Source organism: Eurosta solidaginis, chromosome 3, assembly GCF_040869045.1.
Source record: "Eurosta solidaginis isolate ZX-2024a chromosome 3, ASM4086904v1, whole genome shotgun sequence".
Taxonomy (NCBI): Eukaryota; Metazoa; Arthropoda; class Insecta; order Diptera; family Tephritidae; genus Eurosta; species Eurosta solidaginis.
The window spans coordinates 266,906,620-267,483,335 of record NC_090321.1 but is presented as its reverse complement, the minus strand read 5'-3'; the positions used below and the strand labels follow the sequence as shown (position 1 = coordinate 267,483,335).

Sequence of the window (576,716 nt, the reverse complement as noted above, 5' to 3'; positions counted from 1 at the left end):
TAGCTCTGCCGAATTTTGTTACGATAGGTTTAACGATTTTTGATTTATGATTAATAATATTTGTAAAATTGATTTTATCACAAGTGGGCGGTGCCACGCCCGTTTAACAAATTTTTATCAAGAGTCTCAATATCAGTCGACATGTCAAATTTCAATATTCTAGGTGTATTATTTACTAAATAATCAGGTTTTTTGTGTTTTCCAAAATTTTATATATATAAAAAGTGTGCGTGGTTATCATCCGATTTCGCTCATTTTCAATACCAATCTATTCTGGGTCCAGATAAGCTCGTGCCAAATTTGGTGAAGATATCTCAATATTTACTTAAGTTATCGTGTTAACGGACGGACGGACGGACATAGCTCAATCAAATTTTTTTTCGATACTGATGGTTTTGATATATGGAAGTCTATATCAATCTCGATTCCTTTATACCTGTACAACCAACCTGTAGCATTCACTCATTAAGTTATTCATTGACAAATTCATTCATTTGTACAAACATATATCTCAACCCGTTTTGGAATGTCTTAAAATGCATTGACTCTTACATACATGTTAATACATTTGTACATACATATATTTTGGCTCGCTTTGGTACGGCCTGAGATTCATTAACACATTCATTCATTTGTACAAACATATATTTTCTACATGCCACTGTAACTAAGCCGTGCACTGTCTGGTAACCTGAACCTTGGTATGTTACTCTTTAGAGCTTGCTCGCCACAAGTCTTTACCTGTATACAAATTATTAACATGATTCATTTGTACTTGCGTTGCAGATTCCACAGCTAATTTTATTTAGGTTTAGAAAGCAGTTCCCAGGGAACTGAACTGAATGTATATGTATGTAATACACTTAGTTTGTAAGTATTAGTGTAAGTAGGTATTTTAGCTTATAGAAATTTTGTATAAAAGAAACAGGTTTTAATAAAGAACTCAATTCCGTCTGGTGCCGTTAAATGGACACTACACCAAATCCAATTACTTTTTATTCCCATCATTACAATCAAAGTAAATATACTCTGTGTGCAAAGCACGCTGAGTATAAAATCTGGATGGCTTGCTTTTTCGAAGTAAGGAAAACGGGGAATAATTCAATCCCCTTTAGCGAAAACTGTAGTAGAAAATACTTTTAGTGGTATATTAGTAGTGATAATAAATTTGTAAATGCCGACAGGTTTTGGGGGAAATAATTCAGTTTCTACTAAATATTTTGTGAATTGATATAGAGTTGTTGGTTTGGTCATTCTTTCAGAATTTGTTTGAAGAATGCCGTACGTTAGAGGTTTATTCAAAAATACACTATCTCAAAATCTTACTATGTGAGCATAAGTTCAATGCATTTTAACACAAGAGGGAGTTAACGGAAAGCATTCTGAGATAAGGCGGTTTTCAATCTAATTCCTATATAGGGCGTTTTGTGACAAATCCTGAAATGGGAAATTCTTGAAAAATATTTTGAGATAGCACGATTTTGAACAGGCAGCCGAAATGGTGTGATACTCTACTCAGGAGCCGCAATGAACTGACAAAAATATATAAAAAAAGGTTTATTGTCTGAGAACTTTATACCCCGGCTTTGGACAGAAGAGTTAAGACTTTGTGCAGTCCTGCTACACAGGGACTACATATTCAGCTTTTTATTCTGAAATTTCGGAAAGCTCTTTTCCGTTAAGTATTCATGGAAGCGTTCCGGATAAATCGTTAGTTGAGAATATTCAGAACACATTCGTTTGATACTACCTCACGAGGTCCGAATATATCAAGTAAGTATATACATAATATTCCAAATATAAACCGATTCCACAAATTCTTAAATGGAGATGAATGCTTCGAACATACGGAATGAATAAGTTAACATGCTCAATGAGTACATTTCGTTATGGCATCTCTATTATTTATTAATGGAATTTTTACGTGTATCGATTTACTAGTCGAGTTTTTGACGTTGAATGATGAATTTTGAATTTGTTTAGGTTTTAGGTGGCCACCCTGGTGTGATGGTAGCGTTCTCCGCCTTCCACACCGAATATGCTGGGTTCACGCCCCGCGCAAAGCAACATCAAAATTTTAGAAATAAGGTTTTTCAATTAGGGGTCGCCTCTCGGCAGTGTTTGGCAACCACTCCGAGTGTATTTCTGCCATGAAAAGCTCTCAGTGAAAATTTGTCCAAAAATTTGTCAACCGAGCGAACCTCTTGTGCTTGAATCCTTTTAAAGACCGGTTTAAGTCGTGCTAGATATTTGAGTCCCTCATTGCAACGGTTTTTAACCTAATTAAAAGCCGTTCAGATATTATGGTGAAATTTGAAAGGTTGTTATTTTTGCTATTATCTTTAGAACACGCGAGTTTATTAAAAAGATTCTCCGAGTCTAAAAAAAAAATTTAGCACAAGCCAATTTGCCGAATTACTGGAAAATATCTACAAAGATTGGTAATAAAAATTCAAGTGTATTTAATGCCAAAAAAACTAAAAAACTGATTTACAAATGCAAGTTTGTGAATCTCACTCGTTTTGCTTTGCATTGCTTCATCATCATTTCGTTTCTTAATCACGGTTTTTTGGAGTTTTCTTGTCTTTAAAGCTGGGTGGATCTTTCTCCTGTTCGGCTTGAGCAATTTTCTCAAGTTTCGCATACTTGCATCAAGCCTAGATTCCATTTCTGCCAGTTTTTTAGCTAATTTACAAAGCTTTTCCTTTTGCTAAAAAAAGTATTTAGATTTTAACTTTGTTAATTGCAATTTGGAAAAAATTCATAGATATTTGGAATATACCAGCTTCATATAGTATATGTTCTCTTCAGCATTGCCCTTATCATAAACATCAAGGTGACGGCTAAATTATGGAAATAGTTTTCAGTTATGTTGTGTTTAAAAAAATAAGATAATACTAAGGCGAATCTATATCAGGTGGTGGCAAAGCGAATTCAATCAATTCGCCGTGCAGATGAATGTCAAGTCAAAAGAAAATTTTCATAGATTTCGATTAACTGACATTTTGTTGTACAAGGCTTTGTATGGAAAATTATCAGAAAGAAGCAATCAGCTGATGGGGTAACACCACCTTATTGAATTCGCCTTGGATAATACTTTACAACAGCGATCGACTGCTAATACACATACAAACAAGGCGAATTCAGTACCAGGTGTTGTTATCCCAACAGCTGATTGCTTCTTCTTGATTATTTTCCATACAACGACTCAAGGCGAATCCATATCAGGTGGTGGCAAAGCGAATTCAATCAATTCGCCGTGCAGATGAATGTCAAATCAAAAGAAAATTTTCATAGATTTCGATTAACTGACATTTTGTTGTACAAGGCTTTGTATGGAAAATTATCAAGAAGAAGCAATCAGCTGATGGGATAACACCACCTTATTGAATTCGCCTTGCAACGACTTGAACTTTAATGTCAGTTAATCGAAATCAATGAAAATTTTCTTTTGACTTGACATTCTTCTGCACGGTGAATTGGTTGAATTCGCTTTGCCACCACCTGATATGGATTCGCCTTGCCTACAAATATACCGGGAGGTGTCAAAGTAGTATGAATAATTCGAAGGCAGATAAAAACATTTTGCTTCTGTCAAAATATATTTCCAAAAAACCAAAAAATGACAACGGGCCGCTCGAAACCGGCTCGTAGAATCTATAATACTTTTATGCAGAAAACCTTTATAAAAAGTACCCTGAGTGGGTTCAACACTGGTTTGAAGATCAAAATTACATTGGCGCAAAACAGAACTAAATAAAAAAATTACAATAACCATACAAAAGTTTTCAACTTCAATACGAATCTATACATGTTGCTGGCAAAGCGAAATCAACCAATTCGCCGTTGTACGGAAAGTAATCAGCAAGGCGAATCTATACCATGTGGTGTCATAGCGAATTCAACCACATCGCCGTGCAGAAGAATGTCAAGTCAAAAGAATTTTTTTATTGATTTCGATTAACTGACATATTAAAGTTCAAGTCGTTGTATGGAAAATAATCAAGAAGAAGCATTCAGCTGTTCGGATAACAACACCTGGTACTTAATTCGCCTTGATAATCAGGAACGTGCAATCAGCTGTTACGATAACAACACTGAAGTCGCCTGCACTTGTACAGGTTTTATCCCAAATGCTTCGTCTTGATTATTTTCCATACCAAGACGAATTTATACAAGGTTATGGCAAAGCGAATTCAAGTAATTCTCCGTACAGAATGTTCATTGATTTAGATTAACTGACATTTTGTTGTACAAGGCTTTGTATGGAAAATTATCAAGAAGAAACAATCAGGTGATGGGATAACACCACCTTACTGAATTCGCCTTGCTTCTGATTATTCTTGCCCAGATCAAGACGCGTATTTCGATACCCCTTCCGATATTTTTTTCAGCAGTTGGCTGCTGTTCTAGACTTTTACAAAACATAATTTCACTTACCGAATTGTTTTCAATAGAACCATTCGATTTTGGACTTTAATGATTCTGCCACAACAAGCATGAAGCATAATTTATTGTTGGAATGCTTATTTTTTTCAATTTGTAATTTAAAATTTTTTATTCTAAAACATTGTCGAAATGTGAAGAGTTTTGATTTGTTACTTCTTGTTGGCATTTGCTTAAGTTTTACATTTTTCAACTATTTTTTATTGTATCAAGCAGGGTGCCCAATATATAAATTCAGTTACGTATCTATGTACGTATAGACGTATCGTAAACACGAATGTTTATTAAGGGTACTTCCAGACAGCAAATCAACTATTATATTCGTGAGAGAACATTTCAACGAAAAATCACTCTTGCCAATTAGAGCTTAAAGGAAATGATTAGGTTATTGAAAATTAAAGTCTTTTGTCGACGAACATAAATCATATCTCAGAAAGGCTTATTTATATTTCCATGATATCCACGCCTTGTATCAAAAGAAACCTGTATACGTTCAAATCACAGTTCTTAAAGCGACTTAGCTTTGTAGTTGGTTTCCTCAGCCTATGTAGGTAATGATAAGCAGCACACATTTTTTTCGATTTCTGTGCCTTTTTATTGGATCGATTCCTTTTCCTGTCAACCGAAGGATTTTGTTATCGCAAAATAAGCTCATGGGAATTTAAATCGTTTTCTACCCGGTCCTTCCAGCGGAGAGAGGGCCGCCCGCTTCCTCTGCTTCCATAAGCGATAAAAATACTCTCTTCGCCGAACATCATCTTTCGTTCGCATAACATGGTCCAACCAGCGTAGTCTCTGTTAATTAGCTGGAATATGTTAATGTCTGCTTAAAGCTCGTACAGCTCGCGATCGCCAACGCGTAGAGGTCAGTAAATCTTTTGATGAACTACCTGCTACCAGAGCTGGGAAATTCCGATGTCATTCAGCCTTATAAAGGTTAACTTTTTCCTAGTTGTTGAAATCGGCTGGCCGATTTATTGTGAGGAAAGGGGTGATCCGTGAAAAGAACAAACAGTAAACGCTGAAATGTGAATTCTGGCCTACAATTGTTTTATACCGACTCCGAACTGCATCTATAAGCAGATGAATTTTCACTCAGAGCTTTTCAAGCCAACAAAACACTCGAAGTGTTTGCCAAGCCACTGCCGAGGGGCGACCGCGCTAAGTAAAATTTGTCTCTAAAATATTTGATATTACTTCTTCGGGGGCTTAAGACGAGGGTATTCGGTGTGTTAGGCGAACACGAAAGTACTGCACCAGACGGGTTCGACCCTGTTGTTGTTGTATAAACTCTCGCTATGTTTTTGATTAGTCGAACGAAAGGGGTCCCTTTTATTTCAAATTTTCAGATATGGTGCTCTTTTTCCTATATTTTGATCACATTCTAATAAAAATTGGATGAAAAACTGGGCCAATGTGGTCGTCTCTGAGATAACAAGACCTTATTCAACAAAAAATTTAAAGCAAATTTGGAATTGAAATCGCGCGACTGCGTAGATTCGATTTCTATATTACAGTCTCATTTTAGTGAAAAATCGGATTTAGTACTGGTCCATTGTACTGGTACTGGTAATAATGAACACATTTTAGAGATGCGGATTTTTTCACCTCTAGAGTGTAATCTCTAATTGGAAGTACAAAATAAAAGAAAAACGCAAAAACTTGACAGAAAATAATCTAGTTCCCAAGGATGGAATATATGTATTGTAACGAATTTACTTGCAAATTCTCTTATTTGCAATCCTCTGCTAAGTTCGAATCACTAAACTGTTGAATAAATAACTCCAATTTGTAATAATGCAAAATGGCCTTTATTAAAGTACTTCACAATACACTCAACTATGCAACGAATAGCTTGCTTAATAACCACACTGATTGATAGCTCAATGAAACTCTACTATTCAAAATAATACTGCTATTGCTCGCTAGATATCGTCTTAATCGCAACTGCTTGACAACTCAAATCAAACTGAATTACTTCTTACTCGCCTGCACCGCTTTTATAGTTTACGCTGCATACTTCTAGGCTCTTCGATTTCCAGAAGTTACTAGTTGTTTCGGCTACAAAATCGCCAGCCACAACTACGTGCACAAATTATTGCTCTCTCTTGTGACAACTCAGATAAGGTATATGCATGTGTTTGTAGTTTACAGTCTCCCTCACACACATAAGCGTATAAGTAAATTCATCTGTGTGTGACATCTCATCTCTCGCTGCCTTGTATGTAAATGTTGCTCGTCGGAATGTGTACATATGTGTAGACGCAATTATTGATTCGTTTATGTAGATACTTAATGATTGAATTATTGATGTGAATTCACGTCACTGCTTAGCATCGGCCTGGAGATGGCAGCACTCCTTAGTTTTGCTAATATTCGTAACACTGCCCTCCACCTAAGTCTGATCGTCCCGATCAGACAAATCTCTCGATCTAAACGCTGCTAGCATCGCCAAATGTACCACTCTTCTACTCCGTGGTTTCTCAATGCTTTGTATGCGGTAGATGGTATCACTGAGCTTCTTCACAATCTTGTACGGGCCTTCCTAACTGCACCGAAATTTGGATGGGACAACTTTCCGCCGGTGAGGGTTGTATAACAGTACCAAATCTCCCGCCAAGAAACTTTTCGAATTATTGTTCTCATGGTACCTGTGTTTCATCGTACCACTCAATACCCTGGTTCGTTCCTTTACACTCTGTTGTTTGGCCGATGAACTACTTCGTAGAGCTTGCGCTGGACGGATTTGCTTTGCATAATCAGTATCGTTCCCACGTTTCCCCACAGTAGTGCGCTCTGGATTGAAACTACCCTCGCATTCCTTCTCGAAAATTCGTTGTTTCATTTTCCTGCGTCTTTTAGGTTTTGTCAATGCCAGTGTTTCTCTCGCAGGTACTTTTGATTTTGATTTATTTGGCCCATTCGATCTATCAACCTTTGCCTTCGACTTTCGTGGTCTTTGTCGAGTCTTTTCCACCAGTACCCGATTACTGCTGAACCCTTTTTCCAAACTACAGTTAAGTGGTATGTCCTGGTTCTTATAGCGCATAATTTTTCTCCGCATATCGATCCTGATGTCATGGTCAACCAAGAAGTCCACTCCCAATATGACTTCATCAACGATCTCCGCCACAACGAATTTATGTAGAACCATGACTTTTCCAATTAATACCTCACATACCACTTCGCCTTGGACTTGTTTATACTCGCCTGTGACCGTACGCAACCTTGCTCCAGGTAATGACTTTACTCTCCTGTAGACCAAATCAGATCGAATCAAGGAATGAGATGCCCCCGTATCTACAGTCAGTACACGCTCTTTACCATACACATTCCCTCTGATGGTAAGACTGCTTGATTTCCTTCCAATCTGCGACACAGATATCACAGGACATTCAACAGCCGGGGCAAGTTTTCGTTCATTACTTTCGACACGCTCTTGCTCATTTCCGCCAGCTTTGCGTTTACGGCCACCCACATTGTTGGAACTATTAGGACCAAGATCGCAATGACGTGCAATGTGACCTGGGTTGCCGCACTTGAAACATTTAATAACTCCGGCATTCTTCTGTTGAGATCCCCTTAGTGCTTCCAAAATTGTGTCTACCCACTCCGGCCTTTCTACTTCCACACGATGAGCTTTGTATGCTGGTTTACTCAATAATGACGCCGTTTCCTTAGTCAATGCATAGGATACCGTTTCAGAAAATGTTTGCTTTGGGTTCGCGTATGTGGCTCGCTTCGTTTCGACGTCCCGTATGCCATTTATAAAGCTTTGAATCTTCACTCTTTCCGTGTATTCCACGGGTGCGTCCGCGTTTGCAAGATGAGCCAATCTTTCAATATCTGAAGCAAACTCCTGCAATGTCTCATTTGCTTTTTGGTAGCGGTTTTGCAACTCAATTTGGAATATCTGTTTCCTATGCTCGCTTCCATAACGTCGTTCTACAGCAGCCATCAATGCTTCATAATTGTTCCGCTCTCCTTCGGGAATCGTCTGTAGAATTTCCGCTGCTGGCCCCTTCAATGCCACGAATAGTGCAGCAACTTTATCTTCCGCATTCCAGTTGTTCACTGCTGCGGTCTTCTCAAACTGTAGCTTGAAAACCTGGAAAGGAACAGAACCGTCAAAGGATGGTGTTTTTACCTTTGGATTACTCGCTGAAACTGCTGGGCGATTCATTTGCAACTCCTGTATACGACCTCTCAAAGCTTCTATCTCGGCATCAATTTTGTCCTCGAGCTGCACAATTTTTGTATCCTGTGCTTCCAGCTTTGATGTTACCCTTATCTCCTGTGCCTCCAGCTGCGAGGATATGCGGGCCTCCTGTGCTTTCAACTGCTCAGCGAACTGAGATGTCATATATGTCTTTTGCTCTTCCAGTTGAGTTTCCATCTTGGATGTAATCTGTGTCGACATTTCTGAAATGCGTGCCTCCTGTGCTTCCATCTTGGATGTTACTGTCGATGTTTGAGCAGTTATTGCAGCCAATATCATGTTCAAGTCTGTGCTCGTAACTGTCTGGGATGTTTCGTTTTTCTCTTCAATTTTTGTTGTTGTCTCGTCCCCATCAGGATAAAAGACAAACTCGTCCACATCAATTCCTTGCGATTCCATTACCTCTCGTAGCCGTGCTTGAAGTTCGATCTTATTGCCAGTTGTATTTAATCCACGGTTCTCCAACTCCTTTTTCAGTTGCTGGATCTTCAATTCACTGAACTTTGCCATGTCCTTGTTGTCTGCTGGAATTTATTCGACAATTCCTCTTCTGACACCAATTGTAACGAATTTACTTGCAAATTCTCTTATTTGCAATCCTCTGCTAAGTTCGAATCACTAAACTGTTGAATAAATAACTCCAATTTGTAATAATGCAAAATGGCCTTTATTAAAGTACTTCACAATACACTCAACTATGCAACGAATAGCTTGCTTAATAACCACACTGATTGATAGCTCAATGAAACTCTACTATTCAAAATAATACTGCTATTGCTCGCTAGATATCGTCTTAATCGCAACTGCTTGACAACTCAAATCAAACTGAATTACTTCTTACTCGCCTGCACCGCTTTTATAGTTTACGCTGCATACTTCTAGGCTCTTCGATTTCCAGAAGTTACTAGTTGTTTCGGCTACAAAATCGCCAGCCACAACTACGTGCACAAATTATTGCTCTCTCTTGTGACAACTCAGATAAGGTATATGCATGTGTTTGTAGTTTACAGTCTCCCTCACACACATAAGCGTATAAGTAAATTCATCTGTGTGTGACATCTCATCTCTCGCTGCCTTGTATGTAAATGTTGCTCGTCGGAATGTGTACATACGTGTAGACGCAATTATTGATTCGTTTATGTAGATACATAATGATTGAATTATTGATGTGAATTCACGTCACTGCTTAGCATCGGCCTGGAGATGGCAGCACTCCTTAGTTTTGCTAATATTCGTAACAGTATGTAAACACGAAGATTATCTATTGACGATTTATTGTAGACTAAGGCATGTGTAAACGTGATCCTAAGACCAAACTAAGGAAGATCATAAAGACCATTCTGGCCATTTGAAGTAGTCATAACATCAATTGAGCTCTTAGCAGTTGACCTTATGTCACCACATCAAACTGTCATATATGTACGACACTTCCTTTATGCCATAAAACATTTCAGTAGATTACAAGATTTGTTCTTTTAGGTCATCCTGCTCCGCCCCCTCTCACACTCCCTAGTCCCATGAGGAACTCGGGGTCGCCAGGCTCGCCTGTTATATATGTGCTTGATACATTCATATTTATAATAGGATTCGCCTCGCGTATGTGAGGTTGACAATTGGGTTGGGGAGGTTGTGAAGTTAAAAAGCTTTGTATTGCGCCTATTAGCCCCTTGAATTCCTGTTTAAAGGCTTCGCCATCTTATGCGAAAGCATAAAGAAGGTTCTCCGTTGAGTTAGGAGAAACTAGTGGAAAAATATTGCCTTGATATTTCCAATTATGGTAACTTATCGCGAAGCAGAGATGACTTGCATACCCTGGGGCCCTATTCAGTAACTGTGAGTTTTAAAATGTACACGTTTTCTTCATATAATTTGTATGAAAGAAAAATGTACATTTCAAAACTCATAGTTATTGAATAGGGCCTCTGCTCCGTAAAGCACAAAATCGTCTAGGCGGCTACGTGCCAATTAATGTTTATGAATAGAGAAACAATAATTCGATCGAATAACAACATACATACATAAATGTGAATGAAGAATGTAAACCACCTCTGTCAAAAAAGAAAGACAAAAACGCCAACAAATAACCTTCCAGTCGGTGATTTCCAAAGCTGGCTTGTCTTATCAGCTTAGCTACATATATACAAAAATGCGGTGATTCCCATTAGCGCTAGAGCCGTAAACAGAGATCAATATAAAAGCTGATGCAAATTGCTATCAGCAACAGAATACAAATTGGATTTGAAAGTAAAAGACACGACGTCCTATCAAATAGCTTAGTCAGAATTGAGTTTAAGAGCAGTCAAGATGAAAGTTGTTGCACTATTCAGTATCCTGTTGATAATTGCAGCCATCTTTAATGGCGCTACAGCATCCAGAGATGCGCGCCCCGTGCGTCCAAGTAATAGTGCACCGCCACCAAAAAGAGAAAGACCTATTATTTGGGATGGGCCTGTAAACACTGGGAGGTCGAAAACTAGGTACGCTTAAAACCTGAAAATAAGTTTATTATTTTAAATTCGGCTATAAGAATTCCGTCCAAATTTGTATACTAAGAAAAATATTGATTTAAGATAATAATTTACAAATATGTAATTGATATAAAAAAAATATTAATGAAGTAATAAAATATAAATGTATGCAATTTAATAACATGCTTTTCGATATTTTATTTGTATACTCAGTTGTGCTTAGCACACAAAGTATTATAGCTTTGTTCGTATAACGACAGGTTTGCGGCATGTCCGGATCGAAAGAGAGATATACAGCTGAATTCAGTAAGCCGTCTATAGTGCCTATTAGAGACTAGTTGGGGTGAAAATCAGTTTTGAAACAATTTGGTGTTCTGAAAGCTGTCTCGCGTCTCCAGTATCACGTAAGCGATCACTAATTTGTGAGCTGGACCGGAGCAGATCACAACCATGAAAATTTCAGAAAAAGTATGAAATTTATTTGCCAAAAACGTTTTAAACATTATTATTCCAAGCCAAAACACCACACTGCAACATTTTGCTGCCCCCCAGCGGGTTAGGGGGTCAGAATATACCCGCGGTAGATATGCCTGTCGTAAGAGGCGACTAAAATACCAGATTCAAGGGGCTGTGTAGCGCAACCCTCCAGGTTGCCAGCGCAATATATAGCTTCTCCAAACCCAATTGTCAACCTCACCTATCCGCGGCGAATCCTGTTTCACTAACAGACGAGGCTCTGGCGACCCCGATCGTTACCGAGATGGTCGGGCTAGCACCTTAATGGTGCTGTGTTACCGGAGGGTACCGGATCTGTATCCGGCAAAGGACCATCACATCGATAACACTCCCCAAAGCCTTCGGGTAGCAACCTTATCGCTACAACAACAACAGCAACAACATTTTGCTAAAATGCAGTGTTATATTACTTGTATAATGTTAAATTGTCGTTTTGGTGAAATTTGTTGATGTGGTGAGTTTTCTTGTGACTTTCGTTTACTGAGTACCGAAATCATCTCAAGTCACAAAAATTGTCTCTAACGGAAAATCTCAAATGTAGAGACTTGAGATGAGACTGAATTCAGCCAATAGAATGAGTTTATCTTACCTTTTACCAAAGGTCCTAACAAAAATGAAAGAACACCTAACATAGACCTAAGTATGTAGTTACAATATCGCTCGTTCTATTTTAAATTGATATAACGCAAAATTTTAAGTATTCGGGAAACTGGTACACTATCGGCGTGTCGAAGCTGAGGTGGCGACCTTCCGGAACGCATGCTCACCTTACTGGACATCCCTCTTTTCTTCTTTTTTGAAATCATCCGCTTTTCAGGGGTGATTAAATTAGCTGGATGCTGTATTGAAAGGAATATGGGCATATGGTCAGATGCTAAAGTAAGCATCGGCTGCCATTCGACGCAGTTTATGAGCCCTGCGCTGACGATAGAAATGTCTTGTAAGCTGTTACCGTTACCTGCAACTCGAGTGGAGGCATTACCGTTTATCGTGCAGAAAGCCGTATTGTCTATTTGCTGTGCTAGCTGCTTGTCTCTGGTGTCCACTGGCTAGCTGGAGTGCCAGAGGTCGTGGTGTGCGTTGAAATCGTCAAGACGGGTTTCGCGCTGATATCATGGCGATAGTTACTTGGATAGCAGGTGACAGGAGGATTTTAGATGTTATTTCTAGGTCAACATCACCCAACCGGATGATGATGCCTTTTGTTTCTAAGGTTTTGTCGATTTTGAAGTCGCCTTCTTCAATAGGAAAAGGAGCTGCTATCAGAGTTGGCAAAACTTATATAGCTGTGCAAAATAGCGGTGAGCAACGCCGTCAGCTCAATTGGAATCGGACAGGGCCTCTTCCAGGTGTTTGAAACAAAACAACGTTTTAGACAGCATGCCCCCAAAAGCTCTAGAACAATATTCTATAAAAGCGTGCAATTACAGGCGAATGATGCGCCCATTGATACCATCGGCCTGAACACCAGCACCATAAGTGCTGCAAACTCCAAAATGGAAAAGAAGCGGAAAAGATGGGTTTGATGCTTAATGAGGACAAAACGAAGTGTCTGTTGTCATCACGCAAAGGGACAGAGCACTTATGTCTTGGTAACCATGCCTCTGTTAGAAGCTATTATTTCGAAGTAGTAAAATACTTGACAATAAAAGCTGCTTTGGACTAAGTATGCGATTGGAAGGTAAATTCCTCTCCCGGTTGACGAAAATTAAGCTTACAAATCACTTATCGTACTCGTGCAGGAGCATGGGCACTGATAACATTGCGCGACGGCGAGTACAACAGGCATCAACGTAATCCAGCGAATTAAACACAGCGGCTACGATGGCTGACCTTGTTATGCGACTTAAAGATGATGGTCCGTCAAAGAAGGTATTTTTATTAGAACCCGTCTACGGAAGTAGAGGAAGGGGACGGCCCCACTCCACTGGAAGGGCCATGTGGACAATGATTTAAATTCCCTTGGTTGGCGTCTAACTGTTTAAAGGGCTAGGCGCCAATCAAGTATGTAATCTAGAATGTCTCATTTCGTAATAGTGAATACGAAGATGCTCTCTTATTTACATGGGTGAAGGGCTGCATCAACTAGTTGTCTGCTGGTATATCTCGGAGCGTGAAAGTTAAACAGAGACTGCCCGTTCCGCATTTAACTTAACTTCTTTATGTTGAGGATTTTCGCCTGCATTGTAGCATCCAATCGCCATTAGGTAGCATCCCGGTGTGTGTCCCTCCGTTAGCCACTTGTGGAGGTTTGCACATGCCCGCACAGATATTGAATTTCGTGGCATATAATACATTTATGCTGAGATATAGGGATAGGAGGCGAATTGTCTTTTTGTTCCTCCGCATCGTGTTACGATCCGTGATGAAAAACCATTTTGTTAAAACCCAATAGCTCTGAAATTAAGAATTGGGCTAATAACATACACACATATGTAACGCCCCGTAGTATGTGAACTCGTCTCAACTCGTATTAATTAGATCCATTATTGACTGGTGTTTTCATAAGAGCAGTTTCATATTTATCGTTTGAGTAAAAATTGGTTTCAACCCGTGTTCGTAAAACGCTTTACGGCTCCGGGTTCTTCACCTCCTCTACTTTCTTTTCAATAAGGCTTCAAAACAAAAATTGGTGCGGTATTTCCCGTGCAATCCAAATTTTTGAGGCCATTTAAACCTACTCGGAGACTAACCACATCTTTGTCCTTTTATGGGATACCTTTTTTTCCGGCAAGTGAACCAAAAATACAATCGCTCGGTAGATTGACGTCTCTGCCCATCATTTAATTTTTATATACACACATATGTAAATTCTGAGGTGTACGAAGTTTGCAGGGTCAGCTAGGTCCTGATATTTTTGATATTAACTCAACTCTTAAACCTTCCCTAGACTTCCAAAAATAATTAAAAACCAAAATTAGCCAAATCAGTAAAGTCATCCTCGAGTTTTAGCATGACTAACGAATAACAGGTGCTTTTTATAAATTAATATTAGATGTAAATGACTAACATGTGTTTAGTGTTTTTAGTTTTATTTGTACTGCATTTTCTTATGTAAAATAGCAGGAAATAAACAAAATACATAAATATATCAAAGTAACAAAGATGAATTGTTTAAAAATACGGAACATAGGTAATTGGTTAATCGCTTTTTTATCTATAAATACAATTGTTTCAGATAGTTTCTGTCTTGATTCCGTTAGTTTCGCTTCTGCTTACGAGTTTTACTTCTTGATATTTTGGAGGAATTCCTTGTGGCGTTGAATGGCTTCTTCGTGCACCTTAATTTGCTGAGCATGGAATTCTTCTTGATGAATTTTATCGTTCTTTAAACGTTCCAATTGTTCTTTTTGCTGAAGAAATAAATGTCATTAAGTTTATTTGGAAAAATATTTATCAATTTTGAAGAAAATAGATAAGAAATGAGACCGTTGTTGTTGTTGTTGTAACAGCAAAAATAATCCCCGACTGATTAGGGAAGCTTTACAAAATTGGGACTATAAAATTCGAAAGTATAACTTCTATCGATTACTACAACAGTCCGAAATGAAATTTACTGTGCCGATATACTAATGCCTATACCGACTTTCATATGACCCAGCAGGTTAAGGGGCGTAGAATACACCTCTTACTTGTCGTAAGGGCGAAAGAATACCGAAATGATTCAGGGGTTTGATCACGGGGGGGGGGGGGTGGCCAAGAAGGTTCAATGTGGTCATATTAAATCGTTTCCGATATGGTCAGGCTTGCACCTCATGCTGCTCGCTACCAGAACTTATCGCATCTATATCTGGCAAAGGACTATCAACATCAATAACACTTCCCAAAACCTTCGGAGAGTGTTTTTATGGCTACAACAGCGACTTCCATACGAATGATTTTCTATAACCCCGTAGCACAGTTTTACATTGCGTATCACAGTTTACATGAATCGACTATATGCAACTTTGGGTTTCAATCAGAATTGTAGCTTGCTCGCGCCATTTTTTAAATTTAATTCTCTGGAACATTCATTTACAGTTTTTAGGAGAAAAGTTTTCACTCAAACTTCCATCCCACCTCAGTGTGTTCTGGGAAACCACGTTGTGTTTCAATATTTCGTGAGCTTTCTCAAATGTTGAAAATGTGATATCAGTGTGTTCAGTATCTCAGTAAAATATGCATATTTTCTTCTTGTATATAAAATTTTGACTGAAAATCGTATTTTATATCATCAATCAAGTGTTTATGCCAACACGTATAACATTCTAGTCTATAAGTTCCATGAAGAACTTGGGGTCGCCAGGAGTCTCGGCTGTTAAGTAACTACGTATATGATACAATCATACTTGCAACAGGGCAGAGGGAAATCCTGTAGGCCACGTTGACAATTGGGTGGCGGAAGCTGTGAAGCTGTAAAGCTTTGCTTTGCGCTTATCAACCCCTTGATATTTTCGAACTTACAACCACAACAACAAAGTACAGAAAAGAAAATAACTGCAAAAAGTTCGTACGCACAAGTGTAATTTAATTCAGTGTTTTCGTTCGATGGAGCAGGCGTAGTGCAACATGTGCCTAAGCTTTTTTAGGGTCACTACGTGCCCCAGGGCTTGTGACACTTTTATTACGCCCTAACAATAATTGATATTACCCCCACACCTCCAATACCTTGGCTCAGCCTTAGCAATCCTAGCCATAAATACAATCTGATATGGACCAAATAATTATATCACATACATAAACAAATGGCATTTTTTAACATTCAATTTACCTTCTTGTAAAAATATTCTTCTTCACGCGCAGCTTCCATTTTCCCGAAAGCGCCGCCTGCTTCACGGATTGAACCACCACCGCCGCCACCCTTACCGGCACCACTACCTAAATCACCAAGTTGACTCATTTTGGCAATTCTGAAATTTAAAACAACAAATATTTACCTTATTTATATCTAAAACAAAAGTTATAAATAGGTAAATTACAAAAACTGATAAAAAAATAAGCAATGAAATTGGCAAATTTATGGCGAACATTACATAACAGGAGAACATCATCGAACAAATTCAATTAATTCAACAACAGTTTCAACAACATCAAAAATAAATAAAAAAAAAAGCTCAAAACTCTTATTGCGCCACAATCGTTAATTATAAAACAAAGGATCTAAAAATAACACTTATACTAAATTATTTTTTTATTCATAATAAGACCTGAGTCCCGATACTTACTGCATGCCGTTGGGATATAGAAGACCTGCGTTTCGACGTACTACAAACATATTTTTATTTTTTTATGGACAGGAATCACCTGAAAAGGAATGCGGCTATTAATATAGGTTTTAGGTTAATATAGAATTTAATATCATCTTCAACCAAGAGTTGCTTTTATAACAAATGCTTGAAAGCAAAAGGAAACCCCTGATTCATACTTAATTATGTACATCATAACTTACAACTATTTAAAGAAATTATTCAAAATATTTTCACAAGATAACTTAGAAGTTGTGACTTTTGCTGGTTAAAAACGAATATCAAATACTCTTAGAGCTTGTAGGAAAATTTTGGGCTGGAAAGACTTTCCAGCCTTCCAGGTTGATTGTTTTGATTCTTTTGTCGCTAGATGGCACGTCTCAATTATGGTGTGAGCGCATAGCAAACGTCACTAACAGAGTGAAACAGAGCATAATCGTTTCCACATATCATCAATGACCCCAGGTATAATTCGAATTAAAGTGCGGACACACTACGCGACATCGCATAGGGCTGCTGCCATTAAAGTGTGAATTGTTGATATATATACATATCGAATGCTAAGTGGAATATAAACGTATCTCCGTTTCGAGTACGCCACATCTCAAAAAGTTTGTGATTACTGCTCTTTGCCAGGATTTGTTTCGAAAACGCGCCATCTCAGAACTCGGTTGAAAAACGCTCCATCTATTTCGAAAAATCGCCGTATATGACCTCAAATTCAATACAATTTAACATTAGCTGGGGTGTTTATAAAACAGCGTCTTTCAAGGGTTTTCTGAAATGGGGCGTTTTGGGAACTTCAGCCTAGAAAGGGTATAAGTCCACTAAACAGTCGATTTGGCGTAGATGTGAACACATATTTACCCCCAAAACACATATGCAGCAGTTTCGACTACAGCGCTGCTAGTTATGCCGCTTCTTGATTGCTTTGTAGACACAAGTGTAGTTATATTTATCTGACAGCTCTACGTAGCAACTTAGGTCAAATTTTCAACAATATTTTTCAAACCAACTAAATATTAAATTCGTCAATAAAATGTTTGGTTTTAATTTAGTGAAACAAATGAAATGGCGGAAAAATGTTTGCTCATTTGGCATTTCAAATACTTCATTTAAAAACGCAAAAGATGTAGCGAAAAAATGTTGGTGATGATTTACAATGCAGCGAAAGATCATCGAAGAACATCTAAGTCACTCCTCAAACCCTTCGGGGAGTGTCTTTATAGCTACAACAAAAACAACACCAAACATACTACTCTTAACACATATGCAGAACGCTGCAAGGCCAATTCAAACAAACTTTGCTGCATATAATCAATGTTGGGTAGCGAAATCCACAAACAAGCGCAAAACAAAACCTCAAACAAGCGATTATTCTTGTAGTAATTTTATTGGTTTTATTTGGACCTAAAGTTTTGATGTCAGACGCTGTTTGGAGCTGCTATATTAACACAGAAAAATTTCAGAAAGTGTTACCAAGAATCATAAGAAAATTCGTCAATACTTTTTCAAACATACGTTTTTCCCGCATACTTTAGTGGGAAAATGGATCAGAATAAACTACAGATTACTGAGGGCTTCATTTTTGTTCCGCCTTTACGTTTCTTACTATATGTCGAACAGGAAGGCGTATATGCCCTGCTTTCACATGGGTATGCGTTTACTGATATGGTGGCTGTGTCCGTATTGTTGCAATATAAGGGCTAATTAAATTTCTTTAACCCTAACGCCATAGTCGTTACCAAACCCATATCCATAACCATCTCCTTTGTGATCGATTATTGGTGCCATAACCTTAAATATCTGACATTTTCATAAAAATGAGGAAAATGCAAAAAATTACAAACATATTCGACAAACAATACGTCTCTTGGTCAAAACGTATCCAAAACAATAAATAAAATATATAAAAAGTTAATAAATTCTCCAACTCAAATTTTTTTTTAGTTTGTGGATATGGCGAAAAGCAAAAAACCAATTGGTTGGCTATGATATGGTTATGGCTTTAGCGTTATGGTATGACACCATTAATCGATTACATTGATTTCCATAAGGTTGGTTCGATAAGCTGTTTTATCTGGTTTTGGATAAGTCACTATTAATTGGTTCTTAAAATAGAAATATATAATTTTTAAAGATATGGCAGCTGTGGCAAGTAACAAATAAACATATGCCAATCAATTGTCAAATTTTTGCAAAAAGCCGATTTGACCTATTTTGTGTAAAACACACCTTTTTATTCTTTTTATAACACTTTACTTACTTTATTTTATCCTTAATATCAGTGCAAAGGGTACAATAAAAAATATTAATTTTGTTGAACATAAGATGGTGGAGACTGAAGATCCAGCTGAGCTACTTTTCTTTGACACTTTTTCACATGAAGTGGACACGGTGAGCGATATATATGAAGTACTTTTTTCATTTGGGTCATATATTACGCATGTACTCTTAAATATTCCGTAGGATATCAATCTCGATCTTGTGCAGTTTCCAAAACCAGTGTATATCACTCAAGTGCGCATAATTCCATTGGGTGCCCGTGTACAAGCAGATTTTCCTGGTGGTGTGCGCCTTGGCGCAACCAATCCTTCGAAATTCGATATCGAATTTTTCGTCAACGACTTGGGAATGCCGGGTGCATCTGCCTTTGAAAATTTGGGACACTTAAAATATAATCAAAATGATTGCATACATTTAGAATGTACACAAGAGAAAATACCAACTGACGGTTTAGTTTTGCGTGGGTGGTATAGTACTATTACTTTGGCAGTGTATGGTATTTTAACTAATTCGATGAATGAACCGATCGCAAGTCCACCACCACCACCCTGTGAACCCTCAGGTCCTGAAGATATTTGTAATTTAAATGATAGTGATGGAGAGACGCGTGAGACCAGTTTGCCAGAAGAGTCAAGCAAAGACGAATGGAAAGACCCAATACAAAGTGATGTGGTTTCGGTTCACAAACCAAATGTTGGCGATTATGAGCGTGATGATATGGAATATGGCGTGAGACGTAGCTCTGTTGAGCACTATGTACATTCAAGTGATGAACGCGAGCGTGTTATGCGTAAGGCATCACATTCTTCCGAACGTTCACTACCGACAAGAACGCGAACGCATTCTGAGAGCAACGAGCGAGATTATGTACGGTAAGTTTAAGGAACCTTTTTTTCTTCTCTGATTTCTTGAATTAATAAATTTCATAAACAAATTCATTTCCATTCTTTAGTTTACGTGCTGAACGAGATCGAGAAAAAATGTCGCGCGATTGGTCACGCAGTCCAGATTATCCACGTCGTCAACGTCGCAAACGTTCAGAGCGCTCACGCTCCGATGCCGAGGATGCTCATAAGTGGCCACCACGTACACCACCGATATTAATTGATTCACCAACACGACCAAGATCACCTGATAATGCGGACTATTCTGAAGACGATGTACATTATAAACTGAAAACACGCAGCTTTATGCGTTCAAACGAATCCTTAAATAATGGTGTTGTAATAGAAACTGTTACTTTGGATGATGACGACACACCAGGGACGCCTGGCGGTGATCAGTACGAACCAATACTCAGTGATGATGAAATTATTGGCGATGATGATTCCAATACGGCTATTGAACAAGTTATAGGTGATGAGTTTGAAGCAGAACTTCAAGCGGAAGCTGCAAAAGCTGAACCCGCTATACATGGGTTCGATCCATATACAATGCCAATTACACGTTATGAAAATGACATGCAATCACTATGTCGTAAAGAGTTGGAGACGCTTGTAGTTATTATGAAAAAGTATGACATGCAAACCAAATGCGAAAGCGTAAAATCATTCAATGATACGGCAACCACAATAGAAGAACGCGAAAATTTTGTCTATTTGAGCGAACAGCTTATCAATCACTTGTCTTATATATCTCAACAATTTAAACGACGAAATTTTGTGCTGCAACAGTTCTTCAATAACGATCCTAACTATTTGATAAAAGCACATCATATATTAAAAATCTCTTTAGATTTCGAATCCGCCTGCCTGCAACAGCAACCAGCTTTCAAGATACGTCACATAAAAGTAGGTGCACGACTTACAGAACTTTTAGCATCAGCGCCACTCTTCTTGGAGCACCTGTTGAAAGCACAAAATTTTGATCCTTTCGGAGCTCTTTTTAACCTCTATCAGGAAAATTATATGGCAGTTTCTATTAAACTTATGTTACTCAAAGCAATGTATGCGCTATTAGATTCTAAGGAGGCTATACGTTACTTCATCGCAGGTGGTAAAAGAAATGGTTATCAGCTGTTGTTAAATACATTGCAACAGTCACATTTGACTCGCACCAAATATGCGTTGCAGGCGATTGTTAAGAAGTTGCATCTGAATGAATCACTTGAATGTGTACGTGAAAATTGTAGTAAATTGTTTGTGCTTTCAAATTTGAATTCTGATTCGCCAGCTGAAAAATATATAGCTATCGAACATGCTATTGAACAGATTTTAGAAGCTCTAAACTACAATTCGCTGTCCTATCAACAACCAAAACGATTTTTACCCGTATCAAAGAAGTTCGAAATCAGTGCCGATACGGCGGCACAACGTAGCTTTGCCAATTCATTACAATCATACTTTATACAACATAAGCTAGGGGAATCACTTTTGTTACTCTTGAGCAACGCGAGTGAATTGCCAGCGTCGTTACTTATACGCGTTTTGGACTTAATAGAAAACTTACTGCAGACTCATATTGGTGTGGATTATTTTGTGGATGATTGTTTTGATTGTACACAATTGATGGTGGCTGTATTGCTGGGAATAGACGAGGTACCAGAGGATGTAACACCCACTGAGGAGCAACAGTGTGAACGTAAGGTTTATTGCAATATAATAGTTCTAAAAAAATTAATGCGTTTGAACGTTCTTATTTTCATTTCAGCAAATACGAAAGGAGTGGAAGAATCCCAACCGCTTAAGCAGGAAGTGGAAAGTGAAATCAACGCTGTTAATAAGTCATCTAAAGACAACAGTTCCGCCACCACCGCTGAAACTGCCCAATCACAAGTAAAGGACGAAAAGGTCATAGAAAAAGAGTCTATTGAATCATCTAAAGTGTCAGCATCTACCGATAACGAACAAAATATACAAGTGTTACGCAAACCATTACATCGTTTGGAACAACTTGGAATTGAATTGGCTTACAAAGTGCAGACGCGTTACCATTTGGATGCTATAATGAATTTAACACGTACCGATGACTATGATATCATTAAACTTGCTACACATTTGCATGCACTGTACTCACAAACTTGTCAATCACCTGGACGTCAATATACTGTGGAAGTTTTAGGCATAAATAATAATATGCAATTATTTATGGATCTCATACGGAAAGAGCAACGCCTGCAAGCAAAAAGGCAATTAGCTTCACCAGGCACAAAGTATAAGAGTCCAGTATTGAGTTATGCTGTTGATATGGTAGATTGCTGTGTTCGTTACTGTGAACAATTAGATTATCTTATAGAACATGGCTCGAATATACTTGAATTGGCTAAGAATCATGAAACATTCGAACCGTCCGTATCGGCAGTATTACAGGAGATGTTTGTTTATTTGAAACCTTTAGAAGCGCCGAATATTTTCAGCTATGAAGATATAACGCCATTGGTTGAAGTAATTACTCGGTCCATGGAGTATATAACAACATTCCCTGGTGACTTGATAATGGGTTTACGGATTTTACGTCACCTAGCTATCGGTCCATCAAATAAAACAATGCGTAGTTCGAATACGGAAGAATTAAAACATCGATTCGTTACCCTACAATTCTATGCTGCTGACGGGGTGCAGACAATTGTGCAAATATTGGAAAAATTATGCTCTTATTTCGAACAACCTGGTCTACATACGCCAGCGCTTATGACATTGCAGGGTCTACATTGTTGCCAAATAATATTACCAGCGTTGCAAGTGTTGCGCGCTATGCTTTCATATGCAATACAATGCCGTGATGTAGAATTCAAGGATTTAACTGCTATTGATCACCTAATGAAGGCATACTTTCTGTTGTATTACTTTCCTGTCGCTAGTCAAGCTGCTCATGAAATAGCACAAGCTAAGCAAGAGATCATACAAATATTTTTGGCATACACGCAACCCAATGAATTGGATGAGGAATCGTTGCATACGTCTTTGTGGACTCAAATGATTAGAGAAATATTGAAGAATATAGATGGACCAGCTTCATTTATACCAGGTACAGTGCGCCAAGTAGTTAAGGAGAAAAAAGTGGATATAAAATTTTAGAAAGTACACCTACAAAAATATACAACTATGCATTTTCTGCGTCACTGCAAATTGTATTTGGTTTCTGTGGTAAATATAAATAAGCTCCTAAAAAATAGTCATAACAAATGCTTGCTTTATATACCCGAGGCCCAATGTTGTAGTTGGAAGTGTCAAGCTAAATAGGGGTATGATGTTATGACTCGACTGAAACTCAACTAAATCAGATACACAAAATCAACTGTTTTCGCAGCAACTCTTTAAAGCACAGCCGCTCCTTGGAAATAAATGGTTCCACCGAGAGTATTTATAGCCGACTCACCCATAATAGCTTAATTAATCGAATGGTGGTCAGTTAATTTTTTTTTTTATAAATTTACCAACTGTTGTCTAAACACTATCTATTTTAGAAGACAGTCTTTTTTGATAGATGATATTGATAACCACTTCTATCTGTCATGATCTTTTTGATTTACATCTTGAGCTATGATGTAGTGCTAGGTTGGTTATGTAGTAGCCTTCTAGAAGGTGCTACTTATTAAAGACGTGTATATATTCCCAACAAACGATTTGCATTTCAATAACTCTCACAATTCTTTTTGTAGGTCTCCTTGTGCTCATCGAGTTGCTGCCACTTCCTTTGCCCATTCCATTGCCGGCCGACACACTTTTACCCGAAACACAGACTCAGCGTTTGATAACCGAAAGAAAACTATGGTCCGCACATTTACATCCACAGAGCGGACAAATCGCCAAACTCATTGAAACAATTGCGCCTTCTACTTTTCCACCACTCGTAGATATAACGACAAAAGTTTGCTTACAACTTGCTGATTTGGCACCCAACATGACTTTGCTCATATCGAAAACTCTCAGTGAATTGCTTTGTACGGAGTGGCAATCAGCTTCATCTACGCCCACACTGCAGTTAGCACGTTTGCTAAATTTCTTTTCGCGCCTCACACCGTTTGCTGCATTGAAAATTTCTGCAATTTCCATACTCAATGGCAAGCTATGGGAACTTTTTCAAGCGGTGCTTTGTTACGCTGGAGCAACATCAGAGGTTGCACACAATTGTCAATTGGCTATACAACGTATACTGAAGAGTTTTATAGATGCGGCAATATCATTTGTGGCACCGACGTCAACTGTAACCCCAGAATTAAATTTGGCTGCTGCATTGCCGACAAAAGAATTAATACCACGCATAGTAGAAGCTATATTGACGAACTTATTTTTGAGTGATGTGCAGAAAGAGGTCAGCGAAGTAGCATTAGAAAATTTGAATCTTTTGACAGAAATTAAGTGAGTTTTTAATAAGTAAGAACTTTGTCATAAAATTATGTTTTTAACGTTTTATTTTTCGGAACAGTATAACTTTATACCACTTGACGCAGCAATTGAAGCAAAGACGCGCAGACTTTCAGCTTTGGCTAGAGAAATTCTTAAATTTCGCTGAATCTGATCAGGCACGACTTAATTCCATTGAATACTTCATAAGCTTCCTCTACTCACTTTTGAATATAGCGGACTATTTATTGCAACAGCAAACAATACCCAACCGTACTATCCAGTGGTCTGCTACAGAGGTTTCACTTTTGCTTGGTTTCCAAAAAATTGCAAAACCTCATCTCATGCAGCGTTTTAGCGCCGCATATAAAAAATGTAAAGATAAAGCACCCACGCAAATCAAAGACGAAAATGAAAGCATTAGCACAAGCAAATTGCTTGAGGATATTACCATACAGTTGGAAGCAAACGATATGACTCCAACAGCAGAGAATGATGATGATTCTGGCGCTGCCGCCGCAACGCAAACTGTGGAGCCAACACTTCCACAAAGCGAAGGCATAGTTATGCAATTTGCTGCACGTCCTATTTTCATAGAACTAGATGCTGCAGCAGATGAAACGCACTTAAGTGCGCGTTATTGGTTACAAGCAGCATGTTTGAATTTGAATGATCAGTGTAAATATGAGCGTGTTGCTTGTAATCTTACTGAATTGGCAGCAGAGTGTTTGTCGCCTGACACGAATTTAACTTCGGATTGCAAACGTGTACTACATTTGTCTGCTTCACCGCAATCGAATCGTGAGCGCACGCCAACTGCCAATTGTTTCCGTACACGACGTGTCGAAGTTGAACCGAGCACTGGTAGACCAGAGAAAAAAATTTATATTACACCAGTACGTGGACGTGGTTTTGCGCGTGCGCCACCCTCACGCGGTGACCTCTTTCGTTCGCGTCCACCAAATACTTCCCGACCACCATCACTGCATGTCGATGATTTTCTCGCATTGGAACATAGTGGCGCACAACCAACTGGTCCGACGGGTTATAATAAAATTCCAACTATAATGCGTGGTTCACGTATAGGGCGTAGTCGTGGCTCACGTATATCGACGGGATCTGGATTTCGGTAGTATGTATTCAAAAAATAGACATATGTCGTAAGTTATAAGTTAATGCATTTATTTTCGTTTCATAGCAAACCCAAGATTATGCGCACCTCTTCACCTTCAACATGGACAGAAGGCGGCTCACCACATTATCGTAACGCCAACAACGAATCACATTTTGGAGAATCACATTATTCGAACAATTCACATTTCAGTGGACGTCCTCGTGGACGTGGTCGCTCAAGACCTTATCTACGTTAGTGTTTAAAGTAAAGGAGCAGATGGCAAATAATTTAAGTATATTTTTTCGTACTATATATTTTTTTTTTTGATGAAAACTTCAATACTTATAATTAATATTTTACGTTATAACGTAATACTTATAAATACATTTCGATTATAACGCAAAACTCCAACAATATATAAATACATGTGACTGTTATAAGCTATTTATCTATTTATTTATTTAGTCTAGTAAATGTTTAGTACAGACACTTATGACTAAGTTACAGAGACCAGCTTATATTAAGCTATGGAGAACACTAGCAAAAAGAATTTATATTATTACAGATTAAGTAATTTTTTAGTTTAAGTTGAAAAGCGTATTTTGAGTCGGAGAAATCAATATCCAAAACACTTGAGAAGCAACTAATTTCTGATAGGGCTCTGTTAATAGGCGCTTTTGAGTTATAAACAGTTCTACTCAGCCCTATGAAAAAGATTTCAAAGTCGGGGAGGTTTCTACAGGGAGTATTTAAGCATAGTCTTTCAAGAAGCAGCGCGCAGTCAATTTTGCCCGTGAAAAGATCGAAAATGAACAACGAGGCCAAAAGAATTCTGCGATTGTTTAGGGATAGTAAGGATATTAGTTGGCATCGAGACTCATAAGACGGGGTCGGTTCAGAGAAACGTAATGAAAAAAGCGCGAAGCGCATAAAGATTTTTTGAAATCGCTCCAGGCGGTTGATGTGAACTGCGTGATAGGGCCGCCAAATGAAAGCCGCATACTCAAGTTTGGACCGCACAAAGGACGTATATAAAACTTTGAGTGTGTAGGGGTCAGAGAAGTTTGCGGAATGGCGTCTGACAAAGGCAAGCATTGAAAGCGCCTTAGAAATTGTGAAGCTGACGTGAGTGTTAAAATTAAACTTTGAGTCGAAGTATACCCCCAATTCTTTAACTTCAAGAGTCGCTCGAAGAAAGGTTTCTGCAATATGACGAATTATTAGAAGATTGTACTCCCTCGTTTGCTGTTTCGAAAAATACCCGACTTTAAAATTTCTTTGCAGAATCTCTTATCTCACAACTTGGCTCAAAAGCACCTTTTACTTATCTGCTAAATTGAATTTAAATCGACATTGCGCGTTTTCAAAGCGGCAGATGAGACATAGCGACTAAATTCTTAAATTGGATGTTCTTCAATCGTTTTGCTGGGATATCGTGAGCTGAAGTCAGAAACATGGTCAGAAGGGCCTATCTTCTATTCAGTCGAGCAGCATAATATTCGACTTTTAGGCAGTAATTACAGCAGTTAATGGCACATCATGGGGTTCCAGCGGTAAAGTAGCTTCATCGACAATTTGTTCGCGAAATGCTAAAGCCATTAAGGTGGGCCTTTTCGTAAGATATGTATCAAAATGGCGTTTTAAGTAACCATCATAATAACCCATTCCATGACCCATCCGACCACCACTTAAAGTAAAAGCAACCCCTGGCATTAAGAATAGATCAATACCACGACCTATAACGATAAAGAATATAGTGTGGTTATTTGTCCAAAAAATCTAGGAATTTTAGTACAAAAATGCTGGCGTGTGACTGCCTATTGGATGTTATGGGAACAGGTCCGGCAACAGTGCTGGAGGTAATTCGTGATATGGCCGCACTACATGTTCCAATTGAGCAATATGCCAAACGAATCCTTTGGAATATCGCTTATGAAGGCTTTGTTATAAGTAAGGTCTTTTTCTCTCAACTTCCGAAAAAACTAAAACCTGAAGCAGATAGTCCTTGAGAAAAAGTGCTGGGTAAAGCTGAGAAATAAGTCAAAGTGGAATTTAACGTCGAGCATCGAGCCAGAATGTCGGTGCCCCTGGGAATGCATGTAATATTTCTCAATATTACAACTTCGGTAATCTATTTAGACCATCTCCATACTACCGGCGGTCCAGCACACCAAGTCGACCTTCGCATGTGAAATAAAATTTTCGCTAGTTGTTGAAATCGCAAAAACTCTTTCCGCAGGTTTAGGGATGTGAGCAGTCTTTTGTCGAATATAAATCCGGTACGCTCTGTTACTAGCGCGACTGACCCCCAGCGGGTTGAGGGCTTAGAATATAGCCGCGGCAGGTATGCCTGTCGTAAGAGGCGACTAAAATACCCAAATGATTCAAGGGGTTGTGTAGCGCAACCCTTTCAAAGGGTTGCCAGCGCTATTTAAAGCTTCTCCAACCCAATTGCCAAACTCACCTACGGCGGCCAAACCTACTGTCACTTTTTTCAGTTGTCAAACAAATGAACTCACCATTTGTTAGCGCATTTTCACGTCCATCATTCACGTTTGGTTGCTTTATATTCCATTTGGTAAGAGGTAAACCTTCGTAATCAGTCCAATCCTTAACACGCACCATTTCCATTAGCCTGCCATTGTAAGTGGGTACAAAGACATTTTTTTGCTGATAGAAAAGCTCTCGCAGGAGTCCCAATGTATCTACTTCATTGCTGGTGCTAAGATAAATGCTAACATCCTGCGCTTTACGAAAAGCTTCAGAGGCGATTACCTGCAAGTACGAAATCAAATTAGCAACAATTGTAACACCCCTGTGTATGTGTTTCAAACTTTGTGGTATATTGCTTTAGATTGTGCTACGATGGAGTCAGCGCTTATGGATGGTATAACTTCGGTCTTCATGCGCTTTCTTAAGACTTTCTTCAAAGGATTCCCGATGGCAGTAGTTGACATATCTTCAAAGAGATAGAGATATTATCCTGAATAGTAAATACACCGGGGGACACTGCAAGTTTCTCACTTCTCTATTCATTTATGCTTCTCTATTGCTAAACTTGTACTGATAGTCAGTATACTGATTATCATTGAAGCTCATATTTTAACTAATGATGTGATTTCCAGTACACACTACCGATAGGTGCGAAATATCGGGATCTACGGTACACGCGGTAAAAGCTGGATACATTGGTGCTTTAACGGTAACCGTATCGGTAACCTTATAACAGCTGATTCGACCAATCTTATGAGAATCAATGCAATCGATTATTGGTGCCGCTAAAGTCGTAACCGTATCGTAGCCAACCAATTGGGTTTTGGTTACCGTCGTAACGATAAACAGCTGCTTACGTTAGGGATACGGATACAGCGATACGACATACAGCACCAATGACTCCAGCTAAACGCGGCACTACAGTTTCACAAAAAGTATACAAATATAGAGGATGGACATGATCGAGTTTGTCTGAACAGAATTGTGCTAGTAATGGGATAAAGTCCATTCACGGCACCTCGTTCAGTTAATGATATAGCAGCGGAAGTTCGTAATTGGCAGGACTTAGAAGGTTTAATGTACTCATATTAAATCGTTCTCAAGACAGTTGGGCTATGACGTGAAAGCGCTAATAATCGATTTTTTTACGTCAAAGGACTGTCTAATGAATGGTTTAGGGAAGTTTTTCTGTTGGTAGGAACTAAAAAAAAAATGACCGTTTCGGTACTGTAAAGCGATCGGGATTAAATAAGAAGTTCCGCTATAATCTCTAAGCAAACATATACATGCGTACATGTACTTGCGATTATCTATTATAACGTCAATACCAAGCCAATAAATCCCCTACCCAGCTGCTGAAGGTTATCACGGGATAGGAGCAGTTGGCTGAAATATCTGTTGGCTATGGAAATTAGGATGGTTCTTATAAATCAAATCAGCGATTTTCCAGTCTCATTCCTGTAACCACTGATGACCCTGTAACATCCCTATAGGAGACGGTTGAGAGGTGCCGCATAGATTTAAATATATTGAGTCTTAACGGGGTAATCTGAACTTGGATTCCTGTACAACAAGCCTTAACCGTTTCCAACCAGGAACAAAATTTATATGTGATACATTTGACCTAGGTATCACTGTTTGTAGAGGTGAGACGGAAAAAAAATTTGATTTATAAAGACCACCCTAATGCATATATTTTTTTCAGCAAAGTGTTAATGAAAATTGCTAAATATTTGTTATTTATTTTTATAAGGAAGCTAATGTAGAATTTACGAATGATTTCTTTATAGATATAGGCCGAGTAGAAGCGGAAAAGTATGACTCGAAGATCTTGGTGAGCCAATACTTGGCCGGCCGTAAAGCAGAGACATCCTACTGCGTTCATCCGATTTACATGGCTATTGTTGCATTTGGTTCCAAATGGTGAACTAAAGTATCATCTAGTTTGGCTTCTGGCAGGTGGCTTGAGCTTCTTCAAATTCAAAACAAATAGCTTTGTCTTTCGATTAACTCTTCTACTTAGACGGTTTCTAGTTCCCAAAATATAAACAGAGCACTAAATATTTAGGTGTCATTCTAGACAGCGAGCTATAGTAAATTAATGTGGAGCAGATAGAAGCCCATCGTAAATAGGCTCATTGGACCATATCAGTGCGGCTTCAGACCTTGTAAATCTACCCTCGACCAGATTTGCACAATGCGCCAATTCTTGGAAAACCCCGCAAGAAAAGAGTTGATACAGATAACCTCTTGGTCGATTTTAAAGCCGCCTTCGACAGCACGAAAAGGAGCTGCCTATATGACGCTATGTCTGAATTTAGTTTCCCAACAAAACTTATACGGCTGTGCAAAATGACGTTGAGCAACACCATCCGGTCAGTCAGAATTGGGAAGGACCTCTCCGAGCCGTTCGAAACTATACGAGAATTCAAACAGGGTGACCCCCTATCGTGCGATTTCTTTAATTTGATGCTGGAGAAAATTGCATAAAAAAAAATACTGAACATAGGGCGCGTCATAAGCACACGCGACGAATTGTGGTTACCCCCAGCGGGTTAGGGGGTTAGAATATACCCGCGGTAGGTATGCATGTCGTAGGAGGCGACTAAAATACCAGATTCAAGGGGTTGTGTAGCGCAACCTTTTCAGGTTGCCAGCGCAATATATAGCTTCTCCAAACCCAATTGTCAACCTAACCTTCGAGCGGCGAATCCCGTTTCACTAACAGACGAGGCTCTGGCGGCCCCAGTCTCCTCATGGAACTTGGGGGTGGGGAGGGAGGGATAGCCTGAAGGTTTAATGTGGCCATATAAATCGTTCCCGAGATGGTCGGGCTAGCACCTTAATGGAGCTGTGTTACCGGAGCGTACCGGATCTGTATCCGGCCATCACATCGATAACACGCCCCAAAGCCTTCATGGAGTAACCTTATCGCTACAACAACAACAACAACCAATAGTGGTTTAGATCTGCAAGAACTATCTTCTAACATTTGGTTTAATCAATCCAACGATAGGGAGTCGTATATTATAAAGCCCCGACTGATTACCTATGCCTCCGAGATGTCCTTCCCCGTCGTCAAAAAGGTCTTTATACTGGGCTTTCCCGCTTTTTATTTGGGAAATGGTTTTCATGTCAGAGGCAGGCTCAATGCGAGCGTGTTTGATCCAAGACATGCACCTGTTTGCAGTTATACCTCGTGGTAAACATACACTGCAAACCTCGGCGAGTCTTTGAGCTCAGTAAGCCAGACTGACCTCAATGAGACTCACTCTTCTTCTGCCTTTCTCGCACTTACATTGCCCATGCTGTAGGACATACGAGTTGGGATTGCGCATGACCGGGCTTTGATAACCACATCCCATTGTACTTCTCGGCATAGTTTAGCGAGTAAGAGTCCAGGACCATAAATTAGCTGTACCAAGTAATGGAAATACATAAAGAAGCTCCGTCCCAGTAAGTATTCTTAATACTCGATACCGGTAGCAGACGGCACTGGTAAAGTTGCACTGGTTAGGATAATCAGGCGGACAAAAAGGGATAGGCTTTCCATTGGTTTCTAATTGTGTTCAGTCATATAAGCAATACTACAATATAGATACTAAATATTTTCCTATGAAAATACTAAAAATAACAGTTCGATAAATCGATAACTAAACACAATTCTAAAAACCTAATTTCTATAGCAACTTCATCGATTAACGGCAAATGCTTGATTGAATTCAATAACAAAACGAAAAATTGAATAAAATTTAATTAAAAAGACAAAAATATAAAATGAGCTGTTGGGATGTCAAATAAGTGAAAAACAAAAGTGAACTCAAAAAATCTTTGTTTTCGTTAAACTGCATTTTTTAAAATATTGTTAAAACATATTTTCAAAATTAAATTAACCCGAGAAGCGCAAAAATTCGGTTGTCTATATTTTTTAGCGTGATTTTAATTTACATTAGTGATAGAACAAACTGAATTCCCGTACAATTATATATTTCCGCGAGTCTTATTTTTTAATTAATCATAATAATAGCAGTTTAAGATCTTTAACCGGAATCATTCAACAGCATTATGCCGATGTGGCAGCAAAATCGATCTACCGGTGGGGGAGGTGGAGGAGGAGATAAAAGGAAAGGTTCGAAAGCGAAGGTAATGGAAGGTTCAAATTCGTAAGCTAAAAGGTTTTGTGGAATTATAGTTAAAGTATGCTTTAAAGCACTACTAAAATTCGTTTATTGCTTTATTGTTGTTAAGGACAAGATATACATTTTTTCAAACCGTCGTTTTCGTGGCCCCTAATCGTGGAGTAGAGAAAAACACTTTCGTGCTCTTCGTGGCCAGGATCTTGAAACCTTCTGCGTAGTTAGTAAGACTAGTTTTACTTATATACTTTATTGGATTGACAGTTGCTTATTTGCTGCACTAGCAGGTGTCATTTTGAAACACCAAGTGAACTTAATCTCTTTCTGTATTTGTTGTTGTAGCAGTGCTTCGCCCCATCCAATAAAAAGTCCAAAAAAGTTTTACAGTTTCGTAAATTCAAAGCGGAAAACTTCTGGGTATCCTTCCTCATTTACCTTTGGATGTAAAAAAGCTTGCACTGATGACGATGTTGCAGAGCTATTTTCAGAGTTCTTTAGGTCCACCTATTCCTCCAGCGGTTTTCATTCCGGTCAATACCCGTATCGCTTAGATAACTCGAATTCCATTACAAATCCTGCTATTGATAGTGATATTGTTCTTCAGAGTCTTCAATCTTTGAAGCTCACCTTTTCTCCGGGATCAGACGGTGTTCCTAGTTGCGTGCTTAAGTACTGCGCTGAAAACATATATGAGCCTATTTTGTAATTATTTGAGCTATCTCTGGGATCTGCGTCATTCCCGCCACTTTGAAAACAGTCTTTTATTATACCCCTGCATAAAAAAGGTAGTAGGTCAAAATTTGAAAACTACAGCGGTATTGCTAAACTTTTAGCCATTCCTAAAGTCTTTGAACAGATTGTTACCAGTCAACTCCAATATCAGTGTTCTAGTCTTTTATCTCTATGCCAACACGGTTTCATTCGTCAAAGGTCAACCACTACAAATTTGCTTGCATTCATTCACCTCTATAGTTATGGAAGGATTTTTAGCGAACAAGCAAACGGATGTCATCTACACGGACTTCAGCAAAGCATTTGATACCGTCAACCATGAGTTACTTATTCATAAGCTTGATTTACTGGGCTTTCCGTTTCACTTATTAATGTGGCTGAAAAGCTATCTTTCTAACCGCACCCAAAAAGTCCTGTTCAAGTGCAATCTATCGGAATTGTTCGGAGTTCCTCCGGTGTACCCCAGGGAAGTCATCTAGGCCCTTTGCTCTTTACCCTTTTCATTAATTACTTGCCACAGACAATATTATATTCCCATACTATAATGTATGCGGATAATGTAAAACTTTGCTACACTTACTGTCCTACCGATTTGAGTTCCTTGGATCTTCTTTAGGCCGACTTGGACTCGTTCCAATATTGGTGCACAACAAATTTACTAGCTTTACGTTGCTCTAAATGTAAGCATATGAAATTTCACCGAGTGAAGCCAGTATTGAAACCTTATGTAATAGATGGTACGCCTTTGGAGCGTATATCTATTGCAAATGATCTAGGTGTCCTTTTTGATCCGAAACTGAATTTTAACATGCATATTTCATCTATTGCCAACAAAGTGTTGGGTGTACTAGGATTTGTTAAAAGATGGGCTAAAGAGTTCGATGATCCGTACCTCACTAAGGTTCTTTACACATCGCTGGTTCGTCCAATACTCGAGTATTGCTCATGCGTTTGGTGCCCTGTTTCTCAAAAGCATATAAAGCGCCTTGAGTCAGTTCGAAAGCAATTTTTGATTTTGGCATTGCGCGGCGTTAATTGGGACTCAAGTCTCCACCTTCCTCCATACAGAAGTAGACTTCTTCTTATTAACTTACCCACTCTGGAAAATCGGAGAATATTACTGAGGGTATTGTTCATCCATAAGCTCATTATTGAAGAAATTGATTCTGCGGACCTTCTTAGCCGCTTGTTTTTTGCGGTTCCCTTAGAGTATCCAGACACTACGTTCCTTTTTATTAATTTAATATGCCAGCATTTATTTCTTCCGTAAAAAACAGGCACGATCTTGTATAAGGATGGAGGAACATTTATCAACATGTATCATTAAGACCGAAGAAGACAGTACTGTGTTGATTGGAATCTGGTGCATTCCAACAACCTTAAACATGCTTTTTCAAGAGCCGCTGACCGGAATCGTATGCATTCCGGCAGTATAATCTTATGGGTCAGGCATCGAGCTGATTGGAATCCGGTGCATTCCAACAACACAAGTCATGTTACTTTTTTATGCCTTGTGATGGCGTATCCTCATTACACTACTCTTAGCTCTGCCAGATTCCCATGGCATGCTGATTGGAATCTTGTTGCATTTCAACACCAAGATTGGAATCCACTGCATTCCGAAATCATGCTGACCGGAATCTGATGTATTCCGCCAGTATAAGATCTCGGTATAAGATCTTATTTTCTGCTCATATTTCTTATTATTATATTCTGAAATTAAACTGTAATGTTCAATAATATATATTTGTTTGTAATATAACATTGTTGAAATCTCGATATATCTTAAATTTTAACTTTTGAGTTGTATATTTATATATCTTTTATATTATGCAGTCGACCATTTCAAGTTTGTCGTCGACTTTAAATAATAAATAAATAAATAAGTGCGACCAATCACAAATTGTCACCAATGTCCTCTAACGGGAATCCAAGAAAACTTGCTGTTTCAACAGGAGCGGACCATAATGAGAGGGGTGTTAGAGGCGTTGGTTCCACATTACAATTGAAGAGATGGTTGGTGTAATGTGGGGACATATTGCAAGGACATTCATTTTGTATGTCGGGGTTGATTTTGGATAGGTAAGAGTTTTACCTGTTGAAGTACCCAGATCGAAGTTGAGCTAGAGTGACGAGAGGGAGAGTGCGTTGTTCTGCTAGTTCTGGGTATTTTTCTTTGAGTACCGGATTCGCCGGGCAATTCCTGGCATAGCGGTCCGACAGTTGTTTGTGGATATCACTGAGGACCTGCTTGTGCTTTTTTTAACCTCTTCCTCGTTTTCATCGGTGTGCTCCGACAAGAATCAGTATCACAGCAGAAAGCAGTATCATCTTTCGTTCACAAATCTGAACAAGCCATTGTAAGCGCTATGCTTTAATTTGCTGGGCGATGTTCATGTCTATACACAGCGCGAAGAGATTAGCGCATAGAGGTCTCTAAATCTTTCGAAGAACTTTTCTCATGAATACTCCCAGAGCCGCTTATTCTGATGTTGACAGTGTCATACTTTTGCATTATATATATATAAGGACGGATACGATAAGTGCCTGGTAGAACATGATTTTCCTATGCCGAGCTAGAACTTTACTTCTAAATTTCCTACTCAAGAGAGTGGAAGGATTCCTCGCTGGGTTACTGAGCGTTGTTGTTTGTGTTAATTCTGGTTCTCAAATAAACGAGATCCTTGATATTTCAAAGTTATGGCTGCCAACCGTAACGTGATTGCCAAGCCGCAAATGCGCTGAATCTTTGCTTGATGACAGCAGGTACTTCGTTTTGTCTTCGTTCATCATCAAACCAACCTTTTCCGCTTCTTTTTTTAGTTTGATGTAATCAGAACTTACTGCGCGGATGTTTAGGCCGATGAAGTAAATGTCGGCAGCATACCCACGCTCTTACAAAATATTGTTCCGGATCATTTGAGTTCGGCGGCTTCTGTAATTTTTTATCAAATCAAAATAATCGTTCGACAGGAGGTCAACATGTCTCAAAGCTCGCTTGTGGTGTTGCTCAACGTCATTTTGCACAGCAGTATAAGTATGTCGGGGACATCAAATTCAGAGCTAGTGGCTCCTTTCCGCGTTGTCAAAGGCGGCTTTAAAATCGATGAAGAGCTTATGTGTGTCAATTCTTTTTTCGCTGTTCTTACAAAATTTGGAGGGTAGTGAAAATCCTGTCGGTGGTAGATTTGCCAAGTGTATAGCTGTTCTAGCCTTAACTTTTAGGCAGCTTCCTTTCTTTAAATTGAAACGTTAAATTTTTCAGCCTCCAGTTAACAATCTTCTTCTTTGGCTGCGGCGCGGTGTGTTTTTTGTTCCTTGGTTTTAGCCGCGAAGAGGTGGGCGCGTATTTTGGTCTGAGCCGATGTTAGGTCCTCTGATCGTGCGCACATCTAGAAAGCATGCCATCCGTCTGTCATAACGTGGTCGATCTGATTGCGTGTATTTCGATCGGGGGACAGCCATGTAGCGTGATATCTCTTTTTATGCATGAACCTCTTGCTGGATTTGACCATGTTTCGAGCACCTGCAAAGTCAATCAGCCTCAGTCCATTAGGAGTAGTTTAATTGTGTAGGCTGAACCTTCCGACTCTGGGGCCAAAAACAACCTCTTTGCCCACCTTGGCGTTAAAGTCGCCAATCACGACTTTTATATCATTGCGGGGGCAGCGCTCGTATGTGCGTTCTAAACGTACACAGAAAGTGTTTTTCACCTCATCGTCTTTCTTCTCTGTCGGTGCATGGGCGCAGATAAATGATATATTAAAAAGTTTGCTTATATTCGAATAGCGTCCACAGACGTGAACGCCAGTAATTGGCTACAAAGTCTATTCCACAACGAATTCCAGGTGCATGCCCTCAAATCATTGTCCTTTAAACGTTTGCCATGTTCGTCATTAGCGATCGAGCCGCTTGATCCAAGACAGACGCCCGCATGCAGTCGCACCCCATTGTCAACTTCTACGTAAGTAAATTCATCGAATTAAGCAAAAACCAAGGCATTCAAAATGCGATATTAAACCACAACCTCCGAATCCTCAAGGCAGGCTCAAAACCTGAATACAAGCATCTGCGATACATTGTATCACATCACGATTAGTTTGTCCTGCTCTTCACGGTACAGTTTTTATCGACCGTGATAGGGTCACGCTGATGATACACCACGTTTACTGTGCTCCCTTTCTGGTAAACAGCACTCCAGGATAGGTTAGGGTTATTTATAAGCGTCACTAATAAGACGACGGACATTTGCTACAATTTAAGCGTATTATGGTTGCCTCTTACGTTCGGTATACCTACCCCGGGTGAATTATTTTCCACTAACCCGCAATGGGAATTAGTTAAGACAGCAGGAGTGAAAGCCGAGTTGTAGAATCATTGGCAATCGGCTGCGGTTGCAGCCTTTCTTGTGTTGTCTTCTTAGCCGCGCTGAGGTGAGCGCGAATCTTGGCTGAGTAAAAAAGTTAACTTGTCGTTCTGAAAGTGGGCCTTACTGACTTTATTTTTACTCTCTAATATTTGTATATCGGAAGGGGGGATATCTGCTTTTATGAAAAGGGTGGTACATTTTATATTTGTATATCGGTTCTTTGAAACAAAAATAACATGAAAAAACAGTTAAAATAGCTTTGTTTACTTTGTACTATTTCTCTTATCGGCTCAGTTGACTTCGTAATAGAGTACATCCCGTGAGCACATTTGCTCACGATATTGGTGATTTTTTTTTGTGAATATAAATAAAATGAGGCCTACATGAAGTTTGATTGAAAACAGCGCTTACTTTCTCATCCTATACCTATGATTTATAAACTTTCATTTAGTCAGAATAAACTGCACGAATTTTCATCTTTTTTCACGGCGGCCACCGTGGTGTGATGGTAGCGTGCTCCGCCTATCACACCGTATGCCCTGAGTTCAACTCCCGGGCAAAGCAACATCAAAATTTTAGAAATAAGATTTTTCAATTAGAAGAAAATTTTTCTAAGCGGGGTCGCCCCTCGGCAGTGTCTGGCAAGCGCTCCGATTGTATTTCTGCCATGAAAAGCTCTCAGTGAAAACTCATCTGCCTTGCAGATTCCGTTCGGAGTCGGCATAAAACATGTAGGTCCCGTCCGCCAATTTGTAGGGAAAAATCAAGAGGAGCACGACGCAAATTGGAAGAGAAGCTCGGCCTTAGATCTCTTCGGAGGTTATCGCGCCTTACATTTATTTTTTTATTTTTTTTAAACAATAATTTTATAGAACTTGGTCATGCAATACTAAAGAATGCATTAATATCCTTCTATATGTACTTATGAATGCATAAATACAGCGAAGGCAGCTCCAATAACGTGTAGTTTCATTGTAGACTACAACTGAAAAAAAAACGCCGATATACATTAGGGTGTTCGTTATGTATTAAGTTGGTTTTTTTTTTGCGAGACCATCTCCACATTTTTAGGCTTAGCCTCAAAACGAGTTATCAAAATCAAAAGAATTATTAATTTATATTTTAAATGGTGCCGGAGAGAGATTTACGGGAAAATTCGCCAAACTTTGGTTTTTTTGGAGAAACATTTTTTTTTGTTAGGAACATTGAGGGGTAAATTGGAGCTATAGTGCACCGCCGTTACTCGTCTTACATAATGCCTTAAAAATATATAGTCAAAAGATCGAGCAAAATATATATAAATTGAGATCGCAATGTTAAATATACATTTATTTCAACACTTCTGTACCGATTATATCGAAATTTTAACAAAATATGGAGATATATGCAACTGTTAGTTATGTCAAATTTTTTTGATACACGTGACCCGGTTTTGTAGATAGCGGTAAAAATATAAAACCGAATAACCGCCAAATATTTTTTACAGCAAAGTTTGCAACAAATTTATTTTAACACCTTTCTACCGATTCTTTTGAAACTTTAAAAACATATAGATATGTGAACGAAGTATGTTTGGGTAAAAAAGTTTTAATAACCGAGATCCGGTTTCGGAGATATTGATAAAAATATAAACCCGGAAAACCTTAAATTTGTTTACTTATTTAAACCCTTCTTAACCGATTGTGTTGATGTACACATCTATGTGGGGTATATTTAGGTAAAATTTTGTTGATACCCGAAATCTCATTTTAGAGATATCGGCAAAAATATGAAACCGGGAACCGTCAAATATTTTTTTACCTGCATTATGGATATCAAACAAAAGGTATTTTAAAGACATTTAACTTACTGTAGTCGTCATATCGATATTCTCACATCTTAAGGCTATTACCTGAAAAAAGTAATGTAAGCACAGAACTTCATTAAAACATTAATATTGTACACAGAGCAAAGTTAATTGATTTTTTTTTTTTTTAATCTTTGTACCAAATTTGTGTTTCTTTTCATTTATTTTAAATAAAACCTGATAAAAAAAAATTTTTTTGTACACTTTTTGACGATTGCCAATTTTTGTCGAAAATATCGTATATTTGCCCCATGTACAAACATCAATAACTTTCCTTGCTTGAATATTCCAAGATGAGGCAATTGATGGTTTACTCCTGTGGTTAAGAGAAAAAATTAACAAACGTGAAAAAGTAAAATTGAAATTAACATTAATTTTGCTCATACTTTCAAAAAAAAAAAAAAAAAAATTAAGTTTATCGCTTGAATAAGTGTAAAAATCGACGTTTTTTACGTTGCGAAGTTCTGCAAAAACTTACTATCAAATTTTTTGATTTTTAAAATCATCAGATCGGATAGTCAAAAGGTCAAACTTAATATCCTTATACTTTTTTCTGGCCTTAAGTTATTTGCACGTGTGTAAAACCCGAGTATCCAAAATAGTAAACGTTTTTGGGATTTGCCCATACCAACAGTAGGTTGTAACGACATAACCTAATCGAGATAAATATATAAAAATTATCAGAGTGAAAAAAAAATTCGCTTAGCTATTTCCGTCAGTCCGACGGTCGGTCTGTGAACACAATAACTTGACAAAATTCTGAGATATCTAGTTGAAATTTGGGATGGTGGTTCTTTGGTACTCATCTCACATCGCTATTCAATATGATCAAAATCGGACGATAACCATGATCACTTTTCATGATGCCACTTTTTGTACAAGGGAAAACACAAAAACGCGATTATACAGTAAATAATGCAGCTACAACAACTAAATTTCAAGGGTAGGTTGAAATATTAACACCTAATTTAAATTTTTTTAAGTTTTCAAAAAGAGGTGTGGCAGGCCACGGTTTAAGTTTTCATCTTAAAACTGGTTGACCTTGTCATTATAATCAGCCTAGAAAAAATTAACAAAATCGGTAAAGGGCTACGCCCATTTCTATATAAAATATTTTGAAAGAGATCTTAGGCATTTATAAAAGGCAATATCTTTACAAAAAACCAAAACCTAAGCTATTTTACTTCTAAAGTGTATTTATAATAAAACGGGCGTGCCACCGCCTACTTCTGACCAAGCCTCTTCTTACGTTTCGGGAACCATAACTCGAAGCCCAGCTGATGTATCTTGACAAAATTCGGTGCACATATTTGCGTATAACTCTTAACAACGGCTAATGACCACGCCTACGTTTGTATAAAATTGGGACCGTAGAGGAATATAACAGGCTACATCTTTACGAAAAAATACTTTATGTCGATGGTATTTTACATTTAAAGGGTTTTATAGCAATAAAACAAATAAAAAACAATTTTTGGAAACGGGCCTGGCACCGCTCTGTTTTGAATAATGTTTCTACGTTTCGGTAGCGATAACTGGAAGAAGAGTTATAGTGAAAAAACTTAGTATACGTATTTCCATAAAAAAATTGAAGTTTAAAGAACTATACGATAGAAGCTCTCAGCTTTAATGTTCGGTTCCACCCGAGATCATAACATGCCACAAAAAAAAAGTCCATGCTTTCCCAAAACGCCTTCATGTTTCATTCACTTGAAACTTACCTGAACTGAACGTTTTACACTTTATTTTTTTTAACCCAAATGTTTCTGAATTTTTGAAAATATCTAAAAAAATCACGAATAAAAAGTTCAGTTAGTCCACAAATATCTCCATTTATCTTTGACGCAGCGGTAAAAGCTGCTAGCTTTACTTTTCACTCAAAACAACTTTTTGAAACTGGTGAAATAGGGGACGGGTTCAACACATGGTTGTACAAAAAATGTGTGTTTAATGTCCAGAAACGATAAAAGTTACAAACAAATAACCTGCTAACCCCGAAAAAATTATTTAAAGCACCATATATTGTCAATGTACTGTCCATAGCAAAAATGTAGTTAAGTTTACTTACTGCCTTTTAGAAATTTTGATGGTTGAAGTGTTACAAACACATTCAGCCACGCCATGCCTTAGTTGTTGTAAACTCATATTCATTATAGCAAACAGTTCATTATTTACAACATTACTATGGTAGTAGTACTTCACAATAAAATTACTCGCATACTTCAATTAAATCGTTTTAAAATCAACTGATCGATTATTCCCCAGTTTGCGCTGCTTTTAAACATACTCTCAGTTGCCTCGTTCGCCTGTTTCTCCTAGGCTTCAGACATTTCGCGAATAGCCGTCTCGAACACTTGTTTGTTTATTTCTGGTTTCTGTATCACATAATTATTAAGCTATATACATTTATACGTGTGAGCAAGTCATCTTCGCTCTTAGCTTAATCAGCTATGTATGTGTGACTATTTCTCTTTCTTCTTCGCTCTAGCTGCTGATTACATGTATGTGTGGCTGCATACTTTTGTGTTGTGCATTTATTTACTAGCAGTATAGTGACGTATCGCTAATATTCGCCACAGCTTTTTGTATAATTTAAGCGGGGACTACCCTCATTGCTTTTAAATGTATGAAAATATGGACGACAGTACAGCTTTTCTTTTATAAGTGAAATAACAAAATGTTAAATAAACTCGTGTAAACTCGTAAGAAAATAAGAAGTTTACGCTGCCACCATAACCGTTTTTAGCTAATTGAATTGTTCATATTAACGTCCAAATTGGCAAAGAAAGGCTAAATTTAGTTTAAACTCGCACAGAAAAAATGTGGCCGTGTAATACCAATAATTTTCTCTTTTTGTTGTAAAAGTCGATCATGCTCACTTTATTTAAAAATATATGATTTTAATACCTTTTTTCGTAAAGCTTTTCGATTTTGTTATTTTATACGATAATGCTTTGAAATTTAATTTTTCTACACGAGAAATGCAAAAAAGAATAAAGAGTAGTTTTCCCGAATACTGATAAGAGCTCAGAGCAGCGGCGATATCTTCTGCGATCAGTCCTTCAGATATACATAAAGCGTTAAAAACTAACACAACTCAAGGGGTTGATAAGCGCAATACAAAGCTTTATAGCTTCAGAGCTTCTGTAACCAAATTTTCAATTTCACCTACGTGAGGGAAATCCTGTTACAAATATGAATGTTTCATACACATATAAAGCAATCGAGGCTCTGGCGCCTCCAAGATCGTCATGGAGGCAGGGTGTGAGTGGCGAGATGGCCTAGAAGGTTTAATGTGGTTATATAAATCGTTCCCGAGATGGTGGGGCTAGTACCTTAATGGTGCTTGTTACCATAAGAACTGACAATTTTAATAGTTTCGAACTTTAAACAATTTTCGTAAAACTCAGTTAAGCCAGAGGTATTTAGATATTTATTTACGAAAAATAGATTTTTGTGACGTTCGACCTCAAATATCCTAAGAGCCATGTATAAGGTGTAATGAGGCGTGCTCCGCCTACCACGCCGAAGATCCTGGGTTCATGCCCCGGGCAAAGCAACATCAAAATTTTAGAAACAAGTTTTTTCAATTATAAGAAAGTTTTCTAAGCGAGGTCACCTCTCGGCAGTGACTTGGCAAGCACTCCGAGTGTATTTCTGCCATGAAAAGCTTCTCAGTGAAAACTCATTTGCCTTGCAGATTCCGTTCGGAGTCGGCATAAAACATTCATGTCCAGTCCCGCCAATTTGTAGGAAACATTTAAGGAGTACGACATAAGTTGGGAGAGAAGCTCGGCCTAAAATCTCTTCGGAGGTTAACCCGCCTTACATTTATTTATTTAGAACCTAGTTTATATATAACGAGATCTTCTTCATTTTCGTAATTAGCTTCTAATTGTTAATTATGTAGCTAGATTTTGCGTATAATTTTTTCCCATGGTAATCGGTAATTACGATAAAATTTGAGAGATGCGAATTTTTTGTCATAGAAAAGTTCCACCTCTAGAGCGTATTCTCTATTGGAAGCAAAAAATATAGGAGAAACGTAAAAATATGACAGACAATATTCTAGTTCCTAGGGATGGCACATATGTAAACGCAAATATTTTATATTGACGGTTTATTGTAGAGTAGTGCATGTGTAAAGGTGACCTTAGGTCCACTTGCTGAACAGCAAGTTATATTTTTAACTCTGAGTTAGCGTAACATAAGGAGTTAAACTATACTCATATTTTTGATAAATTTTTTTTAATTAACTCTGCGTTAAAGAGATAACTGACTCTCTGCAAGTGGGCCTTATAGAATTAAAAAACAATTAGCAGTAAAATAGTTTCCATATTCATCTCTCAAACTCCAATGTTTAATATTTTCGTAATAAATCAACGCACTTTCTCATTAACTAGTCGTAATTCACACATCCCACGAACACATAGTTTTTTTTAGCTCTTTAAAATGTTTCGTAATAAAAACTGCCGTTAAAGTTGAAATCTTACTGGTTGTTATAAGAAGACTAACAACAGAATAACTTAAAATTTTTCTTGTACAAATTATGTATTCGCACCAAGGACTTTTTATACTTGAGAAAATTGGCATTTCTGCCAACCGTGTCCTCTCATAACAGGCCAATTTAAAGATATCATATATGTATGTGTGCAGTATGTGTGTATATTAGGCTGAGCCGCTTTGGTCTTTTAATATTTAAGTATAGCAACACACGAGTTCAGCAAAAGACTTGGAGAAGATTTCTAATTCAACAGTGGTTTGGCAAAACCCTGCAATGTATTTCTGCCATGATTAAAAAGGAGCAACCGCTAATCATAGAAAAGGCGCGACTTAAATATCCATGGATGTATAGGGGTCCAACCTATTATTATTATTGTAAAGAAGCTTGAGACCCTCGCAAGTTCTCTATACAAGAAAATTTCTAAAAAAAAGTGTCTGCTTCAGCAACTCGAAAGCCGCAGTTGCTTATAGAATGTGGGACGTTATGGCGTATACGTTATTTCAAAGTTGCCTCCTCTTCCATTTCATTTATTATACTCAGCGTGCTTTGCACACAGAGTATATTAACTTTGATTGGATAACGGTTGGTTGTACAGGTATAAAGGAATCGAGATAGATATAGACTTCCATATATCAAAATAATCAGTATCGAAAAAAAATTTGATTGAGCGATGTCCGTCCGTCCGTCCATCCGTCTGTCCGTTAACAAGATAATTTGAGTAAATATTGAGATATCTTCACCAAATTTGGTACACGAGCTTATCTGGACCCAGAATAGATTGGTATTGAAAATGAGCGAAATCGGATGATAACCACGCCCACTTTCTATATATATAAAATTGGAAAACACAAAAAACCTGATTATTTAGTAAATAATACACCTAGAATGTTGAAATTTGACATGTGGACTGATGTTGAGACTCTTAATAAAAAATTTAAAAAAAATTTTGAAAATGGGCGTGGCACCGCCCACTTGTGATAAAATCAATTTTACAAATATTATTAATCATAAATCAAAAATCGTTAAACCTATCTTAACAAAATTCGGCAGAGAGGAAGAAATGCTTTGAAGAAAAATTAACGAAACCGGTTAAGTACCACGCCCACTTTTATATAAAAGGGTCGTGGTTGAATAAAGAGCCTTATATCAATGGTATTTCATTTCCTAAATGGATTTATAACAATAAATAAGAAAACTTCAAATTTTAAGAAATGGGCGTGGCACCGCCCTTTTTATGACTAAGCAATTTTCTAAGGTTCGGGAGCCATAACTCGAAGAAAAATTAACATATCGTAACGAAATTGTGTACAAATATTTTCCTTATAGCAGGAAATAAATAAATAAATAAATGTAAGGCGCGATAACCTCCGAAGAGATCTAAGGCCGAGCTTCTCTTCCAGTTTGCGTCGTGCTCCTCTTGATTTTTCCCTACAAATTGGCCGGACGGGACCTACATGTTTTATGCCGAGTCCGAACGGCATCTGCAAGGCAGATGAGTTTTCACTGAGAGCTTTTCATGGCAGAAATACAATCGGAGCGCTTGCCAGACACTGCCGAGGGGCGACCCCGCTTAGAAAAATTTTCTTCTAATTGAAAAATCTTATTTCTAAAATTTTGATGTTGCTTTGCCCGGGAGTTGAACCCAGGGCATACGGTGTGATAGGCGGAGCACGCTACCATCACACCACGGTGGCCGCCATAGCAGGAAATAGTTCTAGTAAAAATGGACCAGATCGGTTATAGATATAAAACAAGTTTAAAAGGGTCGTAGACTAGAATAATTAGCTATAACTTAACAGAGAAAAGTGTTGAATCAATGATATTTCACTTATCAAGTTTTATTGTAAGAAGAAAAGGGGGGACATTTTTCTTTTAAACGGGCGGGGCTACGTGTTATGTAGAAAAGTAATTTATCTGAAATGAAATGTACAATTTAAGCTCACGCTGAGTATATAATGTTGGGTTAAACCCGAACTTAGACACCTTTACTTGTTTTATTTGGTTTGTATTTAGTTACAAAAATGTTTCGTATTGGTATGTAGAGCTTTAGATGTTATATCATAAAAGTGATGATTATGAACATACATAAGCAGATGCAAGTGTTTTTGTTTACTTTAAAGCAACTACAATTGGATTCTCCTTTCGGCAATGGTAACAAGTATCTGGGTATGTAGCATTTGTATAATTGGTAATAGTAAATCTGTTTAAATGTAGGTGATAATACGTCAGTCACGACAGCGTCACGACAGCTCCAATGGAGTAAACTATTTTGTATTGTTTACATGTGGCTGCTTAAGTGCTTGTAGGCAAAATGTTGCATGCCAATATTATGATTGTATTCGTGCATTGCATTTCTGTCAATTACAGTCAAGTATTCGTTGGCAGTTTTAGTTGTAAATCAGTCGTTTTATTGTCCCGATGTGGAACATCGCAAATAGAGCAGTACTTTAAAATAATAATAATAATTAATTTTTTTTGTGAAACACTTATTAATACATAAATACATATATATATTGCAATGTAAATAACTGTATTATACACAAGTGTTGAGTGTGTTGTGTTATTGCAAAGAATTCAAATGTACATATACTTTATTTATCGGCTTTAAAAAAATAAAAAAAATTCGAGCAACTTAGTTTTCTTTAAAACACTGTATATTGTATCATTACACGATATATAAAATTAAACAGACTCAATTAAACTAAACCAAACTAAACTTAACTAAACTAAACTAAACTAAATTAAACTAAACTAAACTAAACTAAACTAAAGTACACTAAACTAAACTAAACTAAACTAAGCTAAACTAAACTAAACTAAACTAAACTAAACTTAACTAAACTAAACTAAATTAAACTAAACTAAACTAAACTAAATTAAACTAAACTAAACTGAACTAAACTAAACTAAATTAAACTAAACTAAACTAAAACTAAACTGAACTAAACTAAATTAAACCAAACTAAACTAAACTAAACTAAACTAAACTGAACTAAACTAAACTAAACTAAACTAAACTAAACCAAACTAAACTAAACTAGACTTAACTAAACTAAACTATACTAAACTAACCTAAACTAAACTAAACTAAGCTAAACTAAACTAAACTAAACTAAATTAAACTTAACTAAACTAAACCAAACTAAACTAAATTAAACTAAACTAAACTTAACTTAACTTAACTTAACTTAACTTAACTAAACTAAACAAAACTAAGCTAAACTAAACTATAATAAACTAAACTAAACTAAACTAAACTAAACTAAACTAAACAAACTAAACTAAACTAAACTAAACTTAACTAAACTAAACTATACTAAACTAACCTAAACTAAACTAAACTAAGCTAAACTAAACTAAACTAAACTAAATTAAACTTAACTAAACTAAACCAAACTAAATTAAACTAAACTAAACTAAACTTAACTTAACTTAACTAAACTAAACTAAACTAAACTAAACTAAACTAAGCTAAACTAAACTAAATTAAACTAAAATAAACTTAACTTAACTAAACTAAACTAAACTTAACTAAACTTAACTAAACTAAACTATACTAAACTAACCTAAACTAAACTAAACTAAACTAAACTAAACTAAACTAAACTAAACTAAACTAAAACTAAACTGAACTAAACTAAAACTAAACTAAACCAAACTAAACTAAACTAAACTAAACTAAACTAAACTAAACTTAACTAAACTAAACTATTCTAAACTAACCTAAACTAAACTAAACTAAGCTAAACTAAACTAAACTAAATAAAACTTAACTAAACTAAACCAAACTAAACTAAATTAAACTAAACTAAACTAAACTTAACTTAACTTAACTAAACTAAACTAAACTAAGCTAAACTAAACTATAATAAACTAAACTAAAACTAAACTAAATTAAACTTAACTAAACTAAAACAAACTAACTAAACTAATTTATTTAATAATTTGGGAAAAATTTAAACAACGTGACATCAGGACGGACAAGGCGACAGCTGTTTCGATTATACCTTGTAAATCTCTTCAAAGCCTTTTCTCCCGGGAGTGGGAGTCGAACTCGCACCCCTACGATAGTTGAAATGGTTGTAAACGCATTCAGCTACGTCATGCCTGTTGTGAAGTCTTTCCCAATTGCCTTCTTTTTGCATATTTTAATCTTTTACACATTGCATACTTCGTATGCAATTATGTGTTAAAGCTATGCTTGGTACGGCGGTTTTCAAAGAAACTTTGGTTTTGTTGCTGTTTTCGTTCTATTTATAGAACTACAACGAATTAACCAATTTGGTCTGTTTGTATGATTTTTAATAATCGGGGATTGCCCATATTGCTTTTTTTTTTTTAAATGTATGAAAGCATTTATTTGAAGCAATATGGGCAATCCCCGATTATTAAAAATCATACAAACAGACCAAATTGGTTAATTCGTTGTAGTTCTATAAATAGAACGAAAACAGCAACAAAACCAAAGTTTCTTTGAAAACCGCCGTACCAAGCATAGCTTTAACACATAATTGCATACGAAGTATGCAATGTGTAAAAGATTAAAATATGCAAAAAGAAGGCAATTGGGAAAGACTTTACAACAGGCATGACGTAGCTGAATGCGTTTACAACCATTTCAACTATCGTAGGGGTGCGAGTTCGACTCCCACTCCCGGGAGAAAAGGCTTTGAAGAGATTTACAAGGTATAATCGAAACAGCTGTCGCCTTGTCCGTCCTGATGTCACGTTGTTTAAATTTTTCCCAAATTATTAAATAAATTATAAAATTAAAAAATTGCTTCAAATAAATGCTTTCATACATTTAAAAAAAAAAAAAGCAATATGGGCAATCCCCGATTATTAAAAATCATACAAACAGACCAAATTGGTTAATTCGTTGTAGTTCTATAAATAGAACGAAAACAGCAACAAAACCAAAGTTTCTTTGAAAACCGCCGTACCAAGCATAGCTTTAACACATAATTGCATACGAAGTATGCAATGTGTAAAAGATTAAAATATGCAAAAAGAAGGCAATTGGGAAAGACTTCACAACAGGCATGACGTAGCTGAATGCGTTTACAACCATTTCAACTATCGTAGGGGTGCGAGTTCGACTCCCACTCCCGGGAGAAAAGGCTTTGAAGAGATTTACAAGGTATAATCGAAACAGCTGTCGCCTTGTCCGTCCTGATGTCACGTTGTTTAAATTTTTCCCAAATTATTAAATAAATTATAAAATTAAAAAATTGCTTCAAATAAATGCTTTCATACATTTAAAAAAAAAAAAAAGCAATATGGGCAATCCCCGATTATTAAAAATCATAAACTAAACTAAATTTAACTAAACTAAACTAAACTTAACTAAACTAAACTATACTAAACTAACTTAAACTAAACTAAACTAAGCTAAACTAAACTAAACTAAATTAAACTTAACTAAACTAAACCAAACTAAACTAAACTAAATTAAACTAAACTAAACTAAACTTAACTTAACTTAACTAAACTAAACTAAACAAAACTAAACTAAACTAAGCTAAACTAAACTATACTAAACTAAACTAAACTAACCTAAACTAAACTAAACTAAACTAAATTAAACTAAACTAAACTAAACTAAACTAAACTAAAGTAAACTAAATAAACTAAACTAAACTAAACTAAATTAAACTAAACTAAACTTAACTTAACTTAAATTAACTAAACTAAGCTAACCCAAACTAAACTAAACTAAACTTAACTAAACTAAACCAAACTAAACTAAACTAATCGATCTTACAAATCAGTAGGCCGATATAACAACTAAAATTTTTAACAACAAAAATTGTAAACTAAACTTAAAAAAAAAACTAAACTAAACTAAGCTAAACTAAACTAAACTAAATTAAACTTAACTAAACTAAACCAAACTAAATTAAACTAAACTAAACTTAACTTAACTTAACTTAACTAAACTAAACTAAACTAAACTAAACTAAGCTAAACTAAACTAAATTAAACTAAACTAAACTTAACTTAACTAAACTAAACTTAACTAAATTTAACTAAACTAAACTATACTAAACTAACCTAAACTAAACTAAACTAAGCTAAACTAAACTAAACTAAACTAAACTAAACTAAAACTAAACTGAACTAAACTAAAACTAAACTAAACCAAACTAAACTAAACTAAACTAAACTAAACTAAACTTAACTAAACTAAACTATTCTAAACTAACCTAAACTAAACTAAACTAAGCTAAACTAAACTAAACTAAACTAAATAAAACTTAACTAAACTAAACCAAACTAAACTAAATTAAACTAAACTAAACTAAACTTAACTTAACTAAACTAAACTAAACTAAACTAAGCTAAACTAAACTATAATAAACTAAACTAAAACTAAACTAAATTAAACTTAACTAAACTAAAACTTAACTAAACTAAACTAAATTTAACTAAACTAAACTAAACTTAACTAAACTAAACTATACTAAACTAACTTAAACTAAACTAAACTAAGCTAAACTAAACTAAACTAAATTAAACTTAACTAAACTAAACCAAACTAAACTAAACTAAATTAAACTAAACTAAACTAAACTTAACTTAACTTAACTAAACTAAACTAAACAAAACTAAACTAAACTAAGCTAAACTAAACTATACTAAACTAAACTAACCTAAACTAAACTAAATTAAACTAAACTAAATTAAACTAAACTAAACTAAACTAAAGTAAACTAAATAAACTAAACTAAACTAAACTAAATTAAACTAAACTAAACTTAACTTAACTTAAATTAACTAAACTAAACTAACCCAAACTAAACTAAACTAAACTTAACTAAACTAAACCAAACTAAACTAAACTAATCGATCTTACAAATCAGTAGGCCGATATAACAACTAAAATTTTTAACAACAAAAATTGTAAACTAAACTTAAAAAAAAAACTAAACTAAGCTAAACTAAACTAAGCTAAACCAAACTAAATTAAAATTAACTAAATTAAATTAAACTAAATTAAACTAAACTATAATGGACTAAAGTAAACTGAACTAAGCTTAGTTTAAAATAAAATAAAATCAAAATAATTCATTTGTAAATATTTTCATATTTTTTGATTTATTTCTTACCAAAACAAAAATTAGTGTCTCTCAAACAAATTCATGTACATATACATCCATATTTAATGAATTATTTTGCTTGCACATATCTACATTATCTAAGTTCTAAAAATTAGTGCTAAATTTGATTGCAATTGTAAAGCATATATCAGCATTAATCTTTTATGGCCACTGATCTAGAACAAAAAAGTGGCCAGATGGATGAGGTGAATGTTGAAGAGATTGCACCAACAGGGCCACATATGTTGCAGGTAACTGATTTCTATGATAAGCAAAAACAAGGGAAAAGCCAAAGCATGATGGCTTGCATGTTTTTATACTGAAAACTTTTTAATAAAGAATTTAAAGTCAGCGCATATCATTGGACCCACCTCGTTATTGAAATAAAGTTGACTCGAAATATTTCAGAACCAAAATTATTTCGACTGTTAGTAGGGTCCATTGGTTATCCTATTAAAACATATAAAAATGAAGAATATTTAACTATGATGAAATTGTAAGTACTTCTCTCAAATAATTATACCTGGATTTATTTGTTAATCTCAGTTTTAAGATGTTATTTTATTGATTCACATACGCATGCACTTAGTATGGCGCTCACTATTCGTTTTGTTGCTTATTTGTGGTACTCCAAGATGGACATGAGATTAGTCAACTACATACACGCTATATCTCATAATGTTATTCAAAAACGCGTTATCTCAGAAGTTAGTTCAACAAATGTCCTATCTCAGCATAAATTGAAGATGTTTCATGATTATGAAGGAAGTAATGTGACATTTAAGTAGCGCGTTCTTCGTTCGAATTCTGAGACCGGAAGATTTTGAAACAGATCTTTTTAGATATGGCTTTTTGAAAAGGTGTTTTGAGATAGGGCGTTTTCGAACTGGCAGCCGAGGATATGGAAGTGTGAAGTTATTCGCTTTATAGTATTTACATGTATAATATTGAGGAAGAATTTGATTATCCACATTTTTTATACTCTAAGGCTCACTTGTAGAACGGTAAGTTATTGTTTTAGCTCAGAATTAATTTAAAAAAAATGTGTCAAAAATGTATGAGTTTAACCTCTCATGTCAGGTTAACTCTGAGTTAAAAACTAAGTTACCGTTCTGCCCAAATAAAAAAACAAAGTTTTTTGCAAAAAAATCACTTACGAATTTTTTATCATAAGATGTGCATTCTTTTAATATTTGTGTAATTAATCTATAATTCTTAATAGATCAAATCAGTTTCTAAAGCTAACATCAAAGATGGTGGCGGTGATGCAGATGACTTGGATGCTTGGATTAAATCACGTCAATTACTTAAGCCTGATGATCAGTTAGAGTTAACCGAAGCCGAATTGGGTGAGGAGATAACAAAAGTTTTGACACCAACCAATACAAATGTCGTACACAATTTGGTGGTTTACAGTTTTAAGGAGAGCGCCTTTGTTTCGGTGAGCATTTAAAAAAATAAAACATAAAAATGAAATATGGCATAGATGTTTAGGATTTATAAAATATAGGCAGAGTGTCCAGTAAAAAAAAAAACAATTTAATTTCTAAGCAAACATTTTTTTTTCGAATAATTTTTTTGTTATTTCAACAAACGGCCAAATGTAGTTTTTTTTTCAAATATTAATAGTTTCGCTGAAATTTCACCTAATTAATTTTTACAAACGCGTCCTTATTTGGGATTTTTCACGCCCATTTAATAAATATTTCAAGAACAGGTTTCTATTTTTATTTAGACATGTATCACACAATATTAATGCACTAAATAGTTTGTCTGAAAAAGTTTTAGTTTTTCTTGAGTAAAGGCCTAAAAATTAAAAAAAAAATACGTACGATTTGTCTCGTATCAATCGTAGAACGCTCCCGCAGCAATTATTGTCAAGACCTGGTGGAACATTATCATCTTCGATCGGTGCTTCATGCTGTGTCCGTTTAAGAGGATATAGAAAACTTCCCTCTAGAATTCAAGCACTCTCTGAACATTGGTTATCAGGTCGCCCTTTTCGTTCTGACAGAAATTTGACCCGGGCTTGAAACCTCCTTTCTTTCGGAGAATTTCTGTAACGTATTTTTCGATCGGGTAACAGTCACGAAGCATTATACATATAAGTTAAAAAGGACTATAGTCCTTGTGTTATAAAAAAATTAATTTGTTGGGCCAACTCGCCCAACCAACAACACTAAACAACACAAGTTCAAATAGTCTTTTACAAGTATATTTTAATTCAATTAATTCACAATTACAACTAAGATTAATTTACTGTTAACACTAATCCGTCCCGAACTCGACTGCCGGGTCTGCCGCAACTGCTCCCATATATAGCCAATCAACAAGCCGCGACGCGCCTCTTGCGTAACTTGTAAGAATGTTGAAGTCAGTTTCTTCCCACAGGTGCTATATGTGTGCATTTCACAATCATGTGTAATAGAATTTAGCTGACTGTGCGTCTGGAGTAGTTCCGTAGCATGAGTGTTAATTGCCGTCACTAACCATGGCCTTGAATTGAGGTGTTAGGTTGCCATGCGCAGCCGTATGTTGTGTGAACTATAATTTGCTGACCCGGCGCGCGTGTACTGGCCATACGTGGGAATATTGCGATAAGGGCAACTGGCGCGTGTTAACTTATATGTTTTAATGTTTATACCTTGAGCTGAATATGACAACATTTCGAGAAACAGCGAAGTCGATCGTCCGCACTCCATAAATTAATATCTGAAATTGCTGAATTAATGTATTTTTATGAACAATATATATTTTTTCATCGCCGAATATGTACATGGAAAGAAGCGGTAGAGGCTACTGATCTCGAATTTGTACTTATATACTTTATAGAAGGGATTCTTCAATCATAAGTTCCTTGTGGATCTTAATACTGAGCCCATGATCAGATAAGCTTTTATTGCAGAGTAAATTTCAGTGTGTTTTTATATCTTTCATGAAAATAAAATGGGATATTAAGTTTGTCGCGAATCTCAAAATTGTAAGTTCTTAATCAGGTTGACAATCTGGTTCGATTTACCCAGTTCCGTCTGTCCGTTTGTCTGTTTGAACGTAAACTAGTCCCGCAATTTTTGAGATATCTTGATGGAATTTTCGATCAGACATTTATCAGAACCGCCGTATAATGTTGTTTGAGAAAATCGTAAAGATCGGCCGTATATATAGCATATGATACTCCAAATGGCTCTCAGATTCTGGCAGGAATGATAATGGCGACCTGATAGCTGTCGTACAGAGAGTGCTTAAGACATGGATGAAACACTTCTCCTCATTGCTAGGTAGCGAGGGAGAAGACGAAACCAACACCCCAATCGCCGTTGATGGAAAATGCGTTCCAGCACCCAACTATGACGAAGTGAGAATGGCAACATCCCGACTAAAAATCACAATCTTGAAGTGTTCGAGAGTTCTCCAGAAGATTTATGATCCTGTCCGTGATGCCGACGACGAGTATCGAAGGAGATATAATGATGAGCTGCATGAGCTTTACGCAAATAGGATGAAAGTGCAGCGAATATAAACCCAAAAGCTAGGTCATGTTATGCGAATGGACGAAAATGCTCCGGCCAAGAAAGTATTTCAGATGACACCTCAGTTTGGAAACACTGGATGTGGGAGACCTTCAATGAGTTGGGAGAAGTAGGTGGAGGAAGACTTGACCTCCCTAGGTGCTCCCAAACGGCCAAAATCGCTTAGGCGGTCATGCGCCAATTAATGATAAATGATGATAAGGCGGGTGCGTGCTACGTGGTGGGTTAGGCATCTTACTTCCTGTTTGCTGAGAAGTGTATGCCTCTCATATGTGTCTGCCGACCATAGGTCACCTACCCTCCTTCGCTGTTGGGCGATTTTTTCGCATTCGAAGATGATGTGGCGTGAATTGTATATACTACATCTGCACAGGTATTTCGGTTTTCAACTTTCATCATTCTGTGGATGTATTTACGGAAGTAACCGTGTCAGGTGGAAGTTAACATCTTCGTGTGGTCTCCTCTGCCAATATAGCTTCTCTAACAGGTTGTAAGCGTCGGATCGATTCTTCTCGCACCTGCATGTCATCAGCATCTCTACTCATCTCTTTTCCGCTGTAGTATACTATAATTATATAACACTGATGCAGCAATTTAAGTGGGCGGACTAAACACAAATTCCTGCGAATGTGATTACTGACCTGTTTGGGCTCTCACTTGGCATTACTGGTCTTTATTTTGGCATAATAATTTTAACTTAGGAAAACAAGCATTTCAAACAAAGTAAAGGTCGATTGCTACTGCTAAAGCTTCTAGTATTTAGGGATGTAACTAATGAAAATATACACCTTGGGTGGACAGTAATTGTTGCTACTGTGGCCGAAAAATATCCTTTGAGCGATTTTCCGAAGTATTCTGGGATTTGTAGTCGTTGTTCGAATGTGAACTCATCCAGCTCGATTGTCGTAACCATGACTTGCTTCTTGGGGACTAAGTTGCACCGGAAACATGCTAGTATGTTGTAAGTCCTATCCTTGCTGGGAAGCATCATATGGGTAGTAGTTTTGTTGCCTTATAAGTAACGGGTAAATTTTTAAGACACAGTTGGACGAGGCATTGGGTATTCCAATCAGTCGTGCATAAAAAAATCATACTTATAGTACAGAAGGTACAGGACAAAACTCGTCATCTACGTCCAGCTGTACCAGGCTGGAACTTTTTATAATTGAAAAAAAAAATCAAATCTACAGGTGCCAATTGCTGGAAACACCGTAACTCTCATGCAAATGGATGGTAGCGCCTTACACATAGAATCAGAAGAAGCTAAAATACAAATGGAGGAAATGGGGGAAATCGGTTTGTATATGTTTTTTTGTTTTAATTTATCCAAGCGAAAAAATTTTAAATTCCCATTAACAGGCTATCCATTACCGCCAATTATGGGTTCGTTCATTGAACTCGAAGAAGCGCATGACAAAAAACCAGAAGAAGAGGAAGAAGAAGCAGAAGCGAAGGCAGCAAAACGAGCAAAAGAGGGTGAAGAAGAAATGGCAGAAGATGAGGCTGAGGGCGAAGAAGAAGAGGTTGCTGAAGAAGGGGCAGGAGATGCTGAAGCTGGAGCTGTAGAAGATGGTGGTGAGGCAGTAGGTACGTATTTTACGAAAAAAGAAAAGAACTTAAGATAGTTGGATGTATTATAAGTAAAAATTTGTGATGCTGTTTTACAGAGGCACCATCAGCAGCCCCTGCGCCAGGTGGGCGTAAACGCAAATTATTAAATCAGTTTAATTTTTGTGAGCGTTCTGCTCTAACCTATACCAATCCTAGAAGGGTGAGTAGATAAATGAGCTTATTTAATAGAATACTCTGCAAGGTCTAAATAACATTGACTACACTTTAGAACGTCGAAACACAAACAATTCCACCACCGCGTTCCCAGTATGGCGCCAATGTTCTACAATGGAATATATATGACAGTTATGCAGAGGATTTTGAACAACAACAAAAAGAAAAGGAAAAGAAAGACGATAAGAAAGCAGTGCAACGTAAGGATGTGTCACGCAAAAAGTTTGATAAGGCAGCCGAAGCGGAATTATTGAATAAAAAATATTTAAAAGCCTGGCAAATCTTGGAACGTATGATTAATCAAAATATTTATGAAGAAATCGCCAATGATTATCGCTACTGGGAAGATCCGGCTGATGAGTATAGAGAGCAGGAGGGTACGCTGCTGCCGCTTTGGAAATTTAATTATGATCGTATACGTAAATTGAGTATTACCGATTTGCTTTTCAATCCAAAGTATTATGACCTATTCGCCGTTTGCTATGGATCGCGTGAGTATTTTATAAAATAAAGCGTCGGCTCATATCCGTTCGAAGACAACTTTTTTTTTTTTTATCACAGATGAGTTCATGAAACAATCAAACGAGGGCGCTATATGCTTTTTCACTGTCAAGAATCCATCTTTTCCCGATTATATTAGTAAGTTATATATTATTGACTCACTCCAAATATAAGTATGCCTTTCTATATCTTGTCTTCGTTATCAGTTTCAACTGAGAGTGGTGTCATGTGTTGTGATATTCATCCATCTTATCCATTTTTGGTGGCTATTGGTAAGATAATCGAAAGTACTTTGTATATTTTTTGGTGATATTTGCTTAGTAATTTGTAGGTATGTACGATGGTAGTGTGGCGGTTTATAATCTCAGAGAGAACTATGAGCAGCCTCTTTACTTGTCAGTTGGTGTCCATAATAAGCATGCAGAATGTGCGTGGGAGGTGGGTAAATAAATATTATTTTTATACTCAGCGTGCTTTCCATATATCAAAATCATCAGTATCGAAAAAAATTTGGTTGAGCCATGTCCATCCGTCCGTCTGTCCGTTTACACGATAACTTGATTAAATTGAGATATCTTCACCAAATTTGGTACGTGAGCTTATCTGGGCCCAGAATAGATTGGTATTGAAAATGAGCGTAATCGGATGATAACCACGCCCACTTTTTATATATATAACATTTTGGAAAACACAAAAAACCTGATTATTTAGTAAATAATACACCTATAATGTTGAAATTTGACGTGTGGACTGATATTGATAAACCTGTGAAAAAAATTTTTAAATGGGCGTGGCGCCGCCCTCTTGTGATAAAATCAATTTTACAAATATTATTAATCATAAATCAAAAATCGTTAAACCTATCGTAACAAAATTCGGCAGAGAGGTTGCCTTACTATAAGAAATGCTTTGAAGAAAAATTAACGAAATCGGTTAAGGACCACGCCCACTTTTATATAAAAGATTTTTAAAAGGGTCGTGGACGAAAATAATAAGTTATATCTTAACAAAAAAAAGCTTTGTATCAATAGAATTTTACTTTCTAAATTGAACTATAACGTTAAATTGGAAAACACTAAAATGTTTGAAAATAGGTGTGGCACCGCCCCTTTTATGACTAAACAATTTTCTATGTTTCGGGAGCCATAACTCGAAGAAAAATTAACGGATCGTAATTAAATTGGGTACACAAATTTTCCTTATAGCAGAAAATATTTCTAGTAAAAATGGACGGGATCGGTTAAAGACCACGGCAACTTAGATATAAAACAAGTTTAAAAGGGTCGTAGACTAGAATAATAAGCTATAACTTAGCAAAAAATTGTTTCGAATCAATGATATTTCACTTATCAAGTTTTACTGTAAGAGGAAAAGGGGGGACATTTTTCTTTTAAACGGGCCGTGCAACGTGTTATGTAGAAAAGTAATTTAATGAAATGTACAATTGAAGCTCACGCGGAGTATATAATGTTCAGCTACACCCAAACTGAGACACCTTTACTTGCTTTAACAGATGTTTCTATGTATTAATGTAATAGCACAAACACACCCTGGATGTCTATAGCTAGCGCAGTCCTTTACCTGTGAACAGTCTGGGTGCTTACGGCTTGCAGACCCTATATTTTATGAACCTTTGAATCTCCCTCAGAGTATGTACTTCATGTTTTTTAGATAAAATCAAAAATATCGCAAAATATTAGAGTAACTTGACTAGCTCGAGTTCAACTGAAAAGTAAAATTGTATGATCACTTTAGTGCCGCTCACCTCGCTTATCTGTTTTCTAAAAAAAGTTTGGAGTTAAAAGTATTATATAACGTGAAGGAAAGCGTCATAAATCAGCTTTTGAGTTGCATGGACCACCCTTTGTTGGATTTTAAACTTAACTCGTATAGCGAAGATTCATTGTCTAGGACTATCGCATAAATATCATACGGGTGATATAAACATCCATGGCTGATGTCTCGCGGTATCTCTTGCCTTGAATGAGTACTACCTACTGAGCGAAGTGTAGCATGCTGCAGTGGTGGATCCAGGCTGCTTTTTGAGGGGGGGGAGCGATTTCAGTCAGTAATTGTTTCTCCCAATAGCTGATGTGTTTTGAACAAAGTTCACATCAAGATACTTTATACGCGAAAATGCAAGACAAAACAACAAGGGAAACGTATAGCAGACCGTTATTTTTTAGGGGTAAATTTATTAGTATTTTTTAACATTTTTTAATAAATTAACAATAGTACATCCAATTTTTTGACATCATTTTTATCTTCTGCATAGCTCATATTGAAACAGTAAATTTAATTCTATGCTTCCCTTTCTTTACATATCTTTCAATTATATGATCAATATCAATCTCAATATCGAAATGGGTATTTAAAAGTGCAAGACCAGTGAGTCTGTTCTCGGACATTGTGGACCGTAACCACGTTTTCAATAGGTGAATTGTCGAAAAGCTCCTTTCAGCACAAGCATTGCTAGCTGGAAGCGTGGCCAGAATTTTGATAAGAGCATTTATTGATGGAAACGCATAATCATTGCAATAATTTAAAACTTTTTCAGCTGATAGTGGAATTGAAATTTTGTGTTGCTTATCAGACCAGCGTACTGACCACACTTGGTACTCTCCATCTAGATGCATTTTATTTCTTTCATTAAGAGATGCGTATCGTTTACCAAGATCTTGGACAAGCTCTTTAGGCAAATTCTTTGTTTGCAGTGTATTATCTTTGATGATTCGCGATGGGAGTAGCAAATTAAGATTAAAAACTTGCAATGTATCTTCAGGTAATCTACCTTTTAAATCAAGAATAATATGATTAAGAAGAGGTATATAAATTGCTTTTCGATAATACTCTTCAGCGTCTGATGAAGGGTAATTCGCTCGATGTATTTGCTATTTACAAATAAAAAAAAAAAAATAAATGTAAGGCGCGATAACCTCCGAAGAGATCTAAGGCCGAGCTTCTCTTCCAATTTGCGTCGTGCTCCTCTTGATTTTTCCCTACAAATTGGCCGGACGGGACCTACATGTTTTATGCCGACTCCGAACGGCATCTGCAAGGCAGATGAATTTTCACTGAGAGCTTTTCATGGCAGAAATACAATCGGAGCGCTTGCCAGACACTGCCGAGGGGCGAACCCGCTTAGAAACATTTTCTTCTAATTGAAAAATCTTATTTCTAAAATTTTGATGTTGCTTTGCCCGGGAGTTGAACCCAGGGCATACGGTGTGATAGGCGGAGCACGCTACCATCACACCACGGTGGCCGCACAAATACTGCATATAAATAGTGGGTTTCTGGGACTTCGTGAAAAAAATTTTGTTCCGAATAAATTTTGGGAAAAAAATCTAGTCTGGGGGGTGGGGGATTGCTCCTAATTCGGCTCTAATTCGCTGCTTGGATCTCCGGAGGTCTTATCAAACATCGTTGTCAGTCATATCCGGAGAAAAATCTTTGCAATGCGGCGATCAACCACTCCTAAGAGAGCTCCACTCAAAGTCCTCACCCTTATCGACTAGAAACTCACTTGGCCCAAGGCATCTAAAATACGCTCATTGTTTTGGAAACTTAAAGCGCTGATTTACACAAATTTTGTACATTGGAGTTTAGGCCGGTTCAAGTGCAGCGGGAGCTGTGTCATAGTGGGAAATTTGATTGTCAAAGCCAAGGCGGGCAAGGAAAAACGTAATGTGTGACTGCTAATTCATATCATTTTCTACAAACTCATACTCCCACAACCAAATAAAATCGTTGTTTTTATTTCTTCCACTTACAGATAAAGTGGGGTCCCGATATGTCGGATGGTGAAATTAATTTTTATTCCGTTTCGACCGATGGTCGCGTTTTCAATTGGGTGCTCATGCAAAATGATTTCATGATCACAGCAATAACAACACTCTTTCTTACTAATGAAATCGTCGAGGGACCCGATGGCACCGAGGTACAATTGCGTAGCTGTGGCTCATGTATGAAATTCCATCCAACAAATCCTGAGATTTATTTAATCGGCACCGAAGAAGGCCTTATCTACAAATGCAGCATAGCGTATAGTTCCAAATATTTAATGACCTACAAGGCACATCATCTCACCGTCTATCGTATCGATTTTAATCGTTTCAATGCAAACATTTTTATTTCGTGTAGCGGTGATTGGCGCGTCAAAGTTTGGGAAGACATGAGACCAGAACCATTGTTCATATTCGATTTGGGTTCTTCGGTGGGCGATGTAAAGTGGGCACCCTTCTCTAGCACTGTATTTGCGGCTTGCACTACCGAGGGTAAAGTGTTCGTTTTCGATTTAAATGTGAACAAATATAAACCGATTTGTGTGCAAGCTGTGGTGCCAAAGCGAAAGAACAAATTGACCCGACTCGCATTCAATGAGAATTTGCCCTTCATTATCGTTGGCGATGACAAGTGAGTTTATGTAATTTTTTATTTTTATATTCAGCTTTAATTGATCGCGTAATGATAGTTTGCAGTAGTAAAAAGGACACGAGATATATGTATATAAACTTCCCTATATCAAACTTAATTCCCTACATGAAATTTAGTACACGGACTTGTTTGAACGCATAATAGATTGGTACTAAAAATAAGCTAAATCGGAGCGTAATCAAGACAACTTTTTCAATATCGAAAGTTTCCGAAAATGGGATAGATTATAAGCGAATACTGATAAAGTTATGAACTCTGGTATTTGAATTGATCATATGAACAAAGTTACAAATTTAATAAAATTCTAGAAATGGGCGTGACACCGCCGACATTTAAAAGAAAAAAAGAGGGTTGAAGTAGTAGCCCAGCGGGTTAGGGGGTTAGAATATACCCGCGGTAGGTATGCCCGTCGTAAGAGGCGACTAAAATACCAAACATATTCAAGGGGTTGTGTAGCGGAACCCTTTCAGGTTGCCAGAGCAATATATAGCTTCTCCAAACCCAATGGCCAACCTCACCTAACCGTGCCGAATCCTGTTACATTAACAACCGAGGCTCTGGCGGCCCCGAACTCCTCATGTATCTAGGGTTGGGAGGGTGGTATGGTCTAGAAGGTCGCATGTCATCATAACAATTCGTTCCCGAAATGGCCGGGCTTGGTACCGGGACGTACCGGATCTGCTTCCGGCGAGGGACCATCAACATCGGTAACACTCCCCAAGACCTTCGGGGAGTGTCCTTATCGCTACAATAACTACAGCAACAACAGGATAGAAGTAGTATTCTAGCTGGTCTATAAGCCAAGGGAAATTGAATAAACATGTTTCACTTTTTTCTGAAAATCTTGTTTTAAAGGTCAAACCCCTAAAAACAATTGGTAATATCTTTGTAAGTTTTCTGTGAAAATGGACCCAATCGATTGAGAGCCACGTCCACATTTTGACAGATAAAAAAAGTGTCTGTAGAATTTAAAACGCATAATCTCGATCACCAAACAATCTTTAGAGTAGATTTTGTTAAATCCTAAAATTACACTCAACTTAGTACATAAATATATTTGAAAGTAGGTGTGACACCGCCACTTTTTTAAATCACACTTGACTTAAAACCAGACCAAAAACCGATAGCGGTATCGAAACCGGAACAGAAACCGGTAGAGGAACCGAAGCTGGAGCGTTAACCCGATCGAAATAGAAACCGCGACTGAAACAGGGATGTACAGAGTTACTGAACCCTTATCGAAACCGAAACGAAAACTGGAACCGAAACTAAAACCGCCTGCGAAAACGAAACTGGAATTAGAAGCGAGCAGAAGCCGCAACTGGACTAAGACCAGAACCGCAAAGGGACCGGACCCTCTCGAGCCCGAGATCCAAGTCAGATCATAAGTGTAGGAACCGCAACCAAATTCGAAAGAAATAAAGAGGAAGGCACATCCGAAAATGGTATGGAAATCGAAACCAGAACCGGATCCATACCAAGTCTGAATCTTAAAGTACTTAATATTTATGCCATGACTTTTTTTCGAAGGCGATTACTCGTGCCCTTACCTTTTACTTACTCACTTAATTGGCGCTTCTTACCCGTTTAAATGGCTATGACCGTCAAACAAGGTGCACCAGCCGCTTCTTTGTTAGGCTAACTGGCGCCAATTGCTCACACCAAGGGAATTTAAATCATTTCCCACCTGGTTCTTCCAACGGAGTGTGGGTCATCCCCTTCTTCTGCTTCTATTGGCTGGTTCCGAAAAAAAAATTGTGGAGGATCATCTTTCATTAGCATGACATGGCCTAGCCAGCGTAGTCGTTGTGTTTTAATTCGCTGGAATATTTTGATTTCTGCGTAAAGCTCGTACAGCTTATCAGTAAATCATCTTCGGTATTCGCTCAACCAAAGCGTCGAGGTCCATAAATCTTTCAAAGAACTTTTCCCCCGAGCACTTCCAGAGCCGCCTCATCTGATGTTGTCATGGTTCATGCTTCTGCACCATTTAGCAGAACGAAAACGATAAGTGACTTGTAGAGCATGATTTTCGTTTGCCAAGCGAGGAATTTACTTTTCAATTGCCTACCAAGTCCAAAGTAGCATTTATTGGCAAGAGTGATTCTTCGCTGGATTTCAAAATGGTTGTTGTTGCTTGTGTTAATGCTGTTTCCCATATAAACGAATTCTTTTACTATTTCGATTTTTTTCTGCCTACAGTGGCGTGATTGCGCAAATGTTCTGACTTGTTGCTTGATGGCAGCAGGTACTTCGTTTTTTGCGCTTCTTTTTCGAGTTAGGAGTAACTTACAGCGCGGGTGTTTAGGTCGATGATATCAACATACACCATTAGTTGGACGCTTTTATAAAATATTGTTCCAGGCGGGTAAGCTGCGGAGCTAGTTTAATTTTTTCCAGCATCAAATTAAAGAAACCGCACGATAGGGGGCCATCCTGTCTGAAACCTCATTTAGTTTAGAACGGCTCGGAGAGGTCCTTCCTAATTCTGACTGTGCTAATAGTGTTGCTCAATGTCATTTTGCACAGCCTTATAAGTTTTGCGGGGAAATCAAATTCAAACATAGTGGCCACTACTTTTCGAAAAAGGTGATGCCTTTGTAGGATACTTAAATTGAAATAGGTAGCATGAAATAAATGGATTGAAAACCACACCCACATTTATATATGTATATAAGTAGAAGCAATGACCACCCAATGGAGTTAAGGGGCTTAAAATATTCCCGCGGTAGGCGTGCCTGTAGCAAGAGGTGACTAAGACTCACATGCCTAGAAGGTTCGACGAGGTCATATCAAATCGTTCTCGAGATGGTCAGGCTTGTATCGTTATGGTGTTAATTTCCAAAATGTACCGGATCAATATTCTTCGGGGGATTGCTTTTATCGCAACGAGAAGAAAAAGGCTAGCAATGACGATTGCCTGAGCAAGGCCGAAAATTAAATCCTTTGTATCACGTTGAACAAATTTTCTGGTGTTTGAAATTTAGTATATTATTTTATTTGTTATTTCACCGACGTATATTGTCGTATGTGGTATATTTAATGAAAATATAGGTATGAAGTATATAACACAAATTTGCAAACTGTATATTTTTGTTGAAAATTTACAGCTGGGTATAAATTTTCTGTTCCAACTTAACTTATACTTCCTTGTTTCTCCTTATTTTTCTCACATTTATAGGAGTACCGTAACTTCGTTGAAGCTATCACCTAACTTACGTCTAATGGTAAAACCTCCTAAAAAACAACAACATTTGGATCAACATACTTTGCAAGTACAAAAGTTGGATCGATTGTTATCGCTGGTGCGTGAATTGCCCAATGATTCGGTGGTGGTGGATGCACCCACCACGACAAAGAGTTAAAAGTCTACTTGGGAGAAATTTTGTGTCGTTAGATTTTTCGAAATATCTTACTTTTTTATTCAAAAAATGATGAACATTTATTTCTTTAAAATGTGTTACCAATGAGAAGGTTTCCGTATTTTTTTTTTTAACTTTTTGTTCGTGACAATGACAAAAATAAAGGAAACCAACATTTTTTAGTAAACAAATAATTTATTTGTATTTTTTTTTTTTTTTTAATTTATGTAAATATTTAAATTCTTTTGAAAGTGGAAATTATGTTATTACAACTTTACACAAAAAAAAAATATTTTTTAATTTTTAATTTTAATAATATGCTAAATCGTGTGTGTAGGTATGTAAGGGTACACTATGGCTTATTCAAATTTATGGCTATGCTATGAAAGCACAAACATTTATGTTGCTGGATATCATTTATTTCTGTTAATTTTTAATAACACGATGTTAAAGAAAAATTCTTAAAAAAACAAGTAGTCGTTTGCGTTTTGTAGGTTGATAACGCCACAATTTAAATAAATATAAATCCAAAATATAAAATTTTTTACTCCCTGCAGTAGAACTAAATCTGCCCCAAATACCAGCATTCGCAAACGCTAAAACTCGATCGCTAAAAATATCTAAAACAGTATCATGCGCTCAGAAAAGTATGCAACATTAGTACCATATGGTCATAAGAAATAACCGCCTAAGTTCCATATAAGAGTAATAAAGAATAGGCTGTTAGTTTTTGTATTCATATGCTACTAAATGTTTTTTTAGCGAATGCTGGAATTTGGGTGCTGCCCCCGGGAACCCACATTCGCTAACGCTAAAAATCTATCGCTAAAAATATCTAAAACAATAACAAGTATGCAGAAAAGTATGCGACATTCAGTAGCATATGACTAAAAAGATAACAGCTTAACTCGGATACTCTTACATGGAACATGGGCGGCTGGTACAAAATGTTGCATACTTTTCTGCGCACTTGATACTATTTTATTTGGGTGCTGGTAACTTTTCCCTGTATTCCAATTAGGTTAAAACAAAACCATATAAAAACTCATTAAATTTTACCAGTATGTGAAAAATGAGCAGGCGGTTGAATCCAACAACAAATTAACTTATCCAGCCCCCAGCATTTGCTAAAGCTAAAACTCCATCACCAAAAATATCTAAAATAGTATCAATTGCGCAGAAAAGTAGGCAACATTTTGTAGCTTATGATTACAAAGAATAACAGCCTAACACTAATACTCTTACATGGGACTTAGGCGGTAATTCCTTAAGTCCATGTGTAATCCTATGCTACTAAATGTAGCATACTTTTCTGCATACTTATTACTGTTTTAGATATTTTTAGCGATGGAGTTTTAGCGTCATCTTTAACAAGATTTCTATAACAAAAATATTGAAATCAAAAACAAAGTTGAAAATAGTTAAAACGTGTATATTCAATATATATATATTTATTTGGGTATAACACTTAGGTTTTTGTGCTTTCAAAACATTTTCTTACGAAAATATTTTCACAGCAATGCATTCAAAATATAAAAAAAAATCTCAACCATAACTTAATTATATTAAAAAACCAACAGTTTTTGTACAATTTCTTTTGGAACTGGGTATACATATGTATGTACCCTAATAAAATATTTTAAGCAAATTAATATTATTAAAGCCGTAGCGCGGAGTAGAATTTTATATGTAAGTATGCAGTACAGTTATCACATATGAATATTATGAGTATTTTATGTAGTTATACGTACATACATATAAATACATTAGGGTGGGGCACACAAAAGCTGGGTTCGTGAATTGTTAAAATATTGTTCAGGACACCCAAAAGGTAGTGCCTAGAAATTTTGTCAATACTAAGTGGTGCCTTATGCGGGTGCATATCAAATAATATGGAGCTAAGTTCATGCATATAGTAATTACGGACTTCGATAAAATTTTGAAGGCGGACGGAACTATATTGTATACCCTTGGACCATTTTAGGACTACTTCGGCACGTTTTTATGTACATTTCGGAATAACTTCAGAATCATTTCGAGACTATATCGGAAACAATGCGGAACAATTTCAGCATCGCTTCCGGATTATCACTTTTTGACCACTTCTGGATAACTTATTTTGTTATTACTTAGGCTTATAAAAATTAAATTAAATTATTTTTAAAGCTGTCTTTAGATTTTATGCACAATAGGGGTGATTAACCTGCCCCGAAATGGTTACGAAATAGTCTTGTAATGATCGTGCAGTTTTCACAAATTTAGGTATCATAGCGAAGTGATCCCGAAATTGTTCCGACCTGGCCCCGAAACAGTCTCTAAATGATTCAGAAGTGATTCTGTACTACGGGAGAGATCCTGAAATTGTTTCGATCTGACTACGATAAAAGCTCGAAATAGCTCTGAAGTCGTCTCGAAATGATACCGAAGTAGTCCCAAAATGGTTCAAGAACATACGATACAGTTTCATTCCCCACATAAAACTATAAGTCGCAGTTTTATTGTATAAATCGATGTATCCTTGTTTTAAGGGAAAAACATGATAAGTTTCGTTTTTATTGCCGTTTTTTTTAAAGCAGTTTTACGGATATATTCATAAGATTCGCATTTCTTCACTCTTAAAATAACTGTATTTTTTATCGCCTGCATTTCATATCTTTTAATTAAATTTAAAGATATCGTTAGCTTAATTAACAAAGCCCTTATCAACAAATTTAAAATTGGAAGCAAAAAAAAAAATATTTTTAAGTGTACTACATTCAAAAATAACAATACAAAAGTGGCATAACTCCACTGTTATTGGTTCTAACTCTATAAAATATATTATACCAAAATCTGGCAAAAGCGCAGTTTCGAAAAATCTGGTGGTTAGGGCCTTTAAGAATTAAGCTGACGATATGTAATCTATAGCAGAAAACGAAAATCGCAATTAGGCACCTCTTAGCTTTAGAAATCCAAGCCTGTCCTGGTGCTGTATTGAGTAAGTGAGAGTTTTGAAATGTACATTACTCTTTCATACAAATAATATGAAGAAAAAGTTTACATTTTAAAACTCACAGCTTTCATTATGAAACAAAAAAAATAATTTGAGTTAACCGGGGATTGCCCGTATCGCTTTTTAAATGTATGAAAACATTTATTTCAAGCAATTTTTAATTTTATAATTTATTTAATAATTTGGGAAAAATTTAAACAACGTGACATCGGGACAGACAAGGCGAGAGCTGTTTCGATTATACCTTGTAAATCTCTTCAAAGCCTTTTCTCCCGGGAGTGGGAGTCGAACCCACACTCCTACGATAGTTGAAATGGTTAACAACGCATTCAGCTAGGTCATGCCTTAGTTGTTATAAAGTTTTGCCCAATTGCCTTCTTTCGCATATATTATCTTCTACACATCACATAATTCGTATGTAGTTATGTGTTGAAGTTATGCATGTTTGTAAGGTGGTTTTCAGAGAAACCAAATTATTAAATAAATTATAAAATTAAAAATTGCTTGAAATAAATGTGTTCATACATTTAAAAAGCGATACGGGCAATCCCCGGTTAACACATATAAGTAGACAACACTTGGTTAATTCGTTGTAGTTCTATAAATAGAACAAAAACAACAACAAATACCAAGTTTCTCTGAAAACCGCCTTACAAACATGCATAACTTCAACACATAACTACGTACGAATTATGTGATTTGTAGTAGATAATATATGCGAATGAAGGCAATTGGGAAAAACTTTACAACAACTAAGGCATGACGTAGCTGAATGCGTTTGTAACCATTTCAACTATCGTAGGAGTGCGGGTTCGACTCCCACTCCCGGGAGAAAAGGCTTTGAAGGTATAATCGAAACAGCTGTCGCCTTGTCCGTCCTGATGTCACGTTGTTTAAATTTTTCCCAAATTGTTAAATAAATTTAAAAAATAATAATTCGTCCCACCCTAGTGTAAGTTTGTTTTTATGTATGCATATGAATTATGTAGGTATATGTAGTACTATTAGTATTATATGTTACATGAATACATAAATGTGAGTTTTATTCCAAATTTGCGGTTAATATACAATGTAGTTTATTTATGCAATAACATCAATCTTTAAGATGATAAAATTCAATTCAAAACAAACATTTTTTTTATAGTTTCTGTGACAACCTGCTGTTTATGTATAAGCTTTTAAATAATTAGTTTTAATTTTTTTTTTTTAATTTCTTTGATGATTTATTTAAGTTGAAAGTTCGTTTGAATGCAATATTTATGTAGATTTTTTTGTTTCGTATATTATACTTGTGTGTACATAGGTTTTTAAATCTTTACATGTGCATGAATCGTATATAAAATATCATTATCTTTGGTATTTTCACTATATTTCGACTGCTGAGTAGAATATCACCCTATCTTACAAACGCCCTATTTTATCATGTGTTTCAAAAACGTTCGGTCTCAGAATTCGGTTGTAGAACGCTCTATCTCAAATATTTTTTCATAAACGCCCTAATGTCATAAGGTATAGAATTTGAGTTTAGATAGGGCGTTTTTGAAACAACTTCGGCGTACTTCAACCGAGTTCTGAGTTAGGACGTTATTGAAACAAGTTTCGAAATAGGATGCTATTTAAACATTTTCTGAGATAGATCGTTTTCGAACCGGTAGCCGATATAGAGCGATATTACACTCAGCAGTCGATATCATATCTAAATAATAATTCTTTCATTTATTCCTCTGATGGACTTATTTTTCGAGTCAGTTTTTTTAGCTCAATATTCTTAACCAAGTTTCATTCTTGTAGCTTATCGAGAAGTTACTTAAATTTCAATTACAAAATTCTGTTCGCTACACAGAATCAAACTAAACAAAACCGTTTAAAAAACAAAAAATTTTTGTGTGTGACAGTTTCGCAAACTGTTTGAATGCCGAAAATATACATTTTTTATTTAACGTTTAGCGTTAAATGCTGGTTGAGATCCAAAGAAATTTAATTGCATCAGTAGTGAGTTCTCTGTGTTTATGTATATTTGGTCTAGAAAACGTGGAATATTTTCTACGTTCACTACGCTTCCTAAACTGAGAGAATTGCCCCAATGTGTGCTAGCAATTCTTTATTTTCAAAGGGTGTACCAGATTTTTTTGTTCGGAAGAAAATCTTAAACATCCTACGCAAACGAATTTCAAAGAAATTATTCGGTTATACCAAGATTTTTTTGGAAAAATTAAAAAATTCATTCGGATATATAAGTTTTGCAATTTTCATAGAAGATTTGAAATTTTATTGGAATTAAAGTTCTTTTTCGACAGTGTTTTCTTTTCTAAAACTAACGAAGATAAGGAAAAAATTTAGCTGATCAAAGTAGTTAATAATTTCTGTTTGCTCGGAATCAAGTCTTCGGACTGGTTATTATGAAGTAAAATAAAAAAAATAATAAATAAGATTTATATTATATTAAAAAAAAATGTGTAACTACATATACATATATTAAGGTATGTACGTGTAAAATTTTTAAGTTTTTTAAATATTAAATAATTTTGCTTTCTTGTTTGAATAAAAATAATTACTCCCTGAAGAAGATACAATATCGCGTCGAAACGTGTTTGAGTTAGAAAAGAAAAATTTAGTTTTTTGCTTTAAACAAAATGAACAATAAGTACAAAACAAAGAATTATTCCTTGGCCTAAACTAAACATTTTACAAAGATTCATATTAATTTTTAACTGCCTTCTTAATCATAAAACAGTTTAAAACTATTTCGTAGAAAATATGAACCAAAAAAATTTTAACTATAACTCAATGCTTACCCTGCAGTCAAAAGCCAAAGTAGTCAGCAAACGTTGTAGTTCATTGACTGGAATTTTGTAAGGTTATTCACACTAGTTGGTGTTTGAATAGTTCATGTACTAGAATTTGTCGAATTTATTCATACTAGTTAGTTTTTGAATTCATACTAGTTAGTATTTCATTTGGATTTTGGCTTTAAAAAGGCTATATTTCGTACAAATCAACGGGCTCAGACGGAATAGCTAAACAACTCGTCCTTTAAGCCCTTGTCATTTCAGAATAATAAAGAATGACAAAAAATAATCTCAATACCAAAGCCCGGAAACTCAGCTTACAATGGTGAGTCGTATCTACCGACGTAATTCATTTAAAAACAAATATTCTGTTAGCCAGCCATCAGCATGGCTTCCGTAAAATGCATATCACTACCATCGCATCGAACGCCATTAACAGCCAGATATATTGCAGACTGAACCAACCAAAACTTCATCATGGGACGCTGCTCAAGGCACTTGACCTGTCAAAAGCTTTTGACACTGTCAACCACCGTGCACTACTCCAAGAGGAATAAGAAAACATCTCCGTAAGCACTACAATGAGCTACGGCACCTTCCAAGTCAGCCGGTTGATCCAGATTAATATAAGAAGATCCTAATCCTAATCAACAAGTCGGGAGGTAGCATCGCGTGGACGTGTCCGGAGAACGATGTTAACAATATACTCTTGCTTAAACTAACTAGTATGTCAATTGGTATAATATCTATATATGTATATAAAAAGAAAGGTTAAAATGTGTATTAGTTGGTCGGCGGTGTTTGAAGAGATGCGTCTGACGATTTTGTTCAAACTTTCACACAAGTTGCGCAAACCTCACGCGGTGGTTATTACATAGGTTTGGTTGCGATCGACGCTGTGTGGGACTGGAACAAAATACATACTACCCTCTGGGACTGGCAATAAGGGATGAAGAAGAATAAGAAGAACTTGAGAGAAGAGAAAAGAGAGAAGGAGACTGAGAAAGAGATAGAATGAGACGAAGATGGAGATAGATGAAGCGAAAAAGACGGAGAGAGGAGTGAATAAATGGATTGGGAAAAAGTGAAGAGGAGGGAGTTAGTTGCTAGTTGATATATATAATAACTACTATGTCATCTGCTATAATTCTGGCAAGAGGCTGACTAGTGTATTAATTGTAATGACCCTGATGTATTACTGAGTAGTATGTCATCTGGTTCGATTCTGGTGGATATAATGACTAGTTTGTCAACAGGTATGATGCTGATGCAGAGACTGGCATTTGTTGTTGGAAAAAATACAGAACTCTAACTAGTTGAGATTTTTGGCAAACTAGTATTCCTCTAGTATACAACTAGTTGGTTTGGCTGCAGGGTACATTCATGCATCCTTCGCAGTCTACTTTACATTTTTAAAATCCAAAAATTCACGCACATTATTCGGACACATTATATTTTTACCCAAGAAGAGTACTGTCGACATTGGATGCAAGTAGTCGGCAGAGAATTCTTTTGCTTTCCAACCGAAAAATCCGCTCGGCTTCACTTCATTACCGTTAATTTCGAATGGCAACAAATTCACACCAATCTGATTGATTTTCGAAAATTGCACTTTAAAATAATGCCCATCTGTGGCTTTTATCCAATAGAAGCCTTCATTATCCACAAATGGCTTATTTTGTGATTTTTTCATAGAATTCGAACGTTCCAAATCATTAACATTAAAACTAATATCAACTTCATAGGCATCCGGATGCAAATGATTCGTTTCGATAGCTGTTCGTAATGCTTGATTATCCAACCAATAACGTATGCCAACATTTTCGAATTCTTCAAGTACATGATTGAATGTCGTTTTGAGTTTGTCAAGGCAACACGGTGGTGTATGCTTGTTCAAATAAATATAGAAGGGCCGATTATTATAGACAGTGCCAACACAAGATTTCGTTGTACGCTCACAACCGATTAAATCGATTTCAGTGACTAGTGGCAAACTAAAATTTGAAGAAGAAAATTGTGTGTCGAGCACAAGATTGTGATGTGAACCACTGCCACCGCCGCCTTCTTTGGTATCTGATTTGGAGACAACTTTGTGAGAACGCCGTATTATGCGTTTGATTTGTAACTTCTTGTATAATTCTTTAAATTGGCGGCGTCGTATTTCGGTGCGACGCTGTTTCGTGTGATACGAAGTAAATAGACGACGTCCATCTTGAAAGGATTGTGGAAAAACTGTTTTCTGTAAAATGAAATTAATATTGTTTTAGTGAGAACGCGAGTAAATGGTTTGGGTGGTTGTACGATTCTTACCGAAATTCCCGCAAGTTTCGCTTGTATGTAAAACATTTCTGGGAATGGCGCTCCAAATGGATCTGGCAACTCCTTAAGTACGCCTATATCCACAAGTATGGCGTGTTTTTGAATGTACTGTAAAAGAAAGAGCAATGTAAAACATAATGTTATTGACCTGAACAAAAGCGACTGTGACTTCTTCCTTCTCTGGATTAGATAGTGAAGGGGATCTTGCGGTAAATGAGGGCAAGATAAAGTGTTTGCTGTCAACCAAGAAAGAATCGGCGCATTCGTGCCGTGGCAGCCATGTCAATGTTGACGGATATAAATTCGAGACTGCTATCTGCTATTTGAGAGCCAGCATTAACAGCAAAAACAAAATAAACGGAGCAAAAATCTTGCCAACAAGTGCTAATTTGGACTAAGCAGGCAATTGAGGAGTAAAGTCCTTTCTCTCGACGAAAAAAAAGCATACCTCTTCTGATCTATGGCTCGGAATCATGGACGGTGTCGAGAGAAGATGAGATAGCTGTTGGATTGTTCGAGAGAAAAGGTCTCCAGAATATTTATGGTCTTATCGTGATGCCGAGGGCGAAAGAAAGAGCAATGTAAAACATAATGTTATTGACCTGAACAAAAGCGACTGTGACTTCTGCCTTCGCTGGATTAGATAGTGAAGGGGATCTTGCCGTAAATGAGAGCCAGACAAAGTGTTTGCTGTCAACCAAGAAGGAATCGGCGCATTCGTGCCGTGGCAGCCATGTCAATGTTGACGGATATAAATTCGAGACTGTGAAGGATTTCGGCTATTTGAGAGCCATCATTAACAGCAAAAACAATGTCAGCTGAGAAAATAAACAGAGAAAAAATCTTGCCAACAAGTGCTAGTTTGGACTGAGCAGGCAATTGAAAAGTAAAGTACTTCCTCTCTCGACGAAAAAAAAGCATTCCTCTTCTGATGTATAGTTCGGAGTCATGGACGGTGTCGAGAGAAGATGAGAAAGCTGTTGGATTGTTCGCGAGAAAAGGTCTCCGGAATATTTATGGTCCTTATCGTGATGCCGAGGGCGAATATCGATGGAGGTATAATGACTGTAACTGTATGAGCATTACGCAGATATGACGGTAGTGCAGCGAATAAAAACCGAATAAAAGTCTCCGCTGGCTAGGTAATCTTATGCGAATGAACGAAGACGCTCCGGACAAGAAAGTATTTTAGTCGACATCGCGGTTTGGAAGCAAAGTAAGGGGGAGGCCACTACTGAGTTGGGTGACTATATCTGGGAAAGACTATATCTGCTTTGGTGCTCTTATTGGCGTCAGTTATAGCGAAAAAGGGACAGCTGGAGTGATTGGCACGAAACAGCCAAAATCGGTTAGGCGGTTAAGCGCCAATTAATTATGATAACGATGTAAAATATTAAGGTGCATAAATCCAAGCTCGGCCTAACTGTAATGAGATTATATTAAATTTTTTTTTTACCTAAACGGCCATAAGTACATACTTTGGCTTTATATGAAACCGGAATGATGAGGCCTGACTATCGCGATGTAAATTAAAACAAGTACGCTTCCAAAAACAGGGAGTTGCCTAGAGGCGAGAACTTCACATCCAATTGAGTAGGTGGCTTAGTGTCCTTGTTGACTGCGGATAAGTGGCAATCTCATGGGGAAGTTTGTTTTCCTCTTCTGAATTGGGTATTTGACTCTAATAACTGGACTTACCAGGCATGTCTCAAAGGCAAAGTGGTGGGGAAGAGCTTCGATATGAGGCAAGTAAATAAAACTGGGCATAGCATACCACTACATGGCACTTTTTCTTTAATATTCCTCGCTTTAGATGTTTCATTTCTTCAAGGAATGTTGAATGCCTACCATTTCTGTCCACTTCAGTCATCTTTGCCCCTTTTTGGAATTTTGGAGGATATAATTCTCCTCAACTATGATTTGAGAGGTTGTTGGCAGGGTTTTACCGTCTGTGCCTAATACTTTGAAAGGATCGGCCCTTCACATGGCTTCATCAAGCTCTGCATTTTCGATGGCCACATTGTTTCAGCTTCGATTGTGAGGTAAGACTGCATTTTCGTTATTTTACCAGCTGGAATGGAGCGACTCGAAGCCGAATTGATGATATTGCAAAACCCACGCGACACTTTTTTTAAATCAGTCGAAATTAGAAAGTGAGCGAAAGAACACTCCGGGTTCCATTATCAACGTATTGTGTTATTTATTAAGGAATGGACGCAGGTCAAATAAGCCACGTTTTCAGCATTTGCAGTGATTTTCTCCCCAGACTCGTTCTTACATTTAATTCTGCAAGAAATGCATGCCAAAGCGCTGGAAATCATTTTGGATCTCTTATCCTTGGAGTAGTGTTAAAGAATTCCAAAATCCGGTAGACACTCGTCCATATTAAAGTAGACTGATGACGGCAGATATATGCTGCTTTAGATGCTCAGGTATTTACTGCAAATATCAGCGACTGTTCAGGATAAGTTTTAAATTAAACGAAAGGGGGTCAGAAATTGGTTCCTGGAGAAAAGTCGGGTGATCACCAATTACAGGGCGAACAGACTACCGGATTCCTTATCTGCGCTTCGAAGGGGCACCGATGGTTCCAAAGTAGTTGAAGGAGTAGGGTCTGCTGTATACCGTGCTGATCTGGAAATAAACAAATCCTGCAAGTGTGTTAGGTCCCAGGGCATATGGGAATAGATGGGAATGAAAAAATGTATGAACTAGCTAAAAAGGGCGCGCACTTCGAAGCTTGTTCTATAGACGTCGTAATTAGATTGGGCGAGATAAAGAGAAGACGAGAGTTGCACATGATCGACCAAGCGAGAAAGACGCGGGCTGTAAAGTATCGAAGATTATATGAAGGTCTTATAACTGTCAATCACTGACGATTTGACAATTAACGGCGGAAACTAAACCATTATAAATAAATAAACGATTTAGGTAGATTTACTCCTTTAATTTTACAGAAACTTTAATTTTTCCTATTCCCGACACGTACGACTTTGTCAGGATGCGAATTCACTGTTGACTCATAACGGTTACACTGACTGCACTCTGCCTTCTGGCGTCACATGTCTTTAATTAGGCTTGGCCAGTGATAGCAGATGTAGGAAGTGTGGGTTGGAGGAGAAAACGATCTAGCACGTTTTGTGCGCGTACCCTACGCTTGCAAGGCTAAGACTCCAGCTATTAGGAGTGATACAGCTGTCATATCTAGAAGCAGCAAGTGGCATAGTTCCGAGAAAGCTTCTAGTATTTCTCAAGAGGATGGAATTATTGTATAACATAGGTCCTGGTTTTTGATAGGGTTTTTAAGTTTGGTCGTTAAACAAACTTCTGATAATACTACGGGCTCATTTAGACTATGTGAGGTCCTCACAACTGACTTGTCCAGTTCAACCGAACCTAATCTATAGTTATTGTTGTTATCTAATTTTAAGAGAGAAGGTAAATCAACTGTAGTTCGTATGGTATTAGTTTTTTTGAAGGGCGCACAGGATGGCTAGAGGTTAAAATCAGAGGTAAATTCCTAAAGCAGCAACATAATACAACACGTCAATTTATGTGAGGTCTTTCTTGACCGGCCAGTTTAATATTACCATATTTGGCGTAAAAGATCCGACGAGTTCCAGCAGGATTCCTTGTTTATGTAAAAGTGAAGAATGAACCGAGTTTTTGGTACCACTATCCCTCCACCCTTTCCACTTTGCTAAACTGTGCCGCTAATCGACGGCATCCCATTCAGCCTACCTACCTTATTTTATTTGCATCACCACCTAAAAAAGCGCAACTGGGTATAAACAATTTACCAATATTACTTACCAAATCACATTTGTCGCTGCTATTTACAGCCACAAACTGTATCGTCCAGTTTGGTAAATCCAATATAATTTGCGTACAACTGCTGAAGGACTTCATGTTGCCAGCGAATGGCACTATCACAATGCGTTTAACAGTCTCCTCAGGTCCCACTGGCGGTACCAAAGCACGCGCTTCTTGCTGATGTTTAACCTCCCCAGCTCTCAGAGCAGCTCGCGCTGCTATGCCAGCACCCAATGGTACAACGGAATTAATTTCACGTAAAATCTTTTGTAGCAAATTTTTACTAGTCAAACGTACACTATCGGGTAAAAAGAGTACATATTTCGTATGTATTGCGGCAAGTGCATTTAGTTCGCCCGGTGTCTTTTGCACATCAAAGCCCAAATTGAGAAAACGGACTGTATTCTCCTCACCGCTTCCAGTAATATTGCGTTCATACAGTACTGGTGGATAGGGTGAACCCTCTAACAATACCAACACCGACAAGTTTGGTACAATGTCGAGCAGATTGTCTATGGATGCTTTGAGATCATTTTCGAAGTTATAAAAACTGCGAAAGACTATAGTTATGGATTTGCGTATATGTTTATTGGCATTCTTCAATTTGTCACGCGCCGATTTGCCCGCACGCCCTCCGGATGATGCGCCACCTGCGCCGATTAGTTCATTATCCGCACCAGCAGCTGCTGCACGGTCTGCGCTGTCACTGGGTATGAGCGTTGATGTTAGATTCTTCCAAATTGTTGATTTCCAGGAGTAATAGAAAAGTATTAGATTAGCTATAACAACCAATATTACTATGAGCTTGGCGTGGCGTAAACGCATCACTTGCATTTTGCAACGGTGGGTGGTGTTTGCGAGTTTGAGTGTTTGAAAAAAAAAATATTTGTATGTATATTCCCTTTAGCGAGTGTGCACTCAAAGCGAGGTCAAGTTTTATTTCATTAATTAGCAAATTTGGGAGCATAACCAGTCCTCAAAGGACACTGGCTCTGCTGCTATGCCCATCACTTTAGTATACAGTTCACTGTAAATATTTTTTATTTGTATCTATGCATTTGTGTATCTATGCAATATAAAACATTCACTAACTACAAGTCCTCAGGATTTTTGGGAATCTTTTGTTGGCTTTTCTCTGTCAATACTCTTTTCTCTCTATTTAATAAACCAAACTGTAGTAGTAGTAGGTAAGTAACACATTTAAAAAGGTATTTTATTCATTTAAATTTTCTCTTTACTTAATTTACTAAATGTAGCACAATACTGACTCTCACTTATATCTAATATGTGTTTTCTATAATTTTCATTTGACAGCGAAAAGGACTTGAAATAGGCAAGGTTGACAGGATGTCAGACGTGTATACCAATGTTTTCAAACAATGTTTTATTTATTGTTATAAACAAAGGATATGACGAAGGAATGTAGGCCGCAAAATACTGTGCAAATAGAGCGATGACGAAAACAGTATTTTTTAGGAAGCTTAAAGCTAAGGGTTTGAAGTTCGAAGGATAAAAAAGCGCTTTGTGTTAAGTGTAGCTTTCACTAGCGAGCAACAACCCCGTATGTATTTGCTTATGTATGTATGCATGTGTGTGTATAACATACACTGTATAGGTACTAAGCTGCCTCATTTGAGAAAAATGTGCTTTATCCTTCGGAATTACAAAATAATTGTATGTGGTTAAAGGCCGTTGGAAGTCTGCGTTTCCACAGATCACAACTAATAAATGAAAGAAAGTATATTTGTATCCATCCTTTATTTGTAATAACGTTTTCACGTAATGACATAAATGAATCGAGATAGATATAGACTTCGCCCTATCAAATTTCTCAGTATCGTAGAAGATTTTAATTGAGCCGTCCGTCCGTTAACACGATAATTTGAAAGAGAGTGGATATATATATATTTACGAAAGACGATATCGATTTTTAAGAAGGGGGGAAATTGTACAATAACCACGCCCACAACTTCGATATCGAAAAATGGAAAAAATGCGATAATTCATAACTAAAGGCCGATCAAATTATGAAATTTTGATATCTGCGCTAACTTCATGGCGATTAATAGAAATTTCTTCAAATTTTCCGAAATGGGTGTGGCATCGCTCACTTTTAAAAGAAAAGTTTTGCAAGCTGTAAATGGGAAGCAATTGAAGATACCATATTGAGATTTGACATGAAGGTTTCCTTACTGCTTTATATTTTGTAATGAATTTAGAGAAATTTCGCTTATTCCAGATCTTCTGCTAACGTTCGAATCGCTAAACTGTTGAATAAATAACTCCAATATTCAATAATGCAAAAATGGTCTTTATTAGACTACTTTCAAAGTACTTCACAATAATACTTGACTTCGCAACCAATAGCGTGCTTAAATCAAACTGATTGCTGCTTACTCAGCTTTCGCTCCTTTTACACTCTCTGCTGTCTCGTTCGCATACTTCTAGTCGTTTCTTCTTCTAGAATTTACTACTTAGTTACCAGATACATATATGCATGTGAATTTGTAGTTTATAGTCACTCGCATAGCCATATGTTTGTGTGTATATGTGAGACCTACTTCGCTGATGATTGCCTACTTTTGTGAGTATCTCTCCGCTGCTTGTATGTACATATGTGTATTCATAATGATTGATTTGTTTATGTACATACAAGTGACTGCTTAGTATCGGCTTAGAGGTGATAGTATCCCTTAGTGTTGCTAATATTCGTCACGATATGCTATATAGCTAAATTATACTGATATTTCAACTCAGTACTGGTATGGTGTAGTAAAGTACGACAGTATACAAATTTTTGAAAAGGGGCATGGCCCCGCCAATTTTTTAGGTAATCTATCTATACGACTACCCTGTAAAAATCGTGAGTACTCCATGCATGCATGTATGGAGTACTCGCTATGGACCAACCGAGTGCTCCAAAATTAACCACAATTCATACAAAAAATATGGTCCAATTAACATTGCGATGTCCTAGGACTAACCCATATACTCCAGCTCCGCATTGCATCAGAGTAATCCATTGGAGTACCCACAGTCCAATAAACATCGTGTAGTGATTACAATCGTTAAAAACGAGCAATGATCGGCTTACAATATGTTCGTTTAGAAACATGAGTTGGTCCATTGCTGCATTACAGTGGAGTATAATGGTAAGTACGCCAGTGGACCACATGATCCAACGTTTTTTACAGGGTATTTATGTCATATATCGATCAATGCAAACGAAATTCGGTAGAAAACAAAAACTTTTTCTTGTAAAAATGGGCGTAATTGATTAGAAGACGCGCCCGCTTTTTATTATTTGGCATCCGTCTATCCTTCCGTCAGTCCGTTCACACGATAACTTGAGCAAAAATTTAAAATGTTTCCTCCTTGTTAACAGCACGTGAATGGAGACATAAGAATCAAGGTTTGGTGAAGTTGCACAAGTAACTGATTGCTTAGCAAATGGTACAACAGTATCTCATTATGAGTCAGTACTTTGCTGGAAATGAATCCGGCAACTCTGCTTAAAACATAGTAACTTTAAATAGTCTAGATTTAATTTTTGTGCCACAAACTGGCGGTAAAAGGAAGCAAAAAGAGATCCGTTGTTTTACACTCGATCCATTCCACAAAATGAGAGTTCGTGGCCGTCTTCTTCTGCTTCCACAGGGGGTGCCGATAAGAATGCCTACTTAGCCGGATCAACTTGGTTTTTATTTGTTATGTGGAGACAACCATACCCTTATGAAATTCAAATCACAAAACTCCATTAAAGCTTCTTTTAACATTTATTTTCATTCATGCATTTGTACTAACCACAAATTGAAAAAATAATTTGTATTTTTTCACAGCACATTTACATACATTACATTCATTATTTTATACATGTAAATATATATTTACTGGCTAACTTAAATTGAAAAATATAACATACAAAAGTTTCACTTGAGCATTTCAAGTAGTCTTAGAAGTATCGCCAAAAATTTGGGCCTAGATAGGCCTTAAACCTGTTTAAACTACACATTGAGAATCAAACAAAAGGCGCTCCCAAAAAATGAAGCATTTGCAAAGCTTTCATTGTCAGAAATTACACAAGGTTTAGAAATGTCGACCCACGTGTAAAGCTAGTTATGTATATCATCTGTGTCAAGCAAAAGGATACCAATAGACCAATGTAGACCAATATATGATAAATTTATTTCGAAGATATCACACAAGATGGAAAAACAGATTTTCTGAAAATTCGATTGAGCAATACAAGATTGAGCGGCGTTTTTCATTTAGATACCTTAACCGACTTCGGATATATCCTTAAAGTATGGACCCAAAAAGGCGCAAAATTTGTTTCTACAACATGGGAGTTAAACAAAAGGACAACAAATTTGGGGCATCCCGATTTCTATTTCGATTAGACATACATGTACTTCAATGAAATAAATGCTAAATACCTTCGAGAAGATTTAGCTCGAGCTTTTCTTCCAATTCGAGTCGAGCTACTTTTTTTTATTTGCTTCTAAAAATTGGCGGGACGAGACCTAGATTTTAAGCCGACTCCGAATGGCAACTACCAGCAGGTGAATTCTCACTAAGCTTTTCATGGCGGAAATACACTCGGAGTGTTTGCCAAACCACTGTTGAGGGTGATCACGCTTGGAAATTTGTTTTATGAACGAAAAACTTTTTCCTAAAGACTTTAATGCTACTTTTCTCGGGCCTTGAACCTAGGACCTTTGGTTTAGTAGACGAGTCACTACACCACGGTCGCCGTTGATATATGTATGTATCAAACAAAATTTGTGAACATTGATTCTTACGAAGACCAAGGTGAATCCATTCCCTGTATCAATCGATATGAATAATGGCTTAAACAAATACAATACGTCACTTGGCGGACAAGGAAAAAGCTGAAAACAGTGTTGCCTGTATTTCTTTTAATGGTAAACGCCAGATATGCAAGGTATCAGCCCATGATTCATTTACTAGAGCTTTGTTCTCCAATGATGACATAGCTTTGATACTCCCAAATTTAAAAATATGGACGGATTGCTTTTCCGAAGTAAAGAAAACGGGAAATAATACAATCCACTTTAGCGAAAATTGTAGCAGAAAAGTACCTTTAGTAGTATAAAATAGTGATAATAAATATACCTTAAATTTGTAAAAGCCAACAGGTTTTGGAGGAAATAATTAATTTTCTATTAAATACTTCATGAATTGAGAAAGAGTTATGTTGGTTGGGTCATTATTTCAGAATTTGTTTGCAGAATGCTGTACGTGAGAATTTTAGTTAATCAAAAATACACTATCTCAAAATTAGTTTGAAAACTTCCTAACTGAGCATAAGTTCAATGCATTTTGACACAAGAGGGAGTAAACGAAAAGCATTCTGAGATAAGGCGTTCTTCAACCTAAATCCGATAGAGGGCGATTTTATGACAAATCCTGAAATGGACATTTTTGAAAAATATTTTTAGATTTTGAACTGGTAGCTGACATGGGGTGGTACTCTACTCAGCAGCCGCAATGAACTAATAAAAAAAAATTTAAGAAAATGGCTTATTGTTCCAGAACTTTATATTCCGGCATTGATTTTGACACAAGAGTTAAGCTTTTGTGCGGTCCTGCTACACTGGGAGTATTCAACTTTTTATTCTGAAATTTCGGAAAGCTCTTTTCCGTTAAGTATTCATGGAAGTGTTCCGAATAAACCGTTAGTTGAAAATATTCGGAACACGTTCGTTTGATACTACCTCACGAGGTCCGAATATTCCAAATAAATATATACATAATATTCCAAATATAAACCGATTCCAAAAATTCTAAGATGGAGATGAATGTTCCGAACATACGGAATGAATAAGTTAACATGCTCAAAGAGTATATTTCGTTTTGGCATCTCCATTATTTACTAAAGACATTTTTACGTGAATCAATTTACTAGTTGAGTTTTTGACGTGGAACGATGAATTTTAAATTGGTTTAGGTTTCGTATGTTCATAGGTTTACGAAATTGCACTATTGCTTGGTGTCCGTAATTTTCATAAAATTATTTATGTTCAGCCACACTAAAAGATCATGGCATTGTTAATAAATTTATCATACTATTAAAAAAATAATCGGGTATTTGTAGACTGATTGCTTCCTATTTCTACTACTAATGTTTTTCGAAAAATCGCAAAGAAACAACACAGTTAACGGATTTCAACTCGATTTGGGAGCAAAATGGCTGCAATTGTCAAAAAATTTGTCAAACCTCCTGTGATTGAATCATGGTATCAGCCGTCGCATCCATTATACTTTGCCAATTTTCTACTTTTGACAATACTTACACAAAGCCACAAAAGTTGCACTTTATTTTTTGCCATTGAAAGTACGCGCCTGTGAAAAATGTGTGTTTAAACTAAGCGGTGCTATTTTTTGACAGAGAAAATTTTTAAGCTGTAGAAAAAAACTCAAGAAACAATCAATTTGATTTTGGAATACACGGAAAGTACTTCAGATAAGTCAAATGTACTTTAGAAAGAATCAAATGTACTTAAAAAACATCGAATATACTTCAAAAAGTGTGGCATGTACTTTAAGAAATATCAGATTATATTATTAATGTTTACAGTATTTATTAAAATAAAACAAAAAATAATTATAGTGGCTTCAAAGTACATGTGATATACTCTGAAGAACTTTTGCTTATTTATAAGTACATTTGGTGTTTTCTAAAGTAGATTTGCTAATTTTAAAATTCATTGGACGCTTTCGAAAGAACGTTTGATTATTCAAAACATCAAAAGATACTTCCTTTAATCATTTTGCCGTTAAAATTAAATTGATATTTTCGAAAGTGCTGCTGGAAGAGATGTAGAACTTACTTAGTCTGTATTAAAGTTATGTCAGGAAAACAACTTGCTTATAAGAATGTGATAAAAGCAGAATAGCTGAGCCTGGAGTCGGAAACGCAATCGAAAACGGAGAACATACATCTGATAAAATATAAGGATAATAATGCAATACTGCCATTCACCTCATAACAGTAAAAAATGGACAATCCGAAGGTTTATTTATACCGAACGACTTAGGTTTTTTCTACTGATAGAGTTATCTAACTTCGATTCCCAAAACCCGTAACCGAATTCGAACTCTGAAATTTAAATTAGTCTGAAGTTTTAACATTTTGGTATCGGAATCGAAAGTCAATAGCCGCTATAGTTTCTTATTAAAAAAAAAATAGTCGAGCGCATAGTAGAGCTCGTGACTCATACTAACCCCGTGAGGTAGTTTACAACTAGCGAGTTGGAAATTGGATGTATGTAATGTACCTAACTCTTTGATGAATCTTAACTTAGTGTGTGCCTTTGGTTCAAAGCCATGCTGGATGGTTAAGGGTGAAAAATTTAATGAGCGCCAAGACCAGATTTAATTCATCCGTATTAGTTTGCAGGTATTCATAAAATAGCATTTATTCACGTATGGGTATTAAAAAAAAAAAACAAGGGAATGAATATTCCGACTGGGTAGCTGTTTTGTCAACCAACATCAATAATATATCTTTTATAACACAGATATGAATTTTTATTTTTCCATTCAATTAAATTTTGACTAAATCATACTTAGTAACCTATATTTTCTAACTAGAGTTAAACCCATCAATATTGAGCTGTAAAACTTTAGTTAACACGGAGTTAACCATGGAACTCACCACTGTGAAAACGGCCATAAGCAAAAAGGATAAATTAAATCAAGATATGTCAGTCTGCTACTCGTAGCCAATTGCTCTATGTTTTCTATGAGGTAGCCGCTAGTTTTTCTTTGAGCAAGATGTGCATAAAATATCTTTTTTAAATTTTCGTGGCGTTTTTGTGTTTATTTAACGACTGTTTTTAATTAATTAATAGAAAACCTTAGGCATAAATTTTTGATTTCCAGCGAGGATCTCGCCACTCGTAGCAAACTGGTGACTCTTATTTCGGTAAAAGTCTAGTTGAGGGGTCAACTGCTAATACTCTACCAAAAATATCGAGGGAAGTGTCAAAAACGCGTATTACTCTACAACAATAATCCGAAGGCGGAAAATAAAAATTGTATCTCTGTCCGGAGATATTTGCAGTTGAAGTTGGCGATTTTCATATGGTTGTTGTAATGTTGTAGAACCCTCAAAAAAATTGTGAACATAAGTGTTTTGCGCGGATATAGTTTTGGTCTCCAAACCGGTGTTGGACCCACCCAGGGTAATTTTTTATAAGCGCGACCGAAGACCGCCAATGCAGAAAAGTGTTCTGCGCAAAAATGCTATGGATCCCACCCCCGGTCTCGGAGGGACCATTTTTCGGTTCATTTTTCGTTTTTTCGTTAATATCTTTTGAACGAGTTAAAATTTTTGTTTTTCGCCTTCGGATTATTAATACCGATGTCAAGACGCTTGACACCTCTCGATATTTTTGGTAGCGTATTAACAATCGACCCCTCAACTAGACTTTTACCCTTATTTCAATTTATCCTCTTTGACATTGTGGATAAGAAAAGTGTGCTAACTTCTGAATAGACGTTAAAATTACAAATATAACCGATCACCTGATTTTTAATTGACTATCGTGTTCTCATTCTGTATCTCTTTCTATCATCCGTTGAAGATAGCCGACTCTATGCGCCGCCATATTGAACATCCTGTCAAAACGCCATCAAAACGCTAAAAAGTAGCCATCTTGAACATCCTGTCAGGCAGTTGATGGATAAGATATCACACTTTTTTTATGTACAATGCTCTTTGCCATAAGTAGGTACATAGAGACTAATACTTTAAAGTATAACGTCGATGCCTTTGCAAAGCCTACTATCGACCAACTCCAAAACCGTCTATCTGACGGCATATGCATTTTACAGAAGAGCAATCAAATATATTGTACACCCTTTTTATACTCAACTGAGCAGAGCTCACAGAGTATATTAGTTTTGTTTGCATAACGGTACCCCGTAACGTCATAAACTAATCAAGATAGATATAGACTTCAATATATCAAAATCATCTGGACGAAAAAAGATATTCATTTAGCCATGTCCGTCCGTCCGTTTGTCCGTAAACACGAAAACTTGAGTAAATTTTGAGGTATCTTAATGAAATTCGGTACGTAAGTTCCTGGGCACTCATCTCAGATTGCTATTTAAAATGAACGAAATCGGACTATAACCACGCCCACTTTTTCGATATCCAATATTTCAAAAAACCGAAAAAGTGCGATAATTCATTACCAAAGACGGAAAAAGTGATGAAACTTGGTAGGTGGGTTGACCTTATGACGCAGAATAGAAAACTAGTAAAATTTTTGACAATGGGCATGGCACCGCCCACTTTTAAAAGAATGTAATTTAAAAGTTTTGCAAGCTGTAATTTGGCAGTCGTTGAATATATCATGATTAAATTTGGCAAGAACGTTACTCTTATTACTATATGTGTGCTAAATAAAAATTTGCAAAATCGGTTGAAGAACACGCCCACTTAAAAAAAAAGTTTTAAGTCAAATTTTAACAAAAAATTGAATATCTTTACAATATATAATAAGTAAATTATGTCAACATTCAACTCCAGTAATGATGTGGTGCAACAAAATACAAAAATAAAAGAAAATTTCAAAATGAGCGTGACTCCGCCCTTTTTCATTTAATTTGTCTAGAATACTTTTAATGCCATAAGCCGAACAAAAATTTACCAATCCTTGTGAAATTTGGTAGGGGCATAGATTCTATGACGACAACTGTTTTCTGTGGAAATGGGAGAAATCGGTTGAAACCACGCCCAGTTTTTATACACAGTGGACCGACTGTCCTTCCGCTCGGTGATTTTCCCTTATTTTGTCTCCAAAGCTCTCAGCTGAGTATGTAATGTTCGGTTACACCCGAACTTAGCCTTCCTTACTTGTTTTGATAGAACTCGATGTACTGAGCTCAGAGCTAAGGAATTTCAAGTTTGCCACATGGCGGGGTTTGGGCGGTTTTGCAATTTGTCGCTACATGGTTTTGCAAAAGCATCGACGATAAATTTGTTAAGTCTTATAATGTAAAATGCAACAATTATTTGTTATACATATATTAAAATAGTAATAACTTACTTAAATATATCAATGTATATCTATATTTGTATGTTTGTATATATTACCACAATAAAACAGGTAACAATTGAGCTTAGTTTATAATATATCGGAAGCCTTATACTCATACTCCAAACCTTCTGCAGCTGTGAGCTATTTGCCAATTGTTGGAAAGAGTATTGGAAATGGTACATCGCCGTTCGTGTTTTTTTGTGGTGTTGGTGGCCGAGGATCGGGTTCGGTACAACCCAAAAGCCAATACGTGGTAACTGTGCCTTTACCCTTCAACTCCACATCCCCACGCAATTCCATTTGGAAAGTACCAAACTTTTCGAATATTGCTTTAGCAGCTGAGGAGACGTGTATTTTTAAAGCTGTGAAGAGCAAATGACACAATTGTTAGGTATTTTTTTATGATAATGATGAAATGATATATTAAATTTGTTTGAAGTTGCCACCGATTCCTATTTCCAAATTTATTTTTAAAAACATCCAAATAAATGTAAATTCAAATTGACTGCCGAGAATATTTTTTAAAAACACCCTCTTTAAGAATTTTTTTTTAAAAAGGCTCTCAGAATTTGTTTGAAAAACGCCCGAACTGAGAATTTTTTGAATAAACGTCTACCTAAGTCAAAATATATTGAATTTAAATTCAGATATAGGGCTTTTGAAACAATCTTTGTAGATAGAGCGGTGTTTAACGAAATTATGTGTCAAGAGGTTTTTGAAACTAGGTTTGAAATTGGGCGGTTTTCAAAAATTTTCTGTTAGTGCGTTTTTGAAACGGCAGCCGGGATAGGGCGATCCTCCACTCTGCAGTACTTATATGGTGTTCTGGGAAAGGAGCTCTTCCAAAATGTTGTTGAATAAATATAACTTTCCATAAGCTTGCTACTTCACTAAAGCATTCGGTGTCTGCACAGGGTCCTATATTCTTCCCAGGACTCGTCGTGGTCCACTACTTTTATAACCAAAAAATATACTCCTCTTACTTCCGAATAGTCTTCAGATATATAATTCACTCAGGTGACTTTTCTTCACCTCAGGATCTCCTCTAAGAATTTGTGCCTATGTACTAACATCTTTTTTACAAAGTTGTTGGCGTCCTCCAACTTCCGTAGGTTGCCCAAGGTTTGGATCTAAAAATATCTAAAGGTCTTGCCCTTCAATACCCAATTCAGCACTTAAGAAAGAAAGGGAAGTTGATATATACGTAGTTTGAAAATGAATTTCAAAAACGCTTCAGTTATGCCTCGTTATATCATGCTCGGAACTCACTGTGATATGAAGCATAGTACTCGATGTTGCCCCAACGTATGTTGGTTGTTCGAAAACTACTATGAAAACCAACCAGGTGCTCACCCTTATCCTATGTATAGCCATCTAAGAAAACCATGTGAAGCGATAAAGGGATTCACCGAAGGGTTTGGGGAGCTCTAACGATGTTAGTTGTCCCTTTTCTGGATTCAGATCCGGTAAGCCCCGGAAAAAAGCCCCCTTCAGGTATTACCCCGATAATCGCAGGAATTATTTGCTACGACCACGTTAAACCTTCTACGTCATCAAACCCCTCCTTCCTTGAAAGGGTAATCCTTTGAAAGGGTTGTGCTTTACAGCGCTTTAAATCCCCGAGGAGTTCATCGTTGAGCAGTTTGTCCCCTTCCACCTCCTTTGAAGCCTTGATTTACCTCTCCTACTTCCAAAGTGCTATGATTGTTGTTCCTGGAGCTTTTCTTCCTATGGCCCTGCAGCATCACTCTTTTTTTATCTTTAAGACTTATATTTCTGGGGGGCAGACAAATACCACACATGCTTGGGGCATCTTCCCCTACTCAGTTTCCAACATATCCTCCGCCTGCCTGCTTATATGGCGGATGTATTGCCCTCCCTTCTCCGTAGGCCCACATATGTGAAGTACCCACCAATCCTTTGTCGATTCAAGTTCTGATGCTGCAGAAGGAGCAGCGCATTATCCGACTTCACCACACATAGGACCAGTACCTTTGCTTTTGGTATAATGGTATCCTATGCTCTATTCACCACATCAAAATGTGCAATTGTGCTTTCTATTGCTATTTTAATAAACCTCTGTATTACCGTTAAGTAGCTTTTGAATCAGAAGTCTTCGTGGAGCTTGTATTCGAGTCTGTTTGTAGAGTCCTCAATTATTTATAAAATCAAACTCCCTCATACACAACGCATGAAAAATTGAAAAGGGCGATCGGGACATTCTTAATGTTAATATTAGGGCTCATATTTCAAGAGGCCAGTTTTTGTTTATAAAAAATATTTGAACGGTGTTTCAAGAAAAAAAAACTTTTTTTGAAACGCTCTAGTGTATACATTCTTCGATTAATGACTGAACAGCGTGTTACCATACTTACGTAGTCCAGCTGACTCCATTCGTGAAGCTGTATTTACGGTATCACCAAACAAGCAATAGTGTGGCATCTTTTGACCCACAACACCCGCACAAACGGGACCCGCATGTATACCAATTCTTATTTTTAATTGATAATCAGGTTTATGGCGTATAGTAAATGATTTAACAGCATCCAATATGGCAAGAGACATTAAACCAATTTCTCGTGCATGATCGTCATTGCGTTCGGGTAAACCAGAAACTACCATATAAGCATCACCAATTGTTTCCACCTAGAAAAAGAGATGCACATACCAACTTATAGTCAGAACCTGTCTCAAAGCTTACCTTATAAACATCATAGAAGCCTATAATCCGATCAAATGTGCTGTAGAGATCATTGAGAAAGGCTACAACTTCCATGGGACCACTTTCTGCGCATAACGCCGTAAAGCCCACAATATCACTGAAATATATGGTAACACATTCAAATTGTTCCGGTTGCACCATTTCACCAGCAAGCAATTGTGTTGCTACAGGTCGTGGTAGAACCTGATATAACAACTCTTCGGTGCGACGTTTTTCCATGCTCAACTGTTCTGTTTTTTCTTCGACTAAACTTTCTAAATTGTTGGCATACTGTTCCATGCGACGTAAGAGATCATCCATTAGATTTTCACAAAAGCCCCTGGAGTTCGTATGGAAATGGAATAAAAATGTTTTTGATGGAAACCATTTATAGTAAAAGTCAGTCGGGGGAATGACAATATTGATAAATCAGCTCAAGAGGAGAATGTTGATTTCGTTCGAACTTTATTGGCCACTACCTAGGCTCCGGACCAAAGCCAAAACTGCTTAAAGTAACGATGAGCAAACTCTTCAACAAATCTACATAATGCTGGATTGAGGAGAGTTTGGATGCCTACAGATGCAGCTTTCACAAATATAAAAGCGATAAGAAAACCGCAGAATAGAAAGCAAGAGAGGAGTAAACTGAAAACCTGGAGACAACAAATGAGATAGCAAGGCTTAGCAAAATATTATCTCGATCAAAATTAGCTCCAAATAGCACAAATGAGCCATATGGCTCTTGGACAGCCTGAAGCCAGAAATCATTAGAGGTCGTTATTTAGTTTCATCGACTAAGAAAACAGCGTAGTCAATAATAATATTTTTAATGACTATCAATTTCTTCGAATCTACTAAATCGGCGGAGCAAGATGAGAGATGGAATGTGTTACGTCTAATCGACATTCTTTTGAGATACTTAGAAATGGATATGTACCAGAAACCTGGAGAATTTTACGGACCAGGTTTTAAAGACAGGTAACCAAATCACTCAGATGCCAAAGATTACAAGCTAATAAGCCTCTCTTTCGTTATATTCAGTCACATAACTTCCACCGAATGGAAGCAAATCAAAAAGAAGATTGGCTCGAAAAGCTCTGCAGGAACTCGTTGTATTAAGTAGAAACCTTTTTACTTCAACCAGTACAATATGATAAGCTGCCACGACATTGAAAGCTCATTCACATAACTTCCACCGAATGAAAGCAACTCAAAAAAGCTAATTGGCTCAATGTGCTTTCCAGGATACCAGATCGTCAATACACCCTGACAGGCTTCAACAACAGTTAAATTGTTTTCAATAGTTTCAGAATAGGAAGAAATAGCAGCCACATAAGCAGCAGCAGAAACAACTAAAGATAATTTTTCACTTGGTGCTTCTGTTTATAGTCAGGACACAAAAGAAGCCTGTAGATTGAGAAAATCCAGAATGCTGAAATTAGCCAATCATATTTCGCACCCTCTGCTTAACTGTGGCCTTGATCTGTTGAACGATTTGCATGTTGCGAGAAGCCATGATGCTGTAAGCAGTACGTCTCCTAGCCATCCTTCAAACCATCGTACACAATATTGTGGCAAATGTTGACATCACTATGCTGTTAGTAAATAATCACAACAACAAAAACACCTATGTACAAGGCAACGAAGAATATTCCACACACATAACCAGCAGCTCGAAGTGAAGAGATGTCTCACATACACAGATTTAGTCACCAGCTAAGTGTAGAAGTTGCTACTCACACATACGCACGCATATAGCATAAATATGCGAACGAGGCAACAGAGAGTATATAAGCAGAGCAAGCTGAGGAATAAATAATCAGTTCTATTTAAACATGCTATTAGTTGTGAAGTAGAATTGTGAAGTACTACTCCCAAAGTAGTCTAAATAAAGACCAGTTTGCAATACTGAATATTGGAGATAATTATTCGACAGTTCAGCAATTCAAATGTTAGCATAAGGTGCATAATTATAAGGAACTCTCCAGAATTCATTAAAATATTTTAATCATAGCTACTTCTTCGATTAAGAAGAAGCAAACACATTATTCTTCCACCCGAGTGGGGTCTCTCTTTCCTCCGCTGACAACGAATTGTGCCGCCGTTACGTGTCCGGAGTGTTTTCTTTACTTATGATGTATTACAAAAAGACATTGCAAGTTAATAACTTAAGAAGGGTTTACAAAACCTTTCAATGCTATACGCTGTTCTACAAAATAAAAAATATACCTCGCTTGAACTAATTTGTAATCCAAGTCACCTTGTAGAAGAGTTCAAACTTACTTCATAATCAATCGCACCGATGATCTTATTGTAGCAAAAGCTGGTCTATCCTCTGGATTATCAGCCCAGCATTTTTCCATTAAATCAAGCACATCAGGCGGACAATCACGCTGACCAACAAATGGACGAAATGGTGGTATTTCATGAGCTTCTACACGATTCAGGATGGTCTGTATATCCATATATTGACGTGCCATTTCATAGGGTCCACCACGTACAACGATTTCCTCCAATATAATTGCAAATGAGTAGACATCGCCTTTTTGTGTAGCTGGATTGCCAGGTAAAACTGTCAGCGGAAGGAGTTCAGGTGCAATCCACAGGAACTCTGGAAAACAAAGAGGGGTTGATATTTCAAATAAGTCATACATACAGATATGCGATTGATACTATGGATGCACCGAGACCGCACAATATTTAATTAATTTTTTTAATATAAGTTAAAATTGCTTTAAGGTATATCAAGGATCTTCAATATATTTTCAATCTGGACTTTAAATATGAATTCGACTTCGGAATATTTTAAATAATATTGGGTTTAGAGGCATTATCAACATTCTTCATAAATTAGCGCTTAAGTAACAGCGTAGGAGCTTTTAGTGGGCGCCGAGATTTGACATTCAGGTAGTCTTAAAATTAATTAGGACATTTGAAGATCAAAATATTGCACTCAAACACCGACTACTTTTGAAAAGAGATCAAACAAAGCTCCCACACCTTCAATCAAATGGTTTAATCCAGATACACTTCCAGCACTTATAAAGGTATTAGGGCTAACACCTAAAACTAAAGTTCGCATTTCGCTCTCAAACTATCTAAACAACAACTCAACAAAGTAAGGAACTATTCAACGGTCCCGCGTATACATGGCCAACAATCGATATTTTTGTTTTCTTTAACTTACTATTGAAATAATTCTGATCTTTGACAAATTCCGAAGGAGTAGTCAGTGAACGTAAACCAAAATCGGAGATTTTCAATACAAAACGACCATCAATCAAGCAATTGCAGGAACGCAACTTTCCATGTACTTGCACATCACTGTTATGCAGATAAGCCATGCCCTTAACAATATCATGTATGAGTGACATACGAAAATTCCAATCCAATTGTATTGCCTCGTTCTCTAGAACATCTTTTAAACTACCCTTCGGACAATATTCGGTAAGTATTAACACGGTTGGGCGTGGCAAATCTATGCAGGCACCCACAAAGCGCACCGTATTTTCGTGACTAACATCTCGAGCCTGTTTAATCTCCCACAAGAGGGTTGGTGTAATATCCACCTTCTTGCGGTGTATCTTCTTTATAGCAACACGTTCACCTTTTAAAATACCAATCGTGGTGAATACCTGTGTGAGAGGTAATGAAGCACAGCTAGCGATAGAGGCGCGTCCCGAGTGGATGTCGTATTGTTGCAGTGAAAAATTCTGCAGAGAAAAAATAGATATTGAGAGAAGGTATGATTATTTGTCATTATAATATTGGTAACGTTTTAAAATTTGAATCATATAAAAAAAACTTTGCTATTTTCAATACTCACCTCTACATTAAGTTTTTGAAGTCCAACTTTGCTGCCATATAGTCTGCCCACTTCAAGTAAGACCTCATCGGGTCGCACACGCCAAGACATATTATTCAGTTCATTATTAAGTTTCATTTGTCTTAAATAGTTAATGATTGGGTGAAAAGGACGAGAGTGAGATCAAAAATTACTAACCAAAATTATTTTAACGTATACTTACTTGCACATCAAATAAATAACCATAAAGGAAAAACCAATAAAAATGGCAAATGCGAATGTTCCATACATGATAATTAACTCTGGAAACAAAGAAAAAAATGTGTAATATTTATTTCATAGCACACAAACATATTGCATCTCAAGTAGAAAGCTGCTTTGAAGCAGGACAGGCTGAGAAGTGGTTAGTTACAGATAGGTAAATTTTCAATCATACTCTCTGACCTCGCAAACCTTGTCAGAAGTAATTTTTTAAACTCTCTGTCTTGAGGATTATAACTTTTTACAAACCAAGAGCGTCATTTGACAAAGACTAATAATTAAAAGGATCCGAAACTATAAATTATACTAGATCATCTGGCAGAAGTTGTTAATTTTGTCTCTGTAGGCCTTTCTCCTCTTTCTATCCAGTTAATCCTCTTTTTTTCTTCATTCTACTCCTCTTCTCTTCCTTTTTTCTGGTTCTATCGCTCTTTATATATCTATCCATTTTCGTCGGCATCTTTTTAACCGAACGTTGTGGCAGGGCGTGGCCCAATTAAACCAGGTCAATTCTGTTCACGTAGCCAAACCACATCGGACTGACGTTAGTACGTCACCGAGGGGAAAGGCCATTTAATCACCAATGCTTCGCATGCGCATTTCTCTGTGCTCCTTTTCATCGTGCACCATTCGTGTCATAACTACAAACACCATTTTGCTAACAGTAGTTCAATAGTCTATGTGACTGCACGTTAGGGAAATAAAATTTCTCATGGAAGGTTTCTCCCCAAAAACTTTGTGTATATTGAGTCCTTCGCTTTAAAAACGAGAGCAGTGAAGCATTGCATGTTCTCGGTTTTCTAGTTCGGTAGAACAGTAGGGATATAAAGCATTGTCCTCTGTCCTACGCTTATATAAATATTCCTTGAAACCGCCGTGCCCACTCAAAATCTGCGCGAGATAGTAGCAAGATCTCTCACCCCTATATTTATCTTAAGCTCTACTTCTACATCTACCTGTATTTATATCATTACCTCTACTTCTACCTCTACGTCTACTGCTATTTCCTCTCTGCTGAAAATGTATCGGTTGAGGTATTGATATTGAGATTCCAAAGACATAAATCGGCTTCCTGGTGCGAGAGTGACTAGAGAGTAAATTTATGATATGGAATGAACAATATCGATCTGGCACACGCATTCTACATAATATAGAAGCAAACATAAAATCTGCAAAATAGTGATACCAATTATCCGCTATTTTGAAGGCTGCAAAAAATTAAAAAATACAATTTTGTATTGAGAATATCCATACTACTACAAACTTATTACCGACCAATCGATATAATCAATTCAATAAAACCCAGCAAGTCACCGATAAAAGGTTTTGTAAAAATTTAAAATTCAAGTTCCGACGCAAAATTTTCTAGGTCATATAAGTTAGCAACGCTTTTCTTCTCACGCAAAACTTGCTGATTATACGTCTACCATTGGACGCGTGATCTGATACTTCCTGCTTTACAACATTATTCTCACTCCCATACTACGGACGATATGTCTACCATTAGGCGTGTAACCAAACACTCCACATAGCTTGCATAAGCTTTAACTTTAAAAACAACAATATTGTGACGAATATTAGCACCACTAAGCGATACCTGCATCACTAAGCCGATACTAAGCAACCTATCGTATATATGTAAGCACACATATATAAAAGGCAGCGGAGAGATACAAACGCATGACATCATCAGCCGACCCCATTTCAGTGTGACCCCATTTAATTTGTTTCGTCCCTCCCACAAATTGTCATCCTCCCAGCAGCTCCTTGCAGCAGGACTGCTACATATTCTCTTACTCCGGGAAGGTATCGAACCCAATCCGGGTCCGTCTCCTGACCCCGGTCCTGAGAAATGGTTTTGCTGCATTTGCCAGAAAAGAATCTTTTTAGGACGGCCATACTCTGTTCAGTGTGTCTCGTGCAAGGGATGGTTGCATCGGACAGGTTGTTCTGGGCTTGATCCCAAAACCCGACGTCCACGTAACTTTTATAAATCTTTTGTGGCTCCTTGCTGCTCACGGCCAAGGGCGTCCCGTAGTCTACGCCTAAGCGTATCCCCACTACCTTCCAGCAGCTTCGCTGCTCAGCAAGCCACAACAAGTACCCGCTGCTGCTCGCGCCCCACGGCGCCAACAACTCAAACAGCTGATACCACTCATAACTACTACCTTCGTAGTAGAGCTGGTAGCAATGCTGAGCATCAGCCACTGCCCCCGTCTTCTTCTCCCCCCTTTTTTCTGGCAGCAATCGTGCAGGTCAGGGAAACAGACTCTTAGTCCCTGCCTCCGTTTGCACCGTCTGCCAGCACAGAATATACAGGTTTGCGACATCCGCTCAATGCAGCTCCTGCCTTGGGTGGTGCCACTTTCCTAGATGTTCTGGTCTCCGCGACGGCAACCCCTCGACGGGTTTCATCGCGCCATGTTGCCAGGTCGCAAACCCAAATCATCCGGGTACCCCAATGCTTGCCCAAGGGCGCCCAGTCCCAAGGCCACAACAGCAATTGCGTCCTGGCCTTCCACAACCTAGGCGTAGTCACCCCTCACTTACCCCTAGAGTGGCGGCGTCACCCCTCATGCACTTCAGAATTCTGCAGTTCAACTGTAATGGACTAACTGGGAAGATTACGGAGATAGTCGATTTCATGAAGCGGCACAACATCCGCATTGCTGCGATTCAAGAGACTAAACTCACAGCAAGATCTGCATTGCAGACCTGCTCTGGTTATAATGTCCACAGGAAAGACCGCGAGAGCGGAAATGGAGGCGGCCTCGCGTTTATTATACACCACTCTGTGCAATATCATATATTTAATCCTGGCATCGACCGCAGTGACAATGTCTTAGAACGTCAAGGCCTATCTGTCCGGTCAGGCGATGCAAATCTAGAAATCATCAACATCTACATCCCTCCTGTCACCTGTTGTCCCAGTGGATACCACCCTAATATCGAGGCCTTACTCACTGGCAACAATCGCATTATCTTAGGCGGTTTCAATGCCCATCACGACCTATGGCATTCAAACTTGCGGGCGGACGGTAGGGGTGAGATGTTGGCGGATCAAATAGACGAAACGACGTTCTGCACAATAAACGGAGACGCCCCCACACGTATGGTAGGAAGCTGTCATAGCTCGCCAGATATCTCAATCGTGAGCGCAGAACTCGTAAACTGCGTCAACTGGCAGCCGATGGTAACATTGGCATCCGACCACCTGCCCATACTTATTTCGTTCGAGCGTACCGCCGACTTCATCATCACCGAAAAACGCACTTTCATAAACTTCAAAAAAGGAAAGTGGGAAGAATACAAATCTGCAACAGACAACAGCTTTGCTGCCCTCCCTATCCCGACTGATGCCCGCCAAGGGGAGCGTGCCTTCCGTAAGGTCATTGAATCCGCCTCGGCACATTTCATTCCCGCCGGGAGAATTCCCGAAATCCGGCCCACTTCCCGGCGGAGGCTGCGAGCTTAGCGAGGGAACGCGACCTTATAAGACAGCTTGATCCAGGCGACCCCCAAATAAGGGATATAAACCAACGCATCAGATTGCTTGTGGACGAACACAAGCGGGCGAAATGGGAAGAGCACCTAAGAGGTTGTAACCTCTCTACCGGTGTAGGTAAACTTTGGTCCACCGTAAAGTCCCTATCGAATCCGACTAAGCACAAAGACAAAGTTTCCATCGCCTTTGGCGATAAGGTGCTGTCGGATGCGAAAAAATGCGCGAGCGCTTTCTGCCGACAATATATAATGCATCCTACGGCCGACCAAGATAGACGGAGAGCCAATAGACACGCACATAAACACAAACTCAGCGCGTCACCAATTACCATCACCGCTAGAGAGGTTGAGGACGCCATTGGTCGCGCTAAACCATCCAAAGCAGTGGGCCCAGACGGCATAGCCATGCCGATGCTTAAAAACCTAGGGAAAGAGGGTTTCAAATATTTGGCGCATGTCTTCATCCTGTCTCTTTCCACCTTTGTCATACCCGAGAAATGGAAAATGGCCAAGGTGGTCCCGCTACTAAAGCCTGGGAAACCAGCTAACGTAGGTGAGTCATATCGTCCGATATCTCTCCTATCGCCAGTGGCAAAGACGCTTGAAGCCATTTTGCTCCCTTATTTCCAAGCACATTTGCAGCTAGCCCCTCATCAGCATGGCTTCAGAAAACTCCATAGCACTACCTCCGCGCTAAATGTCATTAGCACCCAGATAAATTGCGGTTTGAATCAATATCCCCACCATAGAACAGTACTCGTAGCGTTAGACCTATCAAAAGCTTTTGATACGGTCAACCATGGCTCGTTTCTGCAAGACCTGGAAGGGTCTACCCTTCCCCCATGTCTGAAAAGGTGGACCGCAAATTATCTGGGTGGTCGGCAGGCATCGGTGCAATTCAGAAACGAAACATCAAAACAAAGGAGAATTAAACAAGGGGTGCCACAGGGTGGTGTCCTATCCCCGCTTTTGTTTAATTTCTACATATCTAAGCTACCTTCACCACCGGAAGGAGTCACAATCGTTTCCTACGCCGATGACTGCACAATAATGGCTACAAGCCCAGGCCCAAAGATCGATGAGCTATGCAATAAAATAAACGACTATCTCCCTGATCTCTCCAGTTTTTTCGCCTCGCGAAACCTGGCATTGTCACCGACTAAATCTTCCGCGACCTTATTTACAACATGGACGCCCCAAATGTCGACCATATTGAACATCCACGTCGATGGCACTACGCTACCGACTGTCCTACACCCCAAAATCTTGGGTGTGACGTTTGATCAGGATCTACATTTTGGTGCGCACGCAACCGCAATTGTTCCAAGAATTCAGAGCCGTAATAAAATCCTCAAATCCCTTGCTGGCAGTACCTGGGGAAAAGATAAAGAAACGCTCCAGACCACATACAAAGCAATTAGCCAGCCGATTACGTGCTACGCGTCACCCATATGGTCGCCCAGCCTAAAAACCACCCACTGGAAGAAACTACAGGCCTGCCAAAATACTGCTCTCAGAATCGCCACAGGCTGTCTTCTTATGTCCCCAGAACACCATCTGCATAATGAGGCGAGAATACTCCCCATCAGGGAGAGAAATGAGATGCTGACCAAACAGTTTCTGTTGAATACCCAGAAACCTGGGCATCCCAACAGACATCTGATTGACGAACGAGCACCGCCTAGGGGCCTAAGGAGTCATCTCCGTAAGCATTTTGAGGAAATACGGCACCTGAGAACCCAGCCGTATGAAGCGGAAAAACACAAGCAGGTCCTTGGTGAACTTCATAGACAGGCGTCGGACCTTTATGTCGGGAATTGCCCGGTGAATCCAGTACTTGAAGAAAAATATCCAGAACTCGCAGAAGAGGAACGCATACTCCCCAGGGAAACGCGTGTCACTCTTGCTCAACTTCGTTCTGGATACTGTAACAGGTTAAACTCTTACCTATCCAGAATCAACCCCGACATACAAAATGTATGCCCTGCTTGCAATGTGTCCCCACATGACACCAACCATCTCTTTAATTGTAATGTGGAACAAACGCCTCTAACACCCCTTTCCTTATGGTCCCCCCCGTTGAAACGGCAAGTTTCCTTGGACTCCCGTTAGAGGATATTGATGACAATTTGTGATCGGTCGCGGCTATTAGGTGGGGCGAGCATTGCTACAACAACAACAGCAACAACATCATCAGCCGAAGTAGTACTCACATATACACACGCATATGGCTACAAACTACAAATATACATGTATATGGCTGGTAACCAAGCATGAAGTTCACGAAATTACTAGACCGTAGGAGAAATGGGTGAACGAGGAAACCGAGAGTATAAAAGCAGCGCAAGCTTAGGTCTGACTAATCAGTTTTGATTTAAGCACGCTACTGGTTGTGAAGTATAAGTGTTATTGTGAAGTACTCTCAAAGCAGTCTAATAAAGACCATTTTGCATTATTAAATATTGGAGTTATTTATTCAACAATTTAGCGATTCGAACGTTAGCAGAAGGTTTGGAATAAGCGGAATTTTCCTAAATTCCTTACAATATTAATTAAACCCGAAAGTCATTTCCGTTTACTTCAACGCGCAACAATAAGAATTCCCAAGCACCAAAGCTACAGTGGCAACAACAACAACATCGGCTAACATCAGCGGCTAAGCGCAATCAGTTAGGTTAGGGTAGAGTTAAGTTATATTGTTAGAATTAATTCGTTCTATAAAGAATCGTAATAAAGAGCACACGGCTCAATATAATAAGTGTCGCGTGTTTTAGTTACTTATACATACTAACCATTGCCATGACACTCCGGTGCATTGTCCAAAAATCCACAACGAGGTACATCAGGTGGTGGTCCTTCACGCCCACCAGGCCAATGAATCTTTTTGCCATCGACAGCAGAATATTCTCTAGAAAAGAGATACTTATTAACTTCGATCTATGCGCTCAGTCAATGCAACCTACCGATGCAATCCATAATAATGTGCTACCACCTCAAATTTTCCATTTATTGGATCCAAATCGGATATAGAATAATCAGCATCACGATCACCATTATCATCAATACGTACATGACCAGTTATGCCATGAAAATTACGATTCCACATACGACGGGTTATAGCCATACCATCACGAATATCACCACCTTCGCTAAGAGTTTCATTGAAAGCCATGCCAAGCAAGTAGACACCGTCAAAGAAAGCGCCAATAAAAAAGTTCACCTGCAAATTTTAAAAGTAAAAAGAAATGTAAAATTGTTGTAGCCTCTGAGGCACATTCCGGAACAACAAAAACTTACTTCTTCACCTTCGCTAAAAGTGTAATTGTATGTTTTTGCCATTGCACGCACTTTATCCGCAAAGCCTTGATATTGCGGATTGGTAGGTTGTAGCAAAGAAACTCGAAGTAATGCCTCGTAAGCCTTGCGTGCATGACCATCCAGCGCATCACCCATTTCCCAGTCGTGGTCACCCCAATAAGAGCTCTGTAAAAGTGAAAGCAGTAAATCTTTTTAAAATGCAAAACTCATAGTTTAAGAACATATCAAAGGATTACCTGAAAAATTTCCACATCTAGGAATACCCAATTGCCATTTGTCATTCCTAGCGTATAAGCCGCCAGCATAAACTTACGTACAAGAATGCCACGCAATGATAAGATTACCACTGGAATGTAAAAAAATACATACATACTTGTTTTCGAAACAATTTTTTGCTAGAAATGTTGACTAGATCTTTTCTTCCTTTTCTTTCCAAAATCCAAGTAGGACGATCCATCAATTAAATCACGTGGAGTTTGTTTTTTTCACGCAGGGTTGTAGCGTGACGTAGCGGGAAGCTTGTTTAGACCCCACCCCTATAGAGCGTGATCCTAACCTTGACCCCGTTCCCCCCTATACGCGTATCGTAATTTATGGATCGCCCCAGGTGAAAGGTACGAAGTCCACTTTTTTCTCAGTAAGACAGTATGGTTTGGAGAATGCTATTAGTATAATATTGAATATTTTAACAGCTGCAAACTATTAGTACCGAATGGCATCCCAACTTTTTTGTTCACAAGAGGTATTCCGCACTCTGCGATAGTCGATCTGTTGACAAACAGAGTTCGTTAAAACACACACCCGACCAAAGCCACATCTTGTTGTCGTAATTCCTAAATTCCTTTTGCTGCATAATTGACACTTGGGCATAGCCGAACTCCACATCTCCTGCCGTAACACATTGGGAAGTAATGGTGACCTGATCTTACGGTCGAATTTTCTTCCGAAGCTGTGTGCTGAAGGGTGGTGACACAACCAAGATGATTCACTTCAAAAATTCAACGAAGTGGGAGAAAGAGACAGTAGGGAAGCAGCTCTCTGGCAAGATCCAGTGGAAATCTATCGAATAAAGGCGTCTGCGATTGGATGGAGATGATAAGCCTGCTTTAATGAGGCAGAAAAAACAAAGTTTAGGGTCGCAAGCTAGGCGCATGGCAGGACTTTTAGGCCTGAAACTTGAGGACAGAGTAGTCCCAATTGCGAGGAAGCAACTACCTCGAAAACTGCAATTCAGAAAGAGGGTCAGAAATAGTGTTTAACATGTCGAATTTTCGAACGGACGAAAGAATTTATAAGTCAAAAGGATGTAATGTTAAGGCTGCGGGTTTTTCCGAAGAACCCAAAGCGGTATCACGCTGTGACACAGAGAGTATGAAAACTATAGTGAAACCAGCTTCGACTGTGGCTTTGTGCAGATGCCTACCAAAATATACCTGTACAAAGGGAGCCTTTTTGTAAACCGATTCGATTCGTTAAATCAGCGGCTTTGACAGCTTGCAACCATATCGGAACCCTAAGATGATTAAATGTAGTGTTCCGAACCTTCAAAAGCAAGAGCAATATTTATGAGTGAAATGAAAGACTCAAACGTTTGTAATGAAAAACTTCAGTACAGGCATCGTGTGCTTAGATTGAGGAAAGTCCTACGCAAAAGTGAAATAGTGCAGGAATTGATAAGTAAATTATAGTTACAGTGCTGGTAATCGATATCAAAATTTAATAGGCAGTAGAAAGCTTAGGCAAGCTTAAATCGCCAAGTCCAAATGGTTGATTTTCTGTTGTGCTACAAATGGCAGGTAGTAGTGGAGTAGTAGTGTGGCTGCAGATAATCTTTCAAGGGTACCTAAAATGGAATTCGTCGTCTACCTATCAAGGGTGTGATACTCATGTACCTATATATCCTCTGCTCAAAACGCTTGAGGCTGTTGTTGTTGTTGTTGTTGTAGCGATAAGGTTGCTCCCCGAAGGCTTTGGGGAGTGTTATCAATATAATGGTCCTTTGCCGGATACAGATCCGGTACGCTCCGGTACCACAGCACCATTAAGGTGCCAGCCCGACCATCTCGGGATCCATTTATGTGGCTACATTAAACCTTCAGGCCATCCCCTCCCTCCCCACCCCCAAGTTCCATGAGGAGCTTGGGGTCGCCAGAGCCACGTCTGTTAGTGAAACAGGATTCGCCGCGGATAGGTGAGGTTGACAATTGGTGTTTGGAGGAGCTATATATTGCGCTGGCAACCTGAAGGGTTGCGCTACACAGCCCCTTGAATCTGGTATTTTAGTCGCCTCTTACGACAGGCATACCTACCGCGGGAACATTCTGACCCCCTAACCCGCTGGGGTACGCTTGAGGCTCTCATAGACGTGTATATAATGCCTACGTATGCAGAGGATATTTCAATTATTCGACGGATCTTGTTTTGTTGACTAGAAAGTATAACACCCTGAGCTGGGCTAGGAGCAAGCTGAGAGGAATAACCTAAGGAGGTCTATCCTTCGGCTCAAGAAAAATTAAAATAAGTTATTTTTTAAAGGCTTAACTGTTAAATTTTTGATTGCGACAGCAAATGTTAGTGAACGATAAAACCTTACACATAGCTAAAATGCCCAATATACAAAGTAGTGTCTTACTACTCACCTCTCGCATACATACTTGCATCCTTTAAGTAGTTTTCATACGGTTCCTGCTCATTGCCATTCAGTTCACGTACGAAACTCAGCAAACCCTCTTGTCGTAGTCCATACTCCAGATTTTTACCCACAGTCAATGAGAAAAGATCCGAACGGTCGATAATCAATGCTACATGCTTCCAATTGAATTGACGAAATATGCTTGCAAAAACCAATTTGAGGCGGCACTGGCAATAGGACATACGAGTCAGGGTTGGATATTTACTCTTATCTTTGAACATGCCCTGAAATTTAGAAAGGGGGAAGAACGTTATTAAATTTGTTGAATAAAACGAATCGTTTTCGGTCTTTGCTTTTCCAAATATATAGGAGTCGTCTCAAATATAACACTGCATGAAATTTGACGTCTTATCGTACATTTCCACTTTTCATTTCTTGCTTTCCCATGTGGAGGTGAGGCGCATGGTATCACTGAGGAACTGTATCTTATTAATTGCGAGTTTGTGTGAATAACCTAGCAAGTGTTCCTTTGCCACTTGATTCCGCTTTTATTTAGCTTAGCTTTTTTTATGTTTTTAACATATAATAGAAAGCCCAAAGCCTTTCCATAAAGTGTAGGCAAAGATATTTGTAAATTTTTATATTTTGATTGACTGCAACGTTTATGTATCAATCAACCCACGCAAATCAATTCAAGCATCAGATGAGGCATTTTGACGCGTAATGACAACAATTCGATTATAAAGAACGAGCATTGTTGTCATAAGTCGTCAATACGATAGCTTACCTATATAAGCTACATACATATGTATGTAGTGTGTGTATATAGACTATTATATGGACACAAACATTTATTAAGCTATAAAGTATACCACCCTTCATAAGGGCTCATTAGGTGGGATAGTAGAAAAACGTGCAGCAAAAGCTGAAAATGACAAAAAATGGAATAAAAAGAAGCTCACCTTAAGCTAAGTTAGCTTAGGTTGAACCAATCGACGAGGAATAGACGGGTTAGCGATTTGTTATCGAAGTGTTATACATTTTTTATCGAAAGCAAATGCTATCGATGCTTTTCAGTTTACTATCGAAAAATATAGGTTTGGTTTCCTCGGCTGAGCTCATTGGTCGTCTAAATAAACCAACTTTGCTTCAACGCTTCATGCGTCATTCTCAGGAAGATTTGCGTCTTGCTCCTCTTGATTTTCGCTACAAATTGGCCGGACGGGACCTACATGTTTTATGCCGACTCCGAATGGCATCTGCAAGGCAGATGAGTTTTCACTGAGAGCTTTTCATGGCAGAAATACACCCGGAGCGCTTGCCAAACACTGCCGAGGGGCGACCCCGCTTAGAAAAATGTTCTTCAAATTTAAAAACCTTATTTCTAAAATTTTGATGTTGCTTTGTCCGGGGTGCGAACCCAGGGCATACGGTGTGGTAGGCGGATCACGCTACCATCACGCCACGGTGGCCGCCATAGAGGCAGACATACATATATAGACATCTTAATAGTAAATTTTACTTGTCTTGAAGATGTAAATAACATAAGTAATGTCTATATCGCGGTTGTGTAGAAAGAAAATAAGACAGGTAAAATTCACTATTAAGATGTCTATATATGTATGTCTATATACCGTGTAACAAAAGGTGATACTATTTAGATAAATAATCAATCTTCCGGAGGATAATTCATGAAGCATTAAAACGCGTTGAAGCAAAGTAGCGCAATCCAGCAAACCATAGGATTTAAAACTGGTCCAAACAAACTCTTTAAAAATATAGGTTTGTTACCGATTTTTGCCATATCAAAACGACAAAATTTCAATAAAAAATCGTTATTTTTTCGAAGCAAAGCGATATTTTTTAGATAACATGCCGATATTTTTTCGATAACAGATCGGTTTTTTTCGATAACAATCAATAGAAATCGTATATCGTTAGCTTAATGTGAAAATGTGCTAAGTCACTTATTTTTGAAAAATTTTATTTTAATGCAGTTTTAAAACTGAATTCAAAATACATCGATCACAAGAAAAAAATATTTTAATTTTTAATTTTTACGTGCTGTTTGCAATGATGTGTAAATGTGCTAAGTCGTCAACTATTCAACAAAAATGTGTTAAGTTAACCAGTCAATAATATCAATCTGAATTACCAGCCATTTCTTTGTACGCGCATTTTATTTACTTATTTTATTCATTCAGTCTAATAGTACATGTTTTGTTGTTGTTGTTGCATTAACGATAAAGACACTCCTCGAAAGCTTTGGGCCGATGTTGATGGTCCTTTGCCGCATATACATAGATCCGGTACGTTCCGGTAACAAAGCAGTATTAAGGTACTAGTCCGACCATCTCGGGAACGATTTATATGACAACATTAAACCTTCTGTGCCATCCCGTCCTCCCCACCCCCTAGTTCCATGAAGAACTTCGGGTCGTCAGAGCCTCGGCTGTCAATGAAACAGAATTCGACACGGGTAGGTGAGGTTGCAATTGGGTTGGAGAAGCTATATATTGCCCCGGGCTGCCTACACAAACCCTTGAAATTGGATTCACCCAATTGAGACATACCTTTTGTTTGATAAATGCTTTGCGCTGACCATAATCTACTTCAATTCTTACATGTCGATAATTACATGCTTTGTTACAGACTAGTTAAAAAATAGAAAACAATTCAAGCTTAAACTTATATAAGTTGTTATTAAAATAAAGAACACTACTGAATCGATTTGCTAGATGAATAGTCCTAGTTATAGGTTCGTTCATAGCATAATTCGTTTTATTAGTTATTTAGATAAATAATTTATTGTGCCGAAGATCACGCATTGGAATATATGGAATGAAAAAATTAGATAAAACAGAGCAATTCGTGATAACGTTTATTACATTATAGGCAAGCATGAGTGAGATTCAAGTTGTTCTGTCATGCAAAGCCTGAAGACCGAGCAATTTGCACCTGCTTGTATATGATGGGAGGCCGTCTGGCCAGTGAAGCATACGTAAAGCAATTTTTGTAAAAAAAATTTTGAACTCTCTCAATTTCATAGGAGTTATATTCATAGAAAGGATTCCATATTATTGAGCAATATTCGAGACGTCTTCTGACCAAGGATATATAAAGTGACTTCAGCGTCATAGGGTCCTTAAAGTCACTGGTGTTACGTCTACTGAACCCAACCATTGCGACAAAGTTTGAAACAACGAAGTCAATGGTACTAGAAAAAGAGAGTTTGGAGTTAAAAATTACACTCAAGTCTTTACTCTCTTGACAACGGTTAAGAGATTTAGTATTTAGTTTGTAGATAAATTATGTGGCAGTTGTCTTTTTGGAATAAGACACAACACAGCATTTGTTTGAATTTAAAAATGAATTATTGTTTGCGCTCCATCCGGCAAAAGAGTACAGATCAGAACCGTTAGAAATAGTTTGACAAATAAATAGTTTATAGTTTTAGTGTTTTATTTCAATCACTAAAGAAGAGGAGTGATGAGAAAACATATTGAGTAAAAAGTGCTAAGTCAGGAGAAAAAGTCATAACATAGCTGCTGGGGTGGCATACATGATTTTTATTTATCTTTTTCAAAGCGTCTACACTCAGAAGCATTGCAATTAAGGTATCCTCATTCACAGTTTTGAAAAAAGAAGGTTATTTCAAAAGTTATTAATTTTTTTTCGTCTCCTGTAAAATTCGTAAAAGTTGACTTAGCACATTTTCACATTAAGCTAACGATATTTCAAAAAACAAAAATCAATATTTTTTGATAAAATTTCAATAAATTTTCGATCATAAACCTCAGTGAGAGCGAAAAAACATTTGAAAATAAAAATTAGTCACTGTGAAAGAGCGAAAAAATTAAAATATAAGCATATCTCACTGAGGAAGCCTTTTTTGTTCTTGGATATACCCGTGATAAACCGAATTGCTTTTTCTGGTTGACCGTTCAATGCAATCTCCGCTCGACAGCTTTTTATATAAGTTAGGTTAGGTTAGATTAAAGTGGCTGCCCCCAGAAGAGTGATGGACACACTTGGGCCGGCTGGCCCATTGTGATACCACTATGTGGGCTATAGCCCTTCTTCCCTTAGATGTGTAAAAATTTTAACCAATTTGTCCTTCTGATGTAGCGTAGAATATTTTCGATTTCCGCAGAGCCAAGATCTGCTAAGCAGTCGATGAAATACTTATTCACACATTCCATACGTATACTGGTCAGAGCAGGGCATCTACAGAGGAAGTACTCGACGCTTTATATCTCCTCTTCATCCCTGCAGCTCCGACAAAGATCGTTGGTTGGAATTCCCCTGCGTTCGCCTTGTATTCCCATCAGGCAGTGGCCGGTTAGTATCCCGATCAGTGGACCTAAGGAGAGGCGGTTGAGGTTAATGAGGAACCTAGTTCGATTCTCATTCATGCGAGGCCAGTTTTGTTTGGACACCTCGCATGTGGGTTCCAGCGTCCATCTGGAATTTGCCTTCTTGGCAAAAAATGATGTGGGCCAGTATTTGTACGCAGCAAGACGGGAAACAATGCCCTTCAGCTGGCTTAGCTCTATCTGTACAGTAGCCTTCCTCGCTAGCTCATCGGCAGCACAGTTCCCGGGTACACCGCTGTGACCTGGGACCCATACAACAGCTGTCTCTCACCGCGATGCAAGCTCGTTTAGGGTCTGTCTGCATTCTATTGCTAATTTCGATGAAGTGTTCTTGCCTTGGAGTGCTTTTAGAAAAGAAAGCTTTTTATTTAAGGAGAGTTAAGGATCTTCAATTTCGACACTTTTTATTTCAAGTCCGTTGTCATTTACATTTGTAAATAGTTTATACCGTAATTATACTCCCTCTTTTCTCATTACCTATCCCGTGAAGTTTTACAAAAATTTTGTAAAACTTCAAACAAATGGCTAAATTGATTTTAAAGAAAATTACTGCAGAAAAACGTTCGTCTTAAACGCGAAGGTGTGTATGTTTGTATAAGCATTAAACACCCCTCAGCTTAATTCACCAACAAAGTATCTTATCGTACTTTTGTCCTCAAAATAATAAACAAAAATTAATTAATTAAAAAATACCCAGCACTTAGACTAAGTACAACCGCAACAAAATTACTTAATTTCAAATGAGATCAAAGCCTTCGTCAGTCCATCAAATTATAATACAGGAAATTAGAGACTTAAGTATGGACTTTCCGCATACAATAACAAAACAAATATCTTTGTTTATATATATATGTATAAAAGTATTTGGTCACTGATGGAATAAAAAAAATTGTTGTTTTCCCTTTACTTTTCATCTCAGAAAACTTAGGATTTCGCGCTACTCATTTGAAATGCATCAAAAAAAATTTATGAAGAATGCCCAAAAGGCCAACAAATACTGTTTTCTGTGCTTTGATCTTCTTCTTCTTCATTTGTTTTTGGTTTTGTTTTTTTTTTTTTTTTTTTTTTTTGTTTGAAAGAAATTACAAAATTTCAATGCCAACAGAGTTTCAGTGGTGTCCTTCCAAGTTCGTTACTACTACTTGAGCTATATGTATATATGTACATGTGCATCGTGTTGCTATTGGCGGTGTTAGTTGCTGACTGTCGTTGATTGACACTGACCATGGCAATGACAGCAATCTTCATTGGGTAACTGCGAATAGCTAGAATCCCAGCATGCCCTTGCGCTAGGTCAAAGGTACATATATGGCTGCTTTAGTCAGTAGCCACAGGGAACTCAGAGCTACCAAATAAAGAAAACCAAAGGCGATTAAAACTGACGCCAGCTTGTACATACATATGTTTGCCAGTGTACAACAACATGTTAAGCAATTTAATTTATATGTAATATACTATATTCCTGGGTGCCCATCTCTAAGCAATTCTCTCCACATAAAAGCTGATATGATTAATTGTATCAAAGGCTGAGGTGGCTCTCAGATAATTCAGGATCAAGTAAATGTGCCACCAGTCAACACTAAAAAAAATAATGTATGTATATATACTAGGGTGAGTCGATTTATTAACCGATATCGCGCCATCGATTTCTCGATAGGATTTGGATTCAGGTTCAGGTCATCAAAAAAACCTTCAAAATCCAAGTCGAAAAAAAAATCAAAAAAATTAAATTTCGCAGGCTCGAAAATTATTTTTTTTGAGTATGCGTAGTGGAACTTTTTTACCTAAGCTCAAATCCTATCGAAAAATCGATGGCGCGATATCGGTTAACTTTCGTAAATACAAGTCGACCCACCCTAATATACACGCACAATAGACAGGTGGTAGCTTTTCGTTATAGGAGAATGGACGAAAGGTGAGTGCTTATTAGTATGCCATGAATAGAGTAGTTGAGGGTGAACGGTTTCGGCGACTACTGCTACTGTGGGACAATCGATGCAGCTTTTCATAGACATTTTTTTTTTGCCAGAGCAGATCTGGCATCATACAACTCAGCCATTTAATTTTTGGAAATATGGGGAGGCCTCCACCCTTATACACACAGAGCTAGTAAACTCCTATGTTATGGCATGTGAAATCCGTTATTGGAGACATATACCCAATTCTTGCAAAAAAGTAAAGCTGACTTCCTAGGAAGACGCACTTCACTCTGTGCCGACAAGTTAAAGTAGATATCCTCAATTAACCACGGGCAGACGCGATACGTGACCTGCATTGGAAACTTTCCCATATGCACTCAACATATTTTGTACTATAATTTGGAAGCAACGTCCTTACAGCAAACTTCCCTATAGTTAAACAATACTGACCCTTGAACTTCCGTTATATAAAAATTGTATACAAATTTGCAATTTTTAGCCACTTTCCAATTTTAAAACTCACCGTACTTTCATTTTTCCATTTGTGAATTTTACCCAGTATTCCGGATGTTACCGTTAACTCGTCATCCGATGGTGGCTGTGGAAAAAGTAACAAAAATTCGAATTTTAATTTGCAGCTCACGATTAAATAAAATTTTATATTTGCTTTAAAGAAGGAGGGTCAGAAAAACCTCTTCATACGCACCTGGTCACCCATTCCAGTTATTATCGGCGTATTCCAATAAGCTGCCAAACGTGCTACTGGTTCTAGGGCAAACGCGCATGCGGGTCCAATGAAAGCAACAACATCATCTTTAAAATGCATATCAGCTGCTAAACCAGGAGCTTTTGCACCCGAACATGAAGGGTAACTGAAATAAGAATACAATATCAATGCGGAAAAATCTTGCATAGCTGAGTTATCGGTTTGTTTTATGTAGGTGAGTTAACGACGAGGTAAAACGAGCTATCGATTTTTTATTCAAGGGTTACAAATTTGCTATCGATAACAAAGGTTATTGATGAGAAGTAAAATTTGTATCGATGAGTTATCGGTTTGTTATTTAAAAGTTATCGATTGGTTATCGAAAAAATGTCGATGTGCTATCACAAATGATTGCCTTGTTATCGAAAAGTTATAAATTTGTTATTAGAGTGTTACCAATTCATTATCGGCGTGTTTTCCATATGTTATCACCAAGTTATTAATTTGTTATCGAAAAGTTATAGATTTTTTATAAGACCAATTTTTCATGAGCGTGTTACAGATTTTATTTTTATCGATTTGATATCGAAAGGTTTTCGATTTCTTATCGAAGTGTTTCCGATTTGTTATCGAGAATTTAATGGTTTGTTATCGATGACTCATGGGTTTGCTATAAAACTTCAATATAAAATCGATTATAGGTCTGTCACCCGTTGTAAAAAGCGGATAAGAACCCAATAAGAGACAAAAGAATATGCGATAAGAATTCGATAATAAACTGATAACTGCACGATAGTTATTCGCTATCGATAATAAGCTGATAATAAAACAATAACTTGTCGGTGTCCGTTATTACCGATAAGAAGCCAATGAAGTTCTTCCCAAAAGGCCGAAACTATTTGCTTCTGGCAAAGTTCCTCTAAGTCCTGGGAGCTGATTGGCAACGAGGTCGTTTTTCGACCATCTGCACTAAAGATCGATATGGAAAATAACAACGAGAGCAATATTGAAGTCAACTCTAACAGAGGAACTTTGCCAGAAGCAAATAGTTTCGGCCTTTTGGGAAGAACTTCACTGGCTTCTTATCGGTAATAACGGCCACCGACAAGTTATTGTTTTATTATCAGCTTATTATCGATATAATCGATATAATCGGATATAATCTATAATTATAGAATAACTCCGTCCTCTTGGCTAGTACTAGAAGTTTGCTAGTACCTAGCATAATTGCTGTCTCGAGATCAGGCAACTCAGCCGCCCCTTATAGCTGGGCCCTTGACCTGACAGCCACAGGACATGAACACAGAATGTGCTCGACCGTTTCTTACTGAAGCTCGCACTTCCTACACCTGCTGGTACTGACGAGATCCAGTTTATAAGCTTGTTTCCCAGAAGACAGTGTCCAGTTAGAAGCCTTAAATCTTATCTCTCCACTTTGTGAGTCAAATATCGTAGACTTTGCACATGATCTGAGAAATTTTGCAGCCCGCACTTTTGTTCACGCATTTCCTGCTAGATGGATCATATGCAATTCCTGTCTCCTTTTGATGTCTCCCAAATAGATTGGGACGTGTATCGTCGTTTCAGAGAGTTTTTCACCCTTCTTTGCCAATACTCCGCCTGTTTGTTACCTTATGTCCCTTTATGATCAGGAACCCTGTATATATGTACGGCCGGCCTAAGCGAAGTTTTTTCAATGCTTCTTTGCAATCCAGAACACTTCTTGATGAAGTACTGGCTATCAATGTATATATTGCTGCTTAAGCACGCTTCCTCCAGAATGTCTACTGCTACAATTTCCACTTGTAAGACGCTACAATAATCTGTCAGCCTGTAGGATCCACTTATTTCCGGAGCGACCCAGTAAACAGCAGACCCGACCCATTCCCTTAACTTGAAGCCATCGGCATACAGTATGGTTTGTCGTTTATGTAGCCTGGCGCCAACCCTTCGGCCCAGTCGTGGCCCTCAGAACTCTTTCGAACCATATATTTCGTTTGCCCGATATTAGGTGGCGCTGTACTGCTATGGCCATACGACCTGCACTCAAGCTGTGCCGAGGCCTTAAGCCTTGTTGCAGTGGCTAACGCAAATGGTTGCTCTCAAAAAGCCTCCATCGAGTTAAGATTGGTGGTTCAGTACCTTTTGTCGCTATGCATTACTGTCAACAATTGAGTACGCTGTAACCGTGACACTCAAGATGAAACAGGTGTCCAGCTTAAGAAGTTATAATTACTGAGCATTGGACACTATTATATAAATCAGAAGTCATAGCATAAACATAAAAAGATACCATGTAGTATGAAAAGCAACCAAAAACTGTACACCCTTTAGCGAGGATACTATCAAATTGTGGATACAACAGCTAATGCTCCGAAAAAACAAATTGGGGTTTGGCCTATCTATGGATCTCGGAATTTTAACTGCCTTAGTTGGTTTAAGGAATACCATGACAGTATTTTGGCATATTCTATAAAGCAAGGTCGGACAGCAACAAAACAACTATGACTGGAGACTACCAAAACTAACAAAGTGTGGAATGAACACAAGGCCTTTGGTTCCTTAGCACTCATGTGCCATGTTTGTGAATTGAAGTTGTGGCTGTATATACAAACTTTAAGATTTCTTTTGAAATGGATGTGGAAAATTCGGTAAACAGAGCATCTTAAAATAGTTAAATCCAAGATTGTCTAGAAAAGCAGTCAAAGACTGTTTGGAAATTATCAACCCCGCAATAGTTCCTATAACCATTCTAACAACTGCCAAAGTATTTGCCCGAGAACCATCCCGAAACTGTTCTCAGTCCCAAAACAATCTAGAAAAGTATATTTAAAAACCTGGCAATGCCCAAAAGTCATTCCGAAATAATTAGGCAATAATCCCTTAAACAAAAATGGTAAATAATCCCAGGATTTTCAGGTATCTAGGTCGAGAACTAAAATACACTTTTCCAATAATGACTTTCGTCATGAAGGGAATCGCTTATTCTTTAAATGGATTCATTATACAACACTCCTCTCGAGGTAACAAACACTTAATATTAGCTAATTATTGTCACTGATCTAAAACGCAGCCGTATTGGCTTCTGCCTTAGTGGCTTGCCGATTTGCAATAAGTCTCAAGCGTTTAGCTGAACGATTGCTATTAACTAAGCATTAAATAATGGCAATTCAAATTAATTTCCTTTTAATTCAACTTTGAATATTCTAAGAAATTGAAATACAAACAAACCTCTACATGGTCATATGAACTACTAACTTATTGTGTTGTACGCACAAGGCATACTACGGGGCGTATGAGCAACAATTGCTTAGTAGATTTATTTGTATGCCTGTGTTTTTGATGCCAAGTGGCATAAGTGAAAATTTCTTGATTTACATAACGGTCCATAAGGACTTCACATGGCAGTTTGACCAAACTGAAATGTCCTATCACATGACAAGATTTATGTTGGACATTAGATCTGTTCTCATCACAAATGTTAGTACTTTTTAGGACATCCCCGCTTCGAAATCTGTAAACGTTACGAATCCATGTGAAAGTTGATCGCATGTCAATGGTACTACAAATCAATACGTCTGCTTTGCTGCGTTAAGTCTCATTTCTGACTACTCTACACACTTTTTTAAGCTATTGCGCCAAAGTCAACGTAATCTCATACACTGAGGGGTGATTGATCAAGATTTCAATTGGCATAATCCCTATCGGTAATTTTGCTATTATAGAACTCCTTAAACATCAACATACTTTTTTTTGCGCCCGATAGGGAGTAAACTGATATCAACGATTATATAATGTATTTTTCATGGTACGTGCTGTATGTTCTTGATTGGTATCAATGACATCACCCCGGCAATAATCGGCAGAAATAGTGCGTTGTTGCTGTATTAACGGTAAAGACACTCCCCGAAGGCTTTGGGGAGTGTTATCGATGTTGACGGTCCTTTGCAGGATATAGTTCCGGTATGTTCTGGTAACAAAGTACCATCTAGGTACTAGCCCAACCATCTCGGGAACGATTAATATGACCACATTTCACCTTCTATGCCATCCCGCCCACCATGAGGAACTTTTGGTCGCCAGAGCTTCGCCTGTTAAATATGTGTATGATAAACTCATATTTGTAAAATGGATTTTCATCCCGTAGGTGAGGTTGACAATTGGGTTGCGGAAGCTTTGAAGCTATTAAGCTTTGTATTGCGCTTATCGTGTATGTTAACGGCTGTTCTGCGAAGAAATTTCAGGCGTCACATACCTGGTGTGAAATTTTTTAGGTACGCAGCCAAATTTCTTGTTCAATGATATAATCGAAGCCCCATCGCCTCCTTATGTATAGGAGGAACGTAACATAGCCCGAAAAGCCTTTGTTACTGCTCCACAACAAAGTAGAATGGCAAATCTTGGACGTCTGCAGCATTGTGCTACCACTGAGTAGGTCTTATTCCTTTTTTCTACGAGTATTTAAAAAGCTGCACTCATTTGTTGTTCTGATGAAGTGCGGAATGTTGTGTTCTGGCAGAAGCAAGGGTGCAAAATTAGCTCTCCTTTCCTCTTCCCTACAGTTCCCACTTAGATCATTCGTTCATATGCCCATGCATTCGCAGTATACTCATAGTATGTTCCGCAGTCAGTGGATATAATAAGAGACGGTTAAGGTTAATAAGTTACAGAGTTTGGTTCTCTATTAAGTGAGGCCAAGTTTGTCTAGATAATTCATATGTGGTTTTCAGTATTCATCTGGCATTAGCTTTTACAGTGCAAACAGGCTGCCAGACTGTGTTCCCACTCAACAAGAGTAGGAGTCATGTTACTCAACCGATGTTACTTGACCTGTTCAGTGGTCTTCCTCGCTCATCATTCATCGGTAACACAGCTAACACATCACTGCCCCGCTACACCTGGATGCCAGGTCATTTAGAAACTATATGCATTATATTTCTACCTTCAGTTAAGTATTCTTGCCCTCAAAAGCTTTGAATGCTTTTTGACTATTGGAGTAAATGTAAAAGTGTATGCCGAAAGAGTCCGGCATCGTTATTCTTTAGGTGTTCCAAAGAACCCGACCGTGGTCTATTAGAATAAAAGAGGGACACGAACAGACAATAACTTTATGCTTTATCCTGCGTAATTTCTGAGTTCAACAATTTTTTCGAAATAAATTCATAGATTTTAATCATCGATGTAGTGATGACGATTGTCCACCGCTAACTTCTAATAGCACTTCTTGGTAACAGAGATATTTCGAGACTTGATTAAATGTGACTGGAAACTTTATAATTTAGATATGTTTGTGTGGCACGAAATAATAAATATTTTTTACTTAACTAGACTTATGCACTTTTTGTTTGCATCGTTGAAGTGCAGCCCTCTACAGTGGAAAGTTAGTATCCCCAAACAATCCAATAGTCTTAATCTCTAATTCAGTCTGTCAATTAAAAAAAACGAACGCAAAATGTAATTGTTTCGCAAAACGTATTAGGGTAGTCATTAAAAATGTATTTAAGTTGGAGGTAATAGACATGTTGCACAAGTGAGCAAAGGTCAGGTTTCGCTGTGATAACTTACCTAGTTGTAGATTTAACACACACGTTTTGTTGCGTCACGTATCGTTGGGAGCCAAAAATGTAATGTATCGTACTTTGACCAGTGTACAATATGACTTCGCCCGTCATCCGTCAGGATGAAAATTTCTATATGATATCTTCAAGCATAATCAGTTTTATGGTCTTGACTACGGGCGATAAGAGAGATATCAGACCATATGAGACGAGTTGACGACGAGCGCCAGATATACGCGCTGTCTTTATGCTTACGTGCGCGTCTGTTGGCCTGCCGTCTAGATTTGTCGAACAAGGAATGCATGACCTCGTTTGCGATTGCATCGAACTATTTTATAATTAAGATTATCTGGATGCCGGGCCATAGTGATATCCCGGGCAATTGTCAAGCGGATCTCTTAGCCCGCATCGGTACAACTGAACCGGATGAAGGTGGCTGTAGGAATATCGGGAGTCCGCTGGTAACCTGTGGTTTGCTCCTCCATAACTGGAACTCGAGTCAGCTCAGCAAACGTTGGGCGGACACCACCTCTTGCAGGGTAGCAAGATATTTCTGGCCGAAAGTGGATGGCAGGAGGTCTGCCGAAGTACTTGGATTCACTAAGGTTCACCTATCAATGGTCATTGGCGTTTTGACAGCGCACTGTCCAATGGGTTTCCATCTCAATATACTGGAAACTCCATCCTGTATGCTGCTGTATGGAGGATGATGTGGTGGAATCGTCAAATCACTTTATGCTTAATTGCCCAGCTTTTGCCAGAACAAGGCGAAATTGACAAATCCCATTCATGTGGGGGTATCCTCGTTTATTATTCAGAGCGCTGTATCCTCTAGTTGATCCGTCAACTTCTCACCTTTACTATGTGCTTATAAATCACAATGCCGCAGAACGTGACAGGAAAGATATAGTTGTTGATGATTTCTAAATTCGCATCGCGCACCCGATAGCCGATGTAGGGATCAAATAGTATATACTGCACAGAGTGGTCCATGATATATGCAAGCCCGCCTTCATTTCCTCTTGCATGATCTTTCGTATGGAAATTATAGCCAGGGTAGGTCTGTAAAGCAGATTTTGCAGTGAGCTTATTAATTTGGATCGCAGTTTTGTGGATGTTGTGCCGCTTCATAAAGTCGACTATCTCCACTAATATCGAGAGACCATATGAAGACACCAAGAAAAGAGCAAGGACACAAACAATATCTAAGTGGCAATAACGGCGGGAGTCCTCGAATAAGGGGCGTTGGAACTTCATGTTAGTTTGGGACTTAGCTCAATGGAAAGGGCGGAAGCACGGCGAACTGCGTGACTGGACATGGCGGTTTCAAAGAGTATTTATGGATAGGGGAACATCCACTTTACCCAAGGTGTACCACAGAGTTAGAAAACGCAGAACACGCCATGTTCCACTGCCCCCGTTTTCACGAGAAAATACTCACCTTGCATAGAGTTTTTGGGGACGAACCTGCCACGAGAAATTCAGTATCACAAATGTGCAACAGGAAAGAATGCTGGACTGCAGTGAGCAAAATGGCATTTATAGTCATGACACGTCTGATGGATGCTGAGAGGGAGCGCAGAGAAATGCGCAGGCGCAGCAATGGCGATTAAATCGACACTCAGAGCAAATAGCGGGAACTTGGACGCAGGGACAACAGTAGGCCACCCTGAAGTAATGCGAAAGTGGGGCCGCGGTGGGCGACGGTTCCAAAAGTGGGGCTGTTTTTTTAGTCTACGGACACACGGTTGCTACGACGGCGGCAATTATGGTGCATTAGTATTTTTCAGACCTCCTGCAAAAAAAAAAAACAAAAACAAAAAAAAGTCGACTATCTCCATGATCTTCCCAGGTATCTCATTGCCTTACTGCAGTATTTTGAAGTGCAACGGGGAAGACGTCGTCACTATTGGGGTAAGAGAAGGGTGGTTGCGCCTACATTGTATAAGGCTAGGAACGCATGTGCTGTTGAGGCCCTGGGACGTAACGTGCTATGGAGCGTGCCGGGTATCCGCTGCTGTAGGGGAATTACCGTCGCTGAGCCCAGAACACCGGTCGGATATCGTAATCGTATATATTCTGTACTGGCAAACGGTGTACAGGGCGATAGACACTAAGAGTGTGTTTTTCTGACCTACTCGTATGCTCGGCTTCAATTCGATTCGATTCGATATTCGCTGCATTCCTTGTGAGTATGTATTGTATAAGTGAGCATAAGCTTACCTTGCTTGCACTTTGCGCAATTTAATTTTGTGCGGCCTCAAAAACTCCTCATTTATAACATCCAGCGCCAAGTCCACGGCAGGTCCGCAACGCTCCAAATCGAAAGGTGAGTCTAAGTAAATGTAAAATCAAATCAACTTAGTTAATATTATGTAAATATTATTATTATTAAATAATAAGAGTAAGCGATACACGTGCACTGTATATTCTTTTTTATATTTGAAAAAAAAAAAAAAAAAATTATAAAAAATTGCAACTCACCCAAATGCGATGCCATCAATACACCCACATTATACACGCGCATGCCAGACAAATCGTATTCGATATTTTCCCGCTTCACCACATGACCTTGCCGGTCTTCGTACACGTATCCGCTGTCAGGGGCAAAGTTGACTAAAACATTGGAATTAAACGCCATTACCACAGATTTATTCATTTGCGGATCAACCACAGCGTCGATCGACATGACCGGCAGGGCAGCAGCATCACTTCGGTTTTGTCGATGTTCTTCTTGTTGGCGTTGGTTTGGCCAATTTGTAATGACGGCTGCATTTATTGGTATATTCGTTGTTGTAGTTTTTTCGTTACTTGGCGTCAAAACGTCTGCATTAGAGGCAAATGTTTGTAACACGAATAATAGGAATGTGGCATTGATGGCAACAAAGATGAGTGCGTTCGAAGTCTTTAAGTTGATTTTTTGCATTTTAATGGCGTTGCTGTGGTCGTACAGTGGGTTAAGTTAATAACGAAGAGCGTGATGGGGGATTTGAGTGTTGTAATAGATTAGGATTTCATTGCTCTATTTCCTACAACGAGTGCCGGAAATCATGTTGTTATAAGCCACATTTGGGGGTTTCACAATTACAATGAACTCAGATAGTTCCTGCTGCGCCTTTTAATTCAAGGCTTTTGTTATTCATTGTCCATGTTATGTGTGGCATTTAACGACTAAGTTATTTACGAACCTGAATTGAATTTTATTAAAATGTGCTTTTCAACAATTATGGTTGACCGCGAAGAAAACGGTTGAAGATCATGATTAAGAAACTATACTTTGCTTTAAAAACAAGCTTAAGTAAAATTTTTACAAATGTAAATTTTAATTTAAAAGGCCATTACAAACATATCTACTTGGTAATCCCAAACATTCACGTAGACACATACAGAAAATAAAATGGAAATGCCCCTGTAGATGCTAAACAAGTCTTAGCGAAACGTCGGTAATAAAAGCAGCAGTTAGATCGGATTAGCCTATGAGAAAATTCAACAAAAAATACATATACATATATATATATATATATATATTTTAACAGATCGTATTACAAAACATACAAATTTTTAATATTTTCATTCTGCAAATTAAACAAGTAAGGAAGGCTAAGTTCGGGTGTAACCGAACATAACATACTCAGTTGAGAGCTATGGAGACAAAATAAGGAAAATCAATCTGGGGTAACCCTGGAATGTGGTTGTATAACATGTGTATCAAATGAAAGGTATTAAAGAGTATTTTAAGAGAGAATAGGCCATAGTTCTATGGATGAACGCCATTTAGGGATATCGCCATAAAGGTAGACCAGGGCTGACTCTAGAATTTGTTTGTACGATATGGGTATCAAATGAAAGGTGTTACTGAGCATTTTAAGAGGCAGTGGGCCTTAGGTCTATCGGTGGACGCCTTTTCGAGATGTCCGCATTAAGGTGGACCAGGGGTGATTCTATAATGTGTTTGTACGATATGGGTATCAAATGAAAGCTGTTAATGAGTATTTTGAAAAGGAGTGATCCTTAGTTCCATAGGTGGACGCCGTTTCGAGATATCGCCATAAAGGTGGACCAGGGGTGTCTCTAGAATGTGTTTGTACGATATGGGAATCAAATGAAAGGTGTTACTGAGCATTTTAAGAGGGAGTGTGCATTAGGTCTATAGGTGGACGCCTTTTCGAGATATCGCCATTAGGGTGGGCCAGGGGTGACCCTAGAATGTTTGTACGGTATGGGTATCAAACGAAAGGTGTTACTGAGCATTTTAAGAGGGAGTGGGCATTAGGTCTATAGGTGGGCGCCTTTTCGAGATATCGCCATTAGGGTGGGCCAGGGGTGACTCTAGAATGTGTTTGTACGATATGTGCATCAAACGAAAGGTGTTACTGAGCATTTTAAGAGGGAGTGGGCATTAGGTCTATAGGTGGACGCCCTTTCGAGATATCGCCATTAGGGTGGGCCAGGGGTGACTCTAGAATGTTTGTACGATATGGGTATCAAACGAAAGGTGTTACTGAGCATTTTAAGAGGGAGTGGGCATTAGGTCTATAGGTGGACGCCTTTTCGAGATATCGCTATTAGGGTGGGCCAGGGGTGACTCTAGAATGTGTTTGTACGATATGGGTATCAAATGAAAGGTGGTAAGGAGTATTTTAAAAGGGAGTAATCCTTAGTTCTATAGGTGGACGCCTTTTCGAGATATCGCCATAAAGGTGGACCAAGGGTGACTCTAGAATGTTTGTACGATATGGGTATCAAACGAAAGGTGTTACTGAGCATTTTAAGAGGGAGTGGGCATTAGGTCTATAGGTGGACGCCTTTTCGAGACATCGCCATTAGGGTGGGCCAGGGTGACTCTAGAATGTGTTTGTACGATAAGGGTATCAAATGAAAGGTGGTAATGAGTATTTTAAAAGGGAGTAATCCTTAGTTCTATAGGTGGACGCCTTTTCGAGATATCGCCATAAAGCTGGACCAAGGGTGACTCTAGAATGTTTGTACGGTATGGGTATCAAACGAAAGGTGTTACTGAGCATTTTAAGAGGGAGTGGGCATTAGGTCTATAGGTGGACGCCTTTTCGAGATATCGCCATTAGGGTGGGCCAGGGTGACTCTAGAATGTGTTTGTAAGATATGGGTATCAAATGAAAGGTGGTAATGAGTATTTTAAAAGGGAGTAATCCTTAGTTCTATAGGTGGACGCCTTTTCGAGATATCGCCATTAGGGTGGGCCAGGTGTGACTCTAGAATGTTTGTACGATATGGGTATCAAACGAAAGGTGTTACTGAGCATTTTAAGAGGGAGTGGGCATTAGGTCTATAGGTGGACGCCTTTTCGAGATATCGCCATTAGGGTGGGACAGGGGTGACTCTAGAATGTTTGTATGATATGGGTATCAAACGAAAGGTGTTACTGAGCATTTTAAGAGGGAGTGGGCATTAGGTCTATAGGTGGACGCCCTTTCGAGATATCGCCATTAGGGTGGGCCAGGGGTGACTCTAGAATGTTTGTACGATATGGGTATCAAACGAAAGGTGTTACTGAGCATTTTAAGAGGGAGTGGGCATTAGGTCTATAGGTGGACGCCTTTTCGAGATATCGCCATTAGGGTGGGCCAGGGTGACTCTAGAATGTGTTTGTAAGATATGGGTATCAAATGAAAGGTGGTAATGAGTATTTTAAGAGGGAGTGGGCATTAGGTCTATAGGTGGACGCCCTTTCGAGATATCGCCATTAGGGTGGGCCAGGGGTGACTCTAGAATGTTTGTACGATATGGGTATCAAACGAAAGGTGTTACTGAGCATTTTAAGAGGGAGTGGGCATTAGGTCTATAGGTGGACGCCTTTTCGAGATATCGCCATTAGGGTGGGCCAGGTGTGACTCTAGAATGTTTGTACGATATGGGTATCAAACGAAAGGTGTTACTGAGCATTTTAAGAGAGAGGGGGCATTAGTTCTATAGGTGGACGCCTTTTCGAGATATCGCCATTAGGGTGGGACAGGGGTGACTCTGGTATGTTTTTGTACGATATGGATATCAAATTAAAGGTATTAATGAGGGTTTTAAAAGCGAGTGGCCCTTAGATGTATATGTGAAGGCGTTCTCGTGATATCCACCAAAATGTGGACCAGGTGATCCAGAAAATCATCTGTCGGGTACTGCTAATTTATTTATATATGCAATACCACTAACAGTATTCCTGCCAAGATTCCAAGGGCTGTTGATTTCGCCTTGTAGAACTTTTTCATTTTCTTCTACTTAATATGGTAGGTGTCACACCCATTTTACAAAGATTTTTCCAAAGTTATATTTTGCGTCAACAAACCAATCCAGTTACCATGTTTCATCCCTTTTTTCGTATTTGGTATAGAATTATGGCATTTTTTTCATTTTTCGTAATTTTCGATATCGATAAAGTGGGCGTGGTTATGGTCAGATTTCGCCCATTTTTTATACCAAGAAAAAGTGAGCTCTGGTAAGTACGTGGGTTAAGTTTAGTAAAGATATATTGGATTTTGCTCAAGTTATTGTGTTAATGGCCGAGCGGAAGGACAGACGGTGGACTGTGTATAAAAACTGGGCGTGGCTACCACCGATTTCGCCCATTTTCACAGAGAACAGTTACCGTCATAGAATCTATGCTCCTACCAAATTTGAGAAGGATTGGTAAATTTTTGTTCGACTTATGGCAATAAAAGTATTCTAGACGAACTAAATGAAAATGGGCGGAGCCACGCCCATTTTGAAATTTTCTTTTATTTTTGTATTTTGTTGCATCATATCATTACTGGAGTTGAATTTTGACTTAATTTACTTATATACAGTAAAGATATAAAATTTTTTGTTAAAATTTGAATTTAAAAAAATTTTTTTTTAAAAAGTGGGCGTGTTCCTAATCCAATTTTGCTAATTTTTATTTAGCACATATAGAGTAATAGTAGTAACGTTCCTGCCAAATTTCATCATGATATCTTCAACGACTGCCAAATTACAGCTTGCAAAACTTTTAAATTACCTTCTTGTAAAAGTGGGCGGGGCCACGCCCATTGTCCAAAATCTTACTAATTTTCTATTCTGCGTCATAACATCAACCCATCTACCAAGTTTCGTCGCTTTATCTGTCTTTTGTAATGAGTTATCGCACTTTTTCGGTTTTTCGAAATTTTCGATATCGAAAAAGTGGGCGTGGTTATAGTCCGATATCGTTCATTTTAAATAGCGATCTGAGATGAGTGCTCAGGAACCTACATACCAAATTTCATCAAGATACCTCAAAATTTACTCAAGTTATCGTGTTAACGGACGGACGGACGGACGGACGGACGGACGGACGGACGGACGCACGGACGGACATGGCTCAATCAAATTTTTTTTCGATCCTGATTATTTTGATATATGGAAGTCTATATCTATCTCGATTCCTTTATATATGTACAACCAACCGTTATCCAATCAAACTTAATATACTCTGTGAGCTCTGCTCAACTGAGTATAAAAAGTATGGACGGGACTGTCTTCGGCCTTTCATGTATGGGGCTGAACAATAATCTTATCCCATTCGTAATATCCAAATATTCGGCTGTGTAAGATAGGAAATATACAGAGAACAGATGTACATACCTAAGCGATTTTTAAGATAAATTTAAAATAAAAAAATAGGTAGGTAGTTTGTGTGAGGATGCAAAGTTTCACGTTTTTTGTGGTCTGCATGTAAAAACTATGACTACGAATCACTTATTTCATCAATATATGACATAAGCGTAAGAATATGATGAAATTTGCAACTTCTAGCCGTAAAAACGGGACAGAAACGACAGTTTATATGGGGTATATACTATATATTCCACCGATCTCTATGATTTTTTCAGACAACAATATATACTATATTCGTAAGCATTCGATATAATTTGAAGACTCTAGCTGTTAAAATGGGGCAGTAATTACAAAAAGCTTTTTATCTGAACAATCGCTTGTGGGGGAATGTATGCTATATATACCACCGATCTCATCCATTTTTTCAGACAATAATATGTTCATTATAAGAAAGCATATGGTAAAGTTTGCAGCTTCAATCTGATAAATTGAGGAAGATATGAAAAAAATCCTCATTTCTGAAAAATCGGTTATATTGAGATATATGCTATAGTGGTCCGGCCGGTTCCGACAAATGTCTAATTGGACTCGTAAATATACCCGCGCACCAAATTTTATCAAGATATCTCAAAAATTGAGGGACAAGCTTGCATACAAACAGACGGACATGGCTAAACCAACTCAGCTCTTCATCCTGATCATTTCGGTATACTTATTGGGCCTATATATTTTCCTTTAAGGACTTACAATTTCGAGATTCGTGACGAAGTTAATATACCATTTCATTTTCATTCTAATTAAGTGGTAATTGTTACATTGTTTATACTTTAACGAATTTACTGCAAATCCTCTTATTCCAAATCTTCTACTAACGTTCGAATCACTAAACTGTTGAATAAATAACACCACTATTCGATAATGCAAAATGGCCTTTATTAAAGTTCTTCACAAAAATACTACTATTGCTTGCCAAATGCGTCTTAAACCAAAACTGACTGTCGCGCCTCTACTGTTGCTGCCTTTTATACTCTGTCATTTTCTCGTTGCATCTTCTAAGCGCTTCCAGAATTTACTTAGTTACTGCTATAAAATTATAACTACAGATGCACGTGTATAGCCCTCATATGCGCGTGTATTTGTGAACGAACTTCCACAATTATAATTGCATACCTTTGGGAGCATCTCAGATAAGATATCTGCATGTGTTTGTGCGTTGCTTCTCCGCTCCGTGTACATACATATGTGCAGACATAATAATTGAATTATTGATGTGCATACAAGTCACTGCTTAGCATCGGCTTAGAGCTGACAGTACCCCTTAGTGTTGCTAATATTCGTAACAATACTTTTGTTTTTATTAGCATCGAAATACATATTTATGGCAGGTAAAACAAGTAAAGGTGTCTAAGTTCGGGTGTAACCAAACATTATATACTCAGCGTGAGCGTCAATTTACATTTCATTTCAGGTAAATTACTAATTACTAATTACTAACACGTGCCACCGCACGTTTAAAAAAAAATTTCTCCCCATTTCCTCTTACAATAAAACTTGATAAGTGAAATATCATTGATTCAAAACTATTTATACGACTCTTTTAAACTTGTTTTATATCTAAGTTGCCGTGGTCTTTAACCGATCCCGTCCATTTTTACTAGAAATATTTTCTGCGGTAAGGAAAATATGTGCACACAATTTCAATACAATCCGTTAATTTTTCTTCGAGTTATGGCTCCCGAAACATAGAAAATTGCTTAGTCATAAAAGGGGCGGTGCCGCAACCATTTTTAAAAATTTCAGTGTTTCCAATTTAATGTTATAATTCAACTTAAAAAGTAAAATTCTATTGATACAAAGCTCTTTTTCGCTAAGATATAGCCCTTTTAAAAATCTTTTATATAAAAGTGGGCGTGGTCCTTTACCGATTTCGTTAATTTTCTTCAAGGCATTACTTGTAGTAAAGGCAACCTTTCTGCCGAATTTTGTTACGATAGGTTTATCAATTTTTGATTTATGATAAATAATATTTGTGAAATTAACCCACGCCCATTTAAAAAAAAATTTCAAATTTTTATCAAGAGTCTCAATATCAGTCCACACGTCAAATTTCGACATTCTAGGTGTTAATCAGGTTTTTTGTGTTTTCCAAAATGTTATATATATAAAAAGTTGGCGTGGTTATCATCCGATTTCGCTCATTTTCAATACAAATCTATTCTTAAATATATCTCAATATTTACACAAGTTATCGTGTTAACGGGCAGGCGGTCGGACGGACGGACATGGTTCAATAAAATTTTTTTTCGATACTGATTATTTTGATATATGGAAGTCTATATCTATCTCGATTCCTTTATACCTGTACAACCAACCGTTATCCAATCAAAGTTAATATACTCTGTTTGCAAAGCACTCTGAGTATAAAAATGTTATCAATTTACTCGGTGCTGTAGGTATGACCGAACTTTTCTGGAGAGACCAGACATCAATTTTTGTATTACTTTCATTGGACAACGGTTGGTTGTACATGTATAAAAGAATCGAGATAGATATAGACTTCGATATATCAAAATCATCAGTATCGAAAAAAAATTTTATGAAGCCATGTCCGTCTGTCCGTCTGTTTGCACGTTAACACGATAACTTGAGCAAATATTGAGATATCTTTACCAAATTCAGTGTATAGGCTTATTTGTACCCAGAATAGATTGTTATTGAAAATGAGCGAAATCGGACTATAAATGCCCACTTTTTCGATATCAAAAATTTGGAAAAATGGAAAAAATGAGATAACTCAAAAACGAATAACGATATGCATTTGACTGATATTTTACCTTAGTAGTGGTATGGTTGAGCTAAGAGCAAAACTTAAACAAATATTGAAAATGGGCGTGACCCGGCCCTTTTTTTGTTACTCTTTCCAAAATACTTTGAATTGAACAAAAATGAGTTCAGAATAGAACCATATATGTATTACTGCGCAGTCTTATAACACTATTAACCGCACAAAGCAAACAACAACAGCGTTTCAAGTGCACAGCTGGTTATGTAATGTTCCTTTTCACCCGTACTTAGACTTTTTTACTTGTTATTCTATAATGGTTTGTTAGATTTCCCTACTTTTTCATCAGTGCCGAATATCGTTCAATTAGCCACAACTCAGGCACGTTGGGTGGATCCAGGTTTTTCCTTACATAATGTACATTGTTATCTTCGAACCAGTTTTGGGTGACACAAGCGTAATATGCTACAGCAAAGTCCGGTTAAAATATAGTTGTACCATTTTGACGATGTAGGAATGGCATAAGACGTTTTTGAAGACACTATTTCACGAAAATTTTTGCGTTGATTGTTCCGATCGTAAACAATGGCGTGAATCTATGCCCGCATTCATGGCCAAATCCGAACCTTTCTGCCAAACTGAGCGTCTGTTTATCCCTTGGGCGGCCACTTCTTAGCTTGCCCCTAACTTAGCCACCTTCCTTGCAGCGCAAAATCGTTCTACGGGCAGTGTCATAGAACGATCCTGTGATTTCGACTTCGAAAACTAATATCTTTTTAAAATTGTAATAAAACAACAATTCAAAAATAAATTATTCAAATCGTACTTTGACATTACTAACAAGTAAGGAAGGCTAAGTTCGGGTGTAACCGAACATTACATACTCAGCTGAGAGCTTTGGAGACAAAATTGTCTTTTTCATTTATACATACAAATGGTTGTTGTTGTTGTTGTTGTAGCGATAAGGTTGCTCCCCGAAGGCTTTGGGGAGTGTTATCGATGTGATGGTCCTTTGCCGAATACAAATCCGGTACGTTCCGGTACCATAGCACCATTAAGGTGCTAGCCCGACCATCTCGGGAACGATTTATGTGGCCACATTAAACCTTCAGGCCATTCCCTCCCTCCCTACCCCCAAGTTCCATGGGGAGCTTGGGGTCGCCAGAGCCTCGTCTGTTAGTGAAACAGGATTCGCCGCGGATAGGTGAGGTTGACAATTGGGTTTGGAGAAGCTATATATTGCGCTGGCAACCTAAAAGGTTGCGCTCCACAGCCCTTTGAATCTGGTATTTTAGTCGCCTCTTACGACAGGCATACGTACCGCGGGTATATTCTGATCCCCTAACCCGTTGGGGTACATACAAATGGTAATACTAAAAAGTGGAGCAACTAGCCTTTGCTATCTTTCTTCAGCTATCAATTCGTTTTATTTGAATAATTTTTTTAACTATGAAAATTCGGTTAAATATGAACATTTTTATACCCAGCTGTACTTGTACACAGGGTATTAAAACTTTGATTAGATAACGGTTGGATGTACAGGTATAAAGGAATCGAGATAGATATAGACTTCAAAATCATCAGTATGGAAAAAAATGTGATTGTGCCATGTCCGTCCGTCCGTCCGTCTGCCCGGTAATACGATAACTTGAGTAAATATTGAGATATCTTCACCAAATTTGGTACACGGGCTTATCTGGACCCAGAATAGATTGGCATTGAAAATGAGCGAAATTGGAGGATAACCACGCCCACTTTTTATATATATAGCATTTTGGAAAACACAAAAAAACCTGATTATTTAGTAAATAATACACCTAGAATATTGCAATTTGACATGTGGACTGATATTAAGAGTCTTGATAAAAATCTGAAAAATTTACGAAATCGGTAAAGGACCACGCCCACTTTTATATAAAAGATTTTTAAAATGGTTGTGGACGAATAAAATAAGCTATGTCTTTGCAAAAAAGAGCTTTATATCAATGGTATTTCATTTCCCAAGGAGATTTATAACAATAAATAGGAAAAACTTCAAATTTAAAAAAAATGGGCGTGGCACCGCCTCTTTTATGACTAAGCAATTTTCTATGTTTCGGGAGCCATAACTCGAAGAAAAATTAGTTCATAAATAGAACCATATGTATATATATTATTGCGCAGCCTTTTAACACTATTAAGAACACAAAAGAAACAACAACAGCATTTCAAGTGTACAGCTGGGTATTTAATGTTTGCTTTCACCCGAACTTAGACTTCCTTACTTGTTAATTTTGATATATGGAAGTCTAAATATATATCGATTAGTATATACCGTTACGGAAAACCGGTATGCGAAAAAAATGAATATACTCTGTGAGCTCTGCTCATCTAAGTATAATTATGGCTGCGTTGGTTTCGTAGGGTTTCGTAGATGCTTTATAAGTGATTTTTAATTCCACAGCACATACGTTTGGGAAATATCGGCCAAATTGTAGACCAAGAGTGACGTTTTTTGGAACGATATTCCTTCATACTTTGTCAAATAAGGGAAAATCACCATGTAGGAAAATGAACCTAGGTTTACCCTGGAATGTGTTTGTATGACACGGGTATCAAATGAAAGGTATTCATGAGGGTTTTAAAAGGGAGTGACTCTTGGTTGTATATGTGAAGCGGTTTTCGAGATATCGACCAAAATGTGAACCAGGGTGGTCCAGAACATCATCTGTCGGGTTCCACTAATTTATTTATATATGTAATACCACGAACAGTATTCCTGCCATGATTCCTGATGGGCTTTTGATTTCGCCCTGCAGAACTTTTTCATATTTTTCTCCTTAATATTGTAAGTGTCACAACCCATTGTACAAAGTTTTTTCTAAAGTTATATTTTGCGTCAAAAAACCAATCCAATCACCATGTTTCATCCCTTTTTTCGTATTTGGTAAAGAATTATGGCATTTTTTTCATTTTTCGAAATTTTCGAAAGTTATCGTGTTTACGGATAGACGAACGGATGAACGGACATGGCTAAATGAATTTTTTTCTTCGCCCAGATCATTTTGATATATAGACTTCTATATCCAGCTCGATTAGTTTATGTCGTTGCGGGGTACCGTTATGCGAACCAAATTAATATACTCTGCGAGCTCTGCTCAGCTGAGTATAAAACACGTATAGTAAGTTTTAAATTTGCAGAAATATTTGTACCAGTCCTTACTTTAAAATTTTTGTTCTCGCCGTTTGCAAATTTATTTATACCCTTTAGAGCGGCTTAAGAGTCATAGCTACAAAAGATGCTTAAACAGAGTGTATACGCGTAATTTGGTTTGTTGTCTTCTCAAGTATATCTGAAATACCCCGTAATCATATGTATTTAATTTAATTCACTGGTTTAATTTTGATTAATAAATTCTTGGCTAGGTATATTTTTACATTCAGATTCCATGACGCTTTAATAAAACTTTCTTTCATTCTGTACTTTTCCAAAACCTTTCCCGTTCTTTGTGTTATAATCTGTGCATTATTAACACATGTATAAATATATAAAGTACTAGACCGTTTCAGAAAAACAAATTATTTTTCTTAAGATAGGCCCAAAAGTTTTGTTTGATTGTAAGAGATAATAATATTATATAATAAATTAAGACAATTGTTAGCGGTTCCGCAATTTGTATCTAAAAAAAATTTAACTTTCGCTTCTTCCTTCTATAGTTTCCAAACAAGCAATACAGCAGGATATGGTATTCCATAAAAATTTATGTTTTTACTGATTTTCTAATTCCGCTCCTAATTAATTTTGAGTGCCAACATGTGTACCTAAAATATACCTATGGGATGGGAATATATCATGTCTCTTCAAGGATTTTGATAAAATCAACTGGAGAATTCTTATTGAATTGATCATCATCATTATTATCGATTGGCGCTTAACCGTTTAAGCGATTTTGGCCGTTTCGTAACAAGTCACGCTAGCTATCCCTCGCATAACATGACCTAGGCAACGAAGCCTTTGAAGTTTTCATTCGCTGCACTATCGTCATACGTGCGTAAAGCGCATAGAGCTCATAATTATACCTCCTTCGATACTCGCAGTCGGCATCACGGGCAGAAGCAAGGCGAATCTATACCAGGTGATGGCAAAGCGGATTCAATCAATTCGCCGTGCAGATGAATGTCAAATCAAAAGAAAATTTTCATAGATTTCAATTAACTGACATTTAGTTGTAGAAGGATTTGTATGGAAAATTATCAAGAAGAAGCAATCAGCTGATGGGATAACATCACCTGGTACTGAATTCGCCTTGGACAGAAGCATAAATCTTTTTGAGAACTTTTCTCTCAAACACTCCAAGAACCATCTGATCTTCTCTCGACACGGTCCATGCTTCCCAGCCATACATCCGGTATGATAAGCGGCTTGTATAGCGTGATTTTTGTTCGGCGAGAGAGGAATTTCCTTTTCAATTGCCTACTCAGTCCAAAGTAGCACTTCTTGGCAGCTTCATTAAATAAAGGTACCTAAAGTTTGGTGATTCGGAGCGCGAATAGTTTTTATTTTATTATTTGTTATTATAGTGGGTTCTATGTTATTTGATTTGTTTGCTAAGCACCTCAAAAGGTGATCTGCGCAAAGGTGTTTGCTTGTTAATTACTTCAGGATCGCACTGCGACTATTGTTCTATTGTGCCCAAGCCGGCTTGCCTGATGAAGCCTAGTAGCTCCCATGGCTTGAGGATTTGATTGTGTGCCAATTTCTGATGTAGTTGTTGAGTCTACAATGTCTGGTAGGCATAGCTGTTAGAATTCTTAGCCTAATTTGTATTTTACTTTTAAACCCAGCTACTGCTGATTTTAAGCCTTTTTATACCAAACAATTAAATAGTTTTAAGCGATTTCTAAGATATATTGGTTTCAATTTCAGTCCATACACTTAAAAAAATTCATTTTCGATGAAAAGTTTAAAATTAAAACCGAAAAGTTTTACGCGTAAAGCGATTTTAAACTTTTTGTTCTTTATTATAAACTATTAGAGGATAAATCCTGTTTTTAGTATTTTTGGGTTTAAATTTTTGTCTCGAAATTTTATAAAAATTTTCCACTGCGTGATTTGAAATTAAAACCTGAAAGTCTTACATTCTAAACTAGCAGAAGACTAGTTTTTAATATTTTTTGGCTTACATTTTATGAGAATGTGTGGTTTAAAACTAAAATCAAAAAAATGGAGCGCAACAAATATGTTTTATTTATTGAAATTTTATTCAGAAAATGAAATAAAAACTAATACTGAACAAACTGGTAAGTAAAATAACATTGTGTTCTTAAGTAAATTTCCAATATCATCAGTTTAGTGACAGATGCTTTGAGATTTAAGGCGAAGGATTAGCGAAGCCACGCGTGACAGCAAGATTCCAAAAGGAAGTACTGCAAATTTTATTTTGTAACTTAACGGCAATAACTCGTTCTGCTGGAAGTTGCAGATCCCTATTTTAAAGAACAGACTGCTATAAAAGGTCTAGGCGATCAAAGCTTCAATATCAGCACTGAGGGGTAAATATATTTGTTTGATATTAGTATTGTGGCATTTTATGATAAGAGCTTAACTGGAGTTAATAGCTTAAGTTTGAATTAAAATATTTTTAATTCAATTATTACAATTGACCTTGAACCTAATTAAAGAAATCTGTAGAGTTCAAATATTTCTTCAACAAGATATTTGTAAATCTATTGATGGTTTAAATAAAAACAAAATTATTAAATATGCATCAAAATATTTTTATTCTAGGGTTGTTTTTTTTTTTTTTGTAAATATAAATTCAGTGGTTTAACTATTTTTGGTCTAAAGTTTAAAATGCAATGCTTTAACTCTAGTTTTTGAAGGTTGCAAATAACCACTCAAAGTTTTAAAAACAAACGGAAATGGTTTTTCTAGAATTTTATTGATTTGACATTTAATCATAGAAGTATTGAACCTAAACCAAAATTCTTTAATATTGATGTTTCTTGTTTTGAAAAAGGGAAATTTTGTGGACTAAAATTTAAACCAAAACATTTCAATTCAAAACCTGTCATATGAGCTCGTTTCTCTTTAAACCTAGCAACTTATTCAGGTGCAGTGCAATAACGCCTTTCTCAGGCAGTATTTCCTTTTTCAAAAGTCACCTTTAATGCATAGCCAACCCTTATTTTCTTATTTGTTTGATATTGTTATACTCAGCTGAGCAGAGCTCACAGAGTATATTAACTTTGTTCGCATAACGGTACCCCGCAACGACATAAACTAATCGAGCTGGATATAGAAGTCTATATATCAAATTTATCTGGGCGAAAAAAGAAATTCATTTAGCCATCTCCGTCCGTCCGTCCGTCCGTAAACACGATAACTTGAGTAACTTTTGGAGGTATCTTGATGAAATTTGGTATGTAGGTTTCTGGGCGCTCATCTCAGATCGCTATTTAAAACGAACGAAATCGGACAACAACCACGCCCACTTTTTCGATATCGAAAATTTCGAAAAACCCGAAAAAGTGCGATAATTCATTACCAAAGACGGATAAAGCGATGAAACTTGGTAGGAGCGTTGACCTTATGGCGCAAAATAGAAAACTAGAAAAATTTTGGACAATGGGCGTGGCACCGCCAACTTTTAAAAGAAGGTAATTTAAAAGTTTTGCAAGCTGTAATTTGGTAGTCGTTGAAAATATCATTATGAAATTTGGTAGGCACGTTACTCCTATTACTATATGTGTGCTAAATAAAAATTAGCGAAATCGGTTGACGAACACGCCCCCTTTTAAAAAAAATTTTTTTTTAAGTCAAATTTTTTACAAAAAATTTAATATCTTTACAGTATAAAAGTAAATTATGACAACATTCGACTCCAGTAATGATATGGTGCAACAAAATACAAAGATAAAAGAAAATTTCAAAATGGGCGTAACTCCGCCCTTTTTCATTTAATTTGTCTAGAATACTTTTAATGCCATAAGTCTAGCAAAAATTTACCAATCCTGACGATAACTGTTTTCTGTGAAAATGGGCGAAATCGGTTGAATCTACGCCCAGTTTTTATACACAGTCGACCTTCTGTCCTTCCGCTCGGCCCTTAACACGATAACTTGCGCAAAAAACGTTATATCTTAACTAAACTTAGTTCACGTACTTATCTGAAGTCACTTTATCTTGATGTAAAATATGGCCGAAATCCGACTATGACCACGCCCACTTTTCCGATATCGAAAATTACGAAAAATGAAAAAAATGCCATAATTCTGTACCAAATATGAAAAAAGAGATGAAACATGGTAATTGGATTGGTTTATTGACGCAAAATATAACTTTAGAAAAAACTTTGTAAAATGGGTGTGACGCCTACCATGTTAAGTAGAAGAAAATGAAAAAGTTATGCAGGGCGAAATCAAAAGCCCGTGGAATCTTGGCAGGAATACTGTTCGTGGTATGACATATATAAATAAATTAGCGGTACCCGACAGAAGATGTTCTGGGTCACCCTGGTCCACATTTATACAACTAAGGGCTACTCCCTTTTAAAAGCCTCATTAATACTTTTAATTTGATACCCATATCGTACAAACACATTGCGATATCTCGAAAAGGCGACCACCTATAGAACTAAGGCCCACTACGTTTTAAATAATCATTAACACCTTTCATCTGATACACATGTCATACAAACACATTCCAGGGTTACCCTAGGTTCATTTTGCTAAATGGTGATTTTCCCTTATTTTGCCTCCAAAGCTCTCAGCTGAGTATGTAATGTTCGGTTACACCCGAACTTAGCTTTCCTTACTTGTTTTATTTCATCTCATTTTATTTATTTTATTTTGTATTATTTTGTTTTATTCCACTTTTGTTATAGTTTAGTATTTTTTTAATTTGTATTATTGTAATTTATTTTTTGTTTCCATTTTATTCCAATGTGAGCATGGAAATGTTTATAGTAAATTATAAATGATAAGCGTTTTCCTAAAAAAAGCAATCTCGCCCGTGGGTGTTATTTCCTTTTCAAGTGTCTCTCATAATGATAAAATATTTGACAAAAAACGAACTTTTGAATCTGTTTGAATTGAAGAAATACTTTTCACATACGGTCTTATATACTTATTCACAAATCTTCAGTCATATCTGTAAGCACATTAAACAATTCATGATATTCAACACAAAAAGAACTGAATTAAATAGATTTGAAATTAATTCATAACAAAAAGCTGTCGATGCCATCACTTTGCGCATGGTTTGCTTAGTTCAAATAAGTGATTAATTTATGTATGTAACTGTAATTTAAATAGACAAGTGACTGCTATTCAAGATCAAGATTGTTTATGAAAAAAAAAAATTTAAAAACATTTTTTTAGAAACTATTCGCAGATTTACCGAAAATATCTAATTTATGAAACAGAAAGAAATGCAAAATTATTTGGGAAAATTTTGGTTTTCAAAAAAACAGGGAAGCTGTTTCTTATTGACAGTGCTGTTCAAAAGATGTATTATTGAGGCGCAAATCACAATATATATACAAAATTATATGTACACTGAAACTTTTTTAAATTGAAAAAAAAAATTTATTTAAGATGTCTAAAGAATTTTGATGGTCCCCTTAATGAATAAATTTTAAATTAAAATTTTTCTCAATGATACAACATTTTTGAAATATTTTTTGTGTCAATTTGTTAACGTAAATTTGAATATCATACCAAAGTGCCTTGACTTCATACGGAGGTGCTTTTTCTTTGCACTTTCATATGAAATGCAAGCACTTCAAAATGAATCGAATTTATATGTGAGGGCATATGGGAGTGCTATGATAATTTTTGTTTATATTCATAGTGTGAATTTGTATCTGTGCGTATTCTTCAGGGAAAACAAAAACAAAAGTGCTTTAAGTGTATAAGTGTTGAGCAGCTCTGCTTATTTATATTAGGTCCGTTTATCCAACCCTTCGGAATTATACAAGAAATTTCGAAAATACTGCCTTCAATAAATTGTTGACAATTAAGTTACTTAAGTTTTTATTCACAGATTAAAATCTTTTTTTTTTGTTTGACATTTGACAGTTAGTTCTTTGATCTAGATTGCTCTAGTTTAATTTTGAACAATTATGTGAAATGTTTCAACCTGGAGCAGCTTTATAAAAGAAATTATTAATGTGAATTTGTATTTTATAAAAAAATCATTTTAGAAACATTTATACTATGTTCAAACAGAAAAATAAATTGAGAAAATTTCGATTTGAATTGAGTGCTGTTCATACAACATATGTGAGGGCATATGGGAGTGCTATGATAATTTTTGTTTATATTCATAGTGTGAATTTGTATCTGTACGTATTCTTCAGGGAAAACAAAAACAAAAGTGCTTTAAGTGTATAAGTGTTGAGCAGCTCTGCTTATTTATATTAGGTCCGTTTATCCAACCCTTCGGAATTATACAAGAAATTTCGAAAATACTGCCTTCAATAAATTGTTGACAATTAAGTTACTTAAGTTTTTATTCACAGATTAAAATCTTTTTTTTTTGTTTGACATTTGACAGTTAGTTCTTTGATCTAGATTGCTCTAGTTTAATTTTGAACAATTATATGAAATGTTTCAACCTGGAGCAGCTTTATAAAAGAAATTATTAATGTGAATTTGTATTTTATAAAAAAATCATTTTAGAAACATTTATACTATGTTCAAACAGAAAAATAAATTGAGAAAATTTCGATTTGAATTGAGTGCTGTTCATACAACTCGATTTAGCTTACACAATAATAATTTGATAGCTGGTTGGCTCATCTCTACAGCAAGAACATACCTTTGTTCAGACTTTCAAAATGTGCGTGCTGGAATTAGGCGAATGAAATGGAATGAAAACATAGAACTTTGAAATTTTTGTGTGTTGTAAGAAAATGTGTTCAAGGTTTTGGTTTCATTTTGAGTTTGCCATCTTCTTTTGACAATCCCTACTCCAGTGAAATGAAAGACATAAAATCAGCTGATGAGATGAGCCAACCATATAGTTCAGCCGTGCTTAGCTGACGTTTAAATATACTCAAAAAACACACTTTACAATGTTGCATTTGCAGTTTGAAACAATTTATTACTCAATTTTTTTAAATTGGCAATTTATTATTACAATTTATTATATGGCAAATTGCGTAATAAATTGCCCAAATAGTATAAATTGCCAATTTGGTGTGTGTTTGAACCTAGTATTATGGCATACTCTTTTCTCTAAAAAAATTTTAATCTCATGTTAAACTCTTAAACTCTAACTTTTGAACAAAATTACCTGGCGCTCTGCAAAATGGCTATATTTGTAGTTAAGGTATTCTCTTTCGTATTCAGTGGAATGAATAATTTATTAAATAATTCTCAGATTTTTTCCGAATTTCGAGAGAGACCCGATCGAAGCTTTCGAATGCAATTTGCAAGTTGTTAATTTTCCGCCTCTATGAAGGCCAAATCGATTACTGCTATGCCAAGTTCTATCAATCAGACTTCAAGTCCCAAACACTTGTCCCGTTTTATGCCAAAGCATGAAAAACTTTAATTTTAAAAATCTTAGTTCCACTTGCAGACTGGAAAGTTATATTTTTAGCTCTGAGCTAATTTTACATGAGTGGTTAAACTCAGTATTTTTTGATTTGCTTGTGTTTCATGCTTGAAGTACTGACGAAACTTGAAAAAAAAAAGTACAAAAGCAACTTACAGCTTCTCCAACCCAATTTTCTGGCTATTATCTAAATGATGCTGTTTTCCAGAACGTACCGGATGTGTATCCGGCAAAGGACCAAAACCTGCGGTGGACTCCTTATCGCTACAAGAAGAAGAAAAAACAGAAAATGTGGGACATGTTTTCTTTGTTTTTGTAATGTTTTTCGTTCGTCAAACTTTTTCCCGAAATAGTAAATTAAAAAAATCGGAGAATTTATTGCAAGCTCTTTGGCTCAATTATTTTACCAGCACATAAAGTTTTTTATTCTTTTATTCACTCCTTCTCCATCTTTCTCTTCTTCGGGTATCTTTCTCCTTAGACGACTTTTCCATCATTTCTTTTCTCTCTAGCTCCCATTCTCTTACCAGCTCATCTATCCCTCTCTCTTTATTCCTCTAACTCTATCTCTTTCTCAACTTCTTTATTTTTTCCTCTTTTTACTTCTTCCTGGGTTAACGCTCCAGGCAAAGCAACATCAACATTTTAGAAACAAGTTTTTTCAATTAGACGAAAATTTTTCTAAGCGGGGTCGCCACTCGGCAGTGTTTAGCAAACAGTGTATTTCTGCCATGAAAAGCTCTCAGTGAAAACTCGTCTGCCTTACAGATGCCTTTCGGAGTCGGCATAAAACAAGTAGGTCCCGTCCCGCCAATTTGTAGGAAAAATTAAAAGAAGCACGACGCAAATCGGAGGAGAAGCTCGGCCTAAAATCTCTTCGGAGGTTATCGCGCCTTAAATTTATTTAATTTTATTTAGTTCTTATTTTTCTCCATCCCTTATTCCTAGTCCCGGCCTCGCTCCCAGTCCTAGTCCCAAGCTGAACAAAAAAATAGTCTAAACACAAGTTAAGGGGTGGACTACCATTTAGGGGGTGACCCGGTCTATGAAAAGGTGGCTTATGACTAAAAAAACAAAGGCGAGCACAAACGTCCTAAAGAAATGCATTGTTAATCTTTAACAGCTGTTTCTTGCAATTTCTTTTTTCAGTCATAAGCCACGTTTTCATAGACCGGGTCACAAATGTTGATCACTGGAAAGGTAACAGAAAAAGCTTTATTTTCAGCTAATGAACAAAATATTAAAATAGTCTTTTTCGAGAATAAATATAATCGATGAAATTTTTTTAAGCCACCGCTAGTTTTCATTGTAAAATATGGAAAAATGCTACATAAAGCACTTTATAAGTCACTAATTTTTCTTTCCCCCCTCCCCCTCCCAGGAACGTTCTTGAACGAAAAATAACACACGAAACTGGTTTGCCTCCAAACAACATTTGACAAGAAAAAACGGAAAATCGTTCCGATATACATCACTTAATAAGTATATCTATGAAAACGATGCAATATAATAGAAAAAATTTAATTAAGGTAAAAATATTTAAAGTTTTCCAGTGAAAAAAAATTGTTCGAGCATCACTAATGTTTATTGAAAACTATCAAAAAAATGTTGCGGAAAGTACTTACGATAATAAATTATCGAAAGTGGAGATTAAAAAATTGTTGGTATACACTAGATAAAATTTACCATATTATAAGGGAATTCTGAATTTTGTAAACCCATCTATCGGCCAACTGCAAAATTGTCTATTTGGTGGCATATAAATTTTAGAGGAGAGTAGAAAAACTTATTTAACGCCGTGTTTTTCTTCACGAATTTTTTTCATAATAGATTAAAGTAATCTTTTTCTCTAAATTTATTAGATCGCTTAAATTGTATGTATATATGCATATACTCAAAACTCTCCTGTTTTTCCCTTTTTGGCGCTTTATATAAATGAAATGGCTTAAAAACAATTCAATTTAACCGTTATTTTACAGAATAGAAATTCAAATATGAAAATTATGATTTTTTTGCATGGAGCTGAATGCACAGAGCTCAAGCTTACCACATGGTGGTATTTGGGTATTTATATTGTTTAATAGTATTTCTATTTAAGTGCCATATTAAACAACTTTCTTTTTTTACGTTTTGGAACAAAACCTATGTATATTTATATTACCAATTTACTACACTCAATTAATTTTGGCAATTCATCATCAGCGCCAAATTTCGTTCAATCACTTTCACGTGCTGCACACAAATTAAGATTCGTCTACAAAGTTATTTGCTATGCTTAGCATTTCATACACACACACACACATGTATAGAAGTTATCAATATGCTTAATTTGACACTTATCTCTTTCTATAAGCGTTACTGCAAACGATTATCGCTATTCATGTCATTTCACCCGAATTATTCATAAAATTTATATTTTTGTTACTCATACGCAGTGTACAACCAACAAGCTAATACAAGCCCACTAACACAGATATATTTCATGTAGTATTTCTTTATATAAAATCTGTGCTAAATTTGTATATTTCACTTTAACTTGTAAATATGTATATAAGTATGTTTGTAGTATTCCTCTCTTGGTTATTTTTTTACTGCCAATAAGCACTTTGAAATGTATGAGAATCACTATCGCCGAGTCCTTTTGCTATTGTTACCGCCACCGATGAAATCAAATTACAAGTGAGCCGCATACGCATCCTGTTGTCGCTTTTATATGTTAGCGGCATAACGGTTGTCTGTCTGTAATAAAGAGCAGCACGCTGCCACGCATATTCAAACAAGCCTTCTTAATCATTAAACATCGTCATTTCGCTTCGCATCCTTTCGCTTTCTTCGTTATACAAGCACAAACATATATAAATCGTTCACTTGTTGCCTTTTGGTGCTGCACGACAGATGTATATATGTATCTACATATATGTAAGTGATTGCATACGCTTTATATTCGTGTAAACATTTAATTTCTCACATGTATGTATGTATGTAAATTGGAATGTTTATGTGAATTTACATAAATATATATATATATATATGTCTAAAGCAATAATAATTATGCAAAGAAAAGATTAAAAAGGCAGCAGCAGTAGTGACAGTGAGGGATGCGCAAATATGAGGCTGCTGAACCGTTAGGTAAGTTTGAACTGGCCGATCAATAAAAACCTCACATAGACTGAATGTGTGCATAATGTAAACATAATTTGTTTTACAACCAAACGGAAGCGCTCCAATCAAGTGCCAAGACTTATGTTATAGAATAATTGCATCTTCTTGACAAATACTAGAAGTTTTCTAAGACCTAGCTTTAGTTGCCGCCTCGAGATCTGACAACTCTGCTGCCCCCAATAGCTGTAGCAACTATCTGGCGAGCACAGGACACGAACCCAGAACTTGCTCAATCGTTTCTTCCTGCAGATCGCACTTCCTACATCTGCTGTTACTGACGAGGCCTAACTTATAAGCATGTGACGCCAGAAGGCATTGTCTCCAGTTAGCATGCTCATCGTGAACCTTAAGTCTTCTCTCTTCAGAGATATAAGCCCCTTTTATGACCGGGAACCCAGTATAGATGTATGGTCCGGCATGGGCAAAGTTTTTCCAATGCTCCTTTGCATTTCAGAAGACTCTTGATGAAGTACAGTGTGATATTATTGCTTAATCGCCGCCTCACTATCGATATATACATATATTGACGCGACTGCAGCTTAAGAACTCTTCTTCCGGAAATTCTGCAGCTTCCTTCACGGCTGTAATTTCTGCCTAATAGACGCTGCAGTAGTCTGGCAGCCTGCAGGGATCTAATTATTTCTGTATCAACATAATAAACAGCAGACCCGACCCCTTTCATTAATTTAGAACCATCCGTATACATATGTATAGTATATTCTGTAATCTTTGCACCCTGATACCAGCCCTCCGGCTCAATTGTGGCCCCAAGATCCCTTTCAAAGCTCACGCACTGGATCATATATTCCGTTGCCCGATATTAGATGGCGCTATACTGTCATGGCCATAAGGCCTGCCCAGGGACCTAAAGCTTTGTTGCAGTTGCTAACGCGATATTTTTGCTTCAAGTTTTTTGGTTTGGTACTTTTTTGTGTGGCTGCCCACCAAACAAGTACCCCAGGCCGAATTAACCCTCAACGGAGCCCTAGGCAACCATCAATTTAAAATAATAAATAAATGTAAGGCGCGATAACCTCCGAAGAGATCTAAGGCCGAGCTTCTCTTCCAATTTGCGTCGTGCTCCTCTTGATTTTCCCTACAAATTGGCCGGAGGGGACCTACATGTTTTATGCCGACTCCGAACGGCATCTGCAAGGCAGATGAGTTTTCACTGAGAGCTTTTCATGGCAGAAATACACCCGGAGCGCTTGCCAAACACTGCCGAGGGGCGACCCCGCTTAGAAAAATTTTCTTCTAATTGAAAAACCTTATTTCTAAAATTTTGATGTTGCTTTGCCCGGGAGTTGAACCCAGGGCATACGGTGTGATCAATTGGGGGGCCCTTTTTTCACGTCCGTTCCCTTCTTTTTGCGATTAAAAAATACAAACTGTTATCTTCATACAAATTTTATTATCACAATGTAATAATATTGTGACGAATATTAGCAACACTAAGGGATATTATCATATCTAAGCCAATACTAATCAGTGACTTGTGTGCACATCAACAAATCAATCAATATGTCTATATATATGTCCATACAAGCAGCGGAGAGAAACGCACAAACACATGCATATATTTGACATACTCCCAAAAGTAGGCAATCATCTGTGGAAGTATCACTCACATATACACGCGCATTGGCTATGCTAGAAGCTATAATAATCGTGCATCTGTAGTTATAGCTGAGAAATTTATAGCTGGTAAACGAGTAGTAAATTCTAGAAATAAAAGGAGTTAAAACTGAGTAAGCAGTAATCAGTTTGATTTAAGCACGCTATCTGTTGAGAAGTGGAAGTGTTATTGGAAAGTAGTCTAATAAAGATCGTTCGCAAGACAATTTGTGATCATAACTGTTAAAAAATCCGAAAAGCTATTTCTGTGTTAGGAAATACATCGGCTTATCTTCTATTAGAATGTAACTTTGGAATTGTTTAATTTCAATGAAAAATTCTTCCAATTCTCTAGAATAAAAACGAATTAAATTATTTATAGCTTTGTGGAAGTCTCCATTACTTAAAGAAAAGTTGATGAGAAATGCAAATCTCTGAAACTTCCATATACACTTTTGCACGTCGTTTGATTTCACTGTGAAGATTGTCGATCATTTCGAGGAAACCTTTTGTCCTAAAATCATAGCGAGGCGAAAATTCTACTTCTGGAGTATTTCCGTCATTATTTTGTTTTTTTTTTTCTACGACGAGTACATTTTACGATATCTGTATAACCTACACCAGATAATAATTGTTTTGTTTCTTCCTCGAAGTCATTGAACTTTTCACGGAATGAAACTAACCTCTCTTCTAACGATCCGTACAAAAAATATCAGGAAATCCGCAAATTCGTTACAATACATTCATTTATTTTCAATCCATCATTAATCATTACTCACTCATTCATCATTCTAGTTGAAATTTCCGCTTGAAAGTTTCTACACCCTCTGTTCCAAAAATAACCGAAATTTTTCAAAATAAAAACAACCAGTGTACATTTTGAGATAATTCTTTTTTATTATTCAATATACTCTCCTTTCACTTCGATACACCTCTCTGCACGCTCATACAATTTGCCAAATGAGAGTTTTAGGTACCTTGTCTACACCTTTTCCAATTTAAGTTCAGAAAATTGCAATTCAAGTGTAGAAAATTACAATTCAAGTTCAGAATTTCCAATTTAAATTCAGAAATTCACAATTCAAGTTCAGAAATTTACAATTCAAGTTCAGATTTTCCAATTCAAGCTCAGATATTCCAATTTAAATTCAGAAAATTACAATCCAAGTTCAGAAAGTTACAATTCAAGTTCAGAATTTTCATTTAAATTTCAGAAAAATACAATTTAAGTTCAGAAAATAGATTTGCCTCATTCTTGTAGTCATAAATAACTAAGCCAATCAGTTGTCATTTTTCCAATATATGTAGCTCATTTGGAAAGTTTCATTGGATCGTCTTCCTTTTTCGACAAGGTGTATAATGAGAACGAACGAAAAATTACACTAAATTAGGCACAATACCATAACCGGTTTATCTTCAAACCAAACCTAACAGGGATGACGGCAAATCTTTCCAATATATGTATATGAAACTGCTTTTTTCATAAAGCATGCTACAATAACTCGGTGGCGTAATACTTAAGGAGAGCAAAAGACTATACTACATAGATAGATTGTTATGGGGTTATGCCTACCCTGCAAAAATCGTTGGATCATGTGGTCCACTGGAGTACTTACATTTATACTCCACTGTAATGCAGCAATGGACCAACTCATGTTTCTACACGAACATGTTGTAAGCCGATCATTGCTCGTTTTTAACGATTGTAATCACTACACGATGTTGATTGGACTGTGGGTACTCCATAGATCACTCTGATGTAATGCGGAGCTGGAGTATATGGTCCGGTCCTAGGACATCGCAATGTTAATTGGACCATATTTTTTGTATGAATTGTGGTTAATTTTGGAGCACTCGCTTGGTCCAAAGCGAGTACTCCATACACGCATGCATGGAGTACTCGCGATTTTTGCAGGGTATTATGCCTATTGGTCTATTTTGTCCTCATTCTCTTCACAGCACCTCTTCCAAAGCGAGTTCTATGTAAAAATTCCGAACGGTGCTCGGCTGCGGGGAGTGTATGTGACCATTTTCTAAATTTAGCGATCCAAAGATCGCGACTGCATCACATTCCAGCAGAATGTGTTTTGCAGTCTCATCTTCGCAATCACAGAACCGGCTTAGGCAACTAAATTGATCCGGTTCTTTAAATACTCGCAACCGAGCATCACTAGTGGCAGCAGCAACAGCAGCAACAAGTGTTCGTTTACTGTTTATTGTTTGTGTCGCAACGCTTGGCTCGTTTACTTCAAGATCTAATTTAAACACTAAACCGTTCACTTAAGTTTTAATGTTTGGATTGGTGCTTGAGGACAATTGGCGAGAATTAATTTTTAATTTTCTAAGTGCAAATTAAGTTTATTCATCAATATATTTTTTGATAGGGTCTTCAGTGGTCTATATAACTTTATCGCGCATAGAACACAGGTTTAAAGTTGAGATACTAACATAAGATTACCGAAGGACATTATCTTAAAAAAAAAAAATCAAGCGTTAACATTGAAATTAAGCTAAAACAGTTTTGAACAACAATTGTTTCCCTTTTTTAATTGTTTTTAACATCTTCCAATGGAAACATTCTGATTGACTTCCACGTGGACCGAAATACGATCATCTGTAGTATCAAGTTTCAACATAAAAGATCCACCAAGTAAACGGCAGTCGCAGTGGTATAAGGTGCTGGCCGTACTAACAGAAACTCACGGGCTCAAGTGACGGGATAATTATAATAAATTCAAAATGTCCGTTCAGAGATAGAATAAAACATATAGGACCGCTGATTTGTAGGAAAAACTACAAATTAGAGTACCTCAAATTAGAAACGAAACTTGGCCTTAATCTTTTTGGATGTCAGAAATTGCAAGGGGTTGGTAGCGTAACCCTTTCAAGGGATTGTCAGCGTAATGTATAGCTTCTACAACCCAATATTCAACCTCATCTACCCGTGGCGAGTCTCGAGGAAATCGTTCCCGAGATAGTCGGGCCGCAGCGGTGGAGAATAGTAGTAGGTTTTGAAAGCAGGGCAAATGTAATTTTGATCATTAATGACAAATTTTACCGTTGGCAAATGAGGCCCCAACTCTTCGTCGCCTTACTGCCCATTGTGCATGCTTTTCACTGCCGTAAAAATTGATGACAGCTTGCTGTTAAACATTGTCTCGCGGCGGTCAAAAGCGTGCCTAAATGTAAAACCGATAGTTTCACCACTTGATAACTTGAAAGACTCTCTTAGAAGCAGGTAACTAACGCTTGAAGCTACTTTTGATCATAGAGAGGTTAAGATAAGGAGCATAGTAGCGCTGGGTTCGGTACTAGGCCTGAAATGTTATTTTTTCTTCGCTAGAACACACAAGATACCATCTTCCTCTGTGACTTCCCAGGCGATGTGGGTGCTGTCATAACAGCACGCAACTGCGATCTGGCACAGCTGAAATCAAACCCAGTTATGCGGAGCATCTGTAGATAGATGTCTAGTCAGAATATTCAGCTGACGATGGTCACAGTCACGAGGAGGCACATCCCCATTATCATTGATATGACGGTTGGGGACCACCAGATAGAAACAGGAAGTAAGGGTAGACATCAAACTCACCTTCTCATAGTACATTTGAGGAGCCTTTAATGGTGCAGAAATTTGGGCGGATGCAATGAAGTGCCGCAGGTACGAAACCGCTATCACCTCAGTCCATCGCAGACGGCCCTAAGAATTCATTCCGTTTTCCCGCTGAGAAAAGAAAGGAAATTTACGGCATCAGTGCAGAAGCTTCAAGTGCAAGGGTGGAGGTCGATAAAGGCATGCTTAAATTTTCGGATGATTAAATGCCTCTCAACAGAATAGCAATGCAAATGCAGAGTCAATTTAGTATGAACTTCCCGCTTTCCTTGAAATAGTTAAAACACCTTCAAAAGGACACAAAAACAAAAAAAATGCTCCCTCTTACAAGCTGTTAATATCGAAGGTCGAGCGATCGCATGCTTCCAGGTTACAATTGTCCAATCTACAGGTGAATCTTTTTACATCGATCGTGTACTTTAAGAACGATTGAATATATGAGGTCCGGAAAAATTGCCGAAGGAAAAATTGCGTCCTGCCGCACATCGGCGCACGGAACGTACTTAACTAATTGAGTCAAGACTTAGCCGCGTTTCTAAAATAAGAATGTGTGGATCCAACATCCGACGTTTAACACCCCGACTCAAATAAGAGTTCACTTTATGACACGCTCTGAGTAGACTTGTTTTCCCTTGGGGCGCGCAAACCCAAGGGAATTCGGTCTCTTGCTTGTCACAGTATACCCAAATTCATTGAGAAACTGACCCTGAGGGGCAGATGAAAGGTTGGTCACATCCCATAATTGTGGCAACCGGAGATACCGGAGAAAGATGGTGAAACACGGTTGAAAGATGGTGAGAGATGAAACGTATGTCTATTGCTAGCCGAAAAACAATCGATAATTGTACGAGTGGGCCGGTGCTCATCTCGTCTTTTGAGATGTTTGAGGCTGCCTTTGACTGCGTAGCGAATAGGAGGCGTTAGCGGAATGGATGGCCACATCCAAAAATGTGGCAAGATTTGATGCTGTCAAATCACTGCAGTCTGGCCGACTGCTATGCGAAGATGTTGCTGGGGCAGGTACTCGGTACTTACAGGTCTGTAATCGGAAAAGGTTGGACACATCCCTTTAATTGTGGTAGAAGTGTAATTTGGAGTGTAAAATGGAGCATAATTGTTGCGTAATTGAGTGGAAATTGGAGTGAAATAATAGTAGCAAATATGGAAGCCAAATGTAGCACAATATGGCGCGCAATGTCAATTCAACGAGTGTGGTCTTAAGCGATGTCGAGAGACATTGCTGAGGCGGGCACTCGGCACTCACAGGTCTGTGTACGGAAAAGGTTGGTCACATCCCTTGATTTTAATTGTGATGTAGTTTAATACGGAGCATAATAGGTGCCAAGCTAACTCTGTTTGTCAACGTAGTGCGGCCCTTAAGCAGTATCTAAGCAAAACCAGCTCCGTCGTCAACAATGTTTTACATTGTTGTAACACTGCAGGACAGGAAAGGTTGGTCACATTCCTAAATTGCGTCAAACCACAATATCTCAATCTGATTAACTTGTTAATCAGATATCGAGATATCAAAATCAATGAAAGAGGGACACTGAGACAAGCACGGAACTCGCGGTGGAGTTGCTGTGCAACCGGGTGCCATTACCCGAAAATGGAAGGGGAGGATGGATAGTCCTCCTCTGCCAAACCAAGGCTGGTGGACTTGAACACCCCAGCTCACCGATTGGTACCAACTTGTTGTTGTTGTAGCAATGCTCGCCTTACCTAATAGCCGCGACCGATCACAAATTGTCATCAATATCCTCTAACGGGAGTCCAAGGAAACTTGCCGTTTCAACAGGGGTGGACCATAAGGAAAGGGGTGTTAGAGGCGTTGGTTCCACATTACAATTAAAGAGATGGTTGGTGTCATGTGGGGACACATTGCAAGCAGGGCATACATTTTGTATGTCGGGGTTGATTCTGGATAGGTAAGAGTTTAACCTGTTACAGTATCCAGAACGAAGTTGAGCAAGAGTGACACGCGTTTCCCTGGGGAGTATGCGTTCCTCTTCTGCGAGTTCTGGATATTTTTCTTCAAGTACTGGATTCACCGGGCAATTCCCGACATAAAGGTCCGACGCCTGTCTATGGAGTTCACCAAGGACCTGCTTGTGTTTTTCCGCTTCATACGGCTGGGTTCTCAGGTGCCGTATTTCCTCAAAATGCTTACGGAGATGACTCCTTAGGCCCCTAGGCGGTGCTGGTTCGTCAATCAGATGTCTGTTGGGATGCCCAGGTTTCTGGGTATTCAACAGAAACTGTTTGGTCAGCATCTCATTTCTCTCCCTGATGGGGAGTATTCTCGTCTCATTATGCAGATGGTGTTCTGGGGACATAAGAAGACAGCCCGTGGCGATTCTGAGAGCAGTATTTTGGCAGGCCTGTAGTTTCTTCCAGTGGATGGTTTTTAGGCTTGGCGACCATATGGGTGACGCATAGCACGTAATCGGCTGGCTAATTGCTTTGTATGTGGTCAAGAGCGTTTCTTTATCTTTTCCCCAGGTACTGCCAGCAAGGGATTTGAGGATTTTATTACGGCTCTGAATTCTCGGAACAATTGCGGTTGCGTGCGCACCAAAATGTAGATCCTGATCAAACGTCACACCCAAGATTTTGGGGTGTAGGACAGTCGGTAGAGTAGTGCCATCGACGTGGATCTTCAATATGGTCGACATTTGGGGCGTCCATGTTGTGAATAAGGTCGCGGAAGATTTAGTCGGTGACAATGCCAGGTTTCGCGAGGCGAAAAAACTGGAGAGATCAGGGAGATAGCCGTTTATTTTATTGCATAGCTCATCGATCTCTGGGCCTGGGCCTGTGGCCATTATTGTGCAGTCATCGGCGTAGGAAACGATTGTGACTCCTTCCGGTGGTGAAGGTAGCTTAGATATGTAGAAATTAAACAAAAGCGGGGATAGGACACCACCCTGTGGCACCCCTTGTTTAATTCTCCTTTGTTTTGATGTTTCGTTTCTGAATTGCACCGATGCCTGCCGACCACCCAGATAATTTGCGGTCCACCTTTTAAGACATGGGGGAAGGGTGGACCCTTTCAGGTCTTGCAGTAACGAGCCATGGTTGACCGTATCAAAAGCTTTTGATAGGTCTAACGCTACGAGTACTGTTCTATGGTGGGGATATTGATTCAAACCGCAATTTATCTGGGTGCTAATGACATTTAGCGCGGAGGTAGTGCTATGGAGTTTTCTGAAGCCATGCTGATGAGGGGCTAGTTGCAAATGTGCTTGGAAATAAGGGAGCAAAATGGCTTCAAGCGTCTTTGCCACTGGCGATAGGAGAGATATCGGACGATATGACTCACCTACGTTAGCTGGTTTCCCAGGCTTTAGTAGCGGGACCACCTTGGCCATTTTCCATTTCTCGGGTATGACAAAGGTGGAAAGAGACAGGTTGAAGACATGCGCTAAATATTTGAAACCCTCTTTCCCTAGGTTTTTAAGCATCGGCATGGCTATGCCGTCTGGGCCCACTGCTTTGGATGGTTTAGCGCGACCAATGGCGTCCTCAACCTCTCTAGCGGTGATGGTAATTGGTGACGCGCTGAGTTTGTGTTTATGTGCGTGTCTATTGGCTCTCCGTGTATCTTTGTCGACCGTAGGATGCATTATATATTGTCGGCAGAAAGCGCTTGCGCATTTTTTCGCATCCGACAGCACCTTATCGCCAAAGGCGATGGAAACTTTGTCTTTGTGCTTAGTCGGATTCGATAGGGACTTTACGGTGGACCAAAGTTTACCTACACCGGTAGAGGTTACAACCTCTTAGGTGCTCTTCCCATTTCGCCCGCTTGTGTTCGTCCACAAGCAATCTGATGCGTTGGTTTATATCCCTTATTTGGGGGTCGCCTGGATCAAGCTGTCTTATAAGGTCGCGTTCCCTCGCTAAGCTCGCGGCCTCCGCCGGGAAGTGGGGCCGGATTTCGGGAATTCTCCCGGCGGGAATGAAATGTGCCGAGGCGGATTCAATGACCTTACGGAAGGCACGCTCCCCTTGGCGGGCATCAGTCGGGATAGGGAGGGCAGCAAAGCTGCTGTCTGTTGCAGATTTATATTCTTCCCACTTTCCTTTTTTGAAGTTTATGAAAGTGCGTTTTTCGGTGACGATGAAGTCGGCGGTACGCTCGAACGAAATAAGTATGGGCAGGTGGTCGGATGCCAATGTTACCATCGGCTGCCAGTTGACGCACTTTACGAGTTCTGCGCTCACGATTGAGATATCTGGCGAGCTATGACAGCTTCCTACCATACGTGTGGGGGCGTCTCCGTTTATTGTGCAGAACGTAGTTTCGTCTATTTGATCCGCCAACATCTCACCCCTACTGTCCGCCCGCAAGTTTGAATGCCATAGGTCGTGATGGGCATTGAAATCGCCTAAGATAATGCGATTGTTGCCAGTGAGTAAGGCCTCGATATTAGGGCGGTATCCACTGGGTCAACAGGTGACATGAGGGATGTAGATGTTGATGATTTCTAGATTTGCATCGCCTGACCGGACAGATAGGCCTTGACGTTCTAAGACATTGTCACTGCGGTCGATGCCAGGATCAAATATATGATATTGCACAGAGTGGTGTATAATAAACGCGAGGCCGCCTCGCGGTCTTTCCTGTGGACATTATAACCAGAGCAGGTCTGCAATGCAGATCTTGCTGTGAGTTTAGTCTCTTGAATCGCAGCAATGCGGATGTTGTGCCGCTTCATGAAATCGACTATCTCCGTAATCTTCCCAGTTAGTCCATTACAGTTGAACTGCAGAATTCTGAAGTGCATGAGGGGTGACGCCGCCACTCTAGGGGTAAGTGAGGGGTGACTACGCCTAGGTTGTGGAAGGCCAGGACGCAATTGCTGTTGTGGCCTTGGGACTGGGCGCCCTTGGGCAAGCATTGGGGTACCCGGATGATTTGGGTTTGCGACCTGGCAACATGGCGCGATGAAACCCGTCGGAGGGTTGCCGTCGCGGAGACCAGAACATCTAGGAAAGTGGCACCACCCAAGGCAGGAGCTGCATTGAGCGGATGTCGCAAACCTATATATTCTGTGCTGGCAGACGGTGCAAACGGAGGCAGGGACTAAGAGTCTGTTTCCCTGACCTGCACGATTGCTGCCAGAAAAGAGGGGGGGAGAAGAAGACGGGGGCAGGGGCTGATGCTCAGCATTGCAACCAGCTCTACTACGAAGGTAGTAGTTATGAGTGGTATCAGCTGTTTGAGTTGTTGGCGCCGTGGGGCGCGAGCAGCAGCGGGTACTTGTTGTGGCTTGCTGAGCAGCGAAGCTGCTGGAAGGTAGTGGGGATACGCTTAGGCGTAGACTACGGGACGCCCTTGGGCGTGAGCAGCAAGGAGCCACAAAAGATTTATAAAAGTTACGTGGACGTCGGGTTTTGGGATCAAGCCCAGAACAACCTGTCCGATGCAACCATCCCTTGCACGAGACACACTGAACAGAGTATGACCGTCCTAAAAAGATTCTTTTCTGGCAAATGCAGCAAAACCATTTCTCATGACCGGGGTCAGGAGACGGACCCGGATTGGGTTCGATACCTTCCCGGAGTAAGAGAATATGTAGCAGTCCTGCTGCAAGGAGCTGCTGGGAGGATGACAATTTGTGGGGGGGACGAAACAAATTAAATGGGGTCACACTGAAATGACAGTCCTTGGTCGGGAAAAATCCCGAGTCGCTCCGGTACATAGAACCGACTGCCTTGGGAAGCGGGTACCAACTTGTTGGGCAGAAGATCAATGGACATTGATCTGTGTTTTACACCGGAGGTAGGTCTACGAAGACAGGGACTCCTGTAAGCACTTATCGATCCCGACTCAAAAATAATAACGCGAACCGAACCCCCAGCGGGTTAGGAGGTCAGAATATACCCGCGGTAGCTATGCCTGTCGTAAGAGGCGACTAAAATACCAGATTCAAGGGGCTGTGTAGTGCAACCCTTTCAAGTTACCGGCGCAACATATAGCTTCTCCAAACCCAATTGTCAACCTCACCTATCCGTGGTGAATCCTGTTTCACTAACAGACTAAGCTCTTGCGACCCCAAGGACCTGATGGAACATGGGGATGGGGAGGGAGGGATCGCTACAACAACAACAACAACTCGGTATTTTTCCCGACCAAGGGTGGTCATTTCAGTATAACCCCACTTTATTGCGTCAAATTATCATCCTCCCAGCAGATCCTTGCAGAGGGACTGATCCATACTATCTTGCTCCAGCAAGGTGTCGAACTCAACCCCGATCCAGAGAAATGGCTTAGCTGCGTGTGCCGAAAAGGAATCTTTTTAGGCCAGTCTCACTCATGTTAGTGTGTCACGTGCAAAGGATAGTTGCATCGAACGGTGTGTTCTGCTAAATCCCAACATTCCTCGACCCCATCATTTCTTAAAAACTTATGTGGCTCCTTGCTGTTCATGCCCCAGGGCGTCCTGTAGATTGCGCTTCAGCGCCTGCCTGGGTTTGGAGAAGATATATATTGCGCTGGCAACCTGAAGGGTTGGCTACACAGCCCCTTGAATCTGGTATTTTAGTCGCCTCTTATGACAGGCATACCTACCGCGGGTATATTCTGATCCCCTAACCCGCTGGGGGTACAACATATTTTATCCTTTATTGTTGTTGTAGCAGTGCTTCGCCCCATCCAATAGGTGCGACCGATCACTAATTGTCATCAATATCCTCTAACGGGAGTCCAAGGAAACTTGCTGTTTCAGCAGGGGTGGACCATAATGAGAGGGGTGTTGGAGGCGTAGGTTCCACATTACAATTAAAGAGATTGTTGGTGTCATGTGGGGACACATTGCAAGCGCGGCATACATTTTGTATGCCGGGGTTGATTCTGGATAGGTAAGAGTTTGGCCTGGTACAGTATCCAGAACGAAGTTGAGCCAGAGTGACTCGCGTTTCCCTGGGGAGTATGCGTTCCTCTTCCGCAAGTTTTGGGTACTGTTCTTTGAGTACTGGATTCACCGGGCAATTCCTGGCATAAAGGTCCGACGTCTGTTTGTGGAGTTCACTGTGGACCTGTTTGTGTTTTTTGCTTCATACGGCTGAGTTCTGAGATGCCGTATTTCCTCATAATGCTTACGGAGATAACTCCTTAAGCCCCTGGGCGGTGTTGGCTCATCAATCAGATGTCTGTTGGGATGCCGAGGTTCCTGGGTCTTCAACAGGAACTGTTTGGCGCTAAGGCGTAGACTATGGGACGCCCTAGGGCGTTAACAGCAAAGAGCCACAAAATATTTATAGAAATTACGTGGACGTCTGATTTTGGGATCCAGCCCAGAACATCCTGTCCGATGCAAACTTCCCTTACACGAGACACACTGACAAGAGTATGACCGTCCTAAAAAGATACTTTTCCAGCAGATGCAGTAAAGCCATTTCTCAGGATCGGGGTCAGGAGACGGACCCGGATTGGGTTCGATACCTTCCCGGAGCAAGAGAATATGGAGCAGTCCCGCTGCAAGGAGCTGCTGGGAGGATGACAATTTGTGGGAGGGACGCAACAATTAAATGGGGTTACACTGAAATGACAGTCCTTGGTCGGGAAAAATCCCCGACTGCCTTGGGAAACGTTTTTATCCTGAAATCGGTCGTAGGGACAGTTTCCTGGAACGTCAATATCCTGAATATATGAATCTAGAAAATATCTACATCTGAGTTTCGAAGTTTGTGAAACGAAAAATGTAAGGAAGCCTTCGGGGTGTGTTTTAACTATTAACACAACCGCAACATGCAACCATAATTTGCTCGAGAAACATGGCAAGAGTGTGGCTTTTTAAATGAATCCTGGTTCGACACCTTCCCGAAGCAGGAGAGCATGCAGCAGCCCCAGCCCCCCCTCCCCCTTCCTCACTTTTTGCAACAAGTAATACAGTGGTAAAAGAACGATTTATGAGTTGTATGTATTGTTACGAATATTAGCAAAACTAAGGAGTGCTGCCATCTCCAGGCCGATGCTAAGCAGTGACGTGAATTCACATCAATAATTCAATCATTATGTATCTACATAAACGAATCAATAATTGCGTCTACACATATGTACACATTCCGACGAGCAACATTTACATACAAGGCAGCGAGAGATGAGATGTCACACACAGATGAATTTACTTATACGCTTATGTGTGTGCGGGAGACTGTAAACTACATACTCACATATGTACATCTGAGAAGCGCTAAAAAGTAGACAATTGTAAACAAGTAGAAACTATATGAGAACTATACACACACGAATGTAGTTGGTAAGTTCTGGAAATGGAAGAGCCTAGAAGTATGCAGCGTAAACTATAAAAGCGGGGCAGGCGAGTAAGAAGAATTCAGTTTGAGTTATCAATCAGTTTGGTTATTAAGCCAGCGAGTAGCAAAGTATAAGTGGTATTGTGAAGTACTTTAATAAAGGCCATTTTTTCCATTATTCAATATTGGAGTTATTTATTCAACAGTTTAGTGATTCGAACTTAGCAGAGGATTGCAAATAAGAGGATTTGCAAGTAAATTCGTTACAGTATAATTTTAATTTTTTTTCTTTGTTTGCAATACCTATTAATACGCTATGCTATTTCTAACGTTTGTGTAATCTGCTATTAATTATTTAATTATTTACGTTTTATACCACTTAATGACTTAATACCAGCTGTGTTTGGTATTTTAGATGCAGCTTTTTTAGCCTCTTCAATTGCCATAATCATACGACGAGGCTCTGTTAAAAACCAAATCCACAACAGCTGACTATAACGCCAAAGTTTATCTCTTTCCTAAGAAGTGTAAATTGATGCAAGAAAACAGGTTAAAAATTAATAACATTATACACATTTTTTCCTCTTTAGTATTATGAACTCACTAAGCGTTCGGTTATGTTCTCTTGAAATTGTGTACGCAAATAACGCAAAGCTTTTTCGATACGATCCTGATTTGTTTTAGCATTGTAAATGGGCATCAAAAAGCGAACATGTTCGAACATAGGTGCCTCAACGGGACTATCATAAACCATCGGACTTAACAAACGTTCTATTCGTTCCCTAAAATAAATATCACATATTAGAGTTCGATAAAATAAATATACACAATTTAAACATATACAATTCACTCATTTGTGCAACAGCATGCGCATATGCTTTAGAGCCAATCATTCCTTGCAAAGCGTAAGATAATAAGCGCGTGAATTTTTCAAATTCATATAAGCATGATTTTACATCGCTGCGCACTTTTTGGCCTAAATGTCGTGATAACATATCCGCTATTGCCTCCAACAGTTGAGCAGCAGATGAACCAACAGGAATTCCTCCACCAACTTGTACTAGATATGGCATATTATTACTTTGTATGGTGCGCATTAACCTGATACGTCGTAGACAAGCATCCGTTTCGCTGCTCAATTGCTCTGTATTAACGAAACGATTACGTTTACGCTCTAAATCCAATTGAATTGCAATCCAGACAAGTTCTGCATTGGATAATGCATCGGAAATAATTTTCGTTAAGCGCTTATCAGTCTCATGACGTTTTACGGCACGTTCCAATTTTAATTTTGTATTTTCATAAAGTATCAATTCCATACGTTGTTGTGTATGCTGTCGTATGTGCAATGTTAAATCATTCAAAAGGGTTTCGTTCGTGATTTTCAAATGATGTTCATTCATAAGCTCTAATTCATGCGTCTCGTGTTCCATGTCGGACAGGCTTATTACATGTATTTGTGAAATATCCTGTAGATCAATTATTGATTGCATAGCTTTTGCTTTTGCTTTCTCTTTTATATATTCCAGGGTATAGTATTCTAAGCTAATATGGGAAAATAAAGCGAGATTCAAAGTTATTCAATGCAAGAAATTCAATAGTCATGCGTATTACTTACGATTTTGCCAAGGACTGTAATTTTTCTGAAAATTCGCTTTGGTCATTCGCTGTGCTGTCTAACTCCGCATAGTCCTGAAAAAGAATATAAATAACTAGTATTAAGACCCATAAATAGTTTAAAAATTGTAATTCAAATATACTTGTATTTTAAAATTCTCCTTCATATATAAAGTAAAATATTGCATAAATGTTTCACATTTCAGCAAGTACTGATCGATAGGTAATTGGTGTATAAATAATGGCGGCGATTGCTGAAAACGAGGAATAAATAAATATAAATAATTAGTAGTCATACCCAACAATCTAAGTATCTATTGATAAACAGTAGATGAAGGTACTCACTGCTCTCGAATCTCTAATATTCGAGGACGACTTGAGAAACCTTGGAGAAGCATAGCGTTCTCAAACAAAATGAGACCTAATTTTCAATTCGAGAAAAGCTATTTCTTTAATGAATTCCTATCGTGAATTGAATTAGCAATAGTTCTCTTATAAATAACTATTGTAGTTATCTAGTAATTTTCTTGAGTCGATATTACACTACATAGTTATCTAGCTTGCCCACTTTAAAATTCCCTACCGTTAGAGACTGTCGTTGCTGGTTAGCGGGTTAAGGGGCTTAGAATAATTCTGCTGTAAATGGCGACAGTTTCGAGCGGCCAAAGAAAAAAACAACTCCGAGGCAGTCGGACTAATACCTGAAGGTGCTAGTGTCCGAGTTTATGATCGTTCAGAAATTAGAGGTGGGGATCCTTTTGTCGTTGTATCGAAGTGTCACTCCCCAAAGGTTTTGGGGAGTGTTATCGATGTTGATGTACCTTTACCGGATAGATTTGGTACGCTCCGGTTACAAGCACCAGTGAGGTAGTAGCCCGACCATCAGGAAAACGATTTAATATGACCACTTTGAAGCTATTAGTTAAAAGTGTTTTCTAATGTACATTTGAAAGGAACCCTGTATAATAGTACAGTTCTAGAGTTACACATTTTGGAAGGGATATTTAGCGGTCCCAGTGTTGTGCTGGTAGCATGCTCTTTCGTGATACTTTGATGTCAGTATGGTGTAAATTCCATCTGCCTGCTGCCGAATCTTCTCTCTATTCCAAGATTTCTTTTGGAATCCAACATAATTAGAACACAAATTTTTATCTTTTCCATCTTACCATTTTGGTAAAACAGCGCGTAGCTTCATTACAAAGTTTATTGTTTTCACGCTGCAACTCCTCCAATCGACGTGTTTTGGCTTGGCAATCATTAAGCAGTTCATTTTCTTTATTTGTGACAACAGTAATCTTATTTTCCAAATCAACTAAACGTGAATTGATTTTACTCTTGGTGCATCTGGGTAATAAACAAAATAGATACTTATGTTTATATACATTTTGCACATAACAAACCTCATATCTTCAACTAAAGTTGATAAGCTATCTTCAGTATGCTCCAATAATTGTAGCTCCTCTGCTAAATTTTTAACTTCGTATTCCGTGTAGTTGCGCAATCCAGGATAAACATTTTCCAATTCAGCCAGCTTTTCAGTTCGTTCAGCTACCTCCAACAATTCGTTCCTTATTTCCATTTCTTCATATTCCAATACTTCATTCTCACTTAATATGTTTGCATCGGTGATCTTATCAGTGAAAAAATTAAAGAATTTCTGGAAGCGATCATCGTAGAGTATCCATTGATTGGCTGAATCGAATCCCAATTTCTTGAATCCATCAAAGTGCTGTGAAGTAACTGACATCAAATAAACTCGTACTGATTTAAAACATGCATTTGGTAAAACTTACATTAATTAAGTCGCCCATTATCGCAAGAAATCGAAGTTTCGTATATGTAATTTCACAGTTCAAAATTTTTGCGGGTTAAATCGCTTCTTCTTCTTGCCCGATGAACTTTTTATGTGGGTACCATAGATGAATGGATTTGCAACTCTTTGTTTCGAGAGAGCGCTGTCAAAATGCACATTTTTTATAACATTTATCAATGATGCCACTCCAAACAAAAATGTATAGATCTGAAAAAGTAGATTTTTGGCATACATTTCGGCGATTATAGTCGCAATCACTTAATAAAATGATAGTCGTAATATATTTATTTCCTTAAAGTTATTTTACAATAATACGACTAGTTAGAGTTAAATATAAACAAATCTAAGTAAAATTTACATTTCCATTAAATTAATTAGTCAAATATTGTAACGCATTTAACTCGCAATGAAAACCATATATTCTTTTGAAATTTCAGTAAATCGGACCTATGATATAATAGTTAACATTATTTAATGGATAGGGCTTATCCTGCATGTCTGGCGTTCCAGGTTCTGTGATCAAAATGGGATGGTTGCATCGGGAGTTCATATTTACAAAACTTATTTTTAGTGATAACTATTGAATGGGAAATAATATTTACCCTACGCCTTCGAACTAATAATACTTACACTAAAACAAGTATTTTTATCCTTTTTTCCATAATTTTTGAACGCTATTCTACAGTTGTAGGTCAAACTAAAGTTTACCAAAATTTTTGCCACGTTTTTCGTTTTGGCTGGCACATTTTTTGTTCTGGCACCCGCTTCAGCTGCCGCGAGGGATTTATCTGTGATTGTTGCCAGCAACAACTAGAAGATAAATCCCTCGTGAGAGCGAATTTATGAGAGCGTAAGCAAAAGATTCGTATCAATCTAATCTATGGTGGGTACGCCACAGTCGTCATCAGTGCCACAGTCATGTCATTGTGAATTCAATCGAGATAGCTGTTCTCGCTGTCAGCGATTATTTGACAGCTAGGTAGGTATGGCAATGGAGGAATTCATTGTGAATTCATGAATTCACAATGGGAGGAATAGATGGATTTTTTAGGCAAATCACACACAGAAGATTGTTCATTCACGAGTTCAAAATTGCTTAGTTTTGCGCAACAACGTCACACTTGACTGCTTCAGCGAATGAAAGAAAGAGAGAAAAAACAAGAGCTAAAGGAAAATGACGTAAAAATTGCCCATAATCATTATTTAAAACCTAGTGGGCCTTAGTTGTATATGTGAAGGCGTTTTCGAGATATCGATGAAAATGTGGACCAGGGTAACCCAGAACATCATTTGTCGTGTACCGCTAAGTTATTTATATATGTAATTCCACGAACAGTATTCCGGCCAAGATTCCAAGGGCTTTTGATTTCGCCCTGCAGAACTTTTTCATTTTCTTCTACTTAATATGACAGGTGTCACACCCATTTTACAAAGTTTTTTCTAAAGTTATATTTTGCGTTAATAAACCAATCCAATTACCATGTTACATATCTTTTTTCATATTTGGTATAGAATTATGGAATTTCCTTTTATTTTTGTATTTTGTTGCACCATATTATTACTGGAGTTGAATGTTGACATAATTTACTTATATACTGTAAAGATATTAAATTTTTTGTTAAAATTTGACTCAAAAAAATTTTTTTAAGTGGGCGTGTTCGTCATCCGATTTTGCTAATTTTTATTTAGCACACATATAGTAATAAAAGTAAGGTGCCTGCCAAATTTCATCATGATTTCTTCAACTACTGCAAAATTTTTAAATTACCTTCTTTTGAAAGTGGGTGGTGCCACGCCCATTGTCCAAAAGTTTACTAATTTTCTATTTTGCCTTTTAAAATCAACGCACCTACCAAGTTTCATCGCTTTATCCGGCTTTGGTAATGAATTATCGCACTTTTCGGTTTTTGGAAATTTCCGATATCGAAAAAGTGGGCGTGGTTGTAGTCCGATTTCGCTCATTTTAAATAGCGATCTGAGATGAGCGACCAGGAACCTGCATACCAATATCAATCAAGATACCTCAAAATTTACTCAAGGTATCGTGTTTACGGACGGACGAGCATGGCTAAATGAATTTGTTTTCTCGCCCAGATCATTTTGATATATAGAAATATATATCTATCTCGATTAATTTATGCCGTTACGGATTACCGTTATGCGAATAAAGTTAATATACTCTGCGAGCTCTGCTCAGCTGAGTATAAAAATATAAATCTCACATAATTTTTCATGCATTTAGAATGCACACTGTAATGAGTTGAGTCTCTCTCGCTACCGAGCGAGGTTTTCACAGTTGGTTTGGGAAAGTTCATGTCGGGCGGAATCCTTTTACGAAACTAGCAATCAGTCGGCTTTGGGGGGATTCTTGGCATTCTTTCTACCAATAACTATTATAAATATTTATTATGAGGGTCCCTAAATTACCCTTTTGTTATGGATAAAACCAAGAAAAAATAGAACCGAGTAACTACAAAATTTAAGTCGAGAGCAAGCAAAATGTACAGCATTGTCACTTGAGAGGCGGAAAAGGAGAATATCTCCGGATGTGGGGGAGATACAAGGCGCGAAATCTTAACCTTCCCTACTTTTGATTTTTGGGGGCACCATCTTTTACCCAAAAATCCCTAGTGCAACTCTATGACCCGACTTACCACATTAATAATTAATTAATTTATTTATTTAGAGTTTGTACAAGGAAGACTTAGTCTTTTGGGCAGTACATCTATCCGATTAAATTATTATGCGGAAATGTTACCTCAGGAAATAACGTAAGATTTTACAATTCCTTAGTAAGTTCCTTTAATTCATTTAAAAATCATAATTTCCTTAACGCTAAGTACATCAAATGTGAAAACTTGTATTTCTTAAACCCGTTACATAAGTCAAACTACTTTAATTATAATAAATCTTGAGCCTTCAAATTTTTATTTTTTTTTCGTTTTTTTTTATTTCTTTTTCAATTCAAAGAGAGTCAATAAAACTACAAAAAAAATATATGAATGTATATACTTAACTTTTGTGCAACTAGATTTACCTTCGGTTCCTTCAGAAGAAATTGTTGGGTTTAATTAGAAGATCAACTTTGAAGTAGAAAACTATGGGTAGTTTTGCAGATGTACAATTCACTATTCTTTGAATCCAGCTAAAAAAATTTACGTCGGTCGGTTAGACAAAAAACGGTGTAGTCCAATTTGAACTAATTCCAGTTCCTAGTAAAATTTAACCTGGTTCCTTCTTAGGATATGGTAAACCCCCAATAAAAAATTTAAAATAAATTTGTGTTTGGTCTCTTAATTGGTTATAAATCGAACCATGCCTTCAAATTTATAATTCCCAAATAAAATTGCCAAACTCAATAAAAGGAAATTTTTATATATTCTTGGTTATGTACCTGAACTAAGTCGAGAGTGGTTTAAAAAAAAAAAAGAAAAAACTAAACTAAATAAAGAAAAGGTTTCGACCTATTTGAACTAATTCCAGTACCTTGTGAATGTTTTTTTTTTTTTTAAATTATGTCAGATTTGGTAAGTGGCATACCACAAAATCTGAATTCCTCGGAGCACCACGATGGTTGGCTCCGCACTTTGGGCGCCATTTTATAGGTAATGTAGTGTAATACATCTCGCTCATAGAACGTGGCCGGCTGTGCATGCTTGCGTTATCCAGGCCAAAGCTCGTCGGACTGGGTGGGTCCTTGCCGCCACTAACCCGCCCATGAACTCGTTTACATATAAGGAAAATCATGCACTTCTTTAATAACAACAACGACAAAAAAATTACTTCCCCAATCAAATCCCATAAACATTTAAAAACGGAAAAACTGCTCGTATAAAAAATAAATTAAAATAAATGTAAGGAGCGATAACATCAGAAGAGATCTAAGGCCGAGCTTATCTTTCAATTTGCGTCGTGCTCCTCTTGATTTTCCCTACAAATTAGCCGGACGGGACGGACCTACATGTTTTATGCCGACTCCGAACGGCATCTGCAAGGCAGATGAGTTTTCACTGAGAGCTTTTCATGGCAGAAATACACCCGGAACACTTGCCAAACACTGCCTAGGGGCGACCCCGCTTAGAAAAATCTTCTTCTAATTTAAAAACCTTATTTCTAAAATTTTGATGTTGCTTTGCCGGGGTGCGAACCCAGGGCATACGGTGTGGTAGGCGGAGCACGCTACCATCACACCACGGTGGCCGTATAAAAAGTCCTCTAATTAATCCCAGGAATGCCATTACTAACAGCCTCCTTCTCTTCCCTACCCATCCATAAAGATATACACTTATGCATCACCAACCCAACCATACTTACTAACCTACGCTTTAATCCATCTCACAAAACAAATTGGAATTTACCAACACATATTTTCAATTCAAATACAAAAATCTTTATTTAACAATTCGATGAGAACCGACTTCATGTCTAAGCTTTTAATTTTAAGGTTAAACTAAACTAATTTTATTGGTTGGTCACCCTAATGTCTATTATATATGGATTAAATCGAAAAAAAATTAACATATCTATATGCGTAGAGGTCTACAGGGGCATTTCCAATCTTACATGCTATATATATATATAAGTATGTATATATATTATAAGAATATTTAGAGCATCAAAATCAATATAAAGGTAGAACGCGAGAGTAGCATGATATAAAATTTATTGCAATTTTACTTTAGCAACATATCGCAAGCCATAAAAAAAAATTTATCACGAGGTATGTGATTAAAATAGAAAGAAAATATCATGATACTCTTTTTCTCAGAAATCGTCACAAGTGGTATGTATACTATAAAAAGAATGTTATGCAAAAACAGTTAACAGGTTTGGTTTCGATCGATGACGTCAGGCGCCTGGTGACATGGTCGTGGACAAAGAGATTGTTTATCTGTCTTAAGCTGTTGAAATTAAATATCATATTCTTTTGTTGTTTTGTTTTCCTCACTAAAACAAATACTCTAACCCACTCTTTCGATGTATATATACTATTTATTATTTCGATGTGTATATACTATTTTACGTTATTACAGTTAGATTTTACTCTGTATACCGGTTTAGTTTTACGCCGCCAGTGGCGTAGTGAAATTTATATATAAGGGGGAAGCATTGAATATTTGTAAAAAAGGATGTAAAAATATCTAAAAGCTTTTATGTCTTATGCTACATTTATAGCAAAATTGCGAATAAATGTTTGTTCCTCTTTTTGTATACTAATTAAATAAATTTACATCAAATAGTAAACTAAATTTATTTTGTATTATTCTTTTTCTAAAACGCATATTTTTTTGTATCAGATTAAGGAAAGTTATAAAAATACCATTGCAATAAAAAAAATGTAAATCTGAGTTTCTATAAAACTGTTTATAATTGTCAAATTTGTTCCGCTTAATCTTCATTCTAATGTTTAGCAAAAATTACATATTGAAATTTGAAGACATGCAAGCTCTATGCTGCTGTAAATATGTTATTTACGCAATGTGTGATAAGCATCAGAAGTTCGAATTTGATTTTATTAACATTTCGTTTTGTTTTATACACATCATCGTTACTGCATAAGCATTCTAACGCAAAATTTAATGCAATAACTGGTACTTATTGACTATTAAGATTGTCATCGCACTCGTTTGCAACGCACTTTGACATTGATTTTATGGGCATAAAAACTATTTCATCACTACTTGCAATTGCGTTTTTAAAACACTGCAGATCCTTCTCAAATTGGTCGTCCGATTTCGGTAGCACAGCATTTTTGCTACTCCCTGGCAAGCCTAAAATCTTATCTTGCTTTACATTTTTTGATATATTCGTGATAGCTGCTAACATTGAATTGTCAAATTCTTCAGCATTCCCCAAATCGTTTGTCAAAAATTCTCGCAAGGCAATTATTTTATCCCAGTCTCCACGTGCATTTGAAATGAGCGCTGTAAAATATTCGTTTGCATATAAGGAAATTGCACCCTTCCTTTCGTTAATGCTTATCTCATTTGTTTGTACTAGGTCAGCGTTACTGCTGTGGGCAGGGACAGGTTTTGTTGATAAGTGCGATTGATTTATGATGTTACACACTGTTTCCAAGAGATACGAGATAATTTCCTCGGGTATACTATTTATTGAGTTTTTTATGATTTCTGATTGTAAAACATCATCCTCCGCGTATTGAAAGCAAAACAAAAACAGTTCCAAACAATATAATTTAGCTTCATTGTCATTGCCGGCAGAAAGATAATTTTCCCAAATAATGATTAATGCCTTTGTCAGTAAAAACTCTTTGTCATTTGCATTTATTTAACATATTTTGCATTATTTAAATGATGCGATTAAATCAAAGATAATCATTTTGAGTTCCCAAATCACGACCTCTGAGGCACTATCGATGGGAAACTGCACAAAAAGCTGATCTTATTTTATCTGCTATAGCATCGATATATTATTATGCGAAATTCACAGAAAAGCTTTTTTGTTTGCTTGGAAAACAGTTTAACAACTATATTTAACTGTTTTTTGTACCTTTTCATGGAACAATTCAAGTAATGCACTTTTTGGGTTTTTTCCCGATTTTCTTCTCCAACTGATCTGCTTGCACGCCAACTTAAAAAGTAGAGTTCGGTCATTTCGTTCTGAACTTGTTCAATTGACCGGGTCTTTCAACTGAACAAGTGAACTAGATCTTCGATTTCGGTTCTATTTGTTCTTTTAGTTCATTTGTTCTTTTAGTTCGTTTTATCTAATGTTATTCTTTCTCTCATCTCGTTCGCGAACATACATACATACGTAAATTCATACATACATACGCAGAAATTCACAGTGAGCACGAATGTCGATGATTCCACTTACACTAAAGATATATATGTGTGGTCATCTTTGTGTGTGGCACTGCTACACCAATATATGTATGAACTATTTATGAAAAACATGTTTTGTAAGAAACTAATTATTACATTTATTAAGCTTGAAAAGTTCATATTTACAATTTGTGTCTGTATTCTTTCAATTTCCTGGATCTTCCGAAATTTGTAACTTTTTTTAAGTTAATTATAGATATATATATTAACTTATTTATTCGTAACACATTTAAATATACCTACACAAAGCATTGCCGCATACACACACCCATCTATACTTGTTGGCTTTTTTCGCGGGTGCGAGGAGCAGTGATCAAATTTGCTTGAAAAAAAAAAGAACAGATGAACAAAAAGAATAACTTGTTCGTTCATCAGAAAAAGAACGAAAGATTCGAATCTCTGAAATGAACGAAAAAGCACAACTCTATTAAAAAGGAAAGAGCTCTCGCCAGCGGAAGTGTGAAGTTGCTCTTTTTTGTGCAGGTGGTTTGACATCTCTCCACTGTCAACTTGACAAAATTCACAATAAATGCGGTGTCGTTATTAGATTTTCCATCAAATGCATAGAATAATACTAAGTTTTAAAGTGGACTTTTACGGTTTCATGAGTCGTGCTCACAAAGCTGTTTTTTCTGTAAGACCTGAGAAAGGCGATGAATTTAAAATGGCGTTACCGAAAAAGTCGCTTCTGCAATTCCTTCACCGACACGTCCTATTGGTCCTGAGCCCTTCCTGCCAGTAGGCCCGCAGGAAATTAGAGGGCATCTATTTGTAGAAGAGAGGGAAAAGAGAGAAGAACACTGGCGTAATATGCCAGGTCTGAGACAATCTAAGTTACTGTTAGGGGGTTACAACACAAATCGATATAGGGCATTAATAGGCCTTTCGAAAGATAACCTAAGAATCCTAACAGCTATTCTTACAGGACATTGTAGACTGAACAGTCATATGCAAAAGCTGGGTATAATATCGAGCAACATATCGTGATCGATCAGCGGAGACGGCGGACCATATACTCCTGGAGTGTGACGCAATCTCAAGACGCAGAGCTAAGTTTATGGGCTCACCATGGCCAGAGCATTCTCACATCAAATCCCTCAAGCCAAGTGAACTGCTAGCGTTCATCAGAGATGTCGGCTTGGATGAGGTGTTGTGAAGCAGCTGACGGCACAATAGACCAATGGTCGCAGTGCGATCCTCAATTAATTATCTATCTATCTATCTAATTCCTTCACCACTAATAATACATATGAGTCTTATTGACTCACTAAATCCACTATTACTACACCTCTTGTATACATACAATTTACTTCAACTGGGTGTGCACGTGGTACAACTTTATAGTTTTAGCAATACGAAAAAGTTAAGTAAAACTACAGTGGGCAGTATAGGTTAAAATATGAGATTTTATAAATGTCACAAGTTAAAGCTCTAGGTAGAGATATGTTATTAACTTTTTGAAATTTCATGTTTTTTTTTTGCATACGCTTTGATTAAGTGACCTATTATTTGTGTAATTTGTTCGCAATTCACCGAAAAAAAAAGAAAATTTTTGTAACGGGTCCAATAACCGATCCCAATAGATAAGGATGGTTATGACTATGGCGTTATGTCGTGTACCAACTTTGTCAGGTCCTTTAAGGATCAATTAAAGTGCCTTAACCTTGACGCCGTAGACGTAACCATGCCCATATCCATACCCATCTCCAATGTGATCGATTAATGGTGCCTTAACCTAAACATCGTGAAAATTTCATAAAAATTAAGAAAACGCAAAAAATTCCAAAAATATTCCACAAAAAATAAGTCTCCTAGTCATAAGGTATCCAAAACAATGAATACAACCTACAAACAGTTATTAAATTCACCAACTCGAATATTGTTAGGTTATGGGTATTGCGAGAAACTAAAAACCAATTGGTTGGCTATGGTATGGTTATGGCGTTAGCGTTATGGTATGGCACCATTAATCGATTACATAGATTTCCATAATGTAAGTCCGATCAGCTGTTTTATCTGGTTATGGTTTTATGGTTATAAGTCACCATTAACTGGGCCAGGGTAATTGTACATGACTGGCCCTTTAAAGAGAGTTTATGTTTTAGTTGAACTGGGCATCACTACTACAGAGTTAGCAAAAATAGTGTAAAATTTTAAGAGATGGAAGCACTTTTTGCCGCTGGAATGACAATACAATTTCAGGCCATTTCATTTGTTTGCAGAAATAAGGGATAAATTAAAACTTTCATAAAAGATATAGTAAAATGGTAAATAATAATTTATTAATTTTATTTTGTAGCTTTTTTGCTACGAAATCTTTCTTCAGCAGCTGTATTGCAATTAAATCTGTTTTAACTAAAGTAATATTCATGTACTTTTAGGCACGTCGTTATGATTCCCGCACAACTATATTCTCCCCAGAAGGCCGATTGTACCAAGTGGAGTATGCCATGGAAGCTATTTCGCGTGCAGGCGCTGCCTTAGGTATACGAGCACAAGATGGTATTGTTATAGCTGCAGAATGTCACACAACTAGTCCCTTGCTGGACAACGATATTTTCCAGGATAAGATATATAAAATTAATGAGTAAGTATTTAGCGCAAAAATGAACTTGAACAGTAAAATATACTGAACAAATTTTAGTCACATTTGTGTTGCCGTTGCGGGTATCACTTCGGATGCTAACGTTTTGGTCAATGAAATGCGTTTGATAGCACAGCGTTACCAATATAACTATGGTGAACCAATACCGCTGGAACAATTGGTATCGCATTTGTGTGACATTAAGCAGGCGTATACACAATACGGCGGTAAGCGTCCATTTGGTGTATCCATACTTTACATGGGATATGACAAACGCCATGACTTTCAACTATACCAATCTGATCCAAGTGGAAACTATAGTGGTTGGAATGGCACGTGTATTGGAAAAAGCTTTGGAGTAGCAATGTCCATGTTAAAGACAGAACTCTCAAATCGGTATTATGAAGATATAAACGATATGTGTCTTTTAGTAATTATAATTTAATTATTACAGTTACGATAACTCAGATAAACCAATTACAACTGAAGAAGCGAAGAAAATAGCTATAAAAATACTAGCTAAGTGTATGGAAGGTATTAATGCAGAGAAAGTAGAAATGGCTGTTACTACATTATGCAATTCACGTCCAGTCATTAAAATGGTCCAAAAGGAAGAAATTGAAAAATTAATAGCCAAACATAATGAAGAGGAAGAAGAAAAGAAAGCGACCACATCAGGGTCAACTTAGATCTTTATAAATACCATTTTTTAAACAAATATTTTATATATCTGAATAAAAATAAATTGTCAAATGTTTAAAACACTAATTTGACAATAAATGTATGCTTTTTATTTTTGTTAGAATGTCTCTATGAAATCTTAATATTAAAATATGGCAACCTGGTCTACAATTACCATGAGAGGGTTTCATGAGGCCGAGTTTAAGCAGCGGGCCGTGGTCGTCTGGCACGGCACCAGAATAGTTTTCTTTCTTTAATGAACATTATACAAATTTGCATCGTTGATGTACTTTTAATATATGTACATATGTATATGAAGTTATACCTTTTCACCGTCTTTGATTTTGACTCTCTAAGGTCCTAATCGGACAACATTTTACAGATGACTATATGTGTGAGCTGCTACTCCCTTAAGACAAAAATTTAGAAGCATGTTTTGAACAAGGTATTTGAATCATGTATTTCAAAATTAATTCATCAAGTAGGGTTGCATGTTTCATTAGTGGACCATTAACGATTTTGGGTAAAATTACAATTTTTTTTAACTTAATTTGGTGAAGAAAGAGATTTACGGTTTCGTTTACAAAAATTATTTATTATAGAGCTCAAGTAAAATGTTAAAGCTCGCCATTTTTATCGCCCAGTGATAAATTAGTCATAAACTCTCTCAACTTTTTCGTAGAATTTGATCATGTCCACCTTGGTCGGAGGCAAAGTAAAAGTCTAGAACAGCGGTCGACGGCTTATATGCGTCCAAAAATATCGGGAGAGTTTTCAAACGACGCGCTTCGACCTCGACAACAATAAACCGGAAAATAAAAATTGTAGCTGTTGGAGATTTTGCACGAATTTAATTTTGATCCCACATCATCGAGGGACCGGCCAAGGTAATTTTGTATAAGCGCCGCCGAGGCCGCCAATGTGGAAATGTGTTCTGTGCAAAAATACTTTGGATCCCACCACGCTTTCAAAGGGGTCCTGGGTAATTTTTCGGTTTTTCGTGAATATCTGTCTTTTGACACTACTCCCCGGCTCCGGCATAATTTGTTTGTGCAAAAACCAGAAGCCTTCTGAAATAAAAATTAGTTTTCGCATACAGCAGGATCCCTTTACCAATTCTTATTTATTGTCAACACATGGTGCACTATTGAACATTTTTTTATAATCTAACCATAGTGGACGGCTCACCTATCTAAAATTATAAGAGCGGTGCTGGAGTGACAGTCTTTTAAACAGCGTTAATAAATCATGTTTATTATTCCACAAGAAAAAAATGTTCATTTACAAATTTATTTTAACTTGGAAAATAGATGATGAGCAGCACAATGATCCAGCTCTGCTACATAGTCAAATAGCTCTTCCATACACGTTTCGGTTGTTTTGGATTTACTATTTACTCTATCGTTACATTGCTGGTACTTGCTATATAAAGCTTGTATATTTCCATTTTTTTGGCACTTTTCCCTCAGGGCAGTTTGCGGATCTACTAGTTCAGCTTCGGCGTCTTCAGCTTTAACTTCAGGAAGTAACACATTGCCCATAATCTTTAAAAATGCCATTTCCTATGATGTAATCGGGATTTGCAAATTTGTAGTACAATATATTTCGATTAGGGATGCAACTAGAAGATATTGGTATTCTTTTGCAGCGATTACTGAGTAGGTATCGAAAAACAATTTATCGAAAAATATATTAGGAGCGTTCCATTGAGTAATCGAACTTTATTAACCTTTAAATATCGGGTAAAAGTCTAGTTGAGCGGTCGACTGCTAATACGCGGTAGCCACGGTTATACCACACACCTGCACTTGACATGGCGTAGCCCAGGGTTATTTTTTATATGAGCGGCCAAAGGCCGCCAACGCAGAAAGGTGTTCTGCCCAAAATACTATGGATCCCACCCCCAGTTTCGGAGGTACCCGGGGGTCTTTTTTCGGGGTTTCGTTAATATCTTTTGAACGAGTTAAAATTTTTATTTTCCGCCTTCGGGTTATTAATACTGATGTCAAGTCGCGTCGTTTGACATATCTCTCGATATTTTTGCTAGCGTATTATCAGTCGACCCGTCAACTAGACTATTACCAAATATCGAAAAAACTGGTCATTACGGACAATAATTAAATTCTTGAGAAGATATTTTGAACTACATGCAAGTGAGTGCGGAAGCTTCTAAAGTCTTTTGAGGTGCAAATTTAGTTTTTGGAAAAAAAGTTTCGGTTTGCGGTTATTTCTTACCGCATTATTAACCCGTTATCCACCGGGCACATAAAAAAAATCAGTGTAATGTACCCTATCCAGGTGAGTCTATTCGAACCTCCTTCTCTAGTCTAAGGTGTATGTGAACTAATCATACGATAAATAAAAGTGTTAAAATGAAAATTAAATAAAGCAAAATTAAATTAAATACCTAAACCTAATAAAATTTAATAAATAATTAAAATATAATACACAAATTAAATAAAGTAATAAAATTAATTTAAATAATGAAAGTTAAAAATAAACTAAAATAACTTAAAATAAATTAACTAAAATTATAAAATATAATTATAAAACTAAGTAAAATAAATAAAATTACATACATAAATAAATAAAGTCAGATATTTAATTAAAATCTAATAGATAACATTAAATATATAGATAAAAGCAAGTATATGAATAAATTTACACAATTAAATAAAATTAAATAAATAATTAGAACAAGATAAACGAATACTGTGGAATAAATAACAAAAACTGAATGAAACTCTGAAAACAACAAAGAAGTTCACATGCCCCCTAATGTTTAGTTTCGTTTTCAGCATAGGGTCGTCTGTAAAATTCTTTCCCTTTGACTATCTAGATTGCGGCTCAAAGGTTTAAAATTGCCACACTAGCCACCAGGGTTGGGCGTTTACAACATTTTTTGGATTGTTTACACTTTCATTGTAAACAATTGTAAACATTTACCAGGATATGTCATTTCAACTTATATTGTAAACTGTCAAGTCAAACAGATCGATTTGAAAGCTCCAAAAAGTAACTTTTCATTTAATATAAATGAAAATTGACCAAAATAATGAAGAATCGGACAGTGAAAATGAATAAAAATAATAAAATACTAAATATTAAAGCGTACTTTTTTTTATTATTTTTTTACAAACTTGGAAAACTGTTTGAAAAATAGTGAAAATGCTTAATTAGTAGTAGATTGTTTCTGACTCATAAAAAAAAGGAAAAAAATTAATTCTTTACAATTGTTTACAAAAATGAATTGTTTACGTCAGGGATGCACCTTAACGTTAAGCTAATCGTTTATCAAAAAATTTCCACCGTTTCCGTTGAAACACTTCGAAATATTATCGATAAAGAAATTATCAAGATAAATTGTATCTCGTTTTTAACCGAAACGAAAAGCTTTCGTTTACGTTAAAAACGTTAACAAAAACGTGATACTTTATGTTTGAATTGTGCTGGCAATGCTATAGCCATGGTGAAGCCGTAAGGTGGTAACAACGAGGGCACATACACACACAAACTCCATGTAATTTGTTTGTGTAATTCGTTGGTGGTAATGTCAAAAATACTCTGAGAAATGTTCGTACTGTCAAAATTCATGAGAAAAGTTGCAATCAGCTTGGCGAATGCTTTCACCTTTAATGACTCCGCCATCAATCAGCTTTGCCAGCATAGTTTTAAATTAATAATCAACATAAACGATTTGATTTCGTTTTGATATGGCAGAAAACGAAACGAAATCATTTCGCTAATTTGACGTTTTTAACGTTAATAAACGAAACGAAATGACTTTGTTTCGTTTATTAACGTTAATTATCGTAACGAAATGATATCGGTTCGTTGGTTAAGCATGCCTGGTTTACGTAAACAATTGTTGTAAATAAAGTAAACAGTTTACAGGCACACCAAGCCGGGATAGTGTTGAATACCATAAACCAAGTAACAGATCTCGCATTAAAGGCAACAACAAAAAGTGAAACTTTTGCTGTGACATCACGCTTTTGAAGTATGTTTGAAATGGAGTAAAATGTAATAAAAGAGGACAATAAAAAACAAATCTATTTGACTTATATTTTTATTGGTATTTTTTGCATTAGGAAATTTAAATTTAAATTATAAATTTACATATCAAAAAACTTCGACAAAAAGTTCACAACGCTCCAAATTGCGAAAGATTAATGTCCTTTCCTCCACAGTAGGAGTCTTCAGTATTGGGCGCCGTCAGTCGTCACTATGATTCACGTATCCAGATCGAAGCTGTGCCAAAGTGACTCTCTGGAGATTCTGCTTTCCTCAATTACAAGTTTCGGTTATTGGACTTTGAGAACGAGGTTCGGCGGGCACTTATCGTCATAGGACTTACCGATTCTTTGAAGATGACTCTGAAGGACTTCCTTATGCTCTTTTGGTTCATAAGGCTTCTTGTGTGACGGATTTCTTCTAGTGCTTACAGAAGTGACTTCTTACGTCCCTGGCTCTTCCATCAGTTGTCTGTTAGGATGGCAAAGTTTCTGAGATTTCAGCATAAATTATTTGTTCTTCGTTTCGTTTCTCTCCTTGATGAACACTATTCCGCCTCTTGTGAGCACGGTGTTTTGACAGGCCTCCCTCCAGTGTTTTTTTTTCGCTCTGTGTTCATATTGGAGACGCGTAGCCTACAATCGGCTGGCCAGTTGCTTCAAAGCTAGTTACAGCGTTTCTTTGTCTTTGCCCAAAGTGCTGCCATCGGGGGACTTGAGGACTTTGCTATGGCTCTGAACTTGAGATACAATTGCGGCTACATTGTCACCAAAATGTAGGTCATTATCGAAGTCTCCCTCCAAAATTTCGGGCGTGGAACAGTTAGAAGCCTAATTCCATCGACGTGGATGTCTAATATTTCCAAAATTTGAGTGGTCCATTTACTGAATATGGTCGCTGAAGAATTGGCTAAGGAGATGGCTGAACTGTCCTTTTCATAGGAATTTACACATCCCTTAACAAAGCACTTCATTTTTTGATACAAGACCCGATTTGAAAATAGCAATCGCAAAAAAAAAATAATAATTTACAAAATTTAAATTTGTGACCGTTTAGAAAACACGTCAAAATTTAAAGAAAAATAATAATTAAGGAAACCGAAAACTTCAAAAGCGTTACGTCATTTGACAGTAACTTTTTCCTAAATTAAATTACAAAGACACGTTTGTGGCATTACGGCATCTTTAGTCATTCATTCATGGCTGAATACCATGGGTTGGGGAAGCATAGAGACGGTGCAAGGCTGAACATCAAAGGAGTAGAGGGGCATCGCGGTAATTAATTGGAGGAGAGAAGCAAACGGTGGAGAGAGGCAAAAGGGGGCAGCGGAATTATCCATGTGCCGCTGCCGGAATTCACAATTGTTTTCTATATTTCACTTAGATTTCTTTTAACTTAGAGATTTTTTGTTAATTTTAATTACCATCCATGTGCCTCGGCCTAATGCTGCAGACAATGGTGATTTATCGGTAACCTTAAACCAATTAGGCAAGGTGCACACGAGGCTACTTGTCATAGACGCTGCAGGCGAAATTTATACGCTTTGATACCGAACATATATATTTGAATGGAGAGCTGCATAGGAGGCGTCAGCTGCATGAAAGCGACAAAGCATAAAATTTTCGTGTAGCTAAGCGTACAGCAATATTGGTCGCTGAGCGTACGTACGCTTGAAAAAAAAGGAAGAACAAGATGTTTTTTTACATTTCTTTGTATGCAAATTTGTGTAATTAGTTAAAAAATGTTACTTTAGTTAAAAAAAGTGCGTGAAAGGTATATTACCAAAGCGAAAAAGAGTATTAAACTACACAACAGCTTGGTTAGACATTGTTGAAGCGTTTAAAAGGCTAAAAAGTGTTGGAAATAGAAATCACCCTTTTCTCTAGTCCGCAGTGGTTTAAAATTGCCTTTCATAACGTTTAATACCTATTTTCCTTTTATTTCGGGGACGGATATGGCTGAAGAAATTAAATTTTTTATTTTTTTTCAATAATTGTTTGCTTTTTGTAGCGACGCTCGAAACTAGCTTCGTGTGCAGATCTTGAGGCGTAGAGAAATTGTTGCTATATGAAATATCTTGTACGCGTCTATGACGCGTAGCCTCGTGTGCACCTTGCCTTAGGTGCCGTTTGTCGTATCGCTGTAGTCATATCCATAACGTAATCATCTGTTTATCGTTACGACGCTAAATCAAAAACCAATTGGTTGGCTACGATACGGTTAAGACTTTAGCGTCACCAATAATCGATTGCATTGATTCTCATAAGGTGGGTCGAATCAGCTGTTATAAGGTTACCGATAGGGTTGACGATACAGCACCTCTGACTGCAGCTTTAATAACCGACCGAACAAACCTATCGTTGCTTTGACGTTTTATTGACATCCCGAGGAAAGGTAAGAATAGTCAGCGAAATAAACACCCAAAACAAAGAAAGTCGACAGAAGAAAATCTTTTCTGGAAATATTTAATTTTTGCAAAATTTGTGAAACATATTTTATGAAAATTTTAGTTCCTGCATTTAAATAGTGCAATTTGAGTAATACAAAATATATTGCACGCGCATAAAACAAAATGACTGCTCCGCGTAGGTTGCGCAAAGAACTAACCGATCTGCAGGCATGTGGTCTGAAATCTTTCCGAGAAATCAATGCAGACGAGGAAAATCTATTACGTTGGACCGGCTTAATAGTGCCGGACAATGCGCCGTATAATAAAGGTGCATTTCGCATTGAAATCAATTTTCCAGCAGAATATCCATTTAAACCGCCAAAGATAATCTTTAAAACAAAAATCTATCACCCCAATATCGATGAGAAGGGACAAGTTTGTTTACCAATAATATCAACAGAAAATTGGAAGCCTGCAACACGCACAGATCAAGTGGTGCAAGCATTGATTGCCCTAATCAACGATCCCGAACCCGAGCATCCATTGCGTGCAGATTTGGCTGAAGAGTATTTGCGGGATCGGAAACGTTTTATAAAGAATGCTGAAGAGCATACCAGGAAAAACAGCGAAAAACGGCCGTCAGATTAGAGAAAAAAGTGCGTTGCCAAAAATTATTAAAAAATAAAAATAAATTACAAGTGGAACAAATAGAAAAAATTATAAATATATAACATAATACTTACATAGCATATACATAAATGCCGACATAGATAAAATTAGCATTTGCAGAAGAGTGTTCTATTACAAGCGTAACACATTTGTATATTGTAAAGAATTTGTAATAGCAATATGTTGGAGGTAGAATTATTGGTTATACATACATACATTAATGGAAATGGAAAAAGCAAGTCAAAAAGCTGTTGCACATGGTTTTGCTACATAAAATAGGTACTAAATGACTAACGACAAAAAAAATCAACATAAAGAGTCAACTATATTCATATGTACAATATATGTATATGCATATTATTTTCCACGTTTCACTTAAATAAGTCGTCATCTATATTTATGTACGTTTGACACATTTGTAACTAAACTATGTATAGCGGAGTCAAGTCAACTTTGTAATGCCACTTGGGATCTGAAAACCACTGTCTGCCCAATATTTAATGTAAACATTTGTGACTTAAAGGTGTGTAATAAATAATATGTTAAACAAGTAGAAAGTAGCTAATTAATGTTTATTTTTTAATAAGCTCTACTTAGAAGAAACGCCTTCTTCATATTCTAGTAGACGTTAACAAATTAGCATTTCCATGACGCAGTGTCAGCTCCTCTAAAACTACATATAAATAACCCCGTACTACCGAGAGGCGCCTTTTCTTAAGTATTTTTGATTTCATCTATCTCGTCTCTTGAATGAAGCCAATACATGGCAACTGGACGTTACAAGTCAAATTATATGCTAAAAGGACGACACAGAACATCCCTAAAATGCAAAAATATCCCGATAACTTAGTTGAATGTTACCGATGTCGACAGTCCTCTGCAAGATTTGGATTCTCTACGCTCCGCTACTGGAATCTTATGGTACTTGCCCGACTGCCGAGGAAATGATTTTTTTTCCTAATTGCAGATCTAACATTGTCCCATAACGTGTAGGCCACTTAACGTGTAGTGCCAGTGAGAGCTGGCAGGCGATATATGTGACCCGGTCTATGAAAAGGTGGCTTACGACTCAAAAAAGAAATTGCGAGAAACAGCTGTTAAAGATAAACAATGCATTTCTTCAGTTTCTTAGTAGTAGTAATTTTTTTTGAGTCATAAGCCACCTTTTTATAGACCGGGTCACATATATCTTTATTAGAAGTGACCAGAAGAGCGTCGAAAGTCAATTCGCTCTCTTAAATATCCTATCGCAACGAATTCCGCAAAGTAGGCAACAAATCTGCTTTCAACGTTAAGTTGCATGCTCATGCTGTTGTAGAAACTCACTCCGAGAGCTAAGCGAAGTGTTACGGATATGGTCAGTGCCCTGCAAGCTGTGAATAAGGTACGCTGTGGTACTAGCACGTTCTGACACAAGCCAGAAAATTGATTATTTTTTTAATATCTCGAGCCTTTTGGTTGGTTGCTGTGCTGCTCACTAGGCGCGGCGGTACCTAAAATCGCACAAGGCGTCATTACGATACCCTCAGCGGATTTGGGGGTCAGAATATACCCGCGGTAGGTAAGAGGCGACTAAAATACCAGATTCAAGGGGCTGTGTAGGGCAACCCTTCAGGTTGCCAGCGCAATATATAGCTTCTCTTCTTCTTTTTTTTTGGAGATATAATTTCTGTGGTAGGGATTCTTAAGATCTTCATAAAACCGACAATATTTTCAATTCAATAGGTTTTTCATGGCCCCACGCCAGTTACAAAATCAGTAAAGTTTTTAATATTTATTTTTCCACAGCTAGTACACAATGGTAATACCATAGAGCCCAGAACCACGAGTAGCAGCTTGCGAATTGATATCAATTTTAGTTGTTGTTGTTGTTGTAGCAATGCTCGCCCACCTAATAGCCGCGACCGATCACAAATTGTCATCAATATCCTCTAACGGGAGTCCAAGGAAACTTGCCGTTTCAACAGGGGTGGACCATAAGGAAAGGGGTGTTAAGAGGCGTTGGTTCCACATTACAATTGAAGAGATAAGAGATGGTTGGTGTCATGTGGGGACACATTGCAAGCGGGGCATATATTTTGTATGTCGGGGTTGATTCTGGATAGGTAAGAGTTTAACCTGTTACAGTATCCAGAACGAAGTTGAGCAAGAGTGACACGCGTTTCCCTGGGGAGTATGCGTTCCTCTTCCGCGAGTTTTGGATAATTTTCGTTAAGTACTGGATTCACAGGCAATTCCCGGCATAAAGGTCCGACGCCTGTTTATGGAGTTCACCAAGGACCTGCTTGTGTTTTTCCACTTCATACGGCTGGGTTCTCAGGAGCCGTATTTCCTCAAAATGCTTACGGAGATGACTCCTTAAGCCCCTAGGCGGTGCTGGTTCATCAATCAGATGTCTGTTGGGATGCCCAGGTTTCTGGGTATTCAACAGGAACTGTTTGGTCTGCATCTCATTTCTCTCCCTGATGGGGAGTATTCTCGCCTCATTATGCAGATGGTATTCTGGGGACATAAGAAGACAGCCCGTGCCGATTCTGAGAGCAGTATTTTGGCAGGCCCGTAGTTTCTTCCAGTGGGTAATTTTTAGGCTTGGCGACCATATGGGTGACGCGTAGCACGTAATCGGCTGGCTAATTGCTTTGTATGTAGCCATGAGCGTTTCTTTATCTTTTCCCCAAGTACTGCCAGCGAGGGATTTGAGGATTTTGTTACGGCTCTGAATTCTCGGAACAATTGCGGCTGCGTGCTCACCAAAATGTAGATCCTGATCAAACGTCACACCCAAGATTTTGGGCTGTATGACAGTCGGTAGCGTAGTGCCATCGACGTGGATGTTCAAAATGGTCGACATTTGGGACGTCCATGTTGTAAATAAGGTCGCGGAAGATTTAGTCTGTGATAATGCCAGGTGTCGCGAGGCGAAAAAACTGGGGAGATCAGGGAGGTAGCCGTTTATTTTTATTGCATAGCGCATTGATCTTTGGGCCTGGACCTGTGGCCATTATTGTGCAGTCATCGGCGTAGGAAACGATTGTGACTCCTTCCGGTGGTGAAGTTAGCTTAGATATGTAGAAATTAAACAAAAGTGGGGATAGGACACCACCCTGTGGCACCCTTGTTTAATTCTCCTTGGTTTTGATGTTTCGTTTCTAAATTGCACCGATGCCTGCCGACCACCCAGATAATTTGCGGTCCACCTTTTAAGACATGGGGGAAGGGTAGACCCTTCCAGGTCTTGCAGTAACGAGCCATGGTTGACCGTATCAAAAGCTTTTGATAGGTCTAGCCCTACGAGTACTGTTCTTTGGTGGGGGTATTGATTTAAACCGCAATTTATCTGGGTGCTAATGGCATTTAGCGCGGTGGTAGTGCTGTGGAGTTTTCTGAAGCTAGCTGCAAATTTGCTTGGAAATAAGGGAGCTTCAAGCGTCTTTGCCACTGGCGATAGGAGAGATATCGGACGACACGACTCACCTATGTTAGCTGGTTTCCCAGGCTCTAGTAGCGGGACCGCCTTGGCCATTTTCCATTTCTCAGGTATGACAAAGGTGGAAAGAGACAGGTTGAAGACATGCGCTAAATATTTGAAACCCTCTTTCCCTAGGCTTTTAAGCATCGACATGGCTATGCCGTCTGGGCCCACTGCTTTGGATGGTTTAGCACGACCAATGGCGTCCTCAACCTCTTTAGCGGTGATGGTGATTGTTGACGCGCTGAATTTGTGTTTATGTGCGTGTCTATTGGCTCTCCGTCTATCTTTGTCGACCGTAGGATGCATTATATATTGTCGACAGAAAGCGCTCGCGCATTTTTTCGCGTCCGACAGCACTTTGTCGCCAAAGGCGATGGAACATTTGTTGTTGTTGTTGTTGTAGCGATTAGGTTACTCCCCGAAGGCTTTGGGGAGTGTTATCGATGTGATGGTCCTTTGTCGGATACAGATCCGATACGCTCCGGTAACAGCACCATTAAGGTGCTGGCCCGACCATCTCGGGGACAATTTATATGGCCACATTAAACCTTCAGGCCATCCCTCCCTCCCCACCCCCAAGTTCCTTGAGGAGCTTGGGGTCGCCAGAGCCTCGTCTGTTAGTGAAACGGGATTCGCCGCTAGAAGGTGAGGTTGACAATTGGGTTGGAGAAGCTATATATTGCGCTACACAACCCCTTGAATCCCATGGAAAATTTGTCTTTGTGCTTAGTCGGATTCGATAGGGACTTTACGGTGGACCAAAGTTTACCCACACCGGTAGAGAGGTTACAACCTCTTAGGTGCTCCTCCCATTTCGCCAGCTTGTGTTCATCCACAAGCAATCTGATGCGTTGGTTTATATCCCTTATTTGAGGGTCGCCTGGATCAAGCTGTCTTATAAGGTCACGTTTTCTCGCTAAGTTTGCGGCCTCCGCCGGGAAGTGGGGCCGTATTTCGGGAATTCTCCCGGCGGGAATGAAATGTGCCGAGGCGGATTTAATGACCTTACGGAAGGCACGCTCCCCTTGGCGGGCATCAGTCGGGATAGGGAGGGCAGTAAAGCGGTTGTCTGTAAAGGATTTATATTCTTCCCACTTTCCTTTTTTGAAATTTATGAAAGTGCGGTTTTCAGTGACGATGAAGTCGGCGTTACGCTTAAGCGAAATAAGTATGGGCAGGTGGTCGGATGCCAATGTTACCATCGGCTGCCAGCTGACGCAGTTTACGAGTTCTGCGCTCACGATTGAGATATCTGGCGAGCTGTGACAGCTTCCTACCATACGTGTGGGGGCGTCTCCGTTTATTGTGCAGAACGTCGTTTCTTCTATTTGATCCGCCAACATCTCACCCCTACTGTCCGCCCGCAAGTTTGAATGCCATAGATCATGATGGGCAGTGAAATCGCCTAAGATAATGCGATTGTTGCCAGTGAGTAAAGCCCTGATATTAGGGCGGTATCCACTGGGGCAACAGGTGGCAGGAGGGATGCAGATGTTGATGATTTCTAGGTTTGCATCGCCTGACGGGACAGATAGACCTTGACGTTCTAAGACATTGTCCCTGCGGTCGATGCCAGGATCAAATATATAATATTGCACAGAGTGGTGTATGATAAACGCGAGACCGCCTCCATTTCCGCTCTCGCGGTCTTTCCTGTGGACATTATACCCAGAGCAGGTCTGCAATGCAGATCTTGCTGTGAGTTTAGTCTCTTGAATCGCAGCAATGCGGATGTTGTGCCGCTTCATGAAATCGACTATCTCCGTAATCTTCCCAGTTAGTCCATTACAGTTTAACTGCAGAATTCTGAAGTGCATAAGGGGAGACGTCGCCACTCTGGGGGTAAGTGATGGGTGACTACGCCTGGGTTGTGGAAGGCCAGGACGCAATTGCTGTTGTGGCCCTGGGACTGGGCGTCCTTGGGAAAGCATTGGGGTACCCGGATGATTTGGGTTTGCGACCTGGCAACATGGCGCGATGAAACCCGTCGGGGGGTTGCCGTCGCGGAGGCCAGAACATCTAGGAAAGTGGCACCACCCAAGGCAGGAGCTGCATTGGGCGGATGTCGCAAACCTATATATTCTGTGCTGGCAGACGGTGCAAACGGAGGTAGGGACTAAGAGTCTGATTCCCTGACCTGCACGATTGCTGCCGGAAAAGAGGGGGGAGAAGACGGGGGCAGGGGCTGATGATCAGCATTGCTACCAACTCTACTACGAAGGTAGTAGTTATGAGTGGTATCAGCTGTTTGAGTTGTTGGCGCCGTGGGGCGCAGCAGCAGCGGGTACTTGTTGTGGCTTGCTGAGCAGCGGGGCTGCTGGAAAGTAGTGGGGGGGGGGGGGGGCACTTAGGAGTAGACTACGGGACGCCCTTGGGCGTGAACAGCAAGGAGCCACAAAAGATTTATAAAAGTTACGTGGACGTCGGGTTTTGGGATCAAGCCCAGAACAACCTGTCCAATGCAACCATCCCTTGCACGAGACACACTGAACAGAGTATGACCGTCCTAAAAAGATTCTTTTCCGGCAGATGCAGCAAAACCATTTCTCAGGACCGGGGTCAGGAGACGGACCCGGATTGGATTCGATGCCTTCCCGGAGTAAGAGAATATGGAGCAGTCCTGCTGCAAAGAGCTGCTGGGAGGATGACAATTTGTGGGAGGGACGAAACAAATTAGTTGGGGTCACACTGAAATGACAGTCGTTGGTCGGGAAAAATCCCGAGTCGCTCCGGTACATAGAACCGACTGCCTTGGGTAGTAATTGTTCGTAATTTAAATTGAGATTGGTGTTTCAATGGCACCACACCATGTTATAATCAAATTGTCGAATTTATTAATAAATGTTCACAAAAAGTGAATTCAAAATTTTTGCAATCACAATTGCAATTTAATGTAGTTATGCACTGAGTATTGCATAGATTTTAACACGAGCTGCTTATTCAGCAATCAATTGTCCATTATAAACCGTAATTTGTTCCGTTATAATTCCAAGAATTTTAATAATTTCCAGTATATGGCCTGTTGCCATGTGCCAAACAGTCCCATTACGATCCGACAACCACCATCTGACTCCAGGTCAGTGAAGCCCTGCATCTCCCAACTCCGCCGAAAAGCCAGAAGGAAGCACAAAGCCAACCTTGAGGCCTATTTAAATTTTCGGCTCAACTAAAAAAGCCCGACAAATTGCAGTTGAGCCGACGATGACCCGCACGACCACTCCGACGAAACGACTAGAACGGAATGAAACCCAATTGTCAACCTCATCTACCCGCGGCGAATGTCGATTCACTAACAGACTAGTCTCTGGCGACCCCAAGCTCCTCATGCAACTTGGTGGTGGGGAGGGAGGGATGGACTGAAGGTTTAATGTGGCCATATAAATCGCCCGAGATGGTCGGGCTAGCACCTTAATGGTGCTGTGTTACCGGATCGAACCGGATCTGCTACATCAACAACAACAACAACAACGATACATTTTCCCTTGGAAAAATTATTTGGTAAGCTGTTGCACCCATAGTAAGAGGGTATCTGTTTCTGTGGAACCCTCTACGCGGAATCCTAAGGACTGTAACTTAGTAAACTCCTTTTTTCTGGTATTTAGGTCACGTTTGTTTGGTGACCGTAGAGCACCAATTTCGAATCACGGGCTTCTTGTTATAACATGCAAGTCAACGAAATGAGTGCGATGGTCGTTAAGTTTTCTTTTTCTTTCTTCTCACTTCTATTTCTATTAGATGTAGACAGATAAAGCAATGAATTATTAGGTTGGGAAAACTACTCCATTGTAATAGAGTGTACATAAATTGTATGTTATTAAGCTCTAACTTTAATTTGAACTCATACACTTTCCTCTTCCTAGGTTACTTACTTACTTACTTAATTGGCGCTTAACCGTCTAAACGGTTATCGCCGTCCAACAAGGCGCGCCAGTCGCTCCGCCAACCGGCGCCAATTGGTCACACCAAGGGAGTTTAAATCGTTTTCCACCTGGTCCTTCCAACGGAGTGGGGGCCGCCCTCTACCTCTGCTTCCATAGGCGGGTTCCGATAGAAACACTTTCTTGGCCGGAGCATCATCTTTCATTCGCATAACATGGCCTAGCCAGCGCAGCCGCTGCGTTTTAATTCGCTGGACTATGTTGATGTCTGCGTATAGCTCGTACAGCTCATCATTAAATCTTCTTCGGTACTCGCCATCGCCAACGCGTAGAGGTCCATAAATCTTTCGAAGAACTTTTCTCTCGAACACTCCCAAAGCCACTTCATCTGCTGTTGTCATGGTCCATGCTTCTGCCCCATATAGCAGGATGGGTACGATAAGTGACTTGTAGAGTATGATTTTCGTTCGTCGAGAAAGGACTTTCCTTTCAATTGCCTACCTAGTCCAAATAGCATTTATTGGTAAAATTTATTCTTCGCTGGATTTCAGTGCTGATGTTGTTGCTAGTGTTGATGCTGGTTCCCAAATAAACGAAGTCTTTTACTATTTCGAAATTATGGCTGCCAACAGTAGCGTGGTTGCCAAGGCGCATATGCGCTGACTCTTTGCTCGATGACAGCAGGTACTTCGTTTTGTCCTCATTCACCATCAAACCCATCTTTACCTATTCTTTTTCCAGTTTGGAGTAAGCAGAACTAACAGCGCGGGTGTTTAGGCCGATGATATCAATGTCATCAGCATATGCCAGTAATTCCCAGGTTAATAAATTATATTCGCGAATAAACTACTCAGCAGTGTAATCCGCTTTTTACTTATACCGACAGAAGTTCCAAGATAGGATGCCATACTGGACATGTGACTATTTTAGGCTGCAATGCTCTGTGAATTCGTTCCTTGTTCTTTAGCCTTTATGAGCTTGACTCGCAATTTTCGAGGTTGGGCTTGGTATCATCTTACCACTTCCGAACTCCTCCTTTGTTAGTTAAATGGAATATATTAACCTAAGCTTAACTGGAATTCAATTGAATGTAATAAGAGTTTTTTGAAATAACAATCTAGTGCGTAAAAAATTCAATTATATTTATTGTTAAATAATTTAATAAAATTAATAACTTAAAATTCTTCATAAGCAGTTGATTATTATAACTATGAAGTGCTTTTGCGAATTCGTTACGATGTAAATTTTCAATAGGCATAACGCATAACACATTTGGATCGTCGGCGAGCAAAGTTTGTAAAAAATTCAATTATATTTATTGTTAAATAATTTTAGTTCTTCACGAATAACTTAAAATTCTTCATAAGCAGTTGATTATTATAACTATGAAGTGCTTTTGCGAATTCGTTACGATGCAAATTTTTAATAGGCATAACGCATAACACATTTGGATCGTCGGCGAGCAAAGTTTGTAACCTTTTCAATGTATCCATTTGCTCTGGTGTATACTTAGAACTCTTGGTGTGCAGCTTAATTTGGAAATGAGGTTCACCACACAACGTTAAACGCTCGAAAATGTATGTGGACAAATAAAGTAATATAGATACTGAAAGGTGTGTTAAAAATGCATTGTTAGTAAAAACTAGTTGACTTGGTGGCTTTTCGCAAATAGCATCAAAAAGTTTTAAAAATAATTCTTGTTGATGGCGGGAAGAGCTTTGAACGTGGTTATCGCTTAGTGGAATTTCCTTCCCATCCACAACACATATATATTTGATAATGGATATGGGATCAGACCCAAATATATCTTTCATCTTCTGATGCATTTGCATTATATAGGGATGAGCAAACATGCTGCTATGTAATTCTGCAAATGGAGCGCCACGATATATACGTAGTACATCAAGAGAATCCGTTGCAGTTTTGGCTGAAACTTCTTCATACACAAAATCATGCGTATTATCTAATGATTTTTCTAAAAAATTCAATGCACAGTGTATTTCAAATATGCGCTGTTCCAGAGAAGTAATCTTTGCCATTTCACGCTCGGAGTATGAGCCTCTACAGAAAGGCGCAGATTGATAGATTTCATCAGTTTTGGGGTAGCCATATAAAATCTTATCTTTTTCTGGAATGTTGTAGACCTTATAACGTCTGTAGAATTCATTTGCTATAGCAGTACGTAATTGTTGTTTATATGTAATTTGACGTCGTGTAGGTTTAATCTCATATGCCTGAATATTTGATTCGATAGATTGAATTTGTAAATTCATAAAGAGACGCGCGCATATCTCATGCTGTAGCAGAAAATCCTTTGGTAAGGAAGATTTGGGAAATAGTGGTAGTATATTGGCACATTCTACATTTTTCAGCATCAATTGTAAAGTCTCGCTCAAGTGAGGTGTTTGCTTACGATAACCAATACATATGACATACACCTCTGAATTGCCACGCTTCGAAGTAGCAGGCTTATAGACATGCACTGCATCAAAGGCGCAATTAAGCAAGAAGAGTTTACAAACATTTGTAGATTCAAAAAGCGTAAACATTTTCACTACAAAGCAGCCACCTTCCGCCAATATAGTTAAAGCAGCTGTGATTTCGGCGAAATGGAGCGTTGCCACAACTTCCTCTTGACAATCTGGCGTATCAGCGCAATCTATAGAACCATCCGCAGTAATGAGGTTAACATCGCTGCCTAAACGTTCTTTGCATTTCGCCTGCATTTGCTCAATATGTGCACGATCAATAATATTGCCAGTAAAATCATCATGCATTAGCCAATTATCAAAAGTGTGAAACATAAAGCGATCATCTGTAATCATGCCGCCAGTAGGATTGCCTTCATAATACGGATTGAGCGTAGTGGAGAGCCAACGCCATTGAACCTATTTGTCCATAAACAAAAAAGCCATGATTTAAATATTTTTTACTTGCCTTAAAACTTCCTTACCTCTTCTCGCTTATACGTTGAATACAAATAATGATTCAAAGCAGCTATAAAAGCTCCCGGCAATTCGCATAAATGCAATGAATTTAGTTTTGGACCCTTTACAAGCGGAAAGGCATGCAGGCATTCAAAGAATTTACACCAAGCCACAGTAACAAATTCAGCTTTGGTTTCTTTTTTAAGTCGCCATGGAATTTCATTTGTGGGGTCTTGGCGTCGCGTATGTTGGCTCCATTCTTCAAGTGCATAGTCATTCAATTTACACTTGACATCATTCAATTTGATTTTCAGCTCCTGCAGTGATTCAAACTGATAAAATTCACCAAGCAATTCTCTCGGTGGCGGTAATGTCCAACTGTTCTCATCCCGTCCCTTCTGATAGTGAAATTTTTTTTCGAATACACGATTTATTTCCAAATGGTTTTTAGTAATATGAGAATCCATACCGGGACTTGCCGCAGTTTGGTACAAGGGCCTACGCGGCACCAAACGTTCCATTGAGTAATCCATGACTGAGAGTTGGTGATTTGGTTCGATGTTTAAATTATAAGATAATTTAGTTAAATCTATTTTTTTTTTAAACAATTACATTGTTTAGAAACTCCACTACGAACAATTAGGAATAAGTTAAGAACATTGTGAACATAGTAAATTTTACCAAGTAGCGCAACTAACAGCTAATCGGTGAAAATTCGCACATTCACACGCACAGTTCTCGACTCAGTTTCAAAAAAAAACTTTAGATTATTAAACTCAAATTTTAAAGTGAGATAATCCTTACGAATTTATATATATAGAATATATAAGGCGTTTCTGTTGTTATTAAAACAATAGTTTTATTTATATTAAAGCTTTTATCATTTTTTTTTTTAACTTTGAAAAAACTCCGAACACCATTCCTGCATTATATGACATTCGACTGCCTAGTCCACTGCCTTCCACTCTATTCGCAACAATACCTCTATTTAAGCTGCCAAACTATATATTAAACAATGATTGTGAATGATGACAAACTGTGATCTCTTCTGCATAAACGTCAAAATTCCAAAGTGATTGGATCACCTGATTCGTATTTGACTATCGCTGTCTCATTCTGTATCTCTTTCTATCACCCGCTGAAGATGGGCGCTGCCATATTGAACAGCCTGTCAAAACGCTGAAAAGTAGCCATATTGAACAGCCTGTCAGGCAGTTGACAGATAAGAGATCACACTTTGTCATCATTCACAATGGTTAAGAAGTTATGTTTTTTTTTGGATCTGAGAGACACTGATCATTGTAAATTTTACCAAGTAGCGCAACTAACAGCTGATCGGTGAAAATTCGCACATTCAAACGCACAGTTCTCGACTCAGTTTCAAAACAAAACTTTAGATTATTTAATTCAAATTTTAAAGTGAGATAATCCTTACATATTTATGTATACAGAATATATATGGAGTTTTTGTTGTTATTAAAACAATAGTTTTATTTATATTAAAGCTTTTATGATTTTTTTTTTTAAATTTGAAAAATCTCCGAACACCATTCCTTCATTATATGACATTCGACTGCCTAGTCCACTGCCTTCCACTCTATTCGCAACATAACCTCTACTTAAGCTGCCAAACTATATAGTAAACAATGCACTTCATTCGCAAGCATCATATGGCAAGGTGCTTATGAGAGCCCTTAAAATGCCAGGTTGTCTTAATTCTTATTCCTCAATTTTTATAAGCATGGAGCTGCCGGATCGTAACTTCGCAATTATGTTCTTGCTTTGTGTAGATTCTCAATTTTTTTGTATCTCCGATTTAAGCTGGAGACATTGGTGCTTTATCGGTAACCGTATCGGTAACATTTTAACAGCTGATTCGACCAACCTAATGAGAATCAATGCAATCGATTATTGGTGCCGCTAAGGTCGTAACCATGGTAAAGTTTTTTTTTTGAAACTGAGCCGAGAACTGTGCGTGTGAATGTGCGAATTTTAACCGTTTAGCTGTTAGTTGCGCTACTTGGTAAAATTTACAATGGTCTGCAGCTTATGCGGCAGTTACCCACGAACGTACGTACCAAAAACGTGTCAGCTGACACGACCTATCTTATGACTGTACAATGTAAACGAAAACTCACCGAAGTGCAACGCCCGTACGTACGTAGCCCGGAACGTAGAAATCAAAACAATTTTGATTTTTTTCCGTAAGAACGTGTCAGCTGATCGCTCTCTCACTAGACAGAGTTGCCTAGTAAACTTTTGTGCGCTAACTTTTGACCGTTTGCAGTTTTATGCAAAAATACCTAATTAAAGTTTGAAAAATTTTGAAAATAATTCGAAATAATTATGTAAAAGTGCACATTATAAATATGTAATATATTTATATTTATTTAATATTAATTCCAGCCTTTTACAACATCAAAAATTAAATTGGAAAAGTTGATGTTTCCATAAGCATGCATGCAAAATGGTCAATGGCAACAGTGCTTATCTGTAAACAATACACACACAAATATGTTATGTACATGTACACTGACGCACACATTGGTTCCTACGGGCTTGAGGGTTCGGTCAAAGGTGTTTCGTACGATAAACGTCCGTACGTACGGCACACGTCGGTCGGTAATTGCCGCTTAACTGCCGCATGACACGTTCTTACGGAAAAAATCAAAATTGTTTTGATTTCTACGTTCCGGCCTACGTACGTACGGGCGTTGCACTTCGGTGAGTTTTCGTTTACATTGTACACTCATAAGATAGGTCGTGTCAGCTGACACGTTTTTGGTACGTACGTTCGTGGGTAACTGCCGCATAAGCTGCAGACCATTGTAAATTTTACCAAATAGCGCAACTAACAGCTAATCGGTGAAAATTCGCACATTCACACGCACAGTTCTCGGCTCAGTTTCAAAAAAAAACTTTAGATTATTTAACTCAAATTTTAAAGTGAGATAATCCTTACGAATTTATGTATATAGAATATATAAGGCGTTTTTGTTGTTATTAAAATAATATTTTTATTTATGAAAAAGCTTTTATCATTTTTTTTTTTAACTTTGAAAAAACTCCGAACACCATTCCTTCATTATATGACATTCGACTGCATAGTCCACTGCCTTCCACTCTATTCGCAACATTTTATTATCCACCCTCCAAGGTGACAAAAAAGGATGATTGTTAAAGGAATTCAACCACTAGCCAATCGGCAGATATTGAGGGCCAGCAGCACAATCCTTCATAAAAACCAGTAAAGAACTTTGCATGTACAGTTATTTTAGGGATAACCAATAAAGTCTGAATACATTAAAAAAAGCTTACCGTATCGCTCTATCAAAAACTAAAAAGCTGACTTTTTTAATAGCAACATTAATCATTTATTTAATTGTTTTTGTTTCATGATTTTACATTTTACAACAACATACATACAATACACTAATTTTTTGTTCAGCAGTTAAACAAAGTATTGTTTCGGAATACAAGAACAACAAAATACAATAGTATACATTTAGGGCGGGTCAAATTGTATGGGGAAAATGGGGGAAAAAAAACTTCAGGTGCACATCCAGTTTCTGAATCTATGGGTTATACTGAGTAATATTGTCCATGGGACCATAGGTCTGAAATGAATTTCGAGCCTTCCTAATTTTGTTAGAAAATTTATATCCCTATCCTAATCCGAATTTGACATTTATTTTCATGTATTTTATTTGTATCCTATTCGGATTGGGATATACAATTTTCTAACAAAATTAGGCAGGCTCGAAATTCATTTCAGACCTACGGTCCCATGAACAATATTACTTCGTACGACCCAAAGATTCAGAAACTGGATGTACCTTTTCAACAGTAAATTTGACCCACCCTAGTATACATGCACTTATTTCTAGTAGAATTAGTAGTATTCTAACTTATGTTCAGTTATGTAATCATATTTAAATGTGCATTATCAAGGGAGTATTATTTTGTGATTTAGTCACCTTAGGACCACTCATGCCCATTTTACGCTGACCGACATTTTATTTGACACATCGTCGAATGATTTCTGTTAAATAAACACCGATCAGCATTCATCAAAATAGAAGAAACTGTCCTAAGGATATACAGCTTCACAGGACAGTTTCAAGAGATTGGGACGCTACGGAAGTTATTTTACCTAAGTCGGAAAAGGACTTTTAATTTTTTCATACATCGCAGCTGGATAACGAGATAAATAACACGAGGATGACGAATAAATTTCTTATACTACACCCGTATTTTTAATTCATAGAAGCATTATACGGATTGACACAGGCGCAAACAGTCGAAACCGAACTCGGAATCAGATATCGAAATCAATCGGGACTTCCGACAATTCGGAGACGAAGTTCCATAACATCCCTACTAGAAATATATGTACGCTGCAATTGTATGTAGATATGACTGCAGTAAAGGTACGCATGTGGGTGTGTGAAAAAATGGCATTTTAGGCGTGTGTATGTGTATAGAAGTCTGAGCTCGTGTAGGCAAGGCAACAACAATAAATCGAACCATTCATCGATTCTTTGAGATATCTGAAGCTAATCGGAAGCGCTAGAGAGAAAAAATAGTCCTAAGCTTGCTTTTTTCAACGCAGCAGGTCCATTATTCGGGTCTCAAAACCTGCTATCGTCGGTGGTCTTAATTCCATTGAAGTATATCCCGTTTTGACAAGTTTGACCGGTTGCATAGTTAGTTGCAGAAATATTACTTTGCAATGGTTCTATAAGCTACCACGCAATCTGTAAACAAGCATTATTTAATGGGCGTTGGTCAGCAATCACCTGCTCAGGCGGTACGCTCACTCTCTCCTCAAACTCACGGCGTACGCAGATGACGTTTCGGTAATCATAAGTCGCAAATACCTGCAAACAGCTAGATCTCTGATGGCTCAGCTGCTTTGGGATATGTATTCCTGCGGCTCTGACGACCGGATGGTTATCTTTAGCAGGAGGTTAAAGTTTCTGAATTTAAGTAGCAAAGCTAGGAGGTGCAAGCTGGCAGCACACACACAAAACAAAATATCTAGGAGTAGTTCTAGACACCAAGCTGTCGTGTAGGCTCAATATGGAGGAGACTGAAGATGGCCCTCGCTGCATTGCATGCATGTGAAAATAATGCTGAGGTGTACAAGCGGCTTATCGTCCTCTATACCTTATAGCGATTGTGAAGCCTATACAGTACAACGCTACCTTTAATTCTCGGACAGCAACACAAAAAGGACATTTACTTAGGAACTAAAGCGATTATACAGACTAACAACCCTCAGTATAACAAGTGATTTGATAACCACGCTGACAGTGCTATTCGCTATTCTGGACATCCCGCCTGTAGAGTTAGTGGGCAAGAACATAGCGTTCATAAATGCAACTAGGCTTAATGCCTCAGAGCAGTTAGAGCTCGTACCTAACCACCATAGTAGTACAGCATCATCATATTGTAACGAATTTACTGCAAATCCTCTTATTTGCCCCTCTGCTAACGTTCGAATCACTAAACTGTTGAATAAATAACTCCAATATTGAATAATGGAAAAATGGCCTTTATTAAAGTACTTCACAAAAACACTTATGCTTTGCAACGAATAGCTTGCTTAATAACCAAACTGAGTGATAGCTCAAATGAAACTGCTCTATTGCCCGACAGATAGCGTGCTTAACTGAAAACTGCTCTAGCGCCTCTACCGCTGGTGCTTTTATACTCTGTGATTTCCTCGTGGCATCTTCTAGGCGCTTCCAGAATTTACTTAGTTACCGCCATATAATTATAACTACAGATGCACGTATATAGCTTCTCATATGCGTGTATTTGTGAGCGAAACTTCCACACTTACAATTGCATACTTTTGGGAGCATCTGAGATAAGATATCTGCATGTGTTTGTGCGTCTCTTCTCTGCTGCGTGTACGTACATATGTGTAGACATAATGATTTATTCGTTTACGTACATACAAGTGTAGCAGCTTACTTCATTTTTGTTGTAGCTTTATTTACTTTGTATCAGATTATTGATGAGAGTATCACTTAGTGTCACTAATATTCGTCACAATATATTGAGCGGAAAAATAACCCCACACGGCAAAGTGTATTGGCGTACAAAGCGGTACAAGTTAGAATGAAAGCAGAGAAATATATACATCTGGCTTCGGTTTCCGGTTCCAAGGCCATAGACGGTAACGGAATCACTTAAAAGAGGGTAAACTTTCTTTTCGTGATGAGCGTTCTTATAGTGCACTGCTTTTTGGCACTATATCCACATAAATTAAGTCTGGTCTGTGAAAGCAAATGTAGTAACTCAGACCTGTAGGATGCAATGGCTGACCATATAATGTGTTCTTGTGTTGCACTCGCCAGGCTTTATCTACTGGAACACAATTGTCCGATCTATAGGCAGCAAGTAGTACTTGCGAAGGGAACAGAGTTGGGGTGTTCAGTTTGGTCAAATGAACTTCAGGTGAGAGCCTTATGAACTGGTCAGTTCAACCTAACATGAGTTTTGTATATTTCTCCATGAGCTTTCTTCTTCACCCCTTCATTCAGGTCACAGAAGGCAGGCACCCTTGGCATTCGGTTTGAAAAAGGCATAAAGATTACTGCATCTATTAAATTGGCGCAATTTAATTACTTTGAACTTTTTATTCTGTAGCTCCATTCGATAGGAAATGTGACTCGAAAACTTTAAAATTTCATAAATTTTTTTTTAAACCAAAGAAATTCCTTTCAAGTCGAGGAACATAATACGAGCTTTTTTAATTATATGTAGAGGGGAATGGTCTCATTGAATATTATGTATTATAGTTGATTGTCTTCATTTATTAAAATCTATATAGTTTTTTAATTATTATTCATTGCTTTTATTGCATGTTAAGCTTAAATGTAAAATATTTTTCTTAATAATTCTTTAAGTGTTCTAAGCGTGTAATCCTTAATTTAAAAAACAATCGTGCAATCATTTGAAAAACTTTTAAAACATGTTTTATAAAACCCTTAATTCTTTTTATTATTCTTTTGTATATGTTTAAATAGGCGAGGAGTTCATACCAAAAAGCAATAATAACATACAAAACGTTTCGAGAAAATTGTAAATTGTTTAATAATAAATCAGTTTTGGAAATATACACACTGTTTGGTGAAAAATAATTACATCTCTAAGGCCCGGTTTTTTAGTAGTTAAACTCCATCTACAGAGCAGTTTTTCAGTCACGGTTTAAGGTCGCATTTGGGTGAGGTTTTTTTGTACGGCAACATTGGTTTCTTATTTTCATTATTGTAGATGCGGCAAGAGCTGGTTTTTGTTTACCCAACAAACTTGGAATAAAAAATATTTCAGGAATATATATCTAGTTCTGTTTATTTCCGACATCATTTTCTAATTAATCTTAAACCTGATAGTTCTCAAGTTGATATCAGGCATCATTCTCCCATCACTATCCAACCTTTGAGAAATTTTGTAAAATTTGTAGTTCTCAAGTTGATCTCTAACGTCATTCTCAAATTATTCACCAACCTATTAGAGATTTTGAGAAACGTTCTCAAATGAATATCCAGCATATTTCTTCAGTTGAAATCCTGCATTGTATATCGAATTGAGTTGGAGTTGAAATAAAATCTTCTCCAAGGTTGAAACCACCAATCACAACAGATGTTTATTGTGAGAAATAAACACTTGTTCGGTAGCAGCAATGAAGCATTATAAATTAAAAATAAATAATACGTGTTTTTATATATCTTTTGAAAACACTGTAGTACTGAAATCTTACATTTGAGTTCAATTAGAGAACACTTGAACACAAGTTTAGAACTATTTTTTTCAACTTAAGCAAAGGCATTTATTGTTTTATAAAAATTCCTTTTTTTTTGAGAATGCTGTGATTCTCAAATTAAGCCACTGTTTCGAAACAACTCTAAAAATTTATGAAGTATGCTTGTATATATACACATTAGCCGTGTTTTTGCACGTATATACGTCTACGTTTGCGGTTAAAAAAAAACGCTTATCCTCACTTAGATAATGTTTAGGAGACCCATCTAGCCGCAACTAGCAACAGAACATGTTGTACCGAAAAGCGGAGACACAAATCTCCGTTGGTCATACTGTATAATCTTTAGCTGAATCGGCTGCGGTGAATAGTGGACACACACCATTTGTAGAGGCAGCACATAGAGGTGAAATATAGACACATATTTCGGTTGCATCTGAGTATACTGCGCATTGAAATTTAGGATTACTAAATTTTCTGCGCAGCAACTTCAGAAGAGTTTAACGCGTAGCAGTCCATATTAAGTTTAAGCATAAACGTATATAAATGTAAAAAACACAGCTATTATCACTGCACGATTTCTCTGGTTGACATTCTACTTGAACATTCCTTCTGTTCCTATCTTATTTTATTCTTTTTACATTTTCAAATCACAATAGCTCTCAAATGGTTAGTTGGATTAATGCCATAACTTAACAATGGACAACAAGTGTTCGATAGATCCATAACTGATTATTATTTTTTTGTTAAGTTTGATAGTTTCATATTTATAACTAGAGTGAAAATTATCTTCGATCTGTGATCGTATAACACGATACGGGCCCTGAACACAATGGGAAAACATATGTTTTATTGTTAATACAATGTTATTCCCAGAGCGAAAATGTTGTTTAATAAGAAAGATGACTGGATGACTTTTAGGTTAACTGTCATGATGCAGTCATGATTTTGAAATAAACAAAAATATTTTTACTGGTTGGAAAATTAGCAACTAATGATGGGAGTTATTATTTCTAATTCAAGTACAGCATTGGGCAGTGCTTTAGCGCATTTGACCATAGTGAAGAAGAATACACAGTAAAATGTATTAAAAGGAATGAAGCAAAGTAGGTATGTTTGTTCATAACCGATTTAATACTTCATTTAAACTAAAATAACATAAACTGGGTTCCCTTAATAATAAAACAAGTAGGGTTTCGATTATCTTTGTTTGATCAAAATTTCGTTGAATATGGATTAAGCGCACCTTACCCGATCTATAAGAAATATCAAATATAAAGAATTCTCGATAATGCTACACCTTCTGATATTATTCGCATCGCTGAATCGAATAAATAACTCAAATATTCCGTATAGCAAAAGGTTCTTTATTTAGACTACTTTGGTAGTAGTACTTCACAATAAGATTACTCGCGTACTTCAATTATAGGGAGTTAAAATCAAACTTACTGATTCTTCTTCAGCTTGCGCTGCTTTTTACTCTCAGTTGCCCCGTTCGCCTATTTGCTCATACTTTACTTTTAATTGGCTAGATAGTCCAAAGTAGTAGTTAGATCGAAGAAGAAGAAGTTTCAAAAACTTCAACATTTGTATAAAATGCTTGTTTGAAATCACTTAGGCTGAGGTAAGATTCTTCCCATGCAACTAAATTTTTTGGGTGGCACAAAAGTATTAAAGATTTTGGAAAGATCACGAAGCTTGCTTTTCCATTCCGTGGTGAAGAATATAACTTCTTGCATAAAGTAGTAATCCTATAAGTACTTGTAATTAGTAATTTTATGAGTTGGGTACAGTGCGCTTAATACTTGCCCAACTTAAGGGCCAATTAATGGTGACTTATCCATAACCAGATAAAACAGCTGATCGAACCAACCTTATGGAAATCAATGTACTCGATTAATGGTGCCATACCATAACGCTAAAGCCATAACCATACCATAGCCAACCAATTGGTTTTTCGCCATATCCGTAACATAAAATTATTTGAGTTGGTGAATTTATTAACTTCTTATATATTTTATTTATTGTTTTGGATACGTTTTGACTAAGAGACTTATTGTTTGTGGAATATGTTCGTAATTTTTTGCGTTTTCCCCATTTTTATGAAAATGTCAGCTGTTTAAGGTTATGGCACCATCCATCGATCACATTGGAAATGGTTATGGATATGGGTATTGTTACGACTATGGGGTTAGGGTTGGGGAAGTTTAACTGGCCCTTTAATTTGAAATAAATAGAGGCCATCGAACTCCACTGCCTTTATTATAAGAAGATACCATTGATTTTTTTAAGTTTACAGTGAAGTATTAAATAAACTAAGAATATTTGTACTTGGCCGAATTTGTTTTAATAGATTTTACTGAGTTTTCGTCTTCAGTATGAGAAAGAGCGCTAAAGCACTGACCTTGGCTGTATATAGGAAACTTTGTGTTGCAGTAGCAATTGTAAATACTTGGGTTTTTAAGTACGAAGCAATGAGTCATATAATTTTATATTTTTGTTTTGTGTTATTGACAGCAAACTACTTATTTTTTGTTTTTCTGTAAGCATAGTTCAGCTTTTAACCCCTTTGTTATACCCGTTTCTTAGTTTTTTATTTATTATTTTATATTGTTTGTGTTCATTTCATTTTTAAAATCTTATTTACTGTTTTATGTATTTACTTGCTATTTTACTTAAGTTTACTTTTATACAGTCAAAAGATGGTCAGTTGAGATCATAATATAAGTACAATGGGCTTGTGCCAATCGGTAGCAATTCAGTATGGTGAGAAAACCTTTTGCTATGGTGAGAACTTAGTCAAAAGCGAACTGCATGAACATGACGGAAACATACAGGTGATGTCCGGAAATCATCTGAATGGTACTTTTCTAATATGATTTCACGTTAGTGCATCGAATTAAGGGCCCATTACTGATACTTGGCTTAAGAACTGTCACTTACAGTTCTGTTAAATGAACATTGCATGTTACTGATTACTCAAAACTTAGCAACACTTAACTTGACTTAGAAGTCTGTTGAATTTTGATTTTCTATGTAAGTTCTAAGTGATGTTTACATTTTGGTTTTTCCATTTATTTGTTTCCATTTCATTTTGACATTTTGTCATACAAATTGACATTTATTTAAAAATAAATTTCACCGCTGATTATGATGCCAGATTGTAAGCGCCAAGTGGGGTATAATCGTGGCTAAGTTGCCAAGTTTACGCAAAGTCAAGTCAAGTCTATGCTAAGTATCAGTAATGGGGGCTTTACGAACACAAAGTCGCCCTGCTGCCACCTTGTATATTTCCGCCATGTGCATGAACATGAAATTATATTCACCTCATATCTGCCAAAAACTTAGCAAGCAATGATGCTAAAGGCTCCATTACTGATACTTAGCATAGACTTGACTTGGCTTGCGAACTGTCACTTACAGTTCTGTTAAATGAACATTGCATGTTACTGATTACTCAAAACTTAACTTGACTTAGAAGTCTGTTGAATTTTGATTTTCTATGTAAGTTCTAAGTGACGTTTACATTTTGAGATGCCATTTGTTTGTTTCCATTTCATTTTGACATTTTGTCATACAAATTGACATTTATTTAAAAATAAATTTCAACGCTGATTATGATGCCACATTTTATGCGCCAAGTGGAGTATAATCGTGGCTAAGTTGCCAAGTTTACGCCAAGTCAAGTCAAGTCTATGCTAAGTATCACTAATGGGGGCTTAAAACATGGGGTTTTCACTCATTCGTGGGTTTTTTCAGCAAAAAATTAGCTGAATGGGTAAAAGGGACTTCCGCAAGCCAGCAGAATAAAATGTGGGTATTTTTGTAAATTTCGTATTGCGGTATATATATGAGTTCAAATTGCTTTTTCAAAGCAAACAAATTCTGTTTCATATAATTTTTAACGAGGGTAAGAATTTAATTTAAAAATTAGCAGAAACTTCATGACCTCCAATTTTTTTCTCTAGAATGAAACTCAAAACTCTCTATAATAATGGAAAATCTTGATACATATATAGTTGATCTACATAATCTATTTGTGGGAGAAGATTGCAATGAAATGCTATCAAATTTAAATGATATTAAAAAAGCTGAAGGTTTAACATCATGTATGAATTTTTATAACACAGCTATTAAGGAAATGGTAAAACGTTTGCCTATTCATGATGAATTTATTGAAAGTCTTGATTTTTTGAACCCTAGTATGTGAGTGGTGTGATGGAAGCGTGCTCCGCCTACCACACCGTATGCCCTGGGTTCACACCCCGGACAAAGCAACATCAAAATTTTAGAAATAAGATTTTTCAATTAGAAGAAAATTTTTCTAAGCGGGCTCGCCCCTCGGCAGTGTTTGGCAAGCGCTCCGGGTGTATTTCTGCCATGAAAAGCTCTCAGTGAAAACTCATCTGCCTTGCAGATGCCGTTCGGAGTCGGCATAGTGTTGGTATGCAACATACTGACTTAGAGTACCTTTTGAGTTCAAATACCCCATTTCTGTACGATGAGTGTAAAGCTGTGCGCCGTTGTTCTCTTCGGTCTCCGCTTAAAAATAATACAGCAAGTAATGAGCGCCAATGCAACCAAAACATTGACAATCAATCTCTTGCGTTGTTGATCGATGAGCTCGCTGAAGTTAAAGCTCTTAATTCTAATATTCTGTGTGTGGTTAATGCTGTGAGAGAAGATAATTAATGCCTTCGCAATAAAGTTGAGACTCTTCAAACTGAAATCATTGAATTGCGCTCTATGCTTGCTGAAAATAAATCGATTGTGTCGCACTTGCTATCTGAATTCAGTGAAGTGCGTGGTATTGTTAGTGGCCCTTTGGCCAAAGAGAAGAATAGTGGAAAGGAAATAATTGTGTCTGATGGTAATGGTGTACTCAGTGAAGTCAATACTTCTGTTCCAACAACAAATATGCCATACGCCTTCGTTGCTGCTTTGTCAACTAGTGTAGTTACTAATACTTCCTCTTCTTATACCTCTTCTTCTGCTTCTACTGACCAAGAGAAAATGCTGCCGTCCCCTCATGTTGCTACTCCCGCTACTGGTACTCCGACTGCGGGGCCAGTGTTTCCAACCAATATGAGTGCAACTAATTTAGATGAACCATCTGCAGGTGCTGATAACCAAAGTGATTGGAACACTGTGCGTAAAAAAAAGAGGTCTAATAAAAGCAAAAATAAGTCCTCTGGTTCTAGCACAGCAAATTCTTCCCAAAGCGATTTAAATTCAAATCTGTTGCCAGGTTCTGGAAACAATGCTGATTCCAGGGCAAATATCAACGCTAGCCCCCCAAAAAATGCAAACGCTCGGAAATTAATTAAACCCTTATTTATTGGGTCGAGCTCCAGTAATGAGTTACGAGCTGTTGTCAGAAGAAAATGGCTCCATATATCTCGCTTTTCTACTTCAGCAACAGCTGATCAGGTAAAAAAATATATTGCTAGACATACTGGTATGGAAGAAAACTCCATTATTTGCAGTAGTCTAGCAAGAAAGGTGTGGATCCGAGCTCTTTGAGACACCTTAATTTCAAGTTAGGCGTTAATGCCAACTCATATGCGATGCTGCTGCGGCCTGAACTATGGCCTGCAAATATTGTTGTGCGCCCATTTAAATTCAAGCCAAAAAACGACGAAAACCAACCGATGTCCGACGGCAATCGGTTGGGGTAGATGGAAGAAATAATCACCTAAGATTATATATGCAGAATATGGCTGGTGTTAGAACAAACTCGCAGCTGGTGCGGCTATTTAGCTCCCATGAAGAATATGATGTTTTTGTCTTCATTGAGACGTGGCTAAATGAAAACTTTTTCAGCGAGGAATATTTTGATCCTATGTTATACAATGTTTTTAGCAAAGACAGAAATTCAAACCTTACTGGTTGTGCACGAGGTGGTGGAGTTCTCATTGCGGTACATTCCAAACATCATGCTTCTGAAATCATACTGGAAAATAATAGTGCGCTACTTGACCAGCTATGTGTATGCATTCGAGGCTCATCAGACACTGTTTTTGTTTGTGCTTCATATATACCGCCCAATAGTAGCTACGACTTATACACTGCACATGTCGATAATATTACGTCACTGGCATTGAACAAAGTTGGTGGTGATCATCTCTGCGTGCTGGGTGATTTTAATCTGGGTAATGTTAAATGGTCACAGACTCTATCAAACTCGGCTTTAATAGCATGTGAGGTCATTGGCTCCAGTGAAATATATTTAATAGATAGTTTTTTAAGTATTGATATTAAACAAATTAATCGTTTTTCAAACAGACTAGGTCGTACTTTGGATTTGATATTTTTATCTAATAATCTAAATTTTTCACTTTTTGAATGTATTTCTCCTATTAAAAAATCCGATTTGCATCATGTTCCATTAGTTCTTGATCTTGAGTTTTATAAATTTGCCGAAGCGAGTACTACCAACTCTAATTTTTCTTTTAATTTTAAGAGATGTGATTTTTCGAACTTGAACAATCTTTTGCTGGAAATAAATTGGGATAATTTGTTTTGCAGTCTTGATACCACTAAAAGGTTTGAGTTATTTAAGTCTACTGTTCTGCAAATTTGTAGAAATGTCATTCCCTTGGATTCCAAAAAGAAGTACAAGGTGCCCTGGCATAATAGAGCCTTGATGAAACTCCGGAATTTGAAAAATAAATTTTTCCGTAAATTTAAAAGAACTCAAAATCCAACGTTTTTCAACTTGTATAAAGAGTATGATAAGAAATTCGCGTGTCTGGATAAATTCTTACACAGAAATTATATTTTAAATTTTGAGGAAAATCTTAAATCTAACCCAAAATCATTTTGGAACTTTGTCAACTCGAAGAAATCAGTTTCGAATATACCGTCCTCTCTTTTTCTTGCTGAAGAAGCTGTCGATACTCCGGAGGATGCTGCAAATCTTTTTGCTGAATACTTTATGAACAATTTCACTTCTGACTCTGTCAATCATGATAACATTACTTTTAATATTCAGGCTTCGATTGACTTCGGTAATGTAGTATTGTTTAAGGAAGATGTTCTTAATGGGCTTATTCGGCTTAAGACGTCGGCGATTGCCGATATCGATGGGTTCTCTGCAATTCTGTTTAAACAATGTGATTCCCTAGTCTATCCACTGTTGTTAATTTTCAATAATTCGTTATCTACGGGTACTTTTATTGATGCGTGGAAAGTAGCATTCATTACACCTATTTTCAAGAGCGGCAATAAAAATGATATTACTAATTATAGGCCTATTTCAAAACTGTCCACCATTCGAAGCTCTTTGAATGTATCATCCAAGATAAATTACGTTTCTGTGTAAAGAATTTTGTGTGTCCTGAGCAGCATGGATTTTTTCCAGGACGTTCAACTGTGTCTAATCTGACTATTTTCTCGGATGACTGCCTTGCAGCTTTTCAGGCAGGATATCAGGTTGACGCTGTGTATACTGACTTTTCCAAGGCATTCGATCGGGTTTCCCATGTTATTTTGATAAAAAAGTTAGCCTGTTTGGGCTTTCACTCAGTATTTTTGAGTTGGATTGAATCCTACTTATTTAAGCGTCGTTGCATGGTTGTAGTTGATGGTGTTAGGTCTCGTCCATTCGTTGCTTCCTCCGGTGTTCCACAAGGTAGTATCCTGGGTCCACTGTTTTTTGTCATGTTTATTAATGATATTCGCTCTTGCTTGTCTAAAGTAAGATTCTTGCTGTATGCAGATGACCTGAAGATATACTTGCCTATTCATAGCCTTCATGATGCGGTATTGTTGCAAGAAGCTTTGGATAAACTTAGTAACTGGTGTAATAATAATCGGTTATCACTTAACCTAAAAAAGTGCTTTCAAATAACTTTTTCGAAGCGTGTCAACTTGATTGATACCGTGTATCAAATATCAAACTCGCCCCTGTTGCGGGTTAGTGAAATTAAGGACTTGGGTGTAATATTTGAAACGAAGTTTTCGTTTTCAAGTCATATTAATGTGTGCATAGCTAAGTCGTATGCCATGCTAGCTTTTGTTAGGCGTCATAGCTTGGATTTCAGTGACCCGTATACGCTAAAGCTTTTATATTCTGCGTTTGTGCGATCCAAACTTGAATACGCTTGTTTCATCTGGTCTCCGTATTATTCCTGCCATGTTGCAAGAATTGAAAGAATCCAAAAAGTATTCGTACGCTTTGCATTACGCAGTCTGCGCTTCTCGGATCCTATCCCGACTTTATAAAGCTCGTTGCTTATCGATCAACTTAAAATCATTGCAGGACAGGAGGACAATTTTATCGTTGTCGTTCGTTTTCGATTTGTTACGTAGGGTTGTTGATTGCCCTGTGCTCTTGGAGAGGATTTTCATTAATATACCGGCTAGAGCTCTTCGTGCTTCTGAGTTTTTTCATATTGGTGTTCTCAGGGCTCTTTATGCGCGGAATGCTCCAATTACTAGAGCCTTAATTGAGTTCAATAGAATTTCTAAATTTTGTGAGATAGATTTTTCTTGTTCGAAAGATGGCTTTCTGAGTATTTTAAATACTTTTTATAAGTAAGGTAATTTATATTATTATACATTATTAACTACTTTACACTTTTATAATTAGCCTATAAGATTTTTTTTTAATTGGCTTAACTAAATAAATAAATAAATAAATAAATAAAACATGTAGATTCCGTCCGGCCAATTTGTAGGGAAAAGCAAGAGGAGCACGACGCAAATTGGAAGAGAAGCTCGGCCTTAGATCTCTTCGGAGGTTATAGCGCCTTACATTTATTTATTTTTTTTTTTATGGTATTTGAGGTTAAAAAAAGCTTGAATACTAAAATGTATTCTGTTCTAAAAAAATTCGAACTAGATTCTGCCGATTCGGCTCGTCTTGAGTAAAACATTGCAGTATTATTCAGTGATGAAAAAAAGATTACTTAAGAAATGTTCCAATTGATGGCATGTGGCATGAAATTTTGGAATATAGAAAGTGTAACAATAAATATGAATTTCCACTCTTAAAAAAAATGTTGCCTCATTCAAATGCTGATACAGAGAGGTTATTTTCTATTACTACAGACGTTAAATGTAAAAAAAGAAATAGGTTGGGACCTCTAACATTAAACAGCATAGTAAAGATAAGAACTTCTTTTGTCTCAAGAAATATCAATTGCATAAATTTTTAGGTAACGAAAAAACATGTACAACTTTATAAAGCCAAATACAAAAACTCTCAGTTTATGTGAAAAAATGTGTACTAAGTTACAAATAAATAAATCTTTGCGTATTCACTGAATTTTCCGTTTTTAATGCAATTATTTTGTTACATATCCATATATAAAAAAATAATTTATCTTGGTGGGTAAAAGTGAGTGTTTTCTCACTCGAATAAGGGGAAAAATGGGTAAATGAATCAAATTTCGTGGGTTTTCTTTTGTCGATTCGATGGCATCACTGATTGCAAGGTACTTTGCATGGCGGAACGATATAAGGTGGCCGCATCGAACAGCTGATTATAACCTTTTTTTATTTGATTTGATACATCAACCATTGTGAATGATGACAAAGTGTGTTATCTTATCTGTCAACTGCCTGACAGGCTGTTCAATATGGCTACTTTTCAGCGTTTTGAAAGAGATACAGAATGAGACAGCGATAGTCAAATACGAATCAGGTGATCCAATCACTTTGGGATTTTGACGTTTATGCAGAAGATATCACACTTAGTCATCATTAACAATGACATCAACTTCCGGCGCAGTACGATTTTGACATCTGTCCTTCGAATTTACAAAAACAAAGTACATGGAATTCTTATTTATGTATGTAGGTATGTCACCATGCTGCCACCTTGTATCGTTCCGCCATGGTACTTTGCTACCGATTGACACTGGCCCGATGTGAGTAAACGAGCACAAAAATAGTATCGAATGTGTATTGAAGAAATGCAGATTTCAGTGTAAATGAGACCAGTATTAGTAATAGTTGCTTTTGTAGTTCGAAAAATTGTTTTAAGTTACATGTTTTAAATATTATATATAAAAATTTAAATTTCGTGTTAGTGCTACATTGAATAGTTAATTTTTTTTTATATTTTAAGCATGTATTCAAAATGAGTTTCTTATCCAATGATTGCTTTGGCTTTGCTTAGTGCTTATTAAAAGTTAGTAATATTATATTCTTTATTTCTAAATTTCTCGATCAAGCTTTTAATGTCTATAAAGCCTTAGGCTTTGCATACGAAAAAAATGCGCCATATTTTACTACGGGTCTCGAACATACAAACATATAATATTACACTACTTTTTTTTTATTTTTGGAAAATGTAGGTACATATAGTATAGCAGGAGTCTAAATAAAATGTCTTACAACCTTTCACATACATCTTTAAATAATTAGTACTTTGCTTTCTTTTTATTTTTTTTTAGAACTTATTCTAATTGTTCTAACATAACCTCACTTATTGTTTTAGAGTTCTTTTTATATTTTTGTTTTATTGCAACTGACAAGTGAGTACAATGGCAAATTGCTCATAATAAAAAAATTTCTAGATGCTTCTAAAGCTCCTTGGATTGTTATTGCGCTGCTCCAGATAATCGCTAGTCTGCATAGCTAATGGTATCCTCCTCCTCTGAAATGATCTTTGATTGCCAAAGAAATGAAAGAAAATATTAATATTAGAATTAAAGTATGAATTTGTTTTTAATTTAATTCGGAGTTTTAAGATACTACATAAAAATACTTGTGAAATTTGACCTACTAAGCTACATTTTCCATACATTTTTATATATTGAACCTGTGCCAATTTATAGAACTGAATAGTTTTTTAACCCCTTACCTCGTAGTTGCGAAAATTTAGATACAAGCTTAAAATGGCACCCAACGTAGGGCACGGTAATGTGAATCTGATGAAAAAGTGCAGCTTCTAACCGAGAATTTAGTAGACAAGAGATTCGTTAGAAATGAGTATAAGTCAGAACAGAACGCTCCCCACACAAGCTGGTTCTATGCACTGGAGTGACTAGGGATTTTTCCCGACCAACAGCTGTCAGTCGTCATACATGGAAATGAAAAAATTGGATGAGCTAGCTAAACAAGGCGCATATCTCGAAGCTTATACCTTAGATGTTCCAGCCAGATTGGGGGCAATTAATTGAAAGCCAGAGTTGTGCTTGGCCAATCCTAGCAAAAAAGGCGTGGAACCAAGCGCAGGACTGCAAAGGAGCGAAGGTCATGTGCAGGTCTAACGAAGTTACTCTTATCACTAAAAGATATGATGGGTATTATGACTGGACACTACCTACTGGTGTCATATGCTCTTAAATAAGACCTCATCAGTGATGGAATATGTATGAAATACGAGTAACATGAGGAAGGGATCGAGCAAGTACTGTGCTCGTGACTTGCGCTCGCCGGGCTAATATTCAAGTTATAAGAAGTAACACTGCTATCATATCTAGAAGCAGCAAGTAGCACAGGTTGTAGAAACCTTCTAGTACTAGCCAAGAGGATGTAGTTTTTTCATAACATATTAAGTTCCGCGTTTTCAAGCAAACTTCTAGAAGTACTATAGCCTCATTAAGTCTATGTGAGGTTCTCACGAGTCGGCAAGTTTAGCTGTCATTTCAGTGTAACCCTTTTAAATTTATTACATCCCTCATACAAACTGGGCTTCATACAACTCAGCTTCAAGAAAATGGACTACTTCATATTATTTTGCTCCGGAAAGTTGTTGACAAGGATCATGATCCAGAAAGCTATAAGCCGGAAAATAATATATTAAATACAGTTTTACTACTGTCAGTTGGTCACGTGCAAAGATTTGTTGCATCTATACGGGATGTTCTGGGCTTGATACCAATATTTGTCAACCACGGTGATAGCGGCCAAAAACGTCCCTCGGTTCACGTTTCAGCAGGCCACATACATCAGATGCCCATTGTGCTCGACACTAACACCCGTGAAAGACGGATTCATCAACTCTTGCTGCTATACACCATGTACTACGTATGCCATCTTAGAAAACATATGATAGAGACTTCGGTCCAATGCGGTTCTTGTCTTGGCCAGTGTCACCTTCATAGACATTCTGGTCTTAGCAACGTTAACCGTCCGACCCAAAACCGATGGGTTCACCGGCAGTAGCAGGACAGCATGGGCGTCTAGGCCTTAAACCATTAATATGTTCCCACACACAAATGCATAAATAAGAAGGCCGATCGGCAAATTTGACATTTAGTAATCTGGTTTGTAGGGATGGGACATATGTTATTTTGACTATGACTATGCAACCAATGAGTTTGAGACGTGTTCACAAGAATTTCTTTTATTAAATTTTTGTATTTTTTATGATAGAAAAACTCTGACATTTTAATCATAAAAAGGAAAATGAAACTTGTACATATTCGAAAAACTCAGGAAATTTGAAATGACGTATTTGCTTCAGGAGTATAATGGCGTTGTAGGGAGAATAAGAGAAGGAGGAAGACTGATTATGTGAGAAATGCAAAAAGGAAAGAGAGAACAGAGTGTTAATAAGTTTTAAAGCATATGAAAGCTAAAGTTCGGGCAGATCAAAGTCCGTCTGGTTCGCAATTTCCCAATAGTATATGTATGTAGACTATATTATGTGTCATTCATAGCTTATACATTAGGGTAGGTCGATTTGTATGGACGAAAGTGAAACGATATCGCGCCATCGATTTTTCGATAGGATTTTGGCTCAGGAAAAAAATAATTATAAATTTCGAACCTGCGAAATTTAATTTTTTTGACTTTTTTTCGACTTTGATTTTTAAGGTTTTTTTCATGACCTACCAAAAAAATTTTCATTTGATTGTAAAATTATTTTTTTTGGGTATGCGTAGTGGAACTTTTTTTTCTGAGCCCAAATCTTATCGATAAATCAATGGCGTGATATCGGTTAATAAATCGACTCAGTCTATTATACATATTTAGTGGTATTTTTGTAAATAATTTTAGAAGTATTTTGGGAGTTATTATGTGTAGGGATACAAAAATTACTATCGCGACTAATTCGCCTACATTTCCATATACTAAACAATAAAAGCGTCCGCTAAAAAGCGCTAAGAAGCTACATACTTTTATCATATCTCTTCAAATAAATTTCTAAATAAGTGTTCAAATATATGTTACATTCACACACACGTACACACCAAATCTAACTTTTTTAGGTATCAAGATTTTAATCTAAAAGATAAGATATATTTATTGTAATTACTTACTTTTATAGCGTATCCTTTTAAGTTGAAATCGCACTGTACTCTCTGTTTCTTAGTTTTGGTGAAATAATTATTTATTGCTGCTATTTATTTTTAGTGTACTAAAGTGCATATTAGAAAACTATTTTTTTATTTGAATTAAAATCAAAAATTTGCCTCTAAACATAATCTAAGAGAACTTGCTTGAGTGCAATTTGTTTTTGTACTACTTCTCTTTTGTTTTTCAACAGACTGACACAATTTTAATTGAAATACTTTTGAGTGTAGTAATATACTCTTTTATATTTATTTTTAATAGACTTACAACTAGAAATAGCTTACTCTTTCAGCATTTTCTTGAGGTAAATTTTCGAAAACGGCAACTTTTTGTATTTGTTTAGATTTTTTTTAGAGATAAGCGTGTACGAAAAATCGAGCATTACTGTAGTGTTGCTCGAATATAGTCATCGAAATCATCTAAAAATTTAAGTTATGAAATTTTAGAAGTTACGTTATGTTATGTTTAATGTACTACGAACAGAAAGGTAAGGTTTGAACAAGCTGAAATCAAGACTACAACACTTATTTGCTACAAAAACAAGGTATTTATATACTTTTTACTAAATAGCTTGGGTTTCTTTATTTATTCATTATTTATTTGATTGGTACGATCGGAAGTCGTGCATGTTGGGCATGTTGTATTAGGGTACTCCTTAGATAATGGGCTGTTGTAAGGAGCTGCGCGAACTAGTTTTTGAATGCACTGTGCGTTGGTGGTTCGATTATTAGAGGAAGGAAAAAATATGATGACTTTGTTAGTTGTCTGCAAAACTTTTTGGCTGGAATAATGTAATATTCCAATGTTATATTTTTAACAAAACATTTAGAGATTGAAAAATTTTTGTTTAATATCAAGAAAAATCGAAAAATGTAAATATGTCTCTTACTTACAGAACACACAACGGACTTGTATTAAAGGTTTACAATTACTTTTGATTCACAACTTTTTTTTTTCAAGACAATATGTACATATGTATATCAATATGTATGTAAATATATAAAGTGAAGAAAATATTTGGTGTATGTGCAATAGGTGCATATAAAGATTGTAATAAAAATATAATTCATTTCCGAATTTAGATTGAGGTACTTACCTTATTCTATAAATAACACCAATCCTGGGAGATTATGATTACGAAAGCAAGTTTATTAAGATTGTGGTAGACGTGATTTTCACTTTTTTAAATTGGAATTTGAGTGATAATTACCAGGATTAGTGAAATTTTAACAGTTGCTACTGAGCTGATGGCCTGAGTAGCCAATGCTCTTTCAGTTAGTTCTGATATTCATACCAGTACCTAACCAATAATAATAATAATAATAACAGTTGCTAGCACTGAATGTGAGAACCAAATAAACGTAGAGTTTGATGCGCAAGCGACTCGAAAAATAACGCATCAATATTACCAAACCTAAGCTTAATATTAAGATTAAGCTGACGTTATGTTTACGTGGTAGCCTCCTCGTTGCCTTCACGTTAAGAGCCACGCCCAGTTCGCTGGATTATGAAATATGTGAAAATCTTGCGCAACCATTTTCATCCCAATATGTTAAGCAGTTTTCGAGATAGTAGCCGATGTATACAATAATATACCTATTATATTTTTATGTTCTAGTGGAAACCTTATTAAACAAAATTTTCTATAACACCTCCAACTGGCATATCCAATTAAATATTTTAAATCATTTCAAATCGGTGGCAACCTTGTGAAAATTTTCTGATCAGAAACAAATAATTATGAGAGCCATGATGAAATGCAATTCAGGTGTTCTCATCACGTTGACGTTTTATCTTATTCTGAAAAAGTTCGGCCAGCATATTAGGGCTGATCACATTCAACACGGCGTCTACAGACCGCAACCATAATAAAGTAATACTTTTTTCACACAGAAACTTAATGATCTCATTTCACCTGCTAATGAAATCGTAAATTTTTTGCTTTCACACAGAAGTAACTGCTCGATTAGTATGAAGGATGAGACAGACAATCATGGCGGAACGTTACAAGGTGGGAGCATGGTGACATACCTACAAACAAAAAAAATTCCATGTACTTGTAAATTCGATGGACAAATGTCAAAATCGTACTGCGCCGGTAGTTGATGTATCAAATCAAATAAAAAAGGTGATAATGAGCTGTTCGATGCGGCCACCTTGTCTCGTTCCGCCATGCAGACAATGACATTTGCTTTGACAAATGACATTTTTAAGCACTGAACACACCAAAACTAAGAAGCGGAAACGGAAGCGGAACGCTGCCAACAGAGTTGCATTGTGCTTTTCACTTCATTAGGCATTCGATTAGCTACTAATGAAATAATAATAGATTCGAATTTTGTAGGGAAGATTGAGCTCAATAAGCGTCTAAATGTAGAAAACTGCCTTTATTATTCAATAAGCCGTCTGTGTGAAAATAGTATAAAGCTTGACCACAACCGTAGCCAAGCATTGACTTCTTGATTACTTTGAAAGCGGCAGCCACCAATATAAATTACAGCAAATAGTAGCGAAAAATTTAGGAAAAACATTAATTATGTTTAAAAAATGCGCAAAAGAATGATTTTGGCTTTTATTATCTGTTATTTACTTCTATTTTAGTTTTTATTGACAAAATAAAAAGGACGCCACTCACTGTCGCTTCCCAGATATAGAATTAGGTTTAATCTGGCTACAACAGCGGTCGTGATTGATTGTATTGCTGCTCTGTCGCGCCGAAAAAAGCGACGCTCATAGGAACATGTGTAAAAGTAATATGACAGATGTGGCGGCTACACCGCCGTCGTGAATGTAGTCAGCCCTATTGTAATGGCTGCTGGCAACGCACAGAATATGCTGCTGGTTACCATAGCAACGGGTGGTTATGTGCGTATAGGGTGATTGTCGCCATTTGTACTGAAAGTTCGTAGCGTGCAGACGTAAACATGTCATCGGATGACAATTTTTTATTGCTTATAGCTGCAGTTGCTTTGGCGGAAAAAAAGAAAACATATTGTTTATTTTTTTCATCACGGTTGGAATATGCCTCACACTTTACATTCCACAATGCTGGTAAGCATTCGTAGGTTTCAATATCCCGCAACGTTCCGCGAACTTGCTCATTTCACGTTCTCACAAAACTAACACACTAATGCTTGTGAACCACGTTGGCCACGATCAAATAGATCAGCTGTCAACCGAAAAAATCTAAAAATTTTGATTTTCATCAACGCGAAGCCGACAACAAGTGCGTGTGAGCACGCATCGCCCGATACGCACACAACCACCCGTTGCTATGGTAACCAGCAGCACATTTTGTGCGTTGCCAGTAGCCATAACGAATTTAGGGAAATCCTGGTTATTGTACACCTTCTGCAAACGCTCGAATCGCTAAATTGTCTAATAAATCACTCCAATATTTTGTATTGCAAACTGGTCTTGATTTAGTTTACTTTGAGACTAGTATATCACAATTATACTTCACAACCAATAGCGTGTTCAAATCAAAACTGACTCGTTATTACTCAGCTTGCGCTACTTCTATTCTCACGGTTTCCTCGTTAACCCATTTCTCCTAAAATCTAGTAATTTGCCGAACAGTTGTATCTCATGCTTGGTTAGTTACCAACTATATACATAAGTACATGCATATTTGTAACTTATAGCCATATGCGTGTGTATGTGTGAGTAACTACTTCGGCTGATGACTACATCTGTGTGTGTGAGATAGCTCTTCGTCGCCTTCTACATAAGTGTTGTTAGCTTTAATTTTTACGCGTAAATAAGATGTTAATATTCGTCACAATATTTTAGAGATGTCGACTATCCTACATAACTAACTGTCTATATACGTTGAGCAATATAATACACCGTTTAAGCGGCTACTATAATTTTTTAGATAAAAAAATTAACGTAACTTTGTGTTCTCCAAAAGAATATAGAAAATATTTTGCAGAAAACTATTTCTTTGTGAAAACTTATACGAAAAATGAAACAATCAAAATCCAATACTTTTGTAACGCACATAAATACTGGCAAATATTGACGAAAAAGTGAGGTTATCTTGTTGACATCACCTTTATTGAATGTGACACAATATCTGTATCCAAAATTTGATTTTAATTGGTTAAACAGTTTTCGAGAAAGTAGCGGGATAAAATCAAGTTAAGGTGGCAACCTTTCAGTCTGTTTCCATTTTATTTTGCTCTTAATGTTTTCCTTGTTATTCTAATCCTGGCCCAATGCGGCTCATCTTAAAAAGTATTCCCTTATACCGTGAGTAAACTTATTTTTCCACATAAATTAAATGATGTAGTTTACTTTATTTAGAAATTGATGTTCTGTCAATGAATCCTGACTTCATTATTACACAGTACAACAGCAATTTTACAACAAAGTACTCGTGGTATTTTTTTTGAAAGGTGACATCGCACAGATACATACATTTTTCCGAAAAAATGTATAGTCCAGTTTACTTTAAATTTTAATTTGAAGGTTAAAATGATCATAATATGTTCTTCGGCCAAATGTACAGCATACTAAAGGTTTAAGCTTTGATTTCTAATGAATATTGGTATATCATCATATCATATATATTAATTCTAATTGATGTTTTTATGTACGGGTCCCTTTTTCGCTCTTATTTGGAATCCAAATCTATAAATAAAGTTTTGGTTGTAAAGATGGAGATTCGGGCTATTAGCGAGCTTTGGGCAATTTTGATAGTAGTGTTTGTGTTTTTGTTTAGCTACATTTTATTTAAAGAATTTGTTAAAAATAAACGATTGTGAGCACACAAAGAAATCTATCTGTACTATGACACTATTGTGAATATTTGCACTGCATCACCGGCAGTTGCTACCATACGCCAGATGGCAGCGCAAGCTGTAAGTTGTAATTGATTGATAGAACAGCTGATTTCTGTTGATATTTGATAAGATACTTTTATATTAGTCGGGCAAGCTGCGCACAGATCCGGATCGTATAAAATAAATAACATTTCATACTAAGGCCTGGTTATCAGTATCCCATACAAATGTTTCTTTCCATTTAACATATGTATCTCCTGAACCGCGTAAGTCACATTACTGAAACTTGGCAAAGCTGCCAATGTTGTTAAAGCTAAAGTTTTAACGAAAATTTGAGTATATATGAAAAAGTCGCGTGGCACCTCCCTTACAGAATCTAATTTTCCTATCACACATATTCGTAGCTATTGCAGCCACATCATGGTAGTTTGGTTCCAATGCTTTTATTAGAAATACCAGTAATGCCTGATTAGTGAAATTTGGTTTGGAGCTACTTCACATTAACGCCGTGTTGAATAGAGGAGTTGCTATGTCCCATATAAAGAAATTACCATAAAAGCTGTCATTTTTATATTCCTTATTTAAGAAATTGGATTGGTCGAATTTTGGAGCCCATGCGATACTCGTATGTATAAAAATGTCGTGATATACCACTACAAAATAATTTATTCAAAGCGTACATCACTAAAAAACTTCTAGGGAGTTCTAAATTTGACGAACTTTCTGTACCAGTCCTTTCTATGATCTATCCCGCTCTTGCGGCTAGATCTTGGGCACTTTTCAATAATCTATCGGCATATATGCCTATTGTTTTCCTGTTAATTTTTATTGAGTGGAGATAATAGAACTTTTGTTTTTACAATGGTAAGCCCACTATTTTTTGATGACGAACCTTTGATGCCTTTAATCCATTTTCCGGTATGTAAGCTTCCTGATCGCTATTTGGGACATCTGTTATGTTTATAAACCTTAAGAAATACTGTGGGCCGGTAATTGGCAAGGCGCCCTTTACTTCTCAATTTTTTCCCTAAATATTTTTAGGAAGTGTACTTACTTGCATCGTTCATTGAAATCACGGAACGTCTATGAGGTCATGTGATTTAATACAAAGAACAACTATATGTGAGCCGGTCTATGAAAAGGTGGGTTATGACTAAAAAAAAAAAACAGCTGTTAACCTCTGTTTCTTGCCATTTCTTTTTTGAGTCATAAGCCACCTTTTCAGAGACCGGCTCACATATATTTGAAAATTGATAACATACCAGAATACTTTAATTCAGCCAAACAAAAAGTGATTATAAACAATAAGAAATATACATGCTTATTTGTTTTAATAATTTATTTATGTACATGAAAATAATCTTATGGCTAGTGAAAACGTTTATACAAAGTAAACATGCAAATTGTGACTAAATTTTTATTTAATATAGAACTAAATGGATAATCGACAGAGTAAAATTGCTAAATGCAGGCTAAAGCCCCCATTACTGATACTTAGCATAGACTTGACTGGACTTTGCGTAAACTTGGCAACTTAGCCACGATTATACTCCACTTGGCGCATAATATCTGGCATTATAATCAGCGTTGAAATTTATTTTTAAATAAATGTCAATTTGTATGACAAAATGTCAAAATGAAATGGAAACAAACAAATGGCATCTCAAAATGTAAACGTCACTTAGAACTTACATAGAAAATCAAAATTCAACAGACTTCTAAGTCAAGTTAAGTGTTGCTAAGTTTTGAGTAATCAGTAACTTGCAATGTTAATTTAACAGATCTGTAAGTGACAGTTCGCAAGCCAAGTCAAGTCTATGCTAAGTATCAGTAATGGATCCTTAACTTTGGTACTGTTATATGATATGCAAGTGTTTATATACATATATTTATACATATGTAAAGGTTTTCGTAAGTTTGTGGCAATTGGCTCCAACGCAACACTGGACTAAGTGAATTATGGGAGTGTCATATGGGAGTGCTTACAAAATGCTTATTGTTACACGATCGTTTTTCGTTACTTTAAGGGCTAATTAAACTTCCTTAACCCTAACGCCATAGTCGTAACCATACCCATATCCATAACCATCTCCAATATGATCGATTAATGGTGATTTAACCTAAAAATCGTGAATATTTTATACAAATGAAGAAAACGCAAAAAATTACAAACAATTACAAACTTAGTCATAAAGTATCCGATACAATGAATAAAATCTGCAAAAAGCTATTAAATTCACCAACTCGAATATTTTTAGGTTATTGATATGGCGAGAAACCAAAATCCAATTGGTTGGCTATGGTATTGTTACGAATGTTAGCAACACTAAGGGGTACTGCCATCTCTATGCCAATGCTAAGCAGTGACGTGAATGCACATCAATAATTTAATCATTTTGTCTACACCTATGTACGTACACGCAGCGGAGAAGAGATGCACAAACACATGCAGATATCTTATCTGAGATGCTCCTAAAGATATGCAATTATAATTGTGGAAGTGTCGCTCACACATACAAGCGCATGAGGTACGAGAGAAGCTATAAAAATTATACATCTGTAGTTGTAGCTGAGAAATTTAGAACTAACTAGTAAGTTCTGGAATTAGAAAAGCCTAGAAATATGCAAAGAGGAAATCAGACAGTATAAAAAGGCGACAACAGTAGAGGCAAGATCAGTTTCATTTAAGCTATCAGTCAGTTTGGTTGTTAAGCAAGCTAGTTGCAAAGTATAAGTGTTATTGTGAAGTACTTTAATAAAGGCAATTTTTCTATTATTTAATATTGGAGTTATTTATTCAACAGTTTAGTGATTCGAACTTAGCAGAAGGTTGCAAATAAGAGGATTTGCAGTAAATTCGTTACAATTCGTGTCAGAAGAGGAATTGTTGAATAAATTCCGAAGACTTCGAATACAACTTGGACATGCCAAATTTAAGTGAATTGAAGATCCAACAACTGAAGAAGGAGTTGGAGGTCCGTAGATTGAATACAACCGGCATTAAACTAGAACTTCAGGAACGACTACGACAGGCAATGGAATTAGAAGGAATCGACGTGGAAGAGTATGACTTTCATCTTGAAGGCGAGGAAACAACAAAAATGGAAGAAACACCGCAGACAGTTACGAGCACAGACTTGAACATGATTTTGGCTGCAATATCTGCACAAACATTGACAGTAACATCAATATCGTCGCAAATGTCAGAAATGTCGACACAGATTACATCCAAGATGGAAACTCAACTGGAAGAACAGAAGACATATATGGCATCCCAACTGGAATCGCAGGAGGCACGCATAACATCCAAGATGGAAGAACAAGAGGAGCGCTTATCATTGCAGGTGGCACAGATGTGTTCGCAGTTAGAAGTACAGGAAGCAAAGGTAACATCAAAGCTGGAAGCACAGGATGCAAAAATCGCTCAATTTCAGGCAAAGTCGATGATTTGAAGGATCGTATGGAGCAGTTACAACTAAATCGCCCAGCTGTTTTTTTAATTGCTCAGCAGAAATTTAATCCTTTTCCACACTTAAATGCATCTGCAGCTGTGGCAGTAATCCGCCATCCTAGCGGTGTGGTGCTCCGCAGTGTCCACTAAAAACCCTTACCAGAAGCGAGGTTAGGTTAGGTTAGGTTGAACTGGCCGGTCCATGAGGACCTCACATTGACTGATTGAGTCCGTAGTGTTACCAGAAGTTTGTTTTAACAACCAAACTGAGAAACCCTATCAAAAACCAGGACTTATGTTATAAAATAACTCCGTCCTCTTGGCAAATACTAGAAGCTTCCTAGGACTTAAGCCACTTGCTGCTTCTAGATCTGACAGCTGTATCACTCCTAATAGCTGGAGTCTTAGCCTGGCAAGTGCAGGGCACGTGCTCGATCATTTCTCCTCCAACCCGCGCTTCCTACATTTGCTATCACTGACCAAGCCTAATTTAAAGGCATGTGACGCCAGAAGGCAGTGTCCAGTCAGAATACCCGTCATGAGTCTACAGTCCTCTGTTTTTAATGATAGGAGCAACTGTGTTAGTCTAAGGTTGTAAGACCTACACATAATCTTCGACACTTTACAGCCCCGCGCTTGAACCCACGCCTTTCCCGCTTGGTCGATCATGTGCACCTCTCGCTTTCGCTTGATCTCGCCCAATCTAATTGGGACATCTACGGAGCAAGCTTCAAGGGATGCGCCCTTTTTAGCTAGTTCGTCCGCTTTTTCATTCCCATCTATTCCCATATGCCCTGGGACCCAATATAGATGTATGCTTCTCCCTGTCCCGATTTTCTCCAGAGACTGCTTACACTCTAACACGCATTTGGATGCTGTGCTATGCGAGATTAATGCCTTAATTGCTGCTTGACTGTCAATATAAAAGTTAACATGGTTGCAGCTTAAGCTATTCTCTTCCAGGGTTTCTACTGCTTTGGTTACGGCTAATATTTCCGCTTGGAAAACGCTACAGTAATCCGGCAGCCTGTAGGATCTGCTTATTTCCGGATCAGCGCAGTATACCGCAGACCCTACTCCTTCCACTACCTTGGAACCATCGGTGTACACATGTATCATCTCCTCCGCCATTTGCGCACCCTTGCGCCAACCGTCCACCTCTATTGTGGCCTTAAGATCTCCCTCGAATGATGACGCTTTACTACTATGGCCATATGGTCGGCGCTAAAGCTACCCCGAAGCAACGAGCCTGGTTGCGGTCGTTAACGCTTTGTTCTTTGCTACCAGGTTTACAGGTGGGAAATATGTACTGGTAGTTATGGATTATTTCAGCAAATGGCCAGAGGTATACCCAATCCCAAATCAAGAAGCGGAAACAGTAGCAGAAGTGTTTATAAACAATTGGGTTGCAAGGTATGGTGTACCAATGGAGTTACATTCTGACCAAGGCAGGAATTTGGAATCAGCTGTGTTCCAGGAAATGTGTAAATCATTGGGCATTCGAAAAACACCGACAACTGCATTGCATCCTCAGTCCGATGGTATGGTGGAACGATTCAATAGAACATTGGAGGAGCACTTAAAGAAAGTAGTGGACAAGTTCCATAAAGAGTGGGATACCCGCATACCATTATTCTTGATGGCTTACCGATCAGCAATGCATGAGACAACGGGCCAAACCCTTGGAAAAGTAATTTTTGGCAATGACCTTATACTGCCAGGTGATTTGAAGTTTGGGATAGATGCCGATGCAGAGAGAAATGTCAAGAAATCCACTAGTGATTTGGAGAAGAGCTGAGAGAATACACAATCTGATAAGACAACGAACAAAGATTATGAGTGACAAGATGAAAGCCAGATACGGTAAGCAATTAATTCGGAAGGTTTTCAGGAAGGAGATTTGGTGCTGTTATACAACCCACAACGGAAAAAAGGTTTGTCCCCGAAATTGCAGTGTAATTGGGAAGGCCCATACCAAGTCGTAAAAAGGATCAACGATGTAGTGTACGGCATACAAACCATCGGTAAACCACGAACCAAAATGAAAGTGGTTCATTTGGAAAAGCTGGCAGCGTTTAGATCGAGAGATTTGTCTGATCGGGACGATCAAACTTAGGTGGAGGGCAGTGTTACGAATGTTAGCAACACTAAGGGGTACTGCCATCTCTATGTCGATGCTAAGCAGTGACGTGAATGCACATCAATAATTCAATCATTTTGTCTACACCTATGTACGTACACGCAGAGGAGAAGAGATGCATGTGGCAGATATCTTATCTGAGATGCTCCCAAAGGTATGCAAATATAATTGTGGAAGTGCCGATCACATATACAAGCGCATGGGGTATGAGAAAATCTATACAAATTATACATCTGTAGTTGTAGCTGAGAAATTTATAACTAACTAGTAAGTTCTGGAATTAAAAAAGCCTAGAAATATGCAAAGAGGAAATCAGACAGTATAAAAAGGCGACAACAGTAGAGGCAAGATCAGTTTCATTTAAGCTATCAGTCAGTTTGGTTGTTAAGCAAGCTAGTTGCAAAGTATAAGTGTTATTGTGAAGTACTTTAATAAAGGCCATTTTTCCATTATTTAATATTGGAGTTATTTATTCAACAGTTTAGTGATTCGAACTTAGCAGAAGGTTGCAAATAAGAGGATTTGCAGTAAATTCGTTACAGTATGGTTATGGCACCATTAATCGATTACATTGATTTCCATAACGTAGGTTCGATCAGCTGTTTTACCTGGTTATGGTTTTGTGGTTATAAGTCACCATTAATTGGCCCTTTAACTCGTGATCAGTACGTGCTGTGTACAAGATTATAACCCATGTTGTCAAAACAAAATTCGACAAAGAGATTGTTTTTGTGATACGGACTGTATATCAGTATCATGAACGAAATCGACCGATGACAACTTCCACTATTATATTGAATAAATAGTAAATGCAAATAATATGCACTATCTCAGAAAAAATATTTTCATATCGAAAAGAGTTTTTTTAAATGGCCATGGCTCCGCCTCTACCTCTAAGAAGATTTGATGTATCTTGACGCGCAAATATTTTCCACAGAACAAAAAAATCAAAACTCTTTAGGTAAGAACGAGCAAAATCGTTTACATCTCTGCCAAACCTTTTAATCTTAAAAAAGTGTTTAAGTGAAATTGGAACAGCTATATATCTGAATCTTAATGAACTGTCAGGTTGACTATCAAAGTTGAGAAAATAACGATCGGTAATACCTGAGATTAGACTATGAATTAGAAAATAATGTAAAGAGAGCTCTAAGAAAACCTTCTTTTTGCCTTCAACTTCATCCTACTTTCTGCTTCCTACTGCGGCCGTCTTGAGTAGTGGTAGTGTGATGGTCTAACTAGCCAAGCTCTTGTTGGTGTTGTATTGGCAGTAAAGACACGCCCGAAGGTTTTGGGGAGTGTGATCCATGTTATCCTTTTGCCACGTATAAATCTGGTACGTTTCGGTAACAAAGGTACTAGACCGACCACCTCGTGAAGGATTTCATATGACCACATTGAACTTTCTAGGCTATCCCTCCACTCAGCCCCTAGTTCCATGGAATTTGGCGACGGCAGAGCCTCGGATGCTAAAGAAACAGGATTCGCCACGGATAGGTGAGGTTGACAATTGGGTTGCAGAAGCTATAAATTGCGCTGGCAACACCTGGAAAGAGTTGCCCTACACAACCCCTTGAATCATTTCGGTATTTAAGTTGCCTACCCCGCTGAGGTTGGGTTGGCAAGTCCTTCGAGTACATCTCTGCTATGAGAAGCTTCTGAGCAAAACTCATCTGTTAACAGATGTCTATCGAAGTAATGAAAAAACAGCACATCAAAAATTTTAGGAGAAGCTCGGTGCTAATCTCCTCGGAGGTATAACATTCTAGTTCTTCGTTCCTTTCCTTTTCCTATTTATCTAACTTCCTCCTCTTTATCCCCACACTCCTATTTCTGGTCTTTCTGGTCTATCTTTTCTTATATTTCGGTTCATTCCTTCCCACTTCATCTCCTTTGACACTTCCTGATATAAATCCTACTCTTCTCATATTGCTCGTCCTTTTTCTATTACAAAAGTCTTATACTTGATTGTTTCAAAATTGAGCCAGTTTTAAATTGATTATAACTTTTATGTACCGGTGAGGTGTTCCAAGTATGGGAGGGGTTGATGAGTTTATTTCACCCATAAAAAAAAGCAAACACCGCTGGGTCTGTCAATGATCTCAGAATAATCCAATTATAGAAAGAGGCGACTAGAATGATGGACTTGGTCATATCAAATTGTTTCCTAGCTCCTAAAGCTCTCCGAAAACTTAATAGAGATAGTCTCCAGTGAGGAGAAAAAATGGCCTGAGCTTTCAGCTACTCCTAAAATATTTGAACAACCAATTTCAATATCGATGTACATAGTTTTTTAATTATAAATGTGCCAACATGTTTTTGTGCGCCTACAAGATTGATTTGGAGATGCCAAGGTGGGAAAAGCGAGAATTTGGTATCACAGCTGGAAAGTTCAGCGTTCACAAAGTGATGACAAGTAAGTTGCCTGTTGGTGTGCGCAAGTTGTGGTCAACTGTGAAAGCTCTGTGCAATTTTGTTAAATAAAGACAGGGGAACTTAAGTTTTTGATAATCACGCAGTGTTGCACCGGTTACGTTGACAATATTTTCGTTCCCGAAATGATCGAGCTAGAACTTTAACATTCCAACCTATATAAACCCACGAAAGTAATTTTCTGTCAAAAATGTCTCATGCACATACAACTTGTATGAGAGCAACCCAAATTGAATTTGCTGCGTGAAAACCTAACTCGATTTCCAATTTTTGTTCTGCGTGACATTTAGATTTGACGTTTGCACACATGCTTTACATTGTTGCAACGCATGCTTATTTGGGTAAGGGCAAAAAACGCCCGTTGTTTGCGTGCGCTAAAAAAACGCAGTGTGGTTTTATTAGGTTGGCATGCAATGGTGCTTGTTACTGGACCCTTCGGGTGGTGTTTTATCGCTACAACAATCTTTTCAACCGGCATTACTTGAAGGTGACTGGTTGATTAAGTCCTATATTAAACCTAGAAATTTAAAATTTGTGATCAACGTGGTTCCATCAAATCAACAAACTCAATGGTAAAGGCATTTAACGTACTTGAAACTTATGAGCTAATTATAATCAAACGATTCGTTCCTCTTAAGCGGAGGCGTTAATCAAACGACCCTTGAATATGCAGTTTTTCTTCGTTTTAAATACAATCAAGTGTCTAGTATTTCCAATAGAAGTTTTACGATTTTCGCTACTGTATTACACATGAGTTGCTGGAATGATCCACATCATAATCCATTGCCGCACTACGATTATCTTCGCTCTCTGCCTTTAATTTATTATGTTTTATTCGCACCCTGCGCGCCGTTCCACATAATGCGCCCTCCAAAGTTTTATCATTCAATGCGCCAGCATGAAATTCTTGATGCGTAATGCTTCCGATCACCGTATCGTGCGACGCTCCCTCCTTATGAGATTGTGAGCGTTTAAAAATGCGATTAATACGTAAACTACGTCGCAAATATTCCGACATGCGTGAGCATGGCACTGCCGTTATAGGATGCTTCGTATTATGTTGTTGGGAGCCGCTATTGAAAATAGAATGTTCCGTACGTCGTGCGCGCTGACTTGCGCAGTCATTACGCTGAGTGGAACGTAATTCCGTAACATTCTCGCCAGCTGTATAACCCCAAGCAGCGTACCCAGTGTGTGGATGTAATATTGTACTCGTACTCACTCGACGCACATTATGATGATCATAATTCTCTACAATAATAATTGGAATCGCTGACGTGGGCCGCTGGGTACGTTGTTCTTTTTCCTGTGAGTTCGACTTTGTATGCGTGTGTGAGATGCGATGTGAACGAAAGGAAAGAAATAAACGACGTGCGCGATTAACATAATCTGCAGCACCCCTACCTCTGTTGACTGTGCATTCGTCATCCCAAGGTGCCGAATGCACTTTATTGCCACAATGCAAGTCACGCACCAAATCAGGTGGTTGTGGCGATGACATTGTATTACTCTGGCAACGTCGACGTTGTTGCTGCGGCAGCTGATGTTGTTGTTGTTGTTGATTAACTTGTTGACGTCGATGAATTAATATGCATGCACCTGTGTGTGTGTGCTTTTTGTGGTGCTTGTGGCATATCGTGCTGGGAGCATCAAATACGTGCATACCATTGGTGTTGTTGGTGTAGTGCATGCCATTCTGCTTGCAGTTGTTGTTGAAGTTGTCACTATTGCTGTTGAAATTTGCTGTTGTATTGCTGTTGTTGCCAGTGTTTTGTGTATTGTTGTGTTTGAGATGGTCATGCAGGTGATTATGATGTTGATGGATATCGTGATGTTCGTGTCGGTGTTGATTTTGTGCTAAATGTGATTGTGGTACCTTCAAACTACATATGACCGAAATGTGCTCTTGCAAGGAAAGCGAACGCATTCGTAGCATGCTCGGAATATGTGCTATTAAATGTATTTGATCGCAGGATAGGGATAACATACCTGTACGTTCGTCATGATATTCATCGTCATCGGACGACTCGAGGCGATCTTCGACAAGTGATGTTTGCCGTGAGAGACCCTGCACAATAGCGTTGGTGGGTGCGATTTGATGTTTTGTTTTTGAGTTGTTTTGCAATTATTATTATTTTTTATTTTTTATATTTAAGTGTGTTTTGCATGAAAAGAACAAAAGAAGAAGAAGCAAAATTAAAATGAAATTTTTACAGCACATTATATTTACATATCACAAGACTTAACAATATAACAATTTGCAACTAATTGATAGTATTTGTGAATACTATATACAAATATACATATGTATAAGTATTTGAAAAACATAGTAGAAAATATAAAAGGTAAGATGTCACAACCATTCATTAATTAATCTTTAGATAATGCCATGGTGGAACCATACAACTTGGCAGCACGATGACATACCTACAAGCATAAATAAAAGTTCCACCTACTTTGTTTTTGTAAATTGTTGGACTGATGTCAAAATCGTACTGCGCCGAAAGTGGAAGTGTGAAATCATATTAAAAAAGTACCAATCCGCTGCTTTCCAGCAGTCACCTATTACTGTTTCCGCCATGGATTATGCATAGGACCTTTTTTTACACAATCTTTAGTAAGTCCAGAGAACGTAAAGCGGCAGATACTTTACAGAATCGGTGCCACAGAGCTTATAGAAATTCATTGAAGAAATATATGTCCTATCAAAATTTTATTTCAAACAGCTCTGGCTAGTTTACCTTAATCGGCCCATTCAACTTTCCTATCTCTTTCATTCTTCTGTAAATCTTCCCGTTTTTGCTCCCACTCTTCCTGCTCTTGCTCTTATTCAATTATAACAATCACTATCACTATTACTCTTAATTTTATCCTTTAACTATTCCAACCCTTCCTGTTACCTCTTTTTACTATTTATTCTTCCTTTTACTCACACTCTCCCTCTTCCTCTCGGTCTCTTTACTTTTCCACCTTCCCTCCAACTTCCTCTACTTTTTCTTCCTTTTGCCTTTGTTTTCTCATCACTTTTCCGTCATGTTCCCGTTTCAAATGTGTGAAATATATCAAGTTTGACCCTTTTTCACACATCACATTGTTAAAGTATTAAAAAAGCAGCAACATATTATCAACAATTTTCCCTTCCTACCACTTTAAAATTCATGACCGGATTATGACGGCCGCCTAATTTTTGTTGTTGTACTACTGAGATCACCAACCTGGTATATGTATAGGCATTAACGCTTTAATCGGATAACGTTGGGGTGTAATGGTGCAAAGGGGCCGATATTGGCTTAAACTCAGCACATCAATATTATTGGTGTCGAAAAAGATTTTAATTGGCTCCGGTCGGTCTGTCCGTCCGCCGCTACCATTTCTGATAATATCTGCCTTGAGAGCTAACACCGTGCTCTTCGATAAGGAGTACTAGTACACTTTACCCACTATTACGAGGCGTCATGTTCAAAACAATACTCAACATAAACACGACAACCAAAAAACTTATATCTTCTTTGATTTGCAAAAAGCTCTCTCGGCAATATATTTTTATACCTTTCATGAAAATGAAATGGTATACTAACTTCGTCACGAATCTCAAAATTGTAAGTTCTTAAAGAAAAATAGATAGACCTACCAATAAGTATTCCGAAATGATCAGGATTAAGAGTTGAGTTGATTTAGCCATGTCCGTCTGTCTGTTTGTATGCAAACTAGTCCCTCAATTTTTGAGGTATATTTATAAAATTTGGTGAGCGGGTATACTTAGGTGTCCGACTAGACATTTGTCTGAACCGGTTGGATCGGACCACTATAGCATATATATACAATCGATTTTTCAGAAAAGATGATTTTTGTCATATCTTCCTCAATTTATCAGCTTGAAGATTCAATCTTCACCGTATGCTTTCGTATATTGCACATATTGTTGTTTGAAAAAATGGATTAGATCGATCGTATATATGGCATAAATCCCCAACAACCGGTTGTTCAGATAAGGAGGTTTTCGTAATTACTGTCCCATTTTATCAGCTAGAGGCTTCAAATTCCACCAAACGCTTACATATATAGCATACTAGCAGGGTACCCGGCGTTGCTCGGGTTGGGAAGATACTAATCTAAATAAGAAGGTGTATTTTGACGCATTCCTTCCCGTTAGTCAAAGTCAAGCAATCAGTATATAAGATTTTATTGATCGTCTTCAAATTGTATCTCCCAATTTTTCTCATTCTCACCCTTTATAATTTCTTTATCTCTCCCTCTTCTTTTTTTACACCCTCTACCACTATCCTTCTTTTTCTTAGATCCCTCGTTCCTCTAATTTATCATTATTTGCTTTATTTTTCAAATATTATTTTGTCACACACAATTCATACTCAAAATCTCATAAATTAATCAAAATATTTTAGCTGCACAATTTGTGTCTATCATCTGATATGGACAGCTATTTTGAAAATGGAATGCTTAAATCTAAGAAAAACTTTTAAATCCCTCAATGCAATCGCTTTAACTTTTTATGAATTCAATGCTATGGCCAAGCAAAAGTTCTGCACTTAAGTATGTACATGGCGTATGAGTAACTTTTGCTGACATACAAAATTTGTCGCATTACCCAGTGGCGCACGTTAAATTGATCATGACAAGGGTACCACAAACGATGATATCGACAGTGTTTGTTTTTAAGTATTTTTTGTTTAAATTGTTTTGTTTTATTAATGTAAGAATCCACCATTTTCAGTTCTCGTCCCAGAAGATCATAAGAAAATCTTAGCGAAACGTTGGGCTGCAAGGTGGAAAAAACTTTGTTTTGATCGCACCCCACATAAACTAGATAAGACCAGCTTCTAATGATATTAATTAAACTGATCGCTAACAAATAATTAAAAAAATGAAAATTTAAAATTCTTATTTCTGAAATATGAAAAACCTTCGTCTTTATCGAGGGAGCCTATAACCAAAATTTGGTGATGATTGCAAGGTGCGAAATACGTTTCCATAGGGAACACACACACAGACACAGAATTTGATTTTTATATATAGAGATATGGTTGTCTGAAAAGATCATTGAGATCGGTGGTATATATAGCATATACATCGGCACAGCCGAAGACAGTCCCGCTCTGGTTTAAAAATAATTTTCTCATAACGCCATGAGGAGCTTTATATTGTAAGAACTTTACAATATAGCTATAAAACCGATTTTTTTGCTCTTCTGAAATACTGGGTTTCTGCTGATAGTGGGTATTGAATATATGCCGACGGTATAAAACATAAATTTAAATAAGTTTGCTATTTTATAGTAAGTAAGTATACTTTAATAGGAAGAATTTAGTTAATAGTTAAGATATTTATGTTTTTACAACTATTGGAATATAAACCCAAGGCTAAACGCCTGCACACTCATTACAAGCTTACGACGTTTACGCGGTTTAAATGAATTGCCTGCCGTATTATTGAAATATAATGTAACATACCGCATTATGTCTCCTTCTCGGCGGTGAACGTTTATTCCATAACGCCTCCAGCTGATCGAAATGCTGCGATTGCGCCAAAGCGGCTTGCTCGGGTCCCAAATTAGCTTGGGATGTGATTGTTTTCATTTCAGCGATTTTCGATATTTCTTCCATGCTTGCCGATACAGAAAAGCGTCGTTTCAAACGCTCATCGACTTGTGCCATCATAACGGATGATGTCAGATGACCATATTTCTTTTGCCAAGTATATGTATCTAAGGATACTTCCTTCTTGAGTAAACGCTTCATTTGACGTTTCGGACCTTGCGGTCGTAAGTCTAGAATTAAAAAAAACGCACAAAAATTCAAATTAAGGAAAACTTATTCGAAACTCGTATATGTTGTATTTGCTCTCAAAAAATAATTAATTACTCCATTGACATAATTGCACTTCAACCCAATTGCAATTCAATTACCTTCAGCATCCATTGCTGGTGCGGAGTATGTGGGTAATTTCACATATTGAGCAGGTGTGTTATGTAAACAAATTATTGGCAGATTGAAACTTTCCAACAGTTGTACCAAAATACGCGAGCATTCCAGACTGATATCGAAACGTTGAAAGGGCACATGCATCTGTAGAGAGGTGAGCGCCAAGCCACGTTTGGTCTCCCACACAATAAGTGTTTTATCGTCACTACCCGAAATCGCCGTAGAACCTGAAGGCCAATAAAAAAAAAGGTTTAACAATTGATTTTGCATTTTCTTCAAGTTTTACGATTTACATACCATCCGCCGAAACTTTCACTCCCAACACCGGTGCCAAATGACCCGCCAGAGTGTGCAGCTCTTCTCCCGTATGCAAATCCCATATAATGAGATTTGTATCTTTCGAACCGGATATCACTTGCGTTTTGTTAGTAACCGCAACTGCAACACAATTCACGGCATCCGAGTGCCCGACCAGCACTTGCGCGAGCTTGCCACCTGTCGCTTGCCACACCTTAAGTGACATATCACGTGAACCAGTTATAACATACAGACTATCGGCGGTTATTGTAAAGCATGTGATCTCGTCAGAATGTGATACCGTAAATTTTTCATCTTCTCGTGTGAGTGACCAAATTTTTAATGTATTATCACCATTTGTAGAGACCTGAAGATAGTAAAAATAATAATGATGATAGGAAAGGGGTGCTGTTTTTGCGGGAAAGCAAGATAACAGGGTCATTCTGATTCGCTTGATTTCATACACAGATCAGCACATCTTCTATGGTCTTGTTCACAGAAATTGGTTGATACTTTGCATAAGTGACTTCTGCTGATGACCTGACCTTTCTGTCTAAATTATGGGTTTCTGTATATTGAAAGTGATTGATAAAATATCTCATGAATATACTGAACAGGATGCTATTCCAGAAAATAAATGTGGTTGAAATTACAAAGGTACCATTGCCTAGAGTGGTTGGTATTGGCCCAAGTGACTGTTCTCAGTGAGCAAATGTAAGTGCAAAGTGAAGGAATCAATCATCACTCTGTTTGAACTTTCTCGACGATAAACTTTACTTGTGTCACTGCTGGTGCTTTCTGCCCTGTCCAGAGGCGATATTTGGACGTAAAGTGCACATACGCAGGACGCTGGTGTTATGTCTGCCATCGAGTCCGACATGTGCTATTTATTTTAGTATTTTTTGATAAGAAGGCACCAAAGTAGCTTGTTGTAACCTTCTATGCTGGAACTTGGTACAAGAGATGACCAAATTTCGACCCGCGCCGGGGTCGAAAGCCTTTACACGTTTGGGAATGTTAAACGGCTAATATTACTGACTTTTACCTGCTTAAAAAACCGCACAAGCTACAGATCGTTATATAACCCCTATTCCCGAACACAAACAAAAAATCACCATAAAAATAATCTGGATGCAGGCTCCTGCATGTTCTTTTCTCGATGCGGATCGTGGATCGTGTTGTTGTTGTAGCAGTAAAGACACTCCCCGAAGGTTTTGGAGATTGTTATAGGTGTTGATCATCCTTTGCCAGATAAAGATAAAGTCTTGGGCTACAAGCACCATTAAGATACTGGTCCGATCATCTCGAGAACCGTTTAATATGACCATATTGCACCATCAAGGCGAACCCGCCCCCTAGTTCTATGAGATATGTGTATTATACATATGTACCTACTTGTAAAAGCATTCCCTTCGCGTAGGTTGAAAATTGGGTTGCGGAAACTGTAAAGCTATAAAGTAAAGCACAATTGCTTATCGTAACCGACAGAGCTTAGGTTGTCTAGAATTGGCGGGTTTCTACCGAATAGTAATAAACCGGCACTAAAATTTATGACGATGTATTAAATATCTAAATGATGGCTTAAGATGCTGGTGAATACAAAAAAGAAAAAATTTCTAAATTAAATAGTTTTGGTCTTCTTGCTCCTGAAATCTTACAACAGAGTTCCTATGTGAAATCTAGAGACTACCGTTGACATAATCAAGGTCCAATGGAGGGTGCTTGCAATTTCTCGTTGTAAGTGGCTTCAGGAATGACCTCAATATTCCTCATGCTGATATTCATTATTCACGCTGTATACTCGTACATATTTGAACTTACCGCAAATTTCATATTATTAGTGACAGCTAAAAATTTGTAAGGTCCTTGTATTGTTTGTAATAAATTACCACCTTCAGCCAACCACACATACATCATCGAGTCTCGATCAGTTGAGATCACACGACGTGAATCCATTAGAACAACAACGCAAGTAATGGATGCATTGTGACCCTAATAGTACCGTAAAAATTGAGAGATACAGTTAAACACAGATATCATCACGTTTTCCCCCACATTCGTGAACTCACCTTAAATGTGTTAATCACCCCACTCAATCCCAAATTCCAAACGTTCACTGTACGGTCATCGGAACCTGTAGCTAAATACTCACCATTCGGTGCAAAATGTACACATGTCACCGGTGCTGAATGTCCATCTAAAGTAGTTTGATATTCGGGTGAATTAATTTTTAAAATATGCACGCTACGACTTGATGCGATCGCTGCCAATTGCGAATCACGTGATATATCAAAACATGTTATCGGTGGTAATGTCGTCGATGGTGAACGTTGTGATTGTTGTGAGCGTTTAAGTGAACGTTTTCTTCGCTGATTATGCGAATAGGGATGTACGTAGAGTTCTTCGTTACGGAATGAATAGAATGTGATTTTATTACCGCCAACAGTAATGAGAAAATCATCATTGTCCATCATATAGAGTGCTGTTATCGAGCCAGGGTTAGGTGGCATAGAACGGATCAGACGACCGGAATGCATATCGTAAATGTGTGCACGTGTATCATCACCACCCACAACGGCGCGTTGACTATCCTTCGCAATGGTGATGGCCTGGAGCTGGTTAAAAATATGAAATGTGAGAATAAGTTTGATATTTCGTGATGAAATCCTCTTAGCTGCTTTTGTAGTGACATAGACTGCCTTAAAATGTTCCCATTCTATCTAACAATCTCTCAAAACAGCCGCGACACGGCATCTGTAAACAAATAGTTAATTAGAACTAGAATCCAAATCAGTAAGAAATGCCTCCGGGGAAGAAAGTCTTTATCTTTCCCTTACAGGACAATTGACAACTTTGCTGTCAGGTTGTAGCTGTTGGACTTACTCATTAGCACTGTGTAGAACAGTACCTTGCCCTTAGGCTATGAGAGAGCGCCACCTGGCTTTAGAAAGTACGTCTGACGTCTTCGTTATTCAAGCCATTATAGGGTAGCAATATTTCAGATTTCTAGGTAGCTTTTCGGGATCTCGGATTAAGAAAAATTATTTTGGATCTGGCTAGGTATTGTATCCCTAATCACATACAAAGATATAGAATCTGTCTAAGGTATTTTGAAGAGCCACACATTATCAATCAACTAAATGCGAAAGAAACGTTCGAATGCGATTGTCGCACACAAAGGAAGTTCCTTGAAAACCCTGTCTCTTCTAGAGGCTCGCAGAACGATCTTATCTTCAGCCTAGGAAACTCATCAAACATTTTAACCCAGTGGAATGTATATGAGGTGAAAAATATTGCTATTCATTTTCCTATACTTAATCAAATCACGTACCCATAAAACTACCCGGTTCTAAAAAAGTATACGGTTTTTAAAAAGTACACGGAGTAAAAACTTGTCCGGTTCTAAAAAATGTATCCAGTTCTAAAAAAGTACCTAGTTTTTCCAAAGTAAATAAAAAAATTCATGGCGCTATAACCTCCGAAAAGGTTGAAGGCCGAGCTTCTCTTTTTTTGCTTCGTGATCCTTTTAAGCTTGAAATTGGCAGCACACACCTACATGTTTTACGCCGACTCCGAACGCCACCTGCAATACAGGCGAGCTTTCACTGAGACGCTTTTCATGGCAAAAATTCACACGGAGTGCTTACAAAATAACTGCCGAGTGGCGATCCCGCTTAGAAAAACGTTTTTCTTATTGAAAAAAACTTGTTTCTAAATTTTTGTTCCTTTTAACGGGGCTTGAACTCAGGATGTTCGGTGAGGTAGGCGGAGCTCAACACGTCAAGGCGGCCGCTGTTTCTACAAAGTACCCGGTTCTAAAAAGGTATATTGTTCGTATAAAGTATCCCGTTTAGAAATGTACCAGGTTCTTAAAAAAATACCGGTTTTGAAAAAGTATCCTGTTCAAAAAGAACCCGGTTCTTAAAAGTACCTGGTTCAAAAAACTACCCGATTCTAAAAAGGGTGAGGTTGTTAAGAGTAGCTGGTTTTGAAAAAGTATTCCGTTTAAAAAAATAACCAATTTTTAAAAAATGCTCAGTTCCTAAAAAGTACCCTGTTGAAAAATACCCGGTTCTGAGAAAGTATAACTGGGTTTTAAAAAAGTATCCGTATCTGGTTCTGAAAAGTAATCTTTTCCAAATGAGTACCCGGTTCAAAAAAGTACTAGGATCTTAAAAGTACCTGGTGCAAAAAAGTACCCGGTTATTTAAAAGTACCCAGTTCTAAAAAAAGGAACTGGATCTAAAACAAGAGTTCTGTCCTTATATATTTCGCTCGTTTGCTTCAATAGTATCATAACCCGAAAAACTTTTATCCCGTTATTCACCAAAAATTTAATTATTTAGAAATGTCATTTCAAAAAGGCTTTATTATATTTATTATTTATTATAAAAAAACCCCAATATTTCTTTAACCAGATAGTCGCAAGCATTTATATATATATATAAAGTTTAACTCCCACAGCTATCTAAATACAATGCACACATACCTACAAATTATCGATAAAATTTTCCACTTCTTTATCCCATACATTTTTTTATTTAACCTTCCGCATTTCCGCTTTCATTCTTCGCATCTTACCTGTGACTTGTGACCTTTCAATATATGAAGCTCTTTGCCAGTAGCCAATGTACGCAAGTACAATGCATTGTCCTCACAGTGTGCCAAAAGAAAAACCTGAAGAAAATGATAAAAAAAATGAAATATGTATGTAAGTATGAGTTAAGGGTGATGTAAGAGAGAAGAAAAGCTTTAAATGGCGTGAAATAAATAAATTTCCCGTGAGGCGCCAAAGAGGCATCATAGTGGTGTGGCTGTGTTCGTATGACACATATAAAGATTCCAGCTTAAAACAGCTGCTGGGTAATGAGGCTGCATTGCGCAAGGTTTAAATATTGAATTGGTAAAGCTTTTTGAACGGCTATTCCGCTGTTACACCGCATGCCGCGGACCATGTAATAGCGGGAACAATGAAGAGCCTACGAAGTGTGGAAAGTCACCGATGTAGCAACGAACATCAAACAGCCCAGTTTTGCCAGTGAAAAACAAACTACAAAGGTGGAGGGGATTGAGCTGAGCACCGATTGGATACAAGGCCTCTCCAGCCATTCGAAAACGGCATCAGGTGAGAGTATAAAGCACGGATTGGTGACAAGGCCTCTCCAACCGTGCGATCAGAAGCAGTAGAGATATACTTGCGTGAAGGCTATTAACGACCTACGGATTGGACCGCCCCTAAAAATAACGACGTAGGATTGAAGACGCGATAGTACGGATTGGAGACAAGGCCTCTTCAAGTAATTGGAGTGCAAAGCTCTAAAAAAGTATTGTGGGAAAAAAGTACTGAAGAAAGATATATTCAACACACGTAGTGCACATTAACATACTGAGGTTGTATGCAAGGCTGGAATTAAACCAACATATAAGCATGCGTGTTCCAGCCCCACTCAAACTATGCCGCGCGACTGTTAAAGTATCGCAACTTGACCTCGACAGACGTAGAGCTTAGTGTTCAACCTTCCTGCCCACGGAATACTTCATAGTAGTACCGTAAATGGTACTTATGGCATTTTCTATTCTAAGAATAACTTTACGCTGTTATTTTTTCTCAGCTCTCTCAAAAGTTTTTGAGTGTATTTCTTACAATACTTTCCTATGCATGAGCAAAAAAAAGCCTATACCTACAAATTTCCTCATTATTGGAAATGTGTAGTGGCAAAATTCAAGAGTGAGGATAACACCGGTGTAGCAATTTTTCAGAAAAGAAAATCCAATAGACGGTAGGAGGTTTAGTGCGGTTAAAGTCCCACACTCACTTTGAGGCGATCGATGTTTCCTTCGATGACAAAGAAAAAAAGCACCCCGTACTCGATTTGCGAATAGTTTCGGGATTATTTTGAGATGATTTCGATATTGTTATAGGGATAATTTCCGGGATCATTTCTAGACTAATTTGGAATTATATCGGGATAATTCCGGAATAATTTTAGGATCATTTAAGGATGGGTTCAGGATCGATTTTTAATGATTTGGAAATCATTTCGGGACTACTGGGCGATCATTTTTGGAAACGATTTTCCGTCATCCCTTGACAAATTTGGTTTCGAAACAAAGCGGTTTCGGCGTTGTGCCATCATCAGCGTAGATTTTTGTTCAATTTTGGTATTGTGGTACCGCCCACATTTGTGGAAATTTACTTCAGTCCACTTAAGTTGTAGTGATGAAGTGAACTTAGGTAGTGTTTTTTGTAAACACAGAAAGAAGCTCTGAGTCGAAGGTGGTTTTTGATATTTTAAAGATTAGCCATGTAAGATGGGACATTTTGATATAATGTGACGGTGTGCTGATGATGTTAATATTATTGGCCTGAACTGCTGCGCTGTGAGTTCTGCCTTCTCTGAATTAGATAAAAAGCAAAAAAAAAAAAGGTAGGTCTTGGGATAGATGAGGACAAGACGAAGTACTTGCTGTCATCAAAAAAGAATCAGAGCATTCGCGCCTTGGCAACCACGTCACTGTTGGCGGATATAAGTTCGATACTGTGAAGAATTTCATCTATTTGGGAACCAGCACTAACACCAAAAGCAATGCCAGCTTAGAAATTAAAAGGAGAAAACCTCTTCCCAACATGCGCTTCTTTGAACTGAGCAGGCAATTGAAAAGTAAAGAGAGAAGATGAGATGGCTCTTGGAGTGTTCGAGAGAAATGTTTTGCGGAAGATTTATAGTCCTGTTCTTTATGCCGACAGCAAGTATCGAAGGAGGTATAATGATGAGCTTTGAAAATAGTGCAGCGAATAAAAACCCAAAGGGCAGAAGCACACCAGTTTTGAGCTGGAGATTTTCCCTACAGGGTATCTATATGGAACAATAACAATGCACTATATCTTTTATCTTATAAAGATATAATTTGTCTGTATATTGGAAAGATTTTCCGTCATTCTTTGTGAAATTTCGTTAGAAAGCAAAACGGTTTCGGAGTTGCGCCATCATCAGTGCAATTTTTCTTTCGCGAACGATAAGGGATGACGGAAAATCGGTCCAATATACATCAATTATCCACCCTGTCGGAAGGCAACAAAACAAAATGTATATTTTGTCTGTGCCTAGTGACGAAACCTGTACAAATGTCTACGATTTGTCGCCCCTAAAATAATCACTGAAATTGAGAAATAGTGAAGCAAGCAACCAAATGTATACCAACTTTATTTTCTGTGCAAATGCGTAGAGTATATACATATTTTATTCATAGTTAAAATGGACTGCATCGTATTTCAAGCAGAAATTATAGCCGCGAAGAAAGCAGCAGAAATTTTGGAGGAAGCGTGCTTAAGCTGCAGTCGCGTCAATATATAATGGCTGGCAGGTGGCGCTTAAGGCTATAATTTCACACAGTAATCAAGAAGTGTTCTAACATGCAAAGAAGCATTGGAAAGACTTAGGCCGGACCATACATCTATACTGGATTTCCGCCCATAAAGGGATAGAAGGTAACGTAAACGCCGATGAGTTGGCAAAGGAGGGTGCGACACGCACTGAAACGACAATAGACGTTCCAATCCGTTTGGTAGAAATTGAAAGAAGACAACTTAACGCATATGATTCATGAAGCTGGAAAGGCGTGGACAAAAGCGCGTGGCTGCGAAATTTCTGAGATCATGTGCAAAGCGTGCGATATTAGAATCACAAAGTGGCTCATATCTCTATAGAGAGAGAATACTTAAGGGTCACGATGGGCATATTAACTGGACACTGCCTTCTGGCGTAACATGCTTATAAGTTAGGTCGCATCAGCGACAGCAGGTGTAGGATTTGCCAAGAGGACGGAGTTATACTAAAACATAAGTACTGGTACCTGATTGCGGTTCTTCCGTTTGGTCTCCAAACAATTTCTGGTAATGCTACGGACACATTCAGCCTATGTGTGGTCTTTATTGACCGGCCAGTGCAACCTAACCTTAACTTGATTTCCTACAAAATAAAGCTTAAGATTTATTGATAAAAAGCAGAAAATGTTTAAGGGAATATTTTCTTATACATATTTACAAGTAAGTGAGGAAGTTTTCTTCGTAAAAAATGTTTGCCTAGCATAACAAAAAATCAGTTGAAAGATTACAAACGCCAGTGATTGCGCAGCGTGTGATTACTCAAAGCAAAAACTGTAAGTTTATGCCAATAGTCGTTTTCTTATGTATTCTAATTTTAAGTCAGCCTTTAGTAAATCAATATGACTGGGCACTTAACAGTTAACACAGGCACAAAATACGCATTTATCACTTAACCAATCTCATCATGTTCGCATTTGATCCTTCATTATTTTACATAACTGTTGCAATATCCTCCCAATATCAGAAACGTTAACCGGAAATAGATATATCATCACATCATACCATAGGCGTAGCGACACATGTAATATGTTGTTAGTGGCACTAACTCATTGTCGAACTCATTTTATGTCAGTGAGCGTTATTTGGTTCATGCGATGGCTCGTGTTGGATTTTGACACGTTCACAGAATTTCAGCTAAAAACCAATTTATTATGTACGTGAACAGGATTTATGGACAAGAACTGTGATAAGATTTGTGATTGCGTGGGTACCAAATACTCATGAAGTTCGATGTATAAACATACAAATGTACGTCTAGAAAAGTAATGTTTTGAATTAACTAGAGCTCGCTCAGGCAATGAAGCTAAACCACAGCAGAGGAAGCTTTACCAGAAACAAATAATTTTGGGCTTTATAAGAAGAGCGGAGTTATTATCGCTAGTTAACTATGAAAGCAGAGGAACAGAGCGTGTCGCACAACCTCGAAGGACGAGGTTGAACACGATTTAAATTCTCCTGATGCCAGTCAGCTCAACGTTAAAGCGACTAGCGCGCCTTGTTAGACGGCCATAGCCGTTTAAGCGGTTATGCGCTAATTAATTAAGTAATCGGTTACAGATGTGTCTCAGATTTTATATTAATGTTTTACCTATAATTGTTTTTATTTTTATGGGCCTACTAATAAAATATGAGGACGTTTTATCGGTAATTGTTTCACAATAAACCGATGAGTCGTCGTACGCAGATAACTAGTTAATAACACTCAGATTAGAAATCGATACAAATCGATATCACGCCGATGGTAAATTTACAGCACTACGATAACAAATCGATAACTCTTTAAAAAATATATCGATAACTTTTCTATAAAAAATCAATAACAAAAAGATGACACGCCAGTAAGACATTGGTTATACTTTTCGATAACAAATTGATAATTCTTAAATAAGAAATTCGGTAATTTTTGCGAAAAAATATCGGTTTTTGATAACAAAATCGAAATTTTAGATGGAAAAGCGATAATTTCTGGATAACATGCTGATAACAAATTCGTAAAACTCTGCTATTTAATCGATTAACTTCCGGTAATAAACCGATATTTTCTCGATATCAAACCGCCACATCCTCGATAAAATCTCTATCATTTTCCGATAACCTATGTTATCGATAGAAAATTTAAAACACTTCCATTACAAATCGATAGCTCGACTTTACCTCGTCGATAAGGAATCTTATCTTTCATTCCCTTCCCTTCTCTTTCCTTTCCATACCTTTCTTCTCATTGTCTTGATTTTCTGTCTAACTTCGCTCATGTTAACTCTACCATGTTCCCACATTACGCTACACTGACTACTATTACGCTTACATTTTTCATTATTCCGCACAACATACTAATACCTCTCACTACGCCCAGCTTACACATTCTGTAGGTCCCTATACAGTATACCAATACTAAACACAACGCCTGCATTTACATTCCCATATAGCATACTGCTTTCAAGGACTACGCTTACGCTCCCCCAGCGGGTTAGGGGGTCAGAATATGCCCGCGGTAGGTATGCCTGTCGTAAGAGGCGACTCAAATACCAGATTCAAGGGGCTGTGTAGCGCAACCCTTCAGGTTGCCAGCGCAGTATATAGCTTCTCCAAAACCAATTGTCAACCTCACCTATCCGCGGCGAACCCTGTTTCACAGACGAGGCTCTGGCGACCCCAAGCTCCTCATGGAACTTGGGAGTGGGAAGGGAGGGATGGCCTGAAGGTTTAATGTGGCCATATAAATCGTTCCCGAGATGGTCGGGCTAGCACCTTAATGGTGCTATGGTACCGTAGCGTACCGGATCTGTATCCGGCAGAGGACCATCACATCGATAACACTTCCCAAAGCCTTCGGGGAGCAACCTTATCGCTACAACAACAACAACATTACGCTTACGCTGCCATTCAGGATCCCACATATTGTGCGCACAGATGTTAACTCATCAAAAATCTGTGCTAATGAAAATTGAGTGTCCCTTATTCCTAAAGCCTGAGAGTTGCTGTGTGTTGCGATTAAGAAGCTGTGCAATTATACAAGTTTTATATCGACGACTGAGTGGAATATCCCTTATTTCGGCCGCCATGGAGCGTTACTCAAAAGTCCTCTGAAATAGGGCGTTTAAGGAACTACTGCCGAGATAGGAAAATATTCCACTCAGCAATCGATATGAAGCTAAAATAAAATTGACCTTAATAAACTTTCCAGAAGAATTCAAATAAGTAAGACCTGCATTCCGGTCTGAAAGAGTAAGTAGAATAATCCGTTACAGATCGTACCACTTCCACTAGCCAGTAAATTGTTGGATAGTTGTACGTCGTCATATCGTTTTCTATTTAAAACCTTAATTAATATTTGACTCAGGAGATAATCAAGAAGTTCATATTTTTGTGTATTTGACTTTGGAAACGTTGCAATAGCAAATATAAGCTACGGATCTTGGGCAACTTTTTTCATATTAAATTTGTGCTGTAAAAAATATGCTCCGGAAATTCGCAATGCAATGATGCTAGGCCATTTGCACAAAATCCTTGGTTATTATGCACCTTCTGCTAACATTTAAATCGCTGAACTATCGAATAAATAACTCCAATATTCAGTATTGCAAACTGATCTTTATTTAGATTACTTTGGGAGTACTTCACAATTATACTTCATAACTAATAGCGTGTTTAAATCAAACTGATTCGTCATTCCCCAGCTTGCTTGCCTCGATCGCATATTTCTCCTAAGGTCTAGACGTTTCACCTTCTAGAACTGTTGTATCTCTTGCTTGGTTTTTTAGTTATATAAGAGTGTGTTTGTGAGTAACAACTCTTATCTGATGACTACATATGTGTTGGAAGAAAATGTCTTCACTTTAAGCTGCTGGGTATGTGTGTGAAATGATTTTCATTGCATTCTATGTGTGCGTGTATATAATGATTGATGTGTTCACCTACAAAAGTTTGGCTTGCTTAAATGTTTTTGTTGTTGTGCTTATTTACTAACATAGTGCATAGCATAGTGATGCTATTGTGGCGAATATAGTCTTATTTTGTTTTGTTGATTTTCCTACAGGGTGGATAAACGATGTATCTTGGAACTATTTTTCGTCATTCTTTGTCAAATTTGGTTTCGAGACAAACCGGTTTCGGCGTTGTGCCATTATCAATGTCGATTTTTAGTTCGAGAACGATGATGGCACAACGCCGAAACCGGTTTGTCTCGAAACCAAATTTGACAAGGGATGACGGAAGATCGTTCCAATATAATCATTTCGCCACAATACTTTATATGATAAATCAAATTTAAATGTCTGTTGTTTTTGTCTACTTCCAAGCCTAACCTTTTCAGACTTTTGAAGGTGTAAGCGAGATATCGATTTGTTATTGAATTGTTATGAATTTACTATCAAAAAAAATCTCTTCGAAGAACCATCAGTCATCGATTTGTTTTCGAAAAAATATTGTTTTGCTATCGAAACGTTATTGATTTATCATGGAAATAATATGGATTTGTTAACAAAATGTTATCGCTTTGTTCTCGGAGTGTTACCGGTTTGTTATCGATGAGTTATGGGTTCGCTGTAGGTTTTCGTTGAGTTATCGGTTTGTTAACGGAGTTTACAGCCGTAGATATGTCTACAACTCAAATTTCGCGAGTAATTAGAACACCTGTTTTATCATGATGTTAAATTTAAAAAAAAAATAAGAAGGATTTTTGCAACATCACAAAGCACTTAACCATTGATGTTACTCACAAGTCATTTTGCTTTATTTAAATGCAATCTCATGATTGAGACAACATGGTCCAACCACAGTACCCATAAATGTGTACGCCAATATTGTGTTTCAGTATGTTTTCAATTTTAATCCTTATGCAGATAAAATATTAGTTCAAGATAAATTGAATAAAATTACATAAATCGTGCTTTACTTACCGAGTCACACGAAATATCAATACGCTGCACTGGACTGCACATGTGCATGGTGTTCAGTAGCGTATAATCATCCAGAGACCACAAACAAATTGTTTTATCACGGCTTGATGAAATCAATACATCGCAGGCACTGCTGACTTGAACGCTTGTCACCGCAGCGCGGTGATGAGTAATTCTGTGCAGCTGTAAAAAAAAATTTACAATGAGAATAAATTAAAAATGGTCTCAGTAAAGAATTTTGTTGTTGGCGATAAAGTGTTTTGCACTGCTACTCAGCATTCATTCATAAATTGCTGTATAGTTTATCTAATTTGAAGCCTAGATAAGTTTAAGGACCGCCTTTAGCATCATTGTGGATAATACAAGCGTGATATCGTCGGCATAGATGTCAAAATTACAAATAGAAGAGATCACCTGATTTTCAAAGTGACTATCGTGATCTCATCCTGTATCTCTTTCTATTATCTAAAGATAGCCGACCGTATGCATCACCATTTTGAACATCCTGTCAAAATGCTGCCAAAACCATTGTGGATAAGACAAGTGTGATAACTTCTGCATAGACGTCAAAATTACAAATAGAATGGATCACCTGATTTTAAGTAGACTGTCGCTGTCTCATTATGTATCTCTTTCTATCACCCGCTGAAGATAGCCGGCCCTATGCGCCGCTATATTGAAGACCCTGTCAAAACGCTCAAAAGTAGCCATATTGAACATTCTGTCAGGCAGTTGACGGATAAGATATCACATTTGTTTATCCACAACGAAAGCAAGCCTTCAGATAACTTCATGTGACATTTTCGTTTTCACCAACACAGGGTGACCAACTTCAGTTAAATCGAGAACTGTGAACACCGCGAAAATCTATTGTGAATATGAAAACCACTTATCTGACATTCGAGGATTCAGTAAGTATGAAGAAAACTAATGAGAGCGACCCTAAAGCTGCAGACATTGGTGCTTTATCGGTAACCTTATAACAGCTGATTGGACCAACTTTATGGGAATCAATGCAATTGATTATTGGTGCCGCTAAGGTCGTAACCGTATCGTAGCCAACCAATTTGTTTTTGCTTTACCGTCGCACCGATAAACAGCTGATTACGATAGGGATACGACTACAGCGATACGAAATACGGCACCAATGACTCCCGCTTAAGAGTGCATACAATATGAGGGGAGAACCGAGAATTAAGAAACGTGAGAATATCAAAGAAGAAGCATACTTTAGTTAAGACATGGAAATAAGGTCAGTTCATGGAGCATATGAAGACATGACTCGCACAGTATTTTCAGTAGCAAGATCAAAGTTGTGCCAAGTAGTGTGTTCTTCTGCAATGCGTTAAGAATTCTGCTTTTCTGAAAGACCTCCTACATCGTCCTGCGACTTTCCCGTCTAAAGGTGCACAGATCATATTAGTGAGGAGGGTAAAAGTCGACAAAAATAATCCGAAGGCGGAAAAGAAAAGTTTTATCTCTGAAAAAAATTTGGTGTAACTACAAAAGGATTTTGTACGCATTTAATTTTGATCCCACCCTATTTGTGGATAGGCCGGGGTAATTTTTTATAAGCGCTGCCGAAGTTCACCTAAGCAGAAGGGTGTTCTGCGTAAAATACTATAGATCCCACCCCCAGTTTCGGAGGGACACGCGGGTCATTTTTCGATTTTTCGTTAATATCTTTAGAACAAGCTAACATTTTCATTTTCCGTCTTTGGGATTATTGTTGTCGAGGTCAGTACGCGTCTTTTGGCACCTCTCTCGATATTTTTGGACGCGTATTAGCAGTTGACCGCTGTTCTAGACTATTACCATGACGAGTAGCTGACCAAATATTATCAGAGTTTTGGTGCGGCTCTGTACAATGGTGGCAATCAAAGTGGCCTAACCAATGAAGGCGCGCATGTTAGCAAGCTTTACGAACAAGACTTTAAGGTAGAGGCATGAGCGTCAAGTTCTGCTGGGTAAAACGGCGAAAGATTTGGAAGTAATAGCCATTAACCCTGCCTTGCCAAGGTAATAATTAAGTCCTCTGTAGTACCGAATGATGCGAGACTTCCTTGGAAATCCCATTTCCCATTCAAGAGTTCGCCATTTTGATTAGTCTGGGATCTTCCTCCTGCCTTTCCAGATTGAAAATGTTGCCTTCTCAATACGAAAGACTGCGCTGCATCAAGCCGTTGTCTACTGGAATACCCTGGTTTGAGTAAAACCTGCGTGTTCAGCATTTCAATGCGTTTTTTTTTTGTTGGGCATTTTCTTCTAACTGTGAAAATGATGCTCAGGTATTAAAAGGAGACTTCTCCTTGTAGTCCTGAGTGGTGAGGCCTAGCATATAAGAGAACGCAGCCTGACGCTGTCGACGTGTCTAAAACTTGTGTCATCTGCTGCTTCCACTACGTGTATAGGTCAAAAAAACCTGAAGGACTGGGATCTCCCTAGTTAACGTTAATTTTGAAGCATAGCTAACCTGGGATTGAAGGGGTTGATCACAGCAATTCACAGCTTCCGCAATCCAATTGTAAACCGCGCCTACGCGAGATGAATCCTGTTACAAATATACATGTATCATACACATTAGGCCGGGTCGATTTGTGGGTAGGCAAAATAATCGCCCATTGCTCTGTGAAAATCATATTTTAGGGATCAAAATAAGAAACTTTGCCGAAGGAACCATACCTTTAAAACGAATTCTGATCATTTATTTAGTCAGAACATATGTATGTAAATGAAAAAATAAATTTAACTTAGTAATAGAAAAGAAATTAAAAAAAAATTATTAGAAATTAGCGTTTTTACAACCCCCTTTTAAAACCATGGCATCACTGTGATGCATTTGCATGTCGTAAAAATAGTTGTGTGGGTTTTTTATTCAACCGTTTTAAAAAATGAAGGTATCACTATGACACAATTGCAGATCGTAAAATTGCTTGTGTTGTTTTTTTTTAAGCCACCAGAAGACACAGCAGGTAGAATTGAAATTGCCCCTACCCAAAAGTTCGACCCAAAGGGCGGACATCGGAATTCGTTTTAGAGGTATGGTTCCTTCGGCAAAGTTTCTTATTTAAATCCGTAGAATACGATTTTCATAGAGCTATGAGCGATTTTTAAATCGACCCGCCCTAATACACATATTTAGCAGACCAGGCTCTGATGACTCCAAGTTCCTCATGGAACTAGGGTGTGAGTCATATTAAATCGTTCCCGAGATGGTCGGCTAGTACCATAATAGGCTTGTTACCGGAACGTATCGGATCCATATCCGGCAAAGGACCATAAATGTTGATAACACTCCCCAAAACCATCGGGGGGTTTCCTTATCGCTATAACAAAAACAACAGCAAACCCAACATAGCTAGTCTACTCCCTGTCATCACAGTGAAGGTACACAATTACTTCGTGTCACATCCTATTTAAACCTTCTAGACTTTCATTACTGAACTGTCTGGCGAACGATAAATTAATTTGCGGCTCATCTTTTTACACAAGGGGGAATAAATTTCTAGCTCTCTAGCGTGCCATTGTCGAATGTGTCAAAAGTTTTGTTTGATTATATTTGAGTACCATGACAGCACTATTAAATTTAATCATATTCATTTTCCACTTACCAATTGTCCACTATGTATATCGGAAATAGCAATTGTCGAATCCTCACTGCTACTAATGGCCAAAGTATTATTGACGCCAGCTGCGACGCTCGTCACAATGTTTGAATGTGATCTGAAAAAAAAAAATAAAAATTTACGAAAATAAAAAAATGGATATTTTATAGAAAAAGTGCAAGTGAAAAGTAAGTATCGCTCATGCCACAACGTTTCAAGCGCGCACATTTACGCAATTCACGAAATCAAATCACATCGTAATTGGCAGGTGAAATGATATCAGGCACAATCCTTGCAAAACCCATTTGACCATAAAGGTGGATGATTGCTTTTGTGTGATTGTAAGATTTTTTTTTTATATTTTACTTACTTTATGTTCGCCTTCAATAAATGTGTTGTCACGTTCCACACCAACACTGAATTATCCTCAGAGCCAGTCAGTAAAATATCGGATTCTGGTGCGACCAGCAGGCACGTGACTGCGGCAGTGTGACCTTTGAAAAGAGAAAATCACATTAGGGATAATGACATACAATTTTCTTGGCTTGATGGAAAGTTCTCAACAAACAGTGAAGTAAATTGATTGGAAATCAGTTCTATTCGTAATTAAATGCTAATGGTTATAGATAATATAGCAATTTGAAGGGAACAAAGGTGATCAGAACGGAAAAGAAACTTTTAAGGCATAGTCTTTGAAGCCAATCAGCCGTAACGTGGAAATTTGATACTAAAAGAGTTTAAGGTGAGCTGTGCAAAGTGATGGCGTGCCTCTAATAGCTCTTTTACTTTTGTTGAATAAATTGCTTTATAAATGCCCAGTGAGATTTATGACTTCATGGTTAAATATTGTTAAAGGAGCGTTTTTCATTTTGAAGTCGGACAAAAAGGGGTACAAACTATTTAAAGATTCCAGTGTTGACTACACTTAACCATATGAAACTTCTTAAAAACTCACTCCTTTCCACGGTGCAGCACGCATACCTGAAAAGAGATCTCCCCAGAACAAATTATATTCAGCCTAGATTTGTAGATTTCCACAACTTGAGGGCTAACGCGATGGTGCGGTAGTTGAGAGGTAAAAACCAAAAACCCCAAGTTATTAACAGAACTAAGAGCGACAGTTATATACGTAGCAAATATGTAAAGGCACACAACGAGGTAATTAAGAAGCCTGGAAAGTCGGTGACGCAGAAATAGCAACTAGACTAAAGAACTGGGATTCAAGCGATGGAGTAGCGCAATGTTCAGCTTAGCTTCTCCAACACATGTCAATCTCACCTACGAGTCCTGTTTTGTTTTCAGCAGGCGAGGAGCGCGCGTCTCCAATTTCCCCACGGAAGTAGGATGTTGGATGACCGAGAATGCTCAAATTGGTCGGGCTAGAATCTTAATGTCGCTATCTTCCGGAGAAAGCCAGATTAATATCTGGCAAAGCACCTTCAAATCGTTAAAACTTCCCAAAATCTTCTGGGATTTTCCTATCGCTACAAGAAAAAGAAGAAGACAACTCAACCGGAGACAAAACAAAGGCGGAATGCCAGTCTTTTTGGTAGGAATAATACCTAGGCGGTGGGAGGTTTGTCTTGCTTAAAATTCGAGACATTCCGTGCTTTATCCCCTGCTTCCATCTCTATGCTGCCCATAACTATTTATGACATACAACAAAGCTTCATATGTTTAATTCCATATCCCTTGCCTCCTGTGTGGCAGTTACCTAGATAATGTATTGCTTTCTTAGTTTGAGCTAAACCAAGGTATTGGAATAAAAGGGTACAAAGTCCGAAATAGTACTACGGATCTCCATAGCAGTACTGCGACAGGCGATGCTGCAAGGTTATTTAGTGAAGGGAAAGCACTTCGGAAAGACTATACTCTCACCATGGAAGGCTTAGCAGATTGTATTGCATGCTGATATTATTGGAAGCGAACAGGGATCCAGTTTAAAACCCAACCCTAATTGAATTGCATATGCTGCTCACTTGTGGGTGCTTAAAGCATACTCAGCAAGTGCATATAAATTTTTTTTATTTATATCCTGAGGACAATTTCGTTATCTTCAAAAACCGGAGCTTGTCAGAAGTTTTAAAAGTACCATTCGAAGAAGTAATTATTACATGAGAGCTACGATCATAATTGATTTAAATAGGCACCAGCTGAGAATGGCGAACCTGCGACATTGTGACAATTAGTTCTTCTAATGCCCTCTCAATAAGAATAGAAATCAATGGTGTCGTCCCAAGAGATCGGAAGATTTGCGGGCAGAAGTAGAACTATGGAAGAGAGAAATCTATAAGCTTCGAATAACCAGTTGCAGAGTGTGAGAGAGGGGAAGATACGGAAATAGAGAATAAAAGACAATTATTTGAACTAGATCCCCTTTTCAGAATATCCAGCGGATTTTCAGTTATGTAAACAGGCACGGCATGGACTCAAACCTGAATCGCCATCGGTATACCGGCCTTGGAGAACTCAATGATATCTTCCACAGCAGGACAGGAAGCTCTTGCTATCCTGCAAGAGGTAGTGCCTGAAAACCCAGAGGGTTAAGAGGCTTAGAATGTTTTTGTCGTAGATATGCCTGCCATAAGAGGCAACTAATACATATACGCGAAAGTATGAGCGGTAACAAAAAAATTTCCGAGGAAGTTGGCCTAGTAACAAAAGGTGCTAGAACCGGAGCGAACCATATTCATATCTAGAAAGAAATGTCCATATCCGAAAAACTGTAGCATTTGATTAACTGACTGAATTACTGAACTGAATTAATGAGACGCATGTTCAAAATAGAAGATCACAGGTGACCAGCGGAAATCGGAATACTCTCAGTTCAGGATATTGGTAAAGTCCGTACCCGGATGATCGTAATTTCAAAATAGCGCAAAGCTCTCCCAGACCACCCCAGATTACATTACAATTGAGCAAGCTCATGACTCAAATAGCCGCTTGGATATCCGAGTAGATGTGAAATCAACTAATCACATTTGCAGAGGACAGGATCCCATACACAGTATATTTAATTGCGCCGACTTTTGGAAAAGGATGAAGTCATTGGGAAGATTGAACTTGCGGCTTACATCGGACTCCTGACAGAAAACTACTACTAAGAGCCTTTGTTTTCAAATTTTGATCTCTCTCCGAGCCTCTACGCTAGTCGATTACTCCATAGAAGTCCATCCGCCCTCATACTTCTCTCAAGGGAAAAAAGGTATTGCAGCTTGCACGGATTCTGTTTTCAGCACATAAAAGTGTTTTCTTCCAGCTTGGTATAAAGTCGAAGTTGGTGAGAATGGTTCAGATGTCCCAAGTAAGAAAGCCCATAGCCCATGTTACAAAACCTGATCAACTACCGTGCTGCTTGAAGTACTACGTAGACCGTCGGTTAACCGATTTCATATGGCAACGTTGAAACTTCCAACTCATCTATTGAAAAGTTAGGAGAGGGGAAAGGTGAGAAAAAAGAAATAAAGGTAAGATATACGGATCGAGAAAATAATCCTGATGACAGAAATACATTTGGAGGATTTGTGTGCTATGAGGCGACCCCATATTGATAGTATTAATTCTGAAGTGTGTTATCTATATCATTTGCATCGGGATTTTACTGCGGGACCTTTGGTCATTTTGGAAAGCATAATTCAGATTATAAGTTGTATACAGACGGTTAATTTCGTTTTTCTGAAAGCGTGCGCCATTAATTTGCATGCGTAAGCTTAAAATATTATATGAGGAAAAATATTTATTTAATAGTTTCACGATACTATAAATAATATTTCGAACGCAATTGCTCACCATTAACACGCACCATCACATCCATTAATTATTGAGGTTTACTTACCCTTGAAAACATGTTCCAATGAATTGCTCATTATATGCCACAATTGCACATCACCCGATTTGGTTGCCAATATGAGATGTTGCTTGGTGGGCGAAACACAAACATCCAATACACGCCCAGTGCCGGTCACTGTCATTACGCGTATTTGCGAAGGCAGCGGCGCTGGTAGCCAGCCAGTAAGTGGCACTAATAACGGTACTGTATAACCATCACACCAGGCAGTTGCTGAACGTACCGTTATGCTCAACAATGAATTGTCGTTTTCATCATGTTCGCTAATTGGTCGTAGCCATGAGATAAGCTAAGATACGTAGGGATTGAGGAGGAGGAGCAAACCAAAGTATTTATTTTTAATTAACGTATGCAAGTATGTGTGTGTGTATGTGAATGAACATTAACAACAATGATTTGCGGTAAATGTGTGTAATTTCTTCTTTTTTTTTTGTGTATAATCATTGCTTTTGGTTTCAAGTATCTGTGTGTTTCAGGCGTCCAAGCGTCTTTTGTTTAATTACATATATATTGTTTTTTGTGTTTACCTGTGAGCCAAGCTGCATGGGATCACGTGTGAGCACATCACTCGACTTTCGTATTGTGTAGTAAATGAGTTCAATGTCACGATCCAACAAATAACAACGCACATGTTCTATGAGACAACGCAAATAGCTGATTGAGACAGTTTGAACCTAAAATAAAGAATATAAGTACAATCTTAAATCAATACTAAAATAAAATTAATGGAGGCAGAGGGCCTTATGCATTAAAAGGGGACATTTTCTTTCGGTGGGGGAAAAAAATAAGCCACTGAAAAATAAAGTCTGAGCAAATACTCGCATTCCAATAATTAGTTCTTTGATGGATCGAGCGCTTCGGGATATACATACATACCCGAGCATCTAATGGCGGGTTTACTACCAACGCGGAGAAGACGGATATGGTCTGGTTTACTAAGAGGTACAAGGCCACAACTTTGACCAGATCTATGTTAGGAGGGGTGACCCTGCAGGAGAAACCATGCACAAAATATCTAACCTAAATACTCGCTTTTGTATGCCTGGAGCGCATAGTCTACCTAATCATAATTTTTATCCCAATTATTAACATAGGTGGGCGGTTCCTGGAATAACAGAGCCTACGATCAGATTTCGGCAGTGAAATCTTCATAATTGTAAAGAAACAACATGGACCCAATTCGAATGGAAACGCTCTGTTATTATGTTGGCCTTGGCACGCCATTTTGAAAAAGGGCGGAAGGGGAGCGTAGTCTAAAACTAAGTGGCTAAGAATGTCAAAGAAAAGTGAGGGGAAAAAAGACTAAAATTGTAAGAGAGGGCAAGGGAAATAGGAAAAGAGGAGAAGAATTGAGGGAGAGGTAGCTTACTTGGACTACATTAAGGCCCGTTGTGATACTCCTTAAGATAACGGCACGTAAGATCCGACCACGTAGTTAATTGTAAACGATACAGTTTTGAGAAATAGCGGTCTTGGCGCTAGATATATCCTCTGAAGAGCAGAGTGAGTCGATACCAAAATAATCTCGCCCACTTATATAAAAAGCTGGGTAGACAAGCATAAAGAGATCCGATGAATCAACCTCATCATCCTCCATGCAATAGTGGTAGCAGGGGCTTTCAAGTATGTTAAAATGCACCGCATGGACTCGGATTGGATAGCGAACAGTAAAAACAAACAATCACCACTGACAGATGAGCCTTGGTGAACCGCATAATACCGGAAGCACTCCTGCTATCGACTTCCGGCCAGAAGGATGTCGTTAATCTGCCAAAGGCAGTGTCGGCCCAGCACTTGCACAGCTGACTCGATGGAGTTATAAGGAGCAAAACACAAGTGAGTAGGCGAACTTTCAATTCTAAAGTAATCTATATTCGATTCAGTAGTAATCATGCGCGGTTGGAGGTCCGCGTGACAGTTGCCAGGAACCCAGTTGATATTAATATTAAAATAGTTCGACGAAACTGCAAGCGAGGACAGGCATTCCAATATCGTCTTCGATTGAATCACAGTTCAGTTCAGAGCTTTGACACCCGATTCACTAGCGGAGCAGATATCGTAGGATTAGGTAAGTATAATTGAACAGCATCCTATCCATTGTATTCTTAATTGCGGCAGCCTTCGCTTGGAAGACGCTGCAGTAATTTGTTAACTCAAACTTGCTGCTTGCGTCGATCATCCTGATAGAAAACTTCTCCACTCCGCTGTAATTTGTTTTCGAATTCAGCCAGAGCCTACTCGATTCCTAAGGCAACCAGCACATTACCATTTACCCCAGGCAGGATAATATTAAACGATCTTTCAGTATCAAGAAGGACATCAAGAGCAAATTATTTTTGCCCTAGGAACCTCTCTATTTGCTTTACAATCGGATGGAGTGCCGTTCCCGTCGACCTACTCTTACAAAAGGTATGCTGCGCTGCTGATAGGAGCACCCGAGGAATCTTGTAAAGTATGTGAAGATCAGTAAGCTGCTCCATAGTTTTTAGGCTAAAACACGCGAAGATTATTAGACTGAAGTCCTTAGGTGATACGTGGGAGCTCTTATCTGCATTTGGAATTAAAGTAAGTTTGTTCGCAGGAACTATAACTTCAAGTATAACTCACTTCTCAAATATTTCTAGTAAAAGTGAGCAAACTCGGTTAATAGTTACCCCAAGTTTTTATGTGCAATAGTAACTGTACCATTGAAGCTCACAGCCGTGTATATTAAGTTTCCCTAAAATTACCGCGGGGTGTACATATAAGTTAACGTTTTCAAATGAACTCACTTTTCACTACTTATCTTATACTCATTATTCACCCAAACGCGAAAAGACTTGAGAAAACGAAAACTTTCCCTCAGAAGTTTTGATGATGTTTACTTATCCTAATTACCAACATAAACTACTTGCAAACTAATCCCACTTTTATAGCAATAATTGCAGGGACTCGTGTTTACGACGCGAATATTTAATGCACTCACAACAAAAAAACCAAAACCAAAATTTAGCAGGCGAAAAATGCGATACCGAAGTGCATGAAGCACAGCTAAAGCACTCAAAGTGCAACTTAACGAACTTCAAGAAGCGCACGCAAGAAGAGAACTAATACAGCAAAGCATGAATGAAGGGATAACATACAAGTTGCGAAGGATTGAAGATTCTTATTAAAAAAAAAAAAAAAAAACAATAAAAAAGTTAATATGCAATGACAGGGGGAAGATATACAAACAATTGGCGTAGGTGGTAGGACGGCAGAAGCCTGTTATACCAAGGAAGCGCTGAAATGAAAGAGTCAGGACAATTGGAATAGCGGTAAACGATGGACGAAGATGGTGGCGTGCCGCAGATTTCTTCTACGTTGGGTGAACCATGATTGGCAAGACAACTGAAACAGCAGGGCAACTGAAATCGGCCATGGGTCGCATCTAGTAGGAGAGAGAGCAACAACATTTGATCGATAGCTACGAGTGCCAAAGTTGGCGCAGCAGGGTGTTTGAAGGACAGCATTAAGGTGTAGCAGAAGCAGGGAAGTGACAGTAAAAAAGCCAACGAGTCTAAGCTTATCTAGTTTTTAGTTCTCTCCCGGTGTTTCGTGATTTTTGAGCAGGAATATAGCCATTCACACTTAGTGGCGACGGAATAGTGGAACGTAGACTTTGCCGTTATCGATTGAGCCAGAATTTACAAAATTGTTATCACTGGTTTGCATTAAGAAAAAGTGTTGCGTTATGCAAATACCCTCTGAATGACGGATACCAGGTTCGAACTCTGACATCTCAGTGGTGGGTTAGATATAATGTGGCTGCTCTATTAAGTCGTTAGGGTGGTTATAGCAACCAGAGAGCATTTGATAGGGCTGGGCATTTATTGCATCGTATTCCTGCTTTCCAAGTAGTCTCTTATAGGCAAACGCTTTTTGTGATACTGGACAGTTCTTGTGCGCCTCATCTTATCTGGTTACTTAAGATGCTTCGAGCCAATATTCCTACCTCGTAGAGTGAAGCCATCCTAGTTGACGAAGCTGGGTATGTTGTATCGATCAAGTTTGATCAGTGGCAAGGCGTATATTTTCATAGTGTAGCTTCGTCTACATATGACCATACAGCAAGTAATTGACCTTATGGCCACTTGAGAAAAAAAGAGTTAACTTTATGATCATTTCGGAAAATTATGGTCATTTGAAAATTTGACATGGTCATAACTTCATTCACTTATAGGCCTTTGAGGAGCTAAAACCGGTAATTGATGTTAAGGTCACCTCTCCGTATATGCCTTTCTGCCGGTAAAGTTCTATGGCATGGGCATTTTTTAAGACACCAGCCAGACTTTTATTGATTTCTAAAACCAAGGCTATTTCGTTAGCCACTGCCAGGAATACATAGTCCCATGATATCTATGGATCCCTTTATTCCTTTTTATTTACATTCGAAGGAAAAACCGCTTCCATTATCATGTTCTCGTAATATGTATGTTCCCATAGAAATCCCAGTAGCCTGTCACAAATATGAAGATCAGTTAAGCGCTTCAACGCACCAATTTATGCAAAATGATGAGAGACTTATTGGTACGAATTACTAAGGAAATACGTGAGAGCTCTTATCAGCCTTTGGAACGAAGTTGGTGTTAACCCAATTTTGGGGCATTTGGTAAAGTTGCTTAAAAATGGCTTGAAAGTTGCTTAAAAATACTCCCATCCAGCTTCCGGAGGACTTTCAGGGCTGGTAGACCTATAAGTCCGGTGACAATACTGTGGCGAATGTTAGCATCACTATGCTGTTAGTAAATAATCACAATACCAAAAACAGAAAGCAGCCACACCTATGTACAAGGCAAGGAAGAACATTGCATACACATAACCAGCAACTTGAAGCAGAGAGATTATTTCACATACATATATTATTATTATTATTATTATTATTATTATTTATCAATATAGCCGGCGGCTAAGAGCAGAAGTTGTTACTCGCACATACACACGCATGTGGCTGGAAGAAAAGCATGAACTACAGATATATGTACATCTACATAGCTAAATAACCAAGCATCAGATACAACCGTTTTAAACGGCATGTTTGTGAAACGTCTAGGCCTTAGGATTAATATGCGTACGAGGCAACAGAGAGTATAAAAGCAGCGGAAGCTGAGGAATAAGAATCAGTTACGATTTTAACACGCTTTAGCGAAGAACGCGAGTGTGAAGTACTATTCAGAAAGTGGTCTAAAAATAAAGCACATTTAGCTATACTGAATATTTGAGGTATTTACTCGACAGTTCAGCGATCTTAACGTTAGCAGAAGGTGCATAATTATCAGAAATTCCCAAATTCCTTACAATACTAACGTAACTCAGAGTGAGTCGGGGTTGAGTATGAACACGAAAATGTACAATATTACACCATTACATGCTTTACTACCCTGAAACTTTAAACAGACTTCTTAAAAAGAAATATTTTTCCTAAGAAATCAAAATGAATCAGGACATTTCTCCTTAAGAAAACATCCTAATGAAATAATTTTTTTTTTTTTCATATTTATCCTATTCAATTAAGGGCACTAGCAGCAATTATAACGAGTCATTGTCTAAGGCATGTGGCTATAATAACCATTTACAACAACAACAACAGCGCAATTAAAAATATGCGGAATTTATGAAATGTTTACAGATTCCATTTTCTCACATTTCTTATACAAACAAATTCTTAAGAATGTCAGCAGCAACTGCTACAACAACAACAGCAACAACACCAGCAGCATTCTCGCGCCATCATTATCCTTTCATTTGAACAAACTCAAGTATTTTTGTAGACAATAGACAGTGGCGAATGCTTCCAACTTGAGTAATTGCAAGTGAAATAAATTGAGATTTTTGGTTGATAGAATACACAAAAAAAAAAAAACATTTGCAAAACTGTTTAAATGAAAAACGCCGAACGAATGAAAGGAACATAAACTTTTGTTAGCTTAATTTCCGTTTGCTGCAATCTAAATTGAACAAATAGTGAACGCGGAAGAACAAGAATGGTAAGCTGTTTTATGCTGCTGCTGTAGACTTATGTGAGAATGGCATGCATACTAGGGTGGGCCGATTTGTATTGACGAAAGTTAACCAATATCGCGCCATCGATTTTTCGATAGGATTTGGGATCAGGAAATTTGCCGGCGAAATTTCATTTTTTTGACTTTTTTTCGACTTTGATTTTTAAGGTTTTTTTCATGACCTACTAAAAAAGTTTTCATATGTATAGGGTATTGGCGATAACAGTTTTTTGACAACGTTTTTAGCGGACATTTTTGGGTCTGACATGTATACCCACATGAAAACTTTACAATGAAATGAAAATTTTGTTATTTGGTCATGCAAAAAACCTTAAAAATCAAAGTCGAAAAAAAGTCAAAAAAATGAAATTTCGCCGGCTCGAAAATTATTTTTTTGGGTATGCGTAGTGGAACTTTTTTTCCTGAGCCCACATCGTATCGAAAAATCGATGGCGCGATATCGGTTAACTTTCGTCCATACAAATCGACCTACCCTAATGCATACAATTGTGTGAGTAACTGACACAACAATGCAATGTTAGCGCGAAATGTCAGAGTAAGTACATACAAAAACAAAAATGAAAGAGTTGGTAAAAGCAAAGTTAAAATATCTGTGCAAACAGCAGAAGAGCAGACAGGTCGCTTGATGAATGTTGGCTTTACGTGGGCTCTGTACACACATAAATAAATGTGAGTATGTGTGCGTGTAATCCTTACTCATTTCTAAGGTTAAATGGCTAAAGGCATTGAAATTAGAGCAAAATTGTGTTGAGGAAACTTTAAATCAGGATTCGTAGAGCGCAGTTTAATAAATTAATTCTTTACAGGCGTAGGAGTGTGGCAAGACGAATTGTATGTTAATTTATATTATTTGTAGTAAAACTTTGAAAATTGGTGCATTCAGCGAAGATTGAAGGTGTTTTTTCATGAAGTGCAACAAAATATCATCTTTAAAGCCTTAGTGCTGTGAGGTTCTAACTTTCATCATCACGAATGTGGTGCTAAACCGCCATTGCGTTTTAGGCCACTGCAAAATAAGTCCCGACAGCTCTACCTGTTTCGCCTCAGCTGAGCACCAAGGAAGCTCAAATCTTCCTCCACCTGCCCCGTCCAACTAAATAAAAGTATTTTTCTTCGTCTTGTAGCAGTTCTTTGTCGCATTCAATAGGTGTGATCACTCACAAATTGTTAACGATATTCTCTAACGGGAGTTCCATGAAACTTGCACTTTCATTACGTTTGAACCCGAGAGATAAGGGGGTTAGAGGCGTTTGTTCCAGATAGCAATTGAAACGATGGTTGGTGTTATGTGGAGACATGATTCTGGATAACTAAGAGTTTACCCTTTACACTATTCAGATTGAACTTCGCTTTCCTCGACTGCAAATTTCGGTTATAGGGCACTAGAAAGGCGGTGTTATACGCCCAATTTCCTCATAGCGCTTCCGAAGATAACTCTTTATATCCCTGAGCAGTGAGTCCTAACCAATAAGTTGTCTGTTAGGCTGCCCAGGTTTCTGAGTATTTAACAGAAACTGTTTGCTCACCATTTCATTTCTCTCGTTTATGTGGTGTATTCGCGGTACTTGCTACAATTCTAAGTTCTAGGTAAAGTTGCGGCTGCATGATCGCCGCTCATTATCGCATGTAATTCCCAGTATTTTTTGGTGCCAGATAGTTGGTAGCGTAATGCCGTCGACTTGGATCTCCAATATTTCTGACACTGTGTCGTCCATGTCGTGAATATGGTCGTTGAAAACTTTATTTCGGTGATAGTGCCAAGCTATGCCAGGCAAAAAACTGGAAGGACTAGTGGGATAGTTGTTAATTTTGTAGCATAGCACATTGATGAATGGGCCTGGGAAACTGTTGTTATTATCGCGCAGCCATGATATGCAAAGATTAAATTAAAGTTTGCATGGGCACCATCCCGTGGCAGTTCTTTTTTAATTCTTCTAGGATTTGATGTTAAGTTCCTGGGCTAGACCGATGCCCGCCGTCGACTCAAATAAAGCAGTCAAACCAATTTTAGATCCCCGAATGAGCCAATACTTTTCAAAAGGTCTTTGTACGCTGAATGTTCAGCCAGAGTCGGAATTTTCTAAATTGGTTTTGGTTTTCTAGATATTTGTATCTCAACATATTTTTTCGTAAGCAAGCAAGCAAGTTTGTCACTAAAAAGAAGAGAGACCGCTCCATAAGCTTAAACAGCGTTTTAAACCTCTAGAGGAGACGCGAGTAGAATGCAAGGTTTAGACCCATCGAATGCTGGGTCTATACAGTTTGGTGGTGGACACATTTCCAAACCCATGAAGGATTTGAAAGATATGCTCAACTTTGTCCCGATAGACCTGTACGGCTCAATGCTAGTTTTAATGCATTTAAACTGAATGCAGTCTTTACGAATGGCTCCAAACTTAATAGCAATGTGAAGAATCCACTGGGTAGATATTTCGATAGGCTCCCGAGACACTGCATTGCATTGAAGGAGGTATAATATATTACACAGGAGCTTCGCCGGATAGATTATGTTATGCTAATGAGCGAAGACCCGTATTTGGAAACAGAAGGAGGAGAAGACTTCCCAGCGTTATAGGGGGCGGTTTAGAGGTGACTAAAATACCAAACTGATTCAAGGGGTTGTGTAGCGCAATCATTTTAAGAGGTTGGCAGCTGAAATTATAGGTTCTACAACCCAATCGTCAAGTTTCTTAAGAAGCCGAGGCTCTGGTGACCCCAATTTTCTCATGGATTTAAGGGGTGGGAGGGAGATACGACCTTAAAGGTTTCATGTGGTCATACTAAATCGTTCCCGAGATGGTCGGGCTTATACCTTAATGGCGCTTGTTACTAGAAAGTACCGGATTTAACATCAGACAAAGGACCATCAACATCGATAACACCTTCCAAAACCTTCAGGGCGTGTCCTTCTCGCTACAACAACAACATGACCTCTACTGAATTGGGAGATACCAGTGGTGAAAGATTTGATTTCCCTTAATGCCCCCAATATTAAATCGTTCCTGAGAAGGTCGGGCTAATACCTCAATGGGCTATTACCATCACATACCAATTTTTTTAGATTTCATTGCTCGCGCGAAAGATGCAGCCTTTTTAAAGCAAAGCCGCCAATGTGGAAAAAAGGACGAGAATCATTCCTTTATAACCGTAGTTATTGAAGGAGGATAGAAGAAGAAAAACCTAAGGGATCACGATGGTAAGTTCATGCAATGCGAATAAATGAAAACATTGCGGGATATGAAGTGTTTTTATCGAACTCAAGGCATAAGTAAAGAGAAGGGAGGCCGTCATTGTGGATATAATGAAGAGGAACACCTGGGTAACATTGCTGATTTCAAGCGCCTTAAATAATAGCATAGGAGAGAGTTTTGTTGAAGTTGGCCAAAATAATCTACACTCAAAAAGTTCCTTAGATTATCGAAAATGGAGTTGATTTTTCGCCCCAGAAATTGTTTATGTTTGCGAGACAGCTAAAATTGATTTTAGAAAAATTACGTTGTTTGGAAAAAATTCCTTAGGCGAAAAATCATTCGGACAGAAGAACAAAAAATCGTATAATTTTAAATATACTAAATATATTCTTATTTCAATTTAATTTTTCAACTACTTACCGCCGCTAAAAGAAAGTCAAAATTGCAAACGGCGACTTGCTTAAATTTCGTCATATCATCGGAACGCATCAAATGATGCCAACTCTCCTCCACATGTCGCATGCTATACGAAACATCGACAGCGATGGGATTATAAAAGGTGGACGTGTCATCATTGTGATGTGATGAGGATTTACGTTCCGGTGCCGATATGCTCTCCTTCTCCTTTTGACTGATTACTACAAAGATGCAAAAAATAAAATGGTAAAATACAAAGAAGCGAAATGAAAATATTTTATGTGAGAGCAAAGCAATTGCAGGCAGACAGACGCGAAGAGAATATATTAAAGATCAAAGTCAAATAAATTACTTAAAGTAATTTTGTGCAAAGGTTCTTATTGCGTTTGCTCTAAAAATGAGCACACACACAAAATCGTCTAAATTTATTTACTCACAACTAAGCAGCTTTTACGTTGTGAAATTGACTTTATTGCATACCATGGCGTCTACGTAACTATTTTGCATACATTTCGTAGATGCTATATACATTAGGGTGTGTCGATTTGTATGGACGAAAGTTAACCGATATAGCGCCATTGATTTTTCGATAGGATTTGGGCTCAGGAAAAAAAGTTCCACTACGCATACGCAAAAAAATAATTTTCGAGCCTGCGAAATTAAATTGTTTTGACTTTTTTCGACTTTGATTTTTAAGGATTTTGCATGACCTACTCAAAAATTTTTCACAAATATTTTTTTTTTCAAAAAACTGTTATCACCGACGTTTTTAGCGGACATTTTTGGGTCGGACAGGGTATGCATGAACATTTTACAATCAAATGAAATTTTTTTTCCATGAAAAAAAATCCTTAAAAATCAAAGTCGAAAAAAAGTAAAAAAAATGAAATTTCGTAGGCCCGAAAATTATTTTTTGGGTATGCGTAGTGAAACATTTTTTCTTGAGCCCATATCCGATCGAAAAATCGATGGCGCGATATCGGTTAGTAAATCGACCCAATCTAATATATATGGGGTATTCCATCCCATTTCGACCAATTTTGAACCCGACTCCTTTAGAATTGGCTGAAAGTTTTTCTTCTTTTTCTAGCTTACGAAAGACGTTTTTCAGAATTTTTTCAAATTTTTTCATCCAACTCAAAAAAAGTTATGAATTTTTAAAAAACACCGTTTTTGTTTTCAAAATGCTATAAATTTTTCAAAAATTGACCGTTTGGGATGTTTTTTTTTTTGAAATTTGTTTTTAAATGTACTTTTCGGAAAAAATACAAAAACATTTTTAAAGTTTTTTTTTTTAATTTGTCAGTTTTTCGAGATTTTTCGAATTTGGCAATTTTTTTTTTTTCATAAAAAACTTCAATCAATTCTGCAATCATCACCAGTAATCCCGGAGTGGGCCGATTTTTTTATATTTTTTTTTTATTTAATTGAAAAAAAATTTTTCAAAAATAAAAAAAATAAAAATCAAAAATAAAATTTTTTTTTATCAATTTTACTTATATAACAAAAAAATGTAAGAAAATGATTTTTAGCTATTCTTTTCTTTATATATGTTACATTATTTTTAGAAAACTTACATGTTTACTGTGTCAGTCATTAATCCTGGTTATCTTAATCGTAGATTACCATAATATATAAAGAAAAGAATAGTTAAAAATCATTTTCTTACATTTTTTGTTATATAAATAAAATTGATAAAAAAAAATTTTTTTTCAATTAAATAAAAAAAAATATAAAAAAAATCGGCCCATTCCGGTATTAGTGGGGATGATTGCAGAATTTATTGAAGTTTTTTATGAGAAAAAAAAAAATGGCGAAATTCGAAAAATCTCGAAAAATTAAAAAAAAAAAGGAACTTTAAAAATTTGTTTGTATTCTTTCCGAAAAGTACATTTAAAAGCAAATTTTTTAAAAAATAAAGATCCCAAACGGTGAATTTTTGAAAAAGTTATAGCATTTTGAAAACAAAAACGGTGTTTTTTTTAAAAATTCATAACTTTTTTTGAGTTGGATGAAAAAATTTGAAAAAATTCTGAAAAACGTCTTTCGTAAGCTAGAAAAAGAAGAAAAACTTTCAGCCAATTCTAAAGGGGTCGGGTTCAAAATTGGTCGAAATGGGATGGAATACCCCATATACATACACACGTAACTTAAAGTAATTTTAATATGCATTTTGTAATCACCTGACTGCTTGTCACTTTCGCCCGATGCATTCTCACTGGTGCTTCCATCATTTTCTTCATTTTCTGGTTGGAAAAATATATTTGCGATTGCAATGTGCATGGCACGGGTACTCTGTGCGTCCATGTAACGGTTCTTCGAGAGTTCAGCACAATAGCTATGACGCCATTGTAGCAGCACTTTACCGGACAAGATTTTGTCACGCAGTAGGAAATCTGAAGGTTTAAAGGGAAGTAAGAAAACACATAAATATTTACATACCTTTATTTTGGAATAACAAATTTACTCAGAAAACCAAGGAGGCATTTTAAGTTGTTAATGGTAGTAAAGAGTTTGGTAGAATAAAAAATAACAGCATGGTGTCATGTCTATGAATACAAAAAAACATATAAAGTTTTTGAAAATAAGCGAATTCCAGAAATTTTGGATTTTTTTCTACGACAGTTAAGGTTCCTTCTTTTAAATCAAGTAAAAGTTTAAAATTAATTGGTACGCGTAAGGAGTATATAAGAGGGCGTGATTACCGAGTACTTGCGATGTTCGATAAGTTAACATATAGATGTACGCTTAGGGGTTAATGATAAACTACAACAGACGTAAATTTACCAGAAAGAAGTAATTTCGAGCCGGCGAGCTTCAGGCGGAAATTATAGCCGTGAAGAATTCAGCAGAAAGAGGGAGCGTGCTTAAGCAGAAGCCGCGTCAATATATATATTGTCAGGAGGTGATTGTGGTGAAGTGTCCTGGAATGCAAAGAAGCATTGGAAAAGCTTTGCTCAGGCCAGACCATACATCTATACTGGGTTCCCGGTCATAAAGGGACATAAGGTACGCAAACGGCTGATGAATTGGCAAATGAGGGTGCGGCGCTCGCCGAATCGACGGTAAACGTACCAATTAGTTCGGGAGAAATCTAAAGGAGACAAGAGTTGCATATGATCCATCAGGCAGGAAAGACGTGGACAGAAGCGTCGGGCTGCAAAATTTCTAAGATCATGTGCAAAGCCTCGCAAAGTGGCTCATGTCTCAGTGGCTCTCATGAGAAAGGACTCTCGATGGAAACACCGACTGGACACTGCCTTCTGGCGTCACATGCCTATAAGTTAGGCCTCGTCAGTAACAGCAAGTGCAGGAAGTGTGAGCTGCCGGAGGAAACGGTTGAGCACGTTCCGTGTTCTTATCCTGCACTCGAGATAGCAATTAAGCTAGGTCCTAGAAAACATTTAGTGTTGTTAAAGAGGACGGAGTTATTCTATAACATAAGTCCTGGCACCTGATTGGGGCTCTTAGGGTTGCTTGTCAAACAATTTCTGGTAACATTCTGGACAAATTCAATCTATGTGAGGTCTTATTGACTGACCGGTTCAACCTTACCTAACCTCATAAGGCTATGCCAAATTACATTAATCGACGGCAATGGGTTCATAAGTAGCTGGTAGGACATTTGCGAGCTTTTTGAAAATAGAACCCGAAAATTAAAACCAAAACCACCCATAAAGAATTGACAAAATATCACGTATTTTAAAGCGCATTTTGGTAAAAAGAGCGAGAAAAAAGGGTATTCCGATGAACGAGGACAGAAACAAGTCGCAAAGTCACAGTTGACAAAAACAATTTCGAAACTGCAGGACTTTAACTATTTGTTAACTAGGACTGTAGTCCATAAATGAAATTAGGAAGTGAAATCACCACTCGTAGAATGAAGATGACAGAGCATTTCTGTCAATTCAGAGGTTGTAATGTGAGTCGGAATCATTGACACTTTTAAAGACAGGTGAGATGCGGCTTGCAGTATGCCGATCCCGAATTTTGTTCGAAACTGGATGACGTGTTGAAATGCTTGAGGCATAAATGGATAACGTGCTGCGAATAAAAACCATATAGGCTGAGACGTCCCGGTTCAGAAATAATTTTTATTGAAACTGCCAATGTTGGCAGGTACAAGCGGAGAGCCTACTGCATTACGAGAAATTAGGGGAACAGTACCCCCCAGCAGGTTAGGGGCTTAGATATACCCGCGGCAGGTATGCCTGACGTAAGAGGCGACTAAAATATTGAATGAGGAAAATTATAACTTCTCCAACACAATTGTCAACCTCACCTACCCTTGGCGAATTCTGTTTCTTTAGCAGCCGAGGCTCTGATGACCCCAAGTTCCTTGGAACTAGAGGGTGCGGAAGGGAAAGCCTAGAACGATCAATATGGCCATATGAAATCTTCCCCGTGATGGTCATGCTTCTTACCGGAACGTACCGGTTCTATATCCTGCAAAGGACCAGCAACATCGATAGCAGTACCTAAAAATTCTCGGGAAGTGTCCTTAACGCTACAACAACCTCAACAACAACAGGGGACTTGGTGTATAGAGTTCTCGAAAACGGCCAGTTTTCACAAAAAAGGGATGACTGGCGTACTTTGATAGGTGCGGCATGATTTAAAAGAAATAATACATAAGTAAGTGGTATAGATAAAAAACGAAATCAAAATTAATTTAATTTTAAGACTCATCCATTCCGGTTCCTCACTTACGCATATCATTGTGTATTTGCTTGAATGTTGAGAAATTAAAGTTTCCACGCTCCTTATCAACAAACGCCTCTGGCTCATCGGTAGGCATCAGCAGCTCCAATAGCTCCGTTTCTGCCAAACCAAATTCCGAACAAGTGATATAACCAGCCAAACGCGCAACACATTTCCTTCCATATATCGCCTCGAGGCGATCAAATTCATGCGCTACAAAGTCGGTAAATGAGACATCTGGCATACCAGCCGCCACCGCCAATGGTTTATGTAATACTGTATGATTTTCATCTGTTCTGAGGTCAAAAAGAAACTCCACTGACTTGAAGCGATCACGTTGCATCGGCGTAAATCGCAGTTGATCAATCGGTGTAGTTGTTGAACATATCAGCTGCACATTCCATGGCAACGAAGTGGGTAGCCAAGATAAGGCCGCCACCACATCACAGTCCAGTGGATTGAGTAAATGCAAATCATCAATGAATATAAAAAATATATCATTATTCATATCTTCAATGCGACGTAATAAATTCTGGAACCAACTATTTATATACACCGGATCAAAAGAGGCATCTTTTGGCAAATAACCTTCGGGTATATCGTAAATAATCGAAATTTGTTGACATATAACTCGCAACAGTTCAAGATTGTAGGCGGAACGTGGCGAAGCGGCCGCAAAACGCATAACACGATAGACGCGCGTCGAATTGAACCAATCCTTACATTGATGATACAAGTCCACCATAAGTGCACTTTTTCCACTACCATGCGGTCCATAAATAAAATATGGTGCATGACGGCTGCTGTTACGGAAATTTGCTATAAGATTCTGACGTAGTCGCCCTGGTACACGACTTGAAGCCATTGCTGCTAATGTATGATGCTCGCGTAGTATGCGTATGTGTGTGGCATGCTCGTGAAAGATTTCCTAGAAGTAGAAAGAGAGAGAGAGAGAGTGGAAGAGAAAGAGAGACGCAGGGTAATTGGTTAATGCATTGTTCATGTAACTATTTAAGTGCTTATTTTCTACATTAATTTTTTTATTTTTATTTTACTGGCAATTAATGCCTTTTGGGTAAATAACACCTGAGAAGATGTTTATTGCTTCGTTGCGGCTACATAATATATAACTTACATACATACACTTGTAAAACGGTATTCGCTTAACTACTCTTGCTGTGGCTCATTATATAAGCGTGGTAATGAAAATATCGATAGTTCGATATTGTGACGAATGTGATGCTAATATTCGCTAATATAAGCTGTTAGTAAATAATCACGCAACAACAAAAACATGAAGCAGCCACTCTTATGTACAAGGCAATGAAGAAATACCTCACACACACAGTTGTAGTCCTCAGCAGAAGTTGTTACTCGCACATACACACGCATATATATAGCTCAATTACCAAGCCTGAGATACAGCAGTTCTAGAAGGCGAAACGTCTAGACCTTAGTAGCAATATGTGGACGAGACAAGAGAGAGTATAAAAGTAGCGCAAGCTGAGGAATAATTAATCAGTTTTGATTTAAACACGCTATTGGTTGTGAAGTACTACACCCAAAGTAATGTAAATAAAGACCAGTTTGCAATACTGAATATAGGAGTGATTTATTCAACAGTTTAGCGAATCGAACGTTAGCAGAAGGTTGCAAATAAGCGGAATTCCCAAAATTCGTTACAATATTTTCAGAACACGGGGGAAGACTTTATTGAAGATGAAGGCGCAAGGCGTTCGGCTTGTGCTTACCATTATCAATATGAAAGGAAACTGAAAACCTGTTGGGAAGTTGGCAAAAATTCGCCAAATTCCATGGAAACTAAAAATTGTTCGCTGAAGGTCTTAGCCTTTTTCAGAGTATGCAGTTTTGTAGCTGATTAATGTGTTCATCTAAATACGGTAAAAAGGCTTCCTTAATTATTACAATTTTTACTCCCTTTTGGAAAAAACTTATAGGTACTTTCCTCTTCACGGATCTAAACATCATTCATATAAAACAAGTTATAAAGCAAACGAAAAGGTGTGAGTAGCAAGATCTCGTGAATTTCGATGTAAAAATATGTAGGCGCACGCCTAAATTCTAATGTTTTAAGGATAAAAAGAGCACCACCATGGGTTAAAGTAAATCTAAAGAAGACGCAATTTTAACATAAATGATTGATTCAGGGCTATTTGAGGAGAGATTTTTAGGTTTCTTATCGGTAACAACCGCTTTCTTATTGGTTTATTATCGACTGGTTATAAATGTACCATCGATTTTATATTGCAGTTTTATCGGTAGCTGTCTCACAACAATTCGATGCAAGTCGTTAACACGCCGATAACAAATTGTTAATACTTCGATAGACAATTCATAGTTTTCGATAAAAAAGCCATAACTTTTTGATAACAAATCGATAACCTGTCGATGTAAAATCGACACATTTTTGATGACAAATCAATACCTTTTTGGTACATATCGATAACTGAGCTAGATATTTAATACATTTTCAATAATAAATTATTTAATTTTCGATAACCACTCGAAAACTCTTCGAAAGAAAATCGATAAAGTTGTTCATATAACTCACACTCAAATTCATATCATACATAAGTATGTGTAGTTAAGCTGATATTTGACGACCATCACAAGAAGGGAAACGCTTACATATCAGAATCCTAAGTGAGCTTTAGAATACTAAAATTGTAGCCCCAGAGGGTTAAGAACATTTGCCACTTGAAACTTAATCGTTATAAGATGCGACTATAATCAACACATCCTAAGGTTCGAGGGGCTAGTTAAGACGATTGATGTACCTCAAATTATGCGCACATCTGAAGCACTTGTTGTTGTTGTTGTAGCGACAAGGACACTCTCCGAAGGTCTTGTGGAGTGTTATCGATGTTGATGGTCCTTTGCCGGATGCAGAGCCGGGACGTTCCGGTAACAATCACCATTAAGGTACTAGCCCGAGGCCATTCATGTGTTTTGCAACAACAATAGCAACCGAAGCTTTAAACTGAGGCTAGAAAATGTTTTACAAAACTGTAAGCATGATGGATAGGATATATTTTATTACCTGATTTTGCTTAAACCGTATTCTGTATAACTTAGTTATTTTGAGCAGGAAAATTTGAAGCTAGATGCATTGATAATAGGCAAACAACTAAAATATGCTTAAATACCCCCCTCGACTATCACGGGAAAGATTACTATGACCACATTCAACCTTTAAGGCCATACCGCCCCTCCATTCCTCCACCTCTCCACCCCTGGTCCAATGAGGAGGTTGGGTTTGCGGGAGCATCGCCTGCTAAATATGTGTATGATACATTCATATTTGTTACAGGATTCCTCTCGCGTAGGTGAGGTTGCCAATTAGGTTGCGGAAGCTCTGAAGCTATAAAGATCAACCCCTTGAATTGAGCTTTAGTCAATTTTCCCATAGAATTGAATTCGTTAGCTAATTACCCCGATTCAACAAGCCGCTTCAAGCATCATCTTTACATCGCCAGTTTTAGATTCAGTACAAACCATCGACATATCGTTGCTATCCCTATTACCATCCCTAATTGTTTATAGTACTATATGTAAGTATATAGCTATGTATGAATGATTGTATTTTCGCTTCGTACTATTATGTAATGAAAAGCGAATAAAATAAAAATGACATTTTGTACATCTGAGTACCCCGAGGACTATTGGCACACTTTGCATCCGCTTACTTTCACAAAGTGCACAATCAGCCAGTGAGTCGGAACAGAGCTACTAACTATTTCACTTATATTCATTCATATATATACATACAAACACATAAATGAATATTGTGATAGTATAACTATTTCCCCCCAAAGGTATACCAGACCCACCGAACACTGCACATCATCGTATTTAAAGGAATGAGTGAGTGTCAGGTATTGGAAATATGGTATCCTGTGGCCGAGTTTCGTTGGCCAACTTGGCGTTGCCTTGAAAATGTTGTGGTTGGTGCAAATGAAACATAAGGGAAAATTAAAAGGAAGAGAAAAAATTGCTACTTTTTCAATGGAAGGGAAAACAATTTCAATGGAAGCGTATGAGGGGACGGTGAATGTGCGGAGTTAATTAAAAGTGAAAATGTGTTGAAAAGCAATAAAATGCTGAAAGATAAATTGTGTTTTAAAGGTGTCCTCGCGCGCTGCTTTTAAAAACTTTGAACTTTTGTGATGAAGCGGGTTCTGTAAAGTGTTCAATAAATAGGGGGAATTTACTCTTACATGCTCGCAGGCTTGTTGGATGTAGCTTTAATTAGTACTTTCATGTTGAGTGCTCAGTAGGTCGCGATACCAGAACATTTGATTATTTTCAAACAAACGAACTTATCAAGAATCTTTATTTTACTTTTGCCTCCAATAGTTCGTGGAATACAAGCACTGTATGTGAGCGTTATGACGATTTGATGAGAGGCCTCTAGGCAAAAGAAAGAGGCGTTAGACGGAACAGCATGAACGTGAGGAGCTTCAGGTACTAATCAACACTGATAATGTTGATATCATTGGCCTAAAGAAATGCGCCGTAAGTTCTGCGTTCTCCGGAACATGATACCGACAGATGAAAGGTAAAGGCAGTGGGTCTAGCGGTAAATGAGGACAAGATGGAGTACTCAAACATGAAAGAACCGGAAAATTCGCGCCTTGGCACCCACGTCACTGTTGAAGAATATAAAAATGAGACTGTGAAGGACTACGCCTACATGGAAACCAGCTTTAAACACGTAAACCATGTCAGCTTAGAAATAAAATGGAGAATAAATTTTGCCAAAAAGTGGTACTTTGGACTGAGTAGGCAACTGAAAAGTATAGTCCTCCTCACAATTGAAAAGTAAAGCCCTCCTCCCGACCCCCCATTAAAGTCCTTTACTCTACAACTCGCTCATCATACCTGTACTGATTCATGGCTCGGAATTTTGGACAGGGCCGAGGGAAGATGGAATGGCTCTTGGATTATGATCCTGTTCATGATGCCGATGGCGAGTATCGATGGAGGTATATGACCAGCTGCATTAACTGTATGCAGATATGATGATAGTATAGCGAATAAAAGACCAAAGGTTTTGCAAGGTTGCGTACTGTCATATGGACATATGGACACCCGTATATGAAAGCAGAGTAAAGGGATTACCTCCACAGAACTGGAAACAGGTGGAGGAAGATTTAAAATAGAAATGGCTGGTGCGACTTCTTATGCAATGGCCACAATTGTCCAGCTGGTACATTAGAACAACTAGCGTACCTTGTCGACTGAACTGTATAACCGCTTGTACCAAAAACCTTTATTTCTCGCCAAGGCTCCAGTAAATAAGAAAATTCACTGCCAAAAAGTTTCAAAGTTTTAAATTCGCCTTGAGTATTCACCAAACACGGTCTCCGTGGTGTGATGGTAGCGTGCTCCGCCTACCACACCGTATGCCCTGGGTTCACAAATCGGGCAAAGCAACATCAACATTTTAGAAATAAGGTTTTTCAATTAGAAGAAAATTTTTCTAAGCGGGGTCGCCCCTCGGCAGTGTTTGGCAAGCACTTCGAGTGTATTTCTGCCATGAAAAGCTCTCAGTGAAAACTCATCTACCTTGCAGATGCCGTTCGGAGTCGGCATAAAACATGTAGGTCCCGTCCGGCCAATTTGTAGGGAAAATCAAGAGAAGCACGACGCAAATTGGAAGAGAAGCTCGGCCTTAGATCTCATCGGAGGTTATCGCGCCTTATTATATTATATTTTATTTTTTATTTTTTATTCACCAAACACATGAAGAGGGCGATCGAGATACAGCTACGAATGGACTTTTCACGATTGCACCCCTAACGCCACCACCTTAGGATCACGTATAAAAAATGTATGCGATTTGCGGATGATGTTTTCACTGTTAGAGTTTATGGTCACACAACGAGCCCACATAAATGTGTCCAAGTGAGCTATTCCATAACTGGACAGCTGCTCACTCAACCTAATTTAACCCGCAGAGACTAAAAACAGGCACACCAAGCTTCTCACACTCATTCTATAGGACGTCAGAAGCGACGGCGTCAGTAGTTATGCCCAAGTCGAAATTCGAATTAAATCTTTCGCAAATACTGCTTTCAAACTTGGGATTCCGTGAAGTGTGTTGTGGTAAGCGACGGAATCTCTTCTTCGACTCCTTTGGTTAATTTGGGATTTACGCTTTGCTCAGATGATAAACAACTCAGACGCACCTGAATCGTTAACGAATTGTGTAATTTTTTCCGTTTTTCTAAATTTTCAATACGAATCTATTCTGAATGTAAATAAACCACAAATATTCTAAGTTTTTGTACAAACTATTATGCTAAAAGACGGGCAGATCAGGCCCAATCAGAATCTTTTTCAGCGCTGATAGGTTTTGCGAAGAGGAAGTCAATATCTAGCCTTATACCATTTCTACTCACCACTATGCGATTCACGTTTGAATACTCTATTCGAAAGTGCAGCAAGGTATAAAAATCCCGCGAACTGCAAATAGTTGACTCTCTTAAGTGCATTTGTCATCGAATTTGTAAAATTCTAGTAAGCCAGAAATCTGTTGCTTTCTCTAGAATTTCGCTTTAAAAATCTGCAACAACATTTCCATATTTCTTGTATATCTTAATCGAGTTGATTAAACGGCAAATTTTTAATTTAATAACTATCTGCTAAATGCTTCCCCAACTATGTAAGCTAATTGGAATTTGAGTCACCCACCAATTCAGCACCTTGAAATTAACACGAAATATTCGTCTCTACAATTCTAAATATAACAACTTCAATTGAGGATACAACCAAACAAGCTTACATATGTACAAGTCAGAAAACAACAACAAAAACACTTGCCACACTCAACATTTTTACTAAAATATGTATGAACGAGTATTTGAATTTTCATGTAAAGCGATTAGAATGAATGACTCAAAATGGATTAAAATGTTGACTGCCACGCCACAAAAGTTAAAGTTATATTGCGATAAAATTACGTACATACATTCGTTTATAACCACAGCTGCGAGCACGATAATAGCAGTGGCAATTTTAATAAAATTTCGTCAACTAAATTCTTATCTTTTTATTTTCGATAGTGTAGGAAAAAACATTCTTAAATTTTGTAACTGAAACTATGCAAACTTAGCAATACATGTTTTCGAAAAATTTGAAAATTTTTGAAAGTGATACACAATTTACGAGCTTTTTGCATAGAGTTTTATACGTTTTTTTGAGTATGCAGTTTTATTGTCCAATAAATTTTAGTTTCACAAAGTACAAATATTAGCTTTCTCATAATTCGCATAGAGTTTGACAGTTTTTTTTGTTAACGTTAGACCTTTAGGAAAAGTGGGCGTGGTCCTTGACCGATTTTGATTATCTTTACTTAGTCTATATAATTTGGCAAGCATAGAGTCCCTGCCAAATTTCGATGTAATATCTTTAACGGCGCGTTAAACTTCCAAATATTTTTCTTCTAAATGTGGGTGATGCCACGCCCATATTCCAACATTTTTTGGAATTTATGCTTTCCGTCATAAGACCAATCCACCTACCAAATTTCATTAGCATAGCGTTATTCGTTTTTCAATTATATAATTTTCTCCATTTTTTATAAATTTTCGATACCGAAAAAGTGGGCGTGGTTACCGTGCGATTTCGTTAATTTTCAATACCAATCTATTCTGGCTCCAGATAAGACCGTGTACCGTAATTTGGTGAAGATATCTCAATATTTGCTCAAGTTTTCGTGTTAACGAACGCACAGACGGGCAAACGGACGGACGGACATGGGTTAATAAATTTTTTTTTCGAAACTTATGTATTTGATATATGGAAGTTTATATCTATCTCGATTCCTTTATGCCTGTACAACTAACCTTTATCCAATCAAAGTTATAATACCTTGTGTAAAAGTACAGCTGGGTATAAAAAAAACTATGCGCCCTTCGTATGGAAGAACTTATAAAATACACTTCAAAAGAAAATGTCAAATATCAAAAAGAATTTAAAGGACCTATAACTTGTACTTTATAACACTAGAATTGATTGCGCTAATAAACTGCATGCTCAAAAAAGTTCAGATAACTTCAATTAAAATGTTCGAAATTTTTTCGAATTATCGATTTTTTCGTAAAATTTTTTCCAAATTTTTTGATGATTGGGCTACAAAACTGCATACTACAAGAAATTCAGATAACTCAAAACAAAATGTTTGAAATTTTCGTAAACTTTTTTCGAAAATTTCGAAAACGTTTTTGAGTTTGGTTTGCATTGTTTCAGATACAAAAGTCATCGAAGATGCTTCTTGAATTATCGAACACAAAAAAAATAAAAATTCAATGGACGAAGTTTTATAAAAATTGTCACTGCTATTTTCGTGCTCGCTGCTGTATGTAGAAATGTTGATGTCACAGACAGTTAAAGATGTTGACGATGAAATTCAGAAATATGTTGAATGTGCTTCTGGAGGGATTGTTTGTTGTTGTAGCTTGTAGTAAATGGGTAGGAATGGACAGGAACAAACTCATACACACATATTATGTGTACTCACTCTGTGATATTGGCTGGCTACAAAAAGGTGAATCGTGCTAGTGCTGGTTGCCTTTGAAGCACTAAATATGTTGTAAGTTTGAAATGACAATAAAAGACCAAGTACACCGAAGAGCCAGCTATATTTGGATAACTGAGTGTTGTTACATGAATAAGGAAATTTATGCAGGAATGTACACAACGGAAAAGGCACTGATGAAGATATGCATGTCCCAATGGTAATCCAACGCTCAGGGACAGGATTTCATGAAGTTGACTTAGGCAGCCGGTCTGGGTAGAATACGGTTTTCAATTCTATTACTTATATAACTAAAAGAGGGTCTGACAGAGCACAAATATTTTACGCTTGGCGTCTTTGAGTAAATTCCAAGTCTAAGTGATTTTAAGTTTTTTTTTCCACATACGAGTGATATTGTATTATGGTCGTAAGCAGGACATCTCTGTTTCGTGATGTACAGGTATTCAATGTCCTTGCTCACTTGCTAGTTCATCCGTTTTTTCATTGCGTTAGTATTACTGTGACAAAGTACCCAAATGAGTGTAATGGTCTCTAAGTTTACTGATTCGCGTGGCGCTTTCTTAAAGTTATCGACGAACTTAGACGAGGTCATCTCTACTCCCAGCTCCTCTGCTTTGAATATATAAGCTGAGCTTGGGAGACAAATGTGGAGAGTTTGATTTATATCTGCTCGCAGAACGTTATTGAAACGCCAGACCCGACCCGTATGTGCAGAGTGAGATAACATCCTCGTTATGCCGGAAGGTAGGAGTTTATGAAGAGATACTAGCGATCTCATCTTTATAGTCATCTAATGATGTGAAGAATATTTTCAGAGAGTCGAATGGGTTTTTTATGAAAGTCTGACGTCTTTTCTCCTTTGGAGGTGCCCTTATGCTCCTGGTAAGGGGCTTCAGCTCCCATACAAACAAAATTTTCCTGTAGAACATAAGGGCACTGACCTTACTGTGAAGCTGATAATCATGTAATGTGTAACGCATCCAGTGGCGGTTTTGGGTAAAATACAAGTCTGCTCACAGCTACCTAGAAATATCCAGCATCCAAAACAGAGCAGAGTGAGCTGATGATGTAAATTTGTATTTTTGCCGCAATTTTTTTGTTATTGTAGCAATAATGACACTGCTGGAAGGTCTTGGGGAGTGTTATCAATGTTGATGGTCCTTTGCGGGATATAGATTTGGTAAGTTCCGGTAACAAGCACCATTAAGGTACTAGGCCGATTATCTCGGAAGCGATTTAATATGACCACATTGAAAATTGTAGGCCATCCCTCCTCCGCCACCTAGTTCCATAAGGAACTTCAGGCTTCGCCTAGTAAATATGTGTATGATACATGCATTTTGTAACAGGTTGACAATTTGGTTGCGGAAGCTATGAGTTGCGCTCATCAACTCCTTGAACCCCATTTTGGCGGAAATCGCTATTATTCCTCTCGCAGTTGAGTAGGCTGGTCGATTTCTAATGCTGGGATCAAAACCGTCACTATCGTCGATGTTTAGTAGGCGTGTCATCTATTAGGAGACTCCATCGCCGTTTTAATGAAGTGGAAGAAGTTTCCGCTTTGAGATAAAAGCAACTACCCCTATGAGGGTGACGCTGACTTAAGTACCTCCATCGTATGATAATTAAAATCGAATAACTTTAAAGGTTGGGGGTCTCGTCCGTTATGGATGCGACATTGCATGCGCCAGAGTTCCACGTCTACCTAAAATCTTTATTTGTTATTAACGCACACAATTTTTATATATATACGTGTGCACAAATGAATTTTTTTTGTTGAAACCGTCGAAAAACTTGAGGAGTTGAATAACGGGCGAGTATTGAGTCACTTGACCTAACCTATACCCGGCTTTCTAGAGCTCTGATTTTTAATGTGTTCATTGTATGGAGATACGAAGAAGTTGAGTTGGGTGACCTCTATCAAAACTTCAATAGAACTTACTTACTTACTTAATTGGTGCTTAATCATTTAATCGATTATGACCGTCCAACAAGGAGTGCCAGTCGTTTCTTTGCTGGGTTAACTGGAATCAATTGGTCACGCTAAGGGAGTTTAAGTTATTTTTTACCTGATCCTTTCAGCGGAGTGGGGGCTGCCCTCTTCATGTGCTTCCATAGGCGGGCTCCGATAAAATATACTTTTTTTTGCCAGAGCATGATCTTTCATTTGCATAACATGGCTTAGGCAGCGGAGCCGGTGCATTTTTTTGTTTGGTGGATTATGTTGACGTTTGCCTAAAGCTCAAACAGCTCATCCTTAAATATTCTTTGGTACTGGCCGTTGCCAGCGCTTAGAGGTCCGCAGTTCCTTCGAAGAACTTTTCTCTCGAACACTGCCAAAACCGTTTCATCTGATATTGTCATGGTGCACTCTTCTGCACCATATAGCAGCATAGGTTATGCAAGTGACGTGTAGAGCATAATTTTCGAGATGCCTACCAAGTCTAAAGTAACATTTATTTGTAGGAGTGCTTCTTCGCTGGATTTCAGAGCTGATGTTGTTGTTTGTGTTAATGCTGGTTTTCTAAACGAAGTTGTATACTATTTCAAAATAAATTAAGGCCGCCAACAGTGACGTGGTTTCCAAGTACTTCATTTTGTTCTCATACTCCATCAAATTCATCATTTCCGCTTCTTTTTGCAGTTTAGACTAAGCAGAACTTACCGCGCTGGCGGGTGTTCGGGCCGATGATATCAATGTCGTCAGCATACGCCAGTAATTGCGCGCTCTCATAGAATATTTTTCTAGAGCAGTTAAGTTCTGCAGCATCATAGAATATAACTTAGCTCATTAAAATTTGAGAATATTCAGAAGCATGCACTAACTTCCTTAGGAATATTCTTCTAAAAAAAAATTGCTGCAATTGGTTACACAGCTGGGTATAAAATCCTTCTCACAAACATTTGTACTGTGTTTGACCCCCCGTGCATAATATTTGCATAATATGCCGAACTTCAGTAGAAAGCAACATTTCAATGTTGCAGAGGCAAAGACTTGCATGCTATTGCAAAAACTGAAAAGTTTACAAATCACTTTTTACGAGCTTAAAAGCTTGGGCAAAGCAAGTCAAGTAAATACAAAAGAAAAATTTAGCTAGGACGTGCACGCGCGTAAAAAAAAGTAAAATGAAACAAGTAAGAAAGTCTTAGTTCGATTGAAACCGAACATTACAAACCCAGCTATGCGGGTAAAAATGCAGTTCAACAGTTGTTGCTATGAAAAAAAGTTGTATGCCAAATTTCATTCGGTTAGGGAGATTTTTGTTCGTCTTATGGCATATACTAGAAAGAGTAACAAAATAAGGGGCGAGTCACGCCTATTTTCAAAATGTGTATAAGTTTTGTTCTTAAGTAAACCATAGGTTAGGTTAGGTTAGGTTAAAGCGGCTGCCTCCGCTGTCCGAGCGCAGACTCACGTAGGCCGTTGTGGCCCATGATGCTACCACGCGGGGGGTCCCTATTTCCTGTTTCCCTACTTTCGAAGAAGAAGAAAGTTTAGACCCCAGTGAGGCTAAACCAGCGCGCTTGCCTGATGAAACGCAACATGTCGTTTGTGTTTGTAGATTCAAGCTCCGCAAGGCACCCAAAGGAGTGTCTGTGGAGGCATCGGTACCTGGATTTTGACAGTGCGGTACAGTGACACAGATAGTGCTCTACGCTTTCTATCTCCCCCTCGTCCCTACAGCTGCGGCAGAAGTCATTTGTCTGTAGACCCATATAGGCACCGTGAGTGACCACGAGACAGTGACCTGTGAGAAGGCCTACTAGTAGGCTTATAGAGGTACGGTTTAACAATAACACCGATTGCGATCTCTTTTCATCCAGCTTAGGCTAGATTTGCTTGGGTATATACATGTAGGTTCCTTGGCCCATCTGACGTTTGCTTAATCCATGAAAAGAGATCGCAGGCAGTGTTTGCAAGTGGTTAGAGGAGGGCTGGCCCAACCAGCGGAGGCTATTGTTTGCAGATTGGTACCTTCCCTAGCTAGCTCATCCGCTGCGCAGTTTCCTGAGATGTCACAGTGGCCAGGAACCCATATTATGCTTAGGTTGAAACTTTCAACCATACCACTACCGAGGTAGAATATCAGTCAAATGTAGTTAAATACCATAGAGTTATGGCAAACTTTGTTTAGGTTAAACCACTTTAGGAAAAGTGGTCGTTGTATTTAACCGATTTTGTGTCTCTGCTAAGTTTCAATGTTATATCTTTAACGGCTTTTTAAACTTCCATATTTTCTTCTTCTAAATGTGAGTGCTGCCACGTCCATATTCCAAAATTTCAGGAATTTATCTTTTGCGTCCTAAAACCAATCCACCCAACAAATTCAGCCAAATTCTAAATATTCCCTCGGAATTTTGTTCTAGGGGATTTTCTTATTCCCGCGGAAAAATTCTTCCAATTCTTTTCTCCTAGGGAGAACAATAATTGTGGAATAGGAATTTCGAATTTTAGAAGTCAGCTGTTTTGTCAATTGAAATTTTCTGCGCATTTCTTATTTCGTTTAAAAAATTTAAAAGTTGAATTATTGCTGCGAATTTGTTTCAAATTAAGAAGCAAAATATAAGCAAAGCACAGTATTGCATTTCCTATGGTATTCACTGAAATGAGTAATGAATTACTTACTTAATTGGCGCTTAACCGTTTAAACGGTTATGGCCGTCCATCAAGGCGCGTCAGTCGCTCCTTCTCTCTGCCAACCGGTACCAATTGGTCACACCAAGGGAGTTTAAATCGTTTTCCACCTAGTCCTTGCAACGGCGTGGGGGCCGATCTCTACCTCTGTTTCCATAGGCGGGTTCCGATAGAAACACTTTCTTGGCCGGAGCGTCATCTTTAATTCGCGTAACATGGCCTAGCCGGCGCAGCCGCTGCGTTTTAATTCGCTGGACTATGTTGATGTCTGCGTACAGCTCGTACAGCTCATCCTTAAATCTTTTTCCGTACTCGCCATCGCCAACGCGTAGAGGTCCATTAATCTTGCGAAGAACGTGTGAGTAATGAATTGGTGCCAAAGCAACATCAACAGAGGAGCACAAGAAGAAGAAGAGGGCGGTGTTGCCTGCTTCCATTCAGCAATGCAATTTTCTGGCGGCCAAGTCGGGTTGAATTCATCTTTCGTCATATGCCAAAATCTATTTAAGCGTTCTTAAAAAACCCTTGCGCAATTTTTGGATGGCTACATCAAATATACCAAGAGCTCGTCCGTTGCTTATGATATACTTTTGGACTTAAAATAAAGAGTGTTGTATTAGAATGTACATATTTTCGCACAAATTTGTACAAATAAGTGTTCTTTATTAAAAGAACCAATTTTCTTTAACTTTTTGATGCATTCCCTTTAATTTAAAAAGTGAAAGAACGCCTAAGAAATGGCAGAGAAATTTCCCTCTCACTCACTCATAATACCTACTTTTCTCCCATAACCGCTTTCCGCTTTTTCGAACATTGTTCAGAATAAGAGGAGTGGAAGAAGAGAAAAGCTTCACAACGAATTTTTATTTAGAATACGAGAAATGGTAGAAGGAAAAAAATGGCAAGGAAGTTTTTTTAGAATTAGGCTGTATATCTATCTAGATTCCTATATACCTGTACATACAACCGTGATGCAATCAAAGTTATACTACCCTGTGTACAAGTACAGCTGGGTATAGAAAAAAAATATTTCCTTCGCTTTCCATGTATTAAGCGCATTTTAAGTGGCAAGTTTATGTTGAGCAACCCAACAATAGACGCGGAATAGCAACGCTAAGCAACTGAGCTTTGAATAAATAAAATAAAAATAAATAAAAACAAGTAAGGACGGGACTGTCTTCGGCTGTGCCGAAGACTTCATACCTTTCATTAATGGGGCCGCTCGTAATCTCCAAATAATCGGTTGTATAAAATAAGAAATATATAGTGAACAGATGTACATACCTAAACGATTTTTAAGATAAATATAAAATAAAAAATGGCAAAAAACCCCCTTATCTGAACGATCGGTTGTATGGGAGATATATGATCCTACCGGATCCGACAAATGTGTAATATAATACAAAAATACATCCTTGTGCCAAATTTCATTGAGATATCTCAAAATTTGAGGGACTAGTTTGCGTTCAAACAGACAGACGGACGGACGGACAAACAGACATGGCTATATCAACTCAGTTCGTCTCCCTGATCAATTCGGTATCCTTAATGGTGAGTCTATCTCCTATATTACTCAACGTTACAAACATCGGACCAAAGTTAATATGCCATTTCATGTTCATGAAAGGTATAATTAAATGTTTCACATTGGGTAGGGATCGCGTCGCTCCAGAATACTTTGTATTCTACAATTCGTGCCCAGTTAGGGAACTTGTTTGTAAAAACCGTTTTCTATGTTTTTGCGCATAATTTCGCTTTTTTTGTACTCGTCAAAGTCCTTGTCAACGTTGGCGTCGTAAGTGTGACGTTAGAAATGCATTCATGTGGCAACAAAGAGTTCTCAACAATGTCAACGCATAGCTGGACTCATAAAAAGGTGGAACAAGTGTGAAAATTTGTTTTACTTACAGTTAAAATATTGCGACGTTTACGAGTTTTTGTTTAGGTGCACAATTTGTAATGCCATGTGAAAGCATAAATATATTTATATACATATATGTATGTATATACATGTGTAAGTGTGAAAAACCAACAAATGGTTCAACATTAACTGGCATTTGTGTGAGAATAAAAAAGAAATAACATTTTTAATGTATGCTATTAAAACCTGGGTTTATGTGCAGTGCTGTTTTTGTAATGAAAAAGACATTGCCCTGAGGAAGGATGGTGATAATGTGTTATTGTGTCGCTGAAATCGATAGCATAGTTTCGCTTTCATGTACAATTCTCACTCTTACATCCTCGTTCGAGCACTTTTGACACCTTCAGTATTGTAACGAATTTTGAGAATACTTGATTATTTGGCAGCTTCTGTTAACGTTACACTCGCTGAGATGTCGAATAAATAGTTCAAATATTCAGTATGGTAAAATGTTTTTTATGTGGCAGCAGTATTTCACAATTACAATACTCGCGTACATCACTAACAGCGTGTTAAAATCAAACTGATTGATTATTCCTCAGCTTGCGCTACTTTTATACTCTCTGTTGCCTCGTTCGCATATTTCTTCAAGGTTCTAGACTTGTCACGTACAACCTTCTCGAATAGCTGCTTATTTTATTTCGGTTTTTGTTTGTTTATTTTGATTACGTTTATCTTCTAGTTATATGTGTGCGTATGTGTGAGTAATAACTTCCGCTCTGCTGCCTATATGTACGTGTGAAATATTCTCTTTACCCGTAGCTTCGCCATTCACATGTATGTGTAACTGCTTGCTTTGACGTTTGCATGTACATATGTGTGGCTGCTTGCTTCACTATTGTTGTGCATTTATTTAGTAGCAGCTCAGTGAAATGCTAATATTCACCACGGTATTATAGGTTTAAAGATATGGTGATAGACCCGCGGAAATGTAATATCGCAACAGATCACCATTGGAGATGCCAATCGAAGTCAGCGTAACATATGTAAATCCACGAATTTGTAGAAAATAAAAAATAAAAAACGTATGTAGTACGTCACAAAATAAAAGAGAAGCTAGGCCTTAATATTCGTGAAGGTATCTCGTACCAAAGTATTATAATAAGTAAATAGCTTCCAACGAATTTTATGTCGAGATTCTGACCCGCCCCATAAAACCACTTCCAATAAACTAAGTTCGACAACCAATAACTTCCCACGGCACTGTCCAGCTGATAACATCTCCACTGCTCTCTGAGAGCAACCTTCGATCTTACGATTTAACCGAGAAGTTTAGGATAAGATAAGATATAAACACAACTATTACAATGAGGAATATCTTGTCGACTGGGAGAATCACAGCGCTGCCTAAGGCGCTAAGCTTAAGCGCAGTTCATAGCATCCGCAACCCGATTGCCAAACTAAGCTACGCGAGGCGAACCCTGTTACAAAAATATATGTATCATACACATATTAAACAGGCGAGGCTCTGGCGACCTCAAGTTCCTCATGGAACTAGGGAGTGGACGGCGGAATGGCCTAAAGGGTTCCATTTGGTCATATTAAATCGTTTGCGAGATGGTAAGGCTTGTACATTAATGGTGCTTGTTACCAGAATGTAGCGGGTCTATATCCGGCAGAGGATCATCAACATCGATAACGCTCCCCAAAACTTTCGGGGAGTGCCCTCATCGCTGCAATAACAGCAACATGACATTTTAGCGGTATCGGAGCCAAATTTAGGATGACAGAATCATAGTTGGGAAAATGTGCGTAAACCAGAATTAAAGCCGACGAACTGAGTATAATAAATGGTGGGAATGGTAGGGAGACAAATAGAATAGGGGATGTACAAGAATAAGAAGACAATGGAATATTAAGTAGAAAATAATAGTAAAGAGAGTGAAGAGGGGAAGAGAGGTTCAGATTTTGAATGAAGACAAACCAATCTTCGTGGAGGACAAATTTTACCGGGTACGCCAGTGTTATATATGTCTTAAAGTGCATGAAAACAAACTTATTTTAGTTTCAATATTTTATTTGATAAACATCTTTCAAGATGTTATTAAAAAAAATAAATAAAAGCTCCCAAAAAATGGTGTTACATTTTCTATTGGGTCCAGCGAGACCCATTTGTACTTTTTATGGCAAAACAGATATCCTTCAAAATGAGTAATGTCATGAATGCGATGAATGCAAGAATCCATAGCACCTTAGGGCTCCATTTCTTTCAAACATTGGTGTAGAAATCAGATGGTAGATCTTTTAATGATTAGCTATATTTATTTTCATGTAAGCGTTAAGTGAAAATTGGAAACTGCATTAAGCATATCCTTACCGTTAAAAGCTCATACTCTGTGGGTATGGTAATAGAGGTGCCAAGCTTCAAGCTTTTCTGAGGTTTAATAATGTTCGCCATGGCGTATGAGTGATATTTCGTCAAGTGGCGTTGAAGTTAGATATATTACAAGCGTAAATATATTCACTTTTCTTCAAAAATGTCGATTAATGTGTGGTAGAAGAAGAATTATACAATAAAGTAGTTAGATAGTAGCCTCTTGCAAACTGTAACAGTATAGTACCTATAAGGAGGCTGAACTTCACTTTATTTTTAATTTTGTGCAAGAAGTTGGTGAGATCGAGTTTTTTTATATCGACGAAGAGCCACCCCGTTTAGAAAACCTTACTGTTTCGATAGTTTATTTTCCCTGGCCTGCTGGTAGCACCATCGAGAGACCAAACCACATCCACACTACTGTGGTTGCAATTGTAAGAAATTATTAGTTTTCAATTCTTGTTCCAGTAACTTATTCCTTTCATGATAGTAAAATCATACATCAGACGTGGCACGGAGGGATATTTAGCTGGTCAAAAATAAAAAAGCAGTTATTTCTGTTAAAAAATCAGTTGTTTCACTTCATTTTTGTGAAAGGAAATATTTGACAGTGTAACGATTGTGTCCACAGCAGAACAATTATAGCAACTATCCATCAATTATAACAACAACATATGCAGATGCGCATCCGTATACATAGATAACACTTTCATCATAAAAGTCGACTACGATTTATCTTGACGATGTTAACTCATTAACTTTATTTGCTTTTATAATGTTAAATGTTCTTATTGTTGTTAAACTCAATTATCTATAAATGATTGTATAGGTATCACTCTAAATTTAATTGATATATGTTAGTAATATGTACATATTGTTAATAATACTAGTGTTACGGTTATGAAAATGTTCTCAATCTCTCCATTTTACGATTGTATATAACTGTAATCCTTTTCATTTCTATACATTTAACTTATGATATTTATAGACCTGCTCAAATGTAATTTCGATCATTAGTATAGCGACTATTAAATGGGACACATCACCCTAAAAATATTTAAAGCGTTTTACTTTTTTTGGTTGCCGAGTTTGGGTTTACTTAGACACAAGTAGACAGTATTGAGTCTTGTGGCTAGTTTTTCTAAGCATGGATGTACTAATGAACGTAAGGTAGACCCTCTTCCCTACAACAGTAAATTCATGGTGTTCCGCGCAGAATTACTATGGATCGAGCCTCCGGTTTCCGAGGGACCCGGGGCAATTTTTTGGCATTACATGAGATATGTATGTCAATATGGGTATCAAACGAAAGGTATTTTACTCCGCATTTCCGTTGAAACTTTTATGTAGGGTTGCCACTTAGGATTGCCACCCTACCTTCGTTTTTATATTTCTTTGTATATCCACTACCATCTCGCAAACGGCTTAACGGATTTGAGTCAAATTTGGACTATCGGTATAGTATTACATTTTAAGACTGTTTACCTAGGTGTTGGCACTGAGGATGTTTTAACAAGGTTGCCACCTTCTGCCAATAGGGGTATTAGTTTCTTACAAAATAAAACACATTTACTTGTCCTAAAAGAAAATGTAACTAGATTTGATTAAGGCTAAACAAGTGAACAAGTACACTGAAAGAAATGGTGTTAGTAAAATCAACAAATCGCTTCTGTTGTTCTTGAATTAACGGAGACTCGGCGAAATTGATCGAATTACGGTTAATTCGGCCGAGTTCTTTGTCAAACGAACAAATTAGTTTAGTTATTTCAACAGAAAAGAAATTGTCGCTCTTAAGTTAACAAAATTCTGTAAAATTGACGGATTCCTGGCCAATCTAACTGATTTTTATGTTAACACAACTGATCTCACTGGTCATTTCAACGGCGATCAACAGTCAATACATGAGCAAATTTCAAAGAGAATTTTACGCTCACTGCGCTCTCTACTTTGTACTTATGACGATGGTGCTACTTGTTTAAAAAAAAATACTAAAATAAGAAAACCACCAAATTGAAAAAACACACAAAATGGGAAAACAACAAAAAACTAGTTTTTCGGTTATCAATACAAAACGAAAACCCCTTTTTTGAATTTACTGTGCACAAAATTATGAGATGCCGGGACACTTATTTATAGGGTACAATTTTGCAACTTCTCCTCCAAGCGAAATGCAAAATTGCGCCCTCTTGTTGCAAAAGTTTTGTTTGAACGAATAGGATTTTTCCAAAGTTATTAACCTTTTGTTCAAGCTTTTACGAATTTTCACATACGCGAACGAATTTAGTAAGATAATAAAAAACATCCTTTTTTAATGTTGATGTTTACGACAACATAAAAGTTTGATTTGTTGTAAAACGGTCAATTACGAATTAATGTTTTGTGCGCAGTTGATTCAACATCTTGTTGCGATGGATAAAAATTAACAGAAATTTCGGCTGAATTGACTCGTATTTCGGTTGATTTTACCAGTCTTTTTCTTTCAGTGTATTTAGGTTAGAAGGGTATATTGCTTTTTAATCAAAAAAGTACATCGAACTTCACACAATTTTTATACAAATTTAGATGTGCGCGGCTGGCTCCTTTGACATTGCAGATTGGTTTTGGGGTATATATACTGTCACGGATATTAGCATCGCTAAGCTATACCATCACTAAGGCCATGCTAAGCAGTATTTACGTCAATAATCAAATCAAGTATACACATATATAAGGCAGCCCAGAGAGATGTCACACACAGATGCATTTACTTATACGCCTATGTGCGCGCGAGAGACTGTAAACTACAAACATTCACATCAATAATTCAATCATTATGTATCTACATAAACGAATTGCGTATACGAGCAGTGGAGCGGCAATGCACAAACACATGCATATATCTTATCTGAGTTGTCACAAGAGAGGGCAATAATTTGTGCATGTAGTTTTGGCTGGCAGTAAGTTCTGGAATGGAAAAGCCTAGAAGTATGCAATTAGAAATCAAAAAATATAAAAGGCGCGACAGTAAAGGCGAGGAGTTTGAGTTTGATTTGAGTTGTCAAGCAGTTACGAGCAACAGAAGTATTATTTTGAATAGTGGAGTTTCATTTGAGCTATCAGTTTGGTTGTTAAGCTATTCGTTGCACAGTTTGAGTGTTATTGTTAAGTATTTTAATAAAGGCCATTTTTCCATTATTCAATATTGGAGTTATTTATTCAACAGTTTAGCGATACGAACCTAGCAAAAGGGCAAATAAGAGGAATTTGCAGCAAATTCGTTACAATACTATTCAGTGGACATCTAGGAACGCCAGGGAGTATATTAAAAAAAAAAAATTGGAATATTTTTAAAATCGACTTTTGACCAACTAGATTGATCAAATACCCCACCGTGCGTTGCAATAAAAATATAAAGGATGTATATTGGAACGATTTTCCGTCATCCCTTGTCAAATTTGGTTTTGAGACAAACCGGTTTCGGCGTTGTGCCATCATCAGTGTCGATTTTCGTTCTGATCTGTTGTTGTCATTTGTCCTGAATTTATAGTTCGTAGGTATATGAGCAGGTATTGTCAAATTGATGCTTGTGTATATTTAGTTATGTGTATGTGCTGTGTGTTCGTTCAGAACCGAGGGTGGTTTACTAATCGATTTGTGTGGCTGACTGGGGTAGGTAGAAATCTGTGATTTTAGTCGTTTGACCTTCTTTGTCGGTTTTTTGTTTTGGTGTGTTAATTGTTTTGTGTTTATTTGTTGTTGTGCGTTTGTCTGTTGTACCTGTGTGATTAAGTTGTTTCCTGTAAACAAGTTTTATTTAAAGGATGGTGTTTATATTTAGTTTAAGTTAAATTCAAATTTAGAGTGATTTTGTTTAATTTTTTAGTTTACTAAAGAGTGACAAATAATTATTATACATTTTTTTTATCGCAGCTTCTTTTAAATTTTGCTAAACTTGCTGAAACCCCAAAATAAACAGAAACTCATTAAGAACTCATTCAAACATTTGTTCAAGCGTGACAATATTTAAACCTTTTGAGCACCAAATAACACTTTTGAGACTCGTTAGCATCTGTTAAGAAAGATTTATTCAATCTGTAATTAACCGAATGCTTCTTGACAAACTTGAAATCTCTTCAACTTTTTTTGCGCTTGAAAATTTTATTCATTACACACATACACACACACGCAGCTTGTGTATTCAAAATTTGTATAGCATGCATTTTCTAAGATAAGTTTTCCATACAACGTAAAATGTATAAATAAAGTTTAAGCTGAAATGGAAAATATAAGCAGCTTTTATGATGGCCCAGACATGCATCATTTTTGAGAAGGAATGAGAAAACTCACAAAATTGATTTAGTATTCATCAATTATGCGTAGTTAATTCACTTGTCGATTTATAAACGGCTTAGCGTTTTTTCTGTGCGATTTCAACTTAGTTGCCTCGGAAGGCAGTTATCAATAAAATAGATTACTTTGTTAGGTTAGGTTGAACTGGTCGGTCTATGAGGGCCTCGCATATACTGAATGAGTCCGTAGTGTTACCAGAAGTTTGTTTAACAGCCAAACTAAATACCCGTATAGAAAACTATGACCTGTGTTATAAAATAACTCCGTCGTCTTGGCAAATACTAGAAGCTTTCTAGGAACTATGCCACTTGCCGCTTTTAAATCTGACAGCTTTATCAGTCCAGCCAGAACACACGCCATGAGTCTACAGTCCTCCCTTTTTAATGATAGAAGCAACTTTGTTAGTCTAAGGTTGTAAGACCTAAACATAAGCTTCAGCACTTTACAGCCACGCGTTTGGACCTATGGCTTTCCCGCTGGGTCGACCATGTGCACCTCTCGCCTTCCCTTAATCTTTGCCAATCAAATTGAGGCGTCTATGGAGCAAGCTTCACGACATGCGCCCTTTTTAGCTAGTTCATCTGCTTTTTCATTCCCATCTATTCTTATATGCCCTGGGAGTCAATATAGATGTACGTTTTTCCCTGTCTCGATTATTTCCAGGGATTTCTTACACTCTAGCACACTTTGCTGCTTGGCTGTCAATATAAAAGTTAAAACGGCTGCAGTTTAAGCTATTTTCATCCATTGTTTCTACTGCTTTGGTTACGGCTAATACTTCCACTTGAAAGAGTAATCCCCAATCTCTGAATGTAAATGGTTCCTAGTAAGCGAAATAAATTGGATATGTGCAATTTGTAAATGGAACTAGGTTAAATTTACATTAATTCTCCCTTCAAAGCGAATTCATGTCATTGGGATTAATACGCAATCTTAAAGAGAATAAATATCATTGGACTTTACTATACTTTGACATTATTTCACTTCACCCAGACAAAAAGGAGGTGGGAGTTAAAATTGTGAATGGCGCGGTTCTTAATAGAGGGGTGGCATAAAATCAATAGCCATAGCATCAATTGACCTTATGACCAATTCAAGTGGCCATAAGGACAACTGAATTTAACATCATATGAAATGTTCACAATGTCAAATTTCAAATGGTTGCAGTATCCGTGAACAATTTCCGCAGTCTACGGACTTTAATGACTCGAAAAATGAAGATGAAACGAAAAAAAGAGAAAAATAACAGCCATATAATAATCGGTATTTCCCAAATGAAATCAAGGCTTGTAAGTAATTTTCTACTAGGAAGACATACAAGGCAATTTCGCACACTTACACTCGGCTATATTTGGTTTATAGTGAATGCTCTCGGCACTTGCTTTCCTTTATGAATATAAGGAGGAGCGAAATATCTACCTTTCTTACCTTCGACAGACAATCCAAAAACCGTACGCCGCGAAAATCTAGTTATCTTTGCTGAAGCCTTGGACAACGGCAGTGAAAGTGATGAATCGATTCCTCTTTTTCCTTATACTAACAGCTTCTGCAGAGGCAGATTGTTGTTCTACGCCATCGTCGAAGCAGGGGTGACCAGTGATGACATCCGTTAGTAGTTTCACTCAGATTTGTTTAGTTTTATGAAAAATGTGTTCTCTTCCTATCCAAATAAGGTCATACGAATGTTGAGATCTCAAAATTACCCCGGTGGGTTCGCAGCAAGGTTGCTGTCTGCTAGTCTTCTTTAATTTTCCCCAGGATTTCGATTTTCCACCACTGGAGGTGGTCGTAATAGCTGCCCGCCTTGTTTATATACATTTGGGAAACTTTCCTGGCTGTATCAGAAGCAAATTCATTTCCTTCAATATTGTTTTGCCCTTGTCGGGTGAGACAGGGGGATGTTCTATAGAGGCCAGCTAAGCTCTATACCTTTGTCTCATATGCTCATTATGAGATATAGTTTCAAAGTGAGTGGCTGATATTAAGCAATGGTTTTACTAAATTTTTAACGGACTTTGATAGCCTCAATAAAATTCTTCCCGAGATTGTCAGGCTAGTACCTTAATTATGCTATTTCTGGGAACTTACCGGTATAACATCTGGTAGGGCACCCTCAATATCGATAAAACTACCTAAACCACTCGGAAATCTCCTTATTGCTTCAAAAGGAAGGAGGAGACGAAAAGGAAAGAACAGAATTCGATAAGATTGACTGACCAACAAATGCTGAGAATAGAGCCCAGGTCATTCATACGTTATTGAGCATTCTGTAGAGGCATTAATGCCGGAGTGAGTGACACACATACTGATATCCAATATCACGAGCCTGACTAGCGCCTAGGACTCAACTGTCTTAGCCAAAATGCCAAATTGATATATGTTCAGTATGACTGAAATGTCAAGGGGGGTGTCGTGCAAAGAGCTATACGCTGCGCAGTATCCAGTACGTTCTCCATGAACTGAAGCCATTGCACGATCCTTGGTGCCAAGCTTTGGCTCTTCTCGATGGACACCCTACAGCAGTACAAAGGGATCGAAGTATTCTCAAGTTCTCCTTATAAAGTTTCCATGACTACTTCCTATGCATTATTATTTCGACACATATTGAAGCCCAATTTATATACGTTTGATTAAAAAAGAAGTTCTCTGCAAGAACGTATATATCTGATATCTTATCTTAGTCTATAGTCTACTCTGTATAAGGATAAGACTAACTTTTTTTATACTCAGCTGAGCAGAGCTCACAGAGTATATTAACTTTGTTCGCATAACGGAAATCCGTAACGGCCTAAACTAATCGAGATAGATATAGACTTCTATATATCAAAATTATCTGTGCGAAAAAAGAAATTCATTTAGCCATGCCCGTCCGTCCGTCCGTAAACACGATAACTTGAGAAAATGTTGAGGTATCTGGATGAAATTTGGTATGTAGATTCCTGGGCGCTCATCTCAGATTGCTATTTAAAATGAACGAAATCGGACTACAACCACGCCCACTTTTTCGATATCGAAAATTTCGAAAAACCCAAAAAGTGCGATAATTCATTACCAAAGACGGATACAGCGATGAAACTTAGTAGGTGCGTTGGCCTTATGAAGCAAAATAGAAAATTAGTAAAGTTTGGACAATGGGCGTGGCACCGCCCACTTTTAAAAGAAGGTAATTTAAAAGTTTTGCAAGCTGTAATTTCGCAGTCCTTCAAGATTTCGTGATGAAATTTGGCAAACACGTTACTCCTATTACTATATGTGTGCTATATAAAAATTAGCAAAATCGGATAACGAACGCGCCCACTTTAAAAAAAATTTTTTAAGTCAAATTTTAACAAAAAATTTAAAATATTTACAGTACATAAGTAAATTATGCCAACATTCAACTCCAGTAATCATATGGTGCAACAAAGTACAAAAATAAAAGAAAATTTCAAAATGGGCGTGGCTCCGCCCTTTTTCATTTAATTCGTCTAGAATACTTTTAAGGCCATAAGTCGAACAAAAATTTACCAATCTTTGTGAAATTGTGACGATAACTCTTTTCTGTGAATATGGGCGAAATCGGTTGAAGCCACGCCCAGTTTTTATACACGGTCGACCGTCTGTCCTTCCGCTCGGCCGTTAACATGATAACTTGAGCAAAAATTGATATATCTTAATTAAACTTAGTTCACGTACTTATCTGAACTCACTTTATCTTGGTATGAAATACGGCCCCAATCCGACTATGACCACGCCCACTTTTCCGATATCGAAAATTACGAAAAATGAAAAAAATTCCATAATTCTATACCAAATACGAAAAAAGAGTTGGAATATGGTAATTGGATCGGATTATTGATGAAAAATATAACTTTACCAGAAACTTTGTAAATGGTTGTGACACCTACCATATTAAGTAGAAGAAAATGAAAAAGTTCTGCAGGGCGAAATCAAAAGCCCTTGGAATCTTGGCAGGAATACTGTTCGTGGTATGACATATATAAATTAATTAGCCGTACTCGACAGAAGATGTTCTGGGTCACTCTGGTCCACATTTTGGTCGATATCCCGAAAACGCCTTCACATATACAACTAAGGGCCACTCCCATATAAAACCCTCATCAATACCTTTAATTTGATACCCATATCGTACAAACACATTCTAGAGTCACCCCTGGTCCACCTTTATGGCGATACCCCGAAATGGCGTAACCCATGTCATACAAACACATTCCAGGGTTACACTAGGTTAATTTTTATAAATGGTGATTTTCACTTATTTTGTCTCCAAAGCTCTCAGATGAGTATGTAATGTTCGGTTACCCCCGAACTTAGCCTTCCTTACTTGTTTGCAATATGTCCAATAATCTTCGATACTTTGTAGCTACATGTTTCCTATTTGGTTTATCATATCCAACTCGTACTCATATTTTTACTTTACCCAACCTCAACGAGCATCGTTCCTTCCTTTGCCAGCTCAGCCGCTCCTTCATTACCATCAATTCTGCTCCACATTTTTCATATAAACAAAGCATGTTCCGAGGAAAAACAATCTTTTTTTCCTAGAAATTTCCTACTCTGCACATACCATCACTACAAAGCCTGATTAATTGAATTAATTTGTCATTCGATTTTATAAATTAGGCCAATTTAAAGGCTTCTTTCATGTTACGTATATAAAAAGGCCATTGTAATTATTTGACCTGGATTTGCAGGTGTTTCGCAGGCAAATTAGATGGCTTGTCATATATTTTTTTTTATTATTTAGGTAAATACAAAGGAAAAAAGAAACCTAACGGTATTTGCAAACAAAAAAATTTTCGAAAATGGTATACAAATATTGCACACCCCAGAATTATGCCAGCACATTGTTTGTTTTTCTACTTTTTTGTGCCTTACTTTCACCGCATTTTGCTACCAACACCCGTTTTGATGATCATTATCCTTCATGCCGCCACAAACACATAATTTATGGCACACAAAAAAAAAAAAAAAAACAAGCGAGGGATAACCAGCAACCATTGTTTTGTTTTAGCATACCAACAAACAATGTAGGATGAAATACGTAAAAAGAGTTGAATAATTTCACATTAATAACAAAAACAACAATACAAACGCACAAGGCTTTGTTTAAGTCTGTTGATTGCTGGCGTTATTATTGTACACACACACATATACATACACACACAGGAATGGAAAGTGCCTGAAAATTCTGACAATTAGGCCCGTTTTTTTAGTACAAGTTCAACTCAGTTTGTCAGTTAAACTAAGTTTAAACTTAATCTGCAGTTTCTCAGTCTAGTTTAATTGAAGTTTAAGCTGAGCTAAGACAGTCGATCTGGCAGGGTTAAACTATCAGTTATTTACGTTCGTTTGCAATGGCATTGAATAAACCCAACAAGCTTTTGGGCTTGATTACCGTTAGTGCTCATTTTGATAACTAATTTACTTCGAAAATCTGAAGAGTACTTTCGAGACAATGGCTCAAATTGAGAATTAAAATGTTCTCAGCAAAAAGGTGGAATTTTCACAAAGCAAAATATGCTTTTACTTAAGTTGAACAATGACTCTCATTGAGAGAAAGGGTTTTTGTGCTTAGCACGCAAATGTAGACCTGGTGGCGAAAAACATAGCGTTAACAGCTGCAACGAGGCTCAGTGGCTCGGTTCAGCTTGAGCACAGTCCATACAACCATGTAGGTAGCGTCGCCAAATTAAGGGTTCTACATTGGGTCCAAGGGCATATAGGAAATGGCACATACCTCAAAGCTTGCTCCGTAGACTTCCGAATTAATGTTGAAGATCATATGTAGGTCTTACAATTTTAGTTTAACAAAGTTACTTCTATCATTAAAAAGAGAGGACTGGAAACTCATGCCGTGTGTTCTGACTGAAGACTGATTTCCGGCATCACATGCCTCTGAGTTAGGCTTGGCCAGTGATAGCAGATATAGGAAGTGCTGGTTGGAGTAGGAAATAGTTGAGCAAGTTTTGAGTTTGTGACATGCGCTTGCCAGGCTAAGACTCCAGCTATTAGAAGTAATGCAGCTGTCAGATCTGGAAGCAGCAAGTGGCATAGTTCCCTGAAAGCTTCTAGTATTTGCCAAGAGGACGGAGTTATTTTATAACAATGGGTCCTGGTTTTTGATTCAGTTTGGCCGTTAAACAAACTTCTGGTACACTACGGACTCATCTATGTGAGGTCCTCAAGGACCGATCAGTTCAACTTACCTTAATAGTTTCCTACCCCAAAGGCGACCTTTAACTCTGACTGAAAACTGCTCTGTAGTTTAACTGGAGTTTAAATTTAACTGGAGTTTAAGCAAACTGACTTTAAGTTTAGCTTTATCAACTACGGAAAAACCAGCACTAATCGGCATTAATTTTGTATATTTTGCTGAGAGAAGTGTGAGAGCGTAAATTTTTATAAGAAAAAAAAAAAAATTTGGAACGTGTAAATTTGCATAGGTAATAGCGCAGTTACGTCAACGCTTCAACTAATTTGTATTGCCAGCGCTCAGTTTTCAATTCTGAATTCAACCAATTTGCCGTGCCGAAGTCAAGTCAAAAGGAAACTTTCTTTGTTAGGAAATACAAAAACAGTACTAAACATTTTCCCCGCCTACTATTTTCAAATTCATTATGAGTCTTTTCCAATTGTTGTTGTTATGCTACCGAATTCAACTGCCTGATTTTATTGCATCATGCAGGATAGTAAATTATAAAAATCAACGACACCTCTAGTAGAATTCACTCGTTTTAAACGACGCGATGTCGGGAAATTTCAGCTCACGATTCTTCAATTTGACATCGCTAAGAAGATGAAATTTATTTTATTTTAATGCAGTAGAAGGGGTTTAAAAGATAATGCCATAAACTGCGTTAAAATACTTTTCAATAACACAGCCCCCTCTCCCCTCCAAAAATTGGGATGTTTAACGGAATGGACAGTTCTATTCTTATGGATTTTGGGTTGCCGAACACGAATTCATGATCAGATCTCAAGAACTCATGGCAAAAACTTGAAAAGCATCAGAAACATCTTTTCATGAAGGAATTCTGTTATCAAAGAGTACTGTCTGACTATTGTTATGGTGGTTTACCTTTATTGAATATAGAGCCATTATTTCGTATATAATCGGTATCATATTTTAATATTGTGTCAGCGCATTTGTGTAGCTCAGCACACTGTTACCCATACTTATGAGTAAGTTTGACAGAGGAAGCATAAAAAAGCATAGTGTGCTAAATTTTTCCGGTTTTATATATATTTTTTTATATAATTTTTTAAAGCTGTTTTTTGTTAGTACAGCTCAAGGCAAATGCGTTTTGTTTAATAACACACAAAAGGATTGGTTGCAGTTAAATTTCTTCGAAATTTCACACAAATATGCATTTTCTCATAATTAAAATTTTGTAGCTGCCCTTCTAAGCCCATTTACATATACATTTCGCATTTGCGCAGACTTAGTTTGAAAATTGACATTGCCATAAAAATATTACGAAATATTAAATAACTCCTCTTTCGAACTAAGCGCTTTGGAAATTTGAGTTACATTTCTTACTCAAGGCGAAGTAAGAAAATTTACAGCGCGAATAGAGCAGTGGCAATTTTTATAAAATTTCGTCAATGAAATGCTTTTTTGTTTTATTTAGATAATATAAGAAAAATCTTCGATTAGTTTTATAATTGAAATTATATATGTAAACAAATCTCAAAAACGTTTTCGAAACTTTGAGAAAATATTACGAACATTTTGAACAGTTTATCTAGAGCATTCTGAATTCTTTTGAGTATGCAGTTTTGTAGCCCAATCAATTTAGTTCAACAGGCAGATCCACCTTGTTTATACCCAAAATCTTCAAATATTTACGACTGGATAGAAACAACACTGCCATCCTGCATACGAAAAATATGGACGTAGCTCGTTCACGTCCGTCGAAAAAAAGTTATCAGGAAGCATGAAAAATTAACTGTGTAATATATAGGAGCGAAAAAATCCTACTCCTGTGGTAGGGTAAATCCTACAAAATCTCAATAAAATTTTTACCGATTGATACTCAGTCTATGAGGTCGTCTAGGACCGGTCGCTTCAACCAAATCCGAGAAGTGACTTTTTGGTGTTTGGGCCATTAATTACGGAATATAAGAAGCCGCACGTGATGCGAAAAGCCTGGCCAGATTTGCGCGAAAATATGTAGATAAGATCTTTGTGAAGCATGCGGACGAAACATGGATCAGCAGCTGCGAAAGACTGCGAAAGACTAGTCAATATAAATATAACTTTTTATCAAAGGTATATGGTATTCTCGACTTCATGCTATAGAAGATTCAAAAATATTTGTTTGAGTACTAAAATAAGTTTCATTACAATCATATCCGGCCACATAGCTGAAAACAAGGGGTGAACTGTATCAGGCTGAAAGGATCATTAGCTGACCAAGGACCTCAAACTATCCTTTTTTGAAATAGTAGGACGATTTCAGGGAACTCTTTGATGAGTAACCATTTCTACGGCTCAGTTTTTGTATCTAAGTGGAAGCCCATTGATCTGTCCTCCTAGAAATCGTACGAACAATGGAGAAGTAATTTTTGTCTTGTTGTTGTTGCAAACGTAAAAGCACTGCCGATATCTAAAGAAGTTATTGTTGTTGCTCTATTAACATAAAGACACTTTCTGAAGGTTTTGGGAGTGTTATCGACCGATCCGATAGTCCTTTTCCGAGCATAGATCTGATACGTTGGGGCAAGAAGCTCCAAGCCGGACCATCTCGGGAACGATTTAATATGACCACATAGAGCCTTCTAGGCCATCCTCATCTGATTGAGGGACCCTCCTTTTGGTGATGAGCGAAATCACGAAAAGAACTTTTAGAAAAGGGAATTGGCTATTCGGCAGGAATACTTTTTTTGCCAGAATAAAGTATAATAAACAAGAGTACCAAAAAACTTAATTCAAAAAAAAGAATCGGAGAAAGAATAGGGAAATTTTTTACCAATTTTTCCGAAAGAATGGGAACAGCTGCAAAAAAAGGCTTCGTATCGATAAGTTACCGATGTTTCATTGATTTCATGTTCAAGTTTTATTAACATCTATTTCATAATAAACCGACGAGTCATCAATAACACGCCTACAATAAATTGGTAAGAGTCTGATAACAAATCGATAATTTTATAAAAGCAAATCGATAACTTTTTGATAAAAAATTGAATACCTTGATAACAATCGATAACACACCAATGCAAAGCCAATAATTTTTCGATAACACTTATCCATATTAAATTTATAAATTTATTATATCATATCGATACCTTTTCGATAAATACTAGAGACTTTTTTATGAATATTCGAAGGTTCGTCGATAACATTTATGAAAGAAAATCGATAAAATGTTTATATGTAATTCAAATTAATGACTACGATGACAAATGACGATAAATTTTTGATAAAAAATCAATTAATTTTCGACCGAAAATCGATAACTTTTTGAGATCGTTGCGATAAATGCTCGATCACATTTCGATAAATTATCGAAAAATTTTTTATAACATACCAATAACACCTCAACAATAAGTTGCTTATACTCAGATAAAAAATCGATAACTTTTCGAAAACGTATCGATAGCTTGGATTTACACAAATCAAAAAGTAGGTATCTGTGTACAAGATTGTGGCCTTCGGCTAAATTCAGCTTAGACGGACCTTCTTTTTCACTTTTGTCTTCATCACCATCATTTTATCTCAACACCGTCCTTGCTCCCGATCCGAACGTTAGGATAGGTATGATGAGCGACTTGTACAGATAGAATTTTACTTTTCAATTGCCTAAAGAAGCAGTTGTTGGCGAGAGTTATTTCCGTTTGATTTCTAAGACGACAATGTTTTTGCTGTTAATGCTGGTTCCCAAATAGACGAAATCCTTCACAGTTTCGAATTTATATCCGTCAACAGTGACGTGTCCGCAGAGACCACGATGACATCAAGACCCAATTTTTTTACTTCTTTATCTAATACCAACTATTCGCCTCCGTGTTTGAACAGCACGGCGGGTTTTCCGTCACTACCTGGCGCCTCGTGATTTTTTTTAATTTCGTCATAGTTGGATGCCGAAGCGTGTTTTTCATCATCAGCGATCGGGGTATCGGGTTCGCATTCGCGCACATTCTGCACGTCAGTTGCCAGGTTGTCATTATCGTTCGCTACTGTTTCCCTCCAAATTTAACTCTAACTTCGGCGTGGTCGTTAACTCAGGTAACAGTTTTAAGTTCTCAGCACAATGGTAGCAAAATATGAGAGAAAAGTAATAAATCGAAAAATTTCCAAAGCGCTGTGTCATCAAACTTTTTTTTTTCAAATTCTATTAAAAATTAAACAATTTCGGAATGTGTGATCTGGGCTGACTTGTTTATGAACATGTGGTATCAGATTTACCCAAGTTAGCACTCATAATATGTTACCCCTTTATTTTAATAACTGCCATCATTAGATGCAAATTGTTCAATTAATCAATACGACATTTTAATTTAAGCATGTAAATGAGGATAAATTTTAAGATAAGAAAACGAATTTTAGCTAAGGACACTCATTTTACAATTACAAATAAATTTGATGCCAACAATGGAAATTTTTCTAGATACTATGATATCAACTTAATTAACGTGATAAATTTTTACTTTATGTGAAGACTGTAAAAATAAAATAATAAAAATAAACAAGTAAGGAAGGTTAAGTTCGGGTGTAACCGAACATTACATACTCAGTTGAGAGCTATGGTGACAACATAAGGAAAATAACCATGTAGGAAAATGAACCGAGGGTAACCCTGGAATGTGTTTGTATGACATGTGTATCAAATGGAAGGTATTAAAGAGTATTTTAAGAATGAGTGGGCCATAGTTCTATAGATGGACGCCGTGGACGTTGTGGCTGAGCTCAGGCCAAGGGGGTCACTGCTGGCGGACAGTGAACGGCCTATTAATTAGGTTAGCTGCGAATATCAAATAAGCAGCCCTCGACCAAGAGCGGCTGGTGAGGAGGGTTTGGCTTAAAAGGCCTAAAGCACCCTGAGAACCTCCAGTGGCAGGGCGAGTAGATGCTGCCCTGAATTAAGCATCCACAGCCTAGTGCGGGGTTGCTTCGAGGGAATACCTACCCAAGATAGGGAGGCAACTATACGACGTGGGATACACACTCAGGAAGGTAAAGAGGTAAATTATTTGTAAATTTAAGGTGATTGTCACATTAAGACTGAGCCCAGTAAGGTCTTAATTAAGGTATACTGGAATCAACGACTCGGATATGTTTGTTAAGGGCTGGCGAATGTGGCATTCGGAAATCTCAGTACACGGCTTGACACACCGTCGAAATGACTTTCCGGTTAATGTCCCATTCGTCTCCGTCCCGTTAAAACCTTGGCAGGCCTTGGGGTACGTTCAAAGTCCGTCATCATTAAGTTGGTGGTGCAGGTTCGGTTGAGATCCTCCCGATTAATACTGATCTGGCTCTGAACGCAGTCTTCATGAGGGACTGCGTCAACCTTCACGTGGCCTCCCTGCCTTCGCATAGACAACCACGGGATCTATATAGGTAACTGCACACTCGGACCAAGATAGCGGCCTCAAGTGGGGACCCAATTAAATAAATGATGAGCAACAACAATACTAAAATAAAGAACCAAACACAGGAGAATGAAATGGCGTTCAATCCATTTGTAGGAAGAAAGCTAGCTCGCTCTCCAGAAGGGCGTGGCCCATCGGCTGGGGGCCTTAACATTTCGTCGCAAGTGGTAACGAAACCCAAAGGAGCGGAGGCCGAAAGCAAGCAAGGAGCGTTGTCGCCGGGTGCTACACCGAAGCTTTGCAAAAAGAACTCCGACAGCAAGGCTCAAACGGGCACACCATTATTAAGTGAGCTAATTAAGCAGGCGTCAGCTGCGTTAAATCAGCAAAACCTCCTGGAGAAAAAAAGATGGCCAAGCTAGGCAAGGCGATTGAGGACTTTATGCAGTTCTTCATAGGGCGTAATAATATACACGCGGAAATCAAGCGCTTGGCCTCCGTAATAAAAGTGCTGTACATCGAGTCGGCCCTAGAGGTAAAGAATTTAGAACATAAATTGCGTGCAAGCGAATGCGCCAAGGATAGAAGTCCATCACCCCCAGGAAAGCGACCGAGGAATAATTCGTACTCGACCAAGGAGAACAACGTGGTAAAACCCGCTACTACTCTAAAAGATGTCTTACCAGGGCACGTGGGTGGTCACAAACGACGGCAAGAAACGCAAGAGAAGACGGAGCGGAAAGAGGAAACTGCAGCCCAAAAGACGGGAGAGTGGCAGTTAGCCAAAAAGAAGAGCAAGAAAAAATCACTTAAGGCTAGGCCGGATGCAATCATCATTTCCAAGGCGGGGGATGCGACGTACGCCGACATATTGCGTAAAGTGAGAAGATGCGACGAATTAAAATCCCTGGGTGATGACGTCAAAACGATTAGAAGAACGGCGAAAGGAGAGCTGTTACTAGAGCTGAAAAAATCGCAAGATGGGAAAACAAGCGCGTACCAAGCAGAAATTGAAGCGGTACTAAAGGACTCGGCTAAAGTTATAACAAAGTCCCAAATGGTCACGCTACAGTGCAGAGATCTCGATGAGATTAATACGCCCGAGGAGATTTGCAACGCCCTCCACCAGCAATGCAACATCAAACTTCCAGATGTGGCTGCCATAAAAAGCATGCGCACAGGGTACAGTGGCACGAAGTCGGCACTTATAAGCCTTACAGCGGATGATGCCAAGGCGGTTCTTAATACGCAAAGAATCCGGGTAGGATGGGTTTCCTGCCGAATTAGAGAGCTCAAGCAAGAAAAACGCTGTTATAGGTGCTGGGGCTACGGGCATATAGCTCAGAAATGTAAGGAGACTGTAGATAGGTCTAGCCTATGCAGGAAATGCGGCCAGGAAGGTCATAAGGCTGCAAGTTGCGAAAATGCACCAAAATGCGCGCTATGTGGGGGACAACATTCAGCAGGCAGTTTTAAATGCCCACAACGAGAGGGCAGCAAAATGACTGTCTCGTGAGGGTATTGCAGCTCAATTTAAACCATTGCGAGGCAGCCCAAGAGCTATTATCCCAAACAGTCTATGAAGGAGGATATGACATAGTGGTACTCTCTGAACAATACAAAAATCGCCAGGAGCAGGGTTGGCTCTCAGATTCAGCAGGGAAAGCCTCAATTTGGGCACCAGGGAAATTTCTCCCACAGGAAATTATGACGCCAACGGTAGCAGGATTCACGTGGGCAAAAATCAACGGTATATACGTCTTCAGTTGCTATGCCCCTCCGAGCATGACCATCGCCGAGTTCGAAGACATGATATACGGGATCACCATTGAAGCACGAGGTAAACACCTGCTTTTAGTGTGTGGAGACTTTAATGCATGGTCATCTGTGTGGGGAAGTAGACGAACCAACGAAAGAGGGAGAGTTCTCTTCGAAAGTCTTACTTCTTTGAGGCTAGAACTCCTAAATAAATCAGGGATATATACCTTCGATACAGGTACCAGACGATCCATTATAGATCTCACCTTCGCTAGCAGCGAAATAGCAAGACGAGCAAAATGGTCCATAAGCAACGTCTACACACACAGCGACCATAAAGCTATTAGCGTAGAGCTGCTCGAAACTCCACGAACGGTAGCAGCAAGACATCGACAAAGTAGGAAATGGAAACAGCACCTTTTCGACCCACAAATATTTGACATTATCTGGAAGGACGCCATAGTACGAGAATCGCATGCGGCAGACCAGTCGGTTCAAATCACTAAGTTGCTATGTATGGCATGTGATGCTGCCATGCCCAGTAGTCGCGGAAAAGCACAGCGCACTCCGGTATATTGGTGGAATGACGAAATTGCGGAAGAGCGTAGAAAATGCCACAAAGCACGAAGAATAGCGCAAAGGGCACGCTCATCACCACGATATGCAGAGCTACACAGCACCTATGTCGCACAAGGGAAGGCACTTAAAAATGCCATAAAAAAGAGCAAGAAGTTATGCTTTAGGGAACTGCTGGATAATGTCGACCTAGATCCTTGGGGATCAGCCTACAGAACTGTGATGGCCAAAGTTAAAGGACCGATATCACAGCAACCTACGTGCCCGATACTGATGAATATTATTGTTGAAACACTTTTCCCGGCGCAAGATCGCTGGACTTATCCAAGCGAGGATCTAGAAAGTACGGAAATTCCGCAAATTACAGAGCAAGAGGTGCTGGACGCTGCAAAAAGAGTTGCTGATAACAAATCCCCAGGACCCGACGAAGTACCAAACATAGCCCTTAAAGCCGCGATTACAACTAGGGCTACATTATTTACTGATCTTTTTAATGCCTGTGTGCAAGAAGGCGTGTTCCCTCGCCCGTAGAAACGACAAAGACTTGTCCTATTGCTGAAACGTGGTAAACAGCCGGACCAACCATCCTCATATAGGCCACTTTGTATGCTGGATTCCCTAAGGAAGATTTTCGAGCGTATAATTAGTGAGCGCCTACAGCTGACTCTAGAAAGACCAAGTGGCTTATCGAATAGTCAATATGGATTTCGCAAATCAAGATCCACCGTAGGTGCAATACAAACAGTCGTCAATATAGCTAGAGAAGCTATCTCTGGAGGCCAAAATAAGAGGAAGTTCTGTGCACTGATTATGTTGGACATCAATAATGCTTTTAACACTGCGAACTGGATTGCAAAGCTTCGGCACTCCAGCTTACTTACGCAGAATTATAGGTAGCTATCTTAAAGACAGAGTACTTCTTTTTGACACGGATAAAGGAGCTAAAGAGTCAAAATCACAGGAGGCGTCCCACAGGGATCTGTTCTCGGTCCAACGCTTTGGAATGTAATGTATGACGGGGTGCTAAAGATTGATCTACCAGAAAACACGCAAATTGTGGGATATGCTGATGATATTGTAGTGGTAGTAGTGGCCAAGAAACTGGACCTGCTTCAAGCATTATGTAATGACGCCGTAGCAAGGATAAAGGAATGGCTGACCAATACAGGACTGGAGTTGGCTAGCCAAAAGACGGAAGTGGTATTAGTAAGCTCCAAACGGTCGGCGAACGAGTTAGTCTTAACTGCCGGGGATCATCAAATCACCTCAAAGGATTCCTTAAAATACTTAGGAGTGCACATTGACTCTAAGTTAACTTTCAAAGAGCACTTCAGAGCGGTGGGGGAGAAAATTACCAAAGTTAATGGATCACTTATGCGAACAATGCGTAAGATTGGTGGTCCGAGCGAAGCTATACGTCAGCTATTGTCCACAGTAACCAGCTCAATAATACTATACGCAGCACCAGTGTGGTATGGATCTATACAGACCCATCAAAAATATATATTAGCAGCGTACCGACTTGCTTCTTTAAGAATAGCAAGTGCTTATCGGACGGTGTCCGACGACGCGATCCTGGTTCTAACCCGGAAAATCCCAGTGGACTTACTGGCAAGCGAAATGGCCGATCTGTATAACACTAATATCGAGCGACCATCTGAAGAAGACAAGAAAAGAGCAAGGACACAAACAATAGCTAAGTGGCAAGAACGGTGGGAGGCCTCGAGTAAAGGGCGTTGTACTTTCACACTAGTTTGGAACGTAGCTCAATGGAATGAGCGGAAGCACGGCGAACTGAACTACCATCTCACGCAGATAATGAGTGGACATGGCGGTTTCAAAGAGTATTTATGGAAGCGTAGGATAGAGGAAGATCCTCATTGCCCAATGTGTACCACAGAGTTAGAAAACGCAGAACACGTCATGTTCTACAGCCCCCGTTTCCACGAAGAAAGACTCACCTTGCATGGAGTCTTTGGGGAGGAACCTACCACGAGAAATTTAGTTTCACATATGTGCAGCAGGAAAGAATGCTGGACTGCAGTGAGCAAAATGGCATTTATAGTAATGACACGCCTGATGGATGCTGAGAGGGAACGCAGAGAAATACGCATGCAAAGCAGTGGCGATTAAATGGACACTCAGAGCAAATAGCGGGAACCTGGACGCAGGGACAACAGTAGGCTCTTAAAAAATGAGATATATGGAACGCCACCCTGAAGTAATGCGAAAGTGGTGCCGGGGTGGACGACGGTTCCAGAACGGGGCTGTTTTTTAGTCTACGGACACACGGTTGCTGCGACGGCAGCAATTATGGTGCATTAGGCATTTTTCAGCCTCCCCGCAAATAGATGGACGCCATTTAGGGATATCGCCATAAAGGTGGACAAGGAGTGACTCTAGAATGTGTTTGTATGATATGGGTATCAAATTAAAGGTATTAATGAGGGTTTTAAAAGGGAGTGGTGGTTGAATGATGTATATTGGTGGTTGTTGTATACGTGGTCGCCTTTTCGAGATATCGCCATAAAGGTGAACCAGGGGTGACTCTAGAATGCGTTTGTACGATATGGATATCAAATGAAAGGTGTTAATGAGTATTTTATGAGGGAGTGGGCCATAGTTCTATAGGTGGACGCCCTTTAGGGATATCGCCATAAAGGTGGATCAGGATTGACTCTAGAATGTGTTTGTACGATATGGGTATCACATTAAAGGTATTAATGAGGGGTTTAAAAGAGAGTGGTGGTAGTTGTATATGTGAAGGCGTTTTCCATATATCGACCAAAATGTGGACCAGGGCGACCCAGAACATCATTTGTTGGATACCGCTAATTTATTTATATATATAATACCACGAACAGTATTCCTGCCAAGATTTCAAAGGTTTTTTATTTCGCCCTGCAGAACTTTTTCATTTTATTCTACTTAATATGATATGTATCACACCCATTTTACAAAGTTTTTTCTAAAGTTATATTTTGCGCCAATAAACCAATCCATTACCATGTTTCATCCCTTTTTTCATATTGGTATAGAATCATGGCATTTTTTTCATTTTTCGTAATTTTCAATATCGAAAAAGTGGGCGTGGTCATAGTCGGATTTCGGCCATTTATATACTAATACAAAGTGAGTTCAGATAAGTACGTGAACTTAGTTTAGTAAAGATATTTCGATTTTTGCTCAAGTTATCGTGTTAACGGCCGAGCGGAAGGACAGACGGTCGACTGTGTATAAAAACTGGGCGTGGCTTCAACCGATTTCGCCCTTTTTCACAGAAATAAGTTATCGTCCCAGAAGTTAAGCCCCTACCAAATTTCACAAGGATTGGTAAATGTTTGTTCGACTTATGGCATTAAAAGTATCCTAGACAAATTAAATGAAAAAGGGCGGAGCCACGCCCATTTTGAAATTTTCTTTTATTTTTGCATTTTGTTGCACCATATCATTACTGGAGTTGAATGTTGACATAATTTACTTATATACTGTAAAGATATTAAATTTTTTGTTAAAATTTGACTTAAAAAAAATTTTTTTTAAAAGTGGGCGTGGTCGTTCTCCGATTTTGCTAATTTTTGTTAAGCACACATATAGTAATAGGAGTAACGTTCCTGCCAAATTTCATCATGATATCTTCAACGACTGCCAAATTACAGCTTGCAAAAGTTTTAAATTACCTTCTTTTAAAAGTGGGCGGTGCCACGCTCATTGACCAAAATATTACTAATTTTCTATTCTGCGTCATAAGTTCAACTCACCTACCAAGTTTCATCGCTTTATCCGTCTTTGGTAATGAATTATCGCACTTTTTCGGTTTTTCGAAATTTTCGATATCGAAAAAGTGGGCGTGGTTATAGTCCGATATTGTTCACTTTAAATAGCAATCTGAGATGAGTGCTCAGGAACCTACATACCAAATTTCATCAAGATACCTCCAAATTTACTTAAGTTATCGTGATAACGGGCGGACGGACGGACATGGCTCAATCAAATTTTTTTTCGATCCTTTATCTGGCACGTGTAAGTGTCTAATAACGACATCTACCCTTAAGACAAAAAGGTGAAAATGCGAAAAGTTTTGTAACGAAGCTTTTTCGTGCCCCGTGGCTTCTTTGATATTTGCTGGGGTATACTCGCCGTGCCCAGGGTTCGTTTACAATAAATTTGTATTAAAGGGGCACCTTGCAAATCGATTTAATATAAAAAACTTCACTCTCTTTATTGGTTCTAAATTCTATAATATAAAATAAAACGTGTTTGTATACTTCATTTTCAATTTCACTTGGATTATCCTGCGGTATCCTTGATTGCGGTGGCGGGCCTTAGCGGTCCGGCCGTATTCCGTTAGCTGGGTCCCGTTAGTATGTGGCGTCGGTGCCTTGACGCGCCTTATGACGGCGTCTCTCTCTGCTGCGGTGCTCTGTCGCGCCTTACGTCGGCGTCAACTTGTATTGCTGAGGCGATGCTCTGTCGCCGTGTTCCGTTAGACGGATCCCGTTGGTATGTGGCGTCGGTGCCTTGACGCGCCTTACGTCGGCGTTTACTTGTATTGCTGAGGCGATGCTCTGTCGCGCCCCCTACGTCGGCGCTTACTTGTATTACTCTGTCGGTGTACCTCTGCTGCGCTCTGCCGCCGCGCTTGGCGCTGGCTTACCCTGGCTGCGCTATGCGTCGCCGCGTTGACGTGACCTCTGTCGGCGTACCTCTGCTGCCGCGGTTCGCGTTGGCTTACCCTGGTTACGTTGTGCGTCGGCGGACCTCTGCTGCGCTTTGCGGCCGCGCTCTGCGCTGGTTTACGTGCGTTGCCGCTCTGTTGCGGCCTCTGCCGGCGTACTTCTACTGACGGAGGTGAGCGGGTGTCACCTGTCGCGGTTGCGCGTTACTGTGGCGGGGCCTTTGGTCTCTGGGGTGATGCCTAGAGAAGGTCAACCACAATCACCATTCCACGACTCGCTCCTATGAAGTGGATTCCTATTGCATAGAGAAGGTCAACTGCAATAGGGATATACTTCGCTAGTAGCTCTGGTCACGACCACAGCTCCGTGCTGACTCACTGCTGTGCTGCTGTGTCGCTCCTTTTATGGCTGTTGTGTTTGGTGTTGCTAGCTCAAATGGTTGCGTTGCCATGGTCACCGTGTTGCTGTTGGATGTTGCGAGCGCTGTTAAATGATGCGACCGCTCGTTGCGTTGCTGAGACTGGTTGGTTGATCGTGTTGCTAGAGCCTTTTGTGGCCACTTGTTGTGTTAATGTCGTGTCAAATATGTTGTGGGGTCGTTTTGTGTGGGCCAAATTAATGAGGATTTATTTGGTCCTCACAGTTTGTCATCTAAAAGCTTTTAAAATATTACAGCTGTTAAATATTTTTCGCATATTTTCAATTTAGGATTTTAGACATCGAAATGTTTTTGTCAATCGAACGCCAGTGTGTACAACTTAGAAGTTGAGAGTACCTGTAAGAATTTTTTTGATATATGTAGCTTTGCCAACTTAGCTCATGACAACATGTTGTTGTTGTTGTAGCGATAAACACACCCCCCGAAGGCTTTGGAAAGAGTTATCGATGTTATTGGCCCTTTGCCGGATACTGATCCGGTACGCTCCGGTAACAAGCACCATAAAGGTACTAGCCCGATCATCTCCGGAACGATTTGGTATGACCACATGAAACCTTCTAGGCCATACCGGCCACTCGGCCCCCGATCCGTCAGGAGTTCTAGGTCGCCTGAATATCGGCTGTTAATGAAGCAGGATTCGCCACGAGTAGCTGAGGTTCATAACTGGGTTGGAGAAGCCCTTCAGAGGGTTGCGCTGCACATATAGTAAAATGAATTTGGTATTTTAGTCACCTCTTACAACAGCCATACTTACCACGGGTATATTCTAAGCCCCCTAACCGTCTGGGGCACATGACAACATCAGATCTTTATGGTTAGTCACCAAATTGATTTCTTTTATAAATTAAGAACACTTGACTTCTTGAAGATAACGCAAAGAGCAAAAACAAAAAAAAAACAACAACAAGTTACGCTTAAACATACCGCTATCATGTGTCGAGATGGGTACCAGCATATGGGAAACATTTTCTTTTCAATTAATAATTTTTGGGACTCTCAAGGGTACCTCTCAGGGTATTTTGGGCTTCACTTCCGGGTCATTTGGGGGTTATTCCAGGTTTACTTGGTCTTTGAAAGGTTCGTAATTATTAATGTGACGAATATCAGCATCACTAAGCTTATACTAAATAAACTATCACGCAACAATAAAAAACATGAAGCAGCCACTCATATATACCTGAACACATCAATCATCATTTACACAAATATATAAAAGGCAACGAAGAGATAACTCAGCGGGTTAGGGGATCAGAATATACCCGCGGTAGGTATGCCTGTCGTAAGAGGCGACTAAAATACCAGATTTAAGGGGCTGTGTAGCGCAACCTTTCAGGTTGCCAGCGCAATATATAGCTTCTCCAAACCCAATTGTCAACCTCACCTATCCGCGGCGAATCCTGTTTCACTAACAGAAGAGGCTCTGGCGAGCCCAAGCTCCTCATGGAACTTGAGGGTAGGGAGGGAGGGAATGGCCTGAAGGTTTAATGTGGCCACATAAATCGTTCCCGAGATGGTCGGGCTAGCACCTTAATGGTGCTATGGTACCGGAGCGTACCGGATTTGTATCCGGCAAAGGACCATTACATCGATAACACTCCCCAAAGCCTTCGGGGAGCAACCTTATCGCTACAAAAACAACAACAACAACAAGAGATAACTCACACATAGATGTAGTCATAAGCCGAAGTTTTTACTCATACATGCACACGCATATATGTAGCTCAATTACCAAGCAGGAGATACAGCAGTTCTAGAGGGCGAAACGTCTAGACTTTAGTAGAAATATGCGAATGCAGCAACGGAGAGTATAAAAGCAGCGCAAGCTATGTAATCAGTAATCGGTTTGATTTAAACACGCTATCAGTTTCGAAGTGAAGTATGATTGTGAAATATAATTGTACTACTCCTAAAGCAGTTTCATAAAGACCATTTTGCTATACAGCATATTGGAGTGATTTTTTCAACAGTTTAGCGATTCGAACGTCAGTAGAAGGTTTCAAATAAGCGGTATTTCCTTAAATTCGTTACGTTAAGTTAAAATCTATATTTTCTTTTCTCGTAGATGAATAATAAAACTGCACAACACTGAGTCACATTTAATAAACTATTAAAGCCGTAAAATATTACGCAATTAGGGCTATGCTGGATGAGAGTTTGGAAAGTGCGTGTTTTCCAGCCACTCATCCAAAATTTTTGGGCAATTCACAAAAGTGTTGTATTCATGTAAAATTTCATGACTTGAGTTGTTTCTATGGTTTCCAATATAAAATTTGATTAAAGCATAGCACATACGGCGAATAGGAGACCTTGTGAATTGCCTAATTATTTTAATTTTTTATGACAATAGAAGTATGATTTTTTTTTGGCCGGAAGAAGCGAGTAGGAGATGTCAAAATTAGTGCAATGCTTATTGAATTCCCACTACAAACATGGCTTAATGAAGTGAACGAATATTGGAACCGACTTTGTATGCGCTGTGGAGAGAACATCAAATCCCCTTCATTTGGCCCCTAAACAAACCATCAAATACTCTTAATCACAGAAGATTCAGAAAAGTTTTGCAGTTGATATATCCTTTGCCTAGTATCTCTTACATATCTCACAACCTTCTATAATTTAGTAACGCCTATGATTTCCAGCTGGGTGGGAGTATCAGTATAATGGAGATTTGTTACCTACACTAAAATATGTGTGAAAGTTCAAAATCACTACACGTTGACGATTGCTAACATGACCGTAATAAAACTTTTAAATGGATAAAATTTGTACATCTTACAACTAACAAAAAAAAAAATAATAATAACAATAAAATAAAAGCAAATGTCGTTTACCAACCGACAATGAATACCGACAAAAGTCAGCCGAAACTGTCATACGAATTATTTATTACTTTGTAACTTTATAAAAATGTAAACTTGTTACTCATGTGCTATTGTCACAAGCAATTACGTTAATGAAAAAAAGACAGAGGCAACAACAGAAGCTGACAAAATCTCAAGCACGCGAGGTTATAAAACACATCAACATACACACATATATACATACAAAATAATATAAAGGTAATTTTTGTTGCTTACTGAAGCCAGCAAGAAAGCTTTTAGTTTCCATATATTAAATTATGACCTGGATAAAATTTTAAATAAATTTTACCTGCACAGTTTTTCTTCTTCCTTTGATGACGTCAGGATCGTTTGTTATTTGCTCTTCAATAAGAAAACGCAATTTATCAAATACTTTATTTTTGAATTTACTCAAATATGTTTCATGGTCTTCATTGTCTGGATCGATTGATGAGCGCTCATTCGATTTGCCGGCAACACTGGTATGGGTGAGAAAATTAATTATATAATAATTTGTGATAAAGTGGGCGTTATTGGTAAAAAAAAAAAGCAAGTAAGGGTGTCTAAGCTCGGGTGTAACCGAACATTATATACTCAGCGTGAGTTTCAATTGTACAGTTCATTTCAGATAAACTACTTTTTCGAATTTTGTATGCAAGGATTTATTTTTTTCAGGCTCTAGAAATGTTGTGTAATGCTCGATCGGAATAGGGGCGTGGCACCGCTCATTAGAAGAAAAATTTTCTCCTAATTTCCTCTTACAATAAAACTTGGTATGTCAAATATCATTGATACAATACTATTTTTCACTACGATATAGCTTATTATTTTCGGCTACGACCATTTTAAAAATCTTTTATATAAAAGTGGGCGTGGTCTTTAACGGATCTTATCCGTTTTTAATAAAAATACTTCACGCTATAAGAAAAACATGTGTCTTATTACGATCCGTTAATTTTTCTTCGAGTTATGGCTTCTGAAACGTATATAATTGCTTGGTCCAAAAAGGGGCGGTGCCACGCCCATTTTCAAAAATGTTAGTTTTTTGTCTTTTCTTGTTATAATTCCACTTGGAAAATGAAACACCATGGATATAAAGTTCTTCTTTGCAAAGATATAGCTTATTTTATTAAAAATCTTTTATATAAATGTGGGCGTAGTTCTTAACCGATTTTGATTATCTTCTGTCAGTCTATATAACTTGGCAAGGATAGTGTCTATGCCAAATTTCTATGTAATATTTTTAGGAGCTTTCGATTTACAGCTTGTTAAACTTCCAAATTTTATTCTTCTAAATGTGGTTGTTGCCACGCCTATATTCCCAAATTTTTTTGAATTTCTATTTTGCGTCACAAAACTAATTAACCTACCAAATTTCATTAGTCCGATTTCGCTCATATCCAATAGCAATCTATTCTGGTTCCAGATAAGCCCGTATACCGAATTTGCTGAAGATATCTAAAGCCAGGAACCCATCATGGATGATAGAGCTTGAGGGAAATCTCTCCAATACTTCTTTGCATTTCAGGACACTTCTTGATGAAGTACTGTGTGAGATTATTGCGCAAATTACCGCCTGAATATATATATCAACATTGGCACCATTGCAGCTTAAGCACCCTTCCTCCAGAACTTTTGCTGCTTTCTTCACGGTTATAATTTCTGCCTAAAAGACACTGCAGTAATCTGGCAGCATGTTGGATCTACTTAATTCTGGATCGACACAGTAAAAAGCGAACACCTTCGCTGTACTTTGGAACCATGGTTATACACGAGCATTGTATATTGTGCCATATCCGCACGCTTGCGTCAACCCTCTATTGGCTCTACATAGTGTGGCCACAAGAAGCAAAGAGTTAAGTGCAAGAAATATGTTTGAATAACTTCACTTTCGAAAACCTAAAAATATTAATAGCTCCTTGAAAGTGTTAAGAACAGTAATTGGATCAACTGAACTGAGTGTGTTGTAAGTCTGGGGCTAGACTTGAGATGATCAGAAACATCTACAGGGGGAAGTTAGTTGAACATTTCAGCCAATGTTTTCTATAGCTGCATTGGTTAAGGTTATATGCCAGGCTTGCAGTTGGGATGTTCAGAATGGCGTGTAATGCTGCTGTCGGTGAAACTTAGAAGGCCTCAGTTATGAGTATCTTCAGGAAACCTCAAACTTTGTGTTAGGATAACTCTACAAAAGCGGCGTTGTTTTATCCAATATACGAACGAGGTTGGATGGGCTATTCTAGCTACAATTAAAGGCGACAGAACTAAGTCACATTCTGATTTTAATATGTAAGACTTGTTGTTAGAATTTTATCGCATTTTGATGATTTGAATATTTTATTATTCTCATTTTTTCAATTCATTCTTATAAGCTTATGCGCCTTCAAAAAGTACATTAAAATTAAGAGTAAACACGAAAGAATCAGAAAACTGATGAGTTCTCTGAGGTCATTGAAGGCTACGTAATCAAAAAATTTCAATAAAAAAAAGGGTTAAAATAAAAAAAAATTTAACTTTACAATTTATTTATAACTTACACTAGCGTTGTATAATTGTCTGAGGACAGACTCATAGTGAGTTGATCTTTAATTTTTCTCAGCCTTTCGCCTGACACCGCATTTTTCGTACTTAATTGTGACGACCATTCTCGGAACACCGCCAGGATTTTGTCATTCGAAAGTTCTATTCAAATATTAAAATAAATAATAGAAAACGTTTAAATATTTGTTTTCCAAAGACTATTCTATTATTATTAATCGTTCTTAAATTCTTTGCTTTTATTCTCTATAGATGTTATACCACTCACCTAACGCTTTGTTAACTTCCTGCTCAAGCTGCGTTTCACTTAGTTTTTGTACACGTTTTACTAAGTCTTCTGATGTCGCTTTTGTTGTATTTTGTTTGATGTGTTGCAGGGAACGTTCGATTACATTACGCAGTTGTATGTACTCTGGATGCCATTTTTCGAGCAGCATTGTACTATAAGAGAAAAAGAAATATGTATATCCATTTCTTAACGCTTTGTGCGAGATATGAAAATTACATTTTTTATTTATAAGTAGGGCAACCCAAAATATGCAAAAAAATACTGATTTTAGGCGCATATAAAATTATTTTAAAACCGAAGAAAAAATAACGGTTGACAATAGAATTGAGCAAACATATTTTCCTTATAACAGGAAATTTTCTTGATAAAATGGACGAGATCGGTTAAGCACACCGCCCACATTTGTATAAAATACTTTGGCTATGCCTTTGCGAAAAAGAGCTTAATATCAATGGTATTTAACTTTCTAAATGGAATTATAATAAAAAGTTAGAAAATGTTAAAATATTTGAAAATGGGCGTGGCACTGCGCCTTTTTTGACTAAACAATTTTCTGTGTTGCGGGAGCCATAACTCGAAGAAAAATTAACATACCGTAGTATAATTGGGAATTCATACTTTCTTTATAAAAGGAAGTCTTTCAAGTAAAAATGGACGGAACTGGTTAGGGACCACGCCCAATTTTATATAAAATATTTAAATATCGGTTCGTAGACTATAATAATAAGGCATATCTTTGGAAAAAATAGTTACACCCGACCTTAGACACCTTACTTGTTTTTTTTTTTTTTAATTCGGGCTTATTCGAATACAAACCTAAGTCTTTTGAAGCCCTTAAGATATTTTTTCGACAGTTATCATAGGACCTGTCGCCTAAGTTCTATCAAGGGTGATAGAATCACCATAAAATGGGTCATCAACGCTCGGGGCGACCACTAAGCCGATGTGATTGCCTTAGTTCTATGCAATAAATTCTAATGGACCCAATAAACATGCCGGACAAAAGTTTTTAATTAAAAAAGCAAAAAAATGATCGTGCAGTAACGTGAAACAAAAATGAAAATGATTGCATATGGCATTCAGTTGTGTCTTGGGAATAAACCAAACAGATGGCGCTGTCAAGTCGACAAAATCTAACGGCTGGATTGACTACCTCTTCAATTTGTTTAGAAAATGATATTATGTTTAAAGTAGAGATACATTTTAACAATCAGTCGAGAAAATGGCCTTTAAATTCATATTTCGGCTGCGATCGCAGGAAATATATTTTTTTTGATCCGGCAAAGCACCATCCCCAAAACCTTCGGAGAGTGTCTTTATCGCTACAGAAACAACAAACAACAGCAGCTTCGAACTGTCGCAGAACTTCCGCATTAAGAGGAAGTTCAGTTGTAAATCTGTCCTCTCGCAGTACTTTCAACCAACACTTTTAAAATTGTGATGTTCTACGAAATGGAAAATGCCCCCGTCCCTTGCAGACATGGTGAATGCTTTTCTATTCGAATACGGTTCTGAGATAGTCGCTGCTCTTGATTGACTAAGGTGATGTTCGTGCAAGTGTGGCTATCAACTGTCTCACTGTGCACCCGATTAGCACCAGTTTGGAAGTAGTCATCAAACCTGTGTTGCGAATCTATCGCTTTGGGTGGTTGTCTCCCATTTATTCCACAAAGTATGTATGTATGTGTTTTATGCATTAACTGCGACTAAGTTAAAAGAGTTCACAGCTGCATTTTTTAGAGCTTTACAGGTTTATACAACCCTCTTTGCAAGACATAGACAAAATTTAAAAGTAGATAAAAAAAAATATATTAAAACACAGCCCGCAGTCAGCGCGGGGGGGGGGGGGGGGGGGAATAGTTAGTAGTTACATGAAGAAAGAAAATCAATACAGCATCAAATGTCGGCATATCCTCTAGCAATGCACATATAAACCTTGAGAACCTAAAATGAAAACAGCAAATACAGGAATAAATTGCATTACGCTTCAAGTTTTCGTAATGGATACAAATGTTGAAGGCTTCTAAAAGCAGCAGCGCGCTCTTAAAATGAAGGCGTGAACAAGAACAAGTGTAAGCAATTGCAGGCGATATTATATACCTATTGCAGTTTTACAGTTACTTAGTTAGATGATACTGCCTTTGAAACTGTAAGACAACGAGTTGCTTGATTAGAAGCTCCGCAAATATTGCTTGCCAGGAGTGGGAGAAGATGAGATGTAAAAATTTAATGTTTAAAGTGGATGACATGTCAGTGATGTACATTGTCGAAGAAATGGATCTACAGAACCTTATTCTTTGAAGCATCGACAATTGCGAGTTTTACACAGGCATACGAAAACAAAGAAGGGAAAAATAACTAAAAATTGAATAAAAAGTATGATAGTTATATCCGGCAAATGACATAATGTAAAAGGAATCCAGAAGTTTTTGGGTCAAATGGGCTTCTAGTCTTCGCGCGGTACCGCACGCCAGCAGCAAAGAGAGCTTGAAATCCACAGAATTCAGAAAATTTGTGGAGTGAAAAAAAAGAGCGTTTACATCAGTAACACTACTTTTAACCTTCCAGGAGTGTTTTTACGGCAGCAAGACTGCCACCACGAAAAGGACAGTTAAGGGATATCTCCTTATGATCGCTGAACATGACTTAAACATCTTGGTACAATTTCTTAGGTTTTAAATCATAAGGAGATGCTTAACAAAAATATTCTACTAATTTGTAACCAGATGTGACACTACACGACACAATTGTCTAACACCAAACCCTCCTCGTAGAGAGGGACATCACTCTCTGGCAATAAATAACACAAACGTTAGAATGAGGGTACACCCGTATAACATAAACGGTATCTACAGCGAGCTGATAAGGTCGGTCACCTCCTGTAATATAAAAACCGCGTTCTTCTTGATAAGACTAGCGTCACTCTGCTACAACTTCTGTTTTGTACATTGGAATAGGCTAAGCTCTTACCTACCAGTCTAAGCAAAGGCAAACCCATTAAAGGTCCGCCATGAGTGCTTAGCATGATAAACTCGGTTAACAGCAGAACCTCCGTGAAGTTTTCTTCCACTTCCGATATAATATCTTAATTGCGATATATAAATAGACTAGAGGTCTGAGCAAGCCAAATTCAAGAGTATCAACAGCAACAGTCGCTTGAATTAGTTGGATGTTGCATACTCTAAAATAAAGTTTGCCGCGATAACTTCCACATTATCAACTTCCAGAAAGCAGAAGGGCATTTATTTAGAGATGATACTTTGGATATCTTTTTAGTAGTTACCATTGGAAGAAGAATCAGTGCAGATTCTTCCAGTGAAAAAAGCCAAACAATTTTATTACATATACGCATCTTTCTATTTTAGAATCAAGTTAATTCGGATTAGGTAGAACGGGATAACATAGGTCCAGTTCTTTAAAGTATTTTACTAGGGTTATCAGTGTTATTGACTCTGCTTGAAATTAATTACCAAACTTTTGGGAGGAGGAGTGGTGGCTCAAATAGACCTAAGGAAGGTACAATCTCGCCTCCTCTGGTATTTGGTCTATCACCTGGATGGTTGAGGCAATCTTTGTTTGGGGAAGGTTGAAGATTGTTTATTCATTTCATTTTGTCCTTTTAAGTTGGATAATCGATGTATATTGGAATATTTTTCCTTCATTTCTTTTCAAATTAGGTTGAAAGGACAACTGTTTACGGTGTTTTGCCATTTTCAGTACCATTCTACCCTACTGGAAGTTGCGTAGAAGTGCCCGGGAATGCCAGCCAAATGGTTTAAGTCCTGCAAACAAGCTGTGAGTCCATGTAAGAAAGAATTAGTCCTATAAGGAATAAGCACGTGGTTCCTGAAGTTAGACCACCTTCTTATGTTATAACTAGATATTAATCTACTATTACGGTCCGTAAACGTGTTTGAGGCTTTATTCCCCTAAGCTAGCCTGTGCCGTTCTAAGAGTGTAATACATCACTATTGTCATATAAGACAAGACATTTTGTATTAATTGTAACTAAGTGTCAATTTGAAGGTATGACATATAGAGTTATAAGAACTTTCCTGCCCCTTCTAGCGGACACAACTTTCATAATTTTCGGCACTACAACCTAACCTTACCTAAAGAATTACGTAAATATGTAATTTATATCTATACCCAGGCGATAATTTTATTAAAAGACATGAGAAGAGATATAAAAAGGCAACCATTGGTCCTTCCAGTACAGAGGCGGACGCCAACTTCTTCTGCTTCCATAGGTGGGTTAGCCGGAGCAACATCTTTAACTCGCTTAACATGGCCCTACCAGCGCGGAAGCAGAGTTTTAATACGCGGGACTAAAATGACGTCTACATAGAGCTCGTTTATATCACCATTAAATCTTCTTCGGAACTTTCCGTCGCCAATAGTACAGATCCGCCTCCTTTGATGTTCCCATGATCCTTGCTTCGGCACCACATAGCAGGACGGCTACGATAAATGGATTTTGGAGCATTATCCTCGTTTGCCGAGAGCACTTTTTTCTAATTAAAAACACTTATTTCAAAATTTTCGCTGCTATTTTGCCCAGGGCTTGATCCCAGAACCTTCAGTGAGAGAACACGCTACCACAACACCACGACGGCCGATTTACGAAATCCTTTAATATATATGGAGACTGTGGCTACCAATAATGGCGTGGTTGCCATGACGCAAGTGCGCTGACCCATTGCTTGATGACAGTTGGTACTTCCTTTTATCCTGATACCCATCTTTTCCGCATTTTTGTTCAGCTAGGAGTAAGAAGAACTTGCAGCGCGGGTGTTCAAGGTGCTGATATCAATGTCATAAGCATACGCCAATAATGCCACACTTTTATAGAATATTGTTTAAGAGCGGTTAGGCGCTGCAGTTTGAATTATTTTTCATCAAATTAAAGAAACCTCGCGATAGCGGGCCATCCTGTCTGAAATCTCATTTAGTTTCCAACAGTTCGGAAAATTCCTTCCCAGTACTGACTGATATGATAATATTCCTCAATTTTATTTCGCACAGCCGTATAAGTTTTGCGGGGAAACCATGTGCAGACATAGTGGAATATAGGCAGCTCCTTTTCATTCTGTCGAAAGCAGCTATAAAATCGACGAAGAGATGATGTGTGCCAATGCTGTTTTTTGTGAAGTTTTCTTCAAAGATTTGGCGCATAGTGAATATCTGATGGATGGTAGTTTTACCACGACTGAAACTGCGATATTAAGAAGGCTAGTTCTGTGATAGTTTGCACAGTTTGCAGGATCCCCCTTCTTCTTGAGGATTGGTCAAAGTACACTAAGATTTCATTCGTAGGGCATGCACTCATCAGACAATGTTTTGCACAAAAGCTACACTGAAAGATAAAGATTGGTAAAATCAACCGAAATACGGGTCAATTCAACCGAAATTTCTGTCAATTTTTATCCATCGCAACAAGATGTTGAATCAGCTGCGCAGAAATCATTGATTCGTAATTGACCGTTTTAGTAGTCAAATGAACAAAAAAAGTTATTGCGACAGCTTTGCATGAAAGTACCTATGTTGCCATATAAATGTGTAAATAAATGTAAGGCGCGATAACCTCCGAAGAGATTTTAGGCCGAACTTCCCTTCCAATTTGCGTCGTGCTCCTTTTTAATTTTTCTTACAAACTGGCGGGACGGGACCTACTTGTTTTATGCCGACTCCGAACGACAGCTGCAAGGCATCTGAGTTTTCACTGAGAGCATTTCATGGCACAAATACACTCGGAGTGCTTGCCGAACACTGCCGAGGGGCGAACCCGCTTAGACAATTTTCTTCTAATTGAAAAACCTTGTTTCTAAAATTTTGATGTTGCTTTGCCCGGGGTGTGAACCCAGGGTCTTCGGTGTGGTAGGCGGAGCACGCTACCATCATACCACGGCGGCCGCCATATAAATACGTAAATATGTGAATACATAAATACGCATGCTTGCTACATATACATACATATGAATATTTATAGAAATGAAAATACTGATTCTCAATTCTTTCAGTTGCAGCTCAGCTCATTCTCAATTTCTTCTCTCGCATGTAGTTGCTATACTTGATTGTTTCGAACAAAAAGGATGTTTTTTCTATTATCTTATTAGATTCGTTCGCGTGAGTGAAAATTCGTAAAAACTTGAACCAAATATTACTAACTTTGGAAAAAACCTGTTCGGTCAAGCAAAACTTTTGCAACAAGAGGGCGCAATTTTGCATTACTCTTTGACGAGAAGTTGCAAAATTGTACCCGATACATAGGTGCCCCGGTATCTCATAATTTTTGCACAGTAAATTCAAAAAAGTGTTTTTTGTTTTGTATTGATAACTGAAAAACTAGTTTTTTGATGTTTTCCCATTTTGTGTGATTTTTCGATTTGATGAGTTTCTTATTTTGGTGTTTTTTTTTTACAAGTGGCATCATCGTCATAAATACAAAGTAGAGAGCGCAGTGAGCGTAAAATTCTCTTTGAAATTTGCTCATGTATTGACAGTTGATCGCCGTTGAAATGACCTGTAAGATTAGTTATGTTAACAGAAAAATCAGTTAGATTGACCAGGAATCTGTCAATCTTAGAGAATTTCGTTAACTTAAGAGCGAAAATTTCTCTTCTGCTGAAATGACTAAACAAATTTGTTCGTTTGACAAAGAACTCGTTCGAATTAACCATAATTCGATCAATTTCACCGAATCTCCGTTAAGTCAAGAGCAACAGAACTTGATTTTACTAGCACAATTTCTTTCAGTGTAATGCATGGGCCTTACCAACTGGGCGCTGACGTATTTGAATAGTTTTGCAGCGCCTACGGTCTCATTGTTTTGAAATTGGTTATTGATGCTCTCTCTTGTCATAGTCGGGGGAGGGCCAAGAATTTACCCGCCGTAGGCATACCGATCGTAAAAGGCGATCATAATACCACAGGTCTCTGTACTGTTGGTTAAATCAGTTTATGTTGATCACTTATTCTATGCTAACTAACCATAACCGTCAAAGTTACGAAATAAAAGGCTAACCGGCGCTAGCGCGGAGATTAGGACAGCCTAGTCGTAAACTGATGCAATGTATAGAGTGATGCTTGTATTCAGGTTTTGGCTCCTACCTTGAGAATTCGGATGAATGGGGGTTGGGGTTTCATGTCATATTTTGGATTCCTTTGGTTTGTCCTTAATACGATGGATTCACTTTCATGGAAGTTGACAATAAAACATACTGAATGAAGTTATGCAGTCTTTTCTTCGTTGGAGTTGGCAATAAAGTATTATTTTCCGAGTAATGCGGTCGATTCAGCCTTCGAAAATAAAGCATTCTCTTCGGAAAAATGCGGTCTTCTTAGATGGAAAGTTGGCGTATAGTTGGAGTTTACTCGTGGTCTTTCCATGTGGGTAAACTGCCTCACTACTCATTCTGTTCTGTGTACATATAATTCAAAGACTCTTCTGCGGTAAGTCAAAGAAACGGTTGATCACGTCCCATGATTGTTGAGAATTACAGAAGTATAAAACTTGAATAAATAAATATGGAAGTATAAAAATTGGAAGAGGGAAATGTTGATAAAGTTGGATGAACTAAAGTAACATGAATGTTTTATCGTTGTGGATAATTATTGATAGTTGTAAGAGCTTGTTAGTGCCCACCCTTCTTTTTCAAACTTCGTTAGGCCATGATGAACACATCATCTGATAATTGAGCGAACGTGATTAGTAATTGTGATAAATGAAGATGTATCTAAGATACACCGAAGTATTTTTTCACAGTGATTGTGCATTTCTATCAGATGTGTTGGTCAGGTTGTAATCTCATCCCTAAATTGTGATGCAGGAATTTCCTGGTGCTCAGAACGGGGTTTTCACATCCCCTAATACTTGTAGCAAAATCGTGGAATTGTATCATGTATCTGATGAGCGTTAAGATCAGAACATTTTACTGCGAAATACTTGTGCATAGAATAGAATGGTTTGTGGAATCAAGCTGTCTTACAACCGGATGCTATTGTCCTTAAAATGGCGGGAGTTTGATAGAATCCATATTATACCACGGTGAGAACTTGTGATTGAAGCAAACGATTACGAGCTAAGTTGGTACCAACATTTGGCTAAGAAGTCTTGAAGAAGTCAACATGGAGCCGATAGTTGGGCCACTGATCATGCAATTAAATCCTTGTCTAACACCGTGGGGTTGAGTCTTCCACTGACAGGTACTCACGTAAAGCATATATCGTCATTGTCATAGTCGGGGGAGGTAACATTAATTCCATCATCATAGATTGCGGGATAGGGCTCATGATCTTCCCTGTTGTTTATCAGTTCACAGTTTTTATTCTTACAGAAGTTTGCCCTGCACTTGAAACCTTCCATCTATCACCAAATTTTTCGGTGACATTTTCTGGTGTTATTCCTGGTGGCTCAAATTTCTCGCACTCACGTCTTTCTGAATCTGATTTTTTTTCCTATATAGGCGTCCTGCTTCTCCTCCAACTCATTGTAGCCTTCACACATCATTCTTGTTGCATTCGCTTTTAATGATCAGTCTAATTCATAAAAATGTTTAGAGGCTCGGAACGTCCTCAAATACATCCATTTGAAAAAAATAAAAATAAAATAAAACAAGTAAAGGTGTCTAAGTTCGGGTGTAACCGAACATTATATACTCAGCGTGAGCTTCGATTGTACATCTCATTTCAGATAAATTACTTTTCTACAAAACACGTGGCACCGCCCGTTTAAAAAAAATGTCCCTCCATTTCCTCTTAAAATAAAACTTGATTAGTGAAATATCATTGATTCAAAACTATTTTTCGTTAAGATATAGCTTATTATTCTAGTCTACGACCCTTTTAAACTTGTTTTATATCTAAGCTGCCGTGGTCTTTAACCGATCCCGTCCATTTTCCCTGGAAATATTTCCTGCTACAGGGAAAACTTTTGTCCAAATTTTATTACGATCCGTTAATTTTTCTTCGAGTTATGGCTCGCGAAACATAGAAAATTGCTTAGTCATAAAAGGGGCGGTGCCACACCCATTTTCAAAAATTTTAATGTTTTCCAATTTAATGTTATAATTCAATTTAGAACGTAAAATTCTATAGATATAAAGCTCTTTTTCGCTAAGATATAGCTTATTTTATTCGTCCAAGACCCTTTTAAAAATCTTTTATATAAAAGTGGGCGTGGTATTTAACCGATCTCGTCCATTTTCCCTAGAAATATTTCCTGTTATAGGGAAAACTTTTGTACCAAATTTTATTATGATCCGTTAATTTTTCTTCGAGTTATGGCTTCCGAAACATAGAAAATTGCTTAGTCATAAAAGGGGCGGTGCCACGCCCATTTTTTTAAATTTGAAGTTTTATAACGATCCGTTAATTTTTCGTCTAGTTATGGCTCCCGAAACAAAGAAAATTGCTTAGTCATAAAAGGGGCGGTGCCACACCCATTTTTTTTAATTTGAAGTTTTTCCTATTTATTGTTATAAATCCACTTGGGAAATAAAATACCATTGATATAAAGCTCTTTTTTGCAAAGATATAGCTTATTTTATTCGTCCACGACCCCTTTAAAAATCTTTTATATAAAAGTGGGCGGTGGTCCTTTTCGGATTTCGTTAATTTTTCTCCAAAGCATTCCTTATAGTAAAGGCAACCTCTCTGCCGAATTTTGTTACGATAGGTTTAACGATTTATGATTTATGATTAATAATATTTGTAAAATTGATTTTATCATAAGTGGGCGGTGCCACGCCCATTTTGAAAAATGTTTCCAAATTTTTATCAAGAGTCTCAATATCAGTCCACATGGCAAATTTCAACATTCTAGGTGTATATTTACAAAATTATCAGGTTTTTTGTGTTTTCCAAAATGTTATATATATAAAAAGTGGGCGTGGTTATCATCCGATTTCGCTCATTCTCAATACCAATCTATGCTGGGTCCAAATAAGCTATTGTACCAAATATGGTCAATTATCAGGTTTTTTGTGTTTTCCAAAATGTTATATATATAAAAAGTGGGCGTGGTTATCATCCGATTTCGCTCATTCTCAATACCAATCTATGCTGGGTCCAAATAAGCTATTGTACCAAATATGGTCAATATTTACTCAAGTTATCGTGCTAACGGACGGACGGACGGACGAACGGACATGTCTCAATCAAATTTTTTTTCGATACTGATGATTTTGATATATGGAAGTCTATATCTATCTAGATTCCTTTATACCTGTACAACCAACCGTTATCCAATCAAAGTTAATATACTCTGTGTGCAAAGCACGCTGAGTATAAATACAAATTTTGTGAGAAAACCTCAAAAAACAAGCCCACACTGTATCCTGTCGGCCAGAGCTATTGATAAAGTACCGTTAAAGTACAAATTTATATATTATGCACAGTAGCTTAAGGCTATTTGTTACACGTACTTTTATTGTTGCCTAAATGTATTTCACGCCCATTAGATGAATTTATTTCACATTATTTAGTCGACTAAAAGCCAATATATCGAAATGAAATTAAATTACTTATTTATAACTGAATAGGTAGAACAAATTTGGCATAGGTATGTGTATTTTATACTTTAACCTTTGTGTGAGGGGAAGAATTTTATATTGATGAAAAACAAAGGAAAGTTGTGCAGGTGAGTTTCCAAGCGACCTGAAAGTCGTAGTAAATATCAAGGCGAATGCCAATTTGCGACCAAATACGAATGTGGAAATTGTACGAACGAAAATTTGAGCCAAATGATCTGGGAATTTCATGGAATACTCCGAGAAAACCCTAGGGAATTTTCAATTTGCTGGTCAGTGGTAAACAAACTTTTGAATAAAGCTCATTGGCGAATTATGCAAAAGAGTTTCAAGGTAAATTCGCTTTGACGAAAATTCAAAGGTGAAAAAAAGTTTGGTAGCAAACTTCGCTCGAGAATTTTTGAGAGAAAACTCAATAGTCAGACCTTTTTTTAGCTAAGAAGGCTAGGAAGAATGACACATAGGTAGATATAATAGCTGCCTTACAGATCGCCTAAGCTGCCAACGAAAAACCGTGTTGATATCATAAAACTCGTCTGAACCAAGTAATTGCTTCATAGGTTATTTACAATCAGCCCGAATTATTTATAAAATCAAGAATATTTCCTTTTTCCGATAATCAACCCAACATTTTCCAAAAACTGACTTCCGAAGGATCTTAGACGTGTTGCAGTTATAGCCGCGCATTTACATAGAAATTCATCTATTTGGTAGTTACGTTGTTCTTATTTTTGTTGTTGTAGCAGTGCTTCGCTCCATCCAATAGTTGTGCCCACAAACAAATTGTCATCAATATCCTCTAACGGGATTTCGAGGAAGCTTGTATTTTCAATAGGTCTGGATAAGAGAGAAAGGGGTATTGAAGCGCTGATTTCACATTGTAATTAAAAATTTGGCTGGTGTCTTGTGGGGAGACAATAAAAGCTTGCCATACATCGGGTATGTCGGGGCTGGTTATGGATATGTATTACATTGTTCAGATTATCAGTATCACTGAGGACCTTCTCGTGCTTTTATTCTAAGGTGCCGTATACACCAAAAATGCTTACGGAGATGACTTCTTAAGTCCGTGGAAGGCGTGGCCTCTTCAATAATTTCATTTCTCGCTCTTGTGAAGAGCGCTTTCGCTTCACAGTGTAGATGGTGTTCTGGGGACATAAGAAGACAGCCCGTGGCAGTCCTGGGAGCGGTGTTTTGACAGGCCTATAGTTTCTTCCAGTGTGTATCCCTTAGGCTCGCCGACCAAATTGGGGACGTGCAGCACGCAAACTGCCGGCAAATTGCTTTGTAAGTGGTAATGAGCGTTTCTTCATCTCTACTCCAAGTGCTGCCGGCAAGAGATTTGAGGATTTTTTTGAGGCTCTGAATTTTACTCATTCTTCCTAAAATGTAGATCCTGATGAAACGTAACAGCCAGTATTTTTGCATGTAAGACAGTAGCGTTATGCCATCGATGTGGGAGTCCAATATGGTCAACATTTGTTTGGACCACGTTGTGAATAAGGTAGCCAAGTATTTGGTCTGTCACAATGTCGGGTTTCGTAAGACAATGAAACTAGAGATACTAATAAGATTACCCCTAATTATATTGCAAGGTTCGCAATGGGTGGCCCGGAACCTGTTGCCATTATCGTGCAGATAATAGATTACAGCCAACACACCAGAGCCCATCCTCCAGCTGTTGGTGTAGATTTTTATGTCATGATTGGCTTGAACTATACCCCTCTTTCAGTAATACCTACTCAAACTAAATTTTGCGAGAATAAAAATCTGTTACGGAATTAAATTTTCCCGAAAGGAGTCAATTTGGGATACTGCCATGCCCTTTGTGAGTATTATTCTAGCACTAAGATTCTCTGCGTATCGTCTCAGTGCGATTTATGCAGACGATCATAATATGTGCATTTATTTCGGAGGCACGCTTAAGATGGGGTCTTGAGTCACTAGGGGGCAAATGCGACAAGGGCCATTGGCACCAAAATTTGAAGTGTGCTGAGCTTTATGATTCTTACTAAGATGCGCTATCACACAGCAGAAGGGATCGCTCCACTTTCTCATAGAGCCTCTTTGGTCCAAATTCTTTTCTCACCAAGCATCTATTTACGAGCATAGAAATGGATGCAGGCCTTTTGTAGCCGCTCCACGATGCATGCTTTCTAGTTGCAATTGTTAGCTCTAGACACCAGCCGTAGTCCAAAGATAGATGGGTAATACTTATTCATGAAGAGTGGCAGATCCATCCTCTCTTGATTTAGCCCAAGGCCACATCTGCGTGCCCACCTACTTAGTTTTGCCATTCAAGTTTTCAGCAGCACGCTGCGGACCTCACATAGACTGATTGAGTCCGTAGTGTTACCAGAAGTTTGTTTTAACGACCAAACTGAAAAACCCTAACAAAAACCAGGACCTATGTTATAAAATAACTTCGTCCTCTTGGCAAATACTAGAAACTTCCTTGGACTTAAGCCACTTGCTGCTTTTAGATCTGACAGCTGTATCACTTCTAATAGCTGGAGTCTTAGCCTAGCAAGTGCAGTGCACGATCAAAGAACGTCCTCGATCGATTCCTCCTCCAACCCGCACTTCCTACATCTGCTATCACTGACCAAGCCTAATTTAAAAGCATGTGGCGCCAGAAGGCAGTGTCCAGTCAGAATACCCGTCATGAGTCTAGAGTCCTCTCTTTTTAATGATAGAAGCAACTTTGTTAGTCTAAGGTTGTAAGACCTACACGTAAACTTCGACACTTTACAGTCCCGCGCTTGAACCCACGCCTTTCCCGCTTGGTCGATCATGTACACATCTCGCCTTCGTTTAATCTCGCCCAGTCTAATTGGAACGCCTACGGAGCAAGCTTCCAGGGATGCACCCTTTTTAGCTATGCCGTCCGCTTTTTCATTCCCATCTATTCCCATATGCCCTGGGACCCTATATAGATGTATGCTTCTCCCTGTCTCGATTCTCTCCAGAGACTGCTTACATTCTAACACGCATTTGGATGCTGTGCTATGCGAGATTATTGCCTTAATTGCTGCTTGACTGGGTTCCAGGGTTTCTACTGCTATGGTTACGGCAAATATTTCCGCTTGGAAAACGCTAAAGTAATCCGGCAGCCCGTAGGATCTGCTAGTTTCCGGATTAGCACAGTATACCGCAGACCCTACACCTTCCACTACTTTGGAACCATCTATGTACACATGTATCGCCTCGTCCGTCATTTGCGCAACCTTGCGCCAACTGTCCACCTCTATTGTGGCCTTAAGATCTCCCTCGAAGTGCAGATAGGGAATCAGGTAGTCTGTTCGTCTTGACGCTATACTACTATGGCCATATGGTCGGCGCTCAAGCTGCCCCGAGGCACCGAGCCTGGTTGCAGTTGTTAATGCTATGTTCTTTGCTACCAGGTCTACAGGTGAAATGTGCAGAATGGCATACAGTGCAGCCGTCGGGGTTGTTTCCAGGGCTCCCGTAATGCTAAGCATCGATAGTCTGCATACCCCTTCTAATTTTTTGAGGTATGTTGTTTTTTGTGTGGCTTTCCACCAAACAAGAACTCTATAGTATATAACAGGGCTTGCAACCTCTGTAAAAACCCAATAAGAAAGAGAGGGCGATAAGCCCCACGTACACCCCAGCATTCTTTTACATGCATAAAGTGCCGTTGAAGCCTTCTTCACCCTCTCCTCCACGTTGAGCTTCCATGACAGCTTACTGTCTAGGATGATTCCTAGATATTTTGTGCAAGGCTTCTCCTCTAAGGTCACCACTCCTAACTTAGGCCTGGTCCAATTTGGGACCTTGTACCTCTTTGAAACAATACCATATCAGTCTTCTCCGCATTCACTTTTAACCCGACATTAGATGCCCAGGTATGAATATCCCGAAGCGCCCGATCCATCAAAGCACTAATCGTTGGAAGGCGCTTTTCACTTATGACAATTGCAACGTCATCTGCATAAGCCGTAAGTTTTACGGGTCCCTCATCGAATCGCCTGAGCAGTTGGTTGATGACCAGCGTCCACAGCAGACGGTGATAGCACCCCTCTCTGCGGCGTGCCCTTGTCCACTGATTTCGTGACCTCGTACAATTCCTATTGTGATGTAGTCTTCCTGCAATTTAACATGCTGCCATCCATTTGATTAAGGCGGGATGTACTTTAATGTAATTAAGACCATCCATAATCGCCCATTTAGAAACATTATTGAAAGCCCCGGCAATGTCCAAGAAGACTCCTAGAGCATACTCCTTATATTCCAGGGATTTCTCTATGCTTATTACCACCCTATGCAATGCGGTGTCTACCGACTTGCCTTTGGTGTACGCATGCTGTGTTGTGGTTAGATAGAGGTCTACTTTGATTGATTTCTGGTTTGGTTTTTGTTTTTTCGACACCTTGAAGTTCCTTACTGCAAGATCATGAAAATCATTGGCTAACGTGCCATCAGACTTTCTCCCACCCGAAGTTCCCTGAAATCGGGAAGAATGAAGCATAGTGTCGATAAGAATTTAGTTTACAACTGAAAATCGCTGCTGTAAAGATTAACTGGTAACGAATTTGTGTCCAATGAGGGTCAATAACATTATTACCGTTAGTATTGAATCCAGTGAGCGGATAAATTCTGTGGTTTGTCATTGATGGCAAATTGAAAGCTATAATAGCAAGCCATCGTGTTTTATTGATTTATGAAAGCTTAATTTGAGTTTTATTGCGTGGCAATGTAGGTATGTATGTAAGTAAAAATAAGTTGGACAATATTATTAAAGAGTGGCCCTATGTAGTAAAACAAGTATTTTTTTAATAAAGAGACAATTACATGTAAATCCTATGCCAACTGACTTTTTTCCATTCTATTTTAGGTTAGGTTAGAGTGGTTGACCTAGAAAGAAGTAAAGGAACACATTTAGGACGGCTGGTCCGATCTAATACAATTGAATGAGCTAGAGCCCCATTGTACGTCTGTTGTAGCGCAGAATGTGTCCGACATCAACAAAATCAAATACCGTTAGACAGTCAATAAAGTGCTTGTTCATAATGTTACGAATATTAGCAAAACTAAGGGGTCCTGCTATCTCTAAGCCGATGCTAAACAGTGATATCATGCACATCCATAGACCAATCATTATGTATCTACATAAACGAAACAATAATTGCGTCTACACATATGTACCATGTACGTATACGAGCAGCGGAGAGTCAATGCACAAACACATGCATATATCTGAGATACTCCTGAAAGTATGCAATGAGAGAAGCTATAAAATCGTGCAATTGTAGTTACAGCTGAGAAGTTTGAGAGCTGGTGGTAACTAGTAGATTATGGAATCGCCTAGAAGATGCGAACGTTGAAATCAGGGAGTATATAAGGCAGCAAATGTAGATACGCTGGAATTCAGTTTCGATTAAGACGCTATCTAGCGAGCAATAGCAGTATTATTTTAAAAATTAGTTTGAGTGTTATTGTGAAGTACTTTAATAAAGACCATTTTGCATTATTAAATATTGGAGTTATTTGTTCAACAGTTTAGTGATTCGAACTTAGTAGAAGATTGCAAATAAGAGGATTTGCAGTAAATTCGTTACAATACATTCCATACGTGCCTGGTCGGAGGGGGGCTGCTTGACCGTCAGAATAAATTGCCTTCAATATAGGGTACATCAAGCTGGTATCAAGCTGGCTACTTTTTGATTGCTTATGCAACCCAAAAGATGCTAAAATCGCGACGCAGTTGCTTACTTATGGAGAAAAAGAAATACTCTGAGCTGAAAGCACTGCCCAGAGAGAGGGTCGGTAAAGAAGCTCTCGCACATTTTCGGGATCGCTCACTAAGGTATAGATTTTGCCAAATCTAACGTCGCACAAAGTCTGGTCTACATTTAGGCTAACCGTATAACAGCATGCTTGAACTTTACTATCTGTAGGAAGAAGGTGTTCCAGAGAGGGCACATTTTTCTAGTCCCTATCACCAGATTCAAGGGGTTGTGCAGCGCAACCCTTACAGGTTGTCAGTGCAATATATAGCTTCTCCAAACAAAATTGTCAACCTCACCTATCCGTGGCGAATCCTGTTTCATTAACAGTCGAGGCTCTGGCGACCCCGAGCTTCTGATGGATCTAGGGGGTGGGAGGTCGTTATGACCTAGAAGGTCAAAATTATCCTAAAGAGTCCCGAAGTAACTTAGAAGTAAACCTGAAAAAACCCCAAAAAATGGCGTCGAATAAGATGATTAGTACAGTTTGAATTAAATGATCTAATATATCTTAATATTATGAAAAAAATTACAAGTCACCGTTTTATTGTATGAATTGATGCTTCCTTATTTTACGGAAAAAAGGCCCGTGTTTGCTTCCCTTTTTTGTTCCGTCCTTTCATGCATATTTTTGTATGTAAGTTTCGCTTTTGTTTCTTCTTAATATACATCCCGATTTTACTGGCGATCTTTCATATAACAACTAATAATTTTAGCACGACAAAGTCCAAGGAATGCCAATTAACAGATTTAAAAAAAAACTTATACTATTCTCAAACCAGCTCCATTTTGATTAAGAAAAATCCTAAGTCTTCTATGTTGAGTGCGAATAATTTATATGTCTCTAGGCAAGTTGTCTCACATGGGAGAGATCATGTTTTCGATCCCTGGGCAACAAAATGAAAAACTTAAATTATAGAATTTAGAGGGACTTTTCTATTTTCACAAACATTTTTGTTGACTTAAGGCCCAATCACAATCGATTTTTGCGTAGTTTTAGCGACTGCTTTGCTATAATAGCTGACTTTGAACACACACACATCTTAAAAGCTATGTTCTTTATCGCAAATGCAGAGCTAAAGCAACAAAAAAAACATACACGAAAACTCGCTTGTATTTTCAATTGGTTTTTGTGGAGTCTCCAAATTATGAAATAGTATATCCAATTCCAGAGCTGCTCAACACATATACACTTAAAGCACTTTTGTTTTTGTTTTGCCCTGAAGAATAAAGCACAGATACAAATTTACACTTTGAATATAAAAAAAAAAAAAAAAAAAAATCATAGTACTCCCATATACCGTCACATATCTATAAATTCGATTCATATGAAAGTGCCTGAATTTCATATGAAAGTGCAAAGAAGAAGCCCTTCCATATGAAACCGAAGCACTCCGGTATGGTACTCAAATTTACACTAACAAATTTGCACCAAAAGATATTTCAAAAATATTGTTGCACTAAGAAGATTCCACTTTAAAGTTTATTCATTAAGGGTTGCATCAAGTTTTTTAAACATTTAAAATATTTTTTTTTTTCAATTTAAATAAGTTTCAGTGAGTGTACATATAAATATAATATATATATATATATATAAAAATTTTTAAACAGCCGTTTTAATTTCTAATCTCTATTGTTTAATTTGAAATAACATCTTTGTTTATAAATTTGTTATTTTCATTTCATCATGACCAAGGCGAATTCAGTACCAGGCGTTGTTATTCCAACAGCTGATTACTTCTTCCAAGGCGAATTCAGTACCAGGCGTTGTTATTCCAACAGCTGATTACATCTTCCAAGGCGAATTCAGTACCAGGTGTTGTTATCCCAACAGCTGATTGCTTCTTTCCATACAATGCCTTGTACTACAATATGTCAATTGATCGAAATCATTTAATTTTTTTTTTGACTTGACATTCTCCTGCACGGCGAATTTGTGGAATTCGGTTTACCACCACCTGGTATGGATTCGCCTTGGCTTCTTCTTGATTATTTTCCAAACAGTGCCTTGTACTTTAATATGTCAGTTAATCAATTCCAAATTTCGTTTGACTTGATATTCTTCTGCACGGCGAATAGATTGAATTCGCTTTGCCACCAACTGGTATGGATTCGCCTTGATCACGACAAAAATCAAAATGTAATTTTTTTTGCCCTCATTGCGGCTGGGAAGCTTTCTACGCGCGTTATTTCATTGTGGCGCCAACGCCAAAACGACTCAAAAGTCCATTGTGTTTGGGTCTTTAAGTTTAGTATTTCGGTACAGTATGATATGGGTCAGAAAATTTCATTCCACGTGTGCATGTGCGTACTTCTCTTAAGTTTAATATCTATACACTTATATTCCCATTAAAATTCAATTACAATCCTTATACTACCACAAAAACATATCCCTTTATGCATATGTATGCAGAGCTTAGTTATTATGGGTATACATTAGGCCGGGTCGATTTGTGGGGAGGCAAAAAAATCGCCCATTGCTCTATGAAAATCATATTCCAGGGATCAAAATAAGAAACTTTGCCGAAGGAACCATACCTCTAAAACGAAGGAACCATACCTCTAAATATCTCTAAAATGAATTTAACTTAGTAATAGAAAAGAAATTAAAAAAAATTATTAGAAATTAGCGTTTTAAAACCAAGGCATCACTGTGATGCATTTGCATGTCGTAAAAATAGTTGTGTGGGTTTTTTATTCAACCGTTTTAAAAAATGAAGGTATCACTGTGACACAATTGCAGATCGTAAAATTGCTTGTGTTGTTTTTTTTTAAGCCACCACAAGACACAGCAGGTAGAATTGAAATTGCCTCTACCCAAAAGTTCGACCCAAAGGGGGGGATGTCAGAATTCGTTTTAGAGGTATGGTTCCTTCGGCAAAGTTTCTTATTTTGATCCCTAGAATACGATTTTCACAGAGCAATGATCGATTTTTAAATCGACCCGCCCTAGTATACATATCACTCACCGATAGTCCTTCTTGAGTACATATTGATTATTTTCACTGCATGTACTGTTAATGTGTCGTATTGTTTTTGCTATTTTACCGTTTGTATACCATTTTTGTAACAATTTTCGCTCGTCATCACTCGTTAACGCCACTGCCAATATAGCTGTAAATATATCTTCATCGATGTGTGTTGGTAGTGGCATGGGACCAATGTTATCACCGATAAGCGCCTATAAATTTACAACAACAAAATAAAAGTGTTGATTTATTAATTAATTTATATTGTTGTAGCATATGTTATATTTAGTGTTAGTGCGAAAATCTGTAAGAGAGAAAAATAAAAATTTATTGGCTCTTACTTACAAGAAAGAAAACACTTTTCGAATTATTATAGCATGTCTCAATTTCGTGTAGGTAATCTTTGAGTATATATGGATCCTGTTCGATTTGCGTGATTTGTAAGGGCCCAGTGGCAAAGTGCATATCGACGATTTCAATCTGAAATTAATACAAAATGCGTGCTAACATTGTAATTTAATGTAATCAAATAATTGCAATCTAAATAGAAAATTTTGTTGTAACTGTAATGTGCCAAATTCTGGATTATAGCCACGATAAGACAATCGGCATGGCACTATATAACTGTCGACTTAAAAGCAGCATTTAAGAGCACGAAGAGGAGCTCACATAAGATTCGTCAGAATTGTACATGACTGAACAAGGCTTCACACAATCCGTAGGCCTACCGTGCGTCTTTTCAGGAAAATTCCCATCACACGATGGTGCTTGTGGCACTCGACCTGTCAAAGGCTTTTGACACAGTCAACCACGATATGGTACTCCAAGACATAGACCGCTAATTATCTCAATGATCGGCAAGCGTTAGTTCATTTAAGCAATGAAAACTCAAAGCCCAGGAGAATTAAAAAGGGGTAACGCAGGGTGGCGTCCTATCCCCGCTTATGTTTAATTTCTACATATCAAAGATCTCTTCCACACCAGAAGGAGTTACAATCATTTCTTATGCTAATTACAAAATATCAATTAATAACTCGAAGTTTAAAGTGGATAATTTATTTTTTATTACCGAAAGCACTTGCTTTTTCGGTGAGTTTCAAAACTAAACTAAACTTACAAACTACTCGATTTTTAATCCTAACCTTCAGCCGCCACCGTCGCAGTCGCTGCTGGTATCGCCGCTGCGAAGAGTGCCAGGCACGCCACGCTGTGACTGGCTTGTGATGATGTTATGGAATTTACAGATGTTCGAAATACGATATCTGCATGAATTCACTTCCACGATTCGAGGAAGTTGTTGTGATTGCTGGACATTAATACGAATCGTCATGCGTCTGCAAGTTGGTGTTGAATTGCAGATTCGCAGTAATTAGCGAATGCTGGCTAGCCGCTAGTAAATTTCTTATTTTGATCGCCAGCTCTAGGGGACAAATTTGCTGACTTTTGCTTACCAGTGCACGAGTATGTCAACGAGGTCTGGCCCTTCCATTGATAAATTACTTTCTGCCTTACTAGTTCTTACTAGTTCTTCACCTCGCGCAACCTGACTTTATCACCTACAAAATGCACTGCCACTCTCTTTACGACGTGGAAGGAACAGATGGCGCAATTATTGGATGTTCACATCACTGATGTTATGCTACCATCTTAGGCTGTCAATAACACAGAGATCTTATGGCCAAAACTCGACAATACTCTCTCCTTCAAGGCACATGCCACGGAAAGCTATAAAATCCTCCTTACGTCGCTTGCCATTGCTAACCATGTACAAAGCAATTGGCCGGCCGCTCATGTGCTATGCGTCACCAGTTTGGTCGCCTGGTATTAAAAACGCATATTGGAAAAGGCTGAATACCTGTCAAAATGCTGCAATCAAACTGTCACAGGACGTCTCCTTATGATCCCTGAACATCAACTACATAGTGAGTCCAAAGAGCTCAACATAAAAGAGCACAACAAAAACGCTGAACAGTCAGATTTTGCTAAATTGTCACAAACCTGCTTTATCTAGACCCACCTTCGTGGGGATAAAGGAAACATCTCCATTAGCACTATAACGAGATCCGGCACCTGTTAATACAGCCGTTTGAAACAGATAAGCAGAAGCTAAGGCAAATTCACACAGAATGGGTAAACGCTTGCGCCAGGACGAGCCGAATGATCTTTTCTTATCAATATACAATATCCTATTCTTGCAGAAGAAGAAAACACTCTACCAAGGGAGACACGAGTCACGCTGGCCCAACTTTGTTCTGGATACTGTAACAAGTTGAACTCCGACTTGTCCAGAATCAATCCCGATGCACGTAATGTATGTTCTGCATGCGATGTGTCCACGCATGACACCAACCATCTTTTTTAAATTGTAATGTGTAACCTACGCTTCTAACACCAGTTTTCCTATGGTCTGCTTCTGTTGAAACTGCCTACCAGTTTCCTTGGACTTCAGTAAGATGACAATTTGTGAGTGGTCGCACCCATTAGTGGAGAAACACTGTTAACACAACAACAACCGTGCGTCTTCTTAAACCTAAACCTAACCAACTTATAGTTAGTTTGTAGAAATCTTCTTTTCCTGCTGGAACTGTATAAAGGCGTCGCAATAATATGGCAGCCCTACAAGAAATATTTCTCAATTGCTGTCACCAATCGAATGGTGAATGAACTCAGATGCGCAAAAAAGTGGTGAGTTATTTACTTCACAAAAAAGTGGTGAGTTATTTAGGCCCGGTTTTCCGGTAGTTGGTTAAGCTAAGCTTAAACTCTAGTCAAATTTAAACTCCAGGTAAACTACTATGCAGTTTTTCAGTCACAGTTTAAGGGCGCCTTTGGGGTAGGCAACATTGGTGTTTTATTATCTAGATAATTTGTAGATACGGCAACAGCTGTATTCTGTTTACCCAACAAACATGGAAAAGAAATTTCTCCAGCGATATACATCTAGTTGCGGAGGTAATATCATTACTTAAATATTCTTAAATCAGATATATCTCTAGTTGTTATCCATCTTCACTCTCCAATCACTACCGAACATTTAAGAAATTTTGTAAAATGTATAGTTCTTGAATCTCCAATGTCGAAACCTTCCTTAAGACGTCATTTTTAAATTATTTTCCGACCTTTCAGAGATTTTGAGAAATGCACAGTTCTTAAATGAATATTCAACACATTTCTCCAGTTGATATCCTACATTGGATATCGAGTTGAGGTGGAGTTGAAAACAAAGTCTCCAAGGAGGTAACACCAAAACTAACAGCTGTTCACTGTGAGAAATAAACACCTGGTTGGTAGCAGTAATCAAGCGTGTTTAATCAAAAATAAATTATAAATATCGCGAGTTAATATCGAGCTCAAGGTCTAACAATAATTATTTTATCATTATTATTGTTATAATATATTTTTCTTAATTGAAAAATTTTTAAATCAGAATAGAAGAAAGAAAAAATTTAGACAACTGCCAAAGCTCGTTGTATAGATCCATTTCGGGAACTGCTAAATTCCTTCATCGGCAACGTTTAGGCGCCGCTGCTATAACCATTCAGCCATCACAGCGGTTTTTTTTGTTTGTCTTCATTATTCCTACTTCAATTCTGGTTCTTGCCAATTGATATTCACAGCACTGCGACATCTGTTACAGAATAGTTGTGAAAATTGGACTTTGTTTATGGCGATGATGCCATAGTGTCATATTTTATTGACACTTTTTCCCCGTGCTCTGGGATGTATTAACAATTTTTGTTGTTATATCGGCCTACTGATTTGTAATATCGCGAGTTAATATCGAGCTCAAGGCCTAACAATAATTATTTTATTATTATTATTGTTATAATATATTTTTCTTAATTGAAAACAACAACAAAAATTGTAAATTATAAATATTTTATTTCATTTTCGTGAATATACTGTGGCATGGAATCTTACATTCGAGTACAGGTAGAGAACCACAAGTTGGGAATTAATAGCATTTATTGTTTTGTAAAAAATTCCCTCTTTTTTTGAGTACGCTATTATTCTCGAGTTGAGCCACTGTTTCGAAACAACTCTTGAGATTTTAGAAGTATGCCTAATTATCAACATGAGCTCTAATGATACTTAAGACCAAATGCTTGTTGGGTATATTCGACGCCATTTCGAACGAACGCGAATAACTGATAGGTTAACTAGAGTTTAACCCTGCCAGATCGGCCGTCTAAGCTCAGCTTAAACTTCACTTAAAGTATACTGAAAAACTACTGTATAAGGTTAATCGCAGTTTAACTAAAAAACTGAGTTGAACTTGTACTGAAAAACAGGGCCTTAGAGCCACAGTTAGGTATAGTGTGGGCAGGCCTTTTTGCATGTCATTGCAGTATAATAAACCCAACGGATTAATACCCTCCAAAGCCCGCTCAACCGACATGAGGGGCACATCCGCATGATGCACGGATATTGTTTTTTCCGAGTTCTCGATAGGCGGAGGTTTGTTAAGCGTTGAGGTCTAAAAATGCTCAGATTATATACATTACCGTTGAAAATTATACATATAGTAAATTGTTAAATAAATTTACGCTTTTAGCATATTAAGGTTTTTCATTTTTTTAAATTTTTATTTTTATTTTGTTACGAGTTAAGATAGAATAGGACAGTTTTCCTTATAGAAAAAAGTGAATCCGTTATATCAAATGAATTCGAATGAGAGTTAAAATTATGACCCAAACACCGAACAGGTTCATTTAATTCGAAATTAGTTCTGCACTGCCTCAAAAGAAAAGGTTTGTAATGTCTTGACGCTCGTGATGGGACATTGAATTTTACTTCGTTCAAAAGAAAGGGTCTAGAAATTAGTCCATTCAGTAGTTTAGCCATAAATAATACGCCTAGCATTTCTCTACGCCTTGCGAGAGTTGGAAGATTTATAAGCTTTAATCGACTAGTATAAGGCGGAAGATTATACGCAGAGTCCCAATGAAAATTCCTTAAAGAAAAAAGTAAAAATTGCTTCTGTATTGACTCAATTCATGACTTTGCATGGATTCCAGACTATTGATCCGAATTCTAGTATCGGTCTAACTAATGTGGTAAAAAGGGCTTTGGTTACATAAGGGTCGTTAAATTCTTTAGACCATCTCTTCACGAATGATAGAACGCCTATAGCCTTATAGGCAGTAGTCATAATATGAAGATTGAAACTAAGTTTAGCATCCATCGTGACTCCAAAGTCAACAAAATAATTTACTGATACAAGACAAAAATTATCAATTACGTAAAAGGCTGCTGGCAAAGATCTCCGAGAGAGGCACATGAATTTACATTTATTGAGGTTCAGCGGCATTGAGTTTGCGTTGCACCAAGCAACTAAGCAGTTTAAATCCACTTGAAGCAATGGTCGTTTTTCAATAGACGCATAGGACCTAAACAATTTTATATCATCAGCATACAATAATTTATTGTGGTAAAGATATCATTAATAAATAGCAAGAACAGAATTGGACCGAGATGACTACCATGTGGGACGCCAGAGGGAACATTAATGACATCTGAAAGAGTATTTTAAAAAATTACTTTTTGCGTTCCACTGGGTGAGACCAGGTTGGAGCCAAGTCGATCAAGCTTGTGGATAAGCAAGTAGTGGGAAACTTTTTCAAATGCTTTACTAAAATCAGTGTAAATAACATCGGTGTGAAGATTTTCTCTAAATCCATTAGAAACAAGAGTTGTGAATTCAAGTAAGTTGGCAATGGTAGATTTTCCTTTAGAGAACCCGTGCTGTGAATATATAATCAACGTAGAAATGACAAATGTTAGCTGATTGGTAACAATGGCTTCAAATACCTTTGGGATGGCAGACAATTTTGCAATTCCTCGATAATTTTCTACACATGACCTACTGCCGTTTTTGTGTAGGGGTATTAGAAAAGATTTATTCCAAGCAGCAGGAAAAACACCATGTTTTAGGGACATGTTGAATAAATCAGTTAGGAGCTGATAAATGCGTTCAGCGCATTTTTTGAGAAAACATGTGGGAATTAGGTCAGGACCGTATTTATAAGCTTTCTTCAAAGACGTTAAATATGGGAAAACTCTTCTGGAGATATTGTTGGAATCTTAATTGCGTTAAGTGAGTTAAGTTGATACGGGTATTTATTAGACAAAGAAATTAATTCAGCGGAATAGTTAGATTTGAAAAATTGTGCAAAGAAGTTAGCAATATCTGGTTGCATATGATGTATTATATAGTTGTCATTTTAACAGTAATTGTAGGTTTGCTATTATTTTGGCTTCAATTACGTACCTCTATTTGTCGATCATCGTATATTGATTGTAGCTCGGGCCCAACTAATTCTAATAGCATACGACGTTCCTGGCAAAATTCTGCAAAAGAAAGAAGATTAAATAAAAAAACCAAATTTTTTTTTTGTTAATATGTGGCTTAAATAGTTATAAATAAATTAACATAGGAATTTAATATAAAAGATTATGTTGTGTATTATGCGGTAATCGATTAAGGGGTATTTAAGCATGATTTCACTCCAATGATTTATGTAGCGGGTTCTTCAATAGGGATAAATTTTACAAATTATGACATCACAAATCTTTAGTATGGATGCTAGGCTTATGAAAACAATTAAATATATTTAACCATCTTGACTTGTTAATAGCACTCTGACATTTTTTTTATAACTTTGGTTAAAAAATAATGTTCAACGCAGTGACCGCCGTGGAGCAATGTTTCCCAAACAAAGTGACGGGAAGAGCAACATAAAAAATATTTATGGCAATTTTACATAAGCAGAGTCGTTCTCTGCAAAGATTTGGCAAGTACATCTTCTTCTGCCTGTAGGGATAAAATCACTCTGCGACGTTTTTTGTGAGTATTGCCGTTTATGATGCTTCCTTGGTGAACATTGACCTGATACGTTCCGAAAATTAGCACCACTAAGTTCCAAGCCCGATCATATTCCCCAGCGGGTTAGGGGGTCAGAATATACCCACGGTAGGTATGCCTGTCGTAAGAGGCGGCTAAAATACCAAATTCAAGGGGCTGTATAGCGCAACCCTTCAGGTTGCCAGCGCAATATACAGCTTCTCCAAACCCAATTGTCAACCTCATCTATCCGCGGCGAATCCCGTTTTACTAACAGACGAGGCTCTGGCGACCCCAAGCTCCTCATGGCACTTGGGAGTGGGGAGGGAGGGATGGCCTGAAGGTTTAATGTGGCCAAATAAATCATTCCCGAGATGGTCGGGCTAGCACCTTAATGGTGCTGTGTTACCGGAGCGTACCGGATCTGTATCCGGCAAAGGACCATCACATCGACAACACTCCCCAAAGCCTTCAGGGAGCAACTTTATCGCTAAAACAACAACAACAACATCATATCGGTATTTTCAAACCTAGTAGGTTTGTGGATTTAAGTCGACACATACCAAAAATTATACCTATTGCGCTAGGGCAGCAAGCCTTCAAGTGTATTTCTGAAATACAAAGCTTCTCAGCAATTTCATCTGTGTCAGCAGAAATCGATCGAAGTGGAAAGAAAATATGTTTGTGTGGCAACTTTTAGAAAAAATTAAAAAGCAGCATGCCGTATATTGGAAAAGGATCTCGGCTTCAATTAATTATTATAATCTATTAGCTATCGATGGTTGCGCAAGGCTTCACTATACATCTGTCGCATGCACAAACTACTTTGATCATCTACTTTGATTCTGAAGTATTTGGATTTACAATTAAAAAGACTTCCGGGCTTACGGTACACTTATTCTTGCCATTTAAAATTTAGCAGGAGTCCTCGTTCAGTTACTTGAGTGCTCGTAAAGGATGTCATCTGAATAACAAAATATGTTACTTTTTGAATCAGCATCAATAAAAAGCTGTTAAGGGTTAAGTTGTAAAATGTCATTTGCTTTCGTTTTTCTTGTTGGCAACACATGCTTTTGCGTTTAACTTTGAATTTTCTAGTGGAACAATTAACACATGCAACAAAAAAATTCATTAGTTCATTAAACGAAAGGCAGTTGATTCACTACTCACACCATTACACAACTTTCATTCGTTCATAGTAATGTTGTGCAGAGTTTGAAAAATTTGTTGAGCTAAATGTAAAATTTTGTTTAAAGAAATTTGCAGTGTTCAGTAGTGCCCGTTATCACCGCTTTCCAAATTTGAAGATTTGATGAATGGTAGGTGTTACGATACTTACTGCTCTTTATCTTCATATTAAACTAGGAGGGTATCCGGGTTGGGCAGATACTAATCTAAATAAAAAGGTGAATTTTAACGCGTTGCTCAAAATCAAACAATCAGTATATGTGACCCGGTCTATCAAATTTTTTTTTCCACTTTTTTCTGGTTTCGATAGTCTTTGAGACGCTCATTCACGTGGTTAAAACTAGAAAGTCTTAACTTGCTTAGAAGTGTACTAAAAATGTAGAGAAAGAAGAGCACAAATGAAAGACGATGAAGTCTTTGGTTCCTTCGATGTCACTTTGGTGGCTGGTGAAGCATCCTCAGATTTTTTTTTGCATTTTTTTCGATGGCAATGGAGCCAAAATATCGGTCAGAATGTGGTTTGTGCTTTGCCTTTTGGGCATGACTGTTCATAATGCAAAAGAAAAACTCATAAGAAACTGAAGAAATGCATTGTTTATCTTTAAAAGCTGTTCCTCGCAATTTATTTTTTGAGCCATAAGCCACCTTTTCATAGACCGGTTCACATATACGATTTTATTGATCTTCTTCAAAATGTATCTCCCAATTTTTCTCATAATTTCCTTATCTCTACTTCTTATTTTTTACACCATCTATATCTCTCCTTCCTTTTTCTTAGATCCCTAATTCCTCTAATTTATCATTCTTTGCTTTATTTTTCAAATTTTATTTTGTCACACACAATTCATACTCAAAATCTCATAACTTAATCAAAATATTTTAGCTGCACAATTTTTGTCTATCATCTCATATAGGCAGCTGTTTTTACAATGGAATCCTTAAATGTAATAAAAACTTTTAAATCACTCAATGCAATCACTTTAACTTTTTCTGAATTCAATGCTATGACCAAATAAAAGTTCTGCACTTAAGTACATACATGGCGTATGAGTAACTTTTGCTGACATACAACATCTGTCGCACCACCCACTGGCCCACGTGAAATTGAAAAAAAAAAAATGTTTATTTAAAATTCTTAGTTCTGAAATATGACAAACTTTTGTCTTGATAGAAGGAACCTATAGCCAAAATTTTGTGATGATTGAAGTGTGGAAAATACGTTTCCATAGGAAACACACACATACAGAATTTGATATTACTTTTTATTGCTTTCGCACTGTGTTCTGTGTTAAAAAAATGCGTAGAGATTTTGAAGGGAAAGCAAGCGATATAGTTATAGAAGTGGCCCCTATTGAAAGACCCTTTATATCACAAAAATTTCATCATCTGCGTAAGTCTATGTCCATATGTATGTATGTATGTATGTATGTAGATCAAATGATATGAATGTTTGTTAGAACCACATTAGAATAATAATCATTTAAACTCACCCTCTTTCAAACTGGACACATAAATTTTTATGAGCAACGGTTTGGGTAAACGTGTGTTTTTGCTTGTTATGCCCCGCAGAGCGCTCAACACGCCTTCTTCGATGGGTACTGCCATATTGTGTGTACTTATCTGCCGTTTATGGTGAATGAGCTGTGTGAGGTGTTGAGCGACGAGCTCCAACCGTGCTAAGCTGGTAACAAAATTTATTGCTTATTTTTGTTGTAGTATGTTAGTAGTTTTTTATTATTATGTGTTTTACCGCTATTGCTGTGTGTTTACTTTGCTGTAATTTCTATATCACATTTTATTGGCGAGCACAAAATGTTCGTAGAGGAATTTACTTTTGCATGTGTGGGTATGCAGAGCACAGCATATAAATTAATGTGAGCAAACATACTCCGGAAAATATTTCCTTTTTTTGCGTTTCCTACGTGCGATAATTTTAATCGATTATATTGAAATTTAACAGCTGTTGCTGCCATTTATTGAACCTCGCTTTATTTATTTCAGTTTATTTTATTTTTTAAATCGTTATTTCTCAAATTTTTATTGCAGCGTGCTCGCTTCACACAGTTAAGACGTGTTTTGTGTTTTATTTTCTCACCTGGCGTATCGTGGCAGGAATACGTTTGTAATTGCGGAGTTTACCTGGAAAATTTAAAATTTAAGGAAAATGTTCAATATTTGTAAATACATATAAGCATTTATTTTATTTTAAAATTAAACTTAAAAATCCTTAATTTACTTTATTTTTTGGTATTTTTTTGCAATACCACTGACCCTTGTTGTTGTTGTTGTACGAGTGCTTCGCCCAATCCAATAGGTGCGACCGATCACAAATTGTCATCAATATCCTCTAATGGGAGTCCAAGGAAACCTGCAGTTTCAACAGGTGTGGACCATAATGAGAGGGATGTTAGAGGCGTTGGTTCCACATTACAATTAAAGAGATGGTTGGTGTCATGTGGGGAGAGAATTAAAGAGATGGTTGATGTCATGTGGGTACACATTGCAAGCGGGGCACACATTTAATTTGTTGCGTCCCTCCCACCACAGACCCTCAATAGGATCGGTGATGTGAGGGCTTTGGCGAACTTCATAACGCCCGACTATGTTGCTGAGCGGTTGGCAGGCTTGCATATTCGCCGTTATGCCGCAACGTTAGGGTGCTCAGGTACTGTCAATATCCTTTATCAAGGGTTTTATGCGGACGATGCCTATTAGATGATTTGAAGACAGGGCATATATCGGTTGCATTTTAGTGAAGCCTTCCCGATACCGGGTCATCACGACCATAAGGGGCACTGCTGTGATGGACGGTTTTTCCCCATATTTAATATTTCACCGCTGAGTCCGCCTTGTTGCCCAGATGATCATATGATGGTGGACGACTCAAGATCTTTTCTTAGTAAGGAGAATGAGGGAGAGAGAATGGAGTCGCAAACGAAGGAAGACAAAAACGCATTAAGCTATGCGATAGACTAGGGGAGCGAGAGTAATAGAGAGTCGATGAGCTCCATGTGGGACAAGCATTAAAATGTAAACGGAGAAATAGAGTAGAGAGAGCTAATGAGCAGAGGGGGTAAGAGACCTCTTTCGCAGTACCAGGTAGCACTAAAAATCGCCTAACGCTTGGAGAAGTGGTCGCGCCAATAGAAACAGCGAGCGAGCGTTAGCAGTGGCCAATGAGGCGATAGAAGTAGGTTGAAGGCCACAGGTTACCACCTCTAAATTAATATCCAAAATAGGTGAAAGCCAGATTGAGGATGTTAAAAGTGGCGATGTGCCAACCACGATTCAAGGGGTTGTGTAGCGCAAACCTTTGTAGGGGTTACCAGCACATTTTTTAGCTTCTCCAACCTAACTTCTTAACGATGTTGTTGTTGTTGTTGTTGTAGCGATTAGGTTACTCCCCGAAGGCCTTGGGGAGTGTTATCAATGTGATGGTCCTTTGTCGGATACAGATCCGATCCGCTCCGGTAACACAGCACCATTAAAGTGCTGGCCCGACCATCTCGGGAACGATTTATATGGCCACACCGAACCTTCAGGCCATCCCTCCCTCCCCACCTCCAAGTTCCATGAAGAGCTTGGGGTCGCCAGAGCCTCGTCTGTTAGTGAAACGGGATTCGCCGAAGGTGAGGTTGACAATTGGGTTGGAGAAGCTATATGTTGCGCTACACAACCCCTTGAATCCCCTAACGTCTTAACCTCACTTAGCCGTGGCGAATCCTTTTTCTTTAGCAACCGAGGTTCTGGCAACCCAAAGTTCCACATGGAAGTGGGGGCGAGGTGGCCGCCTAGAAGGTTCAATGTGATCATATTAAATAGTTGCCGAGTTGGCCGGGCTTGTACCTTAATAGTGATTGTAACCGGATCAATATTCGACAAATCACCATCAACATCGATAAAACTCCCCAAAATCTTCTTTATAGCTACAACAATAACACATGTACCAACCATGGATGTGGAAATAGGAGATAGCTTCAACACTCCAGCTTTTCCCAGGAGGATGAGTGATGCTGCAAATCAGTCACTTACTGTGGCGTTGGTTGATCGTAGTAGTTATTTCGGACAGATAACCGCTGAAAGGTGGAGGTCTGTAGAAAGAGAGCGTATGAGATTAATGCTCCAGATGATGTGGGAAAAAACAAGTAAGCCCCTTCCAACCTTCCTTTGGCGGGGTGGTACAATGGTGTGAAAATAATTACGTGCGATAACAGCGTGAGGCTGCAGCCTAGTAGCGTATAGTTTGAGGTGCTGGTTAGATTAAGATACTCAGTGGATGCTATTGAGAGAATCACCACCTTTCTTTTCCGTTCATTGCCTCAATTTTCTGTCTGATCTGGCTCAAATCAACTCTACCACGTACACTGTTTCTTGACTACTCCTACTTTTCTCCCATATACCACTTCCAAAGGCTATGCTTACGCTTCCACTTTTATTTACGCTTACATTCTGAAGTCCTCCATAACGTGAACAAAGATGTTAGCACATCAAATGGTATTGATTTCCCCGTGCATTGAACTCATTACAATCGATAAAAAAGCTTTACACTAGGAAGTATATTTATCGATTTCGACTGTGCTAGCGTATTAAGATAGCAGCTCCCACTGTATTGGAGATGCCTGATAACCCCGACAAAGTCGTCTTGATGGCAAACCACCCATAAAAAAGGACCTACATCGCGTGTTTATAAGTGAAAAAAAGCCAGTTCGTTGATCTGTTAGCCATTCTGCCTTTAATTTAATTGATTTGTGTTTTCATTTGGTAAATTTGAAGGTCACATCTTTTGAAACTCAAACACAAGCTTTATAGCTCTCAAACGAAAGAAGAGCTGATTGATTGAGTTTAAGACCGCTAGGGATATTTTACTGCTTCAAGCACTAGGTAGTATATTATACCCGTTGTCAGGAAACCTACTGCCAAACCATACTGACTGAATCGCGTTTGGTTGTGCAAATATTTCAGCTCAATAGCAGACATATGCATGTGATATCCTTCTAGATGCCTGTCAATTTAATGAATGACCATTGTGGCTAATTATGTTCAAAGTACGATTCAACTCTGAAAGGATAAAAAAGTCTTCCGTGAAGGTTCTCTTATTTTGGGTAGACAAAGCTATATCCTTGCCATTGACCGTACCCGTAAGCGTAGTGGTAGCTTTAGGCATAACTGAAGCCGCTTTAGTTATACGCATACCGTGAACATAGCTCGTTATATGTCATTTGGCTAGAGAGATAACGATTCCTTGAAGAGCCATTGACAGCTTTTAGAGAACCTCCTGATGATTCAAGAACCCGTAACTGTGTTTAGAAACTTGTAAGAAAAGACATCAGCAGCGGTAAAAATCGACCATGAAAAAAACTCTTACTTATTTTCCCATTTATTAAAATCGTTTAGCTTTGTGTTAGATACCCTCCCGCCAGCGAAATATGAAAGTTTTTTTGTTTATTCCGGCGTATGATCTCTATTGTTGTTTTATTCCCAGAACACAGTAGTTGACATCAATCGATGGCTATTACTTCCGCTTGAATAATACGAATTCAATTGCTCCATTTAAGACACGAAAATAAACAAATATGCATGCAAGGAATTAAATACTACCCTGCAGGTAACCAACTCGTTGCAAGCTCACATTTTCTCTTATTTAGTGCGAGGATACTTCTACCTTGTCAGCTCACTGTCTTTTTACTCAAGCAACTGATAATTTTAATCGAGAAAGTAGAAATTCTAGATTCGTGGACGATCCGAGAAACTAAAAACTCTGGATTCGCAGACGATGGGAGAAAGTAAGAATCTTCAGATTCGGAGACGATTGGAGAGCAGATCCGGTATCTCAACGTAATTCCTAGCAGTAGCCCCACTGCCACGGACACGACCTTGGCCCCTCAAATCTTTGGGTTTATGGATTATAGTCTCCTCTAGCGGGGGGCATGCCCACCGCATTCTAAGTCCCGATACTTACTAGCGCTTCTTTAATATCAAAACTTGATCCTCCTTCATGCTTTCAACTGGCGTCAGTCATTTGCTATAGCAAGGAAAGGAATGGATAAGAAAGGAATGGAAAGGAAAGGAAAGGAATGGAAAATAAAGGAAAAGAAAGGAAAGGGCAGGAAAGAAATGGAAAGGAAAGGAAAGAAAAGGAAAAAAGGAAAGGAAAGGGAGAGAAAAGGAAAGGAAAGAAAGGAAAGGAATGGAAAGGAAAAGAAAGAAAAGAAAAGGAAATAAAAGGAAAGGAAAGGAAAGGAAAGGAAAGGAAAGGAAAGGAAAGGAAAGGACTGAAAAGGAAATGAAATGGAAAAAGGGAGAAGAAAGGATACGAGAAGGAAAGGAAAGAGGAAATCATGGATTCAAATGCAAAACTGAAAGCTGGCGGTGAGTTGTATATTTTTTTTGCAGGGTATTAACCGATTTTTATCGATAGGATATAAGTTTGTTTTCGAAGGGATATTGGCGTGTTATCCAATTCTTGTTAATGAGCTATAGGTTTGTTATACGTTATAGGTTTGTTTTAGACGAGGTATAGACGAGTTATCGGTTTGTTGTTAAACGTTATAAATTTGCTATAAGCCAAATTTTTATAGATAAGTGGTCGGTTTTGCCATGAAAAGCTTCCCAACATGCTGACTTGTAGGAAAGCTTCAAAATGTGCCCAACGCAAATTGGAAGACAATCTTCGCCTAGCTCTCCTCGTAGGTAAATTGCGCCTTGTTTTTTTTTTATTTTTAACTATCGAAATGTTCTTGTTATGCTATCAAAAAGTTATCAATTTGGTATAGAAAAGTTATCGATTTGTTACCGGAGTGATACTAGTCCGTTATCGGTGTGCTATCGATTTTCTCTCGAAAAGCTATCGATTAATTAACGAAAAGTTGTCGATTCGTTGTCGAAATGTTATCGATATCTTGTCAAAAAGATGACCTTTTTATAACGGCAAGCTTCCGGGCTCTTATCATAGTATTGCCAATTCGTTATCAGTGTCTTATCGATTAATTATCGACTACTCATCGGTTAGTTATGAAACATATGTATATATGTAGATCAAACTTCTCTAACTCGCCGATAACAAGTCAATAAGAAGAGAGTAAGCCGATGACTCGACGATAAAAGTTTGCTGTCTATAGAAAGCCTCTAATAACGGAGTAGCTTGTCGGTATCGGTTTTAATTAATAACAAGCCGACGAAGAGCTTTATGGCTTAAGTTACTTGTTTGTAAAATTCTGTTCTGGTATAGTTGCAACCCCTAGGCGAGCTATAGTTAACTTTAAGATATAACCTTTCTGAATGTTAACACATCGAACTTCCCAAGTACTTGGTATAAAAGCCTTTTTTACAGCTTTTATCAATTAAAGTGAAGTTTTCTAGATGTTCCAGCTAAACGGCCCACCGCCTCTGTTTCAGCACGCTGATATCTGTGTGTGGTCAGATATAATTATTAACTGTAAGATATACTATAAATATTACTGTTATAGCTGTCTCACTCATGTAATGAACTTTTCTGTCTGGTTTTTTGAATGTCATCAAATGCTCAAAAGTGCTCATTTAACGTTCTTTTAAGCAGGCGCTGACCATGAACACCCCTTACGAAAAATAGAACGTACTAATTTTCGAGTATCATTGTTTTGGTCAATATATAATTATCAGTGAGGGAGACTATATGAGTTAGTAAGAACAAGTAAGGAAGTCTAAGTTCGCGTGAAACCGAACATTATATACACCGCTGTACACTTGAAATGCTGTTGTTGTTTGTTTTGTGTGCTTAATAGTGTTAAAAGGCTGCGCAATAATACATATACATATGGTTCTATTCTGAACTAATTTTCGTTTAAAAGAAGGAAAAAGGATACAGAAGATAATACCAATGAACTTGAGCGGGTAATAATGCAGTTTTCCTTCAAATATGGGGATTTCCCCACTGTTTATTTTAAAATAAATATATTACAGAACAATAAAAATACGCGGTCTTTAACCAATCTTATCAACTTTTACTAGAAATATTTCCTGCTATAAAATATATGTACCCAATTTTGTTACGAACCGTTAATTTTTTTTCGAGTTATGGCTCCCGAAACATAGAAACTTGCTTAGTCATAAAAGGGGCGGTGCCACGCCCATTACTTCAAATTTGAAATTTATCCTATTTCTGGTTATATGTAAATCACCTTCGGAAATGAAATACCATTGATATAAAGTTTTTTTTTGCAAAGATATAGCTTATTTTATTCGTCCACTCCTCTTTTAAAAATCTTTTATATAAAAGTGGGCGTGCTCCTTAACCGATTTCGTTAATTTTTCTTCAAAGCATTCCTTATAGTAAAGACAACCTCTCTGCCGAATTTTGTTACGAGAGGTTGAACGATTTTTGATTTATGATTAATAATATTTGTGAAATTGATTTTATCACGAGTGGGCGTTGCCACGCCCATTTTTAAAATATTTTTCAAATTTTTATCAAGAGTCTCAATATCAGTCCAAACGTAAAAATTCAACATTCTAGGTGTATTATTTACTAAATAATCAGGTTTTTTGTGTTTTCCAAAATGTTATATATTGTAACGAATTTAGGGAAATTCCGCTTATTAGCGACCTTCTGCTTACGTTCTTATCGCTAAACTCTTGAATAAAATACTCCAAAATTCTGCATTACAAAATGGTATATATAAGGCAACTTTCAAATTAAAACTTTACCTCGCAACTGATAGCATGCTTAAATCAAACTGATTACAGACTACTCAGATTGTGCTGCTTTTATACTCTCTGCCCAAATGTCTAGACGCTTCGTCTTCTAGAATCCTCTACCTGGTAACCAGCCATACGCGCGTGTATTTGGAGTGTGTAACCATATGCGTATGTATATGTGAGTACTACTTCGCTAATGATGACATGCGTTTGTGAGTATCTCTCTGCTGCTTGTATGTATATGTGTACATGATGATTAATGTGTTTGTGTAGCTTGCTTTAAGGATTTTGTTGTTGTGCATTTATTTAGTGATGTGAATATTTGTCACAATATATAAAAAATGCGCGTGGTTATCGTCCAATTTTGCTCATTTTCAATACCAATCTATTCTGGGTCCAAATAAGCTAGTTTACCAAATTTGATGAAGATATCCCAATATTTACTCAAGTTATCGTCTTAACGGACAGACGGACGGCCCGACGGACATGTCTTTATCAAATTTTTTTGGATACTGATGATATGGAAGTCTATATCTATCTCGATTCCTTTATACCTGTACAACCAACCGTTATCCAATCAAAGTTATAATACCTTGTGTACAAGTACAGCGGGTATACAAATCAGCGTTTCTTGTAGGTATACTAACATATGCACATATCTATAAACACAAACACTACAAAAAATATTGTTTTATTTGCATTCATATGATTTTATGTGCATGTGTTTATGCATACATAAATGTGGCCGTGACGCGATTTAAAAAGAAAATATTCCTCTTCAGTGAAACTGAAGTACTATTTGTGCTTATGTCACATGTATGCATATACATATGTATGTATATAGCTTATACCAAATACCACATACCACACATATGTGACCCGTCTTTTGCTTCCCACACAAAGAGCTTATGGTGTTTGCAGGTAGCTGGTAGTTTTGGTATTTACAAATGTGTTCAAAAAGGAAACCGAAGTAATTATTTTGGGATCAATTTCGAAAACTGTGAATAGCTGGTATTATATGAAAAACTGTATCGGTGCCTTAGTTAAGAACAAATTAAAAAAGGACAGAAAAACATTTTTTCTACTTAATTGATTTTTTTTAACTTTGTTTTATTAGTTTGGATCCCAAAAAACCTGCTGTAATTCTCCACATGTAAATGTACCCACGTACAAAAAAGTGTAATCTGAACATTTGATCAGACTCACATACCGTAATTTATTTCGAAGTTCGGAGTTCGAAACTGAAGTTCGTTTCTTTCATATATTCATAAAAAATTTAGTAATAGAAAAATGTATACTTGGCAGTCTGTGAGCATTACCTCGATATTTTTGGGATAAACGAACTGAATGGACCGTGTCTTGCCGAAAAGTGACGACGTAATGAAATGTCCACTCTTACTCAGAAGATGGAACATACCCTAGTGTATAAGGTGGGCTTAGAATTGACCCGTGATAAGGCATGCTTGTTGATGTTGTTGTTGTTGTAGCAATAAAGACATTCCCGCAAAACCGACAGTTTCAGGAACGATTAAATATGATCACATTACAATTTCTAAGCCACCCAGTTCCTACACACTAATTCTATGAGAACTTGGGATCGTCACAGCTTCGGCTGCTAAGGAAACAGGATTCGCCACGGAAAGGTGAGGTTGATAATTGGGTTGGAGGAACTATAAATTACGCTGGAAACCTCTTGAAAGGGTTGCGCTACACAATCCCTTGAATTATTTTGATATTTTAGTCGCCTCTTCGATAGCTAATACCGCTAGGACCTGAGAGTCTTGGATCAGAAACTAACTCTCTTCCAATAAGTGTTGTGCTAATTTTGTTTTTTTTTTTAATTTCTTACAAATTGGTGACATGTATAAGTTTTATGCTGACTACGAAAGCCAAGGCTAGAATATGTGCAGATCATATATGGATTCCAAAAAATTTCACCATTAGACTTTTCTAGTAATTTAGCAAACAAAAATGACACTGAAGCTGGCAAAACGCCGAAACCGGTTTATCTCCAAACTAAATTTGCCGGAAAATGGTCCCAATATATATCGCTTTTCACAATACTTTACCAAAAACTGCGCATGAAGGAAGGAGGGACGGAAGTTGGCTAGTAATTTTTTTAATGGACATTTAAAGTTATCTCGAGAGATACCGATCCCAGTTAGCTTTGAAGCTCCAGTTTTCAAGCTGTCTAGCTATCTAGCTCTTGCTATCACCACTGGGTAAGAGAAAAGTTATGGTCAGGATAGGCCGAACAAGCCCTTAACCAAACTGCCCAATTGCCCACATATAATATATTTGGACCACATGTACTCTTGCGTTGAATTTGCTGCTGTTCCTGATACTTTGTATTCGGGCAATTGGAAGTGCAGTAGTTTGAACCAATATTTCGGAGTTCACAGAATTCCATAAGATAGTATGTTCATTTCAGTGAGTCCCTATCCGAATTTGAATGGATCGGATAACAAAATCTGCCTACCAAGAAGAGGCTCAAGCACTTATCATAGCTAATACCAAGAGTGCTCACTGAGGTTTCGTCCATTTGCACAACGAGAAAAGCACCTTCGGAAATCTTCCGATTTATACTAATTGTGTGAGCGTAACTACCTTTCGGCTTTTATTTATTATTGCAGAGCTCAGGGTATGGAAACAAGGAAGTGACTGGTATATGAGAGATTCAAAAGAGTGCCTGGTGGAGAGTAAAGCCCTCTCCGCTGTGAGTGCTCTTGATTTAAGAGATGCTTTCCAGTAAGTGCCTGTTAACCTTTGGTGGCCTTAATAGATGTGGACTAAAGCCGTAGAATCCTTGAGATAAAGGGAATTATTCGGTTGGATTGAGCCCCTCACGAGGAACTTGGCGGGTAGAAATCCGTTATGCTCCATAATATCCAAAAAAGAATTGTGCAAGACGCAATAAGCTTTTGCACCTGCACTCGCAACCTGAATAACAATGCTTTTACTTTCTATAAGAAATACTTAAGATCAGAGCGTATTGGTAGGTGCCTCAGATTTTGCTTTTTGAAACTTTTTCTCAGTTGATTTGAATACCACAGCATCAATAATGAAACTATAGGTTGCCATGGGTTCAATCTACGTTAGCCTTAGTATTTTGGTGTAGAAAGGCATATAAGAACTAGGGTCAGTCGCATTAAAGAACTCCCCCTACCCAGAACTCGGTCCTTTTAATTTTATTCTGCGCATTTTGGTGGGGATGTTTCTCCCTGCTCCCACAATCGAGAATTTCTGAGCTCTCACTTAACCTTTAAAACATTTTGTTAGGTAGATTTTATTTGCTTCCACGTCAGTTGGACCTTGCCACTGCCATTTTCTAAATAAAGTAGAAGGCATCACTCGAAAATCATTTATTGATTAGTGAAATTTCTGCTGATTGTGAAACGCAAATCCTGTGCGTCGACTAATGTATCCTGATCCTCCACATAACTTAAAATTTAAAACAAATAAAAAATTTTAAATGCAATAAAATGCATTGTCCAAATTTATAATGAATATGCTTTCAAATAAGAGTAAAAAACAGCAAGAAAATGCCATTAACGACAATATCAAACCGAATTCAATAAGTTCAGTCAACAAATAAAAAAACCGGTGAAGTATATAGAGGGAAATTCATACCGCGAATGTTGAGGCGATGGTTATAGCAAAAATAGAAAAGCAATCAACTGCAATATAACGGTACGCCTTACATACATAAGTGAGAGGATAGAGTGAAAATACATATTTGAAACGTATATAAATAAACATATTTAGTGGCGGATCTACGGGACGGGTTTGGATATTGAAACGACTCCCAAAATCGGTAAATATTTCTTCAGATTTTTCAGCGTCAAATTCGTACTTTGGAAAAACTATACAAACATTTTATAAAACTGATCTGCGGTCAAGAAAGCGGCTTTTTAAATAAGCAGGTTTAGTATCAAGAAAGGGAATATAAAAAGCACAGCAATGATGTGCGTTATTTGTTTTTAAACTGAAGGGACTCATTTGGCGGCTACTGTAGAGTGATACTTTTTTTCATATTCTGTCGCATTTCTTCCAACTCTGTCAAAGCGTCGTCCGCTTATCTAATGGTTTCTGCGAGATCTGTTGGCTGAGAAGTAGAACAACCGATTGCATTATGAATTCAGCTGCAAAAACCGCAGTAAGGAGCTGAGAAGTCTCCGCATCCTTCCAAGGTATGATACTTTCCAACGCTTTAATCACGAACAGATGCCATTCGATGTAGGTCAATACGGGCATACAGATTTCAGTTTTTGTTTTCCACTTCCATTTTTAGACTTTTCAATTTCATTTTTCAACACGGCCAACGAAAAAATGTTTATAATGATCCCATTGTTTGCTAGTGCATTTTTGATACCAATAACTTCTCAGGCTGAGCTGATTGCCAAATTAAAGCTATGGGCTATGCAATGTACGTATATCGCTAATGAAAAACTGAATTTTACCATGCTTTGGTTCTATGAAATTCACCACTCATTGTTAGCGCTCCATCATAACCTTGGCCGTACCAAAAAGACTACTACAAAAACTAAATTTTCGCGTATTAACTGCGATACTAAAGATCCGTTGGACATTTTTTTGTAAATACCAACTACTTTGCAAAGTCTTATTGAGATCAAGATTCGGTTTTTCATAGTTTTCATTGTCAGCTACACGAAAACGAACTCAGAGGTCATAAAAACATAAGCAGAAATTCTAGAGGATCTGAAGACGAAAATTAAGACAGACAGGATTTCAGTTGACCAAGTTACAATAAAAGAACAATTCCGGCTGTATTAGCAAAGATCAATAGAGAAAAGGCGTGAGCACCAAGTACCCAGAAGTTCGATAAAATAACATACAGGAGTAGAAATAAAAGAACTAAAAAAATTTTAAGTTAAATTGAAAACAGTAATTACATAAAGTAATAATAATACTAAAAGCTACAAAATAATTAGGTAGGTCCTAGTCTAGTTATCACACTCCTCATCAATATAGGGCGTTGATTAGACAGTTGGTCCCATACACTGAAAGAAATGGTTCTAGTAAAATCAACAAATCGGTTCTGTTGTTCTTGAGTTAACGGAGATTCGGTGAAATTGATAGAATTGTGGTTACTTCGACCGAGTTCTTTGTCTAGCGAACAAAGTAGTTTAGTAATTTCAACAGAGGAGAAATTCTCGCTCTTAAGTTAACAAAATTCTGTAAAATTGTCACACACTGCGCTCTCTACTTTGTAATTATGTATGCTGTGTACTATATGTATGCAAATATTTACGTATGTATATGGCGGCAGCCGTGGTGTGATGGTAGCATGCTCCTCCTACCACGCCGAAAACCCTGGGTTCACACCCCGGACAAAGCAGCATACAAATTTTAGAAACAAGGTTTTTCAATTAGAAGAAAATTTTTCTAAGCGGGGTCGCCCCTCGACACTATTCGGCATGCACTCCGAGTGTATTTCTGCCATGTAAAGATCTCAGTGAAAACTCATCTGCCTTGCAAATGCCGCAACATAGGTACTTTCGTACAAAGCTGTCGCAACAACTTTTTTTTTGATTATTTGACTACCAAAACGGTCAATTACAAATTAACGATTTGTGCGCAGTTGATTCAACATCTGGTTGCGATAGATAAAAATTGACAGAAATTTCGGTTGATTTTACCAGTCATTTTCTTTCAGTGTATATGACTATCAATAGAAATTTGACGCGTCCAACGCTTTTATTTAATTGTCTGATCAACGCCCTAGATTGATGAGGAGTGTGATGACTAGTACCTAGGACCTACCTAATTATTTTCTAGCTTTTCGTATTATTATTACTTCATGTAAGTATTGTTTTCAATAAAAGCGCTTAACTTAAACATTTTTTTTAATTATTTTATTTTCAAGTTTTTAGTCTTTATTTAATTGCCTATTATTTCTCATTCTATTTAGCTCATTTAGTGTCTCATTATTACAAGGACTCTTTCCTGACAATTTGTTACAATCTAAGTCCTCAATACATAATACTTCCAAATACTTTACTCGACGCCACGTATACTTGTCCCTCCTCCAACTCCAAAACATTTTGATGTCACCTCTGCCGGACTGTTTGTAATATTTGTTCTAAATCCGACATCATAGGTCGCTTTCTATTCTTGCATGTATTATGTGTTCCAAATATGAGCCAAATCGGACCACAAATACGATTTTGTGAATATCTCGATCCTTGCGCCATCTAGCGGCGATTTTTTTCTTATTATTGCATTGCCATCGGCTTCTGAACTATATTCCAAGTTTCAAGCTTGTAGATTATCGGGAAGTTACTTAAATTTCAATTACAAAATTCGTGCCAACTAGCCAACCAAGCAGCCTGCCAAGTCAAGCTGAATAAAACCGTTTAAAAAGGGATGAAACATGGTAATTGGATTGGGTTATTGACGCAAAATATAACTTTAGAGAGTACTTTATAAAATGAGTGTGACACCTACCATATTAAGTAGAAGAAAATGAAAAAAGTTCTGCATGGCGAAATCAAAAGTCCTTGGGATCTTGGCAGGAATACTGCTCGTGGTATTACATACATAAATAACTTATGTGCACCTGACAGATCATGTTCTGGGTCACCCTGATCCACATTTTGGTCGCTACCTCGTAAAGGAGTCCACCTATAGAACTAAGGCCCACTCCCTTTTAAAATACTCTTTAATACCTTCCATTTGATAGACATGCCATACAAACACATTCCAGGGTTACCCTACATTCATTTTCTTACATAGTGATTTTCCCTTATTTTGTCTCCAAAGCTCTCAGCTGAGTATGTAATGTTCGGTTGCAACCGAACTTAGCCTTTCTTACTTGTTTTAATTAATTAGAGCTCTCCCAGGGGTTGAAGTTAAACCAAAACAAATGTAATTTGGCCAGCTAAAATTGTTTCTAATTATTTAAGAAGAGCCTCGTCAGCTTCTTATTGGTGAAATCGATACCGATAAATTATTGTTTTGTTATTGGCTTGTTATCGAAAGCGAAATTTTCTTATCGGCAAGTTAGCCACGGGTTTCAGATATGCCATTGACTTTATATCGATGTTTTATCGGTTTAATTTTCGTAAAAACCGATAAGTTGTCGATAACAAGTCAATAACAACTCGGATATCGTTTGGTAACAAATAGATAACTTTTCTACTACAAATCGATAACTATTCTACAAAAAATCGAAAACGTTTCATCAACAAACACATTCGCATTTGTCAAAAAAATGATCAAGCTCCGATAATAATTCCTTATCTTTTTGATAAACAATCCGTAACTTTTCCATAGTATGTTAATAACTTTAAGAAAACAAATTAACAAACTTTCGATAACAAATCTTTAACGCCCTGATTAAAAACAGGTAACACACCGATAATCAATCGTTAATAGTTAGGTTTTGATAAAAAATTGATAACTTTTCAATAGCAAATCCATAACATACCAATAACTTTTCGATAGTAGATCGATAGCAAAAAATAAATAAAAATAAAAATTTTGGATTTATTTTTTGCTATCGATCTACTATCGAAAAGTTATTGGTATGTTATGGATTTGCTATTGAAAAGTTTCAAATATTTTATCAAAACCTAACTATTAACGATTTATTATCGGTAAGTTTTCAAGAACTAAGCGATAAGTTTTTAATAATATAACCTTCAATAAACGAGAGCTTTTCGATAGTAAATTAACATATTTTTGACAACAGATGAATAATTTTTCGATTAATAATCTACTTTTCTTCTACAACAAATCTATAACAATTCGAAAACCAACTGATAATTTGTCGATAAAAAATTCACAAATCGTTGATAACACTCTGAGCAAGCTTGGAATAAATCGATATGGCTTATATAAATACCTCGCCGATAATATATCGATAAAAAACGATGTTGATAAAAAGGGGATAACACGCCTCTTTCCTGTCGATAGCAAACCGTTAGCTCATCGATAATAAACTGTTAACCCTTCGACTTCTAATATTTCCTTTCCTTTTCCTTCACGTTACGCTAGACTGCAGTGACTATACTTGAGTTTACATTTTTCATTCAATTCCACTTCCATAGACCACGCTTACGCTTAGATTTACCTTATGGTTACATTCTGGACAACGAGAGAGATGTTGACACATCAAAAAAGTCTCTCCGACAGCCCCACATCATAACTTAAAATTTTTCTGGCGGTCTTTTGCAACTTTTGTTTTTCGAACCGTCTGATGTATACACATACATATGTCTCAACAAATAAGAGCTGCAAGTGTGCTAAATAAATGTGTCTATGTAAGTTTCATTTTCCTTCCCTTGAAACTTATTTCCGATACGTTTATTGCTAGCGACAACGGATATGGAGGAAGAGTGTTGCTGCATTTGTTGTAATATCATGAAACCAGCTTTTAAGCTCTTATGCTTAGCAAAACACCTACACATACATTATGATGAAAAACTATTTAAAAGCAAATTGGAATGCATTAAATAAATCCATTTGGCAAAGTTGAAGTGATTATAGCAGTGGAAAGAATATCGATTAGCAGGAATCCTAATAATTCTTATTCATTAGTAAGCAAGTTCTGGTAAGTTACAGTGAAAGAAAAAGATTGGTAAAATCAACCAAAATGCGGGTCAATTCAATCGAAATTTCTGTAAGTTTTTATCCATCGCAATAAGATGCAGATCTGCGAGGCAGATGAGTTTTCACTGAGAGTTTTTCATGGCAGATACACACTCGGAGTGCTTGCCAAACACTGCCGAGGGGCGACCCTGCTTAGAAAAATTGTCTTCTAATTGAAAAACCTTATTTCTAAAATTTTGATATTGCTTTGCCCGGGGCGTGAACCCATGGCATTCGGTGTGGTAGGCGGAGTACGATACCATCACACCACGGTGGCCATATACATACATACGTAAATATGTGAATACATAAATAGGCATGCTTGCTACATATACATACATATTGTAACGAATTTACTTGCAAATCCTCTTATTTGCTTTTTCTCTGCTAAGTTCGAATCACTAAACTGTTGAATAAATAACTCCAATTTGTAGTAATGCAAAATGGCCTTTATTAAAGTACTTCACAATAACACTCCAACTGTACAACGAATAGCTTAATAACCAAACTGATAGCTTAAAGGAAACTGACTTTCAAAATAATAGTGCTATTGCTCGCTAGATATCGTCTTACTCGTAACTGCTTGACAATTCAAATCAAACTGAATTACTTCTTACTCGCCTGCACTGCTTTTATAGTTTACGCTGCATACTTCTAGGCTCTTCGATTTCCAGAAGTTACTAGTTGTTTCGGCTACAAAATCGCCAGCCACAACTACGTGCACAAATTATTGCTCTCTCTTGTGACAACTCAGATAAGATATATGCATGTATTTGTGCATTGCCGCTCAGATGTTCGTATACGTACATATGTGTAGACGCAATTATTTATTCGTTTATGTAGATACATAATGATGAATTATTGATGTGCATTCACGTCACTGGTTAGCATCGGCTTAGAGACGATAGCATCGCTCAGTGCTGCTAACATTCGTTACACTGCCCTCCACCTAAGTCTGATCGTCCCGATCAGACAAATCTCTCGATCTAAACGCCGCTAGCATCTCCAAATGAACCACCTTTCTATTTCGTGGTTTCCCAATGGTTTGTATGCGGTAAATGGAATTACTGATCTTCTTCACAACCTTGTACGGGCCTTCCCAAATGCACCGAATTTTGGCTGGAACACCTTTCCGCCGGAGAGGGTTGTTTAACAGTACCAAATCTCCCTCCAAGAACCCTTCCGAATTATTGTTCTCATTGTACCTGCGTTTGATCTTACTACTCATTATCCTTAGTCGTTTCCTCACACTCTGATGTTTGACCAATGAACTACTTCGCAGAGCTTGCGCTTGACGGATTGGCTTGACAGTATCGTTCCGCCGTTTCCCAACAGAATTGCGCGATGGCTTGAAACCACCCTTGCATGCTTCCTGCAAAATTCTTGCAGTCGTTTTAGTGCGTCCATTAGGGTTTGTCAATGCCGGTGTTTTTGTCGCAGGTACTTTTGATTTCGCTTTGTTTGGCCCATTCGTTTCATCAACCTTTACCTTTGACTTTCGTGGCCTTTGTCGACTTTTCTCCACCAGTACTCGATTACTGCTGAATCCTTTTTCCAAACTGAAGTTAATTGGCACATCCTGGTTCTTATAAAGCATCACCCTTTTCTGCATATCGATCTTGATGCCATGGTCAACCAAGAAGTCCACTCCCAATATGACTTCATCAACGATCTTCGCCACAACGAATTTGTGTAAAACCATGACCTTCCCAATCAGTACTTCACATATCACTTCTCCCTGGACTTGGTTATACTCGCCTGTGACCGTACGCAACCTTGCTCCAGGTAACGGTTTAACTCTCCTGTTGACTAATTCAGATCGAATCAAGGAATGAGATGCCCCCGTATCTACAGTCAGTACACGCTCTTTACCATCCACATTCCCTCTGACGGTAAGACTGCTTGATTTCCTTCCAATTTGCGACACAGATATCACAGGACATTCAATAGCCGGGGCAAGTTTTCGTTCTTTACATTCGACACGCTCTTGCTCATTCCCGCCAGCTTTGCGTTTACGGCCACCCACATTGTTGGAACTATTAGCACCAAGATCGCAATGACGTGCAATGTGACCTGGGTTGCCGCACTTGAAACATTTAATAACTCCGGCATTCTTCTGTTGAGATCCCTTCAGTGCTTCCAAAATTGGGTCTACCCACTCTGGCCTTTCTACTTCCACACGGCGTGCTTTGAAAACTGGCTTACACAGAAGCGACGCTGTTTCCTGAATCAGAGCTTGTGACACCGTTTCTGCGAATGTTGGCTTTGGGTTTGCGTATGTAGCTCGCTTCGTTTCCACGTCCCGTATGCCATTTATGAAACTCTGGATTTTTACCCTTTCAGTGTATTCCACGGGTGCGTCCGCATTTGCAAGATGAGCCAATCTTTCAATATCTGAAGCAAACTCCTGCAATGTCTCATTTGCTTTTTGGTAGCGGTTTTGCAACTCAATTTGGAATATCTGTTTCCTATGCTCGCTTCCGTAACGTCTCTCTAAAGCGCTCATCAATGTTTCGTAATGGTTCCGCTCGTACTCTGGGATGGTCTGTAAGATTTCCGCGGCAGGCCCTTTCAGTGCCATGAACAGAGCTGCAACTTTATCTTCAGCATTCCATTGGTTCACTGCTGCGGTCTTCTCAAACTGTAGCTTAAAGACCTGAAAAGGAGCAGAACCGTCAAAGGATGGTGTCTTTATCTTTGGATTACTCGCTGAAACAGCTGGGCGATTTAGTTGTAACTGCTCCATACGACCTTTTAAATCATCTACTTCTGCCTGAAATTGAGCGATTTTTGCATCCTGCGCTTCCAGCTTTGATGTTACCCTTGCTTCCTGTGCTTCTAACTGTGAAGACATTTGTGCCACCTGCAATGATAAGCACTCCTCTTGTTCTTCAATCTTTGATGTTATACGGGCTTCCTGCGATTCCAGTTGTGAAGAAATTTGTGTCGACATTTCTGAAATACGTGTTTCTTGTGCTTCAATCTTCGATGTTATACGGTTCTCCTGCGATTCCAGTTGAGATGACATATACGTTTTCTGTTCTTCCAATTGTGATGCCATATATGTCTTCTGCTCTTCCAGTTGTGATGACATTTGTGACGACATTGATGCTACTGTCGATGTTTGAGCAGATATTGCAGCCAAAATCATGTTCAAGTCTGTGCTGGTAACCGTCTGCGATGTTTCATTTTTCTCTTCAATTTTTGTTGTCTCCTCGCCATCAAGGTGAAAGGCATACTCTTCCACATTAATTCCTTCTGCTTCCATTGCCTCTCGTAGCCGTGCCTGAAGTTCGAGTTTAACGCCGCTTGTATTCAATCCACGGCTCTCCAACTCCTTCTTCAGTTGCTGGATCTTTAATTCACTGAGCTTTGCCATATCCTTGTTGTCTTCTGGAATTTATTCAACAATTCCTCTTCTGACACCAATTGTAACGAATTTACTTGCAAATCCTCTTATTTGCTTTTTCTCTGCTAAGTTCGAATCACTAAACTGTTGAATAAATAACTCCAATTTGTAGTAATGCAAAATGGCCTTTATTAAAGTACTTCACAATAACACTCCAACTGTACAACGAATAGCTTAATAACCAAACTGATAGCTTAAAGGAAACTGACTTTCAAAATAATAGTGCTATTGCTCGCTAGATATCGTCTTACTCGTAACTGCTTGACAATTCAAATCAAACTGAATTACTTCTTACTCGCCTGCACTGCTTTTATAGTTTACGCTGCATACTTCTAGGCTCTTCGATTTCCAGAAGTTACTAGTTGTTTCGGCTACAAAATCGCCAGCCACAACTACGTGCACAAATTATTGCTCTCTCTTGTGACAACTCAGATAAGATATATGCATGTATTTGTGCATTGCCGCTCAGATGTTCGTATACGTACATATGTGTAGACGCAATTATTTATTCGTTTATGTAGATACATAATGATGAATTATTGATGTGCATTCACGTCACTGGTTAGCATCGGCTTAGAGACGATAGCATCGCTCAGTGCTGCTAACATTCGTTACAATATTTACGCACTTACTAAACGAACTTCAATTGAGCGTACATCAAATATGCTGGCACTCATTAATTATACACTTTATTTTGTTTTATTAAACTCAATTTCACCAAATTATATATTTTATAATTTATTTAATTTATAGTTTTGAACTTCGCTTTGCAAACAGAAATGAAAATAGTAGTCACAAAACTGATTCTCAATCCTTTCGGTTGCAGCCCAGCTCAATCTCAATTTCTTCTCTGGCATGTAGTTGCCACACTTGATTGTTTCGAACAAAACTTGTAGTATAAATGTTTGACGTAACATTTTAAAAAGGGAACTTGTAAGTTTTAGAAAAGTAAAGAATCAAATTGGAGGAAGGTAATTCACCAATGGAGTAGCTTTACATGTAATTCGGCAAATTTAATTTTCGTAACACTTTAAGTTGAAACGATTCCAAAACAACTCAAGCTTTTATGGTGTCGGAAATATCAACATTAAAAAAGAATGTTTTTTATTATCTTATTAGATTCGTTCGCGGCCACCGTGGTGTGATGGTAGCGTGCTTCGCCTATCACACCGTATGCCCTGGGTTCAACTCCCGGGCAAAGCAACATCAACATTTTAGAAATAAGATTTTTCAATTAGAAGAAAATTTTTCTAAGCGGTGTGGCCCCTCGGCAGTGTCTGGCAAGCGCTCCGATTGTATTTCTGCCATGAAAAGCTGTCAGTGAAAACTTATCTGCTTTGCAGATGCCGTTCGGAGTCGGCATAAAACATGTAGGTCCCGTCCGGCCAATTTGTAGGGAAAAATCAAGAGGAGCACGACGCAAATTGGAAGAGAAGCTCGGCCTTAGATCTCTTCGGAGGTTATCGCGCCTTACATTTATTTTTTTTTTTTTTTATTTAGATTCGTTCGCGTGAGTGAAAATTCGTAAAAACTTGAACCAAACATTACTAACTTTGGAAAAAACCTGTTCGTTCAAACAAAACTTTTGCAACAAGAGGGTGCAATTTTGCATTTCGCTTGGAGGAGAATTTGCAAAATTGTACCCGATAAATAGGTGTCCCGGTATTTCATAATTTTTTGCACAGTAAATACAAAAATGGGTTTCTAGTTTTGTATTGATAACTGAAAACTAGCTTTTTGTTTTTTTCCCATTTTATGTGTTTTTTCGATTTTTTGGTTTTCTTATTTTGGTGTTTTTTTTTTTAACAAGTGGCACCAGCGTGATAAGTACAAAGTACAGAGTGCAGTGAGCGTAAAATTCTCTTTGAAATTTGCTCATGTATTGACTGTTGATCGCTGTTGAAATAACCAGTGATATGAGTTGTGTTAAAAGAAAAATCGGTTAGATTGATTAGGAATCTGCCAATATTACAGAATTTTGTTAACTTAAGAGCGAGAATTTCTCTTCTGTTGAAAAGACTAAACTAATTTGTTCGCTTGAAAAAGAACTCGGTCGAACTAACCATAATTCGATCAATTTCACAGAATCTCCGTTAAGTCAAGTACAACAGAACCGATTTGTTGATTTTACTTGCACCATTTCTTTCGGTGTACTAAGCTTGTGGTCCCACCAAAATTTATTGCCGGATAACTCCTTCATTGTGTATGCATAAAGTTTTTACTCGATTTTACAGTTGCTATTTGAAGATGATAATTGAATTAATCGTTTTTAAATTAGAATTTTTACTCATAAAAAATTTAAATTTATGAATGATCATCATCATCGTTAATGGGCGCCTTGCCGCTTAAGCGATTTTGACCGTTTCGTACCAAGACACGACAGCTATCCCTGTTCACAATAACTGACGCAAAATGGGAGCAGCAAGGGAGATCAAGTCTTCCTCCACCTGCTTCCTACAACTCAGTGAAAGTCTCCCCCTTCTTTGCCAGAGCCTCTTCGCCCATTCACAAAACATAATTTGGCCTGCGAAGGCTTTGCATATTACGATCGGATTGCAGAGAAATCTCATCTTTTCTCGATACCGTTCATAATTCCGAGCCATACATCAGGGCGCACATTGTAGAGCGTGATTTTGGTGGGGAGAGGACTTTACTTTTCAACAGTCTACTTGGTCCCCAAAGTATCAGGTTCTGCTAAGAGTGATTTTTCGTTTGATGAATGATATAAAATGAAATTCATGCAAATAAAAATTTGTCTACACATCTTCATATTTACTGAAAATCAAACGTTTTTGTTATGTATTTTAGGAAAGTGATACGTTTTACAATAAGCCAGCTACCCAATGAATGCTTCCAACTTATCGTTGAAGTGCTTTATCATTTCAGAACAATTTAAGATTGAAAGTACAAAGTCACTACTAAAACCTGGAAAAACATCTAATGAAGGTGAGTCGTATCGACCGACTTCACTCCTTGCGGCAGTACCAGAGCCTTTGGAAACCATTCTGCTTCCTCAATTTATCGAAAGTCATCGGTTACCCAGCCATTAGCATGACTTTCGTAAAATCCATGACGCAATCACCGCGCCAAACGCCATTAACACACAGATAAATTACGGATTCAATCAGGAAAACCCCCGCCATAGAAGGGTACACATGGCACCTGACCTGTCAAAAGCATATAATACATTCACCCAAAGCACGATACTCCAAGAATAAGAAGATTCACTTGTTCCGCTTTGTCTAAAAAGATGGATCGCACATTATCTGAGTGGCCGACAAGCGTCGGTACAGTTAAGGAGCCAAACAACACAAATTGGGAGAAATAAACAGGAGTTACCACAGGGTGGCATTCTATCTCCTGTTTAATTCTACATATATATCGAAGCTTCCTCTATCACCAAAAGGGGTTATTATTATTTTCTATGCCGCCGGCACCAACTCTACCCCACTTATTCTCCACTTACTTTACTCTGGATTACGTCTTCCCTTACCTACATACACTTTTATTCTGGATAACCTCATATAATGTTACAAATCATCCTTATTGGTCGCGCGTTTAAGTGAATTCGTCACTACAAACTTCATTAGATTGGATATTATTCCTTGACATCATGAGCAGTTAAAGCCTTCGATACAACCCAAAGACATATCCCTTCTTACTTGTTAAGCTTGCATTCATTTATTTTTGGGTGAATACCAATTAAATTTAATATTTCACAAACTGCCGCGGAAGCACCAATCTCACTTCAGTTGGTAGTCGATGAAGTTGAAAATGATACTGAGGAAGCAATTGGCAATGTTCATAAATATTTATGAATGGTTATACTACGTGCAATTTCTATGGTTGTAGCGAAGTAGAAACATTTTTTAATTTCCGCATGCGATTTATAATAAGAAAAAAAAAATAAATAATAGACGCAAGGCGCAATGATATTCGGAGAGGTTTTAGGCCGAACTTTTCTCCCAAATTGTGTAAAAATCTTTTAAATTTTTCCATTAAGGAAAAGGTACCTGCATGTTTTACGCCGACTCCGAGCGGCAAAATGAGTTTCCACTGAGAAGATTCTCATAGCAGAAATACACTCGTAGTGCTTGCTAAATCACTGCCGAGTGCCGACCTCACTGATGAAGAAAACTTGTAAGCTAGAGTGAAATAACTGAGCGGAAATTGTTTTCGCTACATTCATTCAAATAGTTTAGTCGCCTTTCTGGCAGCTGTTTGGCGTTTTAAAGCGTGGGTTATGAAAACAATTTTTCCTCTTAATTTTATGGTGTAATGTAAACGTTAATTTCAGAAATCCTTTTATTTATTTAATTTGGCAACCGACTCAACTCGCCGTTTATAAAACAAAATTTCCATCATTAAAACTTTCGAAAACATATTGCGACTAATTAGTATCACTAAGTGATACTCACATCACTAAGCGGTTATTAAATAAAGGCACAACAATAATAAAGCAAGCTGCCACAATTTGTACGTAAACAAATCAATCATCATTACACATGTACATACAAAGCAGCAGAGAGATACTCACCATCAACCGAAGTAGTACTCACATATACACACGCATATGACTATGCGAGAGACTATAAGCTACAAATGTACATGTACATATATAGCTGGTAACCAAGCATGAAGTTCGCGAAGTTACTAGACCTTAGGAGAAATGGGTGGGCGAGGAGTAACAGAGAGTATAAAAGCAACGAAAGCTGAGTAGTCAGTAAGTAGTTTGATTTAAACACGCATTTAGTTGTGAAGTAAGAGTTATTGTGAAGTACTTTTAAAGTAGTCTAATAAAGACCATTTTGCTTTACTGAATATTGGAGTTATTTATTCAACAGTTTAGCGATTCGAGCGCCTATTAAGAGCAAGGCGATACGAATATAATATTTCACTCCCATGTACACAACAATGAAGAGCGCACATGACCTTACATAAGCTATAGATATACATAAAGATACGTAGTCAAAGCTAATATGAGATACAGAAACGAGAAGTAAGTATATAAGAAAAATCTAGATCCTGCACCACACTTCAAGTAATGGTCTAGCAGTTGAAAACGTTGTAAGTGAAGTACGCGAGTAATTCATTTGTCAGGTACTACAACCATAGTAGTGTTACACATAAAGAACATTTTGCTATATTGAATAGTTTAGCTTTGAATGCAACAGTTCAGTAATTCGAACGATGACAGAAGATGTAGATTCATTAAGAATTTCCTGAAATTCGCTACTATATAAAAACAAATAAAAATATCAATTACTCACACACATTCGCTAAGCATTTGCGTGTCTTAGCTTTTCACTACCGCACGCCTGTTGCTGCTCTGAGGCATTTAAAATTGCTTATTAAAATTGACATGGACTTTTTTTTTACATATTCATATTTAGCGTGTATATAGAGTTAGGGGAAGAGAAATCAACCAGTGACTAATTTGTGCTTATTAAATCTCTATTAAAGTATAATGGAGCTCTTTATTATATAAATTAATATGAAAATTGTCTAGTGGTGCGCGAGTAGTTTTAATGATTTTCTCTGCAAATTGTTAGAGAAATTATGGATTATAGTAAAAATATATGTAGGTGATGGTGAAGCTTATATAATGTGAACTGCTTGAAGAGAATAAGTTTTCATTAACGTGAATTGCTTAGTGTTTTTTTTTTTTTTTTTGAAAATATGTTAGAGTATATGTACATATTAAAAGGGTAATAAAAACAGAATCTATTTTAATAAGAATAAGAGCGAAACTTTAAGCATATCCTTGAAAGCGCAGCAAAAGGAAAAAAAGGGAGGTAAAAACGAGGGTTGATAATTTTTTCCATAAAAACGAGATCATTCAATTAAAGGTAAAGACATCATGTTATTCAGTGAAGGGGGGAATGCACATCCATACGAGTACTAACTAATATGGAGCTAAGTAGCACCACCACGCATTGATGGACTTTGACCAAATTTTGAAGGGGATAGAATTGTATCGTAAAATCTGCACCATTACAACTTTTTCATAACCACTTCGGGATTACTGTGAGGATAATTTCGAAATTATTTCGATGCAATCTTGTGGCAATTTTGGAAACACTTATGGATTGTTTTATGTATCGTTTCAGGAGAATATCAGCATCACTTCCTGACTGATTTTATGTTGCCCCGAAATGATAACTAAAATAATTCCCAAGTGACCCTAAAATTGTTCCGAATTAAACCCAAGACAGTCTCGAAATAATTCCGAGGTTATGCTGAAAATAATAAATTAGTGACCGCCAGCGATTGTCAGCAAAGTGAGCTTTTTTCGTTGATTTATGCCCATATCTGCGTCAAGCTCATACAGCTCACATCATACCTATTTCGGTATTCGGCGTCGACATCACGGACAGGTTCATAAAACTTCCGGGGACCATTACACAAGCACTCCAATGGCCATCTCATCCATAGAAAATCGGTAATAATGCGATTAAAACTCTATAACGAATTGATATATTTTCGATAAGAAATCGATACTTTTTTTTGTTAAAATATTAGTAACAAATCGAAATTTTTTGATAACAAATTTTTAGCAAATCGATATTTTTCGGTAACCACTCCATATCTTTTCAATAACAGTGCGAATTTTTTCAATAACAAATCGGTATTTTTTACATAATAAAACGAGTTTTCTTTGATAACAAATCGATAAGTTTTCGATAGTTTTCCGATAACGAATTGATAAATTTTTGATAACAAACTGATGAGCCATTTATAATGTGCGCTGTCAATAATAAATCGCTTATAATAAATGTATAACACGCCCATAAACCGTCAATTACAATTAGATAACACGTCGATAACGGCTTTTATCCTTTCCCCACTTTCCTTTTGCTTTCCTTTCCTTATTTCTCTATTCCCTCACCTTATTCTCATTTTTATACACAGCTTAGCAGAGCTCACAGAGAATATTAATATTGTTCGCATAACGGTACCCGTAACGGCATAAACTAATCGAGATAGATAAATCAAAATGATCTGGGCGAAAAAAGAAATTCATTTAGCCATATCCGTCCGTCTGCTCCTAAACGATAATTTGAGTAAATTTTGAGGTATCTTAATGAAATTTGGTATGTAAGTTCCTGGGCACTTATCTCAGATTGCCATTTAAAATGAATGAAATCGGACTATAACCACGCCCACTTTTTCGATATCGAAAATTTCGAAACACCGAAAAAGTACGATAATTCATTACCAAAGACAGATAAAGCAATGAAACTTGGTAGGTGGGTTGACCTTATGATGCAGAATAGAAAATTAGTAAAATTTTGGACAACGGGCGTAGCACCGCCCACCTTTAGAAGAAGGTAATTTAAAAGTTTTGCAAGCTGGAATTTGGCAGCTGAGTATGTAATGTTCGGTTACACCCGAACTTAGCCTTCCTTACTTGTTTGCCTTTGTTTTTGTTTTATTTTCTTTCCTTTCCGTTTCTGTTATTAACGTATCAAAAAATTGATGCCGTATTTGCAAACTCACATCAATAGTTCACGGATTTGTTATTCGTTTACAGAAACGTGATTTATGTTTTTTCAGCAATCGGTTGTTTTCGTTAACTGACCGTTCTGCTGTATTAATTTAAATAACTGTTTTAGTTGAAAATATTGGTTTCGGGAATTTTTATTCACAATCTCTGGTTATAATGCAAGAAAACTACTCTGTGCTCTCCGCTACTTAATGGGGACGGAGAAATCCGCAAAATATGAACAAGCACTCTTCACAAAAAGTTACGAAATCTTTGGGGCAAGACTAGCTCTATATCAACAAAGTCAAGTATATAGGAGTTATTTTAGATGAAAAGTGTTTCTGGAATGATATAATAGCAAAGAAAGTAAAGCACAAAACAACCGCTTTGAATACATGGGAGAGACAAATCAATGTATATTTTATAGATTAGCGTTCAAGATATTTCGCAGCGGTTCTTGAGTGTCTTATCGATGTTGATAGTCAGGATATAGATCCGGAACCTTCTGTAAATTAGAATTAAAGTACTACTTGATCTATGTTAAAAACGATTTGATATGTATATATCTAACAATGTAAGCTAGTCTTTAAAAAAAATTTACTATGTGTGGCAACAATTTAAAATATTTATGACGTAGGTCGTCTGAAAGCAATATACGTAATCACTTTTCATTGCCACTTGGGAAAACCTTACCTACACCACAACTTGGGATGTCAGAAATTTGACTCCTCAATTTTATTGAATGCAACATATTTACAAACATTATAGCATACATACCTATGTGTACACTCACAGCTTCAATAAACATGTCAATTATGATTAAGTTACGGCATTCGTGTGCTGCATTTGACATTGAGCAAAGGCCACTCACCGCAACGCCCAAGAAAAGCAAGTGATACGAGCACTTACACTCACCTTGTTAAGCAATCATGGCTGCAAGTGCAGATGACATTTGTGGTGGAAGTGCATGTGTTTAAATATCTTACGTTTTGTAGGCCAACTTGTTTGAATGACATAAGCAAATTTGGGAATATTTACGTATTTGATATGAGAAGCCGAGTCGCTGTTTGACAGTTCTTTTTGTATAACGAGGGGGAAGCTGTTATATAAAAATGGAATTGATTTCAATAACTCTGTCAAAAACATATTGAGTTCCAATAAACGAAAAACATGTTAGTTCTTTCAAGCCACCACTCCTGTGTTAAAAGTTGTTCTAATATAATAATAATAATTTTCAGATATATCATTATTCGACCAGATATTTGGAACTAAAAGTGACTTTATAGTGCTTGTTACAAAATAAAACAATTTTTTTTGGATAGCTATATTTCGACAAAAAAAAAGTTTCATATTTTGTGTTATCACAGATTCAACCAAACCGAAAATTTAAAAAAATTTAAAAGAGAAAAATTATGGCCCCAGTTGACTTGATGAAGAGAAGAAACAAAATTCTGGATAATAACGGTAAATTTAAACGTTTTTCCAAAATTATGAAAATTTGCAATTTAGGAAAAAATAAAAAAAAAACGTCTTTCTGATTAGCTTTCCAGTAGTTCCGTAGTTTCATTGGAAAGGAAAAAATTCTGCAAAAGTACACCAACATTTAAAATTTTTTCAAAAAGTCCGAAAAAAAAAACAATTAGAATAAAATTAAAAAATCTTCTGTTCTTAAAGTTTTTCGATTCTCTTTTGATACGTCGACTTTTTGAAAAAGCTGAATCCGCCCTTTTCAGGAGCTCCACAACCGCTAAAGTGCTACTTCAATTAAATACAATTTTTATGTTTTTCTTAAATTCGGTACATATAAAAAAACAAATATTTTTTTAATATGTTAAAAATTTTCCATTTTTTGAAAAAACTTCATTCCTTGTTTTTAAGAACTACAGAACTGATAAGGAGTTACTAAATGTAAAGTTTTTTTTAAAATCTTTGGAAATTTTTCAAATGAAAATTCTCATTAGCTTTTTAGCAGACGTAAAGTTCCGAAAAAAAGAAATAAATTTGAAAAATTACGGCACATACTAACATTTTGCCACAAAAAAATTTTTAATTATTATTATTATAATAAAAGTTGTTTTGGGTAGCTGCTTAGTAGTTCTGGAGTTCTTGATTCCGAAAAGGAAAAAATAGTTCTGCAAAATCACCCTTCCAAATATGTTTAAATATTAAAAAAAAAAAAAAATTGTTCTTACACTGAAATAAATGGTGCTAGTAAAATCAACAAATCGGTTCTGTCGTTCTTGACTTAACGAAGACTCGGTGAAATTGATCGAATTATTGTTAATTCGACGAGTTCTGTGTCAAGCCAACAATTTAGTTTAGTCATTTCAACAAAAGAGATATTGCCGCTCTTACGTTAACAAAATTCTGTAAAATTGACAGATTCCTGGTAAATCTAACTGATTTTTCTGTTAACACAACTGATCTCACTGGTCATTTCAACAGCGATCAACAGTCAATACATGAGCAAATTTCAAAGCGAATTTTACGCTCACTGCGCTCTCTACTTTGTACTTATGACGATGGTGCTACTTGTTAAAAAAAGCCAAAATAAGAAAACCACCAAATCGAAAAAACACACAAAATGGGAAAACAACAAAAAACTAGTTTTTCAGTTATCAATACAAAACGAAAAACCCTTTTTGAATTTACTTTGCAAAAAATTATGAGATACCGGGACACCTATTTATCGGGTACAATTTTGCAACTTCTCCTCCAAGCGAAATGCAAAATTGCGCCCTCTTGTTGCAAATGTTTTGTTTGAACGAACAGGATTTTTCCAAGGGCAGTAATATTTTGTTCAAGTTTTTACGAATTTTCACTCACGCGAACGAATCTAATAAGATAACAAAAAACATGCTTTTTTAATGTTGATGTTTCCGACAACATAAAAGTTTGTGTTGTTTTGGAATCATTTCAACGAAAATAAAACTTGCCGAATTAGATGTAAAGTTACTCCGGTAGTGAATTACCTTCCTGCGATACGATTTTTACTTTTATATAACTTACAAGTTTTCTATTTAAAATGTTATGTCAAACATTTTTACTACAACATTTGTTCGAAACAATTAAGTGTGGCAACTACATGCGAGAGAAGAAATTGATAATGAGCTGAGCTGCAGCTGAAAGAATTGAGAATCAGTTTTGTGACTACTATTTTCATTTCTATTTGCAAAGCAAAATTCAAAACTATAAATTAAATAAATTATAAAGGATAAAATTTGGTGAAAGTGCGTTTAATAAAATAAAATAATGAAGTGTATAATGTTTAATGTGTGCCAGCATATTTGATGTACGCCTAATTGAAGTTCGGTTAGTAAGTGCGTACATACTCGTATCTATGTATATATAGCAAGCATGCGTATTTATGTATTCACATATTTACTTATGTATGTGTATGGCAACATAGGTACTTTCGTACAAAGCTGTCGCAACAACTTTTTTGTTCATTTGACTACTAAAACGGTCAATCAGGAATCAACGATTTGTGCGCAGTTGATTCAACATATTGTTGCGATGGATAAAAATTGACAGAAATTTCGGTTGATTTTACCAGTCCTTTTCTTTCAGTGTAGTAACTTTTTTAGCTGTGCTGCAGTTACTGGTCATAAAAAGGAAAAAAACCTGCAATTTACTCCAATATTGAATTTTTTCAAAAAATCGAAAATTTAAAATAAGGTATACTTTTTTTTTTAATTGGTAATACGTTTAGCCCCTTTCAAAAACTTTTTTCACCCTTTTAAAAACTCTATAACTGCTCAAGGTTTTTTTTTAGTTTTAAAAATATTTCGAATGTGTATTCTGAGTATTTTTTTAATAGCACCCGAATTCCCGAAATATTATGAACATTTTGCCATAACTCAAAAATTTTTGCTGGTTACCAACGCCGTGTGCAAATTTTGTAACATTTCTCTGATATCAATAACAAAAGCAAAAGTTGTTTTGGCTAGCATTTTAATTGTTCCGGTTTAGAATAGTAAAGAAAGTTCTCCAAATTTACGTCAATTGTGAAAATTTTCTAACAAAAATCCGAAAACTTAATTTATTTTTTTAATTTGATAAAATACTAAAAGAAATATTTTTTTAATAATTTTTTGTTTAAATAATACAATTTTTTTTAAATTCTTTAAATATGATTGATAATAGAGAAAAATTACAAAGTTTTCAAACGGTGATTGTTACCAGGACATGTTTCTGAATTTCACTTCTCCATCAGCTAGCTTCTAGGGCGCAGATTATTGAACTCGAAATCTCAAACATTCTTACTTTATACTAGTGTAAAGGCCTTTATTCAGTCAGCCATATGAATGCCCCGCTGCTCGCTTTAAGTGTTGCCTTTTTGTTGATATTTATTTATAAACCATTAAGTACATACTAGTTCTATATCTTTTTGAAATAAATAAATAAAATAATTTTTTTATTATTTTAAAAAATATTTTCCTTTTATTCAGTTAATCCAATTTTTTTTTTAATTTTTCCAATTTTGGAAAAATATGATTATAATCTTGAAATCTTGAAAAACTTGTTTTTCTCTATCCAGGAACCCTAAAACTATTAAAAAATCAACTAAAAATAACTTTTTTAAAAGTGTTTTAAATTCAAAAAATCGTCGTTTTCGACTATTTACTCAGACTTTTATTGGCATGTCGTATGTTGCGGGAAGTTGGCATACTCCACTCTCACAACCTTTTCAGTTAATCTAACTTTTGAAAACTTGCTCAGAACATTAACATTCGTTTTCGAAGATATCACAATGACGAATTCACAGACATTATTGCGTTCCACTTAACTTTGGCTGTTATGGCATTTTTCCACAGCATTGTGCATCTTCAAATACCAAATTTAGTGGCACATTTAACCAAAAGCGTTCTTATCGCGACTTAAGCGGTTAATGCATAAAATCACAATTGTAGTTACATACAATTCGAAAAGTCAGGAAGTCAGCAACAATTTATCTGCGTCATAACTGTGAACTCAACACAAAGGCCAACCACTTCCTTCCGCTTATATTACTCATACGTCGTGGTGTACCTGCGTTGTTTTGCATGCATTTGAGTTGGTACTTTGTTCTATGTTTGTATTCATACAACAAGGGTTTTAAGCATTGTTCGTTCGATAAGCTGTTGTTGTTGTTGTTGATGTTGTGGCGACTACTGAAAATATTCGTTATAAATCAACTTGGATACGGACACAACAACAACAACATGCAATCCAAGTAGTTTCAAAACAAACACAAATTGATTGCTTTGCCTGATTGAAGATGCTCTCTTCTTAACAATAAGTAAATGCAGCAAATGACTTTAGATTGCATTGCAATTGGCAGTTGAATGACTTAATTCAATTGAACAATATGTCATTTTTATTTATCCAATTAGACTTTCTTTATGTTCAATTGAGACGCCAATGACCATTAATATTTATGATTGAAATAAATAAAAATAAATGTAATGCGCGATAACCTCCGAAGAGATCTAAGGCCGAGCTTCTCTTACAATTTGCGTCGTGCTCCTCTTTGATTTTCCGTACAAATTGGCCTAAATGTTTTATGCCGACTCCAAACGGCATCTGCAACGCAGATGAGTTTTCACTGAGAGCTTTTAATGGCAGAAATACACTCGGAGCGCTTGCCAAACACTGCCGAGGGGCGATCCCGCTTAGAAAAATTTTCTTCTAATTGAAAAACCTTTTTTCTAAAATTTTGATGTTGCTTTGCCCGGGGTGCGAACCCAGGGCGTACGGTGTGGTAGGTTGAGCACGCTATCATCACACCACGGTGGCCGCCTTTATGATTTAGACACTTATTATTTTATATTATGGCGAAAGTTGTGACGTGTATGTTCGAAAAGAAGAGAGTAGTAAGGAGGCGGGTCAGATAAGCGTGAGTGTTGCTTAAATACAAACTTGAGTGCAGAGTTCGTAATTAATAGTCTCCTTGATTGGTGGCCGCCATGGTGTGGTGGTAGCGTGCTCACTCTACAACACCGAAGGACCTTGATTCAACTCCCGGAAAAAGAAACAAAACAAAAAATTTAAAACTACGTTTTTTCAAATAGAAAAATGTTTTTCTAAGCGTGCTCGCCCCTCGTCAGTAATTTGGCGAACAATCCGAGTGTACTTCTGCATTGCTCCTCAGTGAAAATTCATCTGCCTTGCAGATGCCGTTCGAAATTGGCATAACACATAACCCTCCAATTTGCAGTGAAAATTAAAAGAAGCACTACACAAATTGGAAAAGGAGCTCTTAATCTTCTCGGAGGGAAATCGCTCAAAATATTTTTATACTCAGCGTGCTTTGCACACAGAGTATTATAACATTGATTGGATAACGGTTGGTTGTACAGGTGTAAAGGAATCGAGATAGATATAGGCTTCCATATATCAAAATCATCAGTATCGAAAAAAAATTTGATTGAGCCATGTCCGTCCGTCCGTCTGTTAACACGATAACTTGAGTAAATATTGAGATATCTTCACCAAATTTGGTACACGAGCTTATATGAACCCGGAAGAGATTGGTATTGAAAATGAACGAAATCAGATGATAACCACGCCCACTTTATATATATATAACATTTTGGAAAACACAAAAAACCTGCTTATTTAGTAAATAAGACACCTAGAATGATGAAATTTTACATTTGGACTGATGTTGAAACTCTGGATAAAACTTTGAAAAAAATTTTAAAATGGGCGTGGCACCGCCCACTTGGGACAAAATCAAATTTAAAAATATTATTAATCATAAATCAGAAATCGTTAAACCTATCGTAACGAAATTCGGCAGATAGTTTGCCTTTTCTATAAGGAATGCCTTGAAGAAAATTTAACGAAATCGGTTAAGGATCACGCCCACTTTTATATAAAAGATTTTTAAAAGGGTCGTGCACGAATAAACTAAGCTATATCTTTGCAAAAAAGCTTTATATCAATGGTGTTTCATTTCCCAAGTGGTAGCAAAAACTTCAAATTTAAAAAAATGGGCGTGGCATCGCCCCTTTTATGACTAAGCAATTTTATATGTTTCGGGAACCATAACTCGAAGAAAAATTAACGGATCGTAATAAAATTGGGTGCACAAATTTTCCCTATAGCTGGAAATATTTCTAGAAAACATAGACGAGATCGGTTAAAGATCACGTCCACTTTTATATTAAAGATCTTTAAAAGAGCCGTAGACAAAAATAATAAGCTATATATTAGCGAAAAATAGTTTTGAATCAATGATATTTCACTTATCAAGTTTTATTGTAAGAGGAAATGGGGAGACATTTTTTTTTAAAATGGGCGGTGCCACGTGTTATGTAGAAAAGTTATTTATCTGAAATGAAATGTAGAATTAAAGCTCACGTTGAGTACACCTGAACTTAGACACCTTTACTTGTTATTATTATTTTTTTTTTTTGATTGGAAAAAAATTGCTAGGTATGCGACATTAATGATACTGTCGATTTGCTGATTTATGTAAATCCGCCCTTAGTCTCCTTAAATTTCTAGATTTCATTTAAAAGCCATTCTAATTAATTTTGTCTTTTCGTCTTACGTGCTCCCTTATGAATTAAAATAGATTGCCGTGAACGTTTATATCTGACAGTTATATCCCTGCAGCGAGTCGTATTAGTTCAGAACAAGCGCAGAACTATCGTGACCCTTCGCAGTAATTCAGCTAACTCTTTTAACATTTTGATATCCTACGAGTGGCTATAAGTCCCTTGAATACATTCTTAAATAGTTCAAAGGTATGTGGTCCTGTATAAGTCACTGCCTTTGATTATCCAATTAAAACGTATATTGCTCAGACTTCAGCGGCTACGAACTGTAGTGTTCTGCATCCGATAAGCACCAGTTCCAAAGAAGTCATCACACCTGTAGTGTGAAACTGTTGCTTTGCATGACTGTCTATCACTTTCTCTGCAGGAATGTTTTAGTACATAAAAAAGTTCAAATAGGGGCTCTGACACGAACTTTACTTTTTCTATTGGAGATGTGCCAAATAGCAAGGACTATCATTGCTTCAGGAAGAGGAACTTATAGCATGAAGTATGCTCATGAACGAAGTCCCCACGATTTTATAAATCAATACGCATAGAAGTTTACCAGTCAACTGCCCCACAGATAAATTCCAGTTAGTTTTCCTTTTGATGTTAGATTGCGCCTTATTGGTAGCTACGTTTTCGGGGTGAGCTCAATGAGGCTAACTGAAAAAATGCTGTGAAAATTGCTCTGTATGGAGGCTATGGTTTCCAATATGAATACTTTTCACCTAACTCTGGGAAAAACTTGGCAGTTTAATATAAACCGACTCAATGGGTCTACTTGCATTGGCTTAACAAAACCGATCTCCATGTATACAAGAGCGGAGTAACAGCTGGCCGGGGGAACTCCGAATTCTCTGCAGGCTATTACTTTTGGTTCGGTTGTATCCATATAGACTAAAATATCCGCATTACATTAGTCTCATATCACACCCACTACTTGCACTATCGTCATATCTGCGTTAAGCTTTCACAGCTTATCATTAGAGCCCCTTCGGTAATCGCCGTCAGCATCCCGAACAGAACCATACATCTTCCGGAAAATAGTCTCTCACAAACTCCAAGAGCCATATCAGCTTCCGTCAACGCCGTCTATGATTTCGGGCCATACATCAGGACAGGTATGATGAGCAAATTGTAGAGCGCGATTTTTGGTGCGTCGACGGAGGCCTCTTTTTTCAATTTTCTACTCAATCCAGGCTAGCACTTGTTGGTAAGAGGTATTCTATGATTGATTTCTAAGTTAATGCTGGTTCCTAAAAAGTCAAAATCCATTACAGCCTCTAACTAATATCCGTCAATAGTTGCTGCAAAGGCGCAAATGCGCTGATCTTTTCTTGGATAAAAGTAAGTACTTTGTCTGTCGTCATTAAACGCAAGACCCACTTTTTGATTCTTTATCTAATCCAGAGAAGGCAGAACTCACAGAACATTTTTCCTTCAACACAATATTTTATTATCAAATAAGACATTTAGGGAGATATACCTTATGAATATTATTAGCACAATTGATTAAGTTAGGCTAGGCTTAGTGGTAGCCATCCCGCCAGTGATAGCTCACTTGAACAACTTGAAGGTCAGTTGTGATACCAAATAAGAGAACGATGGCGTAAGCTACAAAGATAACCGTTGACTAGCAACGATGTAGCATCGCAAAAGTTCGATCTTGACCCAGAATGAGTCCTTCGACGATCCTAGTGAGTCGAGACCAGAATATTTTAACCCAGTTCTGCTGAAAACTGGAGAGTCATTCATAAAGTATTTCGATTATTCCCCCACGTCATCATCGATGCAGATGCAGCAACAAAGGTGTTAGAGTACATTGAGACGTAACGAATGGACTCCCACTATTGATAGATGCTCCTTGGTGAACTTAATCATTTCAGCCGACAGCTTGCTAACTTATTCTAGCAAAAAAAAGGATCTCGTTAGTTTTCGCACAGCGTTTGCTTAGCTGACTGGAGGCCCATCTAAAGATGAGCAGACCAAACGTGGCTATGGATTTTGCAGCTGTTATTGTTATCATTCCCAGTACCTGTGGGAGTAAAATGGCAAATAGCAGTTGAATTACATTCATTCAGCCCGAATCAACTTTTCATATCAAATTTTATAGCTGTTGAACTGTGGCACCTCGAACTTAAACTTAACGCAAATTTGCATAGAATGCCAAATCATAACAAGACGGAAGTGCTTGAATTGGTCAAGTTTTGCAATAAAACTTTTCTGTTGCTCGTATAATCAAAAATGTGTATGACTTAAGTTGTAAGTAAACGTACAAAAAATAAAAGTGGAACAAAATTCAATGATTCAATATGTCAAAATAGATTTACATATATAGTGAAGACCAAAGTATACATACGTACAAGGTTAAAAGTTTGAGCTTAAATAAGAAGCAGTTTTGTATTCCGCTGTTACTATTGAAAAATACAATTTCGAAGCTGGGAAAGACTTGGTCTACTTGGAAATTACCATTGACACTGAAAATAATGCTACAATAAACGTCCATATTAGGATTGTTATCCTCGGGACCTCCTTCCCCGAGGCGACTCATACCACCATTTGCCTGTTTGTCGTCCGCTTACACCTTCATCGTGACGTCCGCGCCCTCCCCCAGGCCCTTCGATTTAAAGCTTTCAAGATAATTTTCGACTTCACCCATTTCTAGGATGTTTAAGGTGTTATCCTCGGGACCTCTTTCCCCGAGGCGACTCATACCACCATTTGCCTGTTTGTCGTCCGCATACACCTTCATCGTGACGTCCGCGCCCTCCCCCAGGCCCTTGATTTAAAGCTTGCAAGATAATTTTCGACTTCACCCACTTATAATATGTTTAAGGTGTTATCCTCGGGACCTCTTTCCCCGAGGCGACTCGTACCACTATTTTCCTCCTTTTCGTCCTCTTGCGCCTTCATCGTGATATCCGCGCCCTCCCCCAGCCCCTTTGATCTAAGACTTTCAAGATAATTTTCGACTTCACCACTTCTGAGATGTTTAAAGTGTTATCATAGGGACTTCCTTTCCTGAGTCGCATATAAATTTTGCCTGTGCATTTCGCCTACTTATTTATTTCGTCTCCCTAGGCCGAGATACAGTAAATAACTTCCAATGCTGTGGCGGTATATTCCGGTTCCGACTTTTCAGCAGGCGCAGTGTATTTTCCCACTTCCTTACGCATTGCATTCATACTTTAACTTTTTATACCTTGGCGATCTGCGCTTTATTCAATACTTCAAACCGCTACCTTACCCTTGGTGGTTTGGAAAAAATTCCTCCAGTCACCGCAAACATCCGATGTTGTCGCACGCTATCTTCTGCACATCATAATTTTACCCACTCTTATCAAAGCTTGAAAGGGGCTTACTTGGTTCTTCCCGCATTATTATAGGCATAAAGCTAGTAAGCTTCCTTTCTACAGATCTCCACCTTTCAGTAGACAACTGTTCCAAAAGATTACAACGGTCAACCAGCGCCGCAGCCAGGACTGCTTTGCCATTTCAATCAACTAATCGGGAGCAGCCGGCGGCTTAGTGTTACCTCTTTTGGCACCTCCGAGAAAGCCGGACTGTTAGTGCTATCTCCCTCTGGCTTATATCCTACTTCCGTGATTGGTACATGGCCACGCTTAACGTCCTATCTCTGACTTTCAGCTGTCGAGATAGTTATAACCTCGCTATGGGGGCCATCTGTCCTACAACTGTAGACCCACTTATCTTATCTTTGCGCCTGCCCTGCCTCGCGGCCCTGGGACTTAGTCCTTTCTGCCTCCTCTAGACAGGCTTGTCGCCTTCCGCCGAATGTTGGCACTTCATTCTGACGTTAGAAGCTTCTTCCTCCTCGTACTTGTTGCAGTACCTAGGTTTTCTCGTAGCAAACCTTTTTGACTTTCTTCTTCCGCCTCACGGGCCCATTACAAGCGCGCTTCAATTCTGTTTGGTCGACCACTGCTCCAAGACTTTGGATAGTTTTTAGTGCTGCATGATACTGAGACATAGATATCTTACCTTCGCGGCCACGTTCATTTCTCCACTCCACTTCTCCCTTTGCATTTGTGTGCTTTTCCAACACGGAGCTCATTGACTCTCGCTCCCCAAGTCGGACGCTTAATGCGTTTTTTTCTTCCTTGGTTTGTGACGTTCCCCTATTTCATCCTTCATCATCCAATAAATACCATCCGCATAACACTCTGAAACAAAGGGTTGGCAGTTCTTGACCACCAACATCCCGCCCCCCTCTCATGAGGTGAAACGGCGTAGATGTAAGCCCTTAACTACTCAGCCATATAGTCGGGCGTTATGGAGTTCAGTTAAGCCCTCACATCAATGACAAGGTGCTTACCAACTGAGGGAAGACAAGTACACACTGAATTCTACGGTGGAGGAGTGAGGTTCTTCACAAAGCTTAACTACATTTTGAAACGTGCTAGTCTTCGTTGGAAGTATTCATATTTCATCTTCTTTCCCACTCTTGCTCTTGAAAATTGTCCTATATATATACATATGTACACACATGTTACTATTTGTAAGTATTTGTATACACAGTCATACATATATATATACAGCACATATTTGTCTATAAATCACCAGATTTTAAGATTTTGTTTACTATTTTAGTTGTCTTGTTTGCCTCTAAGCAAAGCAATTGTGCGAATTCTCCACTGCATAGAAAACTCATTTAAAAGTTTTCGTTGCCATTGAGGCATCTGTGGCACCAAACAAACTTTGTTTTGCTCTTCCTCCAGCAATTTGTTTTAGGAAATTTCTCATATGTAATATTTTGTGATTTAACTTATTTACATGAACAACATTTTTGTATATTTGCGGTCCACATTTGGTAACAAGGCTCACAAGGACAATGAGTATGTAATAGTTTTCACTTTGTTTTTCATTTTTGTGGACCTTTGTAAATATAATCCAATATTTATTTAAGTTTGTTGATTTAGGTAAAATAAATTTAAATATGTTTAGCTATCTTTGCACAGTCAAAACATCATGGCGCCATGTCATAACAGGAAGGACTAGAATGCAAACAAAAATATACGTATTTGTAGGCCAAATAGAAACCGAAAGTATTTCCTCTTCAGCAATCCACCCTTTTATGCTATAAATAATCGTACGTTATTGATTTTACACTCAATTATGCTTAGCTTGTATTTATATATTTTGTTCTAATGTATGCAAATTTTGTGACACTTCCAAGGAAATATGAAAATTTCGACCTTAGCTTAACTCGTTAGATAAGGTTAATTTAGCCACAAGCAGACAAACAACAAAATGGGAAAATGAGGAAGATAGAGTGGAAATGCGAAGGATCATACAATGGAAGGGTTACGGAAAATCGAAGAGAGTGGGAGAGAAACCCAATATAATTTCTTAAAAAAAAGCCTGATGGGACCTCGAGCGATCTCATATATACACTAACTAAAGTCGGTATCACAGTTTTGGTCTGCAGATTTTGTGCAAAGAGCCTCTGTCTGTCGCGTCGCGAAGCCAAATTATAGCCAAAGCTTTTACTGTATGAAGGCCTCTGCTGATTCTCACCAGGGCCCTATTTAGAGTTTATATCAGACCAACGCTTCGTGGACGAGAATCTGCTAGAAAATTGTAGGATATATTCAATGAACCATCCTTTATCAGCTTCCATAAATTAGGTTAGGTTGAACTGGCCGCTAAGTGAGAAGCTCACAGACTGAATGAGTTCATAGTGCTACCAGAAGTTAGTTTAAAGACAAAACCGAATAACCCTATCAAAAACTAGGACTTATGTTATAAAGTAACTCCATCCTCTTGGCAAATACCAGAAACTTTCTAGAAACATGTCACTTGCTCCTTCTAGATTTGACGGCCTTTGCACTAGGACCCAATATAGAAGTTGTGAATAGAAACGTTGATGCGCTGCAGTTTAAGCTATTTTCTTTTAATGCTTTTATTGCTTTTGTTAGGGCTGCCACTTCCACTTAAAAAACGCTACATAGATCTGACATATTGTGGGACCTACTTATTTTCAGATAAGCACACTATACTGCAGACCTTATTCCTTCTACTACTTTCGAATTATCGGTGTGCAGATGTATCGTCTCATCCACCATTTGGAAACTCTTGCGCAAACCATCCACCTCTATCGTAACACTAGGAGCCTCTCCGAAGCGCAGATATGTAATATGGATAGTTTGTTCGCCCTGCAACTTATGACGCGGTACGTCCAGGAAGTTGGTCTGAGTACACGGGTCTTGTACTTTCTAGTGAATAGAACTAGCGCAGTTTTATTAGAGCGTGCAGCTAGTTAAAAGGCTATTTAATAAGCAATCAAAGGGGTTCCAAAGGGTGAGCGTAAATTTTCTCCCGATGATAATTTTCGGGTCTTCAGCTTTGAAATCTTTATTCCATATTTTGTGGTAGTTAGACTCACGAACTATAAACGAAGAGACACAATGCTAACTTGCGGTGTTCTGCTTACCTACCGAAACCCCATGGAAGTTTCTGCACATTTCCCGGCCTTGGGAACAAGGCTCATCTTCGAGGAGCTGGCTCGGATAGGGGCCAATCAGCTACATAATAAATCAAAGTAAAATCTGTTTTGGAAAAGTAGGCAAGAGACACCTTACATTCGCTAGAACATTATTAGCTTTAATTTTTGGTTCACTTTGTCATTGTTTCGTAATAATTGCAGAACTTTTTTATACTCAGAGTGCGTTGCACACAGGGTATATTAATTTTGATTGGATAACGGTTGGTTGCACAGGTATAAAGGAATCGAGATAGATATAGACTTCCATATATTAAAATCATCAGTATCGAAAAAAAAATTTGATTCGTCCGCCCGTCTGTCCGTTAACATGATAACTTGAGTAAATATTGAGATATCTTCACCAAATTTGGTACACGAGCTGATATAGACCCAGAATAGATTGGTATTGAAATGAGCGAAATTATCATCCACGCCCACTTTTTATATTTAAGATAAGTTATATCTTTGCAAAAAAGAGTTTTATATCAATGGTATTTCATTTCACAAATGGATTTATAATAGTAAATAAGAAAAAAATTAAATTTATAAAAATGGGCGTGGCACTGCCCTCTTTATGACTAAGCAATTTTCTATGTTTCGGGAGCCATAAATCGAAGAAAAATTAACGGATCGTAATGAAATTATAACAGAAAATATTTCTAGTAAAAATGGATGGCGGCAACTTAGATACAAAACAAGTTTTAAAGGGTCGTACACATGAATAATAAGCTATAACTTAGCAAAAAATAGTTTTGAATCAATGATATTTCACTAATCAAGTTTTATTGTAAGAGGATATGGGGATATATTTTTTTTTAAACGGGCGGTGCCACGTGTTATGTAGAAAAGTTATTTATCTGAAATGAAATGTAGAATTAAAGTTCACGCTGAGTATATAATTTTCAGTTACACCAGAACTTAGACACCTTTACTTGTTAAAACTGTTTCGAGGACCATTAAGGACAAAGTGTTTTGGGACTGCTTCGATAATATCTCCAAATAAAATGTTCGATGTTATCAGTTTGGAGTTGCTTCGGGATTTCTTGAAGGTGGAGCTATTTCGGGATAATGATTACCGGTATGAGTATTGATCTCGATACTTTTTCTGAAAGCAACTTACTGTTATCGGAGTCCAAAAAGGCGCGCCTTAGTCGAACCTTTGTTGGTTTAACTGTCACCAATTGATCACATCAAGGGAATTTAAATCGTTTTCCACCCGGTCTTTACAGCGGTTCCGCCCTCTGCCTCTGCTTCTATAGACGGGTTCCGGTAAGTATATATTTTTTAGCTTGAGCACCATTTTCACTCGCATAACATGACCCAGCCAGCGAAGTCGCTGAGTTTAAATTCACTTGACTATTATGATATATGCATGGAGCTCATGCAGCTCATCATTATATCTCTCTACGGTACTCGTTGTTTCTAACGCATAGAGGTACGTAGATCTTTCGAAGAACTTTACTCTCGAAAGCTCACAGAGCCTCCTCATCTCGATGTTTTCCATTTTTTTTTTAGTTTGGAGTAAGTAAAACTTGCGGCACGGTTGTTCAGGCCAACGGTATCAGTGTTGTTAGCATAATCTAATAATTGTACGCTTTAATAGAATATTGTTCAAGAGCGGCTAATTTCTTATTTTCACCAGCATAAAATTAAAAAATTCGCACAATAGGAGGCCACCCTGTCTGAAACTTCATTTAGTTTCGAACGGCTCGGTGAGTTCCTTTCCAATTCTGAGCTGATGGTGTTCCTCAACCTCATTTCGCACAGCCATATAAGCTTTCGCGGGATAACCAAATTCAGATAAAGCGGTATATAGACAGCTGCTTTTCGTGCTGTCGAAGGCGGCTTTAAAAACGACGAAGAGGTGATGAGTGTCAATTCTTTTTCGAAAGTTTTTTCAAATTTTGGTATATAGTCTAAATCTGGTCGATGGTAGATTTACCAGATCTAAAGCCACACTGATAAGGACCAACCAGCCGATTCACGGTGGGCTTCAATCTTTCGCACAAAAGGCTTGAAAAGACCTTGTTCGCGATATCAAGTAGTCTGATTCCGCGATAGTTTCCTTGGTTTGCTCCCACTACTTGTGGACTGTGCAAAGAATCTATAGATTTCAATCGTGCTCACTCAATGTTTCACTCGTCCGTCCATATTTTGCAAAAAATTTTATGCGTGCGCTTTACAAGCTACTTGCCGTCGCATTTAAATAGCTCCGCAGACAATCCATCAGGTGGGAAGGGAGCATTAATTTCATCTTATTTGATCGCGGAATCAGATTTATCATCCCTGGGCGGTGCATCGCTGTCTCAAGTTTCACCATTTAGGTGAAAAGAGAAGTGTTCCTTCCTTAATCCTTAGAAATACATTATTGTTATGTGTTTTTTTATGACAAACATTTGTCCTTTTGAGCACTTCAGCCGTTGTTGCATAGTCGCTTTTCACGGAGTATACTTTGAGGGGCCTAGAGACAGAATTGAGGACAAAATAAATTTAATTAAAAGTCCCTCAACATTAGCTTCGAATTCATTTTGCCAATTTTTCGAGTGAGCCTGGCATGAATTTCCACTTCTCTTACGCCACATAAACTTTCAAATTTCAAAAAAAATTCTCAAAGTAGAAATATTGGTTTATGAGCCATAATGGTGCGATGTAATAAAGTTCATATCACCCACTTTGCCAATTAGTTTTTCAAAATTCGGCAACCACAATACTTATACGCCATGGTGCGCCAAATACCATATGCTTTTGTTTAGAATTCAATGATAGTTGTGGTTGTCACACTATAGAATTCTACACATGTCTGTATGTACATATGTATTTGTTGCAACAATGGAAAACGATTGCTAGTAGAAATTTTATGTGTGCACACAAATATGTTTGTGCATTTGTATGTGTATGTGTTAGTGCATTCACTAACAGGGCAAATATGTTTTATCACAACAACTGCCATATGACTAACAATGGCTTGTTTAGTAGCAGCACAATTGTATGCAATATTCCGTATATATATATATATGTGTATAAATGCTATGCTTGTACGTAAAATTAGTTTACTAAACAACAGCAAAGTCTATTTGCATAAATGACTCTGTACAGATGCGAGCATACATACAAAGCAGCATTGGAATGGTGGTTGAATTAGCTCTATCGGGTTTGTGGTTGCTGGCTTCAATCCCACAAGAAAGTCTGAATTCGTTCATATACAAATGTGAATGAGTGGTCGCTCTGCTGCTGGTGGTGGAATTGCATATTCGCGTTCCGTGCATTGAATGCATGCAGAAAAATCTCCACACGATGAATTATAATTGGCAATCTGGACTAGCACGCGTCACGAAACAATGCCGATTATATATGATGAATATATGCAAAGTTATGCATGTAAATATGAAACGTGTGTGAACTAAAAACAAAATTAAATAACTTTGTACATCCGCGTGATTTTTGAAATTGTTACATGACTGCATGAGCTTGGGCATATTTGCATTTCTAAAAAAAAAGAGGTTTTCGTACATTCAAGCAGCATTGGAAGTCACGGCTTAGTGTAATTAAAAATTTACACAGAAAGTAGCTGATAGTAGCGATGGTCAAACATACCACAAGCAGAAAAAGTGCATGTTAGGAAGGCCTCATATGAGTGGAATGAAACCACCAAAGCTCGTAAGGCAGGACATATTAATTGAGTTGACAAGATAACCACGCTGTATTAACTATAGTATAGAATATAATGGAAGGTTTTGCCAAATGATGTTGAGCAACATCACCAGCTACGTAAGGACTTTGAGAGCCTTCCCTGAGCCGTTAGAAATCTAACTAGACTTCAGACGCGTTTAAAACGATCCGTGATCAAGATCAAGATTTAAAATTGCAATAGCTGAAATGGGTGAATCGGACAAAGGAAATATGTGAAAAAGTTGCTACGAATACTCACTAGATCCATAATGAATTATAATTTTCACAAATAGATTGACAGATTTATATTTAGCGATTGGGTGAAATTATTTTTGATAAGTGATCGTATAAAATAATACAGTCCTGATTCTGGACATTTTAACATATCTAAAGCACGATGCCAAGTCCAACCATCTTATGCTCTTTATTACCTTAGGTGCAAGAAACGTTTTCAAAAGCGCACAAGGAGCAGACAAGCTGGTCACTTTTGAGAAGCGGCTCCAAATTTCATTCTAAATACCGCGCATTATCACAAACTTTTTCAGAAATCGCATCTTTTTTAACAAACTTCAGGAACATGAAAGGCGCATGCGGTGCATCGCATGGAACAACGTACGTAGATTTTGTTTTGATTTATTTAAACCATTCTTTCCAAAAATCTTTGCCTGGTCTATTGCTTTCGACTATTGTGGTCTTTCTCAAAGCCGAAGTAAAGTCGCACTTCCTTGTTCTTATATCATAAGATCTTTCTTTGCATACCGATCTTGATGCCACAATCATCTAACAAGTTCACTCCGAATACGACTTTGTCAACAATCTCTGCCAAAACGAATTTTGACCTTCCCAACTAAGACTAAGTGACCGTACGCAATCTTGCTCCACATAATGGCTTAACTATCCAGTTGAGCATATCAGATCGCTAATATTCGACACAATATAGATCATTTGAAAATTTATATTTGTAAACTAATAATAAGTATTTTCTATTGAATTCCGGCTTCTAAATGAGGAAAAATATTCTTTTCAATTATTTTCCAAAGAAATTTTACTTCATAACTACAGCAATAAGTGATGCTGCCGATAAGAGAGCAAAGCTATCTTCGTTAGGGGTTTTTGACAATATTTTTTGTGAAAAGCTTAAAAGAGACAAGGCTGTGATTAAAATGTAAGTGAGAGCGTATTCTAAGATAACAGCAAAAATCGTCTATGGAAGCATAGGATGATAGGTGGTAGGAGATACATGTGAAAAACGACTTAATTTCATTTGGCTTGACTAATTTGCGCCAGTTAGCCAAACGAAGGAGCGACTGACGCGCCTTGTTGGACGGCCATAGCCACATATATGAGTCAGTGTCAATTAAGTTAGGTTAGATTAGGTTAAGAGGGCGTGCGTGAGTGTTACCCACACACCCGTCAGCAAGTACAGGGTGGCGGCAAATTCGTTTAGACCAATTACCTCCTAGTGGTCCTCAACGAACCACATACTTTCCCTGATGAACCCAAGAAGAAGCGAGACGTCCACCTTCTCAACCTCTGCCAGGCTGTCGAAGAAGCGTGAGCCCAGAAATCTGAGCCTTCTTCTTTGAATCGACAGACATCGACAGAGAAAGTGGTAGATCGACTCCTCTTCCTCCAAACCCTGACAGCTTTTGCAGAGTGAGCTCGCTGGTATTCGCAACCATCGGAGCATTGGTGCGATAGCACAATTACCGGTGATGACACCCGTAAGTACCCTCACCGCAGATTTGTTCAGTTTGAGAATGAAGCTGATGCCATTCCTATCCAACCATGGCCACAAGGACCTTGAGAATTCGCAGTCAATCCTATTGATCCAAGTCCGTTGCCCTGTTCTCATATTCGTGGATTCTCCCTAGGAAATAACTCAGCGGCGGTCGGACGGAGCTGTCCACCTCACTTATGTCTAAGTCGGAACCTTTCCTAGCCATCTCATCCGCGAGTTCATAATATAACAGAGATGAAAGTCTCTGCATAAATGTGTGCTTAATTTTGCAAAGTCATTTTCATGAAAAATGGGAATTATCTAATAAACAAAACTTGAATTAACTTCTGGCCACCAACCATACACAACATGAGTTGTTGGTGTTCAGTTCAGTTATTTATATCGTAACTTCCGACCCTTACATAAACTAGAATTTGAGCATACCTGACATTCCTCGTTGACCCTTCAAATGTTATTAAATTGTTTGATGGCTTTTGTGAAAGCAAGAATAAAGCACGAGAGCACGAAATAAATTCAATAAAATTCAATAGAAATAAATGAATAACAGATAAAGTTACATAATTCACAAGAACTTTACCACAAAAGAAAATCAACAAATTTGGTAAGATCAATGAGCTGTGAAGAAGGAAATGAACGAGTCATGTATTTACATAGCCACAAACATGCATAAGTATCAATTTATTGTGAAAAATATATTTAAGTATTTATTTAAAAATAAAAAATAAAAAAATTATAATAAAAGCAATAACATGCTTTGAGTAGGCCATTTCATTGCTGGCTATAGCTTTAGAAGAGAAAATGAAGCTTTAAATGAACATAAATAAGAACAAGTAAGGAAGGCTAAGTTCGGATGTAACCGAACATTACATACTCAGCTGAGAGCTTTGGAGACAAAATAAGGGAACATTACCATGCAGGAAAATTAACCTAGCCTAACCCTGGAATGTGTTTGTATGAAATGTGTATCAAATGGAAGGTATTAAAGAGTATTTTAAAAGGGAGTGGGCCATAGTTTTATAGGTGGACGCCATTTCGGGATATCACCATAAAGGTGGACCAGGGGTGACTCTACAATTTGTTTGTACGATACGGGTATCAAATGAAAGTTGTTAATGAGTATTTCGGCGGCCACCGTGGTGTGATGGTAGCGTGCTCCGCCTACCATACCGGATGCCCTGGGTACAAACCCTGGGCAAAGCAACATCAAAATTTTTAGAAATAAGGTTTTTCAATTAGAAGAAAATTTTTCTAAGCGGGGTCGCCCCTCGGCAGTGTTAGGCAAGCGCTCCGGGTGTATTTCTGCCATGAAAAGCTCTCAGTGAAAACTCATCTGCCCTGGAGATGCCGTTCGGAGTCGGCATAAAATCATGTAGGTCCCATCCGGCCAATTTGTAGGGAAAATCAAGAGGAGCACGACGCAAATTGGAAGAGATAGCTCGGCCTTAGATCTCTTCGGAGGTTATCGCGCCTTACATTTATTTATTTAATTTTAATGAGTATTTTAAAAGGATGTGGGCCTTAGTTCTATAGGTGGACGCCTTTTCCAGATATCGCCATAAAGGTGGAACAGGGGTGACTCTAGAATTTGTTTGTACGATATGGGTATCAAATGAAAGGTGTTAATGAGTATTTTAAAAGGGAGTGGGCCATAGTTTTATAGATGGACGCCATTTCGGGATATCGCCATAAAGGTGGACCACGGGTGGCTCTAGAATGTGTTTGTACGAGATGGGTATCAAATGAAAGGTGTTAATGAGTATTTTAAAAGGGAGTGAGCCTTAGTTCTATAGGTGGACGCCTTTTCGAGATTACGCCATAAAGGTAGACCAGGGGTGACTCTATAATGCTTTTGTATGATATGTGTAACAAATGAAAGATATCAATGAGGATTTTAAAAGAGAGTGGCCCTTAGTTTTATATTTGAAGGCGTTTTCGAGATATCGAACAAAATGTGAAATAGGGTGACCCAAACCATCATCTGTCGTGTACCGCTAATTTCTTTATATATGTAATATCACGAACAGTTATCCTGCCAAGATTCCAAGGGCTTTTGATTTCGTCCTGCAGAACTTTTTCATTTTCTGCTACTTAATATGGTAGGTGTCACACCCATTTTACAAAGTTTTTTCTAAAGTTATATTTTGCGTTAATAAGCCAATCCCATTGCCATGTTTTATCCTTATTTTCATATTAGGTATAGATTTATGGCATTTTTTTCATTTTTCGTAATTTTCGATATCGAAAAAGTAGGCGTGGTCATAGTCGTCTTTCGACCATTTTTTATACCAAGATAAAGTGAGTTCAGATAAGTACGTGGGCTAAGTTTAGTAAAGATATATCGATTTTTGCTCGAGTTATCATGTTAATGGCCGAGCGGAAGGACAGACGGTCGACTGTGTATAAAAACTGGGCGTGGCTTCAACCGATTCCGTCCATTTTACAAGGAAACAGTTATCGTCATAGAATCTATGCCCCTACCAAATTTCACAAGGATTGGTTAATTTTTGTTCGACTTATGGCATTAAAAGTATTCTAGACAAATTAAACGAAAAAGGGAGGAGCCACGCCCATTTTGAAATTTTCTTTTATTTTTGTATTTTGTTGCATCATATCATTACTGGAGTTGAATGTTGACATAATTCACTTATATACTGTAAAAAATTTTAATTTTTTGTTAAAATTTGGCTTTAAAACATTTTTTTAAGTGGGCGTGTTCATTATCCGATACCTCAAAATTTACTCAAGTTATCGTGTTAACGGACAGACGGACGGACGGACGGACCGACATGACTAAATGAATTTTTTTTTTCGCCCAGATCATTTTGATATATAGAAGTCCATATCTATCCCGAATAGTTTATGCCGTTACGGATTACCGTTATGCGAACAAAGTTAATATACTCTGTGAGCTCTGCTCAGCTGAGTATAAAATGTGTGAAGCTTAAAGTGAACATAAATAAGAAAAAGCGCAATAGAAAATTGAGATAAAGCGCCATTATTTTGCATACATTCTCGCACATACCCAACAATAAAGTGTCAAAACAAAATAAAACCCAAGAATTTATTCTTCTTTCTTCATTGCACACGCAGTGGCGTTTAACAAAAACTTTGCTCGTTTTTATTAGCCGAAATAAAATGAAAAAGTTATTGCAATACAATTTCAGTACTGCGTAAATTTTTATAATTTTTAGTGGAAGTATGCAGCATTGCATGCCATTCTACACATACCACCTGCAGGTCTTATGGCTAAAAATATCGCCTTAGCCACTGCAATAAGGCTTAAGGCCTCAGGGCAGCTTGAGTGCAGGCCATATGGCTATAGCTGTATAGCAGCATTTTGTATCAGGAAAACGAAATATATTGTGTTGTGCCTGAGCTTCGGAAGAGTTCTGAGGACCACAATTGACCCGGAAAGTTGTCACTAGGGTGCAGAAAAATCAGTATATACCGTGGTTCTTAACTAACGGAATTGGTCACGTTTGATGTTATTGTGTCGATGCAGAAATAAGTAAATACTTCAGACTGCCAGATTACTACCGCGTATATCAGGTGCAAATTAAAGCAGTGAAGAAAGCAACAGAAATTCTGGCGAAAGCGTGTTTAAGTCGCGATAGTCAGGTGGAGATCAGCGCAATAATCTTACACAGCACTTAAATAAAAAGTGTCCAGTAATGCCAAGCAGCTTTAGAACAACTTTTCTCAGGCCGGATCATACATCTGTACCATATTTTCGGTAATAAATGGAAAGAAGGTAACGAAAACGCTGATGGTTTCGCAAAAGAGGGTGCAGCACTTAGTGGATCGAAAGGGCAAACATCTCCATCCGTTTGGAAGAAATCAAAAGGAGATACGAGCTACATGTGATTTCTCAAGCAGGAAAGGCGTGGACAGATGCGCGAGGCTGTAACATTCTTTAGATCAAATGTTAGTGTAATGATATTACACCCACAATGAAGCTCATATTTCTGAAGAGAGGAAAGTTAAGGCACACGATGGGCATACTAACAGGACATTGCCTTCTGGCGTCACATGCTTATAAGTTAGGCCTCATTGGCTGCAGCAGATGTAGAAAGTGCGAGCTGCAGGAAGGAACGGTGGAGCACGTTCTGTATCTGTGTCATGCACTCGCAAGGCTACAGCTATTCGGGGCGGCAGAGTTGCCAGGTCTCCACATATCAATTAAACTAGGTCCTAGAAACTTCTAGTATTTGCCAAGAGGACGGAGTTATTCTGCAACATAAGGTCTGGCACCTGATTGGGGCTCTTATGTTTGGTCGTCAAACAAATTCTGGTATCGCTATGGAAACATTGAGTCTGTGTGAGGTCTCATTGGCCGGACAGTTCAATGTAACCTAACCTGACTGAGTTTTTCTCGTTATGATAATTTTTATCAACTTGCAATTTGTGTTTATGTTATTAAAAACAAGAAAAGGCAGTGCCGAATATATTATGCTTTTCAGGATTGGAGCTGAAAAGATATTCAGATAAAATTGGGAACATTCGTTAGATCTTAACGGCTGGACGAATTTTTATGAAATTTTGTGTGTATGTCCAAAGACGTTTGGTAATGCTTAAGGCTCACAACTTAGTACAGAAAGTGGACTAGAGACCGCCTAATTTCAAAAGATCTTATAAGAGATGTGATTCGTTTGAAATTCGGTAAAGGGGTACGTTTTTGACAAATATGTATAATATTTCAGAAACTTTTCATTCCGCGAAGTGAACCAGGGACCACCTATTATAAATAAAAAAGTGTATAGTGCAATTTGCTTGAAAGTTTTTGTAGAAATACTCCGTTACTGGCTCGTAATTTGAGAAACTTTTTTTCTGTGCTTTTCTTCTCTTCTCTTTCATTTTTCCGTTCTTAATATGGAGATGTATCGGGTTTGGCTTTCTTGCTTTAAGTTAGCAAAAACGAAGCAAAATAGTACCAACAAGTAAGGAAGGCTAAGTTCGGGTGTAACCGAACATTACATACTCAGCTGAGAGCTTTGGAGACAAAATAAGGGGAAATCACCACGTAGGAAAATGCATCTAGGGTAACCCTGGAATGTGTTTGTATGACATGGGTATCAAATGGAAGGTATTAAAGAGCATTTTAAAAGGGAGTGGGCCTTAGTTCTATAGGTGGACGACTTTTCGCGATATCGCCATAAAGGTGGACCGGGGTGACTCTAGAATTTGTTTGTACGTTATGGGTATCAAATTAAAGATATTAATGAGGTTTCTAAAAGGGAGTGACCCTTAGTTGTATATGTGAAGGCGTTTTCGAGATATCGAACAAAATGTGGACCAAGGTGACCCAGAACATCATCTGTTGGGACCCGCTAGTTTATTTATATATGTAATACCACAAACAATATTCCTGCCAAGATTCCAAGGGCTTTTGATTTCGCCCTGCAGAACTTTTTCATTTTCTGCTACTTAATATGGTAGGTGTCACACCCATTTTACAAAGTTTTTTCTAAAGTTATATTTTGCGTCATTAAACCAATCCAATTACCATGTTTCATCCCTTTTTTCATATTTGGTATAGAATTATGGCATTTTTTTCTTTTTCGTAATTTTCGATATCGAAAAAGTGGGCGTGGTTATAGTTCGATTTCGGCCATTTTTATTCCAAGATAAAGTCATTTCAGATAATTACGTGAACTAAGTTTAGTAAAGATAGATTTTTGCTCAAGTTATCGTGTTAACGGCCGAGCGGAAGGACAGACGGACGACTGTGTATAAAAACTGGGTGTGGCTTCAACAGATTTCGCCTATTTTCGCATAAAACAGTTATCGTCATAGAATCTATGTCCCTACCAAATTTCACAAGGATTGGTAAATTTTTGTTCGACTTATGGCATTAAAAATTTTCTTGAAAAATTAAATGAAAAAGGGCGGAGCCACGCCCATTCTGAAATTTTATTTTATATACCTTTAAATTACCTTATTTTAAAAGTGGGCGGTGCCACGACCATTGTCCAAAATTTTACTAATTTTCTATTCTGCTTTATAAGGTCAACTCACCCACCAAGTTTCATCGCTTTATCCGTCTTTGGTAATGAATTATCGCACTTTTTTTGTTTTTCGAAATTTTCGATATCGAAAAAGTGGGCGTGGTTGCAGTGAGATTTCGTTCATTTTAAATAGCGATCTGAGATGGGCTCCTAGGAACCCACATATCAAATTTCATCAAGATACCTGAAAATTTACTGAAGTTATCGTGTTTACGGATGGGCGGCCGGACGGACATTGCTAAATGAATTTATTTTTTCGCTCAAATCATTTTGATATATAGAAGTCTATATCTATCTCGATTAGTTTATGCCGCTCGGATTGCCGTTATGCAAACAAAGTTAATATACTCTATGAGCTCTGTTCAGCTGAGTATAAAAATTGTCCCTCACTACTTGTTAAAAATTCATCACGGATAATGAGGGCCGAAAATTGTTTGCTTGTCACTACGGACTTCCCCTCTCTTGGTTTATTTCGTCATGATAAAAAACCATCTTTTATTTTTTAAAAAAAAATTTACTGAAAAGTTTTGATTTTGCAGAAACTGACAGCTGAGTTGGCAAAGAAATTTTTTTCAACTTATTAATTATTAAATAGCTTTCGGGTTCACTTTGCTGCTAGGTTAAAATGGCAATTAAAAAGAGACAATTGAAAAATTAAAAAAAAAATTTTAATAAGACAGACATTGTCAGCTAGGCGCTTGCCCCAACAGTGGGGCTTTTTTATTAGGGGGGGCTTAAGCACAATGGGTTCCAAAGGCTTAGCACAAACCGGGTACTTTATTTCGACTTAAATCGCCTCTAAGGACAAGCATACCTTACCTTATTGACGTACCTCTGGACTATTTACTTTGGTACAAAAAAACAACGAATTTTTTAAATTTTGCCTAGAAACGAGCTGTGTTTGAAACATTTTTTTTTTCGCATAAAAAAATTTTTTCAGTAGGCTCTTCAGGAACAATAATTTTTAACGGCCAGTCTAATATGTACATAAGTATTTATAACTTGATCAAATAGACATACGTCACATTTTATTTAAGAAAGTACTTAAGGCATATTTATTAAGCCTTACCTTAGCGTTCTATGAGTAAGTATCTGAAAAAAAGAGGAAAATATATTAAGAACATACTTTTGCTTATGGCCCTAGCTCTTCAGAAAAGCCGTAGTAGTGGGTGGTAACTAAATTTTTTTATTTAATTTAATTTTGTAGACTACGTTGCTCAAACATTTCTTTGAGAATGAAATTTTTAAACGAAGAGATATAGCAGATTCTCACAAACTAGTTATACAGCAGAAATAATGGAAAATTTATGCTTACGTTACCATTTTAATTGAAAAGTACCCACAACCCACGTCGAGATGGGGTCTGCAAGGCAACGAAATCTATAAAAACCGCATCGTTTAAGGTGGAGTTTTATCACCAATTTTGTGGACGCGATGATGTTGCTTAAGTGATTCGACGAAGAACCAGTCAGACTTACGGCATATTCGGATCATGTTTCAGTCGCCATAAGCGGCAGATGCCTAACAATAATCAGCTTTCTGATGGATGGAAGTACATGTCTGGGCATCTGGAGTCGGGTTATTCGCCAATGCGGAAGAAATCGAATAGGATTATTTATTAGAGTGTATAAGGTCCTTAATTGGACCTGGCCTAAGCTTCGAGGTGTCACCCCACAAGGAAAAAATATATCACAAAATATGTAGGAGTTATACTAGATAGTAAGTTTTCGTGGGAACTCCATGTGAAAGAGAGAGCAAATAATGCCTCTGCCGCAATATATGCGTGCAAAAGGGTGTTAGGATCAGAGCCGCAGAGAGCCGAGCCGTGCCCCAGGGACAGTTCGCGCTACGGGCGCCCCTAAAAAATAAACTCAATCCAGTAAAAAAGAAAAAACATAAATTTTTCAATTCACATTGTCAGTTTTATTTAATATAAATTAGATTTACTGGAGCACTTACATAAATGAAATGTTAGATTTCATTGGTTAATTTGCTTACATTCACTTTTTCTAAATATGTACATTTTAAGAACTTGAATCAGCCAACGAAAACTTTCCGTGCTTTTTGGTCTGCGAAAAACTTGTAAAAGAACGCTCCCCTTTAGCCACACTGACTGGAAGGCTGCAAAATATTCTTAATGCTGTGCAGATGTTAGGAAATAATACTTCCATCTTCAAGTCAAGCATTTGTTAAGAAGTTGAAATGGTGGCAGCGAATCATATTCCAAATTTGCTAAGTGGATGGCTTTGAGATGAATGATTTCATCTATTAGATCCGTAGAAATATCGATGCCATAAATCGTGCAGAATGCCGCTACCTTTTCTCTGAGCTCTTCTTCCGTTAGACCCTGATACTTCCACAAAAACCTTAATTTAATCGCAATGTCATTTACGGCTTCGAAACGTCTTGTAATGTTACCAATCAAGCAGTCCAAAAGAACGTAAAAAACTTGCTGATTGAATTGAGTTTTGGAATCACATTCAGGTGATTCGACAGGTAATTCATTGAACTGGCGCTTTCTTATCTTCCTTCGTTTCTTAGCGAAGGTATTCACAACTCCTATACTCCCTGCCAGAACCTTACATTCTTGAATTATGATTGACCAATGGATCCCTGAACTTCTTCAACTCATCAATCAGGCTACGTATATTTCCTGTTTTCACGTCCTGTGTGGCATTTCTAGCTTGCAGTACCAGATTTCGATGGTTGATTATCGTCAACACTTTGAGCCAAATGGAGGCTAAGAGGATACACTCAAATTTTCCCACATATGCTTCAATACCTTTCAAATCCGTTACTGTTTTTGGACTCAGATTGAAAAGCTTGATTTCATCAATAGCTTTGAATATTTGGGGAATGTGAGTTGCGAAAGGTTTCACACTATCCACACGAGCAGACCATCGTATATGTGACATGCTTGAGAATTTTCCATCTCTGAGGGGTTGCGCTAAAGATATTATACAATTTCTGTATAATACCGAAAAATGTGATGATTTCTGCACAACATTCAGCAGCTTGCACTCCATATAAATTTAAACTATGACAAGCACAAGGTGCAAATATTGCCAGGGAGTTATCTCTCAGGATATGACTCTGTGCTCCTTTGTAATGACCGCTCATATTACCGCCATTATCATACCCTTGCCCACGTCAGTCATCCAGTGGAATATTGTGCCTTTTTAGAGTACTGCGAATCAGCTCAGCGATAGCTTCTCCGGCTTTTGCATTACAATCGACAAACTCTAAGAAGGGTTCTTGGATTTTCCATTTTCCGGAGTCCCTGTCTAATAAAACATAACGCAATATAAAAGCAGTCTGCTCAATATGCGCCGAATCAGGGGTTGCATCCACTATTACTGTGTAATACTTGACGGACTTTCTCTCGCTTTCCATCTTTCTAATTACTTGATTTACACAGATTTCTATGAACTCATTTTGTATTCCATCAGACAAATAATGTGCTTGGAGACGATTCTTTTTCGTTTGAGATTCCCTCACCTCCAAATGTTCATGCAATAGGGGGCCATAATTGCTGCTCAGTTCCAAAATACCAAGAAAGATTCCATTTTTTGGATTTCCGATGAATGAATTATCCCCTCTAAATGCCAATCCTCTTTCTCCAAGAAATAAAACAACATCAAGAATTCTGCGAAGTATCTATCTCCAGCGAACTGCTTCATTTTTAAGGGTTCCCGCTAAGAGAAATCCACTGAACTTGCATTTCGAATTCTCATTTCATATTGGCGCCACTCTATATAGCAAGTTTTATGATTTTGACTATTTTCATGTTCAGGAATTTTGTCGTGTAACTCTCCCAACCTTTTTGTATAGAATAACCTGAAGATCAACAAAATATGTATGTATCTATGAAATCCTAGTTAGAGTACTGTCAATACTGCTTTGCCTTACCGGGCCCCCAAAAACCTTCTGGGCCCTAGGCCAATTGCCCAGGTTGTTCTCCCCTCTCCGCGGCCCTGGTTAGGATACACATGGGGCTGCGCATGAAAAGAATTTTGGCTCACACAATTTGCACCTTAGATTCCGTTCTCAACCCCGAAATATCTTGATAAAAAATACTTGGGCTTTGAATTAATATTATTTATTATTAACACCCTTATCTACGGTTTGGCAGTTCAGTTCTTTGCTTTTTGAAAAGAAAGGAAAAGTTTCCATTCTGACATCTGATGGCCATAGACAACATATTTCGCATTGAAATGTTTCTATTATTGAGGATCAATCCGACCTGCATGTCAGCTATTGTTAAATACCAATGCGCTGCATCAAATGTCACAAGATCTAAGTTTATAACAGAAATCTAAAAATTAAAAAAAAAAAAAACAAAAAACCAAACGAAGGAAGCTCAGTCATCATTTTCCCAATCTCAATCATCAGTTTAATACAGACAAATAAGTATTACTTTTTACCTTTTTTCAATATATCCAATTTAAATGCATAACTTTATTTTTCCTTTCATCATTTCTATTTACAATTTAAAGAAATTGAATTTTGAAACCAGCCGTAACCACAGTTTGGTCGTTGACTGAATTGAGTTGCCTACAGGAAATTTGCATCACCATAAAAAAAATTTTCAGACACTAAAGTGTCAAATATTTGTATTCAGGGATTATTTGAAGGTGAAGGGTATGAGATATGTATACATATCTGTGGTCACAAGCGATAAATCAACTTAAGAAATACTTGAAATGCAATACTTTAACTGAAAAATTTCATAACAAAGATGTACAATAACTTAAGACAAAAACAATTTTTTAAGGAACAAAGAGTTTACACAAAAATACGGTACAAAATTCAGCTCAACTTTTGGATCTGAGGAGATAAGAACGATTCTTAACTATATATTGGATATGCTGCATTCGAATCTGCATTCAGTTTTTTAAGATTGATTCTAGTTTCTGAGTTCTCGCATGATAGCACCATTGTGCTGTTGTAGCAGCTTTTAAATAGTGGCACTGCTTGATAAGTCATTTCAGTTGTAACAGTAAAATAATATAAGTGATTAGAGCAAATAAAAATGCAGAGACAGTGTTGCAAAGTTGATTCAAAGTGTTTTTGTTTCGTTTGTGGTTGTTATATGATTAAAAAAAGTGGTAAAATAATAACAAATGCGCTCAAAGATGCGTATCTGCACTACTTTGGTTTCAGAGTAGCAGACACTCATAAGTCATCGATACCGAAATTTACTTGTAACGCATGCAAAACAAAGCTGTATAAGTGGTCATTGGGAGAACGTGAGTACTTTTCCTTTTCAATGCCAGCGCTCTGGAGAGAACCTAAAAACCATGTAGATGATTGCTACTTTTTGTAATTGATATTAGAGAAAAATTGTAAGTTTACAAACGGCGATGGTTACTAGGACATGTTTCTGAATTTCATTTCTTCATCAGCTAGCTTTTCGGGAGCTGAGCGTTGAACTCGAATCTCCAACATTCATATCAGTGCAAGCCTTTAGCTGCTAAGCCATATGAATGTCCCGTTGTTCACTGTACAATTGGTCTCTAAGAGTTGCCTTTTTGTTTATATTCCTTTTGATCACCATGTAGGCACATACACTCTGTATGTAGTTTATTCCTAATGGTGTGGATGTGATTTTTAGGCGCGCTTTTGAAAGCTTAGTAACAACGAAAAGCTAACTGATGAAGAAGTGAAATTCAGAAACATGTCCTAGTAACCATCGCCGTTTGTAAACTTCCAATTTTTCTCTAATATCAATTTCAAAAACCATTGTATAAAGCAATATGAGCAAAGCTCGCTAATTAAATACATATGATCAGATTGCTACTTTTGTTTGATGAAAGTTAAGGGTATAAATGCAAAAATAATTAAAAAAATATAAATATCTTTATGTATCATCAGTATCCAAGCCAGGTCCACGCACTGCTAATGTTTCATAGCCAGTTTGTCTAAGTATAAGTGGAAACGTTCTGGAAACTTTAACTCCATCACCGCCGAGCAGTGATAGCGACTTTGTCATGGAAGGGCCACATTTAATTTTGCAAGATGAACTAAGCGATTTGATTCGTGATTTGAATTTGTCCAAACAAAAAGCAGAGTTGCTAGCATCACGGTTGTAGCAATGGAAATATCTAGACTCTCGAACACAAGTTACTGTATACAGAAACAGAAATAAGGCACTTCGACCGTTCTCCAAAAAAGAGGACAACATAAGTTTATGTAACGATATTAATGGTTTATTTAATGAAATGAATACACCGTCCTATCGAAACGAATGGCGTTTATTCATTGATGGTTCCAAAAACAACCTAAAAGCTGGTCTTCTCCACAATGGAAATAACAAACCATCTATTCCGATGAAGCAGCCGCATGGGCATCTTTTCAAAATATGGTTCACTACTTTCTTGGTAATCACAAATCCCCTAATTTTAAGGAAATTATTGGCGATATGTTGGAAAATTATCGAAAGATTGGAGCTAGAATGTCTCTAAGGATACATTTTCTGCATTCCCATCTCGATTTTTTTCCCGAAAACTTGGGCGATACGAGCGACGAACAAGGAGAGTGGCTACACCAAGATCTAGCGAACATTGAAAGACGATACTAAGGATGAACGCATGATGAGCGACTATATTGGACTCCAATGCGCGAAACAGATACTAAACAATATAAAAGGCAAAGCTCCACCAATCTTCATTTATGATTTGTTACTTTTAAAATAATAAAATTAATGTTATTTGAGAAAAATCTTTAAAAATGAATTTGTGGACTGTATTAAAAACTAGAATCAATCTTAAAAAACGGAAGGGCATTCAGCATCACAAATTGTCTTAAAAACCACTTTTAGTTGCCTAGATCCAAAACCGTGTATACTTGTGTTATCAAAGAAAAAGCTCGCATAAATGGTGTTACTGAACTTATGCAAGAAATTTAAAAAAACCGTTTCGAAAAAATTCGAGAAAATTTTACAAAAATGTGACGCTTGTAGTAGTTGAAAGTTTAAGCGAAATTTATTATATACATTTTTATTTGTTTAGTTTCGAAAATTCGTCTGAAAAATCTGAATGAAAATGTTGAATTTTTGGATGTAAAATTTTCAGAATTTTTGGAGTATGCAGGTTTGTAGCTCAACCAGTTTTAATTGAACAAAGTTATAGGTCTTCCAAAATTGGCATTGATTTTGAATATTTAGTTTTTTAAAGAATTTACGTTGTATTTTAGATTTTTCGCAAATGGGCCTTTAAATTATACCCATATCCTGGCTCGCCGTGACTGACAACTGTTCAGTTTTTATTGAAATATACAAATGCCACTTTGTTAGCGAAATGTTATCGAGTATTTTAACGCCGTTTTATCGACTTCTTATAAAAAATGTATCGATTTATTATTGGAGTTTAACAAAATTTTTCATCGGCGTGTTATCGATTATTTATAGGAACGCTATCGATTTGCTGAAATCGGCGTATCATAGATTTGTTGTCGAATAGCTATCAAGTTTTGTGGAAACGTGTATGATTTGTTGGTTCGGTAACGAAAGGCTATCTATTTGTTATCAAAAGATTATCGATTTGATATCGAAAAATTATCGACTTTTTATCGTAGTGCTACCAATGTTATTGGCTGGTTGTCGTTTCGTTTTGGACGGTTTGATATCAAACATATACCGATACAACTTCAATGTTAAATCGATAGCCCATTTATAACCTATCGGTAACAAAACGATAAGAAACCAATAAGGAGCCGATGACTGGGAGATAAAAAGCCGATGAAAATCGATATCTTGGTGGCAATAACTCGCTTTTAATAATAAGCTGATAATAAAACAAAAACTTGTCGGTAACGGTTGTAAATAAATGAAATGAGTTTTTATTATTTTTATTACGTTTTGCTGCTATTTTCATATTCTGAGGTGTATATGCGACTGCGAATTTATATTGATTTTCACCGCAATCTTTGTACATCGGCACGCATCACTTCTTTGTTTCATTTGCCTTTGTTTTTTTTTTTCTGTTTATATTTCATCCTTTTGTCATCGCCTTTGTCATACTAATGAGAAGACAAAAACGCGTAATCCTGTATCCCCTTCGCCTTGGTATTTCAAAAAAACTAAAGTTTACCTTGCAGATTTTTTGTTTGGCTTAACTTTTATCCTTTTCTTGGCTAAAAGAGAAAATACTTTGTTTATAAACCTGATAGTCTAGCAATTCAAGCATAAAGTGCGTGAGTTGCGTAAATGAATTCGTAACGTAAAAGTTTGTAGGTATGTTTTTTTTTTAAGTCTATGTGATAAGTGAGTAACAGTACAAACACAGCGAAGTAAGTTATGCTCATACAAAGTAACCTTTATGTTTATTCTCATACATGAATGGGTTCATATATAAAGCAAATTCGACTTATCTACTTATACAATCATATGTATATATGTATGTATGTAATTTCGCATGTTTGTCTTTTTATGTGTGCATTATTATAATTTTTTTATTGCCAAAGGAATGTGTGCGTAATCAATAACAATAGACAGTTAAATTAAATATTTACTTGAATTGGAAAGGTTCTAATTCTGTGATTGATCATAAAATTTGCGAAATTGTAATCTTACCAAACTGTAGGGCATGCCGGCTTCAATGAGTTATGACGAATTTGATGTAAGCAATGGCTTTGCATTGAAAATATATTTTTCTCCGCTAGCGACATGAATTTTCTAATAAATCTGCATATACAAAAATCACGTGTCACATTGTTTGTCCGCGATGGACTCCTAAACTACTGAACCGATTTTGAATTTGTTTTGCACCACGTGTGTAGTTTAATCTAGCTTGAAGTATAGGATAGGTTATATCTCATTTTATAGTCTCAATATTATTTTATTACAAATTTTTTTTATATGTTTATACGAAATAATAAAATTTTACGTATACGCACCGGCACTCATATTTTCAGGTGGTGTGGATATACTTCCGTGTAATTGGTTGGTGTTTAATTAAAAAACGTGCTTATCAATAAAAAATATTATAGCGAATGATATCAAGTATAGCACATCACCAGGCCCGCCGAGAGGGTGGGGGGAGGGGGTGTTTCTGAGGGGGCCCGCGATTTAGAGGTACTATGAAATTTTTTTTTAATTCAGGAGAGTCTTTAGTTCTTCCATGTGAAAGTTTTAAGCCGAATTTCAAAAGCAACGAAAATCTGCATTATAATTAATATTGTAACGATTTTACTTGCAAATCCTTTTATGTGCAACACTCTGCTAAGTTCGTATCGGTAAACTGTTGAATAAATAACTCCAATATTGAATAATTGAAAAATTGCCTTTATTACAGTACTTCACAATAACACTTATACTTTGCAACGAATAGCAAGCGTAATAAACAAACTGATTGATAGCTCAAATGAAAATCTACTATTCAAAATAATTCTGCTATAGCTCGCTAGATAGCGCTTAATCGAAATCTCAAATCAAACTGAATTACTTCTTACTCGCCTGCCCCGCTTTTATAGTTTACGCTGCATACTTCTAGGCTCTTCGATTTCCAGAACTTACTAGTTATTTTCGCTACAAAATCGCCAGCCACAAATTCGTGCACAAATTATTGCTCTCTCTTGTGCCAACTCAGATAAGATATATGCATGTGTCTGTGCATTGCCGCTCCGCTGCTCGTATACGTACATATGTGTAGACGCAATTATTTATTCGTTTATGTAGATACATAATGATTGAATTATTGATGTGAATGTTTGTAGTTTACAGTCTCTCGCGCATACATAGGCGCATAAGTAAATGCATCTGTGTGTGACATCTCTTTCGGCTGCCTTATATATGTGTATACATGATTTGATTATTGACGTAAATACTGCTTGGCCTTGGCATCGCCTTAGTGATGGTACAGCTCAGCGATGCCAATATCCGTGACACTGCCCTCCACCTAAGTCTGATCGTCCCGATCAGACAAATTTCTCGATCTAAACGCTCCTAATCTCTCCAAATGAACCACTTTCATTTTGGTTCGTGGTTTGGTAGTGGTTTGTATGCGGTACACTACATCGTTGATCCGTTTTACAACTTTGTATGGGCCTTCCCAGTTACACTGCAATTTCGGGGACAAACCTTTTTTTCGTTCTGGGTTGTACAGCAGCACCAAATCTCCTTCCTGAAGCCCTTCCGAATTAATTGCTTTATCGTACCTCGCTTTAATTTTGTCACTCATAATCTTTGCTCGTTGCCTTACCAGATCGTGTATCTCTCTCAGCTCTTCTTCTAAGACATCAGTGGATTTCTTGACATTCCTCTCCGCATTGGCATCTATTATCCCATACTTCAAATCAGCTAACAGTCGAAGGTCATTGCCAAAAATTACCTTTGCGGGAGTTTGGCCCGTTGTGTCATGTACTGCCCATCGGTAGGCCATCAAGAATAATGATATGTGTGTATCCCAGTCCTTATGGTACTTGTCTACTACTTTCCTTAAATGCTCCTCCAATGTTCTATTGAAACGTTCCACCATACCATCGGACTGAGGATGCAATGCAGTTGTCCGTGTTTTTCGAATGCCCAACTTCTTGCACAGTTCTTGGAACACAGCTGATTCAAAATTCCTGCCTTGGTCAGAATGTAACTCCATTGGTACACCATACCTTGCAACCCATTCGTTTTTAACCACTTCTGCTACTGTTTCTGCTTCTTGGTTTGGGATTGGGTATACCTCTGGCCATTTACTGAAATAATCCATAACCACCAGTACGTATTTGTTTCCGCGGTTGCTAGGAAATGGACCTGCGACATCCATGGCGATCCTTTCAAATGGTGCACCTGAAATATACTGCTTCATCTGGCCATGACTTCGGGTTTTGGGTCCTTTCGCTCTGTTGCATACCTCGCAATTGGCAATCCACTCGGTGACCGACTGATGGCTACCAACCCAATAGAATCTCTGCTTAATTTTCTCGAGTGTCTTCGTGATTCCAAGATGGCCTCCACTTGGCCAATTGTGCAACTCGCTGAGCACGTCAGGAATCCTCTTTCTGGGAACAACTATCAGTTTCTTCTTGCATTGACCCCTCTCACTCTACCATACTCGATGCAAGCAACCGGATATCAATTCCAAACTGTTCCACTGTGCCCAATATGACTTCGCAATGGGACTCTCTGCTGACATATCCTCTCTGCTTGGTCTTTCGTTTCGTTCGAGCCCTTGCATAACATGTGACAGATCTGTATCTTCTAACTGACACTTTCTTAGTTATTCCTTGTCCCATTCATCCGTACACGTTATAGTCATTAGCCGGACATCTATAATGTCTTCTTTAGCCTCGGCCTTGGAACAGTGCTTGCATTCCAAACTACACGGCCTTCGTGACATTGCATCGGCATTTCCATGGGTACTACCTTTTCGATGCTCAATGGAAAAGTCATAGCTTTGAAGTCGCTCGATCCACCGTGCCAATTGTCCTTCCGTATTACGGAACTGCAAAAGCCATTTCAATGCTGCGTGATCTGTCCTGACACGGAATCGCTGGCCGTAGAGGTATTTGTGAAAATGTTTAATGCACTCTACCAATGCCAACAGCTCTCTCCGCGTAACACAGTAGTTCCTCTCTGGTTTTCCAATCGAACGGCTGTAATATGCAACTACCTTCTCCTGTCCATCGACCGGTTGTGATAAAACGCCTCCTATAGCATATCCACTTGCATCTGTATCTAGAATAAATTTTGCTCCTGGAATCGGATATGCTAACATTGGGGCAGTGCACAAACGCTCCTTCAATGTTTGGAAAGCCACTTCTTGCTCCTTCTTCCATTCAAAAGCTTTGTTTTTTCTTGTAAGCTCATAGAGACTATGGGCTACGCTGGAAAAATTTGGTAAAAATCGGCGGTAATATGTGCACAGCCCAAGAAAACTTCTCAATTCATGTAGGTTCTGTGGTCTTGGCCAATCCTGTACAGCCTCTATTTTTTTGTTCGCAGTGCAGATGTCCTCTGTCGTTACCTTGTGACCCAAATAATTGACTTCCTTTTTAAACAGCGCACACTTTTTGGGACTTAACTTCAGACCAGCGCCAGCTATTCTCTGGAAAACTTCCTCTAAGTTCTTAAGATGTTCATCAAAGTTCTTGCCCAATACGATGATGTCGTCCAGGTACACCAAGCATGTTTTCCAATGTAGTCCTTTCAGTACCTGGTCCATGAGTCTTTCAAAAGTAGCTGGTGCATTACAAAGTCCAAAAGGCATCACTGTAAATTGCCAAAGACCATCACCGACACTGAAGGCTGTTTTCTCTTTATCTTCCTCCTTCACCTCCACTTGCCAGTAGCCGCTTTTCAAGTCCAGCGTGGAAAACCATTTCGTACCAGATAGCGAGTCCAGAGTGTCGTCAATTCTTGGCAATGGGTAGCTATCCTTTTTCGTTACGTCATTCAACTTCCGGTAGTCCACGCAAAACCTCATTTTTCCATCCTTCTTTTTTACAAGTACTACCGGTGAGCTCCATGGACTAGCTGATGGTTCGATGACGCCGCTGTCGCTCATTTCTTGAATGATTTGACTCACAACTTCCCGCTTCGCCAGTGGAACACTACGTGGAGCTTGACGGATCGGCCTCGCATCTCCAGTGTCAATTTGATGTTTCACAACGTTGGTGCGGCCTGGTTTAGAATCATCCTGGTCAAATATGTTTGCGTGCTTTCGGAGTTGTTTGGCCTTACTCTGATATGCTTCCTCTAGCCCCTGTGTCCATGCCGTGATGTCATTTGAAAGGTCAGTATTACTAGCTGAAACGTGTTCCTGGAGCTGTTCACAGTTAATAACTACTTCAGCCTCTTGGCATCTTCCCAAAATAGCTCCTTTAGTCAGTTTGAGTGGTGACTTGAACTCATTGAGTACTCTTACCGGAATACGTCCATCTTGTTTTGTCATAGCCAGGGTTTTCCTAGAAGTATGTTTAGTGCTGATTTGTTTGCTGCTTCGACAACCCACAATTTGTTTGTCCCACAATCTCCATCAACCTTTGCCCAGATGACTGCTTCGGATTTTGGTGGTATTCGCTGACTCTCTTCCACCAGCACTCGTTTACTGCTGTAGCCTCTCTCGTAGCCGAAATTAAGTGGCACATCCATGTTCTTATATCGCATCGTCTTGCTTTGCATATCGATCTTGATGCCTTGGTTGATTAAGAAGTCCACTCCAATTATGATTTCATCAACAATTCCTGCCACTATAAAATTGTGAAGTACCGAGACGTTCCCAATTGCTACTTCACATTCTACTTCTCCAATTACCTGGGTGTCCTCTCCCGTGGCTGTACGTAATCTTGCTCCAAGCAATGGTCTTATCTTTTTGTTGACTAAATCCGCTCGAATGATGGAATGAGATGCACCCGTATCTAAAGTCAGTAAGCGTTCCTTTCCGTCCACATGTCCTCCAACAGTAAGATTGCTCGATCTTCTTCCAATCTGCGAGATAGAGACTATGGGGCATTCAATTGCGGGAGCCAGCTGTCGCCCCTTGCGGCTGACTCGATTTAGTTTAACGATTGAGTGGTCTTGGAGATTTGCTCATCACCTTCTGCTCTGCGTTTACGACCACCCACATTGTTGGAGCTATTGGGACCGCTGCTGCAATGTCGTGCAATATGACCTGGGTTGCCGCACTTAAAACATTTAATAACTCCGGCATTTTTCTGTTGTGATCCCTTCAGTGCTTCCAAAATTGTGTCTACCCAATCTGGTCTTTCCACTTCCACACGATGAGCTTTGTATGCTGGTTTACTCAATAGTGAGGCCGTTTCCTGAGTCAATGCATGCGATACCGTTTCAGCAAATGTCAGCTTTGGGTTTGCGTGTGTAGCTCGCTTCGTTTCCACGTCCCGTATGCCATTTATGAAACTCTGGATTTTTACCCTCTCGGTGTATTCCACGGGTGCGTCCGCATTTGCGAGATGAGCCAACCTTTCAACATCCGAGGCAAACTCCTGCAAAGTCTCATTCGCTTTTTGGTGACGGTTTTGCAACTCAATTTGCAATATCTGTTTCCTATGCTCGCTTCCATAACGTCGTTCTACAGCAGCCATCAATGTTTCATAACTGTTCCGTTCGTACTCTGGAATCGTCTGTAAAATTTCCGCTGCAGGCCCTTTCAATGCCACGAACAGTGCAGCAACGTTATCTTCCGCATTCCATTGGTTCACTGCTGCGGTCTTCTCAAACTGTAGCTTAAAGACTTGAAAAGGAACAGAACCGTCAAAGGATGGTGTCTTTACCTTTGGATTACTCGCTGAAACAGCTGGGCGGTTTAGTTGTAACTGCTCCATACGACCTTTTAACGCTTCTATTTCGACATCAATTTTGTCCTCGAGTTGTAAAATTTTTGCATCCTGCTCTTCCAGTTTCACAAAGAGCTGCGATGATACCTGTTCCGAAATTTGTGCCGACATTTCAGATATACGTGCCTCTTGCGCTTCCAGTTGAGATGCCAAATATGTCTTCTGTTCTTCCAATTGTGATGTTATACGGGTTTCCTGCGATTCCAGTTGGGATACCATATACGTCTTCTGTTCTTCAAGTTGTGAAGAAATTTGCGTTTCCTATGCTTCAATCTTCGATGTTATTCGTGTGTCTTGGGATTCCATCTGTGACGACATATACGTTTTCTGTTCTTCCAATTGTGATGACATGTTGGTAGATATTTGTGATGACATTCTCTTCAATTTTTGTTGTTGTCTCGTCCTCATCAGGATAAAAAACATACTCGTCCACATCAATTCCTTCTACTTCCATTGCCTCTCGTAGCCGTGCCTGAAGTTCGAGTTTAACGCCGCTTGTATTCAATCCACGGGCTTCCAATTCCTTCTTTAGTTGCTGGATCTTCAATTCACTGAACTTTGCCATGTCCTTGTTTTCCTCTGGAATTTATTCAACAATTCCTCTTCTGACACCAATTGTAACGATTTTACTTGCAAATCCTTTTATTTGCAACCCTCTGCTAAGTTCGTATCGCTAAACTGTTGAATAAATAACTCCAATATTGAATAATTGAAAAATTGCCTTTATTACAGTACTTCACAATAATACTTATACTTTGCAACGAATAGCAAGCTTAATAAACAAACTGATTGATAGCTCAAATGAAACTCTACTATTCAAAATAATTCTGCTATAGCTCGCTAGATAGCGCTTAATCGAAATCTCAAATCAAACTGAATTACTTCTTACTCGCCTGCCCCGCTTTTATAGTTTACGCTGCATACTTCTAGGCTCTTCAATTTCCAGAACTTACTAGTTATTTTCGCTACAAAATCGCCAGCCACAACTTCGTGCACAAATTATTGCTCTCTCTTGTGCCAACTCAGATAAGATATATGCATGTGTCTGTGCATTGCCGCTCCGCTGCTCGTATACGTACATATGTGTAGACGCAATTATTTATTCGTTTATGTAGATACATAATGATTGAATTATTGATGTGAATGTTTGTAGTTTACAGTCTCTCGTGCATACAAAGGCGCATAAGTAAATGCATCTGTGTGTGACATCTCTTTCGGCTGCCTTATATATGTGTATACATGATTTGATTATTGACGTAAATACTGCTTGGCATGGCCTTGGCATCGCCTTAGTGATGGTACAGCTCAGCGATGCCAATATCCGTGACAATATTATAGTGAAGTGTGAAATATAAAAATATATATATATATAAAGAGAGGCTAAAATGTGTGTTAGTTGGTCGCCGATGTTTGAAGAGATGCGTCCGTCGATTTTGTTCAAGCTTTCACACAAGTTGCGTAAACCTCACGCGGTAGTTACTACATAGGTTCGGTTGCGATCGACGTACAGGGTCTCGAGATATAGGCCGAAACGTGGACCCGAGTACCCCTAGAATGTGTTTATAGAATATGGATATCAAATAAAAGCTGTTGATGGGTGCTTTAGTACAGAGTAAAATATTATCCAGAGACGGACTTGGAGTGGGATTAGGACTAGGACTGGGACTGAGTCTCGGAGTGGGACTGGGACTGAGATTCGGAGTGGGCCTGGGACTGGGACTGGAATAAAATATATACCACCCTCTGAGATATGCAATAAGGGATGCAGAAGAATGAGAAGGAATTGAGAGAAGAGAAAAGGGAGAAGGAGATTGGGAAATAGATAGAATGAGACGAAGATGGAGATAGATGAAGCGAAAAAGACGGAGGGAGGAGTGAATAAAAGGATTAGGAAAAAGTGAAGAGGGGGAGGGGGGGGGCAGAGTCAGACGGAAGAAGCTTATTAGAATGTCTGCAGATAGGCCAAATTTAGGGCAGGACAACGTCTGCCGGGTCTTCTAGTATATTATATAATTGATAACAATAACTTAATTCCTAGTTAATTTCCAAAAATTCTTAGCAGAACTGAGTAGGAAAAGATAAAAAAAATATTCTGCGTTTATTAAGTACCAGTTATGCACTATGTAATGACTATCTCCAAACTGGTCGAAATCGACTATTTCACAATCACCTGCTCCTGAACCAGTTCCCGCCAGCGGGTTGCCAGCTTCCAATATACCCACGGCAGGTATGCCTGTCGTAAGAGGCGACTTAAATGCGCGCGCAAATGATTGAAGAGTTTGTATAGCGCAAACCTTTCAAGGAGTTGCCCAGTTTATAGCTTCTCCAACTCAATTGTCAACCTCACATATCCACACGAATCCAGATTTTTTATGCTGTTATTGTTGTTGTACCGATAAGGATACTCCCGAATGGTTTTTGGGAGAGTTGCCGATGTTGATGGTCCAATGGCGAACATAGATCCGGCGCGTTCTGGTAACAAGCGCCATTAAGGTACTAACCAGACCATATCTGGAACGATTAATATGACCACATTGAACCTTCTAAGCCTTTCCTTAGTACCATGAGAAGCTTGGGGTGACTAGAGCCTCGCCTGCTAAATATGTGTATGATACATGCATATTTTTAATAGGACTCGCCTCGCGTAGGCGAGGTTGACAATTAGATTGTGGAAACTATGAATTGCGCTTATCAATCCCCTTGCATTCCCCTATTTCTTTATTAGACGAGACTCTGGCGACCTCAAGCTCCTCCTGGTATTAGGGGTGGTACGGGGGAATGGCTTGGGAGATTTAAAGTGTTATTGTTAAATCGTTCCCAAGGTGCTCAGGTTTGTACCGTAATGGTGTTTGTTACAGGAATATACTGGATCTATATCAAACAAAAGACTATTAACATCGACAACCCTCCCCGAAACTTTCGGGGGGGTGCCTTTATTACTACAATAACAATAACAACAACAATAACAACAACTCCACCAGCAAAGAACGCAACCAAGGGATCTGCAAAGGGGAACAATTGCCATTTCATACGACAACACATTGGTAAAAGAGTCAGTTGCATCGAAAGGTAGAAATTTCTTGATGCCGTCGTGAAAAATGTGAAAAAGTGGTGCAGGAAGATATGTTGCAATTTTCAAGAGTTGATATGAAATGTTTCATCATGTAAAATCAATTGCACTGTATGACGGTAAAAATATACTCTTGACGATATGTACCGCGGTTGGAAGGTCTAGTCGAGAACATAAGACCTATGTACTTGAAATTTCCAATATACTCTCAAACATTGATAACACTCACAGTGACCAAAAACCCCTTTTCATGTCATCAGAAAAGGGACACTTTGGCGCTTCCAACAATGTATAATTTGAGAAATCTCAGAGAAACCTTACAAAATATACTGGAAATTCAACGAAGTGCGCCACTTGATAATTTTGTATAACGGGTTTCTTGACTATTTTGGTTACGTATATATACAAACGATTTTTAAAAAGAAACCACAGTCCCCACACAGCATTTAAATGATACATTTTTGAACTTTCCTTCATATCAACACAATTTGATTACTCCTTGCGACTAAATACTGAGTTTTCATACAGTTGAATAAAATAAATAATAAAATAAGATTCCTTTTAATGATCAAAAACTGAAAGTCATTTTTCGATCAGTTTTTGAAATCATTTTCGAATAACTTTGATGAATAAATTTTAAGATTTTATAAAAATGAACATAGAGAATAATAAAACTTGTTTGCTTTTGATGATCAATAACTGAGAACAATTTTTCAATCACAATTTGGAATAATTTTTGAATTTAATTTCTTTACCTTCGGTGATCAAAAATTTGAAATCATTTTTCAATCAACTTTCTTAATCTTTTCAGACTACCTTTCCTGAATAAATGATGAATTTATACTTGTTCTATACTTCTCATTGAAAATCTGATTTATCTTCATTAGCTCACATTTTTTCAATCATAAAATCCAAAAAATTACAAATATACAAAACATATTCAAGACTAAAAGTAATACGAATGCTGCTCTTAACCTCAAATGCCTTCTAGCATTTCTCTAGATGCGGCTTCCCAGAAAGGACATACTGGATAGAACCGATGTACGGAAGTTGTAAGCTGTTTGAACCGCTGGTAAGTTAGCTTGATCGACACGCCTGGACCCGACTTCAACATCCCCAATGAGCTATGATTGTCAAAAACATCAAGTTATATTTAAAGAATGATATGAGTCATAGTAAAATCGTGATTTTTAAAGTGACATTGTTACCATAATCTAAGATGATGATCAACGGCCAAGTTAATTACTACCTGCGGTTCACAAAGCTTACTTCATAGCTTCCGGATGCTCTCACCCCCTGATGAAATATGACCTTTATATTGTGTTTAGTTATGTATTAAATATGATGGAAAAATGCGTCACAATAGTATTCCCAAATGATTCCAAACCATCATTTAATATGATTGAAAAATGTTCTTAAATGTGATCAAAAAATGACTGTGAAAAGTAATCAAATGTTATTCCAAAAGAAGTAAAGTACAGTCTTCCAATGATATCAAGTATGATAAAAAGATGAGTAAAAAGTGTTTAGAAATATGAATCATAAATGATTATTCAAGAAAAATTACATTTAAGGTACACTTTTCTCAAGACGAAACATTGATACTCGAATCAAACATACTTTTAAATTTGAACGTTTTCAATCATCTGGCGGTATGATATTTGAATATTTTTTGTTAAAAATTTTCAAAAAATGCTGGCTGGGTCAATTCTGCTCACAGCAAGATACAAATTAGATTAATTTAGATTTTATTGTTGTATTCTACGATTTTGTATGAAGACACAAAAAACAAAACACAAAAAAAATAATATTGTAACTTGCATTTTTTTAATTTTATTAATATTTGAAACCGTTCGTTACAGAACCAATATTTTTCGCCTAAAAGTGGTTATACATTAAAATTCGGCTGAGACGTTCCACTCTGACCACTTCCAAGTGAAAAAGATTGATTCTGTTACAAAATTATTTTTTTTACAAATTGGAGGAGAAACCCGGCCTGAAATCTCTTGGGCGGTTATCTCGCCTTGAATTTATTTATTGTTTAATATCCAAGCGGTCACCGTGGTGTGATGGCAGCATGCCCGCTTACCGCACCGAAGATCCTGGGTTCACGCCCCGGGCAAAGCAACATCAAAAATTTTAGAAACAAGGTTTTTCAATTAGAAGAAAATTTTTCTAAGCGAAGTCGCCCCTCGGCAGTGTTTGGCAAGCACTCCGAGTGTATTTCTGCCATGAAAAGCGGTCAGTGCAAAATTGTTCTGCCATGCAGATGCCGTTCGGAGTCGGCATCAAAAAAGTAGGTCCCGTCCCGCCAATTTGCAGGAAAAATTAAAAAAAGGAGCATGACGCAAATTGGAGAGAAGCTCGGCCTAAAATCTCTTGAAGGTCATCTCGTCTTGAATTTTTTATTATTTAATATCCCAAACAAATCTCAACTATCTCTGGATTCAGCACACCCAGCCGGTATACTTTTGCAAGACCGGTTTAACTTTTAAACTAAACGAGCTGGAGTATAAATCTGTTCAGACAAATACATTTGTGTGATGTCACCATGCTTACTTTATTTATTTATTTATTTTTCTTTTCTTTTGGCCGAAACGTTGATGGGCGGTTGTGTGTCCACTGTGGAGATCAAAACCTGCACGGATGCAGAAGTGATATCATCAGTTTAGCATAATACTTCAATTTTTGTTGTTGTTCGCTCAAATAATTGCTTGAATATATCGCTCATTTACTTCAATAGTGTCATAACTCAAAAAACATGACTTTTGAGTTAATAACATATAAATGTATCCAATAACATGTTGTACAAAAAAATCTTTGTGATCCGTTAAAAATTTACCATGTGCTATACAAATGAGAATATGCTTTTATACATATGCGCAGCATATGGCAGTTAAAATCTTTGAATGGCCCTCCTGGAAAATTGTGTTTTTTGAGTTATGACACTATTGAAGTAAATGAGCGATATGTGCATTCTCGCAAAATGCTGCCACTGTTCCTTTCGCAAAACCGCAATAGACCGAAAATTTGCATTAAACTTTGATTCGCCTTAAATTCCAATCGGTCTAGAATTCACTTGTGAATTCTCTTTCGATTTGTATTCGTATTTGCTTCGAAACTTTCTACTGACTAAAACTTCGCCTCCAGGTTCGAATTGCATCTTTCTCTTCGGCTACAATATCACTTTATCATCAAAAGAATTATCATTATTTTTCGTTTCTCTCTTCTTCTTTATCTTTTTTTCTTTTGCTCTTGCTTTTTACTTTTATTATTCGTTTTATCTTAATTTTTGGTTTGATGTTAGTAATGTCTTTAGCTATACTAAAATTTTTTTTTTCGTTGTCCTCCTCCCTTTTTACTTTACTTTTTCATTTTTTTTTTATTATTTCCTTTTTCTTTTTTTTCAATTTTTTTAGCTATACATTTTTTTAATATTTTTTTTATTTTATTTTTATGTTTACTTTCCTTTTATTTTTATTTTTATTTTTATATGTTAGAAAGCACTTTCACTTATAATCACTGCAACGTCCTCTGCGTACGCCATAAGTTTGACGGCTCACACATCGCACCGCCTAAGCAGTTGTCTGACGATCAAAGTAGACGTGATAATACCCCACCCTGCACCGTGCCCCTATCCCCCGATTTTGTGGTCTTATACAACCCTCCTGTGAAGTAATCTTCCTGCAATTAAGCATGCAACGATTCATCTGGTTTGGGCTGATTGCGCTTCAATGTACTTACGACTATCCATTATTGACTGGTAAGAGACATTATTGAAAGGCACGGCAATGACTAAGAAGACTCCTTAGGAGTACTCCTTCTTTTCCAAAGGCTTTCCCTATATTTATAACCACCTTACGCAGTGTCGTGTCTATCAACCTGCCTTTGGTGTACGCTTTATATACACATATCAGCCTGTCAAAGGTTTCAAGCGAAAATGATGTTAGGGCATTAGGTCTGTAGTCCTTTGGATAAATATGACTGATCTTCCTCCGCCTTCGGTAGGAAAACGAAACGAGCAGTTCTCCAAGAGTTGGGTACATGATTCAGTCTTACGCACCCGTCGCGTATTGTTCTACTTATATAAGAACTTAGAAACAGACTTCACTGCCCATACGATCCTGGTATCTTGCTTAGCAAAGTGTAAAAAAAGTTTGATTCTAATAACTAATGAGGTTGAATGCTGGGAATGAGCAAAAATGAGAACGAAATGATGCTTTGAAATTGTTTTGCATAAAATGTGCATTCTATCGAACAAAACTAAAAACACGAAATGCTTCAATTGCCAAAAAGTTTAATCAATATTTCACACAAAGGTCAAATAGAAAAAACTCGAGCATCTGTTACAATCATTTTGGTTAATCTATTTCGTTTAGAACAGATGGTACGCCAATATTGTAATTATACTCAGCTGAGCAGAGCTCACAGAGTATATAAACTTTGTTCGCATAACGGTAGTCCGTAATAGCATAAACTAATCGAGATATATATACTTCTATATATCAAAATGATCTGGGTGAATAAAGAAATTCTTTTAGGCAAGTCCGTCCGTCCGTCCGCCTGTCCCTCCATCCATAAACACGATAACTTGAGTAAATTTTGAGGCCTCTTGATGAAATTTGGTATATAGGTTCCTGGGCGCTCATCTCAGATCGCTATTGAAAATGAACGAAATCGGACTACAACCACGCCCACTTTTTCGATATCGAAAATTTCGAAAAACAGAAAAAGTGCGATACTTCATTACCAAAGACGGACAAAGCGATGAAACTTTGTAGGTGCGTTGAACTTATGACGCAAAATAGAAAATTTGTAAAATTTTGGACAATGGGTGTGGCACTGCCCACTTTTAAAAGAAGGTAATTTAAAAGTTTTGCAAGCTGTAATTTCGCAGTTGTTGAAGATATCATGATGAAATTTGGCGGGCACGTTACTCCTATTACTATATGTACGCTTTATAAAAATTAGCAAAATCGGATAACGAACACGCCCACTTAAAAAATTTTTTTTTTAAGTCAAATTTTAACAAAAAATTTAAAATCTTTACAGCAATTACAGTAAATTATGCCAACATTCAACTCCAGTAATGATATGGTGCAACAAAATGCAAAAATAAAAGAAAATTTCAAAATAGGCTTGGCTCCGCCCTTTTTCATTTAATCAGTCTAGAATACTTTTAGTGCCATAAGTCGAACAAAAATTTACCAATCCTTGCGAAATTTGGTAGGGGCATAGATCCTATGACGATAATTGTTTTCTGTGAGAATGGGCGAAATCGGCTGAAGCCCAGTTTTTATACACAGTCGGCCGTCTGTCCTTCCGCTCTGCCGTTAACACGATAACTTGAGCAAAACTCGATATATCTTTACTAAACTTAGTTCACGTATTTATCTGAACTTACTTTATCTTGATATAAAATATGGCCGAAATCTGACTATGACCACGCTCACTTTTCCGATATCGAAAATTAGGAAAAATGAAAAAAATACCATAATTCTATAGTAAATGTGTAAAAAGTAATGAAACATGGTAATTGGATTGGTTTATTGACGCAAAATATAACTTTAGAAAAAACTTTGTTAAATGGGTGTGACACTTACCATATTAAGTAGAAGAAAATGAAAAACCTCTGCAGGGCGAAATCAAAAGCCCTTGGAATCTTGGCAGGAATACTGTTCGTGGTATGACCTATATAAATAAATTAGCGGTACCCGACAGAAAATGTTCTGGGTCACCCTGGTCCACATTTTGGTCGATATCTCGAAAACGCCTTCATATATACAAATAAGGGCTACTCCCTTCTAAAACCCTTAATTTGATACCCATATCGTACAACACACATTCCAGAGTCACCCCTGGTCCACCTTTATGGCGATATCCTGAAATTGCGTCCACCTATAGAACTATGGCCCACTCCCTTTTAAAATACTCTTTAATACCTTCCATTTGAAACCTATGTCATACAAACACATTCCAGAGTTACCCTAGGTTCATTTTGCTAAATGGTGATTTTCCCTTATTTTGTCTCCACAGCTCTCAGCTGAGTATGTAATGTTCTGTTACACCCGAACTTAGCCTTCCTTACTTCTTTTATGTTTGGTTTTCGTACAATAAATAAACGATCAGATATACATAACACTGTGTACATACAACGTACTTTATGTACTAGATATGTACGTAGATGTGTTCATTAGACTGGGTCGATTTATTAACCGATATCGTGCCATCGATTTTTCGATAGCATTTGGGCTCCAGAAAAAAACGTTCCACTACGCATACCCAAAAAAATATTTTTCGAGCCTGCGAAATTTCATTTTTTCTTTACTTTTTTTTTACTTTGATATTTAAGGTTTTTTCCAGGACCTACTAAATACCCGTCCGACCCATAAATTTCCGCTAAAAGCGTTGGCGATAACAGTAATATTTATTTTTTTTTTCAAAATTTTTTTAGTAGTTCATGAAAAAAACCTTAAATATCAAAGTAAAAAAAAAGTAAAAAAAGAAAAGTGAAATTTTGCAAGCTCGAATCAAATTTTTTTGGATATGCGTAGTGAAACTTTTTTTCCTGAGCTCAAATCCTATCGAAAAATCGATGGCGCGATATCGGTTAACTTTCGTCCATACAAATCGACTCAGGTTAATGTTCAGATGTGTAGGTGTGTCCCTGTTCGGTTTTGCCGCTGTTCGTTTTTATTATTTATCCAGCTTATGCCTATGGATTTCAGCCCACATTTCTACAGCAATATGCAAAACTTCCCACTCAGCATTTAGGTGATTAAATTTTGAATTTCCCTAAATATCAATACAATTTGATTACTCTTTCTGACTAAATAATGAGTTATCATACAATTGGACAAAAGAAATTATCAGATATGAATACTTTTGATGATCAAAAATTGAATATAGTTTTTCAATCACATTTTGGAATCATATTTCAATCAAATGTCTTTATTTTAGGTGATCAAAAATTTTAATCATTTTTCATTCAGCTTTCTGTATCTTTTCTGACAATCTTTGTTGACTGAATAATGAATTTTATGCTTGTTAAAATTTTGACGATCATAGCTGATGCTGGATGTGGTAGTCGCAGGTGTATATTGGTCTAGTTTGTTTGCGAATTACCTTTTGTTCAATAGCTCACTTCCGCATGCTTTCTTCTCCTGATGAAATAAGATTACTATGTAGTATCTTATTTTATATGAGATATGAAGAATAAATGTATGATAATCGCATTCCAAAAATTATTCAAAACTCTCACCCAAACTTATTGAAATATGCTCACGAATATGATCAGAAAATGACTGTGAAAAGCATTCAAATATTACTCTAAAACATTTAAAGCCCAATTTTACAATGATATCAAATGTGAACAAAAAGCGTTTCGATATATAGATCATAAATGATTATTCAAGAATAATCACATTTATGGTACATTTTTCTCCTGACGATACGGTAATTTTCGAATAGAAAATGCTCTTAAATTTGAACGTTTTTAGTCATCTTGGGGTAAGATATTTGAATATTTTTTGATCAAAATTTTCAAAAAATTCTGGCTGGGTTATAAAACAAATTTCAAACTTCTTTTAAGGTTGTGTATTTGCGAATTTATTACGAATGGTATTGCTGTAAACCATAGGATATTCGATATTTATAAAGGGTTTTATTATACTTAGCTGAGCAGAGCTCACAGAGTATATTAATTTTGTTCGCATAACTGTACCTCGTAACGGCATAAACTAGTCGAGGTAGATATAGACTACTATATATCAAAATGATCTGGGCGAAAGAAGAAATTCATTTAGCCATGATCGTCCGTCCGTCCATCTGTCCGTAAACACGATAACTTGAGTAAATTTTGAGGTATCTTATTGAAATTTGGTATGTAAGTTGCTGGGCACTCATCTCAGATCGCTATTTAAAATGAACGAAATCTGACTTTAACCACGCTCACTTTTTCCATATCGAAAATTTCGAGAAACCGAAAAAGTGCGATAATTCATTACCAAAGACAGATAAAGCGATGACACTTGGTAGGTGGGTTGACTTTATGACGCAAAATAGAAAATTAGTAAAATTTTGGACAATGGGAGTGGCACCGCCCACTTTTAAAAGAAGGTAATTTAAAAGTTTTGCAAGCTGTAATTTGACAGTTGAGTATGTAATGTTCGGTTACATCTGAACTTAGCCTTCCATACTTGTTTTAACTTGACTCTATTTAGCGGCCGGCCGGCCGTTATTCACGAATATCTAATTAAAATTTAAGTAACTTCCCGATAAGCTACAAGCTTGAAACTTGGAATGTAGTTAAGAACCCGATTACAATGCAATAATAAGAAAAAACAAATTTCGATAGGTGGCACATGGATCGAAATATTTCAAAAAATCGTATTTGTTGTGCGATTGGGCTCACATTTGGAACACAAAATAGATACATAATTAGAAATCGACCTATGCAAGGATCGAGATATTAAAAAAAAATCGTGTTTGGGCTCCGATTAGGCTCATATTTGGAACACAAAATACATACAAGAATAGAAAGCAACCTCTGATGTCCGATTTGGAATAAAAATTAAATACAGTCCGGCAGAAGTAACATCAAAATACTTTGGTGTTCGAGGAGGGACAAGCATACGTGGCGCTGAGTCGAGTAAAGTCTTTGGAAGGATTATATATTGAGGACTTAGATTGTAGCAAATTGTCAGGAAAGAGTGCTTGTAATAATGAATTACTAAATGAACTAAATAGAATGAGAAATAATAGGCAATAAAATAAAGACTAAAAACTTGGAAAAAAAAAAATAAAAAAAAAAATTTTTAGTGAAACGGTTTAATTGAAAACAATACTTACATTAAGTAATAATAATACTAAAAGATAGCAAATAATTAGGTAGGTGCTAGGTACTAGTCATCAACCTCCTCATCAATCTAAGGCGTTGATCAGAAAAATAAATAAAAGATTTGAGCACATGAAATTTCTAAAAATGTGAGGCGTAGCATAACCTGACTAAGGTTCAGTTGGTCTTACTTATGACTATCAAAAGAAATTTAACGCGTCCAACGCTTTTATTTAGTTGTCTGGTCAACGCCCTAGATTGGTGAGGAATGTGATGACTAGTACTTGGACGGTCATAACCATTTTAACGGATAAGCGCAAATTAAGTACGTAAATAAGTAAAAAACTTTGAAAAATAATGGGACCATTGCTAATCTATAAAAGCGCAATACAAAAGGAAATTGTTTGCCTTATTTAAAACAGAAACTATTTCATTGAAAAGTCAAATAAAAATAAAAATAAATGTAAGGCGCGATAACCTCCGAAGAGATCTAAGGCCGAGCTTCTCTTCCAATTTGCGTCGTGCTCCTCTTGATTTTTCCCTACAAATTGGCCGGACGGGACCTACATGTTTTATGCCGACTCCGAACGGCATCTGCAAGGCAGATGAGTTTTCACTGAGAGCTTTTCATGGCAGAAATACAATCGGAGCGCTTGCCAGACACTGCCGAGGGGCGACCCCGCTTAGAAAATTTTCTTCTAATTGAAAAATCTTATTTCTAAAATTTTGATGTTGCTTTGCCCGGGAGTTGAACCCAGGGCATACGGTGTGATAGGCGGAGCACGCTACCATCACACCACGGTGACCGCCATGAAAAGTCAAATAAATAAATAAATGCTGCGTTGCTATGCAAATATGTTTACTTAATTTACTGTATATGATTGCTTATCCCATTAATTTATAAAAAACACCTCAAATTACATATCAACAAAATATTTTCCAAAGTTTTTTCACTGTTCGTGTATAATTTTATGGCTTTTCGTTAGATTAATTTTCTTTGCCAAAAAAGTGTTTTGGAAGTAATTTTTGTGTGTTTTCGCCAACACTAAAAAAAATTTTATTTTGATGTAATTAATTTATTTTAATGGATATTTGCGTGTTTGTAATTAATAAAGTAATAACAAACATGAATCTTGGATATGAATGATTAATAATGTTTTGTTTAAATTTATTTTGTTTATTATTTCTATGGCATTTCAGTCTTTACTCAAATTTAAACAACGAAAAATGTATTAAAAATATTTGAGATCCTTAATTAGTTTGTTGATTTTGGCCAACCAAACTGAAAATAAACTTGTAGTTGAAAGTTAAAGGACGCACAAGAAAGCTTGGACCGAATACGCTCTATGATATTGTGGCGAACATTAGCATCACTATGCTGTTAGTAAATAATCGCAACAACAAAAACAGTAAGCACCCACGCTTAGGTACATGTATACATTAAAGCAAGCAGCCGCACTTTCATAGAGGGCGACGAAGAATAATCCACACACATAACCAGCAGCTTAAAGCAAAGAGATGGTCTCACATACACATATTTAGATATCAGCTAAGAGCAGAAGTTGTTACTCACACATGCACACGCGTATAGCTGAATTACCAAGTATGCGATACAACTGTTCAATGTTCGTGACAAGTCTAGACCTTAGGAGAAATATGCGAACGAGGCAACAGAGAGTATAAAAGCAGCGCAAACTGAGGAACAACTAATCAGTTTGATTTAAACACGCTTTTGTGAAGTATGTAATAGTGAAATATGATTGTACTACTCCCAAAGTAGTCTAAATAAAGACCATTTTGCAATACTGAATATTGGAGCTATTTATTCAACAGTTCAGCGATTCGAACGTTAGCAGAAGGCGAATAATTATCAGGAAACCCGTAAAATTCGTTACAATATATTAGATAAATATTTTTTACTTCTTTCTCTTCGCACGGCAGTACCTCCTCTTTCAGGGAATCATTCGGCTTCACCAACTCATTTCCATCAAATGCTTTTAATTGGTAATATAGCAGGCTAAATACACTAAGGGGTAGTACAAAAAGTTCGGCAAATTGAAAAATGCTCATAAAGTGCTAGAAGTTACTTTGTTTGTACTTTTTTTTATTGACATGGAAGAATACATCTATGCTTATCAATGACGGGAAAAGAAATTTTATCATTTTATTCGTTCCGTATATCAACTTTCAAATGCATTTTGTCGTCCGTGGTTGGTTTTCTGCTGTGCCGCACGGATACCAAAGATCCGAACCCAAGTATTGCACGGGCGCCATCCACATTTCTACTGGAACCAATTGGAACTTCTGGCTAGTCGGTACTCTGTTCCAACCGTTTGGAGCGGACGATGAACCTGCTGATATATTTTGGGATGCAAGGGGTTGATAAGTACAATACAAAGCTTTATGGCTTCCGAGATTCCCCAACCCAATTGTCAACTTCACCTACGCGAGGCGTACCCAGTTACAAATATTTATGTATCAATCACATATTTAGCAGGCGAGGCTCTGGAACTAGGGGCTGGCTGTCCGGGGTGGCCTAGAGGGTCAAAGTGATCATATTAATCGTTATCGAGATGATTGGGCTAGTACCTTAATGGTGATTGTTACCGGAACGTATCGGATCTATATCAACATCAACATTATTGTGGCATTGACCATACATCTGATATTGACAATACCAAAACCATAGACGTGGAAAGGAGAGATAAGATCCGATACACAATAGAGAGCCTGCGCATATTACAAAAGAGAGATAGGACAGTAAACAAAAAGGAAGATACAAAAGACATCGCCCGCCACTAGCGATCTACTTTGCCTAAAATAAATTTACCATTAGTATGACGAGCGTATCAAACGAGATCGGTATAAATGCTTGTGTTTCTTTTGGTTTTGTTTTTGTTTAATCTATTAATTTTAACATATGGCGCATTTCATATGAAAAGGTAGGTCGACCTCTCCGATTTTCTTCAAATTCGGAAGACATGTAGTATTTGACGGCTAGAATAGTGTGTGAAAATATTTTTTTTAAATTTGGAATATTTTGGATTTTATTGACAGTTGAACATTTTTGAAAGCTTTTTTTTGAGTTAAAATATCTTTTAAACTATTGATGTTAGAAAAAAATCTTTTACTACAAAAAGTCTTTAAAATTATTGAAGTTTATAAAAAAAATTTAATGTTCTCAAAATTTTGAAAAATAATATGATTGAAAAATAAAATAAAATTTTTTTTCAGTGTAAAGTAATGAAGGATAGCACCGATTCTCTTTAAAAAAATCTGAAAGAAACTTGAAAATGTTCTTAACCTACACTTTAAATTTAAAAGAATGGTTTTTTTTGTTTTCGAGAAAAAAAAATTTAAAATTTTATGTTGAATAAATGTTAAAAAAAACTTTTTTTTTGAATATTTTGGATTTTATTGACAGTTGAACATTTTTGAAAGCTTTTTTTTTTAGTTAAAATATCTTTTAAACTATTGATGTTAGAAAAAAATCTTTTACTACAAAAAGTCTTTAAAATTATTGAAGTTTATAAAAAAATTGTATGTTCTCAAAATTTTGAAAAATAATATGATTGAGAAATAAAATAAAATTTTTTTCAGTGTAAAGTAATGAAGGATAGCACCGTTTTTCTTCAAAAAAATCTGAAAGAAACTTGAATATGTTCTTAACCTACCCTTCAAATTTAAAAGAATGGTTTTTTTTTTTTTTGAGAAAAAAAAATTTAAAATTTTATGTTGAATAAATGATTTTTACGCACAGTAAGTTTGTGATACAAAAATTTTAACACTATATAACACTTCGAAATGGCATCCGTATTGTTAACAGATGTTTTCTGCATATATATTTACCTTCTTATTCATAGAAAATAAAAAAGATTGGTCAAACCTATTTTATTTTCTATGAATAAGGCCGTTAATTAATGTATAATGCGAAGGCGGGGTAATTCTATCAAAATTCCGACACACATACATACACACGCGTTTAAATGAAAATTTCACTTTCTGCTACAAAACACCATTCAGGATTACCACTGGAATAGCAATCAGGTTACAGTTCACCCATTTGTTGTTTACCGCGCAGAAAAGATAAGGATAAGAGCATCACATTTGAGAACTTTGTACTCATCTCAGAGTGTAATATCCATGATACCACTGCTGTTTATTTATTTCAAAAGAAAATTATTAATTGGCTTGTATCAAAATATAATAATGACAATGTTAAAAAAATTTACTACTTTTCAGATGGCGCAGTTTCGCAATATAAAAATAAATACAATTTTATTAATTTAATGTATCACTTTCACGATTTTAATATAAAAGCGGAATGGCACTTTTTTGCCACGCTTGTGATAGAATCGCTGGTACTGTTGAAAGATTTGTTCGACGAGAAAGTTTACGCCGTCCTGACTCCACACCAATTACTACCCCAATTGAATTTTTTAATACTGTCAAAAATTAATTTAAAACAATGCAATTTGGTTTCTGTTCCAAAGCTGATTACCAAAAAGAAAAAATTTCCTAAAGGATCGTTTCGCTACAGCTGTTCGAATCAATGGCACACGGTCATCCCACAGCTTTATACCCTTTTCAAGCAACGAAATTAAATATAAAGTTGTATCGACTTGTAATGAGAGCGATTGTAAAATTTTTAAGGTAATAAAAAAACTGACCTTATTTAAAATATAAAACTACATTTTCATAATATTTATGCCATTTTGAAGTGTTATATAATGTAAACTTTTTTGTATCACAAACTTACTGTGCGTAAAAATTATAGATTTATTCAACATAAAATTAAAATTTTTTTTTTTCGAAAACAAAAAAAAAAAAAACCATTCTGGCAAATTTGAAGGGTAGGCTTAGAATATATTCAAGTTTCTTTCAGATTTTTTTAAAGAGAATCGGTGCTATCCTTCATTACTTTACACTGAAAAAAAATTTTATTTTATTTTTCAATCATATTGTTTTTCAAAACTTTGAGAACATAAAATTTTTTTTATAAACTTCAATAATTTTAAAGACTTTTGTAGTAAAAGATTTTTTTCTAAAATTAATACTTTAGAAGATATTTTAACTAAAAGGAAAGCTTTCAAAAATTTTCAACTGTCAATAAATACCAAAATATTCAAAATTTAAAAAAAAAAATTTTCACACACTATTCTAGACGTCAAATACTATATGTCTTCCGAATTTGAAGAAAATCGGAGAGGTCGACCTATCTTTTCATATGGAATGCGTCATATGTATGTATGTACATAATTTAAGTATATGACACCACCAATCACATTTTTAATTTCTTTAATATTAATTCATTTCTTTTTGTTGTTTTTCAATAAAGTTTAGTTTTGTCCCTGAGGAAGCTAAGGAATTTAGCGAAACGTAGGACGATTGAGTGAAGAAAAAACGATGTAGTTTTACTTGCACTTCGCACCTATTAGATGCCATAGCCTACGCATAATCACAAACATTGATCATAAAGATTTCTTTCCTTTACCTATTTAGTAGGTCCTGTGTTCTCTTACTGTCATAAGCCAGCCAGGTTTGCTTCGATACCTGTGCGTTTGTCGTAATTTTTTTTGTAGTAGCTTCTGACGTACATTCCGAGTTTTCAGTCTCTAGCTTCACTAGAAGTTACCCAAAAATGGGTTGCAAAATTCTTCATTTTTGTACTCAAATTTGGGGACAAACATGAACCCGGCCTAATGTAGTACAAGTGAAAATGGAACAGAACGATAAATGGATCTGAAGATAGCACAATGCTAAAAGCAATTTGTGGCAAATCCTTCCCATTTCATAGCTAGATACTTTTGTATTATAGTTGCGTCCCAATGAATCGTGATCCAGACACGGATAGAAATTTAACATGCAAATGCAACAACAACGCATATATCTATCTGGGCCGGTTTCGGATCAACAGGGTGGCTCTATTGATATGGTTTTTCGCGGGATATTTTTGACAGCATACCCTCTGTTTTTGGTAGCATTTACAGTCATATGCACTAGGGCATCGGATATTAAAAATTTTTATTTACATTCATTTAAATCGTTGTAGAAATACTAGATGGTTTTTATATGAAAACTACAAAAACCACAACATAATTTCCAAATACTTTTTTCACAAAGCTGTTGACAGAAGTAAAATGTTTAATATCAGCCTTGGGACGAAATTTATTTAGTACAAAGCATTCTTTTGGTACCTCTCCCGACATTTTTGGACGTGTTCTAGTTTTATTTTAAGTGCAAAATTCCATACAATTTTATATGGAAAATATATAGAATTTGTGGCATGGTTTAAAGAACTAATAATACTAGTTATTAGTTTGATAATTTGTTTTAACTTTTTAAGTAAACTTGTATGAAGCGAGTCGGGGAAAAATTTGAAAATAACAGGCACGCTATTATGGGTACACATTCGTTGAGTGCTGACAACTCTCATAGTACTCATCCTGATCGTACCAGTGAGATTTTATTGTGATTGTGTGATTATGTGTAGTGTTCCATTTAAAAGGAATTATATGATTTGAAACATGATTACATACGTTAGTGTTTCCGTCTGTATGTATTATTTGTATATATGCTTGAATGGTAGAAACATTCCAATCTTCAATTTCTCATGAAATTGCAATTTCTCATAAAATACTAATGAAACATAAGTCTTCATTCAAAACCGCATACAAATGCGCATACATACATACATTTATGCAAGTACTGATGAGTTTAATGAAAATTGAAATGAAATCTAATACCTACTTTTTGCATTTGAATGAGCAACCAAATAGTTTCCGAATTGCTGGAAATAAAAAGCAGATACTAAAAACTTGGAAATATTCTTCATATATATATATATATATAACAGCATATGTGCTAATATCAGAACTATGCACAGCAAAATAAAATTATTAAATGCTTCAGTGATTTTGAAAAATGAAATTGAGTTTGAAGTACAGCCATAGCGACGGAGCTGTTGTAAAAGGGATTATTCAGCTGTTGAATATTCTATTATGGATGCACTTAATAATTTTTGAAAATTAATTATGAAAGTTAAATTTTAAAGATTTTGCTAACTGGAGCAAAAGGAGTTCATAGGTTTTTTTTTGTTTTTTGTTTTGTTTTTAAAACTGCTAATATGGGCGATTTTCGAAATGAGTAAGGTTACCGGGTCGATATAAGCTATTATTTGTGAAAAAGCGGCACATTAGTTTTGTTGGAAAAACACGAGTCAATAAATTCTACACAGTAGATAGAAAAAGGAATGTACTGAGGAAGAGACTTCGCCGCAAAGAATTGCCTTTCAGCGCTGTAAAGGGTTATGTTGTTGTTGTTATTACTGTAGCGATAAGGACACTTCCCGAAGGCCTTGAGGAGTATTATCAATGTTGATGGTCCTATGTGGGATGCAGATCTGGTACGTTCCGGTAAAACGCACCATAAATGTACTAGCCCGACCATCTCGGGAACGATTTGGTATGACCACATGAAACCTTCTAGACCATACCGCCCTCACACACCCTAGATCCATCAGGAGTTCGGGGTCGCCAGCGCCTCGGCCGTTAATGAAACAGGATTCGCCACGCGTAGGTGCGGTTGACAATTGAGTTGGAGAAGCTATACATTGCGTTGGAAATCCTTTGAGAGGGTTGCGCTACATAACCCCTTGAATCAATTTGGTATTTTAGTAACTTCTTACATACAGGCATAACTACAGCGGGTATATTCTAAGCTCCCTAACCCGCTGGGGGGAACGAGGACGAGGTTCTTTAACCTAACGGTTATCTGCGTCTACGCGCCATCATATGAGGCGGTCGACGTTGATAAGGGCTCATTTATCATGATAAAGTAAGAAGTAATTTTTTTAGATGGTCGAGCTTGTTTCGCTACAACAACTTCTAAAATTATTTAAAATAACGAATAAAAAGTAAATAAAAAATAATTTCGTTGCAATTTCTAAAAGGTTCGCTAAGGTAAACTAAAATATTTAAAAATTTTTTTTTTTCTGCGGTCCAAAATCATACTAAATTGTAAATTTCTGCTAAAAAGTAGGAATTGAAATTTGTTTGCCAAGGCGCCCATATATATGGGGTATTCCATCCCATTTCGACCAATTTTGAACCCGACCCCTTTAGAATTGACTGAAAATTTTCCTTCTTTTTCTAGCTTACGAAAGACGTTTTTCAGAAGTTTTTCAAATTTTTTTAATCCAACTCACAAAAAGTTATGAATATTTAAAAAAACACCGTTTGTGTTTTCAAAATGCTATAAATTTTTCAAAAATTGACCGTTTGGGATCTTTTTTTTTTAAATTTGTTTTTAAATTTACTTTTCGGAAAAAATTTAAAAAAATTTTTAAAGTTTTTTTTGTAATTTTTCAGGTTTTCGAGATTTTCCAAATTTCGCCCTTTTTCTTTTTTCTTCTCATAAAAAAATTCAATCAATTCTGCAATCATCCCCACTAATCCCGGAGTGGGCCGAGATTTTGTTTTTTTTATTTAATTGAAAAAAAAAACTTTAAAATTTTTTTTGTATTTTTTCCGAAAAGCTCATTTAAAAACATATTAAAAAAAAAAAAAAATATCACAAACGTTCAATTTTATGCAAAGCACATCCATCAAGACCTTAAAAGCGTACAAGGCACTTTTCTCCCACACTTTATAAATCACACAGAAAACGAATTATTGCGTTGCCGTAAATAGAATCCATAGTCATTGTATACTCGTATCTAAAAAAAAAATAGTTCTTATCCAACATCTGTTTTAACTTTGCTAACAATTGTCCATTTGGTAAACTGGCAAAATGACTTGGCTAGCATTTTGCCACTTCAAAAGCTATTAAAAGAGTGATGCTTAAGCAAAGTTGAGTAGCAGTGGCAGTTGCACTTTTGCATTTATATAGATTTAAGTCAAAGTGCAAAGCACATCCTACAACCCAAGAAGAGCCACAGAAAAAAAATGCAAACAAAAGTTTAGGTTTGCATCACTGAAATTGCGTAGATATTTCGGGTGGAGATGAGACTAAAGCATTACAGAATTGAAAATTCACTTTAAAGTGAACGTAGTTTTTGATTACATATTTATAAGTTATATATACAGGTTATATATGTATGTTAGTGTAAGTATATCATTGCGCTAGATTGAGAACCTGATATTTACCATTTTACCAAGAGCCAGTTTTATATAGCAGAAGCTAATTCATCAATCTGACAAAACAGTAATATCAAATGTACATGCTGACAAGGGATTTCAATGAAATGAAGGGTTACCAGCTATTTTTTTATCTTTAAGAACTATAAACTAGGGCTGAGATCACTGAGTATATCAATTTTGTTCGCATGACGGTACCCCGTAACGGCATAAACTAATCCAGATAGATATAGAGTATGTAGTGTGTAGTCTGTATATCAAAATAATCTGGGCGAAAAAAATATTCATTTAGCCATGTCCGTCCGCCTCTTCGTAAACACGATGACTTGAGTAAATTTTGAGGGAACTTAATGAAATTTAGTATGTAAGTTATTGGGCACTCATCTCATATCGCTATTTAAAATGAACGAAATCGGACTATAAACACGCCCACTTTTTCGATATCGAAAATTTCGAAAAACCGAAAAAGTGTAATAATTCATTACCAAAGAGAGATAAAGTGATGTAGCTTGATACGTTGTTTGGCCATATGACGCAAATTGAAAATTAGTAAAATTTTGGACAATGGGCGTGGCACCGCCCACTTTTAAAAGAAGGTAATTTAAAAGTTTTGCAAGCTGTAATTTGACAGCTGAGTATGTTGTGTTCGGTTATACCCGAACTTAGCCTTCCTTACTTGTTTTTTTTTTTTTATATTCCTGTACGACACCAATACGAACAAAAACTTCGAATGTTGTATGAAATTTAAAAACATTATAAAATCCGTAAGAATTCCCGTTTGAGTAAAAAGAGGACTTGTTATACTGTACCCATAAGCGAGCAAAGATAATCTGTCCGACAGTACTCGCAGGGATAAAAAGAAGACGCGTGGAACAGTACCCGTTAGGGTATAACGGAGAGTAGAAAAAGGATCTGTCCGACAATCCCAGGAGGGGTACAAAAAGGGCGTGTCGAGCAGTACCCAAAGGGGTACAAGGAAGTGTCAAACAGTACAAAAGGATCTGTCCGACAGTACGCTTAGGGGTTTAAAGAGGACCAGCCCGACACTACCCGTTCAGGCATAAATAGGTACAATTGGTCTCTCCATAGCACATGCTCAAACAAAAGGGATCACTCCAATCCATATAAAGAGATCAGACCTGGCTATAGTCGCATATTCCTTTGCGGATTCATCCTAGACTAGTCGCATTTTTTGCAGGGTAGTTTCAGTTGCGAAACTTATAGAATTTTCCTTTTAAAATTTTGAAAATAAAAAAGGGATTATAGTTGACAAAATTTGATAAAAATTTCCACTGCTTTTTTCCTATTCCAAACTGTATTTACGTAGCAAATTGCAAGTGGATTTTCAATTCTTGGAAAAAATCACGGCAACATCCCGCAAAGCCATTTAAGTCAAATTGTTGTGGGAGGAGAATCAAATACTCAAAAGGATATTTATTATTTTTCGAAGTGCGAAAGAATAAAGCGTATAGGGGTGAATAAGGTTTCGTATATATAAACGAAATTGCTTTACATCTTTTTTTTGAGTTCATAAAATTAATTCAGTGGAAAGAAAGATCTTATTAAATATGTAAATATTGACTCGTGTGCTATGATTTACCTGGTAATGATGATGTGGTAAAATATGGGAAGTCTTAAGCTAGCTTATTTGCATAAGTGCCTCTTGTAGCTAGCATGAAATTTGTTTACTGCTTTATACTAACATAAAAATCCTTTTATATTCAAAGCAGGAATGCAATCAACAAAAAAAAAAAAAAACAAACAAGTTAAAATATTTACATTTTATTGGCTTTATTTTTGATATAAAGAGCGCATTTGAACTTTTATGAGTTTTATGGGGGAGATTCTACTTCAATTTCTAGTTAGCTTATTTAAGCATCTTTTCAGAGAATGAAAAAAATGAGCAAGCGGGCATTATAAAATAGATACATACATGTTTATTTTTTTTTAATTTTTAAGCGACCAAAGTTAAAGACGTCAGGGGTATGTACCTACTGGGCTTAGTGGTGGGTAACGTCAAAACCACTTTCAATGAAAATAAAAATAAAGTCCCAGATTTAAATTCTCTTTTCTAATAAAAAACAGAAGCAACCAACTGAAAAATGTACCGCGAAGGCCTTAGCCGTTTTAAGGGCAGGAGCCACAGGATGACATGTTGATGTCTTCATAAATGCAAAGCCTGATATGACTGCGCAAAATGATATTCGATAGACGGGTCAGGGTATGAATACATGAAAAAAACTCGCAACATATTTATACAACACTAGTCCAGAAAAAAAAGCAACGGCGAGAGTACCAAGTACAATCGAAGTTTCATATGTAAACATCAATTCGAACTTCAAGAAACCGAGTGTTTGAAAATTAGCTAGATCAAAGGTAACAGAGGTAAATTTACCAGAAACAAATAATTTTGGATAGGCTTATTATCGACAACGAATCAGTATCGTCTTGTTTTCACTGAGTCATCGGCTAAATATTGTTGTCTTATGAGCTCGTTATCGACGATTCCCAAATGTGTCATCGATTTTATATTGAACTTTTATCGGTCAAACAAACCGAAGACTCGTTGTAAGCAAATCGATAAAACGCCGATAATAAATTGGTAGTAATCGGATTAGAAGTCGATAACTTCTGATAATAGATTAATAATTAATAATTCGAGTGCAAGTCGATAACATAAACTTAAATTTTCTATAAACAATAGGCGCATTTTCGATTATAAACCGGTAACATTATTTTAATGATTCGATTCATTTTTTGATAAATTTTCTATAAAAAATCGAGAATTTTTCAATATCAAATCGATAACTATTTGGTAACATATCGATTACTTCTCTATAAGTAATTTGCCTGTAATGATTCGATCCTTTTAATCAAAAGTCTAAAAATTTTCAATAAAAATTCGATAATTTTTCGACAAAAATCAATAACTCTTGGATAAGATGTCGATTAATATTTGATAAGCAACTGATAACTTTTCGATAACAAACTCTAACTCATAGGTGGGTACTGATAGTTTGTCGATACATCATCGATAACACACCTATAACAAATCCTTACTTTCCTTCCCCTCCTTTTCTTTACATTCATTTCATTTCGTTTCTTTTCCTTTCCTTTCCTTTCCTTTCCTTTCCTTTCCTTTCCTTTCCTTTCCTTTCCTTTCCTTCCGTTCCTTTAAATTCCTTCCTTTCCTATCTTATTCTACCCAGATATAGGTTTGGATTTGAGTGACGTTTTCGATACCGGGTTCGGTCCAATTTAGGCTCCGATGTTAGTTTTTTTGCCGATTAGCATTACGGTTTCGTTCTGGTTTTAGATTCGGTTGCATTTCCCTTTCAGCGTTACATCCGCGTCCAAATTATATTTTCATAGGTCGCTTTCTATTCATGTATGTATTATTTTTTTCATATTATTGCATTGTCATCGGGTTCTGAACTATATTCCAAGTTTCAAGCTTTTAGCTTATCTGGAAGTTACTTAAAGTTTAATTACAAAATTCGTAAACAATTCCTTCGCTCGCTACACAGAATCAAGCTAAATAAAACCGTTTAAAAAGTTAGAAGGTTTACTTGTCTCTCTTGAAACATTAAATACATTAGACTTAGTGCATTTTCTCTGGAAGCCAGCGCTATAAAAAATTCGCTTACCATACAAAAAATTCAAACAATCCGAGTCATTAAGCGTCCTTGCAAAAATTGCACATTTTGCACAAAACCAAAGGGAAAGAACACAAAAACGAGAAAGTAAAGAACGAATGCAAAATAAAATTAATATATGAATGAATGTGTGCAACAATGTATGTTAGTAAGACTTGTAGAAATTTAGTAAGTAAACTAAAAAAAAATATCTTTATTCACATAAAAGAAACACAAAACTCTGCCCTAAGAACTACGAAAAAAAAAAAACAAAAATAAAATAACAGGAAGTAACATAAAAGTTAGCGGCAAGGTTTCTACAAATTTTACTCCTTTTTGTTTACATACATCCTTCAATTTATTTAAAAAAAAAAATTTCCTCGCTTTGGCAGGATATTAAATTTAAGTGCAGTAGCAAGTGCATAAAATATTTTGTAAGCATTTTTATATATTTTTGGCGCCAAAAGCTTGGCTGAAATTTTATGCGATTGAAGTATGTAGACACAATTGCATTTGAGTGTATTACAAATTTACATAAGTAAATGCATATTCATATAGCAGAAATGTGCAGAATGGAGTGTGCAACCAATGTGAAGATTGTAAGCACAAAAAGGCTGGAACTGTGGTATATCGCGAATTTTGGATCAAATTATCAGACATAATAGAAAAGGATATAATCAGAATAAATAGAAAAGGTTAGTCTTTCAGTGATCTTGAATGGCATACATTTTGAAATTTCTACGAGCTAACTGTCAACCCAAGTATCTAGAGAATAAGCTGATCTCAACTGAGGTAGTAGCGCTACTGCAGTATGATAAGGTGAAGCTTTCGCAATTCAACTGGTCATAGAACGCTCCTGGTGACTTAATGTGAATAACGAGAGCAGAAGAACTTAACATGTATTGCGGCCGCAAGTCATTCACAAGTGAAGGGAGCTCCGTCATCGATATCATACTTATTGTGTGAAAAGGTTGCAGCAAAACGCAACAAAAACACAATCTCCTGTTAAGCATACCAAATTATGGCTATAATTATAGCTCTGAAAAGCAGTAAATACGTCAGTGGAAAACCAAGAGAACTTTATTTGAACCACAAAAGTAGGCATTTCGCGGTCGTGTCAAAATATTCTGCATTCAGAGTTGAGGATTCCCTGATTTAAGTATAATAGCCGTATGCATGGCTGATTTTCTGGTCCCTGCCCCTCAGCACTCGCTCACGTGGTAGACCGACGCCTGATCACCAGGTACTCCCAGGGTGCTTTAACGGAGCACTCCCCGAAAGTCAGTACCACGATCGAGCTACGAATAATATCCATGTCGCTCGCAGAAATGAAAGCAGCGATGTTCAGTCGGCCGTCGTGTTGTGGTGGGAGCTTGCTCGTATATCAAACCGAAAGACTTGTATTCAATGCCCAAGTTAAGCAACATCAAAATCTTTTCTTCCTTCGCTATTTTCAATTGTTGACAGTTTTGCTAAGCAAGGTCAGGGCTCGACAGGGCTATGGCAACCACTTCGAGTGTATTTCTGCAATGAAAAGTTTCTCCGTAAAAAATACTCTGCCTACAGATGCCACTATTGTTTTATTATCGTCGAGTTAGAGCTTTGTTAACGGCTTGTTATCGCCGAGTCATGATTTTCCTTTTGATATCTTATTGCCTTGTAAAATGACGTGTTACAGATGGTTGGTTGATTTTATTTTGAACTTTATCATTTCGATAACAAATTTATAACACTTCTTGCTTTGCCTTTAGTTGCTGTCTGATTTCGGTATTATCAACACTACCGCACGTTTGACGTTGTTCCTACATTAAGCAACAGTGTAGTGACTGCACTTATGCTTCCATTCTATATATCCCATTCGACATACCACTTACAAAGATTACGCTTACGCCTACACCTACCTTCCGTTTACATTCTCAATTCCACATACCATGAGAAGAGATGCTCATACATCAAAAATTAGTTCGCGTAACATGAAATGGACTTGAAAGGTTTAGTATCGGAGAGCACTGTATTAATATCTGGAAAAAGACTGCCCATAGGCGCTACAGTCACCTTAACATTTTAGTTTTCTTTACCGTACTTCGCAGTCCCGTGTTATTTTATTATTGTAATTTTCTATTAACCGAAGCTAGTTAGTTTAGTAGACAATTTATTGGCTATGATGATGGAATACAAATCACGATCTAAACTTCTCTCAATACACTCATATTCAGAAAAATTGGCATAATCTAAATTTCAAACCCAATTTCAACTCAAATTTCAAACCATATATGTGGACAAAAAGTATTTATGTATATGTAGAAGCGTCCCTTTGGGTCATTCTTGATGCCAATTTATGACACCAAAGGCACCAGTCTTGCTCTACTTGATTCCAGTGGATACCTTCCACTTCTTCTTCTGCCGAGTTCGGTTGTGAAAAAGAATACTATACAGGCTAGAGATTTCTTAAAATACATCTTAACACTAATTTTTTTTCGAAATACGACGTTACCATCACCTGAAAGGCCACACAGCGTCCGAAGCACAATAATTAAAGGGTTAACATCAATCTTTTAAAATTGTTCATAAATCAGAGCCATATATTAGGATGAAAGGCTTATAGAGTGTACTTTCCTCGAGAGAGCTTTACATTTCGAATGGCCTTCTCATTCCGAAGAACCACTCCCTGCCAACACAGTTTCTTTGCTGAATACCTACGCTGACATTGTTTTTGCTATTAATACTGGTTTCTAAATATATGAAGTACTTTAAAGATTCTAAATTATAACCAGACCCGACTACCAAGGTGACTCATTCCGCTTGCACTCGTTCACAGTAGATCTACCTTTTCATTTTCATTAAGCTTTATAATAAGTGAAGCAACACTGATGACACCCAATCAGGTAATGACGGTAGGATACAGTCTTTCCAACAGAGCACGCACAAATCAATATGCCTTCTGATTTTTTGCACCATATTTAGATGAGTCGATGTATGCTTTGTGGGAGTTGATCAAATTTTTAAAAATGTATTATTTTGTTGGATTTACGTAAACGCTAAACAAAAGAAGGATGAAAATCACTTTTTTGATGAGGTACCAAATATGTTTAGAAATATTTATATATCTACTGGTGCAACAAATTATTCTCAACTTACTATGTGTTACACTCTCTGAATGTACGTTAAGGTTTATGGATTCTCAAGCTTCAAATTTACTTTAGTGTTTTATTGCTCTTTTTTCATATTTTTTTAATGTATGCTCATCCATATAATTACATTGTTTAACAGCTATTTTGCAACAACAAAGTAACCCTCTGAAAGGTGATATCGTACAACTTAAGTTTTTTGGGACAGCTTGTATTTCAGTACGTCTAGTTTACATTTAAATTGCATTTACAAGTAAACTGGATACAAGATGCCCCCCAAACATATGTGTTGAGTCCTGAAAAGCTTAAGCTTTAGTTCCACATGAATACTAATCCTAATAAACTAAATACCATTTCATACTAGCGCTTGGAAATAGCAAAATTTCTCTTTTCAAATCTTTTTCATTTTTTTCACGGATGAATCCAGATGTTGCTATGTATTTGATAAAACATGTTGACAAGGATTTGTTCAACATTTTAATTCCTAGGGTGAAAAAATTTTAGGAGGACTTATCAAGGAGAGTCAAAGTATTGTGACGCATATTAGCATCACTATGCTGTTAGTAAATAAACACAACAACAAATATAGTAAGCAGCCAAACTTATGTACATGCACACACATAACCAGCAGCTCGAAGTGAAGAGATATCTCACATACACACATGTAGTCATCAGCTAAGAGCAGAAGTTTTTACTCAAACATACACACGCATATGGCTAGTAGTAGTTGCATAAACTACAAATATACATGTATGTAGCTGGTAACCAAGCATGAGATACAACTGTTCTCGAACAGTTTTCGCGAAATGTCTAGACCTTAGGAGAAATGGGTGAACGAGAAAAACGAGTGTATAAAAGCAGTGCAAGCTGAGGAATCAGTAATCAGTTTGATTTAAACACCCCATTAGTTGTGAAGTGAAGTATAATTGTGGAGTACTCCCAAAGTAATCTAAATAAGGACCAGTTTACAATACTGAATATTGGAGTTATCTATTCGACAGTTCATTCCAACGTTATCAGAAGGTGCATATTTTTCAGAAATCCACAGAGTTCGTTACAGTATTAATATGAAATGTTAAGCATTGCCCAGCGAGTAATACTTTCTAGAACACCAAAGTTGTACAAATTTTGTACAACTGCATCAAAGGTCCTTTAGATATCGCCCTCTAGTCTTTAAGTGAACATAAATAATAACTCAGATGTGCTGGACTTTATGTATGTTGTAAGAAACAGTTACTAGTTTTTTGTACTGTGTTATGTAATGCATATTGGTAGGTTTTTAAATTTTGTTTACCTTGAGATTCTTGGCACATTTTTGTTCACTTGATCTTATTTAACGAAATGCTTTTATTTCAATTGAATTTTAAGTAAACTCACTTAACCTCAGTGCAAGCACACAATGACATTAGGGAGATTAAGATATGAATGTAGATTCATTTACATCTCCATATACAAAAGAAACAAAAGAAAAAGCAAAGCCGCAAGTGCATATTTATAATTTGTTGTGAATTTATATTTAAATTTAATTTAAGTAATATCAAATTATTATTATTATTAGGCCTGGAAGCACTGCGACCTTTGTGTAGATCTATTGTGCATGACCTTTCAGTCTAATTTCGTATGTGGAGGCTTTTAATGTGTCTAAGTACATCTGCAGACTTTTTACTCCATATTACATAGGGCCTAAGAGTCACATCACCTAGATGGGAGAGTCTGTGTTTTGTAAGAGCGACACATTTGCAGAGAATTTGAACCGGCATTTCATATTCCAACTCACAGAAACAACAAATTTGAGTATCGGACAGATTTAACTTACTTAGGTGATATCATAGACCACAGTGTCCTGTATAGTACCTAGTGAGATTTCGTAGGTCCTCCCTACTTAGAATAATGAGTTCGGCTGATATTTTCGTTACCGAAAGTATAACCAGTTTGGCCTCTCTTTGCTCTGGGCAGTCAATCCATGGACGTCTGAATTCTCTTGTTTCCCAGTAACTTATGGTTTCCCTGGTGTGTGCTTTTGTAAGTCCACAAAAGGGCTCTGGACCATATAATGCTACTGTAGCACCCTGCTTTGCTAGGTAATCTGCATGTTCATTACCTTCATGCCCCATCTGTAATAGACCGCATAGACAAACTCCGACTCGTACGTACTGAGTTGGCCAAGAACATACAAAACGCTTTTGAGAAATCAGTTCAACGCTACAACCTCCGAAGCAGAGTAAAACCATTCAGTATAGGTGAAAATGTATATCGGCGCAATTTCGTTCTGAGCGACAAAGCGAATAAGTTTAACGCCAAGCTAGCACCCATTTTTGTAAAAGCTACAGTTCTCGCCACAAAAGGAAACTCCATGTATCAATTGCAAGACATATATGGTAATATAGGGTGGTACCACGGAAAAGATATTAAGGAATGCAAGGGTTAAAACACAAGTTACCGTCAGATAATGTCCTATAAAACAACTAAAAAAGGACAAACCTATATAAATATCTATCTCCATCCCTATTTAATTATCTCCGTTTCGCATCACGCCACCTTTTTTACTTGTTTTTCCGTGCCTATAAAAGCCTCGGCTTTAGGATAGCGGACAGTTTTTGGCTGGATAAAGTTGGCAGTGGAGGTATACTCTCGGGCAAATATTTCTTGGTTGCGATCGAAAAAGTCATGTCGACTGATGAAAAGTAGATAAGTTTACTAAGTTCTTTTTGCTAAAGATTAATAAAATAAAAAAAAAAACCGCGTAATTCGGTTCGAATTAAAATTAAATTGCACGGATGTTCCTGGTTGCGGTGCTCCTGAGTTGCAGATTTTCGGGTTGCAGTGTTCCTGGTTCCTGAAAGGGCTTCCAAATTAAGTGCGAGTGAAGATGAGGATCTGTGTTATCCTGAACAGGAATTTCCTGGCTTTGGGTTCGACCCATTTGTGCGAAATTTGCAATCCCACTTAAAAACAGTGATTTAGCCCAAAAATTGCATAAATCTTCTCATTTCACTCCAATACCCTAAATTTTGGGCGCATATGCATTGTCGTTTTTTTTTTATTTAATTATTACATTTTCCTAAAAATCTATTTGATTGATTGCTGAAAAGAGGCAAAAAAAAACACAAAAAAAAAATAAAAATGTGAAATCTAAATAAAATGCAATTTAAGTTTATCGTTGCCAATTTGTATAGATGTGTATGTGGATTAAGGTTTTGAGAGATGTGTAAATTGTAATTTAAATTGCTATAGAAATTCGCTAAATTTGCCAACTTTAACAACAAATAACTTTTAAATTATAAGTTTGCGCACTTTAAAATATATATATATATATATATAAAGAAAGAAAAAAGAAAAATTTCCAAATTCTAAAATTATGTACCAAGAGAAAAAAATTATATAAGTACATATATAAAATAAATAAAAGAATAGTTAGAAAGAGACAAATGTAAGTGGTTTTGGGAGAGTGAAGACTGGAATCTAAAAATAATAATATAGAAACGAAGTGACATGAAACAAAATCGAATTAAAATAATTTGAGTGCACTAAGCTTTAATTTTCAGCAAATCAGCGGAATCGTCGAAGGCCTTCATCGAGTTCCTGCATCAAATCATGTGAGTTTGCAAAATTTTATTTATTATCTCCATTATTTCCATTTTGTTTCGCGTTTTGGGTTTGTAGTATGTCTTCATACATACTTTGATAAGTAATAGTGCTATCCCGCTCTAATGGTCAGTTGTTAAAGGTAAGAGCGGTAGAGAGAACTTACAAAAAAAAAAAAACCCAGTATTTTAGTAGATATGCTTTCCTTGCAATTTTTTCAATTAAATTTAAATTAAGTTAATATTATTTCCAATTGCCATTAACGGGACTATTTTTCAAATGCTTTCCACTTTTCTACTACCGCAGTATAGCAATTTTGTAGATTATTAATTTGAGTTATCACATACCTAGTAGGCTTGTTATTCACAAGTCGTTCCGATTCCATGCCGTTCCTATAGATGTTCGGACTTAAACATAATAGTAAAAATAGTACCTTTTTTTTCTTTAGTATAAAATTTAGTATGAAATCAAATTCTGATCTTCTTCTTTTTAATTGATTAGTCTTTTATTAAATAAAACATGAATTGTTAAGTTTGTAAGAATGGTCTGAAATTCGTTGTTGTTGTTGCTTTACTTTGGGACATCTCACTAACATCTGAGAAGTCATGGTTGGGTGGGTTAAGAGCGGTAAGTAATTGGTAGGAGAACCGCTAGGCAAAAGACAAAGTGTTGTGTCGCTTTCAAAAAAGGTTAATCAACGATCATATTGAGTGATGAGGTAAGAAATTCCTTAGCCCTTACGTGTGCGTAAATTTTTTCTTGTTAGGCCTTGGGTTTCTCGTAACTGGTGGTTTGGTCGGTCGTTTGGTCAACGAACCCACATAAGTGGCTGAAGCTCCGGGACAGCTAGACGCACACGGGCAGACGCCGATCATTTTCTTCGTGCCACCAGGTAAACTTGGTACAACTGCGAAACAATTGTCAACCCAGAGTAAGTATGCTCGTCAAAGGTTCCATAACACATCCTAACAAAACCTTATTTTTGACTCCCAGGTCATAAAGGATTTCAATTCACTAGATTAAATGTAAATGTGTAGGATTGCAAGGCATGCAGGGCCGGTTGGCTGTCCGAAATAATGCAGATGCTCTTCGAGGATAAGCCAGGGTCAGCTAAGGATTCTCTGTTTCTTAGTGGGGTCTGTCCGCAGTGGACACTTCAAAAGTTCCGTGAGATTCTCAGCTTAGGCGGAATTACGTCACATCAACTTGCATGTTCCATACTACACTCATACATATCCAAATAAGGTTGTATGTACGTACGCATACGTTTAAGAAACTTTCCTTATAATTAAATATTTTGAAACAGAAGGGGCTAGATCACAATATTTACTAATAAAATTAGCAGGCTATTTTACGACATAGGGTCAATGGGTGAGTACTAAGTCCTCGTGAAGTTCGATGTGTAAACATATAGATCTACGTCTGGGAGCTAATTTTATTTAGGTTACCTGCAGCTCCACCAGGAGTTTTAAACTACAACAGAGGTACTTCTACCAGAAACAATGAGTGTAGAGGGAAAAAACGATATCGACAAGATTGGAGATTCCGATTTTTTTATTAGCTTGAAGGTTATATGTATGTGTGTCGCCGATTTTATATTGAAGTTTTGAACAAACAAACCGGTGAGGCGATAAAATTTCGATAAAATATTGGTTAACCTGGCGGACGTTCCATGATGCTTATCTGATTTTCCTCAAACCAACTTTTGCTACTTTTCTCGTATATCTCAGTACCAGCCGCAAACGCAAACTGCTTTGTGTATCTGACGATGTATTTAACTTCTCTTGCCAATGTTGCTGGCTTTCTGCGACGCTTTTAGCCACTTGGTTGGTACTTGATGGCATTACGAACTATTTACGACGAACAACCAATGATATTTTGCACTCTCATGTAAGTTTTGCCTCAGGTGTGCAATTCATCTTTCCCGACATTACTGAATAAGTATTAATACAAATTTGGCCATTAATTGCAGAATATCAATAAAATAAAAATAAACTAACTCTACCGTTCGTGTTATGAAATTGAAATGGTGTATTATGTTTGTCACAAATCTCAAAACTCTAAATCATTAAAGGAGAAGGAATAGACCCACCGTATAGTATGCTGAATGAACTATAAAATTAGGGTCCGAAATGTGGAGCCAGATCCATAGTTTTTTGTTTTTTGCACATAATACCTGTCTGTGTTGGCGGCCTTCTGCCGCGATTTAAAAAAAGAAGCCTAGGTGGGTTCAACACAGGTTTGGGGATAAAAATTAAATGTGCCCAGAACACCTCTCTGCATTAGTGTGTGTGTACGCATCTAGAAGAGTACAACAACCACATGAAAATTTGAACCGACTTTTTGATTATATCATTTGACAGAAAAAAATATTAATTAGCGCTTCCAGATTCTAAAAAGGGTGATCCTTTGATCCCAGCTTTGATAATTTTTGATAAAAATTACACAGTCTTGTAAATCGTTACCAGGTTGACGATTTGGTTTCATTAAGCCATGTCCGTCTGCCTGCTTGAACTTGAAAACTAGTCCCTCAATATTTGAGATATATTTTCATGTCGGCAAAGACATTTGTCGGAACCGATCGGATCGGACTACTATAGCAGATGCCCCAAATACAGCCGATTTTACAAATTTTTTTTAGTATCTTCCTCAATGTATCACTTAAAAGCGTAAAATTTTAACAAATGCTTTCGTACATGGCACAAATTATTTTCTTAGAAAATCAGTTGGGAATCTTTTCGAAATTTCCACCCCATTTAAACAGCTAAAAGCTTGAAATTACACCAAACGCTTTTGCAAGTAGCATATATTATTGTCTGAAAAAATCGTAGATATCGCTGATATATATATCACATCCAACAAAACCTGAGCTACCAGATAGGAAACATTTTGCAATTTCTACACCATTTTAACAGCTGGAAGCTTCAAATTTCATCACATACGTTCGTATACGTCATATGACAGAAGAGTGAAACTTTTTATTCTCACACAAAGTACCAATATATTTTTTATTTTTTATTTATCGAAAATTTCGCTTAAATATGTGCATCTGTTCTCTATAATTTCATATCTGCTCAGCCCTATTCATGAAAGGTATGAACTTCTCGACACATCCGAATACAGATCTATCCTTACTTGTTTTTTATACACTTTTTGCGCCATACTAAGATTTCGATTGACTAAAACGCCATTGCAACTAATTTTAGCAATTGATTAAATGTTTTTAAGCCAACTTCTTAGTCGACGGTATTTTACATTGAATACCCAAAAACTGTTGTGACAAACAAAAACTTGACCCCTAAAATGAAGTTAGCCGTAAGCACTACTAAGATTTTGCACTCAACTGTACATTCGTGTATGCATATATCAAAAGTCTCCTTGGGCCACTTCTGGATTTTATGTATTATATTTCCATTAAATTTTCATCTATTAATTGTTTACTTTCGCCTACAACCCATAATCACAGTGCAGTTATACACTGCGTATGAGTAATATATTTTTGGTAATAAAATTTTGTATTTGGGGAGTTTCTAAGCGACTTAAAAAAGTTGCTAAATAAATGAGAACAAGCAAGGACGGGGATGTCTTTCGCTGTGCCGAAGTTTTCATACCTTTTATGAAGGGGCTGAACAATAACCTTATCCCATTCGTAATATCCAAATAATTGGGTGTATAATAGGGCGGGTCGATTTAAAAATCGCTCATTGCTCTGTGAATCGTATTCTAGGGATCAAAATAAGAAACTTTGCCGAAGGAACCATCCCTCTAAAACGAATTTTGATGTCCCCCAATTTGGGTCGAACTTTTGGGTAGGGGCAAATTTTGAAAAATCCCACTTTGACCCATTTAGAGTGCTCCAATCGAGTCCAAATGTATGACCGATCCCCACTAACTTTGGAGGCCCGACCCACCGATGCCAGTGACACACCCCCTGGAACCCCCCTGGGGGTTCACCATACAAACATTTCAAAAAATCGCCGGTTTTGCACTTTATATAAAAAAATCAGTTAAATGGCTATGTGGTAATAAGGCCAATTGACCTTAGTCACCACACCATCACATTAATGCATTGTCATTGAGCCTTGATAGGTGTGCAAAGTTGCAATCAAACTTATCGCCATTCAAAGTGGTGATAAGGCCAATTCACCTTATGGCCGTTGACCTTATGTCACCACACCATCACATTAATGCATTGTCATCGGTCCTTGATACGTATGCACAGTTTCAAATTAATCAGATTCCCAGAAACCGGTGAAAATTAAGCTCAAAGATTCCGTTACATACAGGGCAAGCTAAAAAAAGCGTGCTAAAAATGAATTTAACTTAGTAATAGAAAAGAAATTAAAAAAAATTATTAGAAATTAGCGTTTATACAACCCTTTAAAAACCAAGGCATCATTGTGACACAATTGCAGATCGTAAAATTGCTTGTGTTGTTTTTTTTAAGCCACCACAAGACACAGTAGGTAGAATTGAAATTACCATTTCATTCTTATTACCTCGTCTCGTAGACCATATATTACGCAACAGTTTTTGTGAATGCATTAAGTCGTTGTGAAGAACTCAAAGTGTGAAGTGCTAATTTCAGATGAAAGAGTCATATACCCAAGCATGATGTTCCAGTCTTACGTAACTAATCAATTCAAAATTGGGTTCTCTCCAAATAACAGGATGAGGTTCTTTTACCATCCTAGTATGATACTTCTCATCAATTTTATCTATCGTTTCTTCTCTTGATTTGCTCTTGATAGTTGTCAAGAAATTTATTCAATTTATTAAATACACTTTTTTCAGCATTATTATTTCCATACCAAGTTTTTCCCAAATTCCTATCGACTTATCTTGTACTTGAATAGTAATTGATTTATGGGAAAACTTTTTTTGTTCTGTTTTAGCATGTTCGCTTAAGTAAAAATAATATCTCAAGATATCCAGATGTGTTGGTAAACTGAGATCAGTTAAATCAGTAGACACACCAAAAACAGTAACATCATGCTTGGGTATATGACTCATTGGGTTTTCGATAGTTGTTGATGTAGTTGCTTCATCTTGCGGTGTAGAGGATGGTGGATTCATTGTAAACTTTTTGATTTGGAATGGTCACTTCAATTATTATTTTTTTTGAAATATTTTTTTATCTGAAATTAGAATTTCACACTTTGAGTTCTTCACAACGACTTAATGCATTCACAAAAACTGTTGCGTAATATATGGTCTACGAGACGAGGTAATAAGAATGAAATGGTAATTTCAATTCTACCTGCTGTGTCTTGTGGTGGCTTAAAAAAAACAACACAAGCAATTTTACGATCTGCAATTGTGTCACAGTGATACCTTCATTTTTAAAAACGGTTGAATAAAAAACCCACACAACTATGTTTACGACATACAAATGCATCACAGTGATGCCTTGGTTTTAAAAGGGTTGTAAAAACGCTAATTTCTAATAATTTTTTTAAGTATTGCATAGATTTTATCGCGGGCTTGGCGACTAAATCAAAAAAAACCGTAACGGATATTTGTCAAAAAAGATCCGAAAAGGCTCGAAAAGGTTCGAAGAGGTTCGAAAAGGTTCGTAAATGTTCGGTGTTAGCAACAGGCCAAATCCATAAAATTGAATCTCTATCATAAACAGCGGTGGGCACCACTACATTTACACGGTTACCAAATTGAGAATGTGTTAGTAAACACGAACGCGTAGCGAGCACGAAAGCAAAATCAATTATTTATTTAGTTTGATTTCAATGCTTGAACGGTGAACACGTGTCACACGCACTCTTTGGTACTCTGTTTTAAGCGCGCGTGCGACACTTCTTTACCATACGACCATCGAAATCAAACTAAAAGAGCTGTCGTTGATTTTCACGAAGTAGCCATTGTGCTATCGCTTATCGTATACATATATGGTCGCTTACTAGCCAACCTAATAAAACCGCACTGCCGGCGTTTTTTGCCCTAACCCAAATAAGCATGCGTTGCGACAATGTAAGGCATGTTTGCAAACGTCAAATCTAAATGTCACGCAGAACAAAAATTGGAAATCGAGTTAGGTTTTCACGCAGCAAATTCAATTTGAGTTGCTCTCATACAAGTTGTATGTGCATGAGACATTTTTGACAGAAAATGACTTGCGTGCGTTTATATTAGGTTGGCTTGTTAGCAGATGCTAAGCTCATAAAGTTAAAGTTAAAGTTAAAGTTCAAGTTAAAATGAATGTTAAAGTTAAAGCGAAAGTTAAAGTTAAAAATAAAGTTAAAGTTAACGTTAAAGTTAAAGTTAAAGTTAAAGTTAAAATTAAAGTTAAAGTTAAAGTTAAAGTTAAGGTTAAAGTTAAAGTTAAAGTGAAAGTTAAAGTTAAAAATAAAGTTAAAGTTAAAGTTAAAGTTCAAGTTAAAGTGAATGTTAAAGTTAAAGCGAAAGTTAAAGTTAAAAATAAAGTTAAAGTTAACGTTAAAGTTAAAGTTAAAGTTAAAGTTAAAGTTAAAGTTAAAGTTAAAGTTAAAATTAAAGTTAAAGTTAAAGTTAAGGTTAAAGTGAAAGTTCAAGTTAAAGTGAATGTTAAAGTTAAAGCGAAAGTTAAAGTTAAAAATAAAGTTAAAGTTAAAGTGAAAGTTAAAGTTAAGATTAAAATTAAAGTTAAAGTTAAAGTTAAAGTAAAGTTAAAGTTAAAGTTAAAGTTAAAGTTAAAGTTAAAGTTAAAGTTAAAGTTAAAGTTAAAGTTAAAGTTAAAGTTCAAGTTAAAGTGAATGTTAAAGTTAAAGCGAAAGTTAAAGTTAAAAATAAAGTTAAAGTTAAAGTGAAAGTTAAAGTTAAGATTAAAATTAAAGTTAAAGTTAAAGTTAAAGTTAAAGTTAAAGTTAAGGTTAAAGTTAAAGTTAAAGTTAAAGCTAAAGTTAAATTTAAAGTTAAAGTTAAAGTTAAAGTTAAAGTTAACGTTAAAGTTAAAGTTAACGTTAAAGTTAAAGTTAAAGTTAAAGTTAACGTTAAAGTTAAAATTAAAGTTAAAGTTAAAGTTAAAGTTGCAGTTAAAGTTAAAGTTAAACTTAAAGTTAAAGTTAAAGTTGAAGTTAAAGTTAAAGTTAAGGTTAAAGTTAAAGTGAAAGTTAAAGTTAAAAATAAAGTTAAAGTTAAAGTTATAGTGAAAGTTAAATATTAACTTCTCATTTATTCAATAAAAGTAAAAAATTTGTTTTCTTATCGGTCACCACGCTTAAAAAGGTTAACTTGAATAATATCAAAGACAAAACTTGAATTAATATCAAAGAAAACAAAATGTTGCATAAATATTATAAATGCATAAGTTGATGTTGTTGTTGTTGTTGTAGCGATAAGGTTGCTCCCCGAAGGCTTTGGGGAGTGTTATCGATGTGATGGTCCTTTGCCGGATACAGATCCGGTTGGCTCCGGTAGCACAGCACCATTAAGGTGCTAACCCGACCATCTCGGGAACGATTTATATGGCCACATTAAACCTTCAGGCCATAAGTTGATAATATGCAATAGCTTTACCGCGGCAGTCCCCGAGCGCCACACCTCCTTTTTTTTTCTTTTCTATTACTAAGTTAAATTCATTTTTAGCACGCTTTTATTAGCTTGGCCTGTATGTAACGGAATTTTTGAGCTTAATTTTCACCGGTTTCTAGAAGTCTGATTAATTTGAAACTTTGCATCCGTATCAAGGACCGATGACAATGCATTAATGTGATGGTGTGGTGGCATAAGGTCAACGGCCATAAGGTCAATTGGCCTTATCACCACTTTGAATGGCGATAAGTTTGATTGCATCTTTGCACACCTATCAAGGATCGATGACAATGCATTAATGTTATGGTGTGGTGACTAAGGTCAATTGGCCTTATTACCACATAGCCATTTAACTGATTTTTTCATGTAAAGTGCAAAACCGGCGATTTTTTGAAATGTTTGTATGGTGAACCACCAGGGGGGTTCCAGGGGGTGTGCCACTGGCATCGGTGGGTCGGGCTTCCAAAGTTGGTGGGGGTCGGTCATACATTTGGACTCGATTGGAGCACTCTAAATGGGTCAAAGTGGGATTTTTCAAAATTTGCCCCTACCCAAAAGTTCGACCCAAATTGGGGGACATCGGAATTCGTTTTGGCGGTATAGTTCCTTCGGCAAAGTTTCTTACTTTGATCCCTAGAATATGATTTTCACAGAGCAATGGGGGTTTTTTTTCCTCCCCACAAATCGACCGGGCCTAGTGTATAAGATATGAATTATATAGTGAACAGAGGTACTTTGTGTGAGGATGCAAAGATTCATGTTTTTTGTGGTCTGCATGCAATAGCTATAAACATAAATCACTTATCTCAAGAATATATGACGTAAACGTAAGTATTTGATGAAATTTGAAGCTTCTAGCTGTTAAAATGGGGGAGAAATTAAGAAAAGTTTCTTATCTGAACAATCGGTTGTGGGGGATATATGCTATATATACTACCGACTAATACCACATTAATTTTTTCAGACAATAATATGTGCAATATACGAAAGCATATGGCGAAGTTTGAAGCTTCCATCTGATAAATTGAAGAATATATGACAAAAATCCTCTTTTCTGAAAAATCGGTTGTATGGGGTCCGATCCGGCCGGTTCAGACAAATGTCTAATCGGACACCTAAAATATACCCGCTCATCGAATTTAATCAAGATATCTCAAAAATTGAGGGACCAGTTTGCATACAAACCGACAGACGGACATGGCTAAATCAACTCAGCACTTCATTCTGATCATTTTGGTATATTATTGGTGGATCTATTTATTTTCCCGTTAAGGAGATTCGTGACGAAGTTAATATACCATTTCATTTTCATGAAAGGTATAAAAAGTGCACAATCTTAAATGTAGGCACATTTTCAAATGAAACTTATTATTTTATTGCAGTTATGAAAGGGCACACATACTTACTTACCTAATTGGCGCTTAACCGTCTAAACGGTTATGGCCGTCCAAAGGGATATGTTTCATTGGAGTATGGTTTTACGTGGTTGGTCCCAAGTCCAGCGCACAACCCGCTCAGCGGGGGTAACAATATTACTTGCACGTTTATATAGCGAGCCGCTTGCTCCAAGACAGACGCCCGCTTGCAGCCGCACCTAGAGGTGTACAGACGCTGCCGATGAGATCTTCCCGACTAGCCCTTAAACCGATTATGTCAGAGTGGCCTAGCCACTGAATGGCGGTCAGAAGCTTTCCCCACTTTCGTGGACTTCTACACACGGCTCCACCCTCCAAGTTCAGAAGAAGAAAAATCACACATACAGGCAAAAAAATAACACTTTTGTACAACTAGAATTGAAGTTAAGACAGTTAGTTGTTTGTGATTGGTTTGTAAGTTATTGCATTTCGAGCACTTTGGTGTGAAGATTATTTACTACTTATTGAGTAAAAGGTCTAGTGCCATCATTTTAGTGGTCCAGGAAAAAATGGCTAGATCATGTGAACCATTTTTATCATATTAGAACTCTAACATGACATATGTGGCCCAGCTCTTTTCTTGTGAGCAATCCGTTAATGTTTTTTGGGGATTTTTCGGAAAGTTCTCACTCTAAGATGTTTCATGGAGTACTCTTAAGAGGTTTTCAGAACTGAGGGCGTAATTCGTACAGAAGTAGGTGGTCCTGGCCAAGGACATCTCAATATAAATTGGACTACATTTTTTATACGTATGAGGATCAGCTGTGCAGCACTCGTTTACTCCTTAAATCTAATGAATGGTTAAATTTTCTAGTTTTTACTGCACATCAAGATTATTAAATAGGTTTTAGAAAGTGAAATTAAATACCATTTAAAATTAAAAAAAGTGCACTAACTGAGTTTTCGTTTCGAACTCCTCATTTGTTTGTTTGTATGTGGTTATAGGTGCAATAGGAAATGAGTATGTAATGTTCGGTTACACCCGAACTTAGCCTTCTTTACTTGTTTTTTATTCATTTTAAAATCAACTAAATTGTGTCAATGGATTTGCATTTAACACCAAATGACGCTGGCCTGTCAGTTTGAGGCAGCTTTTGATGTCTGCATTTTGGCTTAATGAAAACCTAACGATAGGAAATGATGCTACAATTTATATAGTAAATGTATTTCAAATCTTGTGTTGTATTTCTTTTTGCAACCTAACGGTACGCTTGGGTTGTTTGCTGAGATGTTTAAGTATAAACTTAAGTATAAGCACAACATTTTACTTACGCCGTTTTACGTATTATAGTACAACTTTGCCGCTTAATTTGCCTTCAGATGAGGAGAGTAAATATAAACACCTTAAAGTAGAAAAGAAAAGGTGTGAACAAGATGTTTAAGACGTTTCGGTGTAAGAAAATAAGAAAACAAAAAACAAAGCAAATAAAAAATTAGACAGCCAAACATTTATTTATATTCATTGTACGTGACATTTTTTCTATCGAAAAATTATGTATCAAAGATGTAGTACATATGTATATTAGGGCGGGTCGATTTTAAAATCGCTCATTGCTCTATGAAAATCGTATTCTAGGGATCAAAATAAGAAACTTTGCCGAAGGAACCATACCTCTAAAACGGTTTCTGGTGTCCCCCAAATTGGGTCGAACTTTCGGGTAGGGGCAAATTTTGAAAAGTCCCACTTTGACCCATTTAGAGTGCTCCAATCGAGTCCAAATGTATGACCGACCCCCACTAACTTTGGAGGCCCGACTTACCGATGCCAGTGGCCCACCCCTGGAACCCCCTGGGGGTTCACCATACAAACATTTCAAATTATTTTATTGCAAATTTTTTTATTTGTTTATACGTAATAATAAAATGTTACGTATATGCAGTGTTGTACCTCTTTTCAGTTGGTATGGATATGTTTGTGCTGATTTTTTCATGTAAAGTGAAAAACCGGCAATTTTTTTAAATGTTTGTATGGTGAACCCCCAAGGGGGTGCCAGGGGGTGTGCTGCTGGCATCGGTGGGTGAGGCCTCCAAAGTTAGTGGGGGTCGGTCATACATTTGGACTCGATTGGATCACTCTAAATGGGTCAAAGTGGGATTTTTCAAAATTTGCCCCTACCCAAAAGTTCGACCCAAATTGGGGGACACCAGAATTCGTTTTAGAGGTATGGTTACTACGGCAAAGTTTCTTATTTTGATCCCTAGAATATGATTTTCACAGAGCAATGGGCGATTTTTTTGCCTCCCCACAAATCGACCCGGCCTAATATATATATATATGTATATGTGTATAAAATATGGAAGCACGAAAAAATTTTAAACTTTTCAGAAAAGTCCAAAGATTACGTGTGTTGACTTTTATGGTTGAGGACGTACTTACATACATGTGTATGTATGTATGTTTCTGCAGGCGATGTTTTTTTTTCATCTACAAGATGCAGGATTACTTCGTAATATAAATAAAATAGGTGTTACGAAATGCATAAAACCTTCTATCTTATATAAACGGAGTTTTGTCTTTAGCAAAGCAGGTAGTGTCGATCAATCATGATATTACAAACATTATGAGTTAGAAATTGAGCATAAGGCATAATAATACCAATAATATTTTGAGCGCTTTATCACTGAAAGGACGAATAGACTACCTGATTACCTATCTGCGCTTTTAGAGAGATCTTAAGGCAACAATAGAGGTGGGTGGTTGGCGCAAGGGCGCTCAAATGGCGGACGAGGCTATACATGTGCACACAGATGGTTCTAAAGTAGTGAAAGGAGTAGGGTCTGCGGTATACTGTGCTGATCCGGAAATAAACAGATCCTACAAGCTGCCAGATTACTTTAGCGTTTTCCAAGCCGAAATATTAGCCGTAACCACGGCAGGAGAAACACTGGAAGAGAATAGCTTAAACTGCAACCGTGTTAACTTTTATATTGACAGTCAAGCAGCAATTAAGGCAATAATCTCGCATAGCACAGCATCTAAATGCGTGTTAGAGTGTAAGCAGTCCCTGGAGAGAATCGGGACAGGGAGAAGAATACATCTATATATATAGGGCATATGCGAATAGATGGGAGCAGCAAATGGCTTAAGTCCTAGTAAGCTTCTAGTATTTTCCAAGAGGACGGAGTTATTTTATAACATAGGTCCTGGTTTTTTATAGGGGTTTTCAGTTTGGTCGTTAAAACAAACTTCTGCTAACTGTACGAACTCATTCAGTCTATGTGAGGGCCTATTGGATCGGCCAGTTCAAGCTAACCTAACCACTGAAGGAATTAAGACTTAGTCTTTTCCACAGTTTTGGATGTTCCGAAAAGCTTTTTCATATAACAGTGCTTAAAATTCAATTATCCGATTATGAGTTTACAGGAGTACGTAGTGGCAAAACTTGATGTGACATTCCTCGTCCAACGTACTTTAGTATTGATCTGCTGATGAACAAGAAGCGAAGCAACTTTTTTTGTTAGATCCGCTGTTCTACAAACCAAGGCACACGTTTGGAATTTATGGATCTTTTCTTAGTTATTACAAAAACACGCTTAATAATTTTGATGACAGCTCACATTGTATGCGATTTGTGAATTTCAAAATTTGAGAAGGTGCTACTTTTGATCTTTCTCCTTATTTTATGAAGAAAGCTCGGTATTGCTTAGTACTTTTCAAAAATTTGATGTCATAAAATTGCAGAGGAGTGAGCTCTTCAGTAATTCAGTGAGGAGTTTATAGAAACGTTCAATGTTGCAAGGCACCCATGTTCCATTGAAAAACTCTATAGTTAAAACAACTGATATTTTCTAAAAACTTAGCTTCACGCGGGATATTGACTTTGTTGATATACCAGTTTAGCTAAGGTTAACGCTAAGATCAAATGATTAGGTTTCATTTATTTAGCAAATAGCTTAAGGCATATACTTATATTCTTAAGGCTGAATAAGAGTCACATCGGCCTTGAAGATCTCTCCCGGAGAGTTTAAAACGTCCCGATCTAAGGGTATACACCTCGTCCTCGCAAATGCCGGAAAGCTGAACAAAAAGTGCCTGGATAGTGCCACCTCGTCGTTCACGGTACCGCTAACAAAGCTGGGCCTGTCTAGTATATGCAAAAGGTGCATTGCATGGACTCCCAATGACCAGTCCTTTGTTTATATCCCAATAACCAATGCAACATGAAGTATAGTTAAATATAAATCCAATGCATGGAGAGAAAAATGGTCAGAAAGACCTGGTGCAACATTGGCCACCGGAATACCCAAGTCTTCACTTGGGAACACGTTTAGTTCATTTCTGCCTGCTTGGGCAAGAACTAAGCTTAACAGTTGTCAGTTATATTATGCCCTGCCACTCAGATATTTTTGTGTAAAAGTAGTTGGGTGAAACCGCGATTGAGTTCAAGCGATTTTTTACAACCCTCGATCGCTCGGTGGCAGAGCATAGTAGCGCTTTGATAGTCGAATGAACTTCTGAGTAAATATTGAGATAGCTAAGAGCTTCAAATATTGCTAATATCCTATTTATAGCTTCCTTTATATCAGCGTACTTCACATGAAAAACGCTGCAGTCATCGGGCAGCCTGAAGTGAAATCTCTTAAACATAATGTTTGAAAAGATAATGCTAACAATAGAACGAAACCCTGATGGTACAATCTATTATAGGAGCGTACAATTATTGACGTATGATGATGATATTGATATTATTGGCGTTAACAACCACCTTGTGAATTCTGCTTCCTCTGAATTAGATAAAGAAGCAAAAAAGGCGATGCTGCGGTAAATGAGGACAAGACGAAGTAATTGCTGTCATCCAAGCAAGCGTCTGCGCATTCGGCCTGGCAGCCACGTCGCTAATGACGTATATAAAATATTTCTTCAGACTGAAAGATTGGGAACCAGCATTAACAGCAAAAACAATGTCAGCTTAGAAATCAAATGGAAAATAGCTCTTACCACAAGTAGCAGTTTGGACCTGATAGGCAATTGAAAACCAAAGTCCTCTCTCCTTGAACAAAATTCACCCTCTACAAGTTACTCATCATACCTGTCCTGATGCATGGCTCGGAAACATGGACGATGTCGAGAGAAGACGGGATGGCTCTTGGAGTGTTCGTGAGAAAAGTTCTCGGGATGGTTTATGGTTTTTCCCGTGATGCCGACAGAGAGTACCGAAGAGGGTTTAAAGATGAGCTGTATGAGCTTTTCGCAGATATGACGATAGTGCAGCTTATAAAAATCCAAAGGCTCATGTTATGCGAATGGACGAAAAAAAGTTTTTCCGTCAAGATCGCAGTTTGGAAGCAAAAGAAAAGGGAGACCTCCACTAATCTGGCAGAGATAGGTGGAGGAAGACCTGACCTCCCTTCTTGCTCCCCCATTGGCGTAAGTTATCGCGAAACAGAGATAGCTGGCCTGATTTTGTCGAAACGCCAAAAAACGGTTAAGCGCCAATTAATTATGATGATGATACTCTGTTGCAAGAAAAATATTAAATTTTGTTGTATTATGTAACTTGCGCTTGAAAGGAAAGAGAAACATGAAAATAAGCAGCAAAAAGTCATTTGTTCAATACATTATTCACGATAATTTGTTATTTCAACTGGTGCGCCATTTATCAGTATTATAAAAGGACCTTCTAAAATCCGTTTACAGCTTGCTCTTGTTTATTTAAGTGATTCTTCCTGATACAAATTTAATAATTATTCTTAAATTAAAAAAAAAAAAAACAAGAAAGGAAGGCTAATTTCGGGTGTAACGGAACATTACATACTCAGCTGAGAGTTATGGAGACAAAATAAGGGAAAATCACCATGTAGGAAAATGAACTTAGGGTAACCCTGGAATGTGTTTGTATGACTTGGGCTAGAAATGGAAGGTATTAGAGAGTATTTAAGAGGGAGTGGGCCTTAGTTCTATTGGTGGACGCCTTTTCGAGATATCGCCATATCGCCAGGGGTGACTCTATAATGTGTTTGTACGATATGGGTATCAAATTAAGGTTATTAATAAGGGTTTTAAAAGGGAGTGGTGGTAGTTATATATGTGAAGGCGTTTTCGAGATATCGACCAAAATGTGGATCAGGGTGACCAAGAATATCATCTGCAATACCAGAAACAGTATTCCTGCCATTATTCCAAGGGCTTTCGACTTTGCCCTGCAGAACTTTTTCATTTTCTTCTACTTAATATGGTAGGCGTCACATCCATTTTACAAAGTTTTTTCTAAAGTTATATTTTGCGTCAATAAACCAATCCAATTACCATGTTTCATCCCTTTTTCGCATTTGGTATAGAATTATGGCATTTGTTTTCATTCTTCGAAATTTTCGATATCGAAAAAGTGGCCGTGGTCATAGTCGGATTTCGGCCATTTTTTATATCAATACAAAGTGAGTTCAGATAAGTACGTGAACTAAGTTTAGTAAAGATATATCGATTTTGCTCAAGTTATCGTGTTAGAGGCCGAGCGGAAGGTCAGACGGTCGACTGTGTATAAAAACTGGGCGCGGCTTCAACCGATTTCGCCCTTTTTCACAGAAAACAGTTATTGTCCTAGAATCTAAGTCCCTACCAAATTTCAGAAGGATTGGTAAATTTGTGTTCGTCTTATGGCATTAAAAGTATCTTAGACAAATTAAATGGAAAAGGGCGGAGCCACGCCCATTTTGAAATTTTCTTATATTTTTGTATTTTGTTGCACCATATCATTACTGTAGTTGAATGCTGACATAATTTACTTATATACTGTAAAGATATTAAATTTTTTGTTAAAATTCGACTTAAAAATTTTTTTTTTTCAAGTGGGCGTGGTGTTTGTCCGATTTTGCTAATTTTTGTTAAGCATACATATAGTAATAGGAGTAACGTTCCTGCCAAATTTCATCATGATATCTTCAACGACTGCCAAATTACAGCTTGCAAAACTTTTAAATTACCTTCTTCTAAAAGTGGGCGGTGCCACGCCCATTGTCCAAAATTTTACTAATTTTCTATTCTGCGTTATAAGTTCAACTGACCTACCAAGTTTCATCACTTTATCCGTCTTTGGTAATGAATTATCTCACTTTTTCGATTTTTCGAAATTTTCGATATCGAAAAATTGGGCGTGGTCCGATATCGTTCATTTTAAATAGCGATCTGAAATGGGTGCCCAGGAACCTACATACCAAATTTCATCAAGATACCTCAAAATTTACTCAAGTTATCGTGTTAACGGACAGACGGACGGACGCACGGACATGGCTCAATCAAATTTTTTTTCGATACTCATGACTTTGATATATGGAAGTCTATATCTATATCGATTCCTTTATACCTGTACAACCAACCGTTATCCAATCAAAATTAATATACTCTGTGAGTTCTACTCAACTGAGTATAAAAACAGATTTAATTATTTTCCATATTTCACTAAGATATTAGGATAACAAGTATGGAAGGCTAAGTTCGGGCGTAATCGAACATTTCATACTGAGCTGCCTAATTACAACTTGCAAAACTTTTAAATTGCCTTCTTTTAAAAGTGGGCGGTGCCAAAATTTCCAAAATTTTACTAATTTTCTATTCTGCGGCATAAGGTCAACCCACCACTAAGTTTTATTGCTTTATCCGTCTTTGGTAGTGAATTATGGCAATTTTTCGGTTTTTCGAAATTTTCGATATCGAAAAAGTGGGCGCGGTTATATTTCGATTTTATTTATTTTAAATAGCGATCTGAGATGAGTGCATAGGAACTTACATACCAAATTTCATTAAGATACCTCAAAATTTACTCAAGTTTTCGTGTTTACGGACAGACGGACGTACGGACGGACGGACGTGGCTAAATGAATTTCTTTTTTTTGCCCAGATTATTGTGATATATAGAAGTCTATATCTATCTCGATTACTTTATGCCATTGCGGGGTACTGTTATTCGAACAAGATTAATATACTCTGTGAGCTCTGCTCAGCTGAGTATAAAAATTATACAAATAACACTCGTTGGTACAAGGAACTGTGAAATATCGAGTCAACAAGTTTAGAAAATGTAGTTTGAAATACATATAATCAGCAACTTTACCTAAAGTCATACTTGTTGATGGATTATAAATACTCTGAACTGTCATACTAAACTAAATAAATCAACAGCTGCACTTTTGAAACGGCTATTCATCGTACAGTGTACTTTGTTAGTTGGCCGCCTATTTGTCTGTCGATTAGCTGTTAAGAGGATTTCGCACTAAAGGCAAATCATCTTTGTTACCAGTGTCACATTGTCATCCTCTTAGTTGGAGCTGAGTGTCTAATATTTATTCATCAAGCATCCCTTGATAGCCATTTTTACAATCACATTAATAGCGCCTTATATAGCAACATACAAATTTACATGTACCCTGCAGCGAATCGCACAAGCTCATAACTAGCACGGAGCTGCTATCGCATTAAGATAAAGTAATAGTCCTTATTATTTCCCCTCGCAAAGCTTTCAACTGATACATTTAATATTTCGATATCCTGTGAAATGGCAATCGCCCCCTTTAAAGAACTTTTGAACGCGTTCTTAATTTATTCAATCGTAGTTTTTTTGAGTCGCAGGCTTTGATTAATTAATAAAAATACATATAGATAAGACTTCGGCGCTGTTGATACAAGTGTGTCTACTAACTGTACCGCTCTGTATCCGTTTAGCGCCAGTGCGGTGGTAGTCATTAAACCGGTAGTGCGACACTGTCCCGTGATGGCTTGCATATTCATTACAGGGTACATTCAACATACCCAGCAAGAAATTGTGCAGGCGGTTATTTGCAATAAATAATATGGAGGCAGCGTTGTTTTCTTTGCTGATGAATAAATATTATAACAAATATAGTACATCAGACGTTTTTTAATGTCAATGTCAATGATGGTGGCCGCCGTGGTGTGATGGTAGCGTGCTCCGCCTACCACACCGGATGCCCTGGGTTCAAACCCCGGGCAAAGCAACATCAAAAATTTTAGAAATAAGGTTTTTCAATTAGAAGAAAATTGTTCTAAGCGGGGTCGCCCTTATGTTACCATTAAACCCATTTTTCCGCTCTTTGTTCAAGTTTGGGGTAAGCCGAACTTACGGTACGCGTGTTCAGGCCGACGATACCAATGTTATCAGAATACGCCAGTAATTGCACCTTTTTTATAAGCTTTTATTTACATTCTATAAAATATTGTTCAGAGCGGCCCTGTTAGAAACCTCGATTAGTTTCGACCGGCTCGGAGAGGTCCTTCTACATTCCGGCTTAGCTGGTGGTGTTGCACAATGTCATCGGGGACAGCCGTAGTTTTTCGAGGAAATGAAATCAGACAAGCGGTGTTTAGTCAGCTCCATTTTGTACTGTCGAAGGTGGCCTCAAAATAAAGCAACAGGTGAAAATTGCCAATTTTTTCCAGTGGATATTTTCCAAGATTTGTCGCATAGTATGGCCCATGGTATTACCAGGTATAAAGCCGCACTTATAAGGTCCAAACAGCCGATCAGCAGTGAGCTGCAATCTTTCGCAAAATACGCTTGACAGTACCCTATATATATACCACACTTAGATTCTAATTTTCAGACATGCACTCATCTGAACACATTTTACCAAGAATGCAAACATATGTGCATGCGCCTTACAGACTTCATGGCGCCATATTTGAAAACCTCCACACGTAATCTATCAGCTTCACCGGCCTTGTTGTTTTCTAACCTGGGTAATGTTGTTCTGATTTTGTCATCATCGGGTGGAGGGACATTAATTTAATCACCACCGATATCGGAATTGGGTTCATCATCCCTGGCCGGTCATCGCTGTCTTCATTTAGGAGAGCTGAGAGGTGTTCACTCCACAATATAAATACTTTCTGTCAGCGATTACAAGGTCACCGTTTTCATTTGACCTGTACTAAAACCGTCCATCTGAGATGAATATAGAGGGAACACTTAATATTATGAGCTCTTTGATTAAACCAAATAAGATTTATATAATCTTGAAATTTTTTTGGGGTACGTTAACAATGAATACAATAGCATGTAAGTCTGTTAGTATCTGTAGTGTCAATAATTTTTGCAAAAGCATATCAACATATCAACAAGTAAGGAACAAGTAAGGAAGGCTAAGTTCAGGTGTAACCGAACATTACTTACTCAGCTGAGAGCTATGGAGAAAAAATAAGGGAAAATCACCATGTAGGAAAATGAACCTAGGGTAACCCTGGAGTGTGTTTGTATTACATGGTTGATGGAAGGTATTAAAGAGTATTTTAAAAGGGAGTGAGCCATAGTTCTATAGGTGGACGCCATTTCGGGATATCGCCATAAAGGTGGACCAGGGGTGACTCCAGAATTTGTTTGTACGATATGGGTATCAAATGAAAGGTTTTAATGGGTATTTTAAAAGGGAGTGGTGGTAGTTGTATATGTGAAGGCATTTTCGAGATATTGACGAAAACGTGGACCAGGGTGACCCAGAACATCATCTGTCGGGTATCGCTAATTTATTTATATATGTAATACCACGAACAGTATTCCTTCCAAGATTCCAAGTGCTTTTGATTTCGCCCTGCAGAACTTTTTCATTTTCTTCTACTTAATATGGTAGGCGTCACACCCATTTTGCAAAGATTTTTTCTAAAGTTGTATTTTGCGTCAATAAACCAATCCAATTACCATGTTTCATCCCTTTTTTCGTATTTGGTATAGAATTATGGCATTTTTTTCATTTTTCGTAACTTTCGATATCGAAAAAGTGGGCGTGGTCATAGTCGGATTTCGACCATTTTTTACACCAATACAAAGTGAGTTCAGATAAGTACGTGAATTGAGTTTAGTAAAGATATATCGATTTTTGCTCAAGTTATCGTGTTAACGGCCGAGCAGAAGGACAGACGGTCGACTGTGTATAAAAATTGGGCGTGGCTTCAACCGATTTCGCCTTTTTTCACAGAAAACAGTTAACGTCCTAGAATTTAAGCTTCTACCAAATTTCACAAGGATTGGTAACTTTTTGTTCGACTTATGGCATTAAAAGTATCCTAGACATATTAAATGAAAAAAGGGCGGAGCCACGCCCATTTTGAAATTTTCTTTTATTTTTGTATTTTATTGCTGGAGTCGAATGTTGACATAATTTACTTATATACTGTAAAGATATTAAATTTTTTTTAAAATTTGACTTAAACAATTTTTTGTTTAAAGTGGGCGTGGTCGTTTTCCGATTTTGCTAATTTTTATTAAGCATACATAGAGTAATAGGAGTAACGTTCCTGCCAAATTTCATCATGATATCTTCAACGACTGCCAAATTACAGCTTGCAAAACTTTTAAATTACCTTTTTTTAAAAGTGGACGGTGCCACGCCCATTGTCCAAAATTTTACTAATTTTCTATTCTGCGTCATAGGTTCAACTCACGTACCAAGTTTCATGGCTATATCCGTCTGTGGTAATGAATTATCGCACTTTTTCGGTTTTTCGAAATTTTCGATATAGAAAAAGTGGGCGTGGTTACAGTGCGATATCGTTCGTTTCAAATAGCGATCTGAGATGAGTGCCCGGGAACCTACATACCAAATTTCATCAAGATAACTCAAAATTTACTCAAGTTATCGTGTTAACGGACAGATGGACGGACGGACGGACATGGCTAAATCAATTTTTTTTTCGATACTGATGATTTTGATATATGGAAGTCTATATCTATCTCGATTCCTTCATACCTGTACAACCAACCGTTATCCAATCAAAGTTAATATACTCTGTGAGCTCTGCTCAACTGAGTATAAAAGTGGCATTTGGCGACAAGCTGACTAATAGCGAAACATAAATACATACATATATGCAATAGCAAAAATACACATTTATTTATTCATCTAAGCGGCATATACCGAAGTACGAAAAATAATATTAAAATCGCAAAGACAAATAAACATTTGAGGCGCCAAAATAGATACGAGTTTTTTGTCGAAAGTTATTACGATGATGGCCGTGACACATTAATGACACAACTGTTGCACATTCAAAAGTTATTTAGGTTGCACTTGAATTAAAAAAATAAAAAAATGTCTTTGTTGATTTTGAATATTAATGATGGCATATGTGTGTTCTTATTTACATATATTTTGCTGTTCTAATAGGATTCGGTTTGAAGTTAAAAAACCAAATTTGTTCGGATACATTTCTTTCACTTAATGAGGCTTTGGCCCTTGCGTTCATTTTGTTTATCAGACTGCAGCGAATCTCAAATTATTTCACATAAGTATATGTAGGCAGCAGCCATGAGCAGAAGTTATTACTCAAACATACACACGCATATAACTAGAAGAGAAACGTGAATATAAGATACATAAAATAGAAATAAATAAGCAACTGTTCGCGAAAAGTTTAGACCTTAGCAGAAATATGCTAACGAGGCAACAGAGGGTATAAAAGCAGCGAAAGCTGAGGAGGAAATAATCAGATTGATTTTAACATGCATTTATTGAAGTACTATTGTAATTGTGAAGTACTACTACTAGAGTAGAGTGGTAAATAAAAAAGATATTGCTATATTGAATATTTATGTTATTTATTCGACAGTTCAGCGATTCGAACGATAGCAGTATGTGCAAAAAATCAGCATTTTACCAAAATTCGTTACAATATCTTAGGTTGGGTACGAGTTCGCTTAATTTTAGGTACTTAAACTAGTATATGTGGCGGCCACCGTGGTGTGATGGTAGCGTGCTCCGCCTACCACACCGTATGCCCTGGGTTCAAACCCCAGGCAAAGCAACATCAAAATTTTAGAAATAAGGTTTTTCAATTAGAAGAAAATTTTTCTAAGCGGGGTCGCCCCTCGGCAGTGTCTGGCAAGCGCTCCGGGTGTATTTCTGCCATGAAAAGCTCTCAGTGAAAACTCATCTGTCTTGCAGATGCCGTTTGGAGTCGGCATAAAACATGTAGGTCCCGTCCGGCCAATTTGTAGGGAAAATCAAGAGGAGCACGACGCAAATTGGAAGAGCTCGGCCTTAGATCTCTTCGGAGGTTATCGCGCCATACATTTATTTATTTTTTAAACTAGTATTCCAGTGGATATATCCAGCACTGAAACAATTTGGGAAACAGCTGTCAAAACTGTGCGATTTGATTTAAAATATATGTTTAAGCCATGTATGATGTTTACAATGTGCATGCATGTTTTAACTGGGCAGGGGTCAAGGGAGAAGTATGTATCCCTACATAGCAGTAAAAGAAAGTGCAGCGGCATCAGCATATACGGCCTTTTATGCTAAATGTCGTGTAGCACATGCACAGAGACGTTTGCCATCTCAAGGCGTGAATAAGCCTGTGACTGCTGTTGTTGTTGTTGTTGTTGTAGCGATAAGGGGAGTGTTATCGATGTGATGGTCCTTTGCCGGATACAAATCCGATACGCTCCGGTACCATAGCACCATTAAGGTGCTAGCCCGACCATCTCGGGAACGATTTATGTGGCCACATTAAACCTTCAGGCCATTCCCTCCCTCCCTACCCCCAAGTTCCATGAGGAGCTCGGGGTCGCCAGAGCCTCGTCTGTTAGTGAAACAGGATTCGCCGCGGATAGGTGAGGTTGACAATTGGGTTTGGAAGGGTTGCGCTACACAGCCCCTTGAATCTGGTATTTTAGTCGCCTCTTACGACAGGCATACCTATCGCGGGTATATTCTGATCCCCTAACCCGCTGGGGTCGCCTGTGACTGCCATTGGGTATGGTGCCAATAACTTTTTTTGACCCAGTGTCAGTTAATCGAAATCAATGAAAATTTTCTATTGACTTGACATTCTTCTGCACGGCGAATTGGCTGTATGGATTCGCCTTGGTTTGGATTTTGAAAATAACAGATTTTTTCTCATGAATATGGACATAAACAAAATAAAAATAATAATTAATTGATTTCGAATTTAATTTAGGAGATTGAAATAAGGGATTGACAGCACATAGAGAAACGTTAGGTTTTGAACTCTTACTCTGTTGCTTTGGCGTTCCTGTTGCATTGCTTGTGGATTGAAATTCAAGTGTTGACGCAACGTAAACGCTAAAACGTTGTAAAAGTCGAATGTGTTTGGGCCTTACATTTTTAATTTCACTGCTTTGCCGACAATATCCAGTGATTTAGTTTTTTTCTCCATTTCGGTAACAGTTTAGGCAAATTCGCACCCAGTTTTAATATATATATACATTTCTTCGGAACGTGTTTTTGTGACTGCACTCCTTCTAGCCGATTGGACTAATTCTGATGAAAGTTTGTGAGTGGACGTTCGAAAGGATTTGTGGATGTTTGGGATCCACAATTTATTTTTTTTTCCACCGGAATAAGGATTGAGAAAGATCTCTCCGAGCCATTTGAACTCAAACGTGGGTTCAACAAGGCGACTCCCTTTCGTGCGTTATCTTTAAAATAATGGTGGAGAAGATACTTTTAGCAGCAGAAATAAACCGTGATGGTACAATCTATTATAAAGGCGTATTCTGATGATATTGATATTAGCCTTAAAAGTGCGCTGTGAATTTTGTGTTCTCGAAACTAGATAAAGAAGCAAAAAAAGTGGGTGTTTCGGTAAACGAGAACAAAACGAAGTTCTTATGAATTCGAGACTGAAGAATTTCGTCTATTTGTGAACCAGAATTAACAGTAAAAACAATGTCAACTAAGAAATCAAACGGAGAATAACTCTTGCCAAAAAGTGCTACTTTGGACTAAGTAGACAGTGATAAGTAAATTACTCTCTCGGAAAATAAAAATCACGCTCATCAAGTCGGCATAATGATGTATGATTCGGATCCATGCACGGTGTCGAGTTGAGATGAGACGGCTGTTGGAGTGTTCGAGAGAATAGTTCTCCGGAAGATTTATGGTCCTGTCTGTGTTACCGACGGCGAGTATCGAAGGAGGTATTATGATGAGCTTTATGAGCTTTTCGCAGATATGACGACAGTGCAGCGAATAAAAATCCAAAGGCGTCGCTGGCAAGGTCATGGTATGCAGATGTACGAAGACGCCAGTTTGTAAGAAGGGAGAGGCTCCGACTAAGCTGGCAGATGCAGGTGAAGTCAGTTAATGATGATTGTGATAATGATAATGGTTTTATTCGGGGACTTCAATCGGAAGATTAATTTTTAGTGGACGGCTGTGTAGACAAGAATTTTATTTGATCTCTTATCATTTTGGTTAATTACGACTTCTAAAAAACAAACAAAAACCATTTTTAAACACTTGTCCTTAAACCTATTATTTTTTTGTTTGTTTTAGAAACATAACTATAAAGGCAATACTCGATATTCTAAAAAACTATTTATCGACACGGCATCATAAGTTGAATACTCGAAATACTGATATCAAGAGCGAACATTTTACAGCTCTAAAAACAAAAAGCGGCGATCGCCGTGATGTGATGGTAGCGCTCTGCGTCATCCACACCGAAGATCCTGGGTTCACGCCCCTGGAAAGGCAACATCAAAATTTTAGAAGACAATTTATCTAAACGGGGTCGCCCCTCGGCAGTATTTGGCAAGCACTCCGAGTGTATTTCTGTCATGAAAAGGTCTCAGTTACAACTCGCCTGCCTTGCAGATGCCGTTCGGAGGAGTCGTCATTAAACAATTAGGTCCGGTCTCGCCAATTTGTAGGAAAAATTAAAAGGAGCACGACGCAAATTGGAAGAGAAGCTCGGACTAAAATCTTTTCGGAGGTTATCGCGGCTTAAATTTATTTTTCTAATAGCAAAAAGCTAAATACATATGTCCCCAATACTTCAATCATATGGTATGTACCGGCCCACGTTGACGAAGTCAGCAAAAGCGCGACGAAATTAAAAAAGAAAAATGAAAAACAATTTTTTCTCCAAATTGGCATCATCTAATACTTTGTACAAACACACACCAAATTGTCAATTTATACCAATTGGGCAATTTATTACGCAATTTATCATATAATAAAATGTAATAATAAATTGCCAATTTAAAAAAAATTGCGTAATAAATTGTTTCAAACTGCAAATGCAACCTTGTAAAGTATATTTATTGAGTAGATTTAAACGTCAGTTAAGCATGGCTCAACTGAATGGTTGACTCATCTCAACAGCTGAATTGATTTTTTTCATTTCACTAGAGTAGGGATTGTCAAAATAAGATGGCAAACTCAAAATTATACGAAAATATTGAACACATTTTCTTACAACACACAAAAATTTCAAAATTTATGTTTTCTTTTCATTCCATTCGCCTAATACCAACACACATATTTTGACAGTTTGAACAAAGAAATATTGTTGCTGTAGAGATGAGCCAACCAGCTATCAAATTACTATTGTGTAAGCTAAATTAAGTTGTATGAACACACTCAATTTAAATCGAAATTGCCTTAACTTTTTTTCTGATGGAACATAGTATAAGATTGAGAATAAAAAATTTTAAAATTTAGACAAACGCTCCATTTCCGAAAAAACGCTGCGAGCGTTTATTTGGCACAATTTTATCTTTTTCTCTATTTCGGTGTGTAGATTTGACATCCCAAAGTTTAAATTAAATTGAAATACATCAAAAATATGCTGAATCATTGTCAGCAACCAACTATGCTAAAATCTTGTCATCATTAGCATAGCCATCGCCATCAACGCCAATATCATAATCCCCAGCCGCAGCTCTGGCCACGTTAAAATCACTCAAAATGCCATTTAATTCAACATCGGCAATTTTGGAAAGTTTTGCATGCAGCCAACATTAGTGACAGATGTTGGTGCGATTCGTTAAATTCGTCTATTAATTTCCTCCCCATCTAATTCTACAGTGACTATCGCCATTTCTTTTACTTTTATAATTTTTAGTTCGTTGTTATACATAAATCGCTGTTAATGATTCAATTGTCTAAACTCAATACTCATTAAGGTGGGCTGATTTCTATAGAAAAATATTTTATTACGCTTTAGATTAGGACACGCCCCAGAAATGATTTCTTATTTGAAAAATATGTGAATTAATTAACACACAGCGTATCTTTCTGGATCGACTTGGGTAGAATTGGGACTGATTCGAAATCATATCAGAACTATTTTGGAAACGTGAAAGAACAATTTTCAGATCATTACCAAAATGTTTTTAGGACCATTAATGAGTAAATTTAAATTTCTTTTGGAAGGACAACGCCGGGCTTTATTTCGGGTTTGCATAATAGTTTTCAAACCATGTCAGTATTATTTACAGGATCATTTTAGGATAACTTCGGATCTGTTAAAATAGTTCGGGTTGATTTTGGAACTATTTCGATGTGACTTCGAGCTTATTTTGTAATCATTTCAGGGCCAAAAACATATTAACTCAGTAAAAAGTATCGAGAATTTGCTGGTATTTTGTGCTTTTGAGGTATGTGAAAATACTGATCCCCTCACACGCTTAAAAATTATAGAATTTAAAATAAAAGTTAAGCGACCGCCGTGAGGGGGGGGGGGGGTTGTGATGTCAGCCTATCACACCGAAGGTCCTTTTTTCAAGTTCTAAACAAAGCAACACACAACATTTAGAAACATTTTTTTCGATTTGATTCAAGTTTTTATAACCGGGGTGGTTTGGTAAACACTTCGAGTGGATTTCTGCTGTAATATTTCTGAGTAAAAAGCTGCTCACTGAAAGTTCATTTGCTTGCTGCTGCAGTGATGAGTCGTCTTTTAACATAGAGGTCTCATCCAACCGATTTGTAAGGAAAATTAAAAAAGGAACATGGAGCAAATTGGAAGAGAAGTTCGACCTTTATCGCTTCAGAGGTAAGTAAATTGCGGCAAACATTTATTTATATTTTTAAGTTGAAGTGACTGCCGCAGCAGCAGGCAAGTGTCAGAAGGCCATTTTTGATATCAAAGAAAAGATCCAATAACTCTTTCTATTCGAACCATTTTGAGTACCTGATAAGGGGTTCCCAGTTCACGAGTTCATACTCCACAACCAAACAAGGGTAATTCAAAGAAGGTGCTCTCAGGCAGCGCTGAAATTACTCTGAGAGCTCTTGGTCATGCCCTGCCTGGAAAATTCGGTTGTAATACAGTTGCCCTAAATGTTTATTGTGTTAGGCTATATTCTGAAGAGATCGGCGACAGTTAAGTGTATGTTCATAACCGAATGTTTAAGAGCCTGAGGATTTGCTGGCCGTTTGGCTGTATATTTCCTTTCCAGCATTGTAATACAAGACTCCTCTTCTATGATGGCGGATACTTCTGCCAGGTAGACTTGAAAAGAGTTGAAGTTCTCTATCCTTTGTAAAGACCTCTCCACAAATACTGCCGTCAGCTCCACGGCCGTTCGACTCCACCCAAACTTCCCTGCTAGGAATACTTATGTTAAGTATAAACACTAGATAACCACTTTATAAAAAATATATTCACGAAAGAAAATCAATAACTAATCGATAAACAATATATAAATGTTCCAAAACAGAACTATAGCGTTACGATAAAAAATTGAGTGCAATAAAATTTTTTAAAGCATGTCGATAATTTTGCGATAAATAAACGATAAAAGTTCTATCATATATTTATAACTTTTCGATAACAAACCGAAATTTCGTCGACAGCAAGTTTATGTTACTTCGATAAAAAATCGATAACTCCTTCAAAATAAATCGATACTAAACCGATAATTCGTCGATAAAAACTGTTAATACGATGATAACAAATTGATAACATCCCGTCCAGTGATGACTTCGGTCTCGACTTTCAATCTTTCCGTTCCTCCAACCTCTTTTCCTTTTTTTCCTTCGATTGACGACCACGCCAACTATAAAAATTTAAAAAATCGAATGGCAACAAAAAATCGTATATCTTTGCGGTATAAAACTTTGATTAAATTTGTTTGGAAATCGCCCAACCGTTTTCGTTCTTGACTTTTTTCTTTTACTCATAATTTTATTTACCAAGAATCCTCTCGGCAACATGAAAAGTTATAACCTAAAAACTTTCTTGAACAAAAAACTATATTTTTTATTTTAATGAAAATGTGAAAAGCAGTAGATTTTTGTAATTTATGCCGCTCTAGCGCTGACAATGTGAAAGCGAAACTGAAAACCCGCCACCCATTGCGTGTAAACGCAAATGAAGTGAATTTTAATTAGAACATAAGTTATGGCGATACTTCCAACTGTGGCAAATACTCTTAGACATGTCCTTAACATACATATGTATGTACACATGTACGTATGTGCGATATAAAATAAAGAAATACATACTCGCAAATGGCCTTCAATATAAATCTTGTTGGTCTATTCATTTTACATGTCCTCTCTAGCAGCCCATGAATGGAGGCACATAGTGCAAACATATGTTGATATGAGTAAGCCCATCATGCGTGTCATGCAAATTCCAACGCAAAGTTAATGAAACTAATGGAAAGTAGCGCACAGCGGTATGTAAAAGTCCTTTAGAGAGTTGCTTTCTTCAAAAAAAAAAAAAAAAGTTATAAATACGGAATTACATAAAATAAAGTTGATTAAGCGGAAATTAAATTTATCAAACTTGTCTCGAATTTGACACGAGTTTCACTTTTTTTTTGATATCCTATTTTATTTTCACGATCCACGTATGAATAGTTTGAGTCCCCTCAACTCAATTTGGAAGCTTTGGCAGATAATTTTCATACGGGTGAGAATGTATGCTACTCTCTTCCAAAAAGCGATCAGTTTAGGATGAATTGTGGATGAGTTCTAAAAGAGCATACAAAGAAGCCATCTTTAATCACTTTTTTAAGTTAAACTAATACATTTTTTTGGGCATGCTCTATGGAGGACCTAATTAACCTTCTTTATGCTTGAATGTATACTATCGCAAAACTGTTCTTTTACACCTTTTGTAGCCTTAAGTGTTTTATTGTAGAGGTGCTCTTGTTATCTGTGGTCACCTTCGGGTATGCCACATTTCATTTAATTTATTTATTTTATATTAAAAAAGTAAAAATATAAATGTAAGGCGCGATAACCTCCGAAGAGATTTTAGGCCAAGCGAAGAAATTCAAATTTGCGTCGTGCTCTTTTTTTTAATTTTTCCTACCCGAGGGGCGACCCCGATTAGAAAAATTTTCTTCTAATTGAAAAACCTTATTTCTAAAATTTTGATGCTGGTTTGCCCGGGGCGTGAACCCAGGATTCACGGTGTGGTAAGCGGAGCACGCTACCATCACACCACGGTGGCCGCGTAGATATTGTATATAAAGTTTGAGGGTGTTGCAGAAACAGAAATAAAATACTACGTTCATCCAATAAAAGGTAGTAGTATTATGGTTTGTCTCCTCATTTATCTTAAATATTAAGTTTCCATTCCACTTGAATTTTTTTGCTGGATCATGATTATTTCACGCGCCCAACGCATTCATTTGATTGTCTGTTCAACGCCCTAGATTGGTGAGGAGTGTGATGACTATTACCTAGGACCTACCTAATTATTTTCTAGCTTTTAGTATTATTATTACTTCATGTAAATATTGTTTTCAATAAAACCGTTTAACTTAAAAATTTTTTAAAATTATTTTATTGATAATTCCTTCAACGGTTTTTAGTTGACCAATGCCAGCGTAGCTGAAACAGCCCCAAACCATCACTTAGCCATCGCCATGTTTCACAGTTGGCACAATGTGCTTTGAATCTTTCATTGACTTTGCGAACATATTGACGCCTATGGCTACCGGAAAATTCGAGTTTTTATTCGTCTGACCACAAAACTGATTTCCACTGATTAATCGTCCAGTCAATATGTTCTTGAGTGAACTTCATTCAGTCTTTTCTGTTTATTTGATGGCCGTAGAAGTGCCTTCCTGACAGCAATGCGTCCACTAATACCCTTTTCTTTAAGCCGGCCTTTGACCGTACTGAGCGATATTGGTGAATTCAAGTCTTCATTGATTTCAGCACAAATTTGTGTTGCAGATTTCCGTCGATTTGCCTTACTTATTGCATATATAGTATTGCAGATTATTTAATTTTTCTTTTTTGGTCGACCAGATCGTTTTCTGTTAGTATTTTATCCAGTCTCCCGATAAGTTTTAATGGCCGTATTAACTGAACACAGAGATATTTTCAAAAGTTTGGCCAATTCTGATAGTTTTTCTCTGATATTTCCTTTCGCTTGGCCATTTTCAATCTGGAAAAGTAAAATTCTGAGGCTACTTCAACATCAACATCCTTTTTATCTTGTTATAATACTTTCCGATTGTACTGTACAAATAGTGATAAAATAACAAAAATTACGACAAAACCAAATTTTTGGCGAGGACTTTTAGTTTACCATAAAAAATAAAAACCTATGCCATTTGAGCTAAAAAAGTAATTCGCGTTCAAATATCACAATTTTAGGTTTATGAGCTTTTCTTGAAAATGGTAAGTTTTTTTAAAAAAGAATTCATACCAAAGTTTTAGATCTCTAAATTCTCTACAAAAATGGTACTCACAATATTTTTCTGTGAGTATCAGCGTTCTTGAGATATCCTAATTGTAAATCACATTGTACATAATACGCAAACATTTCCACACCACCTGTGAGGATGTGTACTCTCAGTTGCCCCGTTTGCCTCTATTCCCCAGAGACTAGATTTTTCGCGAACAGCCTTCTCAACTAGCAGCTTATTTATCTTCCGTTTCTGTATATCTCATTTTATGTTGCCTCCTTTGTTAATGTGTGTATATGTCTGAGTAATATGCGCTCTTTATTGCTGTGTACATCTCTGCATCTCTAGTTCACTGTTCCCTTCAATATTTATCTTAATATTTATATTTTCTGTACGTGTGTTTCAGTCACGACTGAACCAATTTTCATAAAATTTTGTGTGGGGTTTTAAGATGCTTCAGATTTGCAATCCGGTCTGGGAAGTGGACCAGTGACCAAAACATCTTATATATGGTGTAATTTGCTTAAAATTTTGAAATGTATTATTTGAGCAGCCTTCCAAATAAACAAGTTTTGTATATAAGGACGAATGCTTCATTTGTTAGTCACTTTATAACTCAAGATCGCATAAAGCAATTTTAAAAAATTATAGCTGTGTTGGTGGAAGCGGGAGTGGGAATGAGTTCCGGTGTCGAAGAAAAATAAATAGAATAAGGGATGGAGAAAAATATAAGAAAGGTTGAATAGAATGGGATAGAGAGTGAAGAGGCAAACCAATTTTCGGGCAGAATTATATTTGCCGAATACTTCAGTATAATACATATATATATTCCATAAAATCGACTGTTCGGACAAGAGGTTTATCTTCATAGCTCGCTTGTGCTCTCTATAAAGCATATCGACCAATACCAAAGTCACGAATGTGCATATTTGATTGATGAAAAATTATGATTTCATTTTGAGAAAAACGCGTAAGACATTGTTAAAAAATAGAGATTTAATAAATAGAGATTTAATTTTGTGTTTTTCAACATTATTGGAAGGTTTATTTTTGTAAACCACTAAGTAATGTTAATTGAAAAATAATTTTTTAATTTTTTTTTTCAAATAAATGCACATTTGTTGTTTTGGCCTTGCAAAATTTGACACATGTGACCCGGCCTATGAAAAGGTGGCTTATGACTCAAAATAAAAGAAAACTACTAAGAAACTGAAGAAATGCATTGTTTATCTTTAACAGCTGTTTCTCGCAATTTCTATTTTGAGTCATAAGCTACCTTTTCATAGGCCGGGTCCCATATATGATATTTCGTTAAAACAAAAATGGCACATTCGTGACTTTGGCATTGTACCGACGATATGTCTTAACAAATTTTGCCGGATCATTGTTCAACTCAATCCATTAAACAAGGCAGTTGCTTTCTGCGCGGCTACAAAAAATATAACTTAGTACCCAAGCTTGTTTCTGGATGCTATGACGCAACTGTTGACAATAAAACTTTTAATTTCGTTTATTAAAAAATACAAACATTTTAATTAAACCATTAGTTAATTAAAAATATTTACACAAACAAATGTCAACCACATTGCGTTTCTATAGAAATTTGTTAGACCGCGGAAATTTGTTACTACGCAATTAACTGCAGTAATTTCCTCTTTGTTAATTTTTTCTGTTTTCATTTATTTATTTTAGCATTTTTCTTTTAATGAGATTTTATGGAATTTTAAAATCTGTAATTAGTTACGGTCGTTCAAATGCGTTAACTAAGTAAACTTAGAATTTTATGTGTCGGAATTTGCTTTTTAGTGGATTATTCTGTAAATCGTTAAATGCAAAAAATTTTTATTAAGTGAATACAGATGCAATAAGTTTATTCAAGCAAATACATAGTTAACACTTACTTATTTCCTTTATATTAGGTCGCTGGAACGTTTGTACGAATTTTCAATATAAAATTTGCAATCGATTTTTAAGTAACTCATTAAGCTATAAACATGAAACTTCACATATGGGTTAAGACGCCGAGACAATGCAACAAAAGGGAAAAAATCCGTTAGGTGGAGCACGGATCGAAATAATTTAATGAGAACTTAAACCTGCTTTTAGGTAATTCTCGATGAGCTAGAGACTTGAAATTGCAAACTTTAATCAGAGGCCGATGACAGTTTAAATCGCATAATGAAAAGTTTGGCTAGGCTGTGCACGGATCAAGATATTTAGAACAAGTAAGGAAGGCCAAGTTCGGATGTCACCGAACGTTACATACTCAGTTGAGAGCTTTGGAGACAAAATAAGGGAAAATCACCATGTAGGAAAGTGAACCTAGGGTAACCCTGGAATGTGTTTGTATGACATTGGTATCAAATGGAAGGTATTAAAGAGTATTTTAAAAGGGAGTGGACGCCTTTTCGAGATATCGCCATAAAGGTGGACCAGTAGTGGAATTCACTAACTTATAACGATGCGATTTGCCGAGATTTTAATTAACGATTTTGCCGCTTGCCTTATCGATTGCACTATTCACTAACTTAGTTTTAACGACTCGAAATAAATGACATTTAAGTTTCGTTTTAATAGTGAAAAGGTGGCAGCATAGCTTAACGAAAGCTAAGAAATGCGAATAGCACAAAAGGAACGCCAAAAATAAATAAATTCCGTAAACTAACTGCTTTTGAAAGCCATTATTGTGCAAGTTTTTGCCCATTTTAACAAAACGTAAGTAAATGCGGTATTAAATTCTTTTCTCTGTTGATATCGCAGTTATTCTTGTACCCCTTAATTGACCATCAAGTTGAGAAATAATATCATGAGCCAAGTCTGGGGTTAGTCGGTACAGCTTTCGAAACTCCGTTGCATTCAAGTGGAATGGTTATCTACTTCTCTAAGAAGGTGTCTGTCTACTGGCGATGGACTTAGTGATTTTTCATCTTGTGATAAAATGAACGCCAAGTACTCAAATGCCATTTAATTTATAAATGACGCAGCTTTTCGTGTTTGAAAGTATTTAAAGTTCCGATTTTCTTTTTTAACTTCAATTACCAGAAATATTGATTTCGTGATTTTTAACGCAGCCAATTTACTTGACGTTTATTTAACTACACAGCTGATCGTCGACAAATTCGATTCGCAAATAAAGCGATGGCAAATGTCGTTTAAACAGTAAGTGAATTCCACTACAGGTGTGACTCTATAATGTGTTTGTACGATATGGGTATTAAATTAAAGGTATTAATGAGCGTTTTAAAAGGGAGTGGCCCATAGTTGTATATGAGAAGGCGTTTTCGAGATGTCGACCAAAATGTGGACCAGGGGGACCCAGAACATCATCTATCGGGTACCACTAATTTATCTATATATGTAATACCACAAACAGTATTCCTGCCATGATTCTAAGGGCTTTTAATTTCGCAATGCAGAACTTTTTCATTTTCTTCTACTTAATATGGTAGGTGTCACACCCATTTTACAAAGTTTTTTCCAAAGTTATATTTTGCGGCAAAAAACCAATCCAATCATCATGTTTCATCCCCTTTTCATATTTGGTATAGAACTATTGTATTTTTTCATTTTTCGAAATTTTCCATATCGAAAAAGTGCGCGTGGTCATAGTCGGATTTCGGCCATTTTTAATACCAAGCTAAAGTGAGCTTAGATAAGTATGTGAACTAAGTTTAGTAAAGATATATCGATTTTTGCTCAAGTTATCATGTTAACGGCCGAGCGGAAGGACAGACGGTCGACTGTGTACAAAAACTGGGCGCGGCTTCAACCGATTTCGCCCTTTTTCACAGAAAATAGTTATCGTCCCAGTATCTAAGCCTCTACCAAATTTCACAAGGATTGGTAAATTTGTGTTCGACTTATGGCATTAAAAGTATTCTAGACCAATTAAAGGGAAAATAGCAGTGCCACTCCCATTTTGAAATTTTCTTTTATTTTTGTATTTTGTTGCACCATATCATTACTGGAGTTGAATGTTGACATAATTTACTTATATACTGTAAAGATATTAAATTTTTTGTTAAAATTTGACTTAAAACAAATTTTTTAAAAAGTGGGCGCGTTTGTCATCCGATTTTGCGAATTTTTTTTTAGCGCACCTATAGTAATAGGAGTAACATTCCTTCCAAATTTCATCACGATATCTTCAACGACTGCCAAATTACAGCTTGCAAAACTTTTAAACTACCTTCTTTTAAAAGTGGATGGTGCTACGCCCATTGTCCCAAATTTTACTAATTTTCTATTCTGCATCATAAGGTCAACATATCTACCAAGTTTCATCGCTTTATCCGGCTTGGGTAATGAATTATCGCACTTTTTCGGTTTTTCGAAATTTTCGATAACGAAAAAGTGGGCGTGGTTATCGTCCGCTTTCGTTCATTTTACACAGCGATCTGAGATGAGCGCCTAGAAACTTACATACCAAATTTCGTTAAGATACCTCAAAATTTACTCAAGTTATCGTTTTTACGGACGCACGGACGGACGGACGTACGGACATGGCTAAATGAATTTCTTTTTTCGCCCAGATCATTTTGATATATAGAAGTCTATATCTATCTCGATTAGCTTATGCCGTTACGGATTACCGTTATGCGAAAAAATTAATATACTCTGTGAGCTCTGCTCAGCTGAGTATAAAAATCGTACGTAACGATGGGAATCTTGCGATCGATTTTTAAGTATCTTTTCATTGAGCTACAAACGTGAAACTTCACATATAAGTTAAGACACCGGGACAAGGCACCAAAAAGTAAACAAAGAATCCGTTAGGTGGCGCACGGATCGAAATTATTAGCTAAGCATTTGGAAATTCGAAACCGGCTTTTTAAATTTCCCGATGAGATAGAGACTTGAAATTTCAAAAGTAATTCAGACAGAATAAAACATAATAAAGCAAGTACGGAAGGTTAAGTTCGGGTGTAACCGAACATTACATACTCAGTTGAGAGCTATGGAGACAAAATAAGGGAAAATCACCATGTAGTAAAATGAACCTAGGGTAACCCTGGAATGTGTTTGTATGACATTTGTACCAAATGGAAGGTATTAAAGAGTATTTTAAGAGGGAGTGGGCCATATTTCTATAAGTGGACGCCATTTAGGGATATCGCCATAAAGGTGGACCAGGGCTGACTCTAGAAATTGTTTGTACGATATGTGTATCAAATGAAAGGCGTTGATGAGTATTTTAAAAGGGAGTGGGCTTTAGTTCTATGGGTGGACGCCTTTTCGAGATATCGCCATAAAGGTGGACCAGGGGTGACTCTAGAACTTGTTTGTACGATATGAGTATCAAATGAAAGGTGTTTATGAGCATTTTAAGAGAGCGTGGGCCTTAGTTCTATATGTGGACGCCTTTTCGAGATATCGCCATAAAGGTGGACCAGGGGTGACTCTAGAATTTGTTTGTATGATATGGGTATCAAAAGAAAGGTGTTAATGAGTATTTTAAAAGGGAGTGGGCCTTACTTCTATAGGTGGACGCCTTTTAGAGATATCGCCATAAAGGTGGACCAGGGGTGACTCTAGAATTTGTTTGTACGATATGAGTATCAAATGAAAGGTGTTAATGAGCATTTTAAGAGGGCGTGGGCCTTAGTTCTATATGTGGACGCCTTTTCGAGATATCGCCATAAAGGTGGACCAGGGGTGACTCCAGAATTTGTTTGTACGATATGGGTATCAAAAGAAAGGTGTTAATGAGCATTTTAAAAGGGATTGGGCCTTAGTTATATAGGTGGACGCCTTTTCGAGATATCGCCATAAAGGTGGACCAGGGGTGACTCTAGAATTTGTTTGTACGATATGGGTACCAAATAAAAGGTGTTAATGAGTATTTTAAAAGGGAGTGGGTCTTATTTCTATAGGTGGACGCCTTTTCGAGATATCGCCATAAAGGTGGACCAGGGGTGACTCTAGAATTTGTTTTTACGATATGGGTATCAAACGAAAGGTGATAATAAGTATTTTAAAAGGGAGTGGCGGCCACCGTGGTGTGATGGTAGCGTGCTCCGCCTATCACACCGTATGCCCTGGGTTCAACTCCCGGGCAAAGCAACATCAAAATTTTAGAAATAAGGTTTTTCAATTAGAAGACAATTTTTCTAAGCGGGGTCGCCCCTCGGCAGTGTTTGGCAAGCGCTCCGGGTGTATTTCTGCCATGAAAAGCTCTCAGTGAAAACTCATCTGCCTTGCAGATGCCGTTCGGGGTCGGCATAAAGCCGGCCAATTTGTAGGGAAAATCAAGAGGAGCACGACGCAAATTGGAAGAGAAGCTCGGCCTTAGATCTCTTCGGAGGTTATCGTGCCTTACATTTATTTTTTTTTTATTTTAAAAGGGAGTGGGCCTTAGTTCTATAGGTGAACGCCTTTTCGGGATATCGCCATTAAGGTGGACCAGGGCTGACTCTAGAATTTGTTTGTACGATATGGGTATCAAATGAAAGGTGTTGGTGAGTATTTTAAAAGGGACTGGCCCTTAGTTCTATGGGTGGACGCCTTTTAGAGATATCGCCATTAAGGTGGACCAGAGGTGACTCTAGAATTTGTTTGTACGATATGGGTATCAAACGATAGGTGATGAGTATTTTAAAAGGGAGTGGGCCTTAGTTCTATAGGTGGACGCCTTTTCGAGATATCGCCATAAAGGTGGGCCAGGGGCGACTCTAGAATTTGTTTATACGATATGGGTATCAAATGAAAGGTGTTGATGAGTATTTTAAAAGGGAGTGCGCGTTAGTTCTATAGGTGGACGCACTTTCGAGATATCGTCATAAAGGTGGACCAGGGGTGACTCTAGAATTTGTTTGTACGATATGGGTATCAAATGAAAGGTGATAATGAGTATTTTAAAAGGGAGTGGGCCTTAGTTCTATAGGTGGAGGCCTTTTCGAGATATCGCCATAAAGGTGGACCAGAGGTGACCCTAGAATTTGTTTGTACGATATGGGTATCAAATGAAAGGTGTTAATGAGTATTTTAAAAAGGAGTGGGCCTTAGTTCTATATGTGGACGCCTTTTCGAGATATCGCCATAAACGTGGACCAGGGGTGACTCTAGAATGTGTTTGTACGATATGGGTATCAAATTAAAGGTATTAATGCGGGTTTTAATAGGAAGTGGCCCTTAGTTGTATATGTGAAGGCGTTTTCGAGATATCGGACAAAATGTGGACCAGGGTGACCCAGAACATCATCTGTCGGGTAACGCTAATTTATTTGTATATGTAATACCACAAACAGTATTCCTGCCAATATTCCAAGGGCTTTTGATTTCGCCCTGCAGAACTTCTTCATTTTCTTTTACTTAATATGGAAGGTGTCACACTCATTTTACAAAGCTTTTTTCTAAAGTTATATTTTGCGTCAATAGACCAATACAATTACCATGTTTCATCCCTTTTTTCGTATTTGGTATATAAAATTTGGAATTTTTTTTCATTTTTCGTAATTTTCCCTGTCGAAAAATTGTGCGTGGTCATAGTCGGATTTTGGTCATTTTTTACACCAATACAAAGTGAGTTCAGTTAAATACGTGAACTGAATTTAGTAAAGATATATCGATTTTTGCTCAATTTATCGTGTTAACGGCCGAGCGGAAGAGCAGACGGTCGACTGTGTAGAAAAACTGGGCGTGGCTTCAACTGATTTCGCCCTTTTTCACAGAAAACAGTTATCGTCCTAGTATCTAAGCCTCTACCAAATTTCACAAGGATTGGTAAATGTTTGTTCGACTTATGGCATTAAAAGTATCCTAGACAAATTAAATGAAAAAGGGCGGACCCACACCCATTTTTAAATTTTCTTTTATTTTTGTATTTTGTTGCACCATATCATTACTGGAGTTGAATGTTGATATAATTTACTTATATACTGTAAAGATATTAACTTTTCTTTTAAAATTTGACTTAAAAAAATTTTTTTTTAAAAGTGGGCGCGGTCGTTCTGCGATTTTGCTAATTTTTATTGAGCATATATATAGTAATGAGAGTAACGTTTCTGCCAAATTTCATCATGATATCTTCAACGACTGCCAAATTACAGCTTGCAAAACTTCTAAATTATCTTCTTTTAAAAGTGGGCGGTGCCACGCCTATTGTCCAAAATGTTACTAATTTTCAATTCTGCATCATAAGTTCAACCCACCTACCTAGTTTCATCGCTTTGTCCGTATTTGGTAATGAATTATCGCACTTTTTCGATTTTTCGAAATTTTCGATATCGAAAAATTGGGCGTGGTTATAGTCCGATATCGTTCATTTTAAATAGCGATCTGAGATGAGTGCCCAGGAACATAAATAGCAACTCTCATCAAGATACCTCAAAATTTACTCAAGTTATCGTGTTAACGGACGGACGGACCGACGGACATGGTTCAATAAAATTTTTTTCGATACTGATGATTTTGATATATGGAAGTCTATATCTATCTCGATTCCTTTATACCTGCACAACCAACCGATATCCAATCAAAGTTAATATACTCTGTGAGCTCTGCTCAACTGAGTATAAAAAAAACAACGTACAGATAGGCCGTATTTAAAGCATACATCCCATGCAAACTGGTTGTTCAGATTGGAAGTTTTTTGGTAGTTTCTGCCCTATTTTAACAGTAAGAAGCTTCAAGTCTCACCAAATGCTTAAGTATGTGACATTTATTGTTGTCTGAAAAAATCGCAGGGATCGGTTGTATATATATATTAATATATGACCCATAAAAACCGATTTTTCAGGTAAGCATTTGTCATTCTGCCTCATTTTACTTCTGTTTATTTTTTTTTTATTTTTTTATTACCTTAAGCATTCTATAATATTTTTTGCGCAGCAGAAGTTAAATTTATTTATTTTTTTTTTCCTCAGAAAAAGTGAGCTCGGAATGAAACTGCTGTAAATTTAAAAACAAATTATATTGATTACCTTTAACAAATCTAAAAATCCACCCTAAACATGTTTAGACCATGAGCTAATTAAGGAAAGGCCGTCTTAATGGTTGCGTTTCCCCATCATCATATTTCTCATTAACATTTGTGCGACAAGTGTGCGTAGTGTTAATTCGTCGCTGTCTCGCTAACAACTGAGCGATGGTGAGGAAGAATATGTGGGAAGAAAGTCTGTCTCAACTTAACTGGTATAAACTATTCAGTTAACGGGCAATATGGAGTAAATTTATGTATGTTTCTTTGAATTCAAAGAAAATTCAAACAAGTATTTCCCAAAAAAATATCTCTTCCCTTCTCATACTTCATCCCTTCGTACCATCTATCAAAATGTTTTACACAGTATTAATCACATTGCAAATTCGAATGAATGATGGTCATTTTGGCGCACTAAGCGATGACGTTGATTGATTGTTAACTGTAAGTAATCGCCAAGCGTAAATCTCAATTTCGCAAAGACAAGCAAAGGTGAAAGCATATCAAAACAAGGTCAAAGGGACAAATTATACCAAGAGTGATGTAAGATGAGTTTAATGGCATCTCTTCTAAATCATAAATATTAATGGTTTTGGCATTTTGAGTAATACTACGTATTCATCTTTATTTAAATTTAATTTTTTGCAATCATTTTGATTAGCGCTCTCACCGTGCTTTTGTAATACTTTACGTTAATGAAAAATGATTAAAAATTATGATAATGATGGACCCGCGCAACATCTCCCATTCATGAATGCGGAATTGCAAGTGGCTTCAGATATGATAACTTCATGAAAAGTGAACTGCAGGAAAATTATGTTTGTGCCAGCGAAAAGTTGTGTTGCAAGGACTCGATAAGACTACTTTCGACATTGGACAGGTGCTTTTAATATAACTCGATTTGTAAGAAATTTTTTTCGGATTTAAAACAAATGTATGTAGCTGGACGGCGGATCGCAGTTCCTTTCGAATCGAATGAGACGACTCTAAAATCGAGTTATTCCCCATTAACCTGGCAAAACCCAAACAGCAAAGTTTCATTCAAATGATGTGGGTTCTTTGTATTCTCCGTATATCTTGCTTTGGAGGAATTACCCTGTAGGGAAAATCTTTAGTTCAAATCAGTACGCTCCTAGAGCATTCCGAACCACTGCTGGTTCGACATCTATCTCTTTTACATGCTTTCAACTGGCTGCATTATATTTACGCTAGTTCCGAACTAGATTAAAATTTTTATTGGCACTTTCTCGATAGTTCCTTCAGAGCTAAGATGTGGTTCTTTTCTTGGTATTATTTCGTTGGCTTCGAGCCGGACGGAAATTCTACATGTTGCATCAAAAATGATATTTTCTCCTTTTACGATAGTTCCGAACTGGTGGGAAAGTGTGGGGATAAAAGGCACATCCATAGTCGCAGCTCGTTAAATCTGGTAGCAGTTTTTTGTTGGAGGCTTATTTCTCATATATATAACTGAAAGAAAAATACTGGTAAAATCAACCAAAATACGGGTCAATTCAACCGAAATTTCTGTAAATTTTTGTCCATCGCAACAACATGTTGAATCAACTGCGCACAAATCGTTGATTCTTAATTGACCATTTTAGTAGTCAAATGAACAAAAAAAGTTGTAAATAAATGTTAGGGGCGGTAACCCCCGAAGAGATTTTAGGCCGAGCTTCTCTTCTTGCGTCGTGCTCCTCTTGATTCCCCTACAAATTGGCCGGACGGGACCTACATGTTTTTGCCGACTCCGAACGGTATCTGCAAGGCAGATGAGTTTTCACTGAGAGCTTTTCATGGCAGAAGTACACTCGGAGCGCTTGCCAAACACTGCCGAGGGGCGAACCCGCTTAGAGAAATTTTCTTCTAATTGAAAAACCTTATTTCTAAAATTTTGATGTTGCTTTGCCCGGGGTGCGAACCCAGGGCATACGGTGTGGCAGGCGGAGCACGCTACCATCACACCACGGTGGCACTTACTAACCGAACGTCAACTGAGCTACATCAAATATGCTGGCACACATTAAACATTACACACTTTATTATTTTGTTTTATTAAACTCACTTTCACCAAATTTTATATTTTATAATTTATTTAATTTATAGTTTTGAACTTTGCTTTGCAAATAGAAATGAAATTAGTAGTCACAAAACTGATTCTCAATTCTTTCAGTTGCAGCTCAGCTCATTCTCAATTTCTTCTCTCGCATTTATTGGCCACACTTGATTGTTTCGAACAAAACTTGTAGTATAAATGTTTGACGTAACATTTTAAAAAGAGAACTTGTAAGTTATAGAAAAGTAAAGAATGAAATCGCAGGAAGGTAATTCACCAATGGAGTAGCTTTACATGTAATTCGGCAAGTTTAATTTTCGTAACACTTTAAGTTGAAACGATTCGAAAACAACTCAAACTTGTATGGTGTAGGAAACATCAACATTAAAAAAGGAAATTTTTTATTTTCTTATTAAATTCGTTCACGTGAGTGAAAATTCGTATAAACTTCAACAAAATATAACTAACTTTGGAAAAATGCTGTTCGTTCAAACAAAACTTTTGCAACAAGAGGGCGCAATTTTGCATTTCGCTTGGACGAGAAGTTGCAAAATTGTACCCGATAGATAGGTGTCCCGGTATGCACAGTAAATTCAAAAAGGGGTTTTTTTGTTTTCTATTGATAACTGAAAAACAATTTTTTTGTTGTTTTCACATTTTGTGTGTTTTTTCGATTTGATGGTTTTCTTATTTTGGAGTTTTTTTTTTAACAAGTGGCACCATCGTCATAAGTATAAAGTAGAAAGCGCAGTGAGCGTAAAATTATTTTTGAAATTTGCTCATGTATTGAAAGTTGATCGCCGTTGAAATGACCTGTAAGATCAGTTGTGTTAACAGAAAAATCAGTTAGATTGAATAGGAATCTGTCAATTTTACAGAATTTTCTTAACTTAAGAGCGACAATTACTCTTCTGTTGAAATGACTAAACTAATTTGTTCGTTTGACAAAGAACTCGGTCGAATTAAATATAATTTGATCAATTTCACCGAATCTCCGTGAAGTCAAGAGCAACAGAACCGATTTGTTGATTTTACTAGCACCATTTCTTTCAGTGTATATATTTATGTATATGGTGAAAATAAAATATGAAAATCCAAACATACGATTTTATAACTAGGAAAAATCTAGCTTCTAACGAACTAGTACTTATTTGGCACTTTGGGCCTATATTTCATACGAGCCAGAAATTTGTATCAAGCGTTACTGAATTCGTTTCAGGGTACCCATAATATTCAATTTCATAATTCATAAATAATTGGCGTTTAGCCGCCTAGGTAATTTTGGCCATTTCGTAACAAGTCACACAAGCTATTCATGCTTCCATGCATAACTGACGGTAATGGAGAACACCAAGGGATGTTAAGTCTCCCTTCACCTGCTTCCCACAACACAGTGGTGGTCTCCATTTTCCTCTGCTTTAACATGGGGGTCGACAGAAATACGTTCTTGGATGGAGCGTATTCGTCAATTCGCATGACATGACCAAGCCAGCGAAGACTTTGGTACTTAATACTTTGCACTTTTTCATATCTGCGTAAATGTCATACAGCTAAACATTAAATCTCCTTTGATACACGTCGTCGGTATCACAGACATAATCAAAAATCTGCTGGAAGTTTTGCGAAGTGTAATTTTTGTTCGTTGAGAGTGAACTACACTTCTCAATTGCCTACTCAGTCCAATGTAGCACTTGCTAGCAAGAGATATTAGTCAACGGAGATATGCCTGGAAAGGCCTGAATGTCCAAAATTTTTGGACCAGAACATGCACTTTCTGTTGCGCTCATTTACCGCAAGACCCACTTCTTTGAGTATTTATCCAATCCATTAAATGCAAAGCTTTGAGCGCTTTTGTTAGGTACAATGATTTGGATTCGAATAGCTCGGAAAGTTCCTTCCCAATCGTTATGGAGCTTGCGCCATCGGCAAAATCTTCCTTACAGGGAACTTAAAGTCAGACAAAGCAACATACAAGCAACTCTGTTTTGCACTGCCTTAAACTCTGTGGGTTAGGAGTCACCCCTGTGCGAAAGCAGTCTTAGATTATACCTGCGGTATGTGTGTCCGTCTGGCTAATAAAAACCAAATCCCGTTCCTGGGATGTGCGTTAGTAGGTTTTTTGCCAAACTAGACATCTTCTGGCACAAATGCGCTTTAATAAATCTATGAGGTAATGCTCTGCAGAATAAACTGTGAGAGTTGTCTTGGGCGGTGGACTGGTGAACCTGTCAACACGCGCCTAAAATACAGTTATCTGTAAGGTTCGGCATCTTCATATCAAAACGTTTCCCTAACGGTCGGACTAGTACTTTAGTCGTGATAGTTTCCGGATGGGTCATCATCATCGATAACCCCCAGCGGGTTAGGATATAACAGTGGCAGGTATGCCGATCGTAAGCGGCAACAAAAATACCAAACGGATTGAGGGGGTGGGTGGGCGGTATGGCCTAAAAGTTTTCTTGTTGTCATACTAAATCGTTCCCGAAATAATCGGGCTAGTATCGCAATAATGCTTAATGACCGGAAAGTACCGAATTTATATCCGGTAAAGGATCATGAACATCGATAACACTTTCCAAAATCTTCGAGGAGTGTCCTTATCGCTACAACAACAACAACAACAAGAACATAACCATTGGAGATTGTCTACAGCAACAACAACAAGAACACAACTATCGGAGAGTGTCTTTATCGCTGCAATAAAAAGGGGAGGAAGAAGATACATCAAGCGTGGAAAGGATGGATAGGGGCGCAGTCTGTTCTATTAAGAGCTTGAGCGTATTTAAAGCGAGGATATCGCATTTTCAAAAAAGATTTCTTGACTATGAGAACTTAGTTTGTCTGGTTAAGGTTCTGAGGCACGATGATCTTCTGATTGATGATCAGGGATAAGCACATCTCGCGAGTTTTGAGGAGCATGTATGAAACTGTGACTTGGTGGTCGCAGTGATTTGTATCTCTATTTCTCACTAAATATTGAGAGATGGACAATTTGATCGCAATACCGCTCATCCTGAAACACATGTTGTGGAACTTTTACTTTGTGGACTGTCTCCCATTTTTTTCTGCAGAGTACCACTAGATACGATACAGGAACCATTAGATACGATAAATGGTTCCTGTGACGAGAACTTTGATTGTGATTATTTTTAACAAACGTGATTATGAACAAAGGGAAATGTTGTCGCTGTCAGTTAGTCCAGATTGATTGATGAGATTTGTTGTTGTTGTCTTTGTTTTAGTGATAAAGACACTCCCCAAAGGTTTAAGGTTGGGTAATCGATATTAATGGTACTTTAAAAATAAATACCAGGAGCGATATATCTCCTTTTTGATACATGTTTTACGCAGACTTCGAACGGCTTCTGCTAGGCAGTTGGGTTTTCACTGAAAAGCTTTTCATGACAGAAATGCACTCTGAGTATTCGCCAAATCACTGTCGACCCCAATCAGAAAAACTGTTTTCTAATTGAAAACATTTGTTACCAAATGTTTGATGTTGCTTTGTCCGGGAGTTGAATCCAGAATCATCAGTGTGGTAGGCGAAGTTCGCTACCACCACACCATGGCCGCCGCCAATGCTCTTTTGCCGGATATAAATCAGCTATGTTTCAATAACATGCACAATTCCGACCAACTGGGGAGCGATGGAATATAATCACATTCTGGGCTGACAATTGATTTGGAAAAGCTAGAAGTTGCACTGGCAACTCCTTGAAAAAGTTATGCTACACTACTACGTGGACATTTTGGATATTTTAGCGGCCTCCTACGATAGGCATACCTGCTTCGGGTATATTCTTAGCCTTTTAACCCACTGGGGATAAGACGATTTTTTCGTGTCTGTCGCTACGATTTACTGTGATTTTTCAGTCGCTGTGACAAAGCATATATTCACGAATAATTGGCAAATCTAGTATCAACACACGGTGAGCTTTTCCATACCGTAGCTAAGCGAAAAGGTGAAAACTTATAGCAACTTTATGCCTAGATTTTCAACCCTTACAAGAATAAGTCGACAGTACCTTTTGTCTGCCTGTTCGGATTTTTGAACTACCTAAAAACCGCAAGGGCAAATGTTGTTGGTAAAAATTATAATGAGCTTTTCGCTATTTCTTTTTTTAAGTTACAAAATTTTCCTTTGTTACACTCAGCTGAGCAGCACACAGGGTATATTAATTTTGTTCTACTATATATCAAAATGATCTGGGCGAAAGAGAAATTCATTTAGCCAGGTCCGTCCGTCCGTCTGTCCGTAAACACGATAACTTAAGTAAATTTAGAGGTATCTTAATGAAATTCGGTATGTAAGTTCCTGGCACGAATCTTAGATCGCTATTTAAAATTAACGATATCGGACTATAACCACGCCCACTTTTTCGATATCGAAAATTTTGAAAAACCGAAAAAGTGCGATAATTCATTACCAAAGACGGATAAAGCGATACAACTTAGTAGGTGGGTTGACCTTATGAGCAGAATAGAAAATTAGTAAAATTTTGGACAATGGGCGTGGCACCGCCAGTTTTAAAAGAAGGTAGTTTAAAAGTTTTGCAAGCTCTAATTTGGCAGCTGATTATGTAATGTTCGGTTACATCCAAATTTAGCCTTCCTTACTTGTTTTTGGTTTACTTTCAAAGCTATATTTTCACTAACTAAATTTTGTTTTTAACTTCTGAGTAATTTTCCTAAATCAATTTCTTGCTAATTTCTACATCCGTAAGCCGGCACGCAATCTCTCCTCCTATTCCTTTTATCTTTAATTATTAATGAGCAATGGCACGTTTAGGGCTTCCGCTTGGTTGGGCTGTCAACTTCAATTTCAGCTTCGCTTATAAAACCGAAAGTGTTTATTATTCCTATTTTTTTATATGTCTTGAACATAGTACGTATTGGTCCTTTTCGTTAGAGTTAAAAATAAAATTTACAATTTATGTCAAAAGCATTGAAGCATATTTTATTTACATATGAAAAAACTTTAATAAAAAGGTAGAAGTCTTGAAGCTTTACTAATTTAAGGTACACGTGGTAAGGACGTGCTGCTGCAGTCATGCCTAAGCAAATGGATACAAAGTAAAAGTAAATCTGCGAAGTCATAGAACATACTTTCGGTGGTAAACTAAATGTGAGAAGGCGATAGATATGCTGGCTAGTGAATCCAAAAATTCGATTTAATTTCTTGTTGGATATATTCAATCAGCACCGTTTGAGGAAACGGAACTTTATCTTGTATCAGCAAATTTTTTCCGCAGACGATGAATTCCATGGAAAGCAGAAAAATGCCTACTAGGTGAAGGCATGAAACTGAAATTTTGAGTAGCTTAATGATGATAGTGAGCTTAGCCGGATAGTTATCGTAAAGCTGAAGTCTGACATCACCACTGTTAAAAGGATGCGATATCGCGTAAAGTAATAAAAACATTACAGTTTCCTAAATACGTTTAGTGGAGTGGTTGTTGTGGTTATTTTAAGCACTTAAACATCTCTGTGGCGCAATATGAGCGGTCCTTTAAAGGCTATCTCGCGAATTATTATTTCTTTAACACATCGAATATTCGCGCCTGTGGATTTTACACGTTTTTGTCACAGACATGCACTGCCACTTACCCTGACAGAGTGGTCATGCAGGAGGGCGGAGACTCTATGTCTCACCACCTGGGCGCGAACCACTCTACGATGTATGTTGATTCGATTTTCCGTCATCCCTTGTCAAATTTGGTTTGAAGACAAAAAATTATATTTAAAATAGCATAACGCTGAAACAAATTCAGCCCCAAACCAAATATAACAGAGGATGAAGGAAAACCGCTCCAATATATACTAATTATCCACTCTGTCTAAAATCAACGAAACAAATTGAGTTAGATTATTTGATATTTCATTCACCTGTGCCCATTCGCCAACATAGAGGAAAGGCGAGTGAAAAAAGTACTCGTAAATTCTATGAGCAACTGAAAATCACACCCGTGCCCTAACAGCGCCTCATTATAAAAAATGTGCTTGGCGACGTCCAATCCACAAAAGCAAAAAATAACATAACACTTATTTAAAAAATAAATCTGAAATATATATATCAGACAAGACGGGATGCCAACCAGTTTCTTTTATTTATATTTATTTATTTATTGTAACCCAAAATACCGACTTTGAAAATCGCCGAACTAAGTCATATCGGGGTCTGAAAGCTAAAATAATGAAATGCAATTGTGCTCGACGCTTGTTTGGAAAGTTTAAACTCCTTTACAAGACTATGAGTATGGTCAAAAACATTGTCGCCAAGCACTTCTTCAACCACCAGTGGACGAACGCTCTTCGATGATCTAAATAAAGATGTGGTTGATTTAAATACTGACGGAGGGAGGTCGGCATGACCACATACGTGCACTACTCCCGCCACAATATCAAGACGTGATTGGTGAGTTTAACTCCAAGATCACCATAGGAGATATATTGATGGGTGTACAACTTAGTAAAAAATCAATAAAAAAAGTAACTTGCAATTTATATTTCAGACCTAATCTCAACCATTTATTATGGACACGTAACCAAAACACAACCATTCAAACTCTACGTTAGTGGCCTATATGGGTAACGTCCTGTCTGGATTTCTAAAATTTCCTTGGATTGAGTCATGTCTAGATTCAGAAAGTTGAGATTTTGAAGTCGCTTAAGATGTTTTTGTTGGAAAGTTCAAACCCTCCTACGAAATTTTGAAGCTAATTGACTGCCACAATGCATGAAACATGGTCATATGCAGCACGAAGTGCAAAACATAAAATAAGTAATACCACATGCCAACACTCCCCCTTTGTACAATTCGTGATGAGGTTGATTGTACCCCAGCGGGTTAGGGGACTTAGAATATACCCGCGGTATGTATGCCTGTCGCAAGAGGCGACTAAAATACCAAACTGATTCAAGGGGTTGCCAGCGCAATATATAGCTTTTCCAACCCAATTGTCAATCTCACCTACGCATGGCGAATCCTATTTAATTAACAGCCGAGGCTCTGGCGGCCCGAACTCCTGATGGATATAGGGGGTGGGAGGGCGTTATGGCATAGAAGATTTCATGTGGTCATACCAAATCGTTCCCGAGATGGTCGGACTAGTACCTTTATGGTGCTTGTTACCGGAACACGCCGGGTCTGCATCAGTCAAAGGACCATCAACATTGATAGCACTCCCCAAGGCCTTCGGGAGCAGTTGAGACCTGCACATACATTTACGGGGAAAAGCCTTTGTATCTAAATAAGGGAAGCTACGGTGGTGCGATGATGGCATGCTCCGCCTAAAAATAAAAAAAATAAATGTAAGGCGCGATAACTTCCGAAGAGATCTAAGGCCGAGCTTCTCTTCCAATTTGCGTCGTGCTCCTCTTGATTTTTCCCTACAAATTGGCCGGACGGGACCTACATGTTCTATGCCGACTCCGAACGGCATCTGCAAGGCAGATGAGTTTTCACTGAGAGCTTTTCATGGCAGAAATACAATCGGAGCGCTTGCCAGACACTGCCGAGGGGCGACCCCGCTTAGAAAAATTTTCTTCTAATTGAAAAATTTTATTTCTAAAATTTTGATGTTGCTTTGCCCGGGAGTTGAACCCAGGGCATACGGTGTGATAGGCGGAGCACGCTACCATCACACCACGGTGGCCGCCATGCATGCTCCGCCTACCACACCGAAAATTTGTGGTTCAAACCCCAGGCATAGCAACACCATAAATTTATTTCAATTAGAAAAATAAGTTTCCTAAGCGGGCCGCCCTCGTAAGGGGTTTTGAAAACACTGCGAGTGGATTTCTGCCATGAAAATCTTCTCAGTGAAAACTGATCGGCCTTGCAGATGCCGTTCGGAGATGGCACCAAACATGTAGGTCCCGATCCCGCAAATTATAAGAACACGATTATAAACCGACAACAAAATAACGAAATTGAACACTGAAGATGTGATGCGTTTGTCTCAAAACATACATACTGCTATTATCTTCGCACCACGGCTATCCCGGTTATTCTCTGAGAGCAAAAATCAAATCGAATAGTTTAGCAAAGGAAGCATATTTCTGGAGAGCTTTGTATCGCCTCCTATGAAGTAGCTCCATACCGGCAACCTCGAGAAAATTCCTGGGATACCTTGAGACCGATTGCAAAGAGTTCAGTATGCCACTTAATGAGTTGAAGAAGGAAGAGAAAAGAGAGGGAAGAGCTGAGCTATATTTAACAGTCTTAAGCATAAATCATTGAAAATTAAGGTTTCAGCCGAAACGCAGATAATTCTTAGGTCATGAAGGAGGACCTATCTGTTCTAATAAATGTAAGCTGCTAGCAGAGAAGATGCTCAAATCGCGCCCGAATTCGGAGATGATTATGTTAAAGCTCTCAAGCCCACAATGGCGAGTTTATAAAGCGCCTACGCAAGGGATTCGGTTCTATGCAGCTTAGCCCGCGAAAAAAGAAAACTCATATACACAATCGGAATTGGGTAAGGTCTTTTAGTGCCGCTAAAAACTGAACGAGGTAGACGGTTGACCGTGCGCGAAATACATTTTAAAAGTGAAGACGTCCCAAATCGTCGCTCTATGGGTCATCTCTTGAGAAATCAAGTATCTGCTTAGCGTATTACGAACATAAAATTCTACCAAATAACAAACATAAAGCAGTCTTTAAAGCGTGCAACCTTTTTGTTATCACTAACATAGTAAGGACATAATTTGGAAGAAAGTAAATTAAATTTGTAACACTTACCCCCAAAATAAAGTAATCAAAGTCTTAAGTGGCTGAAAATTGACTGTAGTCTCGCTTTTTTTTTACATTTTATTCACCACATTCACACAACGTAGATGCTTGTGTGTGTAAAAATATGTAAAATAGGGTGGTCCTTATTTATCAAATAAACGATTATTCCAGTTTTGTTGTTGTTTTATTGACGATAAAGAAATTCCTCAAAGGTTTTGGGAAGCGCTATCGGATACAGACCCGGTACGTACCGCTAATATTAACGATTTTGGGTATAGGTAAGGTTGGGTTGAACTGCCCGGTCCATGAGGAATTCACATAAACTGATTGAGTCCGTAGCGTTACCAGAAGTTTGTTTTAACGACCAAACTGAAAAACCCTATCAAAAACCAGGACCTATGTTATAAAATAACTCCGTCCTCTTGGCAAATACTAGAAGCTTTCTTGGACTTAAGCTACTTGCTGCTTCTAGATCTGACAGCTGTATCACTCCTAATAGCTGAAGCCTTAGCCTAGCAAGTTCAGGGCACGAGCACAGAACGTGTTCGATCGTTTCCTCCTCCAACCCGCACTTCCTACATCTGCTATCACTGACCAAGCCTAATTTAAAGGCATGTGACACCAGAAGGCAGTGTCCAGTCAGAATTCCCATCATGAGTCTACAGTCATCTCTTTTTAATGATAGAATCAACTTTGTTAGCATAAGGTTGCAAGACCTACATATAATTTTCGACACTTTACAGCCCCACGCTTGAACCCACGCCTTTCCCGCTTCGTCGATCATGTGCACCTCTCGCCTTCGCTTAACCTCGCCCAGTCTAATTGGGACGTCTACAGAGCAAGCTTCAAGGGATGCGCCCTTTTTAGCTAGTTAGTACGCTTTTTCATTGTCATCTATTCCCATATGCCCTGGGGCATAATATAAATGTATGCTTCTCCCTGTCCCAATTCTCTCCAGATACTGCTTATACTCTAGCACGCATTTAGATGTTGTGCTATGCGAGATTATTGCCTTAATTGCGGCTTGACTGCCAATATAAAAGTTAAAACGGTTGCAGCTTAAGCTATTCTCTTCCAGGGTTTTTACTGCTTTGGTTACGGCTAATATTTCCACTTGGAAAACGCTACAGTAATCCGGCAGCCTGTAGGATCTGCTCATTTCCCGATCAGCACAGTATACAGATACAGTATATATAGCAGACCCTACTCCTTCCACTACTTTGGAGCCATCTGTGTACACATGTATCGCCTCGGATTTTGGGCATAAAAAATCGAAAAACTAAATTTAGAATTTGTGAGCCTGCCCGGAAAATCTTAACTTTGCTCCGATCAGCGCTAAAATTTATGTGCGATAGTTTTTTCTTGGTATTACCGTTTTAAGGGATGGAACTGGAAAAACTTGAGAATTCGACTTTTTAAGGATCATCTTAGTATACACCGTTGTCCCACTGAGAATTTCTTAACAACGCTTGTAAACGGTCTTCACCACTTTGGTTTGAGTTTTTAATTTTCTTCGACACGAACATCAACACAAATGTAGACACAGAAGAACCAAAAGCATTTAAAAAGTAATTCTAGTTTTTTTAGGACAGGTCTCTTGTTTAATAAAACAGACATTTACACATACATATATCCATTCACTTACGTTACAATTTAAGTATATTCAGCTAAATGTGGGTGTATGCGTGTAATTAAGGTGTACACTTCCTCTTTGTTTTATCTTTTTTATCTCCATCAATTTCGCGCACTGACATGAGAAGGAAATGTTTTTATGCGTTTTTTAAATTCAATTTTCTTTTGTTGAAAATTTGTTGTTGCATTTAATTTTCTCCAATGTTAGACATTTTCTTATTTTTATTTTTTATATTTTTTTTTAATGCGCTAAAATTCGTGTTTTAAGTAAACTTCAATTAACTTGGTATAGGTTTAGTTGGCGACTTTCTTCTGTAAATTGAGTTTAAACACTGTTTATATATATTTTCGCATTTTTTCAATTAAGGTAGTATTTTGTATTTTGAATTAGGTCTCTGCGCAATTTCATTCAACTTTTGAAATAAATTTTATTTTTTTTTTAAAGATCTCACTGTTCTAATACAGAAATAAAAGCCAATCATAGTAAACTGGCACACCCGGCAGACGTAGTTCTACCCCCACTTTGGTCTATCTGCATAAGTTTTGAGAAGTTTTTACCTTCTTCTTTCTCCCCCTCGCATCACCTCTTCCCTATCCTTTTATTCATTCCTCCCTTTCTCTTTCTCTCCCTCTCTTTCACCTCCTCCATCTTTTCTCTCAATTCTTTTATGCTCCATCTATCCCTTTCTCTCTATCTTCCTCTAACTCTATTCTCAGTATCTTTCTCCTTCCCTCTGAGTCTTCTTATTCTTCTCCATCCCTTATTCCCAGCCCCAGTCCTAGTCTCATTCCCTGTTCCAATCCAAGTCCCAGTCCCAGTCTCACTTCCATTCGGCCGAAAAGAGGGTTATTACTACTCTAGACCAATAGGTACTTATATACCAGATTTCAGTTAAATTGAACCAAGAATAGAATTTGTTTGATTAGATCAGCCCCTGGTCTACTTGCTGGAAAAACAGTATCATATATACTAATCCAGATAAATGACTAATTTTATATATACCAAGCTTCAGGTGAGTCGAACCATGAAGAGAATTTGTTCGAAAAGTTCGGTCGCTGGTACACTTTCCGAAAAACAAGTATCGTAAAAACTAATCTGAGCAAAAGGGCTATCTACATATCTACCAAACTTCAGGCAAATTGAACGAGGACAGGAATTTGCTCGAAAAGATTGGCCCCAGATCCACTTCGCACAAAGAAAGTAATTTACCGAACTTCAGGCAAATCGAACCATGAATAGAATTCGTTTGAATAGATCGGCCTCTGGACCACTTCCCGGATAGAAAATTCACAAGAACACTCTACAAGTAGCTCTAAAGCTATCCTGCAAATTTAAGTAAAATCGGTTGAGTAGCTTCGGAGTACATAAGCTGCATACAAACACACATCCTTCTTGATATACGCAAAAACTTACACATTACGATAAAAAATACCGAGTAAAATTTGTTCCTTGTTATGGCGTTTCTACGGTCACTACAGCTACGTAATGAAACTTGTTAGTTATTGTGGTTAACATCGATAATTCCTTAACTCATTATGTGGTATCCTCAGGCGAGAAATTAAGAAAAAGTTCCCTATCAGTTTTCGTAAAAGCAACCATATTTCATAAAAGTAATTCTTTCTTCCCAATTTCTTTTAAGCTCGGAAAGAAATAAGTATGTGCTTATGTGTACGATGGCCACCGTGGTATGATGATAGCGTGCTCTGCCTACCACACCGAAGATCCTAGATTCAAGCCCCGTATTTCGAGCGTATTTCTGCCATGAAAAGCTCTCAGTGAAAACTCATCAGCCTTGCAGTTGCCGTTCGTAGTCGGTATAAAACAAGTAGGTCCCGTCCAGCCAATTTGTAGGAAAAATCAAAAAAGGGGTACGACGCAAATTGAATGAGAAGCTCGGTCTAAAATCTCTTCGGACGTGTTCGCACCTTACATTTATTTTTTTATTTGCTGCGTATGATGAACTTGAGCGACTTAAAATTTTCACGAATCTCAAAATTGTAAGTCCTTAAAAAAGAAGAGATAAACCCACCAATGAGTATATCGAATTGATCAGGATGACGATTTGAGTTATAGTTCCTATATATTTGAGATATCTTGATGAAATGCGGTGAGCGGATATATTTCGGTGTGATAAATTATTTATCGGAACCGACCGAACTGAACCACTCACAATAGCATATACATATAACCCATACAATTGATTTTTTCGAAAAAGGAGGTTTTTGTCATTATTCATCATTTAAACAGTTAGAAGATTGAAAGCTCACAGGATGTTTAGGCCATGGGGAATAACCAGGTGAAGTAAACCGTCTATTGTCTTGCTCTAAATTCTTTTTTTTGTGCTCTTATTCACCTATCTGAAAAATTTTCCACAATACTGCCTGTGTTTAGCATTTCTTAGGAGTAAAATATGGAACTTATTTATTTAGCTTGAGTTGATAGGCAGGCCGCACGGCCGCATGCACGGCCGTTGTGAAAGAATTTTGTAATTGAAATTTAAGTAACTTCCCGATAAGCTACAAGCTTGAATCTTGGAATATAGTTCAGAACCCGATGACAATGCAATAATAGGGAAAAAATCGCCGCTAGGTGGCGCAGGGATCGAGATATTCACAAAAATCGTATTAGTGGTCCGATTTGGCTCATATTTGGAACACAAAATACATACAAGAATAGAAAGCGACCTATGAAAAAAACTGCAGCTAGGTGGCGCAGGGATCGAGATATTCACAAAAATCGTATTTGTGGTCCGATTTGGTCCATATTTGGAACACATAATGTATACATGAATAGAAAGCGACCTATGATGCCCGATTTGGCTATTATTTGGAACAAATATTGCATACAGTCCGGTAGAAGTGACATCAAAATTTTTTGGAGTTGGAGGAGGGACAAGCATACGCAGCCCAGAGTCGAGTAAAGTCTTTGGAAGGATTATATATTGAGGACTTAGATTGTAGCAAATTGTCAGGAAAGAGTGCTTGTAATAATGAGTCACTAAATGATCTAAATAGAATGAGAAATAATAGGCAATTAAATAAAGACGAAAATACTTATTTAATTGTCTGATCAACGCCCTAGATTGATAAGGAGTTTGATGACCCTAGGACCCATGATTCAATCACAAGAGATTTGCTCGACAGACACATTTCTTGACAATTGCAGCCATTTTGCTCCCAAATCGAATTGACATCCGTTAACTGTGTTGTTTCTTTGCAATTTTTGGAAAAATTTTAGGAGTAGAAATAGGAAGCAATCAGTTAACAAATACCCGATAAGTACTAAACTGCATAATTCCTTAGAACATTTATTTTAATTTTATGATGAATTTATTAACTATGCCATGATCTATTAATGTGGCTGAACATAGGTTTTATGAAAAGTACGGACACCAAGGAATCGTGCACTTTCGTAAACATATGAACATACGAACCCTAAACCACTTCAAAATTCATCGATCAGCGTCAGAGAGTCGACTAGTAAATTGATTCACGTAAAAATGTCATTAGTAAATAATGGAGATGCCATAACGAAATATTGGTACATTGAGCATGTTAACTTATTCAAATAAAAGTCTAGAACAGGAGTCTACTGCTAATACGCGTCCAAAAATATGGAGAGAGGTGACCTCGACAACAATAATCCTAAGGCGGAAGAGAAAAATTGTATCTCTAAAATTGTATCTCTGTCCGGAGATATTTGCAGTTGAAGTTGGAAATTTTCATGTGGTTGTTGTAATGTTTTCGTGCACTGAAAACGATTTTGTGTACAAAGGGATTTTGCACGCATTTAATTTTGATCCCACCTCATTGGTGGACCGGCCAGGGTAATTTTTTATAAGCTCGGCTGAAGGCCGCCAAAGCAACCCGGGGTCATTTTTCGGTTTTTCGTCAATATATTTTGAACGAGCTAAAATTTTGATTTCCGCCTTCGAATTATTGTTATCGAGGTCAATACGCGTCTTTTGACACTCCTCCCGATATTTATGGGCGCGTATTAGAAGTCGACCTACTGTTCTATTAATTCCGTATGTTCGAAAATTCGTCTCTATCTTAGAATTTGGAGAATCGGTTTATATTTGGAATATTATACATATTCGGACCTCGTGAGGTAGTATCAAATGAACGTATTCCGAATATTCTAAATTTACGGTTTATCCGGAACGCTTCTATGAATACTTAACGGAAAAGAGCTTTCCGAAATTTCAGCCTAAAAAGGTGAATACTCCCTGTGTAGCAGGACCGAACAAAAGCTTAACTCTTCTGTAAAAGTCAAGGTAGGTGTAAAGTTCTAAGACAATAAGCCATTTTCTTTTATTTTTGTTTTTGTCAGTTCATTGCGGCTGCTGAGTAGCGTATCACCCAATATCGGCTGCCTGTTCAAAATCATGCTATCTCAAAATATTTTTCAAAATTTTCCCAATTCAGGATTTGTCACAAAGCCGCCCTATATTAGAGTTAGATTGACGAACGATTCATCTCAGAATACTTTTCATTAACTACCTCTTATGACAAAATGCATTGAACTTATGCTCATGTAGGGAGTTTTGGAAACAAATTTTGAAATAGTGCATTTTTAAATAAAATTCTAACGTACGGCATTCTTCCAACAATTTCTGAAAGAAGGACCAATAAAAGTCATGTTATCACTAAAAAAATTAGATCCAACGTCCTAGACAAGTTATTAATAAAGGTGTTTACCTGGGCAAGATTCGCGTTCAATAAGTTATCAACAACATATGTTTCAGAAAAACTATTAACGTTATTCGGATACAAGACTAAACTATCATCCACGGCTGCGCAGCCTACATTCCCTAAGTTGAAATCACCTAAGTATAACCTAGAGAATCTAAAGGGTAATCCAAAGAGGTCTCTAACACAAAATCGGAAAAATTGCACATTCAGATCAATGTAGTGTTTTTTAACCGAAAGAAGTAGCAATGACCAAATCAGTAAAAACATGTTAAACTTCATTATTAGTCATCTTCATTATCATAATCATTAATTGGTGCTCGGAAGGACCATAAATCTTCCGGAAAACTTTTCTTTCGAACACTACTGCTATATTAAAAAAAAAAAATGATTTGAAATAAAATTTTGCAAAAAATTTCATTTTAAAATGTTAGGAAGGAAAAAAAATGCTAATTTGATAAATTGTAGAGCGCCAGTATTTCCAAATCACTCGCTTATAAATTATTCATAATTTAGAATATTAGCGTTTTAATTAAGCTGCCAAATTTCACGCTACACCGACTACGCGCTCAATTTATTATTTGATTAATTACCGTTATTTAATCTAAAACACTCCTCCCCCAGCCACATAAATCGCTAATCTTAAGCAAAATAAAAAAAAAAAATTCGACCCAATATAATAAATAATAATTTATATATGAATAATGAGCGCATAAATTTGTTTGAAATGAGTAACTGAAGATTCAAAATTGGAAAAATTAAATATTTAATGATGATTTAAAGCAAATTCTTCACTCTAAATGCAAATTGTAGTAAGACCAAGTTCAAATTAAGAATTTTCAGGATGTGTCTTTGCAAGTTTGCGTTAACCCTTTAACAACCACATAGCCGTGCATACCTTAAATATATATATGTGTGTGTGTGTGTATGTGTGTGTGTATGTGTGTGTGTGTGTTGAGGAGGATACATGCGCAAATTGTTGTTGTCTTCATCATTTGTTTGCTTCATCAGTTTTCTGTCTTCATTTTTGCGCATTTTGCTGTTATTTATCCTTTGTTTCAATATAAATTTTTTATTTGCGCGCAATGAAAATAAACTTTTTATATCAAAATTTGCCACTTGCTGGCAAAAGGGATTTCACGTATGGCAGTTTGTAGGTAGAGGCAAATGGAAAAGAGGTTTAATATGCATTTTGTTATACTCAACTAAGCAAAGCTCACAGAGTATATTAATTTTGTTCGCATAACGGTAATCCGTGACGGCATAAACTAATCGACATAGATATAGACTTCTATATATCAAAATGATCTGGGTGAAAAAAGAAATTCATTTAGCCATGTCCGTCGGTCCGTCTGTCCGTCCGTATGTAAACACGATAACTTGAGTAAATTTTGAGGTATCTTTATGAAATTTGGTATGTAGGTTCCTGGGCGCTCATCTCAGATCACTATTTAAAATGAACGAAATCGGACATGCATGTAGCCCACTTTTTCGATATCTAAAATTTCGAAACACTGAAAAAGTTCGATAATTCATTACCAAAGACGGATAAAGCGATAAAACTTGGTAGGTGAGTTGAACTTATGACGCAAAATAGAAAATTAGTAAACTTTTGTCGTTTAATATATCATGATGAAGTTTGGCAGGCACGTTACTCCTATTACTATATGTATGCTAAACAAAAAGTAGCAAAATCGGATGACGAACACGCCCACTTTAAAAAAACATTTTTTTAAAGCCAAATTTTAACAAAAAATTAAAATTTTTTACAGTATATAAGTAAATTATGTCAACATTCAACTCCAGTAATGATATGGTGCAACAAAATACAAAAATAAAAGAAAATTTCAAAATGGGCGTGGCTCCGCCCTTTTTCATTTAATTCGTCTAGAATACTTTTAAGGCCATAAGTCGAACAAAAATTTACCAATCCTTTTGAAATTTGGTAGGGGCATAGATTTTATGGCGTTAACTGTGAAAATGGGCGAAATCGGTTGAATCCACGCCCAGTTTTTATAGACCATCGACCGTCTGTCCTTCCGCTCGGCCGTTAACACGATAACTTGAGCAAAAAACGATATATCTTAACTAAACTTAGTTCACGTACATTATCTGGTCACCTTATCTTGGTATAAAATAAGGCCGAAATCCGACTATGACCACGCCCACTTTTCCGATATCGAAATTGTGAAAAATGAAAAAAAATGACATAATTCTGTACCAAACATGAAAAAAGAGATGAAACATGGTAATTGGATTGGTTTATTGACGCAAAATATAACTTTAGAAAAAACTTTGCAAAATGGGTGTGACACCTACCATATTAAGTAGAAGAAAATGAAAAAGTTCTGCAGGGCGAAATCAAAAGTCCTTGGAATCTTCGCAGGAATACTGTTCGTGGTATGAAATATATAAATAAATTAGCGGTACCCGACAGAAGATGTTCTGGGTCACCCTGGTCCACATTTTGGTCGATATCTCGAAAACGCCTTCACATATACAACTAAGGGTTACTCCCTTTTAAAACCCTCATTAATACTTTTAATTTGATACCCATATCGTACAAACATATTCTGGAGTCACCCCTGGTCGACCCTTATTTCGATATCTCGAAAAGGCGTCCACCTATAGAACTAAGGCCCACTACGTTTTAAATAATCATTAACACCTTTCATTTGATACACCTGTCATACAAACACATTCCAGGGTTACCCTAGGTTCATTTTGCTAAATGTTGATTTTCCCTTATTTTATCTCCAAAGCTCTCAGCTGAGTATGTAATGTTCGGTTACACCCGAACTTATCCTTCCTTAATTGTTTTATTGTTGGTTTGTTTGTTTTTACCGAGCGGAAATATGCTGAATTAAATTATTGGTTCTTTTCAATTGAATGCAAAATTAAAATATTCAAGTTGTTTACTTGGCGCCCATTAAATATCTCGAGCGCCTTAAATTATGCAATAAAATGTTAAATCGTTATATGCACAAAAAAAAAAACCTAAAAGGGACTTAGTGAATAGCGTTGAAATAAATGAAAATTATAGCATTAAATATTTTAGTGGAGCTTTTAAGCAATTTCTGAGGGAAAGCTCACTTAAAACCGTGTAATTGCGACTGTGTTAAAAAAGGCGTATCAGCCATTTACTCTTCACAAATAAAAATACTAATGGCACGATAATTTAGTAATGCCATATTGCTGAGGATAGAGCCCTTTGAAAAATTCTCAGCAAATATAGAAAGCTTCTGAACTTGCATGCGGCTTAAGCAAATCACTATTTCCGAACGTGACCGTCGAAGTTTGGGTTGCTGTTCGAAATCCATTTTCTGCTGAGCTAGCGCAAAACAACATATTATTAAAACCACTCTGACATGGGCTTACCTAAAGCTTGGACATCCTAATAAACATCCGCCGTATGAACCTGATAAGCATAAAGAAACCCTCTGTCTCATCCATGACCAGACCGCACAAACCATGCCGATTAATGTCATTTATCAACACCAAATACCCAAACCGTGCAGTTGACGAAAACAATCTTCCAAATGAGACGCACGTTTCTCCGGCATAACTTTGATCTGGATACCGTAATATATTAAACCCTTGCTTTTCCAGAATCAACCCCAACATACCCAATATATATATCACGCCTGTAACTTGTCTCCACATGACACCAATCATCTGTTCAATTCGTTGTGAAACCAAGGCCTCTAACACTCATATCTCTTTGGTCCAAGCCTGTTGAAACTGCAAGTTTACTTGGACTTCCGTTGAGGATATTGAGGATAATTTGCATTGTGGTCTCATTTATTGAATAGGGCTAAGCATTGCAGCAACAACAACCACCCCGGCATAATTGGTGCTCGCCGAGCTGTCTCAACGATAGCGTACTCGTATGTCCACCATGAGATGTATTTAGCTCAAACAGCCTTCTATACAAACGTTACATCGTTTCTCTCAGAGAATTATGTGCTGAGTTTGGGACCCCCACATAAAACTAAATCATCATCATCACCCAGCGCTCAACAACCTAGGTGATTTCTGTAGTTGTGTAATACACCATGTGAGGACCAAATAAATCCTCATTAATTTGGCCCACACAAAACGACCCAACAACATATTTGACACGACATTAACACAACAAGTGGCCACAAAAGGCTCTAGCAACACGATCAACCAACAAGTCTCAGCAACACAACGCGCGGTCGCAACATTTAACAGCAACACGGCCAACCAACAAATCTCAGCAACACCACGAGCGCTCGCAACATTCAACAGCAACACTGTGACCATGGCAACGCAACCATTTGAGCTAGCAACACCAAACACAACGGCCATAAAAGGAGCGACACAGCAGCACAGCAGTCAGTCAGCACGGAGCTGTGGTCGTGACCAGAGCTACTAGCGAAGTATATCCCTATTGCAGTTGACCTTCTCTATGCAATAGGAATCCACTTCATAGGAGCGAGTCGTGGAATGGTGATTGCGGTTGATCTTCTCTACGCATCACCCCCAAAGACCAAAGGCCCCGCCACAGTAACGCGCAACCGCGACGGGTGACACCCGCTCACCTCCGTCAGTAGAAGTACGCCGGCAGAGGCCGCAACAGAGCGGCAACGCACGTAAACCAGCGCAGAGCGCGGCAGCAGAGCGCAGTAGAGGTCCGCCGACGCACAACGTAACAAGGGTAAGCCAGCGCCAAGCGCGGCGGCAGAGCACAGAGTAATACAAATAGACGCCGACGCAAGGCGCAGCAGAGTAATACAAGTAAACGCCGACGTAAGGCGCGTCAAGGCACCGACGCCACATACTAACGGGATCCGTCTAACGGAACACGGCGACAGAGCATCGCCTCAGCAATACAAGTAAACGCCGACGTAGGGCGCGACAGAGTATCGCCCAGCAAATACGAGTAGACGCCGACGCAAGGCGTGCAGAGAATCACCCAGCAACCGGCAATACAAATAGACGCCGACGCAAGGCGCAGCAGAGTAATACAAGTAGACGCCGTCATAAGGCGCGTCAAGGCACCGACGCCACACACTAACGGGATCCGTCTAACGGAACACGGCGACAGAGCATCGCCTCAGAAATACAAGTAGACGCCGACGTAAGGTGCGACAGAGCACCGCAGCAGAGAGAGACGCCGTCATAAGGCGCGTCAAGGCGCCGACGCCACATACTAACGGGACCCAGCTAACGGAACACGGCCGGACCGCTAAGGCCCGCCACCGCAATCAAGGATACGGCAAGATAATCCAAGTGAAATTGAAAATGAAGTATACAAACACGTTTTTTTTATATTAAAGAATTTAGAACCAATAAAGAGAGTGAAGTTTTTTATATTAAATCGATTTGCAAGGTGTCCCTTTAATACAAATTTATTGTAAACGAACCCTCGGCACGGCGAGTATACCCCAGCAAATATCAAAGAAGCAATGGGGCACGAAAAAGCTTCGTTACAACCATGACAGCTTTCTCTCTTTGGTTAGAGCTTACGTAATTTGGAAGCAGCGAATTAGTTCAAGTTTTCCACCAACATCCCTACCGAACTCCATACATGCTTTATCTTCCCTCTGCCTTCAAATACCAATACCAGTAGGAATAATCGCTCACCAGCGATATCTTCTTTTATATTACTAGCTTCGATAAACGCCATAGAACCTATCTCGATACACCGTTATCTTCACGGACAGGACTTTAAAGCAAAGAGTCATCCTCTCTTCTGTCGCCACCGAGCCAATTACAAGGACAGATATGATAAGATATGGCCTAATTCAAAAGAAATTTTCCTGCGTTTGTTTTCCTAATTGGACTTTGTCTAAAGCCCACCGGTAACCGGCAAAATGTAACTAAACAATTCGACACTCACTTATCAGAAATAATGGAAAAATCGGTAAGAATTGAATTGATATACATCACCCTTTCATGGACTTTAAAGCCAACTGTGGTAGCACGAAATCCCTGCCCAAGCCGTACGAAACTGAACCAGGTTTTAGAAAATGTGACAGTATATCGTGCGACTTATTTAATTTGAAGCTGCAAAAAATTACATCACCGGTCTAAACTTTTGAAAAGTAGGCTTTGCTTACTCCATAATAGAGAAGACAGCGGAACATTTGAGTTTAAAAGTCAACAAATGCTACTTCGGGGTTAGTAGGCAACTAAGAGTAAAGTCGTCTCTTGTCAGATAAGAGCTCTACTATACCCGACCTTTTATATGGCAGAGAAGTATGAATGGTGGCAGATGATATGGGACAGCTCGGAGGTATACGAGGAAAAATACTTCGATACCGAAGCAGGAGATTCAAGGGATTGATAAGTGCAATTCACAATCGTCACTATGCGAGGTAAGTCCTGTTACAAGTATAAGTGCATCATACACATATTTAGCAGGCGAGGCTCTGGCCCTCTAAAAGTATCCCCTGTAACTCTGCAGTGGGGGCGTGTTTCGTTATGGTCGGCGTAGTTCCTTAATGGAGCTTGTTACCGGAACGCACGCGATCTATAAACAGAAAACCACCAACAACATCTTTATCAATTCCCACAACTTTTGTGGAGTATCTTCTACGCTACAAAAACAACAACAACATTTAAGAATCAGATTTAGCTAAAAGCTTTGCACAGACAGTAACAGTGAACGAATGGATGAATATACTCCCGCTTAAAAGATATTTTTATCAAAATCCCGCCCATGAACTACCAAGATGAAGCTAGAGAACGAGCTAATATCAATTAAAATCTGCAATGGAAACCAAGTGGTAATAAATATAAGTGGCTATCAATATTTGCAGAATTATGTATATAATAATTTATAATTGTTTTTACTTCAAAAGCATTTTCTCGCAAAAGGCCACGGACAAGTCCCATTACATTAAAGCCCCATGATGATTGGCGATCTTACTGACTGTTGTAGGAATTAACAGTTGCAGAACGGAGTGGTTTATTTTGCCCGTTCTTTTTGTTGTTGTTGTAGCAGTGCTTCGCCCTATCCAATAAAGGGGACCACTCACAAATAATTATCAATATCCTATAAAGGGAGTCCGAGGAAACCTTCAGTTTGAACCGGGTTGGACTACAGAGATAAGAGTGGTAGAGGCGTTGGTTGCACATTGCAATTGAAAAGTTGGTTAGTGTCATGTGGGGTCACATTACAAGCGGGTAAGAGTATACCCCTAATAGTAACATGGAAATTGAGACGCGCGGATTCCTGGGTAGGTTGCTTTTCCTAACTACGAGTTCCAGGTATTTGGTTTTAAGAACGAAGTTTACCCTGCAATATCTGGCATAGTAGTTCGAAACCCATTTTGTGGATGCCTCTGAGGGCCTCTTCAACTTCACATCGCTGGGTTTTTAAATCCCGGGTTTCTACATAATGTTTACGGACTTAGCTTCTTAAACTCCAGGGAGGCGGAGCCTCTGCAATCATATAGCTCTTGGCCGGTATTCTGGGTATTCAACAGAAACTGTTTGTTCAACATGTCATTTCTTTCCTTTGTGGGGAGTATTCTGGCCTGACTATGTAGATGATATTGTAGAGACATAAGAACACATTACCTAATTAATTGGCGCTTAACCGTCTAAACGGTTAGGGCCCAAAATAAATGTAAGGCGCGATAACCTCCGAAGAGATCTAAGGCCGAGGTTCTCTTCCAATTTGCATCGTGTTCCTCTTGATTTTCCCTACAAATTGGCCGGACGGGACCTACATGTTTTATGCCGACTCCGAACGGCATCTGCAAGGCAGATGAATTTTCACTGAGAACTTCTCATGGCAGAAATACATCCGGAGCGCTTGCCAAACACTGCTGAGGGGCGACCCCGCTTAGAAAAATTTTCTTCTAATTAAAAAACCGTATTTCTAAAATTTTGTTGTTGCTTTGCCAAGAAGAAGACATTACCTGGCAGTTTTAAAAGCGGTGTTTTGAGAGGCTTGCAATTTCGTCCAGTGTGATCTAATAGGCTCCGCGACACTAATGAGAATACGTAGCATACAAGGGGTAGGTTAATTGCTTTTTAAGTGGTTACGAGCGTTTCTTTATCTTTGCCTCAAATACAGCTCTGGAGTTTAAGTACAATTGCGGCTGCATGCTCGCCAAAATGTTAATCTTGATCGGACGTCACACCAAGCATCTTTGGATGTGAGACATTCGGTACCGGCATGCCATCCATGTGGACGTCCAATATGGTTCCGTCCTCCCACGGGTGTTACAGCAACCAATCAAGTTGTCCCAAACCAATCTGCAAAATATCATTTAGAAATGTAAAAGGCGAATGTCCAATATGATAAATGGCTGAGACTGATAACAAGCTGTTATAAACTTAAAAGTTTTCGTTTTCAGCATTCTGCAAAATATAAATTGCCATATCAATGCATCAAAAATCATTGAAAAATAACTCGACCGTAATATTCGCTTAAAAAGCTGATTTGAAAAACTTTTCTTTTGTGTGCAAAAGTTTTATAAAATTTAATTTTTATTGCAAGTGTCAACTACGGAAAAACTTTCGTATACTGAAATGATCCAAGTATGTATTGAGCACACTACACAAACACATATGCATTCATGGGCATATATTGTTAAAGTTTTACCGTATTAACTGTATGATACTACTACATACGTACATATGTGCTTAAAAAGTTCGAACCACCCAAAGAGTTACAAAGCATTCTACTTAGATTTTACGACAAAAGTTTTTCCTGAATTGTGTTTACGATTTTGAAATTTCGCACATAAAATTGTATAAAAGCTAATATGGCTTAAAGGATGAATTACACCTACACAACTTCGAGCTTATAAGCCGCTGTAAAGGCAGGTTGTACACTAAAGGGAGCTACACAATTTCGTTTGTGTGATTCCTGCAGTTGCTTGACCATTATTTACACTAACTGACATAAGCTTAGCTATATTGCAAAGTCTTGGGACACGGTCAACGTTATATTCATTGCAAAGGCCGGCCGAAGCTCTCATGTACTACCTAAGGACTCTTCGTCGTTGCTTTTTAAAACTTTGGAGCGGTTTATTGATCTATACCAACGGGAAAGGATTCCTCGGGGAGTACTTTCGGCTTCGTAGCATGCCTATTGTAAGGTCAGATCAGTGGAAACGGCTCTCGATTCGATTTTAAAGTAAGTAAAGGGGTCCCTAGCATACAACGAGTTTACTCTGGGTGCCTTTCTAGACACGAGGAGGAGTTTAACAGTGTCTTACCTGGGGCAATCGCAAAGGTTGTGGTTAGTTTAGGAGTTTAAGGGCGCTGAGCTGTCGCAGTGTAGTGGGAGGGGGGGCATAATCGAAAGGAAGGTGTGCAGAGCCACGCCATAGGTGGATGCTCTATCTACTCTGTTCTGAGCTGTGGTAGTTTACAAGTTTCTTGTGGAGTTGGAATCCAATGGCTGTCGGGAGGTTGCCTATGCAGATGGCCCGGTATCCTAGTCTGGAAAACATTTCTGAGCACCCTGCGTGATATTCTAGAGGGCAACCTGGACACTATGGCTAGGTGGTCTGATTCATGTGGACTGGCGGTCAACCCGGGCAAAGGGAACTGATTCATTTTACCAACATATATATGAGATTCCCGTTTTCAGAACTCACTCGATTGGAGGGGTACCGTTGGTACTCTTTGATTGGTTAAATATTTGACGATTGGACAAGAAACTGCCCTGTAGACCCAACGCAGAAAATAGGGCCAGGAAGGCCGGGTTGCTTTGTGCTGCTGCCGGGGGCTATCGGCAAGACATGAGAACTCTCACTAAGAGAAGTACACTGGCTTTACGAGATGTTAGTCAAAAAGATTCTGCTCTATGGCGTGCTGGTTTGGTGGAATGCACTGGACACAGCGAGCACCACCAAAATATTATTGTCAGCACAATGGACGGCACTGGTTAGTATTAGCTCTGACTTCGGGCACTCTGGCTTTCTTACCAATCTCGAGTTTATACCTCAGAGGAGGGACTATTTTGTGCCGATAAATGCTTCATGTGCAACCTTCTACCCATTCGTTTCCACGAGAAAGCAATGAGGAAACGGACTCTTCTAAGGCAGGGACCAGTTAACTTGTTCATGGATTGGTAGAAGTCGGACGGGATGGTTGGTAGGGGTGGGGGTCTTTTATGAAGAGCCGATGAAATACTATCCAGTGCTATTACGGTTAGGGAATTTAATTCTACTCTGATCGCCAAGCGGCTATCAACCCCTTGAGTTCAACTATAATCCGATTGAGGGTGGCTTGGAAGTGCCTGCCTTCGATTGCAATTACATCGAACTATTTTATGATTAATATTATGTCGCCATAGTGATATCCCGGGCAACTGTCAAGCGGATCTCTTAGCCCGCATCGGGACAACTGAACCAGATGAAGTTGGCTGTATGCATTCCGTGACTCCGCTGGACACCTGTGGTCTGCTGCTGCATAGATGCACCGTGAGTTAGCTCAGCAAGCATTGGGCGAACACCACTTCTTGCAGGTTAGCAAGATCTTTCTGGCTGGAAGGGGATGGCAGGAGGTCTGCCGATATAATTGGGTTCACTAGGTGTCATCTATGTCATATGTTCATTAGGGTTTGTTCATTAGGCTTGTTACCGGAACGTGTCGGATCTGCATCCGGCAAAGGACCTTCAACACCGATAACACTCCCCAGGGCCTTCGGGGAGCGTCCCTATCGCTACAACAACAGTGGAATTGTTGGAAAATCCCACTCACGTCTTCTTAGCTTACCTGACCTAAAGTATTACCTGGGTTGGTGAATAACTCAATCCTTATATGGAGTGTGTAGGTTCCGAACTTTAAGAGTATATTAACAAATAGTACCTGGGCGAACGAACATTGCTCGGCAACGTTTCGTTGTGCTGAGAAATCTTTCTAATAATAATCTGTGAGAAATTGCAGTTATTCATTTAAAAGAAAATTATTTAAAATTAAGTCGATTCATGTGTAAAATTTTTTACGAAGATTTTTAACTTTGATGTTCTCCTTTAAAGCTGTAATAGAATATGAGTAAGTAGAGTACTATTTCGTCTAACTACCCCAACCCTAAATGGCAACCCTACTCAAAAATGTCCCTATTGTATTGCGGAGTGAATTTCGTTTGGTTTGATACCCATATTGGCATATCTCATGCAATTTTTTTTTTATTTCGAATAGGTGGCAACCCTAAATGGGAACCCTCTCAAAAATGTCCCTATTGCAATGCGGAGTAAAATACCTTTCGTTTGATACCCATATCGGCATATCTCATGCAATTTTTTTTAATTTCGAATAGGTGGCAACCCTAAATGGCAACTGTACTCAAAAATGTTCCTATTGTAATGCGAAGTGAAATACCTTTCGTTTGATACCCATATCGGCATATCTCATACAATTTTTTTTAATTTCGAAAAGGTAGCAACCCTAAATAGCAACTCTACTCAAATGTCCCTATTGTAATGCGGAGTGAAATACCTTTCGTTTGATACCCATATCGAAATATCTCATGCATTTTTTTTTTAAATTTCGAAAAGGTGGCAACCCTAAATGACAACCCTACTCAAAAATATCCCTAATCTAATGCGGAGTGAAATACCTTTCGTTTGATACACATATCGGCATATCTCATGCAATTTTTTTTAATTTCGAATAGGTGGCAACCTTGTGAAACATTCTGAGTGGCAACACCTAGGTAGAAAATCTTAGAAGATGATACATTATCTCTGTGCCAAATTTCATTTAAATCGGTTGGCCGTTTCCGAGATCGTTCGGCTATACAAACAAGCAGGAATTGCTAGTTCAAAGTAATAAGATTAGTGCACAGGAGCAAGAAGTGGCTTTCCAAACATTGAAAGAGCGTGTGTGCACTGCCCCAATGTTGGCGTATCCGATTCCAGGCGCAACCTTTATTCTAGATACAGATGCGAGTGGATATGCTATATGGGGCGTTTTATCACTACTGGCCGATGGACAGGAGAAGGTAGTTACATACTACAGCTGTTCGATTGGAAAACCAGAGAGGAACTATTGCGTTACACGGAGAGAGCTGTTGGCATTGGTAGAGTGCATTAAACATTTTCACAAATATCTCTACGGCCAGCGATTCCGCGTCAGGATAGATCACACAGCGTTGAGGTGGCTTCTGCATTTCCGTAATCCAGAAGGACAATTGGCACGGTAGATCGAACGGCTACAAAGCTATGACTTTTCTAATGAGCATCGGAAAGGTAGTACCCATGGGAATGCCGATGCAATGTCACGAACCCAATGTAGTTTGGAATGCAAGCACTGTTCAAAGGTCGAAGCTAAAGAAGACATTATAGATGTCCGGCTAATGACTATAACGTGTGCGGATGAATGGGACAAGGAACAACTAAGGAAGTGTCAGCTAGAAGATACAGATCTGTCACATGTTATGCAAGGGCTCGAACGAAACGAAAGACCAAATAGAGAGGAGATGTCAGCAGAGAGTCCCATTGCGAAGTCATATTGGGCACAGTGGCACAGTTTAGAATTGATATCCGGTTACTTGCATCAAGTATGGGAGAGTGAAGGTGTTCAATGCAAGAAGAAACTGATAGTTGTTCCCAGAAAGAGGATTCCTGGCGTTCTCAGCGAGCTGCATAATGGTCCGAGCGGAGGTCATCTTGGAATCACGAAGACGCTCGAGAAGATTAAACAGACATTCTATTGGGTTGGTTGCCGTCAGTCGGTCACTGAGTGGATTGCGAACTGCGAGGTTTGCAGCAGAGCGAAAGGGCCCAAAACCCGAAGTCATGGCCAGATGTACATATGTATGTAATTCTTTTATACTGCAAGTAAACAAAATGTTACGTATACGACACGGTACCCGACTTACCAGGTGGATGTTGTTGATTGGTTTTTAATAAAACATTGTGCTTATTATTATTAAATTTAGTTAATAATTTTGTTCCACAAAACAAAACAAACGATATTTTGAAAAATTTTTTTCTGTTTCTCTTTAAATGTGTAAATTCCTCTACTTCGCAAACACATTTTCTTTCGAGGTCTGATTGACATTAAATTGTGCTTTTTTTGTGAATTTGTGACTTTGGCTTTTCCACCTGCAAATTAGCTAAAAGCTTATCCGGCCAAAGGCATGCGCGTGCCTATAACTCATTCATCACATAGCAAGTATGCAAGCATGTAAGTATATTAATACACAAGTACAACGGGAAACAATTTAGAAGATAGACAATATATCTTAAACAGTGAATAAGGAAATGACTTCAGGTGGAGGTTAAGAAAATGCTGAATGGCAAATGTTGAATTAATCGTTACAAAATGAATACACATATATTTATTTAATATCTTGCTCGTGTTAATATGCCTGAAGGTACTTAAACATACGAAGATTATTTTTTTAAAAAGAAAATAAGCACTATTCACTTATCAAATAGTAGAATCTTAACTTTGTAGCCTATTATATTTTTTAAGTTAATTAATTATTAATTATTTTCCTTATTGACTACAAAATTTTATTTCACAAATAAGTAAAATAAAATAATTCAAAAAATTTTTTTTGAGTTAAACAGATAATTACATGAAGTAATAATAATGCTAAAAGCTAGAAAATAATTAGGTAGGTCCTAGGTACTAGTCATCACACTTCTCATCAATCTAGGGCGTTGATCAGACAATTAAATAAAAGCGTTGGACGCGTGAAATTTCTAAAAATGTGAGGCGTAGCATAACCTTATTAAGGTTCAGTTGGTCTTACTTATGACTATCAATAGAAATTTGACGCGTCCAATGCTTTTGTTTAATTGTCTGATCAACGCCCTAGATTGATGAGGAGTGAGATGACCAGTACCTACCTACTTATTATTTTCTAGCTTCTAGTATTATTATTATTTCATGTAATTATTGTTTTCAATAAAACCGTTTAACTTAAACATTTTTATTATTATCTTATTTTCAAGTTTTTGGTCTTTATTTAATTGCCCATTATTTCTCATTCTATTTAGTTCATTTATTGTTACAACGACTCTTTCCTGACAATTTGTTACAATCTAAGTCCTCAATACATAATCCTTCCAAAGACTTTACTCGACTCTGCGCCACGTATGCTTGTCCCTCCTCGAACTACAAAATAGTTTGATGTCACTTCTACCGGACTATATGTAATATGTATTTCTTCCAAATATGAGCCAAATCGGACATCATAGGTCGCTTTCCATTCATGTATGTATTATGTTTTCCAAATATGAGCCCAATAGGACCACAAATTCGCTTTTTTTGAATAACTCGATCCTTGCGACACCTAGCGGCGATTTTTTATAGCTCGCTTTCTATTCACGTATGTATTATGTGTCCCAAATATGAACCAAATCGGACCACAAATACGATTTTTTGGAATATTTCGATCCATGCGCCAACTCTTGGATTTTTTATATATTCCGTATCTAACCTAGGTAAGTCCTTGTATTTGTACACCTGGTTACAAGCTAATTTGGTATCAATGATTCGGTTACGAAGTATTTAGGTTGGGAACGTGCCCACTGATCACGAATTTAGATCCATTTTGTTTTGACACGGTGAGGTTGAGCTTTAAGGCAGGTACTCACATTGAAAGCATAGTACTGGTATCTTAATGGTGCTATTTTCCGAAGCGTACCAGATATTTACTGGCAAATGACCATCGAGATTGTTAAAACTACCCAAAAACCTGTGTATGCTGCTCCTCATCGATACAAGCAGGATCAGTAAAAGACACCGGAGAAAGGTATCAGTGCGTATTTACTTGTGGCAGCCAAACAGTGAGAAATTGTAGTAAAAAGGCCTGAAAATATTTTCTGCACTTAAATATTTCTAAAGTTAAGAAAATATAAAATAATAACACCGATTTACTTATTATTATTATTTTTTGTTTCAAAAGAAACATAATTTGCAATCCAAAGTCTTTTTATGATTTCGAAAATTCTAAACGTAGTACTAACGGGTTTCCTTCTGCCGTGAAGTTTAGAAACAAAAAATCCTTAAAAGATTCCTTCAAATACGGTCCCGATTTGATCTCAATATGCTTTTTTAAAAAATGTCCGAAATACATTTACCAGCTCTTACTGATCTGTTTAACCTCTCTTTAGCAAATGACATTTTCCCGAGGGCTTGGCAAGAATCTTTTCTTATCCCACTCCATAAAAAAGGAACCAAGTCGTCTATTGAAAGCTATCGTGGAAAGCAAAGCTTTCCGCTATCCCTAAGCTTTTCGAAGCAATCGTTACCAATCACCTTACATTTTCGATTTCTACATTGATAGATAGTTCTCGGCATGGATTTTATAGAGGCAAATCAACCACAACCAATTTGACTGAATTTACAACTCACGTCTATAATGAGTTTAGAAACAATCATCATACTGACGTTAGTACACTAATTTCAGCAAAGCATTCGACAAAGTATGGCTCTCATTACTTGTCTATAAACTCGAATAACTTGGCTTTCAACTTGGCCTAACTCGCTGGATCTCCTCCTATCTTTGCAGCAGAACTCAAAGAGTAATAAAAAAAAAAAATTATTCGAATGTCATCGATGTTCGATCGGGTGTGCCTCAGGGCAGCACTCTTGGTCCAATTCTGTATTTGCTCTTTATTAGCGATATTTCCTCAGCTATAAAATATTTTAAAATTTAAACGTATGCTGACGACGTAAAACTTGTTAGGTCATACGCGTCGGTTGAAGGGCGTTCTGTACTCCAGTCGGATTTAAATTGTTTAGTTACTTGGTGCAATGCGAATTTTATGCCTCTCAACATAGAAAAATATAAATTCTTGTGTTTTCTCACGTGGGAACGTACAGCCGGCTTCTGGCACAATTAATAACCAAACTCTGGGAAGCGTTGATGTTTTTGTCATCTCGGGAGTTACAATGAATTGCAAACTTAGTTTCAACCCCCATATTAATGCCACAGTCAATAAAGCGAGAGGAGTTTTAGCATTTGTGAAAAGATGGCCAACCACTTTAGTAATACTTACGTTACAAAAACCTTTTTAACATCATTGGCGAGGCCGATATTTGAATATGGATCGATAACTTGCAATCCGCGTTATTCAGTTCATGTGGATAGGCTGCAATCGATTCAAAAACAGTTTTTACTTTTCGCCTTGAGAAATCTGCAATAGGACTCTTCGTACAATCTTCCTCCTTACACTAATCGGTTAAAACTAATAAATCTTCCTACCGTTGTAAATCGTAGAGAAATGCTAGGTGTAGTATTTATGGCTAAACTATTAAATGGATCGATTTCAAGCCCATTTCTTTGGAACGAAGTAAACCTGAATATTCCATGCCGAGTTTCAAGGCATTATAAACCTATAGTTCTTAAATAACGCAAAAGCAATTTCCAACTAAACGAACCTTTTCTATGTTTGTGTGAAGGTTATTACACTCACTCGAGAATAAATGATGTTCCGGACTCGCTCTTTGCCATGCAAAAGACGGTTCTATCTTCTCTTAATAATTAAAAAATAATACGTATACTTTTAATGTATTGTATTTGTGAAACTATATTTCTCAGCTGATGAGTTTTCTGTAGCTGAGCAGTTTTAAATCTCGACGCTTAAGAAGCCACTTCCTCTCAAAGACTCGGTAACAATAAAAATTAAGAATTATAAATTACAAACATAAATTAAAATAAGTAAGGACGGGACTGTCTTTTGCTGTGCGGAAGACTTCATACCTTTCATGAATGGTGCTGAACAATAATCTTATCCCGTTCGTAATCTCCAAATAATCGGATGCATAAGATAAGAAATTTATAGTGGACAGATGTACATACCTAAACGATTTTTAAGATAAACATAAAATAAAAAATGGCAAAATACCCCCTTATCTGAACGATCGGTTGTATGGGATATATATTATATATAGCTCCGATCGAAATGAGTTTTTCATGAAATCTTCTGTGATATATTAGAATAAATATCACCAGGTTTAACGTTGGAATATTGGAAATTAAGGGAGAAATTGCCAAAAAGCGTTCTATCTGAACGATCGGTTATATGGGATATATACTATATATAGCTCCGATCAAAGTGATTTTTTCAGGATATCTTCTGTGATATATTAGAATATATATCACCTAGTTTCACGTTTATACTTTCTAAATTATGGCAGGAATGACCAAAATCGTCTTATCTGAACGATCGGTTGTTTGGGAGATATATGTTATAGTTTGCCGATCCTGCCGGATCCGACAAATGTCTAATATAATTCAAAAGTACATCCTTGTGCCAAATTTCATTGAGATATCTCAAAAGGGACTAGTTTTCGTTCAAACAGACAGACGGACGGATCAACTCAGTTCGTCGCCCTGATCAATTCGGTATACTTAATGGTGAGTCTATCTTCTATATTTCTCAACGTTACAAACATCGGACCAAAATTAATATATCATTTCATGGTCATGAAAGGTATAAAAATTAGAATAAAAATAAAAAATTATGTATTAAAAACACAAATGAACAGAATTTGCTTGGTTTCATCGGATCGCTTGAGGGCAGTGTTCTGCTACAACCTCCGAGAAAAAAAGATCTCATCAGTACTTCTGCAGATAAATTGCATCAATTTATTTCATATAACGCATTTTACTTAAAATTTTTCTTCTCTTCATTTATTCATGTTTTCCCACAAAACAATCTATATAATCTGATTTCAGCACAGGAAAAATAAAAGCACTCAGCACATAAATGGTTTTAGCGGTCGCGAAATTAAATTTCACTCTTTGCAGATTCTATTGTTATTTCTTCTTAAAAGATAAGAGTTTATGATTTTTTTTTTATCTCGCGTTTCACAAAACGTTTCGATTTCCGCCGGTTAGGCACCCCGCAGCCACCCCCTCCATTGACTTCACACTTTATAACACAGCTAAGGTTTTTAAATTTTTCATTTCATATAACAAACAAACAAACATCACAAAAGCGCCCGCAAGCCAAATAAAGATTATAAACAGAGGCAGAAAACGATTTGTATGTAGAAATGTAGGTTAACCAATATGTGTATATGTATATATGTATGTTTGTATGTGTGGGTGTATGTATGCACCTACAATTTTCTTTTCGGCTTTTGTTGCGAGGATCCGCACAACACACCTTTTGCACAAGCACTACACAATAAATATTCTTTTATAGCATACTAATAGCTTAATATGTTTGTATGTATGCACGTACATACACTTCAATATGTGAGTGTATATGTTTGACAGCTTCCACCGCCTATAATGCAATCACACCACACACTGCTAATGGTGCGAAGCCAGACACACATGAAACACTGAATGTCGGTGTATATATCTGTTTACTTATGTATGCATACAAGTCCATATGTATGTATGTATGAAAAAAAATATTCACTTTTAGCCGAGTTTTCCGCAATTTTTAACCGTTCGTTTCAACTTTTACCGCGAGACTGAAATTTGTATTTTTGGCTAAAATTGTGTTGTGCCATGCAGCAAATATTCCTGCCACAAAAAGCTTTTGCTCTGGAACGTAATGAAATGGAATAGCAACAAATAAATTGTGCTTACTATTTCTATTGTAATACAAAAGTGCCGGGCACGAACGCAACAACCCGCGCATCATAATACCCTCATACATCCGTGTTCCTTTCTCAATACAAAAAAAAAAAAAAAAAAAAAAAAACAAATCAAAACATTAAAGCTTTAGCGGCAGTCAGTCTATAGTTTTCAAGAATTTTGCTTGGGCACCAAATGGCATTCGAAAACTTGTTGTTCCAGTTAAGACATATGCTTCAACTGCTGTAGTCGATATGCGTATTTATGTTGTTGTTGCTGTTGTTGTTAGCCATGTTTGTGTTTACATATGTTTGTTTGTGCGTAGCGGTGCTGCACGGGGAGCTTATTCAAGGTAGTTGTAGATGTTTTGTTGGCAGACGAAGTGCCTGTTTGGGTTATTGGGTTAACTATGGGTGCTCGCATACATATATGTGCGTATGTATGTGTGTTGTTTTCCTACGAAAATATGTCCTGCGCTTTTATTTTTTGTTGTCACGTTCGTGTTGCGGCAATGACACTTGTGGCGTTGAAAGGAAAACGTTTCGTATACAAAATGTTGCAGCAACATGTTGCATGTCGTTAGTCTAACGTGTTTATACAAAAAGTAAAGTAAATAACGCTTAGTGACAAAGCCCTGCGTATCTTAACTTTGCTTTAGAAACGTTTCAAGATTTAAAGAAAAATGCTTTCAATAAAGTATTCCAAGACTTAGTCAACAATTTTGCATTTGTAAAATTTAGTAAAGCTTCAAACTAAGTTATTAAACGTTTTATTATTAACCAACCAATTACGCGGAAAAAATCCGTAGCACCTGAAGAGAAGGGTACCGGAGCGTTTATGTAACAACAAGCTTAATCTGCTGTCCGATACACTAATACTCGAAAATCCCGCGTATGACTGACGATTTCAAGAGGAAAAAGAAAGTTTACTAGAGAACCGACATAGCAAACTTAAGTGAAGAACTGCACATATCTGTTCATTGCCTAATTATCATATAAATCGCCTAGCAATTTTGGCCGTTATGTACCAAATGACTCCATCTATCTCTGTTTCGCGATTACTGCCGGCAATTGGGAGCACTAAGGGATGCCGAATCGTCCTCAACCTGCCTCTCTCTCAACTCAATGGAGGTCTTCCATTTCCTTGGCTTGCAAATGCGGGAGCCGATTGAGAAACTTTGCGCCTTTGTCCATTCGCATAACATGATCTTGCCAGCAAAATCTTTATGTTTTTATTCGTTGCAATATCTTCACATCTGCGTAAAACTGTCCTCCTGCATCACGTGCAGGATCATAAACCTTTCATAAAACTTTTTTCTCGAACACTACAAGAGCCATCTTATATTATCTCGGCACCATCCATGACTACAAGCCATACATCAGGCACGTATGATGAGCGACTTGTAGAGCGTGAGTTTTATTCGTCAAAAGAAGACTTAACTTTTCAATTTCCTACTCATTACAAAGTAGCACTTGTTGGTAATAAGTATTCTTCGTTTGAACTCTAAGATCACTGTCTTTTTCGTATTAATGCTGGTTCCAAGATAGACGACGTCCTTCACAGTCTCGAATTTATATCCGTTAATAGTGAATCAGCCGATTAGTTTTTGGATGACAGCAGTTACTTCGGTTTGTCCTCCTTTACTGCAAGACTCACTTTTTTGTCCTTTTATTCAATCCAATTTTGCCTCTTCATAAAGTGATATCAATACCATCAGCATACGTCTACAATACGTTGTTATAATAGATTGTACCATCGCTGCGTTAGGACAAAATCGCGTGAAACGGAGTCGCTTTATGTGGTTTGGAAAGCTTCTTCCAATTTTTATGGAACTAGTGATGTTGCTCAATGCCATTTGGCAAAGCCTTATTAGCTGTGGAGAAATTTTATATTGCTAAAATAGCGCAGTATAGTGAAATCAATAGATACCGATGACGAAAAATTGGTTCAATCATCCCACAACGGAGCGTTGTCGTTACGAACCGAATATGGCGGTATGACCTCGTACGCGCAGAACCGACGGAAAACGCTGATTAGTCGCTGCAGACTTCGGACCTACTCTGCTCTTTAAGTACGCAACAAAAAGAAAGAAAAAAGTGAGGTTTGAAACCAGAACGAATTGTATGGAATGGAACTATTCTAGACTTAGGAAGGGCAGTGTGGGAGAAGTGCGGTCTAAATGAACTATATGAATAACCTGCGAGGAAGAGTTCAGAGATCTGCCTGTGGTGCGATTACAGGGGCGATAAAATCATCTAATACTAAGGCATGTCTCTTTCTTTCGCGGGGCCTTTGATAGGGGCCCATCTCCAAAATAACAAGGGAACCGAGGCTCTTCTATCCATATTCTCAAAAATAGGTCTAAAAGACAGCTTTATGTCTAGTATAATTTTAAGATATTCTTGCAGGAAAGGCAACTGTTTCCATTTTATTAGGGTTGTCACACAAACTATCACCAAATCCAAATGATCCTATCGACAGGGTGTTCTCGCTGAACCAGAGTAGAAGAGATAGAGAGGGTGTCCCAGTAGCGTACCTTCTTCACGATTGTCATCACCTCAAACTCCTCTGAAATAGTTGTGTAACATAAAATAATATTTCTATTACAAATAATCACGTCGAATCACGTAGGGTCATTGCAACGGCCCCAAGCGGGACACTTTTCAAAGACTCTAGAAAGGCATCCAGAGCAAATTCTTGTGTTTTACAATCGAATGGAGCGCCATTTCCACTGACCTGTCTTTGCAATAAGCATACAGCGATGTGGGCACTGATCCCCGAAGAATGCTGTTGTTATAAACAGGGACTGATTGGTGTGAAACCCTTAGGTGATACCAGAAGGTGGCAGAAACTTGTAAGGCTTGGAAAATATATGAATATAAAAATTGCCTCTCACCAAGCATAGCTTGGCTGGCCTTAGAATTTTTGTCTATTTATAATTGAAACAAATTGAAAGTATTTGAAAAAATTTATCAGGAATTGAATAGAGATGCCTTACATTACCAAATACCAGCAAAAAGTAATTGTACTTGATAATTATTTTTTTATAATTACTAAATATTTGTAATTGACCAATCACTAATACCAAGTATATTCATTACTGCACAGCTCTGATATATACATGCATATAACTGCCTTATATTCAAACTTACGAATAGAATTCTCTTTTGGAGATGTTTTAAAGCATAATCATTAACCAAAATGTCGGTGAAAATAAAAACCACAAAATTCAAACATTTCATTCGCACTTACTTGAGTATATGTGTACATTAGGGTGGCCCTTATTCCCTTAATTCCCATAAATATTGAAATAGCCTTAGAATTTGTATGTGCAAAATTTTAGGTCAATCAAAATAGATTTAAAGGTTGCGCAATGAGATTAAAACCAAAAAAAGGACGAATTTTTATATTTCTTTGGTCGACCCTAATTCATTTATTATGGGCAGAATATATTTATTTATTTATTATTACTGCTGTTTAGGCTCAAATATTAAACTACTAAATAAAACTCATTATAGCAATGCATTGCTTAATTTTATTGAATAAACTGTCGTAATGCCAATTCATTCCGATCGACATATTGACTATCATAACAGACGAGCAAGTCTGGGAGCCACCTTTCTAAGGGAGGATGGAAAGGACGTGTTGCCAATTCTCCAAGCTTAAAGTAAAAACATTTTAAACATATATTTTTCATTGGTATTACATTGGTTTTTAATGGTGCCTGAATGTATGAGTCTCCGATCAACATAGCTGAACATGTGTTGGGATATTGGAAAGAACGTGTTTCCAATCATTTCCTACTCTGTTCAGTATTAACGCGGTCGGAATGCATGAAAATTTCGATCAGCACAGCTGAACATATATTGTGAGGTTGAAAGAATGCGTTTCCAATCCGCCTCTGTTCCAACTTTTATTGGGCCTTATTTTCGATTTTGCATTACATTACATTTACATCATATTGTAACGAATTTACTGAAATTCCGCTTATTCCCAATATTCTGCTAACGTTCGAATCACTAAACTGTTGCATAAATAACTTCAATATTGAATAATCCAAGAATGGCCTTTATTAAAGTACTTCACAATGACACTTATACTTCGCAACTAATAGCTTGCTTAAACCAAACTGATTGTCGTACCACTACTGTTGCTGCCTTTTATACTCTGTGATTTCTCGTTCGTATACTTCTAGGCGCTTCCAGAATTTACTTAGTTACTGCTATAAAATTATAACTACAGATGCACGTGTATAGCTTCTCATAAGCGCGTTTATATGTGAGTGGCACTTCCGCAAATAATTGCCTACTTTTGGGAGCATCTCAGATAAGATATATGCATGTGTTTGTGCGTCTCTTCTCCGTTGCTCGTATGGACATATGGGTAGACATAATGATTGATTTGGTGATGTGCATACAAGTCACTGCTTAGTATCGGCTTAGAGATGATAGTATCCCTTAATGTAGCTAGTATTCGCCACAATATTACTTTATTATTATATAGTTGTTGGAACGCTCTAATTTCCACTCCATCCATACTAAGGACGGGTTAACTTGTTTGTCAGTTCCGGTTCATCAAATGACAGTTAAGAGCTTGAGTGATTCATAGTTTTATACGCTCGGTCATGCTGACATGAACATGAAAATAGAAAATAAAAGATGTTAACGTAGTCGAGGAGTTTTTGCAGTGCTCCCACAAACTTTTTTGAATGATTTCAGATTGTTTCTCAATTTTTATTAATAACCTTTTCAGATTTGGCTTACCACACGTATTAAAAATTGGTCGAATTATAATAAAGAAGTGGTGCCAAGATTCCAGTGGTAAGATTTTCAAATTTTTATTTTAAATTTTTAGAAATTTTTCAAGTAGGCAGGTTTGCAGCTCATTTAATTTGGCTTTAACAACATGCTAGTTTCAAAACGCTATTGACTTTTGTTTAATTTACAAATTTTTTTTTTTTTTTTGACGTGTGTTGGTAATTTTATTTATGCATTAACTGTGTTTTTATACCCAGTTTTACTTATACACAGGGTATTATAACCTTAATTGCATAACGGTTGTTTGTGCAGGTATAAAGAAATCGAGATCGATATAGACTTCCATATATCAAAATCATCAGTCTCAAAAAAAAAAAAAAAAAAAAAAAGATTTATTAATCCATGTCCGCCCGTTAACACGATAACTTCAGCAAATATTGACATATCTTCACCAAATTCCCTATACCTACTAATCTGGACCCGGAATAGATTGCTGTTGCTAAATGGGCGATAATCACGCCCACTTTTTCGATATCGAAAATTTAGAAAAGTGAAAAATATGTAATAATTCAAAAACGAATACCCCTAAGCTAATAAAATTTGGTAGGCGGATTGGTTTTATGATGCAAAACATAAATTTTAAAAAATTTTGTAGGCGTGGCACCACCCACATTTAGAAGAAAAAAATTTGGAAGTCTAACAGGTCGTAAATCAAAAGTCGTTAAAGATATTACATTGAAATTTGGCAGAGAACACGCCCACTTTTCCTAAAGGTCTAACCTTAACAAAGTTTGCAATAACTCTATGGTATTGTACCTCAGTAGTGTAAGTTTATCTACACTTATGAAATTGATGCGCAGAAAAGTTTCAGTATGCATTATACTCATTTGCAATTAAAATTTGTCTCTCTATTTTACCACTACACTATTCTCCACTTCTATGACAGATAATTGAGTGTTCCCACGATTCATCGCAATCGATTCAGCTATAGACCAACAGAGGCCGTGTCTCCGCTATTACGCACAACCCGTTTTTAAGCGGGTTATATAAGCACTGCCACGAGTTTTCAATAATAGCCGCCAGATGGGTCTCCAAAACATTATCTAAGTTATGATAAGCGTTTTTTTTTACTCGCAAGCGAAGATGCATACACATGTAAAAATAAACAAGAACACGGTAAATTAATAAAGAAAAGTTGTTTTCGTTTATATTATATTTTAGTCCTTAGATCTGTTATTTACTGACCGATTTATAACATTGTGGTAATTAAAAAAAAAAAAAAGAAGACATATAAATTGCTTTGAAAAGAAATAACAATTTCTAGAATGGAGAAATATGAACCGTTGAATTGTATAAAATTCGTAAATTTTCAGGCATTCAAGTTCGTTTCGTAAACCTCTAAATCTTTAAAGATTTGCATACGACTTTGTATATATTCCCTTTAGCACTATTCATATTTTTCTAGGGGGTGAGATAAAAATCAAAACATTTTTTTTCTATACAACTATGGGCCAGCCTACTGTACATGTGAATATTGTTAGAGGTGCTTTTACACTTTTTATACTCAGCTGAGCACAGCTCACAGAGTATGTTAACCCCGTAACGGCATAAACTAATCGAGGTCGATATAGACTTCTATATATGAAAATGATCATGTCCGTCCGCCCGTCCGTCCGTCTGTCCGTAAGCACAATAACTTGAGTACATTATGAGGTATCTTAATGAAATTGTTTAGCAAGTTCCTGAACACTCATCTCAGATCGCTAATTAAACTGAACGAAGTCGGACTATAACCACACCAACTTTCTCGATATCGAAATTTCGAAAAACCGAAAAAGTGCGATAATTCCTTACCAAAGCGATGAAACTTGGTAGGTGGGTTGACCTTATGACGCAGAACAGAAAATTAGTAAAATTTTGGAAAATGGGCGTAACACCGCCCACTTTTAAAATAAGGTAATTTAAAAGTTTTGCAAGCTGTAGTTTGGCAGCTGAGTATGTAATGTTCGGTTACATCCGAACTTAGCCTCTTTACTTGTTTCGCATTCACGTTAATGGAATTCCAAATTATAAATAGCAGTTTCACACAAATTTCAATGCACTTGCAGACAAACTAATGGAAATTCATTTGTATATATGAAAGTCATTAAAGATTTAAGTTTATGATATGGAAAACTTTTTTGTTTATAAGTGAACGCAATGGAAACGTGCACATATATAAATATGTCAAACTACATATATACATATGAACAATTCTAGGCGTACTTTTTATACACATCTACTTTGTACTAACAAATACAACTAAGAAAATGGCACTTGAGAATCTTATAGCGTTTTCTTTTCTGAAATAAATTGTTGCTCAAGTAAATGGTAAAGCCTTACTAATTACTCCTACCCCAGAAAATGTTCAACATTTATAGCGCATGCAAAGAACATAAATGGCTACCCTGTGTATTAGCTGGTTTTCACAAACTGTCAATGATAATAAAAATTCATTAGCAATTGTTTTCTTCATTTCAATTTTATCGCTAAAAATTTGTGAAGTTAAGAAAATAAATTGTCACGATCAGCTGGTTTAGCAGAGTTGCACTCCACACCGCCATTTTTATTTTAATAAAAATGTCACCCTTTGGCATTGCGAGCAGGCAACAATTTTAACAAAAGAACGAAATACCACGTAAAGGAGTTACCTGCTTTTTAGAATAGAACAAAGTATATTTACAACCTTTGCGCGGCTTACAAAAAGCGTACCACTTTACCCAGAAAAGAAAATGCTATTAATTTAGTATAGGCTCATTCCATATCAAGACACCCGATCCGCGCAGGAAATGAGTTTTGATTTGGATGAAATTTTAATATATTGTTCCTTGGTCAAAATATTGAAACACGTGTTTTTTTTAGCCTCATACAATTTTTTTTCGGATTTATCGGAATTCCATAAAATGCAATCGATATTTTGTTCACCTATTTCTTCAACTGTCAATAACTTTGTCAAAAATTAACCGATTTTCATGATTTTCAAACATAAAGTATCACGTTTTTGTTAACGTTTTTAACGTTAACGAGAGCTTTTCGTTTCGTTTAAAAACGAGATACAATTTATCTTGATAATTTCTTTATCGATAATATTTCGAAGTGTTTCAACAGAAACGGTGGAAATTTTTTGATAAACGATTATCTTAACGTTAAGGTGCATCCCTGATTTTTTCTTTGAAATATTCCTTATTATATTTACTTCTATACAATATTCGTAACGCGTATGCACATCACCAAATCAATCATTATGTCTACCCATATGTCCATACGAGCAGCGGAGAAGAGACGCACAAACACATGTATATATCTTATCCGAGATGCTCCCAAAAGTAGGCAATTATCTGTGGAAGTGTCACTCACATATACACGCGCATACGAGAAGCCATACACGTGCATCTGTAGTTATAATTTTATAGCAGTAACAAAGTAAATTCTTGAAGCGCCTGGAAGTATGCGAACGAGAAATCACAGAGTATAAAAGGCAGCAACAGTAGAGGCACGACAATCAGTTTGGTTTATGCAAGCTATCAGTTGCGAAGTATAAGTGTAATTGTGAAGTACTTTAAAAAAAGGCCATTCTTGCATTATTCAATATTGGAGTTATTTATTCAACAGTTTAGTGATTCGAACATTAGTAGAAGGTTGCAGATAAGAGGAATTTCCCCAAAGTTCGTCACAATATATTTCAATTTGGTTAAATGCCTATTAGCCAAAATTCGTTGTTTCCGAAATATGATTTTTTGAATATTCTTTTTCTATTAAACTTTTTTTCCCCTATATATTGACCCAATGCATATCAGCATACAATTGCTTTGTCAAAAATAAACCGATTCTCATGATTTTATCTTTGAAATTTTCGCTATTACTTTTAATTTTATTGAAATTTATAAAAAAATAGCATATAGTTTACAAAAAAAGTTTTTTTAATATTTAGTAAAAATTTCGATAAATCCGAAAAAAAATTTTATGAGTAAAAAAAAACACGTGTTTCATCAGTTTGACCAAAGAACAACATATTAAAATCTCTTCAAAATCAAAAATCATGTCCTGCGCGGACCGGATGTCTTGAAATAGAATGAGCTTATAGAATTTGTTTATTTAAATTTAAGTTATTATATCAATTTGTAGTTTTGTTTGGGTTATCTTGCCGTTTTCGATTTATCAAAAGTAAGTAAATATATAGACATGCATATATACATTTGTGGATACGAATAAAAGCAACAAGGCCACTCTGAGAAGAACAAGGAAAGCTAGGCGCTTAGCCATTAGTAAGGTGAGCATCAACAGAGCTGATTAATCCCTGGAGTAGTTGGATTGATTAAAGTAGCCCACAAGCAGATGTATATATGTACCAAACAGTCCGAGATACATATACTTATTATCATACATATCTACATACATATATATGTATATATTAGGCTCGGCACATTCAATTAGATCAACACAATAGCAGGCGAAAATTTATGTACGTTTGTAAGTACCTGTGGCACATTTAAGTCTAAATATTTATGTATAAACAAGCAATCGAGTGATAAGATAAACAAACGAATAGTCAGCAAGTTTACAAAATTAACTTTTGTGCAGTCGTTGATAGATATTTTTGGAATACCCTGTAGGAAATTTAGAAACAAATGAAATTACTCATGAATTTTGAATCTTTTGAACAATTTACTTATTGTCGCTGTAACCAATTGCATGGTTTGCCAGTGCAGAATATGCACTTTTGCGATATCTGCACAATGGAGCTTCGTCCTCGAACGATACCACTTTCCTATATGCTCTGGAATCAGCGACGTTAGTCTCCGGATGGATGCACAACAGCGGGTCTATGCCACCTGTCCAGATGCCATAACAGCCCATGCAACCTAGCTTGATTGTACCAAGCCCCAAATTCCCACCCGCTCACTCTCCAGAATGACGAAACTTCTCCGTTGCACTTCAAAATGCCGCAATTAAATTGTAACGTCATGACTACAGGCGTCGAAACTAACCACAAAACATGCTTTGCAACCTTGCTCCGGCTATAAATTCCGCAAAAAAGATCACGCCAGAGAAAGTGAAGGCGGCCTCCCTTTCATCACCCATCTCTGTGTGCAATACAATATATTTGATTCCATCATCGGCTGCAGGGAAAATGGCATATTTATTTATTTATTTAATATTTGTTCGCTCAAACTATGCAAACTCGGAAGTCATAAAAATCTACATCCCCCAAATACTTGTTGCTCCAAAGCATACCGCCCTGATATCAGTGCTGTACCCACTAACGAAAATTTTACCATTTTGGGCGATTTCAATCGAGGTGTGGCACTCAAAATTGCAAGCAGACAGCAGAGGAGAGATAATGGCGTAAGAAAAATATGGCACGACATGTCCACGGTGAATGGGATTGCCCCCACACGTGTGGTAGTAAATCGTCTTTGCTCTCCACATATTTCGCACGTCAGCGCAGAACTTGTCAACAGCGTTAACTGGTAGCCTATGCAAACACTACCATCCAGCACGTGCACGTACTCCTCTCAATGGACCGATCGGCTAATTTCATCACATCTGAACGACGAACTTTCATATACTTCATAAAAGCAAAGTGGGCTAACTATACATCATTACATCATGCAGAGGCAGTCTCTTTGTTGCCCTCCCAATATCGATTGTTCTACGTTACAAAAAAGTCACTGGATCTTCACTGGTTCGCTTTATTCCCGCTGGAAGATTTCCTAAAATCCTGCCATATTTTTCACACGATACCGCAGCTTTGGCAAGAGAGCATGACTTTGCGAGGCAGCAAGATATTGGTGACCCCCAAATCAGGGACATAAATTTGTGCATCAGACAGTTTTGTAGATAAACAAAAGCGGGCTTAATAGGAGGAGCATCTTAAGAACTGTAATATTTCTGCCGGTGTTGCTGAGCTATGTTCAACGGTCAATTTTCTCTCAAATCCGACAAATCGATTGCCTTTGGCAATTTGATGCCGTGGTGAAAAAAAACACAACTTTAAACAAGTGGTTAGGTTTGAGTTGCCACCACTGTACTTATGTATAAACAAACTCTAAAAATTATTGCAAAAATAATTGTTCTGGCCTTGAGCTCGAATCAAACCTTGAATCATTTAGCAATAGGCCGATAAAAACAAAAATAATTGTCAAACACCAAAAGTATTAAAATAATCACTATGCGAAATTCCCGCTGTATATACCAGTATTATGTCAAGCGTCAACACGTTGACTACGATAAAACAATAGAAAATACGCCAAAATGCTTATGCTAAGTGGATCCAATTTCGACAGAATTGTTGGACTTTGGTAAGCGCCCCACCTTCTCCTCACCAACAAGTAGCATTATTAAATTCTGCATTCAGCTGCTTGATATTTGTTAGCGAGAAAATTTGTTGTATTACACGCAGAAGCACATGCGTATTTCAAATCTAGCAAAATTAGCTACGGAGAACACTTATTCATTCAGAGCTGTGAAAAGCTTCGGTCATGTTTCATTGCCAAAGCGTTTCACTACAAATGAATGGGTCACCCGGTTATCTGGTGATTATTTGAGTGAGTTATGAATATTAGAGGTGTGATGTGTGTGTGTGTGGGTGGTTAAAACGTTTTACACTGAATACCTGCTTAGAAAGTTATGCTAACCGTTAGTAATACCTGTAAATAAAGCATGAATATTAGAGTGTTTAAATGTATGTATGTATGTACACATGTATACACGAGTATATGTATTCATTAACAAGCGAATGTAGCCTGAAGTGTGTTGACTAAAGTTTTGCAATCAAGAGAATACCGTTGTATGTAGGTATGAGTGGGTGTGCTCTAACGGAAATTAATTCAGTTGTGATAAAAGAAAATTCTTAAACTATGCACATTAAACACCTTTTGTATTTATAATCTTATCAAAATATTTTTGAAAGATTTTGTTCAAAAGTTATTTTAATTTAATTTATTTTTCCATAATATTAGTTAAATTGACGTTTTCATCAGTATGATACAATCAGGAGGGGCTGCGAATTTGTTTATGAATAGGTCGACGGCAAAAGAAGAGGCAGCAGTGATCATATATACATATGTATGTATACTATAAAGAATGTCATTTAATAAGGGCCTGCATGAATCTCCTTTCTTTTCGTTAATTGACGTTCAGCTTATTAAGGATAAAATGTTAAAATTTTTATACTCAGAGCGTATTTGTACACAGCTTTATAACTTTGATTAGAAAACGGTTGTACGTAATGGCATGATGGAGTGCTTCGCCCCGTCCATTAGGAGCGACAACTTACAAATTGCCTTCAATATCCTCCAACGGAAGTACGTCGAATGTTGCAGTTTAAACAGAGGATGGACCAGAGAAAAAGAGGTGTTAGAGGCATTGGTTTTTATAATGCAATTGAAAGACGTTTCAAACAGGATATACCATTACAAACATTATATATGTCAGGGTTGATCCTGGATAAGTAAGAGTTTAATCTATTACAGTGTTAAGGTCGAAGTTGAGCAAAGATGACACCCGTCTCCCTGAGGAGGTTGCTTTCCTCAACTGCGAGTTCAGAGTATTTGAGTACAAGAACGGGGTTCGCCGGACAATTCCTGACATAGAGGTCCGACGAGACTCTTTTTTGGATATATCTGAGGGCTTCTTTATGCTTTTCTTCTACATACGATTGACATTTCAGGTGCCGTATTTTTTTATAATACTTGCTGAAATCGTTCCACTCTCCATCATCATCGCGTCGTCGCTCATATATATATTTTTGTTTGTAAGCTTCCAAAGTATTTGTTTGCAGATATTTGTTGAAATTCTTATTATTTCTAAAATAAGGTGGCAAATATATTAATAAATGAGCAACAACAGCAAAGAGAATATTTCACATAGAACATTCAGTCAGCAGATAAGGGCGAAGAAGAAGGAGAAACAGTCAGACATCCATCAGCTAAGAGCGGAGATGACATTACTCACGCATATATGTACATGTCTATAGCCAAATATGAGATACAGAGAAAAGAAATACATAAGCAACTATTCGATACGGCTGTTCGCGCAGAGTCTAACCCTGAGGAGAAATAGGCGAACGAAGCAACTGAGGGCACAAAAGCATCGCAAGCTGAGGAATATGATCAGTTTGATTTCAAACGTTGTAAGTAAAGTACGCGAGTAATTTAATCGTGAAGTACTACTACCATGGTAGTGCTGTAAATAAATAACATTTTGCTATACTGAATAAATGAGTTATTTAGTCGACAGCTCAGCGATTGGGAAGTTAACAGAAGCTGCAAAATAATCAAAAAAAAAAAAAAAAAAAAATTATAAAAAAGAGCAGTTAAATTCGAAATTATATAATGGTAGAGCACAAATACCTTAAAAAAACTGAACATTATAAAGCAAAAAAACAAAAAAAAAGGACATGGGTAAAAGTGCTCTCAATAATTCTTCTCAGCTTTAGCGTGTTTTACAAATTATGTATACAGCAAAATACGTTACCCACGCTCTAATACCTACCTCACTATAGTCTGTTGAAACTGCAAGTTTCATTGGACTTTCGTTAGAGGACTTTGATGTCAATTTGTGAGTTGTCACATTCGTTGAATGAGGCGAAGCATTGTGAACGCAACAACAACAACAGCAGAATATCGTAACAAATTCTGGGAATTTCTGATATTTTGCACCTTCTACTAACGTTCGTATCGCTGAGCTGTCGAAGAAATAACTACAATATTCAGTATTGAAATATTGTCTTTATTTATTCTACTTTGGGAGTAGTACAATTTTACATCAATATCACGTACTTCACAAAACCGTGTTTAAAGCAAACTGATTATTGATTCCTCAGCTGCTGCTTTTATATTCTCGGTTTTCTCGTTCACCAATTTCTCCCAAGTTCTAGTCATTTCTATTCGAGAATACTTGTATCTCATGTTTGGTTACCAACTATATGCATGTAGATTTGTAGTTTATGCTTTTCTTATAGCCATATGCGTGTGTATTGCGACTAACTACTTCGGCCGATGACTACATCTGTGTATGTGAGATATCTAGATATCTTCACTTTGAGCTACTGGTTATGTTGTTGCGATTATTTACTAATGGCATAGTGATGACAGCATTCGACACAATACGTTTAATTGAACTAGTTGGACTGCTTGGTGAATTTTGTTTTAGGCCGAAATTTAGCGAAATTCGTGCAATCACCGATTTGGTGAATAACTTGACGATATGGAAAAATTAAAGCCAGCGAACACCATTAGCCACTCAAAGATTGATAGATAGCAAATAGTGAGCGAAGCTCGGTTTAAAACTCCGCGTACGTACCTGCATACATACATTTTATTATACATCATTTGTACGCACTATCGACGTTTTATGTTTATACTCGGCGTGCTTTGCACACAGCTTTGATTGGATAACGGTTGCTTGCACAGATATAAAAGAATCGAAATAGATATAGACTTCCATATATTAAAATCATCAGTGTCGAAAAAAAAAAATTGATAGAGCCATATCCGTCCGTCCATCCGTCCTTCCGTCTGTCCGTTAATACGATAACTTGAGTAATGAGTAAATATTAATATATATCTTCACCAAATTTGGTGCACGAGCGTATCTGGACCCAGAATAGTTTGGTATTGAAAATGAGCGTAATCGGATGATAACCACGCCCACTTTTTATATATATAACCTTTTGGAAAACACAAAAAACCTGATTATTTAGTAAATAATACACCTAGAATGTTGAAATTTGACGTGCGGACTGATATTGAGAGTCTTGATAAAAATTTGAAACAAAATTTTAAAATGGGCGTGGCACCTCCCACTTGAAATCGGTTAAGGGCCACGCCCACTTTAATATAAAAGGGCTTTATATCAATTTTATTTCATTTTCCAAGTGGATTTATACCAGTAAATAGGAAAAATTTCAAATTTAAAAAAATGGGCGTGGCACCGCCCCTTTTATGACTAAGCAATTTTCTATATTTCGGGAGCCATAACTCGAAGAAAAATTAACGGATCGTATTAAAATTGGGTACACAGATTTTCCCTATAGCAGAAAATATTTATAGAAAAAATGGACGAGATTAGTTAAAGACCACGCCGCCCACTTTTATATAAAAGATTTTTAAACGGGTCGTAGGCTAGAATAATAAGCTATAACTTGGCAAAAAATGGGTTTGAATCAATGATATTTCACTTATCAAGTTTTATTTTAAGAGGAAATGGGGAGACAAATCTTCTTTTAACGGCCGGTGCCACGTGTTATGCAGAAATGTAATTTATATGAAATGAAATGTGCAATTGACGCTCACGCTGAGTATATAATGTTCCGTTACACCCGAACTTAGACACCTTTACTTGTTTTATTTTAAATTAAACAATCTACAAAAATATATAAAAGTGTATTAAAACCATTAGCAATTTCCAAATTTAAGAGTTCTCATATTTGGCAATAAAGTTATGTAGGCCCTCACGTAAGTACCGTTGTACACAATTATGTATGAGTACGAGTATATGCGTACACTATGCTTTTTGAAAGCTTTTAGGTCAAACCACATGCGGTTGATATACACAGCTATATACATGTGTATATATGTGTTCATGCGACTATATATGTTAATGCTTCACAGACCTAACGGTGAATTGAAAGCCTACTACTATGCAGCTTCATACTCACAATCCAGCGTATGAACACACTTAAGTCGAATGTTTGAAGTTATAAATGTATAGTAAAAGGCACATAAAATTTCATTAGCTGCATTAATTTCAACACGAGGCATAATAATAATTAAGTTTTACTCTCATTTAATTGTAGCGATTGTAAAGGAGTGTTATTGTTGTAGGACGCATCTACATAAGTAATAAGTAAGGAAGGCTAAGTTCGGGTGTAACCGAACATTACATACTCAGCTGAAAGCTTTGGAGACAAAATAAGGGAAAATCACCATTTAGCAAAATGAACCTAGGGTAACCCTGGAATGTGTTTGTATGACATGGGTTTCAAATTGAAGGTATTAAAAAGTATTTTAAAAGGGAGTGGACCATAGTGTGACCATAGTAGACCATAGGTGGACACCATTTCGGGATACCGCCATGAAGGTGGACCAGGGTTGACTTTAGAATGTGTCTGTACGATATGGGTATTAATTAAAAAGGTGCTAACGAGTATTTTAAAAGGGAGTGGGCCTTAGTTATATAGGTGGACACCTTTTCGAGATATCGCCATAAGCGTGGACCAGGGGTGGCTAGAATGCGTTTGTATGATATGGGTATTAAATTAAAGGTATTAATGAGGGTTTTAGAAGGGAGTGGCCCTTAGTTGTATATGTGAAGGTTTTTTCAAGATATCGAACAAAATGTGGACCAGGGTGACCGAGAACATCATCTGTCGGGTACCGCTAATTTATTTATATATGTAATACCACGAACAGTATTCTTGCCAATATTCCAAGGGCTTTTGATTTCGCCCTGCAGAACTTTTTCATTTCCTTCTACTTAATATGGTAGGTGTCACACCCATTTTACAAATTTTTTCTAGAGTTGTATTTTGCGTCAATAGACCAATACAATTACCATCTTTCATCCCTTTTTTTGTATTTAGTAAAGAATTATGGCATTTTTGTAATTTTTCGTAATTTTCGATACCGGCGTGGTCGTAGTCGGATTTCGGGCATTTTTTATACCAAGATAAAGTGAGTTTAGATAAGTACGTGAACTAAGTTTAGTAAAGATATATGGATTTTTGCTCAAGTTATCGTGTTAACGGCTGAGCGGAAGGACAGGCGGTCGACTATGTATAAAAACTGGGCGTGGCTTCAACCGATTTCGCCCATTTTCACGGAAAACAGTTATCGTCATAGAGTCAATGCCCCTACCAAATATCACAGGGATTGGTAAATTTTTATTCGACTTATGGCATCAAAAGTATTCTAGACGAATTAAATGAAAATGGGCAGAGCCACGCCCATTTTGAAATTTTCTTTTATTTTTGTATTTTGTTGCACCATATCATTACTGGAGTTGAATGTTGACATAATCTACTTATATACTGTAAAGATATTACATTTTTTGTTAAAATTTTACTTTAAAAATTTTTTTTTTAAAGTGGCGTGTTCGTTATCCGATTTTCCTAATTTTTATTTAGCACATTTATAGTAATAGGAGTAACGTGCCTGTCCAATTTCATCATGATATCTTCAACGACTGCCAAATTTCAGCTTGCAAAATTTTAAATTACCTTCTTTTAAAAGTGGTCGGTGCTACGTCCATTGTCCAAAATTTTACTAATTTTCTATTTTGTGTCATGAGGTCAACGCACCTACGAAGTTTCATTGCTTCAGCCGTCTTTGGTAATGAATTATCGCACTTTTTCGCATTTGGAAATTTTCGATATCGAAAAAGTCGGCGTGGTTGTAGTCCGATTTCGTTCATTTTAAATAGCGATATGAGATGAGCGCCCAGGAACCTACGTACCAAATTTCATCAAGATACCTCAAAATTTACTCAAGTTATCGTGTTTACGGACGGACGGACGGACGGATGGACGGACATTGCTAAATGAATTTCTTTTTTCGCCCAGATCATTTTGATATATATAAGTCTATATCTATCTCGATTAGTTTATGACGTTACGGATTACCGTTATGCGAACAAAGTTAATATACTCTGTGAGCTCTGCTCAGCTGAGTATAAAAATGCAAGAGAAGCTGTTGTAATGTTGCTTTAAACTCTGCTGAAAAAAAAATTTGTTTTAAAGCGAACACAGAGCTAGCATTGAATTTCAAGCTAAAACAACTAGCTCTGTTGAGGTACAAGCGTAGCTCCTAAAAGTAGTTTGTAAGTATTAATTGTAACTCTTAGGACTAAATGACTGATTTTTGTGAGGTTAACTAGATAACCATAAAAAGAGTGAATGAACATTAACTGCAGTCATAGAATAAAGGACGAAACTTGGGAGAAAAATAAAATAAAAGAACATAAGTACCACGCACTTGTGAAGCTCGTTAGGTAAACATACAGTTGTACATCTATAAAATTTATGTTTTTAATTTAACTACTAACTTCCCCAAGGGCTGGAATTAAACCAAAACAGAGGTAACTTTACCAGAAATAAATAGCTTCAGGATTTTTAAGAAGAGTTTCGTCGGCTTTTTATCGATAGCAGGCGATACCGAAAAGTTATTGTTATTCTATCGATTTACTGTTGACAGCGAATTATTATTGCCATGTTTTCGAATTGTATCAGCTTATATGTGTCATCGATTTTATTTTGAACTTTTGTCGGTATCATTCCGATTAGAAATCAATAACTTTTGATACATAATCGATAACACACCATTAACAAACGGGCAACACTTCGATTGTATATCTATAAGTTCTCAATAACAAATTAATATGCCTTTTAATAGCGAATCGATAACTTTTCCGTAAGTCGTCGATAACTGTATGATAGAAAAAAAGGAAATTCGCAACAAGTCAATAAAATTTTGATAAAATATCGAACATTTTCTCTGATAAATTGATAAATAGCTCCCGGCAACAACCCGATAACTCGCCGATTAAACATCAATTTAATTTTATTTTACTTTATTTTGTTTTATTATTTATATATTACTTGAATTTGTTGTATTTTATCTTATTTTGTGTTATTTGACTTTCATTTGTTTTTTTTTTTTTATTTTGCTTTATTTTTTAAATTTTCTTTTGCTTCATTTTATTTTATTATATTTTTTAAATTTTACTTTATTTTAGTTTATTTCATTTTATTTCTTCGTTAAGCTCCACTTTGGGCTATACATTATGCATCGGTTGTGTACAACAATATATAAAAGTAGAGCTTACGTTTTCTCAAACATGTTCGAGAAGAGATTTCTCGCGAGTCTCGCCTTCTCGCGAGATTCTCGAATCTCAAATTACTCGTAAGGCTCACGAGCTTCTCGACGTTCAACTTAATCGATTCATTGGCTGTTTTATATAGAGCTTACGATTTCTTCTGAAGCACAAGCCAAAATGTCCGTAAAACGACGAGTAAAAAACCCCGAAATGTATAGAATATTGCCAATGCAGCGACTAAATTGAAAGTCGAGAAGATCGCGAGTAATTCGAGATTCGAGAATCTCGCGAGCCTTTCAAGTAATTCGAGATTCGAGAATCTCTCGAGAAGCCGTGTTCTTGATGTCTCGTTGAAAAAAAATATTTCTAACAAAATTATATGTATAATAAATATGTTTGGAGTTAAATGTCATTGAAACAATATAATCAACAAACAGCGATTAAGTAAGAATATCGAGAAACTCGCGAGATTTACGACTACTTCGAGATACGAGAATCTCGCGAGAAGTCGAGCTCTCGATTTCTCGGGTCTCGAAAATTTCGCTTGTGTTCGAGAAGAAATCGTAAGCTCTAATATAGAGCTATTTATACTAAATATAGGTACATTCACAATAATCTGTAAATTACATGTCAATGTCAAAAACCAAGGAACAATGGATGTTAGAATACGTCTTTCCAGTTGTGTGTGTTGGGAAGTCCAATATCAATTAATTACGCGTTCTTTTCATTCTTTTCTAATAGGACCAAATCCGGCCTGTTATGGGGTATACTTCTGTCTGTAAGTATATTGCGGTCCCATTATATTTTATATTCGCCACTTTCTGGCGCTTCCGAGGCGGTATAGTTGTAATACAGGCCCTCTTCTATAAGCAGATTCGTATTCCAACGATTACCAAACGCTTGTGAACGATTACCGAGACGTTATGTCGTGCTAAATAGTCTGCTGCAGCCAGCATAACGGAAACCCCTGTATTGTGCTGTATTGTTTCATATCAATATCATTGTGTTGGATAAAATACATTTTTCATCGGGGTTCAACCTTATATACACATCTTTTGGCCTCTCAAACGTTTGACTAGAAATAATATTAGCTAAGGGAAAGTATTAACCGTATTTTCGACCTGGTAAATCATGATAAAGGAAGGTAATTTTTCTTTTATAATCTGGGCTATGTTCATTAGGTCTGTTCCAGGGTCTAGAATAAATAGTTTCTTTAGTGCAAAACTACGTTGAAGAGACGCTCGTGTTTCATCACAAGTAGCTACAATATTCTTAAACTCACATCATCCTTGAGCAATTCACAAGAACGATGTATTCATGTAAAATTTTAAGATTTGAGTTCTTTCCATGGCTTCTAATATAAAATTTGATTAAAGCGTAACACAAACGGTGAAGAGGATACCTGCTTTGGCGGAGTACCACAGGTGTTATCTGAGAGGCTTAAAGCTGGGAGCAAGTTGTCACGACAACCTATTATGGAGGACAAAGCTGTAGAAGCCTCTGTTGCCTTGAACTATAGTCGTGAGGTTGTAAACTTTTTCGGTTCATGGCACTAGACGCTGCATCACTTTTAAATAATGGTTTTGAAATGAACGTAGTGCGTGCTATAAATAAGATAGTCGTCGCCTTTGATTAGTCAATTTAGGTACATTATATATTGCTCAGACCTCAGCGCCATTAGCACAAATGTGTCTAGTAAATGACCAACTCAGCATCCGATTACCACCAGTTTTGAGGTAGTTACTAAACAACTAGTGTAAAAATTTCGCTTTGCGTAACTTTGTCTCTAATATTTGCAGCAGGGAAGCTAAACTAGTAGAGAGGAAGCAAACGAATTTTGCTCATTAACTCCTTCTGCTTGTCCATTTCAACTTTGTTTTCAATGCGCAATACTTTGATTATAATATGCCCTGTAAAAAAAACGATTTAAATATTTTTTTGGCTATCCACAAAGTACATACATACTTGTGTACATATGTATGCAAAGGAATGCATTAACAGAGCTATACATTTTTTTCATTATTGCACATGACATTTTGTTTATTAAAAACTTACAAAAACGGATTTTCGGCCAACACAAACATTACATGAAAATGTCAGAGTTTTTGAATACCTGAGCCTAACGAAGTTGGATAAAGTCGTTAAAAAGGCCGAAAGCAAACTCTTTCCCAATGTGAATCCATCAAGTAAATCCATCCATCAAGTAAAAAACAAGTAAGGAAGGTTAAGTTCGGGTGTAACCGAACATTACATATCCAGTTGAGAGCTATGGTGACAACATAAGAGAAAATAACCATGTAGGAAAATGAACCGAGGGTAACCCTGGAATTTGTTTGTACGATATGGGTATCAAATGAAAGGGGTTAGTAAGTATTTTAAAAGGGAGTGATCCTTAGTTCCATAGGCGGACGCCGTTTCGAGATATCGCCATAAAGGTGGATCGGGGGTGACCTTAGAATTTGTTTGTACGATATTGGTATCAAATGGTAGGGGTTAATGAGGGTTTTAAAAGGGAGCGGTGGTAGTTGTATATGTGAAGGCGTTTTCCAAATATCGACCAAAATGTGGACCAGGGTGACCCAGAACATCATCTGTCGGGTACCGCTAATTTATTTATATATGTAATACTACGAACAGTATTCCTGCCAAGATTTCAAGGGTTTTTTATTTCGCCCTGCAGAACTTTTTAATTTTCTTCTACTTAATATGGTAGGTGTCACACCCATTTTACAAAGTTTTTTTCTAAAGTTATATTTTGCGTTAATAAACCAATCCAATTACCATGTTTCATTTCTTTTTTCATATTTGGTACACAATTATGGCATTTTTTTATTTTTGTAATTTTCGACATCGAAAAAATGGGCGTGGTCATAGTCGGATTTCGGCAATTTTTAATACCAATACAAAGTGAGTTCAGATAAGTACGTGAACTGAGTTTAGTAAAGATATATCGATTTTTGCTCAAGTTATCGTGTTAACGGCCGAGCGGAAAGACAGACGGTTGACTGTGTATAAAAACTGGGCGTGGCTTCTACCGATTTCGCCCTTTTTCACAGAAATAATTTATCGGCCTAGAATCTATGTCCCTACTAAATTTCACAAGGACTGGTAAATTTTTGTTCGACTTATGGCATTAAAAGTATTCTAGACAAATTAAATGAAAAATGGCGGAGCCACGCCCATTTTAAAATTTTCTTTTATCTTTGTATTTTGTTGCACCATATCATTACTGGAGTCCAATGTTGACATAATTTACTTATATACAGTAAAGATATTAAATTTTTTGTTAAAATTTGACTTTAAAAAAATTTTTTTTTAAAAGTGGGCGTGGTCGTTCTCCGATTTTGCTAATTTTATATAGTAACGTTTCTGCCAAATTCCATCATGATATCTTCAACGACTGCCAAATTACAGCTTGCAAAAGTTTTAAATTACCTTCTTTTAAAAGTGGGCGGTACCACGCCTATTGTCCAAAATTTTACTAATTTCCTATTCTGCGTCATAAGGTCAACTCACCTACCAAGTATCATCACTTTGTCCGTCTTTAGTAATGAATTATCGCACTTTTTTTGTTTTTCGAAATTTTCGATATCGAAAAAGTGGGCGTGATTATAGCGATCTGAGATGAGTGCTCAGAAACCTACATACCAAATTTCATCAAGATACCTCAAAATTTACTCAAGTTATCGTGTTAACGGACGGATGGACGGGCGGACAATGGCTCAATCCAATTTTGTTTCGATCCTGATGATTTTGATATATGGAAGTCTATATCTATCTCGATTCCTTTATACCTGTACAACCAAACGTAATCCAATCAAAGTTAATATACTCTGTGAGCTCTGCTCAACTGGGTATAAAAAAAAAAAATACAAAGCACCACACAAACTGGGACAAGCACAAAATGGAATATAAAATTATTACTTTCTATGGAAAATTGAGCAAACGATGTATATGTAGATATATATGTATATAGATGTGTATGTGTAAGGATGAAAGCCGGTATGTCTATTAAAATCTGTGCTGGCTACGAGTGATTTGTTCTCCTAATACGATGATACAAAGCGCTTATTAAAACTAAAATTAAATGCACCTGACCAAAAAAGGAGAGCCTTAATAACATGAACAGTTGCAGAAATATTGTCAGCCGCTTGGTTAAGTTCCTTTGTAATGTGCCGGTTTATGTGTACTAGAGTTCGCCTAGTGGTTGAAATTCAACTACTACAAACGGTACTAAACTTTCGTTTTCCTTCACTTCATTTCCCTTCCTTTTCTTTCCTTTCCTTTCCTTTCCTTTCCCTTCCTTTCCTTTCCTTTCTTTCCTTTCCTTTTCTTTCCTTTCATTTCCTTTCCTTTCCTTTCGTTTCCCTTCCTTTCCTTTCCTTTCTTTTCTAATTTTCTCTAGCACCATCTTAAAGAAAACGCACGTTGGTACTTTCTGATAATGTAAATTGTTCTGAGGGCCAATGTGGACGATGGGGCCAGGAAAGCCGTGGTTGTTTTATTCTGCTCTAGGGTGGCTATCAGGAAGAGATGGGAGCTCTCGTCAATGGTAGTACACTGGCTTTATGAGAAGGTAGTCAAGCCGATTCTGCTCTGTGAGGTGCTGGTGTGGTGGAATGCACTAGACACGGCGAGTACTACCACAATATTAGTATCAGTACAACGGACGGCGCCGCTTGGTAACAACACCCATATTGGCGTTGAATGTCATGTTGAACATACATCCAGTAAATATTGCGAGAAAGGCGGCCGAGGACCAGTCGTTGGGCGGGTCTCATTGTATGGGCTTTCTGACTTCGAGCACTCTAGCCTTTAACCAGGTTCAACTTTATTCCTGACATAATAGCTTACTGTGAGCCAATAACTTATCCCTGTGCAACCTTCCCCACATTTATTTCCCTGAGCAAGAAATAGGGAAGGGGACTCATCTGGGACAGGGGACTAATTAAATTGTTCACGAATGGGTCGAAGTTGGACGTATGAGTTGGTGATGGGGTTTTTTGTGAAGCGCTTAATATTAGCCGTAAGTTTATGTTGGCTTATCACTGAAATTCCAAGCGGATAGCTAAGCGGCTATCAGGGCCTAGAATTCAGCTTTGTGCCTGACCTTACTTGGGATTGCATCGAACTTTTTATCTGGGTCCCGGGTCATTGTCAAGTGGATCTCTTAGCCCTCATCGGTACAAATAACCCAGACGAAGAAGTTTGTAGGGATTTCGGGATTCCGCTGGAAACATCTGTTCATGCAAAGATGAGCCTCCAGCCAGCTCAGCAAGCGTACTCTTGCAGGGTAGCAGAGCCCTTTGGCCGAAAATCTGCCGAAATGGTTGGGTTGACTAACGCTCAACTATAAAAAATCATTGGGGTTTTGCCATGACACTGTCCAATTGGAATCCTTGTACGTCTCAATGTATTGGAAATCCCACCTTCTGCAGCTCTAAGGAGGATGATGAGGTGGAATTATCTAGTCACTTTATGCTTTACAGCCCAGCTTTTGTTAGAGCTAAGCGAAAATATTCTTCACATTCCACCTGTAGACCTGGTAGCAAAGAACATAGCGATTACAACTGCGACCAGGCTCGGTGCCTCGGGGCAGCTTGAGCGCCGACCATACGGCCATAGTAGTATAGCGTCATCAATCACAAGACGAACAGACTAACTGATTCCCTATCTTCGCTTCGAAGGCGATCTTAAGGCCACAATAGAGGTGGACGGTTGGCTCAAGGGTGCCCAAATGGCGGACGAGGCGGTACATGTACACAGATGGTACCAAAGTAGTGGAAGGAGTAGGCTCTGCGGTATACTGTGCTGATCCGGAAAAAAGCAGATCCTACACGCTGCGCTTACTGTAGCGTTTTCCAACCGGAAATATTAGCCGTATCCAAAGCAGTAGAAACCCTGGAAGAGAATAGCTTAAGCTGCAACCGTGTTAACATTTATATTGACAGTCAAGCAGCAATTAAAGCAATAATCTCGCATAGCACAGCATCTAAATGCGTGTTAGAGTGTAAGCAGTCTCTGGAATCGGGACAGGGAGAAGCATACATCTATATTGGGTCCCAGGGCATATGGGAATAGATGGGAATGAAAAAGCGGATCGACCAAGCGGGAAAGGCTTGGGTTCAAGCGCGGGGCTGTAAAGTGTCGAAGATTATGTGTAGGTCTTACAAATTTAGACTAACAAAGTTGCTTCTATCATTAAAAAGAGAGGACTGTAGTCTCATGACGGGTATTCTGACTGGACATTTCCTTCGGGCGTCACATGCCTTTAAATTAGGTCAGGGATATCAGATGTAGGAAGTGTGGGTTGGAGGAGGAAACGACCGAGCACGTTCTGCTCTAACTAAGCGCTCTAACTAAGCGAAAATATTTCGTTCTCGACTCACTTGGAACTCCGCAGGATTTATCCGAGGTTGAGATCCGTCTCATTCGAAAGTATATCTGTGCTACGTAATGACTCTCGAAGTAGCCATAGCTCACGTCATGCTGTCCAACTGAGTTTATTTGTCTGCACATTCGGAGAACTAAATTCCTAATGGAAGGCTCATCTCCAAAGACCCTATGTACAGAGAGTCCTTCGCCATGAAAACGAGGTCAATGAAACAATACGTGTTCTGTGTTTTTCAATTCGGTGGGACAGCGTGGACAGAAATGTTCTTCTTCCATTCTACGCTAATGTGGATATTTCTTGAAACTGCCTTGCTCGCTCAATATCTGTGTGAGGTGGTAGTCTAACCCGAGTTTGTCTGCTCCTACCATTCCGCTATATTTCCAACTATCATGAAGGTCCATCGCCCTTTTCTCGATTCTTCCCACCGTTCTTGCCACATTGCTCGTAACTTTGCGCCTTTCATGGCATCCTCAGCTACCACTTAATCTTACCTAGCTGCACTCTTATTTGATCAGACAATGATTATTAAAACCTTCATTCACTAGCCCTTAACCCAATTATGTTGGAGTGGCTTATCAAGGTTGTTTTACATTAGTTTACCGCTTAACGGATATTCAGTGGTTACCTAGAGTAAATTTGGCTGTACGCCGCCCCTCTTGCGTGAACTTCTAAACATAGCTTAACCCCGCACCTGTTGATTTGAAGAAAAGCTCTGGTCAAGTTTTCATTTACCATACATTAGTCTTCACATTTTGGCTACAACGAGATTATTAATGTGAAGCACTTTTCAGTACATGTAATGCAGATATGTATAAATAAATAAATAAATAGAAATCGCGAAAACCTCCGAAGAGATCTAAGGCCGAGCTTTTCTTCCAGTTTGCGTCGTGCTTCTGTTGATTTTCCCTACAAATTGGCTATACGGGAACTACATGTTTTATGCCGACTCCGAACGGCATCTGCTGTTAAGTAAACTAAAAAAGGAAAACCTAAAACACTCACGGCAAGCAATAAATTTTAATAAAAGAACATATTATATGACACACGTCAATGTTCATATACGAGTATACATAAAATATCCCTACAAATAAACTTTTTGAAAGCAATATTTGAAGTCGTAAGTTTATTGTACCCGCATCTAAGAAGAAAGTAGTTTTAGAGCACGTATCCTCATAGCAGACTTTGTCGCTACGCTACTAAATTTTGCATCAACGTAAGTAAATGCGAATGTAAGGCATGCAACCAAGCCAATATTATCTACATATACATTAGGCCGGGTCGATTTGTGGGGAGGCAAAAAAATCGCCCATTGCTCTGTGAAAATCATATTCTAGGGATCAAAATAAGAAACTTTGCCGAAGGAACCATACCTCTAAAACGAATTCTGGTGTCCCCCAATTTGGGTCGAACTTTTGGGTAGGGGCAAATTTTTAAAAATCCCACTTTGACCCATTTAGAGTGCTCCAATCGAGTCCAAATGTATTACCGACCCCCACTAACTTTGGAGGCCCGACCCATCGATGCCAGCGGCACACCCCCTTGAACCCCCCTTGGGGTTCACCATACAAACATTTCAAAAAATCGCCGGTTTCGCACTTTACATGAAAAAATCAGCACAAACATATCCATAATAACTGAAAGGAGGTGCACCACTGCGTATACGAAACATTTTATTATTACGTATAAACAAATAAAAAAATTTGCAATAAAATAATATGAAATGTTTGTATGGTGAACCCCCAGGGGGTTCCAGGGGGTGTGCCACTGGTATCGGTGGGTCGGGCCTCAAAAGTTGGTGGGGGTCAGCATACATTTGGACTCGATTGGAGCACTCTAAATGGATCATAGTGGGATTTTTCAAAATGTGCCCCTACCCAAAAGTTCGACCCAAATTTGGGGACACCAGAATTCGTTGGTTCCTTCGTATGGTTCCTTCGGCAAAGTTTCTTATTTTAATCCCTAGAATACGATTTTCACAGAGCAATGAGCGATTTTTAAATCTACCCGCCCTAATATACATACATATGTACATATGTAAATACACTTTGTATACATGTAGGTACCTACTACATCCCTGCAAAAAATCGTGCGATTAATCCCTCAGGAGAACTGTCTGTGATTCATCTCTTTTCACTTTTAGTATATTTGGTATCAGTCTGTCAGAAATTTATGTATGTATCCAATTGAAAGAAATAAAGAGCAACGAAAGGAATAAAATAAAAAGATTAAATGTGATTGAATAGCATTATTTAAGTAAGATTAGGAGCTCTATAACGAACCTTAAATACTATGACCATATGTTCCATTATCGTAATATTTGTTTTGATTTTATTATTCTACAACACCAATGCGAAAAAAAGAATATTGTATTAGAGTTTAAAACAGTATAAAATCGGAAAGAAATTCCGTACGGGTAGAAAGAGGACTTGTCCGACAATACCCGTAGGCGAACAAAAGAGATTGTGGCGGTAAAGCTACGAAGAGAATATGTCCGACACTACCCGTATGAATACAAGGGCCTGTTGGACACTTCCCATGGCAGAACAAAGAGGAAGTGTCGAACTGTACAGAAAAGATCTGCCCGACAGTACCCGTAGGAGTACAAAGAAGGCGTGTCGAACAGTACCCAAAGGGGTACAAAGAGGAAGTGTCGAACTTTACAAAAATGATATATCCGAAAATTCTCGCATGTGTATAAGGAGGACCAGTCCGGCACTACCCATTCAGGACAGGTGAAATTGGTCTCCCCATAGGAAATGCACAACCAAAAGGGACGACTCCAGCCCATATAAAGAGACTAGCAGGCTACCCGGCGTTGCTCGGTTTGGGCAGATACTAATCTAAATAAGAAGATGTATTTTAAAGCCTTTTTCCCCGTTACTCAAAGTCAAGCAATCAGTATATAAGATTTCATTGATCTTCTTCAAAATGTATCTCCCAATTTTTCTCATTCTCACCCTTTATAATTTCCTTATCTATACCTCTTCTTTTTTTACATCCCCTACCTCTCGCCTTTTTTTCTTAGATCCCTCATTCCTCTAATTTACCATTCTTTTCTTTATTTTTCAAATCTTATTTTGTCACATACAATTCATACTCAAAATCTAATAACTTAATCAAAATATTTTAGCTGCACAAATTTTTGTCTATCATCTCATATAGGCAGCTGTTTTTACAATGGAATGCTTATATTTAATAAAAACTTTTAACTCACTCAATGTAATCGCTTTAACTTTTTGTGAAGTCAATGCTATGACCAAACAAAAGTCCTGCACTTAAGTACGAACATGGCGTATGCGTAACTTTTGCTGACATACAAAATTTGTCGCACCACCCAGTGGCGCACGTGAAATTGAAAAAAAAAAAATTTATTTAAACTTCTTAGTTCTGAAATATGAAGAACCTTCTCCTTGACCGAAGGAATCTATAGCCAAAATTTGGTGATGACTGAAGTGTCGGAAATACGTTTCCATATGGAACACATACATACACAGAATTTGATTATTATATATAGAGAGCCAGTTCTAGGCTTTAGTCATATACTCCTTTGTGACTCATCCCGTATTCAACCTGGAATATTCGCATTTTTACAGGGTTGTTACTCAACCCGGATTCATCCTCCACTTGTTAAATTTGTTCCAGGCATATGACTCGTCTGCATATGTGTAACATGTGTATGTATGTTTGCCGGTAGCGACAAACTGAGTAATGGCCTTGACGGTTATGCGTGCTTGTAACTTGATGTTTGTTTGCAACATATGCTTTCTACAACTCAACAATTCTATCTGACACACATACTAGATTGTGTATGTGTTGTTTTTGTATATGTCTATCAAATGCATTTATATGTATGCTGCAGGCATATAAATATGAGAAATTACTCCTGGTACATTATAATTTACAGCCGCATATAAACAAAGACGAAAGGTCGAATGCTCAGTATGAGACACGCAATGACAAACTCATTTAAGGACTTACAAGGATAACAAAGTAAAACGGCATCAACATTTAACAAACAGAGGATATACAACAACAGTAGCAAACCATTACGTATGTATGTATGTATGTATGTAAAATTGGTAGCGATCAGCAGCAAACGATAACCAGAAAAGGCAGTTGGTAGTTAGTAAAGGAAAAACTTGACAAATATTGTTATGCGCAAAATTACTTACATACATGAAAACTTCTGTATGGTTCTGTGTGTTAACGCATTTATGTTTACAGATATTTCCTTAGTTAATGCCTTAAGATTTCAAGAAGTATACGCTAGTTACCGAGTCGTCTTAATGCCATTATTATTGGTGTCCAATTCTTGAATTTTCTAATAAGAATTTCATGCATTATTCGTAACAGCCAGAATCTTATACTCCTAGCTCCCCGCGGTTCATATTTCTTTATCTATTACGCGAAGTTATTGGTATCAGTTGCTCATAAGAGTTCACTCTATCTGTATGGTGTCAGCTGAGGTGTTGCGAGCGTAGCATGACTGGCACAGAGTTGATAACATTATTCTTAGGATGACCAAAGCAGTGCAAGGTTAACACCAGTTTATAATTTGTGGAAACTCCACAGTATGGTCAACTGTATGGGATAGCAGTAAAATTTACCATAGAGGTAGAATTCTTCTCGAAAGTCTTACCCAGCTGAGGCTTGAAATCCTAAATGAACCTGGTAAATTTTCATTTGACAATGGCGTAAGCGCTCCATTATAGATCTCACCTTTGCTAGGAGCAAATTCTGTAACGTCTACACATACAGCGATTATAAATCTGTTAGCTTAGAGCTAGTGGAAACTTCACCAAGGATAGCTGTCACCCAGCAACTAAGAACGAGATGATGGATAAGGAAAAGATAAAGACAAATGGAAATAACACTTTCTTTAACCACAAGAATTTGATGTATTATGGAATGATGTCACAATACGAAGGACCCGGAAGACCTGTCGGTTCAATATCTTAGTCAATACATGCTGCTGCCATGCCCAGAAATCGCGCACAAGTTAATTGAACTCCTCTGTATTGAACAGCCAACGAAATAGCAAAAAAGCTTTGAAAATGCCAGAAAGAACGACAAAAGTCACATACAGCACACCCATTACCACAATATGATGAACAACCAAAGACCTGCAAAACCCAAAGAACAGCGCGCTGCGCTCTAGGGACTATAGGATAGTGCCGATTTTGGTTCTTGGGGATTGGTTTACGGTAATTTCATTAACACTAAAACTTAATACTAACGAGAAGAATCTCTCTTTCTCTTTCTCTCTCTCGAAACTCTTTCTCTGACACAGGATTACTTGAGATATCAAAGCGGAGACTTCGAAAGTTTAAAAATTCCATGAAAAAAAGAGCAGGAGGTACTAGATTTAATACGCAGAGGTGTGCCAAATATAGCCCTTAAGGTAGCGATAAGGTCTATAACATCAGTATTATATATCCAGGAAGGCTCTTAAATCTAAATATAGGAGAGATTCTCAAATGTTTTATTAGTGAGCTGCTACAGCAAAGCTCAAGTGGCTTGCGAAATTGTCAGGTTGAATTTCTTAAATCAAGATCCACGATAGATGCAATACAAACAGTCGTCAATATAGCCCGTTAAGCCATAATTGTACACTAAAGTAGAAGGAAGCTCTTTGCACAGATTTCTTTGGATATAAGAAATGCTTTTAACACTTCAATTTGGATGCGGATAAGGACGGTGCTAGGAAACTTTGACACACCTCACAGAAATATTTCATATTTCTTAATTCAGTCTATGATAGAGAATGATCTTACACACTATATTAATAAAAGTTCCTTATACGTAAGTAAAAAGTGTTAAACATTTGCGTTCATGTTATCAGTCCATGGGACTCATAATTGAATACGCATGGCAGTTTTAGGCAATATTTATAAAAGCGTAGAAAAGAGGAGAATCCCTTCTGTCCGCACATTCCCACCGAGTTGGAAAACGCAGAGCACGCAATGTTTCATTGCCGTCGTTTTGTGCATAAAAGGCGCTCTCTTCACAGAGTTTTTGGAGAAGAACTTTCCATAAGGAATTTAGTGTTATGCTTAGTTTAAAAAAAAAAATAAATGTAAGGCGCGATAACCTCCGAAGAGATCTAAGGCCGAGCTTCTCTTCCAATTTGCGTCGTGCTCCTCTTGATTTTCCCTACAAATCGGCCGGACGGGACCTACATGCTTTATGCCGACTCCGAACGGCATCTGCAAGGCAGATGAGTTTTCACTGAGAGCTTTTCATGGCAGAAATACACCCGGAGCGCTTGCCAAACACTGCCGAGGGGCGACCCCGCTTAGAAAAATTGTCTTCTAATTGAAAAACCTTATTTCTAAAATTTTGATGTTCCTTTGCCCGGGAGTTGAACCCAGGGCATACGGTGTGATAGGCGGAGCACGCTACCATCACACCACGGTGGCCGCCATGCTTAGTTTTACTGGTCTGTAAATAATTAATTTTTACATTAATTTGTTGTCTTCAAAACCTAGTTTGTTGTTTTTGTAAATGGAAAACAGATTGTTGGACTACTGTGAGAAAATTACGCGATTCATGGCTGCAGAGAAAAGTGCATGCGAAGCAGTGGAGCCTTCAACGACGTGGCGTTATACCTACTGGTGGTAGCACGGAACGTGAGCGCACGAGCGCCTTTAGCCTGGTTTCATTGGGTCATTTAAAGGCAGTACGCAGTCACAAAGTTCAAAAAAAAAAAAGACCTAATTCATGCTTTCATTGCCCTGCTACATGTGAAGAATCTTGCTTGCCTTGAACAACGTTACATGGGGCAATACTTTCTTCTCTTCCACGAAACTATCACATTGGGCTTCATGCATACGTTGAGAGCATCCGAATATTCCAGCATATGCCCTAAAATGAATTGCCTAAGGGCTAATCCCAATCTTCATTAGACATGGAACGCACCCGAGATTGACGCTGCCATGTTTTTCGCATTTGTAATGGCGGATTTCGGACAGATAACCCATAGTGCCAATGCCACGTTTTGGCTGCAATATGCTTACAGTATCTATATGCAAAGTTCGGAATCGAAAATCTGTTTAAAATAAGCGAAAGGGTACAGCTAACAAGCCGCTAGAGCGCCAGTAGGCCTAAGTCTCCAGAAAGTTCAGAAGCGTGCAAGAATTAAGTCGGTGATGTCATTAAACGAAGCAAACTTAAGTGCTGGAAATCGCTTTGAATAAGTGAAACAAGAACCGAAAGGATAAGGATATAGATAAGTAATGAAAAAATTCCATCTACCATGGGAGATAATGGACGAAAACAATACAAGAAGCAATGTGGATGCCCAAAGAAAGCCAAGACATCGCGCAAAACCGATAAACTTGCTGGCAACGCTGGATGTCAGGAACCCTTTAACTCAGCCAAGTGGGACGACATGCTTGAGGTAATAGAACGCTCTTTAAGGGTACCTTAATATCTGCTAAAAATACCGACTGGCTACATATTTGACCGACTAGTATCTAAAGTATGAAGGCACCCGCCAACCATACAGCCCAGGATTCGGTACTTGCCGCTGACCTCTAGAATATTACGTATGACAATCCTCTTTATTTTAACATGCCAGAAAGCAGATTCTTTGTTGGTGTCGCAAATGATCTGGGTGCTGTCATAACAGGAAGAAGCTTCGCGCTGGCACGAATTTAACTAAACCAGGTCATGTGCGATATAAATAGATTGATGTACAATCATGGTTGAAGTTCCATTAGTAGCATCGGTTCCCCAGTTCCTCATCGGCTACATGCGTGTGTAATATACTCATATTTGTAACAGAATTACCCTCGCGTAGGTGGGATTGACAGTGGGATTTTGAATGCTATGAAGCCTTAAAGCTTTATATTACGCTCATCAACCCCATGAATCACGGGAGTAGCGGTATTGCAGGAGTGTGAACAAAGAGATTGTCTTCCTATGCCTATAGCTGAAGTGATCATAGGGAGAGACCGATTAAAACTGGACACGGTTACGGTGATAGCAAATTTCATAGAATGGAGTAATTTGAAAAGCCGAACTGCCTGCATTTCTGAAACATAGAGGATGCACCTCCCACCAATCCCCGAGCAGTGACGCATTATGCAACATATAATTCTGTACGGTACCCGGGAGGGATGGGAGAAAAAGCAAGAAAAAATGAAGTGTTATATTTGGAGAGTATTTCATTGGGGCCTAAAGCAGCTCGCTCAGTGCATTAAGCATATCCAGTTTCCACAAAAATAAAGAGAGAAACATGCCCTCGATTATACCAACAATAATTTGTAGCGATTTCATGGCGATTCCGTTAGGTTTATTGGGTAATCTGATTATTTATATACATACGCCTATGAGCGGTCGTAAGTATGTAGGAAGAACTTAGGCCAATTTATTTATTAGCAGTAAAAGTGCTTTTTAACAAATGTGATAATTACATCCCAAAATGGGGCATCTGAGTTTCGTTGTTTGCTAGTTATTTGTTATTGTCTATTGTTAGACATTAATATTCATATGCCTACATACATAAGTAGATGTATGTACATATGTATGTAGGCATCTGAATTGGTACTAAAGTTTACAGAAAGGCGTAGATTATTAATCTTGCAGGGAACATACTTTCCAAGTTTATTAACTTAATTATTACTAATTCTCATTAAATATTCAGACATGTAATTATAGTACCAACGTTTACACATGTGGTCGATTTCACAAATAAAAGTATGACTAATATGTACGAGGTGTGTTCAAAAGGTATCACGAATTTTGAATTTTCGGGGGTTACGTATATTCGAATTTCGATTTTTTTGTGACACATTCACTTCGAATTTACACTTAATTGTTGACAGCTGCTTTGCTTGCACGTGTATCTACTCAAACAAAAAAATGGATCAAAGAACCTGTATCCAATTTTGTGTGAAAAACAAAATTAAATACGCGGATGTATTCCGAATGTAGACTGTGGCATGCGGAGAAGCTACCTTGGACCAAAACAACGTTTAGCAGTGGCAAAAAATGTCCTCAGAAGGCCGAGCAAATGCGAACGACAAAAAGCGTGCCGGATGCCCGAGCACTTCAACAAAAGACGAAAAAATGTATGAAGTAAAGAAAGTGGTATTGACCAATCATCGAATCACCGTTAGAGGAAGTTGCTAAGGACCTAGACATATCGATTGATTCGTGCTATTCGTTTTGGAAAAATTTTGGCCAAAAACAATACACTAATGATGCCGCAGCCACTGTATTCCCCAGATCTGGCCCCGTGACTTTTTCTTGTTCCCTAAACTGAAGAGACCCATGAAAGGACAACGCACCGCTTCGATTGACGAAATAAAGACGGCATCAAAGGAGGAACTGAACAAGATAAAAAATATAGTATTTTGAAGTGCTTAGCAGATTGGAAAAACTGTTGGCACAAGTGTATAATATCTCATGGGGATTACTTTAAAGGGGACAAAATAGATATTCCTGAATAAATAAATAATTTTTGAAAAAACACAAAATTAGCGATACTTTTTGAACACGCCTAGTATGTACCTTTTTACACATGGTTATATTAGTCTTATGGGGGCATATTTAAAGACAATGTGGTGCTTGTAAGATATTGGTAAATTTAGGAAGATTTATCTCATTGTTAATAAACATGTTCCATATTGTTACGAATATTAGCAACACTAAGGGGTACTGTCATCTCTAAGCCGATGCTAAGAGTAATTTGTATGCACATCCATAAATCAATCATTATGTATCTACATAAACGAATCAATTATTATGTCTACACATATGTACGTACACGCAGCGGAGAAAAGATGCACAAACACATGCAGATATCTTATCTGAGATGCTCCCAAAAGTATGCAATTATAATTGTGGAAGTGTCGCTCACAAATACACGCGCATATGAGAAGTTATACACGTGCATCTGTAGTTATAATTATATGGCAGCAACTAAGTAAATTCTGGAAGCGCCTAGATTTTGCAACGAGGAAATCACAGATAATAAAAGCACCAACAGTAGAGGCGCGAGAGTCAGTTTTGATTAAGCACGCTATCTGTCGAGCAATAGTAGATTTATTTATTGTGAAGTACTTTAATAAAGGCCATTTTGCATTATTAAATATTGGAGTTATTTATTCAACAGTTTAGTGATTCGAACTTAGCAGAAGGTTGTAAATAACAGGATTTGCAGTAAATTCTTTACAATATGATAATCACATCTAAACGGTGGTTAACCGACAAAGTGACTTTCGGTATTTCGTAGCTTTGCAAAAACCGACGCACTATAAAACATTCTTTTTAAACATATCTTTAAAGTTTTTTTTAAATATGTGTACTCCTTTTTCAAACAGACAACACAAACAAAAAACATTTTTTTTTTGATTTTTTTTTAATTGGGTTTTTAATATATATTTTTGAATTTTTTAAATATTATTTTTTATTGAAAAAATTATTTTTTTTTTAAATAGTTGTTTTTTAAAAACTATTATTTAACAAATTATTTTTTATTTTGCCTTATTGCTTGTTTTTTTTTTTTTTTTTTTGTAATTAAAATTTGTTAAAAATCAAAATTTCTAAACACACATATTTAAGTTTTTTTTCAAACCTTTTGGAAATGTATATCATTTTTATTAAAATTAGTTAAGGAAAATTGTTAAGTAATAATTTTTATTTATAAATGCAAATTTAAACAAAAAAAAAAAAAAACAGAAAGTAAAATATAATTCAAAATAAAAGTTAATTGATACTTAATTTTTTTCAATTAAGCATTGGGTTCTTTTTTTTTCTAAATTCAAATCACTTTTAATTTTTGAAAATAAGATACTATCATATTTTTTCTAACCAATAAAATATTAATATTCAAACATTGAAAAAAAAAAAAATTAAAAGAAAATGCTCAAAAATGTTTCTTTCCAAAAAAATTTTTTAAAACATTTTTTTTTTAATTATATATTGTTGGAAATTAAGACTTAACTTTTTTTTAAAAGGCAGACTTCACAGCCCGTTTCTTCGGCCAATAATAGCAATATCATCAGCATATGTCACTAATTATTTGCTATTATATATATAGTACCATCACGGTTTAGTTCTGCTTCTTCAGTTATCTTCTGCATCATTATGTTATAGAAATCGTTCGAAAGGGAATCGCCTTGCCTGAAGCCTTGTTTGACTTCGATTGACTCGGATAGGTCCCTCCCAATCCTTGCTGAGCTGGTAATGTTAAAAATAAAAAAATAAATGTAAGGCGCGATAACCTCCGAAGAGATCTAAGGCCGATCTTCTCTTCCAATTTGCGTCGCACTCCTCTTGATTTTCCCCACAAATTGGCAGGACGGGACCTACATGTTTTATGCCGACTCCGAACGGCATCTGCAAGGCAGATGAGTTTTCACTGAGAGCTTTCCATGGCAGAAATACACCCGGAGCACTTGCCAAGCACTGCCGAGGGGTGACCCCGTTTAGAAAAATTTTCTTCTAATTTAAAAACCTTATTTCTAAAATTTCTGATGTTGCTTGGCCCGGGGTGCGAACCCAGGGCATACGGTGTGGTAGGCGGAGCACGCTACCATCACACCACGATTACCGCTGGTAATGTTGCTCAACTTAAATTCAGACTTATCATACAAGCAGCTTTTTCGCGCAGTGCTTTGAAGTGACTTAAGTAGTGTCGATATTCTTATACGTGAGCCTTCTCCAGGAACTGGCGCATCATGGTGATCTGGTCGATAGTATTTTTACTAGATCTAAAGCCGCACCGATAAGGTCCAATCAGTTTGTTGAATATAGAATAAAATCCTATAAGCGATATTAAAGAATTGACGCGGTTTACGGGTTCGCCTTTCTTGTGGCTTCTTTGCCCAATGCGCTCATCCTATGACGAGGAGGAGTGTTCCCTCAACAACTTAAGCGCGCTAACAACAATACATCAAATTTACTCATTATCATGGGCGCAGCAATACTTCGCTCTGCGCAGTCAAAATCTTTTTGAGGTTCATGCAATTGCTTGAATGCCCTAATGAAATTGATGTTTTGGGGCTTAGTAGTCAGTTTTTAAGTTTTGCCTTCTCTAGACCGGGCAATAATGACATAAATGTATATTTGTGTAGTGAACAAAAGTCAGTACAAGTATATGCTATCAGTAAAGAAGAAAATAGGAGTCAGAGCCATCACGGCAGCCCAATGTGAGACTATCATCTTTTAAAAATACTCTAGTGACATTTCCTTAACTGTTTTTTTTGGCAACAACCATAATTGAGCAAAATAACAAAATAATGATGGCAGCTCACTTTATAAAGCGTTTGGCACCTCATTTGCATTTCAAGTACAGACCCAAGCAAAAAAAAAAAAAACCAACGCACCATTCAATATGCTAAAAAGGTAATAAAATGTCTAACATTTACTATAAAAATTAAAATATTCTTGAATACACATCACGGAACAATAAGTTGACAAACGCACATTAAATGCACTAAGATGAAACCATCATAGAGATGTGCGTGAAGTACTTAAATCAGCTGGCAGTAGATGTGGAATCTCTGTTGAATAGGGAACTTTAAAATCATTTTTTTGTTTATTTATATTTGCAGGAGAAGCTCGTCCGTACACCAAATTATCCCTGATTATTATTACTTCAATATGGCTTAGAAACTGTTAAATTGGCTTAACGTTATTGCTTGATGCAAAAGTTAACTAAATTTTAGAATCCTGTGCTGAATTTTGTCCTTACGTGAGTATTTTAGTAAATAGACACCGGAACAAAGGAAAAGATTTATGGCAATTACAGCGCAGACGGCTTTGCTTTCATATGTTGGCGGATTCAACGGACAGTTTAATGATATTTTATAAGGCCACAATAGCAATTTAGCGGTGATTTGTGATGCGTAGATGTTAAGTGCGAGTTAAATAGCAGGAAGCTCATATTCACATACGCTGTATGTATGTATATGTGTATGTGAGTACGTATGCGTAATAAAAATAAGCTGAAGCCAAAAACAATGAAAGCTACATAAAACATACACAACCACAATTTGGTAACCCTTAGTGCTTGTAAAGTGCTGTAATTGGGTAAAACTATTTAGTATTTAGAGAGAGGTGCTATTAACTAAGTATTTTATGTCAGAATCGTGAAATAAGAAGCACGATGTTGTGTTAAAAAACAAAGAGTTGGTGGGCGTAGATCAATTCAATAATCTTCACTTGTGAGCTTTATTTTATGGTATAGCCTAAGCATCCCTGCACATCGCCGTTTTCTTCCGTACTGGAGTTTGATCGGTCTTCAAACTGAGCGAATATGTTTATTTGCTTTATTGTACTTATTTGCTGTTCTGTTTCTGTTGGCAGGAATAAGTCTCCTTTTTCTATTCAAGTCACGATTGTATTTGCACAGCTCCCATCGCACTCGTACTCAACCCTTCTCTCGTGTACCAAATATTCGTGAAGTTAGGTGTGCGTCTAGAAAACGAGTTTTTATGAGGGGTTGACAGCGGTAACATTGCCAGAAAAAATTAATTTCGGTCTTTTTGAGAAGAGCTTCGTTAGCTTCTTATTACTAGCGAACCGATGAGTCGTCGATAACAAATAGATCAGAAGCCGATAACAAATTAATACTACGATAAGCAATCGTTAACTTTTCGAAAGCAAATCGATAAAATGCTGATTAAAAATTTGGAAATTTCCGATAATCTATCGATAATTTTTCGATAACATATTGATAAGTTTTCGATTGATAATAGATAACATTTTGATAATAAGTCAATAACTTTTTGATGGTATTTCGATCAATGTTTAATAACAAATCGATAATCTGACCTGGAGCCGGCAAAAACAAATTTACATATATAACACAGATCGATATATTTTCGATGAAAATCGATAACATATTAAATATTTTTTCCATAACTAGTCGATAACTTTTCAACAAAAAATTTACAGCTCGTCCATAAAAACCGTTAAATTATTAATAACCTTTGTTATCGATCAAATGGTTTATGCATCAAAATGTCTGCATATATTAGCCACAGCTAAGAACTCAGCACAAAAAAGCATTACTTCATAAAGGGTGGCTTTTGGCCATCCCCGTGGACATCTAATACTTACATCATTCTCATAGTTTAGTTTCTAGCTGTGCATTCTTTTATTAAAAAAACAACCTGAAATAACATATCGTTAGTTTGTCGATAACATATCGATCAATTAGTGTTAACAAATCGATAATTGTTTGATTAATAATGGAACATTTTTTTAATATAAAACGATAAAGTTTATAATAAATCGATATGTTTTCAATGAAAAATCGATTACTTTTCGATAGTAACTCGATAAATTTTCGATATTAAATCGATAACTTTTTGATAACATATCGATTAATTTTCGACAAAGAATCTATAACTTGTCCGCAAAAAGTCGATAACTCTCGACAAAAGAGCGTTAAGTCATTAATAACCTTTGTTACCGATATCAAATTAATAACGCTTCGATAACCCGTCCACAAGGATTTTACGCACTGAAAGTTTTACATTAGCCACAGTTAAGAACTCAGGGCAAAAAGATAATCTTGTTTCATACATAGTGACCCAACTTGTATCCGAGCCTTTCGTGGACCATAGCGCGGATGACGACCGCAGGATGTGGTCGAACACTATATGGCTCAAAGGGCATTCCCTGGTCTGCAAACTTATGGGCGAGTAAATACCCTGCCTACCTTTTGCTGTGTGGTCTTGCCATTGTAGTTTTGCTTAATTATGCTAATAATTTTACCCGGTACGCCATAAGCTACAAGTGCCTTAAAAGTTGTGGAGTGTGGTACGGAGGTGAACGCGTTTGAAAAATCTAGCCACGCGACCACAGCTCCGCTTTACCTCTTTTTAGCGTCGCGCAGTACTTCCAGCAAACATAATTGTGTTCAAAACACCCTTCAAATTCTAGGAACCCCTATTGGGTGGAGCTTGCATATCTATCGATCAAAGCCCACTTTTTTAGCTGGTCAGCTACTGCCGCAGAAAATAGCTTCGCTACCGCGTCTCCAAAAATATCGGCATCCAGATTGCCAAAACAGCCGCATCACCCTTTTGGTACAACAGCATGGTGTGATTTTCTTTCCACACCGCTGGAACCGACTCCGTTCACAGCACTGCGTTGAATCACGCTGTCACCACTTGAGTCCTTGGATCGGCTCTCCACAGGTCAGAGTAGGTCAGGCCATCAGGACCCGGGGATGGATTTGCCCGACCTGACAGCCTGTCAATAACATACTCCCTGGTTAATGGACGAGTCAACGCTTCATTGCTTTTTATGCTCGAATACGTCCAAACAGTTTACCTCAACGTCTCTACAAACAGCCAAAGATGGAAACTGATGCTCTAGGGTTCCTAAAGATATCTGACAAGTCTTATTGGAAACTATATCCATCACTGCAAAAATTTGCCATAAACAGCTACTCTAACTTCAAAAATAAATATGAGCTTGACGTTAACTTTCTCCAAATCATTCATATATTTAAGTTCTTGCCTTTGCATTCTTCTTCTTGTCCAATTTACAATATAAACCGAAAAATTACAAAATAGACCTTCATGCATTGACGATCATAAAAGAATAACCACAATATCACAAAAGAAATAATATCCACTTTATGAAGTACCAAAACTACAAGAAAAAGCGACACAAAATATAAAGCAGAGGTATACTTGCGGAATAAACCAAAGTTCAAGCAATTTTCAAGTGTGTCCTCTTAGTTTTGATATTATGTCAGCCGCACTAGCGCAACAAAAAGAATAACAGTGACCACTCATCTTGACATTTCGTTTTGTGGCGTGACAGAACAAAGACTTTTTTATTTACAAAAGATATCAACACACACATACACAAAGCCATAACGAAAGCGAGTATGTGTGAGTGGGCCTGTTTAAGAAATGAGTTTGACAGCATGTGTTCCAGCTCATGAATGCAGGTATTACAGTTAACTGGTATATATGGGAGTTTAGCATACATATACGTGTATATGTACGCATACAAAGGCATCGTGTGTTCACGATTTGAACGATAAAATAATAATTAGCTTTATACATTGTTATCCTTTGACGTTTAAGTGGTCATCCACAAAGTTTCAATTAAGAGCTTTTGGTTGGTCGCACAGTCATAAACTTAACTTTGTGTATACACCGTTAAAAGTTTGAGTCTTGATCTGAAACCTTATGGTATGTAAACAACATTGCTCACGTGTGGGGAATCCTGAATGTAAGCGTAAGTGTAAGTATTGTCTTTGTCAGGGGAATGCTTATGGTGGATACATGTAGAATGTAAATGTAGGCATAACGTGTGGTATTGGGATGCTGCATGAAGCACTACTGAATGCAAGCGTAAGAAAATGTGCGAGTACAAGAGAATGTAAGTGGTATGGTAGACTTAACATATTTGAGCGAAAACACACAGAAACTCAAGACAAACATGTCACCTACATATAAAATAAAGTCTCTGGGCATATACAAACTTTTTATGCATGCAAGTGCATTAAGAGATATTCACATTGATATTTTGTTTGAAATAAAGAGCCAGAGATGTTATGACAAACATGAGCAAATACGTGATTGTTATTACTGCTGCGCAAAGTGTTTAAAAAAACGAATCTCGCGGTTAGGTATTCAGACATAATTAAAAGTTGTTCGTTTTAACATCTTTATAAATGTTTTGCTTAGATTTATATAAAACTAGCAGACCCAGCAGACGTTGTTCTGCCCTAAATTTGGCCTATCTGCATACATTTTAATAAGCTTTTTCCGTCTAACTGTCCCCTACCCCTCTACACTTTTTCCTTGTCTTTTTATTCACTCCTCCCTCCTTCTTTTTCGCTTCATCTCCTTCTCCATCTTCGTCTCATTCTATCTCTTTCTCAGTCTCCTCTCTTTTCTCTTCACTCAAGTTTTTCTCCTTCTTCTTCATCTCTTATTGACAGTCCAAGAGGGTGGTATGTATTTTGTTCCAGTCCCGTTCCGAGTCTCAGTCCCATTCCCACTCCGAGTCTCTGTCTCAGTCCCAGTCCTAGTCATAATCCCATTCCCAGTCCGTTCCTGGTATACTTCCCGGAAAAAGGCATCGTAAATACTAATATAGACAAATTTATATACGAAATTTTAGGCAAATCGAATAGGACGTATGTAAATAGGTATGTGGGTATTATTAATTCTTGTCTTTATTTCGGCTTCGCATGCATATTTATTAGTTTTGCCAGGTTGATGCGATTAAATCGAATATCACAATGAACTTTAGAGGTCTCAGCCACAGCTTTCATTTGATATCCATAATACACACACATTCTAGGTGTATCCGGGTCCACGTTTTGGGCTATATCTCGAGACCCTAGCCTCTCAGTTGTATGAAAATTATCCTGTGCTATAGCACTCATCAACAGCTTTCATTTGATATCCATATTGTATAAACACATTCTAGGGGTACCCGGGTCCACGTTTTGGGCTATATCTCGAGACCCTAGCCTCCCAGTTGTATGAAAATTATCCCGTACTATAGCACTCATCAACAGCTTTCATCTGATATCAATACTGTATAAACACATTCTAGGGGTACCCTTTTCCACGTTTTGGGATATATCTCGAGACCCTAGCCTCCCAGGTGTATGAAAATTATCCTGTACTATAGCACTCATCAACAGCTTTCATTTGATATCCATATTGTATAAACACATTCTAGGGGTACCCGGGTCCACGTTTTGGGCTATCTCTCGAGAGCCTAGCCTCCCAGTTGTATGAAAATTATCCCGTACTATAGCACTCATCAACAGCTTTCATCTGATATCCATATTGTATAAACACATTCTAGGGGTACCCTTTTCCACGTTTTGGGATATATCTCGAGACCCTAGCCTCCCAGTTGTATGAAAATTATCCTGTACTATAGCACTCATCAGCAGCTTAAATTTGATAACCATATTGTATAAACACATTCTAGGGGTACCCGGGTCCACGTTTTGGGCTATATCTCGTGACCCTAGCCTCCCAGTTGTACGAAAATTATCCCGTACTATAGCACTCATCAACAGCTTTCATCTGATATCCATATTGTATCAACACATTCATTCCACGTTTTGGGATATATCTCGAGACCCTAGCCTCCCAGTTGTATGAAAATTATCCTGTACTATAGCACTCATCAACAGCTTTCATTTGATATCAATATTGTATAAACACATTCTAGGGGTACCCGGGTCCACGTTTTGGCCTATATCTCGAACCCTAGTCACCCAGGGGTATGAAAGTTTTCGTGTGCCATAGCACTTATCAACATCTTTCATTTGATATCCATATTGTATAAACACATTCTAGGGGTACCCGGGTCCACGTTTTGATCTCAAGACCCTAGGCACGTAGCGAAAAAAAAGGTAGACGTTGGCCGATTCTCAGACCTACCCAATATGCTCACAAAATTTCATGAGAATCGGTTCAGCCGTTTCCGAGGAGTTAAGCCTCTAAAACCGTGACAGAAGAATTTTATATATTAGATAAAAATTAAAATAAAACAAAATTTAGTGAAATAAAGAAATTACAGAGTAAATAAAATAGAGTTAAGTAAATATAAATGAAAAAATAAAATAAAATAAAATAAAATAAAATACGGATATCGCAGCCTGATCAACCGATCGATGAACAAGGAAATAACCAGGACAACTCTCAGACAGTATCTAGTGTTTTGTCGGTTGAACCAACAACCACCGAAGCTGTATTCCCAACGCAACGCATGACATGGACAGTCGAAATTAATGAGTTTATCATGCAGAGTTACTACAAGATAACCAGGAATGAAACGAACACTAGTGGATATAAACCTCGCCTTTACGAAGCTTTCTGTCAAGCTTATCCCAACATTACAGTTAGCATACAGCGTATAGGCGACCAACGCAGTGCAATCATAAGAAACAAATACATACCACACCACTGCAAAGATTGTAAGACCTAAAGGAAAAGGTGGCCAAAGAACTGGAAGAGGGAAGTGAGTCAGCTCATGGTAATGGTACAAATAGTAATTCAGATGTTGCCGTAATAGCTCCAATAAGCAACGATATACCAATTGGCCTACATAATTTAACTTTCCAAAGACATAAAAAATATTTGTATAGGCGACATCGAAACAGCACAGAGATGAATGGAGATGAAACACCAGAAACATTCCAGGTAGAAAGATTCTGGAAGTCAACCTGGGCTGAAAGTGTGAGGCATAATGAAAATGCTCCATGGATTGGGAAAGAATACCAAAAGGCGAACAAATTTGAAGTTATGGAAAACGTAACCGTAAGTGAGAGGAATATAAGTGAAGCAATCAAAAACACCCATAACTGGAAGGCCACAGGCCCCGATAACATCCATAACTTCTGGATTAAGAAGTTCACATGCACGCATATATATATAGCCCAATTTTATACATTGTTTTTACAAAATAATACTTTGATACCTGGTTTTCTAACAAAATGCCAAACATATCTGTTGCCAAAAATAAGGATGGTACTAAGGACCCTTCGAAATATCGACCAATAACATGCTTGTGTACGCTTTACAAATTGTTAACAGCATGCATTGCTAATAAGATCTACCACCATCTGAAGACGCAAAATATACTTGCTATTGAATAGAAAGTTTGTGTAAAAAATTCCCAAGGATGCAAAGAGCAGCTTCTTATAGACTTCATTGTAATGTAACAAGCATACCACAAACAAAGAAATATATATACGGCATATATCTACTACAAGAAAGCCTATAACAATGTACCCCACTCATGGTTAACTGAGGTGCTGAAAGTGGATAAACTAGCCCCAAACATAATAACTACTCTTGAACATCTTTCGAATACATGGAGATAACACTTAATCTAAAAACAAAAAATGGACTCCAAAGTATTTCCACGATACCCATTAGAAGAGGCATACTACAAGGAGATAGTTTAAGTCCTCTTTGGTCCTGCTTCGCTCTTAATCCACTATAGACCTTGATTAATGATACCAAAAATGGATTTTACATAAAAGGAAGAGAAGGTGCATCGTATAAGGTCTCACACCTCCTCTATATGGACGATATTAAGTTATACGCAGGGTCCGAGCGGCACATGAATGAGCTCCTTCAAATAACCGACGATTTCTCACGAGATATTTGTATGACATTTGGGCTAGATAAATGTAAAAGACTGAGTGTTCAGCACGGAAGTGTAGTAATGCATAATTTTCCCTTAGCGAATAATGAAAAAATAGATGCATTAGAAGCAGATGAGTCCTATAAATACCTAGGTTATATGCAGGCCAGAAGAATACATCATAATATCATGATACAGAACATCACTGACTGCTTCCTAGATAGAACAAGATCACTCCTAAAATCCGGTCTTAATGGCAGGAATTTATTTAAGGCAATTAACACGTTTGCGATACCAGTGCCAACGTATAGTTTCGGAGTATTAAAATGGTCTGACACGCAGTTGGAAGGTGTTAAAAGAGCGACTCGAATACTGCTCACAAAATACGGAGCACATCACCCGAAATCTGCAGTGGAGAGAATAAACTTATCTAGAAGTCTACGAGGGCGTGGCCTGATAGATATCCAACATCTTTGTAAAAAACAGATCACAAACCTACGCCAGTATTTCTTAGGGCAGAACACAGCACTACACCAAGCTGCATGCGGAGCGGATAAAAACTATACGCATTTAAACCGGTTTAATCTCCACATACAGAATGAAGAAAGCAATTCTATTCATACAGCTCGACTCATTGATGAATGGAAAATGAAAACACTCCATGGCAGACACCTCCCCCCCCACCCTCATTAAGCCAACCAGGGATCGATCCCGTTGTTTCAAACCTATGGCTGAAAATTCATGAATCTTTATGGAAACTGAGGGCCTCATGATAGCAATACAGGACCAAGCCATCACCACAAAAAATTACTTAAAGTACATTTTACGCGCTGAAATAGACAGTGACAAATGCAGGAAGTGCCAACAGCAGTCGGAAACAATACAACACACAACAGGAGCTTGCGTTATGCTCGCAGCAACAGACTACTTAGCACGACATAACAACGTAGCGAAAATCGTTCACCAGCGCTGGGCAATTCGTACGAATCTGCTTAAAGAAGAGGTCTCGTATTATAAATATACTCCCTCGGCAGTGCTAGAAAGTAGCGAATATAAACTATACTGGGACCGCACTATACTTACAGATAGAAGTATATACCATAACAGGCCGGATATAGTCCTATTAGAAAAGAAAGAAAAGAGCGCGTATTTAATTGATATTGGGGTTCCCAATACGCACAACTTGAAAGACGTGCACACAGAAAAGAAAAGAAAGTACATAGGACTTGCTCAGGAAATGAAGCTGTTATGGCACCTTGATAAAGTAAGCATAGAGCCAGTAATCATTTCATCAACAGGCGTGGAACCCAAAACCCTTATGACGACCCTGGAGAAACTAAAATTAGAAGATAAGCTTCTACCTATACAAAAGGCAGTAATTTTATCAACAATATCCATGGTTCGTTCGTTTTTAGACATTGACATGTAATTTACAGATTATTATGAATTTACCTATGTATATTTAGTATAAATAGCTTTATATGTCTTGTTGTATACAACCGATGTATAATGTATAGCCCAAGGTGGAGCTCAAGGATGGAATAAAATAAAATAAAATTAAATTAAATTAAATAAATAAAATAAAATAAAAAAACAAAATAAAACAAAATAAATCTAAATAAAATAAAATAAAATCGATTGAAATAAAAATATTAGAGATGAAATAAAAAGAAATAACGGGTCTACCACGTTATCCCCAAAATCAAAATCCCCAAAATCAAAATCCCCATTTTATGTGTGAAATAAATTCAAATTAGGTTTAAAATCGCCGCGACCAAAAAAGGATAATAATCCATACCAACTTTCTGCATAGCCGGCCTTCGGCCGCGCTAATGAAAAAAAACCCTGGACTACGCCATGCCAAGTCCGGGTGTGTGGTATAACCGTGGCTACCGCCACGGTGATGTCCTTCTGCGTAGTACACGCTTGTGTTAGCTTGTCCGAATTAGAGTGACTAGCAGTCCTATATATGGATAAGTAAAAATATGTATTGCCAAAACGTGAATATATAGTTATACATACATAAATATTAATGAAAGAGGAAGGAGATATTGCTATTTTTTACACGGTCATGATGTCTATCATAGCAATGGGATTTTGTGTTTGGCGATTTTGATTTTGGGGATTTTGAATTTGGGGATTATGTGTTTGGGTATTTTTTTTTTTTGGGGGATTTCGTGGCACTCCCAGAAATAACATCAAATAAAATAATATAAAATTAAACTAAATTAAATGAAATAAAATTAAATTAAATTAAGCTAAACTAAATAAAATTAAATTAAATTAATTTAAATTAAATTCAATAATATTAAATAACAATTTTTTAAATTAAATTAAATAAATTGTGTTAAATGAAATTTATATAAATATATTTTTGCTCTACATGTTTTTCAATGTTATCAAGAAATCTTGGGTAGAGCACAGTTTTGTGTCTTTTTAAGATTTGAAGTCCAACTTAGCATTTGTCCAAAGGTTGTTTAAATGTTTTCCTCCTTTAAGGTACATTTTTTTTTTTGAGTGTGTGTTTTTCGTTGTCGTCCATCAAAAACTTTACAGCTGAAAACCTTTTGAGCTTTTCGTTTAACTACCTACCTTATCTTTTAATGTTTCGTTTTACCTATGACTAAACGGTCATGACAAATTGCCATGACATACACCAACAAATTATGCAACCTGTGACCTCATAAGTTATGCAGGTCTTGCTCCCCGTTTGATGTCATTTGGGCAAAACATTTGTGCTGATTTTTGACCTTTTTGATTGATGTTGGATGTCCTAACTGATGTACTTATCTATGTTAGAATATAATCAGTAAGTTAAGGATGTACATAAGTTATATTTATATATTATTTATATTTATTGTATGTGCATTTTGCCGAAATGCTTAACAAAAATAAACTTTAATATTGGTTTGCTTGAAACATTAACAGCTGCCTTTCATTAAGCTTCTTGACATTGATATGACATTTTGCTTATAACAAAACCAAAGCTCTTTTATATATACATATATAGGCCCAGAGCGTATTTCCATGCTTAAATTAAATTAAGCTATTTAACACCAACGTAACCAACATATCTCTTCATACCCTTATTCTTCCAAAAATATATGAAGAAGCAAGATTAGCGAAGAAGCTTACCAAGAAGATTCATATTGGCTGATATCTTTCCATTGTACTAGTACTGATACCGTAATAAACACTTCACAAGCTCCGAACTCTAACTAGGTGATTTCCAGTCCCAAGTAAACATTTGCTCTAGTTTATTTATCGTGATTATATAAAAAGCGCTCGTTTTTTCAATTAGAAAAATTCAGACTCCGCGTTTTTATTGTATTTAATATAGATTAATTTTGAAACCTTTATTTATGTAGTTAAGTCTTCTCGGAGGGTGCAGAATTTTACTTCAAATAAAAACAGCAAACGGTAAGCACATATTTTGATCCAGCCTCACAGTTGGACCGATCCAACTCTGACTTTAAGTTTCAAGGTTTTAGAATACAAATTTCCTATGATTTAAGCCCGTAAATATGTATGTGAAAACCAAATAAAAACAAGTAAGGAAGGCTAAGTTCGGGTGTAACCGAACATCACATACTCAGCTGAGAGCTATGGAGACAAAATAAGGGAAAATCACCATTTAGCAAAATGAACCTAGGGTAACCCTGGAATGTGTTTGTATGACACGGGTGTCAAAAGGAAGGTGATAAAGAATATTTTGAAAGGGAGTGTGCCATAGTTCAATAGGTGGACGCAATTTCGGAATATCGCCATAAAGGTGGACCAGGCGTGACTTTAGAATGTGTTTGTACGATATGGGTATCAAATTAAAGGTACTAAATAGGGTTTTAAAAGTTAGTGGCCCTTAGTTATATATGTGAAGGCGTTTTCGAGATATCGACCAAAATGTGGATCAGGGTGACCCAGAACATCATCTGTCGGGTACCGCTAATTTACTGCCATTATTCCAAGGGCTTTTGATTTCGTCCTGCAGAACTTTTTCATTTTCTTCTGCTTAATATGGTAGGTGTCACACCCATTTTACAAAGTTTTTTCTAAAGTTATATTTTGCGTCAATAAACCAATCAAATTACCATGTTTCATCCCTTTTTTAGTATTTGGTATAGAATTATGGCATTTTTTTCATTTTTCGTAATTTTCGATATCGAAAAAGTGTGCGTGGTCTTAGTCGGATTTCAGCTATTTTTTTATACACAAATAAAGTGAGTTCAGATAAGAACGTGAACTAAGTTTAGTAAAAATATATCGATTTTTGCTCAAGTTATCGTGTTCACGGCTGAGCGGAAGGACAGAAGGTGGACTGTGTATAAAAACTGGGGGTGGCTTCAACCGATTTCGCCCATTTTCACAGAAAAAAGTTATCGTCAAAGAATCTATGCCCCTACCAAATTTCGCAAGGATTGGTAAATTTTTGTTCGACTTATGGCATTAAAAGTATTCTAGACGAATTAAATGAAACAGGGCATAGCCACGCCCATTTTGAAATTTTCTTTTATTTTTGTATTTTGTTGCACCATATCATTACTGAAGTTGAATGTTGACATAATTTACTTATATACTGTAAAGATATAAAATTTTTTGTTAAAATTTGACTTTTCTTTAGCACATATATAGTAATAGGAGTAACGTGAGTGCCAAATTTCATCATGATATCTTCAACGACTGCCAAATTACAGCTTGCAAAACTTTTAAATTACCTTCTTTTAAAAGTGGGCGGTGCCACGCTCATTGTCCAAAATTTTAGTAGTTTTCTATTTTGCGTCATAAGGTCAACCCGCCTACTAAGATGCATCGCTTTATCCGTATTTGGTAATGAATTGTCGCACTTTTTAGGTTTTTCGAAATTTTCGATATCGAAAAAGAGGGCGTTGTTGTTACCCGATGTCGTTCATTTTAAACAGCGATCTGAGATGAGCACCCAGGAACATGCGTACCAAATTTGATCAAGATACCTCAAAATTTACTCAAGTTATCGTGTTTACGGACGGACGGACATGGCTAAATAAATTTTTTTTCGCCCAGAACATTTTGATACATAGATGCCTATATCTTTCTCGATTAGTTTATGCCGTTACAGATTACCGTTATGCGAACAAAGTTAAAATACTCTGTGAGCTCTGCTCAGCTGAGTATAAAAAACTCAGAAATATATATTTATCTGTTTTCTCTTTTTCATAATTTGTTTTTGTTTTTTTGGAAAATTGTACAACATAAATTTCGTGATAAAACACAATGTATTACAAGGCTGGGTGCATTTGGTGACCAACACAAGTGCAAAAAACTTATAGTATTATTCCCACGCTGCTTTATTGGTGTTGTTGTAGTTAAATTAAGGCAAACTTGTTGATACCACGCGCGCCCACCACCATAGTTGCAAAATTCATTCGCATAACTTTTCTCATTTTCAATTTTTGTTAAAAAAAAAAGAAAAATACGACAAGCAAACTTTATATTGGGATAGAAAACTTCTTAATGCTTTTTGTTTGTTGTGGTTTTGTTTATTTTTTCATACAAATTTTCCGATGATAACTAAAATAGTTTTTTTTTACACATTGAATCTTGTTAAAGTTTTTATTTTCTTTAGCTACATTTTTTTCACATTCGGTCTTAGATTTGCCACTTAATCTTTATATTTTTGTTATTGACGCGCTTTCGCTTTCAGATTTTTGACTACTGACTTTTGGTAAACAAACCCCTGTCAAATGAAAGTAACGTTATAATCAATTTTTCTTTCGGATTGATTTATCACTTTTTGTTTCATGGATTCTGTGAATTTGTCGCATTTTATTGATTTTGAACACTTCACTTTGCTGGATTGGCGAATTAAAGTGTTGAATAGATTTTTCAATACGATTATGTCAGGACGGAATGACGGATTCCCTCTCGAAAGAAAAAAGGAGAATGTTTTCTATATTTATTACGCATATTTGTAATGATGGGTGTGACGCTGCGTATGAGTTACCAAATGGCATGAAAATTGTAAACACCAGGGTTGGTCTATATTTTGTTTCAGCTAAGTAATACTGCACCAAATAAGGAAATAAATGAACATAGCGGCAAAATATATTTTTGCTTACTAGAAAGAACATTTTTGTTAAATTTTGATTTTGAATTTTATTAATATTATTCGTATATCCAGACGTTTGTTTTTGTGACTCAATCGCATCAGAACGCATGAACAGGTTTGAATGAAATTTTACACTCAGTCAACATTAAGGAAAGATCCAGTATCTATATTTCTTCCTAAGTTGCACTGAATTTGTTCTGTTTCACGATCATCCGAATGATTGTTACTACGGAATTTTTTACGTGATCATTTGGGATTATTTTCTGAATCGATTCAAAATTACTTTTGTTTCTGGACTAAGTTCGAATCTATACGTGATTCCTTACGGAATATTTTCGGAGCTATTTCCGTATAATTTCAGAACATTTCCGGCCTAGTGGGTCCTTCTAGCTATATTTGAGCCAAGTTGTATTAAATTAGTTCAGCCGTTGTGGTGTGATTGAATTTTAAAGTCAACATTCCAGCACCGAAACAGGCAGATATCCAAATATGAGAGTTGTTTCACATTTAAATAAATGTTTTCATGGTTTGTGGTTTATATAGATTTTTGTTTAAGAAAAGTCATATTTCGGGTTACTTTAAGGAGATTTTCGTGATCATTCCGGGTTCATTATCGGATGGTTTCTATTCTGATTTGCGGTTAACTTCACGGTTTACTCGGGTTGTTTCGGGGTTGTTTTGGGGATATTTCTGCATTTCTAAGGGGCCTATTTGCGATCATTTTTGGAGCCTTTCAGGACAATTTCCCGGTTTGGGACTACTTGGGCCCGCTCAGGACTGTGTTCTCAATAATTTCGCAAATATTTCTAGATTATTTCAGGATTACATTGGGACAATTTCATGATTATTTAAAGCACTTGTTCGGGGCTATTTCGAAATTTTTAGGACCATTTATGGATTATGATCGAGATCTTCTTGGTAATGTTTCGGATCAATTTCTTGTCTGATTTTGTAATAACATCCATTTCGTAATTAATTCGGCACTATCTCCGTAAATTTTAAATATAAAATATCGGAAGAATTGTTGCACGATATTTTTTAGCTAACGCCGGATCCTTTCGATATTGTTTCCGAAACAACAGATCATTTCGCACAAAAGTGTTTCAGGGAAGTATTAGGCCCACCCTTTTTAAAAACTTCAGATGACATAATGCTATAAACACGGAAAACTATAGAAATGGCAGTATATCCGCCCATTTCCCTGAATTTTGATGTTTCCAACGATAAACAAGCGACTCAAGTTTAACCAGTGTGTTTTAATGATGAGGGGCAGCTAAACTTACGCTAAGTAGCGAATGGATTACTTTATCGTAGTGTTACGAGCAGTTGCATACCAGCTACTAATGTGGACTTCCGGCAACCTAAGAAAGTTGTATATCTCGGTAACAAACAAAAACGGAGCTTTTCCTGCGCACAAGAAAAACAAAAATTCCCTTGCCGACTTACCGACGCTAAACGGCACAACGGAAAAGCTTTCGTTTGAAGCAAAATATCATGGCTCTATACCCAATTAAGTTGGAAAAAGAACCTTTACGCGAGATCAAAGAAAGCTCTGGCAGCATAATACACTTACCAAAAAGCTTTCGTGAGGATTTGGGAACTGTAACCGAATATCATGCATATTTTTTAAATTTGATTTTCGTTTATTTTATTTTATTTTATTTTATTTTACTAACTCACAAAGTAGTGCAGAGGTTTGTGCAACCAACAAAACGAATAAATACTTCTACTATAATATTATCGTTTTGTTTTAAAAAACACTTCGAAAATCAGCAAAAAAATTACAAATTTACTCATGTTTGCTGGCTTTCGAAACAACATGTTTGGCTTTGGTAGCAGTTCCATTTTAAAATTAATATTTAAGCTCTTTTTATACTCAGTTGAGCAGAGCTCACAGAGTATATTAAGTTTGATTGGATAACGGTTGGTTGTACATATATAAAGGAATCGAGATAGATATAGACTTCCATATATCAAAATAATCAGGATCGAAAAAAAATTTGATTGGGCCATGTCCGTCCGTCCGTTAACACGATAACTTGAGTAAATTTTGAGGTATCTTGATGAAATTTGGTATGTAGGTTCCTGAGCATTCATCTCAGATCGCTATTTAAAATGAACGATATCGGACTATAACCACGCCCACTTTTTCGATATCGAAAATTTCGAAAAACCGAAAAAGGGCGATAATTCATTACCAAAGACAGATAAAGCGACGAAACTTGGTAGATGAGTTGAACTTATGACGCAGAATAGAAAACTAGTAAAATTTTGGACAATGGGCGTGGCACCGCCCACTTTTAAAAGAAAGTAATTTAGAAGTTTTGCAAGCTGTAATTTGTCAGTCGTTGAAGATATCATGATGAAATTTGGCAGGGACGTTACTCCTATTACTATATGTACGCCTAATAAAACTTAGCATAATCGGAGAAGGACCACGCACACTTTTAAAAAAAAATTTTTTTAAAGTAAAATTTTAACAAAAAATTTAATATCTTCACAGTATATAAGTAAATTATGTCAACATTCAACTCCAGTAATGATATGGTGCAACAAAATACAAAAATAAAAGAAAATTTCAAAATGGGCGTGGCTCCGCCCTTTTTCATTTAATTTGTCTAGGATACTTTTAACGCCATAAGTCGAACACAAATTAACCAATCCTTTTGAAATTTGGTAGGGGCATAGATTTTATGATGTTAACTGTTTTCTGTGAAAGCGGGCGAAATCGGTTGATGCCACGCCCAGTTTTTATACACAGTCGTTCGTCTCTTCTTCCGCATGGCCGTTAACACGATAACTTAAGCAAAAATCGATATATCTTTACTAAACTCAGTTCACGTACTTATCTGAACCCACTTTATCTTGGTATGGAAAATGAACGAAATCCGACTATAACCACGCCCACTTTTTCGATATCGAAAATTACGAAAAATTAAAAAAATGCCATAATTCTATACCAAATACGAAAAAAGGGATGAAACTTGGTGAGGTAATTGGATTGGTTTATTGACGCGAAATAAAACTTTAGAAAAAACTTTATAAAATGGTTGTGACACCTACCATATTAAGTAGAAGAAAATGAAAAAGTTCTGCAGGGCGAAATAAAAAACCCTTAAAATCTTGGCAGATATTACATATATAAATAAATTAGCGGTATCCAACAGATGATTTTCTGGGTCACCCTGGTCCACATTTTGGTCGATATCTGGAAAACGCCTTCACATATACAACTACCACCACTCCCTTTTAAAACTCTCATTAATACCTTTAATTTGATACCCGTATCGTACAAACAAAGTCTAGAGTCACCCCTGGTCCACCTTCATGGCGATATCTCGAAAAGGCGAACACCTATTGAACGAAGGCCCACTCCCTTTTAAAAATACTCATTAACACATTTTATTTGATACCCATATCGTACAAACAAATTCTAGAGTCACCCCTGGTCCACCTTTATGGCGATATCTCGAAAAGGCGAACATCTATAGAACTAAGGCCCCCTCCCTTTTAAAATACTCATTAACACCTTTCGTTTGATACCCATATTGCACAAACTAATTCTAGAGTCACCCCTGGTCCACCTTTATGGCGGTATCTCGAAACGGCGTCTCGAAAAGGCGACCACCTATACAACAACCTATCATTGCACATCTACTTCACATAAAAAGTCAGCAAATAAGTTGATTTATTCCTACAAAAAAAATATATATATAAATATATAAAAAGGGTGGGTAAAAATGTATTTCTTCAGCGACCTAAAAGATGGGACAAAATAAAACAATTAAGGCCGGGACTGTCTTCGGCTGTGCCAAAGACTTCACACCTTTCATGAATGGGGCTGAGCAATAATCTTATCCCGTTCGTAATCTCCAAATAATCGGATGTATAGGATAAGTAATATATAGTGAACAGATGTACATACCTAAACGATTTTTAAGATAAATATAAAATAAAAAATGGAAAAAACCCCATTATCTGATCGATCGGTTGTATGGGACATATACTATATATAGCTCCGATCAAAGCGATTTTTTTAGAAAATCTTCTATGATATATTAGAATATATATCACCGAGTTTCACGTTTATACTTTCTAAATTGCGGCAGGAATGACCAAATCGTCTTATCTGAACGATCGGTTGTATGGAAGATATATGTTATAGTGGTCCGATCCCACCGAATCCGACAAATGTTTAATATAATACAAAAATACATCCGTGTGCCAAATTTCATTGAGATATCTCAAATTTGAGGGAGTAGTTTGCGTTCAAACAGACAGACGGACAGACAGACGGACATGGCTATATCAATTCAGCTCGTCGCCCTGATCAATTCGATATACTTAATGGTGAGTCTGTCTTCTATTTTTCTCAACGTTACAAACATCGTACCAAAGTTAATATACCATTTCATGTTCATGAAAGGTATAAAAAGGGTTGACAATGAGTAGTCCAAAATGTTATTCCTAGTAATCAAAACCCACTAAAAAAATACAAAACAGACAGTGCCCTGCACATACATTTATATACGTTCATTTGATATTGTGAAGGTGTGTGAAAGGACAAAGGACGATGGCGATTCATAAAAAAAATCAAAATAACACAAAATATAATAAAATAACACAGTCGACTGGGCATTTCGAATTCGTTAGCTATTGAAAAATTTATTCATCAAGTGTACTTGAAATACTTATTACTTATAAGTATGAATAACAAACCAAACTCCTTCAGACCTTTCTTTTCTAAGAATTTTTGTGATTGACCAGTTTGGTCGTTAGTCGCATTAGTGCAGATATTATGGAAAGAAATTTTAAAGGGTAGAAAGAAACTGTGTGGTTGCCTTTACATAACTAATTAAATTTCACACTGTCTTCAGCTCCGCACTCTTTTGGCAATAAAGCTCTTTCCTCAGATGCTTTGTGATAAAGATTCATTTTAAACCTATTTCCAAATAAAAGTAGTTCTCAACAAACCACAGTTCGATTCTTTAATACTACAAAAATGTTCATTACGGAAGCTTGGGAATTTCAAAAAAAAAAAATTGTTAAGACGAAATAATGTGTGAGCGCGGTAGGGTGGCACGCATAAGAAAGCTCGATAAAATTTTGTGTTGAGTTAATGCAAAAACATTGTGTTAATTGAAGCCAGCCCAAATCTTTCTACCTCTACTCACTTGTACTATATGAGAACCACGGGTGTAGTAGAATAAAGCAATAAAGAATATATAAGTCATGATGTATATTGGAACGGTTTTCCGTCATCTCTGGTCAAATTTGGTTTCGAAACAAGCCAGTTTCGTTGTTGTGCCACAATCAGTGTTGATTTTGGTTCCGATCTGTTTTTGTAGTTTGTCCTATATTTATAGTTCGTAGGTACATGAGCAGGTATTGTCAAAATTGATGCTTGTGTATACTTAGCTATATGTATGTGCTGTGTGCTCATTCAGAACCGAGGGTGGTTTTTTACTTATCGATTTGTGTGGCTGACTGAGGCAGGCAAAAGTCCGTAACTTTAGTCGCTTGGCCTTCTTTGGGGGTTTGTTGTTTTGGTGCGTTAATCGTTTTATGTTTATTTGTAACCGTCGACCTTCGTAATTATAGCTGATTTGTATATAGAGACAAATCAATATCTTTAATTTGACGGCCTGGCACCGCAAACTTCTTGAGTAAGGAGTTTCGGTATTTCATTACTCTGCAGCACTAATTTTGTTCTCTTGCTTTGCTTACAATTGATGCTTTAAATATTGTTACCTCCAAAATGACCTTGAACCTCTTCACAGAGCTTTTGAACGCCCTCTTAGCTAGTTCAGTCGCTCAGGGTTCGGAGATAGGCGTTGCCTTTGATTCATATAGTTCGGGTCTATTGGTAAATATATTATTACTAATGATCCAGCTCTATATCCGATTAGCACCAGTTCGAAGGAATTCTTTGCGGTTGAAGTTGTAGTGAGAAACTGCCCCTTAGCGCGACCATCTACTACTATTTCCGCAGGATAGCTATAACGCGAAAACTTTTTGAGATTTTCGCATACAAAATTTTGTAAATTACGTTAACTTGGCGTCTTTTACTTGATATCATAACAACATCCATCTCCGTAAAGATCGGGAAGTCTCCCCGAGGCATTCGAAACTAAACCAGGCTTCAGACCATGCGGCTTCCTTTCATGCAATTTCTTTAAGGTACTGAAGGAGAATATAATTCTACACCTAGAACTAAACAGTGATGACTCAACCAATACAAGCGTACAATTGCTGGCGTGTGCTGATGATATTGATATAATTGGCCTTACCAAAGGCGCCGTGAGTTATGCCCTCATTTAATTAGATAAAGAGGCAAAATTGTGGATAATGTGGTTAATCAGGGTAGGACGTAGTACTTGCCTACATACAAGAAAGAATGGGAGCAATGGCGCCCTGGCAGCCACATTACTGTCGACGGATATAAATCCGAGACTGAGATTGGAAACCAACATTGACAGCGAAAATAATGCCAGCTTAAAAATCAAACGGAGAATAGCTTTTGCCAACAAGTGTTACTTTGGCCTGAGTGGGCAATTGATAAATATAGTCCCTTCTCGACAAAAAAAAAAAAAAATACGTTCTCCAAGTGTCTTATCATACCTGTTCTGATGTACATATATATGTATGCTCAAAATCGTGGGTGGTATCGAGAGAAGATGGAATCGCTCTTAGAGTGTGCGAAAGAAAACTTCTGCGGAGAAGTAGTGATCCTGCATGTGACACGGACAAAGAAAAGTTATAATGATAAGCTGTATGAGCTTTACGGAGATATGAAAATTGCAGCAACTAAAAACTCAAAGACTTCGCTTTCTAGGTCAAGTTATACAAAGAGACGAAGACGTTCCGGATAAGAAAGTATTTTAACCGACACAGCAGTTTGGAAGCAGAGGGCTCTACTGAGCTCAGAGAGGCAAGCGGGATAATATTTGAGCCTTGGTGCTCCCGATTGGCGTCAGTTATCGCGAAACAAAGATAATTGACGCGATATGTAGTGAAACAGCAAAATCGATTGGACGGATAAGCGCCAATTAATGAGAATGATGACTCTATATAATTGTGAAAATAAATACCGTTTAAATATAGTGATTTTATCATTTTCTGATTTTTGGCTTTAAAATTTTTCAGTCGTATGTCAAGGCTGTTCAATTCTTCGTTTTTTTGTTTTCTATTTGCAGAATTCGTACTTATGTAAACAGCGCTCATAATCCGATATGCAAGCAAAATGTGCTAATGAAAAATAAATATTCAGAATTACGTGTCAGTTTTTCCACCATTCAATATTAATTGATACGAGTAATATAATACGACTGCGGCAGCCAAATGTCAATCTCTAATGGATAGCCAATTTTAAATTATCTAATATGCTACTAAACACTCAACATTGGTTATTTGCTTTCAGTTCAAAAAATGTCATAAATTACTTTCGTGATTGGCAGGAAAGAGCAAAAAAGAAAGCGTATTATAATTCTATCTGACCAAAAAATATCAATTGAAATTGTGCATGAACAATTAAGCACGCATTAGACATTATTACGGCTACTATAATTATACGGCGCTGAAATATTTGTGTCCACTGAAACATATTAATGGAATTCTGGTCACAATTACTGGGGCTAATTATCAAAACCAAGTTTGCATGAGTATTTCTACACCTGAGGTGAAGTCTTTCTTTGAGAACAGCCACAAGACCACAAGACGTTTTACAAAAGGCGATTAAATATACAGCATACATAATTAGTATGTACCTAAATGGTGATCAAAAGGAATAGCAAACAAGTAAGGAAGGCTAAGTGTGGGTGTAACCGAACATTACATACGCAGCTGAGAGCTTTGGATACAAATTAAGGGAAAATAACCATGAAGGCAGATGAACCTAGGGTAACCCTGGAATGTGTTTGTATGACATGCGTATAAAATGGAAGGTATTAAATAGTATTTTAAGAGGGAATGGGCCATAGCTCTATAGGTGGACGCCATTTAAGGATATCGCCATAAAGGTGGGCCAGGGCTCACTGTAGAATTTGTTTCTACGATATGGGTATCAAATTAAAGGCATTAATCGAGGTTTTAAAAGGGAGTGGCCCTTAGTTGTATATGTGAAGGCGTTTTCGAGATATCGACCAAAATGTGGACCAGGGTGACCCAGAACATCATCTGTCGGGTACCACTAATTTATTTATATATGTAATACCACGACCAGTATTACAAAGTTTTTTCTAAAGTTATATTTTGCGTCAAAAAACAAATCCAATCACCAAGATTCATCCCTTTTTCGTCTTTGGTATAGAATGTTCGATATCGAAAAAGTGGGCGTGGTGATAGTCGGATTTCGCCCATTTTTAATACGAAGATAAAGTGAGTTCAGGTAAGTACGTGAACTAAGTTTAGTAAAGATATATCAATTTTTGCTCAAGTTATCGTGTTAACGGCCGAGCGGAAGGACGGACGGTCGACTGTGTATAAAAACTGGGCGTGGCTTCAACCGATTCCGTCCATTTTAACAGGAAAGAGTTATCGTCATAGAATCTATGCCCTTACCAAATTTCACAAGGATTGGTTAATTTTTGTTCGACTTATGGCATTAAAAGTATTCTAGACAAATTAAATGAAAAAGGGAAGGCGTGACCCATTTTGATATTTTCTTTTATTTTTGTATTTTGTTGCATCATATCATTACAGGAGTTGAATTTTGACATAAGTTACTTATGTATATACTGTAAAGATATTAAATTTTTTGTTATAATTTGACTTCAAAAATTTTTTTTAAAAAGTGGGCGTGTTCGTCATCCGATTTTGCTAATTTTTATTTAGCACATATACAGGAATAGTAGTAACGCTCTTGCCAAATTTCATCATGATACCTTCCAAATTACGGCTTGCAAAACTTTCAAATTACCTTCTTTCAAAAGTGGGCGGTGCCACGCCCATTGTATACAATTTTACTAATTTTCTATTCCGCGTCATAAGGTCAAACCGCCTATCAAGTTTCATCGCTTTATCCGTCTTTGGCAAAGAATTATCGCACTTTTTGTGTTTTTCGAAATTTTTGATATCGAAAAAGTGGGCGTGATTTTGATATTTTGATATATAAAAGTCTATATCTATCTCATTTTGATATATAAAAGTCTATATCTATCTCGATTAGTTTATGCCGTTACGGATTACCGTTATGCGAACAAAGTTAATATACTCCTCTGCTCAGCTGAGCATAAAAAGGCTACACTTAGAGACCAATTGCAAAGCGAGCAGCGGGGCATTCATATGGCTATACACTAGTATGAATGGAGATTCGAGTACAATACTCAGCTCCCGAGAAGCTACGTGATGAAGAAGTGAAATTCAGAGACATGTCCCAGTAACCATCACCGTTTGTAAACTTTTCAATTTTTCTCTAATATCAATATAAAAACTATGGCGATTACACTAAATATTGAAGTTGACTTTACTTGAGCCAATGCAACTCTGCAATACCCCATCGAATGAGTCTTAGGCCCGGTTTTGCAGTAGTTGGTTAAGCTAAGCTTAAACTAAGTTTGCTCAAACTCTAGTCAAATTTAAACTCCAGTTAAACTGCTGAGCAGTTTTTCAGTCACAGTTTAAAGCCGCCTTTGGGGTATGCTTTTTTGTGCGGCAACATTGGTTTTTTATACCCAGCTGTACTTGACCGCAGGGTATTATAACTTTGATTGGATAACGGTTGGTTGAACAGGTATAAAGGCATCGAGGTAGATATAGACTTCCATATATCAAAATCAACAGTATCGAAAAAAAAATTTATTGAGCCATGTCCGTTCGTCCGTCTGTCCGTTAACACGATAACTTGTGTAAATATTGAGATAACTTCACCAAAGTTGGTACACGAGCTTTTTTGGACCCAGAATAGAAAATGAGCGAAATCGGATGATAAACACGCCCACTTTTTATATATATAACATTTTGGAAAACACAAAAAACCTGATTATTTAGTAAGTAATACACCTAGAATGTTGAAATTTGACGTGTGGTATTGAGGCTCTAAATAAAAATATGTACATTTTTTTTTAAATGGGCGTGGCACCGCCCACGTTTGATAAAATCAATTTTACAAGTATTATTAATCATAAATCAAAAATGGTTAAACCTATCGTAACAAAATTCGGCAGAGAGGTTGCATTTACTATAAGGAATGCTTTCAAGAAAAATTAACCAAATCGGATAAGGACCACGCCCACTGTTATATAAAAGAGCTTGTTATCAGGGTATTTCATTTATTTAGTCCTGCCACTTCGGCCGCTTAAACTGAGATGAGCAGCAGCATTTGATGTTATCGAACAAAGACCAAGGTTAACCTTTAGTTAACTTTAACTGGAGTTTAAACTCGTATTTAAAACCCCAGCCTTGGGAGAATTATTCTGTCTATATATGTATATAAAGAAGAATGTACATATGCTTGCATACAGCTTATGTATGCCGAAACCAATCACCCGATTTTATAAACATTTTTAGGATAGCTTCAAAGCACCCCGGATAGTGTTTCCGTCAATTTTCTTTTCTGGAAGTAGACCAGGGAACGATCTATTGCAACAAATTCTATTCACGATTTAATTTACCTGAAATTTGGTAGACCACTGATAACTGATTTTCTAATCCAGTCAATACAATGCTCATCATATAATATATGTATGAAGGAATTTCATATAAACATTATTCATTTCGTAATATGTGGACCTTTAGGACCTTTACATAATATTGTAACGAATTTACTGCAATTCCTATTATTTGCAACCTTCTGTTAATGTTCGAATCACTAAACTGTTGAATAAATAACTTCACTATTCAATAATGCAAAATGGTAAAGTACTTCAAAATTACTACAAAAAGTACTTCACAATAACGCTTCTATTGCTCGCCAAATAGCGTCTTAAATCAAACTGATTGTCGTGCCTCTACTGTTGCTGCCTTTTATACTCTCTGGTTTCCTCGTTGCATATTTCTAAGCTTTTCTATTCTAGAATTTACTACTTAGTTATCAGCTATAAAATTACCAGCTATAACTACGTTTATAGCTTCCCATATGCGCACAAATTATTGCTTTCTTTTGTGTGCATCTCAGATAATATATATGCATGTGTTTGTGCGTCTCTTCTCCGCTGCTCGTATGAACATATGGGTAGACAAAATGATTGATTTAATGATGTGCATACAAGTCACTGCTTATCATAGGCTTAGAGATGATAGTATCCCTTAGTGTTGCTAATATTCGTCACAATATGATGAGTAATATTGTATTAATTTAATGGACCGTATTTATTAAGTTCAAATGATATAAATACTACAATGAAATTGATATTGATACACAATGAAAATTTAGGTGTTGGTTTCGCGAAAATTCTGGTATGTATCCATTTATGTGTTGCAGAGGTTGTTGTATAGAAAATACTTCAAGGATGATTTAATTCCGCATCATACTACCTCATTTGAATTATACTCAGATATAAATATAATAAAACTTAAAATTTTGGTTAAATTAGGTTGTTCTTTGAATTGTGATATGCATCATTAAATTTTTCCTACGATACTAAACCACCAGAGGCCTGTTTTCCAAAATAAGCAAGTCTTGTAATATACATAAGTAAATTTGTTCTTACATTTTTTTCTTTTCAAGAGAACAAGTAAATTTCTGCTTGTTGTATGTTTTGTGAAACGGGCCCATGAAACTGAGTTTGCCTTGGAAAAAGCAATTACGAAAATGTGAATTTCAACTATAAAAGTAATAGAGTGATAGCAAAGCGTATTGGGACCATATTTCAAAATGACAAGTCGACTTCTTGTTTGATAAAAATTTTGCTTCGCCAGGCATGCTTTCACCTAGTCAAAGCAAGTCGAAACAAGATTGCAAAGTAAATTAAACCCAATTCACCATGCAGAAGAATGTCAACTTAAAAGAAAATTAACATTTGTAACGAATTTTGCGAAATTCCGCTTATTTGAAACCTTCTACTAACGTTCGAATCACTATATAATGCAAAATGGTCTTTCTTAAAATACTTCACAATAACACTTCTACTGCTCGACAGATAGCGTACTTAAATCAAACTGAATCCATGATTGCTCAGATGCGCTCTTTTATACTTTTCGATTTCCTCGTTCCATACTTCTGGCGTTTCCAGAATTTACTTAGTTACCAACTATAAAATTATAACTACAGATGCACGTGTATAGCTTCTCATATGCGCGTGTATATAAGAGTGATACTTGCACAAATAATTGCCTAATTTTGGGAGTATCTCCGATATATGCATGTGTTTGCGCGTTGCTCTCCGCTGCTTGTATGGAAATATGTGTAGACATAATGATTTATTTGTTGATGTGCATACAAGTCACTGCTTAGTATTGGCTTAGAGATGATAGTATCCCTTAGTGTTGCTAATATTCGTCACAATATTAACTGTAATATTGTTGTACCAAGGCTTTGCTTGGAAATTATGATGAGCTGATGGTAAACACCAACTTATACTGAATTCGTCTAACACCTCGTACGGAATTCGGTTTCCAGAATCCGCTAAAGCAAATGTCAAAAATAAGTTTTTCGTATCATAGTACAGAGTGTCCTTTTTGAATTTATTTCCGGTATACAATCGTAAAACTAAAGTCAACAGAAACAATTATTTTTAAAATACGTTTAATGTGGGATATGAATTTTTCAAGATCAAAAATTACGCTTAAAAAATTAAATTTGTTTCCAGGCCTTCTAATATCGCAGCCAACGAACATTTAACATCCGAATTCCTCAAACCCAATTCACTACATACCATACCCGTTATGGATGATAATGGCGTTATAATTACTGATTCGGACTTCATTAACGCTTACTTAATCGACAAATATTCAGCAGTTGAGAAATTTTATCCAAAAATGTATTCAAACGCAGACAAGTTGATAGGCTGCTATACCATAACGCCAGTCATTTGTTACCACATGTCGCTCAGTTACTTCAATAGTGTCACAACTCACAAACATGACTTTTGAGTTAATAACATATAAACGTACCCAATAACATGATCTATGTTGTATAAAAAAATCTTTGTGATCCGTTACAAATTTACCACGTGCAGTTAAAATCTTTGAATGGCTCTCCTGGAAAATTGTGTTTTTTGAGTTATGACACTATTGAAGTAAATGAGTGATATGCTTTTGATGGTTGAGCCGGTTCTTTACTTTGGTGAAGACAAGATTGAGCAGAACAAAATTGAGTACATGCATTTTGCTTATGATGGTTTGGAAAAATGTCTCACTAATTCAGCGTATTTGTGTGGAGAGCATTTGTCCATAGCCGATTTGAGTGCAGTGGCAACAGTGTCTAGTTCTAAAAAGTTTGCTCAAATCAGACATCGGCATTTCATAGATCAATTGATCAGACAAACAGGTTACGCTCTTCACACAGACAGGTTGCGCTCTTTGTTTACCAAATGATTTAGTCGTCGCTGAACAAGTGACGTAGCAACATCGGTTGTAGTTATTGCATGTTTGCGCAGCGAATGTTAAAAATATGCATGAATGTACGTATAATTTTTTTGGTTGGTATAGAAAATTGTTTGCTTTGCATATTGCGCATCAAAAAAATAGAAATCTTTGTTAGTTGATGTCTAACAAGTGACTGACATGAAAACTAATTGGTTCGCGCGATCAATGCGCTCTCACTTACCTATACACTTGCATTTACAAATCTGCCTACGCTTCCCAGTAACAAGAGGTAATAGATATGAAATGAGTTGGTAATAGCCAAAGTGAGGGACTTACTGCTGAATTTTAATACAGCGATGTCCTACGAAATTCATGCCTGAACAACTCTCTTACCCGTGGATATTTACCAGTCAATTATATGAATTTCTGACTCACATACTTTTCCAAATGTATTGATCAGCTGTTCACCTTACAGACTCACTTGGCTATATGAAAGAACTAAAGAGGATTTAATGCAAATATTTTATAGTTTTACACTTTTTTATCCATTAGATAACAAATATTTACATTGGAGGAAAAATACAAAAATTGAATTCGTAACATAAAAAGTATATATATTTTTTGATGATTTTTGCATTCACTTATATTTCGTTAGTTTTTATTCTGCTGCCTCTTGAAGGACGATTCTTTCCCATCGTGAAGGCTCTTTTGAGCTCCAAAATTTCCTCTAGTGTAGCCCTCCACTTGTATTGCTTCTGAAATGAAAAAATTTATAACATTGTTTTATATTAAATATTTATTTAATAAAAAATAAAACTTACCATATATTACATCATTTAGAGACTCAAATTTCTTAAATGCAACCTTTTCGTGCAATATATCATAATTTAGTTGTACCATAACTTTATAAAAAAAAAAAAATAAAAAAAATGTAAGGCGCGATAACCTCCGAAGAGATCTAAGGCCGAGCTTCTCTTCCAATTTGCGTCGTGCTCCTCTTGATTTTTCCCTACAAATTGGCCGGACGGGACCTACATGTTTTATGCCGACTCCGAACGGCATCTGGAAGGCAGATGAGTTTTCACTGAGAGCTTTTCATGGCAGAAATACAATCGGAGCGCTTGCCAGACACTGCCGAGGGGCGACCCCGCTTAGAAAAATTTTCTTCTAGTTGAAAAATCTTATTTCTAAAATTTTGATGTTGCTTTGCCCGGGAGTTGAACCCAGGGCATACGGCGTGATAGGTGGAGCACGCTACCATCACACCACGGTGGCCACCATAACTTTATCGCTGAGTATTTTTGTCATATTAACAAGGATTTCAAAACAAAGTACATTTCGTCTCTCACCCCGCAACCTATTACCTTCTCGCTTACCTTTTTCAGTTCTGAATTCCAATCGGTCCAATTATTTTTTTATAACAGAAAGCTTAAAAAAATTAAATTAATTAAATTTTGATATTAATGTTAAACAAAAATTATGCTGGTGCGACTTTGGACTTACGTACCTATGCATCCGTGTTTTTAGATACATCATCTTCAATTTCATTGAGGTGAGATACGTCGCAAAGCGGGAACCTTATATGATGTATTATAATTAACATTTCATTTGTTTCGGTGTTTAATAAACGTTTTTGGTGACGTTTGCTATATATATGTACTTATTAGTTTTATTCACTTCAGACCCGACCGCTTTCAACTGATGTTTAATATTTACTAAAAGCAACATAAAAACGAAATTTTCGTGGCAGAAACTTTTGCCGTCGCGACGGGATAACTGTAGCAATTTATTTGCAACAGTAAATATATGCATGCATGTAAATATTTATGTTTGTTTGTACCATGGTTCAATTATGTACAGGTTGGCTCATCTCATCAGCTGATTTTATTTATGTCATTGCATGGTCGAAGGGATTGTCAAAAGGAGACGGCAAACTCAAAATGAAACCAACACATTGGCAACATTTTACTTACACATACAAAAACTGCTAAGTTTTATGTTTTCATTCCATACCATTCGCACCAACACCAATGCACAGATTTTGACAATTTGAACAGATATATTTTGTTGCTTTACAGATGAGCCAACCTGTATATAGTTGAAGCATGGTTTGTACGTAGTTGCAGCTTGGATTTCTTTGAAAATTTTGTACTGAAGTGATGGCATACCCATGGCAGTGAGTCGTTCAATTGTGCGAATAACTTTGATATAAATACTTTTGTTGAAAATTACAACAAGGATTTCAAAACAAAGTATATTTCGTCTCTCACCCCGCCACCTATTACCTTATCGCTTACCTTTTTCAGTTCTGAATTCTTTTGGTACTGGGTTGGCTCAAATCGTCATGAGAAATGTGCAAATTTGAATGCCTGGCTAAAACGAATGCCACAGTTGCCACATTACAAAAAGATTAATCAAGAAGTAATTGATGTAGCTCTTAGCTACATAAAGACAAAGGTGGAAGAAAACAAAAATGTAACATGCCAACCTAAAAAAACCGCACTGCGTTTTTTTACCGCACGCAAACAACCGGCGTTTTTTGCCGTAACTGAAATAAGTACGCGTTGCGATAATGCAAAACATGTATGCAAACGTCAAATCTAAATGTCACGCAAAACAAAAATTGGAAATCTAGTTAGGTTTTCACACAGCAAATTCAATTTCGGTTGCTCTCATACAAGTTGTATGTGCATGAGACATTTTGGACAGAAAATGACTCGCGTGCGTTTATATTAGGTTGGCATGTAAAAGACGCATTCAAGTGAAAGAGAAAAAAAGATAGTTGCCATTATTATAGACAAATACAAAGACCCAACTTTGCCATGTAAAGAAGAGTTTATCTGTAAAGACTTGAAAGAGAATCTGATGAGAAATAAATGATCTTCCATGGTAATGATGTTTATATTATTTACACTAGTCAACAACATTTTTATAAATTTATTTATCCGGTGTTCGGTGGGGCACTTGTGGCTTAACCTAACACCATAGCTCCCGATTATATTACTTAGTAGTGTAGCCACTTTGACCTACACCTATACTGCTAATGAAGAATGCTGCCTGAACCAAGAGCTGCCAACCCACGGAAACCAGGATATTATGCGAACGGAGCAGCCAGTTGGTTTAATCGGCTGTACTTGGTCTTCTGTATTACCGACTTCAGTATACGCGACTTTTAGAGCTCCGAAAAGACAACGCCACGACGTTTTTCAGAAATCTCCGAAGTCACAATTCAGGCACACCAAAGTACAGCTTTAACAAATCAAGTCACACAATTCAGACATCACAATATCTGTCTAGGCAAAGCTGTCGTAGCTCCTAATCAAAAAAAAAAAAAACACAATCCATCAATTTTTTTGTTAACTAAAAAAAATACCGAAGCGTGCAAATTGAAGCATAATGATCGCATAGAGTCGGAATATTTGGTACGGTTGTGTGTCTGAATTTCGCCCTGTCGCGATAATGTAGGGTTACAATTTTATCGTGTCCGGATTATAAATGGTCAGAACTTGATCATTTGTCGCTCATGATTTTGTGGGATTTGGTCTGCACTCTGTATTTCGGAACTATTAAAGGGGTTTGTGGTGATGGATATTTTTTGTGTGGTGACAGCGCGCTCGCTTACCATTTCGACGGTCCTGTGTTCAAAGCCACATTACAACCTTTTACAAAAACAATTTTTTTAATTAGAAACAAATTTTCAAAGCAGGGTCGCTGGCAATAACTGTTTTAGAGAGTCGATCGGCTATAGATGATATAACTAAATCCCAGAGCCAAAAGACAAGCTAGGCACATGGGCATCGCATGCAGCTCTAAATATAAAACAGGTCCCTAATACAAATTAAGCTGAAGAATATTCTGCCAATTTTTCAAGGGCACGATTTGAAGTACTGGATAGAGTGCTTTTCCCAAGACATGGATCCCACATATAGTGAATTCCTAAGACTCGCTACTCCTTACATAACCAATATTAATCTGCCTTCAGAAAAAGAGGTATTAAGTACGCCGTTCATTACTCCCTAGAAGTCTGGATAGAAGAAAGGACTTTGAGAAATAAGTGGTTTAGAGGACGGTGGAGTGCATACAATTAAATGATTTTGCTACTCTCATACAGCGAGCGGCGTTGAACGAGCACCTGGCTTTTGAAGGGGGTTCTTTCGATATCGTGCTGTATCGGAACATATGACTCCCATCTTGATAAAAGGGTTTCTTCTTAGAGCATGTGGATTTGGCATTTGGTATGTATAGATAGGTTGTTGTGAGGTTGTACCCCATAAGGCTTGGCATGTGTCTGCCTTGAAGCTTGGTGAGTGATTTTTGTACAGTAAACATAGTTGCTCCTGATGCCCACGCATATGCTTAATACACTATGATTGGTCTTACTCTCATAGCGGAAATCCGTGTTAGGATATTGTGGCATTATTTGATATGGTGTTGTCGACGTGCTTCCTTCATAGGAGCTTAGAGTTCAACGTGACTGCCAAGTATTCCACCTTGGTCAAATGCTCCATCTGTTCTACATCCATTATGATGTGCCTCATATATTCCATTTTCTTTTCCTGGTAAAGGGTATAATGGCGGTATTTATGGGGTTGATGCTTAACCCTACCTCAGTACACCATTCTTTTGTTAACCTTTACCCTTTGCATTATGTAGCAAAGGATGCTCTCAAATCTACCTCTAACAATTATAACAATATCGTCCGCATACTCCTAATATCGGTCTCCGTTTTCTGAGAGCCTCTGCAGAAGATCATCTACTACCAGACTCTACGGCAGGAGTCACAGGACGCCTTCTTGTGGACATCCGCTCGTTGTCCCAATCTGTACTGTGCCGTCCTCAAGCGAGATTTCGGCAATTCTCGTACGCAGCAGGGGCAGGGGCGGATTAAAGGAGGGGCCAGCAGGGGCTATAGGCCCGGGCCCCAGCACCGGAAGGGCCCTCGAGCTCGAATAAATAATATCATATTACGTATTTGCGTACACATAATTTAATTTTGCACCTCAATATTTATATACAATAGTAATATGGAAAGGAATACACGCACTCGTTAAGAATAAGATAATATAAGCAAGCACATTCAGAGTTCAGACTATAGTAAGTATATCATGACATTTACTCATTGTAATCTGATCCCACTAGCTTAGATTATCACAAAACCACCATCGATGACACTTGGAGGTTTACCGCAGAAGCCGGTCGAACGTCGATGCATGTTTTAGTTCGCGAGAAACTTCCTAGTTGCGGCGCTTCAGAAGGCGCCGCCGTTCGGAGAGCGGGCACCACTCGATACTTGTTTAATGTTTATATTCGCGGAAAAACAACGAAAGACAAAAAGACGAAGTTCGTACTAGTGATGGACGAGATGGCGATTTTGAACTATCAGTGAAAATAGATATGGCGATTTTTATAAGTACCAAAGAAAAAATATTTGCGAGAATAAATTATAAAAATAATTATAATCTATATATTAATACGCTAACAAAATTTCCATACAATCAACTGACAGGCTGTTTCGCATAGTTAGCATACGTAAAATCATATAAAAGTTATATGAATCGATTCGTATGGATCAGCCGCAGTGCATAGGCCTGTTTTTGTTAACAAATATTACTCTATTTGTTTATAATTAATAGAAAAAGTTTTTTGTAAATTCGAACAATCTCTGCAATATCGAAATTTACTTTCGTGCCCAAAAGTGCGCCATCTGTAGGACCAATTATGTTAGTGCTCTAAGACGCAAACCAACGTATGTAACCCGGCTGAATTCTGATTTTTAAGGTTGTCTAACTCTGTAAAATATTTTGCTTTTGGAAAAATAACCTATTTGAAAAAAATAAGCTGGCTGAAATATAGCGGCATAACTGCTTAAGTTAAATCAACAATTGAAAATCTCATCAAAGCGATTTGTAACAAAAGCTAATTTGTATATTTGTTTCTCATCGTTTGCTCGATATAGGTAACCAGCATAGGCCGTATATTACCTACTATATTTATTATTAGGCTAACTTTGCTGGATTAACCGGATGCTTAGATCCAATAACTCTAATTTGTTTATGTCGCTTAAAGTTATGAAATTAATTTAATTTTATTAAATATGCTTGCGTGAATAATATCAATGTTTTTGTTTGTTTTTCTTTCTTTATAATTTATTCTGCTTTTTTATGTCTTAGTATTATATCGTTCACAGACAATATTTTATGGTAGATATGGTCATATATATTCATGAAATGGAGTGTTTACAAATTTAATACAAATTAATTACGTACATTCATAGATCTCAATGGGAATCCCAACATTAAATATCCGAACATTAGAATCTTCATGTTTCCACAGTGATAACATTAAAACCCGGAAAAAGTCTAAGTGCACTTATTGCGTTTTTATATGGAACTGTTTATTCACTTCACTTAATTTTTCGTACTTTAAGTACTTAATTTTTTTTCTTTCATAAAATTTTTTTAGTAAACTCTGCCTTCTTTCTCATTACATAATTTTTATA

At 37.4% G+C, this 576,716-nt stretch overlaps 12 protein-coding genes, 1 long non-coding RNA gene and 1 pseudogene across 31 annotated transcripts; 5 read left to right on the top strand and 9 right to left on the bottom strand.

The window, feature by feature from the left end:
* Positions 1-2,438: 2,438 nt before the first annotated feature.
* Positions 2,439-4,591, bottom strand: LOC137247152 (uncharacterized). Its single transcript, XR_010951783.1, has 3 exons — positions 4,441-4,591; positions 2,783-2,843; positions 2,439-2,710 (listed from the first exon to the last, which is right to left on the bottom strand). It is a non-coding gene; the product is annotated as an uncharacterized lncRNA (long non-coding RNA).
* A 10,069-nt stretch (positions 4,592-14,660) lies between these two features.
* Positions 14,661-17,231, bottom strand: LOC137245536 (ATPase inhibitor mai-1, mitochondrial). Of its 2 annotated transcripts, none has more exons than XM_067776359.1 (4): positions 17,078-17,231; positions 16,854-16,932; positions 16,400-16,538; positions 14,661-15,002 (listed from the first exon to the last, which is right to left on the bottom strand). In XM_067776359.1, the coding sequence occupies exons 2-4, from the start codon at positions 16,901-16,903 to the stop codon at positions 14,874-14,876; spliced, it is 318 nt and encodes a 105-aa protein (XP_067632460.1). In that variant the 5' UTR covers positions 16,904-16,932; positions 17,078-17,231; the 3' UTR covers positions 14,661-14,873. The 2 variants fall into 2 exon arrangements, with proteins under 2 accessions (XP_067632460.1, XP_067632461.1); XM_067776360.1 differs by having other exon boundaries at positions 17,124-17,165.
* A 1,837-nt stretch (positions 17,232-19,068) lies between these two features.
* vir (VIR_N domain-containing protein) lies at positions 19,069-26,043 on the top strand. The gene is made up of 7 exons (XM_067776357.1): positions 19,069-19,271; positions 19,344-20,032; positions 20,113-21,740; positions 21,810-23,126; positions 23,761-24,460; positions 24,528-25,577; positions 25,644-26,043. The coding sequence occupies exons 1-7, from the start codon at positions 19,206-19,208 to the stop codon at positions 25,813-25,815; spliced, it is 5,622 nt and encodes a 1,873-aa protein (XP_067632458.1). The 5' UTR covers positions 19,069-19,205; the 3' UTR covers positions 25,816-26,043.
* Positions 25,853-28,664, bottom strand: Mthfs (methenyltetrahydrofolate synthetase). Its single transcript, XM_067776358.1, has 4 exons — positions 28,584-28,664; positions 28,394-28,518; positions 28,079-28,334; positions 25,853-27,295 (listed from the first exon to the last, which is right to left on the bottom strand). The coding sequence occupies exons 2-4, from the start codon at positions 28,514-28,516 to the stop codon at positions 27,066-27,068; spliced, it is 609 nt and encodes a 202-aa protein (XP_067632459.1). The 5' UTR covers positions 28,517-28,518; positions 28,584-28,664; the 3' UTR covers positions 25,853-27,065.
* A 3,391-nt stretch (positions 28,665-32,055) lies between these two features.
* On the top strand, positions 32,056-64,898 carry LOC137245532 (dynein intermediate chain 2, ciliary). 5 transcript variants are annotated; one of them, XM_067776353.1, is made up of 12 exons: positions 46,061-46,081; positions 50,764-50,990; positions 51,962-52,180; positions 55,460-55,565; positions 55,629-55,856; positions 55,937-56,040; positions 56,110-56,545; positions 56,616-56,693; positions 56,762-56,827; positions 56,887-56,993; positions 60,331-60,971; positions 64,174-64,898. In XM_067776353.1, the coding sequence occupies exons 2-12, from the start codon at positions 50,904-50,906 to the stop codon at positions 64,355-64,357; spliced, it is 2,256 nt and encodes a 751-aa protein (XP_067632454.1). In that variant the 5' UTR covers positions 46,061-46,081; positions 50,764-50,903; the 3' UTR covers positions 64,358-64,898. The 5 variants fall into 5 exon arrangements, with proteins under 5 accessions (XP_067632457.1, XP_067632454.1, XP_067632456.1 ...); XM_067776355.1 differs by having other exon boundaries at positions 46,068-46,081; positions 50,856-50,990; XM_067776354.1 differs by having other exon boundaries at positions 46,071-46,159; positions 50,856-50,990.
* A 6,384-nt stretch (positions 64,899-71,282) lies between these two features.
* Positions 71,283-77,488, bottom strand: LOC137247151 (ribitol 5-phosphate transferase FKRP). Its single transcript, XM_067778235.1, has 3 exons — positions 76,268-77,488; positions 72,446-72,562; positions 71,283-72,374 (listed from the first exon to the last, which is right to left on the bottom strand). The coding sequence occupies exons 1-3, from the start codon at positions 77,099-77,101 to the stop codon at positions 71,535-71,537; spliced, it is 1,791 nt and encodes a 596-aa protein (XP_067634336.1). The 5' UTR covers positions 77,102-77,488; the 3' UTR covers positions 71,283-71,534.
* An 8,996-nt stretch (positions 77,489-86,484) lies between these two features.
* Positions 86,485-118,049, bottom strand: LOC137246146 (atrial natriuretic peptide receptor 1). Its single transcript, XM_067777233.1, has 16 exons — positions 117,608-118,049; positions 117,347-117,458; positions 109,566-109,731; positions 109,383-109,457; positions 102,572-102,848; positions 100,169-100,278; positions 99,912-100,097; positions 99,578-99,834; positions 99,407-99,522; positions 93,073-93,151; positions 92,871-92,991; positions 92,232-92,757; positions 91,328-91,655; positions 89,045-89,384; positions 88,719-88,989; positions 86,485-86,705 (listed from the first exon to the last, which is right to left on the bottom strand). Exons 1-16 carry the CDS (start codon positions 118,047-118,049, stop codon positions 86,485-86,487), a joined length of 3,627 nt encoding a protein of 1,208 aa, XP_067633334.1.
* A 34,800-nt stretch (positions 118,050-152,849) lies between these two features.
* On the bottom strand, positions 152,850-156,283 carry dgt3 (dim gamma-tubulin 3). Its single transcript, XM_067776351.1, has 8 exons — positions 156,094-156,283; positions 155,701-156,029; positions 155,467-155,644; positions 154,444-154,554; positions 154,302-154,375; positions 153,527-154,228; positions 153,288-153,465; positions 152,850-153,201 (listed from the first exon to the last, which is right to left on the bottom strand). Exons 1-8 carry the CDS (start codon positions 156,109-156,111, stop codon positions 153,043-153,045), a joined length of 1,749 nt encoding a protein of 582 aa, XP_067632452.1. The 5' UTR covers positions 156,112-156,283; the 3' UTR covers positions 152,850-153,042.
* An 8,810-nt stretch (positions 156,284-165,093) lies between these two features.
* On the top strand, positions 165,094-166,322 carry Prosalpha3 (proteasome alpha3 subunit). The gene is made up of 4 exons (XM_067778234.1): positions 165,094-165,225; positions 165,340-165,545; positions 165,603-165,938; positions 165,997-166,322. The coding sequence occupies exons 1-4, from the start codon at positions 165,223-165,225 to the stop codon at positions 166,229-166,231; spliced, it is 780 nt and encodes a 259-aa protein (XP_067634335.1). The 5' UTR covers positions 165,094-165,222; the 3' UTR covers positions 166,232-166,322.
* A 1,122-nt stretch (positions 166,323-167,444) lies between these two features.
* UQCR-11L (Ubiquinol-cytochrome c reductase 11 kDa subunit-like) lies at positions 167,445-167,866 on the bottom strand. The gene has a single exon (XM_067778233.1). It carries the CDS (start codon positions 167,780-167,782, stop codon positions 167,513-167,515), a length of 270 nt encoding a protein of 89 aa, XP_067634334.1. The 5' UTR covers positions 167,783-167,866; the 3' UTR covers positions 167,445-167,512.
* Positions 167,867-172,625: 4,759 nt separating this feature from the next.
* Ubc10 (ubiquitin conjugating enzyme 10) lies at positions 172,626-173,855 on the top strand. Its single transcript, XM_067776350.1, has one exon. It carries the CDS (start codon positions 172,810-172,812, stop codon positions 173,272-173,274), a length of 465 nt encoding a protein of 154 aa, XP_067632451.1. The 5' UTR covers positions 172,626-172,809; the 3' UTR covers positions 173,275-173,855.
* A 7,906-nt stretch (positions 173,856-181,761) lies between these two features.
* On the bottom strand, positions 181,762-184,406 carry aft (adrift). The gene is made up of 2 exons (XM_067776348.1): positions 183,599-184,406; positions 181,762-183,533 (listed from the first exon to the last, which is right to left on the bottom strand). The coding sequence occupies exons 1-2, from the start codon at positions 184,103-184,105 to the stop codon at positions 181,977-181,979; spliced, it is 2,064 nt and encodes a 687-aa protein (XP_067632449.1). The 5' UTR covers positions 184,106-184,406; the 3' UTR covers positions 181,762-181,976.
* A 16,739-nt stretch (positions 184,407-201,145) lies between these two features.
* Positions 201,146-505,435, bottom strand: LOC137245527 (protein qui-1). 14 transcript variants are annotated; one of them, XR_010951337.1, is made up of 27 exons: positions 505,096-505,435; positions 482,392-482,690; positions 440,959-441,029; positions 332,925-333,573; positions 329,674-329,753; positions 323,748-323,882; positions 323,403-323,614; positions 304,134-304,306; positions 303,865-304,009; positions 301,638-301,806; positions 257,744-258,662; positions 255,217-255,429; positions 253,037-253,254; positions 243,912-244,058; positions 243,373-243,673; positions 239,908-240,031; positions 239,544-239,655; positions 235,933-236,115; positions 228,229-228,324; positions 225,717-226,262; positions 225,469-225,639; positions 223,648-224,014; positions 223,335-223,577; positions 222,880-223,196; positions 219,401-219,479; positions 204,567-205,305; positions 201,146-201,962 (listed from the first exon to the last, which is right to left on the bottom strand). XR_010951337.1 is itself a non-coding variant. In XM_067776347.1 (26 exons), the coding sequence occupies exons 4-26, from the start codon at positions 333,037-333,039 to the stop codon at positions 201,934-201,936; spliced, it is 5,094 nt and encodes a 1,697-aa protein (XP_067632448.1). In that variant the 5' UTR covers positions 333,040-333,573; positions 440,959-441,029; positions 482,392-482,690; positions 505,096-505,435; the 3' UTR covers positions 201,146-201,933. The 14 variants fall into 14 exon arrangements, 12 of the variants coding, with proteins under 12 accessions (XP_067632448.1, XP_067632439.1, XP_067632441.1 ...); XR_010951338.1 differs by having other exon boundaries at positions 204,567-205,019; XM_067776347.1 differs by lacking the exon at positions 204,567-205,305.
* Positions 444,276-572,821, top strand: LOC137246145 (glutathione S-transferase 1-like; annotated as a pseudogene).
* Positions 572,822-576,716: the final 3,895 nt, after the last annotated feature.

What these genes read in the sequence shown, in the direction of transcription:
- LOC137245536 (XM_067776359.1), bottom strand. Translation starts at nt 16,903, where the DNA reads ATGTTTGTAGTACGTCGAAACGCAGGTCTTCTATATCCCAACGGCATG. An exon ending in CTATATCCCAACGGCATGCA is followed by an intron (nt 16,539 to 16,853) that starts GTAAGTATCGGG and finishes TTTAAATTTCAG; the next exon opens with AATTGCCAAAATGAGTCAAC. An exon ending in AAGAATATTTTTACAAGAAG is followed by an intron (nt 15,003 to 16,399) that starts GTAAATTGAATG and finishes TTATTTCTTCAG; the next exon opens with CAAAAAGAACAATTGGAACG.
- vir (XM_067776357.1), top strand. Translation starts at nt 19,206, where the DNA reads ATGGTGGAGACTGAAGATCCAGCTGAGCTACTTTTCTTTGACACTTTT. An exon ending in TGAGGAGCAACAGTGTGAAC is followed by an intron (nt 21,741 to 21,809) that starts GTAAGGTTTATT and finishes TTTTCATTTCAG; the next exon opens with CAAATACGAAAGGAGTGGAA. An exon ending in ACGGGATCTGGATTTCGGTA is followed by an intron (nt 25,578 to 25,643) that starts GTATGTATTCAA and finishes TTCGTTTCATAG; the next exon opens with CAAACCCAAGATTATGCGCA.
- Mthfs (XM_067776358.1), bottom strand. Translation starts at nt 28,516, where the DNA reads ATGTCAACTACTGCCATCGGGAATCCTTTGAAGAAAGTCTTAAGAAAG. An exon ending in CTAAAGCAATATACCACAAA is followed by an intron (nt 28,335 to 28,393) that starts GTTTGAAACACA and finishes TCGTACTTGCAG; the next exon opens with GTAATCGCCTCTGAAGCTTT. An exon ending in TGAAAATGCGCTAACAAATG is followed by an intron (nt 27,296 to 28,078) that starts GTGAGTTCATTT and finishes TTATCGTTATAG; the next exon opens with GTCGTGGTATTGATCTATTC.
- LOC137245532 (XM_067776353.1), top strand. Translation starts at nt 50,904, where the DNA reads ATGGCCACTGATCTAGAACAAAAAAGTGGCCAGATGGATGAGGTGAAT. An exon ending in TCCATTTTTGGTGGCTATTG is followed by an intron (nt 56,828 to 56,886) that starts GTAAGATAATCG and finishes AGTAATTTGTAG; the next exon opens with GTATGTACGATGGTAGTGTG. An exon ending in ATGCAGAATGTGCGTGGGAG is followed by an intron (nt 56,994 to 60,330) that starts GTGGGTAAATAA and finishes TTCCACTTACAG; the next exon opens with ATAAAGTGGGGTCCCGATAT.
- LOC137247151 (XM_067778235.1), bottom strand. Translation starts at nt 77,101, where the DNA reads ATGCAAGTGATGCGTTTACGCCACGCCAAGCTCATAGTAATATTGGTT. An exon ending in GCAGCGACAAATGTGATTTG is followed by an intron (nt 72,563 to 76,267) that starts GTAAGTAATATT and finishes TTTCTTTTACAG; the next exon opens with TACATTCAAAAACACGCCAT. An exon ending in CGAAACTTGCGGGAATTTCG is followed by an intron (nt 72,375 to 72,445) that starts GTAAGAATCGTA and finishes TTCATTTTACAG; the next exon opens with AAAACAGTTTTTCCACAATC.
- LOC137246146 (XM_067777233.1), bottom strand. Translation starts at nt 118,049, where the DNA reads ATGCAAAAAATCAACTTAAAGACTTCGAACGCACTCATCTTTGTTGCC. An exon ending in TCGGTGCGATTGATTATGAA is followed by an intron (nt 89,385 to 91,327) that starts GTAAGTTTGAAC and finishes TACGAACTCCAG; the next exon opens with GGGCTTTTGTGAAAATCTAA. An exon ending in AATGGAGTCAGCTGGACTAC is followed by an intron (nt 86,706 to 88,718) that starts GTAAGTATGGTA and finishes TGCTCTTCACAG; the next exon opens with CTTTAAAAATACACGTCTCC.
- dgt3 (XM_067776351.1), bottom strand. An exon ending in GTTGCACAAATGAGTGAATT is followed by an intron (nt 153,466 to 153,526) that starts GTATATGTTTAA and finishes TATTTATTTTAG; the next exon opens with GGAACGAATAGAACGTTTGT. An exon ending in AGAACATAACCGAACGCTTA is followed by an intron (nt 153,202 to 153,287) that starts GTGAGTTCATAA and finishes TACACTTCTTAG; the next exon opens with GAAAGAGATAAACTTTGGCG.
- Prosalpha3 (XM_067778234.1), top strand. An exon ending in AAGATATATAAAATTAATGA is followed by an intron (nt 165,546 to 165,602) that starts GTAAGTATTTAG and finishes AACAAATTTTAG; the next exon opens with TCACATTTGTGTTGCCGTTG. An exon ending in AAGACAGAACTCTCAAATCG is followed by an intron (nt 165,939 to 165,996) that starts GTATTATGAAGA and finishes TAATTATTACAG; the next exon opens with TTACGATAACTCAGATAAAC.
- UQCR-11L (XM_067778233.1), bottom strand. Translation starts at nt 167,782, where the DNA reads ATGGCATTTTTAAAGATTATGGGCAATGTGTTACTTCCTGAAGTTAAA.
- Ubc10 (XM_067776350.1), top strand. Translation starts at nt 172,810, where the DNA reads ATGACTGCTCCGCGTAGGTTGCGCAAAGAACTAACCGATCTGCAGGCA.
- aft (XM_067776348.1), bottom strand. Translation starts at nt 184,105, where the DNA reads ATGGATTACTCAATGGAACGTTTGGTGCCGCGTAGGCCCTTGTACCAA. An exon ending in CAACGTATAAGCGAGAAGAG is followed by an intron (nt 183,534 to 183,598) that starts GTAAGGAAGTTT and finishes ATGGACAAATAG; the next exon opens with GTTCAATGGCGTTGGCTCTC.
- LOC137245527 (XM_067776337.1), bottom strand. Translation starts at nt 333,039, where the DNA reads ATGGCAGTACCCATCGAAGAAGGCGTGTTGAGCGCTCTGCGGGGCATA. An exon ending in TTGATATTTCGTGTGACTCG is followed by an intron (nt 228,325 to 235,932) that starts GTAAGTAAAGCA and finishes CATTTTCTTCAG; the next exon opens with GTTTTTCTTTTGGCACACTG. An exon ending in TGAAAGGTCACAAGTCACAG is followed by an intron (nt 226,263 to 228,228) that starts GTAAGATGCGAA and finishes ATTTTTAACCAG; the next exon opens with CTCCAGGCCATCACCATTGC.